General features: G+C 44.6%; 3 protein-coding genes and 4 long non-coding RNA genes across 24 annotated transcripts in view; 5 read left to right on the plus strand and 2 right to left on the minus strand.

Annotated features, from left to right (window-relative positions):
- The window catches only part of AUTS2 (activator of transcription and developmental regulator AUTS2), a 757,775-nt gene extending 740,100 nt beyond the window's left edge, over positions 1–17,675 (plus strand). For all 8 annotated transcript variants that reach the window (XM_027445973.3, XM_027445975.3, XM_027445972.3 and 5 more), the window contains 6 exons: positions 824–895; positions 4,793–4,934; positions 5,446–5,523; positions 7,352–7,435; positions 8,348–8,570; positions 13,572–17,675. In XM_027445973.3, the coding sequence (XP_027301774.1) occupies positions 824–895; positions 4,793–4,934; positions 5,446–5,523; positions 7,352–7,435; positions 8,348–8,570; positions 13,572–14,811 (1,839 nt within the window). In that variant the 3' untranslated portion in view covers positions 14,812–17,675. The remainder of the gene's footprint in view (positions 1–823; positions 896–4,792; positions 4,935–5,445; positions 5,524–7,351; positions 7,436–8,347; positions 8,571–13,571) is intronic.
- Positions 17,676–21,841: 4,166 nt separating this feature from the next.
- Positions 21,842–42,227, plus strand: LOC106016496 (uncharacterized). 2 transcript variants are annotated; one of them, XR_011804301.1, is made up of 5 exons: positions 21,842–22,471; positions 23,824–23,883; positions 25,860–25,930; positions 37,936–38,097; positions 38,710–42,227. It is a non-coding gene; the product is annotated as an uncharacterized lncRNA (long non-coding RNA). The 2 variants fall into 2 exon arrangements; XR_005260416.2 differs by lacking the exon at positions 38,710–42,227 and having other exon boundaries at positions 21,855–22,471; positions 37,936–38,683.
- A 48,383-nt stretch (positions 42,228–90,610) lies between these two features.
- Positions 90,611–302,266, plus strand: GALNT17 (polypeptide N-acetylgalactosaminyltransferase 17). Of its 4 annotated transcripts, none has more exons than XM_027445904.3 (11): positions 90,611–91,229; positions 147,534–147,717; positions 169,112–169,278; positions 177,821–177,995; positions 180,065–180,262; positions 225,846–225,963; positions 283,850–284,035; positions 287,332–287,469; positions 288,689–288,784; positions 298,144–298,311; positions 298,959–302,266. In XM_027445904.3, exons 1-11 carry the CDS (start codon positions 90,992–90,994, stop codon positions 299,085–299,087), a joined length of 1,797 nt encoding a protein of 598 aa, XP_027301705.1. In that variant the 5' UTR covers positions 90,611–90,991; the 3' UTR covers positions 299,088–302,266. The 4 variants fall into 4 exon arrangements, with proteins under 4 accessions (XP_027301705.1, XP_038021636.1, XP_071882284.1 ...); XM_038165708.2 differs by lacking the exon at positions 90,611–91,229 and adding an exon at positions 140,303–140,471; XM_072026183.1 differs by lacking the exons at positions 90,611–91,229; positions 147,534–147,717; positions 169,112–169,278; positions 177,821–177,995; positions 180,065–180,262 and adding an exon at positions 197,337–197,584.
- On the minus strand, positions 155,244–159,829 carry LOC139999116 (uncharacterized). Its single transcript, XR_011804207.1, has 2 exons — positions 159,688–159,829; positions 155,244–155,426 (listed from the first exon to the last, which is right to left on the minus strand). It is a non-coding gene; the product is annotated as an uncharacterized lncRNA (long non-coding RNA).
- Positions 302,267–303,714: 1,448 nt separating the features above from the next.
- LOC119713266 (uncharacterized) lies at positions 303,715–370,210 on the plus strand. Of its 5 annotated transcripts, XR_011804308.1 has the most exons (10): positions 303,715–305,411; positions 305,910–306,733; positions 308,364–308,482; positions 330,315–330,573; positions 342,508–342,753; positions 346,714–346,934; positions 353,313–353,555; positions 355,181–355,639; positions 362,575–362,874; positions 364,071–370,210. It is a non-coding gene; the product is annotated as an uncharacterized lncRNA (long non-coding RNA). The 5 variants fall into 5 exon arrangements; XR_011804309.1 differs by having other exon boundaries at positions 342,508–342,725; positions 353,313–355,639; XR_011804306.1 differs by having other exon boundaries at positions 303,716–305,411; positions 353,313–355,639; positions 364,071–370,209.
- CALN1 (calneuron 1) lies at positions 331,516–462,166 on the minus strand. Of its 3 annotated transcripts, none has more exons than XM_027445955.3 (6): positions 461,515–462,166; positions 446,831–446,955; positions 407,925–408,068; positions 390,642–390,754; positions 343,722–343,875; positions 331,516–338,181 (listed from the first exon to the last, which is right to left on the minus strand). In XM_027445955.3, exons 2-6 carry the CDS (start codon positions 446,946–446,948, stop codon positions 338,054–338,056), a joined length of 657 nt encoding a protein of 218 aa, XP_027301756.1. In that variant the 5' UTR covers positions 446,949–446,955; positions 461,515–462,166; the 3' UTR covers positions 331,516–338,053. The 3 variants fall into 3 exon arrangements, with proteins under 3 accessions (XP_027301756.1, XP_071882288.1, XP_012961307.1); XM_072026187.1 differs by lacking the exon at positions 461,515–462,166 and adding an exon at positions 460,858–461,143; XM_013105853.5 differs by lacking the exon at positions 461,515–462,166 and adding an exon at positions 459,921–460,779.
- LOC113840072 (uncharacterized) lies at positions 461,155–466,676 on the plus strand. The gene is made up of 3 exons (XR_003492748.3): positions 461,155–461,543; positions 462,839–462,960; positions 466,333–466,676. It is a non-coding gene; the product is annotated as an uncharacterized lncRNA (long non-coding RNA).
- The last annotated feature ends 42,285 nt before the right edge of the window (positions 466,677–508,961 follow it).

Below are 508,961 nucleotides of genomic sequence, written 5' to 3' on the forward strand. Positions count from 1 at the left end.
ATTCATTTTTTTCTTCCATTTTTAATTGTTGGTTGATCAACATCTAGAAAAAGAAGGCAAGACCCTATGCCGTAGTTTGTATGTGTAAGTTACCAGTAGCTTAGGAAGTGTCTTTGATTCACGTCATTATTTTTAAATCTACGCAGAAATTATTATTCATGTAGTTAACTGCAGACCCCCTAAATAACAAGATTGTAGAAAGTGTATCCTGAATGAGTACTTTTCAGACATCATTTCCAGATGTTCTGAAAATGGACTACAAAATCAATAAAAAAGCGAAATAACACTCTCTTGTCTTTCTCTCGGTGCCATGATTTAAAAGCATGGTGACAGAGGCATGGGAAGAGCCAGCTTAAGCCATTTTGCCTTCCCAGCCAGATTGAATTGACTGACCTCCAAATTTTTGAGTATATTGGTGAGCCAAGATTTTGGATGTATAGACCAGGAATTATATGAGGGAGTCAAATTCATTTTGAAAACCAGACTGGTATTTTTATGTGGTTTTATTTTTGTTTGGTTTTGTTTTTAGTGGAAAGGCTAGTCTTAGAATAGCAGTGCTTTTGGAATTGAACTCAATGTACAGTTTTGAAGCAATCCAGCCATGTGGAGTAGCTGCTAACAGGCAGGTAGTTTCATCAGTTTCAGCTATGAGAGCTGCATTCTCAGCCAGTGGCATCAGAAGATTGCAAGAGTGTATAAAAACAAGCATGGGTTTATCTGGAGAGGAGGGTGACCAGCAACATTCCTAGGATAAAGCGTCACAGGTATTTGAAAATTACTAATTCACATTGTATTCTTTTTTTTTTTTTTTTTCTTTTTCCAGAAACCTGGAAAGTGGTGCGCTATGCATGTTCACATTGCCTGGCAGATATACCATCATCAACAGAAAGTCAAGGTCAGTCTTTTGGGCACACCTGCATTTCAGATAAATTGCACTGTGCAAACCTGTGAGAGAAAGAGTTTGTCTCTTGCTGTTAGTAGTTCTGTGCCATGGCTAATGGCTTGTTAAACTACCATAAGTAGCATTATAGCATAACCTTCCATTTCACAGGGATGGCATATTTGAATTTAAAACCTAAACACGGAGTCTCAAAGGAATGTCTGAGATGCTATAGAGCAAGGACACCAGATCTCAAGCAATAGCAAACAGTTTATAGATAGAGAGAGCTAAATGGGTGTGCCTGTGAGCTACAGCATTTCTTTTATTTATGGCTGAGGACACGAACATATTGAGATTAAATTATTCTAAGTCTGGAGAAGCTAGGCACATGTGTCCCATTCCTCTTATTAATGTTCACAGACATAATGGGGCACAGGAAGATTTCTGTCCCTGCTATGTTATATCCAGCATGGCTGCACAGGCTCCCATCAGTCTTTTTTCACAACCCACGTTATAGCTGGAGGCTGGCACCAGGACATGTCTGGACTGATCAGGCAGCCACAGCTGCTCAGATGATGTTGTCCAGAGACACTGTCTCATGGCACTGAAGGTACAAGGGTGGAAATAATTTCTTTGTTGTACATGCTTTGAGACTTGATTGTAAGGGCTATGGCCAATTTAGTCCTGAAAGAGAGGTCATATTAAAATAAATAGTTTATTCATTTTATAATTAGGGTATTTCTGTTCTTTCCTTAACTCTATTTTCATTGCATATGGGCTTAGTGAAGAAGGTTCCTTTCCTGTTACAGCATTTGCATGTAAAAAAAAAAATAAATCTGTGTTGCTCCTAAAGTTTTTCATTGTATAAAAGGGAGGAAATGTTTGCATTCTTGACTGTTTGGCTTTTTACTTCAGGTGTAAATGGCTTTTGTTAGAAAGTGAAATTAACTAGAAGTCCATACCACTTTGCAGTCCGTGTATGGAACCGAAATGTGTAAGATAGTGCTATAAGAGTATGAAGATGTTGAACAGCTACTAAAACCTGCAGCTAATAGAGTTTAAAAATAACCCTTTTAAACAAGGTTGACAGGTTAATTTGCTGCAGTAGACGTATCTTTCCTCTGCTTCCTTATGTTTCCCCTGCTAGTGATCTTCATTCATCTTCCCATTATCAAAAAAGACAAGATTATAGACCTAGAGAGTTATATGTCCCTTTTTTATTTTATTGAAAAGGTATTTTCTCAAAATGAAGTTATTATTCCCATGTTATCTGTGTCCTTTGAATCTTCCTTGATTTGATATTCAGAGAGGTCATACTGGTGTATTTATAACTCACGGTAAATGCCATTTTCATACAGCCATTTCTTTTACCTATTACTTTTCTAGCTTGAATGTTTAAAAATAGCAATAATGTCCAGAAGTTCAGGAAAGGAAGTTACTTGACTTTTTGAGGCTGTGGATTATGATAATCTCTAAAATAATTGGGAAATGTATTTCACTGTCTCAGTTGAGTCAAAAAATGAGTTAAGGTCTGCAGTAGTTAAGGCGAGGTGGTTTGTCCATGTGAGCCATCAGCCTCCCACACGGGAGCAAAGTCCTCCCCTCTGCATGCCACCAGGAAGCGTGAAATCTCTGTCTGAGGGTTCACACAAGATGGTTTCTCCTATCCAGAGGTTGTGAAGATGTCTTTTCTTCTGCACAAGCTGAAGCAGCTGCCTGTCTGTAGAGCAGGGAATAAAATACATTTACTCAGAAACTTCAAGTTTGCATGCAGTGCCACCGAACTGCCTGCAAAGTATGGAAGAATTGCTAACTACCCAGCCTGCTAGTAATTGCTTGCAGAGGGCAGCACCAGGCACTGGAGAAGCAGGCAAGACAGGAAACTTTAAAACACAACCTTTGTGACCCCAGGAAAAAATGCATGCAGCTGTTGATGCTGTTTGCCTGCCTATACCTCTGCACCAAGACACTGTTCAGATCTGGGTAACCTGTCTGCACGCCCAGGGAATTCTTCAGACACAGCCAGGGCTGGATACCAGCTCTAAGCACAAAGCAGTTGTGCACTGTGGCTCAGGCTGACCAGCCTGTTACTGTTCTGGCCTGGATTCCAGAGAGAATTTATGCTCCATAATTGGCCCTCTCTCTTTTAGGCAAGGACTTATGGCCTGGTCTAACATGACATGAAATTATTGCAGGCATTTGCATTGCATTTAGTGGACCCTGAGTTAAGGTGTTCAGCATTTGCTGGACTTGAAATTAGTTCATAAGGATTATCAGCAAGAGGGGTGCTCTCTCAAACAGCAGCTGGGTGTGAAATGATTCTGATCAATTTTCTTTGGTGCTATTTTAAGGTAGATCTTCATATTTAAAAGTCCTTTAGCACAGCCATGATATTTCCGTTCCTCTTCAGACAGGGGATTTTTTCATTATCAGAACAGTACTGTTCATATGGCTGCAATTAAGGTTTCAGCCAGCTTTTGCTATTCTGAGTAATGCTTGTCAGAGGTTTATAACTTGGTTGTTAAAAAGAAGAATAAAAAGAGCTCACAGCCTAAAAAATCTGGCACACAGCCTTCAGCTGAGGCATTTGTATCTTCTGAACTTTCTTAATTATTAAAGTACTACAGTGTTGCTTCCTTAAAAGACATGACCTTAACTTGGCCATCTTTTGCACTTCAATATTTTTGCAGGCCATTATCTCAAAACATTGATAAAGCCTCTTTTTTTCTTCCTTTTTTTTTGTGCTCATAGCTACATAGACATGTTATTAGCACTTGAAAAACAGCTACTAGGCATGCACATTAACTTGGTCATAACTTTTTAATATGCATATTTATATCATTGTAACAGTCTGTACTCGGAGCTGGCACAGTATTAAATATTGATTTATTAAGCGGAACATGCTCCAGAATTACTGTTAAGATCTACTGGTTCAGTGTTACACATTTGTAAATCCTTTCAGCTGACCTGCACAATTAATCAGCAATCTGTGTTTAGGGAGTTCTGGCAGCACAGGTAATTGGGAATTTGGTTTTCCTCTGCATTCTATAAAACTATTGAAGTAGGGACCACTAAAATGAATCTGTGGCACAAAGAAGAGCCCATCTTTCATCCACTTATCATTTATGATGCAGATACCTAAGCAAATATACCTTAAAAGGGAAAGTCTGCTTATACCATATAAATAAAGACAGTGACATACAGTGCTTCGAATTTGGAGTGCAAGCTATCAAAATGGGACTTAAGTTCTTCAGACACTAATACTCTACCTGTAACTTGACTTATTTTAGTACCCATCTTGCTCAGTTGCAGTCTGAGAGGCACTGAAAGATGCACAGCATCAAGTGTTTCCCAGTTGCAGCTTTGCATTGAAATGTAATGGTTCTGGTGTCCATTGACTTGTCGCTGCCTTAGCTGTCGAGCCAGTGATTCCTGCAGGCAGAAGAGGGTCAGCTGGCAGCTCTGCCTCTGATACTTGGAGCTTTCACCCTGTTTTTAACATGCCTACCAGCATCAGATCCAAGCTAACACCTCTCTTCAGCCTTGCTTTTATTATTAAAGACAGACCTGTTCTTACAGCCAAGCATGTGTTTAAAGGCTGTCCTGAGATTTTTGTGTTTGTTCTTTAAGTCAAATCTGCAGTGAAATGCTTTGCTCCAGAGGGATGGATGTGAGTGTTTGTGAAGGCACTGTTGAACCTTGGGGGAAATACCTGTTGGAAGCCTGAGGTTTTTTGTCTGCCTTAGATCTCCCTTCCAGGAGATTAGCTCTGCACGTCCAGGGCCACAAAAACTAATATTCTTGTTAAATACCAGTTGTTATGAATGAATTGCTATACCCACAGCATTTTGAAAGTGCCTTTTATTGTTATCTTTTAGGACATCTCTTCTAAATCCTGTTTTTACATTTCAGAAACAGATGCAGTCAGATCCACACAAGCTGGACTTTGGCCTGAAACCTGAATTTCTGAGCAGGCCACCAGGCCCCAGCCTTTTTGGTGCCATCCACCACCCCCATGACCTGGCTCGGCCCTCGACTCTCTTTTCCACAGCCAGTGAGTACTGAGAATCAAAATCTTTCTTGTGGCATGCTCATTAACATGCTAATCCTTGCCATGCTGAAAGGAAATTTCCCATATGCTTTGGCTTATGAACTCTCTGCAAGACATGCCAGGGGCTATTAGTCTATTTGACAAATATTTTAAAATTTGTCCATATGCTTTAAAAAAAAAACAACAAAACCACACAAACGTGCTGAAATGTTATACAGGTCGCAAATGGAGGAACATTGCTCACAGTGATATCTGATGCATCATGGAGATGACAGGTTGGAAATATGCTGTATTTTACATGTACTCTTTCTCCATACTGATACATTTTTCCCTCCAATCCCCTTTAACTGGTAACTTCTGTTTAGAAGAGCAGCTGCTATTTGCATGGGATCCTGACCTGAGTAATCTCTGCTCACATGAGCTGTTGTTTAAGAAATTATAGTCAAGTGTAGAGGACAGGGAGTGCCCTTCTGAGCTTTTGCTAGGAGTTGACCCCATTACTTTATTTTGGCAGGTGGGGCTCACCCAGCCGGCACCCCTTTTGGCCCTCCACCTCACCACAGCAACTTTCTCAACCCAGCTGCTCACTTAGGTAAGTGCAGTAACTGCCAGAAGTCGTTTCCAATTCTCTCTGTGAATACTGGACTGTGAATACAACTCAGAAGTAACATGCAGGCATTTTCCGCCCTGCTACCTTTGGCAATCTGCTGTGGCCTGTTACAGTGTGAATACCACTGAACTGACAGCTACTTCAGTTGTCCTGTCATTCCCCAAAAGGCGTGGAGTATAGTCTGAACAGCCACCATCTTTTACCAGCCAGATTCAGAATAAGGCCAAAAGATGCTCCTGAGCCTCACTGGTCCACAGAGATAATACAGTTAAGCATGCCAGGAGCACCAAAAGAAATAAATATAACGCATGTTCTTCAGCTCCTCAACCTAAGCGTTACCTGTATAGATCCATTTACGACTGGATCAACATGATGAACCCTTTGACACAAGCTTGGAGTCATGGCTCTGAATACATAGCAAGCTGCCTCAGCTTTTGTGCTCTGCTTTTGCATGTCTGCCACTGTAAAGTAATGCTACATTGTTCTTACTTCACATCTTTTGTTTTAGTCCATTAAAGGTTGCCCATGTGGAGACTCTCTGAGTGTCCTGCCTACTTAACCTTTACAAATTGCACATTTTATCCATTAATCTTCTGTAACTCAGGTAGCAGTTCTAAATACATGTAACAGTATCACTGATAGCATGTTTTGAAATACTTCAGAAAACAAAGTGCCTGTATGGCAGAAGGAATGGGGCTGGTTATGTTCAGTGTAATCATGTCTATAAGCAGTCAAAAAATACTTGAAAATTAAGGCTCAGGCTCAGAAAGGTGTTTCTGTTCCTGACTCCTACTGAGATACCTGCTTTTCAATTTAAGTGACTGGGAAGGAGATCCTTAAGATCTTATGATCTGGGCTCAAATCCGTATGTCAGTGAAAAACAGCAAATACACATTTAAGAAAAGGAACCACTTAAGTCACCAAATGTTGTTAGTTCCTTTCTAACTTACTGATGTAATAAGGCAATCTGCTGCCTATGGGGACATCAGAAATCAAGACTCTAATTTGATATTCCATTTTGCAAAAGGAAAGATTTGGCAGGGTCACTAAACAGATACAGCAGACTCATGATGTCTGTAGAAAATGTTAGGCATGGTCTTCTTCTTCTCAGTGTTGGTATTTATCAGATGTAGTCATCATCAAAGTCATTAGACTTTGAGAAGAGAATTTGCTTCATACAACATACCTATACTCTGTATACATTAAGTATGAAAAAAAAAAAAAACAAAAAACAACAGATTGCAATATTTCTCATAATACATTCTAGTTTTTCATATAGTATTGGCAATAAATATCAAGGGCATTGAAAAATGTTCAGGTCAGTATGATATATTAGTATAACAGGACATTTTATTTTTATCCTGGCTATGGTTTAGGAGACATGACTGAGGCATGGCCTGAAGGTGTTTTGCAAGCACAATTGCCAGACTTAATAATAGTCTTGCTAGCCAGGGACATTTCCTGAGAAAGATCCTGGAACTGAACTGGAAGGGAATAAAAGGAAATAAAAATTGAGATGTCTGCAGATTTTAAGTGAAGTAGTTACTTTTGCTGAATTACAGGCCTCAGTACTGCATATATTGTAACATCTTGGTTTTCTTCAGAAGTTTTTCTACTAAGTTGACTGGGGAAATCAACTTAGTAGAAAAACTTCCATCATTGGGGGAAAAAAAATAAGTTTTTGTATTTCTCACCCCCTCACAATCACCGGTGTGTTGTGGGAGGATGTTGTTCATCTGGATAACACACTAATGCTTTCTCACAATTACCAACATGCCAGTGAGTGTCAGTTGTTTTCATTGGTTTGCAGAGCCTTTCAATCGACCAGCTTCCTTCAGTGGTCTCACTGCAGTGGGTAGTAATGCCTTCGGGGGACTCGGGAACCCGACAGTTAGTGAGTAACCTCTTTGTTTATGAATTCTTGTTTGCTGTGTGATTCAGGATATTGAGTGATGGTGACTATTCGTTGTCGTTTTATCGGTTGCTTAGATCACATCAGTAAGGGATGGGAATATGAAAAGCACCCTTTTTCTTTTAAATAACAGAATTGTTTTAGTCATCAGTAAATTATTTTCTATCAGTTGCCTCATAGTTTGGGTTCAACATAATGCCAAATGTCACCATTGGCATTGTTTAGTCAAAAAATAAAAGAATACAGAACTTATGAGTCTAAGGAGTTTGTGAGATTCCTCATGGTTTTGTTGCATGGTCAAAAACAGTTAATGTGCATTGCTTATTTGTAATCCCTAGCTGTGGATGAGAACATTTTCTTTTCCTTTCTCACCGGTAATCCAGGACACGTGCCTGGAAAAGATCACTAACCTGCATTTATTTGTCCAGGGTCATCAACATTTCTCTAGATTTGGCCAGTCTCAAAAGATCATCCTTTCAAAAGTCACTACCTTTCTCCATACTTCAAATCTGGCATGATTTTGGTCACATATTATTTTACTTTGGTTCAGGATTAAATGCAACAAGTTCCATTGTTTATAGTCATTATAATGGTCATTTTCTGGTGTCTCTAAAATATTTGGACTAAGGATCATTGTCACTTTTATCTTTCTATTTCATCCCTTGTCAATTTTATCCACAGCATTTCCCTTCCAATTAAAACAGCTGTCAGATGCCTGCCCATTTTTAGGAATGAGACCCTCTAATGAATCTCTGTTAATTTCCTTTCCTTTTCCAGCTCCCAATAATATGTATTCATTTTAACTCTGAGTGCTGTAAAAGTTTTTTTGGTAAGTACCTTCACTAGAGCATACCTTTTTCTTAAACCTTTTTGTTTTCCACTTCACCATTTCAGCACCCAACTCAATGTTCGGCCACAAGGATGGCCCCAGTATGCAGAGCTTTAGCAACCCTCACGAGCCCTGGAACCGACTGCACCGAACTCCTCCTTCGTTCCCGACCCCTCCGCCCTGGCTGAAGCCAGGAGAGCTGGAGCGCAGTTCATCTGCTGCAGCTCATGACAGAGATAGAGATGTAGATAAACGAGACTCATCTGTTAGTAAAGATGACAAAGAAAGGTACGAAAGAACACTTCCAAGAATTGTCTAGTTCAAAGCTTGGGGCTCCGTTCTGCTTTTAACCCTTCCCAGCCTGGCACATTGTTAAACCAGAGCTTCAGTAGAGGGACACCTGGAGAGCGGACACCATCGGTGCCTACAATGTGAGGCTGGCAGTACTTGCACAGCAGGTGCCTCCTGATGCATCTGTTTCTCTTCTCACTTGCACCACAGTTCCTCAGAAGGAGCTTGGCTGGAGCAGAGTTCAGGCAGTGTCAAGTGAGAATAGAATCAGACCGCACAGCCTTGTGGATGACTTGCTCATAGGTCTTCTGAAGACTTGATGTGTAGATAGGTGCCTGACAGGATGAAAAAAGGATTATAAAGTCTATCAGACACATATCTGCACTAGTGAATACTTAAATAACTTTGTAAATCTGACCCAATCTGCAAAACAAATAACCCTGCCTCCCTCCCCTAAAATGGCCTGACGAGAGAAACCACTGATAAAAGTTCTAAAACTAAAACTCTGTAAAATATAATGGTATGTCATTTCCAATACCACAGTAACTTTCAGTGCATGCAATTCATTAAATCAACCTTAATTCCCCTGAAGAAAACACACATACATGCACTGCTGTTGCATACCTTCAAGCACATTTTTTTTTTTCAGTGTTTTACATGGACTTGCATGTTAGAACATGTCCAGGCTGGGAAGGGTTAATGAAAAGTAAAACCCGGTCATATTTTTTTTTGACAGGACTGTTCCCATTATACAGTTAACTCAGTAACAATTCCTCTTAACATTTAAGTACCAAATTATAAGAATTTGCCATTCAGCAAGTGTCATGCCTTCCTTGAAAAATGTAGAGAGGCTGATTTCAGCTTTTTCAGTTGTGGCTTAATGGCTTTCCTGTTAAGTTTGCACATTACTTTACTACATAATGGCTATGTTTCTAATTTTTTAACATAAAAGAATATTTAGGAGATGTGCTTTTCTGACTTCTCTGTCACTAACCCAAATATACGCATTAGTAGCCTTTTCTAAAAGAAGTTATGCTAACACATTAGATATTCTAAAAATACATTTAAGAGCTTTTCTGTGTTATTGTAAAATGTGAAGAGCAAGTCAAACTACAGATCTTTTCACCTACATTTTCCATTTGGAATATTTTATGTTTGGTAGCATAGCTTCATTATTTTCATGTGTGGTGTTAATGCTTCAAAATAAATTGCCATTAGAAATTGGGGATTCTGTCTTGCGAAATGCTTAAGCATGTGAGTAACTTTACTGGCTTGAATGGCAAAACATTTTAGTTACTGATGATATGGGTAGTCTTTAGAACTATGTGATTATTTCAGTTACTGTCCAGTTGTTTTGTTATGAAGTGTTCCTGCTGAAGAAAATCCCTTTCAGAAACACATTCCTTGTAAGCTGCTTTGGCATTGCCTGAACTCCATACCATAGCTCAGAACATATTTATTTTCAATAATTTGAGAGCTTAAAAGTAAGCATCATTCATACTTCATATTTCTGCACAATTATGGCTACCAGTTTAGTACAATAACGATTTTGCTGATACAGTATTGCTATGCATCCATCCATGTGGTTTTGAAAAGTTCTACTTTGCAGCATGCTCACACTGTTGCCTGTATGAGAAGATGCTGAGAATTCCTTCCTGGAGACCTTCTCCCTATGTAGATAATGTCTGGAGTAGTTTGTGAGCCTCTCATACCTATCCTTTTATCTTCAGTGGCACCCAGCAGGGTGAGGATATAGAGTTGCCTTCTAGTTGAGGTCCCAATCTCTGTTACCTATTTTTGGCTAATTAGACAAAGCAGGAAGAACTGGGAATCATACCCAGAGTTCTGGTATGATTTCATCTCAAAATTGTCCTATCATCAATGGTCTGAGCTTTATCTGCCCCCAAACACTCTATCTAGACAAATGGGTCCATCTAGATTTCTTCTGTAATAAGTGACAATTAAAAGTGCCTCAAAGGCACCTCTTAGCTTGACTTACCCCCATTTAAAAATGGTGTTAGGGTGGGTTACAGTGAATCACTGATTGCTTTTACTGGATAAGCTGTACAGCCATTGCATTGCAGCCCCCTCTCAGCTAGCGTGAGATATGGTAGATCTTTCAAGAGAGTTTAGATAATGTGAAACTACAGTCTGTGAATATTTCCCAGGTGTAGAGCTGGCTGGGAGTTACACTGCTATGTCCTGTTACAGTCCCTGCTTTCTTCTGGAGCACCGCTTGCAAATTCGCTTGTTTCTTTCTTTTAAGGACATTACTCCAGTCCAACATTAGAAAAAAAATCAGTGGAAGCAGCTATTGTACAAAACAGGATTTGTTCTTTATCAGTGGTATTTAATTTAGAAGATGTCACTGAGCAATTCCACTCTAATAAAGACATTGATGTGTATGTAATCCTGGAGCATTAAAGAGAAAACAAGAATCTATTGATCTCTTTATCAACATAAATGAAGCAAAGTAATTGGCATAATGTCTTGTGCATTATCTTTCAGTGTAGCATACAGCCTCAAAACATACCTTATTTAGTAATAAACTCATTTGAAAACATGATCTCAAGTTTCTTATTTCAGAGAGACTGAGGGTTGGAGCTGTTCCTGTACTATTAGCCTAAGGAGCCCTTGATAGATCTGAGGATAAAAAACGATTCCCTCCCTCACCACTGGACTGCCGTTCACTTAAGTGAACTGTGTAATCAATAGCCTCTTGAGATAATGCCATCACTGTAACTGAATAAAATTAAATTGGCAATGGAAGATGTTATTTTGGTTGCACATATATTTTTCTTTAGTTACAGAAAATACCCGTTATTTTCTTTAAATTTTATGCACAATTTAAAATAAATAAGTTACGCAGAAAATTGATTAACTATCAGTGAAACGACTCAATGAGTTCCCCTAGTGAAATAAAACAATTAAAGGTGCCCTCTGAACTGGTCCCATGAGCAAAATAAATAACAAACTAGGTATTGCAGAGTCCACAAGCCAGTGCTTTCACAGCAGAGGAAAAGGATCTTCATGTTGAAGCATTGCATTCACTGGAGTACATTATCTCAGTCGCGCTGTGTCCAAATCTGGAAGCTGTTAGAAGAAATGCCTTAGCTTTTTGTGGAGAGCTGGAGGAGGGAAATTAGAGCCAGAACACAATTTTCAGACTGTTTAGGGCAGAGTTAATCAAAACAGAACATGATATCCAGGAGTTAATTGGTAGTCAGTGCAGATGAGACAGTTTTGGTATTAATTGCTCCAACTTACAAATGTTTTATAACAGTTGCAGTCTGGACTCTGATTGTCTGAGACATGGCCCATAAAATGACAATTTCAACAATTCAGTCTAGATGCAGCAGAAGATGCTTCTGGTGAGGTTATAATAATGAGAATTTTCTTTTTCAAAATACTTTTTCAGCAGTTGCTGCAGTTTCACCACCCTAAAGTACCTACAGCTTAGAGGTAGAAAACTTACACAGTTCAGCTCGTTAGCAAAAAAGAAAGTAGCAGAAACTGTGTAGGTGAAGGAACAAGTTGTCCACTTCATAGTCACTCTCCGAGTTGGCCTTCAGCCATCCAGTATTGCTCATCTTGTCCAGAGTGAGTTTCAACCTACTGTCCTCATCACAGCGTGTTTGGATGACACATTGCTAAGCAGAGACTGCAGCACCCAGAGAAGTATGTAAACTGGAGCTGTTTGTAGACTGTAGAGGACCCTGCTGCTTACCCCTTATTTTGCCTTTAGTGGCATGTTGTCCATCACCCTGCATGGAACAGAATTTCCATGCCTAGAAAACAGCACGTGTTCAACACTGAGGCAGTCTTTGTAGAGAAAACTGCAATGCTGAGTTCAGCTGCAATTAATGCGAGGTGAAAAGCGTTGGAACTGAAGAATTAGATTCACCTTACATACTCAATTCATTTGAAATAGGACTGCTATTCCACTTAGTATTAGTCAACACTACTTCCAGAAAATAGTTGGTACAGAATGCATTCATATATTTTTTTTTTTCAGTCCACTGCCAGACAGTTATTCTCTAATCCTTTGTGCAACACAAGTATGAAAGATGGAAAGAATTTGCAATATTTTGAGACTTCTTGGCATTGGCAGCGAGATACATTGTCACAGTCCCTGCTCTGCTCACTCTATCCCAGAAATGGGAAAGGGTTGGGAATCTGAAGAGCAACAGAATCCACAAAGGTGTTAACTTTATGAGATAGCCTGAATGATGGGCATACAGCGTAGATTCATCCCTGCCTGAGGAAGTCAACACACAATCTGTGCATGACGGCTAGCAATCTCTATTAAAACACCCACACTGAGGCTTACTTCACACTTAAAGAAGTGCCTGTCTGTTCAAAGGTGGTCTCCACCAGTGCTGGTGCACTGAGAGGCTTTTGTTTTCAGTTTTAAAAAGGAAATTGAATTGTGAGAAGTAAATTGAAAATCAAGAAGGATGAAGACAATGTAGATAAGAAACTAGTAAAGTACATAAGTGTGGAAGTTTTTCAAGAAGTCCGCTGAACAAAATGTCGTCTACTTGCCCAAATGTATTCTTAATAGAAGTAGCAGGTAAAATCCTATTCCCCATGTAATTTGGATTTAATTGCCTCACCTTTTTTGCGTGAAATTGCTATGTTTCTATTTTTTCTCTCTCTTTACAAACAGCTAAGTCTATCATCCTAGGAGTATGTACATTAGAGCTAGATTCCCTGGGATCCTTCTGTGGACTTCAGTGTTTGAAATTTCAGTCAGATCATTCACAAAGCAGCTTCTTTGGGGATCTTCTTCTCCTGCATTAAGATAATAGAACAGACCTAGTGTAGAGATGGGTTGCTCTTCTGGTGCTTTGGGTGTACAATAGGAACAGTGCATTAAATGGTGCATGTTACTAGCTTTCTGCAAAGTGACAAGTATACAGGCAGACACCCTCAAGGATTTGTTTTATTTATGAGAGTTTCTCATGCTTTAATTTTTATGCTTCTCTTTCTTTCTAGGGAGAGCATTGAGAAAAGACACTCCAGCCATCCTTCGCCAGCACCTATCCATCCAGTAAACTCCCTCGGACATAATCGCAGCTCAAATGAGCAGATCAGGAGCCATCTGAATCCCGAGGTTCGAGAAAAAGAGAAACCCAAAGAGCGAGAGAGGGATCACTCCGAATCTCGGAAGGAAATTAATGTCGAAGAGCACAAGGTGAAGGACAACTATATTTCAGAGAAAGAAGGCCTGAGCCATGAAAGCCGAGTGGTGGAAGAATCGAAGCAAATGTCCAGGGTTCCTTCACCCTATGCTAGGCCCCCTGTTGTGGAGAGCACCAGGCCTAATAGTACTTCAAACCGTGAGACTGAGAGGAAGAATGAGCCGGCATATGATAATCCGAAGAAAAGCAATGAAGTCAAGGTGAAGGAGGAGCGAAAGGAAGACCATGATGTTCAACCTGAGGGACCTCAGACTCACAGGTCATCTGATCAGCCCCCGCCTATATCTACATCTAATGTCCATCCAAGTCCTTTAGTGTCTATGCCCATGACTGTAGGTGTAACTGGTATACATCACATGAACAGCATCAGTGGCCTGGATAGGACTCGCATGATGACCCCTTTTATGGGAATTAGCCCAATTCCTGGTGGAGAACGTTTCCCCTATCCTTCTTTCCACTGGGATCCAATGAGAGATCCCTTAAGAGATCCTTACAGAGAGCTAGATATTCATCGGAGAGACCCCCTGGGCAGAGACTTTTTGCTAAGAAATGACCCCCTTCATCGTCTTTCTACGCCAAGATTATATGAAGCCGACAGGTCGTTCAGGGATCGGGAACCTCACGACTACAATCACCACCACCATCACCACCACCCTCTTTCTGTTGACCCGCGACGTGAGCATGAGAGGGGCAACCACTTGGATGACAGGGAGCGGTTGCACATGCTCAGAGAGGACTATGAACATGCACGCCTGCACTCAGTTCACCCTGCCACCTTGGATGGGCACCTGCCTCACCCAAGCCTAATCACACCAGGACTTCCTAGCATGCACTACCCCAGAGTCAGTCCCCCAACGGGACACCAAAATGGCATCCTCAATAAAACTCCCCCAACAGCAGCTCTCAGTGCCCCTCCACCTCTTATTTCTACTCTGGGACCTCGGCCTGGGTCTCCCAGAAGGACTACTCCTCTGTCAACAGAGATGAGAGAGAGGCCTCCTTCTCACACCCTCAAGGACATTGAAGCTCGATAAACAGAGTGAGACTAAGTGAAAACCAGAGAAAGAGGGACAGAATGTTGTAAATGAACATAATATAAAGACCTTCTTACTAGTCATTGATACAGACTGGGGATGTAACCCACTGTACAATATGTATAGACCTGAGTGCAAAGATTTTGAAATGTTTTTTTTGTATATTATATGTTGAAATTTTCCAGATCTTTTAGCCAAGTCCATATGTTCCTCGTGTCTTCTACTCTATTTTATTTCTAGTTTAAAATTTTCAAATTTGAACTGAAGAACAAGACATTACTCTGAATGATTTGACTAGAAACAAGCCACCACCAATGACAACCGTACAACGCTCTTTCAGAAGAAAAGTGAAAACAATTGTAGATATTTATGTAAAAAGAGTGCTTCATGGGTTAATGGTTCATATATGCAAAAAGGGTAAGACGAAAGCTTTACTTTGTACAAATGTAAATAGATAAAATTAAGTAACATAATACATTAATACTTCTTAAACTGTGCTATTTGCAAACTTAATATTGATCAACACAGTCTGCTTATGCTGTGTTACATATATTGTTATAGACAGCTAAACCCCTTCAACTATGCAATGAATTTTAAGGCTTTTCACAAAAGCCTTTAAAACTCAAAGGAGCCTTTTCAACACACAACATACTTAAAGTCATATTTTCCCTGAACAAGCTCATCTATACTAGAAACCTATTTCTCTTGCTTGTTTTGATAAAGAAACAGCCCATTAGAAGTGTAGTTTTCTGTCTGAAACCCTGCATCAAGATGCTGATGTTACTGTAGCTCATGTATTCCTTAGAAAGCGTCAGGTTAGCAATCTATAATCACTGATACTGTAGTCATGACTGATGGGTTTTTAGTCACATTAATCTGGGTTAAACAGAATAATAATCAAATGCTGGATATTTTCCAGAACCTTCGTCACTTAACATGTCAAATTTATTTTTGGAAGAACATCTGGTTATAACCATTCATGTCTGTTTTTATTGCCAGTGTGTCATTTTAATCTGTACACACCACACACTTTTTTTTTTTTTTTTTGGTTAAGTGATTTTTAACTATGTTGAAACAAATCCTACAAGAAAGCCAATACTTTTCTAAATGATGTTTTCACTGTGGATCAGTAGTTTAATTAATGAACTCTGATGCAGATTTCATAATGCAACTTACTGTATTTCAGTTGGTAATAAAGTCTGTGAATAGTTAACAGGTCAACCTTGTTGTTCCCTAATCATGGAAGATACAACCTGAAGAACACGGTCCTTTTTAACAATATGCATCAGTCTTCTGAAATCTGTCTTTTCATAACACACTTTTTTATAATGCGTTAAGTTTCTTGTCTAAATATTTGGAGAGAATATGACTTTATCAGAGAGAATTCAATATCTTGTCTACTGGACTGTAAAATATATGTATGAAATAAAATTAGTTCCATTGGTCTTCTAGTGTATTAAAGTGCTATCTGAAGTTGTTATTCTGTTTTGGCAAAAAAAAAAAAAAAAAAAAAGAAAAAAGAAAAAAAAAGAAAGAAAAAGAAAAAAGAAAGAAAGAAAAAAGTTAACTACAGTTGTTTCTAATGATCAGAGATCTATTTTAGTAGTCAACTGAAGGTTTAGTTGTGAGCTTCAGATTTTGTGAACTCCAGATGTTGTGCAGTGTTCTTTTTTTTTTCTGATTTTTTTTAAGAACAAAAGGAAAAATGAAAAAAAAAAAAACCCAACCCTGAAGAATATGTACACTGGAACCGTAGTGGTAGCTTTCAGTATTGTAAAGAGATTGTTATATACAAACCTTTTTGCTGTTTATCCTGTATGTAATAAAGTCCTTTCTAGATCCTATGTGAAAAGAAAAGTGAAGCGGCTCTCAATCTTCAGCATGTTTCCTCATCAGCGAAGACTTGTGTAATGTAAATTGTGCCATGTTATTAAAAAAATGTGAACTAAACTGCTAGGTGCTTCTTTGTGTGGAGTACCCCATCGTTGCTATGGGGAAGAAACGATACCTTTTCCCAAGAGTGGGCTTTTGTTCAGAAGAAAGAGCTGTTAAAAATGGAAAGGAAATGACAAGCTTTTATAAGCTATCTTATAAAAATGATTATAATAATCAGGAAAAAAGGAACAAAAAAAAGAGACCAAATCCTTAGCTTGCCCAGATTCTTTAAAATATAATAACATCCTACTGACATTAGCTTTTAATTACTGACCAATTAGTCTTTCAGGTTAGTCCCATATTTACGTATGTGACTGTATGCAAGCCCTTTTGTGAATTTGTGTACTTCCATGCAAGCTAAATGCATTTTACCAGTTACCAGCTAAGAAGATGGCTCTTGGTTACTGTGACCAATTGGAAAAAAAAAATATACAGTTTTTTGCAAAATTTTTAGTTTTACATAGTACAGCTTTCATGGTGTCCTTTTTTTGGGGGGGAAAAAAAAAGTCATGATGTCATGATGCATGATTTCCTGGAGGTGGTTGGGTTTTTTTTGTTCTGTTTGGTTTTGGTTACAGACTTAGTGCAAACACTTCAAAATTTTTACCAAGTTACTTTTGCCAGAGGTAACTTGTGGCACTAAAACTCGCTTTCTAGAGTAAGAATTAAGAAGACTTTTTTCTCCCTCGATAGTTACCACTTGTTTTGGTAAGCAATTAACTGTATGCAGCCATATATTCAAGTTTGGTTTTGTTTCTCTCTCTGCCGTTGTAGAATTTGTCTGTATTCTATGTTATCATGTAAATCTGATCAAAGTGAAATTTCTTTGAATTTCAACCATGTAACTGAGAGAAAAGAATAGCCCTATGTGTGAACTGTACGTATTCTTGGTAGTAATGTACAGTATAATATAGGAAAAAAGCATTTTCTGTTTTTGTTTGTTTGAGGGTTTTTTGTTGTTGTTGTTTTTGTTTTGTGTTTTGTTTTGTTTTGCTTTTGTTTTTCTGCAAGCAACCAGTATCTTGGTCTTCTAAATGTACGTCTTTAAAAATGCTTCCAGCTTCCTGAAGGAAACCATTCATAGATGGCTGTAGAACGATGAAAGCTATTGGAGAAAGCTTGCACAGATACAGTGTGAGGGAGTCTATGAGAAGGGCCTAATGAGAGCATCATCTTTTAGGTTTATCTCAGCATTGTAATAGGAGTCCTAGCAGCTTTGTCAGTGGCTTTCAGGGAAGAAACGTGGAATCTGATTGTACAGACTATGATCCTTGTTCTCCCAGGTGCTGAGCATACTCCTGCTGATATTACTGAATTCCCAGTCAAGATAATGAAACCTCAGCCCCAGAGTCCCAGAAAGGACTGAGACATTTCACTCCCTTTGAATTCAATGCAATTTAAGTGGCTATATGCCTTTAAAGAACAGGACGTCAGGTCTACTTATGAGTGCTGATGCTCACAAGAATATGCCTGAAAGGTATGAATAAGAGATGAAACAAGGTTTTAATGCTCTCAAACTTTTTTCAGATGTGTTCATAGCTTTTCAAAAGCTTGATATGGTGGCTTTAGCTTGCAGGTGAATTTCATCTTTTTAGCAGAGTTTTTCATTCAAGACATTTGTCTTAATAGTTGTATTTTTAAACCACTAGCATTTAAGCAATTAAATACGTGTAAAGACAATCCACATACCACCCATAAGAATGAAGTGACTGTGAAGGATATTATTTTGTAGAGCATGAGGCATTTGGGAACACAAAAAACCCTGAGTTATGATGCTTGCAACATTCAGGTCCTTTGCTTTATGCTATAAAGATCCCACGTTGCCCCACTCTAACTAGTGTTTCTATTTAACAGCATCCATCACAAGTTGGGATACCAACTGAATCAGTGTACACAAAGGGATTCTTTGAAAGCAGTTGTTTTATCTATTCCCTGATAAAATTTTATGCTGCACTTTGTCCCTTCATTTGAACCTTCTATATTGTCTTTGTTGTCTTTCCTTATTAAATGCCTAGTTCTAACTTTTTTTGTTGTTATTTACACCTTACCTTGCCTTTTTGCCACATTTTTTTTGTCATGTATTATGACAGCTAAATCTATTATAGGCAGTGATAAATGCTGCAGATGAATTTTTATGAGAGCCATGGACACAACGTATATTTCTGTTCTTCTTTACCTTTGCCAGTGCATTCATGAAAACAGAATTTATAATCCTCGCTGGACTGGAAGATGGCAAATGGTGGTTGGGGAGGAAAAGTATTTTCATTTGCTATGACTGTACCTTGTTAAGTTAATATTTAATGTGATTCTTGATAATTTGAACTCTAACTCCTCCTTCACACGTGCAGGTGACCTCTGCTGAAAGCCACTTTGGTTACTGGAACAAGGTAACAGACAGTTGCTTAGATTCCATTTACAGAGGAGTTGCTTGTCTGACTGCTTTTGTTTCTGGTAAGAAAGAAGAAAGAGCTGTGGTTCAAACAAAAACCAGAGACTCAAATAATGCAGGGTTTTGTTAGTCCTTTGGAGACTTGGTTAAGTCTTACCTGGATAAATTGACTTGTTTGTTTAGAGTCCCACTGCCATCTTTGTAGGTATACTCATCCATTTTTTCAGAAGGCCATTTGGAGCAGGATTCCAGCTTAAAAGGTCTGAAAGGCCTTTTGAAGGTGCCTCTTCTTAACTCCAAATAGAGACTAGCCTCTAACATAGCTGTTTCAGAGAAGTACATGTAAATGTGTGGTGGGACTACCTCCTCCCTTGCTGATTTTACAGTCTAAGCAGATTTTTCATTCTGTACCAATCCTGGCCATTTTTTATGTGAAGATCTTAGGGAGAGTCTGATTTTTGTTATGTGATTGCATTGTGCTTGGTGCTCTGACTGCGGCAAGTGAGCATTTCTCAGGGCTGCTATAACAGGCTGACAACTGAGGGCTTCAGTGAATTAGTTTATTGGGTAACCACTATAAAAAAATCCAGGCTTTTGCTAGCCAAGAAGCAACAAAGCTGCAGGAAAGGTCAGGCTCTGTTCATCCTGCAACCTGTCTCCATCCGGAGGGGCTTTGACTGCCTGTGGCCAGGAGCAAAGTGGAAGTTCCCAGCATGGCTCATCATGATAGAGTCATGGGTTTTCCAGCACGGTCCCTTCTGCCAGTTGTGTACTTGGCTTGGTATTTCTTTTCCTGCAGGTGTCTTGCAACTACAGTAATTGTAACACAAAGACATTGCCTTGTCACAAAGAGTATCCCCCTCCTTGCTCGTGTACTCTCCATGAATCTCTCTGTATAGCAATCTATGGAATATGGCATCATGCCTGGCATCTTGCATGTCCCCTTAGTCAGTTTAGCAGAGGCCTTTCCTGTAGGATGTGACTATTGCATTTGATGTTTCCGCTGCTGGCAATACTTTGCTATACCATTATGCCTATTTTATAAATGAGGAAAGTGCACCTGGTAACACAAAGCTCAGAGTCACTGGTGTGATAACAGCCACCTACTGCCTGACTCATCCCATTAGTCTCCCAGGGAGACCAGGTACTGCCTCAGTCACCAAGAGAACCAAAAAAAAACTAAATCAGGTAGACTGCAGAGTCAATGGCAGTAAGAGATGAGGAATTTATGGATCACTATTGTGCCTTTAGAAAGTACCTTTCATCCTAACCCAAGTTAACAACTTCCTGGGGTTTTAGATTTGCTAACACTATGTCCATGAAATTGTTTTTACTTGTTAATAGGATAATTCAAGTACCTGTGTATGGCCTGTGGTCATTCTGGTTATTAAGGGCAGATACACCCTATTTTAACACTGAGTGTAGATTGTTTGATCACCTCTATTGCTCAGTGTTGAAGCTCAGAGGGTAACATTTTTCTTTGTTAGATTTATGAGGTGTTTCTCTACTGAAAAAGTGGTATTTAGCCCTAAGTACCAAACAGTCCACTCCCAATACAATCATCTTTGTTTAAAGATGAGAAAATAATTAAGGGAGAACTTAATTGATTACATTGCTGTCAAATATACATAATTACTGCATGGTGATGACATGCATCTCCTGCTTTGCGTATTCAAAGCCATTAACTAGTTTCTGTTGATTTAGTGGCAGATTTCTGTTGACAAAGCAGTCACTGCTTTAGCACTAAAGCATGAAAACTAGCTTTTTTTTGAAGATAATTAAAAATGCAAGTATAAATTTGCTGGGACTTTCAGCAGTCGCTGTGTGTGAAGAGCCTCAGTGTATTTGGGGCAAACATGATGAATTTGGAGCTCAGTTCATGAAACAAATAATCAAAAAACAAACAAAAAAAAGCTCATAAAATGATCACTGACTACTTGCCTTCCAAAAGAAACGTTTCGTCTGTGTTCAATGTATATTGGCCAAGTAGAGCTGGATTTATTTTCACCTGTTAGAAAAGGCTGTTGTTCTTCTGAAACACCACAAGAGGGTAGTTAAAGAGAGACTGAAATATGTGTAGGCTGACGGGATGGCTATGCTGGTTTGTGCAAGGTGAATGTGGCTTTAAATTATTTTTATACGTGTCTGATCTGTGAGGAGCTCTCCTGTTCCCTGCATAAATGACAGAAATCTCAATGGTGCTGTGGCAGGCAATGATCAGGTTGACTAAAGAGTGACCTTGCTTTATCACATTTAATAAGAGGGATCAGAAGTGGTCTGTACCCGGACCGTTCAGCTAGATAGAGGTAATCATATTTTGCAGAGTTAGGCTTAAAGTGCATGGTGCTACAGTCCAGCAACAAAGCACGTTGCTTATGTTATGGGAATAAAAGATGCCTCTCTATTGCAAATGGTGCGTACGATGAGTCAACGTGTGTCAGACCCTCAAAGCCTCAGCCATTAATGAGGACATCAACCTGTGTTATCCATTACCTGCCTTTTGAAGGGGCTAACTGCAGTCAGCAGTGAATCGCTTCATTTGGAGATGAGGAAAAAAAATTAAAGTCAAGTTTTCTAAGGACATAAACCAAAATGGTTTATTTAACATCCATACAGCTGTCTGCTTCACACCAGCAGGTTTTTTGTTTTGTTTTGTTTTTCCCTGTTCTGCCCTATTCACCTTTGCCATGTCAGCTGAAGGCTAACAATCTGCTGATGTTGTCAAAGCCCTGCTGACCCCTGAGGAGGTCTGCCTGCCTCAAGGGGCTTTTCCTCAGAGTGCCTTGAGCAGGCAACTACAGGGAAGTGCAGCCTTTCAGCTGGACTAAGGGGCTGAAGCAGACCTGGTGGAGCCTCCAGCTCCCATTCCCACAGCCCCACATGCACCTGCCCCCTGGCCAAACCACACCAAGAGCCTGGAAAAGGAGCTGTCCCCATTGGCATGGCACAGCCAGTGTCAGAGTCCCTCAGAAAGCAATGACTGAGGCATCTTGCACCCAAAGGCAGGTCCAGAGGCACAGCACACCAGTGGCTGCCAAATAGCTCACACCTGTGGGTACAGCAGCTGAAGGTTTAAACACTAATTGGCATAGAGATAGAATTAATTCTGTGCTGAAAATGCTTGTTGTGTGGTGAGCACTGCATGGAGGGCTCCTGTGTGCCTCACCAGGGTGGATGTGGGTACCCCCACACAGGGGGTGTCTGGTGATCCTCAGGACTGCCTCCTTGACTGGAGAGAAGTGGGTGCTGTTCCAGGGCAGGACAACCCCCTGAAGGCAGTGCCCTGCTCTGCTCACCTGAGTCACCAAAAGGGTTTCAATGAAGCCAAGCAGTGAGGTGAGCCAGCAATGAGGCAAAGCGCCATGTTGATGAGATGGTGACTTGCTCCCATGTGTCCTGCGGAGGGCAGGAGCAGCTTGGCCCCCCCAACTGGCTGTGCCACCCCACACTGGGCTCCTTCTAGCAGTGCTGGGGCTGCTACATGTGGAGGGGCCAGCAGCCCTGCAGCGTTATCATTGTGGTGCTACTGCGAGCCGTGGTTTGTTGTCAGTGGCACTATGTTATGACAGTCATTATGGTTTTAAATGACTCATTTTCCACTTAACTGTATTATTGTGGCTTATAAAGCATCTGGAGCTCTGCAGCAGTAAATGCATCACTTTGCTACAACAATATACTAATCTATTTCTTTGAAGGCTTTATTCAACAAAAGACAGTCGTTGCAGGTAGGTGCGTACAGACATCCAGCCTGTCCCTCGGGGCCTGGCCCACTGGGCCTTCGTCCTGGTGGCCCACCAGCATAGGTCAGAAACATGTCATGCTGCTGGCGTATCTGCAGAAACCAATCTACACGTCTTTAGTATGACTTGCCGTAGCAGCGATTTGGCATCTCTTAGTGAGACAGAGAGAGATTGCCAGATATGCGTGAGAGAGAGAGGCTCTGTGTTTGTGCCAAGGTGGCCTTTGAGGCATTAGTGTCCTGCGGACCAACGTGGGTCTGCTCATACCAGTCAGTCCTGACTAATAAAGCCCCTCTAGACTCTTCGTTTTATTCATTTTATTTCGTTTTCACTCAGCGTGAGCGGAGGTTCGTGTGGGCACGGCCGGGAAAGCGGCTGCAGAGGGCAGTGTGGGAGAGAGAGAAAGCCGAGCCGACATGGCGGCGGGCTGCTGGCCCGTGGGCGCGCTCGGACGCTAGAGGGAGACGCCTGCCCGGCGGCGGCAGGGAGCAGGCTTTTTGAAGCTCTAAAGATGGACTTTTGGGGCTGTTTGTTTGCTTTTTTAAAAAGTCTTCAACAGATTTGTCTCTTCCGCGGCCTCTTGTGCCGGCCCGCAGCAAGGCGGCAGCTGGTGCCCCTCAGGCTGCTTTGGTGTTCTTAGCAAACCTCAGCAGTTCCCACTTCTGATTTGAGACCCACAAGGTGTTAGGATAAGAAAGCTCTTGTTTGATGTTACTTTGATAAAGGTATTTAGAGAAACATATCGAGGAATGCAGAAAATTGAAGTAAATACAGAAAAAAAAAGCAACAGCTGTAAGTTAAACTGTCACCTTTAGTGAGTTGAAAAAATTAAGAACTAAGAAAAGGAGCAGGTACAATAGGGCTCTTAAAATGTACTTGTTTGTTATCAAAAGGCACTGTGAACTCCTGTCTTTCTCTGTCAGTACCTCTGAATGCTCTCCCTTACAGGTTGGGCATACAAGATGGTGGAACTGGATTGTCCATGTGGCTGCGAGCCTGGCGGCAGAGGTGGGTCTGGCAGCTGGACAAGGTGGAATGGGAAAAGGGTGAATTTTTATCTCAAATGAGGTGGGGAAGGCTCTGGGGAGCAAGATCAACTCTTTGTGTATTGTTCTGTCCCAAATATTGCTTTTATCTGATACGTTTGTGTGGGAAGGGTGTTTGTAAATACCCTCATGGCATGTCCTCACCAGCTGAGGCAGCATGGATGGCCAGCAGGTCAGTGGGTGCCAGGGTAGACAGCTGGTGTCTTGCTGTGCTCTCCAGGCAGCAGTCACTCCATTTTTGTACCTGGATGTGCTGTATCCTCTAGCTTGTGTATAAGAAGGCTTTTCTAGCTGAAATTGTGAGCATCCCATCATGATGTTCAGCGTGCTAGCCAAACTCAGGCTCTGCTAACATGGGGATGCAGCCTAACTATGTTGAATTAGAGGTACAATTTGTCCTTGCTCCCATAGTATGAAGATAAATTAAATGTGTGTTGTTCTGTAGCATGTTTCTGCAGATGATTGCATGTTGCAAAATTGTATTTAAAAGCAAAGAACTAGCAGTTTGAGTTTTGATTTCTTATCTAATCTGCTAGAGACTCTTTAAGAAGGTCATATTAAGAATCTGTGCCTCTGCTTCTTTCTCTGTGATATGACTGCCCCAGCCCCTCACCTTTTTCCTCCTGTAAAGAGCATGAAAGTCTGTTTTTGGAAATTCTGTGTGAGAAGTTTCATGGTGCAGGTTTGGTTTGGTTTGGTTCCCCTTCTCCCCCACTGTATATGCTGATGTCCATTAGCAATGCAGTAAGTTTGTTCTGGCAGGTTACATCTTTAGGTTGACTTGAATTTGGAGGGATTACAGTCAAAGTGGGCATCAGATTTTGAGAATTATTCTGCAACGACTGCAACAGAATTAGCAGTAATATAAAGCTAAACTGTATTTGACATCAAATTAATTTGTTCCCAGTCTCAACAGTTTTGTGATATTTGCTCTGAATGGCACCAAAACTTCCTGATAAAACAGAGAACAGTCTATCTCCAGGAAATCTACCATAAAGTATTTGGATCTCTTTCTAATTGACTGTTTACATGAGTTTCCATTAAATTCTGGCATCCAGACTACAGTGGGATCATTCTGGACCTTATTTTTATGCATATACCTTTCACAACTTCAGTTTTACTCAAATATGCAGGACTGAATTTGCCTGTCACTGCAAGGCTAAATCCAGAATGTCCTTGACTTTCACTTCCAAAATACTTTGCATGTGAATGTCTGCAGCATTTTGGTGAGTGAGCTAAGCACTATGTTAAACCTAGGAATCCAACTGAAAAATAAGAAGACAACACTGCAACACTATACTTACCAGGGTTTTATTTTTATTTTTGTTACCGTAAACATATTCCATTATTAAAACTGCAGTGAAAGACCATGGCATTGCAAGCTGAACTCCTCAGGACAGGAAAAAGACCCCCCAAAGATAGCTATATATATGTATATCAGATGGGAAACAGTAAAAAGAGACAAAAAGTGATGGTTAAATACAGGTTTGTAGGATTTTGTTTTATCTAGAATACTAGATTAGGAGTTTGGGTTTTTACAAAGGAAGATGAGTTTACTGCTTTCTTTTGGCATGTGGCTTTCTTCAGGCAATTCTGAAGGATTCTTTGAATGGCTTAAGTATTGGCAAACAGGGAGTTTAGTGGCCTGTAAAAACAGCTGATGGGTATAAAAACAGTGCGTTGATATTAGCCTGGAAGAGGATGTTTTGAGAGGATGGTTTATGAGGATATTTATGATTTTAAGGAAGGGACAGAGGATTGTCTAACAGGTATATGAACAGAATATCTAAAAAGCTATGAATGGGAATGATCTGTATGTAATAGAAAACTTGGATACAAAATAAAATGTTTTGATGTGAATATCTGAACCTGCAAGTGGTGCAAAGGCAGGTTAAAGGGCCGATGAAGCTTGTGATTATTTTTTTTTCTGTTTTGTAGGTAGCTGAAGGTGATAACTCTTCCACTGTTGAGCATCAGGGAAATTCCAGGAGTTCCTAAATTTGCCACAGGTGGGAAAAACTTTTATTAAAGTTGTTGCTGGAAGAGTTATGGCAAAATCACCTGTTTTGCTTCACTAAACAAAACTGTTGTGCTTTTATTCCACCTGTGGAATAGAAGGGGAACAGGCTACCTGGGAACGCCACCAGATAGCCTGTTCCAAAAAAAAATCCAAAAACTGTGTATTTTTGTATTGTCTTTTCAGCTAAGTAAGACACTGGCAGAATTACATAGTTTACTGAGTATCAAAATAAGCCTAATTGTCCAAATTTCTCTGTTTGGGAAATTTGTATTATATATGTATATCATACGTTATGCTTGAATCTCCATCCTGTAGATCTATGAAAACAATAAATAAAAAAGTCACTGTTCTGGGTAGAGAATGCAACTCTCCTGCTAACTTCAAAAGACAAAACAGGAAATGTCATTTTGAAGTAATGTTAAAGCCCCAGCTCAACTCCAGTCTGAGGTTGTTTGCCACCAGATCAAACAGAGAGCTGGGACCATACCAGCTTTAGGAAGCAGAGTTCAGCTCTCCGGGAATCATAACAAAGCTATATGTACTCCAGAACAAGACAAGTTTCTCAGGGCTGTTAAGTCCTGGGTATTCTCAGTAACCAGACTTCCAGGTTCCCAAAATACTGACAGACCAGTCCGGCAAACCCAAAGCAGTGTCTAATGAAGGTATTTTCCTTTGAAATCTGACCAAAGGCTCACTTCCCATATTTTCCCTGAGAGACCCACAGACCATAAATTTGAGTGTACTGCCAGCTTTGGTAGACACAAGTTTCCAAAGGCTGCTGGTCCTGTAGCACTTAAACTAAATTCCCTTTCACTTAATTTGTGTCTTCCATGCCCATGATGTGAAATCCCTGCATCCTGCTAGCTGAGAATATGGAGGAAACTTGCCTCTGTTGTTGGAAGCTATTATATTTCCATGAAGCATTTATGGTTTGGTTCATTGCATTTTTCCAGCGTTTTCCTGGAAAAATTTCAGCAGCTCCAATTCTGCCTCGTGTGTTTAGGTGGCAAATGCTGCAGGGCACAGCCTGGCACACTGAATGTGTGGATGTGGTACTGAGCCCTATTTGCACCTGAGTCATAATGCCTGAAGGCTACCACAAAACTCCAGATTCTCAGTGAGCTTTGTATGCTTGGCTTAGGTATGTTTTCCACCACATCACAGATAATACATCGCATCTAGCTGAAAAGGCTTTGATACTTCACTTAGGATCTCATGTAGCTACAGAAACAGCACAGAGGGGAGTTGCTGCCTATTGCACCAGGAGAGAGCTTCACCTCAAAGCAGCTGCTGCATGTTGTGCTGTGACGACTTAAGCTGTTCCCAATAGGGCTATTTGCTTGTTTAGATTTACTTAGTCTTGGATCTGAGTTACCTGTGCTAGACTGTGCAAAGCAGGAAAACCAGGCTTACTACCCAGGTATGAAACGTCCAAGGCTATGCACAGATAGCCTTACCTTGACAGGATGGGCTTCGGTGCCAGAGTTTTTTCAGTGGTTTAAGTGTGTCCAGTTTTTCAGGAAATAAAGAAGCACTTTAAGGCATAATTTGATGGAAGCTAAAACCAATAACCTACCTTTCAGGTGAGCTTCTGTAGTAGGTGGGACGTGATAGCATGGTGGAAAGTATGTAGGCATTCGCTTGTAGGCTACAGCTGCTCGAAGACTGGCTTCCTTCCTTCCTTCAGCCACATCCTAATCCAGGCTAGGGTACTGAAGAACACACTTAGCATTTTACAGCACCATAGAAAATACTTGAGGATTTGCATTGAAGGCAGAACTTGTTGATCTTGTGGAAAGTATTTTATTCCTAGGGGTCTTGGTAAGTCTTGGATTTTGCTGATATCTTAATGCGTGGAGGGCTGATTGTCTAATGATCAGGATGATCTCTGAGCATGTAATATTTCTACATTTCACACACTAAAATGTATGTGTGATTTTTTTTTTCCTTTTTTGTTTGTTGGGATGCCTTCAAGTCAAGAGACATCTTATAAATGGGGAATCTGGTCAAAGGAAAATTAAATCCAAGACTACATAAGCCTGATGAAGGAGGAAGTGAGAGCTCAGCCATGGATTCCGTAGTCTGTCCTTCTCCCCTCCTCTGTACACATCATTAGCAGTCTTGTTATTCTACAGAGCAAGTATCCAGATGAATTACGAGTCAAAAAGGAGAGAAGGGATATAGAATAATGTTTTAAGCCTCAGAACAGGTCACTTCAAGTGATGAGCGACTTTTGTTTTGTTGGAATTCTTTCCAGCATTGCCAGTGCTCATGCTGCTCTTTACAGGAACAAAAGGCTTGTCTATTCTGAGTTGCAGTGCAGCATTTTTTGCCTGCCCTAAATTCACTTAATTTTAACTTAATCACTCCATATTTTTTCATGTTTCTGTGAGGCTACCATGTTGCTGTCTCAGCAGTAATAGTGAGAAGTTGAAAGAAGTTAATCGTGCTGCGTAGCTCAATGCCTTATGGTTTATTATTAAGAATAAAGACAAGTACTCCACTATTTAATCTCTAATGTGCAGTTAACTTAATTCCTAATCCTCTAAAGAGATGGTGTTCTTCCTAATGCTTTGGCTTCTGCCTTGCTTTCAAGCTGTGCATGAAACTTAAAAGCCAAAATACTCAGTGCTGAGAAAATTTTAATAAATGCATGCATAACTCAGTCTGCATTTGCTTCTGCTTAAACATTCAGGGAGAGAAGTTTTCCTCTTATTAGAGTGCCTGATTGAAATGAATGCTTAGGGGGCTGCTTTCCCATTCTTGTGCTACTGATGCGTGGTGCAGCACAGACAGCCTGGACTGATACGGGATTAGTTTAGTTCTCTGCTCTAAGCATTGGTAACTGTCTAAAATACCTCTTTCTCCTTGTCTGCTAGTTCTTTTCTTAGCCTGGCCGCCTCCTCCCTCCCTATTATTTTCATAGTTCCATGCTAGATCTGACTGAGTATTCACTGAGGACATGTGGGCTGTGCTACAAGTTAATAAGCTTCTGCAAGCCGTTAGTTCTTTACAGTGATATTTTTCTTTATTTCCAGTGTATTATGGTGTGATGGCATTTAACAAACAAGCTTCAGCTGCAGAGTTTTGGCATTGTGTTTTCACTCATGGAAAACCTTGCGCGTGTCCCTGTCCTCTTCATCCATAAGCCTGGGTATGAGCCCCATGCTTGCCCAGACAACATCCGTGCTCAGGTTATGTTTTCAGACTGCATGTAGATGCCAAAAGCCTGTTGTTTTGGTATTTTATTTTCATTGCCTCTCCTTTTTGGGTATGTTTAACTTCAGCCTCTTTCAATCTTCCTGTTTTACTACTATCCCGCACATTCGTTTTATTCCACTCAGCTAATTGGATTAATGCACTTAGTGTATTTATTGCACAGTATTGATTTGATAATACCTCTCATACACTCTTCACCATAATCTCTTATTTTCTTTGGACAACACTAAATGCTTCTCCACCCCCACCTTTGCACTTAGACTTCATGTGTAAGATCACAGCAGTGATTAAACCCCCCTGAAGCTAATCATGCTGTGCCCTGCAGGCCTGGTGTGCCTGGCTGACTTCTCCTTAGCCTTCAGTGCTTAGGAAAGTGTTGGATAATGCTTTCAATAGCTGCTCAGTGCTAATGTAGGTGATCTCACAAAATTTGAGGCTTGTGTTTTTGCAAGTGGTTAGTCACTTGAGTGCTTAGCTTTGGTGCCTTTGGGGGAGGTTAAATACCTCAAATATTTGCTTGCCTGTGCTTACTTTTCAATGTTCAAACTTCTGGCAAGAGCTCAGCATCCAAATTCCCCGATGACCTGTGAAAATCTCTGCCTAAGTGTCTAAAGCATGTAAGTCTAAAGCTTTCCTAGAGTCAAGAATTGTTTGCAACATGCAAAGTCTAATTCACCGGAATTATCAGTGGCTTTCCAGAAAGTATGGCAAAAAAGAGCCTGTGTTGATTCCCTCTCTGTTGTTGTTTGACAGTCAGGTGCGTGTTCAAGTATGTGTGAGCTATTCAGGGTTTTCAGCTTCACGTGTATCTTTATTTTTATCCCCAGTTCCTGAAAAAAACATGTTCGTTATATAGACTGCACTCTAAAAACGTGAAATGGTGTGCTGGGCTGGACAGTGGTTTTCCCCAACTGAGCTGAGGCTTCCTTCTACCTCATCTGCCTTTGCTTGCCTTTGTGTGGCCATGCTGAGCGCAGCCGAGGCCTCGTGTGCTGCTGAGGCTGTCTGAGGCTGGTCCTGTGCAAGGAGCTACTTGCACACAGGATCCTGGCAGTTCTCCCATCTCCTCCAAACAACAGCACGATGATGAAATAGTTTGGTGCAGAAGGAATGGGAAGCAAAATGGTCTGCCTGCCCCTTTCTGGAGTTGATCTGACACGTTGGAAATAGGGTTTCCTCCGCTCAGAGAGGTTGTGTAGCCCAGAGCAGAGGTTAATGCTCTCTCAAGCAGAGAGCGTGCTCTCCAGGTGTAGGCAGTTTTATTTTCTGTCTCACTCTGCAGTTGTTGCTGAGTGTTAAAAGATATTTTCATTATACTAAGGCAGTTGTAAGACATTACCTCCATTTGACAGCCTCTACACCAGCTTGCTGCTCTCATCAAGCAGATGCATTTCTTTACTCTCAGTATCAACATGTCACTTGTCTGAGATCCAAAGCTGTGGCATGAGGAGAGGACCATCAGAAAATAACAGGCTGTGTACATGAGGTGTCTGGGAATGCTGTCACACAGGTACCAAAGGAAGGTGGGATTGTGAGGGGATTTTTGTGTGTGCGCCCTATATGACAATACATTGACTGCAATTTGAGGTTAAAAAGAAATCCTCTTGAGGCTAAAACTGCAACCCAGGACAGCAAGTTCCTTGGGGTAATTTGCTTGTGTTAGTGGGGAGTTAGAGCCCTTAACTCTCCCTGGAGACTGGTAGGGAGGTTGCTTTTTGTTGTTGTTTTATATATATATATATATATATATATATATATATATATATATTATTTTATTTTATTTAAGAAAATGTGGGGAAGAGAAGCCAGCAGTCTCCCAGGCAGTGTCGTACGTCCTGTAGAAAAAGAAGCTGAGCCAAAGCAATCTCTCCAGAGACAGTTGCACGTTGGGGTTTTATAGCCTCATCTTCTACAGCTTATCCTGAGCCAGGCTCCCCCTGTATGAGGCTGTGACCTATTTAATTCCAGACCCGGGAGGGAGGCGAGTGCTGGGTTAGGGCAGTGGATTTGGGTTGTGCTGGGTTTGCTTGCTGCTCTGTGTTCCCACGTGCCCTTCTGCTTGCATGAAGCAACTCAGGTAGAGCTTCAATCATGAAAGCTTGGCATTGGTGTGTTTTTTACATACAGCAGACAAATACCTCATCAGTGCTTTGAGGTGCTGCCATGAGTTGGTTTCATGACAACTTTGAGGAAAGAAACATTTGGGATGCTTTTTTTTTTTTTTTTTGCTTTAAAATGTTGCTTGAGAAAAAGTAACTTCTCTTCCAAGTGAGTTTCTGCTGTCTGTAATGCTTCTTCCAGCTCTTCCAGCTTCTCTCCAACTCTAGGGCAGGCTGTCAACAATTATCTGTCACTTTCTTTTTTTTTCTTCCTCCAAAGCATTTTCCAGGTTAACTTCCTTCCCCCTCCCTTTCTGCAGGATACCTGTTCTCTGGGAGGCCCGTGGGATACTCGGCACAGCCTCAGCACCTGGAGGAGGGCAGTGGGACTGGGGCTGGGTGAGCTCACAGCAGCAGCAGGCTGGGGGTGATTGCTGGTGATTTCCACGCAGCCTGGGGACAGGGGTTAGCAACCAATCCTTTTGCATTTGGGGGGCTGGAGCTGTGCCTTCGGGGCAGGAGTTGCCAGGCAGTGAGGGTGTGTTGCAAAGAGAAGGGCCTGGGGAACTGTGTGGTGCTTTGGGAGGCAGGAGGGCATCATTAGATCAGATGGTGCATGAGCTGGCTTTTTAGGAGCAGTGGTGGATGTATTTAAGACAGACCATTTGAAAAAGGCTGAAACTCCTGTCTAGGACCAAGTAGAGGCCTAAGAAAGGTAAGGCAGGGTGCTTTCCATCTGTTACCATCAAAAAAAGGCTAATGCCTGAAATAACTCTGATTTTCATCCAGAGTGAGTGTAAATGCATTTCTAATTGGGTTGTGTTTGCTGTCTGACTTGAGCTCTGTCACCATATAGGGCAGGAGAGTAGTGGCCTCTGTTAGAGCTGATGGGAATGAAGGGTTTTGAGTGTGTGAGATAGCTTGTCTTTTAATAGGGTTGCTTCCTTTTGAGCTGGGAAGAAAGCAAATATTAGCTGCTGCTTCAACAGCTTAAGCATATCTGAAGACGTTTTGCAACATCTCATTTCATGTCCCCTATAGCCTTGCACGGTATCAGTACTGCTGTCATCATCAGGTGCTGGATGGTTGGAAGTGTTAGCAGTGGAGCTACTTTAATGCTGAAAAGCGAGGTGTCAGACTCTGCAGCGCAACGCATGACAAATGGCTTCTGCTAAAGCAGGCTCTTCAAGTTAAAGCTAAGCGACCTTGGCCCTTTATTTTAGGATGAGCTTGTACATGTGGCACTAATTCTAGTTGTAGTTGTGTGCAGTTACTAGTGTAATGGCAGATGAAACCATTTTGTCTTAGGAAATTTCTGGTTTTCTGTGCTGTAATCCACAATGATGCAAGTCTGAGGAAACGGGTTACTCAACACAACAAAACCCTGTCTGATGAGAGTTTTCTTAGGAGCTCTAGCTCCCAAGCTAGATTACAAAGGAGGAGGACGTGCTATTGTAGCCATGCTCCCATGAGAGCACCTGTATGATCCTTGTTTTCTATTGACCACAACTGTAACCTGCAGAACTCTGCACAGAAATAATCCTACTGTGAGCTGCTTTTGATGCCAAGAGATGATTCTCAAATTGTGCAACTCCCTGTTTTCTATTCAAAGATTGTGCCTGAATTGTCTTTCTGCATTTGATCCACTGAACCTTTCTCTTTTGTTTCTTTTTTTTTTTTTTTACCAGTTTCTGTTGCTTTTCTACTATGTGCTTCAGAGACCGAAAATAGCTACACTGCTGAGAATGAGTAGGGAGGCAGAAAAGCAGCAGGAAAAATTGCTAGCTGTATCTGCCTAAACTTAGCCATTATTTGACAAAATAAACCTTTTTCACTTCCTTCCCTTGTGACAATTTATCTCTGACCAAAGTTTTGCTTTTATTTCTTTATTAATAAATCTATTTACCCCTTAGTGAAGAGGATTACTTACTGCTCTAATTTGCTAATTCTTCACACCTTTTTTTTAGCAGTGTAATAGCTGATAGCCTCTTGTTTATGGGAGGCCCAGCCTTGGGCTGCAGCTAGCTCCTGAGCTGTGAACAAATGTTTTTCTAGTCTGGGAACTGTCTTAAAACAGCAGTGCAATGCTTATGAAATGGGAGTATAAGCTAATTTATAACATACTGTTCTTCTGTTGTGAGGAAGTAAATACTTTGCAAGGTAACCGAGCACCTCCAACCAGCTCAGCTGCCTGCATCCGATGTGTGTAGCTGTGGGTGGAAGTTTTGGTGGTGTTTCTGAACAGCGTGCAAACAGGCTTGTTACTGCTTAGCTATATTCACATCACTGGGTAGAAATAAGTCTTTGTCAAACCGCATTGCTTTGTAGTGGCTGACCTTGTTTAAAAACCTGAACTTACAAAATAGATTTTGTTTCTGACAGTCGTTTCTCAGCAAGTTAAGTCATGCTCGGCAAGTACCTGGGGGGCAGGAACATCCTCTTGTAAAATTTAGTATCGGCCTGTTTAAGGAGAGTACCACTTCAGCTCAGCAGAACCAGCAGAAGAGAGCCTTTGAGGTGCTTAATCAAGGGATTGGTATCAGCTTTTGGGAAATGAAACAACCATACATTCCCATTAAATAAATATAATTGAAAAGCTGCAGTACTGTATATTTTTGGTATACTTTGCCTGTAAAATGTCTTGAAGTTTGATGCAAGCTGTTGAGGAGTATTTACCAGAGAATGCATTCCCCATATAATGAGTTAACTCGTGGCTTCAGTTAGGTTAGATGGAAATACAGAAGCCCTTAAATAGGAGAAGTGGCTGGGGACGCTGACCTGCCAGGGCATGCTGCTGGATAAGTTAGGCTGACAGTTGTCTTTGTACCGCCTGTGGTTTGTGTGTAAGTCTAGCACCAGACTGTCTAAGCAACATAAAACTGATTTCAAGAGCCATGAAAAATGTATTAAGAGACAGGTTATAACAAAAATGGAAAAGTTTACATAAATGGAAGTGTCTGGTTGCACAAAAATAACAGCTAACAGGTGGTTAGTACTAACAAGGTAAATAGAAATAAATTATGGTTTGGATGCAGTGCTGTTGCCTTGTTGAAGATACCTAGCAATTTAATAAGCTCCAGGAACAAATTCCTAAGGGCCCGGTCCTGCATTGCACTCTGCAAATGGATTTAATTGAATTGTAATGAGGCTAGTTATGGACAACTGTTCCACTTACACACAGCTTATTGCAGGATTAGGTTTAAACTCCTCAGTACAACATATGTTAGAGTGTTACTTCAAAATTAAAAATTTCAAGCTTTGGGGTGGGCTTGTGGTCTTCAAAACCTATGAGGTTGACAATATACTAAAAATGGTGGCATGCTTTGTGTTCCTGTTATAAGCAAGGAACTTCATTAATAAAGAATATGTTCGTACATCCTTAAATATTAATAGCCAAACTTATGCCTGTGAGAGAGATCATTCTGAACAAGATGATTTTTTATTCCTGGAAGTGTTTGCATATTGACAGTTTTAAAAGAGCAACAAACACCTCCAAATATTTGTTTAGAAATAAAATTGGCTATAGGGCTGACTAATGTTGTTGAGGATTGGGATCCAATTGTGTGACATATCAAAGGAGTCTGGCAAGCTCAATTCCCTGAATGGGAGCTCTGAGGGAAGAAGCAGTCCCACAATGGCAACTTGTGCCACACAATACAATTTTCATCCTGAGATGTTTTCTCTGGAGGTGAGAGAAGCATATTTTAGTGAAATGTATGATTTCATCATCTTTTAGGAGGAAAGCAGGCAAAGTTTGAGGCTTCTATAGGAAGGATGAGCTGAAGTCATTTAACCTGCATCTTGCATATCAAATTATTTTCTTCTCACTGCAGACAAAGTATTTGTCCACTTCTAATTAACTTGCTCTCAGGCTTATGTATAAACCTGTGCTGAAACATAACACTATAATTACTACCCAACTGTTTTTAAATAGGTAAAAATGACCTATCAATACATTATAAACAGAGATAACTGAATATTTTATTAACGTTTTCTGAAATCGTCAATTATTTCTATTTGGATATCAATTAGTTTGCTTTTAAACAGAATTCAGAGTAGTAGCATTCAATTCACTTACTCTAAATTAGATGGCAGTATGTTTCACTTAATATAAATTGTGTGTGATTACTTACAATCAGTTTAAATCGATAAGTTTGTGATGGATTTTTACCCTGTGCTGTGGTTTCCCAGTAATAAATCCCTTGTTTAGTCCAGAAGGCATCGCTTCTTTTGGCAGCTTTCCACGCATTTCAGTAATGAGTATTGGATAGGCACAGTTTTAACAAATCAGCGTTTAAGAAAAAAAAGTCCCTGTAGAGGATAAATGCATTAAAAAAAATCAATTTAACTCAACTAGCCCCAATTCAAATGAATAGAATACTCAGCTTTAAGAATCTTAAGAGACTGTTCCTTGTGGCAGGTACTTGTACATATCCTGGCCTAATAATTTTAAATTTATTAATCAAAATGCTTTGTCTGTAATTGAAGGGTTGGAAACTGCTGTAACTTTACAAAACTCGTGGAGGATAGGTGCAGAACGTTATTTTAGTTTGCTTAATTGAGTCCCAAGCTGGGGTGACTTGTTCCTGAGGTTGTGCCACCGATCTGCAGAAAACATTGTCTTTACCCCACAAGAGAAGGCTAATGTGAACCAGAGGAGTTGTTCTGGAAAAATTTCATCGAGGTCACAGAACATAATAAAAGACAATCCTCTCATCTCCAAAACTGCTTGTTTGGATTTGGTTTTTAATGGGAGTAGGGAAAAGAGCTCCAAAAGCACTGGTAAGGCAGCAGGCACTTAATGGATGGTGACGCCCTGGCTTCTGTGGATGACTTTGAGTGATAGCTGGCTGGTGAGATGAGTAGGAAAGCTGCTTGTGATCTCCTACACGATGAAGGAAGACACTGGCACTAGTGGTGATGGAGCACAGTGAAAGCCAGCCTGGCTGTGGCACTGCACTGGCAGGAATGACAGCCTCCATCCTCCCGTACTGTTGAAAATCCTGGTGGAAAATCTGTTGGTCTACAGCATATACTCAATTTAATCACATGGGAATGGCTTTGGTAATTAATTGAAGTAGAATGCAGAAATCAATTTTCGTCTTTCTGGAATGGAAAGCTGCTTCTAGGCCAGGAAGCTGTTCCCCATCTCTCCTCTGAGCTCTATTCTCAGACTCATTTATGCTGTAGTGTGAATATACGTATGCTCAGTCTTTCTCCCATTTCATGCTTCAGCTCCTGGTTATAAAAGGCACACACTAACAGAGTGTTGCTTCCCAAGCCTGAGCAGACTTCATGAAGCAATTCTTAGAAGAAATAAAGCATGGAAATGAATTAGTGAAATTCTGAGCTTCAAAGACCACCAAAAAAGCCAGGCAGGGCCGAGCACTGCAAGGTCAGGCAGTTGGGAGGCAGCAATGTAGTGAAGATCTGCAGGAAGAGAGCAATGCAGTATAAATCACCTGGTTGTTTTGTTGTTAGCACAGTAGGTTAAGGATAACTTGGATAAAACCTCTGGAACTTTAATGCAAGCATCAGGGCTGAAAATGTACCAGCGTTGGAGTTCCTCCAGCTCTGAGGAACAGGTAACTGTTGAACCAGCTGTGCCAAGACTGCATGGACAACTTTCTTGGAAACGCCGTGGACCCTCTGAGCCTTTCCCTAGGATAAAACTGCAGCTTTCTGCTGAAGTGCCCTGAGTGACAGCCTGGGCCGTTGGCTAACTGGCCGTCAGGGGAGGCATGCGCTCTGCAGCAGCAAGCCCCATGCAGGTGCCTCTGGGCTGGCCGTGTTTCACCTGCTGGCTGCTGTTCCTTTGTATGCAATCGGTCCATTTTTCATGCTATTCTTGAGCACTCACGTCCTTTAGGAAGCAGGTGGCAGTCATGGAGCTCCTGCAGCCAGGAGGGTGGTGAAGGGACATTTAACAGCATGGGTTGCCTTTTGTTTTTAAGGGATCTGCTGGCTGCCTTGGCAAGAAATGGAAACTGTTCGTGGCTATTTCTCTTCAGCAGAACAAAGTGTGCTGGGTTGTACATTCTGGTCCTTCATCTGTTTTCCCTGGGATGGCGCAGGGGTTCTTAGCGTTTGTTAATAGACTAACCTACAATCTCCACATATGTGCTCTGTGTGTTTGTGCCAGGCTTATGCCCCCAGCCTTCCTCCTGCTGCTTTTTCAGAAATATGTTATTAGTCCCTCAACACGAAGGATTATTTTTTATCTGGGCTACGTAAGTGCTCTAATTTGTAAAGTAATTTCCCCTGAATTCAGGTCTTGCATCAAGGCTAACGCCAAAAGAGCTATTCAAGGTGTGCATGCATGTGTATAATTTTACGCTTTTAATTCATTTGATTTAGCTGAGGCTATTAGATTCCTGTTGTTCACAGTATGGCTGACTATTTGTAGGCTACATAAATTAAATATTCCTTTCCTGTTACTGTGTAACTTAACAATTAAAACTACCTAATAATATTCTCCCATATTATTCCGTCACATGCTCTTTAATCTCAGAAATACTTCACAGGGGTAAGGTGCAATGTTAGCACCCCCAGCCCCTCTGCCCCAAGTTTTCCTTAAATGGCCCAAAGTTGTATTGCACTCTGATCCAATTGCCTAACAAACGTGATGGCTGAGCTAATAAAGTCACAAAGACCAAATCTGTAGTCAATTGTACAGACTTACTGGCCAGCAAAGAACAACATCAAAACTTGTGTGTCACATTTTTGGGATCTAAGATTACTTCAGAATCAGTCATTTTCTTTGTAATGAGGATGGATCCTCTTCCCAATAGCAATTCTCCTGGACTCCGTTATAATACAATTTGTATTTATTCTTTAGGTGAACCATTTTAATTTATTTTTGGTGAATAGCTTAATGATAACCAGCTAATGAGACGACTGCGCATGTTGAGAATGCTTGTTCCAATAGGAATTGTGACTTTGTGTGATACCGTTTTTTCTATCCTGCTTTGTTTGTGTGCCAAATGGTAGTTGTGTACCATGTTCACCTCTCATGCTGTTTTTCAAAAGCTTCTGATGGTGGAAACCACACTTGAATGCTAGCTGAATCTGTATGTATTCTATCATTTGTGGAATTAATATGAAAAGAAAAAAAATACGCAAATTAATCTTTTCTGTATATCCATTGGAACTTTAAATTTAGGGGGAAAACGTTTGTCCATGTTATTGTCACCAGTCCTCTCATGTTAAAAGATTTGTTGCATCTTTCTGTTACTTCTAAATCTAGAAAGCTACCTAGGTTTGGAGGGTGTACTTTTCCTCTTAAAAACAGGGATGTGGTAGACTAGACCAAACTGCCTATTTGCAAGGAACACCTCTGGAGGAGCTGTAGTCAATGCCCAAAGGTCTGGTACGGTATTTCTTCCTTGTGGCTGCATGTACTAAGGAATTGTCTTTCCATTTCAGGCTGCCTGCAAATCTGTCTTCTCAGGCTGCTGCACCGGTGTTTCAGAGTGGAGAAAACTTCCTATCCTGGACACTTGCAAAGGATTTGTTTTTTCTAAAGTTTCAGTAGGAGTGATTAATTGCTTTGTAATAGGCCATAATATGGACATGTGCTCTTAGGTAGTCATCTTCCTCACTCATGTACAGTAACCATCAGAAAACTTCTCTTTGTGTCCAAGACTATTCATGGGGAGCTAACAAGCCTGCTCTCCCACTCATAAACTTCAATTTCAACATCGCTTGTGAGACATTGGAAAAGTGCCCCACAGCCTGTATCTTATGGCTTCTGTGAGCCAGGGCACGAGGAGGTTTGTGTCCAACTTGCATTGTGCGTGGCAGGGAGTCAGTCACTTCCACTCGAATGGAAACTGGTTTTGAAAAATACTTGCCCGAGAGCAAAGCTGAAAGTAATTATAGCACATGAGACCAAAGTTGGAACCGTTGCTGATAGGCAATGAAAAATGTCTGTCTGTTGAAGACAGTGCCCATCCTTTTCTCTTTATCACAGTGTCTGGTTTACACTCACTTGGCTGTAATTGCAGCACTTAGCATTTCTCATTGTTGGAGCCTTTCAGGTGTCATTCCTTCAGTGCCATAACTACTGGGCTTCCTGACCTGTGCTTTAAAGCCCCTCTTGAGGTGTTGCAAGGCGATAGCTTAGGGAAGAAATATGTTCATTATTACTCCTTTTTTCTCTGCTTATGGAATCCACAGCAATTGCACAATAGCAACTGATAAGGAGCCCTGTGATCTTAAGTGGAGTTCCAGTGAGGTACACAAGCCTGTCGCGGTGGTGCCTAAGGGTTTGCAGTTACTTTCAGCATGTTTACTGCATCCAAAGCAGGCCAGATGAAAATGGATTCTTGTGATGGGTATTGACCAGGCTGCCATCTTTGCTTTTTTTTTTTTGGTATTGCTCAAGACCGTTTGCCAGTGCATCACAGTTCAACATGCTATTTTTCTTCCTGTGCCTTTTAGGCAAGTATCTGAGCCAATGCCTGCAGAAAGTTTTGCATAAGGCTGTTAGCAAAATTCCTACCCGTAGCCACCTACGCTCCTGCTGAAGCCTCTGGCTGAGCAATCCTGCTGTCTTCGGTAGGAAAGGCAGCAGCAACAGACTGCAGCTGAATCCTGAGAGGTAACAAGCCTGCAGTCAGGCTGTGATCCCCAACAGAAGCAGTTAGTAAACTCATCACCCAGGAAGGATATGTGTGCTTAGTGGGTGCAGGATACCTTGAACAGTGGGGCATAGGTCTCCTCTCCCACATCCCGTTGCAAACTGGTGTGGAACAGTGTATCTGGCACATTGTTAGACACTTTGAGATGCAAGGCTGGTCCTTTGCTCTCTAAAGCTGCTTTGTGTGAACAGACTGTATGATTTCTCCTGGCCCTTGCATGTGGCTTGAAACGTGCGGATGGTTCTGGTGGAGGTACGCTTGAACACCTTGAGATTAGCCCCTTGGAAGTCTGATTTCTCCATGCCTTTTAGAGCAGCGGTTCTTTCCAAGGATTCATTAGTATGCTGCTGTGTCACCTCCCAAATGCTTTTCGTCTTTGGGTAGCTGTGCCCATTACTACAGACTTGCCAAACATCTCAGATCTTTGCCGTTGTTACAGCTGATCCACATTCCTATGGATGATTTTGCATTTCAGTGTTGTGAAATTTCAGAGGGGACTCAACTTGCCTTCTGCTCATTAGTTGTTTCTGGAGACATCCCTGCTGATGTATACTGAACTCTGACAGGTAATAGGGCTGCAATCAGAGGAGGCAAAAAAGTGTTCTCTGCAAAAACTCTTCCTCCCCTTGTTCTCCTTTCTCCAAGAAAAGGTACGTGAGCTGGAGGATGCTGAATTCGAACAGCAGAAGGTGTTGGGTCCTGCTCACCTCCCCAGGAGAATGGGGAGTGACAGGTTTAAACTCCCTATTGCCCTCCTGGCTTGCTGCAAGAGTTGTGTGTGACCTTGTGTCAGAGGCATGGGAATCCACCCAAATCCTGCATGTCTGTGCATGTGACAAGTAGTGTTCTTTAACCTTGGCTTGGTGTGAAGGCAAACTGCCTGAAGAAAGAACTGGAGTCAGAGGAGAAGGAAGCATTGCTCCACCAGAAACTGGGAGGTCTTTACTTGCTGCTCTTATTTTTATGCTTTACAAAGAATGAACAAGGAGAGCGTGAGACTCCACTCATAAATAAAATCCTTTACATAGTTTGCAAACTCAGGCAATTACATTTGTGTTCAATTAATGTTAAGCCACTGAAGATTCAGTGCAAGTGCATTCAAATTTCCCTTTCTCCAGTCTAAAACCATTTATCTCAAGTGAGACCCGGAGGTAGCCTCTTGTGAACGTACCCGCTGGTTAACAAGTAATCTGCTAAAGAAAATAAGTGCTTCTTTTACAACAGTATTTTAAAGATTTCTGTATGTGCTTTCTTGTGAGAAAGTGTTTTCTGCAAGGATCTTGTGGTTCCTTTGGCAAGAGGTGACTTGACAAATGTGCTGTCCCTGTAAACAAAACAGCTATGTTTCAAAACTGAAGTCTTTTGATCTGTGTAGAAGGGATGGATTTCCCCCCCCCACACACAACTGCATTCTTAGGTTAAGTTGCAAGTCTAGTGAATGAATCAAAGACTTGGCTTTAACAAGTCCCTATCTTAAAAAAAAAAAAGGAGGGGGGAAGCATTGGGATGAGGTTTATGACATTTCTTCTCCCCCCCATCTCTTGCTGTGAAGGTGATAGTATTAAATTCATGTTGTCAAAACATCTGACCAGTGCCTTGGCCTCTGTGTATCTAATGACCAGTGAACTTGAGTTGAATGTGGAAGCTTACAGAAGCTTAGGTGGGAGCTTGTAGGTTAGCTACAAGACAGAGCTGCTTTTCATAGTGGTTGTATGCTCAAACATATATATATATTTTTTTTTTGCCACTGCTATGCTTCTTGACGTTTTGCAGCTTGCATCCTCTCTCTGCCCTCTGACTTAGAAAAAGGATTGTCTGCATGGTTTCTGCTGTGGTATGTTTTCATTTCAATTGCAAGTGGCTATTAGTATTCCACAAATAACCATTCAGGCACTTGGGTTTCTCAGCAAAAGGAGAACTTAAAACAAGAACAAATGTGATATTTAAGATAGATGTTTTCAGGAAAGCTTATGGGTTGTGCCCAGAGACTGCCAGACTTCCTTAGTGACCTGGGTTGATTCTCTGATTGTCTCCCAATGTTTTTTACGTGCAGTTTTTCTCTTTGTAACAAGGACAGATCATCAAACTTGTGTTGTATTCTTATTTCCCTCACCACCCGCCCCCCTAACACCACCACCATTAGGCACAGGGAGATGTCCTATTGCTTAATTACCAAAAAGCAAACTGGAATTAAGTACTTTTTCCTGAAGGAGTTGGGGTAGCTTGTACCCTTGGGGACTTCAGGAGCTCAGGGTGCTAGGAGGGAGCCCACTGTTCCTCTTGGGCTGTGGCACTTGGTAACCATCCCTTGGCTCTGTCCTGTGGCTTTCTCCTCAGCCTTGTCTTCTGACTCGAGTTCATCCGTGTCGAATAAGCATGGCTAAAGCTGAATTGCCGAATCCTGGGGACTGCAGCGGAGTTGGTACGTAGCAGCTAACTCCTCGGAGAAGAGGAGCAGTTGGTGTTCGCCATGGCTGAGTGCATCTGAAGAACATAAAGGAATTTGGGATGCACAGACTGTAATGTCTTTCATCTTGCTAGTGTATTACCCTACAGGATCCTTTCTGGGAGCTTTGAAATTTTTCACGATTAAATGGAGCTCTCAAGTGACCTATTCACTTGTCCTCCCGTTCCTGTGAGGGAGGGAGTCTTGGATCACTGGACTGTTAGCACAAGGACATTTTTAATGCAGAGAAGTTGTTTGTTGTGTTTTCTTTCTATTTTTCTTTCTATTTTTCTAATAGTTGAATTGGGCTGGTTCCAGCCCAAATTTATAATGAAGCCCTTCTGTATGTTTTGAAGGGCTGAAAGCATAATCACTACTTTCTCATTTAAATTCTAAAATTGCCTTTCAAATCTTACCTTTGTCATTTCTTTTGTAAAAGTCTTCTCTGGCCTTTTGAGGGATGAGCAAACACAGTTTCAGTACTGTGATTTCTGTAAAAGGCTATAAACGACTCCCTGTGCTCTTAACACAAAATTTACATAATCCCAAACCACACTATTGAAAGAGTAACTTCTAACCACTTAACTACATTTAACTTTTGTAAAGTTGGATTGGTGTCTAGGGAGTCTTGGGGGCTGTGGTTTGCTTGTTTGTTCTTCATGGATTGCTTTATTTTTAGAGCTGTGTTGGGGCAAAAGAGAGCAGGGTGCCTCTCTGTCTTTATTCGCCTCGGTTGATCCTGTCCAAGAGAGGTGCTCCTTCCATGGAGAGTCGCAGCACTCAGCTGGGAAAGACCAAGGTGCATGGCAAGCACCCCACAAGCTGCAGAGAGGGGAATGGGGAGCAGGCCCACAACACAGCCTCAGATGGAGCACCGATTCCTAGAGAAGACTGAAAAGGTGGCAAAGAGAGGGGCCCCTCAGTTTGCCCCTGCCTCCCCTTCCACGTTTGCCCAGGAATGGTGATATTTGTTCCATACCTTTTATTTTGATTTGTTGCACTCAGTGCATCTGCATTTTTGCTGTTACAGAATTTAACCTGCTTTGGTTTGTGTTATCCAGGTAGCTCTGGAGATTCAACACTCTTTAGGTATTTTTCCTGTCTTCACTTTAAAGGAAAGGTGTAGGCAGATCTCCCAGCTGCAGTTGATGCAGGATACTGTCACATAAATCAGAGCGTCAGAACATGCTCACTATGGAGGAAGGTCTGCTTTTTGATTATACTACCTTATTACCAAATATATTGCTCAAAGGCAAGTGTGGGGAGCCTTTCCCTTGCTAAAGGCTATGTAGACCTTTCAGATAACTTTGACAAGCTATACATTAAAACTCACAGTTGTGGTTTTTATCCCTTATGTTACCGTTGAACGATTTTGCTATGGGCTTTCTGAAATAAGTAGCAAGCTGTAGTCAGCCAGAGGGTTGCAGATTCACCACATAGGCTTGACAGACTAATAAGCATTCTCTTAATAGTGTCTAGGAGCTGATTCTGCTGGAACTGCAGTGTCATTTCTCAACCTGAAGTCAGGTACTTCCAGACATGCCTGCCATGCTTTCCCAGCTGTGTTAGCCATAGCAGAGCAGCCACACCTTGTTGGCAATGTTGATAACTGAGGGAATGTCTTATAGGGGGATGGCCAGGTATTATTCTGGTCCTTAACAGCCACTCAAGCTATGTCTTAAGGAGAAGAGAGGTTGTTAATGCACACATGCATCAGGATTTTGAAGCTGGGAAAAGGAAAAATTACCTTGTGAATAGAAACTAAGTGTGGCAGCTGTTCTTTGGGCTGTGTGAATCCTTTTGAAAGAAATTTGAAGGGGGAGGAGGGCAGGCAAAGGAGTCTTGAGTGAAAACAAAAGGCTTCAGATGTGTCAGAGCTTTCCCATTGATGGTTAAGTGAATGAGGTACTGAAATGACTTGTCTTTGGAGGTAGTGTAGTCTTCATCATGGGAGGCTGCCAAGGTCAAGTTGGGTAAGTGCCTTTGAGGAAAGGTGTGGGTTGCTGCTGATCCTGTCTGAGGCAGGGGGACCAAGGAGGAAACTTCTCTTCCTTCTTGTACCTCCTTGTATCTTCTACCTCCTTGGTATCCTGGGGCTTGCAACTCTGGAAAGTAGCAGTGGCCTAATCTTCTTTGCAACTTCAGAAAGTAGCAGTGGTATCTTCTTCACGATACACGGTGACCCAAACCCTCAGCATTTTTCCCAAAGAGTGTTTTGAACAATGGCAATATGGTGCTTGCAGCAACTGGTGCTTCAGTGGTGAAGGAATGCTGGCCGAAGGTTACGGGTGAGGTCTCTAAGTGTTATGTTGGAGCTTACCTCCCTCAAAGTTTGAGGGAGAAGTGTCCCTCACGTTATTAGTGACTTGTGTAAAGGAGTGCGAGAGTATGAAAACACTAATGAAAGTATATAATGGCTTTTGCAGACAATTAAGTAGGAGATAGCTTTTTGGCTCTGGAGAGAGTAAACAACTGGAAAATTATGGTCATTGGACAGCAAGAAATCCATTTTTTTGTCATTACTGTGTATTGAAGAGATCAGTAAACGACTGTTTAAACCTTGATCAGTCACCAGCCCACACAGGATCTCTTTCTTCTTCATTTAATTTCATTGCTGAGACTGACAGGTTCAAATATGAACAGCTTTAAGTATGTGATCACTCCCATCTTGAGGATTTGCCTGGCTTTTTAGTTTTCAAATCTCATTTCAGAATACATTGCATTAAATGACATGAAATTACCAAGCACTTTAATTACTTTTTTTGTTGTTGTTGAACAAACTGTTTTTATCTGTTGCTATTGCTTACAGACTCTGTGGCACAGCAAAGCATAATAGTTTGCTGGTATAATGCCCCATTCCCTAATTGTATTATGCTTCAGGATGTGAAGTTACTCAGCTATAGCTACTGAGGGATGCGCAGCACAACTTCCAGTGCCAGCACTAGCATCGGGTAAGACTCTTTCTTTGGAAATATCTCCAAATCTGCAGAGTATGGGAGGGCCAGCTGTGTGTCTTCAGCTTCTTTTGCAGGAGAGAAGCTGATCATTGATTTGGAAGTGAAGATGAATGGGTTGTATTATACTTTTAGGTGTTGCTTCTAATATTGTCAATGACGACTTGCTGCTGATGTAAAGTTTTGTAACCCAGGAAGGAGAGAGGAACAAAGGCAGGACAAAATGGAGTGAAGGATAAATTTACAAAGCTTCTAATAAAAAGAATGGTGATGAGGAAAGAATTGTTGTTTCTAATTGGAACGGACAGTGGGATCTTCCCATACAAATTACCATATCTAATTGACTTGTAGCAGAGTGCTTGCTGTGGTTTTCCTGCAGTGGTGTTGCTAGGAAATGTTGCTAGGCAACTATTCAATGACTGAACCGACCTTTAAGATAAATATATGTATTTTTTCCCCATTTTGATGTTGGAGAGCAAACCTCTATTTTGTGTCTTGTGCTGGCCTTTCTTTGGGTGGTAGGAGCTGTTTGGGCATGGGGATTTCTTAAATAACAGTCAGCTTAAGATTTGGCAGAGCTGTTTTGCAGGCACAACCTTTATGTGTAACGTTTTTAGGAGCTCAATTTCTTCCTTGTAGCATGAGCAGCAAAAGTTAGTAAATAATGTTTTGAATAATTTATCTGATTAATTTTGTGTTTTTTATTAAATAAATCATTGCAGAAACATTCTTCCTGGCTACACGGGGACAAGCAGGGTGACAGGAGAGCACAAGATGACTTGGTGCAGTCTGACAAACGGGAATTTAAAGGTTCTCGTGTTGACTAGGTCTTCTAATAATAAGACTGGTGGCAGAGCACAAAACAGAGTCGGGACCTACTGGGAGTGTTTTCTTTTTGCCAGCTGTCTTTGAAGCAAATCCCTTTGTTTATTACCATGTTTGAATGAATTATTCTCTTAATTTTTGGAATGCTTTTGCTGCTCCAAAGTGAATTATTGCATTTCTTCCTCCAGAGGAACAGTTTGAATAGTCTCTGAGCTTCATAATTTTAAAAGTAGCTCTAGTTACAGACAACTTGCAGAAAGCTACAGAGATATTCTGGGTTTTTCCTTGGCTAAGGATGAAGTTTCAAAATGCTGAGGCTTGCTGAGTGAGCACTGAATGCCAGCCTATATGGAGTCCTATATGGTGTCGCATCAGAGAACTGATACAAGGGGGCAGCGTCTGCTCCTCTGAAATGCACAGATATCTTTGAAGCTGTTGGGATCAGGTGTGCTGTCCCTCGTCAGCACAAAGCCACGAGGAGGAGGAGGATCCTGAAAGCAGAGGCAGAGCAAGTTGGTTTGTTGCTAGGAGCTGGATGGTGCTGCTCCCTCTTGCATCCCCTTGAGTAGCACAGTGGGAGGCTGAAAGAAGAGGGTAGAAGGCAAGGGAAAGCACAGACCACCTGCAAGTGCCTCTGAGGAGAGAAAAGGGAAAGCAGCCAATGTCTGCAGGGGAAGCAGGTTTTGCTCGGCTGATGCCCAGCAGCCCTACCCCATCACACACCATATGGCTCTGCCCCCTTCTCTTCTCCCACAGACCCAGACAGAGCTGTGAACAAGGATATTCACTCCCCACCTCTAAACTTCTGGGTAACTTCGCAGCTGTCCCGGATGCATGTGCAAGCAGTCTTGGAGGATGCTGGCTTGATTTCCAGGCCCCTGCTGTGTTTTTTTTTTTTTTAAGGAAGGTGCTATGGGCACAGTACATGGGTGAACAAGAGTCAGGAGAACTCTCCCTTGTGCTGTCTGTCTTCCTTTGTCAGCTTCATTGAACTTCAGATCTCCCCTTCCAAATGTATTGCCTCCCTCCCCTGTATACATGCTATGTTGTAAAGGGAACTGATTTCTCTCAGTGTGTTGTAGAGGCATCCTGCTGGTGCGTTGCCCGTTTTGAAATAAGCCCAGATATCCACCACTGTCTAAATTAAACTAGATTTGTTCCAAGCTTTACATTATCTGATACAGATTACCCAGTGCTTGCCTCTACTGTGCTTGCTGCCGAGGAGGTTGTCCTCAGGTTCTGCTTTTCCAGGCATTTCAACCGATCTGTCCCTCGCTACAAAGGAGATGGACTCTTCCTGATGGAGATTTATCCATCCTTTGCACGACGTCTGTCATGGTGGAGGGATTTGTTTTCTCCCCTGGTTGTAGCTAGGTCAGAGTATCTGTGTGCGAGCAGAGCAGTGGAAATGAGAGTGAGACTGCCAGGGAGGAGGAGGACAGTCTTGCAGTGAATACTTCCACAATAATTCCTGAAAGAAGGCAGTTTCTGCAGCACTCGAGGTGTGGTAGGTATTCCTGCTACATGTAGCAAGGATTTGGGATGATTAGCATGGAATTGAATTTTGTGTTAATCTAAGGCAGCAGTAGGGTGCAGAACCAACTAGCAGATGATTTCATTCTATCTCATCCCTTAAATAACAAGAGAGCTTCAGCCCAAGGTTGAAAGGGGACCCTCACTCCTGTGTGGTCGTGGGAAGGAGTCAGTGCAATGACTGGCCTTGGTATGGGAGCAGAATTCAGGTTCTGTGAGGCAACCCAGGGCTTTACTTATGTTAAGGCAGAGGCTGGCTTATTAGCATTTGTTTTTGTCCTTACTTCATGCTGTATGCCTAGGAGCAACAGTTCTTGTCAATTTGGCCAGAATGGAAGTATGAGTGGATGGTGATAGGGGATTTAGTAGACATTGTAACACCAAATTTTTTAAACATAATCACATTTAGTAGCCTTCTGATTACAAAAAGAAATTAATATAGTCTTCACTTCGAACGTTCAGATGGACTTTCCTTATTTCTTGTTTGGCGAAAGTATCACAGATGATTGTAACACCCTGTAGAGACTAAAGGCTTAAGTTTCTGTAGAAAGTCTAGAGTTTGCAAATACTGAACTCTTGGTATATGTTTAGTTACAATGAAATTAGTGACTTCAAACTTTTTAAAAACTTAATTTGGAGGAGAGAGGTCTTCATTATCTTTCACTGTAGAACGCCAGTCAGTTCTTAAGCGCTTTAGCAAGCATTTATCATTGCTTTCAAAAAGCCTACGGAAATGTAGTTATTTGAGATTTTGGCTTAAATACCCATTTAATACATAGACATTACTTGGAAGTAAAGCATTAATATGTATTAGGCTTTGCAGTGTTAAGTAGACTCACTACAACATCCCTCAGTCCTTCCTGCAGGCTACTGTCCTCTAAAATAGTGTGCTGTTGTGGAGAAATTACTATTAATTGAAAACATCAAAAATGAGTAGCTTGTGTAGCTGTGAGAAGGATTCAAAATTCTACAGCTTGCCATAGACTACCCCAGCTTTCAGAATATATTGATTTCACAGCATTAAACAGTATATGTGGTGTCAGGTCATAGATGGAGAATGTGTAGAATGAATAATTTACCACCTAGAGAGAGCGAGCCTGTCTACAGGAATAATAAGAAAAACAGCCTTGTGAACTGAGACTCTGATCTCAAAGCTGAGAGCTTTCTTGGAAGTGGGAGCATCTGATGTTGAAAGACCTCTGGAGGTTTGTATGTGAGAAATTCTGCGCAGCAAGCAGGAAGAAATGAATCTCTCATTTTGTGGTTTCCCTTCCCTGCATGAAAAGATAAGCTCTACAGATGCATCTTTGACCTGGACAAGGCTTCACGTTGTCCTCCTTGGAGGAGGCAGGATGGGGTTAAGGTTCAAACCCTCATGTGAACCAGGTTCAAAACTGCCTCATGTGGTCCTGGGGCTTGGCTGCAGCCACAGGGTTAGGCAAGGGGAGATGGATTAGTTGCACATCAGGGGAAAGCCCTCATGGAAGGACTGCCTCGTATTTAACTCCTTCAGGTTTTGAGGTGCAGGTTTGTTGCCACAAGCACCTGGATGGCTGTTACAGAATTTGCTCTTGTTTCCTGCCAGTTGGGTTAAAGGATGAATTCATCTGGAGTAGTGGATTACCTAGCACAGCCAGTCAGACCTGGGGATCATTTCACAAAAAAATGAGCACAGTGGATTTTTGTGGTTCTGTAGAAACATTGAAAGTTGGTACCCATGCAGAACTTCAGCAAGAGAGGTGCTTTTCCACGAACCTTCTCGCATCGTTATCAAGGCTGCTTTCCAAGAGAGGTTTTGGACCGTTTTCTTGTACTAATTTAATTGATATTGTTAATTAAAAGAAGGCAGTTCCTCTGTCCTTCTCCTTCACCCAGAGCATACATACTTCACTTCCCCACACCATTCCTTTTGCTAATAGGACAGTACAAAAAGAATAAAAATAAGGCAAGTGGTAACTGGCAACAATTAACATACATTTCAAGTAAACAAGCAAGCTCTCACTTAGTATGATAAGTGAAGGAGGAAAGCAGAAGTTGATAAAACATGAAATGAGGATATTTTTCTACAAGTATACTAGGTATGGAAAAAGATCTCTCAGTAAAACATTCCTTCCCTCTTTTCTGCTCTGTCTCTTTAGCCTCCCTTTGCTTGGACTTATGTGAACGTTTGTGCTGCAGAGGGTGTTGTGTCTTAGCCAAATGACCAAAACTGAGGAATATGTGGACGTGGGCTCATATCCTGTTCCACTATTTTTCATGAGCACATAGTTTCATGTCGCTGGGCCATTAGTTCCCCTCTCTCTGTGAAAAGGGGGTAACCTCACATGGCAGTTCAGACGCAGACCTTCAGGAAATGTATAGAAAGAGACTTCCAAAACCCAGCAGGCTGTATTTGAATCTCTGGCTAGGATCCCAGTACAGCTAACTTTTTGACACTTTCTATCTGCAATTGCACTCAAATGCTCATGTCTCTTCTGAAAGCCAGCTTACACAGGGAAATTAAAATATGTGCTGTGAAACTCTCTGGGATGCTAAGAAGTGCTAATAGATATTAGTTGCACTGAATGGGTCAGTTTTTGGTTTTCCAAAATTAACACCACCACACTTTATGTTCACTTGTGTCTTAATTTAAGGTACAAATTCATCACAGCACAGATTCTTCATTGCAATTACTGTTATGTAAAAATGGAGAGTCCAGTGTTCTTCTTAGTTCACCTGAACGGTAAATGTGAAGCAAAGCTCCAGTAAATTGAAGTTCTAAGTTAAATTAGGATCAAGAAGAGGTTTTTACTTGATTAACTTGTGCAAGCTGTAGAGGATGTTAATGTAGATGACAGATTGTGCTAGTTACTTGTGGGGCTGTAATCAGATAACCTGTAAGCAAATGAAAGTCCTTACTGACTTCAACAGTTAGTGCCCTCCTTACTGTCTCCATTGTTTCCTCTTGTACCTTTCAGAAGCTTGTAATGTCCCTATAAAAATGTTTTTGTACTATTTGAAAAAGGTGGTGCTAATTCTACTGCTGCTTAACAAATGAAGAAAGCTCTTTTTCCATAATGGCTGCGGATTTTTAATTAGAGGCAAAGGTATCGCCACTGCTTGTTGTACGAAGGGTTGGAGCAGTACTTCACTTTCCTTATCCTCTTGTGTTGCAAGAGGGGTAAGAATGTAGTGTAATATGAAGGCAGATCTACAGGAGCTGAAGCTGGAGAATTATGCACGTGCCTTGGTACAAATGATAAGAGCCTCAGGTTGTACCAGCTCAGCGGGAAGAGTCCTGACTGTGCCGCGGGTGATACAGCAAAAGGTGGTATTTGAGAAGACTATTCTCAAAGCACCATTCTGTGAAGGACTACCTTGCATCAGGCACGTAAAATTTTGCAGTTTCCCATTCACTTCAGAAGTCCTTGCTTTCTGAATTTCTTTCCTACATTGTGCTCTTCCGAGCCACTTTTTCCATTTTCCTTTACGGGTTTGTTTCTCTAACTGGGAATAAGTAGTTTAACTTCAGGTTCTGTTAGTAAACAAACCACATGGAAAACTAGCATTTCCCAGTGGGAAAAGCTCAAGAGCTAGTCACCTGCACTAACCCCTTGCTCTCAAAAACATTCCCCAAGAAAGCAAGCAAATGATTCTCTGCAACTGCATTTTTCCTGATCAGCATTACGTGCAACTGTGGCAAATTTTTTCAGTCCAAGAGACTGAAGATGCCTGAACTTGTGATTCCTTAGGTGACCCAGAAAGAATGTGGGTCTACGTGTGTCTTTGCAGGGTAGGTAACGTGGAGAAAACAAGAGGGGACCTATATCTGATTTACACCCGCTGCTTTGTGATGAGAGCACTTTGTTCTAGAGGTAATTGTGTGGGAGGGGATGCAAGTTCGGAAGGCCATGCTGGTAGCTTTAATTCTCATCTTCTTAGGCCACAAGAGGTTACAAACAGGTTTGGTTTGTTGCTACTAAGTTCGGCCCCAGCCCTCTTTCCATACTAGCTCCGAACCCCTGCAGCTCTATTCAGCCCTTTCCATTCTTTCATTGTTCCCATGCCTTGAAGAACGTCTGTGCAAAGCCTGGCTGTTCCCACCTTGATATTCGGTAGTAAGATCTTGCCCTGAGCCCTTTGGAAATGCTGGAGAGGGGAGAGCTGTGCTAGGGCAGACCTGTGCAAAGTATCCCACCGGGTTACGGCTGTGCTACCAGCTGCAGAGCCGTAGTGGCTTTGCTGGCTGGGAGCCCCCTGGGATGTACCAAGAAGCTATGCTGGCTCTACTGCCTGTGATTAGATACTCCAACCCTGACTTCCCCCATCACACAGCGGGACTACTGAAGTACTTGCAAGAAAGCACAAAGTTGCCTCTTCATTCAGCCTTGGACCTGGGGCAGCCTACATTGCATCAGGAAGGCGTGTTCTGAAATTAAAACAAGCGTGCGATACGTTTGATAGGCTTCATGAGTTTAATGCCTCTTGACAAACTGAATTCATCATGATAGTAAAATACAGGAGTTACTAGGCAATTAAATTGTTTTAGTTTCTAGGCAGGGTATTTAGTGAACATATTTGCCCGGTACTGTGTTTTAATACCAGATAAAATTATTTCCTGCCAAAAATTTTTTAAATGTGGGAAGCTAGAAAATATCTTTAAGCCTAAAAGTGTTGTTTAAGAATTCATGAAAGAATATTGGAAAAATGCTGCAGAACATATTGCTAACTCTGCTTTCCTTTTTAAGGGAGAAATCTTGTTAGTTAGAAGACCAAGTATTCATTTTTCTGTTAAAAATTAAACAGGGCTTTCTGCAAGAAGAGAGATTTCTGGTTTTAGAAGTCCATGCTGAAGCATATCAAATACATTGGTTAAAACTCAGAAACTGCCTATAAGCCTCTAGCTCTAACATCTGTTCAAGAATGAATAGAACAAAGAAAACATAATGGCTGTGAACAATATGAGGGAGATAGTATTCTTTCTCTTCTGAATAGGATTGTTTGTACCACAGTCACTACAGTAACATTTGAACGCTTCCCAGTAGTAAATTAAATAATGGGACTAACATCGGTGTTCTCTTATCTACTTTCAGACTGTAAAGAATTCATCTGGCTTGCACAAGTGGCTATCTTTGTTCCTATGGCCACACACAAGGTGGTTGCATATCGCGTTACTGGCAGTCAGGACTCTTCGAAACAGCCTTTATCTGCCCATTTGCTTTTGATACAGTTGTTCACAGCACTGCGGTGATAAGTGGAGAACAAACACGTTGAGCCTGTACAGTTCAGAAAACACGCAGGACCTGGGAGGTTGCTTGAATGCAAGTCTGCCCGCAGCAGCATCTGGCTCCCACCTGAGCAATGTCTTCTAGAATGAACCTCTAAGTGATACAGGAGGGCTTCCACATGCTTCATGCCAGAGCTTCTCATCAGTATAGATCCTTGCATACAGCTGAGTAGAAGGAAGAGGACAAAGTGTATACTAAAATTCTCCGTATGCTGTAATAAGATACCTACAGTTACGTTTGACTGCAAGGGGGAAAAAAGCTTTAAAAAGTGAAGGAGAATGATTACACTGTCACCAGCAGTTTGTTCCTTCTAACCTCAGGGATGGAAGCGGTCTAATGACCCCCTAATGTCTTCAGTAATCTACTGAAATATGTCAATAGTATATAGAGATATTGCAGAACCAATTTACCATTGTTTAAGTGCACTGTGGGACAGTAAGAAGTTCACAAAGCTATTTTTTTTTGATTGCTTTCTGTTTAATTCCCAGGGAGAAACTTCAATGACCTGCATCTGCAGTGGGTGTAATACTTTGTTATAACACATTGTAGTCATATTTTTGAGTCTGTACAGATAAATATTTTAGGAAGCATAACTAAGGAAGTTGAATATTTTTTCTTGTCCACAAGGGACTCTTTGGCCTCTGGAGAGGATGCTTCCTGGGTTAAAAATGAGACATTCTTTGGTTATATTTGGCTAAAGTTCATTGCATAGACTCTGTGACTTGCTTATGAATTAGCATGAAAATTAATCTCCTTCTTAAGAGGATATATAGATTAGGGGAAGCTTGAAAGATTATTATATCCTGTTTGAGAATACACCAATTGAATAGAGCTTAATATTTTTCATCACCATACATTTCTATCTGGCATTAGCATAATATACCTGTATAGTACTTAAGAATCTATTACTTTATTACTGAAGAGCATTCACATGTTTACTGCAATGTTTCAAACCATCACTTCTAGCTGTGGGTAAAAGTACAATTTAATGCAGTTGTATTTTTGACTGAAGGCAGGTGAATATATTGCTAATAAAGTCTGTTGTACCAGTACATCTCTCTTTGAGAATCATCTTGGGGTGAGGTTCCTGTATTAAAGGCCGTAGCCACACAAATGAGCTGTGGATAGAAAAAACGGTGCATCTCTGTTAATGAGGGAAGATTGGCTGCTTTGCTTTATAGATGAACGGGGGCTTTCTCTTAGGTTACGTTAATTGAGGATAAATGGACAGATTTATGCCTGTAACTATGAAAAATTTAAGCCATTTCTATTTAACCTCTATCATCTTGTGCTCCATTATTTGTTGCTTCTTTTGGTATAGTCAAAACAATGTCCACAGAAAACAGAATGGCTCAAAGTACACTCAGGAAATGTTGAGACTGTGTTGTTTTTTTCCTTTTCTTTCTCAATACCTAACTAAAATATTAGTTACCATCCTGTTCTGACTTCATCTTGTAAGTAAGGGTTTGTGTGGCTGGGAATCTGCAGATGTTGGGAAAGCAACCTTTAGAATATTTTAGGATTTGTTTTCCTTTTTAAAATCATAAACAATGTTAGTGTTGATCTATGTGGCCTCAGATTTTTTTTAAACCTAAATTGTTGCATTGGCTACTAATTACAGAATACTCAAAAATAAATTAGTAAGCCCTCTGTAAAATTACATCAGAAGCAACATTATTTCCCATAACATTAATAAGCACTTTTTGGGTGTGATTTATTTTTGCAACAATTACTGTAAAGTCTCCTGGAAGATGTATTTCTGTGTAGTTAATGTAATATACGTGTATGCAGTTTTCCATTTTAGTGCCTATTGATTGCTTCATTTTTCATCTGTATTAGGCTATTCATATAATTTCCTTCAGGCTTTCAGAAATGGCAGACATCAAGGGAAAATTTTAGTGGCAATGCCCTATGGAAAATGCAAAAAAGCAAATAGATGAGTCTCAACGAAAGGATTGAGTTCAAGTGCACTTGTATTGTGAGAATTTAAACTGCCTTTCAACCTTTAGAGATCTGAAAGTATTTTATTGAAGCAACTTTGCTTTCATGTATTTTATGGCGAGATGAATTCTAATTGTGAGTGGAATGCACATGTAAGAGAAGTGTGTCCATTCTGTTCTCTTTGGCAATCCGTAAGTTCAAAAGGTGAAGGTTAATGTTTCTCAATAATAAGTTTCGTTTGAAAACTTAAGTTCAAGTTATGAGTAGCTCTTGAAATGTATTGTAGATGAAGAGTCCCCCAAATTCAGACTTGCTACCTTAAATGCCCAAGTTTGTAAGGCATCCTGGTACCGGAATATAAGAGAAGGTAAAAATTCTACTAGTATCCAATATTTGTGCACTTAAAAAAAATAATAAAAAAGGCATACAAATCCTTATAACTAATTATGATTAATTGGTTCCTCTCTGCTTTCACCTCTCACAGGCTCCCCACAGCAGCGTGTTCAGAGGGGACACGTTCCGTTTTCAGTTCAGGTGGTGTAATGGTGGTTTGGACTTACAGAAATGAATTTATCTTCACAGCACCGAGTATAGGTAATTAAGTAACTTCTCATTAGTATATCTTTAGTGCCACAGTATGTGGCTGTTTGTAATGCAGTTTGAGATAATGTAGTTAATTTATGGTACAGTGGCAGTTGTAGCCCTAACTGTTTGCTGTTTTAATGGTAACTTGTGTTTTTACAGTAACTTCACAATGAAAAGGGTCAGGCAGCAGATTTGGCTGAAATTGAAGAGCTCAGGATCAAAGTTAGAGTAAAGGAGCTGACACCTAATCTTTTAAGACAACATTGATCTGCTGAGATTGTAGGCGTTAATTAGGGGCACGGGTAAGAACTACTAACAAACTCATGCGCAGCTCCAGAGAAATCTCTCCATCCTAAATTAGGTCTATGTGGCCAGTCTCTTCCTGAGGAGAGAATTGGGTGATTCACCCAAACTCTTATGGGAAATGCCATATTTCCCATAATCATATTCATATTCATCATATTTAATTGATGAAGGTAGGAGAGAGAAAACCAATGTACCCAGGTTCAGCTCTTCACCTCTATACACATTGTCAGTTTTGTCACAGAGAACAGTAGCATCAGAACTGATAAACTAGTGTACCAATATGAATGTATGATTTTCACAGGAGTCAATAAAGGAGTCAGCAGATACCCAGTAAACATTTTTAGAGGGATTTGCAAACCTGACTTCTTAGCTGACTTTGAAAAACCTAGTAGCATTAAGTTTTCTGTATGGAAGACTTTTGCAAGTTATGTGGACGAAGTGTTGTGCCTTTTTTCACTTGATGCATTTTTAGTGCACATAGCAAAATGTTTTAAAGAGGTGTTTCCTTGAGAAGAGTAATTTGGAGGTTATATTTATGCCATTCCAGAAAGGTCAGCTTCAGAACTCCCTTGTGAGATTAAACATGGGGTCAGGAACAGGTATTAAGCAAATTATATAAAAGGCAGAAGTTCAGCAGTCTCTTCTTTGAATTCCTTTACAGCTCTTGGGTGAGCACTGTGTTGTGCTTGTTATACGGCACTGTGCTTTCTACCTTTGCTGTAACCTCTAATTCAAATTCAGATAAGTCTTCCAAGGCCACTAGCTCCCACTGTCTCAAGGGAGGAAAGGCTTCTAGCACTGAAACCTTTCAACTGAAAAATACGTATACGTCTATATTTATGTCTTTTTTATAATTATTGCGACCGTGAAAGCTTCTTTTCCAACCTCATCTTCCATTGGCCCAACAGACTCTCTAACAAGGATCTGTCTGCACAGAATCATAGAATCACAGGCAGGTTTGGGTTGGAAGGGACCTTACAGCACATCCAATTCCAACCCACTGCCATGGGCAGGGATGTCACCCACCAGATCAGGTTGCCCAGGGACCCATCCAAACTGGCCTTGAAAACTTCAGGAAAGGGGCATCCACAACTTGTTTTAAGGGTTTATTATTGGATGTTACAACTTTTGCAAGTTGTTTCTCAAAGCATTTTTGGCCTCTTTTGTGTTACCTCTACTGTCAGCCTGCCGGAGTAGAATACACTATTTTCTCTTTGGGGTACAATTTCATTTTCTTGAACCTTCCATGTAGTGTTTTTATTTGACTTCTCTGCCATCTGCAAGGATCTTGCTCTTTCTGAGTGTGCTTCTGAGGTTTATGGAGTTTTTCTGAATGTATTTCAAGCTGCTTGATTGCAAAAAGTATTTTTGGCTTTTGTTATTCCAAGGTGGGCCATGAATTTAAACACGCAGCAGTCCATGGGCCAAAGTTGAACATGAACAGGAATGAAAACTGTGTCCTCGGTGCTGGCCGGGGCCAAGTCAAGAGTTGATTTTCATGTGGTTCACTAATCAACCACCTTGTGAAACAGTCATAAATGGTACTGAAAAAATGGGTGTTGGCATTGTGCCAACATGCTATGTCAGACATCTATTTGACATTCATTTGTATGTATTTGACATTATTGTATGACATTTATTTGATGCATATGGGGGTATCCGATTCTCCCATTACAGCTGTGTTTGTTGCTACCGTGTTTCTCTGTTGTCCCTGAACACTCCAAAATTGTGGCTGCTCTCAGCAACATGCAGCTGAGAATATTGATCTGTTCTTATATTTTTCTTTTAATGCCTGGAAGGTGCTATTGTATACATTCCTTTGTGTTGAGAACAGGCATCTAGGACAACTGTCTGTCCAGCTCTTCATATGATGCAGCCTCATCAAGCAGACACTTGTGTGCATAAAGCAACTGCACTGGATTGCCAGCTTTCTATACCTGAATACCTCTTTTCCTCATATACGCCAAGCATTTTAAGAGCAAGCTCATATAAAGCACTAGATGTCCTCAGGAAAAGAGATCTTTTGAAAGACTGAAAGATGAGGCCTTGCAGAACACGTTTCGTATGTAACAACCTTGAAACCCTGGTTAAAGCTATTGGGAAATCCTCACTCCTTGAGTGGTTTTTGCCATGCTCATGATGTGGATAACAACCAACCTTTTTAGTGTCGTTGACTCTTCAAATGTTCTCCTGCTGCATGAACGTGCCAATTCCAACTGCACAGACCATACTTCTGCTCCCTAAACTCTCATCCATTCTTGTCCTTTGGTGGAGCTAAGGAACTTCATGATTTGATTTATTTGGCCATTTTTAAGCAAGTTTCTTAGAGTAGCACACACACGTGCTGTTCTACATTTTTCTGGGGGTGTCATAAAAATAAAGAAGGGATTTTTCCCAGGGAGAAAACAAGCTCAGAAGACCTGAGGATAGGAATAATTACCACTCTGCTTATGGCTTGACATAACCCACTAACATTTTCATTGACTTCGTCAAAGGTGAGTACAAGTAACAACTGTAACTTCGGCTGTTTTTCAAGTAGCTGAAGTTATGAAAGCCTGCCTAGCATCTTCCTACACTATGGTCTGTGGCAGTTTCTTTACTGGGAGAATATAACCTTATATTTCCCTTGAGCAGGGAAAAGTTGTTGAAGTAAATTTGTTGAGATAAATCTCAAATGTTTTGGTGATGAGTTTGAAAGGGGCACTAAAGCGGAAGGCAAGAAACGGAAAATTAAGAAGGCAAGCTATGTCGTCCATGAGCTGACTGCTTTCAGGAGGACGAAGACTTTTTTTTTTGTAGCATACCACAGAAGTTTTGTACAGACACAGATTCAGGCAAAAAGCAGAGCAATTCAAAGATCATCTGTCTCTTCCAGTGATAATAATTTCTTAGCTTTTATATCTTTTATATCTCCGTGAATCTAAAAGCACTTACAAGGAAATTGATATAATTTTTCTCCATTAGCCTGTGGTCAACTAATAGCTGCACTAGAAATTGAACTTGAGTGCTGGGTTGTCAGTCCAGTGAAGCACACTGGTACTGGGGCTTCTGCCAAGCTCAGGAGAGGCAACTCCTGACTGTCAGAAGTAGTTATGGCACTGAACTTAGCTGGCTTGTATTGCTGTAAACCTCCTGTTCTGAAACACAGGTGGGTCAATATATGGGATGTATGCAGTGTGCTACTCCTGCTCCGCCTCAACTTATGAGCCAATTTGTTCAGAATTTTGAACTGGGCAAAATGGTAAGGAAAGCAAGTTTTTTACAGGACCTTCTGGTGGCTGTTCTGATTTGTTTTGGGAAGTGAGCAACCCTTGTAAATGTTTGTCTCAGTATTATTATAGCTATCCAATGATAACGAGTGAAAAATCCCGATTTCTTTTAATCTCCTGAATCCATTGTTATCAGATGAATTCTTTTTATAGGTCCCAAATTTATTCAGGAGATTCGTAAGGAAACCCTTGTAGCTATAGTTGAAATCCTGTATGTCTGAAGCATAGGCTGGTTGTTTTTTAAAGAAATAAAATGCAACACTAGGAAGCTAGTAAAACAGCAATTTCAATACATCAGAGAGTGTTGCAGTGACTACAGGCTGATTAGCTATTTCTCGTCTTCTGGATCAAATTACTTGCACGTGAGTAAATCATATCTGAATCCCCAAAACAGGTTTTGATATTATCAGTGGATTTAGGCAACTCCAAATGCTTGTAATAAGCATGATGAAGCAGGTATTCTATCTTTACCCAAGGAGCAGATTAAAACTTACCCTAGGTATGTGCAATAACATGAATGTATGTCATATCTGGTTTACTTTTATATCTTCTTATTCCCGTTGACAACAAGAGTCAGATGTACCAGATATGCTTAATCTGGAAAAGTGTCAGCACTATCATTTTTTTTCTGCTTTCATATTTCCTGCACTTCTGGAACTCTAGCCTGCTGATCTGATTTCTCCTGGCTATACTTTTCTGTGTATTCTTTTTCCTATTTCTCTTACTTTGTGCAACTCAGTGTATATAATATGCCTATACCTTTACATAGCTCTTCTCAGAGGAAAAGAAACTACAATAGGAAATGAAGTCTGTTAGGTGGAATGAAAGTAGAAATAACGTACCTCGTGTTTGTGACTGTAGGCTACTTCATGGTAGATCTGTGTTTATTTTAGAAGTGTCTTAGTTACTGTTAGCTCTTCTATGTTTTAAGAAATTTACTAATGCTTTTCATATAGTAAATGGAATGATAACATCATATGGGTTTAAAAACAATTGGAAGAAAAGCCACTGTTTCATACCGAAAACATTTTAAACTAATAAAAAAAATCTAAATCAGAAATAACAGTTGAGAACAAATGACACTTTTTGAGAGGAAAAACTTGTAATTTAAAATACTGAATTCAGAATCTCTCCTGCTCTATGTTTCCTGTGAGAGTCTTGATTTCCAGGTTATTGATTATTTGGAGGTTGGTGTATCATAATCTCTGCTCATGGAATATATTCTACTTTGTGCAGTTTGAATTAAATCTCCCATGTAAGTGAATGGGCACACTCATCATCAGTCTACCAAATAAATACCTTGGGACTGATTTTATAGTAGCCCTCTGGAGGGATGCATGAAGGTAACGTCTGCCAAGGTTGAGGTATTGCAATACTACATGTTGTTAGGTGGTTTGGCCAGAGAGTAAAACCTCCCTAGTCTGTCTCCATGGTGTTACTCTGAGATGTTTTTTCAGAAAACGTTTGCAAGGAGTTGTATTCTGGAAGGGGGGCGATAGCCAAAACCATGAGTATGAGAAGGCGTTGTAAGGTGGAGGTGGGGATCTTTCATTGGTGGAAACAGGCCTTGAATTTATGCTTAAGAAATGTAAGTGAATGAGGAGGAGGTCAAGGTCCAGTTCCTCCTGTAGGAGGACACCATTCAGGAATAGAAAGTAGATCTTGGTGTAAATCTGTGGGAGAGACTGATCTCATGTCTATGGAGAGAAGGAATAGTCTTGAGTGCAGAGGGACTGGAACTTGCATAAAGATGCAAGGTGCAGAGAGCATCAAGCTGAAAGGGTACAACCAAAGTGTGCCTGTGGGACCATTAGTTCAGCTGTGTTGTTTGGGCAAGTTGAGCCAGGGCTGCAAAAGCAGTGAAGGCACAGGGCTCTCCGGATTTTACTACAGAAAACCTCTGCAATGCAACCACACATCTGATCACTTCTACCAACACTGCATGTTCTTAAGGTCCTTGAAATGAACCAAAAGTGAAAAAGAAATGTATTTTTTTCCTCTCTGACCTACCAACCCACCTGTTTGGTTTTTTTTTTTTTGTTTGTTTGTTTTTGTTTTCTCTCCATACTGGAACTAGTACTAAATAATTGAAATTGAAATCATGATGAAAAGTGAGACTGCATTATTTTAAGGACCAAGCTATTTGTTTCTGAATGGAGAGGAGAGGGTGGAGATTTGAGGAGAGTTTCCTGTTATGCTGATTTCTAATGAAGTAAAACTGAATGTTTACATAAGGTAAAGGAACCAGAGAAGTCTTAATTCTGGTATTCTGTTTGAAAACCAAGTTCTTGTGTTAATTAAACCTCTGCAGAGCAAACCTTATGTATGACATTTGGTGTTACAGATGGCATGGACTGGCTTCCTAAATCTCTGGTTTGAATCATTACTCCTATGCAGTTTATGGTGGGCCAACCATGCATGGGATTCTTGACAAGGATAAACCCAGCTGGCTCATATTAGCAGAAGCCAACATTTATTTCAGTCAGCTATTGAGTGATAGTCCTTTCAATGTTGCTCTTGTTGCCAAGTCTACTTTCCAAAACTCCTGTGGACATTGCTGAATATTCTCGTGACCAGTGATTTTTAACACTCCTGCGACTGTCTCTCTTCTCTTACCCTTACTTTCCAAGTGCAAAACTGTTTTCTTCATCATCTAGGAGAAGCGTTTCAACTGAATTCATACAATAAATCTGGGAAACTCTTCCCGTTTTTTCTGAAAAAGCTGTATTCCAGATGTTGCAGGATGGATTTGTGAAAGGGAGAGTATTTGGATGCAGATGACGTGTGTGTGTGTGTGTGTTTGGTGTTTTTTGTTTTTTTTTTAAGCAGTTGAAAGAAGTCAATGAACAAGAATGCAGAAGTTCAGCTCATAAGAATGAGGTATGAAGTGTGTCCAGGATCTGTGGGTCAAGAGGCAAACGTGGTGAACTTCTGCATATAATAGGTACTTCTGTACTTCACCTGTCCTGCAATGTGAACTGTACATTGTGCAAGGAGCACCAAAGCATGTGCATTGACATCAGGGAGGAAAACAACCAGGGAGGGAGAGTAAACCTGTTTATGTTGAGATACGTTGAACAATTGGCATTTACTTGAGCGTATTGAACTGCAGCCTGATTTTGTTCCAGAAGACCCCATCTGGCTGAGAACTTGTAAGCAGTCCTGTTACATCTTCTGATCTTTCTCCTGGCTGATTAATCTTACTGAAGAGTAAGAGGTGTGTACGGGAAAAAAACAAACTTGAGGAAAAAAATAAATGTTTCTACGGTAACCCTGAGAAATCTCTTTAAAAGGAATTTGTTTCCTGTTTGACCCTCATCTGTGAGTACATTTGGATTTCATTGTGCGTATAAAATATCTGGTGGTTGCATTTCAAACACATCCTCTGTAGAACCACTGGAAATGTAAACAAGGTGCCAAAAGCTGAGCTGCAGAGGGTGTGTGAGGAGTCTCTCAGCCTGGGGACATGAACTCGTTCTGCTAATCAGAGGAACAGGATTGCATCCATTATCACAAATTCCAGTCTCCCTTCTATCCACAGAAGAGCTGCAGAGCCCATAACAGGCAGGATGATTAAACTTTTTTTCTTTTTTTTTTTTTTTTTTTTAAGTCATTGACCCATTCTTGCTCTTTACCATAATACTGGAGTATCCCAAAGTTTCTGTGTATAAAGCTCAAGTCATTTTAGAGGAAAAAAGCCCTATTACAGTATCTGTGTTCATTACAGAAATGATAGCATCAGTGACCTTGAATAGAAACCTTAAGGTGGCAACTGGTTGCGTTGTTCTGTTTGCCAGACAACCGCCCCCACAACCACTCCATTCAGAGCTATTGTGGCCAGTTTTGCAAATAATGTGGAAAAACTCTTGTGCTTGGTGGGAGGGGGCGTCGGTATGTGTCAGAACTGAATGCGTCACCTAAGTGAATGCTTCTGGATCCACTTGGTTGTGCTTCTCTGTAAAGTGTTTACATAAGTGCACCCAAAATAAATTATGTTCTGATTACTTCATCACTGTGAAGTTACTGTAATTGAGAAGATGGTCAGAGAAGAGTAGCTAAGAAATTAGCAGGAACCTGAAGGATTTGATTAATAAGGAAAATTGCTAGAAGGTGCTGAGGGTGACGGAGGAAGGGATGGAACATAATACACTATAAATATTTGAAGAACAAAAATATGGAGAGGAATTATTCAAGACAGAAACAAGGTGAAACTGGAGAGGTATGAAATAAATGCAAGGAAGAAGAAAGTTCTTGGCAGCAGGATGTTTCACGCTGTGTACACACTAACCCTGAGGGACACATGACCAATAGCATGTCTGAAAACTAAATTGAATAGACAAAGAACAATAACCTATAGCGGGCAGCCCTTTTATGGAAAGGCAGAAGGAGGTGATAAGTGACTCAGACATTTGTGGCAAGATTAAGTACTGATAGCATGGCCAGCTCTCTGGTATTATAAAGTTAAAGCATCATGTAGGCGTGCAAATGGGAACAAGACAGTCATGCAGTCTAGTGCGTGGACCTTGTGGAAGGGAAAAGCTGAAAGCTGTTAGTCCTGTGATTTCTGAGGGGAAAAAAATCTGACTGTCAGTACAGCTTCTAATTTCATCTTGAATTAATGAAACATACCTCTGTTGCACCAAGAAATGGATTTTTAATACCTACGACTGTGTGTTAGACCTGTTCCAGTTGTTCTAGAGTGACACAGCTGCTGGAGGTATGTGAGAATTCCCAAAACCATGTTGCAGGAGGAACCTTGTGCCTGTGTCTCTTGGTTTTGCTGTAGGGTAGTCTAACAACTGTTTGCTGTCTGCACAGCATGCTTAACAGAGAGCACATTCTCAAAGCAACTGAAACAACTTCAAAAGGCAAACCAGTCAGTTTGCTATGTAGGCACACAACAAGGTTTTATATGGCACGTCAAAGTGCTTAACTTCTTTTAAATGATCTCCACCCCTGGATGGGAAATCAGAGCTCCCATCAGCTAGAGACAGACTCCTGCTGCCCTGAAGAGCCACGTCTCTACTCCTCCCTCCCTCAACCACCTCCTTTCATTTAATTTCATGCTATCAAGTAGCATAAAATGAAATGGATAATCCCAGGGCTCTGTGATGTGTGTTTATATTACAGTGTTCCTTAGTTCTCAAAAATCTTCTACAGGAATACATCCCAGTAGATCCGTATAGCTTGTCTTCAGTATTTAGTATAAATTCAATACTGTCCACAAGAAAGATCACTTACAACACTCACATTGTATTTTTACTTTCAGTGAAGCTGAAGTCACGTCTTTTATTTATACAAGCATGTTATTATCTATAACCTAATAAAGATGTAAAATGCATGAAATCAATTACCTACAGGCTTAAGAAATGTACATACATGATTTTTTTGTTTTGCTTTCACATTTGTTGAATACAAACCTTGTATTAGTTTGAATGTGAAAAGTCAGCTGACTCCTGTATGAAAATGAGTTTTGTCTTCCCTCTTTACCATGAGCCAGTTTTAAAATACTTTTTATTCCAGCTAGAAAATTCACTTAATTAATAAAATTTTCAAATTATAAGGCTTATTAAAAATCATTTGTGCTCTAAGAGCTTATTAGTTTTAAGAACCTTATTTTCAAGGTAACTTTCAACTACATAAAAGGATTTTAATTTTAAAAAGAGTTTTATTTCTGTTTTTCATTAATTTGTAGCTTGAGACAAAGTGTGGAAAGCGTTTAATCCAACAGAGCATTTCAAAATATGACTAAGCCTATATTTTTTTATGACATGCGGAAAACATTGCTTATTTTGCAGTATGTTGTGCAAAATACTGAGAGCTCTGTCTATACATACCCAATCAAAATAGGTCTGGTAGGAATAAGCTTTTCCTGCTGTCTAGTTGTCAACCAGATTTCCATAATGTTTGTTGCTGTTAAAAGCCCTTTCTGAACTGCCTATAGCCTTAGGAATGCAAATAGTGGTAATGGAAAGCAATCAGGAAAGTTTTTACTGGAGTCCTTTTGTTTTTTTGGATGGTCTTTTTTGTTGGTTATGATTTTTTGTTTGTTTGTACTGACCATGAGCATAATGCATGTTCTTTAACTTTGCTGACAAAATAAGCATAAATGAGTCAGTAAACTATCTAGAGATCCATCCTGTGAGCAAGTCATGTGTGAAGGGTTGCTAACGCTACTGCGCTGGTCTTGTTAAGATTTCTGTACAATGCAAGTCAGACGGGTTGTATTGCTGGCTGGTTAATTAGCGTCTTATTGCACGGGATGAACGAGCAGAGTCAGATTGGTCTCTAGGAGCTTTCTGCTAACCCCTGGTTACCTGCAGCCAACAGAACCCCATTTGTTTCCCTGAGTAAGGGTGCTCACTTCATAGGAGCCTCATTGTCCTACTTCTTGTGTAAACCTCCTCACGTTTCTTATAGATTCCTTACCAGATTTTTGCAGGTTGTATCTCTCCAGACGGAGCATCTCAGCCCAAGCAGAAGGAACTGCTGCCTGTCCATCCGGTGAGCAGACCTCGTGTGCAATGAGAGATGTTAGTCTCTTAGTAGCCCCTTCTTCAGAGCCGTGTGGCATGGTTTTGGGGTACCTGTAGCACAGTGAGGATGAGGCCAATGTGCCTTCCAACTGCAAGAGTCTTTTAATGAAATCCTTTAAAACCTGGATGTCTAATGTATTGGGACAGAGCACCTGAGCAATGTTTAAATTTAAGGAAGCAAATTCTTGCTTCCATAGGCTTCACTGGGACTTCTTCCATGTGTTGATTTCAGTGAATACTTAAGCGATGAGTTAGGGGATTGGAAACTGGAGCTCTTGTGCCAAACAGTATAGCATTGAGCCCCAAAGACAGCTGGCAATCCTAAAACCCAGAAGGGTTTATTTTTACAATTAAAAAGTCAAAAGCTCCTGAATAATGTATGTGGTTAAAACAATTGTGCACATTCAAAATGCCAGTTAATCACAGAAAGAATCAGGCTGTGTACTATACTTTAATGTTCACCATTGGGAAAACTGGGGAGGGAGGGGAAAGGCTACTTCTGTTCACACAGGAACAGCAGCTGTACTTGGCTGGGGCAGAGGCTTGTGCTATGAGATCATTCTGGAAAACAAAATTAGTAATGGATCAAAGTTGTAAAGTTGTGATCTGACCTATGGTTGTGTCACCAAGAGTTTTCAAGGGAAGTGCATTGAAGAGTGCTTTTAGATGCTCATCGTCTAATGACAGACAGAATAAAGAGTAATTCATTAAGGAAAGGACAAATACAACATGACATATGCCACACCACTCAATTCCCAGTAGATAGCCAGAAAAATGTTTAAATTTAGATCTTAAAATCCAAAATGGATTTAAAATGGATTTCTAAAAGGCAGTGAGGGTATGTGTATTGGTGTGCTTAAGTGGGATACAACATGCTGGGATGATCAAAGTTTTTATGTCAATCAGGCTCTGTACTGGTTGAACACATCAACTGTAACAATGATACTGATCTTGTAGACCTACAGCTAGACAAGTTTGGGGAGTTACTTGTTTTGTGTGGTGGTTATTTTGTTTGTTTTGTTTGGGGGGGGGGGGGGGGGGGGGAGGAGCATCCTTCATGGCAGCTACCTTTGTACTCTAACTGGGAACAACTTCAGTAGATCTTCTTAAAGCTTTAAAAAATCTTAGGGCTGTCTGAAACTGAGGAGCCCCACGGCTGCGGATGCTGTCTCCCAGTACAGCTGGAGGCAGCGAAGACTACAGGGATTAAGAGAAAAATCTCTCTGGGACCTTGCGTCTTGTAAAAAACAAACAAGCCAAAAAAAAGGTTATAAGTGACTTTTCCAGTATTTGACTAAAAGTCCTGTGTCACAGCAGAGAGTTGTCATGGATACTCTGACTCTAGGATGCTATAAATCTCATCTTTCATTGCATTTATAATATCTTCAGCACTTTTAAATCTGCTTTCAGTGCCATTACAAAGCTACATCAAAGTAGATGGTACAATGCTATAGGAATAACTTATTCTCCTCAGGCATAGTGAGGGCTGTGTTGTGTAAAGAACTCCCATAGTGCCAATGAGCCATCACCTAAGCACCATTAGGACACTCTTTAATATAAAGAAAGGTATATTTTTTCGTAGTTTGAGTAGAGATCCCTTACTGCTATAGATGCGTGAGTACCTTTTTTTTTGTCTAAGTGTTCTGTATTCCCTCAACTGAGGTGAGCTATTTTGGATACGTGATGTCGGTTGATGAGCATGAGACCTGCAACTCCAGTGCTGTTTGGTGTGTTTGGGAAGCTGGGGAAGTGCTAGGATGAAAAGTTGATTCCTTCGTTGTTTTTGTTTATTGTAAGGATGTGGGGAGAAATTTTCTGTGGGTTAAAGTTGCAAACTGCATAAGAAGTTGAAAATAAGAACCCTTCTTAACCTGCCTTGGGTTTGGAGTGGGTCTATATTTAATAGCCTGGCAGGCTCTGTTAATTGCCAATTAGTGCAATAGATCTCTATGCATCTCTCTAGAATTAATTTAAGCTGGGATCAAAAGAAGAGGCCAGGTGAATACAGGATGGGTCCTGAAAGGCAACTTCTTCCATGTGTCCTTAACTATTCTTTGTACGAGCTGAGAGGAACAACAAAAGCCGTTATTTCTAATAAGCAGATATGAGGAAAATGGATGAAATCTTTCAGAAAACTTTCATGCTAGATCTTAGTAAAATCCTTAAGCTGACTCTCCAAATGAAGAAGCAGTGAAGTGCACCAGTATTCACATATGACTCCCTCTTTTAGCGTTACCAATAATGGATTGTAACTTCTGTGAGAGCATGGTATGATTCTTTGTTGGCTTGAGTTTAGCGGGTAGGTACCCAATGAAGGTCTGATTGGAAAAAAAAAGTGCTAATAATAATGCCTTCAGGCTGCAGTTAGTATACACTAATAAATCTGTGATTGGAGGTGCTGTTCACTTTGAGCTCTGCCTCTCTGTAGTAAAGAAACATGCCTTGCTTGTCGTTGGCTGCCATGATGGCCTCTGCCATTGCCTGTAACTCTTTAATGTGCACATCCCGAGTCAGAGCAGGCCTGGGGGCAAATACCTGGGGGCAGGTCATACCTGACAGGTTCACATCCTGTCCCACGACAGTCATGGCACACCACAGACTGGTCTAAGAACAAAGATGTCTGTGTGAGGGTTAAAACTGCAGAAGAGCTGCAGACAAATTCAGAAGAGAGTTGTCTGCAGGGGAGGACTCCATTCCTGATTCGGAGAGGATGACCACATTGTTTCTAAGAAGGAAAACAGAGGGGATGAGTTGGTACATTTTCCTGATGAAAGTGCACACCACACTGACATCTCCTGCCTCATCCTGGCCCCGAGCTAAGCGCTACAGGCACAGAAGGCTATGACCCTTCTCTTTGGTCTGTCTGTTCTTAGCTCTGGGAAGTGAATCCAGTGACAGCACGTCCCTACAGAAAAGATTAAGAACAAATACAGCCTCCTCCAGAGCTGTGCTTCAAGGTCTTGTCCAGGACCTGTTAGAGCGGATAAGAAATTTTTTAGTTGCCTTTACTGCGTTAGGTGCTTATTTTATATATGCAATGCATTTTTGCAGGAGCCCTCCATTACCTCTAGCTTTGTCTTGGTTTTAGCTGTGGTGTTCATTATATTATATCCTACCCAAGTCAAATCCAGTACTAGTTTGTCTCACCTTTTATGCAGAGTATTATTCAATCATTCTTTGTGAAGTGAAGATGAGCAATAATATAATATCAGAGATGATTAAGCAAGGGGTGAACCTTCATTTCATGCTGTCAAAAAAAAATCCTGTTTGCACTTTTGAACTTTTAAGTACATAAATACAGGAAGTTAGCATTTCTTTCGATCGATATCTGAATTGGATGATTTTTTATTTTTATTATTTTTTTGTGGCTGAGATGTACTAAATTGCATCAAAGAATTCATCTGTGCCATAAAATCAAAAATAATGTGTTTTTGAAAACGCTCATTGAAAATGGTCTGTCTTACTTGGAACAGTGGTAATAAATACTGTAAGCCACACATCATACTAGGGGATCCAACAGACCCATTAGAACAAAAGACATTTGAGAGTGCTTTGCCATATGTTTCATTCAGAACAGAATATCTCCAGCTGGGAGGGACCCACAAGGATCATCCACTAAGGTTGGTACCAGTAGGACAATGGTGCTTCCTCATGGATCAGATCAACCTCTTGCAGGTACTGACATTATCCATGGGGACAAACCAATGTAAAGACCCGATATTCTTCTGTAAAGAAAGAGAAAACTTTCAAAAAAATAGTAACTTTTATAAAACAGTTTTGTAGGTTTGAAGGGTTACTGCATTCTTGAATATCCAGGAGAAGCTGTAAAGCTGCCCTCATGATGGGGTTGAAAATGTGGTTATGGTAAATCTCTACTTCAATGGATTTCCAATCATTAGCTTCAGCCTCAGGTAGACTAACCATTCAAGGAGAATAAATCAAAAATGCTTAAAAGTTTCAGATATGCTGATAGCAACACCTACCTTCTGCATAGTAAAAACATCAAAAGGGAAAAGCAGGCTTGATAATAATGAAGTTTGGGAACTTGAGAAATTACAGAGGTCACTTCAGATCCCATTGGCCCCTGAGCAAAACTGTTTCAAGGCGTTTTAGTTCTTTGACCTTCTTTGTACATATTTGAATGCCACAGCTTTTTACCTAAAGCATTCTAAAGAAGATTAAACAACTTTTTAACATCTGCTGTGTTCATAGTGTGTAGGAAGAGCTATCAATTTTGGTTGCTGTTAAGATGGATGGGTTTTTACTTGATTTGGAGAAGGTGTTTAAACATACTTTGTCTTATGTTTGTGTGTTCTATTATAGTCTGAAAATGGGGAAAAAATAGCTTGCTTTAATTTGGTGACTTTCATTTAAAAGGAAATAAATGCTTTAAAAACAAAGCAAACCACATCTAGAGGTCAGTTCTCTCGCAGGCATGAACAGCAGCATCTGTTTAACAGCAAGCAGTAGCTCTACGTGCTGGTGTAGTGTAGGACTATGTCAACACAAAAGAACACTGGGAAAAAATAGAGGATAAAAATACAGAATATTTGTTTGAGCTCTTAAGTGCAACTAATATGTAGCAATTGTGTGAAGAACGATGAACTCCTACTAAGCTTTGTCTGCTTTTCTAGTTTTATATCTTGCCTATACCTTGTGCAACTCAGAGAGGTGATTTTGCTCAGGATGAAGCTACTCAGGGTAGAAAGGGCTCCCAGGACATCAGGACATTGTTGCAAAATCGTCAGCTCTTGTCCTCGTGGGGGACTCAACTTCCCAGACATATCCTGGAAACACAGCACAGCCCAGAGAAACCAGTCTAGGAGGTTTCTGGAGAGCATGGAAGATAGCTTCCTGACGCAGCTGGTTAGTGAGCTGTCCTGGTTTCAGTTAGAACACAGTTAATTTTCTTCCTAGTAGCTGGTAGAATGCTATGTTTTGGCTTAGGATGAGAAGAGTGCTGATAACACCCCGATGTTTTAATTGTTGCAGAGCAGTGCTTACACCAAGCCAAGGACATCTCAGCTTCTTGCTCTGCCCTGCCAACAGGCAGGCTGGGGGTGCAGCAAGAGCTGGGAGGGGACAGACCCAGGACAGGTGACCCAAACTAGCCAAAGGGGTATTCCATACCATCTGGGGTCATGCTAAACAGTAGATAGGGGTGGCTAGCCGGGGGAGGGGGACCAGACTGCTCGGGGTTAGGCTGGGCATTGGTCAGTGGGTGGTGAGCAATTGCATTGTGCATCACTTGTTTGTACACATTATTAGTAGTAGTACTATTATCATCATTGTATTATTATTATTATTGTTATTATTATTGTTATTTTCCTGTCTTACTAAACTGTCTTTATCTCAACTCACGGGCTTCACTTTCCATTTCTCTCCCCCGTCCCAGAGAGGGAGGGGGGAGGGTGAGCGAATGGCTATGTGGTGTTTAGCTGCTGGCCGGGTTAAACCACGACATGAGCCTTCCAGGGGAGGTGCCCCGCTAGACCTTCTGTTCACAAACAGAGGACTGGTGGGAGATGTGGTGACCGGGAGCTGTCTTGGGCAGAGTTACCATGAAATGGTGGAGTTCTCTATTCTTGGTGAAGTCCAGGAAGGCTGGGCACTCCTCAAGAAGGAAATCTTAAAGGCTCAGGAGCGGTCTGTCCCCACGTGCCCAAAGACAAGCCAGCGTGGAAGAAGACCGGCCTGGCTGAACAGAGAGTTGTGGCTAGAGATTAGGGAAAAAAAAAAAAAAAAGAGGGTTTATGATCTATGGAAAAGAGGGAAGGCCACTCAGAAGAATTATAAGGATGTTGTAAGGATGTGTAGAGACAAAATTAGAAAGGCCAAAGCTCATCTGGAGCTCAATCTGGCTACTGCTGTTAAAGATAACAGAAAATGTTTTTATAAATGCATTAACATGAAAAGGAGGACTAAGGGAATCTCCATCCTTTACTGGATGCGGGGGAAAACTTAGTGATGAGTCTTTACCAGCAAGAGCAGTTGTTCTCTGGATACCCAGTATGCTGAGCTGGTGGAAGGGGATGGGGAGCAGGATGTGGCCCTCACAATCCACAAGGAAATGGTTGGTGACCTGCTACAGCACTTAGATGTATGCAAGTCGATAGGGCCAGATGGGATCCACCTGAGGGTACTGAGAGAACTGGTGGAGGAGCTGGCCAAGCCACTTTCAATCATTTATCAGCAGTCCTGGCTATCAGGGGAGGTCCCAGTCGACTGGCAGCTAGCAAATGTGATGCCCATCTTCAAGAAGGGCCGGAAGGTTGACCTGGGAAACTATGGGCCTGTCAGTTTGACCTCAGTGCCAGGGAAGCTCACAGAGCAAATTATCTTGAATGTCATCACGCAGCACTTGCAGGGCAACCAGGCGATCAGGCCCAGTCAGCATGGGTTTATGAAAGGCAGGTCCTGCTTGACAAACCTGATCTCCTTCTATGACAAAGTGACACACTTAGTGGATGAGGGAAAGGCTGTGGATGTGGTCTACCTTGACTTCAGTAAGGCTTTTGACACTATTTCCTGCAGCATTCTCCTCAAGAAACTGGCTGCTCGTGGCATGGACTGGTGTACGCTTTGTTGGGTTAGAAACTGGCTGGATGGCCGGGCCCAAAGAGCTGTGGTGAATGGAGTCAACTCCAGTTGGAGGCTGGTCGCTAGTGGAGTCCACCAGGGCTCGGTACTGGGGCCGGTCCTCTTTAACATCTTCATCGATGATCTGGAAGAGGGGATCGAGTGCACCCTCAGTAAGTTTGCAGATGACACCAAGTTAGGTGCGTGTGTCAATGTGCTCAAGGGCAGGAAGGCTCTGCAGGAGGATCTGGATAGGCTGCACCGATGGGCTGAGGCCAACTGCATGATGTTCAACAAGGCCAAGTGCCGGGTCCTGCACCTGGGGCGCAATAACCCCAAGCAGAGCTACAGGCTGGGAGATGAGTGGTTGGAGAGCTGCCAGGCAGAGAAGGACCTGGGAGTGATGGTGGACAGTTGGCTGAATATGAGCCAGCAGTGTGCTCAGGTGGCCAAGAAGGCCAACGGCATCCTGGCTTGTATCAGAAACAGTGTGACCAGCAGGGCTAGGGAGGTGATCGTCCCCCTGTACTCGGCTCTGGTGAGGCCGCACCTCGAGTACTGTGTTCAGTTTTGGGCCCCTCGCTACAGGAAGGACATGGAGGTGCTCGAGCAAGTTCAGAGAAGGACAATGAAGCTGGTGAGGGGCCTGGAGAACAAGTCTTATGAGGAGCGGCTGAGGGAACTGGGATTGTTCAACCTGGAGAAGAGGAGGCTCAGGGGCGACTTTATCGCACTCTACAGGTACCTTAAAGGAGGCTGTAGCGAGGTGGGGGTTGGTCTGTTCTCCCACGTGCCTGGTGACAGGACAAGGGGAAATGGGCTAAAGTTGCACCAGGGGAGGTTTAGGTTGGATGTTAGGAAGAACTTCTTTACCAAAAGGGTTGTTAGGCATTGGGATGGGCTGCCCAGGGAAGTGGTTGAGTCACACAGTCCCTGGATGTCTTTAAAAGATGTTTAGATGTAGAGCTTAGGGATATGTTTTAGTGGAGGATTGGTTAGTGTTAGGTCAGAGGTTGGACTCAGTGATCTTGGAGGTCTCTTCCAACCTAGGTGATTCTGTGATTCTGTGACTTGGCATGTCCATGCTCATCTCCATGGTGCCTACTGAGTCTGGCTTCTCCTGGCCTGAACTGGGACTACTCAACTGCAAATGTTTCCTTGGGTATGAAGGAGAGAGAAGTGCCTCAAGAAGGGGTCCCAAATCTTTGGATGCACACTGTGCTTTGCTAGGCAGAAGGCTCCAGAGGGCTCATCATTTGGGTACGGGAACTGTTTGCAGGCGCTTCTTGGCTGCACTCATCCGTGGCATTTTTGAGTCAACAAATAGCATGTAGTGAGGTGATGACTGCTTCTGAGGGACATTGATCAGAGACTGCTAATGAAAAAAGGGCTTGACTGGAGCAAGTAGCAAAGTGCAACTGCGACTCAGAGCTGGGGAATTTGTCAGCACCCAGAGACGGCTCGTAAGTAATGAGCACCAGGGCCCTGGAGAAAGGGGCTGGGCATGGGGCCAGGCGGTGTGGGTGAGAAGTTCTGAGAAGAGTCCAGAACAGCAGTCCTCAATTCCTTCCTCTTCTCTTTTTTCATTTTTGGGGCTGTGCATGACCTTAGTCAGTAGAAAGCATCTGGCAGCACATAGCATTGAGGCTGGAGGGGAAACCACCTGCACCTGACGGGACCGCTACCACGTCACTGGCTGTCTGGCCTAAAACAGAGCTCCCGATAGCATGATGCTGGTGACTTTTTGGTGTGACTTTGGCTCTGATCCAATGGAGGAGCTGGTGGGGTTTTCCCTCTAAGGCCTCTCATTCCAAACTCTAATCTGAATTCAGGGCTGTACTCTGCTCAATTTATGAATTCCACAGGGATCATCTCATGGGACAGAAGAGCAGCAGACATCGAAGGAGAAATGGTGTTGTTTGCAGTACACTCTAGTGCTGCTAATTAGAACCAGTGTTGCAGCGCTCTGATTCCTTGATGTTCACATAAATTCCCACTTGGGTTTATAACCCAAGCTTCCTGCTTGAAATAGCCTCACAATGAGATCGGGAGAAACTCCTCTGGAGAAGTAAGTGCAGGTTTTTAAACTTCAGATGAAAAGCCTGTTGCTGAATCTCTTTATCCAAATTTTCCTCATCTTTAATAGCAAATTTAGCTGAGAATGCCGAGATTCAGCCTGAGTTTTCAGGGATTCAGATTTGCTGTTTCTTGTACATTGCCTTACACAATCAATTAGCCTGTATTGAACATTGATTTTTCTTCCTGTTTTATATTTGCATGCCTTGCTCAGAGCTTGCCTCTGCTGGGATTAAGGAAATGCATCCTTGTGAGGTTATTCTGGTGATGAGGATAAAACTAAAGTTGAACAGCACTTGTTTCGTATCTGGGCTCTGATAACAGTGTTCTGTAAGTTAGAGCAGAGGTTGTCTCAGACAATCTGCATGCGCAGGATTCTTTTGCTGAGGAGCAGGAGGTTGACAAGTCTGTGACCAGCTGCTTTTGTACCCCACAGCTTCTGGGACAGGTTTCATGTGCACCTGGGTGGGACTTTGCATGCAGGCTTGAACTTCTTGGAATATCCTTACTGTCAGAGCCAGCAGGACTAATCATGCTTCCTCAGTTCTGTTTAATGAAGGTAGTGCATCAGAGTGCAATGTGCTTTGTCCCACGGATAAAAGCTTTTACAGCTCAGCATATTTGCTAAGATCTCCACTACTCTCTCAGTAAGGAGATTAGTTGAGGAAATAGGTTTTGCTCCCTCAGGAACTGTGCTGCATTGCCAGTTTGTAAATACACAGATGCCATAAAAACAAATAAAAAAAAATCCAAATATTTTATCAAGCTGTGATGTCTCAAACAAAGCTTTATATTCTAAAAAACTGGCTTTGTTACTGAAGACTTGGATCTTGCAAAAGTGAATGTGTATGATTTAATTTTTTTACAGGGCTACAGCTAAAGAGTTGTAAAATTCTAATGGTGTCTATTGTTAGCATATTTGCAAGGGAAAAAAATAAAACACAACATAAAACATCCTTCTATTGTAAACTTTATGCTGTATTTTCTGGACTGTGCTAGTCACAGTATAACAGTCTTCAGAATAGAGAAAATAGGAACATAACCAACCCTTACAAACCTTTGTAATTGCACGTCTCCTTTTGCTTTAGCTCTTAGCTTGAGTGTCCCAGATGATTTGAATTCTTATGTTGGAGGAGAGTGATGCTGCCAGATATTTTAATGTAGCTTTATATTTGTCACATGAGATACTTGGCTCAGAGAAATTGATTCCACAGTTTTGTCTTACTCAAAAAAGGGAAAACGTGTAGCACTCTGAGAGCCATGAATAAGCTTGAATTATTTCATGCCTGAATTTTCTTTCAAACTATAGCGCAACAAACCGCCTTCTGCAGCACTCTCCCTAAAACCTGATGATAGGTTGGGCTGTTGACGCATGAGATGCAACCTGGCACTGTGGTCTTCGGGACCTAATCCCCTGCATTTCTGCTCACTTCTCACATAGAAGTAGGTCACTGCTCAGTTGCTTCTGGCAGTGCTGTATTAGGTTCCATTGTTCACCTCATTTTTCTTTGAACTGAGGATAAAAGATATAATTTGCACTAATCTTCTAGAACGGATGCAAAATTCCGGTGCTGAGGCAGGACAAAATGAGGATACACGAATCTATGAGGAACTGTGATGCAAACGTGTCGGAGATTCCGGAGGTGCGGTGAATTTAACAAACACGTTTTGCTGCCATCTGGCTAAAAAGGTCCCTGCTGCAGCTTTGACATAGGGTTGACTTCTCTGAGCTTTATTGCCTTTCTTTCTAATTACAAGCAGATACAGTATTGCGGAAATTCATGGACACGGTGGATGCCCAGAGAGTCCACCCAGCCTATTGCCTGCAGCCAGTATCTTGGCGCTCACTGCGTGCCCTGCCCGTGCTGCTGCACCATGTCCTGCAGCAGTGCCATTTGTCCCCACCTCCCAGGGACTGAAAGCCTCCTGCCCTCTTGTCTCTCCCACTGGCTTAAAAAGCTCAAAAACTTTGGTTCACTGCTTTGTGAGAGGCCCGGCTGTTTCCTCCCACCCTCCCCGTCCTTACCCGGTTAAACAAAGCCAGACTCTCCTGGGAGCTGTGTTTAACAGTTCGCTCTGAGATCCTCGGCAGGAAACGTAGGTGGGGGGGAATGGAAAGCGTCTTTCTATGCCTCACGATTTTAGAAGCCATAAATAATACAGTAGAACTTAAACTTTCTTGGAAAGCACTTTGTGTATGTAATCTGAGCATTCTTCACCCCTATTTCTCATCTCTGGGAAGTATCCCATTTTCTTGTACATTTGTTGTTTTCCTTTGGCCTAAAGCCTGCCAGTGTGCAGCACCTTATTTAATGTGTAATTTAATTTAATAAAGGGCTTGTCAATTAATAAAGAAAAGAACAATAACAAAACAGAAAATGCATTGGGATGATGATGAGTTATTCAAATTGTTGCCTTGTCCTTGTAGAGAGTCTGCCACTCAGACAAAGAAAATTTCTCAGGTTTGGTTTGGCCCCTTGGAGAAGTGTTTTGGCGAGGAGGATGAAGGAGGGTCTGCCAGCTGTGATGTGGTCTGCACTCCTGCTGTCACTGTAGGACTCTCAGGAGACCTTGGCAAATGGTTCAGAACTGAGGATCTGATATCCAAGATGCCCCCTTTGGGCCGTCAGATTCATTAATGTTGTGGGCATGATCCCTTAATAAAAGTAGCAATATGAGGTAGTTTAATAGGTAATTAAACCTGATGAGCCAGGAGGAGGTCCCTTCCCATGCTGTGAAGTGCTCTGTGGCAGAAGGAAGCTATTCAAATCAGTCTGAGAGATGGAGGGTTTGCTGAGGTTATGAGGGCAGCTCAGTGAGGATGCTGTAGGGAGGACCACACAGCAGCTCTGGATGTTTAAGGGCATTACTATTTTGGACTTTTTGCATGGTTTGAATGTATGTAAGCCACAGAGAGTGCAAGGTAGGCAAAGCATCAAATTAAAATTAAACAAAAATATTCACCCTCCTTGGACAAGTTAATGTGCACTAGACAAGTACATACATGAACTGTATGAACACCTCCCTTCAAATACTAGCCAAAACCATTTTCCCTGTGTATGGGCTATTTTTCTTCTTGTTGTTCTTTTCCTCTAGATTTGAGATGTGCTATAAACTCTGGTTTGCTACAGGATTCCACGTGATATCAGAGCTGGAGTGCGAACCTGCAGGCTGCTGGAATAGGCATCGGATCTTTATGGGCTGAATCAGGTTCACTACAAAACAAGTCTCTTGCTGGCTGAAAAGTATGGCGTGCTCTGTAATAACCATGGAATTATGTGCATCCAGGATTTGGAAGAGAGCTAAAACTGCCAGTTTTAAACCACTGTAATTGCAACTTACCTTTAGTGTATGTTATATTTCAGGTACATACAGAAGACTAGGCTTTGCTTTTCTTGTCCATGATGTGTTAAAAGTTACTATGTGTCTGCTACAGAGATACGAATGGGATTTCTCCCTAAGTAAACTGCTATCTAGTATAAAGAAAGATGTCAAATACTAGTCCACAACAAAAATCCAACTAATGGGTATCCAATGACTGCTTTTACTGTGTAGCTAGGTGTCTTACATCTCATAGGCCATAAAACTGTTGTATTTTGTATCCATGCCTAGTACTGAAGGTGAGAGATGTTAGATTTCTCATCCTCCAATATTCTGTTTGAACATGCCTTTTATCCTTAGCTATACATCCAGCAAATGCAGAGCCCAGTAATGTTTTCATTTAAGGACCATATGGGAAGCATATGGGAAATTATCTCTCTGGTTGACCTGCCGTTTATTAATGATGCCTTATGAAATCTTTTTGTTTGTCTTTTTTTTTTTTTTTTGCCTTCCCTTGAAATTCAACTCCCCTCCCCTGAGCAAATTGATTCCATTGTTTGCTTGCTAGGGAAATGAAAAAGATGTGTCTACTGAGGGTTAAACTTCAGTTTGGGGAATAAGCAGCAGTAGCAGATGAGATCCCTAATAAGGCTCTTGCTTCTGTGAAAGTGCCCTTGATGATGCAGATGGAAGGTAGATCAGTATGGAAAACATGACCTAGATGTTCTTTCTAAGCAGAATACTTGCATACACATACTTTATATATATATTATGTTGTTTCAGGCATTGGCAGCTCTTTAAAGGAGCAACAAAAGCTCCTTATTTCAGAGAAATACCACATCAACAGGCTTATTTGCCTCAGTATAGTCCCCAGTGATTAAAGGTACACCTACAAGAAAAGCTGAAAGCTTTGCCTACAAGCCTTCCTCCTTGCTAATACAGCCAAAAGACCATTCATTATCCCACCCAAGGCAGAGTTTAAAAAAACAGATTCTTTCCAGACTCATTGCACTGAAAGGGAGATATTCAGGCATGCTCTTGTTCAGCAGCAGAATCAGCTATACACTGAAATATTTTAGCATTTCAGCATGGATTTCTGTGTAGGTTACTCATACTATACATGTATAGACTCTTCATACTTCCTGTGAGCAGTCAGATATCTGCTTATTCAGAGATTTTGCAAAAAGCTGTTTTGAATTATGAGCATTTTAACAAGTCTAGTAGTCAAGGGATCAAAGATAATTGATAAATTATAGACATGAATAGTTTGAATATACTAGCTAGAGAATATAATTTATATAAATAGATCTATCGAGTTATTAGAGTTCATGGTTTTAAAATAACCATTTACTAGACATCAGCTTAGTTAAAATTAACTCCTTGTTGCCTCATTACATGGGGTATGTCAAAGTTTATTTTCTGTTCCAGTTGAATCATAGTCCAATTTAATGTTGTGACCATGTAGTTGTTATCAGAAATAATCTCCTAAGCCAGAATGGAGCTAGACAAACAGCAAGACAACTCGGGCAGACTTGCACATATGATTACTGATGTGATTCAATTTAGTGAGCTACTGTAATGAAATTTTAAATACAGGGTTTAAGTAGGCTTGAGTTATATGCAGGTATTATCCCGGCCCTTTACACAAGAATGAATAGTAACTTCACTGAATGATTAGCAGGCTATAATGTGTGCCTTCAGAATCTTACTGCACTACTGAGGCTATCCACAGAAATAAAATGTATCTTTGCATGCAATCCACAAACAAATGGAAGAATTAAATCCAGTAAATAGTATTTGCTTATTCACTTAATCGTTCAATCTGAGTAACTTTTGTCTTCCATGTCACCAGTAAAAAGTTAACTCCAAAGCCCAGTACTTGGGATCCCAGTTTTCCCAGTAGACTTGTAGGAGATCTTGTCTAAGTGAATGGAGCTGCTGACCTTCAACAGGACTGTCTGCGCTCTTGGAGTCAGGTGTGGTAAGCATCAAGAGTCTCCATGTAGTAAGTTTTCTGCGTGTGGATCTTTGAATCAAAGAGGGAGAGACCAGGCCTTCCAACTGGTGGCTGCAACTGGTAAGCTTAAGACCTATGGTCTTTAATTCCAGTTATCTCAAGGGTTACTCAAACCAGAATTCAGAATAATTTGTATGTGGTTCTTCTCTCTGTTAATCCTAAAAATTGATAGCTGTGTGCTGCTTTGAGCCTATTGAATTTAAGAAATTGAGTAGTTTCTTGTGATCCTGTCCATGACTGTTCCTTCATCTGTAGTGAACTACCTCTGGCAGCTTAGCAGCTAAACAAGCAAGTAGCTTTTCTGGTGGGTGGGTGTTTATTATTTATTTATTTATGCATATATGACACTTCCAAAATGATCTACTCAGTTTTTACCCAATGCAATTTTGTACAGGCATTTAAAAAAAAACAACATCCATGGAATTTTTCTATTCAAGATTACAAATGCTCAGTTTGAAAGCAGGTTTCTGCTGTTTTATCCACAGAACAGATAGACAGTTGTATATGTTTGCTCAGAGCTATGCCATATCCGTCTCACTCTCCAAGGTCCCAGTCCCTGCGTGCCTGTGCCTTTCTTACCAGCTGGCACAAGAGAGGGCTTACAGCATCAGAGGTGGGGATGGCTAAAATTATTACAAAGAATCCTTCTTATTCCTTTGTGCTGTACTGTTTCCGAACACCAAAACAATGAATACTGAGAAGGAAAAATATGCATCCCATATTAGCTGTCTTGTCTTATCTGGTGTGAATGTGCCCTGAAATAGTTGTGAGCAGCATTTATGAGCAGCCAAACATTGTGGTTTTTCTGTGTGAATTCTGGAAACAGGAGATTGTTTCCCAGTGAGAGCAAAGCAGTTTGCAAAGCTGCTGTTGGGATGTGTTCAGCCTCTCAGGCCTGTGAATCTTGTTACTGCTTATTTACTAGACCTTTGTGGGTCATAATAGCTGTTCTTTCTTTCCAGAACTATCGCCTCCTTACCTCAAGTACTTTCTGTTTGAAATATTTATAATACTAGTGACAGCACCATGGAATGAGTCAGCTCCATGCTGCTTACACTCTGTTGAATGAAGAGATGCTGAAGGCATAATTTCTTCATCACTGAAACCTGTTTTTGACAAAATTTAGAATTCAGCTCCTCCTCATAGGTATATATGTCTAACTGATTTAAAGCAAATACCAAAGACTCATGTAAAGATCAGAGGCACACCACTATGCTGATAGGTTGTGTGCACCAGCGCTTGCAGGTGCAGGACCACAAGAGCAGCAGTGCTCTGGTTAATTATTCTGACACCTCCTTTCCTTAAATGGCTCTGAGATGAGAACATTTTTTAGGGGGAAAAAATAAATTGTTGCATACAGTAGGTTATTTGCCAAGGAAATACCAAAAATATTTTTCCTGTGAATATTATCCTTTCTGCAGTGATCACTCTACAGAAATGCAAATACACTGGCCAGGCCACAGACAAACCCACATTGGAACAGCGCTGCAGACGGTGCCTAGGCTTGGCCCCGCTGTTGGGTTTTATCGGCCCTTCTGTCCCAGCTCTGCTGCCCCTGGCAGGAGATTCGAGCATGTAGACGCAAGCTAGAAGCTTGCCTGAAGTCCTGCTCACGTTTTCTGTTTCTCTGAGGTTGAGGAGCATAAAGATGACCTCACCCAAAATGTTCAACAACAGTATCTCTACCCTGTGAGAGGACAGCTCTTGCAATCCTCACCTGAATCACTTTCCATCTGTCTGGTCTCTTACACCTTCTTTCCCAGAAAATTTACCCTCTTCCTATTTTGTTTCATAACCCACATCCACTGGCAAGAAGAAAGGACAAGTCCAGCCTTTCATAAAGGCTGGGGAAAGAAAAAGGTAGGAAACAGAAACAAGTTCAGGCTTTGGCTTTACACGTGAGAATCGCAAACTGTATTTCATCCTTGCATACCTCAAACACTTTTTTCCCTGTCCCAGCATCCCTCATCAGACCTGCCATTCCTGTGGCAAAGCCCTTCAGAAATAGCCAGGCCCTTTAGGATTAATAGGTGTGCTTTAGTGTTTCCATCTGCAGAATGTGTATTGCTCGTATCTGGAGGTTATGGTCAGTGCTGATGGTTCTAAAGCTCCTTCAAGATATGACACAATATAAAAATGCAAAAGCTATTTATGGCTTACTTTTTTATATGTAATATTTACCACTTTCCCCTGCCTTTTCGTGTAGCGTAACAAACAGTGTTCTGCTTCCTAAAAAATGTGTGGTAAATCAATTGCTCAACAGTTTTTCAAATATTCTTACTTAATGTTAGCTTTCATATGCAGATTTTGGAAACTGTGTAAAATGTGCCTTAAATGGCAGAATAAAATAAATACCAGGGCTCTTACAGCTTTTTTCCACCTGCTTTCAATGCTGAGTTGCCAAACAATTTCAGTGTTTTATAGCCTGTTGCCCCAAATCAAATTCTGTGTTGCTTTTGGTTTAAGGGCTAATAGCTTTTTGAAATATATTAGTGCTTCCTGGTGACAGATCTAAGATTAGCTGTTTATCCATAGTTCCAAGAGGTATTCTGTAATCCTGTGCCACAGTAAACTTTATGAGGAATTTTACAAGCTTTCATGAGTGCATTGTGTTTTTGAAATGCTAAAAAAGCAGTTCAGGAGGGAAGAAAGCAAAGCACTGCGGGGTCTCCATCTGATGTTCCCCTGGTCTTTCAAGTGCAGCATTGCTAGCGAGGGGGGAAGGACTGCACAGCATACAGTGAGGAAGGAAACCAGCAAGTCTAAAGCTTTAAGCGCTGCAGAACTGGTTTACTAGAAGCATATAGGCCTTATAATTAACAGCAAGCATGGAATAACTCTTCCTTCAGCCAGTAGCTGGCAAGGCTTGAGTAGCAGTAGCGCTCAGAGAACGATGTCCCTTCGCTGTTTTTTTTTTTTTTTTCACTTAATGGGATTTTTGAGGCAGTGTGAAGACCTTTGGTCTGTACACAGTCCTCTGCTGCAGTGCCTCGAGCAGGTGGTTAAGGCAGGGCGAGGACGAGGCAATGTGCTTCTGGGGCAGGGGCAGTTCCCTGGGGCTGAGCACAGCTGTGTTTCTCTGCTCTACTGCAAACCGGGGGTGCAGTTTGAATGAAGCACGCCATCTCCTTATGCTTCATTCTCCTTCTGCACTGAGTGACAGGCAAATACGCAGGCACTATGATAACACAGATCAAGAGAGAGACTTGGATAGTCTCTGATAGACTTTTTCCTTAAAAAAAATATTCCTCTCTGGAAGATCTTCAGTTCTTTGGGGATGCATTTCAGAAGCAGGGACTAGTATATAATTCGTTCTCTGCTTCCTTAAAGATGTCATCTTTCACCCACAACAAATGCTATTGCAGGGAAGAAAACAGAAAATAGTTGGCCATTCTTCTGAAATGAAAGCAGCAATCTTCTAAGCTGAAAACAATTGCTTCAGGGGAACTCAATAACTGCTTGGACCATATGAAAACAGGCAGTTTGTATCAAGATCAGTAACTGTGTTATCAGGCTGGAGCTAGTGGTGGAGATGTTTGCATCTAACCCCAAGCAGCGGCTGGAATGGTGCTTCAGCAGGGCACGGGTGGTCTGTGTTTGGTGACAGAGAAGATAGCTTGAATCATGCTTTCATAACCGGGGAGAAAATAACAGGCTGTTTTGAGCACTAGCTTTCGTTTGGTGGAGCAAGTTGTAGTTTTTACTCAGCGTGGATGAGCCTGACTAGAAAGCATAAGTCAGCCAAAAGTGACCTGCGCTGTCCCCAGTCTCCTACAGCAGCTTCATCTAGATGTTAAACAAGAGGAGGAGGAGACGGCAGGTTTTGCCCTGAATGACTTGCCAGCTGAGAATATTTGGAATAAAAAGGCAGCTCCTACCTGAAAAGAGCTGCTTTAAGGAGCCTCCACCCTGGGTTTTGCACCTTTGTAGCATCTACCTCCCAAAATCCCCACCCAAGGCCAGAGATGGGGAATATTCTGGCAGCATTACTGAGCTGAGGATTTCAGTGCGCTTCTCAGGGCTGCTTAACAACAAGAAGATACAAACAGAAAATGTAACTTTGTGCAGTATTTCTGCAAGAGGACAGACCTGCCCAAGATCTCCCTTTCCCTGTAGGCACCAGCTTTTCAGAACTGCTCAGTGTGTTGGGATTTATGTGAAAAGTGGAGTTCTGAAAATCTGGCCTCGGTTTAATGCCTGTGTGGTCCATGACTACCCTGAAAAATCACCTTGCCCAATGGATACCCAGTGAATCAACAAGAAGTCTGGAATAAAACCTGTTTGTGTATTTTTTTCCCACTCTGACTTTCATTGCATCCCACAGTGAAACAGTACCTTGTATTTATCTATGAGGAATTGCTGAGACGTGCACTTGGTATGTTTTTAAAAAGTGCTTCAACAAAACATTTATTTTGTTCCAGGGAATCTGTATATTAAAAGGCTTTGTGATAGGAGGGGATTCAGTTAATTAATTCAAAATATAAACATACATGTGTCTGTTTCTTGACCTACTTATGCTTCTAAACATTAGAACTGCTTTGAAGTATTTCTTTGCTGGGATGTAGACCTCTTGAAATTTTTATGAGAAGTATCTTTTAAATTCTGTAACAAGAACTTTTACTAATCTTTATCAGTGAGATTTAATTAGGGTGATACAGTACACACATTGACATTCATTAAGCAGTGTTGCAATTTGTGGTACCTCTAATGGGAGGTTTACATTTTTTAAGGTTATAATACTGGGTATTACTTCCAGATGGTCAGCCACCATTCATAGTCGCAGCAGGATAAAAGCTGCCATAACATGCCTGTAACATAGCTGAAGCACAAATTCAGTGCAAGAGATATCTTAATTATCTAAAAAAGAATTACACAGAAAAGACTTAAAGAAACAAGTTATCTGTGTGCACTGCCTTGTAAAATTCCCGGTATTTTTTTTGTTGCTTTTTGTTTAAGATGATACTATTTTTGACTTCAGTGGATGGAGAAATACGTTAGATAAGGATGAAAAGGCAGGTGTTGGTTTTCCGTTCGTACCTGTGTCTGCCCCATGTCCAAGTCTCGAGTGATGCATCCTCAGCACAGCCTCTATGCCTCCTGCCCTGTGTGGCTCTTGGTGCTAAACATTCTTGTTTTGAGCCTGGCCAGGTTGTTTTTAACATCGCTTAAATTTCTTGAGAATTTAGAGCCCATTTTTAAAGATCTTCAGGTATCTTTTTGTTTAAACATGTAACATGAAGAAATAATAGTATTTCCTACCTCAAATGAAGGAGTATGAGGTGATTAGGTGCTGTAATAACATTGGCCATGTTTGTTATCTAGTATAATACAGAGAAGTAAATGGGGATTCTTTTCTGGTCACACAAAAAGCCAATTTTGTGTTTTAAATGAATTTTTTATTTTTTTTCCCTATGCTTTGTCAAAATTTCAATGAACTTGCTCTTCTCCCTTCCTCTCTTTTTTTTTTTTGAGAAAGAAGCTGAACCTTTTGAAACCAACTCTAATAAGAAAATTATGTAGGAGTTAGCATTCAGAGTGATGACCAGAATCTGAAATGCAAAGCAGCAAAACAAAAGAATATTTGAGCTATAAGCTATGATTTTGCCTTTTCTGAGTGAGCTCTTTCATTTCTAAATTCAGTTCAACATTTGAAGCCATTCTAGAAACTTCAGGAGTGCTGATCCTGGAAGATACTTATTGATAATCCTTGCAAAGATCTCGTTTTAATATCCTTGAGGGAACTATAAAGCAACCTCATAAGCTAAAAGCACAATATGTTGCTTGTTTTTCACAGCATTTCACTGATGTGTCAGTGATGAGCTGTCCATGCTCACAGTCTGAACTTAAAAAATCATGAAATATGAATAGAATCATTGTAATGTAGAACTAAATGTGTTTCCAAACTTTGAGGATGAAACTGGGGACAGTTACTTCTGTGCATTAGCTAGCCATTCTTGTAGTGGAGGAAAATCATAAGGCTGGAGATAAAGAATTCACTCCTTAGCGTTAAATACATGCTTAAGTTACTGCCAAAAATGAATCCAGAAAGAGCACACAATGTACCATCAACTTTTTACATTAGCTCCTAAAGGGACATATAAATATATAAATATATATATATATTCCCCCCCCCCCACCGCCAAGTGCTTACTCATTTTGTGAGATCGGGCCTCACATGATCAGTGAAATTTAACACTGTCACTGACCCTTGCTATGCCGGCACTACTGCATTTTCTGGACCAGCATTTGGGCTGCAGCTCCCCACAGAACAGCCTTATGCTTTGGGTCATATTGCAGCTACAATTCCTGAACTGAGTGCGTGCTGCGGGCATCTTACAGCAGCTTTTAGCATTTCACAGGGCAGATTCCTGCATGGAGAAGACACCAGTGTGGAAAATAAAGAAGACATAAATAATAGGGATGCTTGAATTCACCTGACCTTTCTCAAGGGAGGAGTCTCTTGGTAGTTTCAGACAGCAGAGAAATAAAAATAAAATTACATAATCAGGAATTCTCAAATGTTTGAGAGAGAAATGAAAGGTTGGCAATTTCTGGGCATCACCTGAAGCCTGCAAACAAAGAAGAAACCCAAATGTGTTAACAAATACTCTAGGCAGATTTTGAAGGAGAATCTCATGGCTTTAAATGGAAGCCTTGTTATTAGTATTTTTTATTCTCTTGAAGATCATGGTTCTTGTGGTGATTCAAAGTCACAGGCTAATTTACGTGGGTCAAATTAATTTTTCTAAGACAACCCAAATGTCTGCTTTCTTATGCCACAAATGTAGACATTTAGGCTTCCCGGGTGGGTGCAAAGCATCCTGGTGACACCCTCAGTCTGCCGGCCTCTGGGAGCAGATGGGAGAGGACTGAGCTGGAGCTGAGAGGAGACGCCTGTGCTGCCTGCCCTGGAGAACATAATGCTGGCAGTGGCTCCAGTAAGTAGCATGAAAATGGATTTTTCTGTGGAGTGGCAGAGACGCCAGGGATGTACAAAGAGTCTGCCTAGCAGACATGGCATTGCGCTGCCGTTACATACTTTTAAAGTGATTTGGATGAGATAACCTCTGCAAACTAAGTTATTTTTGTATTTTTAATTCTTCTTGTAACTAGCAGCTACTGTTCGCTGTATTTTCAGGAGTGGAGATTTTAGCTAAAGGATTACTATGTCGTTAATCAATCTATTGAATATTCATGATTTAGTGGATTTTTCCCCCACAGAAGGAGAGAAGTAATTATTTTGGCTAGCACTTGAAAAGTGTGTTTAGTGTTGATAGAAACTCTTCTGTACTAGGCAAAAATAGAAATTTTCTATTAGACATGCAAACTGATCTTTTCTCCCTGATACCAATAAATAACCTTTAGTTCTTTTTTTTTTGTTTTGTAATATTCAATGCCTTTTTTTTTTTTTTTTTTTTTTTTTTTGTAAGTAAGGCATGGAAGTGCACAAACTGAGGAAGAAAAGGGGGAAAAAAAAGGAAACAACCTCCAGTGAAGGTTGAGCTAGTCTTTATTGAAACCCTGATTTAGAGAGTAGGGTCTTGACAGCCATTTTCACATTTACTGCACACTAACACTTTGCATAGACATTTACATTTTCTTAAGTCTCTTGCTGTGATGCAAATCTTAAATACTGGTTGGTGGAGTGTGTGAGGCTTGTTACTGTAAAAGCAGCGAATAAAACTCTCTAAGACTTACTTTGAAATCTTAGAAAGTGGGCATTCTTTATTATCAAAGCTGTAGTGTTGGAGACACGGGGATTGCTCCGCCAAAGTGTCTGCCTTATCAATGCCGACCAACCAGCCTTAGAATCACAAGGTTTACATGTTCATTACATTCATGGAATTATTTACAGATGTTCCTGCTATCTGTGCAGACTCAACGAATTGAGTCAGTGGTCTTGATGGTCATTGAGGCCTCTTCACCTTTGCCTGCTGGCTAGCCCTGAGCTTGGTTTTTGCTTTCCATTCCTTAAATGTTATTTTGCTGATGTGCCAACTCCAGTTGAGTTATGCACACTGCTCCATTTCTTTATTATTTTCCATCTCCAAGGTCGATCAACCACATGTTGCAACCGTTCCACTGCTTCCTTAGGTTATTAGCACTTAACTACATTCAACGTAAAGCACAAAAATTCCTTACTAGGCAGGACATATAGTACAAGGGTTTCTCCTTGTAGTATTATCCTTATCAGTTCCTTCCTATCAGTATTATTCGGGCCAAGAGACCTATCTGTACCAGGCTGTTCTCAAGACTTTTATGACACAAAGCATATTTTCTGGTGTCCTACTGGTGTACATCTTCAGTATATTTTGTCCTTATCAGTTTTTGCTCTGTAAAGCATACTGCTTTCTCCCATGTGGGGAGGCATAAAGGCATCTGCTGGCAGATATTACTGCAACTCAATGATGCAGATAGCTTTAGGCTATTTGGAAATATGGTAGAGTTGGCCAACTCTTGTGCAGAGCATGCTAGCAGTTGTTACTCCAGAGAGCTTAAAGGCATGTAATGATAGCTGCTAATTCTTTGGAGTTTGAGCCCTAGCAGTTTCTAGGATCTTGATCATCAGACCAGAAGTGATTGGCTATAGAAAGCTGAGCAAAGTGAGATGGCTCCCTGTGAATAAAGCAAGGGCAAACTCAAACTGTTGCTGCTGGTAAGAAGTAGAAAGGTCCTGTGAAACATGTGATGTTGCAAACCAGTTAGGGAGAGGAGAGATTAGTTTTTTTGTAAGGTCCCCCTGTCCCCACTGCTTCCCAAAAGGCCAATGCTGATTCACATTAGGAGTTTTGCATAGGCAAAGAATTTGCCCAGTTGCACCTCTTCCCCCGAGGCCAGCAGGAGAAAACCTCTCTCCTGTGTAATGGAGATGCTTTGCAGGTGGGCTGGCTGAATGTCCCAGATGATGGCTGTTTGTCAACTAACACAGCTTCAAAGTCTGTACTGTTCAGTTCTGCCTTTTATATAAAGAAAAGCAGCAACAATAACAGATACCTGGGAAAGTCTTTGAAAATCATCCTCGATACGAGTGGCGTTGTTGAATGTGGGTATTCTTAATTTATTTACAGCTCATGCTGTTTCCCAAACAATATATAACTTCAATTTATTTTTTGTACAAGTCTTTAGATTTATTTATTTTGTCCTGGCACACCACGTGCTGTCCACAGACCCACCATAAGGTGGGTTGTGGCTTTCTTCTTCCATCCCTGCTTTGTCTGGGGACTTACTTCTGCTCCTTTCAGAAGGGGGATGGTAAAAAAATGCTCTCTTTCTCCTTTAGCTAACTGAAGCCCTCAAATTCAGTCTGTGCTTGCAGATTGAATTGTCCAAGGGGGGCAGTCTAGAAAACAAATGCGAAAATGGGAAGGTTATTGCTTTAGTCAAGCAGCTTTACAAAGCTTTTTATAATACCAGCTTGGGTTCCTTGGACTTGAGCTGCAAGGATTTTAGCAAGGTAAGAGTTAATGTTTCTTTTGTGTCAGTTGCATGGGGTGGTTTTTATTTTTCATTTTTATTTTTTTGGGGGGAGGTTTTTTTTTTTTTCCCCATTAGGGTCATATTATATAACAGCGATGTGCCAAAATTTCTTAAATCTGTTTTTTTACAACTAGTGTTTTATAATTAAAATAGATCTTGCTGTTCCTTTGTAATGCAACAACGCTTAATTCAGTGGGAGCACTGTGTAATGAAGGACTTGCAGGAATGGATTCTACATCCAATACTGCTTTAAAATAAGCAGCAGGTAGTTTTCTGTTTATTTCTGAATATTCTGTGTCCTATTTCTGTTTTATTTCTCAATATTTCTGCCTCCTGACAGTCTAGAGACTATGTGGCCTTGCTTTTTGGTAAACAACTCTGCAAAGTTGCTTTTTGTTTTTGTGCATTTTTTACATTGCTATTATTGATAGAGGGAAAAATAGTATCAGTAGACAGCTGTGGAGATGAAACTCATGCTTACCATGTGCCAAAACACCCCAGACAACCCCCATACCTGCAGGTGTAATGGTAAGCTTCCCTTCAGTGTCAGCAAAAAGCTTTCATGGTTTTCATGAACATCTGGGGTAGAGGAAGCTTCATATCATTAAAATCACTCAGTTTTACCCTCTTTACCCTCTCAGGTGAAAGCCCTGTAAATGCGAGCATGGATGACTGACCAACTGCCTTATTTCAACATCTGTCTACAAGAACTGTGCCCGACTCCCTTTTCTTTGGGATTGTAGCAGCATCCTGGATCTTAAGGTAGAAACCATGAAAGGTTGCACGTACAGTAAGAACTAAGTTTAAACTCCCAATCCTTTAAAGCAATTTTAGGTTTTTTTTTTTCCTTGGCATTATTTTTCCCCTTTTTTAATTATGGCTGGAAGGTGAGAGGGGATATTCTTGCACCTCGCGAAGGTGCCTTGTATGATCCATTGAGTCAGTGTTTGAGCTTCTAATCCATTTTCATGTCATCCTTCTGAAAAGCAGGGCTGACTGTGGCAAACTGATAAAGCTCTAAAGAGAGAGGCTTACTGCAGCTGTTCCGTTCGTAGCTGCCCTCTCGGATGAGAACTTTCAATATTCTGGCACCGAAATGCTGGATTTGAATTCCTGTTTGGGGTATGTAGCATCACAGCAATACAAACCTGGGAGCGTAGGAGGTAGGAGCTGACCACCTCGGTGCTTGATGCAGGACGTTTGGGGAAGGCAGGACGGGCTGCAGCTCGTGCTTAAACGCTGCCGTGGGCTCAGCCTCCATCCGTGTGGGACACAAGCCCAAGAGCCGAGCTGAGGCAGGGACCCCGAGTCGGGCCGGGGGCCGCCTGAACCCCCCCAGCACGGCAACTTTCCGAGCATCCTCTGCGCATCCCAGCCAGCCGGGGCAGGCCGGGGGGGGGCTGTTTTGAGGGGGTAGGGGCACACGGACCCCTCCAGCGCTCCTCGCCGCCAGGCCCGGCCCGGGGCCGCTCCCCCGAGCGTGCGCTGAGAGGGGCGGGGGCCGCTCCGCGACCGCCCCCCGCTCCCCGCCCCGCCGCGCTGCGGCCGGGAGGCGGCGGCTGCGGCCGGGGAGGGCCCGAGAGAGGGGCCGGGAGGAGCCGTGCGGGAGCGGGGAGGGAGCGGGAGGAGCCGCGAGGGGCCGCCAGGGCCATGCCCCCCCCGCCCCGCACCGCGCCGCCGGCGGAGGCAGGCGCGGCGCTGCCGCAGGGCGCCCTGCGCCGGGCATGAAGTTACGGCGGAGCGGGGCGGGCGGTGCCTCCCCCGGGCGGCCGTAGCCCCGGGGCGGGCTCGGCACAGCCTCGGCAGCCGCCCCGCAGCCCCCCGCAGCGCGGTGCCGGTGCCGGTGGCGGAGCCGTGCCGGAGCCGAGCGATGTGCGCGCCGCGGCCGGCACCTGCCGCCCCGCTCCCCTAGCGCCTGCTGGCAGCGCGGCGGCTGGAGGTGCCCCTCGGGAAGTTTGATGGCTTCTTTGCGGAGAGTCAAAGTCCTGCTGGTGTTAAACTTGATCGCGGTGGCCGGCTTCGTCCTCTTCCTGGCCAAGTGCAGACCCATCACGGCCAAGAGCGGCGACTCCTTCCACGACGTCCATCCCCGGGCAGAAGTGGTCAACTTGACAGCCCACGGCATCGGCTCCATCCAGGATGCGGTGCTGAAGAGGCTCTCCCTCCTGGAAGACATAGTCTACAGGCAGCTCAATGGTAGGAGCGCGGCTGCTTCTAATGCCGTTTGGGCACGGGTGGGAGCGTCAGCTGAGGCAGAGGGCGAGCGCGACGATTTTGTGAAGTTTTTGTGCTAGAGCTGTGCCCTTTCCCGTGTTGTCGTGAGCATGGAGCTTCAGCTGACTGAATTGATTTGGTATCCGATTTCCAAGTTCTGTTCGTGTTAAAAGCTCAGAGTACCTTGCACAGGATGGGAGGAAAGCATAATAACATAATGCTGGCTTTCAGGTTTGTAGTACCGGCCAGGAAATTACAGTGTCATGATTTCTACATCAAATGAGAAGGGTGTTCAGTGGCCAAATACAGGGTTGGAGCGGCACGGCTTATATTGATTGAGGGAATGACTTTAACCACTGCCGAGCTGTCCTTTTTGGAAGGATCTTTTAAATGGCTAAAGCACATTGCGTTGTTGGAGTGCCGAAGGTCAGAAAGCAAATTGCTCTTTCTGTAATAAGTTAAGCAAACAATTCATTATTTCCTATGGCTTAGCCTTGACAGCTGCTAATTAAAACCTCAAGTAATGCTTCTCTTCATAGTGTAGCGAAGGGATTTCTATTAAAATCTCACCAGGTTCAGTAGTTGTGAAATGTAGAAAGGGAGTTTCAAAGATGCCGTGTGGGATAGAGAAACATGCTGTAAAGATGTAAGAAATCTAGGTGAGCTATCTAATTAAAACACTGACTGTGGAAGCTAATTTTTTTTAAAACTGTTCCCCACGGGTTCACAACTGGGAATGTGATCTCAATCAAGTCTTCCACTTCTTCCTTTGCATCTCTGTAGCTCTAAACGACTACCAGCTTTTGTATTGCAGAATTAGCAGAGTTAGTGTTTTTGGCAGTGGCAGTGTGATTCCCTCCCTGACTTTTGAATATGAAGCTAATGCATGATTCCGTGCTGCGTTCAGCTGAAAGCTGGCGTGCATCATGTCTCTGTGCTGGATCGGAGCTATTGCTGCTTGCACTTCAGCACTGAGGATGTGAGGCAGGTGGGGGAATGCAGCGTACCCTTCCTGGTGTCTGGTAGTTGTCTTGGTCAGCATCTGTGCTTTGTTGAAGGTGCTATATGAAAGGAGAAGCACTCAGCAGAGTAGCGAAGTGTTATTTATACTGTTACTTTATGCACTTGCATGCAGTGCCTGTCCTGCCCGTGAGAACAGCTAGCACCACAGGATGTTGAGGCAGCGTTGTAGGGTGACAAACAAGGTGAAATGAAAGAACGGTAAGGGATAAGGTGGAGAAGTGTGTGTCATGTACAATGAAACTGAAACTCAGTGCTGGGGGATACTGCTCAGGGCAGAAGTTTCCAGGAAGGTTTAGGCACTTTACCTAAAAAGGGGCGATAGCTGCAGTTCAAGATAGGAGACCACATGCTGGGACTGTGGTATCGGACCTATAATCATGATGCTATCTACCATCCCCCAAATTCTGAGGCTAGTGAAATTATAAGTTAGTGCTCTTCTGTGGAGGTAAATGGGGGGGGGGTCCCTGCTCTGATGTGCTCTGAGGGATGCTTTTGGAGCTAACTGGTGTGCGAGGACAGCTCTGGACATGCTGTGTCGGCGGGAGGCTGCTTAGTGCTGCGGAGCAGCCGTGCACCTGGAGAACAGCGGAGGCAGAGAGGTGCCAGATGCGTTGCCCGTATTACAAAGGTTTTCTTAGGGCAGGCGGGAAACTGAGCACATAAATGTGATGTCTTGCCTGGCCTCTGCGTACTGGGGTGATTTATGGCATTGCTGATGAGTCTGGCTGAAAAATAGCTCTGGTGTAGCAGTTACATAACTTTGGGCCAAGTATATATTTGGTATGCGTGGTTTTTAGAAAAAGTACTATGTGCTCTGTTCCCCGAGTCATGTCTGTGTTGTGCTTCAGAAAGGCACGGAGCATGATGCAGGGGGGCTGTGTGAACACCGTCAGCACCCCCAGCTCCGAAAGGATGCAGCCACAGCCAGGTGTGCTGAGACAGTCGGTGGGGTGGAGGATGCGGAGCAGCTGAACCAGCTTCCCTGCCAGGAGTTTGCTGAGCCCCCATCGGAGCTCGGTCTTCTCCTGGGTGCTTATCAAATAGTTAAAGCTGAAATCCTAGTGTCTGTGTGAAGTGCGCAGATATGAGCTCATTTCATTTTTTCTCTTTTTAGGATAGGAAAGTAGCATGCTGGTGACAAGTGCCAAACAAAGCCCGCCATATGCTCTTCAACAAGTTCTCTGCACAACGCGTCCACTGAGAGAATTTGTTCTGGTGCTTGAAGTTGTCTTTAGTTTTCAGTCTGACCTGTGGTTTAGCATGTATGAAATGTTTGAGTATCCTGTAGCATAGCACAAGGGAAGCCTGCAGCTCAGGGAGCGTTGGGAAATGTTTAGCCAAAGAGAGAAACTGAAACACAGTTTGGGTGGAATCAGCTACGGATTTTTGTCTGTGTTATAGGACTTGGCTGGATTTCCGTGCAAGCTGAAGCCATCTTTAAAAAAGTGAATTTTTTTAAAGGCTGCAATTCTGTACAGATCAAATGAGCAATCTGATCATGCCATTGCTGTATTTTTAGGTTTTTGAATCGTGGTATAAAACACATCAGAAAGAACAGATCTCTCTTGTATGGCAACCCTCATTTTATATGTGCGCCTGTTTATTTCTGTAAGTGCTGGCTATAAAAGCAAGCTAAACAACACTCTATGCCTCTGGTCTGGTAAAGCAATGATTTTACACAATCATTCCTTTTGAATGATGTTCCTCTGCATTGCCGTTCTGGAAACAGCACCAGGACGGATCTTACTCCTCAGAGTAGATGCTCTTTGTGCACAAACAGCTGTCCCAAATGTGACCTGATCTGCTGCCCGCAGTGACACCTCATTTTCCTGGTGATGCATCTTGCTGGTCTTTTAGTGTGTTATGGCTGCAGTTAGGTGGTTTTGTCATGGCACAGCTACGGGACGCTTGTTTCAGATGCTGGAGAAAAAGAACACTGTGGGAATACTGAACTGGGCTGGGGACTGGCGATTAATTGCATCAAATGTTGCTCTTGCTTAGTTTTTGCCGTGGAGTCATTCGTATAGAATCTGTGAGAAGACTTACACCTGTGCAAATTTGTCTCTTTGCTCTTTTTTTTTTTTTTTTTTGGCCTAAATCTGATTGAAAACTATACACACGCTTTGTTCTTTTAAAAATTGGTTATTCCTCCTTAGTTCATTGCACAAGTCTTGTGTTTTTTGCCTCTCGATTTTCTGTTGTTTTTTGCTAGTCTCTCATCAGATGGCTCCCACAGTCACAAAGAAGTGGGTGACCTTTGAATAGTCTATTGAAATGGAGGTTTTTGTTTGGGCACGCGCTTATCTCTGAATTCAGAGGATTTTTAATTTCTGTAGTCATTCTTTGGATGGAATATTCTTGTTGAGCAGATGTTAACAGAAAGCTAATGAAGGTCTGAAACGAACGTGTGCATTTTATTTTGGGTATTAACCACAACTTGTCTTTTTGATACAAACATGTTTTTTTTAATTATTATTATTATTTTTTTTAATGGTAGCATTTAAATAAGTGTAAATTGTGTTACACATTACCTCCAACTTCATGGAGATTCACACAAATGAACTTTCAGTCTGGGTCCTTGTTCACAAAGAGGGGATCTCTGTGCCTATGTAAAAGGCAAGCTGGTTAGCTAGGGTGGAGCTGAAATAAAGACTCAGAAGAGTGCAGTCAGTATCTGCTGCAACCGTATGCCCCCTGAGAAGCGATGGGGTAAGGTTCTTTGATTTACCTGCTTTGCCTCTTTGGGGCTATTGCTGAATCTCACTAATGACCAGGAGGAATTTGAGAAATGTGTTTGTAGGATACTGAAACCACAAGGCAGGTCAAACTTCTTAACACAAAATTGCAGAGTCCTGAGATCAGTGGCATATATGATGAGTGACGTGATTTGAGGAAAGCTACAGCTTACCTGAAGAGACAGCTTACAAAGATTTTTCTTACTATGAGATCCCTCTTGATGGGATGTGTTGCATGGCGAGTAGCCGCTCGTCTTCTCTCCTGCAAGCAAGAGCCATGGGGGAATTGCCCAGCTAGCTTTGTTTGGCTGTTTCTTCTTCCTTGAGCTTTTGCATTTCTCTGCTCTGCTTCCTTTCATCCTCTTGAGGGTGAGCTCGATCCCAGCCTGGGTGTGCAAAAGGGAAATGTTCACAGCAATGCAGGATGTGTTCACCCTGAGACAGAGAGGGTAAGGGTGCTGTGTGCCCTTGGCAACGCCTGCCCAAGGTAGGAGGTGCGTTAGCAGGTTGGGTGTCGCCTGCCAAGATGCTGGTGGGATGTATATGGCCCATAAGCAGTTTCTCTTAAATGTGCAGGTTGCTGGTGTTGCACTGATGAATGTTCATGCCAGGCACAAGGAAAGAGCCTGGATATGATTTTGTGTGTTAGTTGTTTTTTTTTTTTTTTTTTTTTTTTTTTTTTTTTTTTTTTTTTGTCTTGTCCCTTTCCCTCTGGGTCTGATCCTACACTAAAGTGGGCAGTCCACTGTTCTAAACCCTGCTTGCCAGATGCTCTTGAGGTCAATATAGGAACAGTGCAGTTATTGAGTAGTGCTGCCTGTAGGAGAATGAGAATCGCAGGGGGGAGTACTCCAAATAAACCCGTTTTGCCTGTGGGGAAGCCATCACCCATGTCTGCCATTGCAAAACACCCTGAGCAAATACAAGTAAATTAGTTCTGCTGCTCACGGGCTATCTGAGGTAGTTATTTAGCCACCTCCCTGGTGTGCTGGGGTAAACGTCTGCATGGCTACTTGGGCCTTTTCAGCAGAGCTCCGGGTCATGGGTTGAAGCTTCCAAGAACTGTGAAGGCTGCAAAGTCCCCATCCAGTGCTTTTTGGCTGATGCACAGCAACAGCTAAACCTAGCGAGCAATCAGCTGCCTTGAAGTCAGTTAGACAGGAATGATGTGGTATCTTTTGGAGGAGAGTGGAAAAAAACAAATTTCAATATCAAAGTTCTTTAATTTGTGCTAAATATTAGTAAGACAGAGAATGCTCTGAAAGGACACTGCTGACTCACCTGAAACCTGTCATTTAAGTTTTACTTTGTAAACTCCCAAGAGATGATGTACAAGATCAGAAGGAATAAAAGGTATTTGCAAATTGCTAAAAAACATCACTGGCATTGCTAGAGTGGCCAGCAATGAAGAAGTGCAGGAGTGGAGCTGGCCAGAAAATGGGTGAGCAGATTTTTTTTGTTGTTGTTTTTCCCTGTACACTCAGGAAGTCCACAAAGTAAACTGCTGCTGTAGCAAATGTTAAAAGTTGAAGAGGAACTTCAAATCCCATGTCAGTTAAATAAGCCTATGTTCATTTTTTTAAACAAGCTTGCATCTGTGCTTTTGCACACAGAATTATTTGCACATGCTGAGATATGAGCAAGTGCATGCCAGCAGCCTCCGTGCACACAGATTGTGCTCTCGTCTGCTTATCCAATTAGGAAATTAACTTTGTGGGGGTTGCATATGGGCATGGAGGCAGATACTGAAACACAGCCTTTTGCGTGGTCTTACTATCCCTCTTGTGAAGTGGCACTTAATTAACTTAAAACACTTTAGAGATATGTGGATTTACTTCCCATAAGAATAAGATAACGCTTATCTTCTATAACACTTATCATCTTCAGAGTACATTACAAACTTAGCTAACTACCAAGTATAGAAAATTATATATGTAAATAAAGCAGATTAAAAGCTGTTCCATCAGCCCCTTAGTAGTATGTAGTAGTGTTACACCCATAGATTAGCAATATTAAAATTTCCTAACAGGTAGGTAATATATAACTAAAGCACTAAGAAATTCTCTGCAAGAGAATAAGCAGCTGAATGTAAAGAATAGAGAGTAGAGAAATGCTGTTTATAGGCAGAATGGGCCAAGCTTTAATCACGTTAATGAAATCAAATCAAAATTGCTCTTCATAGGAGCACAGCCTTGCTGGGCAAAATCCTTTGATATAAGAAATTAGGATGTAGAGATAAAGTATACAGTGATATGCTGCGGTGGATGTGAGTGTTGTATTAACTGATGGTTATCACACAGGATCTGATAGACTGTTTTCCTGGTCTGTTCCACTGCCATGATGTTTTTGAAGTAGAAACTAACTATATCATTTTACATAGCCTTATATAACAACCTGATAAAAAAAATTACAGCTTTAATATCAATTGTATACCTAACAGATTTGGCTATCATATTCTCCATTGTGAATAATGCAAATTATCCACATTTGGTACTTGCTTTTAAAAGTTCTCAGCCTGAAATTGGTAACTGCTGGAGCGTGGTCTGCGGAGAGAGTCTTTGGGCACCTGAGAGCTGCTGCCTGTAAGTTATCCTTATCGGGTCCATGGAAATTGCATCTGATACTGATCAAAGAATGAATAAAACAATAAATACTCTTTGGAGAAATAATAGATTTAAAAGATGAAGCTTCAGATAGTCACTCAGGAAGCATCTGGAAGCTGAGACGTTAACGTGACATTTAGTTTACAACCCGGCTGACTAGGAACTGATAGATAATTTTTGTTTTCGATAGTTGTTTGGCATCATCAACCGAATATTCACTGTCATTGGCAATGAATGAGTAATAAGCCACTAACACGTTTATCATGCAGAGACAACACAGGAATCATGAGATGCAACAGCAATGACTAGAAAATAGTGACAATGTTGGTATTTTATTCTTGCATATTAATTCATGTCTGCCTGACTGGAGAAATGGAACCTTAGCTCAATAATAAATTTTCCTAATGTACGTTAGATTTAGGCTACCAAATGAGTTACAAGAGCTTGCTGGGGTATATTTTTAAGGATACAAAAAAATCCAAAACAAAGCACAAAAAACAGGTGCTGTAATTATTATGTGAATTCCTATATTATTTCCCACCCTCAGTCCCAGTCAGTAGTGAGCTTAGTAAGAGACATTTGGAATTGGATGCACTTGGCAAACACGGGCATGTAGTGACATTTCAGTGCCCGAAGGCATCCTGCCCGGCTTCCAGCTGCCACTCCAGAAGGGCACGACTCTGCTGTCGGTGGAGTGTCACATCTGCTGGGCTCGCGCAGCATCTTGGATACCCCGAGGCCTTTCGAATGGCAGCAGGCATTGCTTAGACAACAGTCCCGCGCTTGTGCCTTGGAGATCTTCTGCTTTGATCAGAGAGGACAGACAGACGAAGCTGGCTTTAGGCGTACGCTGCCAATGCTCTTGGATTTTGGGGAGACCTTCTGCTGTGATGTTGGCCACCATTTTCTCTCATCACTTCTCTCCTGGCAAAAGTTGCACATTTCCTCTATGGAAATACTGCACATAGTATGTGAGGAAAGCTGCTGGTTAGTAAGGCATAGCACAAAAGAGAACAGAAATGAGTGTTCTCAGGTAATTAAAAATGTTTTACTCATTTTGTGATTTATGCCGCTAATCTTTATATAAAACTCAACAATCTGGTCCAGATGTTACGGCGGGCTGGCAGGCTGCTCACTCATAGCTCCTACAGATGTGCTTGGATCCTGGGGTAGGTGAGGACATCCTGCACGTCAAAATATTAAACTTAAAAGGGGGATGTTTTCTGCAAGATGTTTGCATTGAAGTCTGTAAGCAGCTGTTCAAACTGAACGTGCACAGTATTGACCCTACCAATCAGTCAGCAGCGATTCAACTTCAGTGATGTATCCTAGTGGTACAATATTATTTTCCCTAAACAGTTCTGGGAGTACTAGCAACTGCATTCTAGCCCCCAATCCCCATGGTCAAATTTCTCCAGGAAATTGTCGAATGCTTTTACATTTTATTGCTACAAGCATGGCTAGCTCTGCCTATAAATCTAATAGCTTATCGACCCGCATTCTGACATTCACTGACAGTTATCTAAAAATAATGCGGTAATGATGCAACGAGAGCCCCACGCACCACGCTACGCTAAAGGAGAGTGCTATGCAGAGCCTCGCGCTGCTGACATTGAGCAATTACACGCTGTGCCTCCGATGCAGCCTCGTGGCTTTGATGCTTGCGTTGGTGGGGAGATGCAAAGTTATCTGAAGAAGAAAGACAATTCCCTGAAATCAGGAGTGAGTTGGATAAGATCACAGTGCTTGCCTTTTCCTATTAAAATAATCCTGATCTCTACTTGTCTGCACGTTACAGTGCGAGGAGTACCGGTTCCTAGGGTGCTGCCCTCCCTGGCTTTCACTCGGATGCCCGGTACCCACAGACCGTGAAGCTGTCGGGTATCTGCCGTATCACAGCACTTGTTTGGGCCTGCAGTAGGAAATGACTGCAGTGTCACGGTAGCTGTAATACAACACTGATACGATAACTCGTGGAGAATGGATTGTGTAAAATAGGGATCTTCCTGGGTTGCATAACCCAGGCTGTTCTGTAAGGACACTGCTCTACCCTGATACAGAAACGGATGATCTCTCAAAAGCTGGGGCTGTGGCACGCAGAGTAAGTCCCCGTGCCTTGTTGTACCGGGTTACCTTGTCGTAGTGCATGCACTAAAATGACCTGCGTCACGTCAGCATCGCATGCTGAGGAATGGAGGGGGATCCTGAGTCCCTCTTCCCCTTGGTACCCTTGCCTTCTGTGCAAATGGGCATCTCATGCCCTCCTCCCTGCCTGGAGCTTCTACAGGGTGTGGGTGACAAGGCTGGGTGGGGGTGCAGGAGGGCTGTGTGCCAGCCTGCCCTGCGCTGCCTGCAGCCACTGCAGCACCCCGGCTACATCCCCCGGTGTCCGAACGGAGAAGAGTTGGGGAGAAAGCAGCAGAAAACTCGAAGGGTTTTCTTTTTTGCTAATATCCTCTATGTAGCAGCGGTAGGGTCTTGTTGTGTTTGCAGGCAGAGGGAATCCAAATTGTTTCTCCTTGGCGTGTCTGAGTGCTGCTGAGATACAGAAAGCAGAAAACTGTTACAAGAGAAAAATCAACAGTGGATTAAGGTCCTCAGCCTCAGCTGAGTTATTTTGGATGTTACTTCAACCTGCAGAGGGAGTGAGCAGGCATGGGAGTTAAGTAAGTTGCCTCACTGCTGGGAGACTTCATTTAACCTTTGTTTTATTTTTCATTTGCTTGTGTAGCACTTCAGACAGTGTAACAGCCCTCCATGGTTGTGCGTGTTCTCAGAGCATGAAGATGAAGTAAGAAGGTTAATATTAAGGTGAAACAATTAGAATTCCTTTCTGGGTCTTTGCCCACATTACACTTTAAATTAAATCATAAAAGCAATCGTGTTTGCACCAAATTACTAACTTTTTTTTTTTTCAAAACAATTACTTGATGGTACTCTCAAAAACACAAAGGAGAAAAAAAGTGAAAATCCATTTAATGATAGTTAAAAGTTTGTGTATATTCTGTTATTGTGTTTAAAATAACTTTTGTTGACCTTTACCCTTTTTAGTGGAGTGTGCTGGAACGCTGAATGCTTTAAATAGGTCAGAACACAAAAACCCTATTCTGCTAGATTTTATTTCATTTTTTCATATTTGTGCTGACAAGACAATAACAGTAATAACCAATACACTTTTCTAGACCTGCAGTCAAGGCTGGGGCCATGTTGTGCTTTGCCCTTCGTAAGTGTAAACCAAAAGCCATAATGCGAAATTTCAGTTCCCTTGAAGTTGTTACTCGTATAATTAGAAGGGACTGGTTTCACCATTAAGGGCACCAGGCGTTCAGGAGAAAAGATGTACGTCTCAGTTTTGCCTCCAACTTTGTGTGATGCTGGACAAATCTCTTCAAATAACATCAGAAAAAAATCTGCGAGGCAGGGGTTCAAGTTCTCTTATATATTGCTGAGCGCATGCCTCAAGGACAGAACGAGATGAAGAGTTTATGTGTGGGAAATGGGATGAGAACAAAGAAAAATTGACCGATGTTTTGGTGGTTTTTAAATGCTCGCAATCGGCATTAAAGAGGTCGGAACAGAAAACATGAGAGAACAGAAGAGGCATTTACCTTGCTTCCTATTCCTTCCCATAACAAATGACTGAAATTTAGCCTTGATTAAGGGGTTACCACTTGAGTGCATTAAGACCTCATTCAGTGGCTGGTTCACATCCCATGTATTCAGTGCTATAAACCAGTGAGAAAAGGCCGTTCCCAAACTGCTTATCATTCAGCGAGACAAATCATGCAATGGAATGAGGCAGAAGATGGGGGAGAATTAGACCTCATGTTGTGTTAATTCTCCCTGTTTTTTTGGGTTTTGGTTTTTGGACTCCCAACCCGAGGATCTCCGTGGGCTTCGAGGACTGGGGAGGAGGAGGGCAGGCAGCAGCACCCATCTGACGGCTTCCTCAGGTTTCTGCCCCCAGGAGGCTGTCACAGACACCTCGGTCCAGAAGGATGAAACTGTCCACTGGGCATCATCCCCTAAAGGGATGTGTGGTGGCATCCCGGTTGTCAGAAGGTGTGGGGTAGGGGATGCTGGTGATGGGGCCAGTGCTCATCAGGTAAGGCCGCTTTCATTGACCGTATGCAATGCCCAAGGGGGGACAGCTGTTTTTAAGCCCTGGAGGTGGAGGTCAGAAACAAAACTGCAAACGACATGAATGCTTAAAGGACTGGGGGAGGGTGAGCTGCTTCCTCTGATGCGAAGGGGTTGGTTCAAACACAGTGTGGTTTGGTTAGTGCTTGTGGTAGGAAGGGGCAGTGTGACAGTGCAGTTGTTCAGCTGATTTGTGGGCACGTGGAGAGCTTTTGTTTGGAAATCTGCCCCTGTCCAGAGTGCTTGGAAGGTGGTTACTGGCCCTTCACAATGTCGTACATGAAAGGTGTTACTGGGGTCAGGTCATATTGACTTCAGTTGTCTTTGGATCAAGCGCTGAATCAATAAGCAACTTTCTGAGGGAGTTCAGTGTCTGTTCTACACAGACATTAAAGGGGGATAGACAGTAACATGGGACTTTACACTTCCATCAGTCTTTTCTCAGGATGTTGCTCAACTTTCCAATACTAATTAATGCTGTGTTCCTTGTACACATTTCCTCCCTACTGATGCTGCCTGTTTGATCCAACATCAGACCTTGCAAATTAGAACCGGCTGCCAGGCTGCAAGGAGGAAAGAGGCAACGAATGGCAAGGAATGGAACTGTGACATCACATCCCAGCTTGAGGCATGCGGCATAATCTGTGGGTTTTGTGCAGCTGTATGGAAAGTCCTGAAATTCCTCTGAATGTCCAGCTCCAATTATAATTACTGGAACTGGATATCCAGAAATACCTGGCTCCAATTATAATTAGTGGAACCAGATGCCCAAAGAAAGTCCTTCACTCCAAAGCCGCAGACCCAAGTGTAAGCATCTCTGTTAGCATCTTATTATGAGGCTGCCCAACCTTTCCCATCCTGAGAAATTGCTTTTGTTTGTTAATTGTTTTTCCAATTAGGCTGAAGTGGTCAGATATTGTCAAGCTCCTGTTTATCTTTAATCTCAGCAAACTGGCACAGATGTTTCTGGAGATGATGTATGAAGAAAACGCATGCCATTGTTCTCGTGGAGGGACAGGAGGGACAAACATCGTGCAAAGGGAAGAGGAGCAGAGGGGCTGAACTGACAGCCGTGAGAAATGGGGCTGAGAAGCCAAGGGAGCAGAGAAGGGGGGAGATCAGGAGGCTGACCTGGGTCGGTGACACAGAAATTGGTGGGGAGGGGGAGAGGGGGCATAGGACAAGGTGTCCAGGCAGGGAACAGCACCTGCCTGTGTGGGGATGCCAGGGGCATCTCTGTTTTTTACAGCAGTGTTTGGATGCAGCACGGTTGCTTGGGGGTTTTGTTACAAGTTGTGGAAAAATGGTGATTTGGAAAAAAAAAAAAAAAAAGTCTTATTTTCAACGAGATATCTCCTCTAAATTAAGTATAACTAAAAAGATAGGTTACTTCCAGAAACATTAATACTAAATGTATTTTTGCAGGTTTCGTGATTAAAGTGTTAGCATGGTAGAGTGTTCAGGAGATGTGTGGATATGAAGCCTGGGCAGGTATTATTAGCCATGTAAAGCAAAACAATACAGTCACTGTGGAGAAATTATGGGTTTTGTGCTGAAGCACATTTTTAACCTTTGTTTTTACTACTCTAAAAATGAAGCAGTTTGTTTCTTAATGTAGGCTTAATGCTCAAAGTGTATGCAGGCTGGATTTTCACGTCTGAATGTATGAAATGCTGGGCTATTAAAATCTGTTTTAACGATCTCTTTTCCCATAACTCCTAATATTTGCCATTTACTAATTATGATGTGCCTAAGTGTTTCTCATTTGTAGTACGTATTTTAAATACTGCAGCTGTCCTAGTTCCCAGCTAACTGCTGGTGATTTTTTTTTTAATTGAGTAGTATTGGCGATTTTTGCAGGTTGGCATTAAGTGTTCACCTTATACTGTTATTCATTAGAAAGTTTTTGATATAAAGGTCCCCGGTGGAAGCAGACATAGTTGGACTTGGCAGTGGAGCAGCAGTGCTGGAGAGCACATAGATTTTCAGTGAGCATTGGTTTATGTCTTAAACTCATGCAGAGTCAGTGAGGGCATACCCAGGGGCGGTTGGAGTGAAGAAGTTCTGGATTTGGGATTTCCTGTTCTATTTATCTTTTTTTTTTTTTTTTTTTTAATAGCTCTTAGGATTTTCCAACAAATTTGTAACAGGTGAAATGTGATATGGAAGGTAGCAGCCAGAGCAGCAGCTTTGCAAGCTCCCCAAGCTGCCCGAGGACACAAAACAGGCAGGGTTTTCCTCATGGTCTGCATCAAGGGCCAGCGTGATGGGGCTAAAGGCAGCAGGCAAACTAGTGTAAGGCCCCACCAATATTATGAGGACGTTGACCTTAAATTCTGATGGACCTCTCTGCAAAACAAGGAGCCAAGAATGCAGGGAAAATGGAAAGTAGTAGTAATAAAAAATAATAAAAAAATAAATAAATAAAGGAAAAATAGGAAGCAGGGACCATACATGAAGGACAAGGGGGAAATATGCAATTCAGAACAATTTAGATGTTCTGCAAGCAAGAAAAGCCCATTAGCTCAGCTGTCTGTCCTCCTTGCATTTCATTTTACCTGAATTTTACCTGTTTTTCCTTAATCCCATTTCTCGATCACCTTCACCAGAGGCAACTCCAGCTGTGATTTGACAGCTGCTACTGTCTTCTTCAGCGTGTGCTGCCAAAAATCCCAGCTGATTCTAGGGCTTAAGGCACAGTGCTGTCTATTTTCTGTATTTCTTCCTATTATAAAATGATATATTAATATTAATAATGCCCTTTCTAAATTCAAAAAACTCCAGGCCGTTTGCAATTATGTGGGTTTTTTTGAATGCCAGTCGTTGGGAGGTGCGTCCTGGCAGCAAGCACGGCAGCATGAGCATGCCCCAGAATAGAGGCAGTGCTTTGGGGCTGGGTGGGCAGGACTCACATTTGGAACCGATCCGTTAAAGTTTTAAGGAAGCTTGAATACAGGTGAAAGCTTTAGGTATAATCTGGATTTTTAGGATAGGCTGAATCTAAACCCTAACCATGGATGTCCTTATGGATGCATGTGTGTGTGAGCTGTGCTGTTCAGACCTAGCTTTACATGCAAGGAGAGCTGGTCAGGCATTTTTCAGTGAAACAGATTTCACTGAAAAATGTCATTTCTCAAAACAGAGACTTTTCGAAGGGAATAGTACAGGTCCAGCCTTGAAATTCTGGTCAAAGAGCAGGAAGTCTCTTCCACAGCAACCAGTTAATGAGACCTGGGTTCTTGGTACCAGGTAGTAAATTCAGTTTCATTCAGAAACATGAAATAAGTGGATCCAGGAATGCTTTTGGTTCATCCAGAGCCTGTAAGGGTGGTATGTGGGATTGCCCTTCTCTTGCACTTTGTTTTTTTGGGGGAGGAAAGCCATACACACGTTTTGGAGGGGATCACTGCACACCGTGGTCCTAGCAGCCAGGGACCTCAGTGCCACGGCGTACCTGGAGCCCTCCTGCCCCTGCTGCGGGCTCGTCCCAGTCCCTCCCCTTGGGGAAGGGAGAGCTGAAAGCTGTCCCCAGCTGGGTCCCTTCGCATACCTTAGCCTATCTCTGCAGGAGACAAAACCGGCCCCTTCTGTGTTCTGTATGGGTGCACTGTGGGATGAGGTTATAGGAATCCCTGCAGCTGATTAAGGATGTGCGGGAGGGAGGAGGGCTGCCCTGTGCCTGCTCGGCTGGAGGAGGAAGGCAGAGAGGAGCTGCGCCAGGCAGGGTGTGTGTGTGAGACCGGGGGCAGCACTAACAGGGTGTAAAGAGGTGGCTCCCACCAACAGAATTCTCTGCTTGAGCTCATCTTAAAAATCAAAGTCTAGGCAGGTAATTAGAGCTCTGTTATCATTGCATGTTGTTACGGCGTGTTTCCGAGGAGTTAATCTGCAATGGATTTGTCAAGTTTGTTTCCTTCTGTCTGCTGTCCAGGCTGTATTTTCAGTAGGCTCCCATGTGTCCATCGGATGGTCTGCCTGCAGGGCTGAGGTTCAGCACGTGAAGTTGAGTCCTGACTGTCGCTAGCCCATGCTGCTCCTCCAGGACACACAAATGTGTCCCCCAGGAGACAGGAAGCTTAATAGGAGTTGGATAGTGAAATGATGAGCTGCGTCCAGCCTTTGGGTTTATGTAGGGACTTGCACGATTTCCCTGATGGGAGACATCTTTTGCCTTATTTAGTTGGAACAGAAATATAGGTATATATTTATACTTAGACCTACATACCTGTTGTGCTTGTCAGTTCTCCTGTTTTTTCACTTCACATCCAGTGAAATAATTCCGTCTGATTTAAAAGAAAATAGGTGTGTGATGTGCTGTAGGGCCTTCTCATGCTGAATGTTACCAACCAGCCATAGCTCCTTCTGCACATGTTGGCAGTCCTCACGTGGCTGCTCAGCTTACTTCTTGCTTCCTAGCCATCGGCTCCCTTTCTGCTGCATTGAAGGCAAAATGCTGCTCCTGTTAGAGGCAGCATCTGACCTATAACTTCTTGCTCTCTCTTTCCTCCAAAAGGTTTTCTTTAAAAAAAAAAAAAAAAAACAACCAACAACAACCAACCAAATAAACAAAAAACCATGAAGCACACACACACACAAAACAGCAACAAAAACCACAACATTTTTATTTTTTGCTTGCTCCGTCCTTTTTTCAAGCCTCCATGCTGAGTCTTGGCTTAAAACCTTGAGCTGAAACTCAAGAAGTTGAAATAAAGCTGATCTAGGAGTCTTCTGGCTGGATCAATGGAGCAAAAGAACAGGCTGAAGTTGCACAATTGTGAGTTAGAGCTTCGTGGAACGTGCTGTGTCAGGATCTTGTACCATGTGATTATCTTCAGAGGTGCACAAAGGCAAATGCTTTTCCAGTCTTAGGAAATTCCTTTATTCGTGAATTTTAAAACGCTGTTTTTTCTTTTTTAAATGCTGATATGGACATTCAAGTAATAATGAATTTCTTGTGGTTCATATTCTTTAACTCATTTTTTTGATGTTATTAGATAAGTCCTTTCAGTATTTGCCTTCTTTGAGCACTAAAATTTCTTTTCATGCCTTTTGAGTTGTCCTTTCTGCAATTCGCATACTCAGTTGCTGGGAGCTTCCTGAAAGGAGCTGAGTGGCAGCAGCGGGGTGGGATTGCAGGACCTGGGGTGCCCTGAGGGAGCTCAGCTCCCCCCATGGAGGTTCCTTGAGTGTTTAATGCAGACGAATTTAGAGGGTGCTGCTTGGTTCAATCACAACCACCATTTTCTGTGTATCTGTATAAGGACAGCTCAAACTGCTGGTTTTAAACCCTGTAAGCCTGTCTGGGTCATGAATTTGTCTGACAAGTGGATCCTGCCCAGTTCCCTCCATGTGGGTGAGCTGGGAAAAGCCCGAGGAACCCACTCTCATCATCACAGGTGCACGCTGCATTGCTCCAAGGGGCTTTGGCAGGGTCAGGAGCAGGCTTGTCTTAGGTGCTTCATTACTTGGCAATACGGATTGAAGGCTGGATGCTGAGATTAAAGAAATGGAAAGATAAGGTCTGATTTTCAAGCCAAAATCAGTATGAGCTGGGCTTCTCTCACATCAGTCCCTAGAGCATTCAGTCTAATTGGAGAGATTTTTTTTCCCCTTGCTATGTCACTAAGACCCTTTGTATTTCATGTGCATTATGTTATGTCAGAGACTTGGATCTTCAGCTACGTACCAAATGCAGAACTAACTGTGTGGTAGATACCTGGCAACCTTTCATTCATTTGTCACATTTCAGGGTTTTTCGACAAATAAATATGGTTTCATATTTATACCCATGCCAGGAATAAATCAAATTAGTTTGAAATTAGCTTTTGCTCTTACAATGGTTTGCACATTTCTAATACTAAGGAGATAAGGAAAGAAGAACAAACCTGCTTTGAAGACCAGCTGATTTCCATAGCAGGCAGAGTGACCTACTTAACAGGAGAGGGAGAGCGAGCTGAGTCAAAAATGGACTACTTATTTATTTATATAATTTTAAAGTATCTGCGTCAGTGCTCCTCTGGCCGAGTCCTCTCCTGGCGCTCACCTGACAGAGCTGAAGAACTCGGAGCCGAAGAAATGTCATTTGTCCTTCAAGAGTTCCCTTTGTGTTAAAAGACTCGTGGTGCTGCCTGGGCAGAGCTGTGCAGCTCAGCGCAGAGGCACTTGGTAGCTGACAGGATTCAGATAGGGCTTTGGGGGAATGTGAATCAGTTTAACATTTGTAGGAAATCTATTCCGTTGCTTCACTTAAATGAGAAGGAGCAGCATGCCTTGCATTGGGGCTTTTATCCCGTGCTCTTGAAAACCACGCTTATTTGGGAATGTCCTTGTGGAGAGCTGCCAAGCGGCGCAGCAGATCTGGAGATCCCCCAGTAGATGGGCTGGAACAACAGATGGGTCGGGAGATGCATTAGTTTCTATTTTTACCCACTCCTTGTTGGTAGCCAGGAGAGGCATGAAGTTGTATGTATATATGTGCTATCAGATAAACAGAGAATACACAACTTGTGGCTTTTTTTCTTAAAAGAGGGCTCCCTCTTTTCTCAGTCTGATTCAGAGCCGGTTCTGTCTTAGGAGGAGTTCTGGCAGCTCTGCGATGCATGTCTGGAAGGTTCGGGGCTGCTTGTGGGGCTGCAATAAGCAGTGTGAGCGTGCACAGCTGTAGCTCGTTGCCCTGGCTCTAGATACTAGATAGATACTAGGGCATTCCTTTGGTGTAAAGTCAGCATAACGTGCACCCAGCCCAGAGTGACCGTGACTTGTATACCAGACAATGAAATGCATGAATTTCTGTGGGAAAAGGTGATTAGTCAGTACCAGGGATCTTATAACTAGCTGGAGAACCAACACTTACATTGGTTGCTGGAGGCTGTTGGCCGTGTCCTGCTGTCAGTATTTATTTACCCCACTGCAACCAGGCTGCCTTTATGGCTGTGCCAGCACCCACAGGTACTGGCTTGTGTTGTACAAGTTGTGTTTTGCATTGCTACACCTGCTGACAGGGTCATTTGGCTCTTCCTGGTTCCATACTGAAAATGGAACGGCTTGGGTTGGGAGGGGCCTTACAGACCATCCAGTTCCTCAGCCACGGGTAGGAACACCTCCTGCTAGATCAGGTTGCCCAAGGCCCCATCCAGCCTGGCCTTGAGCACTTCAGGGATGGGGCATCCACAACCTGTGTGGGCAACTTCATTGTATCCAATCTAATCAGTCTAATTGTATCCAATCTAATCCTACCCTTTTTCAGTTTTACTCATAACTTGATTTGCAGAGCCTGTGGAATTGTTCACGTATCTGGGACCTGAGTTGGGTACATCTCATGGATTACAAGAAACTGTGATGATCTGAGCTTTAAATGCTGCTAAGTTGATTGATACTCTGCTCTTGCATTTAAAGGAACGAGATGTTCTGGTATGCAGAATGGGGAGGTCAGATTGTTGGTCTGAGCTTGTGATTGAGACAGTCTTGACAGAGCTGTAGCAATGAAAATTTGTTCATTTATTCAGAGAAGATACTATAAAGTTTTCTTTGCTAACCCTGCGTAGTGGTAATATTTTATAAGAGCAATGTGTGCCTTGTCTTTGGCTGAAATATCTTCTTCCTTTTTCCCAACACTGGAGTTCAATGAGCTGAAAACTTCCCTGCCCTGTGGGCAGTTGCATTTCACTGGGGCCATATGTTGAGTTTGCAAAGCTCATTGGGAACTCAGCAGGATCTCTGAACCAAGTTAAAAATTAAGAACTGACGAGTAGGTGAGAAAAGACTGCTCGCAGCCACCTCAGGGTGTTCATGCTCCCATATCAGCTTTGCTCTACACAATTACTGTGCCCTGTTTCTTTTTTAATAGCATTTCTATTTCTGTGAGTCAAAACTCAGCTCCTTCTAAATTCCACTATTCACTAAGAACAGCAAATCTGAGAAGAATAGAGGAAGTCTTGTGGCCTGCTTTAAATGTTTTATATGTTTTAAGTTTCATGTAAAAGAAAAAAGTGTATTGACCTGCTGCAGAGAAGAAAGAAAGAAATCAAACTAACAGAGCAATGGAGATAGCAACTACTCTGCCTAAAACACCGCCTGGTTGGCTGTTCCTCAGCCTGTCCCCAAGCTGCACTACGCGGGGGCTTCTTCGTTCTTTTCATTCTGCGAGAAGCAGACTCTGGACTTCATGATATGAAGAAGAACATTTGTCAAGACTCATGAATCAAATGCTTTATTCCAGTGGGAACCCTTTGCAAGGAACAGCTAGGTTCTTTGGGAAGGGCGAAGTGACCTGCAAGCAGCTCAGCTGGCAGTGCAGCTGGGAAGGGGCTGTGGCAGCAGCAGGAGGTGAGCAGCAGAGCCACGCATTCAGTGGCAGCAGGGGCTTGTCCCCCTTTGCAGTCCTGTGTTTGCAGGAGACCGTCATTTCCTGACTTGGCCAAGCTGAGGGACCGACTTCCCCAGGAACAAAGGAGTTCTTCCTGTTATCTTTTAGCAAATCATACACTTGCTAACTGATAACGTCCGAGATGCTCCCTGCTTCTGGTGAGGCACAGTGTGTACCTTGCTTTTTGTGTATCTTGCTTTTTCTTTTTACCATTTAGCACTACATCTGGCACATCCGCTCAGATCATCTGCCTTGTTTCCAGGGTTCTAGTTATTTAAATTCTCTATACAATACGCATTTTAATTTAATCTTTGCTCCCCCACTGCTCTGTATTTCTAGATTTACTGTACTCCATTTCTGAACTGGAATTGACTAGAGCTGCAGCTAATATTCTGCACGTGAGAGCAAGGTCTACAATAAGGAGAGATGTTTTGGCCAGACATTGGCAAAATGGCATCAAGTGTTTGTAGTATGTTTAAGTATAATTCCCATGATTGATGTTTAAATTGTGGACCACAGTCCTCAGATAGACAGTTTTTCATACCCTTGATTGAATGGTTCTTATTTTTCAAAGTCCTTCTCTTCTCACTGTCCTTCCTGCAGTGCCTTGGTGCTGCAGAAGGCAAGACTGGAGGATTCCTTTGGTCTCCCAGATTTTTGGGTTGCTTCACAGGATCTATAGAGACTTAGTGTGTCAGAAAAGGCAGTAAGGTGCTTAAAGCTGAACACAAAATGACATGGATCATTTAAAGCCGCTTGTGGCACTTCTGACCATTAATTTGGTTAGTGTGAGAATCTAAGTTCTTAGGAGCAAATATTATCCACCCCCGAGGATGTGTCTTGCCTGTGTAGGTGGGGTTGCAGATGGATTTTACCCCTTTTCTCTGAATGTGCAAATTGTGGAAGTTTTGGAATTCTCTCTGAGCAGAATTTGGCAAGTCTGTGCTCGTTCCAGCCTCTGCTCTGCAGCTATTCCTCTTGCGCAGTGATCCTTGCAACTCAGTCTTTTCCAGTCTTGCTTGATGGACTCTCTTGTTTAATTTCAGAAACCAGTAAGGCTTTGATATATATATGTTTTCGGTAGCACTTGTACTTAATGTGTATGTCGATACGATGCACTTCAGATTTGTGTGTGCCGATGCTGCGGAGTATAAACTGCCCAAACTGAAACGTAAAACATAAGACGTTTTACAGCATAATTGTGTCACTAAAACAAGTTGCGTCTATGGTAAGAATGTAATGATTCCTCTCAGAACGATTTATTTTAATATAATATAAAAAAAAAAAAACACACAACATTTAATAAGCTGAACTGTTGCAGAAATAATAAGGCAATGCTTTCTTAGCCATATAGCCATTTGTTTAAACACTAAAACAGGGTAATTTTAAATAAAAAATATATATATATTTTCACAAGGTGCTTATGTAATTCTGAAATGCCAACTAATTCCATGCATAACCCTGTGTGGCCAGTTAGAGAGAGGTGCTAGCAGAGGTGTAGATTGGCGATTGATGTGACAGGGCTCAGGGCCACATTCAGCATCTGTCTGTCCCCAGCAGCACAGGTACCAGTACTGACATCAGCCAAACGCGTGGCCTCGAACCCGCAGGACTTAGGGCCTCAGGGTGCTCATATCCAGGTGCAGGTTGCCCTTCTGAGCCCTGCTGGGGGAAAGCTGAGCCCTGGGCCACGTCCTTCACCCCACTTCGGTCGGGCATGGGCAGGGCTGAGCACAGACCAGTCCCACCCTGAGCTGCAGCAGGATTAATGGTCACGGCTGCAGCTGTAACATGTTGGTCACAGGCTGTGGCTTGTTTTCATCTGCTTGCAAATCTGGTCTGACCCTTACAGTGCTGTTGGAGCCAGCAGGAGAATATACTGGGGAAGGAGGATGCGTGCTGCCTCCCAGCCCTGCAGGGGAGCCTCGTACCTCCTGCACGCCCAGCAGTAACACAGCCGGTGGGCAGCACTGTGCTTGCACCATGTGAAATGTTTGCAGGCGAGAGATCGTTGCCCTAGTGGTGTCCACTCTGCCCGAGGAAGGAGTTGAAGAACTCATTCATGTTTGGTACTGAAAATGGTCATGAAAGACCAAATATTGTCCAAATGAAGCAGTTACCAAAATGGGATGTTTAGTACTCATCAGAAGCCTGTGGAGATGTGAGAAGTGGCTCCTGTACGTCAGGATTCGTTCTGGGAAAGGCTGGTCTGAAGGCAGGACTTGCAGATCAGTACAGAGCTTGCCAGCTGGAAGGTATCCTAAAAGGGAATCTAAAATCAAAGCTGTTTTATTGTTTGTTGTTACATATCTGTCTTCAAACAACTGGTAAATGAAGTCTGAAGTCTTGGATTTTAGTACGGTACCCTCTTGCCTTTAGCTGAAGGCAATTTGTTCTGGGTAATGGCTTCAGCTGGCTGGCAAACCATTTCCAAGGTCTTTCAGGTCCCTCAGCCGGCAGTGACCAACTCTCACAGTGCCCAGAACATTAATCTGAAGTCAAAGGTACCAAAGACATTATGGGACACTGTGAGTTGGTTTCATTTCACAGCTGAAAGCTGAGGCATTGGGGAGATGTCTCCTAGGGCTGTGATTTAATCTGTAATACAGCTATAATACACAGATGTGGGAAGAATAAATCTTCCCACATCACGACACTTGCTTGGGGTCAGCAGACTGCTTCTTTCTCACCGTCTTTTAATGCAGTTGTTTTGTTCCTGGTGAGGTTATGAAATACAAGGATTATGCTTTGTGCTTTGAAACCTAAGCGCGTCCATTATCAGTTGCTCCATGTGGCCAGCAGTGGACAGACTGTGCTGAAGCCTGGTCGTAAATACCCCAGAGTTTCTGTCCTCAGTATTTGGTAGCTGGCAAAGTTCAGCTCCAGGGAGGGAGAGTGCAAAGACAGTTGAGTAATGATGATGACAGTGTCCTTTTTGAGACATGTTTGTCCATGCCATAGGATAAAGACATTCCTATGGGCACAGCGATCCAAATAATAACAGCGGAGCTCTTGGATCCAGTTGTGAGCGATTGAACAGATGGGCCCTTGTGTGCAAACAGAGCGTTTTATGCGTTCGCTGGCACAGCAGCCACTGAGTCTGTTGTAGGAGTGGAGCTTCAGTAATGCCAGACCCTGTAAAAGCCCTGAAAAGCATGTTTTCTTGAGAAAATTAATTAACTAGTTGGTTTTTTTCTTTCTAATACATGTAGACTTACAACTTGTGCTGTTACATGTAGAGGTTCTACATCACTGAGCCTTATGATTTCTTCCCTCTTGCTCCTGTGATGCTCCTGTGGCTCCCTTGTGCTGAAGAGCAATGAAAGTTGGACTCGATGATCTTGAGGTCTCTTCCAACCTAGAAATTCTGTGTGTGTGTGTGTGTGAAACCACCGTGCTGGTGCCCGTTGGACGCCCACCTCTGGCCTTCCCTGCCTGCAAGAACATGCACTGCTTTCCTCGTGTACGTGCTAACGAAACATAGCAGCTTTCTGGAGCCGTGGAGCGGATAAATAAATGCAAAATGACTAAAATACCTCATCTTGGAGTGGAAAAAGGATGGGTGCAACCGCTTTAAAAGGGTTTGTGAGTGGCTGCTGGCAACCTCAGAGCAAGGCTGTATCGTGTGAACTAACACTGTGCCAGCTGGTGCTGCTGGACAGGGCATAGCATCTGTACCGCTGGAAGAGGGAGAAGGACATTTGTAAGGGTCCCATTTGTATCCCCAGGATACATTTAAAAGGGACATTTGTATCCCCAGCAAAATGGGGTTGGAGAGAACTTGTCTCTTAGGTGCAAGACAAGGGTGCAGGTTTGGATTTTGAAGGCAGAGCAACTTACTGTGTTGTATTTGTGCTCTTAAAGCCTTCTAGACTGTGCACTTTGTGCTGCTTGATGGGTCCTTGCTCACGTGCCTTTCCAAAGAGATCGTGCGGCTGGTGTTACTACATGATCTGAGAGCCAGAAGAGGTGGCTAACAATTCAGTGCTTCCTGTTCAGGCATGCAAATAAAGGGGCAAATACTTCAAGCAGCTCATTGCCATTTAGCTTTCCTGAAGGGTTAAAAAACTCAAAATGCTGCAATATATAGACCTTGAAGAAGAAAGGAAGTAGAGTATCTGGGATGCAGCAGTGCCCAAAATTCTCTCTGGTTTTGGAGGCAAAATGATGAGGAGGGGTTTTGTTGTTGTTTAGTTTTGTTTTTAGCACCCCCAGCTTGTGGCACAGCACTGCTGGTAACAGGAATACAGCAGTGGCGGTGCAGCAGAGGTGGGATTTGACTCAGTGGAACACCCTGGAACCAATGCTATCTCCCTGTTAAAAACAAAACAAAACAAAAATTCACCCTACAGTTAATGACAAATGCCCATTCTGTATGGAATTACGTGTATAAAACTGTGAGAAAGAAAGAAAACCTGTGCTTAGGGTCTGTGAAATCAGGCCTTTATGTTTTTGAGTATCCTTAGTACCTGTTTTCCAAATGATGCTTGATAGTTGCTTTCACTTGCTGAAATTTGTGGTCTGGCTGTAGCATACCTGAGAGCTTTCAGTCTGTACTAAGCCTGTGATAAGCAGCTTCCTTTTGGCAAGAGGTCTCTGCATTCCTCCCACTGCTCTCTCTTTACGGCTTAATTTCTTCTGCTTTGCCACAATTTGATTTTATTTTACGGCTTGCAGCATGAGGTCCCTGAATCGTTTGCGTCTGTTAAACAAACATCTATTTCTGGGATTGATGTTTTAATTTAATAAAACACCTTCTAATGGGGGTCAGCTGCAGCTGTGAATTTGTAATGAGCACTTTTTGGAAGCCCTGTCAAATGGCAGCGTGTAGCAGAGTGCATGCAAGGGTGTTTGTTCCAAGCCCCTGCAGGTGGGTGATTTGTCAGAGGGGCTTCCCGTGGCTCCCGTTCCTCACTGTGCTGCTTGTGTTGGACCAGCCGCTCGCACTAGTGCTGCCTGAGCCACCTTTCATGCAATCTCAGAGCCATACAGGATCAACATCTGTACAAAGAAAGTGGTAGCGGAAGCCCAGGTTTTGGATCTGGCTGGATGTGGTTGCACATGGAAAGAGCACGTCTGTATGCCAAGGAGTTGGATATTAAAGGGGGTGCTTCTAGGAGCTCAGCTAGGGGAGGCTCTTTTGTAATACACACAGCAAATTGCTTTAAAATGGTCAAGAAAATTCAAGTTTGAATTACAGCAGGTGGAGCACGCTGACACAAGCACTGCTTTTGTGCCTTGCCTCTGGGAAGAGCCCCAGACCAACTGTTGTTGACTGCTGGCTTGGCTGGTACAGGTCAGAAAGTCAGAGGTGCCTGAGAGCACCTAGTGCTGGCTTGGGCTTATTGACCTGTTGCTTAGCATAAAACATTTTGTGATCATCTGTGAGGATTAGAAAAGCACCAAGACACAGACTGCTGGTCCAAGTCTTTGTTTAGATAGAGAGAGTGTGTAAGCCAGCTCACAGGATTTTCATTGAAGTCTGCAGCTAGTGATGTTAACTGGGGACTCGTTTTGTTTGCTAAAGCAGCACCGAGTGATTCCAGGCTGCTGGCTTTGTTCTTGGCCCTCAGGACATCAGGCAGAATGATCTTGTATAAATTATAGAATATATATATATTAGTTTGTGGATTCTTTCAGAATGTCCTTTCCCATCTTTGCTAATCTCTAGTAAATCAGTGTTTTGGGAAAGAAAACAGAGGCATGAAAAATCTCATAGCAATGCGTTATTAATAAATTCTTCCTTAAGCCTTTCATTTCATTTTTCACTTTAACGTGCTCTGTTCTACTGCCAGTCTTTGGTTAGCGTTTTTAAGTGTTATTCCTTTGCCAGAGGTTTCCAAATAGACCTGGGATGGAACATTAAGCATCTGATAAAATTTTGTGGTGCCCCCCCCACCCCATAGAAAATTTGGACTTACTCCAGGTGGAAACAAACTTCTAATGAAAGCCAATGGGCTCTTTAATATTTTAATTTCTTTTTTTTTTTTTTTCCCCAAGAAATAATTTGCCTAACAATTATCCTGCCAGCTCTAACCAGGATATCCCTAGTGAGATTTGCAACCAGAATAACAAGTTAATTCTTATGGTAGTGCTGCCTTCTAGGTTATAAATTTCCCTATAACCTCTGATTTTATTGCAAGAGAGCTGTCAGGGATGCATTGGACAACAAAAGCTTTGATTGTCTGGGTTAAATTTCAACTGGCAGTTTTAATCAGTGAGGTTTTTCACTTGTAAAACCCACTGACTCACTGCAGTCAGTTGGTACGGGTGATGCATCGGGCTGTACCTGCCCTGTTCCTGTTTCTTCTGCTGTTCTTCAAGAGGTCCATCACTGGCTTATTTGTCCTTGATGAGCGGTGTTACACTTTAAATCTTTTTTTCACTCTTCATGTCTTCCTTTTCCTTCCCATTTCTCTTGTTTTATTTTTTTTCTTTCTTTCTGTTCTTTTTACTTCTCCCCTCTTTTTCCAACGATTATTGGAGTTGTACTTTAGCACTGGTTTAGGGTTTATCACAGGGCTGAAACCTCAGCAAATTCACAAGGGTACCAATCCTGCAGTGTTTGGGAGCTGTATGTCTCCACGGGGCAATTGGGGAGGAAGGAGAGGAGTGATGTGATGGAGAAGGTCTAGTAGAAGACCTCTGGATACAGGCAGGAAGACACTTAAGGCAGAGCTGAACTTGTCAACAAATGTCATAATTATTTTGATTGGTTTAGCTGTGTTGGTACCCCAAGTTACGTAAACGGGCCTGGAGGCTTAACGTTACTGTCTATTGACCACCCACGGGCACCTGTTCTCCTCTAAAAACGTTGTTGATAGCTTGCAGTGAGCATTATGTTCCACTTATGACTGGAGCTTTGCACATAAATAACTTGTTAAGAGCTGTGGGAAACCTCCTGTTGTAACCATGGTCCTCTGATTGCAGGGAGTTGACTCTTCCCTGCGTTTGCCTTGTATTTCTCTATTAAGGACATACGATTATCCTGTAGCAAGTGGCATTGCTGTGCAGAGAAATCTATGCTTGCTATCTCCAGCCTTAACCATTATCATGAGAAGAATAGATTTCTCCTCTTCTGTGTATTAAGGACATGTTGTGACTTTGTGGAATCACTGCAGGAGTAAATGATGTATGAAATGAGAAATCTCTGCTCAGCGCGCACAGACACAGCCAGGGCTGTAAAATGTTCAGCTCAGATGCAGCCAGAAAAATCTCTGAAGTATCCAGCATGAGCCCCAGTTCTTCCTCTGGTAAAGCCTGTTTCCACCACTGTTGGCTTAAATCTTTTCCTGGTGCCGTCACAAGTCTTGACTGATCATGACAGGGAGAGATGTCGAGGAGTTGGACTCGATGATCCTTGTGGGTCCCTTCCAGCTTGGGATGTTCTGTGATCCTCTGTCTGCTCCAAATGTGGAGACCTCACCACGTGCATATGACGTGACTGTTTTCCTTGAGGCTAGTAGTCAAGGACAGATGCTCCCTAGTTTGGGAGCTGTGGGCCCCACCTTCCTCGTTTTCCCCAGGTGGCTGATCTGGACAAAGCTGGCAGATGTTACGTGCAACTTAGTCCAAGCGAGTCCTGGAAAGTTTGCAGTTTCCTGGGTTTTATTGCCATATGTGGATAAAGCCTAAGGGCTGAGGCTAACTCTGCATATTGACACGCAGCTGTCTTTCCTCTGGCTGCTGATCCTCCTCCTTTATCCCCCAGGAAAGCACGTGCTTCCCTTGCGGACAGCTTGCAGGGCAGGGCGAGAAGCCGATGGGTAAGCTCACTGCTCGGGCTGCTTTGACAACCAGTGTCCAAGCTGTGCATGGAAAATCGAGCACTGCTGCCAGAGGGCTCAGTAAGGCACCACCTCCAGATACAGTGCTTGCTGACTTGATCTTAGGAGTGTGTGAGGGGACGGCAGGTGACTCAGCTCAGACACAGTTTCTTTCACTGCTGTTACTGCTTTGCAGACTTATCCATATCTGCTCCTCTGGTGTCCAAGAGAGAGATGGGGCTTGTGGAGAAGAAAGAAGTACTGCAAGTGGTGACAGTCCTGCAGCTCAGGCCCTGTGTGCTCAGCCCTGCAACCACGGGAGGCAGCATGGGAAGGAAGGTGGTTACTAGAAAACTAAAGTAACCGAAGAGAGTTCAGTTGGGTGAAAAATGCAGCAGTGATTTTGGGAAAACTTCAAAATTTACATTTCAAATCTAAGAAATTTTAAGGAAAAAATCTCAGAAGCAACTGTAGAAAACAAAAAAAGGTTTGCATCAAAAAAGGATGCAATATATTTTAATGGTTATTTCAGTGCTTTGGTGCATGGAAGAGACAAAAGGCATGTAGTTGTTACACCGGGAAGTGGCAGCAGCAGGAGTATGGAGCCCCTTGTAAGGTAGGTTCACTGAGCTAGAAATGTAGCACTATATGTACCTTCTAAAATAAGCTTAGCTCCATTTCTGGAAAAACAGATGCTTTGGTTCGTTTTGAACCTGTAAGATCCTTGCAGATAATTCAGTTGGAGAACAATTTGGAATAATTCACGAAGGACGTTTTTCTTCCCATGTTTAACAATGAGGTAGAACAACTGAGAGAGAACTCCCTTGGCTTCATGCCAGCAAGCTGCATCAGTGTTCCTGGGAGAGTGCCTGGAAGTTGCAAAAAATACATCATCTTCTTGGCCAAGGCTGGATGAGCTATCAGTTGAACAGAAAAAGAACATTTCTGTGCTGCTCTAAGTGGCTGCTTCTTCCTACTCTGGTGTTTGAGGTGAGCCCTTTCCCTTCTTCAGACTTCCCTTGTGACAGGCAGGTCGCAAGGCTGTAGGATGCTGCTGCTCTGCCTCGCCCCAAGGTCCAGGATGGTGTGAGTGATTGCATCTTGCAGTGGCACTGACTGTGTCGCCTCCTGTCCAGCTGCCCTGCAGAGCCCTCTGGCTGCCATCGCGCCTCCCCTGCATCCTTCTGACTCTGGTCCCCAGTGGCAGACTCTCCTTGCTATGCCACATGGATGGGAGGCTGGGACCGAGCAGTGATAACTGCTGCTCCAGCGCCTCTTAACGTCACTTTTCTCTGTCAAAATGTTAGGTATGGATAATGTGGGCACTGCTGGTTTTGGTGGTGCTTTCTTGCCACACTTGTCATGTGTGGGGAAAAATAGCCGTGTTCTGTGCCATCAGCTCCTTAGCTATCACCCTTACCAGGTTTCTGCCAGGGACGGATAAAGCTAGTGAGGGAAAAGAGGTGGTGGAAAAGTATTTTTGTTGTTGTTGTTGACTCACGGATGTGGTCCTATGTGCTTTGCTGTGCTTTTTAGGCATGCCTGGTAAGCTATAAGAGCTTCTTCAGGGATTGCAGAATGATGTTCTTCACATGAGACTTGTAGCGAGGGTACCTGCCAGTTCCTTCAATGGTTTTCTTTAAAATCACAGATCTGTAGGATTTTCTGTTGAGAAGTGAGCTTTATGGAGATCTCATCTGGGGGCTTCCAGTAGGCTCTGTGAGAACAGTTTAACATAGATCCTCCCACCATCTGATCTGGTATCAAGGACTGTTCTACAGTGATGCAAGCCTGGCTCTTCTGCCTTAGAGACTTTGGAAGTGCATCTGCCTGTGCATGCTTGTCTGGAAGTCAGCTGGTTTTCTGTGTGGCATGTGGTGCTCTTCTTATTTTTGCAGTGCCCTTTCACCCTTGACCTTCTCTGCCTCTGTGGGTTGAAAACAGCTAAGCTGCCTGTCCTCCAGCTGCTCCCGTCTGTGCCTGAGCACGTGCTCTAATGCTGTTGGGTGAAACCCAGTTTAAAACTTCCACACTTGTCCTTTGTGTTTCTCGGGGGAGACAGCTCTTGTGGGGCTTTTACCAGCACAGCGGCTACTTGTAGCTGCGTACTGCAAGAGCTTTTTCAAGATTGCTATATCCATGTCTCAGTTTTTTTCTACTCATTGCACACCGTAGTAGGGTTACTGTTGTGCTGAGACTTCTCACTGATGTTATGTAGCATTGGTAACATTTTATATTCCCCTTGCACCCCAATGCTGTTATGTCTGCAGAATTTTTTCAGTGTTATGAGTTTGTTCTGTGCTGGCAGAAATAGCAGCTCAATAACTCCCAATTAGTTTCTGACCATCCCTCTTTTAACCTTCCACTCAAACGTGGATTATTTTGGGTACCAGACAATGCAATGTACTGCAGTGACTAATTGAGCAGATGATATATGAGTAGATGGGGAGGTATCTGCCGTGTGGAGTTCCACTAGCAATCTGCACCGACAGACCGCTGCGGCTGGCGGCACTGCTGGCATCTCCTATGCAGAAACGAGGTGCTCAGCCCCGGGCTGCCACACTGCTGGGGTGGCCTCTCTGGACCTGATTAGCAGGTATGAGCACACCATCGTTGATAATGTGCCAATTGTCAGGGCAGTTACATTTTGAGTCTTTTTACTGTTTGAATTTTGTAATGCATGAGTGCTAGAATGTTACAAAGTTTGCTACAAACAGAGAAAAAAGCTAAGTTTGCATGGTCTGATTTGTGTTGTTAGAGTATATTAAAACTCAGGTTGTTTTTCCTGATAGACTCTGATCAATACGTCCCCCAGAGCAATGGCACTGAATTTCCTTGTCCTTTAACAAAAACTTAAGACAGTCTAACTCGAGCCATGTAGAGTTAGCCAGGAGGAGATACCTGAGGACCTCCCTCTTGGGAAATACATTTTATTTTTCCCTGTGGTAGACCTCCAAAGGTCCCAGTGTAGTGAGCACAGCAACAGTGAACAGTGAAGTCTTTCTGAGGCTTTTAATTCAGTAGCTTTGCTTTTTTCTTTCTTTCTTTCTTTCTTTCTTCTGTTACAAGCTTATGTGTATGAAAAACGATAATTAGCTGCTTTGGTTTAGACTTTCATCACAGTCTAATGGGTTTAGATGCATGTTTCATAATAAAATTCATAGTCTGTGTTACAAATACAACCACAGAACTTGACTGGGGTAATGTAGTAATGTTTGTAGAGAAATGTAATAAGCTTGTGGTAGAAACCACATGTGCCTGAAAGTTGCAGAGCATGGCTGTGAATGGGAGCCTCTCTGCCTGGATTTTGAACCGAGGAGGGGACGATCTCTCTCCTGGTTTCTGCGGAATGGTTCAATAAAGCTAATTTTGTGACATTGGACAGGACCTCTCCATCAGGGCAAACTGACAGCCCTGGAGGCTCAAAGCCCTCTTTAAATAATCCACAGAAGAAGCATTGCATGGTCTGTAATTGCAAAAGCTTCCCAAAGAAATTGATGTCTTTCATAAGTGTAGTTCACGGAGCCTCATTTTTTGTGTGTGTGCAGGCTTGCTTCACCTAATAAACCCAGCTGTGTGTTGTGCTATAATTGTAAATCCTGGAGATCAATGTATTTCTTTTCCGTTTAACAACTCGGGAATGAATGCAGCTCTGCACAAAAGGGGATGGTTAATGGTAGTGGTTAAGCAAGATGTTACAGGCAGGTGTGGTAGTTAGATAAGGCAGCAATCCCATGGGAGAGTCTTGGTCCTGATTTATGCCATCCTCTACCAGTAGCTAAACCTTGACTTCGTAATGAATGTCTGGGACATTTTGGGGCATTAAGAATTGGTTTTGTCTTTATTTTCAGGAGGGAAACATACATTTCACCCGTGTGCAAGGAGCATAGCATTTGAGCTTTTTTCCTTCCCTGTGGGGAAGGGAAGGAGGAGGCCAGCAGTTACCGCCCGTTGGGCAGCTCTCGTGCTGCATTTTGGTGTGTGCACTGGGACAGACAGGCAGCACGGCTGCCAGGAGGCTGCATCTGTTCCTCCTGACTTCTCCTGGGAGCTCACACAGCTCCCTCCACCCTGCTCCTCTGAAGGAAGGGAGGATTTTTCAACCCACAGGAGATGATGATGTGCTCAGTGATCATTATCCTGTTAAATCTGTACCCTTTGATTCCTGGCTTGCCAGGCAAATGCGCCTCGCGGTGTTTCAGCCGCAGGCGTCCTTCCCCAGCTCCTCCGCCCCGTGTGAGCCCTCCTCAGCTTTTCTCCTTTGGTCACCTCCTGCGGGAGAGGTCTCCCACCAGCAGCACATGCTGGCAGCCAGCCCTGGCTCTGTGAGGAAGGCTCCGTGCCGGGGCGGGATGTCCTCGCTGGAGCTGGGGAAGGCTTTGGAGTTGGGAGCTGTGCTAACTAATGCTTCTGTGTTGTTTAAGGCTCAGGGAGCAAAAGCTGTGCACAGAGGCACTGAGCGAGGCTTGCGTGTTGCTAGATTTTCATATGGGGCTGTAACTGGATTAAATCGTTGGATACACAATTTAAATTCTGTCTGGTTTGCCTAATCTTCAGAAATCCTGGATAATGGCTTGTGTAAGTTTCCCATGCCCAGGGTAAGTGAGTATTTGGGGCATGTGCAGCTCCCCCTGTCCCAAGCAGTAGGCAGAGACCACAGCTGAGAAGTGCTGCAGCCTGCACCTCCTGATTTGTTGTGCTGCTGTTAATGCTAATGTTGCACTGTTTACATTAACATAATTACATTAACATAAACAAAATGTTTATGTTAATGTCACTGCAAGGGAATAATCATTCTCCTCCTTTTCCTGTCTCACATCTCCATGTTGCACAGTCTTTTCATACCTTTTAACAATAACTTGTAGCAAAACAACAACAACAAAAAAACAGATCTGGGAAGTGCAACTGATAAGCAGTGAGATACCTCATGCTGGAGCAGGGATGGTGTCAGTCTTTCAGATACGTTTTTGAAAGCAAATGCTCCTGAATCTTGTTTTCTGCATAAAGAGATTCTCAAGGGGATGGCATCAGATGATCAATTCCCATTGAGCATCAAAGGGAATTAAAGGATAAATTTTTAAAAGAATTTGTGGTCTGAAGGCCAAATTTCATCAGAAATCAGTAAGACTTAGGCTTTTTACACAGTTCAGGCCTAGATAGTGGCATGTGCTTAAAATAAGTTCATTTTATCAGTAGGGCTGCTCAGCAGTGTATTATGATAAAAAAAAAAAAAAAGATGCACAAGTTTCTGCAGGAGTGCAATCCTACTGACTTTTGTAAAATCAAAGCATTTTATTTTCATGTCTTTGGAAATCTCTTCTTTAATCTCAAGGTGTAGGTTGAGGAGCCTAGCTTTAGCTATCCAGTATTAAAAATCTTGATCTAAAGCATGTTTATTTTCCCTTCAGAAAGCAAACTTTTCTTTCACTGTATTGACCCCAACAGTTACAGTAATTATAATTAATAATAATAGTCTCTGATATTTTTACTATCACTCTTTTCTACCACAGCAAGGGTTTAAATACATTTTCTAAAACATTTGCTCTGAGACGGAAGCTTGTATGTCAAGTTTCACCCTGGAGCAAATTCCTATTTTCAACTTGAAAATACAGATTTTAACAGAAATGCTGACAGCCTTCTAGCAGCACATCTCCCACAAGAGCGAGGGGGATAACGCATGAAGCTCTGGATCTTTTATGACGTTAATCTTTCTGAGAGAAGAAAGAGATTTGATAATCCAAGTACACCAGTCAGGAGCTGTTGGTCTCTTCTGTGACTTGAAGATGAGCGTCAGGAAGTACCTAAGGCAGCCCATATCTTTAGACTTGCCCACTAAATTATTTAGATATTATTTAGATATTCATATCTACTTTCGTACTGTATTACTTCTGCGAGTGCTAGAGAGACTGATTTATGTAGAACACTGAAACAAAAAGATGGTTTTCAAAGTGGCCACTGGAAAGGGTACCTTTATTTGGTGCACCTTTTCCATAGTAACTGAGGTATCTTGTTAAAGGCCGCAGTTTTTATATGCTGTCCTTGCTGTTAAATTATTACTTCTTCTTTCATTTGACTCCCTTCAGGACAATTTGAGGTTTTTGCTTGCATGTTTGTTTGTGTGTGCTGTTAATCCTGGCTCTTATATATATGTTTGAAGTTAAGTAAGTGCTTAATGGCTTTTGTACAGCAAAGTGTACGGCTTCTCTTGGACATGCAGCTCCAATCTGGGGGAGGGCTTTTTTATTTTTTAAATTGACTTTTGGGGGAAGATGTGTTGCATGCAATGGGAATATTCATGTTTTAAAAATGAAGCACAAACATTACACCCAAGTAGCTGCTGAGCCAACGCTTCTGGCCCTGCTGCTGCAGAGGATCTATGTGTACTGACCTCTGTGTCCCCGTGGAAGGCCACTGGATGTATGGGATCCATCCAGACAGGCAGGAAAGCAGCTCAGGATGTGGGAAAAGGTTGTTTAAATTGAGTTAGAGAGGAAAAGCAGAGAGGATCGAGTGTGATACCTTGGGTAAAGCAAGACCTTAGTGTGGCATTGGCAAGAGTCTTCTGCAGCTTGTTGAAAAGCCTTGCCTTCTTTTAGACTGTAAACCTCACAGACTCTGCCAGTCCTCAGAGATGTCTGTATGCTCTTGGGTTTTCTTGCCTCCCTTTTCCCTCTTTCCTTTGACCAGAAGCAGAAAACAGAGCAGATGCAGTAAAGCACTTCCATCCAAGTGAGCATTTGTGAGCTGGGAGTAAGCACGCAGCAGCCACCTGTGGCTCTGCTCCCCCTCCATGAATTATGCAGCTCTCTCCTTCAAAGCGCTCTCTTCCACACAAAAAGCGGCTCCTGGGACGGTACTCGCCAGGATTTAGGTTTCCAGGAGCATCAGTGCAGTACCTTCCCTCAGACTTAAATTCACTTTAAAAATCCATTACAGGCCCTATTATCAAGGGCACCATTAAGCCTTTGTAGCATTCATCTCTTTGGTATATATGTTAAGTGGATGATCTGTTTCCAGACTAGCAGGTAGTATGACACCATATATCACAAAGCTGCAGATACATCTGTGCCAGCGGTTAGATACTTGGCTTGATTTGCTCAGATGCTGAGCACATGTAGTGTCCTTCGGTGCCAGATGTTGTCATGTGTCCAGGTAAATTTGGTATGAGCATTAAGCACAGTGGGGCAGATTGTGTTCTCCCATATAAAGAAATGTCAGTCCTTACTGGACGGAGAGGGTGTACGTTTCCAGGTGTAAATTGCAGCAGGTACCAAACCTGTGGCTGTCTTCTAGCCAGCCATCAGACTTCTTTTCTGGCCTGTACAAATCTGCCCCAGCATTTGTTTGTCTTTCATTGGCAGCATAGCAGTGTTTTACTAAAGATCTACTAAAGCATCTCTTTAGCTTTAAGCTTGTTAATAGTCACGGTTTCATGACTTTTTCCATGCATAGGGAAAACCACAGTAGGCTACCAAAAGCACTAACTATCCCTTCAACTCTTATTCTTATACTTTGGAGTAATTGCAGTTATTCCCTCAAACCTACGTATTTCTTAGAAAACCAAGGGCATGTCGTGAAGCTTTATAGAGTCCATCCACGCTGCCAGCAGGATTAGTTTTCTCCCTGCCAAAGGCTTTGTGCATCAGAGTCCTCTGGTTTGACCAGCCGAAGCATTCACACACGTACTGTTTAGGCTGCAGGGTGCTGTGTGGTGGGATGCTCGCTCACCCCTGTGCTCGCAGGGGACAAATGCAGGGTTGGCACCAGCACATAGGACCCCAGACCTTGATCTGAGAGATCTGCATTGAGGTTCTGGCACTGTCGCAGCCTGGGACAAGTCAGTGGTGTGTGCTGGGGATGTGCTGGGTGAGCGACAGCCAAAATTGCAGTGGTGCTGCACCTGTGCTGTGGCAATGAAACCAGGTTTGCATCCTGGCGAGGACGATGCTGTGCTGTGCCAAGAGGAGGTCCTTGCCCTTATGCATCACCAGGGCAGTAAATGGGTCCCCAGCTGCGAGGGTCAGGCACTGCAGGAGCTGCCAGGTTGCCCACTGGACTTCTTTTCTGCCCCCCTGGTGTGGTGTGTTGGGGGAAGGATTATGAGGCATTAGGTTTGCTGCTGGACAAATTGGGGTTCTGCCGCTTTCTGCTGGCATTCTCTGACCTTAGGGAAGTCGTTGGCCTCAGACCCTTGTAAATTAATGGTATTTTCAAATATTATTTAAGATGTAATAAAATCAGTGGAAATTGGAGTCTAAATACACGTAAAGACCTGGATATTGGTTCCTGTCTCAAAAATCTTGCAGGGTATGCAAACTGTCTCACATGCCTATAACAGGGCTCTGTCTTGGCCAGAGGATGGGAAACTTTTGTATGTCTTTCTGTGCCACAGCTGGAAACATCCAGGCTATAAAAGAAATGGTTGGTAAGAAGAGAGATGATAGATTTTTTTTTTGTCAGCCCGTATAGCCACCAGCTGGCTCTGTATGCATGCATTTTATATGCAGCACAATTCAGTATGGTCAGGCTTTTTGCTGTTTGCAGTGAACTCCATTCAAGGTAAGAAATATATTTGTGCTGCCTCAGTGGGAAGGAAAATCTGTTGCTTCGAGGACGTAGGCTGCTTCAGTGTGCTGCAGCACGTGTGAGCATCATGCACCGACACAAGATGGAGTGGAAGCGAGTTAAGAGCTCCTGAGATGACAAATTTGCTGATGTACACCGGCTTCGAAACGTGCAGCTCGTGCTGTGAATGAGGCCAGGGTGTGTAACAGGTTGTGATGTGCTTCAGCAGTCTGATGAGGCGATGACATGGGAGATAACTTGGGATATAGTAATGTGCTTGGATCCGCTCCAGCACACATGCCTTCTCGCTTCTGTAGTGCCTTTTCTTTAATCTCCACACATTCTTCTCCTTCCTTATCTTAATCACGTCTTGCCGCCTTCGAAAAGCAGTGCTCTGATATTACTGGTATTTTATTTAGTATTTGTGCTAGCATTGCACCAGCTAGATCTGTTGTATGGTTTGTTTATTTTCAAGGGGTGCGCAGACGTGTTGAGATATTCGAAAAATAGCAGTTTTTCCAGAGAAAAAATCTCCCTATGAAATTGCTGATTTTCATTGCGAGTCCATTAAAATGTCACTTAGTGGCGTGTGTTTTAGAGCAAAGGCTTTCTTCCTCTGCCATTGCGTATGCTGTATTTAGATTTGCATTTTAAGATCTGAAATGTTTGTGCCTCAAAGGACAAAGTCAAGAGGTCTGCAAGTAAATTTACTGTTGAGATAACATTGAAGTAGGAAGAATGCCAGTGAGCTCTGGCAGGCACGTGTTGGGCCCCCGCTTGGAGGGTTTGCTTCAGCCTCCCCTCGGCTTTCTGTGCGAACCCTGGGTGCTTGCTGGTTCCTTTTACAGCCAAAGACGCTGAATCCAAAATTAAATACAAAGCAGCATAAATAGCCCTAATTCTTGCCTTTAATTATTATCATTGCTTATTACGGACTGGATGCCTGTGTCCCAGTGCTGTCACTTCTCCTCTGTGTCATCAGGCCGCTGTTGCAAGGGACAGCAGCAGCCCAACAATGGCCTTAGCGCTGCTGTACTGCCGGTAGGCAACTCATCTTCCTAGAGTCCAGTGCTCACCACCTCAAGAATAAAGAAGGATCCTTAATTTTGTAGTGTCTTAACAGCTGAACATGTTTTGTCGCCAAGTCCTGTTGAGATGTACAGCAAGATGCAGGAAACCAGTGGTTCCTCCGCCTGGCTCTGTTGTTACACTGCTCGTTCCTCCATCGGGCTGCTGCTCCTGCTGCTCGGTGCCTGCCTCCAGCTTTTATGTGTGTGCGTGCTCCCAGGTGCTGTGAGTGCTCCTGCTCCAGCAGCTGGGGAACTGAAAAACTCAGGTTTGACTTTTCAGGGTGTGACTGATGCCGTCTCAGGTGGGAATGAGTTGGGTATCTGCTCAGTAACCTGCTGGGCTGCCCTACTGGGGAGCAGCAGCGTGTGGATAACCTGAATGTTTTTGGGAGGGCAGCGGCTTTCGGACATCCACACCTTCCTAAAGCTCTGGCTTTGAGGCTGAAATTCTCCAGACTTGGCCTGGACTGTGCTTTGTTAATTTAGTGCATGGCTTTGTTAATTTAGTGCATGTATGCCTGTGGACTATTTCTTAGGCATAAACAGACGTAGTGAGCCTCCAGTCTGAAAGTGATTTAACCAACCCCTCTGTATTTCCATAGAAATAATAGAACACACAGAAATTAGAAAAAGGTTGTGGATTACTTGCCTCTAAGGATGCTGAGATACAGGGGGGATTCTTGCTCTGCCTTTAGCTGGAATGATTGTGTGGGGTTTAAGAATAACCCCAGCCCGCTGTGGTGCAAGGCTCGTGCAGCTGCTTGGTGGTTTGGGGTGGTGACTGCACCAGCCGGCAGGGCTGCTGGAGGGGACTGGGAGAGGTCTGTTGGTGGGCTCTGCGCAGCACTGATGGAAGGGGTGATTAGACTGTCTTCCTTCTCAGACAGCTGCAGACAGCTCTAATGTGTTAGATAACATTGCCGTTCAATAACTGCATGCTAATACAAACTCATCTATCTTCATTTACTATCCTGCTGCTGTGCTTTCCTTTTCTTTTCTCCTTTTATTAGTGTTTTGGTTGGTCGACATGATGATAGTTTATCAGCTCAGCAGGGGGAAGCCTCGGTGTTGCCTGGCTTGGGAGGGTGCAGCAGGGATGCCCATGGTGTCAGGGAGCCCTTGAGTCAGCAGCACCATGCCTCTGCGTTACGCTGTTGCTGATGGTAATAGTTAATTTAATTTGAGAGAGTTTTAAATCCATGCACCTGATCCTTTGTTCCTGCTAAAGAGCTTTGGGCTCTTCCAGGAACCTGGGCTCAGCTCAGCTGGCTGCATTCAGGTAGCAGATTTTCTACCTAAACCTCTGTGCAGAATCGCTAGGGATTTTTATCCCCCTTCTTTGCCAACAGGATGTTGCAGCTGCATGTTGTTACTTCCATGTGGCTCTATGAAGCAGCCTGTTTGAAAGACTGGTATGTTAGAAGTAGGTTAAATTGAGCTTTAGGGGACTCTTGTTGGAAGATTGGGCCATGAGGTGTTCGCTAGCTGATGCCAGTGTATGGATGTTGTTTGAGATTAACATGATTGGATGTTGTTAGAATTGAACATGATAATAAACCACGTGAACGGAAACACGATGTGCTTATTTTAGACAGAGGAACAGTGACTGTATTAGTCTGAATGTAGGATTAAACCTGAGGGAAAAAATGTGACTGAGTTTTTTTCTTGGGCAGTGATTGGGATTACCTGAAAACTTTTACCAGAGTCTCAGAATTTCATCTGTCACTAATAGCAGGAAATAGGACTTAGTGCTTTATTGCTAGGTCTGGTATATCACAGGAGTAGACCACATGCATGTGTAATGATTTGCAGCTGTTTATTTTAATTTCATTTGACTAACGTATAGACTAACACAGAATTCACAAAGGCAGTTTTAATAAATGCCAGAAATATGCACGGCAGGATTCTTCTGTTTTTACATAAACAGCAACTTACTTTCTGCAGACAATTACAGGCGTGTAACATATGGGGAATTATGGAATGAGGTCTGCAATTGCCCCGTATTTATTTCAGAATTCATATGGGAAGCATTTATCTTGCTTCGTTGTGGAGAGGCATGCCTGTGCAATCTGCTCTTTGGCACGAACACCAAGGGTCCTGCGTGGCCACTGTGCCGCCCCGTGGCTGATGCAGCCCACCCACAGCCCTGTGTTTGAAAAATGTTTCTGTAAGGGCTTTCAGAGTGGCAGTTTCACTGCCTCATGAACTCCCAGTATGGTAAGAGGTAGATGATACCTAGAAAAGTTACATTCATAAGCATAAAGGTCAAAGAATAAGAGGAAAGTGTGGTTAGAGACACAAGAGTTTCAACTGGTCAGCCTACCCTGGGGAGCTACGTGAGCTTCTGTGACAGTGATACCAAGAAATCGGTACGTGTTGCTCCTCAGCCACTGATAAAAGTATCCTGCTGGTAATTCGTGATGTACTTGCCTTTCCTTCCCCTCCTACCTTGTATAGCCCAGCCCTAGGCAGCAGATGGGATTTTTTTTTTCCCCGTATGCGATGCATCTCTCGTCTCCAGCCTTGATTGCAGAGGGATGTTCATTTTATAAAACTCAGGCAAGTATTTTAAAATAAGTCAGTGGAGTGGCAGCCAGTGTTGGCTGGAGATGTGAATTTTGACATTACAGAAGATAAAGGCAGATCTGGGAAAACTCACTTTAGTCCCTGAAATCTAACGAATACAATAGTCAAATTGCATACATTTACCATTCTCAAATCCAGCATAGTTGGTGGTTACTGTTATTTTTATGTTTGCCACTAGCACACAGAGCCCTCAGACCAGGTTCAGATCCCTGTTGAGGCACACAGCGAGTGATAAATTTGTACTGATTAACATCTTCCCAGAGTCTTGCGGTCACCTTAAATATATTGCATTTATTGCTGTTGTCATTAGCTATTTGTACCTAGGTAGTATTTAGGAAACCCAGTCATGTATCAAGATCCCATTGAGTTAGGCTCAGTACAAATAAACAATAAAATGACTCACACTGCTCCACAAACCTTACAGTTAATGACTTAACTAATTACTCTAATTAATCTGTGGAAAAATTGGAGAATTTGCCCTGAGACCTATTGAAAAATTAGTAAACACATACTGTCCTTTCTTCTGTCATATATTCTCATCCTGAGGGTTTTATCTCTGCCCTTGATTATGTGGAAGCACAAGAATGTGCTGGGATGTAGGAGTAGCCCCAGGTTCCCACTTAGCCTTTGTTTACTCGGAGGACCTTCCAGCAACCATTCATTTTTGAGCCAGGGAAAGTGGGCTGGTATTTAACAGTGCTCAGTGGATTGTCTTTGGATTTGCAGGGAATCTGCACATGTTGGCTGATGCAAGAACGAGGATTATTTTGGTTTGTGTGTGGAACATGTTGGCTTTCATTTCTCTTTGAAAAGGCTTGGTCCAGGAAGGACTTTTTATTTTTGAAGCTGGTCTAGTAGAGCACCTTGTTTCTTAGAAGAATGCATGTATCTCGAAGTGTGATAAATTATTTGGCCTAAAGGACATGATACTTTCCTTCTAAAGGTATCCTCTCAGCAATCTGACCTTTTAAAAATGATTTTTTTTTTTAGTCACGTATTTTGTGTTAGCTCATACTGTATGTGCCTTTCTTTCCAGCCTTATTTTGGAGCTTAAATCTTGGTCAGCAGAAACCCATTTATTGTACTGCATTTTTGTGCATCTTCTTCACTCCCTTCCTGTAGGGTACATCACTAAGCATCTGCATGCACATAGAAAAACTCTGATTTAAACCACTGCTTACCTGCCTTGGACCAAAATTAGGTTTGTACCTTCAAGAATTGATGACAGGTGCAAGTAAGTAACAGTGGTGATTTGTCACTGAGAAAACGTTTCCTGTATCTGAAAGGAGACTCATTAACTATTCAGCCCCAAATGGAAGTGACCCTTAGTGAATTGCTCACAGTTATGGAGAGAAAAGAATCTGTCTTAAGGCTTTCTGTGGCAAGGTGAAGGAGTTTCTTCAAGTCAGACCACCCTGACGGCATAGCAACTTAGGTTCAGTAGTTCAGATACTTTTTTTTTAATCTGTAGAAGAAGGTATGGAGAGCAATTGCCAGTATTGCAGTGTCTTTGGGTGCTGTCATGCAGGCTCCAAGCCATGTTCTTTTTTGCCCAGAGATTGTGACTTTGGTTTGTGAGGCATGTAATGTACTTTAACTCACACAAATTAATCTAATACTTTGCCTTGAAGTTCATGCAGAGCATAGCAAGGCATCGGCAGCATGTCAAGTTCACAGGTTCTTTCTGTGTTATGTCCGGAGAAAGCTTTCATAGGGCTCTGAAGTGAAACTCAGATTTCAAATTTCAAAGTCCTGCGGTCTTTGTTTTAACTCCATGTACATACCTGAATTGCATATTGATGCCAAGCACTGGCTTCTGAATGTATTTTACTTGGTGTTTTGGAGTCTGAATTTCTGATAGTAATATGTTTTGTCAATAATTTGAAAATGGAGTAAGACTATCTGGAGGAATATATACAGAGCAGCCTGAAATCACACTTAACATGGTTACACAGGAGAAAAGGTTTTGGTACCCAGGGTTATCTGCCCATAAACTTGCTGCAGAGGTGAGTGAGAGAGAGATGAGCTTATGAAGAAAAGGCTGAATATTGTCAGCAATTAGATACTTTAATAGCAGTGACCATCAGTTTTCCTCTCTCTCATAGGAAGGAGCTCTGTCGTGTCAGTGTCATTGGAGGATGCTTCTGAGGACCTTGAACACATGTAGGGGTAACGTGCCCAAGATAAGGTTTAATCATGGTACAGAAAGCACAGGAAAAAGGAAAGGAAGGAAGGGCTGGGTAGCCAACAGGAAGGCTTCCAGGCTGGGCACCCAGGGCTGTGGTCTTGAAAGCCACTTGACCATGTAGACAAAAGAAAGATCATGAGCTCAAAGTCATCGTGGCATTGCCAGGTTGTTAAAGTGGAAGCAGAGATGTGAACTTCTGTCATGATGCAAAAACTTGACACAGGAAAAGGAGCCATGAAGAACAGTTGCTTAGAATATTTTAGTCTTCCTCTGGCACTTTGAGAATATGTACTATATGCTAACAATTTAAGCCCAAAAGATGAGTTGGGAGAGCATCTTGCTCTCGCTTCCTGCTCAACATTTCTTATTCTCTTTGAATTTTAGATCCAAGTTGCTCTCGGGTGTTGTCAAAAGGTGGCATATCCTTAATAAGCAAACACGGAGAAATGAATGTAATGCTTTTGTCTTTTCTCTTGACCTGCATTGGAAGCAGGAGCTATGTTTTGCTCATAAATAAATTATTTTCCCAAGGAGAATTCGATCTCTGCAAACTCACGGTGTGTGGGAGGCTTTGTCATGTCAAGAAGGAAGAAGAAAGTCACAGATTATTGAAGGACAACTTTAGGAAAGAGTGGGGGGAAAACTGATGACCTCCAGGCCTTGTGTGCATCAGGGGAGAGTTGGGACTCTGTCCTGCTGGAGGAAGATGTCCCTCATTTAGGTCCTCAGCTCCTTTTTCCTACCCAGAGCTCCCAGTAAAGTCTGGTTTTCATTCTCTTCCTTTCATTCATCTCCCAAGAATAGGATTCCTGATCTTTTAGGGGACAGTAAATGCCTCCTGAGAGGAGGCATCTTTTTCATGGCATCTTTTCTACGGCACCTCCAGGACTTGTTTGAGCTGTGAAGGGATGGGGCTCAGGATTTGAAGGCTCAATGTCTACCGCAGCAACCTTTTCTACTGGGAATCTGAATCCATGGTAAGCCTGACCTGGAAAGGGAAAGAGCAGCTAGATGAGGCTGGTGACCCTTAGCATCTTACAGCCACCTTTTATTCCCCTTAAGCCATTTAATTTGCTTAAGGTGAAGAGGGCAGCCTTTGTGTGGTGGGTGTTAATTGGATTTCTCCCTTGATAGAACAAGAGGAAGGTATAACGCACTGAGCGGTTGCAAGATACTTCCCAAATTGTTTAGGATGCTGAATTGGGAGATTAATTAAAATACAGCCTTAATATCCTGTGTTATTGCTGGGTTTCTAGAACAAGCAATGGCAAAAGTTTTTTTTTTAATTTAATTTTTTTACTGTGAGTGTCAACACAAAAGAATAGCTGATTTCTGTATGCTGGGTAGCAACAGGGTTACTCATTAGCACAGTTTTTAGGGGTGAATTAGTTTATGGTCATGGGCTCCTGGCTGGGAGTCTCTGGCCTGATCATGGCTCCCCTGGCAGACTCGGGGGCACAGCGCGTGTGGCCCTGGGGACAGCGGGTACTTGGTGGGGGCTGCGGCCTTCCAGTGATGTGGTGTAGAAGGGAGACTGCCCTGATCAGCGGGGGCTTTGAGGGACAGAAATGAGGTGCCAAGAGGAGTGGGATGTAATAATAAATGCCTGTGTGCTAGAGGGCTTGGAGAATGGGAGAGAGTATTGAGTTGAGAGCTGCGTCTGCGTGGGAAGCTGTGGCACCACACACGTGGCAGGGCTGTTCTTCCCAGAGAGGACGTTTGGCAAAGACAATGCCTCAAGAGACCTCTCATTTGCCATCTGGGGACCAGAAAGAAGAGAACAGTGTCAAGTGTGCTCTGTGCTGACACTGCTGGCACTGCGTACGTCCTTGGCAATCTCTACCATGGGGCAGGAGGCTTGTAGAGGCCTGTGGACACAGAATGCACCTCAGTGCCAGCTCTGTGTCTGTGGGCTTCTTGTTGTCGTCTTAATCGAATGCATTGCTCTTGAAAAAGGCTACAAACACTCTGCTTTTGCAACAAACATAATCCTGTCAGGCACTGTAAGGGTTGGGGCTGGCCCTCCGGATCCATCTGGTCCTTCCCAGTCACCATGCTCCCTGTGGGCCGGCTCTCAGAGTGAGGCGGTCAAAACGCAGCCCTTGTGTGATCCGTACTTGGGTGTTACCTCGTGGTACCCTTCCATTGGTGCTGGTTGCTCAGGAGGGGAGGGCCTCTGGAGGAAGGCATCCTTTTTTCTGGCTGGAGAATATGATTCGGCCTGTCCTAAGTCAAGTTCCTTTGCCCTTGGAACAGACCATGCTCTGCAGGATTTGCTTTAGGATTTGGGTGGCTTTTACTGCAGTAAAGTAGGCCAGATTTTTGTTCTGGAGGCAGAAAATTTTCTAATTTCACAAGAGCTCAGATTCTGTCTCTAAACACTAATCTTTTCTAGCTAAGTCACCTTGAACAGATTATCTTCCATGTTTGATTGTCTAGAAAATTAGTGAGGTATGCTTTCAGTTCTGTTCTCTTGGAGTACCAAGCACAATGGGACCAAGATGCTGTTGTACCATATCCCCTCTGTTACCAAGTGTTGTACAAAATGAACAGGGACAGTCCTACTTCAGGTAGGATAAAATCAGTCTCATATTTAGTTCCCTCTCAGGGTGCTTTGAGCATTAATTATGTTTTTAAAGCACTTAGTGCCTATCATCAGAAGCTCTCTATAGAAACACAAAGTTAAACAGTCACATATCGGTGACCTCTTAGGAATTGTTCCCGATGTTGCATAGCATAACCATTCATAAATTCACATTAACAGCAGAGAGCAAGCTCCAGTTCTCCTTCTTTGAGACTCCTGTCAGGCAAAACATTTAAGCTTATGCTTTACTTAAACACTTGAATAGTTTCCCCAAGTTTGCTAACTTATGTTTGATAGTAAAGTAATTAAGTCTATGCCTTCACCTTCACCTTTAGCAATACTGAGACTAAGTCATGATAGAGCAGTTCTAGCTTTGTATCTAAGAGGTGATGCTCATATGTTCATTACAATAACACATTACTTAAAATACCTTGGACTTACTAACAGCAGTATTATGGAGAATGCAGATGTGTACAAGAGCAGAGGCATCACAGTGGAGAATATTTCTCTCTGATGATCAAATTAACGCCTTTATTTCTGTCCTTAGATGTTGCAAGTCATGGTGTGTCACCCCTCTGACCTATTTGCAAAGCACAAACAGATGGGAAGAAATTTGAAAAGCAAAAGCACTCTCTGGGGTGTCCTGTGTGTCTGAGAGCACTGAATGCACACCAGTAAACCAACAATAAATTGTTTCGGTTGCTGAGTGAGAACAGCATCTGAGCACAGCCAGAGCAAGTATTATAAAAGAAATTAAATGCACTAAGCAAAACCCTGTAAAATAGACTTTCCTGACCTTAAAAAGTAAGTAGCAAGTTTATAGCTCAGTAAAAGGCAATTAGTGCAAAGAAGCACGTACACACTTGAAGATGCACGTATTAACCCTGTGTTTCTCCTTTTACAGATATGCTAACATAATAATTACATGTTGGCTTCACTATGTTCTTCCTGTTTCGGGGAAAGCCCTCTGTGGGCAATGTCATCTCTAATACCTCAGTCTTTGCTAATTTAATGAGCAGGTTTATGGGTAGCCCAGGGAGGGATGATACTGAGCAAAGGGCCCCTGTAGAGAAACTTGGAAACATGCTGAGGACCTGTCTGAAAAGTGGTACAGTCCCTCATACCTTTTTGTCTCCGTTTCCCAGCTTTGTGGTGTCATCTCAGTGACATAAGTGCTCATGGGTTAAAAATAACCCCAGCACTCCCTGCCCTTCCTAAGAGAGAATTAGGGACAGAGGAGGAAGGCTCTTGGTTGACCTCATCAACTGTGGAGATTTTATAGCCTAATGCACTAGAGCAGTTCAGTGACTGACTCCAGTTTTCTGCCCTTTCCCTTTTTTGGCTCCCAGAGGCTCTGCAGAGGCGTTGCTCTGTGTGTGGGGCTGACACAGTTTGTGTGCTGAGTGTGTAACCTATCACATAATGGCAATAACCGAAATGGAGTATCCACCTTTGTGCTTATGATGGCTATACTAAAATGTGTTATTTCCTCACTTCATTCCTTACTAAGTGGCATCCTTTGTTCTCTTTATCAACAGATCTATCTGTAGAAGAAGGAAATGTTTTACAAAAAGGAGAACATGAGCATGTATTAAAAGAAACCACAAACACCAACAGCAAGTTATGGAAACATGATTTAGAAATACCAGATTCCTTCTGGCAATGAGAGTGCAGAATATGATTCTTAAGCTTTGAACGGGACTTAAAGAATGTTGGCTTGTGCTTCTGTGGGCTCTGTTCTCTTTGCACTTCCTTAGTTGTTCCTCCGGTTCCTGTGGGGTACCCTGCTGCGGGTGTGACTCTGGTCTCAGTTTCTGTGGGGGCAAGGTGGATTTAAGAAATTCTTGGTTCTTTGTTCTTGGCTGCATGGTCCTGTCCTGGGACTGCAGCTTGGCACTTCTGGGATGTGCAAGAAGCAGCTCTGCCTGGATGTGAGAGGATTGTGATGGGGTGAGAATGGACTGCATTGCCCAGAGAAATTGAATTTTACACTGAAGCATAAAAGTAGCTACGCTGAGCCAAACAAAAGGCTCACCTGACCCTGGGTTTCTGGCAGTGGCTGGTAGGAGTGACTGCCGAGGAAGAATAGTTTGCAGAACAGCCCCACAAACCTCTGTAACAACACAAATGAGAGAGGTGATGATTTGCTGCTGGGGGCAGAAGAGTTTGGTAGCTTCTTAAGCTGTCTTTACTAAGAGAGATGGTATAATGAGCAGTATATCCTAATTTTCCTTTGTGCTTTCTGATGCTTGGATTGGGTCTCAAAATAAATGAGAAGATCCCAACGTACTGCTCCTGCCATCTTTCCTGAGCAGGTCTTGCATGTAGCCCTGCCTACTGCCAGGCTGATTTCTGCACTGCTCAAATGGGAAAGCAAGATCATTTGTGCTGGCTTGTATTGCAATCTAGCTAGTAAGAATAAAGTTACAGATAATTGCTTAATTCTTCACTCAAATGGAATCTTGGCTGATCAGTATAAATATGCTAGGTTGCTTTTACCCTTGACCTTTCTCATTCAAGCTTCTGTGTCCCCAGCTGTCTGATATGCACCAAGTCAGCCAGCATGTATGAGAATAGCTTGGGTGCTTCAGCAAAGTCCATCAAGCGCAGAATTGTACTTAGGTGTTTGCTGAATCAATACCCCATTAGGTGCAAGGACCAGGGGCCTTGTATTTCTTTTGAATGGTGATGTACCCTAAATTGATCTTTGAAGTTACTGGAACAGTATCAGGCTTTTCGTGTGAGGTCCTGCTATGGTTTATGTTGTATTACGTTGGTAAGCTATGTACATAGACTCCTCTTATGATATTTCATCAGGCTTCAGATAGCTGTATGTTAACTCATTGCGGAAGTATTGCTGGACAAAACTTTTAGTGTTGCTCTTTAACCTCGCTGCTGCCATCTGTGGAGAGAAGCCTGTTCCTGGACAGAACATTGACTTCTTGCAGAGCATCTGTAATAGCGTTTGTGTGCCTCAAGTTCCTTGTCCTGGAACCTCAGCAGGTAATTCCCACACAGGTGGTTTGCAGTGGAGCAGCCAGGCCTGCTCACATGTTGCTCACTTGGCCTTAATGGTGGAAAAGTATGCAAGTGTTACTTGCTTTCTAATTGCAACCTGAGCATGATGCTATTTTGTGATGTCTAAAGCCAACTTAAAATAACAGCAAGGAGATTTCTTTAGATCATTTTAAGCACCTGATGGAAATTCATCCCTGTGTGTTGGTGGGGAAATGGTTGTGCCTGCATCCCAATAAGATTGAATCCTTGAAAGCAGGCCCTAGGCAGGGCTTAATAAAGTGAGCTCTCTGAAGCTCTTGAACATGGATGCAGTGTGCCTGGAGTCAGCAGTCTCTCTAAATGATCTTAGTGATGGTTTTGACCCTTTCTTTTTGTTATGCATTGTGATCTACTGCTACTTGTGTTATTTTTTCCTCTCTCAAGTAAACTGCATGTATTTCCAGAATGTGATGGTCCCGTGTGCTAGTCAGAGATATAAATTTGTATTCGTGTCATAATGTGCAAGTGAGATCTCTACAGCACATTCTTTTCTGTGCTTTAGTGCAAATGCACTTCATCCATCCTCCTTTGCAGATCCATGTGTGTTATCTGGAAATGAGAGTCAGCTGCTGGTGCTGCATATGTCACTTTACTACTTGGCAACTGCCTCAAAGATATCGATACCTTGCCTGCAAAATGTACATTCCTTCTTACAACACATCTTGCGCTCGCTGATATAATGATGCAGCTTATTACAGCATATTTAATTCCAAAGAGCATTTTGAATTGCCTGTTATAGGAATCCCTCTTCCTCCAGCTGATACAGGATGCTTTGGGTGCAACCACAGCTGCTGAACACCATGTGCAGTGGGGCACATAGTGAAGGTGGGAAGAGCACAGGAAAGTCAGAGCCATCGGAAATCCCCACGTTCAGAGCAGCAGAGTGTAACTGGTCAGTTTGAGACAAACCTTTAATAACCGCGAGTGATTGGCATCTTGGTTTGAGCCTTTTGTTTGAAAGAGGGGGCTCCCAGCAGCAGGGCAGCTCCTGTGGTGGTTGTGTTAGTACAGGCATGGGAAGAGCATTGCTCTAATTAAGTTGCCAGGAGTGCTTCATACACGTCCTGGGTTTTCCTTAGGATATAAATCACCTCCAGTCTTGTCTTTTGTATCTGAATAAGATATTTATGCGTAAGTCTACTGTTTGTTCTCCCTGCTGAGATGCAGAAAGCTTTACTTAGCCGGGTCTCCTTGGTCTTCTGATTCTAAACCAGCTATGTTGCTAAATCCTGCTTTTTTTTTTTTTTTTTTTCCCCCTCTCAACAAGTAACTTAAAAATGTGCAGCAGAATCATAGGCGCTAATATCTTTGGACTTTCAGGGAGCATAGATCTATGTCCAAGCTCTTCTACTAGTCCCAGGTTTTAGAATCAACTATATAATTCCTTTGAACTGAATGGCCTCAGCCAGCTGAAGGATTTCTGTCATTTTGTGCCTGAGGTGAATCTTGATCAGGAAATTCTTTTGCAGCCAGAACTTTGTAGTGTAATGGCCTAAACAGGGCAAGACTGGCTTTGAAATTCTCCTGATAACTGTATTCTCCTTGCAGCAGATGCCAGTCCTCCCTGTGGCTCTGAAGGTAATTTTGTGTGTTTCCATTTCCATATAGATAAGGAAACTTCAATTACCTGTATGTTTATGTGTGTGTATATATATATATATATACACATATGTATAAATATATATTTATATTAAAACATTTCTAACCAGACTCAAAACTCTGTGCAGTCTGAATGTGCTCTATTCTCCTATCCTTTCCACTGGGTACAAGGTGGGAGGAAGCCTTGGACATTGCCTTACTGCTTCTTTCATGATGTAATCTCAGCTGTGCTTAAATCATAGATGTCGATCCAACCTGTCATTACTACATCTAATAATAAGGAGCTGTGCCTGTCCTGGGCAGCCAGTTTTGGTGCTTGCGTAGCTGGGCTGCTGGGAAATGCATACAGTTCTCACCCATCCAGCTGTCACGGTTACTTAAGTGAGCTCTTAATGGTCTATTGGACAAGCTTGTTTTAGTAAGAATTATTCAATTTTATCTACACAGGAGCTTTCTTATAGATTAAATATATTGGATTACAGGTAAAATATGCTGTGTTTTCAGTTTGTCTGTGCCTGGCTAAAATCCCTGTTTGCCAAGCGTGAGCCCAACAGAATTCATCTGCTGCTTTTTTGAGTTCACATTTGTCGTTCAGTGTGAAGCCAGAGGTTTGAAATTTTCTTGAAGCCACCTTTTGCCAGTCATCATTTTTGTGTTTATCTCTGCAGTATACCAACAAATCATTTGCATGGCAAAGGACGCCAGACAGCTCTGTCGGATCATTGCAGCTGCTCTGAAGGAAATGTTCAGATGTGCTAAAATATATCTCACTGGAAAAGTACTGTCCAAATGGAAGTTGATAGCATTGATCCTTTAGCAAGAGGGATTTGTCAGAAGCCTGCTGCAGCATTTGATGTTGAGGATATACTGGCTTTTGATGAGTGGTCAGCCCTGGGAAAAACATACCCAACACGTACACTGAATAAAATTGTGGAGTGTTCAGGTGAATAGTGATTTATTTTTTTTTTCCACTGGACTCTACTAAATACCATTTTAAGTTAATTTTTAAAACTTGTGTGTTTTTTTTTTTTTTTCCCAATAAAGTTATCTTCTGTCTTCTAATAGCTTTACTAGCACGTTTGGTTTCCTTTGCAAGAGTTTAGGGATGCTTTGGGAAAGCAGTGAGAGCAGAGAGACGGTGATAGAGCCAGTTGTGTTTTGTGCTACCTGGACACCTTCTGCTGCCCCCATACTGCACAGAGTTGTGTGCTGTGTAGGTGCGACCTGCAGTCAGGGGAGTGGGCAATATTTAGTGTAATAAACAGCAAGTGTGAGCAAAGACCGAGTAAAAATTGTGTAAAAGCTGCTGCACGGAGAAAGAAGAAAATGTATTGCCAGGTCTCAGCCTCCACCAAAGCTGAAAAGGAAAATTGGTGCCTGTTAGTCTGCCAATTAGCCTTATCTTTAATGAGTCCTCCTTTTAATAGGCTGTATTTGCAGCATTCAACAAGTCAACACTAAAAACTTAAGTGGTTTTCCATAATTTCTAGCATTACCTATGACATTTGCCCTTTGGTGTCTATTCTGGTTTCTCGTAAAATACCCCTAAAAGCCTGTTTGTTGTATCCTTTCTTTCCCTCTTCACCAAGAGGTCACACAGAAGAGCCGTATCAGCAGTGTGACACAGCACATACTAGGCCATTTACCTAATCTTTTTTTTTTCTTTTTTTTTCCTGAATCAGAAATTCTTTTTAGCCTTCAAATCTCTGGCTGAAGTGAGGCCAGAAGTGCACGTCCCCGTGAGAGCCATTTAGGCTGGATGGTCCGTGGAGCTTAGTTTAGGAAGAGCTGTACTTTTCAAAGCCATTTCCTTTAATTTTCTTTTTATGCTTCCCTTATTTTCAGTTTCAGAGGGTTGTTTTTTGTATTTATTTCTTCTTGAGAAGGGAAGACTTTGTGTCCTTTCTTGGTGAAGGTATAGCACATGCCTTTAAATCCATACTGTCTCATGTAGTGGGATGGCATAAACAAATGATGAAGGATGCAACTTACAGTTCTTGCCTTTTATTTGCCTTTTCAAAAATCTTTCCTATGTGATTTCCTCCCTTCTTTTCCCTTCTCCACCTCCAGTGTTCAGGCTCAGGACCCCTGTTTTTCTGAAAAGCCGTTCAATTTCAGATGCTTTTCTCTATTCCCTAGCCTTCTTAATGAAAGAAGTTTCCTTGGCTTAAGTTTGTATAGGTAGGGTTAACATTTTCTTTCATCTAGGCTGACATGTAGCAAAATGCTTTTCCAACAAGCCTGCTGCCTGGGGAGCCTGTTTGGCTGGGCGCTTTATAAATGAAGGCTGTGTATCACATTATATTGTATTTTACCAAAGGTTTTCTCTATCCCTGAAAGCTCCTGTCTCCTTATGAAACATGCTGCCAGTTTAAGAAGGGAATAATATATTTACTGTAGCTGTACTCAGTCTAGGAATAATTTGGCTTCGGAGATTAAATTTTTATATCATCTTGAAGAAAACCAACTCTTTGTCAGCCCTCAGGGAATCCAGTGTCTGGCCTTTTCAGCAGGAGGGGCTCAAATATTAGCAGATAAAAAAAAAAGACACCACTTATAACTTCTCTTCCTGCAACACGAGCAATGCACTCCTGTTGTTTCAAAGTTCAGATGTTTTAGGAGATTTTGAGAAAAATCGTGTTTTCATTTCTAAGCTACTTGTTGGGTGAATGTGGCTTAAGGATGACTGAAGCTCAAAAGTGTTCAGAGCTCTGATCCATACCGGGCATCTAATCTAGATGCAGCCCATTACCATCTCATGAGCTTGCAAAATTCACTAGGGAGTCTCCAAAGATCAGGCTTTTTGTGGGGGCTTAATGCTGTTTATCGCTATAGATAGGCTGGAGCAGGCATCAGGAAAGATGTTTTGGCAGCAATTCAGCACTTCTGCTTTGGTGCCTGCCCAGAATGATAAAAGATTTGGTCTGTGACTTGGAAAGGGTTCTTACAGTTTTTACTTTTTAGCCCAATTCTTCAAGGAAATAAGCTGACGCGATCACGCTCTTGCTCTTTCTTGCTCTGTGTGTAATTTCTGGCACTGTGGGCCCATTTCAAGCAGGTTTGGCAGAGAGCTGGAAGTTTTAAAAGCGCAAAGATGCTGCGAGCACATTGCTAGTAAGAAGCCACAGCAAAAGGCTGTGCTGAAAACCAGCTCTGGACAGTTGTGTGTTGGGAGCGACCGGCTTCAGAAGCGATTTCGCCTCTGTTTCTGCATCACCAGAGGTGCTTAATCGTTCATTTGCAGCGTTACGCCATTTGAACATGGTACAAGAGATTGCTGGTCCTTCGAGAACCAAATGGTATTTCCATGCAGGCTGTGAAGGGCAGACAGAAAATGAAAGAAGATGCATGTGCCACTGCCAGGAACCTGCACGTGTAGCTCTAAGCTCCTGAGCAGTTTGCTTGGTTCTGCTGGCTGGGAATCGGAGGGGTATCCTGGGCTGTGCCGGCTGTGGTGACTTGGGAGCACAGTGACCGGCACCCTGGAGAGGATTTTGGGTGTTTGCAGCCTCTCTGCCTTGGGAGAGCCTGAATCTGCTGACCCTGCATATTGTGACCAGGATTTAGACCAGGCTGTTGTCCGTGCAAGCAGGGACTGGAAAAGCAATTCAGAGAGCATCAGGGGAGACAGGGAGGAGGAAGATTTGGGGGACTGGACTAGATGATCTTTCAAGGTCCCTTCCAATCCCTAACGTTCTGTGATTCTGTGAAGGAGAGCAAGGAGAGGAAGGGACATGATTGCACACAGGAACCCTGTCTGAAAGGTTTGCTCCTGGGAAACACAGGGGTGTTTCTGTGCACCTGGCTGTGGGTTAATGCAAATCCCAGGATGCTCTGTGCTGAGAAGCAGCTTTCTGTGGGCTGAGGCTGATTTCTGAAATTATGTCAAAGATGCGTAAGGACTGTGGGATTGTGTCCTTTGTGCAGCCCTAAAACTGAATGAGTACAAGCAAATGAATGGATTGATGGGATGAGGGTTGCTCTATCAGTTTGTTTTCAGTCCTGCCTCTTCTGAGGCACCTTTTCAGCCCATTGGAAGCAAACTTCTTCCTCCTCTGTTTGCATGTGAATTATCTTTCTTGCCAGACATTACTTGAATCTTGCATCTAAGTGTCATAAACCAAAGTGGTACTCCAGCTGCACGGCTGAACCCTTCTGACAGCCTCAGCTGGAGGGTGACATGCTAACCAGCACACACACATACATGTAGATCCTCCCCCTTGCATTGCACTGGGGAGTTGTGACTGTCCCTGGGGATGTTTTTGCTGTTTTGGGTAGGGAGTGGCATTGGGAGAGAGGTGGCCTCGTGGCGTTGCTCTCCCCAGTGCATACAGATCGATTGCCTTCATTGATGCCTTTGGTTAAAGGACCCGGGTTTACCTCTGGTTACCGAGACAGGGTTCATAGTAGTAGAAGGGCTAAAGCAAGGAAATGTAACACGGAGAAGTTATATGCAGAAATAAGCTTCAGGGAATGTACTGAGTGAGTAGAGATAAATGTGCGCTGGTATGTTGGTGTGTTTATGCGTCTGCTTGTCTCGACCACAATCTTGGAAGGAAGCAGTTAATGGCATTATAAGCTTGTCAGTCAAAGCTGCTGAATATTAAGTCATGTCTTGGCCTTCCTCTGGTGCCTCTGCAATAACAGGTGCTTCGTTTTGCCAGGACCTAGAAGTCCCGGCAGAGCCTGCTACCTCGGGACAGCTGGGGACAGGGGGTGCAGCTGGGTCTGCTTTGCTCTGCCTGCATCCTGGCTGCATTTTGGGAGAGGTGAAACACACACGTCCCCTTTTATATCTTTCTTCTGGAATAAGGCTACAGAGGGGAAGGGAAGGATGACATCCTTGTGCTCCCCAGCAGTTCCCACCCTGTCCTCCATGGTACACCGTGCTGGTGGGTGAGGATAGAAGGTTTCGCTGGAGAGTGTGCCAAGTTCTTGCAGCCTGCAAATTTCAGTGCAGCCAGCCTGATTCCTTGGCAAAATGTCCTTGCTCCAGGCATCTCCTGATGCTGCTGATCCCAGCTCAGGTCCACCAGGCTGGGTAATGCAGTACAAGCTGATATAGCTTGCTCCTGGGGTTGTTGGTGTTTTGAATACTGAGAGCCAGATTCTTCCCATCTCATTTCAGGTATTGTACTAAGGTAGCTGGGAGCCCGGTTACCTCAGTCAAGACACAGACGAGCACCTCTGGAGACTGGCTCAGGTCTGGTGGTGGATACATTAGCCTTGGAGGGATGGTCGTTCCCTGATGACTTTGATTAGGGACCTCTGCGAGGGCTGCTACCTTACTCTGTGTTTAAAAAAAATACAAACAGTTGATAATAACCTGAGCTTCTTGTCCTGGTTTTGGCTAGGATGGAGTTAATTTTCCTCCTAGTAGCTGGTATGGTGCTGTGTTTGGGATTTAGGATGAGAATAATGATACCACGCTGATGTTTCAGTTGTTGCAGAGCACTGCTTACACCAAGCCAAGGACTTCTCAGCTTCTCGCTCTGCCCTGCCGGCGGGCAGGCTGGGGGTGCAGCAGGAGCTGGGAGGGGACAGACCCAGGACAGCCGACCCAAACTGGCCAAAGGGATGTCCCACGCCACAGCATGTCATGCTGAACAATTCGTATGGGGTGGCTGGGGGAGCGGCTGCTTGGGGCTAGGCTGGGCATCGCTCAGCGGGTGGTGAGCAATTGCATTGTGCATCACTTGCTTTGTACACTTTATCAGTAGTAGCACTATTAGCATTATTATTTGCCTTTCTTTTCTGTCCTAATAAACTCAACCCACAAGCTTTCATTTTTTTTCCCCTCCAGTTCTCTCCCCCATCCTGCTGAGGGTAGGTAGGGAAGGTGAGCAAAGGGCTGTGTGGTGCTGAGCTGCCGGCTGGGTTAAACCTGCCTCAAACAGAGCGTGGTGCTGTGATGTTGGCAGCTCTGACAGCCCACAGGGTGGGAACCCCAGGTACTGCTGCCTCGTGCCCAGGTCCTGTGTCCACGGAGCTTCTGCCAGCCCTCACCCAGCCCTGAAAGTCCCCGCTTCTGCTCAGCCCTTCTGGCCGCTGTGCAGTTCCAAAGCACCAGTAGCAAAAGCACCAGGAAGTGAGAAATCTGGTGAAACAAATGAAGAAAAGCAACATTAAGCTTTTAAAGCCAGCTGGTAGATTTTGAAGATACCTATAGTGGCAGTAAGGGCAGGCTTTGAAAGGATTTTATAGCTCTGTGTTACAGTCTTTCTGGCCAAGAAATATAATTGCCAGGCAGTGAGATGATTTCTTACAGATAGGTTTTGGTAGAAACATTTCATGGGGAAGATGAAGGAGGAGGAATTAAATTTATGAACTGAATTCCATTGTAATGTATCTGTTAGTGATAAAACCCTCAGCTGAGCAACTAAGGAAGATGTTTTGTCTTTTTAGAGTAACAAGAAGCAGGACATGATCTAGGGGACTCTGCGGGAATTTGTGCATTGGCAGGTACTCTGTTCCTGAGTAGAAAAGGTGTTTTTGATAAAGCAATAGACATTTCAGAAAAATTGTCTTTTTCTGAAAATATTTTTAAAAAATATTGTTTTTGTTCTTTTGGAGTCCTTGTCTGAAACCCTGGACACTGCCACAAAAGGAAACTGGTGCCTTGTCTGTTTGGCAGTGAGCTGACCCTTCTCCTTCCCGCTGCTTGGGGTTAGGTTTGCAGAGCGGCCTGTTGGCCTTTTGCAGGCCCAAAGGCTTCCCCTTAACTGGCTTTCTTGGTGCACTCCTCTGGCTGTTGCTGAGCTTACAGATGGAAAAAGGCAGCTTGGGTATCTAATCCATCCCCGTGTCACAGTCAGCTTCTCCTCGCAGTTGATTTGTTAGTACTGTCCTCGGATAAAATCTAATCAAGCCCCGTGCGGTCAGAGAGACTCCATCAACTCTCAGAAGCTCTCTAGCAGGGAGGGCTGTTTAGAGGTACCTTGTCAGAAGGAATAATAATAATTTCCATTCAAGTGTTTCAAACTGTGATTTATATTCATAGGTGATTTTCTTACTGCCTCGCAATATTGCTTTTTAAGGAAAATAGTGTTAATACTGTATCTTGTAAATGGTCAGGCAGCGTTTGGTCTGGGGCAACAGAAATCCACAGCAGGTTTGGGAGCTGGGCCACACGCTTGGAGCGCTGTGCCCAGGGAACAACCTGAATGTTGCTGTCTTTTCATAAATACCAGTGGTGAGGACAGTCTGTTCTGCTCTCAGAATCAGGACTCTGCTATTAAAACAAAAAGAAATATATTCTGGTGTCTTAATTAAAAAAAAAAAATCCATCAGATTTTTTTTTTTTGACAAAGAAAAGTGTGAGTCTCTGCTAATGAAAAATATTCAAATTCCAGGTGTCCTGTGTAATAAATAATAACATGAGCATGAACTTGGCTTGCCACAATCAGCACCAAATCATCAATATAGCTTCTTTTTGTGGAGCTCATTTTGAACTTTACCTATTTCCTTGAGCTATGCAGATATAAATAAATAATTCCACTTGATAAAGGTCTGGGAATGCTATACTTTAAAAGATAAGAAAGCTTTGAGGGGAAATTGTTTTTAAATCCATAGCATTTGTATGCTGTTCACTGTTCATACCGAGCAAAAATTCATTCAGCTGGCAGTTAACCAACCCTATTTTATTCTTATTCTGTGTTCAACCTATCCTTCTCCTGGGGACATCTAACCTTATATGTAATTACATCTCGTAGAGTAGGAAGGAGGTCTAAATAACCTTCTGAACAACTAAATAAATGCACAGATCCCTAGGACAGGTTATCAGTTGGATGCAGGTGGTAGAGCATTGGTAACAGTAGGCCTGAGCTGTGAAGAATTTCAAAATTTGAGTCATTTTCCTTCCTACATTAGACCAAAAATCTAGAATTAGAAATATTTTCAGAAAACCAAAATAAAAAACTCTGGCTTTTCAGATTTTTTGTTTCTTCGTTGGCTTGGAAGTAACAGTGATGAATTTAACAGTGATGGTGGCTTTCTTTCTCTCGAGGTCTGTCCAAGTCACTTGGTCTCATTGAAGGCTATGGTGGACGTGGCAAAGGTGGGCTTCCAGCCACCCTGTCCCCTGAGGAGGAGGAGAAAGCTAAGGGACCCCATGAGAAATACGGCTACAACTCCTACCTCAGTGAGAAAATTTCACTGGATCGTTCCATACCAGATTATCGTCCAACCAAGTAAGTACCAGTTGCTTCATGAAGGAGATGTTGCTCAAGAGCTAGGAGTGGTGGTTACCTTCATGTTCCTGGGCGAGACTGCTCTTCCCTGCTTGCTGTTTGCTGGGCAGTGCTCAATAATGAGCAGCCAATGCAGTTTGGCTGAAATCGGGATCGTTCATAAAGACAATTTATCAGGGAAAAAAAAAAAAAAAAAAGGCTGGTTTCTTCCCACTTCTCTCTCTGTCTCTCTCTATTTCCCTGAAGCAATATATTATTTTGGGTGGTAGTAATGTGGTCAGAAGCTCACATCTGCTCTCGTCAGCAAAGAGCTGTTCACTGAGCTATTGGCCTGTGGTGTTTATTACGCTGTAAAAGCGTGCCAGGACTCACCCTCCCTCCTCCTCTGTCAGCTCCTTCATGTCCCTGCAACACCTCCGGGGCTCTCCGGCTGCCTCCACGCTCCTCCAAGCGCAGTCCTCCTGTGATGCTGCCTGGGGATCTCCTGTTGGGCTTCAGTTGTCCCCAAAGGGATGCTACGAGGTATGGGGCTGGAGCACTGTAACCCTCTTGAACTGCTGTGGCAGGAGGATGGCATGGGAAAAGGCTTAAAATACTGAGCAGAAAGAGTAACAGATATCTCCTGGCAGTGACACCGCTGCACAGATGCCTGTGAAGGGATCCCAGTGGATTCAGTGGCAATATGCTCTCTATGCTATTTCACCAGAATGAACTTTTAAGGTGGTGATGATGATGATGATTACCTGCTAAGCACCTACTCACTTTAAATGAGATGCCAAATCATTGTTAAGAGTGTGAGAGAAGACATACTGTAAGTTTATCTTCATGAAAGTTAATTTTAGATATGGCTAGTAAAGTGCTCCTCAAAATAGGGAAGTGTCAATTTGTTAAGGCTGGAGTGAGAGCTCTGATTAAAAAAATAAATAAAAATAACATGACTGAGAGAGATTTAGATTCTGAAAAATACCTGTGTCATTAGGGTGGTGACAAAGCTATTGCTTGGCATCTGCAAACCACTGAAAATCATGCGGCAAGGGGATGCAGCTACATGTCTCCAGCATCCTGGCAAATTGTTAACGATGTGAGAGCATGGAGAGCTTTTGTTCCTTCACTTCTCTGCATGCTGCATGAATTTCAAGCAGCCACTCATAGTTTCCAAGGCTGTCAGCCACTGACAACAGAAATATTTGGATGAGTTTTCAAAGGAGTGGAGGCCCAGCCTCCAATTCTGCTGGTACGGTTTGTCTGGACAAAATGAATTGCAGGTAGAAATTGCACCTTTGGCTGTATGATATGCAAATCCCACTACAATGACAAATCCTTGAAGTGAGACCTTCTCTAGCAGTTACCTGAGCCTGAGCTTCTTATTTTCATTTCTCATCCAGAACTCTGACTTCTAGCAGAGCCAGCATTACTTTGTGAGAATTAATTTGAGCATTAATGTTTTTTCAGATCTTCCGGGGAAGAAAAGGATTAATTCTGACATTTTTAGGTTTGCATTGTATTTTCCTCAGTACCACTATCAGTCATTTCATAGGAGGGTGGTGGAGAGGACAGAGCAGACGCAGCAATTTATTAAATATGCATCATTTTCGAGCTAGACTAATATTTTGGAGGAGAGAATTTGTGGGTACTGCAGTTGCATAACTCATAACTTAGTGTATTTTATCTATGCAAGATCTTCAGGATGGTGTTTTGGTTATTGCTGCTTTTTTATTTTAAGAGTTCAGTTGTCTTGGTGTTGTAAGAGAGCAGTTGGTCTGGTTGTGAAATAGGTTTTGATTTTGCTGGAAGATTTGAAAAGTTTCAGCTTTTTCTGCTTCTGACTTCAAGATCCATTCGCTATTTTGTGCATGCAATTTTATGGCTGATTTTATGAAGGGTTTAATGCAAACCATTTAAGTCAAGTATCCTGGTCTCTGATTAAAATAGATTCAAGTCAAAGGAAATTAGCCTAAATGGTTTTGAAATTGCAGCATTAGTGGGAAAAACTGTTGAAAACCCTCCAGCTGATAAGCATTACAAAGCATGTATTAGTTTTAAATATAATAGTGAGGCTTGTTTGGTTCCACTAAAGGCTGTTTGATGTCCGGAATGCCGATGGTCGCAGGCTGCTCCTACCAGTGGCTGTCACTCTGGTGATTCTGTCCTTTTAATTTTCTCTTTTTTAAAACAAAAAGATGAATTAGATCAAGTGGTGCTCTCCTGAGTGCTGAGCTGTGCTGGGTCAGACCTCATGGTTCTTTTTCCTGCCTCCTGTTTGTGACTGTGGCTAAAGTGAAGCGAGCTTTAGGGGGAAATGTGACGCATTTTATAATTGCACTACATTTAAATGCTCTGCACCTTGTGGTCAACATGGCTAAGGGGGGGTCAGAGACACATGTGTCCCTGCTCAGGGTGATCAGCAAGCAGACATTGGCAATGAAAAGGTATCACGAGTCTCAGCAAAGGGCCTTTCGAGTCCCTCCCAGAAGCAGTGGAAAGGACAGAGGCCACTGGCCCTGGAGGAGATCCTCCAGGATGTGCTGGGTTCGGGAGGGTGCTTCCAGAGAAGCTTTGGAGAAGGTAAGGTCCTTCCCTTCTTCCCTTTGTGATGTCTCGTTTTAGTTGATCAGCAAATTGTGGCTGAAAAATGCAGTTTATTTTAGAGAGTTCCTTTTACTTAAAAGCTGAGGCTGCTCATCTGGGCTGGAAGGTAAGAAATCTCCTCTGCTCTTCCCCCCTTGAGCAGTATTGGGCTTTACCTTGGAAGGCTTCCTGAAAAGGTGTTGCTGATTACATGGATGTATGAAAAGTGTGCGCGGTGCTGATACCATTGAGGCAGTTGTGCCTGTAAGACCTTGAGCTGGTTGATGTTGCTGATCCTGGCCTTCTCCTGACTAGGAAGGGTTGTGTTGGGTGTGCAATGCAATGTGCTTTTGGAGGGAGTCAGGGAAGTATTCTGCTTTCCCCCCTCAAAGCTGCTTCTTTGGCTAAAGGAAATCAGGACTAGTATTTTGGGGCAAGGGTCCCTAAGTTTGAGTCAGTGGGGGTACAAGATGGGCATAAGCAATGTGTTTCTAGCTATCTTGGTTGTATTGTTGGACTTTAAGATGAGACTTACGCGTGTTCCAAAAGTACCTAAGGTGCTGCTGGTGGACTACAGAGCTTCTACACACATCTTCCAAAAATGGGCTGGAGATACTTTGTCTGTCCGTGTTTTCCTGCAAAAGCTGCTGAGAATGGGGCTGGTGTGTGAGATTTCTGGTTGATCAATTCATAGCGTTTTCTGCCTGCCTGTGAAGGTTTTGGTGTGTGTGTATGTTAAGATGTGTTATTTTCTTTATTGGATGTGAAGCATATTTATTTACATGGGATCCTACGGGCTGCTAACATTCCCCACTTTGATACCAGATTTTATGCACCTCTATTTTTATTCTGTGTTGTATGATTTAATGGGAGCCCCTCTTACATGTAGCAAGAGAACAAAAAATTGCTGCGTTAGATCAGCCTGGCAGTCCATCTTATCCAGTATCTAATCTCTGATAGTGGAATTACCAGATGCTTCAGGTTGAAGAAATCATATTAAGGAGAACTATGAAATAATCTGCCCATCTGGTGCGTTCTTCTCTCTTCTCTATCCTATCTAAAATAAATGTGGAGTTCTCATTATCGCTTTAAAAGTCTGCTCCTGTCTGGAATCCTGCTAAGCTCTGATTCAGTGGTGTTTTATGGCATTATGGGATTAAGGAGTAGATTTAAGAAAAATAATACCCACAATTGTGAGGACTATTGAATCATTGGGGGAAGATGACATATTCCTGCTGCTGCCAATCTCTGAGCAGCTGTTCTCATGCAAGCAAGCTTCAAGTCAACACAAGATATTAAAGTAAGGAAGAAAAACAGTGCAAGTGATGGGTAATTTCTTCAAGTTTAGTGTTCAGCAGTTTTGAGGGCTTCCTAGCCAGGATCCCCTACCCCTTCCCACTGCCTGCCTTTAGTTCCTGTATGTGGCTCAGGCAGAGCATGGGAAAACATTGGGAGGTTAGGGGATGGTGGTACATAGGGAGCATGATCTGCTTTTGTTTTCTTCACAGCACGCAACTGGTAAAAGGTTTGTGTTTATTAGCTGGTCCACGTGGCCTTTGGGAAGTGTCCTGGGCAGAGCTCAACCATCACCGAAGCAGTTCCTGAAGATTAAACAGTTACATATTGCTGACTTGATTTTAATGTTTCCCAGTGGCGTGTCTGGGGGTTGAGTCAGAGCCATTACGCTCAAGTGTCTCAAGTGGCTGAATCACCCTTTTATTTTTGTAGCTGCCTTCCTTGGGAGCCTGGGAGCAATTGGGCTTTTTAGCACCATCTGGCTTCAACTGGTTTTATTGCCAGAGACTTCTGTGTAGCTCCTGGTTGAGGCTCTTTCTTTGAGTGGGGCACAGTGGGAAAGACAGAATTATAAAGGAGTCTTTGGGCTGTTCTCTCACAACTTAAAGGAACTAAACCCATTCTTGACTTTATTTTTATTTAGCGATTGAACAGGTTCTGGGGTGGAGAAACTGCTGTAGCAGGAGGCATTGCAGACTTTGAAGTCTTTGCACCTACGGAGAGCCCCTTGGCCTCTGCTGTGGGGGTTCCTTGGGTCTCAGCCTCCACTTAGGTTACAGAGGTGTTGAGAAACCTAACTTTTTTTTTAAATACTCAAAATTGCATACAACTTTGGAAAGTAGTGAATGCGGATATGACTTGGTTACATCAGGACTGTCCAGGAGCATGGGCCTTAGAGATCACCAATTCAGTCCCTTGCCTGTGAGATCTGCATTTGTGTCTCTCTTAGCATCCGTGATCCTGGTCTGGATGCTGGCTGTCTCTGCCTCCCACAAAGATGCTGAGGTCAGCAGTGGTTTGTGCCACAAGGCTCAGCCAGGGCCAGGAAGATCTGGAGGTTTCGTGTCCTACAGTATTTATTTATTTTCTTGTGAAGAAAAGCAGGTCTCTGCCACTGTGGGAATAACTGAAATGACCTGATTTTGCAGGTGCCTTGATCTCGGTTTTCTCTTTGTACCAAGATACTGGAATGTGATACTTACTCAGGATTTCTCATGATTTGGGCAGGAGACTGCCCTGTGCTTCATGCATCTGGCATCGTGTGTCTTAGCATTTCTTTTCCTTTCAAACTGGAAGGCGTATGAGCTCCTTCAAGGTTTGCTTGAAACAAAGTGTTTATTGCCTCTTTCCCCCCCCCGCTCCACTCCCTCCCCTCAAACGAGCATATTCTTCTTGTTAAGTGTGGCTGAGATCTGCAAATATTATTGTAGCACGTGAGAGAGCTCCTCACTGGTGGTTTCAAGTTTCTTTAGTAGCTGAAACATTTCTGGAGTCACACATTTGTGATATGATGCAAGTTGCTTAGTCATGCTTAGCCCTAGGGTGTTTAGCCATGCTTGATGAAAGAGTCTGAGGAGAAGGACAGTGCTTAAAAGACAAAAACAAATTGTTTGAATTAACAGTGGTGATGTTTGCTGAGAAATAGCAGTCCTTGCTGTATATTGCAGACCAAGGAGATCAAAAGAGCCCTTTCTTTTGTGTGCACGATACATTATTTTAGCTTTTGCAAAGGGTTTCTTTTTTTCTTTTTCTTTTCTTGTAATCCTGTCTACAAACAATAGCAAGGACGAGGCAGGATGTATTAATTTTCTTCTTCAAGTAAGTGAAGGAAAAACTAGCAAGGAACCAAGGCCATATAAGAAGGAGAAAAGCCATGATGGTGCTTCAGATGAGAAGTCCTGCTTTAATAGTACATGGGAGTGTCTTAAAATATACTTTCATCTCTAGGGAAAACAAAACAAAACAAACAAACAAAAACAAAAACAAACAAACAAAACAAAACAAAACAAAAACAGAACTAGGGGTGTATCTTCTCTCTTACTCGCAGCGCTGACAGAGGCTGCTTAGAGAAGCTGTGGATGCCCCATCGCTGGAGGTGTTCAAGGCCAGGTTGGTGAGGCCCTGGGCAACCTCATCTGGTGGGAGGTGTCCCTGCAAGATGCCTCCTGAACATCTTCTGAGAGAGAAAGCAAAGAAACCAAGTAGTGAGTGTCAGCGTCAAGGCTCTAGCCAAAAGGAACCATTCCTTATAACAGGGTTCTGCTTTGCTGTTCAGAGACTGGTTGCTGGATGTTTTCTACCCAAGCACACTGTCTTGCCAGGTCTGTCCCATCTCTGTGTGTTTCTAGGGCTCTGTGTTGCTTTACACATCTTTAGCCTCTAGTGCTCTCCAAAGGAACACTTGAGATTGTGCCAGATCTGTCCCCTCTCTGATGTGAGGTTCATGGGCATAGGAAGATACCTGCAAATGCAGAAAATCCAGCTTCAGAGCTGAAAGGATGTGGCTCTTCTTCCCCTGCTTCATCAGGTACGGGAGAGGTGAGGAGCAGGCACCCAGTCTGCACACAGCCTGGCACCGCCTGTCCCTGGCTGTGCTGCATCTCCTGCGGGCCTCGGGGTGGGTTGTGCCAGGGAAGAGCCCCACATCTGGCTGCTTTATCCCTGCGCTGCTTTTCCAGCACTGATACAAACCACTGCACTGTTGAATACACACTGATACTGATCTTTATTCTTTAGTGGTATCCCGGTATGTATGTATGCAGGGATTGGCTATTGGACTTCCAAAAGCTGTTTTTTTCTTGAAAACTGGGCAAGAGAAGTCTCTCAAGACATGCTTTTCTAGCTGTGCTTGGTGTTTGCTGGTTACTTTAACTTCCTACTGAAATGTTTGTTTTTACCTTTTATTCTGGATGTACATAGAGACACAGAACAACTTTGTTTTTCTTCTGGAGTAAAGATCCTTGCAGTAGGGTTTGTCTGACAGCTACATGTGCTCTGCGTGAAGTCAAAGTGCCAAAAGCCTTTGGTGCTTAGAAGTCCCAAGCATCTTTTTTAACTTTATTGGTAAGAAAGTGCTTCTGGGAAAGTAACTCTAGAGTTGTTTAGTGGCTGTTACGGGTTTATTTTAGTATCATTATTCTGCATCAGTGTAATCTAGAAACACCGTGACCCTGGATTTGTATACACAGTACCTAATTTTTTTTATGCAACGGATTCCACTAATTGTCAAATTTCCCTTCCTGACTACAAAATTATTCCCCGTTCTTATGAGTTTGGAACATGATGCTTCAGGGAAGACTAATGTATGTGAAGTGTGCCATAAAACATTTACTGGTGTAAACATAAGTATTAAGCACATGCTTAGGAGGAGGATGGCATTAGTATAGTTTAACAAACAGCTTTTGCCCTCTTCTGAACTCCTGCACCGAAAAATACCTGTGTTAGAAATACTTCTGACTAAATCATACTTATGGAAATAAGTAAACCAAATTAAGATTTGGATATGCTTCTTCTAAATTGCCTTCCAAAGGAAACAAAGCTTGTGTGTTTGTGCTACCAACCTGTCTGTCTTACAGAGAGCTTTTCTGTTGCCTCAGGAGCTTCTGAATCAGTTGTATATGCACAGCCAAGGCAGGCAGAGGAATGAGTCAAGCATCGCTGTCTGCCAGCATTGGTCCTGAAGCCGTTTATTTAGTTCTCCAGCATCCAAGGCAGCGCAGTGTGTGTTCAGCTGGCTGGGAGGGGCGCAGGGATGGGTGGCAGAGCCGAGTGACACGGGGAGCTGGGTGCGTCTGTCCTGCAGTCGATGGCATGTTTTGGAGGATGGTCAACCACAAAGCTTGAATCTGTTGAAATAATTTAAAAATTCATTATTTTTTTTCTCCTCCTCACTGTCCCTGAGTTGGAGCCATTCAATCAATCCTCCACTGAGGGTCTCCCAATGACTCTTTTTCTTCATTTATGTGAAATAGCTTGTGTGCATGGGGAGAGATGGGTAAGTGGATGTGACACTCATAATGGCTCTGGCTTTTATGTCCCTTAGACCTGTCTGAACCTAATAACTTTATTGCAAGAGCCTGTCACAAAAATAAATCCTATTCTGCACATCCTATTTTTCCAACTTAGAAGATCGTTTCTTGTTAGAACTTGCTGAGTAAGTAATGTGCACTTAAAATGCCTGTATGTACCTAAATATATAAATTGTAATATATATTTTTGATACCCGCAGTTGTAAAAAAATATAAAGCACAACATTTCTGAGAAATAGTTACTGGAAATAAGGTAGGAATTAAAAACAAAATTGTAATGTATATTTTTGATACCCACAGTTGTAAAAAATATAAAGCACAACATTTCTGAGAAATAGTTACTGGAAATAAGGTAGGAATTAAAAACAAAAAACCTTTCATGAAGAAATTCAATGAGTTTTAGAGGTTTAATGATCAGAAATTCAATTTATGAGAATCCTGTGTTCTGAATCTATAAGCATAAAACTATACCAGACAGCGTTAGGTCTTTTAAAATTCTTGGGTAATAGAAAATGGTTTTCTGTTCCATGTACTTCACAGGGTAGATACAATTGATTTAATATTGATAATCTCTTTTGCAAGAAGACATGTGCAACTGAATCAGCAAAATAGGACCTAAAATAAGCAATCAATGAATGGAGCATGATTAGGAAGTGGCATTATGAATAGCAGTCTGAACACTTGCTTTCTTTTAAGCTCGTTCATAATCTTTACAAAAGCCAAATGAAGATCAATTCATTTCCTGGTGAAGCTTTATTTTTGTGAACGGAACTTGAATGAAGCTTGTTTGAAGTCAATAGCTTTAGTTTGTGGACTTATTTGTCATCAGTTCAGAAGGATATGGAAGTCTTTGTTTTTCTACTGAGATTTAAAGACTGAACCTGGTACAGATATATGAGTAAAAGCTGAGAAAGCAGTAAATTTGGCTGGATTAAGGAAACTTGAGCATGCTTGAACCTGCCTGGGTGCACACAATGCGTGTGCAGAGACAGCAGAAGATTGTAACATGATTTATAATGTATTGTGTTTTAGTCACGGTGCCTTGCAGCCCAATCCTCAGTAAATCATTCAATCCAATCAGTGCACCATTGATATATAAGAATTTACCTCCCAGGTTTTCAGCTGCATCGATACAAAGTACATAGTGGTTTTCTGTGGCAAGGCAGAGCGTGTGCTGGGCTGGGAGAGTGTCTGTGAATATCTGCCGGCTGCAGGGGCAAAAGAGAAGTCAAGTCTTGGATGTATATTAATTAATCTGTTGAATTTGGCTATGCAGGTGGGATATGATTTTGTGTGTTAGGTTTTTATTGGCTCCCCATGAGACCTAAGACAAAAGTCAAACAGCATTTATAAGGTGAGGAAGAGAGGGAAGAAGACTCCTGAATCTTCTGTTTTTGTGGCTTTTGGGTGTTTGCTCATCTTTAGCAAATATCAGATGTGGCCCCAGATCTCTGGTTATATATAAATAAATGACAAGTGTGTATTGGTAAGGTGTGGACCACGTATCACTGTATGTATTTCCAAACATGTTTACTTCCTTTTTGGTGTCTGCTCACAGCAAGTATATCATAGCCATTGCTGCCTGAAAACATACCTAATAAGCTAGTCTGTATTTATGGCCTGAAGTTGCACTGTGCTTCTGTCTCCTTTGGGAGTTGTTGGTTGTGGCAGGGTGAGAAAGGAGCTGACTTCCAATGTGTTGGCCTTTAGATACTCCTGTTAGTTTTTCAGTCGCAGCAGCAAACAAATCTATAGTCTTAAATCATGTTGTTTGGGTTTAAGTAATAGCAAAAGACTTTTCCAAAGTGTCTGTGCTAGATAGCTGTGAACCTGTTGTCATTTGGATGTCTGCAGATAAAGGCAGGCATTGAATAGGCTTAGCAAAAAAAGAGAAAAGGTCTGATACCTAAACTGTGGGGCACACTTGAAATTCCTCACTATACCACCTCCAGCTCATAGTTAAAATTACAGACAAGCTTTTTGATTCTTAACCCTGTAGCAGTTCAGGTTGTGTTTGGCTGTGTTGGGTTGGATTCCTCTCTGAGCTGCCTAGTAGGTATGCGAATGGCGTTGTGTTTTGTGCCTGCCTAAACTGGATTACCTCTCTTCTGCATGCTCGCTCTCTGTGCCTGTCAGTTTTGTCTCCCAGTGTTGTCTCTCCTGTGTTTTTGTTGTGTGTGTGTGTGTGTGTTTTGTTTGTTTGTTTGTTTTCTCCCAGAGGAGGAGAGTGCAGCAGGTAAGAGTATAAAATTCATCCAGGAGCAAATTTAACCACAGAACAGCAGTGGTGGTGTGTATTTTTATCTGTGGAACAGGGAGAAACTTCTGGCATGTTGGAGTGTATGCTTGGCTTCTTGTGCTTCTTGCAGCAGAAAACAATTATTTCATGAAAAACAAGACTATGGACAACGTGGCCAGTCATTGCTTTTGAACTCTGTCCCTAAACACCTCTCCAGTCTTCAAGAAGCTTCTTGCCCTCTCTGTGCTTAATGTCCACTGCCACTAACAGGGGACAGCAAGTTGTTAGCCAGTTATTTGAATTCAGTTAACAGGTAACCAAAAATGGAATACAACTAGAAATGCAGACCTAAATCAACCTCATCCTTTATTTTACATCTCTTTGGTATTGCTTCTGACTTGCTTTTTTTCCCAAACCAAGTGACCTGCGTCTGTTACTCAGTGGTAGGTAGCTGTAACCTCCGTGAGCAGTCTGCGCTGTGCGGAAGGTGGTGGTGCTGGCTCCAGCAGGCTCCTGCTGGGGCTGCAGAGCTCCCTCTGTTCAATTTTCAGCGTGCAGAAATTTGCCACTCAGGGCTGAGCGACACCCCTCTGCTGGACCTGGTCCAATTTTGACAGGTTATGTAAACTTAGGAGGTGATTTCTGTACATAACGGAAGAGGTTGTTTTAAAACCTCTTCATCTTGCCAGTTCATAAACCAGTTAGCAGAATGGAACTGCTATTACCCAGAAAAGTTATCTCTAAAAATCAGCTATTTCTTTTAAATTCATCACTTTTATACTACCTGTTAGAGCAGTAACATCGTTCCACCTGGTGTTCAAGGCAGCACGAGTGTTAGCCACTTTTCTTATTCACTGCCCTAAGTACATGCAGTGGATGTCAAAATCTTGAGTTTCCATGAGATCTATTCTAGTAAGATGCTCTGAAGGTAAGGCCATATAGGAAGGACTGAATATTAAATTTGGCGGGCAAAGCTTATGGCTGGGACAGTTCTATACCAATGTACCAAAGCAGAGCTGTGAAGCTGTTTGTGTAAGGCTGCTGTGTGCTTGCTGCCCCAAAGTTGCTGTCCTGAGAGATGCTGCCAGGGCGAGGATTCACTTCCCAGCAAGTGAACCCCAAAAGTAGCAGCATCAATTATACCTGACAGCAAGATACCCATACCTTGGAGAGAAGGGTGGAGTAAATTGTCCTTTGGCAATACCAGGGTCTCTTTGCTGACCTCAGAGGAAGCTTTGAGTTCTGCGTTAGTCTGAACGTCTCTTAATTAGCCACATCCAGTGTGGTGTCTGCGTGATCGGCTACATGAGCAGCTGACACCTCTAATAGAGGGTGTCAAAACATACACTGTTAATTCACAGTTTTACATTACTGCCTGTCATCTTGTGACCTCTGAGCACTTAGAAGCCTGTAATGCGAAGGTTGTGGTTGCCCCATTGTAGCAGAGTCAGCGTTCCCATGCTGGCTGGCACAGTGCTGCTCCTTCCTCAGTGGAGGCGCAGGGGCTGCTCAGCACAGCGCTGGTGAAGTCGAGAGCAGGCTTTGCTTTGGATCTGCACCCCACAGGAGGTCAGGGTGCTTCTCGCCTTGATGACATGATGCCTGTCTTTGTAAAACGCTATAGACAACAATCTTCAAAGCCTGTTCCTTCAATCCATGCCTATTCTGACAATATTCAGCATGCAGCTCTGTTTGGAGTAGACAATTTTCAAACAAACTGACAAAAACCTTTATTTTTCTTCCTGTCTATTGTGCATTGCCTGGGGTTACAGATAGGTCAACAGACTGGCAAAGCCAGTGCTGTGGGACCTGTGGGTTTTGTTGCTGAGTCCCACTTACCTCCTGTGGCCTTGGGGTTCGCCACCTAATTTCTTCATTCCCTCATTTAAAGAGATGATATTATCGACTTTGAGTGGCATCAAGTCCTGCTGGAATTATTGGTGTCTTAGTTAAGAGGAGAGCAAGCTCCTTCTCCTGAAGACTCAACGGACCTCAGAATCCCCAGTTCTGTGGATTTCCATGGTGTCCAGGGACGTCCAGGCTTGGTCCCAAGGGAGATACATTTGCCTCCTTGCAATGTGGCCCCATGGGATGAAAGTACTGGTCTGTGTCTAGCCCTACCTTGTCATGCTGTATGTTGTCCTCATGGGACTGATGAGGAGCAGGCCAAGAGCCCAGGGGCTCTAAGCAAGAAGCAGAGACAGTGGATGTCATTACCTGAACTATCCTGAAAAGTGTATACCTGGTGATAGGCACCCATAGGCTGCCTGCAGGACTGTAAGCCAAACTGCAGTAACCTGCTGCTGGGACCCTGCTACACCAAAACAGTCCTGGTACCCTCTCTGGATAATGGGTCAAAATTTATAGCATGTTTTGTATGGGGATTGCTCTGACAGTGCAGCCTTGGGAACTAAAGGATCAGAGCTTCCTATGCACCGAGAGATGTATTGATGATTCTTTTAGTTGCAAGACAATGTTTGCTCCAGCTTGGCTTTACAAGAGCTTAGGAAAACAGCAATCTATGTGATAGCAATTTAGGGGAGAATTCCACTGAATGTGCAGAAATTCTAAACCAGTTTTATTTTATGCACCTTTGCTTTAATGTTGCAATTCCATATATCATTGTAGGAGATGTATTTAAAAATATACGAGCTTATTAAGTTGAACTCTCTCTTGTGCTGAACCACATTTTGTAGGAAAATCTACAAAATCCTGTAAAAGCTCTGCCAATGTAGTTGAGTACTTTTGCAAGCCTAACTGTTTTTAAGGACCATAAGTTACAAGAATCATTTATTCTACTAATCAAAAGAATATTTTCCTATTTAAATATTCAAACCCTCAAGCCTTATACGAGAATGAAATGTCAGCAAGGGATAAGCACGTTAGCTGGATTTATTTTGTGTGATGGCCAGCAAAGAAATGATTAACAACTAACTTCAAGAGCCAGATTTGGGAACTACTCGGTGCTCAGAATTAAAAAATAGGGGAGGAAAAAATCTAGCCACTCTAATATGTAGGAGAGGAAGACAGCTGTGAAAAAGCCATCATTGAGATCTTTTATGAAAAAGTGTGGTCTCCATAATCAAAACCACTAAAATCTTTGCCTACTTTGTCCCTCTCCATGGGCAAGTTGGAACAGGGTTGTGCCCATTTTGTGCAACCTTGCAACTAGCATGGATTTTCATGCCTACTTCTTTCTGTTCAGTTCGTGGCTATTTATTGTGGCTGATCATATACAAGAGATGGAGAGGGTCTAGAAGGGACCCCCATTAGTTGCTGCAGGGGTAACTTCATAGGATGCAGAAGCAACAGAGCCCTGAAAATGTGGGGCGTTCTGCAGGCACAGGTGTTTGCCCTCCTCCTGATGTTGGCATTCCAGAAGGGCACGTAGAAGGGATGTGCTTTCTGGTCCTTTGTGTGCTGCAGGAGAATGGTGTGTTGAACAGACCTGAAGGGCATTTCTTCAGAGATGAGTAATGGCGTGGAGTCAAAGCTAATGGTGGTGTAGCCATTAGACAGGTACGCTGGTGATCAATCAGCCTGAACAGCTGTCAAGGCTAGCTCGGAGGGCTTCTGCTGCTGGGACCCTCTGCCTGTGGCAGCCACCACAGCGAGTCCAGCACTGGCTTGTGGCCATCAATGCATCCCTTAAGTTGAGAGCAGAACAGAGCTCCTTGTGCTTCCAGTACTACCTTGTGTGATGCTGCCTAATGCTTTCCTGTGCCAGGCATTAGTCAGACCAATTAAATTGTTCAAACGTTGCAGGAAAGCAGCCTACTGTTACTGTGTTGACCTTTTCTTCAGTGTGTATTTTTCATACTTGACATCCATGCAGAGCAGAGCCTGCCTGTCCTGCGTGACAGCACAGAAGCTGTGTGTGGCGTCCTGTCCTGTGCTGGAAGAGCAGGATGGGGAATGCTCCCCCTTTGGGCTGAGGGGAGGGTGCAAAGCAATGGGCAGCCCAGGGAGGGCTGAGCATCAGCAGAGAGAAAATAGGAAAAGAACTTACTCTAACATGATAGAAAGGTCATACAGCAGACTTTTAAGTTCCTGGTCTGCTGGTAATTCATTTTTGGGCAGTTGCATGCATTCTTCTGCATCACCTCTTCGTCTGTCAAGTAGTAACCGTTCCTGCTGTGGTGGAAATGGGAAACTTAAAGCCAGCACCACAGGTAAGTCTCCAAGCAGGGTGTGCTATTTTTCTCTTAATGTCAACAGTCACGTTGCACTGATGTTGAAAATCAATAGGAACTGATGTTAGCTGGTGCTGTCTTACAGGGTGGGACTCGTGTCATGGGGATTTTCAGCCTGTTAGTGGCCTTTCCCGCTACACGAAGTATATAAAAAGTTTTGCTAGCTTGTCTTGGTTATTGAATGTATGACACTGTAAAACTCTCCCGTGCTTTCTGGGGCACTGAACAGAGATGCTTCTGTGCATAGAGGCGGCTGGCTGTCTCAGTGGTGGCAGTGGTGGCGTGGGGCAGGATGCGTGCCGTGGCACGAGGTGAACGGATGCAGCGTGACTGCCCGAACGGTTCCCGTGCCTGCCAGCCGTTCCTGGCAGGGTGAGCTCTGCCCTGCCTGCGACACGGGCTCAGGAGCTGCACCCTCCCTCTGCAGATTGCAGCGGTGGCACCTGAGCCTGGCCCATGGTGGCTGGATTCCCTTTGCTGCCTTTCTGCCCCGCGTATCTTTTGCCTTGAAGACTTGCCTGCCTGATGGTCTGCGCTGGGACACGATGCCCAGTGTGTTCCTGAGCATCGTGTGACTGTTGGGCAGGCTTGCAGGTTTGTGTTGGATCAGGAACCACAACTGCAGCTTATTTGAAATCAAGGGTAGGCAAGTGGGGGGCGCTGGGACCCCTGCACTGCACTGCCTCTGGCTTTCCCTCAATTTTTGCTGCTCTTCAGGTACTGGTTAGCTGCGTGCTTAAAAAAGAACAATGCAGCTTGGGGGAAGATGCAGTCATCTCTTAGCAGGCTTTGATGTGGCTTCTGCTGTCTGGCTTGGGCACTGTGGTCTTGCCCAGGACCCCTGTGTGGTGTTTGTCTTGTGCTGCAAGGCATGTGTGACTGCTTCCTTTTATGTGAAGGTTTTGGTTTTTGTTAGCATTTCTTAACACCTTCTCTTTGGCTTCACTCGCTGATGCACCTGCATCCCATACAGCGAAGATCTACCAAGTTGAGAGCAGGAAATGACCTTTGGAGAAGGGTTTGTGCTGATGAGGCTGTTGCAGAGATCAGCTTTGGGGCATTTGCAGCCCAAAGGGACAATAGGCAGATCCGTAAGAAGAAGCTCTGCGAATGCTCCAAAATGCGCCTGGGGTATTGCTGAGGTAGCACCAGCCTGGAGGAAAACAGCTCCTGGCAAAACTGTTGTGTCTGGTTCTGTACAACGCAAAACTGTCTCTCAAAGCAGATGGTGAGTGTTTTGCCCTTGTGTCTTAAGGCACAGGGGGTGTGAGGTTAGGTTTTTCTCTGCTTTCTTTAAAACTGTGGATTAAAAGCATCATCAGGGCTCTGTGTCTGCAGCAACAGATACTTTTCTTTCAGTGGTGGTTTTCCTAATATCTCTTTACCACCTGATATTCCCTCCAGCTCATCTGTGTCTTGATCTTGACAAAAACCTCTGCATTTTATTGCACCCCCATTGTGCAGTTGGAGAGATGGCTTCAGACAGCTCCAGGCTGGATGATCTGTGGTGCTTTACAGGCATGAGGAATGATTCATTAGAAATACATCATTAGGAAATTCAGGTTACTGATGGATCATTTTCAGACAGCCTGTTGAAGCCTACTTTTTGACTAGATCCAGGTATTACCCTTAAAACATTGGGCGTATTTGGGACCCAGGGCACATCCATCCAAAGCAGACTTTTCAGATTTATGGAGTTCTGCTTTCTCACTAGGAACGAGAACAGCTATACTTTCTGCTTAACGGTTTTTAATCTTCACTTAAAATTTTGGTAGGCATATTTATATATGGATTGGGGAGGAAGGACTCAGAGACAGTACAGCAGGGACAAATTAGGAAAAAATGATGGTCTTAATGATTTGAGGTTCTGTGCAAAATGGATGTATGTGCTGTCAGGAGTGGATGACTTGAGTGAGGCATATTGCAGAATGTAGCAGATAATTTCTAGAGTCAGTGATGAATACAGTCTTTGATGCAGCATCTGGGATTAGTGGTTACTGGATCTCAGCACTAGCAATATTTCTACTTTTGGTATCTGGAGAGCAAAATGCCCTGGGAACAGAGAGAGCTGCAGGGCTGTCCAGCTGCTCCTGGACTTCTTCTGTGGGCTAATGTCTGCTGCTAGTTTTTTCTGGAGTACAAGATGACAGTGCTGTTCTCCATGGTTAGGGGCTTTGAAAGAATATGATGTGTTATTGTCTTAAATTGTCGTGTTTCTTTTGTTCCATTTTTTTGGTGAAAGGTGCTACCTGACGGTGCCTGCCATCCATAGGAGATGCACCATGTGCAGTGTATCGAGTCACAGCATAGGCACAAAAATCTGCTGCTAGCTCTGTGCCAGCGTGGCTTAATCTGGAGCTGAAGGATCAGGCTGCTGTGACTGACGGGTGCCTGCTCTGTGCTAGGATCCAGGCAAGGTGTGCTGGTGGCAGTTTGTGCTGGGGCAGCAAAGGTGCAGAGACCGCCTGAGGTCGGTTGTCAGTCGCCTGAAAGCGGACAGCGTGACTCAAGGTGGTTGGTACAAGATAGAAATAGCTTTGTGCTCCAGGAGCCAGTTGATGTGTATTAATTAATCGAGTGGATCACGTTAAATCACAGAGCAGAGAAGCGTTTTGAAATGTCACTTGCCATCTTGTGGCCTCCCTGTGCTCCAGGAGTGCTTGCTGTGATTCCAGGTTATTTTTCTGCCGTGGGATCACGAAGCAGTAAATGACATGATATCCCTTTTCTGTCACCCAGACAGCCAATAAACATCCTAATCTCAGTTGCTGCACTGAAGAGTAGATTTACAGCTATGTGGTGGGCATAAAACAAATGATCAGAGGATTCAAAGGCAGCCTCCTGCAGCAGACAGGCCTAGTAGCAAAACGTGATTCTTTTTGTTTTGTTTTAAAATTTGCTGACTTGATTAATACAGCCTGACGTATGGCAAGCTGTTCGGCATAAACTCAGACGTATTTTCCCTCCCCCCCATCTCCCCTCCTCATCCTTCATTTGTTTCTGAATGGCTTCTTGCATAAAGAAGTCACTGTGAAAGATACCCCCTGTAAATATGCTATATTTCATGTGCTTCCTTGTGTGTTCTCCTGATTGCAGAGTTGGGCTTTTGTGTAAAATAAAGATCTTGGATCCGAGAAAGGTGCAAGTGTCCAGAGTGAGGTGGTGTCAGGTTCTCTGCACCCATCTGCCTTCTCGCTGGACCAAGGATGGAGTAAAACCTCATTAAACCCCATTCTTCCGTACTTCAGGACAAGCAACACTTCCCAATGAAAGCTCAGAGAGGTCCGTAACTTAACCCCCCAATGAGATACGTTAGTAAGACAAAACTTCCTGAGAGTTTTGTCAGCATGATTTAATGGGACATAGTCAAGCATGATTTAATGGGGCATAAAATGCCTCCTTACTCTGATATCCCATTGATCTAAATGAAACACAAAACCGTAAGGGATCTGTTTCTTTTTGCTATTGATTCATGGCATTTTGATATAAATCCTGAAAGCAGGTGCCAAACTACATTTAACTGAGCAGAGCAGGATTTAGTGGGGAAAATGCCAGTGTGTAACCTGTGCTAATTAGTTTACAGGTGTTGGCAAGTAGCTGGTGTTGTGTGCTTTACCAGTCAAGTGTTTCTTACTTACCAAAGAGGGAAGTATGAGGGATTAACTGCAGTCTACTTGAATTTTCTCCAGTTTGTGCTGTTTTTTGATGTAAAAGGCCAGGTATTGCCCTTTTGTAAACTGGCACAGTGCCTGTGTCTGGCAGCACTGCCTTGGGTCCGTAGGCTGATGTGCGCTCTGCTGCTGAGCACCTGGTGCCGGGGGCGCAGAAGTTTCTGAAACAGGCTTTTGGTAATGATGGAAAACTGGAAGTGGGCTAATGTCAGTTTAAGAAGAGGTGCTGGTCTTTAAGTCTATGAATTTCAATGGATTTCAGTACATGACACCAGCAAATGTATATTGTGTTCGTCTCGCCATTGTAATTTTTTTTAAATGTAAAAGTTTTCACAATGCATGCAGTTGTTGCTTTGGAAATGCAGTTTTACTGGACTCAGAGTTGCTTGCAAGCAGACTGGCCAGGGTGTGAGCAGAGCGTTAGAAATAAAACCTATGATTGTCCTCCTAGAACACACGAGAAGCTGCAAAGGTCTCCCAGCCTGTGCAAAAATTGATTTCCTTTGGTGTTAGTTCAGGTTCTGAATAAGCTTGGAAAAACCTCAGCACAACAGGCTTATTGTAGAGTTTTTCCCTGTTGCTGGTTAGTCTCAAATCCCCCTGAGGATGTTCTCGAGTGTCACATTTATCTCATTAGTTGCAAGTCCCCGAAGAGACAAGCCCACGGTCTGGGCCAAGGATGGCAGCTGTGCCAGAATCGAGCTCTGGCTGTGTGTGTGTGTGTTCCCTTTTGTATAATTAGCCAGTCTTGAATCCTGAGTCTAGATGTATTTTGGCCTGGGAGCTGAATTTGGAGGGTGCTGTCTGGTGATCAGCTGAATGCCCTCTCACCAGAGGGTGATGAGCGGGGGCAGGAGGGATGATACCTCAGATGTGGTCTGGTAGCCGGCACATTGCTGAAAGGCACGGGCATGCCTGGGAACTTGTCCCTGAGCCCTTCGTCATTGCTCCTACTGGGACCCAGGCTTGGTGCTGCCTGGCTGTGCCGTTCCTCTCTGTTTCACCTGAAACACTGAGCGCCGCAGAGTCCGGATCAGTCCCTTTTGTGTTTAAAATGCTTAGAAGACAAAACAAACCAGCTAAACCGCTTCCCATCTCTTGCAGTCATTATTCCTGCTGTTTTAACAAGTTCTCTGCTGACCCTTCTAATTATGTTTGCGATTGAGCTCTTCTCCTGCCTCCCTGGCCCCACGAGAGCACAGAAGCACCAGGTGTTCTCCTGCACGAGTGTTTGTCGACACGTCAGCTCGACAGTAATGAACCTCTGTGGTGAAGCCTGGGGGCTGCAGTCCAATAGCACGTGGCTGTGGGCAGAGAGCTTCCCTTAACCCAGCCGCTTTTTGCACCAGAGGCCCGTGTGAGGAAGGCTGACAAACCAGAGGTTAATTTGTTTTCAAATTGCTGCCTTCCCCGTTCCTGTGGTCACAACCAAAGCCACCAGAGAGAGAGCGCAGTGTTTATGCGAAGCCTTTGCCTCATTCCTCCTGCCGATAGGGAACGATAGCTCTGTGCACACGAGCGGTGCGGGTAGATGAGGTCCCCACTCCTTCCCTGACTTATCTCTTCTCCCCATATCTTTGCTTGCCTGTCCTTAGCAACCAGGTGAGGAGAACAGTGATAAGAGGAGTGCAGGGTGAATGCAAATCGTCAGCACACGAACCTCATAGGGCTCGGTGTGAATTTTCTTCCAAACCACTTTGATCACAAACTGAGTTCTTTGTTCCCCAGAAGTGTGCACGGGGGGGAGGCTTTTCAGAGGTGTGCAGTTGTTAAAAGGAAATACTTTTGATCACATGGCCACTATTCCTTCAGTTTAGCAGGTGTCAACATATATAGAAAGCAGATTTTTAATCTCATAGTCTGTTCAGTTCAACTTTTGTGCAAAGATTACAGAATTGCCCCATTGTGACTGTTCATTCATTTTAAAGAGAGATCTGCTTCTTGGAAGATACTTTTTGGCATTCAGTACGTTCTTGTTTGTAGAGAGCTTGGGTTGCTTTAGGGTATGCAACAGTTAAATCAGGAAATACATCCTTGTTTTCATCCAGCATACTTGTTTAACTAAAGATTCATAAAGAACCATGCTTCTGTTAAAATCTTCATCTCTAGTATCTCATTTTGGAGTCTAAAGAATGCCTGCAGTTGCCTAAGAAACGCCCAGTACAATTAAATACAGAGTTGTTGTTGGCGAGTCAATGAGCTTGAAGCTACGCCTGGATATCGTTCCTGCGTTTGTTCTTTCTTTGCTTATCAGGGCAGGATTTACTTGGTAAACGCTCATTGTAATTCTACGAACTCTGCTAATGTTGCATGTCTAATCCAGCATGAATGGGGAGAGGGAGCAGCAAGGCTCGTTTTCTTGTTCTTCCTTTGCATGTATTTATTACAGGGAAAGATGGAGAATTTAAGTTGCTCAAAGTAGTTAAAGATCACCTGTTTGCTTTCTGCAAGTGCTTAGTTAAGGCTAGGCTTTTATTTAGGGTGAAGCGTGGCATAAAACTTCATCTGCATCTCATTGGGAACTGCATGTACTCCTTAGAGAGCTCTGGGTTACCTGAAAGATCTCTTCTCCTTAGAGCTGCCACAATTCTGCTCCATGTATGTCCTCGGTTGTGATGCCTGGTGTACGCACATAACGTGAACCTGTTGCTTGCCAGGGATGAAGCTGGCTGGTAGGTGATATGGGAACACCTTCCACCTCTCTCTGGCTCTGATACGCAGAAATGCGCCTGAGCAGATGCCTAGCCACCAAAACGAAGCTCGAGTTAAGCAGTTACTCCTGAAACCCAAAGAAATGATTGCAAATCTTTGTTTTTAACTTATAGTGGCTGTGAAGTACAAAGACACCAATTCACAGCAGTGCTCTGCTGGGATACTCCAGAGACTGAAATGTATTCAGAAGAATCTATAAAGAGAGTTAAAAAATTACTAAAACTATTTAACCAAGGGTCATTTTGTATTCATTTCATTCCAAGGCAAATGGGAGGAAAATTCACAAGTGTGGTTTAAGAACAAAACTAACTTCTGAGCAGCTGTTTAATCTTAGCACAGAACAGGAAGGTGAGGTTTCTCTTTAAATGAGGAAAGACTTCCTCTGTTCTAGCAGCTGCCTGTTATGTGCCTATGGACATGTATGGACACACAAATGCAACCTGAGTTAAGTGAACTGTGGCTTTGCACCCTGCCCTTGGTGCTCTCCCAGCCCAGAGGATGCTCTGTCATTGCTGTCTTCCTAGAGAGCACTGCTGAAGTTATGCCCAGGCACTAACACACACATTGTGCAAAGCAATGTAGTGTTGGCCCTCGTCCTTGCCACGTATTAAACATGTGCCTAGCTCTAAGTGCTGCAGTGTGTGCTCTGCTAACCCCGTCTTTCTCTTTTTCTCCTTTGTGCTGCAGGTGCAAAGAGCTGAAATACGGCAAGGACCTACCCCAGATCTCCATTATCTTCATCTTCGTGAACGAAGCACTGTCGGTTATCCTGCGGTCGGTGCACAGCGCTGTTAATCATACCCCAGCTCACCTGCTGAAGGAGATTATCCTTGTGGATGACAACAGTGATGAAGGTAAGTAGTGCTGGGATCTTGGATCTCCAAAACCCTCAGGAGGGTGTTTAACTTCTTCAAATCTCCTGGAGGGGTTGTTTCCTTTGGCAGTGGTGATGCTGCAGGGAGGCATGTGGCCTGATACGATGTGGGTGCTAGCTAGCACACCGGTTCTACCCTGCCCCGTTTCTCCAGCTTTTGTAGCAAAAAAGCAACGGGATCAAACTGAAGTTAAAATATGAAATAACTTTTAATTGGAAGCATTGTTGAAAACTAGAAGGCTATAAAAAACGCAGGGTGTGATCTTAACCCTGTATTCACAGTAGCATCCACCAGTTCTGGTTTCAGGTGTATATTTATTTCCACTCGCAACACCTGGGTTGTTGCAGCAGTACACCTCTAAATGCTTACCACGGAGCCGAGGGACAAGACCCTGGAGACCATGTCTTATTTCTGCTTTGGCTCCTCACAGTGGTGTTAAACAAGACATCTTCCCCTCTGTGTGCCTCAGTTTCCTTATCGGTAAAATCAAGTCCCAGACTGTCTTTTTTTTATTTAATTATTTTTTTTAAAGTCTGGGATCTGCAGAGATGCTGCTTCCTCTACCGAGGACGCTGCAGAGATGTTATATTTCTGATGTGAGAAAGATGAGTGAAGAGGAGGGAATGAACACACTAAGCCCTGTAATGGTTTTACTCATCTGGGAAGCTGAGCTCCACCACAACTGCGCTCTCACTCTCCCTCCTCAAAGGGAAAGGGGAAGAAAATATGATGGGGAAGAAAAACAGGGCTCACAGGTTGGAATAAGAACATGGAGATCACTCACCAGTTACTGTCACAGACAAAACAGGCTCAGCATAGGGTGATTATAGGCCCCTGCTCCTGCATGGGCTCCTCTCCATGGGCTGCAGCTCCGGCCCGGGGCCTGCTCCTGCAAGGGCTCTCCATGGGCCGCAGCCTCCTCTAGGCCACATCCCCCTGCTCCACCGGGGGCTCCTCCATGGGCTGCAGCGTGGAGATCTGCTCCATGTGGGACCCATGGGCTGCAGGGGGACAGCCTGCTCCACCAGGGGCCTCTCCACAAGCCACAGGGGAACTGCTGCTGTGTGCCTAGAGCACCTCCTGCTGCACTCACCTTGGGGGCTGCAGGTTTGGCTCTTACTCCTTGCTTCCCAGCTGCTGTTGCACTGCAGTTTTCTTTTGCCCTATCTTAAATCTGCTCTCAGAGAGGCACAACCGACCTTGCTCACTGGCTCATCTCTGGTCCCTTTAGAGCCAGATGAAACTGGCCCTTATCTAACATGGGGCAGTTTCTGGGCTCTTCTTGCAGAAGCCACCCCTGCAGCCTCCCAGCTACCAAAACCTGGCCACGTAAACCCAATACAGACCCATGTAAGACAGGCCATGAAAAAATGTGGAGGAAGATGTTAGGTTTCCTGTGTTAGATACTCGTGTTTTGGTTCAACTTTCTTGCAATCTCACTGTCGAAATGCCTTCCCTTCTGGCTTTTGATAACACAAATTTTCCAGAGGTTAAATGTCACATGGAAGCATTTTCAGACTTGAATTCTTCCCAGATCTGTTCTTCCAGTGTGCAGTTGGTATCACTTGAGCAGTTAAAATCTCACAAAGATCAGCAAATGGTTGTCACTTTGATTACTGGCACCTTCATTTACATTGCACGCTTCCAGTATTATTTAAAAAAATAATAGACATGGGCTGTGGATTCTGTGATGAGAAGGGAAGAACAGGGAGTCTGAGAGGTTACTCGTCTGTCTGCAGTGAGATGAGATGGTACACAGCAAGCTACTCAAGCCTGCAAAAATAGGCACTCAAATCCCACAGTAATGAGCACCATAGAAAGCTGATGAATTATAATTACTAGTAGAAGAAACAGGAGGCCAGCTCCACAGCTGATGGAAATCACAGCAGCTCTAGTGCAGAAGCTAGGGTGATGCACACCAGTGAAGCTGTGGGATTTCAGAGCTGGAACAATTCAAATAGTGAAGAGGAAACACAGGTGACCTGTTGTTGCAGTATTTAGTATTGCCCAGTTTGAAATACCAAAATGAGATGCTGCTACTCAAAACTGAACCATGCCAATGGGGTGAAGAGAAGAGCTCTCTTTATTAGAGAACCCCTTGGTAATAATTACTGAGCTTTTGTACCCACTGCTATGCACAAAGAAATATGTTTCTGAACAGCCTCCACCAGCCATTCAGTATGCAGCACTAATATTGAGTCAAGGACTCTGGAGACACTCATGAAAGACATGAGACAGTGAAATGAATGCTTTCAAAAAGCTTCATCCCCTGAGTAAGCTGAGACTGCAGCTGGTGTTGAGGATGTGGAATGAAATCTCTTTATCCACCACTGAGATTGCAAGCCAATGTTTTCCCTGGCGGCTTGCTGCAAGGGCTGTGGCAGTGCTGGGGGGGTTTGGTGGTGGGGCTGGGTGGTGGCAGGGTGTTGACAGGACAGCACCACGATGGTGGTTAAAGCCTGATGCGTGCTTGAGCACTCACAGCTATGGGATTTCCTCTTTGTGCCTGTTTTAGCCAGGCTGACCAAGGTGCCTGGGTTGTGCCAGCGTGCCTTGTGGCACCCACCTGGCTGGGGAGGGAGATGCAGGTAGAGGAGCTACACTGAGGGAGCAGAAATGCCTACAATGTGTGCGGGAGCTAGGAAAAGCCAACCTCCTTGTACATGGTGGTTGCATGCTCTGTGCATCCCACCAAGAGGGTGCATTGACCGCATCAGGAGTGTGAGCATACAGAGTCCCTTGTGAAAGAGCAGGGTTGGACAGAATGTGAGCACCAAGGTGGCTCTGTCCTTACAGACCTTCCTGGGGAAGTATAAAAGGAGAATGGGAGTAGAGAACAGTTTGAGGGAAGCAGGCGATGCTGTTAGCCAGTAGGGTTAGTTAATAATGTCAGCACTATGCTGTTGTCTTTGTAGGCATCATGACAAATGAGATTTTTAAGGAGGGATTTGAGGAGGATAATGAGGTAACTTGGCAGATGTTTATGGAGAGCTCATCCCAAGCGTATAATAGTCTAGTTTTCTCCTGTAAAAGAAATGATGCAAACAAATACATATCTCTTGGACCTATGCGTTCGTTGTCTGCATCTTCAAGGAGTTTCAATGACAGCAAAAAATTATTAATGGCAATAACGTTGTCACATAGTTCACACTAATGGTAGGAAATAATTGTGAGCAGCAATAGCAACATCTTGCAGTTCATACTTCGGATATTGCAAACAAAGTCATTGTAATACATGGATTTATCTTCAATAGGAAAATAATTACAGGAAAATAGATTCTCATAAGCTGTAAGATTTAGCGATGGCTCCTGGAGAAGCAAGTGCTAGTGCCAAGCAGCAGGGGTGGGATTGCATGCGGGTGGCTTCCATAGAACGAGGTGAGGAGTTACTGGAGCCTTTTGGTGAGCAGCTGTGTCTGTTTGAGGGGTGGCTTCTGTGGGTGTACGGCTTGTCACAAAGCCTTTGGGCTCTGTTTTGTACACCAGGCAGGAGACTGACCTTCAGAGAGCGGGGTCTCAAAAGCAGTAGGAATATTAAAACCAGGTGGGCTCCTAGGAGCAACCTCTGGGCAAGTCACTGAAGACTTACGAAAACCTGTGGCTGCGGGCTGCAAGCTGGGGGGATGCAGGGTTCTGGTGCAGTTTTTGCCCGGGAATACTTCTCGCAAACATAAAGAGGAAATAGAGGTTGGGAATATGTATAGGTAATGTAAGAGTAACACGTTTTCCCAACCCAAGTATTAAAAGACCCCTGGGATTTTCAAGTTAGCTTCAAGTTTTAAAATTAGTTGCAGGGATGGAGGTGAGATGTGTGTACTCTGCGCACCTCGGTCTGGCGTCTGTCCTTCAGGCAGCCCACTGAATGCTTACAGAGATGGGAGCAAAGCCTCTTGGTGTTTTCCAGTTTCAGACTGGAACAAACTGCTCCTGAAGGCTCTGTAGAAGCTTTTTGCCCTCAGCTTTGTTGTAATGTGATTTGTACAACAACACTGCATAACATAAAAGTATGCAGTGAGAGATTAAAAGTTAATAAACGTGGATGTTCTGATTCTTCCTATCTGAGCTGTAAATAGATAAAAGATAAGAATGTATTGTAACTGGAAGAAAATCCCTTCTACAAGGAAGAAGATTGGGGAGTTGTAGTTTGAGTCCTTTTCCCCCTAGAGCTGCACGTTATACTTTGTAAAGACTTTTTTTGGAGGTTGCTTTTGTTTGTGTTTGTTGTAGGGGTGTAATTACAAAGTGAGTGCACAGGTTGTGTTTCTGAGTGATAACATGTTTCGTAGGTTGTTGGAGGGATGCAGCAGCATGCCCCTGAGATGCTGCGTTATCTCACAGTTGCACACTTTGTCTGAGTCTGTTGCTTAATCAACACCTGTTTTTTTTTTGCTGTCTGCCTTCTAATGTTTTTAATCTGGGATAATATCTCTTTGAAAAGCAAACCTTCTGGTATAAAAGAAAACCTTTGAATAAAAGTCTGCTTAGAGTAGCTGACTACACCCAGGTACACATGCTAGCGGTTGTAATTTGCCTCCATGTGAAGTATTATTGGTGACTTGATGTATCACTGTCTGGTTTTGCAGCTGGTTTCAACACCAACAGCCGTGGTTTGTGTGCGCTCTCCCAGGAGCTGGCTCGCTTGCAGCGTGTGTGCATGTGTGTTGAGGTCAGTTTTTAACAGACTTGCAAGAAGCTGAGTCTTAGCTTTTCCTAGATATTGGCCTAATTATTCTAGTTGCTCAAACCTGAAGATGGGTTGTTTAATTGCAGCTGACCTGGTGCCATCCCACTGACAGTCAGGACTCGGGCTTTCAGTCCCTGCTGAAGTGGGAGGGGAGCAGCAAGCCTTGTTGGTTTGTCCCTATTTCTTTGGCTTTAGTCAGCCAGAAAGTTAAGATCTGAAGGCACTTTGTGGGACCAGCTTGGCCTCTATCTCCATACAAGAATTGGTTCACACACCTACTCCCTTTTCACAGTTTCATGTTGAATATTTACATGCAAACATTGAAAGCTTCAGAGACTCACCTGGATGTGAGTCTCACTGCCAAAATTTGCACCTTCATTTATTGACCATTGAAGGAGTTTCTTTTGTAGGTTGCTGTAGGATTCCAGCCCACAATAGCTTCAGTGTTTCAGGCAAGCGAGAGCGCGGGGCAGAAGGGAGTGCTGGTGTTCCCACGGCGCTGGAGCATTCCCAGCCCTGACCCGGGTGTCCCCCAGCCTGCAGTTTCTGATAACAGCCTTAGGCTCTGTGGACTTTTCCCACCTCGCTCAGCCTTGCAAACACTCCTGTGTTTTCCTTAGGGGCATAGAGGACACACGGTCCACTCCCTAGGCCTTGGTCTTTGCTCCTTTCTTTCTGTGCCACTGGGTAGTTCCCACCGTTGGTTCCGGGGGCTTTACCGGGGACAGGATTAGCAGCATGGAACATGGAGCAGTGGATGTTCCTTCAGTTGTTTCAGGGCTAATGTCCATGGCATAGTCACTTCTAGTGGCATCAGGTGGTTCAATTTCTCTGGCAGGCCTATTTCCCAGAAAGCTCATGTAGGTGACAAAATGCTTTGCAATACGTAACATAAGTCATTATGGCTGACAGCTGAGCTTTTTTAATAGAGCAACAGGTCTATTGGATTCTACTTTCTTGGACTTGCCCTTCAGTGAAGATCAATACAGACAGATGGAGAACAAAAGGGAGGATTGAAATTGAACCTCCTGGCATTTTCAGTATGGTTTCTTTCTGCAAATCTTTCCCGTAAGTGGCTTGTGCAATGGCAAAGACCAAATGTTCACAAATGCCTCCATGTGCAAGTATTGATTGCATCTGTAACAACTGAGATTCAGGAATGATGTGGGTGTGCTGTGAAGGATGGCCCAGGTAGGCATCTATGAAGGATGCATGGGATGCCATGAAAAAAGAAAATATAAATTTTCATTTAATATAAAAGAAAGGGGTATTCAACTTCCATGGCAGTGCTCAGCTGGGATCACATTGACAGATGTAGCCCCTGTAGATCCACCCATACAGATATCTCATGGGTTCGTGGGCTGCTTAGACACTCTTTTGATTAGGAGGAATGAAGCAGTGGTGTTTCTGAGCTGGATGTCATGCTAAAATTGTCATTGGTGCAGTATCTTGTGGACATGCTAATTTTCAGCAGTGTTGCTGTTGATGCTTTTTAGCACGGCCATGTCAGTCCTGCAGGGATGACTTCATACTCAAATGGGAATTTTGCAGAGCATTCCCAGAGAGTGGGATTTCACTTGTGGTCCCTGATACCGTTTTTTTTTTTCACACCTGAACTTCTGCACGTGCTGAGAAACAACATCCAAAGCCCACCCTGCTGGCTGGATGCCGGGGAGGTACCTCCTCATATCAAGGCAGATGTGCCACATGCTCATTGCCTGCTGTGCAACGTGCCCTCTTCCTGCAGAGCTGCTCACAAGTGTGAGAGGCTGCCTGAGGCCAACACATGTGTGCAGCCATCCTGTCGTAAGGGCTTACACAACCATGTGAGAAAAGCTAACTCTTGTCCAAGAAGGCAAGGCAAGTGCTGAGGCAGACTGGGAGGGAAGCAGGGGAACTAGCCCAGAAATCTGTGCCAGGTTGTGCAGGAGGCCTATAGCACAAAGAGATGCCACATTTCCCATGTCTGGTTAAAGCTTTTGTCTCCAAGCAATTCTCCACTTGGGAAGCAGTCCCTTAGGGATACTTGTTGTGGGCAGGGGAGGGCAACTCTGGCCTCTGCTGATGGAGGTGCAAGGTTAAAATGATGCTCAGTCCCAAAGATCTTCAGCATCCCTTCCTGGTCACAGGAGGTCCAGCCTTGTGATGTTTGACACGTGCACAGCTGTGCTGAACTGGCCTGTGTGCTCCGTACCTGTTGGCACCCAGCACCCCTTCATGCAGGAGGAGGATGCAGCTGTGGTTCCCCTGGGGGTGTCTGCCCATCACACAGCACCATGGGGTAGGAACCTCCCAGGCTCCACCTGTCACCACATTCAGGAGGTAAAGTTACAGTTCTTCCTGGCTCACTAGAGCTACACTCTCCTTCAAGCTGCTCATGAATGTTTTTTCCTGTTTCCCATCAACAGGGTAAACTTAGAACTCCAATTTTTTAAAATGTGTTTTAATTGTTCGACCTATTATAATGCTGTGGTCTGCAGTATTAATGACAAAACAGGTGAAAGGCTGGTACTGGGCTTGTGGGGTTTCATATGCCAATGTCCCTGTCTCCTTAAAACCATTCAGAAGAGTTGTTGTCTCCATAAAACATTGGTTTTTCTCTGAGTAGCTCAGCATGAAATGGAAGTTGCTGAGTTATGTATGTATGTGATGCAGATGCACTGAGTTGAGGAAGGGGCTCATTTGCTTTATTCTTTTTATTCCCATTTCAGCATAAAAGAGAAATGAGACTTTGGGGAAATTGGTATGTGAGGGGAATGATCCCAAAAAGGCGGTTTGAAGAAAGCACATTTTATGTACTTGGCAGAAGGCGTGGAGGGAAAGGGAAGAGAGGATCCCGTATCCTTTGATGCGATCTCGAGCTAAGCCCAACAGATGGGACTTAATGTTTACTTTTCTGCTCTCCACTGCTGTTTTCTTCATGTAGGAACTACTTTGTTGCTGTAACCTGTGGATTATGTTAGTGGTGATCTGGTGATCTTTTCTTTTTTTTTTTTTTTTTTTTTTTTCCTCCCTGGAAAAGGTAGTATGTGTGAGGGGTATGAACTGACCAGGAAGTAAAAGGACCAAGGCAGAGCACTAGAAAAGCCAGGCACAGAATGTGGCTTCTGTAACGGGAGGCTGGTGGCTCTTCTCACTGCAGTACGTGTGTAGTGGGGCACATTTGTTGGAAATTGGAATTTATTTGTTTGTTTTAAGTGTTGGGCAGAGTGTTTCAAAAGGTGGAAGGGTGCACGTGACAGGTTAACGCGTTGTGCCCGCACATGGGATGGTTTCCAGTCTTACGAACTGAAACTAAATCTTAGTCTGAGACTCTCAAAGATTCTCAAATGGGGCAGTTGAAATTTTGGAGGCTTTTCCAAATCGTTGAGAAAATACACTGGTATTTTCCACTTATTGCAACCCTTCATATGCTTTCACCTTCAAAAACCCAGAATGTTGTTTGTGCTCCACTGACAACTTGTAAGTACAGAGAAGTTTGGTGCTGGTCATAACTGCAGACAGAGAGATCCATGTTGTTCTCAGCCATAGCCCGTGTACAGGACAGCATAATTACATGATCTGCAGTTCCCAATGACCATAAGATACATGGTTATGAGGCTCTTTGGTATAAAGCCGAAACCTCTCTAATCCTATCATGGTCAGTCCAAAGTCAGGCCTGTGAAAGTGGTCTCTTGCAAGGCGGCGTTGACTGAATCGTAGTTACCAATAATTATGTCCCTTCCAGGGTGGTGCCTGGTTCCAGTAAGTCACGCTGGTATCCGTCAGTACAGCCGGCTGGTTTCAGGTGAAAACTGTTGTGTCTTTACAATGGGCTCTCTGGTACTTCTCCTCTAGAGGAACTGAAGGCGCCGCTGGAGGAATATGTCAACAAACGATACCCAGGGCTGGTGAAGGTGGTGCGCAACCAGAAGAGGGAGGGCCTTATCCGCGCGCGCATCGAGGGCTGGAAGGCTGCCACGGGCCAGGTCACTGGATTTTTTGATGCCCACGTGGAGTTCACGGCTGGCTGGTAGGTGCTCGACCTCGGGGTCCCTGTTAGTGTGTGTGCACGGGGTGTCCGCTGCCATGTTGGGTGGTCCGTCCTTTTGTAAGGATGTGTGTGAAAACCCGTGGCTTATTAATCTTGGCTTTCTGTACCAAATGGCCACTGGTGAGATACGTTGAGATGACAGAAGGAGTATCTTTCCTTGCTCTTGTTTTCTCTAATCATTTTCTATTCCCCGCTTTGATGGACACCCACCCCCCCTCTCCATCCGCTCTAGTTTGTTTTTCAGGTAGATTCAGGTAGATTTCCTGTTCTCTTAGCCCAAAGTACTTTAAGTTTAAAAAAAAAAAAAAAGCAGACAGCAAGGGATTGAAAGAGAAAGCATTTCCCGCATTCTTGCCCTTTGCAGCTGGATCCCACTGGGGAAGGCTGATGTTTTAGATTGATTTGTTTCTTCTGCAGCAAAGAATAAGTGCAGAGGCACAGAAGCAGCGAAAGGTATTTCATATGGACTTTTTTTGGAGAGATTCAAAACATTTGAGTTCAAGTGGTTTAAGCTTCTGTGAATCTAAATCATGAGAGGAAACTGAGAGTGTTTTTTCTCTCTAACAAAGTGTAAAAAATAAATGGTCCAAATTTAGAGAACTGGAGGTAGAAGTTACTAACTTATGTCTAATTTGAACAGAGAGCAATGTCCACTAGAAAAAGGCTTTAACATCAACAAAGAATTCTGTAAAGTTACTGGATTTTTCTTAACAACAGCACATGTGAAGAGTGTATTTAGGAGTTGTTTCTTATGTTGATATCTGTATTCACAGCTAAACATTCCTTTCAAGGTCACTAAGTCTTCACACCCAATTTTATTGCTATACAGAGGAATTGCTACAATTTACTGAGCCCTTGAAACAGCTTTTCTAGGGATAGAGAGGGAGCATTTCTGCAGCACGGGCATGGCTCTCTGATATTTTGTACCTGCTGCTATTGCTGGAGGCACCAAGAGTGGAAGTTGTTCCTTGTGTTGGCAGACCAGACCTGCTCTGTCACTGGTTCTTGGGCTGCCGAGGTGAGGCTGAGCATACCCCTGCTCTGGGCACATTTGCATGTCCCCAAGATGAATTTTGTAGCTATAGAGCCTTTTTCTTGAGCCTTCTCCTCACCTGTCTCTTTTGATGGTCCATATTTCTTCTGCGGAAAGCGACCACTTTTTCAGAGCCTTTCCTGGCTGTTGCATCAGTCCATACTGCAAGTCTTAGGTAATGGTTTGGCTGATTTCTTTGCTACTTTAGTAGTGGTATCAGGAAAGCTCCGTTTAAAAAATAAAGAAATTTTGAAATTTAAAAAGTTTTGAATATGGAATTACTCTTTAATAATGCTTTTTTAAACCAGCATACCAGAGAAAACATGGTGTACTGGCTCTGCAGGAAGAGATAAGTTGTAGTTTTAGAGGTTTAATTCATTTCAACAGCTTAACGCCTTAGTTTGTGAAAATCATTTTTTCCTTGCGCTGATAGCCTCAGCTTGTCCATGAATTTTCATAGAAGTAGTCAGTTGTGTAGGAGAGTGCTAAAACTCCCCAAACATGCAGGGCTGCATCTGTGTGCTCCGATTGCAGCCCCACGCAAGGGATGCGTCCAGGCAGGAAATCCCATCAAACGCAAGTGCTGAAACCTCTCGCTGCATCTCCCTTGTGGCTGACAAAGCTTGGCAAGCCTTTCAGGAATCACTTTTTAATCCTGGCGGTGTAAATGCATTGTCTCCGAGCACAATTTCTGTGCTGATAGAGGCAGAGGCGAGTGGATCAGTAGGACAGGGGTAGTGCACTGCAGTCCAGGACTGCTTGCTGGCGCTGCGAGGGGCCTCGTGTTGGTCACCGACCCCCACTGGGTGGGTTTTGCTGTATCTCTTTGAAGGCAGGATGCCACTTGTGAATGACAGCAGAGAGGGGTCCACGAAATTCCCTTTTTACTGAACAGTGACAAGACACATTTCCTCATCCTCATTTAAGTGTACAAGCTGTAGAAAAGCAACAGTGTGTGCAAACTGGGGAGAAATTAATGGTCTCTTCCTGTTCTTTGCTTCTTTTTACCACCCAGGGCTGAGCCAGTACTCTCGCGAATTCAGGAGAATCGAAGAAGGGTCATTCTTCCCTCCATCGACAACATCAAGCAGGACAACTTTGAGGTGCAGCGCTACGAGAACTCTGCCCATGGGTACAGCTGGGAGCTGTGGTGCATGTACATCAGCCCCCCCAAGGACTGGTGGGACGCTGGGGACCCCTCATTGCCCATCAGGTACGTCACAGAGCTGGGGACCATTCCAGTTCTGTCAGTGAGGTGTAATGGGGCAAAATGTGGAAAGATAAAATGAGAAAGCCAGCTTAAAGAGACTGGATATCGAATGGTAACAGGAGGCAGCTCAGAGAGACTGCCTGTTGGGCTGTAACACAAGCCCAAGCCAGGGAGGGTTTCTGCTGGAGTGCTTTGGGAAGAGGTGTTATTTGGTAACGATGTGCAGAAACACAGGGGGATATAGGAGCTGTGTAGATCTATACGGTTTTATGTTTAACTGCATTCAACAGTCACTTTACTTCAATTATAGCATTAAGTTTTTGCAAATCATAAGGAATGAGGTGATTATTCCTGTATAATGAACTAAGTGTGAATTCATGAAATATGGCACCGTGTTTTCTTGAATAAAAAGTACATTTCCTTTCCAGGCAAACTTTATAAAAATAAATCTTAGCTTGTTCCAATACTGAGAGGCCTGCATGGTCGGCAGCTCTGAAATGTTGCCCCAACCCCTTCAGGCTTTAGGTATGGGACAAGTCCATTTGGGAAGAGAATAGCTCAGTGTAGGTGGGAGGCTGAGGTTGTGCTGCATGCAGAGTTCAGATATTTCCTCTTGACAGCCCCTAAATATGGGGGATGTAGTGTAGACACTGCTGCTTCGGGTTGTGGCACGTGGAAATTGGGGCACAGGAGTTAAAAAGAGCCAGGGCGGATGGGCAGTGCCTCTGTGCCCTGCTCTGGGAAACAGCTTCTGTACCAGACCCAGTAGCCTCGTGGTGATGTTAAATAATTAAACAACTTACTAAAATAACGTTGTTAACATGCACTGGGGGAAGGATTATGAGAAAGATAAATGGGTAGTGTCCACAACAAAAAGCTAATGGAAAAATACTGTCTCTTTGCATTACGTTGTGTAACCACATACAGGCCAGAAATAAATGACTACAGTTATTTTTTTGTCATATAATGCTATGAAAACTATGCACTTCATGACAGTATGTGTATGAAAGGGATGCCAGTGCAGTACTCCATGTAATTATGCGTGGGATTAGAGGAAATTCTTAAATTATCATATACAAAGGTACATTAGTTTTAGGGTGACCTTTTAAGATAAGAGTGGGAGTGGAAAAAGGCAGTTTGTTCCTTTTTGGGGGATGTGTGTGTGTGTGTCTTGGTTTTCTTTGCTTGTTTCATATCGGTGGTGCACGCATTTTATGGCAGCCTCAAGAGCAATTCCCCTGCCTGAGACAGAGGCTCCAGCGTGCCCATGAGCCCTGGTGTGACAGCCCCTACCAAATCAGCAGTGGAGACCGGAGACAGGCAGCTGTGGGAACACGTTTGGAGGCAATTTTCTCTCATGGATTATTCACAAGATATAATTATCCAGGCAGAGTGCTGATGGCATGAAACTCATCTAAAATATGGCCTGGTCCCAAACTGGCTCCAGGTTGCTGCTCTGTCCAATAATTTTCCCAAAGAAAGTCTTTTTGAATGACTAGGACTGCTATAATACCTGGATTCTGTAATACATCTCCTGGACTATTTTTTCTATTAACATTTAAAATTCTGATACACAAAGACACCTTCGCTCTTAGCACTCTGTTGTGCATGCATTTCACAGCTAGACTTTCCTTGCCAGGCTTATGGACCTCCTCTGACTACTTTCTGCCCAGAAGTTAAAATTCTGCCCAGCGTAACGTATGATGTCTAAATCAGTCCTCATAGAAGAGGCAGACAGTAACTGACATTTTAAAGTCATCATGTAGATCCTTTTCTGCATCAGCATGAGCTCTGGTGAAGATATTTGAATTTTCTAGTTCAAATGTTATTAATTTGTATGTATAAAGGAATCCATGTGTGTGTACGTATCTGGAAGTTCTTTGCACTAGGAGATGTAGCCAAGATTTATCCAGTCCTTTGTTATTATTGAACTCAATAAATGTTTACTGAGGGTCCAGAAAACCTGCGTATCAAGGAAGAACAGAAGAAAGCTGATGCTTTCTGTGTCCTGCCCAAAACAGGTCTTTTGGAATGCTGTGAAATTGCACGTTGACCTGATCTGGCAGCAGGTTATTCCCAGGGTGGGATCTGCCCTCTTGCTGTCTCCAGGACAGATTCATTTCCCACCTGGCAGATCGTGATTTTCTGGGGGCTTTTCAGGGTGTGGAGCCTGTCTGCTGCTACAGCAGTGCTGGGCTGTGAACTCCAGCACCAGCAATTTCTTCTGCTTGACTCATTTAGTTCATGCTGCATCAGGTTTTGTCAAAAAGCAGCTTTGGAGAAATTGCTGATATCTGGAAGATTTATGGCTAGATGTGCTGATTGCACTCCAGTTGCAAGACTCATGATTTATAATTACGAATGTGACATATTGATGGCTCCAGGGGTCTGATTCAGGAAAACAATTAAATGCACTCTTGCATCTTTGTCTCTTCAAGAAGCCAAGTAAGCAGATAGTGCATATTAAGCAGACTTGAGGATGAGGACACTTACCTGAACATGGAAATTAGGGGTGTCACGCTTCCCTACGGGCAGTTGAGCGCATGAGCCTCCAGAGAGAAGAGACTTGAATCTTGGTGCTTGGCCGGTGGGTCCATCGAGCGTGCTGTGACCCTGGTGGTCACACTGGTAGATTATTTAGAATATAATGCATTCCCTGACTTTGTATTTTCTGCACTTTTCTGGTGGATCTGCTCAGTCTGGGAGGCAAAAACATTGCTGAATAGCTGTAGTAATTAGCAAGCCCCCTTAACTGTGTTGAGGCTGAAGGAAGGGTCCTGGGTGGCTTCAGAGGTAACAGAGGCATCTTTGCAGGCATGTGGTGTGCTGGGGCCAGCTGGGAGCCAGCTAGAAGGTTAAATTGGACTTGGGATGAGGCTTGGCTGCGGCTGTTTTATGTGGTACTTAATCTTTAGTGGTGTTGGAAGGCAAAAGCTCATGTAATTAGTATTAAGATCACTGTGAGGAGGAAATTGGTTTTGAGAGCTATGGATTGTAAAAGAACAGAAAAGCTGGTGGTGTTTGTTTCTTTTTCCTAAAGATGAAAATAATTTGAGTTAACCCACCCAATTACCTGTTATCTCAGCCTCAACTGCTAATGGATTTGCTCTTGCAACATACTTATGAAAGAGAGCTCTCATCCTGGTTGCGTAAATGATGCCGAGTTTGAGATGGAAGAAATAAAAGGGGATTTAGATTATTAAATGTCATGTGAGTGGAGAGAAGGTGCCTAGTTCTACAGCTCACCAACATGCTTGAGGTGTTCCCTATAAACTGCCTCTTTGGACACAGGCTGCAAGTAACATTGAGGTTTCCCACTCTTGGCATGTTTCATTTGTAGTAAGACCATAGGGATTTGTGGTGGTAGTATTACTATTATTTTATATATACTTACATATATTTTTTCAGAAACAGCTAGATATTTCCTTAACTGCTTACAACAGCCATCATCCCCTGATGGCTTTCACAAGCACAGAAACGTGGTGTTTTCTTTATTTTGATTGATTGGTGTGTTCTTTCCTCTTTAATTTAGCCATTGAGACTTTTTCCAGGCAGCTGTTACAGCCTGAAGCTTTTGTACACACGGGATATGCTCAAACCTTTAAATATCCACAGCAATAAAGCAGTTCTCAGGAATAACTTTTCCCATCATGCAGAATGATGCAAGTGAGCTTTCATGTTTAGGATGACATTCCTGCATCTGCACCTTTGCAGGGACAGCATATTACACCAGCACATCAAAACCTCTAGATAACTCTAGACAGGCTTGCTTAAACTGCTGTATTTTCACCAACTTTCAAGTACTCGGCATGGCAGTCTTATTAGAAGGCTTCCAGCAAGTCCGAGTTGCTGCAGACTGTTACATGCCGGTGATGTTGTGAGGGCTGGGCAGAGTTTCAAGGATTATTTCTTGGGGGTTATGTTTTTGAAAAATCTCAAGCTCCCTAGGAAGCTGTTTGTACAAATGCTGCATATTCTTAAAAATTAGTGCTTGCTGACTTTAACTAGCATCTCCGAACTGCAGGAACGTTCCCATTTCTGTGTAAAGACAGGTGTAAAATGTTCTCACTCCTCTGGTGTAGCTGCTTTGGAAGTCAAAGGGAAAGCTGATTTCCATAAGAGCCAGACAGGGGGTGATAATGCTAACTTGGTTTGGAAACCTCACCTGGTATGTCTGAGAAGATGCTTGTGTGCAGGTGTTTGCTTAGAGGGATTGGATGTGTGTGAATGTCACAACAGCTGCAGAACACTTACGGAGCTCTGTAATGGCTTTATATAAAGTTTAAATCAAACACAAAGATAAAATAATGGTTCTGGTGATCCCTCTCTGAAGCCCCTTCTCATAAGCAGATCAAAGAAAACAAAGCTCTGTGTTGACCACACAAATGCTTTCTAATCTTTAAAGTCTGATTCCCCTCCAAGCCCTCTACTTGCTGCAGTTGCTTGTCCAGGGGGGTGACATCCTGCTGCCAAGTTTATAGCAAAAATCCCCACGTCCTCAGTGAATGTTGGAGCCAACTTTAGACCAGTCTGAGATCAGTGTGGATGTACTGCCACAGGTTGTGAGTGCTCCTGGGAAGAGCTGGTACAGGCACCTTATGTAAACATCTAAATAAATCAAACCCTGGCTGTCTTTGGTGTGCTTGCTGGAGACTCGTGCTTCCATGTATATCACTTTTGAAATTAAGGCCACTCCTGCCTGGCACAGGTCAGAACAGAGGCCTCTGACAACTTGTAAACAGCCTACCAGAAGACAGAGAGGGATTTTTTTCATCAGTATTTAATTTGGGGCAGTCTTGCTTGGACCTATATTCTGGGAGAGAGAAGGTTTAGGTCAGAATCCTGATCTCAATAAACTTTGTCATCCATCTCTGGATTAAATTACAACCATCAAGCATTTTACCAGCTTCAAAAGTAGTTTTACAGAAACCTTTTTAGTTTTATCAGTGTGGACTTGCCATATAGTTATGAGTTTTTTTGGTGATGATTTGAAGCCACAGAGGGAAAAAAAAAAAAAGGTCTAATTGACTTTCCTGATTTTGACTTTAAATGTATTGGGGAGAAGTGAACCCCAACTCACTGCACAAAGTGACTTTCACCAGAGTGCTAATTTTAAGCTCTCAGACTTCACAGAGATTCCCTGTGGTGTGAGAAACCTGCTATGAGCTTTGGATGGTTCGAAGCTCAGATTGCCTTTTTATGTCATACCTTTTTTTTTGATGAATTCTCTGTCTGGTCATTTTTAACATTACATAATTTAGTACAGAGCATAAAAGAAGGGTGTCTAATAATTTGTAACAGTGTCAGGTTTTACAGGATGAACAGATTTATGTCAATGCCTGAAACACTCTAAAGCTCCCGCACCTGAGGTTTAAGCATATGTAGATGGTTAATGGTAGCCCATGTGCTGGCCAGCTGTACACGTTTGTTAGTGCCACATCTAATTTCAGAACATTTATGATTTTTAAAAGACTGTCCTTGATTGCGACTGTTGGTCTCAGCCAGGAGCTGGGCTTGATCCAAACCCCACTGGCAGGGATGGCGAGGTTCCCACCTAACACCAGGGTTTGGGAGCGGACCCCACAAGCTATGCAAATTTTCTATAAATTAGAGAAAAGCTTCTGGAAGAAAGGATCAACGTTTCTGCAGTCTCTGAGCATCGTGGCCAATGTTGTCGCTGTAGACAGCAGCGTGTTGTGACACAGTCTTGGTGCATGGACCTGAGTGGGCTCATGCTTGGCTGTGTTATAAATGAAGTCTCAACTCAATCTGAATTTAGTAATATTTATAAAAGGCAAGTAAACAACGCTGGGTGCGTGGAGAGTCTGTGCTCTACCAACATGCACACATGAATATTGAACATTCTAAACATACAGAACATTGCTTTTCCATGCTAAACCCGAGTATGCCTATACATACCCGCACCTTGACCTCAATTTGGTCCCATATTTCAGGCTCATAAACTGTCCGATTGTTAATAAGGAGAATAAGCTGTAAGGTTACCAGGACAGTCTTTGTTCCTAAGGACGTGTGATTCCCCATACTGCGCAGCTGCTGACCAGCGAGGGGCAGCTGTGTGCGCAGCTCCGCTTCTCTCAGCTCAAGCTTCTTCCCAGCTCCGGTGTGCCAGTTTCCAGTGACTTCCAGTACGAGCTTTGAGTGGTTTGCTGAGTTTGGCCAAACCTATCTTCATGAGGCGATCAATGTGCCTGTTCCCGTCCTGGTCTCCGTTCTGCTAGCCGGTCCCTATTCATTCCTTTTTCCTGCTTCTTTATTGATGACATAACTTCATTATATCGTGTTGCCTTTTTCATCTTGAGGGCAGGCTCCCCTCTTATACCCTTCTCCCCACAGCAGTCCTTTTCAAAAACAACTCTTCATTGGTCAAACAACTTTGCATATAATAGCAACAGCAAACACCCAGCAACTTCCATGCCTTAATGGCTGGAGAACAGCAACTGCATGGTATCTCCTGAATCACCCTTCTTTGTTCCCTCTAAACTCTTTTACATTCCTGATGGCCTCATCGTTAAGAGTTTGATGGTATCAACCATGGGGCTTGGCGACCCCCATGGCCACACTCGCACATCTCCCCCTTCTTTATTAATATCAACCATCTTCTTGACACAAATTGTTATGCCGTATCTCACAGCAAGTTTGGCCAAGTGACCATCCAGAGGTGGTTTTTTTTGTACGCTTTTAGGTAACAGGGCTTGGGTGCTGGTTGCTGCGCTAGAGGAGGATGGGTTTCTCCTGGGATGGAGGGGAGCCCTCGTTCTAGTCCCAAGTCTTCAGGCCAGCTTGGTGCAGGTTTAAGTGGGGGCTTGTTTTCACTGAAACCACTGCTCTGCTAAACGGAAGGAGTCTTGCACGTAAAGCTTCAAGACCTTCTTTGGGCACCAAAGTCAACAGGGAATTTTCCTAAAGTGCCTTTATAACTGGGTCAGGGCCAATTAGCCTCCAGGATTGTCCTTTGCGGAGGTGAGCAGAGGGTGGGAGAGCAAATCCTCCCTCCTGAAGGGAGTCATCATTTATTGATATAAAATGCTAATATAAGTCATTTCCATAAGGAAAGGTGGCTAGCCACGCTGGAAGAATTTGCCTTAGTGTTTTTAAGTCTTTACATAAGAGAAGTGTTTTAATTAAAAGGAAGAAAAAAGAAAAAGCATGCTTCTGATTTAAAAATAAATAAATACTTGCACTGACAGAACTTCTAATCTGAGCCCTAGTCACAAAAACAGCCTTTATTGATGTCAAAGTTGCTTTAGAAAAGGAAAGAGTAAACAGGATTTGGCCTTTAATTTGTGAAGGGTTTTGATTTTTCAGAGGCATTAAAGAGACAGAAAAGATGGGTATTGAATTATTTAACAATTGCTAGTAAAATTAAGCTTCAGTCAGCCTGCTTTCACCGAAATAATCTTATGAATAAAAACAAAACAATCTGGGGCAACACCAATATACAGTGCTCATATCCCGCTGGCTGAATTGTTTCAAAGTAGTCCATGAAGTGGTTTTGCAAGTCAAAGCCAAGTGGAGCCTTTTCTGTGGTCTGTTCACACTTCCCCTAGGAGAAAGCTGCTGTTGATGGATTATACAAACGTCTTTTCTCTCTAAATCTGAAACCGAGGGGAAAATATGCAAAAAGGAGTTGGGGGAATTTGGCTCTTTGAATTTCTTTTTTCTTTAGCAGATGGCATTTAAGTGATTTATTGTCTAAAACCAATCTTTTCTCATTAAGAAGCAAGTATTTAATGACTTCTGAGGTGGGTATTCAAAACAAAGAAGTGATAATCGAGGCAATCGTGCTCAGTGACAAAACACAGCAGCCCTTCATCAAACAAACTTAAAAGAGTGTTTGAGAGCAAGTGCTGAGGGCTATGATTTTCTTTCATGTGCACTTTAATTCACTGTCCTCTTCAGTCAGTGGCACATAAATAGGCATAGTTTAAATTAAAGGAAAAAAAGATCCCTATTATCATACCCATCGGTTGGAGCAATAAGTGTTTGATGCCGGCGAGCTCCCAGCTGCCTCTGCTTGGGAGCTCTGGAGGCTTTTAGAAATTCTGCCTCCCAGAGCACCACCCTGCTGGTGGGCTGTGCTGGGCAGCCCAAATGAAACCTTGAGGTTACGTCTCCTTCCCAGTGCTTGCAAAGCGTGTATGCATGGGTGCAGGCAGCAGGCTGAGCATCGCATGTTTCATGGCCAGAACCTGTCCTGGGGGTTGTTCCCTAGCCCTGTGTTAGCAGGCAGGGCACAGAAGGCTGCGGCCTCATCTTGGTGTGCTCGTTCTGCCCATCTGTGGCATTTGCAGGTGCCTGCTTTCCGTGCTGGCTGGTGAGCTGGGAAGCTGTAGCCGCTCTTCCTTCCCTCTTTCCAGAGCACAAACACAGCTGTGGAAACTTGCAAGAGGAAAATGCCAGGGAAGGGCAGCTTTGGTAGTTCTTGGTGGCGTTGCTGCTGTCACCTGTTCAGGTCACTGCTGAGCCTGCCTATATGGGATTTTCTGAAAATTTCTCTTTTTTATAATTTTGGCATTTCAATTTGTTTTTTTCTAGCTTCTTGGAGAGGTCAGAGCTAGCATTGCTGTTGGGGCCGTGGTGCTGTTTGGCTTTGCAGCGGGGCAGGGCCAAGGGCACAAACCTCCCCGTGCAGGGCAGCAGCCCCTTGCCCTCTGCCTCAGTTGTGGCGTGGGTGAGTGTGGCCCATTGTGGGGCCCTGAGGATCACGGTGATGTGGAAGGGCATCTGATAAGGTAAAAGTTACCTAGAGAGCAAGGGGAGTGGATGAGGTGGCAGAGTGTGTCTGTAGTTAGGGGGTAATTTGGTGGCAGCAGAGGAGTGACTCCACAGTGTGCGTGATGGATGTCCTGGCTGCCGGCTCTCTCCTGCTGCTTACTCTGTAGACAGGACTTTTCCTGGGAGGATTTGTTTTACAATCGATTCAAGCCCAGATCAAGCAGTAGCATTGAGAACACTGTTAGTTAGGTACAAATTTAGTTTTTAGCAAGCATTGCTGTTCTTCACAGCGGGCTTTGTGCACGCGTCCTGTGGATGGAGGAACACCATGCTTTGAAGGAGACAGCTTGTCTCCAGAACACAGCCCCCACGTCCCCATCGCTTTTCACAGACAGTGACACATCTGAGAAATGCAGACTTCAAGCACTGGAGGTTGGAATTGTGAAGAGTATTTCAGGCTTTGAGAAGAAGCTTTTGGGTTTGTGGAGTCAAGGGACTCTGGGGCGGTGGTCTCCCATCCCCAGACACAGAGGTGCACCCACCCTGATCTTCAGGGAAGAAGAACTGAAAAGTTGATCTTTGCTGCCTTCTGCAGCTAGGCAGGCGCTGTGGTGCTTGATGGAGTTGTGTGTTATGTACATTGGGCTCCTTCAAAGAACAGGCTGAGGACTGGCAGACAATGTTATTGCTGAAGATTTTTGCATTCATATGGAAATAAAAACACTTTCAAACGTGTTTTAATTGCCTTTTTTTTTTTTTTTTTTTTTTTTTTGAGGCTCCAGAATGCAGCTTTCATCAACACCTCTAAATTACTGCAAGTGGTGACAGCCTGCTGCCTGGCTGCCTGCAGAAGCACTGCTGGGTTGTAGAGCCCTTCAGCGCAGCAGCTGTAGAAGAGCAGTGTCTATAGAAGCTTTCTAGAAGAGCATCAGCTGAGCTGATCCTAAAGGATCTGGTGAGGCTCCGAGTTGTCACTGCCCATGCTTCCCCCCGGCATGGGGAGCAGCCCCCGCTTCAGCTCATGTATTTCAATCCCACATGGAGGGAGGATGTGGTGGAAGTCCTCACTGCTCATTAAGATTTTTGGGGTCCCCAAGTCAGAAACCTGCTTTGCTTCCCATCCCAAGATGATCTAGGGAGAGCAAAATACTCCTTGAGGGATATGGGAGGCCGGGAGCAGGGTTTTGCTCTGATTAGCTCTGTGGCTGAGCCTCTCCCATGACATGATGGCTGAGGAAGCCTGTTTTTTCTGTGCCGGGCACCTTTGTGTTTAATGAACACCTTTCTCAGATCCCAATTGTCTTGTAGCTGCTGTGATCCTTAGAAGACGAGTGGGTACTTGCTAATGAGCAGTCAGGCTGGAGGTGTTCTTAGCTTGATCTGACAAGCGCTCGCTTTGCTCTGATTAATGCCTGGGTGAACTCACTTTTTTTTTTTTTTTTTGGAAACTAGTTCAGACCTGCTGTGTTGAAGCAAAGAAATGGGGTGCCTGCAGGGACAGGTGGAGGCAGGGCTTTGCTATGGGCTTGTCTGCCCTGGAGTAGTGGCCCTGTAGCCTGTCCCCACTGTTCTTCATCCCTGTCTTTAATGCTACGGGCATGGAGGCAGGAATGATAATCTGCTGTGGAGTCTCTGTTAGCCCAGCACAAGCCAATAGCAAAGCATCGCTGCTCAAATGTCAGTGTAGCACGTCTTCTATTTCCTTGTCCTTTCTGTCTATGTGATTTCCTTTCAGGAAAAAATAAATCAAGAAGGAAGAAAAACAACTATTTAAGCTAAACAGCTGTTGGTGGCTTTGCACGGTGCCTGAAGACCTCGAAGTTTTGTGGCTGCAGGCAGCCTGTCTGACCGATGGGAGAAGAGGGCTGAAGGAGGCTTCTGCCCTGCAGGATGGGGGTGTCGTGGGCTGGGCAGAGGGGTGGGCTGCTCTGTGGCACCCAGCCTGCCGTCCGGATCGGCCCTGAGAGGTTCCTCGCTCCCTGGAGAGAGGGAGGCTCACATGCGATAGTCCTTGTAAATTCTTCCCCAAGTCGCTGCTTGGAGGTGTTTTGAAAGAGGTCTTTCCTCTGCTAAGTGTTAGATTGATGTCAGCAGAGGCAATAGTCCATTCTGTTACTGTCGCTGCCGCCGACACCACTGCTCTATTTTTCTTTGCAATTAGAAAAACCATCAATCATTTTCACAGATGTGCACCTTATAATTGCCTTCTCTTGCGCTCCCGGTTTAGCGTAGATGTTCATGTCAAGTCCAGCCCTGGGAGAAAAGAGCAGCTGACAGGTTTCTGAGAGCTCAGCAGAGATTCTCCATAAACTCTCTGTTTCCACGTGGGATTTAGCGACCATGTGATTTAGTGTTTCTGGCTTCTTTTTTTAGAGGAAATAAGTGTTGTGGTTTTTTTTTTTTTCTTCCTATTGTAATGACAGAAATTTTTCTTTAAGTGTGGCAAGGCTGGGTGCCAAAAAGCAGTGTCTTGAATTCCTCGCAGTGCAAACTTTCAGTAAGCAGAAAAACAGAAGAGTGGGAGAGCTGCAGGCTCTGGGCATGGGCTGCTTGGGATGTTGAAGCCAGTGGCAGCCCTGAGTGAGGCTGGAGCTGGACCTTAGAATGCGATGAGAATGGCTGTGGCCAACGAGACAGGCACAAACGCTGACGCTGAGAAGAGCCTTGGGGATGCAGTTTAATTTTTTTCCCTAGGAAATCAAGAAGTTCCTTCGTGCCCTGTCAGTGGGCTGCTTGCACTGGAAGAGAGGAGACAACAGAGTTTGATGCGAGGCTGTTTCGGGAGAGCAATGCACACAGCAAAACGGCGGCGTTTGAGACCGCTCTGACTGCAGAGGGATCAGATGGTTGGTCGTGAGTGGTGCCATTATAGTGTTAATTACATCAGCCTGAAAAGCAGGTGTTACTTTGGTTTAAAACAGAGCATGAGGTGGCTCAGAGCAGTTCCCCCGAGAATTTTTCTCTCTTCTCAGTACAGCCGTGACTTTCACAATGATTTAGGATGTGTTACTGCATTTCCTTTGCTTCTTGGTAGAGGAAAGGGACATGAACACTTAGTAATGTTACATCACCCCAGTGTTTAATCCTGTCTTTTTGGTTTGGTTGGCAGCTGTGTGAGTATCATCTCAGAAGCAGGCTGAAAGTATAAAGAAAAAAGAAACTGCATGAGCACTGGGTTTTGTCCTTGCTGTTTGTCCGTAGGCATCTGCACTTAGATGTGGGCAGTTGTGAGTCTGGTCACAGCTTCCAACAGGAAAAAAAATCTGCTTTTCTTTGAGATCACAAGGTTTGGTGACGGTATTTCACCTTCATCTAAGTGAGTTTCTGGATTTAGGTCTGTCGCATCCAAATGCTATTTTGTTCTGTTTGTATTGTAAAGCTCTCTGGCCGCTGGTCAACAACCGTAATGTTTCTGCTGTAATATTGCTGCTGGAGGAAAATGCAGCTGTAAGGAGAGAGGCAAGCACGCAATATGCAGTCCTGCATAGTTTTGGGGAATTGAGCTCTGACTGTAGGATGGTCTAAAAATAAGTGGAAAGTGGAGGGAGAGGAGAGACTCCATTTCTCCATTTACTTTAGGAACAGAAATGAGGAGATTGGGGAAGCAGATGGCTGGCTTGCTGCTAGCCACAGTTGATTGTTCCAGCTGATTTGGGGATGGGCACATGTAGGCATTGCCAAGGAAACTCATGTGGGTATTCATGAAGACAAGTATAATAAAAGGTTAGTAGTTTTTCTGGACTGGCACAAGGCTGGTGGCCTCTTCAGGCTTGCGACACCAAAGCGGCGATCAGAAGGGACTTAATGCTCTGTGTGGTGAAATACTTAGCGTGTCGAGATTGCTGCAGAGGTCTTGACGTAAACTGAGGAGCTTTGCAGGCCTGTTAGTTATCGGGGCTGTACAACAGGTACACTCCATTTTAGCAAGAAATAGCCTTGCCGAAAGACAGTGCAGCATAACTGTGGTTTTTTTTTTTCCCTTTTTTTTTTTTTTTTTTTCCAGCGAGCAGTCCTTCCTTTGCTGATTTATGGTTAGCTTAGTCAAGAAATTCCTGCATGCCTAGTGAAATGGGTTCATTTTTAACTGTGAGGGAGCATTTTCTTTTTATGCAGTAGCTTCTTTTTGTGCTTTTGTGAAATAGGCTTTAACATAGAAATAAATCATCACAGCATTACTAAATTAAAAATAAGTTTAAAACCAGGCAGTGCCGCAAGCCAAGGTTAAACTTGGATCAGGAGATCAGATTATAGTTTCATCAGTCTTTCCTCCCACTCTTTGCTTAATTTGGTACTTAAATGAACTTAATAACCATTTCAAAGATATGTACACCCAGCTGCTTTGGAGAGCAGTCTCCTGGTCCTCATGTTCTTATTTTGGGTCACGCGCATCATTGCACTAATGTGCTATAACTGTACTCCTAGATGCCACAGTTTATTTGGATGTAGAAGAATTACACTTGGTTGGAGCAGAATTAACATTGAGTTTACCTATCTTTATAAGGCAAAAGAAGTAAAACATTTTCAACCGGCAGTTTTTTGGTTGATTTTGTTTACTTGCATCTCTGTCTTCATAGCTGCCTTTTAAAGGGTGTTGAATGACAACGTTATTTGGAAGAAAACTTACCACCAACGGGCAACTTGGCAACTGAACAGTCACAGGGGACAAACTGGCAAAGGTATATAGGTGCCTGGTGATGTACTGGTGCTGTAGGGGATTTATAAAAATCTGTCCAAGAATGTTTTATTCCTCACAATCAGTCTAGTCCAAGAGATGTTTTTAACAGTCTTGCCTTTCAGAAACATTTTATCCCTTGAAAGGCTCATCTTTAATTACTCTGCACCTCCATTCCTGTCGGTTAAATGAATGTGATGATTTTTTCCTCCCACTTGTCTTCTTTCATTTACTGGAAGGGTGATGTGGCAAAATACTCAAGCATGCTCCTAACTCAGAGAGCTTAAACAGGAGTGTTTAAATGGTGCTAAATGTGAGCTACTTGGTGAACTACTTTGCTGAACCTTGACCACTGTTTATAGTGGCTTCTGTCTGGGTTTTTCTGCTATTTGTTTGCTATTATCTCAATCGGTTGTCTAGATGCCGTTGCTAAACAAATGAGATGATAATTAGCATAGCAACATCAGAGGAAGTTGATTTTCCATCTGTAATAAAGATGATGATAATTAAACATGCATGACCTCATTGGATTGAATATGAATCAATTAAAATTAAAACTGGCTGGGAATTATTTTTCTCCCGTGATTGTTTTTCAGAGAAAGCAAGAACAATATGACAACTCCTAATGGAAAGAATTTGAACTGATATGCACCCTTGTTATTTAAAAATGAAAACGTCATGATTCTTCAAGGGTGGTGTATTTAGTGGTACCTCCCCCACCCTGCCTGGTGCAAATGTCCGTTTTGATGAAGTTTTTCACCTGGGGGGAAGAAATAGTGAAAAACTTTACAGCTATTTCTAGCACTGTTTAGCAAAACTCAGATCAAACATGTGCAAATGCTTTCTGCGTATGTGTCCAGGGAGGCATATTCCACAGGCACTGTGGCCAACAGGGTGCATAAATTACTTTTATAACACGTTTTAATTTCCTGTGCATGAGTGAACACCGCAATGGAGCAGTTTATTTTAAAGGAAAATGATTTATTAAAGGCAAACTGCAGAGATGAAACAAAAAGGGAGCTGAAGTTGGAAACCCAGGTTTGGTGCCCCATCAAGGAGCTGGTGATGCACTTGCCCTCAGCACTTAAAGTGGGACCCAGGAGAGCTTCTCTGGAGCACAGGTGGGAAAGGATTGCATTGAGTTCCTTTTTGCCGTTTTTTCAAAAATGAGATTGTGGTGGCACTGTAGCAGTCATGGCCAGACCTGCCTGGGGCTTTTGGTTTTGTTTTTTGAGAGCTGTGTGACATGTCCTAACTGGCAGCAAGATGCAGCCTGGTTTAGTTCAGAGCATTGACCTGAAAAATGGGAAACCAAAGCCTGTGCAGTCCTAGGTCACTGTTTAGCGTTTTGGGATATGCTTCCAGGCCTTTTGGTTAAAGCTATTCTAATCTGTATAATTTATCAAACATGAGAAGGGGTTGAAAGCAAAATGCAGTAGCCCTGCTGCTGTGGTGAGGATGCACACCCCTGGCAGGGAAGCCCTGAATTCAGCTGCTGCTTTGACTTTTTGATGTCTTGGTTGAATATCCTGAACAGCAAGATACTCAGCATGTGTGCTTTAGGTTAGGGTCATCTTTTGGTCCTTTTCCTCCCCGCCAGTAGTAAAAAAAAATAATAAAATAAAATAAAAAAATCCCATTGTATCTAGAGCAGAATAAAAGCAAATGCTAAAATATTGCTTTTCCCTTCCCCTTCCAAAAGAGTTTTTTCTTGACTGTCCTCAGTAATTGGTAATATGCGGTGTGCTTAAAATCTAAATACGGTCCCATGTGCTGGTTGGGGTTTAGCACTTGACTGCACTTGTGATGGGGACATTCATGATTCAAACTCTCAGATTGCCTTGTATCTGATAAATGACTGGAACACAAAGTTGTATCTGCATGGGCAATAGTCCTAACCGTACACTGCCATGCATTGCCTTGCTTGAGGATGACATATGACAAAATAACGTTGCAGGGTTTGTTTGAATACATCAATTTAAAGTTACATGTTTTCCAAATGGATTTGTTTTTGCCTGTCACTTGCATCTTCTGTGGACATGGAGAACTGTTTCTGGAGAGAGATGTAAGATGTGTCTCTGATTGCATCAAAGAAATAACATATCTTAGACTGGAAATCCTGGTTTTATTTCATTTTTGTTTCATCCTGGAATCTATCTCATTTAGGCTTCATTGCTGCAAAATGGCCAGTTATAACCGAGTGTGATTGGTGTATTTTCTGTTATCTTTATAGGCTTGGCTAAAATGCGGAAGCTACTGTCTGCAGGTATCAAATAAAAAGGGTTATTGCAGATACAGAAATGGACGCCAGCTGAGTGCAGACGAAGGCTGCATAAAATGTTAAATCATTCTGTTTTGAATATGTTATCTTCCCATGTGCCAGCCCCCACCCGCTCTCATCTTTCATTTGGCCATTTCTACATAAGACAGCTCTTTACAGTGGCTTCCCAGAGAGGAGGAAAAAACTTACATTTTTTCTTCAGGAAATGTTTACCCTGAGTTGTTATCAGGCACTATGTGAGTTGTTAATGTAAGTAACATTTGAATCCAGCCCCACATAAGCAGCAGGGCTGTGTGTGTGCTTGGTGCGCAGGGATACGGGCTTTGACAATAGCAGTTGGCTATATTCTGAGCTACATTTTAGGGGGAAAAAGGGGATAATGGGGAGTGGAGAAAGCTGTGCTTGGTTAGGAAAATCCTATCTGCTCCTCAATAGGCCGAGCTCTCAGCGATGCTGGAGGAAGAAGCTCCCCATGCTGAGGGGTAATGCCCAGCAGGGTAGGTACGTTCTCCAGCTGGTTCTGTGGTCTGACAGCAAGAAAAAAAACCTTTTTTTGGTTACATCCACGCTCTTTGCTGTTGTCTACTGGTATCCTTGGGGCAAGGAGGTGAATCCAGCAAGGCGTGCTGGGTTGCTGCCATCATGCGTAACCTGCTGAGTGTCTCTTCTTGGTGGCCTCTAGGGATGAAAGAGAACAGAACTGACTCAACTGGAAGAGATCTGCAGTGCTAGTGGTTGGGAGAGAGGAAAAAACATTTTTCAACTTGTAAGCTGAATAAGCTTTGCAGGAGGTGCAAAGAGACAGTGAATGTTGCATCCTGCCAGGTGTGCTTATGATCAAACTGCATTTTAGTCTTGGAAGAGGAAGCTAAACACGTCCGTTTGAAGCAGATATTGATAAAACATAATGAATTTGATTGGAGTTCAGGGCTATATTGGGCTGGAGGCAGCAATCTGATAAAATGACAAGGTTTAGCACTGGGGCCTCTTACTCTTCATTAGGACAAATCTTGGAAACGAGCTCTCCCTTTTGCCTCTTAATTGCACTATCAAGGCCAGTATCAAAAAGGCAGGATGCAAGTGACTGCTGCTGCCCAAGATGCTATTATAATTAGAGTAGTCCCTGAACCTCATCCAAACTTACAATGTAGTATCAATTCAGGTTAAATTGGGAAACTGAGCAGAAAATTGCTGTCTGGTGTTTTGAGTGTTTTTTTGCATCTTAACATTATCTGATATTGGATCATTATGTAGTGATGCAAAATGCCAACAAGTAACAGCACAGCGCGGCAAGTAATGACGCTGGGATATAAGAGAAGTAAATAGTGAGTGAAATTTAATTTCTTATGCAGTTTCATGAAATAGAAGTCAACTCAGGTACAGACTTGTTCAGATTAAATATAATGATCTGTGGCTGCAGCCGAACTCTGCAGGGAATGCATATCTATAAGTTGAGGGGAGCGGGGAAGAGTTGCCATGGAAATACAACCGGTGTCATAGTTGCGGTGCATCACAAATGCCTCGTGTGTCGTGGCTCATTTTCCAGAAGGCTCAGGGAAGACCAGGAATTAAGGAGAAATGTCTTCAAATGTTTGCAGCAAGACACGTCTGGGACTGTGCAGAGACAGCTTAATAGGTAAACGTTTTGAGTCGTAACCGCTTTGCTGCAAAAGGGAAGCTGAAGGAGGGCTTCATGGCTCTCACGTGCTGCTTCATGCCATCTCCTTCCTGCCTCGAGGCCGGGGGTTAGACAAAGGCCTGGCAGCAGGGCCGCCTGGCCTGGCCTGGCCATGGTGATGAGCGGGGCCTCCTCTGCAGGCCCTTGGGGCACAAGTGCTGGCTCCTGCCATTGGCCAGCCCTCACGATGCACTGAGCCAAAGGTGTTGCTTTTAAACTGGGTGACATGTTCTTTATTTGTAAAGAATTATTTGGCTGAGAAGATCTGTAACTTCACTGGTTCTTTGCTTGCACGGCCTTGGGTTTGGGTTTTCTTCTATGTGTGTTCTTGAGATAGTCAGCTCCTGCGCAAGGCACCGCCATTTCCCACAGTTCAGGCCTTCCAAGCCTTTGGCAGCCCAGTTTCTTTCTGCTTGTTTTTATTGCTTTAGCCTGTGTTTTCTTTTAGCCCATGAAGGAGGCCTCAGGTGAGTTTCTTGCAGTTGCAGAAATGTGCCTGTTTCTTTCCAAGTAGCTTGCAGGATGCCAAATGGTCCAGAATTATTGTTTGATCTAATCCTTTAATTGGGAATTAAATTGCTCACTGTTGTGTGAACTAGCACATCGCTTATTGTAAAATGGGATGAAGCACTCAAGGGTATTTTTCTTATTTTTCTGACTGGGGGGGAAGGAGTACTTTCTTTACCATGCAAAAATGAGTAAGGCTGCTGGACAAACATCTTGGGTCTTTATAGCCTCTCTTCAGGTAATTATGGTATAATTCAGGCTTCTGAAATAAGAAGCAAAGAAATAAATGATTAACTTGTCTGTATAGTATTGAAATCTCTCTATACTTTAAAGCAGTCCCATTTGCCATAGTGGCTAAATACAAGCAAATGCATACTTGAAGCAAAAATCTATTGGAATGACAGAAAATCAGAAGATTGGAAACCAGAATCCAGCAGGGTTCACCAGCTCTGGTTGTGCCTGGTTTGGGTTAGCTCTCTCTCTTTCTGGCATCACAGTTTGTCTGTGGTATGGGTGTAACAACCCCACGGTTCGTATGTGCTTGCAAAGTGGTTTCAAGGCATGTGCTGGTTGCTTATTCTGGAGCAAGAGGAGTAGAAGGCAACAGTGCTGAAGTCTGTGAACAGGTGCTGAACTCCAAGCAGGATAAATTGGTGTGTTTTCAATCAGTAATACAACTGGCAGTGAAATATCACAGGTTTGTCTTTTGAAATGTCTGTTTTGTTGAAATTTCAGTAACTTCTCAGCAGGGTGAGACCCTGTGGCGTAGCACAGCCCCCAGACAGCATCTCAACTGTGCCTTTGAGTTGAAGTCTGCAAAATCTGTGGGTACAGCTTGTCTCCTGGCTTATAGACACTCTTGCTGCAGAAGTGGTAGCAAGAGCAAAGCTAGTGCAGAGAGCACGTACATCTCTCATTTTTTCCTCCATCTTCTACTCCAAGCAACTCATCAACCTCAACACTGTGAGGTAAAAGTGAGTAAAATCAGAACATAAATCTTCATTTCCTCCACCGTGGTGATGATGCTCTCATTTTAGTTAGCTGAAAAATGCTCAGTTTTTGCCTAATCCCACCTGGGTGTGAATGGTGGGCAGATATCCTAGAACTGCAGCTCTGGAGCCTAGTTTATTTTCTGAAGCAAAGTGATGCTCCTAAAAATTAAGTGTCATTTCTCTTTTCTTGCTGATATATTTCCTTTAGCAGCAAAGAAAGGCTGCAGAAGAAAATTGAGTAGAGGTTCTACTGAATTCAAAAACACTGTAGTGATAAATACGGTTCTGAATAAACCTCCTTGTAGTCACAAATCAATTAATCTTTTTTTGCCCCGTGCACTCCATCCTAAGGATTTACTTTTTCATTGAGCTTTTGCTAGCTAGTGCAGTATACCTAATTCTTCACCTGGATAAATAACTAGTGGCATTTTTATTCTAAAGCAAACTGGCATTATCTTTCTTGCTGTGTACAAGCAAATGGAAAATAACCTTCATTTATTTTTTATTTTTTTATTTTTTTTTCCCTGAGCAGCCTCTTGTGATTTGTGGCTTAGAATAAACAAGAGTTCCGGGCCTGGCTCTGAGCGGCAGCATGCTTGTCCTCTGAAAGCACTTTGCTTTAGCCTTTTTGTTTGCAGTTACCCCTCAGCTAATGATACACCATGGGTACCGGGAGCTGTCCCACTAGTTTGGAGAAACGTGGCCAGTGCAGTGGGCAGGGGCAAGTTTGCTCGTTTTGTGCTTTGAGCCAGCTGAAAACTCTGCAATGGGTTTAGCGCAGAGCCATGGAGCTCATCAGCTCCAGAGCCAGCAGTAGGATGTGCAGCCTGAACTCAGGGCAGGGATGGAGTGGGCACGTGTGTCCCTGCGATAACCCATGGAGACACACTTGGTGTGGTGGCAGGCTGCTATTACAATAGGACAATAACATCGGTAGGGCGCAAGTCCAAATGATGGCATTACCAACTGGGTGGGTTCCGATTTCTGGTTGCAGGTCTGTGCCCGTGCTGCGGCGCTGGGAAGTAGGGCAGAGCTTGCCTTCAAGTTAATCAGCTAGTGACATTAGCTGGAAGGGGAGAATTGATGTGCGTATACTGACTGTGTCAGCTGCCTGCACCACCCAGCACTGGAAGGCCTGTAGAGAGCCCCGTGTGAAGAGACTCCTTGACACAACCCTTTCCCACACCTGGATGTTGTGATCTGGACTCTACCCTTGTTCCTTGCAGAATACAGGGGAGAAGCAATGAGAAATCCCTAATAATCCCTAGTGTTCCATTTCAGGCTAAACTTCAAAAATTAATTCTGAAGGTCTTCCATATGACAAGCTTAATTCCAGCTGTGAACTTGTATTATTGTGCAGCTTATTAATTACCTCTGCAGAATGATTTTTTTTTCAGCTCTATTTTTCTAGTGACTCCATATTTGGGAGGTGGCTTCAACAAGATGATCACCATCCTCATCCTGCAGCCTAAAAATTGAATGGCCATTCTGTTCTCATTTCCATCCAGATGATAAAGGTGAAGGATGCTGTGCCCCGCTTTACTCTGTTGCGTGTAGGAAAGGTAGCTGAGGAAAGTCAGTGTGACATCCTTTGTGAGTACAAAAGATTGTGATGCTAAAGTATGACAGAGAATTTGGATCATGAATTGCAGCACCACCTGCATTTTGCCCCTGTGGTTGCCCTACAGAAATATTTCTAAGAGGACAGGGCATGGTAGCGGGAAGCTGGAATTCGGATTGCAGAGCTCCCAAGAGTTCTTCTTTCATCCCTTGTAGATGCAAAATGTTGATTGAGTTCTAAAATCCCAAGAAATAGAGATATTTAAAATCTCTGAAGAGCTCTTCCGCTCAGAAAGATTTTCTCTCATTAACATCCAACATCAAGGATGCTCCCTGAAAAGAAGAGTCTTCCCTGTATATAACTATAGTGGCCCATTAAATATCCTGCTTGGTTTGTGTCCTGTGGTTTATGAAGGAGAGATTTTCTTTCTGGTCTCTTAGTGGGAGAGGCAAAAAAGGCAAGGGAATAGTAATTAATTGCAAACACTCTTTCAAAAGTCATGCAAAGTATTAGCTGCTGTAAGTGATCTTTGTGGAAAACACTGTGTGTTAGATTTCCAGCTGATGAAAAAGGGGTTTTTCCACCCCAGGGTCTGGCTTATTAGGTTTAACCGGCAGATGGTAAAACCTGTTTGCTGTTAGACGTGATGGAGAACAAGGTGGAAGAGGATGGAGGCAGTAGGATGCGGAGGGGCTGGCTGGGCTATCTTTTCTGTCTCAAAGAAGCATCCTGCTAACAGCAGCATGAGTCATACGAGCTAAAATTAATTTATAATAACATGAAACTGTCTTAAAATGACAAAGTTTAATAACCGCAAACGTTAACCGCATCTAACAGCAAATTTAAGCCAGTAGCAGATGGTTCATAAAAGTATCATATCGGCTGTGACCACGTCAGTTTAATTTACGGATGGAACTGCAAGCCTTTATTGTCAGCTTGACCAGCTGAATCTCATTCTGGTCAGTGAGATATTTTTTTCTCTCCTCTGGGGGTGGGGAGAGGTTTTCAGAGTTAACTCTTATTTATAATGCATGGCCTGGTCATTCTTTCCTTGACCTGTTGAAACTATGGTGGGTGCTTTTTCTCTGTATCACAGTAATTCTCACAGAGATGGCAAACAAGATTAAGCTTGTAATAGGCGTGGACCAAATACGTGGCAGCTGTGATCCTTGTTGCAAAGCCTTGAAGACTGAATAGCTAGAGAAGGATGTGCACAGGTAGAGTGAAGCATAGGAAGCATAAGTGGCTTCCCAAGGGCACAGATCAGACTGTAAGGAAGACAGGAACAGAGTCAGGGGCTTGTACCCTGGGGGCAAAACGCTAATTTATATCATCTCTCAGCACATTTATTTACTGTATCTGTCTATTTTGCAAGGCAGTGTGTGCACAGTAGGAAAAGAACAAATGATCGTGTTGGGAAAAAGTGCATTGTGATATACATCATTCCATGAAAAATCTGCCAGGGCGTGATGTGTCTTCCTAGCAGCTCCACATGGTGATGCAGGCAGGAGCTGGATAGTCAAAAAATGCTCAGGACTATCAGTAAGTGGTGACACTTTTCCTTGGCTGACACCACCACTGCTGGTGTGACTTCACAAATAAGAACATCCCTCTCATCCCGGAGCCAGTTCCCTGGGGCTGTCGTGCCCTGAGCCAACCCAGGGGTCCCATAGGCGGTTTCACAGAGCTGAAGTCTGCACTGCTGCTAGCAGAGGAGATGCAGAGGTAACAGGTGGGTTATTTTTCTCATCTGGCAGCAGCTGGCTGTAAAACACATGTAAATGCACAGGGAAGGTACACAAGAAGGGTGGTGTTTTACATCTTTTGTCCCCGAGTCACTAATGGTGTTCACTTGTGGAGGGGAGAGGTGTTAAGAAGTTGTGGCCAAATGCAGAGAGTTTGTATTGATTTCATTCAAATCAAGGCTGTTGGGACAGCCACAAACATAGCATGCCTTTGGGAAGATGGAGAAAAACAATGCTGCCTTTCTGGAAAGCCTCTTTCTTCAGGACAACTTTGGAATAAATGTCCTAATTACTAACTGTAGATTGTGGGTGGGATAAGCCTGTAATGGCTCGAAAGTCAAAGGTGTGGAGTTGACCCCAGCACACCTGTGACCAGCCCTTGGATGAACACCACTTTAGGATTTAAGAGTGGCTTTCAAGGGCTTGGGAGGATGAGGTGAATGTGGGGGTCCCATGTCTGGGAGATTTTCTTGGCCCTAAGGACACAGGAGGCCTTGCTGTCACCACTGCGAGCTCTTGGGAGGTTCCTGGCTGCAGAACTGGGTATGGTGGCTGTTGCATTTGTTATATCAGGGCCCAAGCCCAAAAGCACAAAAAAAAAATCAGCAGGGAAGAAACCTGAAAATCCAGCTTGCTGCTGGTATACCTTAACATACTTCAGTAAAAGAGCTGCATTGCTGAGAATGAACAGTTGACCAGCTTAATTACCTTATGGTGGTAATGCCTTGCTGTTAACAATGAACCTTTCCTGCAAAATTGGGAAGGCTAATGGGATTGCAGAACCATTTTCCTCATTCCTCACAGCAGTAAGAGAAAGGAAGGGATCTGCCCCAGATTGATGATATTCAGGATTGTAGGCATCTAGGTCGCCTTTGAAGTTTGTCTTTTGGTTCTGAAGACCTCTAAGCACTGTTAAGTAACTTGCTTCAATGCGTCAATTGAGGTTTTAGGATACGATTGCTATTCATTGTGAACTAAGACTTTGTAAAATACAATAATCCGTTCAATGTAAATGAGAACATTTGCAATAGTTCGTGAAGGCCAAGCGTTTGGTGGGTTTGTCTGGGAGCACTGACAGTTTCAGTGAACAAATCCTCTATAGGCGACTACTCCTGCTCTGAAGTTTCAGGCTGGGTCTCGTTGTTTTCTTACCAAAATGAACATGTTCTCACCCAACGTGAGTCTTTCTTTGCATGCTGCTGAATATTCAGCCTCTGAAACAAGAGAGGGGAAATAAGTGAGGCAGTGAAGTTGAAAATGCATCTTGACAAGAACAAGGAGAGCTAAACTCTCCCAGCAGTTGAGCCGGGATGCTGATGGACAAAACGAACCGAGCATCCTCCTCACCTGTGAGATTCAGCTCTGTGGACAGGTCTCACAAATTTGCTGATAACGGGCACCTTGCAGTATTTGTCCCTTTCAGCACTAATAATTATCAGTCAAATGCTGATGTATCTATCTCTTTCCTGAAGTTTCATCAGAAAAATGGATGAGTTCTGAATTATTCACCATATGTTTCACATTTGGTCATCAGGCTTGCACTTCTCTCTCCTTTGCCGTTGGGGACTAGAGTGATGGAGGAAGGGTGTATCTCAAACCTGGCTACCATAACCTTCCTCCTTTGCTCAGCAACTTTGAAGCACTAATATATAATGCAGTGTCTTCCCTTCCTTCTGCTGCTATCCCCCCTGGACTTTTCCACCCACTTGCGCAGTCAGCGCGTTTTGCTCCCCCTCGCATATGGCGCGCATAATTTCCCATATATTAAAAACCCAAACCAGGAAATATTTAATGTTCCAAAAAACATAACAGTGAAATTAGAAACATCAAAATATGAAGGCTACTGAAGTGGAAGGGGATTCTACCCAGGAAATAACAAAGAAATCTGTCTGTAACACATCCTGTTGCATTAGCAAGCAGTATCTAGATGGAGCTCTTTGAAGAGCTGCGTATTTAATCATGGTAACTTCCAGTGTCAGGCTTTGGGAGGTGGAGTGAAAGAGCCTGGCTCCGTTGTCTTGGTAAGTGCCTTGGAGGCATAGGATGCTGTTAGCAGGTCTTCTCCACAGCCTCTGCTCCACCTGGCGTGGAATTTGCTGGGGAAGTGTCCTTGGTGTTAAAAAGCAAGGGGTTTTGGGAGGAGTGGTCAGAGGTACTTGGGGCTGTGTTTGTGGGGTCTTCAATCAGTCTGAGACAGCTCTATGCAGTGAGGATGTCTGTCTTGCTAGGATAAAATGAGAGTTGTTTCCAAGGCCCCTTCTCCTCAGGGCCCTCTGGGCCCTCTGTCAGCCCCCACAGCTGCCCATCAGTAACACAGATGTTTGCCAGAGGTGGGGCAGAAGAATGTTATTTAGAGGTTATTTCAGTTTGTAGCAAATAATGCTCCAAATCAAAAAGCTCCAAATAATCTGAGATTAGATCTGAGATCTGTTCAGTCCTATTATTATCATTACCATTATTTGAAGGCTTTTCAGTTAAGCAAGTACATCTTACATGCTTCCAACATATGGCCTTAGTAAATGATTGCCCTATTTATATCCCTGGAGTTTTGTCAAGCATCTGTTCCAAGCACAGTGTGGCAAGCATGAAATTTTTGGTCCCACAAACGCAGTGTACTGTATATATCCGCTAAGAAGACAGATGTGATTTTTAGGTCAAATGTCTGGAGCAGGCAGTTTTATATAGTCATGTTGGCAGTTGCCCATGCTTTGAATAATATTTCCTGTTAATCCTGGGACTCAAATTTGGTTTGTCTTTATGTGATTCTGCACTGGCGGGGGAATGGTGGACTCTTTTCCAAAGATGTAAATGTGTTGGATCTATGTGACTCTGCATACAGCCTGCCTCAGATGGGGGGCCTTCAGTGAAGTTGAATTATTTTGAAAATTTTGCCTAGTTAAGCTCAAATTCTTGACAGGATCTAGCTTTTAACTAGCATGCTGGAGTTATTGCTGCTGTGTTAATTCACACGTAATGGGAAATGGTATCAAAAGAAAGCAGAAATAATGTGTGTCATTGGGGTAGCATTGCACTCCTGAATAAATCTCATGAACGTTTATGAAATTCCTTTTGCAGATTGCCAGTTCATCTGCAATGTGCTTTCTTTTTAGATCACTCATGCATGGAGTAGCACAGAAATCTTGTACTGGTTGGAAATGTCAGAAGTCAAAAGTTTGATGCCAGGTTTTTTGCTAAAATGTTGCATTTAATAAAGACTGAAGGGAAGTTCCTTTCCAAGAAAACAATATTGGAATATGTGTTCCCTCTGTCTCTTTATGACCTGTTGTAATAAGGAATGTATTGATTGTTGGGGCATTGAGGATCATGTGAGAACTATGACAGCTAAAAAATAGTTTAGGCAATTCATTTTTCTATCTGTGGAGTTTTGTAAAAATAACCATATTTAATGTAATGAAAATTCCCTCCAGCTTAGTGTTCTGCCTCTGCCAGTGGGTGACAGAAAGTACATGTGAAAAATGAGTGCGTAAGGCAAGCCCAGCGGGTGGTTCTTCTCCCACCTTGTGCTGCAAGTGATGCCAGATTTAGCACAATTTGTGCCTATGTTGAAAATGGGCCACTGAACCTATGCTTCAGACATGCTAAATATTCGGCTTTTCCTTGTCTTGTGTGGAACCGCGTGCCCAGCATCACTTACATTTCTGGTAACATTTTCTTTGTGTAGTTCCCTTTACTACATTCCTGCCTTGTAATCTCTTCTCTGTAAAAAATAGCAGGTAAACTCTTCCCTGCTGGAACTTTTAGTCCTCCAGTTCACTTTGGAACATTGCGCTTGTCTTACCAATTTTTCCTTTTTTTCTTTGTTGCTTGGGAATGCAAAACTGACGTGGTGGTGGAAGAAGTAACATGAAGAAGTGTTAGTAATTTGCTGGCAGTATTCATGTTCCACAAAAATTTCCAAGAAATTTTAAATCCCTTTCCTGGGCGTAGGAGATGCAGTGCAGGTGTGGAACAGTGAAGCGGAGGGAGCGCACACTTATCTGTCCAGCAGGATGTTATTTTCCAAAAGCACGAGTGCCATTGTTACCATTCAGAGCTTCTAGGTGTATCCTTATACAAATTTTACTAAAAGTGGGCCTTAAATATATGCTGGTATTATAAATGCTATTCTCGGGTCCCTTTCTTCTACTCTTTTGTTGATGGAAAGACCTCTTATGCTGTAAGTATTTTTTGAAGTGCTGTATTACAGTGCGTTCCATCTTTATGTAAATGAAAATATTAAAAAAAATAAAACTGAATGTCTGTAGCTGTATGGCAAGGTAGTGTTTGCGTGGAGGTAAGTACATGTCAGCGCTCAATACTAAGATCCTTTAAAAAGAAAGATACTTAAAGTAGAGACTGAAACTTTTTGGGATGGTTTGGTCCATGCTCTGGTTTACCTGATGCCGCTTACTTCAGGGCTGGGGGCAGCTCGAGGTGTGTGCTGGCTGGGTCGTCCTCTGCACTGGGTCTTTCCCCGGAGCAGCCGTGTCACAGCTGTGTCCTCAAAGCGGCCACGTGCTGCCAGCAGCTGCTTTGGGCTGAGATGGAGCAAGCGGTCAGGCACTTTTGGGTTACGTGTAAGGCTGAGGGCTGGCTCTGGGATTGCTCACCATATGTGGTGGCTTTTAGTGCTCATCCCCTGAGCACAACCAGCCATGCGCTGGCTTGTGCACTGAGCCCAGGCTGGTGCTCTGAAAATGCCATCTCAGGAAGGACAGTCGGGATGCAGAATCCTGGGTGCCTCTGTGTCGGTCATCTCCCTAGTGACTTATTCTCCCTGCTGTGGGGAAAAATAACCCAACCTCAAAGGCAGTCCTCTCTCCAGCACTCATTTTCTTTCTAATCCGTGCTAAGCCACTACATGGTGCTTGTGAGAGTCCCCAGGCAGGTAGCTCCCGCTGTAGGCGTTTGGTTGAACTAAATATATTTTTGGATTAAAGTCTTTTGCGCAAAGGGTTACCCATCTCTATCTATGAAGTCCACATGTTACTTGTCTTTGATTGATTTTATGTATAAGGTGTTTGTTTCTAGGTGAAGATACTTTTAGACAGAGATTATAGAGCTGCAGGCAAGTGGCTATTATTGCAGTGGGTAAAATAAAACAAACTGTTCTGATAAATGGCTGGTGGGGGTTTTGTAGAATATCTCTAGATGCTACCTTCTCACAAAGCCACCAAAGATCCCAGTAGGCCCAGAGGCATTTGAGTCTCTGCAGATCTGTGTTGTTTGACTCGGTGTGGTTAGTCCCTCAAGATCAAGGCTTACGAGGTCAGTGAGAGATTTGTTTTGGCTTCTTCTCAAAACGCATCAACCTCTTTTAGCCACAGACTATTTGTCATTTCCCATAGAAGTGTCTTGTTGATTGTTTATATTGGCCAAGTGGGCGGCTGATAAAACTATATAAATGGTGAAGCAGCTGGTGTTTAATTGATGTGTTCCTTATATAGCTGATTGGCCACGCTCTGATCTCGCTTCAACTGGGCTCGATCCAGAGCCATTCGCTTTGTGCTGGAGGTTTGCTGGGTTTGGGTAACTGAGAACACGAAGTTGCGTTACATGTTTCTGTTTTAATTAAAATCTGCTGTTGCTGAAAGAGGTGGGGACAGACACAGGGGGCTTAGCTTTTGGATGAAGGTACCAGACCACTGTCAAAATCCTGATGGTGGTGGCTAAAAACCTTTCCCCCCTCCAAGCCAATTGCAAAACTGTCTTCTCTTGAGCCAAGGTTTTCCTGTTGTTGGAGGGGCTGGGGGGAATGTTATGATGAGTGTTATGATTTCTGTTATTTGTTGTATCAAGGGCTCTGTGAAGGGATGTGCTGTGCAGGAGGAAAGCTTGACTTGCCTGGTTGCATCGGCGTATCTCAGAGTTACAACGCCTATGCTCAGCTTCAGTCGGCAGAGAAATTCCTGTTGCACCTTCCCCTCTTGGAAGCAGCGAGCTTCCAAAACAGGATTGAGAATAGACCTCCAGCCTCTGTCAAGTCTGTGTGCATTTCTGTTTGGCAGAGATATTTCCAAAGAAATAAAGGAGCCTTGGGGCTTGGAAAATTTTGTGCTCAAATACACTGCTGAGAGGTCAGAGACGTTCACGTTGGGCTTATATTTGTTGCTGTTTCTCAGGGTGTAAATCAGGTGTTGTCAGCAACTGTTGCTTAAACATGTCTTATTGTAATTAAGAATACCTGCACCAAATGAGATGCTCTGCATTGTGTGTTGCCTGCTGCAACTTGTACAGCATCTCTGCCCACACTGCAAAGTATTCAGGGAAATAACAAACAAGGTTTTAAGTGCTCCTCTATAAGAGTAGTTGTGATGCTAAATTCATGCAGTTCTGACTACAGAGCTACAGAAAGATTTTCCCATTAAGGAATTATTCACTATTGCATTTTTTTTCTGAAGCAGCAGGATTAGGATTTGCTGCTCTTGAGTCTGGCTTGGGTGGAGCTGGGGGTGGCTGGGCAGTGATGTCCTCCTACAGAGTCCGTTGTGGGAGATGACCTTCCTTGAAGAGTGCTGTGTGTTATTTTTCCAATCAGAATGGTCAAAATCAAATAAAAGGGTAAGTCGGAAAGAGGTGAGTGGTAGGCATGAAAATAGTCTCATTATAACATGCAGAGCACATAGAGTTGGATGGGGATAAGGAGGCTCTGCTTTGTTAGGAGGCACAAAGGGCTGTTTGCCGTGGCACTGGCCTCTCTTTTCTGTTTAGTTTCAGCTTCCCTTAAAATTCCTGCTGTTTATCCACTTTACCCACACGGGAGCCAGAAGCCTTCCTGCTATTTTCTGTCAAATTAAATTAATGGGAAGAAAAAACAACTACACAGATGCTCTAAATCCCAGGCTAATACTGCTGAGTTTTGGCCCTTGTATCTTCTCAGTGCGGTTCAAAAGCAGCCCTGGAGACACTGGGGCACTCGGAAAGCCAAAAGAGCAGCAAAAGCTGTGTTTAAACCGAGAGCTGGGTTTTTCATTTTAGTTCTGGAAGGTGAGATGTGGGGTAAAATCCTTGATTTGCCTGTGATCTCTCTGCACGCATGTGTATGACCAGGCTAATTTGCTGCGGGCAATGGACGGGAGGTTTTCATTGAATACGTTGATCAGTTGAGCTCTTTGATAAAAATTATTGTACTAAAAAATTTGTTGGGAAGCTTCTGTTAGTGTGAGGGATGATTCTGCCCTGTCTGCTGCTCTATTAGTCCAGCAAACCACTGGGGAAAGACAAGATGGAAACTCAGCTGCTTGCACAGAGCAATGGACCTGCACTTTGGGGATTCGGCATTTCTGGGGGTTGATTTGAGTCTTTTAAGATGACTTCAAGCTTTCTCTCTGCCTTGTAACTCTTCACAGCCAGCAAGGGAACCAAAGAATAGCTCCAGAATAAATTGCCTCAGTCACAAATAGTGTCAGGAGCTTCTGCAGCCACTTCAGGGCAGAACCGCTGTGTCCCACAGGCGCAGATGCGGTTTTTGTGCAGGGAAATGATTAAGGCAGAGGTTGCGACAGCCGCAGCGTGGCACCAGCCATCTGCTTATTTTTTTTGCTTGTTGTATTTTCAAGTATGGAGGAGAGCCAAGGGAAGAGGGAAATGGGCTTCTGGTTTTAACCATATCTAAGAAGCCAGATCATCCTTCTCTAAGCTGCTTTTATTTGGCTCTGTGTAGACAGCTCAGACCTTCTCCTGGCATCATAGCACCTCTCTGATAGCAAGTGCTGTGCTCTCATAATTCCTCGTCCTGCACTTTCTTTCCTTCTCTTTCTTGTCACCTGGATTATTGAGTTATAAAGGAAGTTCTAACAGGCTCCAGATTTAGGGCTGGAATCCCGTGGCACTGTTGGGGTTTTTGCAGAAGTGAAGCTCGCTCTGTGCATGTGTTCACTTTGTCTCTTAACTCCCACCCCCTAAGAGTTTGTTTGTTTTTACAAACCTTCAGGTGGATGGTAGCAATTTAACGAGTATTAATTATAAAGAGCTGTTCTGACCTCAGTGAAAAGCTGAGGCTCTGGATCAGGGTAAGAGCGAAACATGGAACATCAGGGATCTGAAGCTGTTGGAGCTACTCTTGGTCGATGCCAAGGACGTGCTTAGGGTTTTGCTCAAAGGACTGATCCGGTAGAAAATATGTACTCTGAGCTTAGTTAGCTGTCAGATTTTCATTGAAAACATATTACTAAAGGTAGGTACTGTGTGCAAGATAAATAGCAAATTTTGCCAAACTAAATTTCTAAATGCTAACGTTACTTGAGAGAATTTTTTTTTGTGTTGTTTTTATTACAATTTGGGAGATACTCTTTAAAATGGCTGCCAGCAGGACACTTTGTTTCCACGGTGTCTTTTGCTGTACTCCTGCTTCTTCTGTTAATGCAGCACATCTAGAAGCATAAAGGAGCAATTTTTAAGTGTATACACTATGCAGTGTTTTATATGACAGCGTTCTTTACTTTTTGAAAATTGCTAGGCAAAAATCTCTAAAATACATTGTGAACCATCAATATGCTTTTCTTAATTCAGATTAAATTCTTCAGCGAGAGCCTGCTGTCCCCTGTTTAGTTTGTTAAATGTTAAAATGTCAGATTTTCACCTCTTAATTAAAGTGGTATGGTAAAGTGGGATATCGGTGAAGAGGTTCTTCAGTGTAGCACCAATGCTGAAGTGTTCAGATAGTTTTCACGTACAGACTATGAACCTTTTCACTACATCATGTTCCCTGTAGGTTGCACACAGGTTACCCCACTGCTTCAGAAGAGTTTGTTTTTGCTGTTTGCTCCCCATTTCTGATTGACCATCTAGCACTGCAGTAGCCTCCTTCTGCACCTGGTAAAGCAAAAGGTCTGACAGCCAAGGGGTTAAAACTTCTCTTGCTTCCTTTTCTCTGTTTTTTTACTCAGAATGCTAAAATCAGGGCATGTTTTTTTGTTTTGCTTTGTTTTCTGATTAAAAGCACAAATGGACTGAAAGTGCTTTTTTCTCATCTGGCATGTGGCACTCTGTAAGGAGAGGGCATAGGGGCATAGCTGTTTCACCATGTAATGAAAGTGGCAGTCATTCCTAGCACATGCATTTATCTTATTTTTCCTTTCCCACTGATAATTTTGCACAAACAAGAAGTCTCTGCAAAGACACTTTACAAAATGCAGTTTAACTTCATACATGGTCTTCCAAGAATCAGCAGCGTGGATCGGAAGGCACGGAGCATGTTGTTACAGCATGAACTCATTGCAACTCTTGGTTTTGTTCAACGATCTTTGGTTGGATTCATCTTAGATTTGCAGGATTCCTCAGACAATCTGCTGACAAAGGTTCTTTTCTGACTTCCTTTATAGGAGTTCATACACTGGCATTGACTCCCTCCATTTTTTTTCCAGACCATGGATTCAATCACAAAGTCTTGATTTGTTTAAAACCTGCAGCGTGCTGGAGGTCTGCCAGGGCAAAATGCAGATCCTGTCCGCCAAGGAATCTGGTGCTACTTAACTTTTAGGCAAAACACAAATAAAAGAATCAGCCTTTCTGCTGGGAACATTGCGGGGTAGGACAAAGGCTTTGTTAGCAAAACACGAATGGCAAAGCACTTAAGGTTCCTTGTGTAAAAAATTCACCATTCTCCAGAAAACACGGGCAGCTCCCTTTCTTCCCCCAGTTGCATTTGTATACACCAAGCTACAAAACTGCAGCTGGAAGACCGACAACCTCGAATACCCTTCTTCCCAACCTGCACCGTGGTGGGTGCTGCACTTCTGTGTGCGTTGCGGTGTGTGTCTGCAGCGATGGAGGGGTCCAGGGGAGAGGAGCCAGCCTTCCTTGGCCTTCCTTTCAGTCTTGGGAACCTTGTTGCCAAAGTGGTTACAAACTGCAAGAAAACAGCTGCAAGGGCAGCTAAATTAACGTTTATGCTGACTTCTCCAGTTTGGCTGTGTGTAGTCAGTGAATGACGTTTTATTCCTCCGGATGACACTTTGAAGGGGAAAAAGGACCTGTGTTCCTTTGCTTCCTGAGGATGCTGACTTCAAATGAGCTCCCATGGCATTTTGAGTTACGTGTACAAGTGAAATCCTGGCTCTTCATCAGGTCCAATTCTTCTTGGGCTGATGCTGACTGTACACGTGGCTAAGCCCATTCATCCCCATTTGCACAGTTGACTAATTATCAGCAGCCAGAGAAGTGCAAGCTGGCTGATGTTGTGCACTGGCTTCTCACATGAGCAACCCATAATTTGAGTACTTTTTTTTAATGTTGAAGGTGAACTCTTGACACCAAGGAGTTTGCTGATAGCTTTGCCAACAGCTTCACGAGGGCTCTGAATCCACATTCTCCATTTAGAAAATTAATACATTTTTATTTATTTTTTTAAGAAAACCAGCTCTAAGGGGGAATCAGATTGAATGTGCCTCATTCCAGCAGAAGTATATTATAGGCTAGAGTGCCATGCTGGGCTTTGGGACTTGTAGGGATGGGTGATCAGACGCGTAAGCACCAGCTTGAAGATTATCTACTGCCAGCAGATCAACTATAACAATTTCATCGTTGGCTCTCTGATCTGTGTTGTTTCTTGGCACTTTTTCAAGGAGAACTTGTATCAGAAGTAGTGGTCCCCAACCTGATGTGCCTCTATGGGAGGAAATGCTCAGAGCCTTAACATTTTCATTGGGGTGATGAATGCACCTGGGACCGGATGCGATTACTGCTTTTGAAGCTGTTGGCTCTAAGTTGCCTGACCCTTAAATAGACAGTTGGGTTAAATCCCTCCGTAAATATCGGGACATTTGATTTGTGGTTGGGTAGATCTACTCTAATCCAAATGGAGGTGAATCCAAAACTGCTTCTGCACCTCTGAATTTCCTTACCTGGCAATCATCTTTACTGACCTTGCTTTTACATTTTGATATAGTTCTTCCCATATTCATTTTTCTTTTCTATCTGCTTGGCTCAGTGTTTAAAATAAACCCCAAACCTGGAGAAATGAGAATGACATTTACTATTAAATGCTGGAGGCACAAAATGTATCTGTTATATTTCTCAGGAATTGTGCTTCTGTGCTGTGGATGCGTGAAGGGTAAGATAAACCTGAGAGTTGCCCTCCCTACGAATCAGCTCGTATCAAGTAGTTGTCAAAATAAATGCATTACTCAGCTTCTTTGAGGTGCTTACAGGGCTATTTCGGTGCACTCTCATTTACCCACAAAGTGAAACTGCTCCATCTGTCAATAACCATTACTCACGTCCCTATTCTTAGTAACAGCCTATAGTGAAAGCAAACATGTTTGCCCAAATTCTGTCTGCAGAAATATCCATGAAATTCCCAATAACTTCTGTCTCCTGAATCTTTAACTTCAGCATCCATTACAGCAATATATCTGAAAGCAATGTGGACCTGTGCAAAACTAATTTGTAGTGAAGAGCTCAATCATCAGCCAATGCAGACTTCTGATAGTGCCTTTAGTTTAGTGCTTAGGAGGAATTTAAGTTTAGGAGGTACTTCTATGTGTCTGAAGGAAACTGGGGCCAGTACGTGATGTGGTTCCATTGTAGGGTTGAGAGTGACTGTGCAAAATAACTGTCTAGTGGAAGAGGTGCTGGGTGCCTGCCTTCACGAGCATGGCTCAACGTAATGATGGCATTCGTCTTTCACTGCTCTGTCATTCACATTACTTCGTAGGGACCAGCAGAGCTGGCGGGGACTTACGCTCTGTTCCTAGCTGAAAAGGGAATTACTTTTTAACTGTAACTTGTGACAGTCCATGGGGCAGTTTCATTTGCGTGTGTGTCCCCAGATGCATTGCTTTGGCCTGCAGCATCTTTGTTACAGGCAATGATCCATGGCAAGAGAGGGCTTTGTCTTGACTGCTGGGTTTTGGTTTGAGTGGTCAGAGTTCAGAGTAAGAATACCATTTCAATCATAAACAGGGTAGGTTTGTTCTTGAGTGATGCTCACATTCATAATTGAAAAGCCCATCTTCATATTATCACAACCTTTTCAAAGACAGATTAACTGTAGAACTGTAGTTTTTTTGTTTGTTTGTTTGTTTTCCATTTAGTAGTTACTTGAAGCATATTTTAAACCTGAGAAGGAGTACTTTGGTGTAAGCGCTGCCTTGCGCAACTCTTGTTGGTTTTGTGTGATTAGTCATGAATGCCTTCCTTGTGATTTTGTGTATCTTCATTATAGAAGGGCAAAAAGTAGCTGCATGGTCAGGATGGAACCATCCCATGTGTGGCATCTCCCTTCTGAGAGTCTCAGCTTAAACTGGTCTGTATATGTGCATATCAGTGCGGATGTGGGTGGTGCCACAGCCTCCCCCAGCTGTGTCTTTGAGAAGAAAGCAGTTGTGGCTCGTTTTTCTGCACTGAGCTCATTCCTCTTGGTGCCTCTGTGTGAGGAGCAGCAGAGTGCAGAGCCCCAGGAGAGTGTTTGCTGTGACATGGTAGGCTGGTGAATGGATAGGGTTGTGCTGACTTTCCTGTCCTAGGCCAGGACATGACATGCTGCCTAAGTCTTGGTTTGGGTCCTGAAGGAGTCTGCAGCAGCTCAGACCTTCATCCCCAATCCTTCAGGCCCAACTTTAACCAGGCACGACCTGTTGCTGAGTTGGGCTGGTAGTAGTGTCTGAAGCAAACGAGAAATTTGTTTACCTGTGAAATTTGTTCCTGTAATTTTTCTGCCAGGTGGAGAGGAGGAACATGACTGAAAGTCAGCCACTTTGCTGCCCTTGAGAAAAAATATATTCATGTTAAGAAAGAAAAGTAAATAACATGTTCCTGTTAAGTGCCTGTTAGTTATACATATTACATCTAAAAGTAATTATCATTTAATTAGCAGTCGAGCGGCAGTGGAAGGAGATGAAGTTACAGTTGCATTGCATTTATTGCCAATAGCAAGCAAAGGGACGTGCTCTTGGCAAAGCAGCTCCTGCGGGAGCCATTTGGACCGGCTGCTCACTGAATGTGAGCAGCTCCGTGGACCTGAACCTGTGGGGGTCTGCAGTGTGCAAAGACAGTGGGGACCCAGCAGTGGTACCCAAATGTGCCTGTTGCAAGTTTACCAGTACTAATGCCTATGTTTTCCACAAGGGTTTAGTTGTTCCCATTTGAAAACCTGTGGGATTCGGATTAGGTGCTGGATGAGGTAAGCGTGTTCAGCCTGACACACAAACTCCGGCCTTCATCTCGGGTACTTCTAAGGATAAAAATTTCCTCTTTTTTCTTCCCCTTCTGCTGCAAAAAACATTATGTTCTAATAAATCAGGTGTTGGAAATGCTAAAAGATCATATTGAAGTGAATAAAAGTCCAAGAAGTCTTTCAGCTTCATGCAGTTGAGACAGATTTAGTCTGTCCTCATGTCACTCTGATTTCCAAAGTGGTGCAAAGGCAAGTCCCTGTGTCTAGAACTACCTAAAAAATACTGTTTTGAAGAAATGGAAAATGGTTTAAAAGTGTTTGCTGCCTAGCTCTGTGTGTTAAATCTAAGTGTCTTGGAGAACCGATGAAGACGTCTCCTATTCTCTGCTAAGTGAGGTGGATTTTGGTCCCTGCCAATTAGCAGAAAAGAGGTTTTAAACTTCTAGTGAAACTTTGAAGCTAGTTTTTGACGTTGCCCTGGGTAGTTCTGCATCTCTAGCATGGAATAAATAGGTCTGATTTGCAAATACAAACACTACCCTTTTAATGAAAAGTTCACATGAGAATGAAAATCCTGAATAAGCTGTTCAGGAGGGCGCTTCCCACTTGCATTGAAGAGGCAAGTGATAGTCGATAGCAGGAAAAGACTGTGACCTTCTCTTGATTAATCTTTAAAGGTGCGTGCTCGCTGTACCTACCGTGTGTTAAGTAGGAGCAGCTTTCTCGTGCACGGCATGGTGATGCATACTGTGGGGAAGAGATTGGGGAGTGATTTACTCTTACCTCCCAGCTCGGATTAAAATTTCAAGCTGCTTTGTTTTGCTAGAATTTTACCTCATGCTGGTTAGCATGTTTTAACTAACGAGATGTAAGAAAGCATCTATTTTCCTAGGGCAGACAAGGCTTTGTTGCTTAGCTCCTGGATTTGATAGCAAGATGTACTCTGTCTGGATGCTCTCCGTGTAAGTAAAACATAACAGCAAGTTCCATATCTGCTTTGAGGGTAAGACCTCTAGGGGACCAGTCATTTAGGAAAAGTAAAAACAGGTTAACTAAATTCTGTGCCTTTCTGACTCTTCATCCATGCTAATCTGTGCTCCCTTGTATTCTATGTTGATGTGCAATAGCTTTCCAGACAGGGAAAGTACTTTTCATGCTATCTTTTACATATTTTTCAGTGGTTTCCAATACGAGCTAATATATGTGAAAATCACGCTTTCTTTTATCTCATCCTCCAAGTCTGAGACTGTGGCCTCTCCTGTATAACCGTCCCTAATAAATCACTATGAGGGATCACTATTGTTTTGCCTAGTTCTGCCTTTGTGGATAAATGGGTGACCATAAACTGATGTTTACAAGCATGCAGTTGTGCTACAGTGGCTTGTGAGACAGCGTCTTTCCCTATGCCTCTAGTGTAAAAGACTGGGTTTCCTCCAGGCATCTGTCTCTGTGCTGCCTCCAGCAGTAGCTCTGCAACTGCCATTAAATCAGCTAAAATGAAGAATCATCTTTTAAGTTTATCCCAAGGGAGAATCTTGTAATTGCAATGATTTCCTCAAAACCATTCCCGAACAGATACTGAGTCCCATTTGAAGGGTAATTATCAAATTAACCTTCTCCAAGGTGTCTTCTTCAGTGCTTGTACTCGAGTTTGCCATTTTTAGGCTCAAAACCACACACCTCAAACACTGTGATGCAGCATTGCTCCCTGTGCAGACAGCTCGGAAAAGAGCCCAAATGTGCTTGTGCTTGTAAAGCTTCATGTTTCTAGGCAAGGATCATTCCCATCTCACAGACCCTGATTCAGAAGGGTTTCTCAGGGATGGTTTCTTCTGCTGGGGTCCCTACAAGACCACTGTGGGAGATGGTTGGGCAGCCAGCACGTGACCTAAAAGTCCTGCTTCCACATTGCATGTGGAAATGGGGTTATAAGCACATGGGGCCTGCAGGTTAAAGCTTTCACTTGGCTTCTCTGACCTGGCACACTGTGGTGTTGTTCAGGCTTATGCCTCATTCGGTGTGGGTGATGTTTGTAAAATGGTAAATAAATGGCATTTAGTCAAGTTCTTAAACGTTTTGAGGGCAAATGAGGTGCTGCTTCTCCTTTGCTGAAGGTAAAGGGCAGAGGGTTGGGAGTGCAGGGACCGTGGTGCTGGCAGATGGGCTTCAATGTTGGCATTAGTCAAAATCTCTGCAAGCAAACAGTGCTGATCCAGGTGAGGGAGATGTTTGGGGCTGGAGCTTTTTCAACTCATATGAAAAAGTACAGCTGGGGACTGTTATTACCTGCACATGAGCAGCCGTATTTTGACAGCCTATAGCAGCACACGTCTGCAGGAAAAGCCCTGCTGAAAGTGCTGGAGAAAATGGGAGCATGGAGGTGGGTGTTCAGCAGGCATCCAGTGATGTCAAGTGTTGGGACATCCTCGGATTTTCCAAAACGTGCAAGGAAGGAAAATGCTTTTGGATTGGCAGCATTTTTTTTTCTCCTGAGGGGAAATTCTACAGTTGAGTTACAGTCCTGAACCTTGGACATAGAATAGAATCATAGAATCATAGAATATCCTGAGTTGGAAGGGACCCTTAAGGATCATCAAGTCCAACTCTTGACACTGCACAGGTCTACCCAAGTTCAGACCATGTGACTAAGTGCACAGTCCAATCTCTTCTTAAATTCAGTCAGGCTCGGTGCAGTGACCACTTCCCTGGGGAGCCTGTTCCAGTGTGCAACCACTCTCTCTGTGAAGAACCCCTTCCTGATGTCCAGCCTAAACTTCCCCTGCCTCAGCTTAACTCCGTTCCCGCAGGTCCTGTCGCTGGTGTTAATGGAGAAAAGGTCTCCTGCCTCTCGACACCCCCTTACGAGGAAGTTGTAGACTGCGATGAGGTCTCCCCTCAGCCTCCTCTTCTCCAGGCTGAACAGGCCCAGTGCCCTCAGCCGTTCCTCGTACGTCTTCCCCTCCAGGCCTTTCACCATCTTCGTAGCCCTCCTCTGGACACTCTCCAACAGTTTCATGTCCTTTTTATACTGTGGTGCCCAGAACTGCACACAGTACTCGAGGTACTCACCAGCGCAGAGTAGAGCGGGACAATCACCTCCCTCGACCTGCTAGCGATGCCGTGCTTGATGCACCCCAGGACACGGTTGGCCCTCCTGGCTGCCAGGGCACACTGCCGGCTCATATTCAACTTGTTGTCTACCACGACCCCCAGATCCCTCTCTTCTAGGCTGCTCTCCAGCGTCTCATCGCCCAGTCTGTACGTGCAGCCAGGGTTTCCCCGTCCCAGGTGCAGGACCCGGCACTTGCTCTTATTGAACTTCATGCGGTTGGCGATCGCCCAGCTCTCCAACCTATCCAGATCCCTCTGCAAGGCCTTTCCACCCTCATTCGAGTCCACAACTCCTCCAAGTTTGGTGTCATCAGCAAACTTGCTCAAAATGCCTTCTATTCCTACATCCAGATCGTTTATAAAAATATTGAAAAGTACCGGCCCTAAAATGGAGCCTTGAGGGACCCCACTGGTGACCGCCCGCCAGCCTGACGCAGCGCCATTCACCATAACCCTTTGGGCCCTGCCCGTTAGCCAATTGCTCACCCATCGTATGATGTAATAGTGATCTGCTTTAGACTCACATGCTGTATCTTAACACACTTGGGGTGCGGTCAAGGTGTGCATGCTGCTTTCATTGCTGCTGGTGGCCTAAAGCAAGGCTTGAAGCAGGAAACTGTGTGCACAGTTCCTTACATGTAAGGTTATTATCTACCAGTGTTTTTCTCACCATAGATTGCTTAAATGTAGGAGGGGTCCAGCATGTGTAACAACAGTGGTAGATAATTCAGCAACTTGAATGCAGAAATCTAAAGTGATTTATTAAACGCTGTCTCTCAAGACCTTGTGGGTATTATACTCATCTGATAGATGAGGTACAGAGAAGTTCAATGATTTGCCTGAGATCACAGGGTGTGTCACTTCTTGACATGGAAATCAGAGCAGGCGTGCAACAGCAACAAAGTCAGATGTATCTCGAGCAAGGTCACAGATGTGGTAGACGTAATAGATATTTTCAAAAAGACAGAGTTTTCATAGCTTCTGTGTCATTAAAAGTTAAAGTCGTATTAATCTCCAATAAATTCAGGGAAGGCATTCAATCTAGCATCTCTTTTATGTGGTATCTCTTATTTTTAATTTGTTTCACAGATTCAGTAGTACTTAGCAACAGTGGGAAAATAAACCCATTCGAAACAGACAATTAAACAAGGTCACTGGGGCAGGGAAGCTAGAATTATTCAAGAAACAACTATTGCGGATGCCATCCTGGGAATAATATTAAGCAAGGTACGCTGCTGTGGGCTACAGTGCCTTTCCTTCCTAGAAATTTTATTGCATTCTCTTGAAAGACATTCAGCTTTTATCTGCCCACACCATTACACAGGCAGCGAAGGGAAGCTGAGAGCCTGGCTCCTGCCTGACTCTGCATCTGCACTTAGACGCCCCTCCATGGGAGGCAGAAACAATATATATTTCTCCTTCAGAGAGGCACTTCATCTGTGACATTGGTTTTTGGGCTGTTGTGATCAGCATCTTGCCCTTGTGCTGGTGCGCTGTTGTTGGTCCCCTCCCGCAGCTGCCCTGGCACTGCCTCACCTCCATTACTGCAAACTTCTTGAATTAATTATCTGAAGTTCATTGTTAAAGCAAATGCTGGCTCTATAGCAGGCATGCAGGCCATGTCTGCCCTATGTATTTGCATTTTGGAGAAGACGGAGAAAGGGAAAGGGGTGAGATGGGCAGCACTGGATCTTTTGCATGGCTGTTGTACTTGCAGGGAGGAGGCTGGGGAGGATGGTTCCTCTCATCCTCGTACCCACTGCTGCCTCCTGGAAGTGGCTGAGCCCTTTCTGAGGACACAGAAGGCAGAGCAAAGCATGGTGGGGGAGTAGAGCCAGTCTGGGGACAGAAGCGGACTGTCCCTTGCTGGGAGAGGCCTGGCCAGGTTTGCTTTTGGGCCTGTGTTTTGTTCTGCCTGGCCCCACCACCTCTCTTGCATGAGGAGCTGTCCTGCTCTGCTGTGGTCTCAATGCAGAGAACAGGGTCACGTCCAGCACTGGTCTGTGCCTGAGCCCGTCCTGTCACAGCCTCACCACCCTCATCCCCAGGGCAGCTCCCAAGGGTCACCAGCTCGAAAGTGACTGAAGGCCAGGCTTGTTTTACCATTCACTTGTAACTCATTCAGTTCCTCTCTTCCATTTCTGACTGTCCCAAATGAGAAGAATTTTCCTCTGTGACCTTGCTGTAAGACATTGCAGGTCCCCATGAGACCAGCATGTTGCCTGGGGATGCCCCAAGGTGGCATTTGGAGTGCTCAGCAGAGATGCTGCTCCTCCAGCACCCCTGTTGGTCCCGCAGCATCCAGACTGGGCCCAGTGCCACCTGGCTGGCTGGGGTCTCTGGTCACCTCATGGCCAGACAGTTCCTGGCCCACAGCTTGTTGCCAGAGCAAAGGGTTTTGTATGGTCTCTGCCCACAGAGCTCTGCTGCCCATGGGCAGGAGGTTGGGCACACGGGAGCTGAAGGGATTAACCCTGTTTTATGACCAGAGGGGTCGATTCGTAATGCCGCATCATTGTATTTTATTTCCACACACGTATTCTCTTGCTATAAACCTTTGTGTTATACATCTTGGTCTTTATTCTATAATACGCTCACCATCCTGCAAATTAAGAAACATAGAGGTGCACAGCGCCGACAGTCTTTTTTTGTTTGAAAATTGGGTTCTTAATTTCATCTGAGGCCAAAAGAAAATTGCTTTATCACAGATTGCCATGTAAAATAAGTAACGATCGTGTTCTCCTTAACCCTGGTGTACTCAGGCAAATAATTCACAGGCTACTTTTGGAAGCTATATACTTACTTTCAGCACATTTGATAATTTAACTTAAATTTTCTACATGTTATGAGTCTGTTTTCAGCTCTCCTGAGGCAGATGTGATGACTGCTGGGTGGTCAGTGTGGGATCTAGGTGTAAACCCAATGCAGGACGGGGTGAGATCAGAGCTGATGCTCCTCAACTGGTAAGTTCAGGCCACAAGCTCACGGTCTCCCCGTGTTTCCTGCTGAGATGCTGGATCCCACCAGTGACCAACCACCAGCTGAAACGTGGAGGTGCAGAAGAGGAAAATTGTACGTAGTTTGGACAAGTCTGAAACCTCAAGATGCAAGTGAAAATGTTTGAGTTTAGTGCATTAAATGAGGAATGGCAAGTCTGGGAGACGTTAATAAAAAATTACATCTTTCTAGGTATTTAAAGTACTGTCGCAGAAGTGCTACATGTGGTGCCATGTCTCCTAAAGGTGTGGGATTGTGTTGTTGAAGGTGGAGCAGCTCCTTGAATATTTATTAAAAACAGTGGCACTTTAATGGAAACCAGACACCCCAGCAAATTCTTAAAGTATGTTCTCAGTTTTCCTGTACTCAGTGGTATGACCACTAATTATTTTTTTAATATCTTTTTCCTACATATTTTATAACTTGCGCTTTAGCATAAAATTGGAAGCAAAATCCAATTGTGTAGGAAAATTAATTTCCTTGAATTGAAGAAGCAATCTACTTGAGACTTTTTAATCATTAGATGGTAACTGTGCACTAAAGAAAGGAAGACCATTAAAGTAACTTAATAGACTAGGATAAACGTTTTCCCCTGTATCTTCTTCATCTTTATTTAGAGATTCATGCTGAGGATATTTCATAAAAGCTGTTCTTCTTGACCTTTTGTCACTTGCAGTATAGAGGAGCCAACAGAAGTAACAGCAAGGAACTAAAGCTGTGGGTTTATGGATACAAAACCAATAATTCTGCTAAACATCTCTGTTCATCCTTTTCTGCCAATTTCTGCTTTTCCTTTCTCATTAAAGAAAAAACAGCTATCGGGACAAATAAATGCATTGAGCCGAGCTGAGCTGTGTGATTTTTAAAAACAAACTGTGTTAATGCTTTTAATTAAGGGGCAGAGGAACAAGAGGCTTTATCAGCTCTTTGTCTGCAGGCCATAATTTCATTGTGGATGGGCTATCTATTATTGTAAATGTCCACCTTTTTGAAGGATTTACTACAAAATCAAATGGTGTTTTTATTTAAATTGCTGAGCACCGCATGATTCCTCATTTATTTAATATGGAGGCATTGTTACAAAGAAGAATGTAGCACTTAATTTGTATTGCTTGAGGGATCTCAGATCTGCTTGGGAGCACTGCTTTGCATGCTTCATGGTTATCGTTTGTTGAAAACAGAGTGTGCAGGAAAATGAAGAAGAAAATGTGAAGGTGAAGTTGCAAAATCCCCATCAGGCTGCTTCTATAAGCATTTTAGAAAGGATCAGTGACTCTGGTCTACAAAGAGAAGGAGTGTTGCAAAATAATGACAAAAAAAGCATTATTGTGTGGCAGTCTAGGGCAGAAGTGGACAGTTTGGGGAATTTCTTAGTCCTTTAAATTTGTTCTCTATGAAGCTGATAACAGCATGGCCAGCTCCTGGAACCAGTGGCTTTTCAAATGTTGTTGGTATCTGGAAAATAAGATTATTTTATTTGTACTAACTTAAAAGAAAAACAAACAAAAACCAAACAAACAAACAAAAAAAAAACATACACAAAAAACACTGAGTTTCAAATCCTTTTGGTCAAGAGGTTAGATTTTTGTTGTTAAATGACTGTGGCATGCCCTCATGGTGGGAACATGGGGCTCTCCATCCCTACCGAGCCAGGCTTTGTGGCTGGCGCCCAGTCTCTGGTGTACAGCTCCTGTGTGTGGCTGTTGAGGGGTGTCTGTTTCAGAAAACCTTGCTCACCTCGTGGTGAGCTCCCAGAGATCCAAATGATGGAGTCAGAAATGCAGATGTATTTGGCTGAAAACTTTGTGCTTTTTTTTCCTGTCAGCGTGACTGGAGAAGTCAAAGGTCCCCGTGTCCACCACATCTATTCCCCATGGAGGGGACAGGCTGGGTTGTTCCTGCTCAGTGTAAAACCACAGACACTTAGCTTCTATTTAATTCCAGCAGGTAATATAGGATAATGGAGCTATTACATTTGGCATCTCTAACGTGGTTATCATTTCAGAAAGAATTGTTTCTGCTAATGGCAGTTAACTTGCTACAAATAAAGCAATAGAATTGAAATCTTAAGTACTAGAGTGGCAGCAAACCATGAAACATTACACCGCGTATTGGAGGGAGGGCCGAGCGGGCTGTCAGGGAAGAAATCTATTGAAAAAAAAAACAACTCTCAGATGGGTTCTGATGCTAACTAATTTAATATGGCAACAGCATTTAGGTGTTCTACCAGTCTATTAAAAGTATTAAAATGCCTATAAATAATAATACTTAAGTGGCTAGAACTTTTCGTCCAAGGAGCTCTGGGGTTTCACAGGGACAAGCATGGCTGGCTGTTGGCGGAGCTGTGGCGATGCCCCTATGGGGATATTGTGTGCTGTGGCCATCCGTGTGCCACAGGGTCCCCCAAAGGCTGCTCTGGGAGGTACAGACATGTTGGGCAGCGTGGGTCTGATCCTCGCCATCTGTAACCCACATCTGGGTGAGTCTGAGTGTGCTTTCCTCCTCTGTAGTCTCTAATCGCTTGGTTCAGCCCTGAGTGTGCCCCACGGTGTGGACAACCCATGAACTGTGCTTTGTGCCAGGAATTTGAGGCTGTCATTAAAATATGCCATCCCATTGCCATATTTCTACCTCAGAATCCAATTTCCTGCAGAAGGCACATGTTTCTAAGTAGCCTGAGATTCCTAGAGACGCGGGCTACCATTTGTGTTAAGTCCTGGAAGTGTTCCCCAGGTAGCACAAGGTGGGCGTCCTCAGGAGAGGAGCTGCAGAGATGATGGCCCTCCTGTCCCGCATGGGGCTCCCCCTGCTCTGGAGCAGCATCACTTTGTTTGCTCAGGGTTGGCAGGAGGATCCTGAGAAAACAGCGGTACCTTGGTGTGGCTCACCTGCAAAATTCATCATCTCCTCCCTGCTGATCCCTTCAAGTGGATCTTTGTTTTTTATCCTGACAGCATGGATTCAAATGAAAGCAGGTTAAAGGGGCAAATGGTTTTTATATTTCTATTTTAGTACAGAAAATATCCCAGGGGGTAAACTCTCCACATACCATAACCACAACAGATTAGTGTATCCCCAGGCAGCAAGGGCATAATGATACGGTTTTGTTCAGTGCCATGCTCTGTAGCAAAGCATAATTTTATGGAGAGGGTCACAAGTGTTTAACCGCTCACAAAATACCCCAAACATGATCTCAGCTTGTGGAAATCAGAACAGCATCCTCATCTCTGGGAAACTGTATCAGATAGAGATCTGATGAGCGCTTTGCAAGGTAACGAGGGAGGGACGGTGTGTGTGCATGTGACAGCAGGGGTGGTCAGTAAACACAGCCATCTACTGTGTCCTTGAAAATGCATAGTTATTATAAATTAACCCTTGACACTGAGTTTTTTCTCAATCTTTCTGCTTATTACACTGATGTTGTCAGTACTGGTAGTACTGCTCTCATTTTCCTGTTATTTTCCTTGGCTGGACTTGCTTGGCTTGCTTTCCTTACCTTGCTTGGGCTGCTCCTGCAGAGGTAGGGCTGAGCAGCACTGTTAGGTGGGGGGCATGATGGTTCCCAGGGTAAACATGAAAACTTCCTCACCCTAATGTAGAGCACCGTAGATAGCAGTGGAACTGGGCAAAAGACGCAGCAATGATTCTGTAAACAGTTGTCCGCAGTTTTTGAAGAATTTGCTTCTGCGTCACTCTTGTTGATAGCTGGTGGCAACTCCTTCATGATACGTTATAAAGATCTGAGGTAGAAACTTCTTTTCACAAATACTAGTGTCCATGCCAAAGTCGACTGTGTTACTAGACATGCTAGAAGAAAGTATGAGGAAGGAAATACCAATATTTTATTTCCTTCACATATGGCAAGTGGAAACCCAAAGAAGTTGTGCCCTTGCTCACAGACATAGCAAGATGTTTGTGACAGAGCCAAGACCGGAAGGCTTTTCAGTAATTTAATCCTAGAAAAACTCTTTTTCCACTCTATACGTGTTGAAGCAAACTTGCATTTTGGACAATTTCATTGCAGTGGTGAGATAATGTCTCCAAATGCACAGAGCTCACTCATTGCTGCAGAGTCCCTGCAATAACTGATGTTGGGGACACGTGGAGCCAATGGGAGCTTTGCAGAAATCAACGCTTGATCCACTAAAAATTAATCTGTTCCATTTCTGTTGTTTTTCTCTTCATACAGAACACCAGCGATGATTGGTTGCTCCTTTGTTGTGCACAGGAAGTTCTTTGGAGAGATTGGGCTCCTTGATCCTGGGATGGATGTGTACGGAGGGGAGAACATAGAGCTCGGCATCAAGGTAGGGAAAAAATGCACCCAGCATTATTTAAGGAATCAAAAGCAACGCTTTAACAAGTTAACATAAACAGTTGCTAGAATGCTTCAGGGGAACTGAGCGTTGTCTTGATTTATAGCATTTTAAATTTAAAGGGGAATATGATTTGGTTTTAGGGGTGAGTGCAATTTATTTTTTTTTCCTGGGATGCTTATCTGTGTGACTTCATGCTCAAAGCTACTGAGATGAAATGGCATGCTAACATAAACAGGCCCCAGTCAAGCTGTCACATTGGTTACTGTAAGTTATAGTTCTCTTAAATATCAGGAAAAAGATGGTGCTGTTTTGTCATGAGAACAGTCTTAGGGAGGCTTGTGGGACTCTTGTGACTATCTCAAGAAGACGTGATGCCTGAAAATATTTTACAGGCATTTCACAGCTGCAAATAAAATATGTTCATAAACAGGCAAAATGTGCTTTTAAAAGTGAAACATTAATAGCCACGTTTTCGGAGCTGTCTCAGTAAATCCACACAGACATTCGTTGTTACGGCATCTACTGTGACAACATCACTTGATTACTATGTACAGTATTAGATGTGGTTTAGCGATTTGAGTGTTTACATACAGTGAAGTGATTCATAAGCAGTGAATTGAATGTTCAGAAGCAACATGGGATGGCAAAGCCTATGGAGATTTTTCCAGGCATGGTTTAGAGTACAGCACTTGTACGTTAACAAGCTGATAGGGAGAGACTTGAGACTTATAGCTGGAAAATTGAATTGACTGTGGTGTTGTAAAAATGAAAAATCATTGTTCAGTTCACAGATTTACCAAAGGATATTTGCTTTGCTGGCAAATCAAAAGAAACTTTAAAAATCTATTGTTATTGGCTACAGGGAGCAATAATCTCATTTAAACAAGGGAATAGAAATTAAAGGCTTTAAATATGCCACATAGCTCTTCCCCTTATGAAGTAATTATTGTACATCATCATGCAGCTTGCTTCCTGGGTCTAGAGAGATCCAGCTCCAAACAAAGCTTCTCTTGTGACTATTCTTATTTGTTTGTCTATGGGATTTTTTTAATATCATCATTGTGGAACTAGCCTCCTCACAATTAATAATTCAACCCATCTGTTAGGTTTTGGGGGAATTTCATGGAAGATTGGCTTCTTAACTAGAAAAATAAGATGGATATCTCAGGGACAACTGATGAACATATGTCCTCTTCTTTTTCACATGCTGAACTTTTTAGAAGAAATATGTAATAAACATCCTTTTGGAAAAAGATAATCCCTCTCTTCCCCCAGTGACTCTTCCAGGCTTCCGTTTCCACCCCATATGTTTCACTGCTGTTTGCATACCCATGTGTTGTGTGTTCTGGTCAAGGCTTTAAAAACATTGCTGGTTTTGACAGCTGAAGTACCTAGGAAATCTACCTTGTAAGGTTGTTTAAACAGTAGATTTTCAAAGATTCCTGAGCTATACAAATCCATCTCAGTGCAAGTGTCTTATGTGGGCAACCGAGAGCTTTGTCCCATTTCATGTGCAGTAATATGTGATGGCCATTGTGTAGGTAGGTCAGGTAGCTCATGTGGAGGGAGCGTTCTGTAGATGGTGTGTTTATGATTGCCAGATATTTCAAGTTCCGCTTTACAGTAAGATTTCAGTTATAAATAGTTTACCCAAGGCTAGATGTTGCTTGTATAAGGAAAGAATCATTACAAATTCAAACAGATGTCAGGTCTCAGATGGATTTATCTGTTTCTAATAGTCCTGTTGTACACAAGCTGCCAGCCCTTCCTCACAAGCTTGCAACTTGCCATGGCTGGCTCTGTAGCAGCCATCTCACGTTACCAGTAACATGGGACTCTTTATATTCAGATGGAACCTTTAAAAATAATTATTCATGCAGTATTGAGGCTTTTTATGCTTTTCTGTTTGTTTGTTTTGGCTGTTAAATAGCTGGCTGTAGTTGAAAAAGCAGTTCGGTGGTTCCTAGTTTGTTTTAGTGATTCTTAGATGAAAATATTTACAGAAAATATTTATTTTCCTTTTGATGGTGATACGAATTCTATTCTGAGAATCATGGCATTTTAAAAACATAATATTCTTGTATTACAAAAAATGCTCAAAGAACAAAAAATGAGTTAATAAACCCGTTGAGGCTATGAGAACAAAATTGAAAAATTACAGCGTTTCAGGCAAAAACACAAGCCAACTGTATTACAGTAAAATTAAAGGTAAGTAATCTGAATAACAAACTGAAATAAATAACTGAGGAGGTTGGGCTGTCCTAACCTAGAGGGTGGCCCAGTCGTATGCTAAGCAAGACACTCATTTTATAAATATGCTTTGCATATTCTAAAATAAGCTGTATGTGTCTACATATGGTGAAATATATGGGCCATGTGCTTCTTTTGGTTGCCGATTTCAGTCAGCTCAATGAGAATATTTCTACGTGAGCCACTTAGAAAAACAAAACCCCATTACTCACATTCACAAGGTAGCTCGGGGATTGCTGCTCTCCCTTACGTGCCGGGGAGCATCCTTGGGTTGCTCAGATAATAATAATAAAAATAAAGCCATTAAGTGTGTTGTTGCCCTAGGCAAATTCTTGTTCTGCTCATGGGGTAGCTTTGGCCCTGACAAGGGGAACATGTTGTTCTTTGTATTATTGTATTTTCTTTTATCACACTGGAGTGTCTCCAGAAGGTTGTGCTTATTCTCCTTCTCTTGTCCCTGATGTCCACTACTTCACTTCCTGAGGCAGAATCGACTCTAATTCCCTTTTTCTTGGCAGAGAGCACAGAAGTGTTTGCTAAGCAAGGCAGTGTAGGTTAATATTTCAACTGAGAGATTTTCAATGCATTTTCTTTTTCTAAAGTGTGCCTTGCAATCAAATTATAACAGTGCTGGATCGGTCTTATTGCAGTGACAGCCACAAGGACCAAACGTTTGATCAGCCTGTTCCTGAGTTCATAACTCCCCAAGGCAAAGTGTTTGCGGAAATCTTGTCCTTGTGCCGAGCTGGTGACTGGGCACCGATGCTGGTACAGCTGCTGGAGCCTGGGTGTATGGAGATCGTATCTCATGGTAGTGCACTGGCTTTTAACTTTTTCAAATTTCAGTGTGGTAGGGACTTGGCACTTGGGACTGAGACTCCCAATTGCATTGGTGGAAGATACAACTCTTGCTTCCTGGTGCAAGGCATCTGTAGCTTTCATGCACTCTTACTTTTGTTCAGAAGGGGCTAAGAAACACAAACATCTCTTGAAAAATTGCCATGGCCCTGGTGACTAACCTGCTCTTGGTCTTGCCATAGAAGCACATTTTGCCCTGGCTTGCCGAGCTCCCACCACCTGTCCTGGGAGCACATGGGTACGGTGGACCTGTCCCCTGCTCCAGGCCCACCTCCCTTGTCTTGGGCTTAGAAATAACAGCCTGCTCTCCCTGAACAAGCTTTCATCCACCTTTGTTAACCCATTGCTGCACTGAGCAGGTTTCTCCTCTGATTGTATGAATCCAGTACTCAATTCCCATGGCTTGAAAGTGCTGATGCTGCTCAGGGTCTCCACAACTCCATCTGTGAATTTTGGCACTTCTCTGACAGTTTCTGCATCTTTCATCAAAAGTTTTTATTTTATTTTAAACCCGTTTGTGGCTCTGGCTTTTAGTGACTGTGTGACTAAGCGGGAAGACTGCTTTTGTGGCATGTCTGGCTTTTTCTCTGCACAGAGGGTTTCATGGATTTTCATGGCTGGTCACAGACATTTGCTAAAGATGCTCCGTAAAATTTCACGTGTCTATTTGAATAAAGATGCAAAAGGCTATTGCGTGACTGTTGCCATGATTTCGAAGTCTGGGATGGGTTACAAGGTTGTTTTCAGAGGATTTTGTGCTACTGTCATGCATTGCTAATTAAACTCATTTGAGTTGTCTTTTAGAGATTAATTTAATCAATAAGGATATTATTACTCCTTTGATGGTATCATTTGTACGAATTGTCACTTGAAGAAAGCAATTAACTGAGAATGCTTATTAGCTGATCCATCCCACACCTTATTTGTGTAGTAAGAATCGATTATTGAATTCATTAAGAAAAGCACAGTTCAGGGATCCCGTTGAGGTTTAATGACTGACTCAAGCCATGTTTTATTATGAATGTTAAATTGTCTGAAGTTTGGGTTGGGTCTTTAAAAACTGTTCTAGAGGAAAAGAACAGTGCGCCCCCTTGTATCCCAGATTTTTTTTTCCCCCAAAATTTGTCATCTACCTTCATCACGCCATTCTCCTTGTGCCACCAAGCCAACAGTTGCATCTGTAGAGCAGGCAGAGTTTCAAACGTGTAGAGCTGTAAGGGCTGGAAATATTGAGCTTGGAGAAGTAAATGGGAGCAGTGAGGGCACTGAGCATTTTGTTGTTATTGATGATTTCTTTAATAATCAGACTTTCATCCTGCAGCTGCTCAGGCACGTAAGTAACCTCATTGCACTGGCAGTGACATTGATCCTCTCCCAGAGGGTACCGTGCCTGTGCACCCTTTGGTCTTTCAGAAACCCTTAAAATAGATGAAATAACATTTTAATGCTACAAATCTCTTGTGTGCATTTCATCTATGAAGGAGCCCATTTTGTTTATACAAGTACAATTATTCATATGCTGAAATGTTGAGAGGGTCAGGCCCTCAGATGAAAAAAAAAAAAAGAAAAGCCACCAAATAGTTATATGTAGACTGCACAAGGGAGCTTGACTCTTTTTGCATTTAGAAAATCAAATCCTTCTTTTCCTGCATACATTTTCCATAATATTATGTTACATCTTTTTGTTATGAAGAATGAAGGTAGGATATTAAGAACAAGTATTTCTTCTGGCACCCATGGCTTTGCAGGGTCCGGGATGATGTGTGGAGGAAGGGCAACCTGTACCCAGCCCTATGGAAGGCAGGAAGATCCCCCATGGGATGGCGGGTGGGAGCAGAGGAGGGATGTCAGGGCAGGGCTCTGAGTCAGGAGAAAGCAGTTTTGACTTTTTTTTTTTTTTTTAATTAAATATTTGAGAACAGGCTTGCTTTCCCAGCCTGTCTGGGAACACAGGCTCCCCATATTTTTCTCTGATATTCTGCAGATCCCTGAAATGGAGAATGGTAGATGTGAGCGTAATGGGGAGCACATAAAAGGATGGATATTTGGGTAGATTTTTACTTGCACAAACCTAATATTGAAATTGTTATTACCTGTCATCAAATTGTAAAGACTGTCCCCAGTTAGGGTAGAATTTATTTGTGTAACACCAACCAAACACACAGACACCCAATATGAGGTGTCGTGTTTTGACTCTGCGATGTGTGCTACTGCTGTCATTCCAAATGCGTTTTGCCGGGGCTTTTTCTTTGATCATCTTCAAATGCTTCTCTCTTTCAGTTCTTCTGATTAATATATTAAAGCCTGGGTGCAGACAGAGATAACTGGCGGTAGGCAGCACCTGAAATCCTTTTTTCACCGCCCTGTCCATCAGCGTGGGTGTGAATTACAGCATTTCTCCGGTGCCTGTCACGTCTGCTGGCTTCACCAGCCGCTGCGCGAGGCTTGCGGGATGCGGTGCTTGGTGGGATCTGGCAGATCTGTGCTGATACATCGTTACATTTGTTATCACTTTGAAAAATAGGAGGCTGAAAAGCATGTAATTTATTCATAAGGCTTTATTAGGCTTGTGAGGGTTCGCTGAGATGCAGTAGTTAGGGTTGAATCAAGTTTCTCATGATGTGCAGGGTTTTTTTCCCCTGTCTGCACCTACCTTTGCTGAGGCTGAATTAGTCATGAAATTATACATGTGGCAGTGAATGGTATTTTTGGAAAGTGTGGGGACAAATTGGCCCAGACTTCTGAGGGAAGGACTTTCAGGTGGGGTTTGCGGCAAGACACCTCCCAGGCTTTTTTTGTGTCTGCACGTCGGCGGACTTGCGTTTCTGGGTGCAAGAGAGAGGATGTCCCTGTGACTAATGGAACACTTTGGGGTAAAATCAGCAGCTATCAGTAGCTTACTGTTCCTGGAGACTGTACTGTTCAAATATCCCCTTTTCTGAAATCCCTGAGGATTTCTGCTGAGGAACTGTGAGCTTCACAATGTTGGTTGGATGCAGATGGTGCAGAGGAAGCCCCCGTGGTGGGAGATGCTCAGGTGGGGCCTTTGGCAGGAGGGGAAGGGGACAAAGTTCCAAGCTCACCTCCCAGGGTAAGGGATCTTGGAGCTGGGGCAGGACCCAGTTTGAAAAGCTGCGGGGGGCCAAACCTCGGTGAGAGTAATGGGAAGGGGCATCTAAGGCAGGGAAGTTTTGTTTTACAGACGTAGGAGCTATGGTTGGCCCAGCCTGGTCCGCAGGATGAAGCTGAGTGTGGAGAGGAATTGTGGCTCCTGCCTTGGTTTCTAAGTTTCTAAGCACAAAAAAGCCTCTCTGTGGCTTGGAGCAGCTGTGGCAGAATGGTTTGATGCAGGCTATCACAGATCTGCCTGTAGCTTTCCAAGACCCCAGAGACTCCTGCAGTGTAGGAAGCGTTTAAAGAAGAAACACAGAGAGAGAGAAAAAAACCAAACCTGCCAACAATATGAACTTAAGACTAGCTTTTAAAAAGTACTTTATCAGTCAGGCACTGAAATCCACTTAGAAACTGGGGCTTAAGGCTCTTTCCAAATGAAAATCGAGTTAACTTGGAACAAAGTAAGAGGCAGAGTAGAACTGACCTTGGTAAAGGTCTCAGAAATGTAGCTTCAGAAATAGCAATATAGCAGCAATACATTACCTTTGTGTACGGCTACAGTCTGTTTATTTGTACCTGTATCCCTGCTAGGGAAGTTGATTTTGCTCTTCAGAGTGATTGTTGTGTGGTTGGAAGAAATATTTCCACCATTGAACAATATCCAATCACTGCATGCATTTATTTTAAGAGCAGAAATCAGTACAAGTATGACTTCAGATCCTATGTTTGGCATTTTAGTTGTCAGCTCAGTATTTACTGTTGGTGCTTGAAAATGCTTTATAAAAAGCCCTGGTGTAGTTTTCCAAACTGGTAAAATGCTTTTCATCAAACCTATCTCCATGGAAATGGAGCCATATTTTGATTATTTTTCTAAACAGGCTATAACCCTCTTCACCGGGAGCCGGGGAGCAGCTCTGCTCTGGCAGCCGCAGCGCCTGGGCGCTTTGTAGCGATCCCTCCTTGGGAGGGGAAATTGCAGGCAGGCAGGCAGCCGCAGAGCTCCTGTCTCTCTCTTTCCTCTTGATAGAAAATGATTTGTCATCTCTGCCTGTTACCCGCTGACAGATGGGGAAAGGTAGAGGAGGGGGAAGAGGCCGCTATTTTCACCCCAGTTGATTCTAGTGTTTTTACTGACAAGTTGGTTTTTAGGCCAGGAAGACACCGATCATCTTTGCTGGGAGAGATGATAACTCTTCGTGGGCAATAGGCTGTGGATTGTGGTTGAGATTCACTGGTGGATGAAGAAATCCATTTTAGGACTCAACCATGCCTTATCTGCACTTGAAACAGGCAGATGTCAGTTATTTACTGATTTTTCACAGGATCGATGTGTGCCTTTGGCAAGCAGTAGTCAGAGATCTCCCAGACCTTGGTTTAACATGCTGGGCAGGAGGTGGAGTCCACCCTGTCCATCCTGGGCCTGGGCAGGGAAAACCAGATGTGAAGAGAAGGCACAGCACCACAGTGGCTAAAGGGGCTGCGGAGGTTCACAGAGCCCAGCAGTGTGGGTTATTCATGCTTCTGGGAGGGGCTCGGAGGTGCTCGTCCTTGGTCCCACTTGGCTCCTCTTGAGCAGAGCCTTCCCATGTTGTTTCTTCCACTGAATTTGTTGCAGCGGGATTTCTTGTAACAGATGTTGTCTGGTGAGGTTGCTCCAGGAGCACCTCAAGCCCCGGTGCTCACAGCCCTGCCCACGTCCAGGCTGGGGGCATCAGACACCTCCAGTACCCTGAAGACAGGTTGATTTTTTCCATCACATGCTGCATTTGCTCTCAGTCTGTATTTTCACTCTTTCCTGCTTGTTGCTCAGGGGGTGCATCCATTCCTGGCCACGTTCCCTCAATGTTCTGTGTGGGGACACCTGAACCCCTCTAGGCATGGAGCAGTACCTGCAGCACAGCGCTGTAGCAGGAGCAATGCATTGGCTGGGCTGGGCAGGGACACTCTGAAATACGGGATCCGGGTTGTGCCTTTGGGGTATTCATCACATCATCAGGCATTTTAAGGACTGTGTGACCCGGGGGCTTGTTGGCAGTCACTGTCGGGTGTTGTGTCTGCAAGGTAACGGGATTGGCATAGGTGAAGCCATCAGGCTTGGCATAATCATGTTTTGGATTTCACCCTCTCTTCTTGCACAGGAATAAATTACTTAACTCCTCCATTAGCAATGAGAGCTAAAAAAGGATTCCCTTACCATTTAAGCTGACATATTCTCCTCTGTACCACAAGGCACTTTGGGTTGCTTGTTTATGAGCCTTCTGGGCCCTGCTGAGTGGAAGCAGCCTGGGACATCCCTTCCCATCCTCCTTTCCCTGGCTGTGGTCACGTTCCCAGCACTGAGCCCTCATTAATGTGGGGGATGATGCATGAGCCAGAGCAGTCCTGGCACTGAGCGCCTGGCGGCTGCAATTCACTCAGGAATTGCTGAGATGCAGCAAAGTTGGACCCCCTGAAAGCCAGTTTTTTAACATCGCTCCCTGGAGAACAACTGTCCTTTAAGTATTTCTGGGTGCTTGAAACAATAACTCTCTGAAATCCACTTTCTCCTTTCACTCGTTGCTATACAAGGTGAGCAGCAGCACGTTTACTCTGTGCATATGCCTACAATGTCTGGAGTATAAATTACCCTATAAAACAAAAAACAGGCTCGTCTCTTCCTAAAAACCAACTCCAAGCCAAACTGAACTTTGTCTTTTCACAAAAAGCACGCTTGGGAAATGCCAAGAGAAAATTTGACATGAAATTACGTGCCAATAAATGAGGCTCATATTAAACTGAGATGAGAAATGTTTTTTTTTTTATCCCATTATATTCATAAAGCTTTCAGAAAGCTCCCTGTTCATCATGAGTGCAAAGGCAAGGTTATTTTTTTCTTTTTGTCTGTCCTTTCTTATGAGAAAGCCTGACTTGTGATGCACTTTCTGGGACCGTGGGACACCCTGGTCTCTTCCCTACCTCATCCAGAGCCATGGAGTTGATTTTATTACTCTCACCAGTCTCTGGTGAGGTGGTAGCGTCAGACCTTGGAGCGGTCCAGTCTTGTCATCACTGTGCTTCGGTTTTGATTTTTTCCCCCAAGGATAAGGCTTTCTCTCCACTGATTACAGATTTTTCCTAGGCCTGAGGATTGTTCCTGTTGAAAATGTTATCGCTGCTGTTACACTCCTGTGATTTTCAGCCAAAAAGCTCGTAGTTAGAAGCTCCTGACTAGCTTTCAGTGTGTTCAGTGTCTCGGTAAGGCTTTGCAGTCATCCTCTCTCAAGGACTTTCAGGTCAAACCTGATTGTTTTTACAAACAAAAATGCTGTTTTCCGAGAGCCCCTGCTGCAGTTGCAGTCTCAGCTCCAAGAGCAGTCCCAGCCATTTTTCATGTTCATCTGGGCTCCTCAGAGACACAAAGCGCAGCTGGAAGGCAGCTGACAGCCTGATGGGTGATGGCAAGGAATGGGGACTGCTCTGCATTTCCATGTGTGTCAGTCTCAGCTCTGCTGAATCAGCAGAAGATAATAGTGACAACAGTGGCATAAATGACTAAGTTTTGCCCTAGCCCTGTAGCAATGCCAGTTTCTTTCCCAAATTAAGGAAGCCCTCTCTACTGGGAACTCCCTGGCCTCCTGCAAGTGTACTTGAAACATCCCAATTTTGCTGGAGGACCCTGTGGAAGACCCCTCCTGGACTCCCCCTTGAACATCCAAATCCATTTGAAGTCAGTATCCTACTCTTCTTTGGGATTGCTTTATATCATTTTCTTATGTCAGCTTTTGGCCAGGTTTGATGGATTTTTCCATGTTAGTCACCCGTGTCTCCAAGAAATTCAGCCCAGCATGTTCATATGCCAGTCGCCTGCCTCCTGACCTTTTGCTTTTTGATGTTACTGGGCAGGATTTGCTGCTGTGCTGTCACAAGCTTCAGCAAGCAGTGAGTACAAAGCAGATGTAAAACACTTAATAGGGATGGTAACACTTGGTAAACGATCATGCCCAGCTCCAGAGCTTTGCAGAAAACCCTGGAAGATCTCTGTGTCTGGCCCATTGTGTTGTATCCAGCCAATGGCTTGCTTTGATCAGAAAAAAATCCCATATTCTCAAGCTTCCTTTGCTTGTTTTAATATATTCAAGTTAGCTTTTATATGTGTGTGAAGCTTGTCTGGGGTAGGAATTGCATTGTCTTGTGTTGGGAAAAGATGTTGATGTCTTTGGGCACTGTCAGCATTAATGGCAATGTTGAGAATGATCAGCTTGTTTGGTCATCTGCTCACATCGGTTGGTTTCGTTTTTCTGCTGCTTTTTCAGTTCCTGCAGACATGAGTGACTGCATCAATGTGGTGGGGGAATGGGGATGCAAAATTCCCAGCAAAATTCAGTGAGAACTGATCATTTATCTCCTTCAGTCATTCGAGAAAATCTTCTCTTTCCTCTTGTGACAAGCAAGAACCTGGTGCTGGATGCACATCTCTTGATGTGCCATCGCTTGAGACTTGTCCTGTGCATCACTGAGAATAACAGTGGAAATAACCAGACATGATTTATGTTTCCCAGTGCATTTATCCTTCAGTCTGGTGTGTCCTTGTGATGCTCAATGGAAACTGCAGAGGTGGTGCTCTGTGGGACTCATTTTGAACAGCATTCGCAGTCAGAGCTCCCTGTAAAGTGAATACTATCACAGCAGTGAACTTTCTGGCTTCCCCGTGGTATATTTATTATTCATAGCAAGACAATTGCCTCATAGATGATCTAATCACTATGATGCACTGCTGCCATAATGCCTAAAGGGTAGTTAACCCCAGTAACACTGCACACAGTTTTCATTTGTCTCCTTGACTTCAGGGTTTTCCCAGGAGTCCAAGGGCAATGGAAAGCGTCGCAGCTTGACCTCCGCGCCGCGAGCTGGTATTAAGCTGTCAGCCAAATCCCATCCTCAAATTCTGTAAGGGTTCAGGTGTTTGACCAAAGCTTCCTTGGCTTTGCATAAGAACTCAGTCACTGAGGTATGAGCTCCCATGGAATGAAGGTATATATTTGTTTTTTCTGCACTAGGGATTTTAGCAATTCTTTCAGCATCCAGTTTCTCCCTGAACAGTTTAGAAGCAGCCAGTACAGGAAGCCAGTGAGGCCAATCATGGAGTAAAATGAAATTCCACCTTTGACTACCCAGGCTGTGATCCAGCAAAGCACTTAACTTTTAAGCACCTGGGAAGTCCGCTTAATTCCTATGGCATTATTGCTCCTTAAATGTAAGTGCTTCTTAAGTGCATTTCTGGACTGGGACGTTCTAGAGTTGAACTTGAGCCATAAGGGTTAATATTTGCAAAATGAAATACACAGCCTTATTTTATTGGAGGAAAGTGTTTTTTTCCTCATCATTTATTTTTTTGCCCTCCAAACAATTCTTCCATTTTACAAGCTAATTAACTCATCTAGCTTTAAAATATAAGTGCATCCTTCTTGGATTTTGTCACGTGTCACCACCTTCTAGAGAGTTATTATATCTTATTTGCACAGAAGATACTGGGAGAAGACACTGGGAAGTAAACTAACCTGTTCATTGAATAAATTTATATCTAAAGCTGCAATAACAAAACTATTATTTCATATTCATCTACAGACACAAAATATGTATTAATTAACGAAAGTACTGCTAGTGGGCATATGCAAACGAAGTGGCATCAATCAAGCCAAGATCCCTTTCTTTTGCATTTTTACTTTACGGAGAAATACTTCTTTGTGCTGACTGTAGTTCCTCAGTATCAGATCTGTGCCATAAAGCTCAGTGCTAGGACCAAAAAGAGAAAGAATCAGAATTTCCTAGCGCTGCAGAAACTGCTGCAAATAATGCAGTTCATAATGAAGAATTCATATGTAATCCCATAGAGGAGATAACAGTCTAGATCTGCCTCAGGCACAAAGAACCCAAGTTTATTTTCACAGAATGGGTATTTCATTCTGTCAAAGCCATAGAGTTAAACAGAGGGGGACAATTAGAGATGAATTCACATTTGGACTATATATATCTAACTTAATGACAAAATAGGAGTTTTAAGTCTATAGCTCAGCTTTTCCAAGTCTGAAGGTGATAGCAATGCCTGGAGCAGCACATAACAAGGTCTCCCACACTGGTCTGCCAAGTGTTTTCTTTAGAAGGATAATGGCCCTTCCTGTCCCCAGGGTGCCAGCTGCTGGGACATCGGGTGCTTCAATGTGAGGAGGGGTGCTGGGGATTCTCCTGGTGTGCCAGCCCTTCAGTATTTCAGGTCTTTGCCCAGCATTTTGCCCATTACACACAGAGGAAGGTGGGTACTTCTCTGCAGGAGCAGGAAGGGCACTAGTCTCGTCACTGAGCCACAGAGCGTAGCAGCCTGCCTCCACTATGTCTTTTATCTTATTTGTTGCTTTGGTGTCATTCAAATATTGTGTCAAGGGCTTATCGGTGTTTTTATAACCGCTTCTGAGGATGCATTTTGTTTACCTTATAAATGAAGGATCTAGGCTGGATTAATATTCATCCAGGTGAGCCAGGACTGAGGGTAGGGGCAGTAACTTAAAGTGCTTTGGAAGTGCTAACACAAATGTTGCTGGCAAAGACGTTGACTGGTAATGAAAATCCTTACTGTATGGTCTTTCTTATGTAGAGATGCCAAGCCACCTACCAGGGTACCTTTCAATATTCTCCTGTTGCTCATGGGATCCCATAGTACAGAATGTCTCTTAACCCCTGTGTTAAGTGCTCTGTTTGTCCCTGGTGTCTGCCCATTTTGTCCCTGCAGATCTGAGAGAATGGATGGAGAGAAAATGTCTAAATCCTGGGTTTGGAACATCCCTGTGAGATTTTCCATGGGTCCTCTCTGCTGGTGGGACACATTCCCCTCTCCCCAGTCCTATGCATGCAGCCATGAAATCCAGGAGACCAGATACAAACCAAACCTGAGGATCAGCTGTCCACCATCACTCTGGTCTGCTTTAGTTGGCGTTGCAGCTATAGAGTTACAAGCAAATGCAAAGGATGTCTGCAGGAGTGAATTGTTTCCTCTTTCCTTCCTGGGATTTTGGGTTTTAAACTGTAAAAATGTACAGAATTGCATCTGTTTTCTATTGAAGATGTTAGCTTTGGCCATTTGTGCTTGTAACTTGGTCTGGGTCTACAAAAGGCTTATGTTCTTCCCTGGATTTTTCCAGGATCAGGAGCCAGTCCCTGGGTTTTGGCTGTGAAAATAAAAAACATTCCTGTAGCTTTCTGCTCAACCAGCTCTTGTAACATCTCACCATCCTGGTGAACTTGGATTCTGGCAAGCTTTGCTTTCTGTTCATCTGTGCTTGATCCTGTGGCATCTCCAGTGGGTGCTTAGAAGCAGTAAGTCGGAGGAGATGACACATTGTTCCTGCCCCAGGGGTTCCTCTATCAACTGTTTTAATGGCCATCACAGATGTCTCCATTACACACGATCTGAAAAACACGGAGCTGGAAAAAAAGGTAGAGCTTTCTGACCTTTCAGCCAGCTCTTGCACTGAATTATCCTGACAGCCCCCAAGCCCTTTGCAGCCATTTCCAAAGCCACAGGCAGCGCACAGTCCATGGCCACGAGGCCAAGACCAGCAGATTCAGCCAGGGCACCCAGAAGGGTAACCAGTCACGCTGTCCATCCCAACCCCCTTCACAGCTTTTGCAACCCATGTTATCACAGCGTTGCAACCTCATCTCTAGTCCGGGGTCGTCACAGCCACCAAAGACCTGGCAGTTTTCCTGCATTTCTGCTGCCCACACTGGGAGGAGCCACTGCCTGGTACTGGCACCGTTCACATGCCTTGTTGGCCAAGGGTTAGCTGAACCTCCGTGAGTGCCCCTGTGTTGTGCTTCTGGGGCCGTGGAGCAAAAGGTTCAAAGTATCAAAGACTTAGTAATTAGACAGTTTTTTTTTTTTTCTTAATAATCACTTCTTAGGAGGTCTTAGTTACTCAGATTTGTACAAATTGTAGGAATACAGACCTTTTTATGGTACGTTTTAATGGTAATTTTTGCTGACAGTCAAAAATCAGCCAAGTGAACCATTCTGAAAGCCTTTCAAAACTGTTCATTTATATCATCTGCTGCTTTTGTCAAATACATGGAAGAATGTCTTGTCATGTCTTTTACAAGAGTTATGTTGTCTACTTAGATTACAGTAGAGGAGCAAACAGTTGTTCAGCGATTATCATTTGTATGATACAAGGAGAACATTCAGGCTCACTAACAGGTTGGTTACCTCCTCAGCTGAAACTGCCATTAAGTAATTTCTTTTTCCTAATGCACAAGCTCAACACTAACTAAAGTGGCATCCACTGTTGACTTTAGTCCCCAGTGCAAGCAGGAGGCCATGGAGTTGGATTCTGGTGAGCAAAGCATCCTTTTTCCACAGCCTAGGTGAGGTGAGGGACCAGAGGCAGGTGTGGCTATAGCATGTTTCCAAGTCCCTTTATGGAGCAGGTTTTGGTGTTGGGGTGTGTGGTGAGGCGATGAGGGGGAGATGTCCCCCCACAGAGGGCAGTGCGGCCACTGCAGGTGGCCTCTGGCAGGGCTCCCCATGGTGACTCTGGGGAAGGGACCCGGAAGAAGGTAAGGAGTGTCCTGTGTGGGCAAGACCCTATCTCCCTAGAGGATGGAATGCTTCTGACAAAACGTGTATCAATGGGATAGAGGAGGAGCGGGTGTGCTCTTCTCAGCGTCTTCCATGGCTCCAAAAGCTGCAGCTCTTGGTTGAGATTTACACATCAGGCCAGGGAATGTAGCTGTACTACTTCAATTTCAACCAGAAAATGCCTCTGAGGTCTTCCTAAAATCTTTGCTGACCTTAAAGGCATTTACGGGTACAATATTTTCATTTTTTTGCAAGGGACATAGATATTGAATTGCTCCTCTCCTTGTCTCTTTGCAGCATATTTCTGAAAAGTAAAACTAGAAGTTATCATAAACTTGACCTAAAAACTGAGTGCCCAGGTGACACACGTCTGTGCTGGCTTTGATTTCATTAGGTCTGGGGGAACGTCTCATTCATAGCGTAGCAGTCTGCGTGTTTAATGGATTTGCTTGGCTCTTTCTGTGACATACATAATGGGAAAAATGTGTTTATTGGTATCAAATTTAGAAGACCTGAAATGTTTAAGAGGGAGATATGTTTAGTGCTTTTGGAAACACAGTATGAAATGGAAAATTGTCAGTTTTGCTATCTTTGCAGAAGTTCTCTCAGCTTTACTGACCAGGCTTCTGCAATGTGATTATAATCCAAGTCCTAAAAACGTGAATGCATAATAAAATGCCTATAGCATGTCATCATTTTCAGCTATATTACTGTAACTGGTGTATATATCTAAAGAGAGAGAGAGTTTTACATTTTGTAGAAGTTGAAACATCTGAAGGGTGAACTGTAATGGTAATACATGATCAACCTCTTATTTTTTTCTTTCCTTCTCATAAAATTACACCTTCCTTTTTCTTCTACAGTTGATCTGACTTCCAGTATGCAGGTTTCAGAAATAAAACAATGATTAACGGAACAACAGGTGTTTGTAAACTCTCCTGGTTTTATAGCAGCATTTAAAGTAATGCACACCAAGTGTGCCTCAAGCAGATAGACTTAGGTACATTGTTTGAAGTGCTGATAAATGAATGGTTATATCTGGTGTTATATCTGGTAGAGCTTATGTTCGGTTGTACTTCTGCTGCTGTAAATTTGTGTAGATTTATTGAGGAAGAGGAACAATATTTTTTTACAGCTGCAGGAGACCTGGCCTAAGGCTGGAGATCTCTGGACATTGCACTAAGGGAATGTTATTGCTTTCCCTGACTTTTTCTGGCTTAAGAGCACATCTCAAGAAGTGCAAATGAGATTTTTTTTTTTCCCCCCCCCCCTGACTTTCTGTATTTCAATTCCAGTTAAGAGTAAGTCCTGAAGCATTTTGAAATCAGCTGCTTTCATTACTGGAAAGCATTGCTGTAAAGGAAAAAAAAGAAGACCTTATTGCAAATGAGCAGTGTGTAGTAGATTATTCTCATTGAAAGCATTTAGCTCTTGGCAAATGTGTATCATGTATATAGAGCAGACCATAAAGGATATCTGATAATGTTGACTGAAGAGCATGAAAAGCTCATTGTACAAATGCTCTTGGTAATCACCTGGAAGGGTCTGTGGTTCTCAGAAGTAAACATATATGCAGGCTTCTCGGTTGATGTTGTTTCGGAGGCATTTGGTACTTCAAATGGAAAAACATTGTTATGATTGACCCACATCAGACGTAGGGTCGTATGTGCCCTGTTGATTTCTCTGTCAGTGTCTTTCCATCTTCTTTATGAAACACCCTGCTCTGTCTTTAATGTGGGGACTTGGGGATGGGTGCTACAGTTGCTCGTTGTGGGCACCTTCTGAAAAATATCATCTCTGCACCAGTAATGATTGAAAAGGCAACAGAAACACAGGGATTTATCAGGAAAGGAGCTGAGAATAAAAGCAAGGACATTGGCATGGCTCCCCCCACCCTGACTGCGCTGCGTAGCTTGGGGCCTCTGTCTGGGAAGCAGTGAATTAGAGTTGGAAACGGTTCAGAGAAGGGCAGTGAGGGTAATGGGGGGCATGAAGGGGCTCCTGCATGGAGAAGTGCTCTACGGAGAGGGCATGCAGAGCCTGGATAGCAGAAAAGAACTTGGGAAAGCTGCAAAATCCAATTTCCATCTCATTTTACTTTGCGTGCGAAAGCGGTGCCACTTCGGATGCACAAGCTGTGGCCGTGTGGTGCTGCTGTTTGTGCTCCAGGCTTCCTTGTTGAAGGGTCTCCTCTTGCATCTCTTACTGTAAAATCCTGGAGGGGGATGTGTCTTTATAACAAGAAGAAAGAGTTTGAGTGATTCATCCTGCTTAAGTATAACTCCTGCAGTGGGAGTTAGGATAGGCTGCATGCCTACGTTTTGGATTGCTGAGAAGAGATGCATCACACAGTCCTTATCTGACCTCTGTATGTGTGTCCTTGCTTCACAACTCGTGTGTGTTTATGGGACGACTCCAGGAAAGCCATAAAGCCCAGAAGATGCACACAAGTTTACAGCAAGTAATTTCCAAGTTGTTTCTATGCTCTGCCGCTAGCTAAATCATGATATGCAAGGAAAGCGCTCAGCAGCAGAACGATTTCTTCTGACAGAGCAAATCATCTCAAAATCTCCTTGCAGGAGAGGTTAAGCACAGCAGACCCAGATCTGTCAAAACTGCACTCATTTCATCGTTTAGGCAGACAGTGTCCTCTCCTCTGCTGTTGGGAGTGTGCTGTTCGTTAACCCCTTACCCCCTGCCTTTCGCAGTCCCTGTCCTTTAACCACCTGTTAATCAGATGAGCACACCTGACTTCCTCCTCCTCCTCCTCGCTGCCGTGCTTGCCAGCCCACCAGAGCCACTTAAAAGTCAGCATTGACAGACATTACAGATTTTTCTATTTCATTTTTTTCCTGCTGTTGCTCCTCATTTGACCCTTCACGGCATCACTCATAGAGGTGCTCAAAGATTATATCTGTTTCCGTTTGCGCAGATCCTGCATTTGGCACTCTAGTTCTGCAGCAAGGGCTCATGCGTCAGCGTTTTCATTTTGAACCACTTTAGAGAGGTTTAGATGTGCTGTAAAAGTGTGTGCTAATCTGGAAGCTGATGTACAGGTAGCACAGACATTCACACTGGCATCGATGAGTTGTGGAAATGCAGCTGATGGAGTAGGCATCTCAAATGTATTTTTTGGCACTGCTGTTACTGCCGAAATCTGTTTTTTTCATATGAACAGTAGGTTAGAGAGAAAATGAGCAGAATCAATGCTTCAGTGGTGTTTAGGTGAAAAAAATCAATGCAGGAGACATTTATAGTCTCAATAAGAACAGCTTTGAGAAATTGTCTCTACCTTAGAAGAATCGTTTCTCTTGTAAGAGCAATTGTTGCTTTAAAAGAAAGGAAGAAAAAGGAAAAAATTGAGGGCTTCTGAAGTGGAGAGAGGAACAGCAGACCTGCTGAGAGGTCTGGTCCTGGGGCTGGGTCAAGGAAAGACAGGTCTCAGCAAGCTCAGCACCAGCAATACATGAAATGTCTGAAGCCAGCAGACCTGATACCGTAAGCCTAAGCTATCAGTGTGAAATGGTGCCTGCTTTCCAGTGAATGTTGTGACAGTCAGTCCACTTCTCTTAAGTACTTACTAACACACTGTATGAGCCAGGCACTTGGTGCCTAAGAAGACCAGTTGCCTTTTTCTACCTTGTCTGTCATCTCAAATATAAGTTTAGGTTTCCCATGCAGTGTTGGACCACCCTGTGCTCTAACTGATGTGTCTCCTCTTTTGGGTAACCAGCTCTTACCCTAATACGGTGAGGTTTGGGGAACTGCCCTGTGCAGGGCTCTGCAGAGGTGGGAGGACCTGCCTGTAAAAGCCTCATTCCCAGTGTGTCGTTACCTGCTTTCTTTTCTGTATCAGTTTCTCTGAATGGCAATGCTATTTAAAGAGAATAAATGTTCCTCCCAAGCATGTACAAATATAAAACTTATTTCATAACATCTTGCCTTGCAGTTCCTACACATTGCATAAGAATTGCTGTTTAAATTATGGTGATGTCCTGGAAGTGGCGTGGTCAGATCTTAAAGGAGTAAGCAAACTTACTTTCCTATAAACATGTGCAGGGCAGCAAGTACTAACTGAAGGTACTAAAAAAAGTTCGTTTTTCTGTTCTTATGCTTTTTGAGCTGAACCATAACAAATTCCTTGTAGACAGAAAATTGCAACTCCTTGGTGTTAGCTAAGGGGAAATCTTAAAACATAAAATAGAGTGAAAGCACCTGTTTTTATGAGTTTCACATGTATAAAAAGGCAGTCATTATCCAGGCATTTTCCTATTTCTCTTGGTTATCATTACAGTAGGTAGAAATTTTCTGTCAAAATGGGATATGGTATTACCTGAGATATCCAGATCTCTGGGATTTTTATCATTATTAATAGCACATCCTCAGAGCAGAGTATTGCTGAATTTAAGGAACTGCAGAACCCAAGTTTATTGCCGAGGCTGTTTGATGATGAAATAGCGACGGTTAGTATGCAGCATTAAAATACAAGGCCTCATACCTGCTCAGAGCACCCACAAGAAATCTTACGAGTGTCCAGAATGCGTTCATAGGCTCTCTTCATATCCAGGGCAGGGACTGCATCCAGCACCAGGCTGCTCCTTGAGTTCTGCTCCTCTCCTTTCAGGAGAGCAAAATGGGGTGGAGACAGGCACACAGTTTTCCTTTATGATCCAGTTGGCTCATCCTCGTGAGGGTTTTCCTGGCCTTCTGCTGCTTGTGGTGTAAATGTTTCCAATAAAACTGAGTGACGTGACATCAGCCTTGTTCTGCTGTCAAGGTCATTGGAAGAGGTGTGATCCTGCCCACTCATGACACAGAACATAATCCTCTTGGGTGAGGGGGATTTAACAGAGTGTTTTCCCTGAATGTTTTGTCAGTCTTCTGGCTTCTGTTTTGATAATTACTACTGCTTTGAAGTAATGCCTGCGGATGGCACGTGAGTCAAACCGCTGGTCCTGGTGGAACTGAACCTTCGTCTTGGTGGTAGGATGAATACTGCTGGTAGTGATAACACTTTGCACTTCTCTAGGTAATATTTTCTGTAGGAGAATCACACTTGCTGAAGGAGAATACTTGCTGAAGCCTCCAGTGCCTGCTGGTTTCCAGGAATTGGGATCAGGATCTGTTCTCCCAACTTTGCATCTCACAGGACGCACGCTCTGGAGCGTTCCTCTCCAGTCTTTCCTGTTGCTGTAACACCTACTCTGCAGTTTCACAGGTGGCCAGAAGCTAGCAAGGAGCTTGGGGGGCTGCTCAAGGGCCGTTTGTGAAGGTAACAAATGCATGGCCTGATGTCAGTCCTTGGGACCACAATGCAGGTGAGCTGCACCTCTGAGCAGGCAAACCCGTCTCTGCCCAAACTGCCCTGCAGCACCCGTTCTGGGGCTTTCCTGCCCTCCCTCTGCCACTGCTCTGGCAGCTCTCAGGAGCACAACCTGATCAGGTTGTCTAGAGGCAGGTAGAGGATTCAGCTAGAGTTATTTCTAGGCAGAATAAGGACAGTGAGATTCCACATCAGACCGGGAGCATTATCTCAGGGTGTGAGCCACAGGTGGCTATTGTAAGAGATTTTCATGTGCAGGAGCTGTGTGAGTGTCCTGTGTCAGGCTGAAGCTTCAGCTGGGGTTTTGCTTAGTCTGTAGGGTAGCTGCTGGCTTCAACAAGGATAGCTGCTGTGCCTCCTTGTACGAATGGCTCGTACCAGCATCATCATCATTTATGTATGGTCTCTGTATGAAATATGCTACATTAACAAATATTTCTTGTTCATAAAAAAATGCCACGAGAAAAATCATCTCCCTGCCTGGTGTTGCTCCAACCTGCAAAAGCATAAAGAGAAATGGAGACTCGGTACCTCTGCCCTGCATCCCGCAGTTGAGCCAGATGTCACAGAGATGCTAGGCTGCTTCAAACAAGTGCTTTTTGCTGTGGGTGAGCATTACAAGCTGAGATGTTTGTGACCTGTGAATACCCGGGGCTGGGCAATATATTGCATGTTATAAAATAGGTCCAAGAGGGAGGTGCAGCAAACGTGGCAATGGGAAGGACAGCCACAGCTGTGTGTGGAGCACTGCAAGCCTGGGGCAATGCATTACTTAAACCTCTTGCTGCTGTGGACAAAGTAGCTCCTGGTGTTTTTCCACAAAACGTCGTCTTAATCCCCAGGGAAGGCAGGTTTCTAATTGAGGAGATGTGTGCTGTGTGTTCACCCCGAGCTCTGATTTATGTGAGTTGCTATCGGAATACATATTCATGACACTCTTTGCATAAAGTAAAGCAAATTATTGTTGTGAAAATATATAGGGCAAGAATCGGATCAATTTGTTACCTCCTGAAGTGTCTCTTGTGATTCTAATGAAATGCAAAGTGGCGAATTTGGTTTTGCATTAGTTTAGTGAGGAGGGAAGGGTCATATGTTACAGAGCTGTACTTCTACAGATGGGGCGTGGAGGGTTAATAAATACTTACTGGACCCTATCGTTTGCGTTTGGTCACATCCCCAGATCACTCTCTAGATGACATCCGTGTGTGACACCTCATCAGTTACCAAATCCATGCTGTGCATTCCCAAGGCGTGCGTGTAACGCATGCTGATGTGGCTCTGAACATACCTGAAACCAGCAGCGCTGCTCCCAGCCCACCCCCAAAGCACATTGGGGTGTGCTGGGGCTTCAGGGCTTTGGCTCTGGGGCTTCGGGATGCCACAATGCTGTCGCCTTTCACGGTGTTTGCATCAATATGCACGTGTAAATATTTTATGGGCTTATAGCAAAGCCTGTTCAGTAGTTCAAGAGGAGGAGTTTGAAATCATCTAAACTGGATCAGTTGTTCCCCATGCATCATTTGCCCAGCCCTGCAGTTGCCCAGTGTTTTTTAATATCAGTTTCTGTGTCTTGGGTAACTTGCCTACCTGCATGTGAATAAAAGACCTTGTCCTTCATCAGCACTGCCGGAATCAGGCAAATTAAAGAAACGAGGGAGAGGTGGTGTTTAGCAAGCGTGAGCCTGATTTCTGATTAAATATGAGCTTTTAGCATACTATGTAGATGAGATCTACTGTCAAATTAATACACTGTGAACGCTAAGTAATTACTTGAAAGAAAGAAAAGCTTGAAATGATGGATTAGTTGCTGGCGTGCCGAGGGTATCCCAAATGGAAGGCAGGTTGCTGCCGCTTCTCTCCCAGAGGGAAAAATACTTTCTGAAGACCGAGACTGGGTCTGTCTTGTGCAAATTCAACCTTCTTTCCTTTTCCATTTGAATTATAAAATGTTTCTGTTTGTTTTATACACGCATTCAATTGGCTTTGAGAAGGAACACGATGTTATTTACAGTGCTTTAGCCTTGTACTTTAATCTGTTTTTTAGTAGCAGAACAAATTAACTGCTTTTTCCATCTCTAGAAAGAGAGCTCTGGTTCAGAGCCAGCTTAGCCTCAAAACAAAGGATGCTTTTAGTCACCGTATCTTCCCAAGCTTCCCATCTTTAGTGGATTATTTTATTATTCTTCCTCTGATTTCAGATCAGAAGTGGATATGTTTAAAGCTGTATATTTACGATACGCTAGGCATAAGCCTCTGAGAGCTAATGCATCTGGGCTTTATGTAATTTAGGGCGCTGCACGTTACTAGAGATCAAATGCTTTTCCAAGTCAGTGTGTTCTGATACATGTGAAATCCTTTTAAGTGGCAAATGCTGCACAAGTAACCAGATGCAGCGAGCGATTATTGATACTGGAAATTAACACTGAAAATTAGAAAGCTAAAGAAAACTCCTGAAAGGGGGTCACCCTTTGGAGGCTGGGTTTTAGAGAGAGAGTGGCATCCTGCAGGCTTAGAAAGAGGTGAAGGCTGATCTCCCCTGGTAGGGGAGAGCATGCAGCTTCTCCAACACCACTGCAAAAGATGGTAAAAAATAATGATGATAACAGTAGTACAAGCACTAAAGAGAGGCTTTTTTGTGGAAACAGTGGTTCAGGATGCATCAGGCTCATCTTCTCCAGGGGAAGCTCTGTCAGCCTGGTGTTACAAAGATGCTTATGGTCTGGGACACCGAGGAGAGCCATGCCAGTGGTAACACAATCCTCTCGTGCCCTGAAGTTTTATTTCAGGAACTTGGAAAAAAAGTGATGGAGAACCTGAGGGAGTTGCAGGCAGCTGGCTTTGGATAAAGCTTTCTAAGCAGACCCTGCCAGGAGGAATTTCATGACCTAGTGGCAGCGAAGTGCCCCAAAAGCCATTTTCTTCTGCCACTGCCCAACATTATCACAGAATATATTCTCTCTGTGCTGGAAAACCGCTTATTGAACATTTGCCCAGCTTGATTATTTCCTGATTCCTTGGAAAGGATTTAAAGAAAGATCATACTTATAAATTTACTTGCATTTTTTCCCCTGCTGCCTTCACCTCACATAAAATGTGGTGTGTTTTTTTTTTTTTTCAGTTTCAAATCATTGGATTTCATGTGCTTTCCCACTTGCATTGTTCAAAAATAGATTGTGCCATGCATAAGAAGGCTTAATTACTTAAGACTCATTAAAAAGGAGAATACAAACCTTTCCTTAGTTTATCTAGGTATTTCTTTGTTCTGGTTTCAGGAGGAAACCAGTGGAAGCAGAAATCACATCCCCCAGCCCAAAAGTCTGGGCCGTAGTGAAGCTTTTCAGAAGTTAGGGTAAACACTGTAAATTCTTATCCCCTTTTTAGTTCACATCCCTTGTCTCAATTTAACAGTTGTTTGGCAAAGCCAGACACAAAATTCCTGAAATAAAACCAGATGCAGCAGGAATTTTGTGAAATAGTTTTACTGAGGAGAGAGGACTCTTGGAATATTACTTTCCTGACAATGAAATGGAAACCTTTTTTAGAAAACTGAGTGTTTTTCCTGCTTACAAAAAAGAAAGGCACGATCTGTGGTCATTTGAAGAGGGACCTGTTTCTGTGCAAGGTTTACACTGAATTGGCTGCAAAGTTACTTGGAAGAAAACATGAAACTTTCAGCATTGAACTGTTTGCACTGGTTTCATGCAGCTTCTTGGGTGATGGAAAAACCGTGCTGCTAATAGACCTCTTGCTTCAAAAGAAAATGTAGAAGAGAACTTTTATAGCAATTCAAGCTCTTGTTTGAATATTGCATGATTTTCCAATAGTTCAGGGAACACTGAGGTTTCTCGGTGGTCCTTTCCTGCTTCCCACCAGCACTGAAGATGGGGACAGACCCATCTGCCTCTGCTGGCCATGCCACTTTAAAGCACCAGGTAGTTGCCAGCAGCTCATAGTTTAACAAAATAACACAAAACCCCCTTGTGGGTGAGTGTGAGTTATTTGGATCCAGCTGGGTGAGAGTTACAGCCACAGACACCTTGTCCAAGGTGTCAGTGCTGCGGCAGACACCCTGCTTCTGTAGGCCACAGAACAAGGGGAGATTTGAGTTGGGATTTGTGGGATCTGTTCCTCTGGAGAAGCCCCAAAATTGGGAGAAAGTCTTCCAGACCTTTCCTTCAACTCACGTGAGACTGGCTTCTCCATCAGCCAGCTTAGTCAATATCCTTGGTCCCCAAATCTCAAATAAAAACACTTGGGCAAACACTTCTCTGCAAAAATAGTTCTGTAGAAATATCTTTCATGAAAGCTCATATATATAAACAAGTCCCAACTTGGCACGGTGATAATAGTTATAAGCAGTTATTAGAATTAATTAAAGTATAATACATAGTCTGGGAAATGAAACTCAATTTCACATTCAGTCTTTAGCCTAGTTATACCGTTATGAACGTGCTAATAAGTGTTGAAAATGCAGGTGAGTATCATGCAAATTAAAGGGAGGATGAAGTATTTTCTAATTTTATCTGGGAAAACACATTAAGAGCTGCAGCAGGTCAGCTGGTAGAGAATTAATCACTTCCCAGCCTCTGTGGTTGGACTTTTGGGGAGCTTGAAAAGCTGCCTATTCAATCAGGGAAAATAAAGGGAGTTTTAGGCGTTCTAGGCGTTTTGCCCAGCAAAAACAAAAGGTGTCATTAACTGGCTGCTAGTGCCTAGTTTTTCAAAGTTAGTTTTCCTTTAAAACTTTTATTGAAGCTATTTTTTCTTATTTTTTCTCATGTAAAATAATCCAAGCAAGAAGCTGAAATGTTTGTGTAGTGCGATTACTCCTTATTATCTTTATGAAGTCTGAAGTAATACAAGAAAATATTGACCTTTTATGCTGAGCTAGCTAACGGCATTTTATTCTTACCATACAGCAGCCAAGAAGTAAGCTTTTTGGCTCTGTATGTTACAATTTTTTTCTGTCATTTTGTTGTTACAGTTATGAACTCTTGTTGACTCTTAGGCTTATTTTTTTGCCAGAACAGACATGTCCTATTGAGCAACTGAGCTTGTGCAGAGTGGTCTGCTAAAAAACAAAAACAACAACAAAAAAAACCCACAACCCTGGCCTGGGCTGCAGGCTCTTGGATGGGTGCAAGCCATTCCAGAAGAGGTGAAGCCAGCTCACTGCTTCTATAGCTGGTCTGCATCATTGAATTTGGCACAGAATAAAAATCCTCCAGCCTGCTATGGCCCAGCTCAGATATGAGCCACCCAGAAAGGCATGGCTTGGCGTGGTGGCTGGGATGCTCTTGGGGACACTGGGTGAGGGCTGGGAGGTGTTGGGCTCCATTTGCTACCTGCCTGACGCTCCTCGCCCCTAAGCTTCATCCCCTCTGAGATTGCTGGAAGGTGTTGGGGCGCTGGGTATGGCCAGGACAGCAGTGTGGACGTGGTTTAGGTCACCTGTCTCAGATCCAGGTCCTAGTTGCCTGATGCGCCTAGGGCCACGTGTGTCCCTGGGCTTTCACTTCATGTAGGGCTGCAGGTACGGGGCTGGATTTGTTGTTTTGCAGTTTGGAAGGACAGTGGACGTGTACATGTATGGTCTTACCTGTTGCTAATTCGATAGCTTGGGTCACTACTCCAGTGTTTTTCTGGTGTGGCTTTTGTTCAGATGAATGGAGTCAAAGTGCTTTGCTCACTCTCCTCTTCCTCCTCCCTCCTTACACCAGCGTATTTGAGCAGGACTGAGCCCACAGTCCTCAGATTTTCTTTCCTTAGAAAGAGAAGTAGGTCAGTGTTTTGGCCTCAGCCTGACCTTGTTTTCCTCAAGCCGATGTGTCGTAAGGGTTTCACCATGTCAGATGAAATCACATCTGACTAGAGTATCTTATTATGGCTGGTTCCTGGATGAGATGTATTATTATATATATTTTATTTTGTGATTTTTGCATAGAAGTAATGTTAGTGTGGCTCTTCTACAAGCAGAATCTCTATGGACTTGCCTGTGTTTTTACCATCTAAGTGCTCGGCATTGCCTTCTAAGGGTGTCCTCAATGTCTCTTGTTCTTCCCATCTCTCGGGGGCAGCTCTGGAGTGACTGTTCAGAAAGGCAGGTTGTTGGCTGGATGATACCCATTTCAGAATGTGTTTCATCACATCACTGCGACAAGAGTATTCTACTTCTAATGCAGCTTTCTCAAATAAATAAAAATTTCAGCACTTCTTTTTCACTGCAAAGTGGCCAACAGACACAAGTAAAGTATTCCTTGGCGTGTCAAAGACAGAGAAGGAGTCTGTGCTAACATCAACGTGAAGGGAGGCTGCACAAATCACATATCAGGTATACCTCAGCTGTTAGGATCTGCCAGGGTGTTTCTGTGCACAGGTGGTTCCTGTGCTCTGGGGTGAGATGGAGTTGTTGCTTGATATGATATTTGCTGGAAATACCCATTTCAAGCTCTGTTTTTTTCATGCAGTTTCATAAATATGAATGAAAAGCAGATTTTGTGTATTTAGAAGATGAGGTTTAAAAAATGTGGACTGTTCAGAATTTAATTTCAAAGTGAATTGTGTTAGGTTTTGTGTTTTTATTTATAACTTGCACGTGGTTGTGAAAGCCACAGGCAGCCAGCTATTGAGGTGAATACTGTGGAATTGCATTACAGTTGTGCTGCGTTCTCGTGTTTCGCCTTCTGCTTTTTGTTATCTTTTATTCCAAAAGATGGGAGGAGTCCTGTGCACACTGAACAAGATACCTTCATGTCCAGAGCAGACTACCTTTTGCTTATTTTTCAGTTAACCGTTTTAAATGCTAGAAGTGATGGCAAAATGATTAAAAAAAAAAGGTAAAGGAAAACCGTGAAAACGATGATTTTTTCATTTTAAAATCACAATGGGAAAGTGAATTTTTCAATAGCCCATTTCCTGAAATTTTTCAGGGACATATTTATTGTTGCTTTGCCTCTGAATTCAAACAATTCAAAGTGTTAATGTTTTTAGTAAAACCAGGAGCTGCATACATGACTCACCTGGGATGAAGCTCATTTCTGGGCTATTCGAGCCAGTCAGTTGTCAGCAAATGTTGATATAAGAAAGGAGGGGGTCACCAAACTATAAGGCTTGTTGGAAGCAGTGAATAAAATTAGTTTTATGATCTGAGTTAAATCTTTAATGAACAATCCACGTTAAAAAAAAACACAACGCAGCACGTCCAAAAGGACATTTTGATTAGCAGTCTTGGCTCTGGTGGCATCTCATAAGTGAAGCTGCAAGAAGAATAAATGAGTCCTGTCTCTTGCTTTACCTTTTCTGTTAATATCACAGCTGATACATTTTAAGTACTAGCAGTTAAAATAAAAAAAAAAAAAAAAAAAAAGAAAGAAAAGCATTTGTCAGAGAAGCATCAACGTGGCAGCAAGGACTGCAGTCCTCATGCTTACATCACTTAAGTGCTTCTTCCAAAGTCTGTATTAAAGTCAAAATAATTTGGGAAGGGGACTACCTGGGAAAAACAAACAAGAGAATGTAGAATACTGAAGAGAAATAACATATATTATTTGCAAGGAAATATATATGTTGCGTGCAAGGAAGCAAATTGAAGATGCAGCCTGTCACAAAGAAGAGCATTTGTCTTCAAGGTTGTTTAGATAATCCTGTTCCTCTCTGCGGTTGTGTAACCTGCTGTCACCCTGCTTCCCTGCAGCCTCTTCATTCCTCTTTCTTGTCACTTTGAAGTTCTCACTGGTTTGAATACCAGGTTCAGTGTTTCCTGCTTTTGACGCTTATTCAAACTGGTTTGGACAAAGCTGGTAGATTGACAGTGGCCTTTATCTAAAAGCAAAGTATGAATTTTCGTCAATGGAGAATGAGGGTTGCTCTCAGATTTCATTTTATTCTTTCACCCTAGTTAATTGTGGGCAGAAATTGATGTGCCTGTCTGAGCAAAGTGGTGCGAGAGGCTGCCTTTCACTTCCTTAATTGAATTCCTACATGCAAGGAACCTTTCGGACTGCTGCGAATTCAAAACCTGATTGCATCACATGTGAAGGACTGAGCGTCCCTGGTGAGTGCCGACCTCGGATGGGGCTGGTTGTGCACCAGGTCTGATCGTGGTGCCCCGGTCCTGCCCAGCACCTGTGCTCCTGGCAGCTGCCCCAGCAGCTGCCCTTCCTGATAGGTGATCATACGCTGGAACTTAGCATCACTGCAAGTCATGGCTGCTTGGATTGGGGGAGAGGTAAATTGGGGTAGGGCTCCTAATTAATATAATGGGGAAATGGATACCATGCATCTCCCTGATTCCATGGACTGGGTCTTGCACCAGCTGAAAATGTTTAAATCTGGGAGTCTTTACTGAAGCCAGAACCAGCATGGCTATTTGTTTCTCTGTTTTCTCCCTGTTCACAGCTGTAATATGTTCAGAGAGTAAATTGAGAATACAGGCTTTTCTCCTCCATGATGATACTTAGTGCATTTGAACATCCTGGCCAGGTCCAGGCTTGCATTTCATTCCAGGGGTGTCATGTGTGCTGCAAAGCAGTGCTCAAAGCTGCAAAATGACTTCTCTGCAGCAAGTCAAACTGACTGCTGTCAGCTTGAGAATCCTGATCAGGAAAAAAAAAAAAGATCCATTCCATGTCTCTTGTGTGCCTTTTATAGGGAATTTTCCTGTCTGGATGTGGTTCTTTCTAGGGTACAAGCAGGGACAAGCTGTCCTGTAATATGGAGAGGGGCTATAAATAAGCAACGAGCAAGGTGGTTTTTTTTTTCTTTCTTTTTTTCTATTTTCTTCTTCAATTCCCCATCTTTAAAATGATAATAAGAAACTTTCTATTGTGTCTTTTTGTGCAGCAAGTGAGCAGTAGAGAATATCCTTGGACATAGTGCTCAGCAAATGCAAATTCCAATTACTTTTTACTAATTTGAAGAATAATAAGTGCACATCCCCTGAAATGCCCAGCCTCCTGTGGCGCTACCAGATGATGATATGCAAGGTTATTGTAACACCATGTAATTGTTACAGGCTTATTAGTGTCACACTTACTGTCAGTGTGGAGGATCGGGTGAGCTTCCCACTCCGTGATCCTGGCTGAAGGCCACCGTGGGTGTTGGCTGCACTTCTGCCAAGCTAAACTCTGCTCCTGGCTGCCCAGCTCTTATTTCTCTTCTCACTTCTCTGCAGATCAAGTCACAGAATCACAGGCTGGTTGATGTTGGCAGGGACCTCTGGGTCCATCTGGTCCAACCCCCCTGCTCAAGCAGACCTACCTACAGCATGTTGCCTAGAACCATGTCCAGATGGCTTTTCCCAAAAAAAAAGATTCCTAAAAAAAAAAGTTTCCTAAAAAATATCTTCACTTGTCCCATTGTGGCACCTGCAACAGTGAAGTGCCATCAAGAGCATGTTTCCAAGAGCTTGAGGCTGTCGCAGAGTGGTCAGCACCAGGCACGTGTCCTGCCTCAGCCCTGTCAATGTCACTGCTGGGCTGTTCTCTTCCAAGGGGCCGTGGGTGCTGTCTAGGTATTGAACTTACAATGTGTCTATAAGGCAAACATGTATTTTGGGAGGGTCTTGAATGTACTTAGAAGAGACTGAGCTTCCATGCAGGTTGAGGATTTTTTGAAGTGCTCAGCCCATGGCCAGTGCTGCACCAAAAGCTATCTCAGGCCAACCTAGTGGTGGCTGTGCGGTGATGACAGCCCACTAACAGTCATCTGTGATGGGTGTTTTGGGCTGTTTGTGGTCTGTTTTGGAGCATTCATACTGTTACGACATTTAAGGAAACAAGATAAAGTAAGCTTGAGCTGCTCTTAGGGCTGACGTTGCTGAGAGTCTGTTAGGGGAGGGAAGGAAGGTAAAAAATCGTTTGGGATATCCTCACTGATTTTGATTTGCAGGGTGCATGTGCTCGCCTCGACGTGCACGGCGGCGCTGGGAGCCCCTTTGCTGAGCAAGGCAGCAGAGCAGTACTTATTCATGGGCTTGCTATTAATACATGCAATAACTCATCATGGACTAATTAAGCAGCTCAATTTGTAAAGGAGGCATAAGGGAATTGGGTATTGGGCATTTGTTTAAAGAGCACAAAGCAGTGCTTTGTTTTGGGCAGCCGACCGTTGTGAATCCCGCTGTCCCCTTGACACTGAGAGCAGTTCCAGCAGCGGTGCCTGTCGGCCGCGTAGAAGTGCTCTGTGCTAGGCTGTCACCGCCTTTCAGATAGCAAATACTTCTGACTAATCTGGAGTACCTCTGAGAGCAACAGGGAACACTTCTTTTCAAGGTGACTTGGTACATCCTGGCTTGGAAGCTGCCAGCTCTGAGCCCCAAAATTCCCGATAGCCATCACGCTGCCCACCTCGATAAATAACGCAGATGTCTCCGATGTGAACAGATTGTCTCTTAAGCAGCTTTCCTAATCCTAAAGCTTTGTCAAAATTAACTGAACTTGGGTTGCGTGGCTTCAGCTGAGTCTCAAAATGGGCTGAGATGCCAAGATTCAGTGTGCTTTTTCATATAAAAGCTGTCATGAAGAAGGAATTGGTCACAAGTGGTCAGAATCTCCCTCACAATTCTCATCTGAAAGGTAGAAGGAACCCTTGGGAGATATAAAACTGCCACCAGTTTGCAAGTTTTTGGCTGGTTTATAAAAATAAATAACAGCCTCAAGGCCTTCTGGTGGTTTTAGTCTGTTCATCTGAAGGTGTTTGAGAGGGGAATGGCTGCGGAGAGCCCATTTGGGACCGGCCACAAGAAGGGGAAGATGGAAACAGAGCAGAGACTGAGGGCGACAGCTGAGATGGGGAGAAAAGAAGCAGCACCACTACTAGTGCTTGCAGGAGAGGCTCTTGGCAAATGCTAAAGCTACTTACAGCAGACTTTTTTGGCTAGAAAGGACACTAGCAAGTATTTGTGAGCTTTTCTAATACCTGGAGCACTGTTTAGAAGGTGTGGACCTAATGGTGTGTTCTTCTGGGTGCTTCTGTCAAAGCAGCAGCCCTGGTTGATTTGTCGGCTGCGTAGTCTCTCACACGCATTATGTGGGTGTCCTGGAAATTACATCTTGTTTACTTGCCTTTAATAGACAATTAGGATGAAGTGTTTTTACAAAGAGGATAAAGAAGTTGGCAAGTAAGAAAATTAAATTCTCCTTACTGGGGAGACATCTGGAATGACTGGCAGTCATAAGTGTGTACCTGTACGGCGCATGGGAAATATTATGACAGTTCAAACTGAAAGCAGGCTGTGGTGTTTGTACTTTTTTTTGTATATATACTGATTTTTTTTAAAGAACTGTGGTGTGGAACATGGCTTCGATGCTTTAATGGAATCTGGAGAGCTCAGTAATATGCCTCAGGTCTGGATAAAAGAGAAGAAAATTGCTTCTAGCACTTTTATGCTCAAGAAAAACAAAACCAAAATCGGCCCTTTGTGATGTCTTATCTATAAATACGTTATCAGTGTGAGATCTGTGTGTAGCTTTCGTAGAGCTTGCTGAGACTACTCAGCTCAGAAAAATTGCACAAGGCTGGACTATATTCTGAGTTACTTTTAAGGAAAAAATAAAAATAAAAATAAAAAAAAATAGAGGAAGGGTCTAGGAGGACAGGTTGACTTTCAAGGACCACCTGCCCATGGTCTGTCCTGACACACAGGGAATAGAACAAAGGTGGTAGGAGCATGGAGGTTGTGGGGTCTCTGTCCTTGGAGATGCTCAAAGCTTGATGCAGTCCTGAGCAGCGTGCTGTAGGCTGCCTGGGCTTGGACTGGATGGTCTCCAGAAGTCCCTGCCAGCCTCTGCAGCTCTGTGACGCTGTGAGAAAGAGAAATTAAAAAAAAATAAAATAATAAATCCCACTGGATTGTATATTGTCACCAAACAGATGTGTTTTTTCCAGCAATGGGCATTCTGAGGGCAAACACATAGAATTGCAGGGGGAATTCAGCAATGTCCTCACCTTGGTTGGGCATCATCCGTGGCACGTCCCCACTCAGCATCAACTTCGGGGTTCCCTGAGTACCTCAGGACAGATGGACAGAGAGCACTGCTCTGCTCAGCTGGGCTGAGCTGGGACAGTGAGAACTTCAGAACAGCACGGCAGTTCAGTGGCAAACGAGCATTTATTTAGCACTGGGAATTAATCTCCAACTCCCCCCCATTTGCTTTAGCTGCTGATAATTCTGTCCTGTATGATTTTCAGCGTGAAGCCCTATTAGCTCAAGCTGCGTACAGCGCCTTCATAAAACCGAACAACAGAAGTTAATCTTTTCCCTTTCATCTCTGTTCCTGTGTTGGTTCTGAGCAATAGCTGTGTAAGTTTTCACCCTTTTTAGCATGCCAAGCATTTCCCCCATCTCTTTATCTTCTATTTTCCTTTATGTCCTTATCCTCCTTCTTGAGACAGCCTCATCTACAGGGACCGCTGTGCTGCAGATGCAGAACAGCTAGTCTGAGGAGGTTTAAGAAAATAGTTATCTGAAGATTAAGAGGAGATGGCAAGCAGCCGGCTCTAGTTTTATCTGCTTTTGCTCCTTGTTAATTGCCATTGGAGAGAAAAAGGGGTTTTATGTTTCCAGTGATGGGGAGCCGATAACTTGTTTAATCTTCCAATCTCACTTGTTCCAGTCTCATGACTCACACCAGAAAGGAAAAAGAAAATCTCTGAAAGATCACACGAAATATGCACCGAACTGGTTCTTTCTTTGGGCCAAGCTTCTCCCCCTCGTTCCCTGGATCAAATCAAGCCGGAGATGCCACGCCAGCTCCGAGCACGGCAGTTGGTGAGCTATGAGTGTGGGGCTGAGGTCCCCCGAGCTGGAGTCACGCTGCTCCTTTCACGGACCCATTTTGTCCCCGATGCCTCTTGCGTGATATATATTATTTTTGAAAGGTGGCTTTAGACCTTCAGGTCTTTCTGGCTGGCCCAGAATGGAACCGTGTGTCGGCAGTCAGTGTTGTGGGTGGCTGTGCACACGCAGGCTGTTTCTGCAGCAGGGTGCAGGAAGTGTTTGTTCTCCTTTTTTCCTTTCCTTTGGATGTACCCTGCTGAGAGGACACGTTGACACATGCTGCACCCAGGTCTCCTCTCCTTCTTTTCGGCTGCTACTAAAAATTCCTGCTGGAAGGAGCTCAGGAATTTCTTCCCCCTCATGTAGTCATTTGCACTTAATTATTTTTATGAAGAAGAAATAACGATTTGCAGATGGCAATGGAAGAACCCTCCAGGAATGTGCCTTTTATTTTGGATGTGCCTTTTTACCGTGGTTTGAAGCCAATAGATTTAAGAGTTGGAATGAAATCACATGAGGCCGAGTGGCGACTGCCAGATGCGATCTGCCCAGCTCCAGATTTTCTATTCCTCCTCTGCTTCATTCGGCCCGACAAAGAGAAGTCTCAGGATGTGCCTGGCCTGCCCCTCAGTTTGCCCTCATCAGCTGCAAACCTCAGCAAAGGGACTTCAGTGGGGTGGGGCTTATGGGAAACTGCCCAGTGACGTTAACCAAGGATTAACAGTTCGTCCCTTAAGATTTCGTTATCCTGTGTTTTTTCTTATCCATTGATTATCCCAGTTCTTACCAGTTCTTGCAGTCCTTAAGTGAGTACCTTTTTCAGGTCTCAAAGATGTTTTCTTCTAGTGTCAGTCTGCACATTTCCTGCTGTTTTAATGATTTCCACCTTTTTTTTCCCTGGATGAGCTCTGAAACCTGTAATCGTTTGGCTAGCAATGGGCATGGCAATGTGAATCTCACTGTGGCTGCATTTGTGTGGTGTTAGGGTTTGTTCCTGTGGTTGCTGTAGCTGCAATAACATCTACAAGAGGGCACAACAGCATTTGCAGTTCAATTCCTTGGTCTTAAAGCAAGCAGAAGTCCATTCCATGGCACAGCAACACAGTGAGTGGGATTTGTTGCCCTGAAACAGAGTCGGGTAGAAATTTGGCATTTAATCCCAATTAGCCTAACTAGTGCTGGAGAGGGGAAGTGGGCACCTCGCGTGGCACTGGGAGCGACTGGTCCCCAGCAGTGCCAGTGGCAGTACAGCAGAGGGAGCCCAGGTGACCAGTGGGGACAGGGTGCCTCTTGTGAGCAGCTAATGGCAAACAGAAACGAGCCTGGCTTATAGCTTCCTGCAACAAATCCCTTAGTGCTCAGCAATTTGGCTGCTCATGGGAACAACGCGCAGAGAAGAGGTGTGGCTGTGGGGAGCAGCAGGGCGTGTGGGCTGGATGGGGTCCTGAAGTCTGTTTAATAAGGACCCAACAACAGCTTGAGCTTCATTCTGGTGACTAAATATTTCACCCCTTATTCAATGTCTGGTGAGGTTAGCAGGAATTTATTCATTGATTTCCATGGGCATCGCCTTAGGCTGCTCCCACGAGGTACACGCTGAAGTGCACTTGTCTCTAGAGAGCCAAGAGCATGGGAGTGCCAACCCTGACCAAAGCTCTTCCTAAATAATCCCGTCTGTGGATGAGCTGTATGAAATCTGTTTTGTCTGGCCCTGTGTCTGGGCTGTTGTCAGAAACAAGTGCCTTCTGAGGGTGATTTATCACACCCTGATGTCAGTGGGGAATGCTCCTCATGGAGATGTTCCTACTTCTCAGAAAGAACATCAGATGAGCTTGGGATGGAGATCTTGCTATTAAAACCCGAGAATGGAAGAGATGCTCCTTGCTAAAAGCTTTCCTGTTTTATTTATTCTCATGCAAAATCAAATGTAGATGTAATGACTGGAGCCACAGAGGAATAGCATAGGTTAGCCTTGAATTTCAGGGAGGACCTTTGGTGGGACCCCATGCACAGGTAGGCTTGATGACTGCTCCAGACTCTGCACAGCTGTGCTTGCGGGGTTCAGGCTGCCATTTTGGGTAGTTAACTCAAATCTAGCACAAGATTCAAGTCCTTGCAGCAGTCATGGCCCTTGCTGCAGCCATGGTTGAGCAGGATGTGCCTTTGCTTCCCAGCTCATGGACAGAAATCATCTGTCCATGAGTCCTGTGCTAGCTCAATCCAAGGGGTGGGTGTGCGCTGCAGAGCTGTTGGCTGCGGCCACCCCCTCCCAGCTGCTGCCAAATCTCCACCTCATCCTCCTCTTCCAGCTTGGGCAGACAAACAGTGTTATTCTTACAAATGCCAAAAAAAAGCACAACAGAACCCTACGAAATGGTTATGAAAGTATTTGATTTGTCAAAAGATTTTAAATACATCCTTTCTGGAACGGGGAGGGAATGGAAGAAAAAGAACAGTTTTCAGCTTTCTTTTCCTTTTTTGGTGTGTGAAAACTTTGGGATTTGGTTTTCATTTGGAAAATGTAAAAAGAGAAACACTACCAGTGTGAAAATGAAATACAACAATAGGTTTTTGTTCAAAGCAAAGTGCTTTCGAGAAAACAGCAACTACAATATCATTGTCCTAAGTAATTGTTATTGCCTTCTGGAAGGATTTAAATGCCGGATAATTGTTGATCTGCAGAAAGTGTGGGGTGCGACCCCTGACAACTTGTAAATTAATTGCTACCTTTAAACCATACATTTGCTTAACGGCTGCTATTAGTTCATTTTAAGGGATTTTACAGATCTGGCACTAAAATCAAGTCCCTTTGCTATTGTCACTGGATGTCTTTGGCAACATCAAGGCTTTGGCTATGTTTTGCTTGGCACTTGTGTGACCCAGTAATATATGATCTTAATGCAGATGAAATTAAATCCTGTCTCTCCCCTCTATGTGTATGGAGCTTAAGAGAAATAAAAAGCAGCTCTTTTTAGACAAGCTTGCCACCACTGTTGCTGACTGAGGGGTTAATCACGGGCTTTGCTGTACAGGTTTGGTGGGGAGCATCCATCATTAAACACTACGTGTGTATTCCCCCAGTGCTCCCTGTAAAGCAGTAAAATGACTGGTCAGACCCGAGAAGCCCTGAAAGAGCAGAGTCAGTGTTTCTGTTCTGCTCTGATGCCCTTATCTGGGACTCGTAAGAATGAAAGGAAATTTCCGAACTGCGGTGCTTATCATGGAAACAGAGTTCCTGCTATCTGGCGAGCCTGCCTTGGGATTCCTGATGGGACTTCTGCTGGGGATGTCTGTGTCTGCCCCATCCCTGCTGGGCTTGGATGAGTGGCTGGCACCCAGCTGAGCACCCAGCAAGGCTGAGGTTTTAGGCAATGGCTTGCCCCAGACACCTTCTGCAAGGCTTTTTTATAACAAGGGGGTATCAGAGAGACAGAAAGCAGTGCGTTGGTCCCTGGGAAAGCTGAGTCATCTCCCCCTGGTGAAGGAATCTATCTCAAAAGTAATTATACAGAGATGAAAACAGTCAGCGACGAGCTCTGTACCAGCAGTTTGAGTTCAGATTCTCATTTCATGCTGCAGAAGGATGAGTAATTCTAAATAGCTCTAAAGACATTTAAAAGCACCCAAACCATAACAGACAGAATGCAGCAAATGAGAACAAGGTAAGTTATTATATGCTTTGTGAGCATATACAAAGCCCTGTTATCATCGGTACATTGGTACACACGTTATCATTGTGTGTGTACCAGTAATGTGCTTTCTCTGGCGCGGGGCTGACAACAAGCCTGATCTTTTCTTTCCCCAGCACCGCTGAAGGCTCAGGCAGTCTTGTCGGCTCTGTGCTGGGTCAGGGAGTAATGAAAACAGAGGTGCAGCAGCTCCGTGGCAGCGCTTCCAGCAGGTTACTGCTTATTCAAAAATATGTAGAACTACTCAGTGATGGCAGAAGAGTCTTGATCTCTGTGCTCAGACAGAAAGCTAACAGTGCATAGAAATGCCAAGGAGGCAGGAGGAGAACCCCAGCCTTTTCCGATCCAGGCTGCCCATGGCAGTAAGAAGGATGTGGGCAGCCAGGCAGGCTTTTTCTCTGCCTCCAGCACAATGTGCATAACTCTGCTTAACAGTGTGCTAGAGCTTGCTCATTTACAGGAAAGATCAATGAGCAGCTCATAGTTAAACTAATGAAGCAGAGCTCAGAGGCACTTCTCAGACCCAGAGCTCTCCACGTGCCTCAGAGGAGCAGATCCTTTTGCACCTGAATGCATCTTTCTAATTAAAATAAAGTTTTACTATTGCATTCTGATTGAAATCTCAGCCCTGGTGTTTGCTGACTGCATTGGCATCTCCCAGGTGAATTGCTGCCGAGTATGGCATGGGGGACCACACTTAAGGCTGATTTAAAACCTATGGAAGTGGATGGAAACATTTCCATTTTCTTTTAGGGATTTGGCTCACACTTTACAAGTATAATTTGAAGCTGAGCCAGGATGTGGCCCAGGCTTTATTGTAGAGGGGATTTAGTTGCTTTTTCATTGCTTTAAGGTTTGCAGAAACTTGAAGGCTGCCCAGTTACTTACAGTTGTGTGTTGTTTTAGTTTTTGTTTTTTAAAAGCTAAATTAAAAAAAAATGCATAACATGCTGGTATGACTTGCCAACCCTCAAATAGCCTCAGAATGGCCCTTCTGCATAACCTTTCTAGAACGGAGGGACGCATTGAAGGCAACCTCTGCTCAGCATCTGATGCTGCAGCAGTGGGCGTTTCCAGCAGGTGTCAAAGAAAAATTTGGTAATAGCAATTTGGCAGGAATCAAGGTGAGATCTTCTGATTTTGTTCTTTGTTTTCCATCTCTTACAGCTTTGTGTGTTTACAAGGAATCACTATATTTGTCATTTTAAACACATACAGACCACAAGAATGATGATGAATCAGGCAACTAATAACAATTGGTGTTGAAATCTAAACAAATGGAACAAAAAGAAATGAGTCATAGTGTTGTCGTGACCTGAAGACACAGCATTGCTCATTGTTTTCTTCAACATTTTTACACTCTCGTTTCCAAAACTCATTATTTTGTTTGGGTTTTGAAATGTGTTTCAAAAAGTACTGAAAAGTTTCCAAATTTGAATTTAAAAAATGCTCTAGTTGATGAGAATGTTTTGTTTTGGTAAATCTGAAATTTTGCTCCAGTCACAACTTTTATATTTTGTATAATTTATTCGAACTTTTGAACTCAATGCAAAACAAAAAAATACATTGACCGTCTGTTCTTGGTGGGGATGGACAGCCTCATCCAGTTGGGCTGGATTCATTATCTGCAAATGCTCTGTTTCCTTTTTGGCAGAATTTCATTGAAATCAACATATTCCAGATTTTTAAAGAAAGATGTTTAGATCCTTTTGACTCAGCTCTGGTTTGAGATATAGCCAGACCTCTATATGCTGAATTCACAATAAATGTCTGTAAGCTAAAAATACGAGAAAACAGCTGGGCACTTCACATCCACATCATTTGTATTCTTGGTATATTCATGGAGCCTCCTAGGGTGAAATGTGCTGTATGGATGCCGTAGGTCTGTTCCTAAAAAACATGCCCTGTGCTATGGGTCCGGGTTTTGTAGCCTCTGTAACACATTTAAAAGGAATAAAACAGAAGTAGCTGTTTCAGCAAAAAAGTTATTAGTGCTGGTGCACCCTTGAATGGGAAGCTTCATATTCGGATGCAGAAGCTGCATTGAGACATTTTCAATTTTATGATTTTGTCTGTGGAGAGAGTCCTTTTAATCTCAGTTTGATGAAAGCCAGCTCAAGATGTGTAAGTGACTGAGTGCTTGGATGAGGCAGGAGTAAAGCTTTAAAGGCGCTCCAAAGTGGGTTGAATCTTCTTTAGACGAAGCAGAGTTTGGTATATGGCTGGGTAACTACCACATGCTTCCTTGTTTATAAGTATGTGATAGTTCATGTAGATAAATGGCTTGGGAAATACTTCATAGACGTGAAGGAAAATGTGGCAGAATAAATTATCTCAGTGACAGTTACATCAGGAGCACCCATCTTTTTCAGTCTCTCAGACCAAAATAGCTGAGAACAGTCTGGCCTCGTTAATTGTTTACTGCGAACGGGTGATGTCTTTCATCTTCCTGCACTCCTACGAAGTGACAGGGATTGCTTTTCCCACAGCACAGCCTTTATTCCAGATAGAGTGTTTTGAATAGATTGGTGAGTGTGCTAGCAGAGGAGCATCCCACCTGCGTCATGGGCAGACTTCTAGGACTTGCTCTTGTCCTTGACCACACCGCAGGGAGATCCACAAACCACCAGAAGGCCCTGTGCAACAGGTCACGTTGTCCTTCCCATCTCTGGTGTGCCAGGGCATTCTAACAGGTGACACGCAGTAGATTTAGGAATTAAGCTATCTGAGAGGGAACAAGAATGTGTCCTCCGTGGAGCAGCACCATTGCAGCAACTGATGTCCTGACCTGTACTAGAGGTATATGCAAGCAGATCTGTGCTGGGAACTTGGACAGATGGGTGGCCAACATCATGAAGAACTTAAAACTTTCTGGTTTTGAGGATGTAGTATCTGATAGCGGAATTATTTTGTCCCCACAAGATCTGGTGATTAATACGTGCTGTTAAGTTCTGGTTGTGGAAGCATGCCTTAGTGTCCCTATGCCAGGAGCTGTCATGAGTACTTTGGAGGTAAGTCCTGGTCCAAAAAGAAGTGCCTGTTGCCTCTGGGGGTGTTGTTTCCACCAAACTCCTGTAGCTTGGTGGCGTGGCAGCCAAGTATTGGAGGTCCTCCTCTGCTGAATTGCTTTACTGTAGATGCAGAGCATGGAGAGCACAACAGGACCGTATGCTGTACCATCCCTGCTGCACCGACACCACTTGGGCTCCTGCTCCATCCATTTTATCCCATATGTCCTGACTTCTTTTGGCAGCTCTCACTCTTCATCCTCTTCTCATCGAAGCACCCTGCCCACGTCTTCTCAGCCACTCTCTGGAGACAGCTGATGTGGAGGAGCTGTTGTAGCACTGAGCAAAACCTGGCTGCGTCTGCCAACCCGGGTAGGATTCTCTATCCTCCTCTTGTAAGAGAGCTGCTTATATGAAAAAATTCAGGCTCTTCCCAGACTCTGCAGTCTGGCTCTAACTGGGGGTTGGGGGAATGAATTGCTCCTCTTTGGCAGCCTGGCTTCCTTCCCTGCCTCCTGTATTTATCCCTCCCCAGCCTTGGAGCTGCTGGAAGAAAGGCTGGAGGAATCACTTTCCCACCAGGCACTAAGTCCACAGCGCAGATGTGTAATAAAAGAAAAAAATATGCATTGCTGCTAAGCAATTGCAGAAGAGCTGCTCTGGCCTTGTGTGGCAAAGGCAGAGAGAAGGAAGGAGTGAAGCCCTCAAAGTCAGGACATTGCTGCTTCTCTTAGAGGGCAAAGAAAAAAAGGGGAAATCTTTTCAGAGAGAACAGCCCTTCTCCATGAGAGAGCATGCACTATGCCAATCAAGGGATAATACTTTTTTTTTTTTTTTTTTTTAACAGACCTCTTCCCTATCCTTTGTTGGTGCCACCTCAAGCTGAGCACGGGTGGTCTCACAAGGCCAAGAAAGATGGTCCTACATGCAGGGATCACCTTGAATCCCACACAGCACTGTCAGATTAAATGCCATCTTCTGGCGGTGGCCTGAAGCAAATTAGAAATGCAGCCACAAATCATGATGTGCAAGGTATATCATGGTCATGACATACAAGAGCCCTGGCCTGGCTCTTTGCCAGTTAGAACTTAGAAACAGTGAGCTGCTCTTTCTATGCTTGCCCATGGAAGAAAATATGAAACATAAAAAAATCCATGGGGAGCTATTTGAAGAAAAGGACTCCAGCTCTTGCTCACAGAGTCCTTAAGCCACTGGTTGCCTGAAGCTGGGAAGGACAATGAGCCAGTCATCACCACATGCTTGCCCTGTTCTTTATTCTTACCTGTGGATTGGCATGTGGTTGGCATTGGAGAAGCCAAACCTAGTGTGCAAAACCAGCTCATTGTAGTCTGCCTGGCGTAGATTAGGCACGTGGTCCTGGAGATCACACTGCAGAGGATGTGATTTTCCCTCTGAGTCAAGCACTGGTGGGCTCTGCACTTTTGGGGCATGGGAGACAATGGTCATAGGCCAGTTGATAAGGATGCCTGGAGCCAGCCAAAATGGAAAAGGAAGAAAATGTGCAGTCAGTCTGCGTGACTGCTTGGTGTAGGGCAGTCATGATGCTTTTGAGACGTTTACAGCCAGAGTGGTGTGGGTCACAAGGGAATTTGCTGGTGGGTGGGAGATGGGTGCCATTGCATGGGGCAGCCTGAAGTGCAGCTCCATTGTGGATTAGTTGGGAAACAGCAAATTTGACTTAAAGACCGGTTTCTACATTGAGTGTTTTCTTTGCTGTCCCAGACTTCAGCTGAAAGAAGTAGGAATATTCTCCATGGAAATGCCTGCTAAGAATATAATCACCATTTTCGTACTTTCCTGGTGCCTTTTGAGGCTCTCAGTTACAGAGAAAGGTAATTGGTTTCTTCGTGTTAGAACAAAATATTTGAGTATGTGTTCATAAGTATGTATACATATAAATAAATGAAAACATTCATTGTTTTCATCAACATGCTTCATTGGAAAAAGAATCCTTATGAGCTTTTTATTGCTCTCTAATAGCTATTCAGGTGACAGTCTGTCTGAAACCAGCATTGTGGGATTGTATCACTTCTACTGCAGTTATTTCTAATTGGCAAATCAAGGACAAGAGAAGTCAGGGAAGAATGGATAAGGACCGTGCTCCTGTTATTAAAATGCAATCTCGAAATTGGACTGTGCTGAATGAAATGTAGTGCCACTAACTAGGCTTGCAGTTCTTTTGCAGGAATTGAGGGCATCATTATTCTACAGAGGCCTTTTTTTTTTTTTTTTGAGGAAGAGTAAATTAATTAGTGATTTTAAAAGGGAATCTAATATAAAAATAGAAGCTGATGGATATTAGATGCTCTTAAACAACGATTAGGCGTTTGGGGAGTTAGAATGGAGATTCTTAAAATCTATTAAATATTTGGCAATAGACTTTTATAGATAACAGGACAAGGGAAAGCACAGAACTGTGGTAGCTGTGCTATTATCAAATAATAAACAGGATCCTACCAGATTAAACACATGAAGGTGCTAGTGTATATTTTTATGACACCATTCTGCATGTCATGCAAAATGCGAAATAAATACTATTAGTCTCTAAACTTTGTAAATACATCAGCAAACCAAGTCTAACACCCATTTGGAAGTGTTTTCATATACTTTGGCCCAAAGACGTCAGCTGAAGTTCCTACAGCTAAGCTGTAGAGGACGTGGGAAATGACTGTTCTCACCATTTTCCAGCACCGAGCTTCACTTGAGAGCATCAGCTGCTCAGAATAGCAGTGCTTTTATTGCACATCTGAATTCCATAAGGTTTATCCTTTGAAACTTGGCAATATGCTTCTGTAGCCTAACTTTCTTCTTCTGATTCAGCTTCTTTTAACTTTACTGGGGATCTTTGATCAGCTGAAGTAGAGACTGACCTTTAAAAGACTCATAACCACATCTTCCTTGTCCACCAACCTGTTGCTCTTACAGACCTGTATTTAGTCATCTAGTCTAGTGGAATCACATGATGGATGTTCCCATTTCCTCTATGGTCCAGGAAACCTAGAAGACATCTCAGACCAGGTTTTTAGTCTGGTACCTGTGGACACTGGCTGTCCAGGAATTACGTTACAGCATCTGCAAACTGGCTAGGAAACAAAAGTTCTTATATGCTATGTGGTAGTCTAAGTGGGACAAGTTCCTGAAGGGCTCTTCTCCTCAACTGGAAGATTTCACAGGGCTCAGAGATTAAAAACATATGAAAAACACTCATAGTATATATATTTATATTTCAAAAAGTCGGAAGAGTTCAACTGTACAAAGCATTCCTTGTATTTCAGTATCGTGAAGGGACCCAGCTGAGGTCCAGGCACTGTGGCACTAGGAGCCATCTGCATGGGTTGTGACAGCCTCTCTCCTCATGAGACTGTATCTCAGTTAAATTATACCATTTGTAAAAGGGGAGAACAAAGATAGATTGCACAGAAACAACTTGTCAAGCTGCTCAGTGGAAGAGCCAAGATGATATTTCACAACTTTTCTACCTTAGCCTAATGATGTCCTCACTGGAATCTCTGTATATCTGCACAGCTCAAAGCTGGCTGTGCTTCAAGGTAGGATCAGCTGCTTCATGAACGTGAAGTTGAGGTTAAAGGATGGAGGCTCCACAACCTCTTGTCCTGGTGCTGGATGCTCCCGTTGTGCATCCTGACTGGGATGAGCATAAGGAGCGCATGTGCATTGTAGTATGGATAGTAGGAAAGCAAAATTGTTACAGATCCGGAGCTCACTGTGGGGTGTGCATTAGAGAGAAGACAGCAGCCCTTTTGGGCTCACAGCCATGTACCCGATCAGCTGGTGCCATAGGCATGGAGAGGCTCCAGCTCTCCTATCTACCCCTCCACTCCCTGAGATACTTCCAGGACAACATTGTACATCTGCAGGGGGGAAATACGGAATTTGGGATATTTATTTTTTTTTCATAAACACAGTCAAAAATCTCAGCACCAAAGTGGTGGCTGGACTGCGTGGAACTTCAAGTTGGGAATGGCAAAGTTGAGAGCCTCTGTGTATGGATTAAGGGATGAACAAATAAAGGGGATGTCATTGTGGGAGTCTATTTCAGACCACCCAGCCAGGACGACAATGCCGATGAATTATTCTTTGCGGAACTAAGAGATGCCTCGTGATCAACTCCCCTTGTCCTTATGGGAGATTTCAACTTGCCAGACGTCAACTGGGATCACCACACAGCTGACACGAGCAAGTCCAGGAGGTTCATAAAGCACCTGGATGATAACTTCTTGGTGCAGGTGCTAAGGGAGCCAACTAGGAAAGGTGCCCTCCTTGATCTGTTGCTGGAAAACAGAGAGGGTCTTGTGGGAGACGTGGCAATTGGCGGCCATCTCGGTCGTAGTGACCATTAAGTGGTTGAGTTTAGAATTTATGGTGACAGAAGGAAAACTGGCACCAAAACTTCAGCCCCGGATATGGGGAAAGCAGACTTCAGGCTGCTCAGGGAACTAGTCAGCAAGGTCCCCTGGGAAGCTGCTTTTGAAGGCATTGGCATCCATCAGCACTGGTCAGTCTTTAAGCACTGCCTCCTCAAAGCACAAGATCAGGTGATTCCAAAATATTGGAAGGCAGGCAGGTGGAGCAGAAGGCTGTCCTGGCTGACCAGGGATCTTCTACTGGAGCTTAGACAGAAAAAGAAAGTGTACAGCTGCTGGAAGGAGGGTCAGGCAATGAGGAAGGAATACAGGGATGCTATTCGTGTTTGTAGGGAGAAAATTCGTGGGGCCGAAGCCCAACTAGAGTTGAATCTGGCCAAGTCTGTGAGAGACAATAAAAAAGGTTTTTTTAGATATGTGAACAGAAAAAGGAGAACCAAAGAAAACATAGGTCTGCTACTTGACAGGGAAGGTCTCATCACAGACAATGACACAGGCAAAGCAGAGATGTTTAATGCCTTCTTCACCTCCGTCTTCAGTGCTGATGTTGGGTTTCGGGACCGTGGGTGCCCTGAGCGGGAGGACCATGACGATGGGAATGACAGACTCCCAACCGACCCTGAACATGTGCGGGATTTGTTGCTCTACCTGGATCCATACAAGTCCATGGGTCCAGATGGGATCAATCTCAGGGTGCTTAAAGAGCTAGCTGATGTGGGACCTCTCCAAATTATTTTTCAATGATCTTGGGAATCTGGAGAGGTTCCAGTAGACTGGAAGCTGGCAAATGTTGTCCCAGTTTTCAAGGGTAAGAAAGAAGATCCCAGCAATTACAGGCCTGTCAGTCTCATGTCAGTGCCTGGTAAAATTTTGGAGAAGATGATCCTTGAAGTTTTTGAAGCGCACCTGGGGGACAATGCAGTCATTGGTCTCAGCCAACATGGGTTCATGAGGGGTAGGCCCTGCCTAACAACTTTAATTTCCTTTTATGATAAGATCTCCCATCTAGTTGACCAAGGGAAACCAGCTGATGTGATCTTTTTGGACTTCAGCAAGGCTGTTGACATGGTTTCCTATAGGATCCTACTGGACAAAATGTCCAGCATACAACGTAACAAAAACATCATACAATGGGTGAGCAATTGGCTGATGGGCAGGGCTCAAAGGGTTGTGGTAAATGGGGCCACATCTGGATGGTCACTAGTGGGGTCCCTCAAGGCTCCATTTTAGGGCTAGTCCTCTTCAATGTCTTTATAAATGATTTGGATGTAGGACTAGAACATGTTTTGAGCAAATTTGATGATGACACCAAACTTGGAGGAGTTGTAGACTCTTATGGGGGTGGAAAGGCCTTGCAGAGAGATCTGGACAGATTGGAGAGCTGGACGATCACCAACCACATGAAGTTTAACAAAGGCACCACAGTACAAGAAGGACATGAAACTGTTGGAGAGTGTCCAGAGGAGGGCAACGAAGATGGTGAGGGGCCTAGAAGGGAAGATGTATGAGGAGCGGCTGAGGGCACTGGGCCTGTTAAGCCTGGAGAAGAGGAGGCCGAGGGGGGACCTCATCGCAGTCTACAACTTCCTCGTGAGGGGGAGTGGAGAGGCAGGTAACCTATTCTCTGTAAACACCAGTGATAGGACCCACGGGAATGGTGTTAAGTTGAGGCAGGGGAAGTTTAGGCTGGCCATCAGGAAGAGGTTCTTCACCAAGAGGGTGGTCGCACACTGGAACAGGCTCCCCAGGAACGTAGTCACTGCACCAAACCTGTCTGAATTTAAGAAGCAATCAGACTGTGCACGTAGTCACATGGTCTAAACTTTTGGGTAGACCTGTGCGGTGCCAGAGTTGGACTTGATGATCCTTATGGGTCCCTTACAACTCGGGATATTCTATGATTCTATGATAAAGCTCTTGCACGCACCCATCAAGTGCAGCTTTGTGCTAGACGGATTCGCAGCAGGGAGCCTGGTTTGTGTGTGTGTAGCTTAACCTTCAGCCAGGGCCCAGGGCGGTGGCTAGGCACTGTGCCAGCACAGAGACCCCCTCATCCATCCCTTCGGGAAAGCAGGACAGGAGGGATGTCCTGGTGGAGCAGCTTGTGGCCTCTCTTCTGCTGCACGACAGCCATGTGGTGCTGAAGTCAAGCAGGGACAGTGCAGAGCTAACACCTCACGGGGGTCTCACTGCCACCAGATTGCCCCGAAGAGGTGCAGTATAACAAGCACAGCGGCTAGCTGCCCTTTTGCTGCGTGAACAACCATTAGTGGTCATGCTCTGTGGTGTCCACGCTGTGAGCAGACCCCAGGTAAGCAGAGAGGTGTGGCAGAGGCTTTGTGGCTGGGATTTTGGGAGCAGGGCAGTGCTGAGATGTGCTCCTGGGGAAAAGTGCTGGCTGAACAAGGTGACGAGCTCTGCAAGTAGCCAAGGTGATTTTTCAAAACTGTTCTGATTTCTACCTTGGCAATTTGGTCCCACAGATCAAAGGAGCAATTTGTGGTGTGTGTTACAGGAGGACTTAAGGTGAAGCAGCATGCTTCCTGGGCAGCCACAAAGGGCACCGTCCTGCTGCAGCATGGGGCATAGGAGCATGATTGATATTCTGTGGGGGATGGCCGAGGTATTCGTGGCTGTGCTGGGAGTGGGTTACTGCTGCTCTTTGGGGCATTAATGCCATCTCAGATATCCTAACAAAGTTGTGACCATGCTATTTGGTTGGGCCACACTCCACAGTGCAAGTATGTGCTGCCTTTGCTGGGCTGGGCTGAATTAGATTAAGGGAGGGCACATGCAAGCAGCTTTGCCAGCAGATCTGAAGGATTTCCGTCAGGTACCCTGTGGATCTTTAATTATGACTAGTAATCCAGATGCATAAGTTCATTGGAGGTAGGGAAAAAATGCTTTTGGTAAAGAGAATCCAGCTGGGTGCTGGGTAGCACCTGAGTGAAAATGATCAAGATGCCTTTGCCTCAGTCGTGCCCCTGGCACAGTCCCTCTGTGACTGGAGCACCTAACACCCAGGCACACAGATGTGTCCACAGCAGCCCTTGTCAACACCATGTGAATCCTTTGTGAATTTGGCAGAAAGCTCTGAGTGTTGGTGGTAAGAGAGAAAGAGCTGAAATCCTGGCTTTGGGAAAGACACCAGGAATTGTGCTGCTGATCTTAGGGAAAGCGGGACTGCATACCCAAACAAGGCTTTGATCAGGGTTAGGTTTTACAGGGGCAGTGTTAATTAATGTTGGTATTAAGAAAAATAGGAGTGCAGCTCTGTTCTGAGGTGGTGCTGGGTGTAATAGGAGGAAAACCCCACTCTGCATTAGATGCATTTTTATTTCCATCCTGTCCAAATCTGTCCTCACTCACTGCACAGCCTCCGTCTTTTTGGCCATTGCTTTTGTGTGGTAGTTGAAGGGTTGAGCTTCTGGCTGCTGTGTGAAAGTTCAAGCCCTCTGAAGTCAGAGACCAAGTGACCATGCAACCAGCATATGTCCACACCAAGGGAATGCCATGGTCTTGATTAAACCAACATCTAAAGATTGTGAGTGTGAGCCCTGGCCGCTTGCTCTGGAAACTTCAGAAGATGAAAGGGAGAGTCCAGCTGGACAGGCATCAAAGAAATTGGATGGTCTTAGAGTAGGTCACGAATAGATCAAGCAGCTGTGCTGCAGTTATCCCCTGAATGCTGCCCCCAAAGACAAGGCTTCCAAATGTAAAATCACAGCTCCAACTCGGAGGCTTTTCTGCCCTGAAGGGAAATGTTTTGGGAGTTGGCCAGACTTGAAGGAGTAGTGTTCAACAGATGAAGGCGCCTACCACTGTTCAGCTGAGCAGCTGTTGGTAGGTTTTCCGTCTTAAAGAGCCTTTGCACAATGCTTCACCTGCACGTGTTCCAGAATTTTAAAAGAGATTCTTAGCGGAGGCCAAAGGCTGTCTGTGACAATCAGTTATCAGCGGTTCTGCTGATGATAGCTTCAGAACCACGGCAATTGCTCAGGCTTCAAACTTTCACACTTGCTTTGACTTGCAAAGTATTCATTATTTCAAAGCACAAGACGACTCCATTGAAGAAGGGATTTGAACAGTGCCATAGAAAATAAGCAGATGGCAGAGTGAATGGCAAAAATATGACCAAATGGCCCCAGTCTCTAACCATCTGGTTTGGACCTGCTTTTCCCGTTTTAAACTTGCACACATAAAGTTTGCTTGCAGGAGACAAATTTTACTTGTCCTACATGAGCTGCCCATAGATAATGGCTAAAATGATGGTCAGGTGTGTGTGGCAGCTTTGCATCGCTCCCTCTACGTCTTCTGGGCATCAGTTCTGAGCATTTCTTCCTGTCTAACACATGGTCAACTAAAACCCAGTAATAAGGTTCGGAATGGAGCATTTTTCAAAGGAGTGTGCATTCCTTTGAAAAAGGACCCTCTGGTCCCAATGCATCCCTCCTGTTTGGAGGTGCCTCTACCTTTTTGGTGGCTGGGTGGCAGCAGGCTCCTTGTGCTGGGGAGGACTGGAGCCTTTGAAATCCCTCTTTACAGGAGCAAAATCAAAAACCGAGGTAAGGAGCCTTAGGGAAACCTGATAGTTTGTTTCAACACTCGGGTTTGGTGTTCTGGCCAAGCCTAATGAATGAGAAAGACCATAGCAAAAACATCTGAGAGCTTAGGAAGCACTGTCAGTCTGGCTTAGAGCACTGACAGGGCACAAAGTCCCTCATGCCCGTGCCTGTCTGTACGTGCTCGTGGGCATTTACACCAAATAACAGAAACGCACAGATGCTGCATACATTTCCTCCCTCTATATATGCATATTCTACTTTTGAATTCATTAGCTCTTCTTTTTGATGGGTTACTTGAGCAATTTTCTGCAGCGAGGATAGGCTGAGTTGCATTAAATCATATCCATCTATGAGCATCTATGTAGGAGCTCGGCTTCCTTCCCATGCCTTCATCCCCCATCTGATGAGAGGATATCTATAATTACCGATCACAAAAGCCGCAGTTTGTGATGTGCTGGAGTTAAGACAACTGGAAGGCTAGGAGAAGTCGGTGAGCTGTCAGCTCAGGAGCTGCTCTAGCATGCTCTGCCTCTCTGTGCATAAATAATTCTGTTTCAGAACTGCCTCTTATGGTTAAAATGCTACATGACACCTTCCCCCCCTCCTGCCGCTCCCCACGTGGAGTCGTGTTAGTCCAGAGAACAGTCTATGGGTAATTTTCTCTAAAGGCTTTTTGTACATGAAAAATAGATCAAAATTCTGTTGAACTATTTATGCTATTTCATTTTTACAGCTTTGACAGAAATGGTAGAAATGGTAATAGGAGAATGCGATCAAGATGCTTTTGGTATGTTACTGGCAATAAAAACAAAAAATGAGCAGCCTCCAAATAGATTGGGGTCAAATCCTGCAGGTAAGTTCTGTCTTACAAGCGTGTAAAGCCTGAAGTGTTCTTAGCCTTCCAACAGGGCTTACAGGTATTGTTGATGCTAGTTTTAGGCACTTGTCTTTTATGGGTCTGTAATAATCTTTGCATTATACTATTACAACATAATCAGGTCCTTGTCGTGCTGCCAAGACTGATCAGATAACATCAGCGTACTGAGGAATTTTCCTACTAAACATATTAGGAGAGGCCCATGTTTATACCACAATAGCTGTGAACCACTTCAACACATAGTTGAAGCTCTGTGCTCTGCAGGACTGCACGTCTCACCCATTTGGGAGCTGGTGATACAAATTTTGGCTCCAGCCAAGGCATGGAGTTCGGGTAGGAGAACATCTCTGCAGTTTCATCAATCACTTGTGAGAAGTGGATTTAAAAATGCTCCATTCCTCTTTAAAAAACAAAACAAAACAAAACAACAAAAAAAAAAACACTTTAGAAAATGTTAAAATGACAAAGCTATGGTAATTCTGGTTGCTGTAGTTCAATTTTAAAGTAATTAAAGTATCTCTCCTGGTGTGCTGAAAAGTGAAATGCTGCATTTTCTGTTTTTCTGAGCCAGGGGGATGTGGACACTTGCCCTTAAAGCTAATCCTCCCTGAGCTGTGCTTTGTGATTGGAGTGTTTTAAATATAGCCTGCCCCCAAACCCATTCTTACGCACCTTATCAGGCAATAAAGCCAAATCAATACCTATTGTAGCCAGGAACGATGCACTATTTAGAACAGGTTATGTTGGAGTTGTTGGAGGAGCACAGCATAAATTTTTCATTGGAAAAGCCTAAGGTTTGAGCAAACACAATTACGGTTTGGATGTCTCATTCTCCTTGAACTGTGGCAGCACAGAGAAATCACTGCTTTGCATTGACTTGAAGCTTGCTTTATTCTAACATCTCCAATATGTCAAATGTTAAACTGTTTATGTTTCTTGCAGAGTTAAGAGGATGAAAACCATTGCTATTACCTAGTATTGCTGTAGGTTAGGATTTGTGGAGTGAATTTTGCACCTGGGTTCCACTTCTATTTGGCATTTTTAAATGGCCAATATAGCAGGAATGACTTCAGTAGTCCCAGCAGGAAAGCTAAGACATTTGGGCACTGGATAATCTGGGCAGTTCTGGGGTTGGTCTGACACAACGTAAACAAGAATCTGTCCAAATCACATCATCCAAGAGGATAAAATGTGAAACAAGTAATACCCCGCCCCCCAAAAAAAGAAAAAGAATTTATTATTTTAAATGTAGTATTACCCTTTCATCTAACTACCATTCTCTGCTTGACTGGATGTTGTCTGAGGTAACCAGGCTAGGATATGGACCACTGAGGAGGGAAAATCATATTTGAAAGAAGTGATCCTGTTGGAAAGGGTTTCCATGGCCTCATGGAGAGAAAACACGTCTACAAGATTATCAACAAAAATCCTTTCCCCGTTTCAGCTGTAGGATGCAGAGTCTCTTTCATTTCTTTGTGGAGGTTTCAGAAGTAATTTATTGGTTGATCAGGATGAGCTTGTCTGAAGATTTCCATCATGAGGAGGGTCCCTGTTTGGTCCACAAATACAGACATTGCCCACATGGAGCTTCCTTTTTCTGAAGGCAGTGTACCAGATGGTCTGGTTGTTGGTCTTGGCTATAGCTACAACACTGCATCCCTGCTGGATGGCTATAGCACAGTGGCCACAAAGGTTCACTGCTTTTACATAAATTATCACTCCACCAGTCATCCTGCAATGTGATCTGTGAAAATCCAGATATGCAAAGTAAAAGACAATCCTCTTCAAGGAGTGTTTGTGTCCACCTGCAGAGATTATGAATACTAAATTCTGCTGCAATGGAAGTAAAACATCCCTCGAAAGAGATGGGTTTTCTTTTCTTTTTTTTCCCTGCTCTGTGTGGTTTCTTAACTGACTTTCATGCAATTTAAAGTAACATTTCTTCTACAGTTCTTGCTGTGATCACTATGGTCAGGTAGCAACATTCGCAGTGGCTTGAGGCAGCACTTCAGTGATGGTATGCCATACAGCACGTACATACATTTATATTTATATCTATAAAATAAAACATAACCCAGTTTGCTGGTTATGAGTCTTGCTACTTCAGATTGTCACCTGCGTGACAATCAGTGCTGTGATTGTAGTGCTGTGAAGCTGTGTATTTACCAAAACAGGTAAGTTCTTTCTAGAGAAGATAAGGCCAGCACAGCACCTTTGCTCTGTGCTGAGGGTGTTTGGTACCAGGCAGGCACTGCGTGATCCCTGTCTGCGGAGGGACTTCAGCTGTAAAGTGTGGTTGTACCCGCTTCCATCCAGGGAACAGCAGCGGCCATGCTTTGGGTACAAAGGATCACGGAGGTTTTGGGGAAGACCCTTCTTGATCTCATTCCTGACCTCTCTTCTGCTCTGACAACTTGGGCACCAGGACGCTGGAGCAGAAGGTTGGCTTTGGGGACGTCCCCCTGGGTGCCCCTCTGCGGGGCAGGTGCTCCCACAGGGACGTGGGACAGAGCACTGCCCTAATGGGAGTGGAGAGGGCAGAACTGCTTCAGATACAGTGCTAGAAATGGATCTGGGAGCGTGTTGTTTCTTCTGACAAAGGAGTAATTTGGAGAGATACCCTATCTCAGAACCATATGAAGGAGCTTGTGGAGAAATGATTATTTCTTTGCCTTTTCTTTTTCTTCCTTTTTTTTTTTTTTTAACGTTTCTCAATTTTATTATTTAGGTCTTTGTTCTGATGTGTTCCATATTATTTTAGCTGCCCTGGCTAATTGTGTTTTTCCCTTAACTTAGGAAGTTGCTTTTAAAAGAAAGGAGGGGGGTGAAGATAAGGCAAAGCTGTTAAATGAGAAATCTATTGCTAATTAAGGTATGGTTTTGCTAATCACCTTAAAAATGAACTTATCAGCTGGAAATGCCTGGAGTTTGTGTAATGAAAGTTAGGAGCATTTTTCCCCGTTTCCTTCTGTCACAATACATTCGGAGATTAAAAGTTTACCTTGTAGACTTACCCTGACACCATTAGACATGTTGTCTCTTTGCATTAACTGCAGGCAGGCTCGAGCTGTTCTAGGATATAGTTTAGTCTGAATAGTTAAAATTTGGCAAAGTTATAAGCAACAGAAGTCAGGATCCTGTAATGGGAGCTGTCAGTGCTCATTGTGGAAATCACACCAAGCTTCAGCTCAAACACTGCGTTTAGGACCCAAGATAGCTGCTGTCCCTTCTTACTTTTTATTATGATTATTATTAATGATATCCCATGGGTGAGGAGGATGCACAGCATTACATAAAAAGCCACCCAGGCAGTGAGATGGTTTTTCATACTGGGAGGCTGATGTTTGAGAGGAGGAGGTGCTACACTCCGGCAGGACATGGTCCTGATGCTGGAAGGGGCAGGATCCTAATTTTGCCCCTGATGTTGCAGAAGCCCTTCTCTTTTTCTGCTGTCAGCTTTCAGTGAAAAAAATAAAAATAAAAAAAAAAAATCAAATGGTGAGCCTGATTTCCTTGGTACTCCTTGTGGCCATAGGAGAAGTGGTGCAATGTACGACTTGTTCTCATATCCCAGGGGAAGCAGCCCCTTTGTCAGTATTTTATGAAGAAAATATTCTTAAGGATTTTATTTTCTGTTTCTCTGCCGGCGGGCACCATGGCATAACAAATACTGGTTGTAGCAGGCTGAGAAGGAGAGCGAGGTTTTCTAATTGCACCAGCAGTGTGAACCCCAAAGGGGGACTCACATTTCTAGCCCTGCTGGGAAGGCCAGACAATGCCTCAAACCCAGTGTAGTACAGGACGGGTTCTTGGTACCCTCCTGGGCAGTGAAACTCCTCTGTGGCACCTTTTTCCACCTGTCTGGCTCTGTTGATGGTAGGCAGATTGTCCTAAGTCCTTTTGTTTAAATAACGCCCCTCAAGAGTAATTGCTGCCTGTGGCAGGCAGGAGCAAAGCAAATTGATAGCTGCAGTGATTTTTGAAGGCCAAGGGGATCATGGCCAGTAATTGTTCTTAACTGCTTCCTACCTGGGAAATTGTTTCTGTGGTTGCTGGAATGAGCAGGTCAAGTGAAATTGGGATTTTCCTTTTTCTTTCCTTTTCCTTTTCCTTTTCCTTTTCCTTTTCCTTTTCCTTTTCCTTTTCCTTTTCCTTTTCCTTTTCCTTTTCCTTTTCCTTTTCCTTTACTTTCTTTCATCTCTGTCACTCACACAAGGGACCACCTGTATGCTGTGTTTTGTGGGCAGTGTCCTGTTCTCCCTCCTGTACCAGGAGTGCATTAACAGTGGTGGATGCCTGGTGCTCCTCCCTGGGCTTGCCAGCAGACCTGGTTTCCCTGGAGCCCCGGGATGCCCGCAGCCGCTGCAGTTACTGGCGGCGTGGCCATCATTAGGGATGAAGACACATGAAGTGTTCTGCATGAGCAACATGAAAAGAGCTCTGATTTTGCCAGTGGAGGCCTGCAGGCTGATGGCAGAGGAGATGCTGGTGCCTTGCCTGGGAGCTGGGGGAACGGGATGCTGTTGATGTGGCCGTGTGCTGCATGCTTGCACCAACTTAGGTTGGAAAGGACATTTAGGTTAGAAAGGACAGCTAAGATCATCAAGTCCAGCCACTAATTTAGCAGTGCCAACGTTCAGGTGCACCTGCACAGGAGAAGCTCCTGGACCCATCTAGAAGCCCTACTGCTGCACTGCTGTGTGCCAAATCTGCTCCCCGTTCTGGTTACCCGTGGTGCAGGTCAGTGTGATGCCGGCTCTTTGGTGAACGCTTTCACACACCAGTGACACCTTCAGGCTCCCAGAGGGTACTAGAAAGCAAAGCTGGGTCGCCCCAGCAAAAGCAAGGCGATGCAACCTCATGCTAACCCAGGGGTTGCCTCCCACATGTGCAAATGCTTCTAGAAAGTCGATGCCTGGTGCCATTTCAAGCCGCAGTCGGAAATTTCGCAGCTTGAGAATTGCCGGTTTTCCACGCTGAATTCTTACAACAGTGACACTTTGCTTGGGGAGTAATTGCAAGTGTTTTACCCAGCAGCTTTCTGTAAAACACATCGAAGATCTCTGGGTGATGGATTTGTTTTCTGTTTGTTTCTCAGGGACTTCTTTACTAGAATGTAGTGTTAACTGGTTATTTATAAACGCAGGCATCTCTCCGTACATTTGATTACTCCTGTGTGTAGACTGATGGAGAAGTTACTGAGTCACTGTCATTTACTGGAGGGGAATGCTTCTATTTTTAATCCTGCATCTTTTTATGGGTGGATGAATGGCAAGCTAATGGTTGTGTTGAAATTTGAATGTCAGAAAACAAGGGAAACTTGTGACTTGCTCATCGTGTTTAACCTGCTATGTTGCATACTCCATCTTGAGTCTTTAAGCATGCCTTTACATGCTATCTATGCATATTTTTGAATTGATTTGATTGCAATTTGTTCCTTTGTAGCAAGCAATATAAAAGAATCTGCCATATTAAAGAGGCTAAACAGGAATTAATTTTACAATAACTTATTTTTCTCATAGGTCTCAATATTGTACTTCTCTCGATTACCCATCTTCTAAGAAACAGACAATTCTCAAGAAATTATCAAAAAAACCAACATGCTGGACTGATGGCCCAGCTATAGCTGTTAGTTGCAGTAAAGAGAATATCCTAAGGGATTTCGGGTTTATTTGCTATGAATAGGATAGACAACACCACAAATAAACCTGCCCTGAGGGTCTGTGTGCCAAGGGAGAGCGCCTGGCCCTTGCCCATGGCACGTGGCCACCAGTGGCCGAGATGCGAGGCAATGGTCTCCAGCCCTGCCGGCGGGGTGGAGAGCCCTCTGGGACCTTTTGGTCACAGTGCCTCACAGTTCCTCTTGCGTCGGAGCCCAGAAATCAAGGTCTGGGGCATTTCTTGGTGCCTTTTACTGCTCCACGGCTGTGGTTGTTGCAAGGATAAGGCATCACACTGAGCATGTAGGGCCAGGGCACCTCTTGCTCTGTGCCCACAGGGGATGTCTCCTGCATTGCTGTCCCTGCAGACCTGTCCGTGTGTGGTTCTGCACATCCAGAGGAACAAAATGTCACTGCCAGGCCACCTGGGAGCAAGCAACATCTTCCTGATCCACAGCTCGTTCCTCTGCTCAGTGGGGCATCGATGCCAGGGGTGACTCGGCCACTCCCCAAGGAATGTTCCCGTGTTCTCTTTGCTCCTGTTGTTGCCAGCAGAAAGGTTATAAAAGCCTTGTAGAAGCAGTTAGATGTTTTTCTTTATAATGACAATATAGGATTTATTTAGGAGATAATAGAAGTATGGTCTTTCCTCGCATAAGTGCCTTTTTTGAATTAATTTTTTATTGATCTCTCTGGAACTGGCTTGTGGATACGTATATAATCAATGCTGTTTTCACAAAGCCCAACTCTCTCTCTGTTTATTGCAATATGCGTGTTTCAAGATCGTTTGTACAGACATTCCAGAAATCTGGGAAAGCTGTCTAGCATAAAACTATGTGAATTATTTAAATAAAACACAAAAAGGCAATATTGCACCCTCACTACCAGAAGCAAACTTGCTGGAAAATGTCATTATAACTGCGTGATGGTTTTAAAGTTCTCAGAATAATTATTTTGCTCTCAAATCGTGATAGAATCTTACAAATCCCCCAGACTACAAAACTGGGTGGTGCTAGATATCTCCCAGGACTGGCAGCTTTATGCAGCATTACGGATGAAGGCAGCAGCTTTGTGACCACCACAGGCAGGGCTCAACGCTCCTGTTTCACCCAGCCACTGAGAAACTAAAGAATTGACCGGGCAAGAAACGTGGATGATTTCTGTCAAAATCTTGCCTTGGTAATATTCCTTAAAAAATATATCTGAACTTGCACCAGAGGTGCTCCAAAATTGTATGTAAAGTCTTCGGAATGGTCAAACAGCAGAACTGGAGTAAGACCAGAGGTTTTTTGTTACGTGCCAATGCAACAGCTAATAAAAAGGCACCCTATTTTTATGACTTGAGCCCCTGTGTTCTACAGCAATCCAAGTGATAACAGCAGGAATGCCCAGATTATCACAAGGAAAAATGTTTACCTGCTGCACTGCCTGTTACTGTGTCACTGGTGCCTGGAGGTGCATGTGCCATGCACTTGGTGTGCTAAAGCAGCCATTTCTTGGATTTAAAAGAGCAGCTGATACAGTAGTTAACTAGTTAAGCCTTTCTAATGTGTTTCAATTAATATATGTGTCATTTGGATGTCATTAGGATGGGAAGGTGCAAACAATGGGTTTGGGCATACCATGGCTCACCCATTGCTAGATGTGGGCCAAAATGCCAAATGCCAGTGTGATGCTGCTCTCTTGGCTCTTTTTTTGACCCCATGAGGCAAATGGGGTGAAGATTTTATTTTATTTTATTTTATTTTATTTTATTTTATTTTATTTTATTTTATTTTATTTTATTTTATTTTATTTTATTTTATTTTATTTTATTTTATTTTATTTTATTTTATTTTATTTTATTTTATTTTATTTTATTTTATTTTATTTTTTGGTAAGGCAGAGGCGGCCTGGAGGATCCTTGTGGTGCTGGGAGAATGTATAGAGCAGGGTCAATAAAAATTTAGGGAATACAGATGGGATAAAAGGTGGTGAGCCTGGATGAGAGCCCAGAAACACTGGGTGTTACAACAACTGTGCAAAAGGGTAATGCAGAGCAGACTGCAAAATAGGCGAAACTGGGATTATTAGGCCTGCCTGGCATATGTATTTATAATGATTGCCCAGTGCCTGGTGTCCTGGCTACGGGTCTTTAGTTTCTGATAAATAACTTCTTGGTGAAGACAAACAGGGAGCGAAGAATTCAGGTATGGTGAGTCTTTCTGCAAATTCCCTTCATGTGTGAGAAAAAGAAGATCTCAAAATATTTTATTAACTTGTAAACTGTGATTTAAGGGAATTTTAAACAGCATGTGAAAGAAAAATAATGAACAAATGTTTTCAAGTGGGAGAAATCTGTCCCTGCCATATGTTTCACTGAGTCATCCCTTCCACAGAAGGAAATGTTGCAATTGTTTGAACTGTTCGAGTCACTAATCCTTTTTATTTAGTAGAAACATCTCTGTAAACTCGGCACCCAGTGCTACAACGCATTAGTACCACGTGTTGGATGTAGTCCTGATCCCACCAACATCAACATGTGCTTTGCTCTGTCTGGGTACAGGTTAACTTCTCCCTCTGGCTTGCTATTGACCCAAGGCCAAACCTGGCCATGGGTTTCCACTTGCAGCTAGATGATGCGATGTTCTGCACTCATCAGGAGGCTGTAGAAACCACAAAATTTCCTTTCTTTTTCATTAATGGACCCTCTGCAGAGAGCCCTGTGCTGATGGAAGTGGTGTTTGGTTCTGTTGCAGGTGTGGCTCTGCGGCGGCAGCATGGAGGTCCTGCCCTGCTCCAGGGTGGCTCACATTGAGCGCAAGAAGAAGCCCTACAACAACAACATCGGTTTCTACACCAAGCGCAACGCCCTGCGAGTGGCTGAGGTGTGGATGGATGACTACAAGTCCCATGTCTACATTGCATGGAACTTGCCTCTGGAGGTATGGGCATTGCGCCCTTCTCTGAGTTTTTGCTTCACTGGGTCAAAATCGTGAATGATAGAGCATTTGGTGCCCCTGGGTGAAGGAAAGCCTTAAATACCTTGGGTCACATCCTTAGCTATGGAAGCCAGCAGAGCTCCCTCAGCTTTGATGGAGATGCTGCAACACCAGCAGAATTTGAGGGGCTACTTACGGTTCGCATCAACTTTGTCATGGTGGTTTCTCAGTCTTAAGTCTGTATTGCAGAGTTCATCTCCCCATTGAGTGATTACACAGCAAAAGTTTATGTCATGATGCTGCTCTGCAGGTGGAGTCTATCAAATAGGTTGGCAGATGATGATTAATGATGGTATCACTAGTACTTGAGTGTCGTCCCCTGGCTTGGGCAGGTCCATGCCATGTGTGGGCACACTTAAGCTCTCCCAGCACTGGGAAATGTGAGGCCATTGGTGCTTAGAAACCATGCCCAAAGGTTAAGGCTGGTTGGTCACAAAAAGTTTCCCTCCCAGCGGCACCATGTTTGTGCAAGTAATTGAAGAACACTCTCTTTCTGAATAACTTAGATTGATTCCTGTGCAGAAATGTTTAGACTTTCCTAGATCTGATATGTTATTTTTCATATAAATCCTGTCTTGGTGCAGCATGGTGCATTCGGAAAACCATGGCCAATGAGAAAGGTTGACCATGCCCAAGGGACAGATGCTGCATGTGGATCTCTCTAGGTGGTTCCCTGCATTTCTCCATAAAGATCTCTAAGCTCCAGGAGGACTTACTTCTGCTTACCTCTGGTCTTTGTGCATACTATATCTAAATCACAAAGCCCAAGACCATCTCCTGCCTCCCGGCTCCCACCACTGCTGTTAGGACTCTGGGAGCAGCCCAGGGTGGGCCAGTGCCCCTGTCTGCAGCCTCTGGTCCTGCCAGGAGGAGAAGGGGCTGTGGAGGAAGCTGTGATGCTCTCCAGGTGGTGGGGACACAAGGATTTGGGATGCCCTGCAGAGCCTGATGCCATTCATTCCCCTTGTAGCGTATGTTAGCATGAGCATCGGGCTGCGCTGTAGATATGCAAGGAAAAATGATGCCAGGAGTGGCCTGACCCCTTGTGAGCAGTTATTTACAGACACTCTTTTGGTGCTAGACATAAACACAAAATAGTCACACCTTGCAGATCCAACCCGGCTGAGAGCTGCTTTGGGCCCGATCCTGCTGCAGCAGCATCCCCAGCTGGCAGCACGGTGCTTCAGGGCATTTTGAAAAGCATTAAACACAAACTGCTGCTGCTGTTAGAGGAAAGGTTACATCTGGGGAGGTTTCCTGGCATTTAGAGCCATGGTGGTTGCAGCTTTGTACTGCATTAGAGAACAGCGGGCACCTGGGAAGGGCTGATTAGCTGCCTGTGCTGCCGGTCTGTTGTACTGGGGTGGTGGAGAGGCTGGGATCAGTTTGTTGTTGGGGAATAGGTGAGTGGAGAGGGAAGGAGATGCTGGCTACCCAGTGAGTGGCAGGAGAGCACTGGGTGTGCTGGGTGCTGCTCCAGCAGAGCGGGACTGCGAGCTTTTAAGCCCTCCTTAAAAACAGGCTGCAAGATCCCAGTGTAGGTGGGTAGGGCTGGAAAGCTGTCGTGGGTTCAGACCTGATGCCCACACTGCTTCAGGTTGAGACATGAGGCACCCTGCTCCTGCTCAGGAGAGGCTTTGGGATGCAGCACAAAGGGATTCACACACAGCGTGGAGCCACAGGTCCCCTACATTTCTGAAAAGGCAGTGTCACATGAATCAACACTACAGGTGGGTTTTCTGAGTTATCCTAAGAACTATTTTTTTTTTTTTAATGTAGGTTTTATCAGTAAAATCAAGATTTAATTTCAGAGAAGCCTTGTTTGACAGGTGGTATTGTGCAGGGGGTTATGAATATACATTGAGTTATTTTGCAATGCCATTATGTACAAAACAAAGCCGATCCCCATGCTCTGAATATTTCAGTTGTTGACTGATTTGTGCTCCTGCTTAGCCTCACATCCCAGCTCAGCTCTTCAGATTTCAGCCTGTCCTACCCGTCTACACTGAATCAACTTTATTTTTACCTGTGAGCTAGCAGTCACAGATTAAAATGGTGTCTTTTCTAAAGCAGAGTGAATAATTCATTAGAAGATCATTACAAGCATTGTAATGGAAAATTGCTTTTCCAGCTATAGTTAATGATCACTGGAAAAGACAAGAGCAGGAGCTAAAATAGAGTAGAAACCCAGACACCTGTAGGAAGGAGGAAAAGTGGCTGCTTTGTGCATTCCTTCACCTGTCTGCTGCATTAGTTCCCCAAATTCTGTAATGGAATAAAAGGTTAAAGAGGAGCTGCTCTCTTCAGCCCCTGCTCCTGGCTCCTGTAAAATTATTCTCCCTGGGACAGATATTGCAGCTTTGTCTGCTTTTAAATCAACTTGAGCAGTGGGGTTCCTCTGTGTCTCCAGGGAGACTATTTCACCATCTAATTGTCCAAATTGTCAAGAGGTTTTTCTGAGGTTCAGGCTCATCTTCCATTCTCCTGTGATTTTTATCCTTTGTTCTTAGCTGATTCTTATATTTGAATCTTAAGTCTTCCCTTTTGTTAAAAATTCTATTTTTCCCTTATTTTATACCTTTGTAACCATTCTGTCCTCTGAGTTGCCTCTTGAAAGAGTCTCACACCCTTGGCATGTAGGGGAAGGGTTTTGGTGCTTGGTGCAATGACGGGGATTTTCTTTCCCAAGATTCAGCACGTGACCATCTTTTAAACCCTGACATAAATTTACTGTTAAGCTCTTCTGGAATTCTGCTGTCAGTGGGAGGTGAGATATTTTAAAAATACTTCATTCATTGTTCCTTTTGAAAAATTCCATCTTTTCCAGACTGTTCTGAAGCCACGGGGAATCATGGGGAAGCTTTGCCACTGCTACCCTGTACTTCTCATATTTCCTTCACAATCTCTTCCTTGTTTTCTCCTTTTGGGTTCTCTTTTTAAATTACCTCCCAGGACCAAAGTGCTTCCAGCTTTATTCTGGTGGCTGTGAGAATGCCTTCACAGGGAAGTACGTGTCATCTCCCCACTGTGACTCTCTGAAGTCAGGCTTCTCGGATGATAATTTCAGTCTTGGACACGCCTGCCAAAAGTCCAGGGCACAGCTTCTGTGTGGAGTTACTTAACCTTTGGCAGTTTTAAAGTGGATTGGAAATGATAGCAAGCACCAGTGAAATGCACTCATTTTCTCTTTTATTTTAAAGAGGAACCATTCAGTGATATGATATGTCTCTGTTTTTCAGAATCCAGGTATTGACATTGGGGATGTCTCTGAGAGAAAAGCTTTGAGGAAGAGCTTGAAGTGTAAAAATTTTCAGTGGTATCTGGACCACGTTTATCCAGAAATGAGAAGATACAACAACACCGTTGCGTATGGCGAGGTAATTACAGCTGGTACATTCCGTAGATGTGACTGGTAATTTTTACAGCTGGTGAGGCTCTGATGACAAGAAGCCTCAAAGGAGTTGAGCATGAATCAAACCTTCCTGTTTCTGTGTAGTTGTATAGGTGTTTATAAATCTGCTCACAGTTTCTTGTGAAAACCTATTTGGGGATCTATTTCTGATCTTGGAGACCATACATAGTAAAATATTTTAATACCTTATTTACTGAATTGACACAAAATTATCTGTATTACCTATTGAGTCAATGGATTACGCAGCTGAATGTATATTTTTAACAAAAAGTTGTTTTATAAAACCCTTTGGCTTACCCTCAGCGTAATTTCTCACATGGTCTCTATAGGATACAGTGCATTGTCACAACAGCTTAAGGATGAGATAAAGCAAGGAGACTTAATTCAATCTCTATTGGCTTTGAGACAGTACTAGGAATATAAAAACAGGCATTTATGGGGACTAATAATACTCTGTTGTAGTAGGCCTCACGGAATAGTGGCAGTTGAAGAAGGCTTTTTGAAGCACAGCTGGAGTACCCCGGATGGGCATTAATTTTAAGAAAGTTTTCTTATCAGAGTTTAATGACTTCAAGCTAACCTGCCCAAACAAGCAATATTTTAAAGGCATTATTTCATTACAGTTGCCCAGCGTAGCGAAACTGGAGAGAGGGGATCTTTGCCTTCACAGACCTGGTGGTAGGGTTTGCAGCATGAGTCCAGCACTCTCATGCTCCTTCTGAAATGTGTCTTTGAGTACTGAGCCACCTGGTTTGCCAGCTCTGCATCTCCTCTTGCATCTTTCTGATGATTTGAAGGGGTTCCTTGTGCTATCTGGACTTCTTTATCCTGCCTTGTTGAACACTTTGGCATTTTGATGGAATACAAGCAATTCTGCATTGATTTCAGGCTGCTGGCAACATGCTGACAGTAATCTAAAAATATGTTTGTTACCACCACACATGACCAAATACAAAGGAAACTGTTCAAGGAAAGTTGGTTCTTTTGAATGGTGATTATTATATAAAAGCAGTCATCATTAGGCCTGTATTTAAAGAAAACATATGGCATGCTAAACCTTTCTCTGCCTGATTATGGCCTGTGATATAGTACCATGTACTCTTTCCATGGCCAGACATTGCTACGTATCAATTCATAGCTTATCTCTGAAAACATGTAAACATGCCCTGTTTATTTTTTTACAGCTTCGAAACAACAAGGCGAAGGATGTTTGCCTTGACCAGGGCCCGCAGGAGAACCACACAGCAATATTGTACCCGTGCCACGGCTGGGGACCACAGGTGAGGAGTCTGCATGTGCCAGGAGCAGACAGAACCTGGCAGAGGCTGGATGGACAGAAGAGAGAGTATGGATGTGCAATGTGTCTGTTGGCTTCACTCTCAAATGTTTAAGGCCATGCTTCTTTCTTATTTAAAAAAAAAAAAAAAAAAAGATAAAGAGATGCATTTTCCCAGCTACTTTTAGAGCTATTTTCTGGATTACCATAATCATGGCAGAGTTGCAAGTAAAAGCGTAATTTGAAAACATTTTCCAGACAAGGGTAAATAATGCAGAAAACAAATGGCCAATGAACAGAGCAGAGCACACACCAACAGAGCATTTTAAGACTTTTCTTTTCTCCTACCCAGCAGACTAAAAAGGTACCAACAGGGAAAAGAAAGCAAACAGTGCTTTTTGATGGGATGATAATTTACTATTTCAGTGGGGCTGGGCTTCACTATAGTGTTAGTTTTCTAGCACTTCTTTTGTCTCTCCAAAATCTTAGGAGCAAACCAGAAGCTTTTTAACCTAATTTCAAGCTCATCCTAGATAAAAAGTCATGATTACAAGATTCACTCTACATCTCTTATCTTTTGGAGGATTAGTGAATGTGTGAAATAATCAAAGTTAGTGATTATGAACTGATTTGGCCTTTTTCATAGTTGTATCTCTCACTGTGTTTTAAAAGAAGGCAGCACGGGAATGCTGCTGGTTCAATAGCTGTAGAGAATAGAACAAAACAGAGTGCTCTGCTCTCTCTGTCACTGCTGCAGCAGACTCTGAACTGGACTTCCAGGATCTGCAGGCTCCAGATGTAACTTAACCATTTCTGTGTAAACTTTTCCTGTCTATTTTTCCTCTTATCTCTGCCTATATCCCCACCTCGGTGTTTTGCCTAAATCACATGATTTCTTTTATGTTTTTCTTTCTGTATGCCCACTGGCCGTCTTCTTGACATGCAGATCCCCTAGTACAATGCCCTTATCCCCTCCAGTCTTTAAGGAGAAAATACAACATGTCTCGTTTTAGTCTGGAGGCAGAGTGGCTGTCTTATGGTACATGTTTTTTTTTTCCAAGAATGAGGATGTGATTTTGTTTTTCTTCATTGCCAAAATCTTGCCTGGCCTCCCTAAAGCCACAGTGTAGCAGCACTTGTTCTTCCAGCGCTTCATCTCTATCTAGTGAGACCCTGGCTGGTTATCACCAGAATATAACAAGTGTATCTGACTTCAGCCTCCTGCTTTTGTTTGCATTTCCTATGTAAATGCTGTGGCTATTTATACTGGAAATGTAGCTGAGGTGGGGAATTTGCAGGTAACGGGCTCTGCAATCTCTGTGCTTGCCCAGTGACTACTGGCAGTGGGTGGAAATGGGACAAACTCCTCTGTGACAAGGCAGTTTCTTCCATTGCTTTTATTCCATTAGTAAGTCTGTGCACACTACCAAACTGGGAAACACTTCCCGGCTGCCTTCTCTGGATCAGCCACGTTTGTACTGATCATCTACTGATCTGCTTAGAAACTCATGCAAAACTGTACCTGAAAAGCTGTCTGATCACTGAGTTGCTAGGCAGAAGCCATCGTCCTCATTCTCGTGAAAGAAGGTGAGGTGTGCCACAGGAGCAGAGCCAGGACACTTCGTATGGTGAGATAGGTCCTGCCAGTTGCTCTCCATTGCCAAGAGGACGAGTTTCACACAGGAAACTGAACATGGATTTGGGTGAGGTTAGGTGAGACAAACACATCCCAGTTGTGCCAGGATGCTGAGCTGGGTATATTTAAGGCATAGACAGAGTTTTCTATTTATTTGCAGGAGAACATCTGCCTTGGCATGTTTTAGCAAAAGTTTGCCCTGGCAAGACATGCATCCTGGTATCTGCACTCTGTGGGTTATGTTCTTCAATCAGATAGACCCAGTGTGTCATTCCACCCTTTGCTAGCTCAGTATCGTGATGTACGTTAGTCTAACATTGGCCAAGCCTTCCAACATGTTCGTTTAACATCATAACCCCAAACCAGAGCTGTCTGTGCTGGCAGATGACTGAGGGTTTAGGCTGAGATCAGCTCTATAGGCATGTCTAACGCGTTGTGAGCACCTAAATCCTGTTAAAGTTGTTGTGTGACAGTGAACTGCTGCAATGAAGCAGCACAAGAGGTGACACAGCAATGAGTAAAGACTCAAATCCAGCTTGCTGATAAACTCTGTTTGACAGATTTTCTATGCCCTTAAAGGTAAGATGCTGCATCAGACCTGCAGTGTGTCCCAAAAGTGCACAAACTATATAAAAATGCTCAAGAGCAGTGGTTGAACTCCTGATCCCAAGGGCTGCGTAAGCCTGCCCAGTACCTCTGCTCTGGGTCACTTTGGTCTCCATGCAGGTTGGGAGAGGAGAACTTCAGTTTCCTTCATAAAGTTGCAAAAGAAAGCTTAGCACTGCATGTGCATTCATTAAGACCAGAACTGTGGAAATAGAACATAATCAAAACCACCCAATTAAATGCCTGCAGGTATTTGCATAATAAAACACTGCCTATAAAATTTTCTCCCATGAATCAGAAGGAAGAGCAGGGAAGGGAAGGGAAGTCCCTGCTGGAAAGTAGAGTTTCTCAATATATCTGGGATGATTTATTGAGCAAATTTCATATAAGGATCAGAGTTTTCCAGTTGAAACAGAAGCTGCTGTGACCTGTTCACTGGCTCCAGTTGAATTCTAACCCATTATGGGTTGTAGCCCATCTTGGATATGGGTGTTGGTTGTTTTGTTTTCTCTTTGAATACCAAAATACTGAATACCAGAGATATGTCAACTCTTGAAAACTGAACTTTCATTGGCCACTGCAGATGGTAAGTCTGTCTCCTTCACAGTGCTTGTACAACGCGTACATGGGAGGAAGTCTTCACAAGGTGGTGAGGTAGTGGGGAGTTTTGTCTAAATCTCTGCCTGCAAAATAACGCTAGCATTACCCTTCTGCTGACATAGGCAGAAGGGCAAGTTGTAGACTGAGGTGGAGCTGAGTGGGGACTTAGAGCTGCAGGGTATGGTAGCTCTGACAGCCTTAGTGGGTATCTCGGGGTCCAGTGTGCTCAAGGAGGGTCATTTTTAGCTAGAAAATATACAGCTTCAAGTGACAGGAATGTGTAAAGAACCCATTCTCACAATAAAGTCATGGTCAGCTTTCCAGGTTCACCAGGACTAAGTAATTCCAAAGCACACCTCAGCCTGAACTGCAGACTTCAGGAGCCACCTGAGCTGACGAAGGGGCCACGGGGCTCCTTTGGGGTAGAGACAAATCTCACTTTGGTTTATCCTTGCCTTTAAACACAGATCAGTCATCTGTGGTTGATCAAGTCACTGCTAAATATAACGTGGCTGTTGCTTAAACGCACACAATTTTTTCTTAAATGGCACAAACTGCCTGTTAGACTTTCTGGATGGAAACTTAAGCCTCTAAGTGCATTATAATATGAGAAACTGCATTAGTCTGACATTGCCTGCTAACCCTGGACTTTAAGATGAATGACTAAAAGCAGATGATTTGTGATTAAACTTAACAATGTTTTCTCTTCCAACCTGGTGTTCTGAAATAAAGCACCGCAGTGCTCTTGGTTCCCTTCAGTTCACCTGTTGTGCAAGCTCAGTGCAGGCTTTTCTTCCTGGTCTTCCATCTCCACATCATCTCTTCCCTCTCCAGCTAAGAACCAGTTCTTGGTAGTTCTTCTGTTTCACGATACATGCAATTAGTTTAACTCCTTGAAAACGCTTTTTAAAAGTAGCTATCAGTGAGTGCAGAAGCTTTGAAATCAGCCTTTTGTAAAAACACGGGTGCGGCACAAAAGAAATTGGACTTTCATTACTATAGTTTAATTAATGGGCTGCGTGTTGTAATTTATTACCGGGAATATAATTAGAGGTGATGTAAACACTTCGTTCAAATAGCTCACTTACTGAATATAGATATATATATATGTAAAAAACACAAGGACTTGCAATTCCTGTTGGGTTTTTAGCATGCTGGTTGGTGCCTGTGTTCAGGTAGTGGCTTGCAGTTTCCCTTCTCCCTTTGATACTGAGGCCCGTCACATCCACGCTTAAATGTTTCCCAATTGAGGAGCAGGTTTGTTGGCTCAGCTAGTGAGGGTAAGCGTGTACGGAGAACATATTTTTATTTACATTTATTTACATTTTTACAATGCAAGGACAGTGGTGTCACCACTCATGTTCCCTGCCACTGAATAATGTTGGGATTTCAGTAGAAACCTTCACTTTTTGTAAGCTGCCCATCCCCACACCTGTCCACTGTGGCTATGGTATGCCTGTGGATGAGCAGCCTGAGGCACAGAGAGAGGGCACATGACTCTTGGGGGAGAGAGTTTTTCCATTCAAATCAGGGCAGCTTGCATTATGTCTTGAATTTCTGCTCACTCTGCTGATGGCTGATAATCAGTTCAAACTAAGTATGTAGTTTATGGATGGTTGCAGTTAGGTACAATGGATCCCATAGCTAGTGCTGAATGTGGGTGAGAACCTGGCTTTTTCTCACAACACTTTTGTTGTAGTATCTATTACTGGGTGAAATTTTTGGGGTTTTCTTCTGTTTATTTTCCCTTTACCTTCCCAATTTCCCTGTTTTCATTCACTTCCAGGTCAAATCATTCTCAGATTTCAAGATGAAGTATCCTTTTATCCTGTAATTATATTGAACATGCTCTTAGATTTTTTTTTCCTGATGGCTTCATCTTTTAAGTGATACATCATGAAAACACCTTGCTGTAATGATGTATCACACTAATAATATAGTAATACTTCATTGGAGTGACAGAACGATGGTGATATATTAACATGATAGAAAGTACTATAATACTATAAAACTTAAGATAATGTTCACTCAGCAAAGCATTTCATTTAATTATAGGATAAAATATGTTTTGCCCATTTAAGCATCAGAACTTGGGGACAAAACCGTCAATACTGAGATCATCCGGGACACTGCGTTGTCAAGGGTGACAAAACAGCACATCAGATGAAATTGGGCTAAGGAGAAAATAAAAAAGTTGCTAATTGAAGATTGCTCACTGCAGAAAGGAAGCTAAACAACCCTAAATTATTTTCCAATAGAGTCAATGAAGGTCATCGAGGCTTTTATTTCCCAGGTGCTAAGATGTCTAATTAACTTTCTCCCATCCCTAAGACACAGCCAGCCAGAAACAATAATCAAAGAAGATGTATTGGTGGTGCAGGTTTGTTGATAGGAGATCAGCCTGAGTGATTCATAGGGCATGTGTGCAGCAACAAATTGTAGGGCCCAGAGCCTCATTTCAGGGTCCGAAGCCTCTTTTTTTTTTTTTTTTTTTTTAATTCCAGACCCCCATTGTGATGGCACAAATCCTCATTCTCAGGTTCCAGAGCCTCATTTGTTCAATCACCTTTTTTTTTTAGTATCCAGTAACTCAGTTAGAGATCGAAACCTGCCTTTTTATAGCCTAAACCTGGAGATACATTTGGAACATGCTGTAGGTATGGATCTGTGTTTCTCTCTGGGGATGTGGCCATGGGCTACTTACACAGATCAAAGGTTTCAAGACCTCAAGATAAACCACTTTTAAATGGCTAGCTAGTTAGCATTTTCAAGCTGTTTTTCTCTGGTCTGTCCTGTTGGTCAGTCTGTTTTGTCTTGTGCCCTGTGCTAGGCTGAGTAACTCCTTCAGGTGCCTTGCTTGGTCTGTGTCCTTGAGGCTAACACTGCCTCAAGGCAAAGAGGTGTGGATCACTGAAAAGGGTAGGTGTGTAATATTTTAGGGCAAGTAGAGCAGAATTGAAAGTTGAATAATTTCAGTGATTTGCCTTTCCTCAAAGCCAGGAAAAAAAGGGTTTGTTGCATGAAATACCACTGGTTCTTACTGGTTATACGAAGTGGACTATACTTACTGTCACTGGAAAACCTGTAGGTAAAACCTCCTTCTTCATCTATGAAATCATTTACTTCATAAAAGACCCACTTTTGCTACCTTTAAGCACTGTGATGACCATGTGAGGAATGGGAGTAGCCTTGTTCCAACACTTGCTGACGGAGGTGGCATTTTCAGGGTGCCTGACGTGACAACAGGATGGGCAGTCCTTGCAAGGCATTTGAGAGGAGAAAAACAGTGTGGTCCAACAGGCAAACCCTTGGTGGAAGAGCCTTCCTGGCGCCTCCAGGAGGAGCTGTGAGGATGAGGAGGAGCAGAGAAGAGCCAAGACCTTTCAGGTGGTGCCGGGTGGATCGGGTGTGCTCCTGGGCAAGAGGGCAGGATTTACACAGTTGGGTTACGTTGCTGAGACTCGCAAACATGGTGCAGAGCAGCTTGGAAGGAACTTACTGAAATCATGCCCGTGGTCCTTCTTGTACTGCCTTGAGCCAAAGAGCAGTGTTACCCTGGATATCACTATGAGCACTTGCTGTGTCGATCAGGCAGAACGGAGTAGCCTTCGCTCATTCAGCTTTCATATGTAGCTGAAGACCAGATTCTCACTGCTTGCCTGGGGCTGCGCCAGCCGCAATGAAGCAGGAAGGTTTGCTTGGGCCGCTGAGTTGTTGAGATGGTGAATTGGTGCAACTGCTCGGAAGGCTTTAATGGCAATGGCACATGTAATTTATTGATAATATAAAGCATTTGTCTGGCATCTTTGGTTTCTAAATAAGGCTCAGGTCTTATGCAAGTGATGAGCTGTCTGGAGCTGCTCTGTAAGATGTTGGTCAGTGTGGTGATGTGACACTTCCCATCTCTTTTTAGGCAGAAAAAGCTGGTTAGCTCCCCAGAGCAGCGTGTGGGGCCATCTCAAATATCAGCCTCAGTTCTTCACCCCCTGCTTTGGTTTGGGTTTGGGACCCCCAGCTGCTGCAGTGGGCTTGCTCTGGAGAGGAGCAAAATAATGAAAGTGTTAAGACATCAAAGGCAAGATTTCCCCAAATGCATCTTGATGCATCTTGGAGCTTACACTTATGAGTTAGGTGGGCTTTTTTGGGATATCATCACTTTCAGCTTTGAAGTACTGAGGAGGGACAGGCTGGATCCAGTGTGTGACAGTGCGCTGGATCCAGACGTGTTTAAGACTTTCTTTATCTGGCTATTATACCTAGTAGATGACACATCTAATAGATGCACTTGATGCATTTTTCATAATACCCGTGTTTGTTTTTCAGCTCGTTTAGTCTCCCTGCAGCCCCCACCCCTTTGCCTTCCTCAGGAAAGATTTGATTTTTGCTCTACTTATTTTTCCCAGCACATTAGGCGATAACATGGAAGAGCAGAAATCGTGTTGCCTTGTGGGCATGAGGCCAACTTTCTGAAGACAAACTGTGAAACACCATAAAAAAAAAGGAAAGTGTCTAGCACGCTAATTTTGGACATGGTAGGAAACATTTCAGAAACAGGAGAAGAAAGGGTAACATGCTGTCCATTTGGGACCTCTAGATGATTTTCTGTCTGTCAAGGAGAAGTTGTGGGGTGTTTTGTGTTGTTGTTTTTCTTTGCTTTCACATGCCTCACTCTTTTTGCAAGGCAAGTAGCCTCATCCTCTGGGCTGGTGCTCAAATACTAATTCAAATGAATTGTGTGGCTAAAAACATTGTCACTCTGAGAACATCACCTCACTTGAGGATTGGCTCATTGAAATATCAAACTGATAAAAACAAGTAATGTGAATTTGAGCCTTTCAAGCTGAACTGGAGATGCCCTTGCTGGGAACGTGGTGCCACGTGAGCTGAGTGTGGAGGTGACCAGGGTCCCTGCCCTGTGCTTGGGCACCATGCATCCAGGGCAGATGGTGGCAAGGCTGGGAGGAAGAGGAGGAGGAGGTGATGGTTATGGTGCTAAGCTCTGCAGGCTGTGCTCCTTTCCAATCCTGCTGCTCCAGCACAGCAGTTGGGATTGCTGTAAAGCCAGAGACACACACTCCTGTGCACCGTTTTGCAAAGGGATTTGGGGGGCAGAAGAGCAGATACCACACCAGGGGATGGGATGGGGCAGCGCTGGGCTGTGTGGGCTGCCATGCAAGCGTGTGTGTGTGCTGCCCTCTGCAATTGTACTGTAGCTGAATTCCCATCTGGGGATGGATACTGCTGGCAAACAGGCCTCCGTGAGCTGTAATATAGCAGAGGTCTTGATTTGATTGGCAACACAATGGCTAAAAGTGCAAATCTGCCAGCAGCTGGGAGCAAAACGCAAGGCAGAGGGGCAGTGGGGGGGCCGGTCAGAGGCTCTGGCACCTCTGTCCCTACAACCAGCATGCAGAGGGAAGGCAAAATGAGATTCAGGGACCATAACTGTATCTGCTGTTGCTAGCTCAAGTCAGACCCCTGTACATTGTTTTAACTTGATTTTCAGTGTTTAATTATTCTAACAGAGATAACCCGAACTCCCTGTGTGATTTACTGTCTCTTTTTAAGCATCTGGGTCACAGATATGCTCAGTTAATTAACGTGCTGAATACTCCTCATTTGTCTGCTAGATAATAGATTGATTCATAATTTAAATAAGCAGCTGTGTATGTCTTTCCCCTGAACCATAAAAGGCAGGCCGCTGTCATTCATCTCCTTTCACTCCTGAATTTAAATATGTTTAGGGAAATATTTTGGTGGGATTCCTTAAACAGTGGGACCGCGGGAGCCCTTTGTGTGTGGCGGTGCCAGCTGTGTGCTGCCTGCCCTGGCAGCAGTCCCCGGTGTCCCCGTTGCCTCTCGCTGCTCCCCGGGACAGGGCCGTGGAGCAGTGTGGCTGCCAGAGGGGTGACGGTGGTCGGATGCCGGCAGGATTGCAGCGGTCAGGTGCAGTCCTCAGCCTTTGCTTCCATGCTGAGCCACGGGGGAGGTTCTGGGCTTGCGTCCTGAGGGACCAGGGCCAGTTGTATATTGGCCTTTGGCTGGTGTTGCTGCCTGGCTGCTGGTGGAGCTGTTGGAGGGCTGCACCAGACACACCAGTGGCATTGTTCGCTGGCCAAAGCAAGGCTGGCGTGCCAAGAGTGTGAGGAGCCGTGAGCTGGGCCAGCGTGCCCCACCGAGCCAGCTGGCTCCAGCCAAAAACCAGGGGAAATCATGTATTGCCCCAACCCACGGAGCGTTCAGGCCTGGGAGAGGCTGCCCTGTGATGGGTTTGAGTCTTGGAGTTATTCTCTTCTTTTCTGTGTGCCCTGGCTCCTCACCTGCATCTGCAAAATAAACAACATCAGGAGAAAAAGGCTGGAAAAAAGGCATATTCTTTTTCCCCTCTTTTTGGTTCTTTCCCTATTCACCATCCTCACTGTTTTTTCCTGGGGCTCTCCCTGGTTGTCCTCTCCTGCGTCACTTTTTAATGATACTCCAAAGATACTGATGGTCTTTTTCCTCTCTGTCCCTGCCCCCAGCTTGCACGCTACACCAAGGAGGGGTTCCTTCATCTCGGCGCCCTCGGGACCACGACTCTTCTGCCCGACACCCGCTGCCTGGTGGATAACGTGAAAAGCCGCTTCCCTCAGCTCCTCGACTGCGAAAAGGTCAAGAGCAGCCTCCATAAGCGGTGGAATTTCATCCAGGTTTGTTATGGGCCTGCCATTAATGCTGCCCCTCTCTTTTCCCAAGCCATGGCCGTGGCATGTTGTCTTCAGCAGGGGACAGCAGGGGACGAATGCTGTGTGTGACAGCAGGTGCCACGTCCTGGGACAGACGCAAAGAGTTAAGAGGGATCAGGGGCAGGGGCAGTGTCAGCAGACAAATAATTCCAGTAGAAGTTCCCTTTACTATCACTAAGGTATATGTAACCTGCCCCGTGTATGACTTCCAGATTTCTTTGTTTCTTACAGATAACCTATGGTGAAATACATGAAAACACACTGCTTCTGTCCCAAAGCAGCGAGTTAATCATATACAGCCCATGGAAGTGTCACACCTTCCTAACACACAGGATACAGTCATGCTATTTAAAGGTTACAGATGTCTTTTTTTTGCTGCTGTGTTAGGGATCAGTGCTGTCAGTGATAAAGGTTGCTCCGTTCAATCCCATTGATTATTTTGGAAATTATGTTATTGCTTGAATTGCATTACTGCCCCACTAAGTGCTGTGCACTTTCCAGCCACGCACGAGGACACAGCCTCTCCCCTGCAGTGCATGGTCCTGGCTTGCTTCACAGGCACTCCTATGTCTTTAATTTTTTAACTATTTTCTCCATGTCTGTAATTTTAGAATGGTGCCATCTTGAACAAGGGAACAGGGCGCTGCTTGGAAGTGGAGAACAGAGGAATGGCTGGCATCGATCTGATTCTTCGCAGCTGCACAGGACAAAGGTGGACAATTAAAAATTTCATCAAGTAAAAGGTGGAAGACTCCGAGGAGTCTCACCTGAAACACAGCTGACTTGGACTGATCTGACTGGACTCCTTTTGAAAGGACAAAATATCAAAACAGAGCTTTATTCATGTTATTAGGAGAGGACATGGGGGAAATGGGCATTTGTGTCTTTATTTTTATTGTATATTAGTCTCCCGCAGCTGATTCCAACTGTGTGAAATTGGGTCAGAACTGCTATTTTCTTCTGGCAAGCACTCTAAAAGGTACCACTTATTTCTGCTGGAATAAGTGTAATAAGCTCATGCAGTCTTGTGAGCATTTTACTGACAGGGAAATGTTGTTTTCCCAGATGACTCCAAGCTCTCCCAAAGGGCCAACTAGGTTTGCACCATGGTCAGAGTCGAAAGACCCTGCATATATCTGCATGGCAAGCATAAAAACTTGCCTGCTTGTGAGAGGAAAATGTGGCCAAGCTCCAGACAAGCTGCGTTTGAATGAAGCGGTGTTTCACTGGATCCTCTTTCTCTTTTTCCTTTCTTGCCCCTACATTTAGCAGCCCTTTTCTTGAGTCTGGGAGAAGCGAAGCTCTCAGAGACGCCCCAGTAGATCCCACAGATCTTTCCAATCTTTAATCACAGATGTCATTGCACAAAATCCTGTCGAATGAAAATACTGACCTCCTGTTGTCCCCTCTCCATCGCCCAAGTGATGCTGTTTGCCAAACCAGCCCCGGCCCCTCTGCTTATGGAGACCCTGAATGACCCTATGTGACCCTGTGGAAAGACCTCAGAATTTTTCCCCACAGGTGGCTGCCTGCCGGTTTTGGGGTCGGTCAGACACACAGCAAGCTGTTCTCCAGCTGGGGACCTGGAGAGCTGCAGGTCTGTCCTGCCCCCCTGGTGGAGATGCTGGCCTGGCACTAGCCCCTTGGGAACCCCTTTCTATCTCTACACATCCCCCCACCCCCTTTTTTTTCTGCTTTTGGGATGGGTGTCCTCATGTGTGCAACAGGCTGAGGGCAAGCACCATGAGAGAAAGTCCTGCTCAGGCTTCCCTCCCATGCAGGCTATGGGTCTTGTCTTTAAGGCATCCTTGCTCTGAATTAAGATATCAGTAGCAGTGGTCTCTTTACCTTTGTAGCGATGTAATTTTCTTCCTGAGGCTTGAGCACACCTGTCCTGAGGCCTGGTCAGCATGTGGCTATGGCCAAGGTCCACCCCAGACCCTGCATGTTTCTGCAGTCCTTTGTGGGTGATGGAGATGGAAGGAAGGGAGAGGGAGGGCAAGAACCAAGAAATGGCAGCTTGGCTGAAATTCCTGACCTTGGAGTCACTTGAAGCTTCTTAATATGAAGGGGTGATCTCACCTGCTTTTTTTGACCCACAGTAAACTTTGCTACCAAATCTACCCAGGCACTGTGGGAGACCATTGGTTTGGGGTCCTGGTGTCCGGCTATCTGGAAACTGGAAAAGGGAAACGTCTCACAAAGTTGTTTCACATGGATGCTGGACTAATGGGTGGATGCAGGCTTTGCTCAGTGGAGAGGGGAAGCCAGCCCATCTCCTGTCCTTCTCACAGAATAATACTCTTTCTGGTTGCCCTCTGGCTAGGGTGCACTAAAATATATTAATATATGAGATGTACGTGTAAATATGTTCCCAAAGATGGGATGTGCACAGAGTTGTTTGCTGCAGAGCACTCATGCCTGTCTTCCATTTGCATCAGGATAAAGCTACCTGGGTGTTTAATGACTTTAATTTTCAATGCCATGCAGCAGGTTTATAACTGATGTTTTAGTAATTTATTGAACAGAAACAGATATATTTCATTGTTCTTCTACAGCAATGAGCATCACATAGGACTGATTGTTCACTTACGCGTGACAAGACTCCCTCATCCATTGGAGTTGTCTCTGATTTTTTTCCCTTGCCTTCCTTAATGAAGTAAAACCTCTTAGTTGTCCTGAATTGCAAAGTAGGGAGTCAATGTAGAATTTTGCTCTCTTACTCGCTGTTGCATCATCTCTTGTGTAATAAATTTTAGCACTTACAAAAACTACACGATTACAATGTCTTTAGATGCATGATGTATTTCCCCTTGCATTTGTTGCTGCCTTCTAAGAAAAGCAGTTTGCTAATGAAGTGGACTCCAGGAAACTCTGTGGGATTTGAGACTTCACAGCTAATGGCCAAAATGGTAAAATGCCCTTTAATTGAGCAATCAGTTTGCTGTCAGTCGTCAGTGAGAGCCACATATTGTTTAGTGTTGGGAAAAGCCTGCGTGTTTTGGGAAAAAACAACCCAAAAGCCTTTGGATGTTGCCTGTGTTATCATTCACGGTTCTCGGCTCAGCTCTAGTCCTGCCAGTGCTCAGGGCGCCAGCAGATGGGCTTTGTCAGATCTAATCGTGGTGGGACAAGGTGTCACCACCCCCAGGCATCCATCTGCTTCAGCTGTTGGATCTGTCCCCATCAGCAGAAAGTGATGTGTGGCTGCACCTCGGCTACTGTAATTTGCAGGACTGGCTTCAGCCACCAGGCAGGGGGCTTGGCTGTATGAAACACAGCGGATCGTTGGCTGAAGTCACTTCAGGACAGCCGCGTGGCTCTGCTCCAGAGCCGGCAGCCCCTGGCAGCAGTGGGGTGCATCTCCAGCTGCATGGTGGCATTTCTTGGAGGTGATGTCCATGCTCTTGTAAGCTTGTTCTAGGTGGCACAAACCCACCTGGTGATGGTGATTGCAGTGGTGATGGGCTCTTTGATGAAAAAATTCAAAGATGCATTTCCTTCGTGCACCATAAAGAAAGCAAATGCCTGAATACCTAAAAGGAAGGGGATGGTGGAGATGAACACTGCTCCAGGACCTCAGCTGGGGCAGAAAGCTTGTTGAGGTGGTTTGACCGTTCTCACTGCTGTACATAGAGTGCTTTAAAATGCCTGAAAAGCAGCGGCATGAGTAAAATCAGGATTAAAATGGAGAATTTTATCTGCTGTGTCCGTGTAAGTGAAGTTCTGTTCTTACATTGGTCTGTGACATGCAGAGATGATTGCTGAGGCTATGACCTGAGGTCTGCACCCTCCTAAACCTTAGAAATCTGTCTTAGGAATCTGGATCTAAATGTTGCATCTTGCGCTTATCTCTAATAATATGTTAATTGCTTTAAAAAGTGATATCGAAGTGGTTCTTATTAAATATATGATTTGAGCCTTGCCTCTTGAGTGATTTTAAAAAGATTCACTGTTGATGAGATACAGAGGCAGTCATTCTTCTCTGTTACTTATTTAATAGAAAAGTGCTGCTGTTTTAATGGAACTTCCATTTTAAAAAGAAATGGAAATGAAGGAGAAATCAAGAGAGATGGCCGATGCAGATTAACCTTCCGTTTCAACCATCCGTGCCGGCTGCCACTCACCAAGATAATGCAATTACATTCAAGAAGCTGAAAAGAGATGTTATGTGGTAAAACAGCATCGCTTGCAAATGTGCCCAGGCTGGATGTTTCTAAAAGTAACCTGAAGCTTGGGGCACTCCTTAGACCCAGTTTTTGCATCCATATTGTCGTAAACCACAGGTCAGCTGGTGATGTGGTTCCCAGATAAGGACAGCAAGGTACAGGTAGTTACATGCCCACATAGCAGTGAGGTATGTCTGTGTGTGCACCCTACAATAAAGGCATTTTTTGTTATAAGAGCAGCAGCTCTCCCACCTGAGCTGAGGACACAGCAGGCTGTTACCATGAGTCCAGGTAAGTATGGCCTCCAGCCTTGAGCTTGTTTCTGCAGAGCGTGCTAAATAAAGCTCCATCACCCCTCCTGAAGAATGACTCGAGATGGATGGTACAAAACCTGTGTTTGTGTTGGGTGCATTTTGCATGCTCAAGGCTCTCTAGGAGAAAAGGCCCAGGCTAGAGAACTGCATGATCCCATGTGGCTTCCAGCAGATAGAAGTCAAGCACAAACCTTTGCTCCTTAGATCCCCTTAGCAGGACCTTTGTGCTGGGCAGAGAGCCAAACTTGCAAAAAGTTCCCTCTAATCCCTCAAATGAAGTTAGACTGCTGTCATTTCAAAGTCATAGGTTTAACTTGTGGATTCCCAATTGCAAAGCCTCTCTGCTTTGCCACCGAGCTATCGGGGCACTCATCCATGCTAATGGATACAGAGTTAAGCACTGTGCAGGGTGAAATCAGGCATTTTGAAATCTGCACAACCTTTGCAGATGAGAAACTGTCTTGCTTTAAGTTGAGGAGTGGGGAAAGCAAATGTGACCACTGGGAATCTCAGCTGGCTTTCTAAGGATGTTAGGATGAAGCATTAAGGGGAGTTCTCTGTTGTGGTAAACCAAAATTATCTGCAGATGGTCCCTAAGTATTGGAAAAACTTAGTGCCATGTTGAGGGACATAAACCCTTGAATCCTCATCAGCCAAGTGACAGAAATGTGCGGTACTGAGCTCCTCTGTGTATTTACTGAGAAGCCAAGGCCTCCTAGTGGGGGTGATCCTGTGTTTCTGGAGGAGGTTATTCCTGGAATCATACAACAGTTCCACTGTGCATATAAATCAGAAAAGTCCCATATTATTAATGGCTTTGACTCTTCTTGCAGGCAGGAGCCAGGCATCACACTGAGGCCTGTGAAGCTGCTCAGGTCGTTCAGGTTTGCAGCCAAGTCAGTGTTGGTGGGACCAGGGTCTCAGCTGAGCGTTTTGCTTAGTAACAGCGATGGCATCCTTCTAGCACCACACTAAAACAAAATGGGATGGCAGAAATTTCAAGCTTGAAATCCAAGCTCAGCAGTCTCTACTTACCCAGGACACTTCGGTGAGAGCAAGCAGGTTAACACATCCCATCCCCTGGGGATCACCGTGATCAGTACCCAGCGGTGTCTCACTGGGTGCAGCTCTCAGGGGCCCCAGCTGAGACTTTGGCTCAGGTGCTTTGGGTCACACTTGGAGGTACCAAAGACACCTGCAGGCCGTGTGTGCTCAGCAGGAGGCAGCACTGTTCTTTGGGAAAATAACACCGGGCATTAGCTCTGATATCACCTAAAGAACTCAATATTTATTCTGAAGGCACGCAGGAATTGTTGCCTACAACAGCTATCCCAATCCACTGTGTCAAGTGTTCTTCCTCTGGCAGAAGACAAAATAGCAGGAAGAAAGATTGTATAAGCCACAGAGCCTTCCAGAGGAGGAGTTTCTTATTTTATTCCCATCTGGTGGCTACGAGACGTGATGGGTAATAGCTCTCCAAATGTATTTCCTGGCTATTGTAATTCTAGGTTTTATTGTTATAGGCAAGTATTTCATAGTTAGGCAAGAACCCGTGCAGGAACTAATTTCTTACTGTGCTCTTCAGAAATCACAGCCGGGAGGAAAATAACAGCAGAGTGGGGACAAGGTGATTTGCTGTGCAGAGCTGCGGAATTGGCACCCAGCAGTAAACTGGTAACAACTTCTGGCATTTTGAGAGCAGAACAGCAACCGTGAGCATCCTCTGAGCCTTGCAATCCCCTTCCGAGGAGGCGGGGTTATTTCCCTGGGCCCCAAAACTGTGCTCGGGACCTCATCCTTAGAAAGCTCCCTGGCAGCATGTGCCCACGCGGGGATGCAGCAGAGCTTCCCCATGGGTCAGTGGCACAGGCAGGAGCTTCCTGAGGCTGTGGGGATGCTGAGCTGGGGGGGCACCTTGGCTGGCTGCGAGGCGCCCACCCAGCTGCTCTCCCTCTCCTCTCTGCAGCAGGGCTGAGGGGAGATAAGACAGAAGAGCTTGTGGGTGGAGATAAAGACAGGGAGATCGCTGCAATGACCGCCACAGGCAAAACAGACTTGACTCAGGGAAGAATGATTTAATTTTTATGCTGGATAAAAATGGAGTAGGATGATGAGAAACAAAAACTGGCTGCAGCTTCCTTCAGGCCATACCCAGGTGGTGTGGGGTCCTCCCAGCTGCAGCGTGGGTGGGTCTCTGCCCCAGGTTCCTGTCCTCAGCATGGGCTGCAGCAACCTCTGCCCCGGCACCCGGAGCTCCTCTGCCTTCCCCCTTCACCAACCTCGCTGCCTGCAGGGCTGTTGCGCTTACTTTTCTTCTTGCTCCTCTCTCTCAAAGCTGCCACACAGAGTTTTTTACACCTCCTTAATTACGTTATCACAGAGGCACCACCAGCTCTGCTGCTGGGCTCAGCCTTGGCCAGCAGTGGGTCCGTTTGGGGACTGGCTGGGTCTGAGTCCGACCCTGCCCTGCCCCGTGCCCGCCTGCCCAGCCTGGTTCCTGGGGCCAAGCAGGAGCCTCCACAGCCTCGGGGGTAAAGCAGGGGCAACTCTGGCTGAGGGAGGGATGCCTTTCAGTGCAAAGGTGCGTTGCCCCTTGCTATGTTTTCTGCTTTGGTGCTATTTTTGTTCCACTTTCCCTTTGTCTTTAGCGCTGTCTTGTTTTACTTTTTGTGACTGGGGCGGCCTTGCATTCCTCTCTTTGTTCTCAGCAGGTGTTTGCTCCATCTCTGTCCTTGCTTGCTCATTTATTCTCCATGTGTTTTCTTTTATTTGCTCTCACTTTCCTTTGCTATTTCTTTTGATTGCTTATTTCCCCTTCTGATTTTTTCTCACTCTTTCTTATTCTTTTCTGTTTCATCTCTTCTTTTTTACTCTTGTTGCTTCCCCTTTATGCGTGTTCTCTCTCCTGTTGTTTTGATCTTGGTACATCATTGTTTCGCTGCTTAGATTCCCCATCTCCCATTTTCCTCTCCAAGTTTGCTTTTTGAGTTGGAACTGAGTCAATCTGTGTTTTTTATGTCTTTAAATTTTAATCACAGCGCCTATATGCCAAATCTTTTCTTTTATTGCTCATACATAGGCATCGGCACAGCGAGTTACAGCAGCTGGTACCCATCCTGCCTCTGCCAGCTTTGTGGTGCTTTGACACAGGTGGGGTGGTGATCGCATGGCCAAAGTGGTGTTTTCCAGCCCTTGTGACCCCCCTGCCATGAAAAGGTGTGGGCAGTGAGTAGATCCTGCAAACCTGTGCTCCTTCAGTGCAAGGGTCCGGATGGCCCAGGAAAGGGGTTACAGCCAGATGTGGGTCTAAGAACCTGGGCTCACTGCAGGCTGTGATTTTGAATAAGGGGAAAATACAGTAAAAACACACAAATACTCTACCAGCCTTTGTGCTTCCTCTGATGAGCTGAATGAGAACAGAAGAAATGTTCAGGTCCTCCCATCCAGACACCCTGTACTACAGTAGTCAGCGGTGGGGCCATAAGCACATGCCACACCAAGGGAGAAAGCCAGGAGCTGCACAAGGAGGGGAGAAAAGTCAGGAAAGGGAGATGGAGAGACTAGGTCTTGGGTTTAGTGATCAGAAGATGGGGAGATACCTGGGGTAGAGCTGTCTTTGGCCCTGAGGAAGGCCCCAACCCAGCATGGGACCTCAGGACTCAGCCCTGCCATGCCCAGCCCCAGCCCCTGGGTCACCACCACCTGTGCCGTGGGTCATCCCCAGTGCGTGGGGCTGGGCCGGGAGGCACCAAGCACCTCGTGCATCCCTGCAGGGTGGCTGTCCCCAGGCCCCTTCCCAGCCCACGTTCATCCCACCTGGTCCTGGGCAGCCACTGCTGCTTCCTCAATGCTTCCTCAGGCATCACCATCCTCGCAGTCAGAAATGGTCTTCACACGTCTAAGGTGAGTTTTCCTGCTTGAACGGCAAGCCTGAGCCTTTCTGCCTGCCCTAGGCACAAAGGGGAGGCTGGAGGGATAATTTTTCCTGCCATTTGCATTCACCTTTTTGACATCTGCAGCCAGGTGTTTTGTTTCTCCTGGTGCAGAAAAGGGCAAGCTGCGGCTCTGTCACGCTTCCTAGCCCCCAAATCAGCAGCTGCCCCTCACTCACCCATGACCACCGGAGCCGGGAACCGTCCGTAGCCGGGAGCATCCGAGGGAGGAGGCAGTGAGGGACCACCCGGCTGCTAAGCCCACCGCCCGCCCGGCACCACCAGGGGAAAGCGTGGCCCCACTGTAAATCATAAACCCAATTAATTATAGGCAATCTATAGAGCAAGGTCACGCTCTCACATTTACTTTCCCACTAGAATAATTTCGTTGACCTCCCCTGTTTAAGTGTAACAGCTCCTGCTGAGCTGCTTTGTTGCAGTTGATAGCAAGATAATTATAATCCCATCAGTGGTTAAACTGTTTCAATAGGCAAAAGACACACTCTTCAGGCCTTTGATGGATATCTAACAGCTCCCAGAGATTTGATATTAATCAGCTGCTATCTCTTGACTGCTGGGAGGCAAGTGATCAGTGACAATAGCTGGTGAGGGAAAACATGATTTTTCAGAGATGCGCATGTAAAAAAAACAATGTTGTGAAAGGAGAATGCTTCTGGGCTGCATCCCGGTGGCTGTTACCCGCTCCAGCATGGCTCACTACAGATGCGGCCTTGGAGCTGGGAATGCAGCTGGAAATGTTGCTCCGAGCCCTTGCTGATCCCGGTTAGCACCAATTTTCTTTTGCTGCGGGTGAGGGGATGTGACAGAGCGTCTGCCTGGCCTGCTGCAAGGAGGGGGGATTTGTCATTAACTGTGCATGAATTATTCAGCGGTCAGAGTTGCAAGGTAGAGTAAAAAATGCTGGTTAAAATGTTACTTGAGATTTAATTGCATATGAAATCAAGGCCCCAAAGCATATGAGTCCTTCCCGGGAAAAGGTGGCAGGTAAAAAGTATTCGTCATTCAAGCCTTTAAAAATCAGAGTGCTTAAAACCTTAAAGCCAAACTAGCTGCTTTACATGTTTTAATGAATCTCCCCCATGCTAAAAATTTGTGCGTGAAATTGCTGAAAGCAATAAGCTCATCCATTTCTCTGCAATTTTGCTATTAAGCTGCAATGAGACAGACAATCGAGTCAATAATGCTAATACTGTTATTTGAAAGAAGTCAGCTGGGCTTTGAACAGGAAACTCCTCTTGCGTAGCAAGGAGTTTTGCCCTAAATACTTGGGATCTTAACCTATGTAATAGCATCCTGTAATACATCTTGTTAAAACATGGGGCTTCTGTGAGACTCCAAATAGCGGAACAGTGCCCAGAAAGTGTTACTGTTTTCTAATGAGGCTGATTTTATTGTTGTTGTTGTTATTATTATTATTAAATCTTGTTAGGAGTACATAGAGTTCTGTTGCTTTTTCTTTAATTATTATTATTTGTGTGTAAACATTGAGAGAGCTTGTTGTAACCATTGGCCTGGAAAACTACCTGGGAGGTGTTTGCTCTCGCTGCAGCGTTTCATGCTTCATGACTGTTATTTTTCAGCTTTGCTGTATGCAGTGCGCTCCAGCCATTTATTCCAAGACCCTGCACACCCTGAACCACACAGGTACCCTCGTGCTGGGAGCTGCGTGGAGACATTGAAGCACCTGAGATGGAGCCAGGTAAGAGCATTTGGGCACAGTCCTACAGCAGGGAAGAGCTGCATTTGCTCTGAGGCTGGGGAGATGACCCTGGGCAGTGCTCCTCTGCCCACCCTGATGCTGGTGCCCAGCTCGAGCACCCAACCAGGGGCAGGCTGCTTTAGGCATTTGCTAAACTTGAGGTTCTCTAAATAGCACGGATGGGCTGCTTTTAGGTGCTTCGTGTTTTGACTGTGTGCTTCATTTGCTCCAATCTTGTGTATGAGCAAGCAAAGCGTGGCCATCTCCTGGCTTAGCTGGAAAGCTGCTGCTCTCCCCTTTGCAGCAAGGCTCCTGTGGGGCCATCAAACTTGTAAGACCCGGTGGTGCTGGCAGATGCCTCAGAGCTGCTTCCTTCTCTTGGGTGGCCCCACCAAGGTGGCCAGGGAGGCCACCTCTTGCCCATGGGGCTGATGTCACCGAAGTGCAGGCCTTGCCCCATGTCCCAGGGCAGTGCCCTGCATGTTTACTTCTCCCTCCTGGAAGGGAAACACACCACAGTGAATGTGAAGAATAATTAAAATATAAATAATAATAATAAAAAAGGCAAGTTGGAAGTCAAAAGTGCAAGAGGAACCCTTTGGGGAGGTGTACAGGATGGGTGTCCCCATGGGAGGCCGGGTCCCCAGGGGCACTGGGAGGCCGCAGCCCCACACAGGCAGAAGGAGCGGCCACGCAGGGACTGTCACCAGTGGCATGGGGTGAGGGGTTGTGCCCTCCCGCAGCATCGGTGCTGGCTGCGACCCCACAGGGCTCACCCTGCACATGCAGTGAGGTGCCACCCGTGTGGATGGGGACGTTTGTGCTGTGACCGCTGGGCTTCCTGCCGCCCCATACCACAGATGAGCATCTCTGCCCACACGGGTGCTGTGAGGGAAGCTTCTGTGTGGGCTCGGCACGTCTGTGCGAGATCACTGCACAGCGATGAAAACTGCTTCCTCAGTGCCACCGTGTGCCTGAAACCCTAACAGCCTGGCAGTTCCACAACATTAAAAAGCACAGGGTGATAGTAGGGTTGCGAGCAGCCCAGGACTTGCCTACAGGGCTAGCAAATCCTAAATGGGAGCAAAAACATGGCTTTGGAACAATGGTGCAAATTGTTCCTTGGTGTGCAGTGGTGCCCTGCTGACTACGTGCCTTGTACTTTGACCAGGGAAGTTGGGCTTTGCCTTACTGAAAGATGCCTGTAAAGCTGGTTTATGCTTGCACAGATGGAGGCAGGAGCATGGGACAAGGCGCTCTGCCTGGCATGCACCCGGTCTGGAGTTACCTGCTCAGTAAATACAGCAAGAGCTGGCAATAAATAGCAATGTGGACAGTGTGTCTGAAATGTGGGGCCCTTACCAGGAGGCCTCCTGTGGAGGTGCTCTCCTGGGGTCAGCCACGAGTCCCAGCTTGCTGTATGCAGAAGGCAGATGTGTCATGGTGCACAGCACCTTTCCACTCCAGGTTTGTCTGCCCCCCCTTATTTATTCCCAGTCCCTAACTGCAGCAGTGTCCCAGCCATAGTCTATCAAACAGGGATTTACAGTTTCAGACAAGGAGGGATGCTGCTCTCTTGAAAGGCCCCGTGGGAAAGGAAAGGGAATTGTCCTGCCTTGGGCTAGCCAAGCTGGACGTGCCTGGTGGGAACATGGATCCAGGCTTCACCTCCAGATCCAGCTCTGCCCACTTTTGACCCGGGTAACTTCTGTGATATTTGCCTGCCCCAGCCCACTGCAGGGAGAGGTGAGGGACACACCACCCCTGATGCTCTGCAAGTGTGTTATCATCAACACTGCTTTAGTCACAAATCCGACACACAGCACCATACGAGCTGCCATGAGGGAAGTTAACTCCATCCCAGCCCAGAACAGCACAGAAGTTTAATGACAATTTTTGGCAGATTCTCAATTAACAAGTGTAAATTCAGGAACTCCGGTGCCTCTCAACTTCCTCACAATGAAGCAGCAGCTGCTCACATGGGTTATAATGCAAGCACGAGGTGCCCAGGAAAAAATCATGAGTTTTTAAGATGTGATGTTGTCAGGTGCTGTCCTGACTGACTCAAATGCTTTTCGTGGCTGCAAATGCAAAGCCAGTTGCAAACCTGCATTGACAATTGCTCTTCTTATCTGCTTTGTGGATGGTGCTTGGCTGAAAGCACATGGTATGGGTGGCAGAGCTGGCCGGCTGCAGTGCTTTGTGAGCCTGGAGCCTGGGGCTGCTGCTCTGTGCCAGCAAGTGGGCACTGCGGCTTGTGAGCACTGGGATTGCAGCTGTGTTAGTGACCCGTGGCATTTCCACATTGCCCAAGTGTGAGAAGCAGGCCAAAAACATCTCTGCCTGCACCCAGCCTGTCCCTTAGCTGTGCCTGGACTGTTGGGGCTGAAGTAGTCTTTCATTCAAGTGAATTTGTTCCAAAAAGACAAAGAGGCTCCATCTAGTTGTGAAACTGAGTATTTAGCAATAGCCTTAACACTTCTGTTTGGTGTTCATGGCAAGTCGGCGTTAGGGAGTGTTTCCCACATGTTAAGGCTGAGGCAGGAGGGAGGAAGAGCAGGCGGGGTGGTTTCTCCTGGCTGGTGTTTGAGCCTATTGCTCACTGCAGGGCCGCAGCAACCTGTGTCTTCTGGGGTCCTGCCATGCCCCCCCAGCCATCCCCAGGACTGCCACCCTTCACGTGTCCCCATCTCAGCCCAGCAAGATGGCCTTGCTCACCAGGAAGGGCCACGCTTTTGGGGACTGGCTCTGGAGAGGTCTTGGACTTTTCCAACACAGTCTCATGTAAGCCTAATAAAGTCCATCTGAAATACTTTGCAAACCATCAGGGGGAAATGTCAGAGCAGCATTGGAGGCATCTCTGCACATTGCAAAATACAGGACGGTCTTTAAAATCTGCCATTTGTACAGTAGAATCTGGGGGGAAAAATGCCCGGATTGAATAAAGTCTCTAAAACACTCCGAAGACCAGAGCAGATCATCTGGCATTAAAACAAACCAGCCCAAAAGAAATGTGTTTCCCCTGCTGAGCAGGCAGCGGGGGCTGGTGGGCGGTGGGGACCTGCTGCAGGTGGGCTCTGTGACACTGGCCCCAGGAGAAGCAAAGTCCCAGAGCGCTCCTGGTAGAGGTGCTATGAATAATCGATGGCAGGTTAATTATTCAGACACTTGGAGACGAGAGATGGGTGGTTTAATATTTTAGAACGGAGTCATAGATCGTTTGAGTTTCCATCCAAGAGCTATTTTTGACAGCTTGTTGTGCAATTGCAGCTTCACATACCAGGCTGTGATGCAGCAGGGAGGGCTCTTGCAGCAGCTGGGAGCTGAGCAAGGGGCTTGCACGGCCCGTGAAAAGGTGGCTTTGCCTTCAGCAGTGCTTCCCTGTGCTCATGCACTGTGCTGCGGCCTCTGGTGTGAGCCACTTGTGAAGGCATGGACTATTACAGGGGCACAGACACGTGAACCAGTTCACCTATGCAAGTCCTGAGCTCCCTGAGATGCTGAGCAGGAGCGCGCACTGAGAAAAACAAAACAAAACAACAATAAAAAAAAAACCACACTTGAAAATTGCACTAGAGTTTTTTTTGTTGTTGTTGTTTTGTTTTGTTTTGTTTTGTTTTGTTTTTGTTTTCTTTCATAGTAAGAACAAAAGACCTTGAAAAAAGATCACTGGTGCAGCAAATGAACTATCTTCTCCACAGGCTTCCCAGCTTTGGTCTTCTCTTCCTTCTCTGGGTCTTGTTTTCGTGGTCTCCCTTGCCAGCACATCTTGCACAGAGTGAGGAGGGGCAGAACCGAGCAGCCGCGTGCTGCTGGCTGACTTGCCAGGCAGAGCTGATCGTGCCAGCTGAGTGGAGAGTACGTCAAAAACCTTCAAAGAGACTAAATCACCCCTCGTTCCTTAGCAACACACAGGCGTTTTGCAGAGAAAAGATGTAGCTGGAGCTATTTTGGCTTTTCCTTTTTTTTGCTTTCCCTGCCCCTAGGTCCTTACAGTCTTACCACAAGTAATTGGATGATGAGAGCACAAGTATAGCAATGTCCTCCTTCCCTCCTGGGTGCCCGTGGTGGACACGGCTGTATTTGAAGTCTCGCTGCTCTTCTCATCCCTGGAGTACTATTTATCTTTGGCCTCAAGATCTCCAACAGCTGAGGTGCAGGAAAAAAAGAAGAAGAAAAAAAAAGACCCAAGTGAAATAGGCAGGAAAGGCACCCTCCAGGAGGGGTCCTGCAAGGAAGTGGACCAACGAGGACCTCCAAGGCTGGGGACAACTCACCCTGGTGTCACAGCAGCCTCCTTATTTCCAGGTTACGTCGTTTGTCAAACAGGAGTCATCCTCTGTGTGCCTGTAAAGGCTGCAGGGACCTTAACTGGAACTTCTAGCATTTTGAAGGGGAAGGTTTACTGCTCTTGTGGGAGCATCATGTCTTCTCTGTTTCTCCATTTCTAAAGTTTCTTTACAGCGGTTATGGAGCCTGCCAGCCTGGACCTAACAGGCCTCTGCTACTCTTCTCAAATAAACACATTTTAACTTTCCACCACAAGAGGTCCTCAGGATCCCAAGGCAAAAATATCTGCAAGTATCCGGGAGCAAGGTTTGGAAATGGAGTGTTATGTTTTTAAAGAGAAAATCCAGCTAGTATCCAGGTGTTGGGCAGGAAAGGTCACTCCCTCTCCCAGACGTGAGCCATCCCACAGGTACCTTGCTGTTTGGGTTTGGACCATTGGGGTGAGATTTCAACCTTTCTTTGCAAATGTGAGAGGAAGCCAAGGTCCTCACAGCTTCTGCTCCAAGAGAAAGCCAAACTGGGGGAAAAAAAGTGAGTTTTAAGCAACAGGATGCAGAAGGGCTGGCAGCTGTAACAAGGTCATTGCCTCTACAGCAGCTGGGGTCACTTCAAATGCTGTGATCGAGTGTCCACACAGTCCCAGCTTTTTTCTCCCTTCCTTGTTCTTCAGTATTTTATATCCATGCTTTGAGGCCAAATGCATTTCCATTAACACATGTGGCAATGTTTTCATGGGCAGTGGAATGAGGAGTGATTTTGCTGCTCTGGGGCTTTCCAGTAGTTCAGGCTTGTTTGTCCTCCTTTCTCTACGCGCTGCAGTAAACAAAGCTTTTCTCCAGCACTTTTCAGTGCTGAAATGAATGGAGGTGAACTATGGGACCACAAAGAACAGAGAGTGTTTCTGGAGCAGATTTAAGGCCAAAACTGGCTAGCAGGCAGACAGCAGTGTGTGTTATTTAATGAGGGCCGCCGGGAGAGTCTGTGTGCCCTTGTCCTTGTTCTGTTCTGCCTGCATAAGGAGTGGAAGTGGGCAGCAAAGATGGGGCTCGTTAATTTGCAGTGCACCTCAGAGGTTGGTTTTGAAGGCAGGTGAATGGCTCTTACAGTTCAGTGTTGCAAACGACGCAAGCCTGGAGAACACAGGAAGGCAGAAAGCAGAGATAGGAAGCAGGGCTGCAAACCGTGGTGTTGAATGAGCAGCGGCAGGAAAGGGCACATGAGGACAGCGGGGTTACTGCAGGGGCTGGACTCCCCTCCGAAATGCTGGGAGCAAAACGGGTCTGGTTATGATGAAGATGAGGGCAAGCATCTCCTGGTACACCAGCAGTGAGGTGATGTCCTTTTCCTGTGCTGGGCGTGCTGTTCCTCCTGTTTCTCCTGTTCCTCTGTGGCTGTTTCATCTCCATTGGCTCCCCACTGCTGATAGTGGGATTTTTTTTTCTGGTGGCCATAACCAGATACACTCCTATGCAGGTGCCTATTTGGCCCGCTGGCATCGCTGTGTCCCCATGCTTCCTCTTCTATTTTGCCCATGATATAAAAGATGTAACGCTTTTTGTTGGTGGTGGTGGGTTTTTGTTGCTCGTTTTGGACTGGCTTTTGCTGTGTGATTGTCTTCTGCTGCTGCAAGGTGGCAGATGTGAGCACACAGGCACACACACAGAGTGTGTCCCTCACCTCACTGCACACTGCCATTGGGTCTTTGCTTGTTCAACTCACTGGTGAAAAGAGCTTGTTCCCAAGCTCTTTGCAGATAAGAGTGGAAATTGTCTTTATCTTCGTGCACACCAGCATAGCTTTGGCCATCCTTACTGCATGGAGGAGCCATGGGAGGCTTGGTCACCCCCTGCCCGTCCATGGCAGGAGCACAGGCTCTCTCACCATTGTCCCCTATGCCAGAGAGATGCTGGTTGGTAGAGAAATATCCATCCTGACCTTTCTTTTTGATAAAAAACCCTTTGGCATTACTCAAAACCTCATCAAATGATATTAGGATGGATTTCTCTGGGGTCATGTTTGGTTTCAGCTCATCAGCAGGCAAAAAGTGAAAGAATCTTTCCTTTTAAATGTTAATAGAGACCTTTCTCATTCTTATCTTGTGGGCAGACTTGGTGCTGTGTGATTTATTCCTCTTGCTCTTTCTGCAGTGCTGCCTGAATACTGCACACGTATGTGTATGAATACTCTGTATTTTATATTTTTCTACTTAGTCATACTCTCTGGTCCCTGTATACACTTTACGTCTGTAATGAATACTCAAGACCCATAGGTACCTCTGAGGCATGCTTACAGAGCTGGCCAGTAAGCCCCTCAGTCTGGTTGTAGAGGGCCAAGTCCCAGGGCTGAGATGATGAATCATGTCAGTCTGGGTCACTGTGGCACCAACCACCTCTGTTATGGACAAAAGCAAGAACCACCAGCCTAGGGCTCTCCAGGAATCGGTCATTGTGTTGGGTCCTCTGGCAGGTTGTGTTCTCTGCTTGGTGATGCACATGGAGATGATGGATGTGTGCACAGTGACCATGTCTGTACCTGGTAGAGCAGAGGAAAGTGTTTGTGTGTTCTTAACAAAGACTGTCAGAGGAATGCTTAAGAGGAGCTCTGACCATGATGGCTTCAGTCCAGCTGTGATCAAATCAAAAGAGGTGCTGGGACTGGAGTTCAACTGGTGAGCTGAGGAGTAATTATAGGGTTCCAGTTAATGAAGGGACAGAGTTTGTTTGGAGCCTTTTTCTAATGTGGTCAGGGACTGACAAGCTCGGTGTTGCCTGGGCGGATGTGGCTGGTGAGGAAGATGATCATGGGCATTAAGGACAGTGTAACCGAGGGAATTTCTGGGAAGGAAGTTAGAAAGGAATTTGGGGCCAGAGACCTGTCCACAGGAAAGCAGTTAGCAAACACAAAATCCTCCTTCTTCCCGTTCCTCTGGCCCTTAAGTAGGCACCCATATGTCTCCCTGGGAAAGGAACCAGGTCAATAAAAAATAATACTTTTCTGCTCCAGTCCACTCATCTCAAAACTCTTTGCATGATTTAGTTTGGTGGGGTTAGGTTATTGGTATAAGCCCTCAACCATAGCAAGATAACAGTGCAAATGAAGTTTCAGAAGGGAAACTGGGAACTCAGTTATTCCTTTCAAGGTGGCATTTCTCAAGCTCTTGAAGTGAAATTGCTCTTGACTAAATCAATGAGCTTAAAGTTGGAGCTTGCCTGCAAGAAAAAAGGGTAGTTTAAATGGAGAGAAGAGAGTTTATCTCAATAAGAGTTACCCAGGTAAATGAAAAAAGTCAAATTTTTGCTGGGATTTGGCTGTGAAATGCTTTGCCAAAGGGTTCCAAATCATCGGTGAAGGAACTCCAATATTTACCAAAGGAATTCCATATTTACCAAAAATACTTCAATTTACCCTCCTAGATACCAGCCCTCCTCCATCTTTGCCCCCTCATTTTAATTAGTCACCAAATATTCAAGAAGTATTCTGGTTCTCTTATTAGATGAGCAGCTCTTCCTTTCCACCTCATATGGAAAACAAGAAGAGCCTGTCTGGCTCCCACCCCAACCCTTTACCATTCTGCTTCTTTTCTTGGATATGGCCTCTGTGAATGGCAGAAGGCAGAAGAATGGTTTTCACTGTAGTATCCTAATCTGTAGCTCATTAAACAGACCCTGTTCTCCATACTGACTCTGAGAAGGTGAAAAAGTCTCCAGTGCACCCAGTGGCTGTTCTTACAAGAGGTGCCTTGTACATTCCCCTAGGAAAATGCTTTCCCCCTCTTTGTACTCCACACCCTGGAAAATACACCATGCTTCATGCAGAATGGGCTCAATTTCATCCATTAGCAACTGAGCCAGCAAAATGCATGGACCCCATAAAGTTCTTGTGCACTTGCTTTGAAAGAAGATGTTGGACCACAAATAATATTTGTTCTTAACTGAAGAGAGGTACTTCTCCTGTAAGACAGTGTACAATCTCTGAGCCCACTTAATTATCTGAGTTATCTGCTTCATTGCAAAATGTTGCAGGACCTGGTGCTGGAAACGTGCAAGCTCTGCAGCAGCCCCTGCAAATAGGATTTGGCTGATGAATTTGCTCAAATTCCTGTTAAAGACAGTGACAGTTGTGCTGGGAAAAAAAATGGGTTCAAATAAATGTTGGCCTGGAGCTCACATTGACAAGCTGTGTGACTAATGCACTACCTAGAGGACTCCTAGCAGGAAGCGTGTGGGCATTAATGCCAGGCTGAAAGCAAGAATGGTTCCAGCATGGATGGAGGAAAGGGGGACGCGAGAAGTACCAGTGCCTGCGTCACCTCGTCTAACTATAGCTGCTTAGTGGGGTGTCTGAGTACCGGATCCAGTGAAGGGACTGTCTGATGAGAATTCCCTGGAGGCCTCCAGTAAGTTATGCAAAAATCCTCTTTGAAAGAGACCTCTCCAGTAAGCCCTGGAGCAAACACTAATACAAGAGGAAAAGCTTGTGAAGATTAATGTTATTGGGTGGTGGTGGGGAGTGTGGAGGAGTGATTCCTTTTAAACAGTTACAAATAGATTTTCTCTTGGCATTTAAAACCTTACATTTCTTTTTCATTGGATGTATTCTTTAACAGCAACTTTATACATGTATGAGTTCTGCAGGCAGCTCTGCGTGTCAAGCTGCTCTTATTGCTCTCCAGAAATGGAGCCTCACCAAGCCCATTCAGCACATCACCACCACAGCCTTCAGGGCTTTCCTCTCTTTTCATGAGATTTTATTCCAAAATCTATTTTTCTGCAGTTCCAGCCCATTGCTCTTGTCCTTGCTGCCATGCAGGAGGAGAGAAGTCTCCCCACATGCAGACACTTTTTGCATCTTAAAAACAAGATGCAAAGCTGTAAGTAGGTTTTTTCATTTCTACTTTCATAATCTCCAGTTCCCCCAGTCTTTTCTCACAGGGAATGTTTTCTAGACTTACATTTCTCTGTGGAGGCTCTTCCCAATAGGTTCTTGCTGTTTTATGGGAGCAACACCCTTCAGCAAGTGTCCTTCTTGTTGATGTAGAGGGACAAGTTTGTGTGAGCATAGCTGACGTGTGGTGAGATCTCCTGAGCATCCTCAGCTGCCTCCTTTGCATCCTTCCTCTCTCTTTTTTTTATTTTTTTCTTTTTTCTTACCCAGAACTGAGCACAGGTTATCCCCATCAGGGGAATTAGCAAACAGCAGCTTGTCTGAATCTGACAACTGTCTGGGAGGCTGTGTTACTCCATCTGGAGTGATGGGACGTGCATGGCCATTTGTCACTTCTGTCCCCACTGTATGCACCAGCCAAGCTACGTTTCAGCATAAAACATGGTCAGGGGATCTCACTGGGTGATATCCACTGTGCCAGCTCCAACAAGCTTTCTGTGACTGTGCTTTGGGTTCATTTAAAATCACCCCTTGATTTCTTTCATTACTTCTTCGTGCAGAGAGGGGATGTAAGAAAGCAATATTAACCAAAAGTCTTTCATGACGATCAGATGTTGAAGGATGTGCAATATAAATGAAAAGACTGTGCTACTGTGCTGGTGAAGTCATGCTGCCTTCTCTTACAGACTGTCCTATGATGGGAGGGCTTAGTCTCCTGCATCTTGGCAGAAATGGCAGAAGCACACTAGAACCTGCTTTTTATCTGATTTGGCTTAGTTTATTCATATTCAGCCTGGTCCCCCATGATAGCTTTAGATAGCACTGAGGTCCTAGGGAGCAGTGTTAGTGATGTACCCACTGCTATGTCACCTGATAAAGTCCCTCTGCAGGCGTCCCATCCTGCCCCTGGCATCTAGGCAGATTCCTGGGCTTAACAAAACATTGAGCCTTAAGTCTAAAGCAGGAACTGTAGTGGTTTTTTGTTTTTTTGTTTGTTTGTTTTTTCTGCTATTACAGTATGATAGCTCTTTAGACAAAGGGTTTCTAGCAGTAAAAAAGCAGGCATTTCAAAGTTTTTTTATTAGGTACATTTATAGTTTAAAGAATTGCTTTAAAGGCAGCCAGGGACACAGCTTATCCTATGTAAACATTAATATTCTTCTAAATTGATTCTGGTTAATTCACTGTGGACAAATCTTAATTCAGTGTTAGGTTATTTGTGCTGAGTTATTAGGTAGAACAGTGTGCACTCCAGCAGCACCATCAAGTTGTGCAGTAGCTAAGCATACATGGCAGTGTTTACCTTCCCCCACTAAAAAAGGCACATCCGCACTTTTCTTCATGGGTTTCCTTTGGGATCAAGGGGTCCTGATTCAACTGCTCTGGACATTATCACAAGCCCTCATTGTTTCTACTTGCTGATCTTCCAGGTGTATCACAGCAAGACCAAACTGAACCCGTGTTCAAATTGGAAATTCAGCTCCCCTGGCCAAGAGGTGCTGGTCACCTCTGAGCATGTGGTTTCAGTGGTATGGATGCTGTTATTAGGAGGAAAACTCCACACTCAGGTTCTGAGACACAGGACGCATGCAGAGCAAGGTGCTTTTGTTCTCACACCCTACAGACCGTGCCCTTCTCTGGCAAGTGCTCTTAACACCAGCCTGCTGAAGCAGAGAGCAGCAGGAGGAGTTGACTGCCCCAGCTTTGGTGGTGGCTGTCAAGCAAAGGTTCAGATTTGCATCAGACCCCTGGAGGGAAGCACACTGACACCCTGCTGCACTGCCAAATTAATTCTGTCAGGGGCTAAAGCAGTGCTGTAGCAGAGGCTTTGCTACTGAGAAGGTCGATTGAGGTCCATGGGGTTTCTTCCAGCCGTGGACTCCTGCAGGGCTGGGGCAGCCCTTATGTGATGGAGGGAATCAACAAATGACCTAGAAAAACTGAATTTATCCCACATCCAAAAGCAGCACTGTGTTATGATCACGTACTTTATACTTCATACATATACTTCATACATATGTCTAAAAGAATACCAATAATTGGTTATTTGGAGATCAGGTTGGATATAAAAAGAATGAAAGAGGTATTTTTGCACTAAGGTGCCATCTCTTCTTTCTGCAATAAGAAAAAAGGAGAGCAACACAATTTCATGTGCGTTGGGATGTGCTCTCTGCTCACATTGTTTGAGCAATGCTTGTACATGTTCACTTCAGAGATCCCGGGTGCAGTTTCAGTAGCTTTTCTCATTCTGGCATGGAGATTTTCCAAACCAGAAGAGTAAAGGATGCAGCCAGTCATCATTTCTCAGAATCCAGTGACAAGGTTTATAATAAAAGCTCACATATATCTGGGTTTGAGCTGAAGCTATCTTCTATTGTCAGTATGATATCTGCCTACGCAAAGGTCTGTTTTTCCATGTGCAGCATAGTTGGCGGTGGAACTGAAAGCACTCATCCGTTACATGTAGTGCATTGACTTTTGATAGACCTGCAAAGAAAGAGTTTGCACTTTGCACACAGATTATTGTCAAGAAGTGCAGACGTAAGTACAGTGAATTTGCTGCCGAAAATAGCCTGGCTGTCATGACTGGCATACGAGTGTGTCTTGTAGGGCTTCATGCAGTGATAGTGCCTGTGTGCACATCTTCTTTTACCACTAGATGTCATAAACTGTTTTGTTGTGTTTTCTGTTTTTTTTTTTTTTCACTTTCTGAAAGTGCATATAGTGCATGAGACATCACTTGATGGAGACAGTCACGTTGATAATCCGTCAATAAGCATTCATTTTTGGTTTTGGGGTGCTTATTTTATTATTATTATTATTATTATTATTATTATTATTATTATTATTATTATTATTATTATTATTATTATTATTATTATTATTATTTTAAACTACCTAGTACAGGAATATGACATGCAATACCTTGTTTTAACAGCTGACACGTACCAGAGCAGTATTTCTGCCATGCTGCAAATCACACTACAGCATGCTTGCTGCAATCTCAATGCTCATTTGGCCTTTGATTTGCATTTTTAACATTAAACTGCTTCCATGTCCTTCCTGAAAGCAGTGATAACATTTATGTACGCTTGTTTGCTTGAAGCTCCTATCTCAGAGAAAAACTGGGACAGTTTTAGATTGCCTTAGTCCAAATCTGGCTCAGAGCTTGCTGTGTATCCACTCAGTAGCAAGGCTGAGAGGTTCAAAACAAAACAAAACAAAACAACAACTCCTTTTGGATGATGATGAATTTGGTGTTTTTGTTTATTTTTTGTTTGTTTGTTTTTGTTTTTTTGTTTCTTTAACAAAGTATGGCTCACAAAAGGGGAACTGGGAAATGTCCCAGCATGTGAACCAACCTTCCTGCAGCCAAAGAAGCTGCAATTACCAAGTTGGACAAAACAGCAATTTTTCAAACTTCACCTAAACTTTATCTGAAGACAAGGGTTGTAAAACCTCTGCTCTGAACTATGCAGCAACATTAGGCATTGAGAACCAACAAGACTACACTTCTGTGTTTTCAGATTCCTGTCTAGAGTCCCAATTTGTGTGTAAGGTAAGCTCTGTTCAGAAGGTGGAGGCATAGCCTGTGAGTATGCAGGGAGCCAACTGCACACTTGGGAGAGATCATATGTTCGTGCAGACCCAATTAAGGATCCAATGCAAATGCTGTGCAAAAACAGCACTAGAAAACCTACTCCTTCTCTCGCTTTCATCTATGCTTCTTTGGTACTTACTTTCTAGCTGTTGTGTTTCCCAAAAAGAAATGGCATAGAAACGTTATATCATAGAGGAAAAAGAAAAGGCAAATGAGGCCATGCTACTTCTTCAGAGCAAACAGCCTGCAAAAATCTGAAGCACAACCCTGTTTCTTCCAAAAACAACTATCTGTCTTGCAGCCAGCATTTAGAAATGTCTTGATAACCTCAAGGGCGGGTTTGCTTTCTTCATTCTACACAATTTCTGGGTTGGGCATGAGGCCTCCTCCAGGCTTTCTGATGTTCCCCGGCATTACCTGAGGTTTGTGCTGGGGAGAGCCAAGATCCCACTGACTTGGCTTCAGTACTTCCCAAGAAGAGGCATCTCCATGGTGCTTGGTATGGAGGGAATCTCACAAAAATCATCTGCAGCACTAGGTTGGAGGAATTGCATCCTATAGCACCTGTGTTTGAACTTTATTTGGTGTCTCCCTGGTGCTCTGCACCAGCAAGGAGCAGCTCTGTGAGGACAGCCAGGCCCTGTGCAATGGGGTGCTGGTGCTCAGCCTGCTGCACGGGGGCCTCCTTGCATGATGGGGGAGGCGTGAGCCTTGGAGTGAATGTGCTCACGATTCGCCTGTGGTCGTAACTAGACATCTTGTGGCCTTCTGAATTTGGAGTGTCAGCAAAGAAGAAATTTCATATGGGGGAAGAGAAGAGAGAAGCAGGTGAGCATGGCCACCTGAGGTTGAGGAGCACCAAAACTGGGTTTACTCTGATGAAGGGGGGATTGCTCATCTCTGAGAGAGGGGACATGGGGGTGGCTGGTCTGGGTGGACATCTCCAAGCCTCCTTCTGTATCCTTGCCTTCAATACACTTTCTCCCCAGTTTTTCCTCCATTGAGGAAGAACTTCCCTGATGCTCTTGTGCAGGTAGCACAAGACTTTGTTTGACTTGCATCATTTAATGCTGAATATTGGTGTTTGGGTTGCCTTCCCCATCTGTCCTGTGTTTTCTGCCTCAGGCTAGACCCTTGAGGGTCAGTGCTTCCTAGAGGGGAATCTCACTCCTCTCTGGGAGTATTTTGTGCTGCAAATTTGTCCAGGGCTAGAGGTGAATGGAAAGATGTTGCCTTCCTGTGTGTCACTGAGGAGCAGAAGGTTGCTTTGGATGTTGCAGTAATGCTTCTGTAGGTGGCTGGGAAAGAGGAAGGGCAAATGTCTTCACTAAACAGCAGAATGACCTTCAGTAAATTTGGGACAAAGCTACTGACTTGACCTAGCTAAGTTCATTAACAAACTCACAATGGACACTATCTGAAGGAAAAATGACTTTTTATAGATGTAATAGATTTCTTAATTTCCAAATATAAACACAATTACCAGAATGCCTCATTACCCATAAATTATCTTCATGGAATATGGTTCCGTGGGATGGAAGATCTGCTCTGTCAGAAGTTTGGAAAATATCAAAACAAACAAACAAACTCTGGCAAACAACAAAGAAAGCAAAAGTAATATAATTAAGTCTCAAGAGATGCTTATGCAGCTTGATGCAGAAATTAAGTCAATACAATTGAACGGTTAAATATTGACTGAATTGTAATATTTAATCAAGTAGTATTCATATTGTTCCCCTTTCAAAAGAGGTTTAGCTGGTTGTTTTATTGACTTTTTAATCAATGCTTTAATTACATTGGTGCTCTAATTTCATAATAAGCTTGCATTAATTTAGGTAGCTCTTCTATATGCAGACACTAATAGGAAAACCAAACCAAATGAAAACAATATGCTTTTCTCACTCTCCACATGAGATGTAAACTGTACTATTTATACTCATTTACTCTTGCAAAGGAAAACGACACCAGGAATTTATATTACTCAAAATGACCACGAGTTCTTTATTTGTTGCTTAGGTCAGCTCTGTTCCTGAGAAGGATTTGTGAAAATAAGAGCTTGGGTCAACAGTGTGTCATCAGGTTATTCCTCAGATTCTGAAAAACAAACTGTTTGGATATGTTAGAAGATAATTGGGGGTCAACATAAATAGAGAAATACCTAAGCTTACTCTCGGGCAAGTCTTTATCCCATTTGGTGTCATTCACTTTGAATATCAGCTCTTACCAGAACGGCCAGGGTGAGTGGTGAGAAGAAAAAATTGACCTGTTTGTTCAACAGGAGGATTTGTCTTGGTGCTTAGGATGCTCACAGATTCATAAACCTTGAGGAGATCTGCCTCTCATTTTTTCCTAATGGCTTAATACATAGAGATCGGTGGTTAAAGATAGATGATTAGATTTTAGATGCCTGCACCTGAGCTACTCTTTCTGTATGAGCAGCTGTAACTCAGGAGAGTCTAGAGCACCATGTGGATGAACAGCTTATTAAACTTCTTATTAAGCCTGCCTATGCCTTTTATGTCTTGCTGTAACCTTTCCTAATAACCAGTGTAACCTGGGTGACAGTGGTTAAGATGAACCCCAGATAAAGATGTTTTGCACCATAGCTGGGAGTTGGACCAGATTATCTTTGAGGTCTTTTCCTACCTTAATGATTCTATGATTCTAAATCAGTGAGGCTGTCTTCCATGCTGGCTACCTTCATGCTTTGACCAACCCATCTCCATGGCTGTAGCTTGGTGGGACCAGGGACATCATGGGGCTTTTGGCAGCCTACAGGGTGCTCTGCTGGGCTTCTTCTGTTTGCTGTGCAGCAGACCTGTCACTTGTGGGTGCGCATGGGTGCCTAATTCCTGCTGTGACTGCTAATGAAAAAGTAATTCCTAGCCCTCTTCTTCCCCCCCCCCTCCCCCCCCTTTTTTAGAGACAAAGCAAGAAGGCAGATGACTATTTCTAAGCATATCTTTGCAGTTTCTCAGTAAATGCAGGCAGCTGCTCCTGGTTCTGATTAGCACAGAGGTGTGAATTGCAAGCTCTGCTCCTGAAACCCTACCTTAACATGCCAGAAAAGTGAACAATTTCCCTGGGATACAGAAGAAAGCATTGTTTTAGCAAATGTCAATAAAGCCTAGTGGTGAGGTCATGTCTTGGACAGGAGCATGCTTGGAAGGCCATGAAGATGCTGTTATCCCAAGACTTCTTTGTCACACAGTAAGACCTTTACAAAGCTAGACTGTTTCAATACAAAGGATTTTTCATAATGAGGTCACTGTGACTGGGAGGGTTCTGATATCACCACGGTCACAATAACTTTAATAACATGTTGCTTTACACTTAGAAGTGATGCAGACATAAATGGATTTGTTTAGTCAATGAGATAAGGTGTCCCAAAAGTATTAAGAAATGTGTATGAATATATAAATCAGATGGTTTGGACTGTAAAAGGATGTGTTACACGATGGCTTTTTGGAGCTGCCCCCAGCTGATGCTTCTACATCTGTTGCTCGTCATCTGCCAGAGCAAGGAGGCTGTGAGCTGTAAAAGGATAACAGTTTGCCTTGTAAGAATGCTTCATTGATTTTTATTAACACAGGTTGTTAACTCTACCTGCTGGTATCTGCTTAGCTCAGCCTGGGGCGTTCTCTTGCAATTTCAGAGCAAGTGTTCAGAGCTGAACTTAAAGAAAGGGATAAGTAAATAAACATTACTGAGCTCCTGCTGCATGCAGTGGAGAAGATGTCTTTATAGCTTATTGTGAAGGCACCAGCATGTCAATATTTCATAAAACAAATTGAGGAAGAATTAAACATTAATCCTTCTTTGGGAGTGTGGAGTTGGCATAATTGCATCAATAACAACCTTTGTGCTTCAGCAGGGCTTTCTGCTAGAGCAGGTTAGTAGTTCAGCAAGTCTGTTAAAGAAACACAGTGTTTACCTAGGCTGCTGGAGGTTGCTTTGGGTTTCAGGAAAGCCAGCAGTGGTTTTAACCTTTTATTTGCTCAAGGTCACTTTCTGATTTGGTTAAAAACAGTGAAGTAATTGCTATTGTGATCTGAACTCCAGCTTCCTGCCTGACAGATGTCAACAGTACGTACCCTGAATTCTCCGAAGCAATTTATCACGGCGGCACTGTAACTACCTTCCCAAGAAATCACAATGATTCACAGTACCCCTAATATGCTATCTCTCTCTTTCTTAGAGCCTTTTACTGAGACCAACATGAGCAAATCCACATGCTCAACATTTCTTCCATTTTGGCACAGTGTTGTCCCTTTTCAGTTGTTTCTTCACTTCTGTCCTCTGAACTGATGCTTGTTTTTCCTATCTATAGGAGACAAACATTTTAAATTAATTGCTAGTTTGATTTGTCCAAATCAATGATCTGTCCAAATACAATGAAAGTTCTGCTCAGTCTCTGAATAGGACAGTAGATAAATGATTTTTAAAATGCTCCCTGAAATTGTGTTTAAGTAATAAAAAATATTCAGAGTGGGTGGTGAAGGTCTTCAGGATTAAAGTGTGGGTTATACACTTGCAAATGTGTTTCCTTTTGGCAGGACTGTGTTGGCAGGGCCTAACCTGGAGCCTGTTTCTGGTACCTGGAGCTTCCTTTCACCACAAGAAACAATTCCCACTTTCAGCATTTTTCAGGCTTTTAGATCCTTTCTGGTTTGAATTGAGAGCAGACACTAAAATTGGCACCAGCAGAGCAGGAGCTGGCACAACACAGTGAGAAGCAGTATCCCCTCTACCTCAGCTCTGACAGCCATTAGCTTCTTCATGCATCTCCCTTGGTCAGGCTGTTCACAAAGTCTCCAGGCAACTTCTGGAACACAGAAAGTCTTCTTTGGAGATTGCAGGAGTTGGAATTATTTATTTTGGGGTGCACAATTGCCCTTTCTGACCATATAATTTGAGGAACTAATTATCCCTTGGCTTCTCCTAGCAAGTCTAACCTTTAGCTCAGGGTCAGAAAATCCATCTTGGTGGAGGCAGGAGAAAGCCATGGGTTTTTCAAACACCTCCCGCACTCAGGATGCTCGCAGCTAGTCCCAGCCATACTGTACCATGCTGCTGCCCAGACATGATCTGAAAGCTGGAGATGACAACCATTTCCTGGGTCTTTCTTTCAATGATCTTTCGGATTTAGCACTAAGGCTTGTATGATGTGGAAGAAGATGAAGAACCTCTTCTTAATCCTATCCAGGATGCTTGCTGATGCAGAATTGGCCCCGCATCATGTATGGTTTGTCTGGTTACTTAATGGCAAGGGCACACGGAGTGCTTAAATCATTGCTGAGAACTGGAGCCGGGTTGGCAAGAGAAGCATTTGGAGAGATCAAATGAAATGAAGACAAGCGGCAGTAACTGGTAATGAGGCAGTGAAAAGACAGGGAGCTTCATCCTTACCTTTCAAACAATGTGAGGGTAATAAATTGCTTGTTCATACTCTATCTGAAATCATCTGCATGTGAGTGAATGTGATTTTAATTTTGGTGACATGCAGACGCCAAGGTTGCTGGTGCTGGCCCAGAGAACAGGCAGCAGCTTGTGTGTGCAGACAGGGCGGGCCATGGGATGAGCTACCCAGACACACCACCGAGCCAGTGGGGAGGATGCTCTTGCTATTCAATTCACATATCTTGCTGAACATGCAGATGAGTTTAATTTATATTTAATCAGTCTCTGCAAACAGCAATCACTTGAGAGGTTTTCCATACAACATGCAGTGATTACCCTTATTACAGTGGTACCATTCATACTGCCAGTGCTGGGGTCTCTCAGCCCCTCCATTTGAAATCCTTCACTTCTGGAGCTTTAAATGCTTTCTGTAGAATGCTTTGCAGGCTGGAACTTGAAAACTCAGGAGGTGGCTCAGTAGCAGCCACACTTACAGTCATGTTTTCCTTGGGACTGAGCATTGGAAATGCCTCTGAGAGCCCCACTTTGTCCCTGCAGCTGGCTGGGGAGGCAGGTGCACTAGAGGGAGGTGACCCTGCCTGTAACGAGAGACCCCCCTCATGCCAAGTATTTATAGTTGTGGCTTTGTCTCAGGTTTTCTGGGTGTGAAATTTCAGACCTCCAGTCTTGCAGAAGATGTGATGAACTTTGACTGTTGGCTGATGTGTCAAAATCAGCCAGCTGGGGCCTGTCCTTATGCCTACAGAGGATGTTTTTGGCATCTCCACTGGAGCAGCACATTGCTGGCAGATCAGATCTGATAGCTTCAGGGCAGGGGCTGAGGCAGAGACAAGAATTTTTGCAAAACTAACTTATGATGTAAAAAAAGAAGAGCAGGCACATTTGAACAACTTCAGCTGGTTCTTTTCCATTAGAGCTTTCTCTATCTGTCCTTGCTTGTATTTTAGCTGAAACCTAGGAGTACTCCACCATCAGCAAGCAATCAAGGGAGCACTTCTGGATGCTTGAAGAGGTTCTTGGTCCTGTCTCTGTGCCAGCCAGAGGACACTGAAAATGTGCTTGCCTGCACCATCGGCATCATGCTACAGGCTGCTGACCTGTGGTTATGCTGTTGCACTGAATTTGTCTCTGTAGTGACATGTTTGGTTGGCCTGTGATTATCTCAGCTTTCTGTCATTATAAGGAGAACTATTTTTGACAGCTTATTCTAAAGCCAGCTCATTATGGACAAGTAGCAATCTAGACAGAAATTGGGGTTAAAAGACATTTATTATGGCATGACATCTTCACTCTGATACTTCTATGGTGTTATAATAGTGTAGGTGCTGGTGGCGGTTCCAGGGGATTTATTGTCTTGCCTTTCGGGCAAGCAGTGATGGGGCAGCACCTTTATTAATTATAAATGGTGTTGTAGATACAATGAAGTGGTCATTCCTTTTCAGCCAGTGACAAGAGGGACAGATGGCAATGAAATCACCAGCTTTCAGCCATTCATTGCTGATCCTTGACCAAACCTCGCATCTATAAAAGTTCCTTAATTGTATCTCCTCCCTTCCCCCCCCGCCCCCCCTTCTTCCCTTCCGAATCTCCCCTATCCTTAGCAGTTGCCATGAAAGCATACCAGCTCCTGAACAGACAGCCTCCTTTCTGAGCAAAGACTAAGAATGGAAACTTTTAGTACAGAATGTGCTGTTTCAGAAAGTTGCAAAAAAAGTTCAAGTTGGGAGACTGATGTGTTGCATTCAGCAGCCTCAATGCTAGCAGCAGCGATCAACATCTGCTGTAATTACTTTCTTTAGAACTTTACAAATGTGCTGATAATTTTGGTGGAAAGAAGAATAAATGGGAAAAGATCTGGAAGATACTCTTTTTTACTCTGGAAGATACTCAATTTTTTAATTAAAATGTTTTTGATTTAAAAAAAAAACTCTTAAAGAAGCAATTAAAACAAGATGGTATTACTCTATACTTACATGGAAAAGCCTTGCCAGGATTAACTAGCTTTCACCAAATAAATTACTGCCCTTGGATTTGCATTAGCAAATACTTTCTATAGATGTTAATCAGGAGGAAGTTTGTATTGAGTGGGTGAGATCGAAGCAGGAAAAGCAGCCTGCAGGGTCATGTGCAGAGTACCTAACTGGGGGAAAGCATTGTGTCTAACTGAAGCCACTTCCTGCTGTGAGTTTTGATCTCCAGGAGACCAATGTTGGAAAGAGGTTTTAGGTGGAGCCATGTCTGAATTTTATTCCGACTACAGAAAGCTTTATTTTTTCACTATTTGTATTTCAGTAATTAAATTTGAGGCCTTGGCCAGACTCCATTTAAACAAAGCAAAGAGCCAGGGTGCAAAATGCTGTGCTGTATGATGACCTAATCCAAATCCCACCAAGTCTGGGAATGTTTCCACCGACTCCCCAGGAGCTGGATTGGACCCACACAGTCATTCCTGCCCCTTGCCAGTGCCTGCTCCCCCGGCAGCTGGCACCTGAAACCTCCTGGTGGGCACAGCTGAAGGATGGACGTCTGGGCACTGTTCTCTGCTGAATGGACCGCACTAAAATAACACGTGAGCTAAATAAGCTTTGGCAGACCTGGAGCAGTGGTCATGTTTGTGGGCTCTTCTTATGGTGGGGATAATGCAGTTTGGTCTGAGTCTGAATGTGGCACGTTTTTCCTCTTTTAAAGTTTGTTTTCTTCCTTCAGTCAGTGAAGATTTCCCAATGGTTTCATAGTCACTGCTTTGGCACTGTGCTTCTCCTCACCAAAGGCTGCCGGACAGAGAAGATGCGTGTTAGTGATGATGCCAGTGAATTTTAACTCCTGAATAGTTTTGGTGGCTGAAACACAAAACGTGGTTTCATTGAGGACTGGGACTGCAATGGTCTGAATATGAACACTGTTGGCAAAGAGCTGAGTGGTATAGGGCTGGTATCTCCTCCCAGCAGTGCATTTCTTTGATTACTCACTCGTTCCTATGATAAATACATAGGAATTTCTATAATACATTTGATTCATTCCTATAATGAATTCAAGCTTCTTCCTAAGCCATTCATTAAAATGCTCTTCACTTACATAATATAAAAGGTCAACTAGAGTGTACTAGTGTACAGTGTCTTTTTTTTTTTTTTTCTATTGGATCACAAATTTTGTAAACGTTTCATGCATCAGTTGTTTTTCAGTGGTAATCCATGCATAGATAATTGCTCATACCAAAAGTTGTGATGGTTCCAGGAATAAGGAACAGTATCTGAGCCACCAGGCTGTTGTCCAAATGCTTACAATTAATAAATAATGTGAATCCATGAAACGGAGTGTGATACATAGTGTTGTCTGGGGAAAAATACTAATTTTTTAGAGTTTAAATGAAGGAACCAGAACTGCTATTTTTGAAAAATAGGTCTAGGGAAAGCATTACAGGCCTGTTCCAAGCACAAGGTAGAGGAGATACTCACAGGGGCACAGTGGGAGCTTTGAGGCTTGCACTGTTTCTCCCAGCAGGCTACCCACTCTGACCTGGGTCCACACGGATGAAAACTACTTACCTGCATCAATTGTTTCCTTTAAAGCTTTTATTTAGTTACCTCTACAAGCAACTTTGGGGACAATCATTATCTTCATACTTATCTCCTCCAGCCAGATGGTTTGCAGCACATGGTGGACATTGAGGACCAGCAGCTGTGTGGAATGGTCTACAGTGAAAGGGAGAGCTGTGGATTAGCCAAGGGAGCATCTGCTCTTCAGGACATGCGAATGTGGCTTAGCTGAACAGTGCAGCTCTCGTGGTATGAAGCCTTGGTGTCAGCAGAGACAGGATTAAAATCTGTGGTCAACATGCTCTTTCCAGAAGGACCCAGGCCCATCTGAGCTCAGGGAAACAGGCCCTGAATCTCTGGTAGGTCTAATAAAAGTGGTTCTGAGTCTTTAAGCAAGTGCCATGGAAAAACACATGGCATGTTCTGTCCCTTCGCTTTGAGATCTGCATGCGGTGCCCACCAACCTCACCAGTCCTGATTTGACTTCCACCACTTCCAGAGGAGAAGTGAAATTCATCTCTCTGGCATACTAATGAGTCCTGTGCATCTGTTTCACTCCTGAAGCATTGATCCTGGCTCCGAACAGCCACAGCATCTATTCAGCCAGGAGCTCTTTTTTGTAATAACAGGCTTTAAAATATGTAAATCTATTTTCAAAGCAAAATATAAACCTCGAATGTTCATGTATCCCTCAGAAGGAAGAAGGGGTCTCTGTCCTAATATTTTATGCAAATCTAGCTTTTGCTGTTGTACTTGGGCATGAATAAATATCAATGACTGCTTTAAAATGAGGAAAAAAAGAAACTTCATCCTTCATCAAAAGAAAAAACAACTTTATTTCTATTGCATAAATAATGGTAAAATTAAAATCTTTTTATACAGAGTATATATTTACAGTAGTGTTTGGTTAGAGGAAACAGCCGATACATATGGCATTCGGTTTTCCTTTTATACACATCTTTATACACTTGGGTAACTTGCAATAACATAGGATTTATTTAAGTTGCATGCCAAGTTAATTTATATTAATATTTACAGTGTTTTGTACAAAGTATTTTTTTTTTTTACTATTATGTTGCTGACTTTGTGAGTTGTTTCTTTAATTAAAATGCCATGTCTTCTGTTAACAAGCAAAAATGGTCAATTTTTAACAATGAATAGTAAATGGCTTGAAAACAGTTGGAGATGAAATGACGACAAAAATGAGATGGATGCATTAGTGAAGAACTTAATTCCTACAGATGAATCAGGACGCATTGGTTACTTAGATCCTAGCATGGATTAAATGGTAACAGGCTGGATTCTGTTTTTTTTTTTTTTTTTTTTTTTTTTTTTTTTTTTTTTCCAGCTTAAGCCAATTAACTCCAATGAGTTACTTCTTATTTACTCTGGAGTCCGAGAGGAACTTCAGCTTTCTTCCTCCCGCCACCCCAATTAAAATCTGAGAGAACACGAGCTGCTGCATGAAGCTGAAATAACTTTGGCTCCTCTGACAGAGATGGTGGGAAATGTCATGCCACTCTTGAATAGCTGCAATATGAAAATATGTGCACTTTTTTGAAGATTGCTGTCAAATGGCAACCCCAGGGGCCTGATGCTGCAAACACATCGGCAGCATGGTTTGAGTGTGGTGGGACTGCTCACAGGAGAGACAACATGCCTGAGTGTTGGCAAGACTGGAAGAGTAGCTACTAGAGCAAGCTCGACAGCTTTATATGGGATGGTCAAATGTCTACTTGTTGGCCAATGCAAGCTGATAAAGGAAAGTTGCATTATGGAACTTGCCTAAAGCGATGAGTGGGTTTGAAGATGCTTATTCATGATGCTGGCAAATATTGGCCATGAACAGCTGTAGAAAAATAATTGGATGGAAAATGGAAATTTCATTTAGTAATAATCTTCAAAGCTACAAAGTATTTTGTTCTGTCCTGACAGAAAATAATAAAAATTAAAAAAAAAAAAAGTATTTTCATGGTCGAATTGCCAAGAACTGATCACTAGATTCAGAGGAATTCCTTTTTCTCCCTTTTCCCCTCCATTTTGGGGCTGAAATTCTTTTCTACTGAAGATGCCAAACTGAGGCATTTTTCAGACTTTTGCCACTGGAACGAAAGTCTGAAAAACTTCAGACTCCACTTCATAGAGCTGCCTAAAACATGCTACTTGAACTGGAGAAAAACAAGATTCGTTTCTGATAATAACCAACAACACAGAGAGATTAAAATGTTTTGAGCCTTTTGTTTTTCTGTATTAAATTCCTTAGTTCCTGGGAAAGTAATAGGTTTTAAGTGATGCCAGGGAAATATAATTGCACTGTCAGAACTCAGTACAGTAAAATAATAGATTGAAAACCAGCAAGTTCTGTACATCTCCATCTGTGGAATGTAAGCATGATTCAGAGCCAAGAAAAAAAAAAAAAAAAGATACTTTATCAGATTCTCATTTTAGAAGAGTTGGTTTTTCTTCTTTCAAATAGTCATCCATAAAGCAGAAACTAAATAATTTATTACACGGGTGGATAAAATAGGGAACTTCATTCTTAGTGATCTTAATGTATTCCTCCTACTGCTTCTCTCTTTGCAGATCTAAGTCTGACTCGGGACTGTGAAACTCTTGCTTTTGTGCAATGACAGCCCTTGGCAGTGCGACTTGCTCTGGGCACGTGCACGCTACGTGCAGGGAAAGAGAGTCTTTCATGGAAAAAAGCTGAAAAGTACCGGGCACCTCGCAAAGCAATGTGTCATCTCGAGCAGAGCCAGCACTGGACCTTGGATAGCCTTGCATGGTCCTCTGGGTGTCCCAGGAGATGCTTTGGTCTTTTGGAGCAGGCAGAAAGATGCAGTGCGTTCTTTCCATGGAATAAAGTGTTTGCCAGTAGGTACTTTGCTCATCCAAGTCTGTCAAAAAGACTTCATCCATCTCAAGTAGCATCTTTAGGAATGCTTCCTACCTGTTCTTGATTTACTTCCTCACTATTCTATTACTTATGGGAGAAAGACTGGCCTCAGCTTAAAACAGTGCATATATCTTATATAACTTTTTTTCTTTTTTTTCCCCCGAGTTCATGTAAATCTTTAACGTAAAGCAAGTAACATCCAGCTCTAACAGTTCATCATGTCCAAAGTGAGTGCCCAGTAACCACCAAATAGCATGTATGAAGTCTCTCAGCAGGTGATACCCCAATATCCAGCTCTAGTTCACCTGGGAGCGGGGGCATGTAGACAGGTCTCCTATACCTGCTCACAGGTGACCCCTGTCCTGGGGAGGTCCATGAGTACCTCCACCAGAATGGGGTGTCCTCTAACAGTTACCAGCACATTTGTAGGTACCCATCAAACTGAAAAATTAATTACTTCTTTCTTTTCAAGACTTTGTCCTTTGTCATCTCTATATGACCTCTACCAGCATGAGGACCAAACGCCCCCTAAAAGAGTGTTTCCAGTTGCCCACACTGCTTGTGGTTTTTAGTTCTCTATACCACTGCCAATACTGCACCTGATTATTAAAGCCTTCTCAGCGGTGGAGCCAGGCCCCAGTGAGGCCCTGAGGTGGTGCAGCCTGTTGTGGGCAAGTGCCTGCCCCTGAGGTCCAGCACCACGCTGCTCTTGGCCTGCACAGTAACGCCTCAGCTGAGGCCTTTGTGGCTGACCTGATGGTATGGCTTCGGATCTGACAGGCAATCCATGCTCCCAGAGCAGCTTTTTGCTGGAATTCATTTCTCTGTGGCCTCTGAAGTGTCACATGCTTGCTGCCCCCTCGTTGGCTTCTCCAGGTGCAAATGCCTTGTGGTGCTTGAAAATCAGGCTGTGCCTTCAAAGTTAAAGCCACAAATGGTTCTCAGCAAAGCAGCCCTGCGCTGTGCCAGAGCAATAAGCCAAATCCTTCCCATCAGGACTGGTCCCTCCGTGATGGACGTGCCCAACAAGCCCAAGGCAGCCTGTGTTGAGCAGCACGTACACTGCCTTAATTTTATTTGCTCCCAAGCCAAACCAAACTAAAGCCTCTCTCAAGCTAAAACAATCACGGCCACCTTAAATCTTTCCCTCTGTGCCAATCTGTTTAATTGCACACCTTATTTTTATATTTTGTGACTAAGCCAACAGAGTCATCTTCAGGGTGCTCAGAATTTGCTGATAATTTGCTAATCCATGAGCTCAACGGCTGTCCTGGGCTGCTGGGAGTCATTTGTCCAGCCTTGGTGTGGCTGGGAGCATGTTTGCAATTGCTGTGTGTCGCTCCAACTTGTGGCACACATGTCACGAACAGCGAGGGTTGCCATAGCAATATCCTTTTCATACAGAATTGCAGTGCTGAAAAGACACTTAAATTCTCATGTAACTGGCAAGAGCATAAGTTTAGTGCTTTTTCTGACAGCTCTACCTAGCCCTGCTGCAGTCTGGGTATTTTTTAAAGTATGTTAATTAGCACTTAAATAGTGGTGTTTTTTTATATTTTTTATTTTTTTTAAGTATGGGATGTGTTTTTATTTTTATTTTTATTTCTTTGATTCTTCTACTTTCTTCCCCCTAAACCTTTGCCATCAGGTTCCAATGGAAATTTTACTGCTCTATTTTTACCTACTGTCTGTAAAAGCAATAAAAAAGCCCCTTTTTCCATCTCTTATGTAGAAGAATACAAAAAAAAAAAAAAAAAAAAAAAAAGGAAAGAAGATAAATGGATGTTACATAAATGGAGCCAGGGAGAGGGAGGGAGGGAGGAGACAGAGGTCCAGTCCTGCTGGCCAGGAAGGATGGGAAGGTGTAACTAGAAAGGTTGCTGGAGGTTGCTGGGAGTGGAAGGGTTGAAACAGCTTGGCCTGATCCATCCTGCATTGCCACTCACTACCAGAAGAGCCTGACAGATTAAAGAAGGGATATCTTCAAGATGCCTTTAGATGAAGAAAGGCTGCTCTAGGAAGGAAGAGGAGACCTCTGGCAAGACATGGCACTGATTCATAATGGATAAATTGGGTTCCCCACAGAAAAAGCAAAACCAAAAAATCCCCAAATCCCGTACCCAGTAAAATCAGTGGGGAGTTTTGCAATGAACTCTACTGACCCCAGGCTATGGCTTTTACCAATATATTAATTATAGGTTTGGTTTTACAAATGGACCTTCAAGACGAAGAATTGTGCTGAACAATGACTGTATTTACAAAGTGTTTTTTTTTTTTATGGAACATGCATGTAGAAATTATGGAGCCTCTAGAAAGCTTGGAGGAATGGAAAACATTATCTTGTCTGTAAGGTAGCTGTTATAATTGGAGTCTGCCTGGTGTTAGCTGTTGGATGAGTGAGAAGAACATGGAGAAAAGCCTGGTGTGTTTTACTTGTCTTTCTGTGCTAAGCAAAGAGGCAATGCTCTGCCCCATGGAGCTGCTGTGCTGAGCGGGGTTGGTGGGTCAGTGCCCACCAATGCTCCATCTCCGTCTGCTCTGCTTCCCACATCCACTCCAGCACCATCCCAGGAAAAAAAAAAAATCTTAATAAGTACCACTCAGTGGCAAGCAACATTTACACTATTTTCTGCTGCCCCCACCAATTCATGTGCCCCTGAGACCTAAAAATGTGGATGACAGTTCCCTCAAAAAGATCTCCAAGCTCATTATCTGCAATATCCAGCACAGTGAGTGTTGGGAGCACCCCTGATTTTCCCCAGCAGAGTGAAACCTTTGCTTGAGCTTGTCTATGATTTTCTGCTGTTAGTTTGAAGTCTGCTCCTGCCCTATAGGAAACACAAATCCCTCTATCTTCTAGGAGATGTAAAAATTTTAGTGGAATGTTTTGTGGTTGACCTCTATTAGTCACAGCAGAACAGAAATACAGAAGTGTGTGTTTGTGGAAGGCAGAAAAACAACTCAGCTGCTTTGGAAATGACAGCTGTCATCTTCAGATATGGAGGGGGGCACCAGGAAAATGGCAATGTGGAAGTGGGCAACTACAACACACACCTAAAGAGAAATCCTAAGCAGTGACATGAGTTTAAAAGGCTAGTGGGAGACAGAAAAATGAGAAACACATTTTCAAATTAGGCTACGAAAAAGAAACACAGGTTAAATATTATCAATTGAACTTGTAACCAAAAAAAAAAAAAAGACAAAAAAAAGACCTGAAACAAGTCTTTGAGATGGATCCAGGCTTAAGCCAATGACTGCTGTGTAGGACAAGGGAAGCTCATGGTTCACAATCCCTCTGGGAGCCATCCTGTCCCCCTCTCATGACACAGGAAACAGTCATCTACGTTCCAGGAGCAGGATCTCACTGTTCCTTGGTGTTTCTGGAGCTTGCCCAGCTGGCAGCATGAAGCCACCGCAGCTCTGACGCCTGCGTGAATGCTTCCCGCACTGGCTCCGCATGTGCTGGCCACAAATATCTCCCATGAGGTCAAGGAAACCAGATCTCTCCCAGGGGTGACACACAGATGCACAGTTCATCTGAAGCTAAGTGCAAGGATTTGTATCATGTTTAAAAGGAGAAACACTTTCCGATGTAATCCTGGCTCCAGGAGTGTGCAGTCCCTGCACTTTCCGCGGGATGTGTTGTGTCTCTTGTTTGCATCACTCCATCTTCTCTTTGCTGCACATTAAAATCTCTTCCAGGAAAAATAACTAACACTTGCGGGATCTGAAAGTCTGACACACTACATAACATATGGCGGTATGCTCAAGTTTGATTCCTTCTTCTCTTGCTGCAGCCTGCTTTCCAGCTCATCCTCTCTTGAGCCCATCCATGGGATGGGTGGAGCAGTGGCAGCGGTGGTGGGATGGCTCCAGTGAGGGTCTGGAGCAGCTGGCTGGTCAAATCCCACATCACCACACAGGTGAGTATGTAATGTCTCTCATGAGAAGGTGTCTGACATGGAGGATTCACTGCAGATTACAACGACGGCAAATGAAATTAAATAAAAATTGGGCAGATGAGTAGCAGGAAGAAAAGCTGAGAAAGAGCTTTCCTTATGGTTTTGGTCTCAGATAAGGTTGTTGAATACCAATATAGTGAGAGGGCAAGACTTCTGAAAAGAAAATGTTGTTGAATACGCAGGTGGGACCAAAGAGAAGGCTGGTGCTGGTGGTTGCAGGGTTGGCTGGAAGACTGCACAAATCTCAGGAATGCCCATGTGTGAAAGCGGGTGGTGGTTCTTAAACCCTGATTTGCGGTGGGAAAAAATGTCAGACAGACTCATGCTACCCCACAGTCTGGTGTCAAAGGCAGTATTATGAAGCAAAAATAGACATTTTGTATGACGCTGGCAATTTCTCCTCTTTTTACTTTGAAAATACTGTACAAGGATGCTCTAGCTCCCCTCTAATGCCGTAAACTCAAAGGCATGGTCATAAGGGAAAAACAAAGTGAAGCTGAAGTACATGAAATAAAATGAACAAGACTTGCTTGTGGCAATGCTACGATCAACTTCCTGGGAATGTGGGCCCGGCGGAGAGCTATGCAAAATAGTCAGTTGGCCCCTAGGTTAAAAGACAGCCCTGCTGCAATGAGTCACGAGGCTGTGCCTCCTTGAAACTGCAAAACAGACTGCTGGATGAAAGTGTCTTCCAAGTTACCATTGCTGTTTTGAAGCAATAATTCAGGACTCCTGTATATTTTTTTTTATTGCATTAGGAAACAAAACCTTTAAAGCATTAAGACAGCCCTTTTATGTCCCTGCCAAAAGGATGTAGTTGATTCACAAGACACGTTACGCTGCTGGCCCCAGGCTCCTTGTCGAATGGTGCGTTATCTGCCTGCCTCTGTCTCTTTGCCGTGTGAGAGTCGGTTCAGGGGAAGCTCACCCGGTGGCATGCGCATGCATGGTCAGTTTGGTTCACAGTGTCATGGCGAGAGGCTACTCCATGCCGCTCCGCAGGATCTGGTTGGCCGCAATCAACATCACGCTTATAATAAAGGCCATGGCAAATGCGCAGATAAGGCTCTTCCGTACACAGGTCTGTCTGTTCTGCTTCTGGGCGTGCACTGCAGGAAAGACAAGAGAAAGATCATAGCATCATGCAATCACAGGATGGCTTGGGTTGGAAGGGGACTTAAAGACCATCTAGTTCCTACCTCCTGCCATCGGGGGTTACTCGATGAGTTCCTCGGCCAAAGAAACATTTTTACTTTCCACTGGGATCGACTGAGCTCGGAAATCCTCCTTCTCCTCAATGTATACCCAACTTTGGCTGAACCCTCTAGCTTATACTTCAAAGATCCCCTGTGCTGGCCAAGCACTACCTCTCCTTGGAGACCATTGGGGTGAATATAGCTGGGACATTTCCAAATAAACAACCTTACTTTTCATTACTTCCATACCAATTTTCCTATTAGACTGCCCTCTTGTACTGCGGGAATCCCTTTCTCACTCACATTGGCTTTAAAAACCTTCAAATGCCTGAAGATTTAAGTGTTTCAGTAGATCTGGGTAGGGTTGTGGTTTTTTTAAGTTCTTTATGAAGTTCTCTATGCATTTCTTTTATCAGAAATATTGGTCTTCTGTGAATCCCCTTAGTCACGTCCAGGTTTTTCCAATTATAAGTCAAATGGGAGCAAGCAGAGATTCAAGATGTGCTCCCTGACAATGCTTAAAAAAACACTGTGATCATTCCCATGAACATGCATAGTACCTTAGGATTTTTTTTGAACTGTTTTTAGGTTTTTCTGTGCCTAAGCAAAATCAGACTTACTAAGAACCTTTTTAAATGAATGCTTGCAGAACAATTGTCAAAACAGGTGAGAGCAATTTCAGCAGTTAATATGCAGACAAATGGGATTTTTAGCATTTGACATATTTTATGTAATTATATTTTTAAGTTCAGCAACAAGTATACATGTTGTGGTCTGCTAAAGCCAGTTCTTGTCTCTGCCTCAGTCTCCCTACCTAAGAATACCAGAACAACACACAGTACAGGGGTTCCACAAAGATCAACATTTGAAAAGGCTCTGAAGGTTCTGCAAGATGGATACAGAAAGTCATAAGATCCTCACACACATATATGGGTAGTATACACATATATGGTCTTTTTTAGGTACGAGAAGGGATTTACCCACCTTCCTTTTCCCATAGATGCTTGTACTGGTGATGATGGGAGACTTTCAGATGGTTTGACAACAAGCTCAGAATTACATTAAAACCAAAATGTGACCAGAAAAAGGCTCTGAGTGCCCAAGCTGTGAAAAGTCCAGGAGGATGTTTTGAGCACAAAGAAATAAAACCTTATTTTAATCCAGGCTTGAACCTCATCACACGGAGACGGGGAGCAGTGGATGCTGTATTTTGAACACTTGTTTCATCCCTCCTTGCCTCCTCTGGCCAGGATTTAGCAGTGTCTGTGTCCTAATCCCAGCTCCCATGCGGTCCCTGAGCATCAGCTCAGTGCCGGAGGCACAAGAAGCCCTCGTTAGGCAGCACTTTGAGTCAAAATGCCGAGGGCAGGGAAATGTTGCACAACCATTGCTCCAAGGGACTCACTATATTCTGCTCAGATAATGAAATCCCCCTTACGGCAGCCTCCTAAATTACTTGCTTTCTGCTTGTATGGCTCTACTCCTTGATTCTTTCGTTTGCTTTTATAATGCACACAGAATCAATACTGTAGTTCCCTGGTTTTGTGCATGATGGCCCAGCACTTTGAAAAGCTTGTTAAATAACAGCTTTGGTTATTCTGTCTTTATTTTTCTGTTATTTATGCACTTTGAAAACTCCCCCAGCCAGCAAACAAAACAGTGGCATAAGCCCTCATGGTCAGTGTTGCTGTTCAACATAGGGCTCTGATGCCAATTATGACTGGGAGAACAGTTGAAGACTGGCCATGACTTTCTGCAATGGCATTTTCCTACTCAATGGAAAAGAGTAAAGCATGTTCAGTATTTCTTGCAGAATTGCTCCTGTAGCAATTTCAGTCTTCTGTTATACTATCAAGTCAAAATAGAGTTTAAAGATAGTAGGATCCAGGTAAGCCATCAATATTGTTCTTTACCTACTGAGAAGCTGAAGTTGTCTTTTTTTTTTTTTTTTAATTGTTAACACAATTTTGTGCTGCCCTAGGAGCAGTCTATGACTTGTCCTCCTAAGTATGAAAACCCTCTTGCCCTCCCTGTAGATGATGAGGTTTTGCTCTCAATTTCTTCAAATTCATAGATCCTTTGAGCATGGCATCTATTCTTTTTCCTGCTGGTTTCCATAGTGGGCATTGTCACAGGTCTGAATTATTGATGTGTTTTGCATTTTGTTGCCAATAGGAGTTTTTAATACCCAAGGGACATGCAGGCGTTTAGACATGAGTTGTTTCCTTGAATGTGGTCAGAGCCAGAAGCTTCTTCTGAGGTGCCCCATTCAATGTAAAGGAAATCTCAAGAATCAAAGGCACATCAAGGCTCATCCTTCATCTTCTCAACAGGCAGAGGGTATGCTGGTGGTGAAGACTTGGCCAAGGGGTGGCAAAGACAGCTTACCATCTGTAACTTCTCCACCTGGAAATAGGCTCAATGGGCACACTAGCTGTGACTGCCAGGCAGGTTATGATGCCCACAGTGGGGCTGAGATGCTCAGGTCCTATGCTCAGGGTGAGCATTGAGAACCCTCTCCTCTGCAGATTTAAGCTTGATAATGTGATCAGCTACAGTGTATTTATAGTGACTTTTGTCATTACTCTGCCAAAGGTGAGTTAGCTGAGGAGTGGATGCTCCTAATGCTTATCCGGGGAGAGCGGGGAAGGGACCTGTGGCAGCTCTTGCACATCCTGTTAATTTGAATGTCAGGGCTGAGGATAAAATACCCATGGCTGGCAGCACAGGTCACGGTAACTACCAGCACTCTTGTTTGCTAAGAGCTTATTGTCATGAGCATTTGGATAAAGGGACCTGCCAGATGAATGATTTTTGTACTACAGATTTTTGTTAGTGCAATGTCATTGTAAAAGGTTGTCCTTTCCTTGTGTCTTTTCCCATAAAAACATGCACTCTTCTTGGCTCTGAGCTTCGTTGTCCTGCCCTAAGCATTAATAAAAATAGTGAGAAGGGCTGAAGATATAACTCTGCCTCCCTTCTGGTTGTGTTCTTTATTGTCAAGGCTGGTGTGGGCTGCTTGTACTGAGGAGCTGGGCATTTTCATTGCTTTGCTCTTCATCAAGTAGAAGGCTAACAAAACTCCCTTGAAATGTGTAGGAGGCAAAGTTGTAATGTGAGCCTAGATCTGACGTCTTGCAAATGACTCTCATGTTCAGAGTGAGCTGAACAAAATCCTAGACTTGTCTCTGACCATAATACAAATTTTGTACTTGGTTTAAAATGTGCGTGTGGTTGTGTGTGTGTATGCATATGAGAGAGAGAAATAACTTACATCGTCTGTGTTGATATACAATAAATATTATGAAGTTTAGTTGCGAAGGCCTTACTATGACAAGAAGCCTATATGGCAAAATTTTGAGACTTACAGAAATTTGCATTTGTATTTTTTTTGATAGTAATGTTTCCTGTCCATGGAGGAAGGTCTTAGTTATCCTTTTTGATGGCAAGAACATGCCCGGTATGACAGTGGGTGGAGATGCCCCATTGCAGCAACATACTGAAAATATCTGCTGTCTCTCCTCCCATAGGAGTCATTCCCAAATCTCAGTGAAAACCACCAGGGCTCAACTTGGATTCATTCCTACCCATAATTAAAGGCACTTCAGAGGGGTGGATGAAATGTACATTAAAAATAGATGTGAACCTCTAAGCTATTCCCTTTAGGCTACCTTTACAGTTGAAAGAAATAGGTGTTTTTTACAGTGCAGTTCACCTCATCCTTGTGTAGTGCTTCAAATAAATTAGAGGAACTGTATCCATAAAGTATCTTTTTCTCTCCACTAATTAAGTGAGTGAAGGGTGATGAACTTACATAGAGACCCTTCTTAATACGAGGCTGAGATGCTGCCCAGCCTTCATGACAGCTGTCCCTTGGTGCCATCAGTCTATGCCATGAGGCCCTTTCATTCCTGCTTCTGAGTCCTGTGGGGAATTTTGTGTTTGGGAAATGGGAATGCTTACAGCAGCTGTGTCTCCTCTGGCACAAGTAGGTATTTCAAGTAATGGCATGTCCAGCCTTGAGAGCTGCGGGGACATAACCTGCTCTCAGTCTGCCTTTCCTGGGAGAAATGCTCATGTCAGAGCTGCTGTGGACCAGAACCATCCCCTTCTCCTGGGACCTGGAGCAAAACTTAGCATCTTGGTTGACAGTGTTTCGTTGATCTTTATTCTCTGGTGGATTTGTATGTGTGTGTGTATTCCTAACAACATCTAAAAAAGGGTCTGTTTTGCTTCTAGGTTCTGCCTAGCACCAGCAATGCCAACATCCCACGAGGAAAGCTGTTCTTGCTGTACTTTTGGAAGCTGGGACTTCCAAAATGAGAAGCTGAGCATTTCGGTTTTCGGACCCATTTTTTGTTGCGACTTGGATAGTTCACCCAAGTACCAATGCTGAAAGAAGCCTGCATGCCTCTTGCAGCAGTGACAGCTGGCGCATGTCTCCACTGAATCAGCAGGTCAGTGGGGACTAACAACTCCATTCATGTAAGTAAGCATCCCTTCCTCCCTGCTGCTCTTTGTGAGGAAAAAAAAATGTTGCTTGGCTTGGTTTGAAGAGTGTCGCTGCTTACCTCCCTCCTGCAGACTTTTTAAAATTCAGCCGTGCTCTTCTACATCTTTTCTGCAGTATTTAGCACAGGATGACTGTGCTGGATACAGTGTCTGAATCCCATTAATTAGCCAGGCTAAGAATTGCTCTAATATGCCTATCCTTTGCTTTGTTTTGATGCTTCATTATCTCCACCTAGTGCCCTTTCAGAGGCTACTTGACCCCTCAGAGTATCAGGATTTCCCACAAATGGATGATGTAACGTGGCATTTCAGTGGATAGGAAAGCACCAGGGTGATGTGCAGAACCCTTACATTTCTCTGTATATATCTCACTGGACTTTTTGCACTTGAGATGATTTTTAGGTTTGGTTGTTACAACCAGCAACAATTTGGAGCACCATGAGTTCCTCTGGCCTAGAAGCTGATTTATTTGCCAGGAGTCTGTGGATATCTGTACTGTGAATGAATGCATGGTTTGGGCTTTGTAATATTGTCTGCTGTGCTGCTACACTGAGGGGAAAAATAGACCAGGTTGGCTATGTTTGACACAAATATTCTTTTTCATTTCCTAAGAGGCACTGAAGCTGGCCTGTGAATTTCAATTTATTGCTGGCTCCAAAGTGAAACAGCCCAAGTACCACCCTGTGGCTCTGCAAACCATCAGATATAAAAGTTGCTTTGGGCATACTCCAAGGTTAGGGGACAAATGAGAAAGAAAGGGTTTTGGTATTGGCTCAAAAGCTGTGTGAACTAGTAGACTGAGCATTGATCTCAAAGCTGCGAAGTCCTGAAGTAACTCCGCACTAACTCTGTGCAACTTTGCCCATTGCATATTGTGGACCAGGCTGAGTTTCACAAAGGAAGCAGAAATAAAATAATAGTACAGAAACTTTCTCTCTCACCTTCAAACTCTGTTTGACAGTTGCCAGAGTTTTCATTTAAACTCTCCTCTTCATTGATAATGATGTTCTCAATGTCCTTCATCGTTAAGTGGTCCCGGAAGGCGTGGTAGAGGATGTGTTTCAGCTCTTCTAGTGTTATCCTCTGCATGTCGAACTGTGGGAAGAGAACCGAGTTAGACACGGCCAGCAGGAACAAGCGTGGTACTGGGAGGAAGAGAGGCATGTGGGCACATTGCAGTTCCCTACTTGTGGTTTTTTCAACCTCATTTCAACACCTCAATATAACTTTGCAAATTTTGCTCTTTTGGGTTCATTTAACACTAACAGTGTGAATAATTCAACTGGATGTAGCTAGAGCTCTTGCAGCTTACTTATTGCTGGTAGAGCTGTAGGGAAGCAAGGGGTTGTTTTCCAGGCTGGAAATATAGCAATCCAGTATCAGCCCTGGCAATTCTGGAAGAGGTAAAGCCCTCAGAGATTCCCCTGGCACCTCCAGCACCTTGCCGTGAGCCACAACTTTCTCTCTGCCCTGTTTTTCCTCCTAACTGCAGTGTGAAGAGCACAAGTAGAGAACATTTCCCTTGCAGAAATGTAGATCCAGTAGGTAAATGCTGTTTCTGCATATACCAGATAAATGTTTTAAAAACAGATTATTCCTGCAGAATATGTAGAAATGAACATTTTGCAGCAGAGGAACTTTGCACAGGTGTAAGTTTCATGGTATTAACATCTGCTAATGGTACACAAGAGAGGGGGTTCCCAACGTCTGACTGGCAGCCCAAGGGAGGATACCAGCCTCTCCAAGCCATCAGTGCAGGCACTGAAGAAGGATGGAAGTGCTCTGAGCCCTCCCACATCTCCTCCTGTGCTGCTGCTGATAGGCAGGTAGTGTGCCTGCATCTCAGCATGTGAGCAGCACCTTGGCATCTCAGCATTTACAACCCCAAACACAGGTTTGCCAGTACCAAACAGTGAGCACCGGGGCTTGTACACCCTTATCCAAACTGCCTACCTTCAAGAAACCTCAGAAAAAACAAACAACCCTGGCTTAACACTGTGGTGTTAACACTGAGGAAAGGCGATGCAAACTTGTGCCCACTTCTGCAATTGAGAGTATGGTGATAATGAATGATCAGATCATATAGCTGGCATTTCAGAAACAGTACAGCGTAAATCCCCAATCCTTTTCCCCAAGGTTGATAAGGACAGGACAAACCTTATCAGCTCTGAGCCGCCTGGTGTGTTATCTAAGGTTGTCTTCCCTGACCACTGCTCCACACCTCATTGCACAGATACAAAATTATTAATTCTCAAAGTGATTAACTGGGGGAAATAAGTGCACTGTGATTAAACCTGGACCTCAAAGTATTTATGTGTTTCTGTGTGCATATAAGCAGATTTGCATGCGTCCATATGCATTAATCTATCTTAGAAACACTGATTTTTATAGTTCTATTTATTTATTTCATGCAATGATTTAAAACTTGGTGCAGTAAATCTGCAGAAAAGTGAACAGCAGGGGTACAGTAGACAGACAGTTCCTGTTTTTTGCCCCAGATGAGTTCTCTGAAACCCTGATTTGGTTGGTATGCTTGTTTTGTTGCTTTCCTTGTTCCTCAGGGATTCGATATTCATGCTGCCCAGCTAAAAATAGCGAGCATGCAATTGTCACCAGTGGTCCCCTGCCGCACAGTTCAAAGTTGGATTGCAACCCCCCCCGGTATTTAGTCACATATTTCCAGCTTTCTTTATTGTGCATGAGGAAATTTCACCACCTGTAATCTGTCTTCTTATATGTTAGAAGAGCAAGTAAAATCAAGCAACTGTGTACTTCACAACTATGATTATGAAAAGCATTTCTCCTGACAAATAAAGGTATGGAAACTTGGGCTAATGTGTATGCTTGTCTTACAGCAGTGTCAGGAGCTGTCATCAGCGGAGGTTTGTGGAGTGTCTTGAGGCTGCCCAGGGTGTGCATCCCTCCCAGCTGGCTTCCTGCAGTGCCACAGAGGCGTACTCGTGGGCAGCAGCAATGCTTTATCACCTGCCACCCAGTCCTGCTCTCCTTTGAAGTTTTTCTCTTGGCAGAGCTCAAACCTGAACTTTGGCCCTGGTGTCTTCCTAAGTCCACCCTATGCTGAAACCCATAATTTCACTTAGTGGCCAATTTATATCAGCAGGAGCCACTGGATGGCATGGGGTTAACCTATCACATCTCATCAGGGTGTAATATTCAACCTGTGCTGGAGTTTTCTTACTGTTCTTGGCTCAGGAAAAGTTCTCTGAGGCCAATACAAACATTTATTTCCCCTTTTTTTTTTTTTTTAATGGGCTTATTTCCCCCCCACCTCCCCACCCGCCCCTCCCCCTTAAAGTAATGATTTTTTAGAAGTTGTTCAAAACTTGTGTTCTCCAACGTGGACAGATGCTCAACCCCTATGAGTGCCTCAAAGCCCAGAGCACTGTCTCTGTGATCTGATCTTTACTTGTGGCCACCGAGGATTTTTGCAGTGTTGTGTTAGCCTCCTTTAGACTTAATGGAAATGCTCAAAGACTTCATCTGGGCAGGGTAGTTGAGGACAAAGAACCTCCTGTGTATGGTGCATGCGTGCTGGCCTTGTGGAGGGTAAAAGACACACAGTCCCCTGTGCTGGCATATGCTGCTCCTTTCCTTTTGCTCTTAGGAATCATTGCAGGTCTCTCTTTATAACAGCACTGCCACTAACAAGCTTTTGCAGAGTCTACCTATTGTCTTGCTTCAGGCTACCTGGATTACAAACACAGACACAGGCATCTGCTGGTCTTAACAATGTGGAAACAGTAATGACTTGTGGGTTTGGGGGTATTCCTATACCAGTTAGTGTGTCTAACGGGACAAAATTCTCTTGTCAAATATCCATCTGTTGCTGTGTCTCTGGCTCCTACTTTTAAGCTTGATGCTAATATAGGGAAAAATATTTTATATTGTTCCATTACTGTTTTTGTCTTCTAGGAGGAACCATCTCAGATGGGTGTCAAAATCACCATTGCTGGCTCATGCCCTGAGTGTTTGGCCTGTTTGCATGCATACGTTCATTGCTCCTGCTTTGCTCTCTGCTCCAGTACTTGCATCCAGCAGGCATTTCCTCCACCATCAGCACAGGAGTTTGTCCATACTGGGCTTGAGCTCAGTGCAGCCAGTGACGATAGTTTGCATCGGGTTTGGGCTTCTAGGTAATTTCTTCTATTATCATTGCTCTCCAATCTGGCAGCTTCCCTGATTCACTTTTCAATTACTCTGGCTTTTTATTGTTGTAATGACAGTAACCAGGGAGCAACTCTTAACTTTTATTGGCTCTGCTGAGAGGAAAACTGTGACTGTTGCAAGCTGAAAACTTTCTATAGGATTTATAATTAGGAGAAATCAATGATGTCGTTTCTGAGTCGGTGCTTTTGGAATACACTGTAAGCAGTGCTATAGAAACAAACTGTGCGCAGTGCTGATGCTCAAATGCCCCATGTGATGCATGAGAACCCTGAATGAAAACCTGCACTAGTTACAGGTGTGTTTGGCTTCTTATGGAGAGCACCAGGAATTGCCCACTGCAGTTTAGTGGACTTGAGTAACTGTAAGCAGCACAGAATCACAGAATCACAGAATTTCTAGGTTGGAAGAGACCCCAAGATCATTGAGTCCAACCTCTGACCTAACACTAACAGTCCCCACTAAACCATATCCCTAAGCAGACACATCTCATGTTGTCCCAAGAGACACTCTGGGACATTTTGGAAAATGCACCTGATCCAGCACAGTCCCTTGCTTTGAATTCCCTGCTGGGAATGAAAGCACAGTCCTGACCAGTTCCTTCAGTCTTCCTACATGCAGTTTCCAAAGTTTGCAGCTGACAGCTGTCATGGCTGCAGAACACTGGTTTCACAGCTGGTACCTTTTGCAGATACTGCTGTATCATATCTAGTACATTCTCCTTCTGCTCTATGCAGGGAAGTGACCCTATGAGAAGCGCTTGGTTCTTCAAAGAGTTAAATGCTGAAAAAATACTTATGACACTTTCCTTTAATTATCACCTCAGCTTTCAAAAAAAGAGTGGTAGAGCTCATTTCTTGAACCCCAAGTTGGCCTTGCTGCTGTGCAGAGTGGGTGATGTCAGGATAGGACCCTGCATGGCACAGTGAGTGGGGCTGTTCGGGTGACTCGCAACTTCTCTCAAAGCTGCATCAATAAAAATCCTCACCAAGGGGCAGGACTGGCTCCTCTGGCAGCTATGGCTTTAGCTAGGACAGTGCTTGGATACCAACTTGTCCTGAACCTACTGGGCCCAAGTCTGGCCCATGTAAGCCATCTGAGAAGGTCTTTTACTGTTGAGGACTCCATATGAGCCTTGTGCCTCTTGACAGTGGGAGAATGAATCTGGGGTGGGAGAAAGAACACTGGGGTGGGGAATGAATCAGCAGAGGGGAGAGCAGGCTCTTTCCTCGTGCGTTTGAAAAACAGGTCTGCAGTTCAAAAAGCTTCAGGTTTCATAGATTTCTTGTTTGTGGTAGCCAAACAAAAAATAATTTGTTAATAATTTCTGAACAACAAGCATAATTTAGTCTTAGTCTTTGCTCTCAGATCTAGTGCATTTCAGACTATGTCTGTCTTGAATACCTGCAAGGCAAATGCAAACTGGCTCTGCCCATGCTCACAGCTGACTGCAACACCTGGGGATGTGACCCCCAAAATACTCTGACTATTTGCACAGCAAGCAGGGCTTTGTGCTGCATTGGCCACTGCCTCTTTGTTTCTGAACACAAGCAGCATGTTGGTGCTCACTGCAGATCGTGCAGCTGTTCCTTTAGCTAGACAGGCTTTGAGCTGATAAACTACTGGTCTGGGTCTTTTCCATAGGACCAATGTTTCCTGTTGGCCATGTATTAAAGTGCACAGCCCCAGAGTGCTCGACACAAGAACATAATGTATTCCCAGCTCTGCTTGGGGGCTGGATAAATGGCCATTTTGTACTGACTGTACTTCCCAGATAAACTCAGCCACTGATATTTTATAATGCAAGGGACACAGACTCCTAGAGAAATCAGGAGTCTGGAGGGGCAGGGGGACCACACAAGAAGGGAGCAAGCATGTGAAGCGGTGTAGTGGTGTTTGCTTGGGATGTGTTGAGCTGTACAGGCTGGAGGTCTTGCTGCTCACACCCAAGAGGCAGCAAGTGCTGTTTCAATCCACAGCCTGTGGCAGCCCCATGCTGTAAAAGCTTCTGGATGAAGACAATACATTTTCATATATCTATATATAGATATATCTATACGTATATATATATAAATCAAACATATGTGGGAACCTATGAAATATTTTCTAAATGTCCAGACATACACCCCCTCCAAATCTGGAAGTTTCTCATTATATATTTTATTTATTCTTCTATCAAAGAAGATGTGCTACAGGGGTGAACCTTTAGGCACCCTGAAGCTTGGAGTGACTCTTGTGCTCCCCCAGGACAGAGGACAGAGCCGCTTCTAAGCCTGCAACATACAACTGGAGTTAAAGGAGCAATGCCATTTTCTGTGTTCCCCCAAATCACTGCTACCTTTAAAGCAAGTCTAATTTCCTCTACCCACCCCCTTGCTGGCCCACACATCCACAGAAGGAGGGCTGGAAGTCCTGCAGCTCCAGCAGTGAAAACACAGAAGATGCATTTTGTTCTGCTCCACACACACCCCCGTGGAGGGTGGCTGACTCCATGATGTGAGCTGAAGATTGAGGGGTCTATTTGTCTTTTCCCCATCGCTACTACTCTTTGTCCTTCCATTGCCTGCTCCATGCCAGTGCTCTTGCCACCTACAAAGAGGTGACCCAGAGCATTTATGGACTGGGACAAAGCATGCAAAGGTCCTGCAGGAATGCTCTGTGGGCTGTGGTAGGAACTGAGGCTGCCCTCACATGTGCACAAGCCCTTTCTCTTTCTGGGGCCCATGCCTGACCATCTGTGGAGGTCTCACATTGCCCTGCTGAGAGCAGCCTTATCCCAGCTTGAGCCCTTCTGTAGGGGGAGGAGGGAGAAATGGATCAGGGCAAAAGGGACCATGCTTCTCATTGCACCCATTGCAGTACTCACCTCCACCTCCACCCACTTTACCTGTGTGCATTTGCAGGACAGCAGACACAAATTCATCCTTGCCAGCACCCTGCTGCCTCCACCAAATCCCCTGCAAGAGGGAGCAGAGCTCCGTCCAGCTACAGGATCATCCTCCTCCCAGGAGATGATGCTGCACAGCTCTGCTTTGGTGGAAAGATGTGGTCCCACCCTGCTGGGGCTGGAGCCCAGGACTGAGCACCTCGCTTACACCCAAGGGTGTTTCTCCATCCCTGCTTGCCCATCACTCACAGCATGAGGCTGCACAAACACGCTCCCAGTGCCAGGAGCACCCTGGCTCAAGAAGCCCAGCAGCAACCAGCATCCCTGTAGGAATGACCTTACACACAAGGCAGCTGGGGCTGTAGGACCCCATGAGTACCCATCTGCCAGCTCGAGCTGGCTCTGTGGTGCACAATGTGCCCTGGGCCACCTTGCCCTGCATCCATGCCAGCACCCAGGTGCTAGTAACAGCTTCTCCAGCCCTGCCTTGGGGTTGGGGTTGCTGTCAGCTGGGGTACCGCTTGCCGTTGGGAACAGCCAGCTTCCCTGATGCTGCACCTGAGCATCCCGCTTGCCAGAAGCAGGAGAGGGTAACAAGCTCATTTCCATAGTAACGGGCTCGTTACTGCACTGGCTGCTGCTAACGGGAGATAGCTCCATTCTTCCCAGCAGCTTTGTCAGCAGGGAATTGCTCATACATTGATAAATTATAATCAGATTTAAGTGTGTATTCTTAGCACCCTTAATCCCAAGCACCTGGCTTAAATTTGCACTGTGAAATGATGCAGTGTGCAAAACTAACCTGGCCTGTGGGTAACCCCTGCGTGTTCCTCCAGCCACCCCCAGAGCTCACACGGGGCCTCTGAAGAGTACTGCTGGGATGTCCACAGCCCTGCAAGAGGTACCAAGTCTTGTGGGTTACAAAATGTTTGGTGTGTGGGTCCACACATGCTTCTCTATCAGCTTGGCCCTTGCTCTGTCTGGGTGGACCATGACCATGATGAAGAGTGGGCTTTCTGCGTACCAGAGGCAAGAAGCCACCCACCTTGAGGAGGCCGCCAAGGCTCACTGCAGGTGATGTGCCTGGTGAGTATAAGAAACACTGGGGTACCTTCCCAGGCCCCTGTTGGTGAACCCACAAGGCTGCCCCTATCCCCATCCTCATCCCTATCCCCATCCTCATCCCTATCCCCATCCTCATCCCTATCCCCATCTCCACCATCTCCATCCACACCACTGTACCTGGAACCGATGCACAACCAGGGACCAGTTCATGTGTTGACAACTTGGCATTTTCCCATGCAGAAAATTACATTTAATCGTAAAAACAACAATCAGTTCAATGCTGAATATATGAAAAAAAGGCACCTTTGGCCTTCATGGTGGTGATGGAAATGGGCTTCTCACTTCATCTTGCTGCTTGCTGACTGCACTGATAGCTCTGGGCTGCTGGCTCAGTACCAGCTGGTGCACCGGCTCTTTTTCTGGGCACTTACACGTGAACCACTGGAACAAGGCAACAATGCAGAAAATGATTTGCAAGAAGTCCTGCAGAGCTGCGCAGCACAGGGTGCCTATATGCAGCCAGGGCCTCCTGCACTCTCCCCGGCTCTCCCAGGGGAGGTCCCACTTCTCCTTTTGTCCCAGTTGTCAAGATGCTTCGAGTACCATTTTCTAAGTACTAGTGCTGCTACTTCTTCTTTTCTACTACCTCGCCTTTAGTGCTCTGTGTTTATTCAGAGAGCATTAAGCAAAGCTGCTTTACTTGCTGCTTTCCCCCTGTGCTGTCCTGCTCCCTGCACAGCCCCAGCTCTGACTGTAGCTGTTGCCAACAGCTTGGATGTCCACCCAGATGCCACTTTGGGTCTCAGAGTTATTCAGCCATCTGGCACATCTGACAAGCTAATTTGACTCAATGTGCCCAAAATATAGGGTTGTCCCAGCTCATATCCAAGTGTTTACTAGGGCATGCTACAGAGCAGGGGCAGGGGACAGGGTATCCCTGAAGAGCCCTACGTGATCGGTGCTCACCACGTTTCCTCCTCGGTCCACCTCCACTGCCCGGCAGAGGTGGCGTCAGCTTTGCTTGCCATGCCCCTGCAGAACCCGGTGGGGGTCTGGAGCATCCCTTAAACCTTCTGGTTACACAAGACACAATTCCTGGGACAAGGCTTAGTGCACTGATGGTGTAGCTAAAGTGACCCCATGAAGATACTGTCATTTGGGTCGGGTGATGGAAGATGCTGCTGACAGTCTTCAAAGAAATCCTCTTGTATTGTCCTGGCTGTTTACGAATGAGCCATCGTTGCCTCTGCTACGTCCCACCGCCTGGCTAGCTTGGTGCTCTCCATAACTAGACACAGATTTTAACTCTCTGGGGTCTCTGGGGTTAAGTTTTAAGCAGAGGAGTGGGTCAGTGACTTTGCTTCTGCACCAGTCTCCTCACTTCACAGCTAGGATATAATGGTTATTAAACTGGGCTAAGAGAAATTGGCTCCCTGAGAGGTTAAATTGCAGCAACACCTCCACAGAAAACACAGTAGGAATATTAATCCTGGGCCCATTCAATTAACTTAAAATAGTTTAACTAAAACATGGAGAAGTGGTTGTGGTTTTTTTGTTTGTTTTGTTTTGGTTTTAAATTAGAAAGTGCTATCAGGCTGAAGTACAAATTAATGGGTTCTAATTATTTCTTTCACCCAGTTTTACAGCTCCCTGGCCTCAATAACCAGCTCCCAGTCTGATCCTAATAAAAGTGCATGTGTAAATGGGTCTTCAGCATCTTGACCTTATATGTGAGGCCTGTGGGAGCCTCTTGGAGGAACAAACTCACAGGTTTTAATTAGGGCTAATGCTGGGAATCCCCATTTGGGAGCGAGCGGCTTCAGCCTACCCCACAAATATGGAGTTTCTACTGGATTGATGCCTCCAGTGTAAATCCATCATCTGGATGGGGCTGGAGCTTGTTCTGGGTGTGTGCCTGTGTGTCCTGCTGTGGGCAGTCCTGTGTCCCCTCTGTTCAATCAGCAACAAAAGGAGAGCAGGACAGGGGGTTTTGTGGCAGGTCACCATGTGGGGTGTGCCCAAGAATCACTTCTTGCAAAAAATCTTTGTCCTACAAGATGCTCCTTCACCAGTGGAAGGGCAGAGGCTCTGTCCCCTGGGGGGATGCAATGGGTCCCTGGGGTGACACAAACCCCTGCATCTGGCTGTGCCAGGTGCATCATAGTTACATCTTCATCCCAACACAAACTGAACAAGGACATGAGGTGACCTTGATCCATGTTACCTCCTCCAGCGCCGCTGCTGGTGCCATGCCTTGTGCCAGCATCACAGTGGTGAAGCACAGGCTATAGCTTTTTGGCAATAATGACAAACATGACACCCAGAAAGAGTAGGATTATGGAATAAGGGAAAGGCACCATCTAGCAAAAGTAACCTGTTCTGTCTGCTTCACCAGATTGATTGCATTTGACCCACTGCTCTTCTTCCCACTTCTCACACACTGCTGCTGACAGCATCACTGCCTGGAGGAGCGATCTGTAAGCTGCTTCTGAATTAGAGAAGAAAGCAGAAACCCCAGCAAAGCAAATGAGCCAGCCAGGCAGCCCTGCTGCTGAAAGTGTCCTTTAGCCAAAGGGAACCAATTTTTCACTTAACGGTTACAAATGTTTCAAGAATGCCAGGAGAAGTGGATTAGAAGGTGAGACATGTTCCTGAAATGTGTGAAGGACACTGATAATTAATAAGAGCTTTGCCAAGGAGACTGAGAGCTACTATGGGGAAACTCAAGACATCCTTAACACTGCAGATGATGAGTATCAAACAGTAACAATAACAAGGCAGCAAACAAGTCTTCCAATATTGCTATCTAGCACCAGACAAAACTAAGATAGGCTGCAGGCAACTTCTCAGGCTGCTCTATTAAATCAAAGTACATTTGTTTTTTTATGTTGGTCCGCTTGTTCCATAGTCATCTGGGCTGTCTGGTCCAAAATGAAAGTCCAGGTCTATAAAAAAAAAATGCTGAATTTCCAGAAATGACCAGACAATGCTGTTTATGTGCAAATGCTTGATATTATTATTACTGAAGCTGTGCATGTAGGGAAAGAAGATAGTAAGAGCAGATCTTCGACGGGCTACACTGTGCAGGCTTGTGTACAGTGGGGTGCTGTGGGAGGGCTGCGATGCCTGGTGCTATGGCAGGCACAGAATAAATGGTGCTCAGTAGGTTGGGTTTGCTCTGAGGTGACAGTTGCTGCATACAAAGAGGAGACAACTGGAAAGAAAAATGGCTGTGAGATACACCAGCAGCACTTCCCACAACGAGTTCCCCTACAGAAAAATGAAGAGCTTGCACTGTGCAGAAGAGAGAAAAAACAGCTTTGTCCAACACTGAACCAACAGTAACTGCTGGGATTAAGCAGCGTGTATTGTGTGGCAGCACACAACAAAACAGCTTAGAAAAGGAGAAATTTATGCTAAGCAATCAGAGAACAAATGCACAATTAGGAGGGTGGACAGGGCAGAAGCTGCACTGTGTTCGTGTATGGATCATGCCCCTGGGCTGGGCTCTGCCCCACACTGCTCAGCTCACCACAGGTGTTTTGGAAGTGCTGACTTCTGCACCACTGTCAGAATTGACATGATGCTCAGAGGCATAAGGTGTTTTTGTCATCACTTGGCTGGTTTTAATTGCTTCAGTACAATTTGGGAAGTCCCACCTTTATGCCTCTCTTACCTTTATCGTGGAGTTACATTAAGATTTACATTAAGCAGAGTTGTTGTAGAGTATAAATAGCAGAATATGGGGCTCTGTTTAGGAGCATAATGGTGGTTTTGGGGACTGCACTTCCCTTTGTGCTAAATGAAGCCAGAAGAGCAGAGCAAGCAGGATCTTTCCCATCCTGCAGTGTGCTTGTCTGTGAGATTTGAACCAAAATGACAATGCCTGCAAAAGCTATGTGATCAGAGAACACAAAATAAAGAAAAAGCCAAATGAAGTCAGAAAAAACATTTCATTTTGATAATCATGGAATAATCTTTGGGTTTTCATTCTGACCTCTGTTAAATCAGGTTAAGTTTGTTGCTGCCTTTTAGCTCATATTTAGAAACTGGAAGTTGCTGTGACATCAGGACCAGGACATTCTTATTTGGAAGACAATTAACATGAACCAAGCAATTTTTTCCCCAGTGAGAAATTCACATAAGGCAGGATAAATTCATCTGTGCAGGTAAAAGTTTGATTTGTCAAACTGACAGTTTCTAAGGAGAAGTAAAAATTACAAATTAAGCTGCCAGAAATCATTGTGTTCTGTTCATTGCCAGAAATCAACAAGGTACTGGGGCTGACACGCAGGCTGGCCACATCTAAAGATGCAGCCATCGACACCAGTCTGCCTGGCAGCACTGCCCAGTGACTTGCAGGCCCCCAAGTAGCTGCACACCCAAAGAATCTGGTTTTCAGGATTTTACAACCTCCCCACAGCTTGTAGGAACTGGAGTCCTTCTGAAGTCCATCCCCTCTGCCCTCCAAAGCCGACGGCTCAGATTATCTCACATTAGCTGAGAGCATCGGTGACTGTGAGACTTCTTTTGGTTGTCATGGATCTTTACTGACAATTCTAAAGCCCTGAAGAAAGTTGGTGAATATTTAATTCAACCAGAGACAGAAACACATTAGCAAGCTCCCCTCCACTGTTGCACTTCAGTTCAGTAAGTCAAGAGCAGAGCACATGAAAAATCAACATTTGTGAATCCAAGACTGAAAAGATGTGAAGAAATAATGTAAGTGATTTTAATATTTTCTGATTTGTTTCTCTATGTCATACCGAGCTAGGATGTGAATTTGTCTTTTATTTTATTTGCATTTTAAAATAATTTTATATAACAGTTCACTTTCCACAGAATGTCCACTGTTTGAAAACAAGATTAATTCAGCTAAGAACTGTGAGGTAGAAAGTTCAATTAAAGCCTGGAGTAACTGTTGAGTTACTCTGTTGCGAGGAGTACATGATTTTTTCCTTGCCCTGGTAAAAACAAGGTGATCAATTCTGAAGTCCCCTCCAGTGATTCGCTTGGCATTTGCTAGCTCTTGCCAGCTACCAATATGCGAGAGCAGAGAAGTAAGAAAATACAAATCAGCTGTCACCACAAAAAAATAAAATTCAGGAAAGTAATTTTAATGCATGACTCAGAACAGCAGGTCTACAGCAAGGAGGGAGGCATGGAGTGCTCACACCTCAAAACTGGGAAAAATGAGGATCTTTGGTGGTGCTTACTCCCAGGCTGCAGAAAAGCTCGGGAGGCCACAGGGTCTCTGGGCCTTAATGCCCATGAAACACAGTTTAGCACAAGAGGAGGCATACCTGTGTCCAGGTAAAATGGAGGAAGAGCATTGGTGATAAACTCAGGTTTGCGATGAGAAGGGACAATGCATTTTGGTGGCAGCTCTATGAGCTCCACATCAGATGCCCAGTGTGCTTGAGCCCACTGGCAGTGTGCTGGAAACCCTTCCAGGAACCATCTCTTCATCTGACAAGTGCCCCACCAGGGCTCTGGGGCAGGTCTCTCCTTGGGTGGTGTAGAGGACGTGACTCAAAGCAGAGGGCATTCGGCATGTAACTAATATGGAGCACATTCTTTCATTAGCTTGTCTGAACTGCTTAACTGCCAGATTTATCCATGCCATATCGCAACACAGAGATGCCTTTGGATGTTTCAGGGTGTCTTTCATTGCAGCTCTCATCATGAGTCTCTTGGCAAGTGGTGAAGAGTTGGGCAAGTGTGCTGGAGGGTTAATGCAGATTCTGCAAACCCTAGGCTTGCTCCAGTCTCCATGACCCATATTTGCATGAAGTGGAACTGTGGTGTATGGTAATGTAAATTGAAAACAGTTCTCAGCGATGTCTCCCCTGCCCCAGCAGTGGGTGCTGATGGGGTTTTGTGTAGTGCTGTTAATGGTCCTGGAGATTCAGCCAAATCCCAGCCCTGAGCTCCTGATCTCATAAGGTGCAGTCCCAGCACAGTAACGTCACATCTGACCTAGGTCTCTGAGATCGGGCTGCTAATTGTACTTAAGTTATGCATGAATTAGAGAAATATTTAGCTCAGTGATGCTTGAGGACTCTTCTCATGCTAAAATAAACTGTCACATGGTAGCTCATCTCCCAGATCCAGCAAACAGTGCTTTCTGGTGTGGCTGCTGGAGCTGTGCTCAAAGCACTCCAGGACGTAGCAAACCCTGGGACAGGGCCTGGGCAGCAAACCATGTCCACATCTCAGATTGAAAACCAACATTCTGAAGAAGGCTCCAGGGAGTCTTTCAATGCAGTTTTTTAATTATTATTTTTTTTTAATGTACTCTTTCAATGCACTGAGGAGGCTTGTAAGGAAGACAGAAAGACTTTTTACCAGGGTCTACAGTGACAGAGGGTTGGACTAAATGATCTTTAAGTGTCCCTTCCAACCCAAACCATTCTATGGTTCTTTGATTAATGGGTTTGTCACTTACCAGAATCCAAGTCCTGTCCCCAGAAATCCTTGCCAGCTGCTGGAAAGCCAGTGCCATGATAAGCTACGCTACCAACACTTCCCTGGGCATGGCAGAACAGTTCTGCTTAAGAAGACTGTGCTTTGCTGATGCATTTAAGTTCATTTCCATGGCTAACCCAGGAATATGGCATACAACCAGACTGTACATGTGTCAGTCTGCAAGGTGAAATGACAGCACACACTCCCGACGATGTGTGTCTCTAGTTTTACCTCTCATGCTAAACTTTTTGGCTCCATGCACTGAAACCAGGCAGTTTTCCAAAATGCTCACTCTCTTCCTCAAACCACAATGTGAAGCCTTTTGTCAGTGTTGAGAAATGCACTGAAATCAAAAGGCAGCTGATCATTCTAGTGATACAGAGCAAGGAAAACACAATCCTGTTCCACCGTGGTGACAGTTACGCAGAAATATTTGGATAATTAGTTTCGGTTCAAAGCTATCTCTGACAGGATTAGGTGATTCACTAAGAAAGGGCCACTTCCTATTTTAAAAAGGTGACATCAAATTTTTTTAGGTGTACCATAAACCACCTAAGACATGGCAATCCACAAAGAAGACTCAGGGAAAAACACAGCCAGAAAAGCAGCAGCCCTGTGTACCATGCACAAAGCTGTGACGCACAGTCCTGTCCCATGACACTTTCTGTAGGGACAATGCACATCTCATCCATGAATAGATCATCCATCTGCACACCGTAAGGACTTTCCTCTTGGGAAAACAACTGTGGCTTTGAACAAGCCAAATAAGAAGATGTGCAAACTTACTGTGTACAAAAAAATAATGCCAAGTCTGCTGCCTGCATATCCCTGATTGTCACACATTTTCTTACATGAGAAACTACAGGGAAAATCATTGAACAACCAGCACTGGTTTCCTAACTTGGAAAAAAAGATATATTCCCTGGGCTTTTTTGCCATCCAACTTTCAACGACTCTTCAATCTTACCAAGCCTTTGACCAAAACAAAGTTCCCTCTGGCCAATGCACCTCATCCAAAGGCAGACCAGGAACCACAAAACAATGAAAACTCACCCTAGTCCCCATCCACCACTACCAACTCCCTGGGGGCAGAGCCACAACTGCTCTCCATGCACCCCCCCATCCATGCGATACTTCATTTCCAAGGCTCAGGAACTAAAATTCATAAAATTCTGGATATGGAAAACAATGGACCCAGTAGAAGCATTCATTTTATGACACCATACAATTTTCCTCACTCACTGCTTTCTGCTGACACCAGACCATTCAGCTGTCAGTATCCCCATCTTTCCCTGTCCCATAGGACTAAGGATGTTTTCTCTGGCCTCAGTGAAGCCTTCTTTGCAGTACAGGTACCAAACTCCATTTTCTCATCAAATTATGAAATGGATTAATATAATGAAACTGTTTCCAACCTCTGTTTCACAGCTCCTGTTTCATCTCTGAAGAAGGGCATGTATCTTCAAAACCTTGATCATTTTTTCCCCAGCATTTGGTCTAATAGAAAATGTTACTGATCCATGAAAACTCTGTCTCCTTTCTAAACCCTGATTTCATTAAAACTTCATCAACTGGAGACCTAGCAGTGAGAGGGAGAGATGCAGCTGGGCTTTGCTTCCAACATAGACCTGGCAGGCTGACTCATGAACTGACTGCAGTCACCCCAGGAAGACAGTGTGAAAAATAACATCTATTTATCTGACTGATTTAGATCCTGGAAAAAGGGTCTGCTGTGATGGATACCAGCAACACCACAAGCTTTGGGCTCATCGTTTGCTCAGAAGGGACATTGGTTTCATTAGTCCTCAAATCTAGTTTCTTCACAAATGTTAATGTTTAATTATTTGTCCAAGAGCCTTGGCTCAATATCAGCAGAATTGTCCCATCCCATCTGCTACAGAAGTGCCTTCTTTTAACAGATAACAGACTTTAAAGAGAGACTAAAATCAGTGCTGCAGCTCTTGGTCATAGGTGCGACCAGGCTGGGACTTGTAAAGCAAAGATACCCATTTGCCTTTCATTCAGTCCTGAATGTTTCTGCAGCTCCATCTGCTTAGGACAACATTGCACTCAAATTCATAAGTCAAATGGGACTGCTGATGTCTCCTGGGGTATTCAGGATCCTAACATATGCTCCAAATGTGCATCTGTTTGCATGGAGGTGTAGTTGCACTTGTCCTGGGATTTATCTTGAACTTTGCCCATTTGTCTTAATGAATGCTGCAAACATTGCTGCATTATGTGCTCCAGCACAATACCTTTTCAGGATTATTTGGTCAGCCTTAATGAAAACCTCAGCTTTTAGGGATGAGCCACCTCTCTGCTTGGCTGCAGAAGCACTTTTTTGACCTTCCCGCTCCCTTTCTTGCCTGGCTTCATGCTTCACCATAGGCTCCAGAAGGTCCTTTCCTCCTCTTCCCTGCTGCCATGAGCTCCATCACTGTGCTGCAGCAGTTTCCCCAGCACAGCCCATGAACAGGAGCTGCCCTAGGACTGGCAACCATAAGAAATGATGTCTGGCAGACAGCCCTGACTGTAGAAAGGGGCTTTTGGGTGGGCAGGGAGCTGCTGCCTGCTCAGGGAGATGCATGGAGCCCCTCTGCAGGAGCGCTTCCTGCACTGAGGGGGTGAAATGCAGATTTGGTGAGAGATGAAAAAAGGGGAGAATGTTTTCACTTAGTAATGTGCCATGCTCCCCTGCAATGTAGGAGATGCAGCTACATGAGTACTTTCATTCAGGCACTGGCTGAGTTAGGGATGCGTTTATTTTCACCAAACACATTTCCAGGTTAAAAGCTGTTTGAAAGGGATGCAATTAACAGAGTGCAAACACTATGCCTAGAGAGGAAGATCTTTAACCCAACAAAGTCGAAATAATCAGTTTAAAGACACCTCTCTGAAATGCAGTTACATTGCTCTGAAAGCGCAGCATCACCTATTGCCAAAATTAGCTACATGGAAGTCAGGTTTGTTATACCCCTGTAGTAGAGCTGCTCAGTGGCTTGCATCAAGCTGACTACTTCAGGCTCTTAACAGCTAGAGACCAATCAATACCAAAAATATTTGCTGGTAGCTTCCAGGCATGTGTATTTCTGCACATTCAGGCTGCAGAATTACCTTTGCTGATCTATTAGTTATTTGGCTACCGTGAACACCAACTAACACCACACAATGTCCAGCAAAGAACTTTCCCACTGATTAACCTTCAGGAGCAAGCATTTATCTCACCACTGTCACAGGACCACAAACACATGGTTTTCTGTTGACTTGTGCCCTGCCCACCAAAGCCAAATGCTGTCCAGGTGGCCAAGCTCACCTCAGGAAGCGGGATGGTGCCATCAGTCTAGTAACAGACGTGCAGCCCTGCAAGGCCTGAGCTAAGGAGCTAAAAAAGGGCCAGGGCAACTCATTTCACAGCAACGCCTAAATGACACTTTAGGCCTGAATGAAACCCAAGCAACAGGGGCTTCTTTACTATAGCTGCAACCAAATTTATTTTTTTCCTTACTCGAGACAAGGCCAAGCACAGGCAGCTAAGGTGGGAGGATTTCACGCACATCCCTCACCTGGTTGCCTCCCAGCAGTTTTCTTTAAGCTTTCAGACTCACCGAGGCTGATATTCCTGGTCTTTTTCCTGATCAATCTTCCCTTCCTCCCCCATGGTATCTCCCCAGCTTCCAAGAGTAAGGGCAGGAAGGGGCATTTATAATACGAGTGCGTGAGGACCTGCTGGCTAGCTACCGCGAGTTCATCTTGCTGCAAATCAATGCCAGGCATGTCCCTGTCATTGCTGGTGTTTATTTGCACTGCAGTAGCCCCCAGAGACAGCAATCAGGAACAGCAGCACACGGGAGAGAAGCCTCCCCCAGCACAGCAATTCACAGACTTTACAGAGCTCCAAAACAGTCTCTGCATGCTGCTGGTTAATGGCAAGTCACAGGGACAAGGACACTAATGACCCAAGCAGGTCAAGACAGCAATGCGTGTACAGCCATCAGCACACATGGGCACTGCCACCCCTGCCAGTAAAGTTCAAGCTCTCTGCACCCTTTGCTGCAGATGTTTTGATGAATTTGAAGCTTCTTCCTGCACCGGGGGCTCTTTTGCAGAGGTTGAACCCTGCTCACAATGCCCAAGTGCATTGCAAAATTTTTCGTAAAAGAAGAAAATCTCCTTCATTCCAAATGCCCCGTGTTTTCCTGGTGGGAAAGTGATGCACAAGATTCTGCATCCAAGTAACTGCTGGAGAGAGTGAATAAATACCGTGGAGCTGGATCCACATGGCAGCTGTCACCAGGGGTCATGCTGCAGGGCGCCACCACCAACATCACCTGCAGGCTGCATCACGGCAGCGTGGGCAGGACACAACTGGTGGCAGTGCCAGTGCAGACTGCCCAGGCCTGGTCAGAGTTTGAAGAAAAACCTCTCTGTGTCACATTTCAAGTTTTTTTGTTTTCCCTTCTCATGAAGACACTTCAAAAAAATGGATTTTCCTGCAGGAATGCTGTTGTCCCTGGCCAGCTGTTCCACCTGATTGACTCCTGTCAGCCTGTCAACTCTGATGCCTTCTGGAGTGCTTCATCCATGTGGTATTACTTTGAAATACCTCAGCAGAGAAAAAGCCTTATATAGCCAGATTTTGACTAGCTAATTTTTCTGACTTACTCCTTCCTGTTTGGCAGAGCCAAAGCAAGGGGCAGGAGAAGCCATGGGTTGCTGCCCGTGGGGCATCCCCACACTACATGCTTCGTGGTCCTGCACCAATTTCTTGGGACGACCCATTCTGTGCTGCCCTGAAACATTCATTTCCCAACAGCTGATTTCACAAAGTGTGTCTAATGAAAAACAAAAGGAAATGAACAACTGAAAACATACTGAATGCAGCTGCCCTTTGGTAACTTGGGCCATGACAGCTGTGCAGACCACTGCTGGTGGTTGTGACCATCAACTGGTCTCGCTGTCACTTGAGTTATGAGGCTGAAACATTTGTTCCCTAATTGAGTATGTCAAATGCACCTGGATGTTATCAGATAGGTGAAATGAAAAGACTCTGCCATGTGTCTGTAGCTTAAGCATTAAAATTGCTCAGTTTCCACTGATGTATTTTTTTCCAGTAAAGGAAATGTGACTTCTTCAGAAAAAATGCTCAAATTTTGCATCCCATTAATGCCACTCTGTATTTCTTCCAGGTTTTATGAACAAGCTCCTCATGCATTAGACTAAGACCAAAAAGGCCAACCCTTCCCGGACCAAGGACCATGATTTGGGTACAGACACACTTTTTGGTAGAGATACTTTTTTTGTAGTGCTCTTATGCAAAGGGGGACAACAGCAGAGAGGCTGGGACCCCCCTCAACCCACTTGCATCATCCAGGACAAACAGAATCAACTTTCTATTTGCAACAAAAGAATTGAGCTTTGTCTTCCTGACTACACAGCTGTTTCCAAAGGCCATGGTGGAGATGTAGTCATTGGAGATGATTTCAACAGTAAGGTTACATTTGGGGCTGAATATTTGTCACCACCATTCATCCTCATTGTGTGTGTGTCTGTGTGGTTGTTTACTTTTTGTTTGTTTGTTTTCTTTTGTTCTTTTCCTATGGGGCTGATAAAATAAAATTTACATATAAGTAATAGAAGTTCATAGCAGACTCTGCCACCTTCCTTATTAAATATTTTCTTACCCCTGCATGCTGTGTTTGGAGAAGTTTGATGTTCTTGTTAATTCTCCAGGGGAAAAGCTGGTAAAAGCTGCAGGGAAGTGAGCTTGGCTGAAGCTGTCTCCCCATGAGCTTGCTAGTGTAGAGGCACACAGCTTAGTGACAAGCTGAGCCCATTGGCAACTGCACGGCCTATTGCTCTCTGTGTGCATACGGATGTACACATATACATCATAACTGAATATAATTAAAATAATTTTAAGTAGTTTGCAGTATTCATGCATAATTCTCAAATTAAGTTGGGAGGAGAAAAGCTATTAGAGTTGACACATCAACATAATACGCTTTGAGCAGGAATAAAATCCAATTTCGAATTTATACATTATGTCAGTTAGTGAAATAATGGGTATAACTGAGATGCACAGGATCTGGGAGAGCAAAAAGCCAAGAAAAAGTGCAAAATGCCCTGGAAAAAGACAGGACAGAGCAACTCAGGAAGAGGCATTGCCATTAGCTGGCCTTTGTTATTGCTAACACAGGCTTCCTAAAATTAACGGGGGCATGGAGAGTCCTGGTGAGTTTATGAAAATTCAGGAACTGGATCCTGTCAAGCTATATAAATTTGACAGGCCTCCATCAAGAAAATGTTATCGTTCCTTAGACTGGCCCTGCAAACAGCTTAGATAAATTTCCTTGAGCTAATTGCTTTTTAATAGCTTGTTGTGTGAGTGCTAGCTCATTAGAAGTCATACCGCTTTGTGAAAACACATCTGAGATAATCCTACAGGTGATAAATGGTTTTAGGAACAAAGGAGTTTATAGCAGACTGTGGCTTTCCAAATCTTCTGGTAATCTAAAATGCCATGACAAGCAACATCATGGAGGCAGACCATTATGTTGCTTTGAGACGCACAGAAATAATACATTATGTGTCAACTGCCAAGGTAGCTTTGGGCATTTTGTTGGTGGCCATGCTCTGATTTGAAAGTAATAGCTTTCCTTTTTTTTTTTTTTATTTCTTGCAGATTTCTCTCAAACACCATTGTTTTGGCAGAGATGGACAGCAAGACACACTGCAAAATGGGACCTAAGTGGTGTAGCAGAGATGCATGAAGCTGCTTTCCAAGAACACAGTGGTGCGTCCAGCTTCAGGTCATGTGTGTCTCCAGGACAGGGACATACAAGCAACAAATGCAAGTGAATGGAAGTTTTATTCAAATCTTCCATGCAGCCTATCAGTCTGTGTGGGTCATGCCAAAACCACGTTAACTGGCCATTTTCTTTGCTTGCCTTTCCATACTGAGTTTCATCCCACCAGAAGCTCTGCAGAAGCTGAAGCCTTTGCTGCCAGAAGAGCCCAGGTACCTTTTGGCATGAAGGCATGCTTGCCCCTGGGTCTGGCTCAGTTGTGTGCTCCCCTATGCTCTTCCCAAATCTCAGCATTTGCTGCATTGAGCATGAACTGCTTTCTCCCTGGACCCAACATGAGTCAAACAGGTGACATCTGCTGAATGTTTTCACTAGAACTTCAAGCAACTCCCACTTTTATGATTTTTAAATCATATTCATGCTGCTAAGCTGCTGGTGACTCAGATCATAGTAAGGCCATTGAAAGCTTTTCATAGGAACCAGGTAATGGTCTTTCTTGTTCCACGCTACATACGTACATGCTTATGTGGTGTAAAATGTACCACAGCTTCACTCCTGAAGAGCTGCTGGAAGGAGGGCAACCTTCCCATGGGCACACGACCAGTCTGTAATACATTTTTCATTCCCTCTTTTGAGTTGCCAGAGAAGAGAGAAAGAAAGAGAAAAAAGGAAGATGTCTTGACAATACAAAATTCAAGCTTGTTGAGTTTAATTATAAGTATTTTGGGCTCTGCAAATACCTCCACCTTTAGTAACAAAGCAGCCAATATTCAGGAGCTTCTGCCAAGTTTCAACTGGCTGAGCAGTGCTGCATAGCCTGCTCTTGCATTAGGAGCCACATCTACTGTCACCTGGAACTTATCAGCTGAAGGCTCTCATTGTGACTGCTAAACCCTATTTCCAGTCAATAAAATACAGAGGGAAGCATTTAGGTGCTAGCTAGGCTCCTCTGAAAGCTTTTTTACTTGGAAAGAACAGAGCTCTCCAAGGAAGCCTTCACAGTCTCTATGTCCAAGGGAGCAAGAAGATGACATGAGGTCTTTGCAGTTGTCTCCACGTAAGACTGGTGTTTGCTTACTTATAACTCCTCTGACACCTTGAAAGCTTCAGTTTAAGCAAACGTAGACCTCAATGCAGCCTCAATAGAGTCGAAACTAGACTTCGGACTCAAGTACTTCAGGATCACCTACAGGTCTGGGCACTGAGCTGTAGCCCTGTTCTATCAACATTTCTTGGCACAAGCTTTCCATGTTATCTTTACTGCCAGTAGTAGGAGCCATAGCCAATCTGTTTAGCATTAAGAATGGCTGTTGGCTGGGAAATGTGTGATTTGCAGTCTGCAGATGAAATTCAGCCCTGCAGCCTTTTCTTTCATTTTCTTTCATTTACTGGGCAGAGCTGCATCTTACTGGGGAAAGCATCACAGGAAGAATCAGGACTGTGCCTGGCTGTGGCTGTGTTGCTAGAGGTATGAGATCCCAGTCACAGTGCTGATGGTGATGCCAATGGGGAAGCACGGGATGGCTAACAAAGCTTCCTGGGCTCCTGAGCACTGCAGGATCACCGTCCACTGGAAAATACCAACAAAACATGTGAGAGTATCCAGTGGTTAATGCAGAGCCATCTCCTGGGGCTGGCTCAGCACATCCATGTTGTTCACAGGTTGCAGCACGGGGGCTGGTGCTGTGGTTCCATCACCAGCAACAATCACAGCAACCACAGCATGTAGCAAATCCCTCCCTTAATGCTATCCCATTTCTTTTTGCTTCAGCCTTGGCTAAGACTTGTTCCCAGGTGGTGGTTTGTGGCAACTTACTAGGACACAGAATTTGCTGAACCACAGAACAACAGGAAAGGTATAAGGAATCCCAAGAAATCACTAGTCTCAATAAATTTGAAATTGATTGTATAAAAATAAAAAGTGACTGCTTAAATTAGAGTTTTCTGTTGACTCTAGGAAGATTAATTAGTTTTTTCCCACACATTTAGATGCTAATGTTGAAATCTGTCATGCTGGTGCCATCCTGGGTCAGTGCTGGGGTTCAAAGGTCTACAAGATATAAATTCTTTAGGGAATATTGAATACTGACATAAGAAATCATGAATACTGAAAGATGAAGTACTTGCTTTCAAGGAATGTAAGTGCTCGTGATCTCCGCTGATGGCAGTGGGAGCTATGGAGCCTGAACTGCCAAAACTCACACTAGCACAGCTGTAATTTGCTTTTTTCTCATAGCGCTTTACAAAAAAGAGACACAGCTATTAAAGGATTTGCTTAAAGGGAGACAAAGTAGAAATGCCAGGCTGGACTCCTCACATCAATCCACAAGCTCTGCTTTTTGTTTTGTTAGTTAAAAACTGCTATCTAGTGCTGCCCTCCAATGCCAGAAGTAAGGATGGTATTGCCCCAAGAGCAAATTGCTTGCTTTTATTGCTCCCTAAACTGCCATATTAGCTTTGGGAAGAAGCTCTCCTACACGTGGAATCTATGGATGGATGTGTTTCTATGTGTGAACAGGTCAAAAGTAGATGTCAGGCAAATACCTTACCTTTAGTGCCAGATGGAAGAGAGACACTGACTGAATAATGTGCCAAGTTGTTTTCTGAAGTCTTGTCAACTTGTAGCACACAAAACACTCGCTATCAAGAATTTCCACAGCTTAATACCACGTTTCAGGAGAAATCCTCTCCTTTTTCTTTTTTCTTGATCCTTTTTCTGAAACCACCTTTTATCATTTCATTTGTGTCCTTCTCAGATCGTTATCATTCTTCAGGCTTCAAACATACCCTCCCAGTTATCTGTTTTCCTGCCTGACATCCAGTTGAGGAGCCACCACCCCTGAAATTTGTGGCCTTTCTCCTTGCCATTCTCTGATTCCACCATCTCCCTTCTCAGATGTGTTGGAGCAGAACCCAAAGGCATCCAAGATGTGATTGCACCACTAATTCACACCAGCGTAATGACGAGCTCTGTTTCTTTCACTGTTTCTTTCTGAAAATTTCCTATCTTTCCACTTGCTGTTTTGACTGCTGCTGAGGGTTGAGCTGACATTCTCAGAGATCTATCTGTTATAAATAACTTGAAGAGCTCATTCCTGAGTGGTAACAGCCAGCTTAGAGCTCCAAAGACACCCGATATGGAAAAGGTTGGGTGAAACTCAGAGTTTTCTTATTTTTATCACAGAAGGTGGGTTATAGATTATCAGCAACAAGGAGATAAACTTTCTTCTACTGGCCTTGCAGAAGCCACTGCAGATCCAGCCTCTGTATGGGACTTGTACTAGTGAAGGCTCCAACTGGCACAGTGCTGATTTTCAGCCTACCACTATGTGCTTTTCTTAACATTGTTCTCAGGGATCTAAGAAGACAGTGAAGCCATCAGGATGGCAAATCTGGGACAGGAGGCACCACATACGAAACAGGACTGCCCCCCCTTCTTCTGGATGAATTAGCACCTTTAAGAGAAAGAAACGAGCCAAGCACCTTCCTTAATGTCTCCATACTGTCCCACATCAGCAAACTCTCAGGCTTGTATCCAAACAACATCATGACCAGCTTGATGATGGCGATGAGGTTGTTCGAGCTCTGCTCAGGTAGAATGAGGCAGCTCATCATCCATTGCCTCGAGTGGCCTTCACTGCCAACAATTCAACTTCTAGCTGGTTTTACCATGAAAGACCACACAGAATACATGAAAAGAAAGACCTAGGGTTGAGAACCACCCTTGTCAAACTGCAGGTAAATGCTGAAAAGTATGAAAAGTGTGTTTGCTTGATTTGCAGAGCTCATACTTATTTCTGGTTTGACACCAGAATGTCAACAGTTGATGAAATAAAGCAGAACCAAATGACAAGAGTTTAAACAGCTGCCAAATGCTGGGGGGAATATTAGTCTGTGTCCCCCTCTAGGAGGCCTTTGTCACCTTGGCCAATCTGCCAATTCCATGGGAGGTAAAAACATGGTGGCATCTAATGCTTCCAGGCTGGCTCCCTAAATTTCTCCAAGTTGTCTGCAAGCTCCTGAGCAATTGCATCAAAACGTTTGTGCTGGACTTGGGGTGTTGGGAGCATCCAAGCATCCCCGAAGAAGAAATTTCTGTCAAGGCTGCAAAAATGGCAGTAAATTGGTAAATACCCTCATACTCTTACTCTCATCAGTCTCCCTGGTTCATTGCTGCTACTTTCAGAATGCTAAAGGAAGGTCCATGCAAACTAGAGAAGAACAGACTCTTTTCACTGTTCTACAGATCCTGGACCAGCATTAACCACAATCCTAAACCAGGTATCGGTGTGCAGGCATCCACGTTGCCTGCTGTTTTACTCCCAAACTGAACTCCTGTATGCTACAACCACAGAGTAACGATGTTGAAAACCAAGGAAAACACAGTCCCTCCTTCACTCCAGAAAACAGCTTGGCCAGTGGCAAGTGTCTTCAGGTAGGCAAATCAGCCACCATCACCCAAGACACACTGTTCTCACTAGCTTGATGCTTCTATTGTGACGCAAACCTGGAGGAAAACATTCTGAGCTGCCATGAAAAGAACTGCAATCCAAGTATAGGTCCAGCCTATGTTCATCAGAAACATAAATGCTGCTGTGGCAAGCCTAGGAACCCCCTTGCTCCACTACCCAAAAAAACATGCTCCACCAATGCTCTGCTCCCTTTCTCAGAATTACAGAATCACAATCTGGTTGAGGTTGGCAGTGATGTCTAGAGGTCATCTGGTCCAGCCTCCTGCTAAAGCAGGGCCACCTACTGCAGGTTGCCCAGGTCCATGGCCAGGAAGATTTAAGATTTCTAAGGAGTGATGTGGTGTCTAGACATTCAGGTATTTCCCTTCCTCCAACACTTGCTTTATGATTTGAATTCTGATTCTTCAGGCTTTTAAAACAGTACAAACATTGGTGTCCTCCACCATCTTCTGCCTCACACAGGTGAGTGTTTATTAATACTCAACGCAGCATCAATGGGATTCACCACTTAAGGAAAAGCTGATGTATCTAAAGCAAATGTGTCTAAAGAATCTGTAGAGCAGCCAAATGCAAGTAGGCATGGCACAAGGAAGCGATTTTAACTATGAATTAACATATGCAATGGATTAGGAGTCAGGATTCCCATCTTCCCTGGTGCATCATCATAGAGGAATAGAGGCCTCCCCTCACTGCACAGGTGCATGGTGCACAGTAAGATCTGCTCTGAGATCACTGCTGATTTTGAGAGGACTGGGAGTGGTTCCAACTGCAGCTTCTTGCAAAACTGACTGATCCCTCAGTTTGCATACTTTAATACCTACTGTACCTGATTTTGCCAAGTGCTTCTACCACAGCATTTGGTTATCAACAACTCTCCTGTTGGGACTTCAAAAAGAATCCTCAAGAAGCCACGCACCTTTCATGCAGAAGGTAGGTCTGCTCCTGAAAAGCAGGTCTAAGTTTGTAGCTGTTGCATGCAGGCACACCACAACCCTTCTCACTCTGCTGGGTGCCTGCTGTTGGAACACTGCAGAGTCGTGGGGCTGCAGAGAAATTTGGGGGTCAAATCAGCACAGCAATAGCCAGGCTGCTGCAGAAATCTCAACCAACAGAGTGTATCAGCAGTCACACAAAGCTGTGCATCATTTTGGGCAGCAGTTTTCATGTGGGGAAGACTTTGATCACAGCAGATGCCAGCTGAGAGTAGCTTTTCATGTAAATGTGCTATTTAAGAAATGTGCTACCTTGACAGGCCAAGAATCCAAGCCTTGACTTTGAAAGCACATCTGGATTTCATTGAGATCTTTTCAGTACACTAAGCTACATTTTACATTTTATTTGAATCCAGGAACTGTTGAGCCAAAGAAACGTTTTGGAGAACTGTGCCCTTTTCCTGCTGAGAGGAGGGAAGAGCATCTTAATAGTTAGTGGAAATTATTTCTCTTGTTGACAACTAACAGGAAAACCCGACACCACCTGCTCCTTTTTGTCTAATTATCCTTAGAAATTTGGATCATTTGCCTCCTTCATGAATGGATAATAATGATCATTGATGTGAACCCTTCAGCTTGTCATGTTGTGTTATTCTGTATGAGAAACCAACCTGAACTATCTCTTCAGTCAAAAGGTCTCAAAGTTTATGGGGTTCCAAAACAATTCCATTTTGAAAATGTGCTATTTCATACTTTTGACTAAAAGTCAAATTTCCTACTGAAAATGCAAGGAAGGAACCAGATTGTTTGTCAATTTTTATTTTGGTGGAGTATTTCTTTGTTCAGCCAGGGGAAACATCTTGCCACAAGCTTTAGTTACTGCCTCAAATTCGGTATGGTAGGTCTGAAATTCCCTAAATGTCCCACATTAGGCTGTGATCACTCTTGCATCTGAACTGACAGCTGTTTCATTGCTGAGTTTGACTGGACTGGAAATAGGCAAGGACAAAATAGGAGTGAATTGTGAAATTATTTTTTTGTTGGTGCTATGAAAGTGGAAAATAGATATTATATATATAAAAGCCAAACATAAAATCATGAAATCAAGACTGAATGCTTAGCTAATAAGTTGATTTTGCATTTTCAGTATGTCTTCAAGAAAATAATAGCTAGGGATTGGGGGGGGGGGTGTTTTTACAACTTCTATGATTATCTGAGACTGCTTCCCTGCTTGGCACTCCTTCTGAGAACTTCTTACTTCATACGCAATTCCACATGCACACAAAAATAAACCAAAGATAGAGGAAATCTCAGCCAAAGCAGTAGCAAAAAGCACCCAAGCAGCAAAGCGAAGCAGCTAAATGCTTTGCAATAAGGACTGGAAGAGGACAGATCAAGCCTCCCCATGTGGGCCAAGGTTAAAGAAGGCGCTGCAGCAGGAAGAAAACCATGTGCCTGCATTGTTTTGTTTATCTGAAATTGCTTTCCACACATTACAACAAGGCGTTGATCTCTGTAGGGCTGGATTTAAGGAGAATCACAAAGGCAACACTTACCCTCAAGAGTAAGCAAGAGAAAGGAACAAAATCAAATCTGCAAATGTGGAACATTTTTTTTTTTTTTCCCAGCAACCGATGTTTCTTGGTTAAAAGACAGATTGGAAAAAGGAATAAATCCTCTCTGGGTGTTTCACTGGGAACAAGGCAAGGTGGCAAAACCCTGCTCTGCCTCCTTGACTATGGGTGAATTGTGTTTCAAATTCTGGCCAGGGCAAAGGCTTGGCCCAGAAATCACCAGAGTATGAAAGCAGCAGAAGCTGCTTGTTTTGGTGCTTACAATGGCAGTGCTGTCTAGCAGTTGCTCTTTTTCATGTTATCACTTCTGATGACTTTAAAACGATGGCTTTTAACACCCTTTGCTGCTCACAGTGCTGTTGAGATGTACAGCCAAAAGGTTTAGATGGAGGACAACTTGCTTTTCAACAGCCAAGGCCACAACATTTAACACTGCTAGAAGTCATTAATCATTTAAAATATATATACATACACACTTGCAAGAATTTCCAATTATCTACACCATGGGCAACTTGGAATAATACCTGGGAAGTGGGTGTCTGAATTCCTCTGTGTTCCTAGGGAATAGCATCTCTGATTTTATTAGGATAAGATTTTTGCTCTGAAGTATTTCTGATGCAATTATAAAAACAGATGGAGAAGGAAGATGCACATGGGCAGCATTAAAACACCACTGTCTGTGCTAAAAGCTCTTGAGGCAAGGAAAACTGATAAGCACATGGAAACTTTGGGACATCAGCGGCTCAGTAGGAATGAGCACAGACAGGCTAGCAAAGGCAGGCAGGGGTGAGGGACTGAGAAAAAAACAGGGATCCTGGGCTTGGCTGGCCGAGTGCTCTGGGAAATGGTCCTCTCTGCAGGAGGGAGTGTACTTGTGATGCAGCCAAAGTGGTGACAGCTTGGGTTGTGTGCCAGAGGCACACGAGCTATATGGCTGAGATTTGCCTCGGGGTTAAACCTGCCCGACCTCGGCACATTTTAGAGGTTATGAAGCAGTTTAAGTAGTCACCCGTGTGAATCCTCCCTCTGATACACCCCTTCTCCCCAAAGCACTCGGTTATTTCTGTGCTCCAAAGGCTGACAGGCATGAGGTTTTTGTATCTTCGAGGAGTGACATTTCAGAGAAGTGGCTACAGGAGTTTTTGAGCGCATGCCACCAGATCACGGAGCAGATGACCTCATTCATTAGCCACCACAGGACCATCGCTCACATTTCCACTACCTGCTGAGGCTGCAGCCTGTCCCTCCTGTGCCATCCCAGCTGCCCAAGGAGGCTGGGGACAAGAATCCTGGCATCCGGCAGCATCACAAACCCTCTCAGATCTGATGCGGTTTGTTTTCAGAACTGTGAAATCTGAAACATGTATCAAAAACACGGATCACCCTAATTTAATTAAAAATTTATCTTGCCGATCCGATCATATCCTAAAAACAACTGCAAGTTCTGCCTGTGAGATAAGATTAGTTATTGGGATTTCAGAAGTCATGCTCCCTTGATACCTTATTACACACTGAGACAGCTCTCCAGGAGCTGTTAAATTCCTGCTTGCTGCAGAGACTTACAGAAATAAAATGTGTGGCACTTGGGCTGATTCCCCACATAGGCAGAGAAGAAATGGGGTGAGGGAAATAAGAGAAGCAGTGGAGCTACTAGAAACACATACAGATATGTGCTCTGCTACAGAGAACCCATGGACCAGACAGAAGATCCCTAAGTCCATGTTGACCAGAAAAAAGCGTGTTTTGGTCCAATGCACAGTGCTTACAAGTGAGAGGGCAGTGGTTTGTACCCCACTGCCATGGCTGGCTGCAAAGCCCAGCACAGTCAAGTGCTGCACACCTTTGCAATCTGTGCAAAGAAGAGCACTGTCTCTGCAGAGCTCCTCATGGACAATGAGGGGAAGACATGAAAAGATTGCTAATTAAAACCATTAACTGATTTACTTTTCCCCTGAGCTGCACAGAAATAACTTTCCAAAGCAATAGCCCAAGCTTCAGCTTTTGCATTGCTATATTTTAGCAATTACAGTGAAGAAGCAGGCAATCTTAGCACAATTCAGCATGGGCCTTTCATCTAGCAGCAGAGCTAATTACTTAGACAGCATCTGCTCGTGGGATTATGTTACATGACGGGTGTCTTGCAGACTCACTTCTGACTGAGGGGTGCTCACCGGAATGCTTTGGCTTTCCAAATGTGGTCCCATCACCCTTAAAACTCTGCCTATTCTTGAGCAAGAGGCATTATGCACGGCTATATATAGAAAAACAGATTTTCTAGGTCAGAACACAAGAAGTACTTTAGGCTTAGGTACCCTACCCCATTCCAAACAGAAGAGAGACATGAAACATGGAGTTTATCATAATTCAAAGAATATCACCTTTTTATTGCCGGTGATATTTTAAGTCAAATCTGAAAGTCTGTAGCTGTCTTGTTCATACTAAAAGCGACTGAGACTTCATCATCCAGCCACCCCCAGTGACCTGTAGATTGAGATATAATACTACTGCCCTTTGAAATTCAATTGCATTGTCATTAAGGCCAGAGGATCCTCCAATTTTGTAAATATAATGCAGTTGTCTTAAAACACCTCGACAGCAAATGCCCTATTTCATTGCAGCTGTAGAGTGTTTTCAATCAACATCTAAATTAATGTCCTTCTTATCATGATGATCCAGCAGTTCAAGAGATCCTGAAATCCAATATCAGATGTTAGGGCTTGATACCATCTCCAATATTAGGGCCTTCCACTTCCAGCTTCCATTTTAGTAATAATATGTTTCAAATTTATGGATCTGTTTGTGTTTGGTCCTACTTTCTATTAGCTGTATCTTCTTCCTGCTCTTTATGTTGACACTGTTAACAAGAAATGCTTCCAGCCCCAGAGCAGTGGAGGCTTTGAACCTATAGCTCTAGGTTTTCAGATTACAACCCCTCTGAAACATTAAGAACTAAAGGTCTCACAGTCAGATAGTGTCTTCATCCCCAGTAACACAAAAGTCTTGTCAACTGCCTTTCATATCACAAATTCGTTGATACTGTTTATTTCAGATGTGATTATTATGCTTGCTTTGGTTTTCTATTTCACCAGAGCATCATGTTCTTTTAAATGAGCTCTCTGCACACCCACTGTGACCGCAGCAGGACCTGCTGACACACAGGAACTCTCTGGAGCTGTGTCCCGCTCCCTCTGGTTGTGGTGTTGGAGAGCACCATTTAACACCCACTACCTCTGCGGTTATAAATCGCATTGCTCCAAATGCATCTCCTGCCTGTGACTAACCAAGGATGAATATGGCCAAAGTGCTGGCCTGGGATGGAGCTAAGAGACAGCACAGAGGCTCTTGTGCATCTATGTGTCCTGCAAAACTCGAGGAAATGTTTGCACACAGCATCCAGCAAGTCAAAATCACCACGTGAGTTTTGCAGTTTAATGTCAGGAATTTACATCTTAATTTCAAGAGGAAAATACAACCCTCAGGGCTATTTGGTCAGCACCTTTAGCAGTGCTCCTAGCATGGGCTGCAGTCATGTACCTCCTTCCCTGCCTGCCCTACAGCTCTCAGCCAGCTGGGCTCATGTAGCAACTGCAGACAGAAAACAATCACTGTGTCCCAGCTTGGGGGGGACAAGCCAAGTGCCAAATGAGAACAAAAGAATGAGCAAGGTGACCAAATCCCATCCCCGCCATGGAGTCCACTGCTGGTGCTTTGGTGGGGCAGGCATGTTCAGCTCCCACCGACAACTGCTGACTGCTAAGTACCAGCGGTACTTACCAATGTAAATACAAGTCCAGACCAGACTCGTGGTCAGATTCGCCACAATTGACAACTTTAGTATTGTTCTAACCAAAAAGAGACACAAAAGCTCTAATTTACTTCTGGACAAGCATCAGGAAATGTCAAGCATCATCGGAATATCAGTGTGGGCAGATGACAGCATTGCAAGCAGCAGCTACTCCAGGCTGCCCCACTGTCAATGTGGTGCTAGATAAAGAAAGGTTTGCAGAACCTTGTGCCCTGGAAACCTCTGCTCACACGTGTCCTCGGATACTACCTCCTACCCTTGGCTTTCCTGTGGGACTCCATCCAGTGCATGTCCTGTGCCCCGCTCAAAGCAGGGACTGCTTGAATAGGAACAGGTTGCCCAGAACTGTGTCCACTCAGGCTTCAAATATCACCAAGGACAGAGACTCCAACAGTGCAATAATTTCTAAAAATCATTCTACAAAGCAAGAAGCAGGAGTGGTGCTTACCAAGGCAGATCTTGCTGAGGTCAGCAGGAATACTGAACAAATTAGCCATGTTTTGCAGGACAGACCCACAGACACTAACTAACCTTAATCATCTACAGATCAGTAACAGGAGAAATAAAAGCAGTCATGCATTTGGGGGCTGATCAGAGAAGCAAGAGTCATTGTCCAGACACTGCAAAAGTGTCCTACAATCACATGCTTGAAGAGTAAATTACATTGTTAGCACACAAGGATGCTGAAATATTGTCTCTGTGAGGCTGAGCCGCACTAATTCCATTTCCTGCTACCTTTCAGGTGATCAGCTTTTCAGCAGTAACACAGCCTTGTAACATCTAATTCCTCTACACATACATATATTGTCATACACATAGCTACCCGTGGCAGCATGTGTGGAGGTATTTGTGCCCCTTTTTGTTGAAGGAATTAAGATCCAAGCATCCGAGACATGACCTGATGAAAACCATGTCTCCAATGCATTAAAACCAGTGCAGCACTTCTCCCTGCCTGCAGCCAGCTTGGAGCCTCTGGTGTGGTGGCATCCATGAGAAATCAGAGCCTGAGTGTCTACCCAAAGGCAGCACCCAACAGTTGCGACCTACTTTTATCAAAGACTCTAAGACCAGGATTTAATTTTGCAGGTGCTAAATTAACTGGATGGAGATTTAATTTCAGGAGCAATTTAGATGTCTATCAAATACTACATGCGAGACAGGCCTGGAGGTTCTGAAAACAGCCCGAGCCCATGACAGTAACACAAACAACCCTACAGAGGTTTTGTTGCAGGCACCATCTCCCTGTGAGGTTCACCATGACCCTGTGTGAATCATGGCTGGGATGTTTCAGCACGCTGTGGAACAGACACATTCAGAGAAGGATTAGAAGAGCTGTCCTCAGTGGAGACTATGCTTGTTTCATGTTCAGAAAAGGAGCATATGTATAAGCAAGATGCTGCATTTGCCAGCAACTTCCAAGCTGCAATAAACCACACACCACAGATTTCTGTAATCATCAATTCTCATTACAATTTGAATTTTAAGATTATATGTACTTCCTCTATACCCTAGGACGCATGAGGGTGATAGATCACTTTCAGAGTGTTTCAGATTCGATGGTCTGTCTTCTATAAACCAAGTTATTCCTACCTTCACTTCCCATCTGCTTCTACGGCTGCGTGTGCTCCAGGAATGAGCGTGGGTACAGCAGCGTGCTCAGGATCGGTGATGCCAGCAGCAACGTATCCGATGCTGGGGCACTTTGTCAGGGATGATAAGTGAAGTCAGCAGCGATTATCAAACGGGCGGAAAAGAGCCGGGGTGGAAGCGGAGAGAGGATTAGATTTTTTTTTTTTCTAGTGCATTTTAATGGACTTTAATCAGCCACTCTATGTTGATTACCATAAACCTTTCGTGTCTATGTTTCATATGCAAGTATGCATGACGGTGATTGATACGGGTTTTTAACTCACCTAATTTAATTCCTGTACAGCAATCAGCAGTAGCTCTCTCCGCAGCAATCAGACCGGCCCGTACGGGAGATGAGAAGAGTTTGGCAGGGCTAGGGTCTGTCCCCACCGCTCCCTGCCCCTGCTCCTTGCCTGGATCCTGCCATCTCACAGCCCTCCTCGTCCTTGGCCGTGGACAGAAATAACATTGGCAACACTTGTCACGGAGAGAGGGGCTGTCAGAAAAGAAAGATGCAGGCTGCCAGAGGAGAGATTATTCTTCAATATATGGATCATGATCATCTTTTCCCCATAGGAAACCAGAGGGATCTGCAGGAAGGTTGTAGAGAGAACAATTCACTGCTACAACAGAGAAAACTGCACTCAAAAAACAGTGCAGCAAGATCTGCAAATATCTGCCTCCACTCATAGACATATCTGCCCTAAATGAGGTGCATTTCTACTGCCTTGGAAGCAAGCCAGGCTATGTGTAACGACCAAAAAGCTATGCCCAACAGTTACACTTGACAAATTACTACAAGTTTAAAAAATGGAAAAGCACACATCAAATATGTTAAAGTAATTTTCGTTTTGCCAGTTTCTAAATGGAACCATTTTCTGTTACATACGATATAAAAGAAAATCCATTTGGTTTGCTTGCTGAAAAACATACTGCAGACAAATAAGAAGGCTGTGTTACTTGCAAATAAGCAAACCTTCAGAAATCATTTAAAAACATGTTGATAAAAATAGGCACATATTTTTCAGTAAAAACAATGCAGAAATTGTAGGAATAATGACAATTTCAAAGAATTTTTGATGAAAGTTTTACATGGGAAATAATAAAGGGTGTTTTTTTGATAAAATTGGATTCACAAAAACATTTTGGTTATCTCAAACTATCAGTATTATTTATTCTCTACGGTATTATCTGGCTTCCCTAAAAACACCAATCTAAATGGGAAAGGAAGGAACACAGTACCAATAGGCAAGACCCGGCTCTTGCCTTAGCTCCTAAGATCTCAGTCTTGAAAGTTTTATATTAGTGTTTCTCTGCATGTGCCTTTATGTCCACCATGCAGCAAGAAGATTCACATCCAAGCACACAATTTAAATCGTCTCTGCAAACCGAGAGCAAGCTCCAGAAGCTTGGCTCTGGATAGCCCACACACATCCCCTTCCAGCCCGTGAGGCTGCTCTGAGTTGGTATTTTGGACTAACCCGCTCTCCTGCCCTGTCCCACACAAGTTTGCTTGCTTCTTGTACACCTGTTATGAAGTCTCTGCTCTGAGGTATGAGGTATGTGCAGCACAAAAATGGTGCTTTTTTCCAAAGTTGTGTGATTAAATGGGACTAAAGTGGGCCCCATCCTACAGAGGAGGAAATATGAAGCTGAGAACACCTACAGATGATGCAGAGGAAGGCAAAGCCTCAGGACCAGAGCTGAGGTCTCACTTCAGCTGCCTAGACATACACTTGTTGTAGTGGTTTCTTCTTGTTCTCTTAAACATTCTACAAAGTTAACGAAGCAACAAATATCCTGGGGAAAAGGTATTCTTTTTTTCTGCAGAACTCCAGTGCCTGCCTTTCTGAACAAACCCAGCAATTCCTGGAGGATTTCATCATCATTTCATTCTACAAATAAAATTCTTCATTCCACTTTTGCTCTGAAACTGCCCTTGGGATTCAAGCACTTTTGAATGTCAGTAGGAAAAGAGATACAGTCTAATGAAGGCTATTTGAATAACTACAGGAGTATTTCTGACTTCAGTGCAGTTTTCCATGTAGTCTGTATTAAAGATGGCATTAGAAAAATGCAAGGATGTGGCTGAGAGGTAGCAGAAATCAGAATTGGGGAAAGGATGTATTTTAACCTAGCACATGGGCCAATTTTGTGACAGCATATGCCCATGTATCAGCTAGCCATAAAATATACACTAAGCATAACTTACTTGTCTCTTGATACAATGGTACAAGCACAACCCAGCACCGAGGTTGTGCTGAGGTGCGCGGGTTTATCTCCGTGGAGGATCACAGTTCCTGAAAGCCCTGAAATCTGGCACCTACATGCAGCCTGTCTGCCTTCGTGACAGCTCTTTTCAGATTCTGCTCCCCTAAAAAGCATCAATTTATTTCATTTGTCTTTTCATTGCTCTGTCACTTCCAAAAGTTGGAAGGAATTGAAGCCCGGTGCACGTGGGGGGAGCTGACGGATTGACAGTGACGTCTTGTACTAATCATCCCCTAGGAAAGCAGCCTCCAGGGGAAAAACATCTAAACTAACACACTCAGCAAGAGTAGAAAGAGATTAAAAACATGCAAATCATTGTTATATGATTATTTTTTTTCCCCATCTCTCTTCTACATTATTCTCCAAAAATGGGGGCATTTCCATGAGCTCCATGAACCTGTGCATCTTGATCAGTTATTGCTCAAGGCTTGTCTCTCTCTGCTCAGCATAGGAAAGTTGGAGACCAGAAGACATCTCTAGAGGGAAAACAAACATCACCCCGGCTCATTTTGAATAGAGATCTTTTCCATATACACTAGACCTGTTTATTTCCATGTAAAGGGGGTGAAAATCAGTTCTGAACACTTGCCACCATGTTCTCACATACATTAAATATTTTCATTGGCTTTCTTGGGTTGCTCTGGACTTCTTCCGCAAGCTTGGCCAGCATCTGTACCCTGATACATCTTCTTAACTGTGACCAAATGTACTGGTTACTTAATTACTTATTTTAATTACCACTTTGTAGTGGTGTGTTACCAAACAGTAACAGTAAAAACAAATTTCCCTGTGGAACAAAAGACTACATCTAGACCACCAGCCCTACAGACCCCATGCATCTCAGAGAGTAATATTTCTTTCTTTGCCGGCACAGAAATCAAACCTCCACAGATGGTAAAAATGAAGGGGAACAAAAGTGCACAAAGAAACAATTTCTCAACAAAGCAACCAATTTGCTTTAATAAAGACCTTAAGGAATTTCTCCTGAAGATCAGCATCTTTACACCCACTTGGAAAAACTATGCTATGCCTTTGCTGGAAAACTGTATTAATAAAGTCAGACTTCAGAGAAGAGGATGGGGCTACCAGAGCCTGCCTGGCTCAAACAGGGTTTGAAGCAGGAGGAGCATGCTCTCATTCCCTGTGCACCACCCAGCAATCCACAAAATTCTTGCCAAACAGTAAAAAAAAGAACAAACAAATGTGTAGCAGGCTTGTTTGCAACACTCATGTCACAAGGGTTTGGAGAAACCAAGAAAGGAGCTTGTGCAGACTGTAGGGGTAAGGGAAGGAAGGTTTGTGGCCAGGCCCTGTCCCACCTCTCACCATGCAGAGGGGCTGGCAAAATAGCAGGGAAGGAAAAGGGGTCCTCAAGGCCATGAGTGTTAGACAGCCACGTTCCCTCCTTCCCCTGTCCTCAGTACTGGTGGAGGACAGGAGGCAGGGGAGTATGGAGCTGGCTGCATCTGCAGCACGGCCGGAGCACCTCCACCCTGGTGGCCAGGGAAACATCTCTATCCTGATGGCCTGCAACTGAGAAACACAACATTTAGCCCGTGTGCTACTTGGGGCTCAATGGTACCAGGTACCTTTCTGTTGGCTTCAGCTGTCAGGCTCCAGCAAACTGTGCTGAAAATCGTGGGACAATCAGTTATACACTGTGCTGTAGAAACTGTCTGGCAGCCAGAACCTAGGGGTCTCTCCTCAATGCCACAGCATCCACCACTCATCCAGATCACACTAACGAACCTCAGGTGTTGCCTGAGCAATCTATCACCCCCATGGCCCTGCAGCAGTGTGGAAATCGGGGGTGATCAGCTGGGTCACTCTGGGATCACCCTGTCGCAGCTGATGGGACAACTGGGAACTCCCACAGTGGTTCTTTGAAGCTCTCTCTGAATTTTTTCAGAGATTTTTTTTTTCCTCTCTCATTCTTTCCCTCTCCCTCTTTTCCTCCCCCCTCTCCCCTTCCATCTCCCTCTCTCATTTCCTCTCTTCCACTCTTTCTTTCAATTTTATTTTTAGAAGGCTTTTTTAGCTTTTCTTTTTCATAAAAGATCATTTTTCTTTCTGAACGCATTTGTTTGTTGTTAACGGTTGCCATCACTTTTGCTTTTTTGTTGTTATTGTTTGTTTGTGAGTGATGGAACATCTTTTTTCCTGTTCTTCCCTCTCATTCTTCTCTTGAAAACCTCAATGAAATATTCACAATACTTTTAATCCACTGAAAGCCACAACTTGGAGGCAGGTCACTATGAGGATTTCCATCCCAAAGAGGGGACTCTTTACAAAAGAGAAATAGAAATAGACGACCACCACCATGAGGTCTCTTTTAAACAATTCCCAAGTTCTGACCTCCATGAAAATCAGACTTCACTTTCCTTATCGTCAGTTAAAATTCCCCTCCACAACACAACAGCAATAAAACAGATGATTTTCTCACAAGAACACAGAGTAACCAGGAGGGATGGATCCTGAGATCTGCTGATGGTTTAGGATTTATGGAAACTGAAACTCCCCTGCATGAAACACACCTCCTTTGCTCCAACACCCATTGGTGCCTTTCAAAGGCACCAAAGTGCATTTAAAGAAAAAAGACACCCACTCCAACAAATCCAGAACCATGATTTTAAGGGGCCGAGCAGTGGGCACAGAGATGCTGGGGCCTGACACAACTGAGAAAACAAAACAAAACAAAACACACACAAAAAGCCAGGAACTCTCTCCCCATCCCATAGTTTGGATACCCACGTACTCATCAGCCGATAATCATATGCACTTACCTTTCCTACACATCACTGCCCACATTTCTAAGCAAATCACTGAGAAAATCACAGTGCAGTTCCTATTTCATGCATCAGTCAGGAACAAAAACATCCCAGTGACACACAGAAACGCAGACTGGGTTTATATATAAGACGACAGGAAAAAAAAAAATAACCTCTGTACTGTGAGAGCTGGCTGGTGTGCATGTACATGAATACTTCAGGGTGCACAAAAAACCTGAGCCACCACCTGCCAGGACAGTTGTATTTTGTCATCCAGCAGGCAGGAGGCCTTTTGTTGTAAAATGCCTACTTTAAATATATTTTGAATGAAAGCTGTAGTGTCTTTCGGAAGGCAAAATGTACAAGTAAGCTGTTTGAAGCTACAAAACACAGTCTGACAACAAAGTCTTGCTTTTCTCCTGCTATTGGTACCGATCCTGCTTTGGTTCATAAACGCCTTCAAAACGTTGCAATTTCCAATGCCTCCAGTTTTGAGCTCTATATTTGACTTGAGAGAACCTGATTTTGTTGCAGGGAAAAATATGTATTAGTGAAAACAAGGTCCCCTAACAGCAATAGATTTAAAATGAGGCTCCCCAAACATTATTGCTCATTCACGCCCTCTGGCAACCTCATACACTGCAAAGTGGGTAGAAGGACGTGACACTCTCACCACAGCACCACCACCATGACCCAGCCCGTGAGCATCTCCAATATTCACGTCTATACCTGCAGCTGTCATGGCACTTCTGTGCTTGATCTTCAGACTAAGAACAAAGAGAAGTCTCTCGCTGATGAATTCATCACCTGCAAGTGTTCAGCTTTCACTGTATTGTGACAACAACCACTGAGTGCAATGTACTCAGTGGGAATGTCTTTGTCAACAAAAGGAGAGTTAATAAGGCAGCCAGAACCGGTCTCCTTCTACTGATAACAGCCTCATCACTGACAGAGCTGGCTTCCTGCACATTAATCAAAAAAGGCACTTGAAACCCTTGGCAGGGCTCATTTAGCTGTCCCCAGCACACACATCTCCATCTGAGCCACTTTTTTAGACTTGATACCAAATGGAGAAAAACTGGCACTTCTGAAGTGTGATGTATCTCTTCCTGAGGTGGATGTCTGAAGCAGATCCCTGAATTGCACCCTAGAAGTGTCTATTTCTCACTATTAACTTTAAAGGGAGTCTAAAAATGCAGATGTCCCAGGTTAGCTGAGATGAACTGAGCACAATCCGTACTGGTTAGTCACCCTGCTCATTGCTGTGATGCAGTCATCTGCATCCTCACAAAGGGAATTTTCACAACATTTTAAGACTGGATATAAGAAAAGAAAATACCAAATCTAAAATGCAAGATCAGACATTACAAGGCACATTTGATTTTGGAAACTGTAAGCACGGCCAGGATGCTGAAGCTAACAGTGCAGCAGGTCAGCTTAATAACTCCAGGTGAGTAGGACCCAGTATTACCTGTCACAGGAAAGGTGGCAGCTTAATGCTTGGGGATGCTTGGGTACTAAGAAAAATTTCAGTGGTTCCTGTGGAAGAGGCAATGCCAAGGTTTTCAACCAGTCCTTCAGTTTGATGGTATCCAGCATGGGAAACTGAAAATTGGGCAGATTTTTAAGAAGTTCAGCACTTCTTTTCTGTGGAAATGACTCTTTAAGATATTGAAGGTTCAACAACCAAAACGCGGGCACCCACATTGCTGTTGACATTAAAAATATTGGTGGGGAGTAGAGGCTTTTGCTTCCTGGAAGAGGACTCTATTGAGGTGTGCTCTTTGGGGTGAAGGTACATGTGTGGTGCAATGGTACGGCCCCAGTTAACCTTCACTGACCTCCAAGCATCATGTTTTGGCACTTGCAGCTGTAGAGTTTTCTGATTTAAATCTCAAAGTAGTTAATAAGAGGGAGGCCACTTGCACGTGCAGTAGGTCTGCATATACCATCAAAACATCTTTCTTCCCCAAATCTCATCTTTTTTTTTTTTTCTGAGTCTAAACTACATGCAACTTAGCCCAGCTGTGACGTTTGCCCTCCCAGAGCCACCACAGACCCTGAGCATCTCCTGGTACCCTGAACTGCAAAAACTAACTCTGTAATTTTAAACAACTCAGAGGCAGAGCAAAGTCTGGTTGGACTCCAAAGAAGTCAATTTGAGATGATTCTTTGAAAGGCTGAAATAGCAGCAACCAAAATCCTGAAATCTGGGGGTATTTGCAGCAAGGCAGCTCATGACCAGCAAAAGCTAACAGTGCAAGATGTAAATTGCCCCTGGTTTAGCAGCGTCCCAGAATTGTGCAGAATTGTGCTGCACTGGCCGAGGAAGAGGAGGAAGGCGAGAAGGGGAGGCCACACACTCCCTGTGCCCAAGGGGTGTTATTTTGGCAGTTCTGTGGTCTGTGCTGATGGAGGGTGGTTGGATCTGTTACCATGTGAGATTGCACACAGAGACACAAACACTTCCTCTGCAACTTTGGCAAGGCTGATCTGCCATCAGCAAATTGACTCCTTTGTGGAGAGAAGTGGAGAAACTTCGGGTACAGGGAGAAATTGTGTTAGATTTATCTACTGTACTTCATACGAAAAAATCTTTCTCTGAGCAAAACCATCTTTGTACTGAGCCAAGCAAGAGCCAGAAGCACACTCCACTCACCCCGACAGCCTTATTCCCTGCCTTGCCTCCCACGCCATCACCCGCCAAGTATCTCCATACCCTGCCCTGTGCCTCCGAGGTTCCCACACATTTTCTCCTTCATTTCACTCTATTAAAGCACTAATTGATTGACCAGATCACGAGAGCCCAGATCTCTCCCCCGGGATGCTGTTGCATTTGCAGTGACAACTGAAAACAGATTATGGATGGGCAGTTTTGCACAGCAACTCATTAAAGCATCAGCAGCCGTGCTGTGAGGATGAGATCTCCGTGTCCTGTCCCAGCATGTCCCTCTGCTCTACCATGTTCACAGCGTCTCTAAGCCCCCCTAACCTCCCTGCACCCCCTTCCCAGCCAGTGCACTGCAGGGCGTGCTCCTTACTCTACTTTTGCTGCATTCAGGAAATAAAATGCCGTCTGGAGCAAGTGCTCTGCTTCCTCTGGGCTGTTCCTGTCTACCTGTCCTTCCTTGCAGGGAGGGATCTAGCTTTGGCTGACCCCGCTCATCCACCAAAGCTCATAAAAAACAATGTATTCCTCCCCCTGAGGAAAGGTATAGGGAGGCCTGGGGAAATGAAAAGGTTTTCCCAAGCCCAGAACACAAAAGGAGCTGCAGAGCTGCTCTGCCTGCAGGACAGCCTGCTCCTCCAGCTGTCCCCCCCCCCAAAGCTGCATAGGCATTGCTCTGGTGGAAAAATGAGCAGATCCCCAAGTGGCATCTCCCAGCCACAAACACCATGTTGGTATTCCGGTCTTCCTGCTTCCAAAAAGCAGCCTTATTTATCCAAAAACAACCAGCCTCCTCCTGAAAGCCAGTAAATTATACTGGGTGATACCGAATGCGACAAGTGGGCACCATGTCTGAGTGGATGATACAGTGCTGCCCCTCTTGCAAAACAAAGCTTCTGGATATCCTTGCTCGGGCTGAAATGTTTAGTGCTGGCTGAAATGATGTTCCTTGTAGCTTCCATGTGCACAGAGTGAAGAGAGGAAAAGAACTGCAGGCAGCAGTTTGCCTCACAAACGATCCCCATGCAAAGTATTGACTTTATAAAATAATCTCATCAGTGCTGCTGGGTACAGAGTTTATTCTGCATCCAATGCAGATACAAACACGTTGTTTAACAATTCCAACTTGTTCTTACTTCAAAAAGCATTTAAGCCAAGACAGAGAGGTTTGTTTTAATTAAAAGCCTATAATTCAAGATTATTATTGCTCCTGTTCCTGTTGCTTACCCCCAGACACTGGAGATTCCCTATGCTATGTTCTGTGCAAAGTATTTAACACTTACTCCCAGAGGTCTTTGCATTTAAAAAAAAATCTGAGAAAAAAAAGTGTTAATGAATACAAATCCCTAGTTCCTCCTCTCTCTCTCTCTTTTTTTTTTAAACCCTCTCCCTCTCTGGGAATGGCAGGGCACAGTGGATAGATTTGGATTTTATTTGGCAAAACAAGGAGCTAATATTTACCAGTAGCGATATTTGCCTTTTCTGTAATGCTCTTGATCTAAAGTGCTTTGCAGACCTGAATGGCCATGCACTGGAAAGGCCTCTAAACCCATTTGTACGAAACACAGCCCTCTGAGCGCTCCACTGGAACTGCACTTGTCTTCCCTGAGCTCTGGAAAAACAAATTCTCATGCCTGAAAATTAATCAAATAGCATCTCTCTGATCATGCAATGGCAACCAAATCACTGCAAATCACTGCCTGAAGCATTACAGACAACCAGCTTCAAGGCACTAAGTGTGAACTCCAGCAGGAGCAGCTCAGAAATGGTGGCAAGGCAAGGGATGGCCGACCACTCTTTAAAAATACAGAGGGAAAAAGATGGAGAAGGAAGAGGGCAGGCACTCTGCAAAGGGCTAGCACACCTGCATGGGGCCAGGCCCACCTCCTCCTATCAGCTTCTGAAACAGGGCTCATTAGGTACTCCAAAAATCTCATCTATGGTAATTTTTCGCAGAACCACAGACTGCTTGAAGTTCGCAGGGACCTCTGGGTCCATCTGGTCTAACCCTCCTCCAGCAGGGCCACCCAGAGCAGGGTGCCCAGGACCACCCAGGTGGCCTTTGCAGATCCCCAAGGAGGAGACTCCAGCACCTCTCTGGGCAGCCTGTGCCAGTGCTCGGTCACTGCACAGCACACAAGTGCTGCCTGGTGCTCAGAGGGAGCCTCCTGTGCCCCTGTTTGGGCCCACTGCCTCTGGTCCTGGCACTGGGCACCACCGAAAGGAGCCTGGCTCCGTCCTCTTTGCACCTTCCCATCAGGTATTTGTGGACCTTGATGAGGTCCTCCTGAGCGTGCTCTTCTCCAGGCTGAGCAGTCCCATCTCTCTCAGCCTCTCCTCACAGCAGAGGGCTCCAGGCCCTCCAGCACCTCCGTGTCCCTTTGTTGGACTCCCTCCAGTAGCTCCAGGTCTCTCTCCTACTGGGGAGCCCAGCACTGGACATAGGTCTCCAGGTGTGGCCTCGCCAATGCTGAGTGGAGGGGAAGGATCACCTCCCTCCACCTGTTGGCAGCACTTTGGCTAATGCAGCCCAGGATACCATCAGCCTTCTTTGCCCAAGGGCACGCTGCTGGCTCATGGCCAGCTTGGTGCCCACCAGGACCCCCAGGGCCTTCTCTGCCAGGCTGCTTGCCAGCTGGGTGCCCCAGCCTGTCCTGAGGCCTGGGCTTGCTCCTCCTCAGGACTGGACTTTGTGCTTCTCCTTGCTGAACTGCAGGAGGTTCCTGTCACCCATTTCTCCAGCCAGGTCCCTCTGGATGGCAGCATGGCCCCCTGGTGTAAGCACCATTCCTCCCTGTTCAGTGTCACCTGCAGACTTGCTGAGGGTACACTGCCCCGCCATCCAGATCATTGGTGTTGAACAGGACTGGGCCCAGTATTGACCCCTGGGGTACATCACTAGTTTTTTCTTTACTTTTTTTTTCTGCCCCAAACCAGAAAGAGCAGGGCTTTGCTGGCTGCTTCCAGCCTTCAGACTCCTCCTGCCTGCGGTCCTGCGTCCCAAGGAGTGGCTGCCAGTTACAGGGCAGCTCTGTATTTTGGAAAGAAATATTTTCAGTGACAGTTAAAGATATTTGTGCATAGGTAGATCTTACTTCCATTTACAAACAGTCAGTACAAGGATAAGAAAATGATTTTGAAGCAGAGCAGGAGGCACCTGGGGATGGTTTCTGCAAAACGGACCTTTGTATGTGCTTCATCTTGCTCAGGAAAGACAGACATTCAGAGATAGGGGAAAGTCAATGTTTCCTCAGCAATCCTGATATCATAGGTCTATATTGACTTGGCCTGAAATAGTATTTGCAGGGATGATTTTTCCCTCCCTCCTCCTAACTAGCTCCTGACCAGGCTGAGGGACCTGGGAGAGCCATTCTAACTGGAGCAGAACTGATCGCCGCTACCTGAGAAAGCAGCAGTCAGCTGCCTTTAACACACCCCAATACAACTCAATTTAGAGCCCACATGGGAAATCAAGGAGGGAAAATACATCTGAGAGACCCTTCGTATAACACCTGCCAACACACAGGTCTCAGCCAAATCCTGCTTCTCCTGAATTGACCATCACACTGTGGGCAATGTGCAATAGGACGGATGAACTGTTCCCCTATTATTATTGCAAGCCAGTCTTTACCATGCATGATCTCTCTTTCTCCTTCTTAGTCTTCCACCATTTCTACCCCCTCCTTGTCTCCTGCAGCCCCACTGCTGTTGTTGTGAGATCCTTCCCCTCCGCAGCTTCTGCCATCTGGAGCCGCCTTCCTGTGTCCCACCAACTCGCTCCCAGCTTCGTGTGGAGACACACCGCCAGGCCCTCGCCTGTTCCTCTGAATCCTTCTCTCCTTCTGCTGCTGTTTATTATTTAACTCTGTCGTTACATTATTTAAAGCATTATTAAAGCGTGCTTGGAATACAGTCCTCACAGAAGTGGCACCTTTGGAGCCAAAATCACCCCAGTTGGAGGAGAGCTCTTTGGATGAAGAAGAGGAAAACACTTTCTGGATGACAACATGGATTTTCTCCCCTGGAACTGATGTAACGAGCCTCAAGATGCCTTTTGCTGCCCGCAGCTTTGATGTGAGATTTCTCAGTAGCACTGCCTGGCCAGCTGGCACCATGGTGGAGTTGTCCCTCCTCATGCCACCCTCCTGCCCTTGTCACCCAGGGCCACTCACAGCCACAGGCCTGTGGGCACCATTCCCTCCTCAAAGTCACTCTTTGGGATCACCGCAGGGGTGAAGTGCTCTAGCATCATTCAGCCTTAACTCATTCTCTCTCCAAGCTGTTCCTTTCCCAGCAAATGTGAAAAATGCACGTGGAAGGGATATGGGGAACCAGCCAGGCCCTGGATCTAAAAAGGGCTTTATTTCAAATAAGATGTATCCCACAGGAAATGATGCAGGTATGTCACTGCTTTGCTTAAAGACAAGGTAAAACCCCATAGATGGCTTGGGTAAAGCCAGGTAGGAAGGGGCACAGGGAATTTGTTCCTTGAACAGTTCTTCCCTACATATTTTTGGGGAGGCTATTGGGAAAAAATACTGTATTTGCCGTGAGTTCTCCTACCCCAGGAGCAGCAAAATGTGAGAAGAAGGCTTCTCTTTAAGTGCTTTGAAATCCAGGAGTGTGCTAGGTAAAGAGATGTATTTTTACCTGTACAAGTAAAAGACCATGAACAACTTTTTGGAGGCCTTGGAGCACTCGTGCAAGTCAGTCAAAGCTTTGTTGCCTGCAGACAACCCCAGGGCTGTCCCCCTACCATGGGACCAGTTACCTGGGGTCTCCACACTGTTCACTCATCCCACCACAGCCTGGAGAGCACAAGGGCCACGCTTGCTGCTGCAAGAAAGAGCAAGGCAAATCTGAGCCCAGGAGTCCTGCTGCTCAAAATCCAGAGCACACATCCTCTATTCCTCGCTGACCTTTAAGCAAAGACACCACAAGCATTTCCAAAGGGCTGAAGGATTACTAAATGGCATGGTTAACCTGGGAAATGAATCTTAGGGGGGGCTCCCAACCTCTCATCTTACCCATGAAAGTGCTCAGCCCATGAAAGTGATTTTCCCAAGGGGTATCTGTGCTTCATGAACGGCTGCAGGAAGCCAGTCTCACCACTGGCCTGCACTGCACCATTGGCTTGGTGGGACTGGTCAGTGCTTCCTCCTCTCCTTGTTGTTCACATGGTGGGATGGGGCAACAGAACATCCATGATTACCCCAATCCTGCCCTTCGTAAAATGAGTTTTGCCCTTGCGTCCCCCTAGATATATTACAAACCACTGTAGATTCACCAACGCCAAACTCTTGCTTTGAAAATGGAATACTGGAATCCAGACCCAGATTTCCAGGGTTATTTATATCACATGCTGGGAGACCAGGAACAAGTTTTAAAGGACTTTCAAAGACATTTACAAAACTCCACCCAATTCAGTCTGAACAGTGCTGGAGGGCAGTAACAGAAGACAGAAATGTTCATATTCAGGTTTGACTCTTTTGACTCACATAAACTTGGTAACAGCCCAAGTTTATTAGCAAGCAAAGGCTGTTGGGTGATCAATGAAATGAGCAGTAATCTCACAGGAAACCACACATTCAATCCATTGGCAAGAAATGTGCAGCATTGTGGTTTGGGAGATTTTTAATACTTGCCATAACAGCCTGGACTGTCCTTGCTTTTCCAGAAAGGTCTAATCCTGTTTAAAAATCACAATGCACGGCAGATCCCACTGCCAAACCTGCCTCCCCCTCTGATGCTCAAAACCATCAGGACCAAATCACCCCAGAGCAGCAGCAAGGGCAAACCTTGCATTGGCACAAAATTGACCCATCATCAAACCCAGACCTGAATCCTCAGTCTTTGTCCTGAATTCACTGCAGAAGCATCAATCTAACATGACCTGCACAGAAAACCTCACTCTGCTTGGAGCCTCCTTTCACCCCAGCCGAGGGATGGTGAACAGCAGCACACTTCTGCAAGCAGAGCACAGGTTTGAGGTTCCTAACTCAAAAGAGTCATGGAGAAAAATGTTTTTCTCTTCCAAAAATTAATTCCAAAATGCCCCAAGATGTGTTGCACAAATAACTTGGTGTTTTGTTGTGTTCAACTACAGCTTGTTTACAGTATGTGCCCACCCTTCCTCTGTCATAGGGCTCAGATGAGAGCAGGTCGCTCCAGCAACATGGGCTGATGATACTCAGCAGACAGCAAGAGAAACCTGAATACCCTTAACACAAGCATTCACCCTAACAAAACACTTTGTGCTCCCCAACAAATCACTTCTGGAAGCTACTGATAGTTGGCTAAAGTTGCATTTAAAGGAATTACCACTTACCTGCCAGAATATGCTGTCTATTGTATTTCCCAGAAAGCCATCTCTGCCTTCTGATGATACCAGTTTAGGTCCAAGAATGGTCATAAATTCATCAAAATCAACCTGGCCATCCCCTGGAATGAAAGAAAATATCAATATTTTTACTGAAGTACCACTTAGTGCCAATATCTGATAGGCCACCCTGGACCAGCAGCACATCACGAAGCCATACACACATGATGGCACCTGCTACATCAACTTCATGGTATGTACAGACCCTAATTTGCTGTAATCCCAACGGATGGCCCATGTTGTAGCATATCCACACTTGAAGACAAGATCAGGTGATGCACAAATAGAGATGAACCGACTGTTCCCCAGCCCCAGAGAATTTATAGGCAAGTCACTTCTCAAAAAAAAAAACAATTTGGCAGGAGGACAGCTGCCATTAGCACTGCCAGCGCTCTTCCTCTATTAAGAGACGCTAAAGAGCCAGGTCTCTGCAAAGCTTTTACAAGGCCAACCCCATCCTCCAGAGGAAGGGAGTACACGCGGAGGGAAGAGCCAGACTATTACGAATCCACCAGGCATTTCATTTCAGCTTTCCATCAGCATCCGTCTCTTAAAAGCCCTGTGTGCTCAGCATGCAGAGCAGGCAGTGTAGACACAGCTTCAGTGCCATTAGCAGGAAGGGGAGACTGCTCCTACCATTAATGAACTGAGCCTACGCAGTCCCAAGCCCCTGCAGTATATTGTATGTTTTGTAAATGAGGCATGTGGCTGTTTGAAGTATATCTAAGTATTATATCAAATATAACTCTTCCCTTGGAGAACTTCTGTGATGCTTAATGAAAATGGCAAAAAAAAAAAAAAAAAAAAAAAAAGAAAGAAATTCATGCCTGTTGAAGGATCTTAAAAATACCTGCTTCTCTGAACAGGATAGTTTAATGTTTGCATACCTCTCCTTTCTTTATCTTTCTCTAGACATATCCTCCCACTTGCTACCAGACCAGTTAATACGGGCAGATATATTAGCCCTCCTTCAAGTCCGGAAACAGAATCACAAACTGTATGACTTTTCACTGTGTTTTTTTTATTATTATTTAAATTCAGCTGAAACTGACTGGATGCACCCCTCCACGTAGTTGCTGTTCTAAATTATCAGGTGTGAAAAGTGTCTAAAACCATCAGACCAAAGCAGATCAATGCAATGGCTACTATTAAAATGTCACTATCGACTGCAGTACCTGCAACAACCCCCTGTGACAGCTTTGTGCTGCTGCTATCTGTCCTTCTTATTATATTTCATATGCTTGATCTGAGCATATGCACCACTGATTGAAATCTCTCTGTGTCCTTATCTTCGCAGAAACACAATATGAAAATAAGCAGAGTCAAAGTGCTCCTTTGCCAGAATAGTGATATCTACTCACTGAAGAGCTCTGCCCGTAATTTTGTGAGGACAAGAGTGAATATTCTGGGGATGAGCCAGCAACGGGAGCTCTGAAAAGAAAACCCAGCAGGGATTCATAACAGCTTTCATCCTTTAACATGCAAGAAGACCCCATCTGACTGCTAAAGTTGCTCAGACCTTCAGTTTTCAGCATGTGCTGAAGGGTTTTGTAGGCCTGGAGTGGGCTGAGCACTTGCAGGATGGAGCTTATTTCTGGGACAGGTTATTAAGCAGAAAAGGAAAGGAGTGGGGACCCCATCACTTGGAAAGCCGTTCTTTAAAATATTTATGGGCTATGAGAAAATGTGTTCCTTTTGCTTCCCCATGGGAGACATCATTTTATGACATCAAGTCGGATTGTATCAGTCACAGCATGTTGGATCACGTTGGGGAAGGTAATGCAAGGTGACAGTGGGTTCGGGGCAATTTGCATTCCAGTACATCACTTCAAGGCAAAGGCAGTAAGAAAAACATACACTATGGTGCAAATTGGGTTAAAGAAATTAGCAAGATTAGCAAGAAAACAATTTGCATTTTAAAGAGGTTCTAGTACCTGCCCGTGCATATATTTGCTCTATCCATATCTGACCCCAAAACACTGAGTTATTCAATTTGAGTTTTCTACAATGTCATTCCATCCATGGAGGAAAGAAAGGACTTAGTCCTACGCATGACTCATGAGAAAGCAGGTGCCAGGGCTCCTGGGCTCTGCATCTGACTCAGAACAAGACTCTGGGCAAACCCTTGCTCATGACTTCCCTGTGCCTTCGCCAGGGATCATAACTAACTTCATGGGGTTTAATTATCAGCTTAATTATAGCACTTTCCATAACCTCAGAGAAGAAAGATGCCATTACAAATGCATTATCCCCTTACAGACTGCTTTTTCAATTTACACTGTTAACTAGCAAGGAAACCAAATCCCAAACACTTTGCTTGGTAGAAATATCCCTTTAACATTCATTTTAAGCTGCAGAAAGCACATGTTCCTGCCATCAGGATCTCAGGAGACTACAGCATCAGAATATCAAGGAAGAGAACTCACAGTTTTGGCTGAAAATTCCTTTTACAATATTCAACAGCCAGGAGAAAAATATTGTAAAAACCATCAGATAGGCTCCAGCTCTGCAGCACTGTAAGGTTGTTCTCCACAACCACGGCACAACCAGGCAATACCCGATACCCATAACTCTGGTAGGATCTACAAGCATTCAGGACACCCACCAGCTCCCGGGTGCATGCAGCTTGAAATTTGTTATGGTGTACAGTCAATTGATGTTTTCCTCCTCCTCCATGCCATAATCTTGTACACATCATGGTACATGCTGATGTGCAATGCACAAAGTGAGCATCTGTTCCGGAATCTGCATTGGAGGCAAATCATACACTGCACACATCCCCACATTTGGCTTTGCTGCGCCTACAGATGTCATTTATATTCAGAGCAGGTGATGTGCAGTTTGTTCAGAAATGAACTTTTTGTCAGGTTTGAGGGATGAGAAGAAAGGAGAAGGATGCCAGGCTGGAGTGTGTGTGCTCCTGCACTGCTGTCACCTTTCCTTGCTCCCTTCCATGACCTACGTGGCAAGCTCCAAGTAACACCACCATCCGAGGCGATCCCACAGTCCCAAACCCTCTGTGCAGGTGCCACCCGATCCCCAAACTACCACCAATTGGCTAACTAACAGTCATTGCAAGACTGATTTTAGCAAAACACCTGAGCTTAGCTTCACCTTCCTTTTTAAACCACCTAAACCAATTCTTTATTTACTTACAGTTATGACCTAACATTTTTCTTCTGCATAATGCTTCTTCCTAATCCTGGCATTAATGTCACAGGGCAAGAAGAGGGTTAGCAATCATGTGGCTGAACCTTGCATGACTAAAAATATGACTCAGAACATCGCTGGCCACATCGTCAGAGATGAATTAGATCTGCTTATTATTACAAGTCTGTTAACGTCGGCTGGGCACTAAGTGTTTCCAGATACCCACAAAGGTTTACTCCCTGCGAGGCACTGTCTCAGTTCCAACAAAAAAACAGACAAATGTGATAATAGAAAGGAATAGCAACCAGCTGCACTGCGAACAACCCTGGGAACAAACATGTGAGCATGGCTAATTGCTCCAAGGGATGCCTGACAGTACACAGCAACATCCTTGGGTCCTTTAGGACCCCTTTCACCATTACCATGCACGGACAGCACGGGGCCTTGGACCTGCTGCCTGCTCAGCACTTGGACCAAAGCTGCAACGCATAATTCTGGCTCACTGGGTGCAGAAAAACCTTGGGAATAATTTCATTCAGAAGTGCTCTCACATCTAGAGGTCATCCTGAGGTCCAACATCCACCCTGCACCAAGTGCAGCCACGGAGTGGCAGCAAAAAGCAGCATGAAGCTGGGAAACCCAGCTCTTTCCCAGCTATCCCAGACACTGCAGCTTTTGACCTGACTGCCCCAAGGAAGGGGCATCTGCACCTTTGAGAAATGGGCATTAGCTCTTCTAAATTCCTTGCCTTCCACCCCAATTCATTCATATTGGTGTGGTGCTTTCAGATCCCCAGGCCAAGGAGAGTTTAAGATGCTAGTATTTGCTCTTACTGGAGATGCTGAGCTTCTCCGGTGTATCAGAGATGAGCATAGAAAATCACAACCCTCTCACTCTAAGCTGATGGGTTTTCAGCTCCAACCCAAGGATTTCACAGAACCACAGAACGGCTGAGGTTGGAAGGGACCTCTGAAGATCATCTAGTCCAACTTCCCCTGCCAAGCAGGATCACCTAGAGCACATTGCGAAGGATAGCATTCAGGTGGGTTTTGAGTATTGCCAGAGAAGGAGACTCCACAACCTCTCTGGGCAACCTGTCCCAGTGCTCTGTCACCCTCCCAGTACAGATGTGCCCCTCATATTGAGCCAGAACCTCCTGTGCTTCAGTTTGTGCCTGTTGCCTCTTGTCCTGTCACTGGGCACAACTGAAAAGAGACCGGCTCCATCCTCTTGATACCCTCCCCTCATATATTTATACACATTGATTAGGTCTCCTCACAGTCTCCTCTTCTCCATGCTAAACAGGCCCAGTTCTCTCAGCCTGTCCTTGTGTGACAGGTGCTCCAGTCCTCTAATCGTCTTCACAGTCCTCCTCTGGACTTGCTCCAGTACTTCTACGTCCCTCTGGTACTGGGGAGCCCAGAACTGGGCTCAATATTCCACGTGTGGCCTCACCAGGGTTGAATAGAGGGGGAGGATCACCTCCCTTGACCTGCTGGCAACACTCTTCCAAATGCAGCCCAGCATCCCCTCAGCCTTCTCAGCCACAAGGGTTCACTGCTGGCTCACATTGAACTTGTTGTTCACCATGACCTCCAGGTCCCTCTCTGCAGAGCTGCTCTCCAGCAGGTCAGCCCCCAGCCTGTGCTGGTGCTTGGGGTTATTCCTCCCTAGGTGCAGGGCCCTGCACTTGCCCTCATTGAACTTCATGAGGTTCCTCTCGACCCAACCCTCCAGCCTGTCGAGGTCCCTCTAAAGGGCAGCACAGCCCTCAGGGGTATCAGCCCTTCCTTCCAGCTTTGTGTCATCTGCAAACCCACTGAGGGTGCACTCTGTTCCTTCATTCAGGTTGCTGATGAGCAAGTTGAACAGCACTGAACCCATGCTGACTATTCCTGATCACCTTATCCTCCACATGCTTGGAGATGACCCGCAGGATGAGCTGTTCCATCACCTTTCCAGGGATGGAGGTGAGGATCACTGGGCTGTAGTTGCCTGGGTCCTCCTTCTTTCCCTTTTTGAAGACCGGCGTGATACTGGCTCTCTTCCAGTCCCCAGGCACCTCTCCCGTTCTCCATATCCTTTCGAAGATGATGGAGAGTGGTCTAGCAATAACATCAGCTAGCGCTCAGCACCTGTGGGTGCATTCCATCGGGGCCCATGGATTTGTGGATGTCAGGTTTGCTTAGATGATCTCCGACCCAATCCTCTTTGACCAGGGGAAGTCCTCCTTTCTCTGTACTTCCTCTCTTGTCTCCAGGGTCTGAGATTCCTGAGGGCTGATCTTAGCAGTAAAGACTGAAGCAAAAAAGGCATTCAACAACTCTGCCTTCTCCGTATCCTTTGTCACCAGGGCACCCACCCCATTTAGCAACGGGCCAACATTTTCCCCAGTCTTCCTTTTCCTACTGATGTATTTGAAGAAGCCCTTCTTTTTGTCCTTGACATCCCTTGACAGATTTAATTCCAAATGGGCCTTGGCCTTCCTTGTCGCATCCCTGCATACTCTAGCAATGTCCCTATATTCCTCCCAAGCGGCCTGTACCTTTTTCCAAATGCTGTAAACTTCCTTCTTCTTTTTGAGCTTCACCAGGAGCTCCCTGCTCACCCATGCAGGTCTTCTGCCCCCTTTGCTTGCCTTCTTGCTCATAGGGATGCACCGATCTTGAGCTTGGAGGAAGTGATACTTGAATACTGACCAGCTGTCTTGGACTCCCCTTCCTTCCAGGGCTCTAACCTGTGGGATTCTTCCAGGTAGATCCCTGAAGAAGCCAAAGTTTGCTCTCCTTAGGTCCAGGGTTGCAATCCTACATTTTGATCTGCTTCCTCCTCACAAGACCCTGAACTCCACCATATCATGGTCACTGCAGCCAAGGCTGCCCCTGACCCTCACATCCCCAACTAGTCCTTCTTCATTTGTTAGTATGAGGTCCAGTAGCACACCTCTCCCTCTTGGCTTCTCCACCACCTGTGTCAAAAAGTTGTCATCGATGCACAGCAGGAATCTCCTGGACTGTTTGTGCCTAGCTGTGTGGTGTTCACAGCAGATATCAGGGTGGTTGAAGTCTCCCATGAGAACCAGGGCTGGTGACTGAGAAGGCTACTTGGAGCTGTCTGCAGAAGGCTTCATGTACCTCCTCTTCCTGATTGGGTGGCCTGCAGCAAACACCCGCAACAGTGTCAGCCATGGTAGCCTACCCTTTAATCCTTACTCCTAAATTCTCAACTCACTCTTTGTTCACCCCCGGGCAGAGCTCCACGCATTCCAGTTGCTCTCACATAAAGAGCAACTCCGCCACCTCACCTTCCTGGCCGGTCATTTCTAAAAAGCACGTAGCCTTCCATGACAGATTCCAGTCATGCAAGCTATCCTACAATGCCTCTGTAACTGCAATGAGATCGCAGCCTTGCGACCACACACAGATCTCCAGTTCTTCCTGTTTGTTTCCCACACGATGTGCTTTAGTGTACAAGCATTTCAGGGAGCTGAAATGCTTCTCTCTCATGCTGCGTGTGTATGTATAGTAACACTTCAGATGTCTGTCATTCAACTCAGTCCCTCATGGGGCAGACTGAAGGGCCTCCCCCGCGTGCAGTTCCTCAAAAATTGGAGTGCAGTCCGGTCACTGGTCCAGTGGGCCAGTTTTTGACCCTCTTTGCCTTCAAATCTAGTTTAAAGCCCTGTCAATCAGCCCTGCTAACTCCTGGGCAAAAATCCCTTTCCCCCTAATAGAAAGGTGCTCCCCATCAGGAATCAGTAGGCTCAGTGTCATGTAGACCTTCCCATGATCAAGAAACCTAAAACTGTGTCAGTGGCACCAGCTTCAAAGCCATGTATTGATCTTCTGGGTTTTCCTGTTCCTTTCAATATTGATCCCCACAACTGGAAGGATGGAAGAAAACACTACCTGTGCACCTGATCCTTCAACCAATTCCATCTTCCCTAAGCTCCCTTCAGTTGAACAAAGGGGAGGAAGGATGGTTACCTTTGTTGAAGGAGGTTTAGCAGAAAATGTGCACGTGTTTGCCAGCAGGCAGAGCCTTGCAGCCAGTCAACCAAGGAGGGCAACCACAGCACAGAACACCCCCAGCTGCAACCTTGCACCAATACAAACTACCCCCACATAGCCTGATCCCTGTCCTTTGTTTGTCCTGATGCATTTGTCCTGGATCTTACAGGATCTACCATAAGCAACAATCCTGGCCTGGATCTAGAAGAGGAGAGGGGAATCAGGCTGAGCAAATCCCCATGTCCCTGGTAGCAGCAGGCTGCATGTGGGCTCTTGCAAACTGCCCTGCCAGAGCTCTCTAGCTTTGAAGATATAATTAAATGCTGAGTGGAGCAGTAGCATGAACTCATGCGCCCTCCATCCTGTGGGAGAGCCCGACCCTCAGCCTTCAGTCGACCGCTGTCTGTCCAAAAGCCTCCAGTTGGAACAGCTCCCTTGGAGAATGTAATTAAATATTCATCAGGCTGGGAGAATGACAGAGTGGGAGAAGGGACAAAAAGAGAAAGGAAAAATGTGCATGGATTGCATTGCCCATACCTAAGGGCAGAACAGAAACTTGCACCGGCTTTCAGTGCCTTCAGCATTAAACTGGGACCCTGCACAATCCCACCTGACTTCTTCCTGAGTAAGTCTTTTCCCTCACCAATCTCAGGATAATCTTGTTCTTCCTCCTCCTGAAAAGTTTTCTGCCATGGCACTGAAGTGATGCACACATTTAAATGGAGATGAGGATCTGCTGTGTGTAGACTGATAAGTATTCCCACATTTTTTTTCTTGAGTTTGACCTCCAGAGTGCAGCTAGGTGATATATTTAAAGTTAATGAGCTAGTTGCTTGCAGCTCGGGTCCCAGGCGCACACAACACTCCTGTTTATTTTTATTCTCATAATAGCTAGCTGCAGTGACTCTCTGTCCCGCTCTGTGTCATTGTGTGCGTCCATAAAGTAACCTGGGCAATGATAACACAGTCTGGCAGAGGATGTTGCTGCTGTGTCTTGGACTGATGCAGAGATGTGCACAGACCAGCTCCATCCATGGGATATTTCTCAGGTGAGCACTTCAGTTACAGAGATGTTAAGGTCAAAGGAGAACAGCCTGACCACCGGCATGACCCAGAGAATTCCTCCCTAATTACAGCCCCAATCCACAACTTCTTCCAAAGCTGGGGAAAATCCTTCATGAAACTGTCAACTTCAAAAACAGTTTTAATAAAAGAAATCCATGAACTTGGCTGAAAAGAACTGATAAAGCTCTTCTCCAGTAACCATACAGTTGTTTAGCAGTGGGGAAACTGAGTCACAGAACATCATCTGGCCAAATGTTCCCAGAGAGGAGATGCTGGCAGAGCTAGGTGCTTGACCTCCCTCACCTGCCAACACAGTGATCCATGGGCATGGATTGTGCCACCATGTGCCCTGAATGGAGAAGGATGACAATGAACATCCCCTATCATCTCCAAAGAGGTCTGTTTGCATTCCCTGGGACGTCTGTCCCCCAAAGCTGCCTGCACAGGGTCTCTGATATCCCCGAACAAGGCACACATAGAAGCTACCATTTCTAGTTTCTCTTGCTCCTGGGAGACAGTGAGGGCATATTGATTGGCCACTCTTTTACTGTTTACCAGCTCTGTTCCTCATCCCCATGGCTTTATTGAGTCGTTTTTGTAGCCAGAGCTGAAGGAAGGGATGAAACATCTCCACTGGGGCTCCCTCTCTCCCTTAAGGGCACCTCCAAGTCCCACAGTATTAGGAGCAACTGAGCAGGGCTGGCTGTGTAGTTCAATTTCAACTACATATAGAAGAATAGCAAACTGTACAGACATAGTTTCCCAGAGAAGAAAATTTGCATGGTGTCTCAAAGGCCTGAAGAGAGCCCAGGAAGATGGAGCTGGGGGTGCATCCCTAACTGCACTGAGAAAAGGACCTTGAGAGTCGTTCAGCCTGACAGCCCCTTGGCTTCTCTGGCAGGGAAGGGGAAACAGCTGCAGAGAGCTTGTTTGCTTCCTCACTAAAACCAAAAAATCTATTAAGTGCCCATATTTGCCCAAGGAGAGTTTGTCCAGGAAAGACAGTGATGGAGGAGGATGGAGGTGTGCCCTGTTCCTGCTCCACTGCAAGCACCAGAACAAAGAGGATGCTAGGAGAAAAGTCCAACAAAACCAATGACTTTGACTGCAGTAAAAAAAAAAATAAAATCCATCAGGCACCATGTGAGCAGTGTGCCAGCTTCATGTGACCCCAGAAAGCCACAGGCTGACCCAGTTACTGGCCCTGCGCTAGCTGTCCTGCAGGGGAAGGCAGTGTGCGGCTGCTGCCTGTGGCTTGCCCTGCTGAGCCCCCCGCCCTGCTCTCTCCCCTCCAGGACCTTCTCCCCATGCAAAGGCACACCAAAGTAGGGCCACAAGGGCTCCCTTCTCAGGTCTTTGCAGAACTGCAAAGGCTTCTGCATCCTGCAAGCTGTAACCAGTCGATCCCTTTGCCAAGTGGATCAAGAGGAGCAAAATCACATCCTGTCTACACCAGACTTTAATTAGTTTTGCTCACCAGGCCATCCCTGCGTGCATCATGGCAGCTATCAGACAGCTCTGCACAACTTCAAGACGGCCGGTAACGAATCACAGGCTTGTTAAAACAGAGGAATGCGTGTGCTCCCTGTAGCATACGCATGCACTGCGTCGAAGACAGATTTTGATATTACTTATGAACCTCTTCCCAGTACTGAGCTGCAAATCTGACTAGCTTCACCAGCAACAATAATTTCTCTTCATTCTTTGCAGTGAGAACACAAAATGTGATAATCTCCATTTTACAAATCAGAGCAGACATGGAGAAAGTGGCCTCTATAAATAAAGACAAGTCACATCAAATACATCTCACCCACCAAGTCTCCCAGCTCAGCAGCACACATTAAAGGACAAGCACACTGAAATGCTGCTGGATCATTTCTCATACACAAAAAGCACAGGCTTCTGAGTCCAGAGGGCAAGCCCAAAGTCTGCAACAAACTGTCCATTCTTTCTCTATTAATTTTGCACTTTAACATGGAAATTGTTTCTGGTTTACCACAACCAGCCTGGCTAGAAGGGGAGGAGGAGACGAAGACGTAAAAGAAAGAGAGAGAAGAATGTTTTTAGCCTTTGCAGCTTGTGCATGCCATCATTGTCCCACACAGGGCATTGCTAGCTGATCTTCCAGACAAGCAAACATTTGTCCATGTAACATCAAAAAGCAAATCATCACCCCTCCTGCAGGCTGCAGTGGAAAGCTCAGCATTCATTTAAAAATTAAGAGAGATTTGTTTTCTCTCCAGTTCTCCCTGTTCAGGCCCTTCAGTTGTCCCCATCCCTGCGGCACCATCCAGCGCGCAGAGCTGGGGGAGTACCCAGTCCTGTTGTCCCTTCCCTGGCACAAAGAAGCAAGGGCAGCCAAACCAGAGCAACAGTGACACAACAGCTCAGAGAACTTTTAGGGAGATTGCTAGTATTCTGACACCATCCCTTGATGCCTCCCAGTTAGGTTGGTGTAGTTTATTCCCTTCCCAAAGGGGATGACAGCAAGTGTCAGCATGCACCGGAGCAGAAGGCAAAACACAAGAGAGCAACAATACTGCAACCCCACTGCAGCCACGGGGCTGCCTGAAGCTGGCTGCAGCTCAGACCTGACATCCAGGAGAGCTGCCTTCCTTTGGAAACTGCTTTGCCAGGGTCACTATGTATAGTTTTTTTATCTTCTTCCCCCCTCTAAAATTTATTGGTCCACAAAAAGCCTTCAAAAAGCAGCTTGGGAATATTCAGAATTTGAATTTGGGATTTCTTTTAATTTTAATTGCTTGGTAGAATGCCACAAGAAGTGCTGTATTGTCACTGTTACTGCTGATGTGTCACATAATGTGATGAAGAGGTAACAGGTAGCTTGCTTGTACACTGATGGAGCCAGCTTGTCTTTTGCTTGATCAAAGTATTTCCTGTTTGTACAATAACAAACAATTTGACACACTGGATTTTTTTTTTCCAGTCGTGTGTTAGCCTGAAGTTATTTTTTCAGGGTACTGAAAACCAGCTGCTCCTCTAATTAGTACATTGAGTGCTTATTTTACTCCTCAGATAAAAGTGTCTGATGTTGTAACGAAACAGTTTGACACTTAAGTCACACATTAATCTATTTTATTGCTAATGTCTGCTTAAAGAGTAGGCATCCCGGATAAGGCAACACATTTAATGTGCCATTTCTCTGCATTTTTATTAGCATTACTGCCAATTGGAAGAATTTACCAAAAAAAAAATCCCTTGCCAGCAAATAAATATATAAAATATTTTACTTTCCACAAACTGACAGATCATTTCAGGTCATTCTCCAGATTGCAGAAAGAAATATATGCACCTCTCATAGTCTGCAATGTTTACATTCATGTAATACCTAATTATGTCTAAGGATGAAGCAAATCAAGGGTATAAACTAAGGTAAAATCTGGCCTCTATTTCCAGACAAGAAAAGCAAACAATATGTCCCCATAAGGCACAACACGCTGGAGAGGTGCCCACCTATACTGAACAACCTTCTGCTGGCAAACAGTCATGCACCACCTCTACTAAGATGTAAGCAAAGCTTTGGTCTAACATGAATCATGCTCGGAGCGATGGAAACACTATTCCTCCCCTTCCTTCCCAAACAGAGGCATTTTTGCATTAAAAAACCCTTTGCCTTCTTTTCTGTTTTGGTACTTAATCTCCCCCATCACAGCAATGCCACAGCCTCTCCCAGTAGTTCACAGAAGGGTATTTCTGATGATTTATAAGCTTTCTCTAGAGACCTTGAAATATTCCAAGTATATTCTCATTTTTCTCCCTAATTCAGTTTTTATGCCAGCTATACTATTTTCCCCAGTGGCAGCTGCCGTCCTCTCCAGCTGCCTGAAGCACACCTTGCAGAACACCACGGCGAGGTGGAAAATAGGGTGGAAAAAGCGTTTTTAGGAAATGCATTGGATACTCTGGCCTCTGATGCCTGCCTTCCTCCGGTGAGACCGGTCAAGAATTAGATATTCAGTAGCAATGTGGAAGCCGTGCTGGGAAGCCAGATGCAGCTGGGAGGCTGAGCCTTTGCAGGCCAAGGGCTTGCCCCATGCTGCCGCAGGCTCCTACCGCTCATCTCCTGTTGCAGCGCGGGGATGAAACATCTCCTGCCCCAGCAGGCCAAACTTCCCCCGGCTATTGGGGTAAAAAAAAGCCAAGTTGGTGTGCATCCATTTGGTTAGCCTCTTGGGAATATTCAACCACCATCCCTGTTGTTTCTTATCATAGGATTTGCTGTGAGTTTGTAATTGCACGCACACAGGAAAATGCATATTATTCTTTTTGCCAGCCCCAACCCACACTGACACCCATCTTATGGTTCCTTGGCTGAACTTCTGTCCCTCTCACCCAGCCCTGTGGCAGCCTTGCTGTGCCATGGCATTGAACCCAAGTTTCTCCATGTGCCATAGGCTTTGTGGCACAGGCCAATCCTCATCGCCATAATCCCGATGGACAGGAGTACCCTCCTGCTGCTCTGGGCCCTGGAGGACATTTGAGAGCTCTTGAGCATCATTAGCATCACCCCACTGACATTCCCTGTGGGCAAATCCACTCATTACTATCATTTCCACCATGTCACTGCCAGGGCTGAGACACAGCCCAGCATGTCTGCAACATCACCACATCCGTGTTTAATGGAACCTTCAATATTTGAAATTAAATGATCCCTTGGGATTTGACGTGGCTCTTAAAATTTTCCTGGGGAAAGAGAGGATGCTTCCACCTGTCCCCCACTCAAAGCTGAGAAGAAAAGGGAGGAGCAGAAGAAGAAGGAAACGAAAGGCTTATTTTCCATCGGAAGAATGCAGTGAGTATAGTAGGGATGTAGCCAATCATAATAAAACAAAACACAATTTAGAAAATTTTTAAGTGGTGGCCAAAATGAACAATCCATGACGCAAAGACAAAGGGCAGGTAATCAGATGCCTGACAAATTTCCCTTTTGGTTTCAGCTGCTGTCAGGAGGTTTCTGGGGGAACATGGTCTGTGCTTTGCTGCATGTATCACTGCACCAAGAGCAGGATTTGCTCCCATGAGTAAAGATGGTCAGGACATAAAACAAGAAACCTCTAGGGAGAATAACAGACTGAAGGGGACCACTGCAAGCAGTGCCTTGGCATCAAGGCAACCCGTGAAGGCGATCCCTCCATGCCAGTAACACAGTGGTACCCTGGTGAGAGGCAGAGTGAGAGGCTGCTGGGGTGACATCTGTGATGGGAGGCTGATGGCAGCGCTTATCACCTTCATGGAGGCATTAAAACCCTGAGACATCTCTGAAGGCATTCTTAGCAAGAACCAAGCTGAGCAGTTGCCATTTTCACTCAGGTTCAAGCAGTGTTTCCTAACCAACTAAATTTTGCCTTCAAATGCAATGAATTATGAAATGCACCTCAATTTCTGCTCTGATCTGGAGCTTCTCTGTGCATTACTGAAGAGCTGCAAGCTGCAGCCCCAAAAGCCGCTGTTGCTGGGCAGCTCTGGAGCTCAGCCCTGCATTGTTTACCAAGCTCAGTGAGATCCTTTCTGGCTGGTCACATACAGGTGCCAAATGTTCATGTCATATTAGCTCATGCACAACCACAAAAGCACTCCAGCATACAGTGCAACATGTTTGGTCCAGCACAGCGAGGCCATGCAGCTCCCACACCTCAATGGTCTCCACCCTGCGGCCTGACCCAGATGCCTGAGCCTCCCTCCTTATCCCCACAGAAAACAGTGAGCAACGAAAACCAAACAGGCCAGCTCCAAGTGCTCATTATTAGAAGCCCATCAGTTAAATAAGCCACGGCAGATACTCTGCCATCCTGCAACATGAATGCAATCCCAAGGTAATTTCTGACGAAAACCATATGTTTGTACTAGGTCTGTTCAGGCTGGTTCAGATTAAATACAAACCACTGCCAATCGTATTACCTCATTATTAGCAGACACTGGCAGCAGCCTTGTGTGGAGAAGCGTCTGTCTGGCCACAGTACCTGCTGTAACATCAGGTACCTGGGGATGTGCAGGAGGATTACTGCCTCTCCCCTGGCTTTCCTGGCCCTGGGGACTCATCCTTAAGTGGGGCCTTTCATCCAGCTGAGCTCCCCACCCCCCCAGTACTGTGCCAAAGCCTTGGAAAAATTCAGCAGCCCCCAAGAAGAGTATACTGTAGGCAGGGTTACGCTGTCCCTGGGATCGCAGGGCACGCACAACACCCCCCGGAGCTCACTGGGTTCAAGCCCTGCTACTGAATAATGTTCTCACACAGTGGGAGAGGAAGGAGGAAGCTATTGCTGGTTCTCACTGTGTATTTCAAGCTAAAACATGGAAAAAAAGTCTGAATATGACAAGACAACATTCCGAGACAATCCACTGGAGAAGTAGCCATAAGCTACGTAATATTAATTCAATCTGTATAGCATTAATTCAATTTGCAGGCAAGGTAAATCTTGCACATAATATTCCCCTATTCACTCAGTGCCTAAGGAATTTCCCATTACCCAGTCTTGTTTTAGCGTCTGGCCCATTTGACCTTCACATTTCACAGATTTGGTCCCATTTCACCATTTGGTCCCATCCCCAGATGTCCTGCCCAAATCACTGCAACAGCAGGCAGCTGAGACACAGGACCCAGAACAGGACCCAGCACCCCTGGACTGAATCTTTGGACCTGTAGTAACTGTTGAGCTGGAAGATGGAAGATCACTCCCCATCTTGGCAGAAAACACATCGAGCTTTCTGAAAGACCTCCAACAGGAATTTAACACCTTCCATCTGCAGCCCATTACTCTACATTTTAACTCCACCTCTCGGCTTACAGGTCCCTGCACACTAGAAGTGTACAAGGAGGAGTGCCAAAGTCTCCAGTCTGTGAGACTGAGAGTCAGGGAATAACTGGAGATGAATCAGAACTGGCAGCCAAGTCCACAGCACTCTTTTTCCAAAAAAACACAGAGTTTTAGTAAAAGACCCCATGAATTGGCACCACACTGAGTCTGGCCTTTGCAAAGTCTAAAGAGAAATCACCTGGTCTGCTAGGAAAGGCCAGAATATAACAAGGTGCAAACAATCATTTCTGGAGAAAATGCTTTTAAAAGTGATGTTTTTTTAAATATTTTTTTTTGGGGTCTTTTCTTTCAGGAATGAGATCACTTCAACAACTGATCATCTCCATCCGCCAGATTTTGCATTATTTGCTCTCCCTGCCTAGGAGAGCCTCTAAACACCCTCGAGGAGGTTGTCACCCTTCCTCTGCCTGATGAATACAGTTGTACCCTGCATCTCACAGGGGTATTCAATTCTGATGTCTCCAGGGAAATTGGAGCTGACACCACCTCCCATGGACTCTGCTCTTCAGTGGTCTCCCAAGGATGCCAGTGTCACATCAGCATGCTGTGCATCCCCCCTCAGACCAGGTCTGCACCCAGTGTGCTTTGCTTTGGCATTATTTCATTTACCTTTCCTCAGTTTTTCCACCCTGCTACATCTGCCTGTAGAAGGGAGGGAGGAGGCTGGATTTGTAGCCCAGCCTCCTTGCACCAGGAAGGTTTCCCTTTCTGCTCTGACCAAGGACATTTTAAAGACAGCCCGCTTGTTGCGATCAGCTCTGATTGTAGCTTTGCAGCAGTTAAAAAGTCCCCCCTGGCTCCATCATCCTGATGCTGCATTTCTCAGCTCCTGTTAATGGTGGGTTCTGTTTCTTTTATTACCTCTTTGTAATCGTTCAAGGAGCTCTCACAGCAGGACTTTGTTCAAAATTATTCCACCCTTCTAAACTTCTCTTTCAAAACCCAGCAACACTTCATTACGACACAGCACAGCTCCCATCCACAGCATCTTTTACTTGCAAGAAGCAGTGAGGCCATAGGACCATGCTGCTTTGTTGGGTGCCCAGGTCATGTCCCAGGAAGCATCACTGGGCCAGGTGCTGCCCAGGAACAAGCACAGAAAGGTTACAATGGTCTTGCAAAAGAACATTTTCAGCTTTGCAGAGAAAGGTTGGCAAAGCTGCTTTATCTTCTTCTAACTAAGAGCCAGGTCCTGCACTTTGGCCACAAAAACCCCATGCAATGCTACAGGCCTGGGCAGAGTGGCTGGAAAGCTGTGCAGAGAATCTGGGGGTGCTGGTTGGTGTTCACCTGAACATGACCTGCAGTGTGCCCAGGTGGCCAAGAAGGTCAATGGCATCCTGGCTTGTGTCAGGAATAGTGCAGCCAGCAGGACCAGGGAGGTGATCATCCTCCTGTACTCCGCGCTGGTGAGGCCGCACCTTTACTGCTGTGTTCAGCTTTGGGCCCCTCACTACAAGAAGGACATCAAAGCCCTGGAGCATGTCCAGAGAAAGGCTACGAAGCTGGTGACGGGTCTGGAACACAAGTCCTGTGAGGAACGGCTGAGGGAACTGGGGGTGTTTAGTAAGGGGAAAAGAAGGCTCAGGGGAGGCCTCATTACACTCTGCAACTACCTGAAAGGAGGGTGTGGGGAGCTGGGGGTCAGCCTCTTCTTGCAGATACTTAGTGATAGGACTAGAGGGAATGGCCTCAATTTGTGCCAGGGTAGGTTCAGGTTGGAAAATGGGAGACATTTCTTCTCAGAAAGAGCAGTCAGGCATTGAACGGGTTGCCCAGAAAGGTGATGGAGTCACCGTCCCTGGAGGTGTTCAAGGAAAGGTTGGACATGGTGTGTAGGGACATGTTTTTTTAGTGGGTGACATTGGTGGTAGGGTGATGGTTGGATGAGATGATCTCAGAGGTCTTTTCCAACCCCAATGATTCTACGGCTCAATGGTTCAAGGTTTGGTCAAGGTGAGTCAAGGGTTGCCTGAGAGGCAGGTGTATGTACAGGAGGTGGATGGCTCGTGCTCATCTTTACTTGTAGTGAATGGCAACACCTCACCCAAGCATCCACCCAAGACGTTCCTTAGTGACCATGAGCTCTCTGAGCCCCACACATGGGCTGCAACGCACTGGGAAAGCCACCCTGTGCTGGTAACAGAGAAGAACAAAGAGTGAGTACTCACCGTCCATGTCGAGGCGTTGCATGATAATCGCCAGCTCCACCTCACTGGGCATATATCCCAACGAGCGCATCGCCATGCCCAGCTCCTGCTTGGATATAAAGCCATTCCCATCTCTATCCAGCACCCGGAAAGCTTCACGGATTTCTGCAATGGAGAGGGAAGAAGAGTTATTATGGTGGATGACTTCCTGGTCAATGTACCTGTGCACAGGGGACAAAGCAGCAGCATATATTGCATATATATATTTTTAATGTTGATGTGACATATTTGATAATTTTGAGTCAAGGTAATCATATGTTCATTGGTGCATACACTCACATTGTATGCAGATAGATATATACAACAGCATCAACACTCACACTACTTATTTTCTGAGCAAATTTATGTATTCATTCCATGTTGATCTCCTTTCCTTTCTGAAGCATCTGCCCCCAGAGCCATCCTGCTCTGCAGGAAAGCCCCCCTGCACACCCCAGCCCCAGGGGCTTCTCCAGCAGCCCTTCTCCAAGCTGCTCAGCATGCCTGCAAGACAAAATTACTGTACATCATACCAGGCCCTGACATTTCCTACAAAACTATGTGCACAGCAGCAGTTGGGTGCCGACTGCCTCCCCTGAGAGGTGCAGGGTTCTGCAACTGAGTCCTCTTTTGCCCCAAAAATGCAGGTGTACATCTTTTAAAGTGTACCAGGGCATTCTCCATCTCTGCCTCCTCTTCCTAGCTCCTCTCTAATTTACAACTGTTTCAGCAATAAACAGCCTCAGATCAATAAAATGCTGACAGTGTCAAAGGAATCACTTCCATCATTCTTCCTCAGCCTGGCTCAGATTCTGACATCTGACTTTGTTTTGATTCCTAATTCTGGTGTGTTCCCCTCCTTCCCCCCCTCCTCAGCATTTAATATCTGTTCTCCCCTTGCATACCCCTGTGAACGACCACACGAGTCTGCCACCTCAACAGCTCCGTACCTTTCCCACTGCTCACAGGTCTCTTAACTTGAAGACCACCACTGAGCTCCCCATATAAAGTGGCTTTGACTTGCAAATGCCAAGCAGAGCACTTTGAACATTTTGGCCAGCTGGGAGCATGTTTACTTGAGAATATTTGGTTGGAGGTGGGGAGAGAAAAAGGCACTGAATTGTTCGTTTTGGTTAAATGGTCTCTGCATCATGCTGTGGAGAGGAAAACACAAGATGCCTTATTATTACATCCTTTGAGAAGAAAGTCAACAATTAATTGGTTTGGCAACCACACGTCAGTCAGCCCTTCATGACCTTTGCTGCGATATGTTTATTACTAGTTATTTAAGGTATTGTCCGCCTACCTATCGCAGGCACTGCCTGCAAAAAAGAGCAGCTCATCAGTGCAGAGGTGCCTCCACCACAGCCCCTCCCAGCAATAAAACCTGCACAGCCCTGGGGCAAACATGAGTGAAGTCTCATGGATGCTGGGACAAATTATCACCTGGAGATGTCCTTACCCCCTCCACAGACTGTGCCTCCCAGGTGAGATACACAGCCCCTGTCCCATGCTAAGACAGAGGCTGTGGAAATCCCACTGCTGGAGAGTGTATTGGGAGAGATGAAGGGTGGTCAAGAGGCAGCAGAGAATGAGGATGTGTGGGAAACCACCATGTGGGGCTCTCTGCAGCTTTGCTCAGAGGAGTTTAGCATTCACGTGAAAGCATCTCATTGGAGAAGTAGGAGGGAAAGCTTAGCAGGTTTTGCAGGAGAATAAAACTAAAAAATAATGTATTCTTTACCAGAAAACAGATCGGATGAAAAATGCCTGACCAGCTCTGGGTAGGTCAGGCATTAAGCCTCAGAGACAAGAAAACATTCTTGGTCCTGCCATGGAGTCCATCACACCACCTCCCTCTGTTCCCCAGCGATAACGGAGGGATGCTCTTTGGTCTTCATGGGAAAAAGCTGGAAGCTTCCTAGAGCACCAGGAAATTACTTCAGTGATGTGTTTGCTACCACCTTATTTAAAACTTTACAATCTAAAGGCTGCTTCTCAATCACCTCCCATCAAAGTTCACCACCTCCCTTGAAGACTCCAGTGCCTTAGCAAAGTCTATGCCAATTCATGTAAGCTGCTCTCTGTTATGTGCAATACCCTGGTGATGTGCCATGGCCAGGGCACCTCTGTGACGTCCTGCTAAATCTTCATCATAGCTGTGGTTATCAGGATGAGCTATGATCAATGTTTAATCCAGCAAAAGAGCCCACTGATGCACAAAGGGTAAATCCTATTACTTTCAGTGCATATTGTGCCAGATCTGCAATATCTACACTTTGGGTGCAGGTATGCATCAGCTGTGACTCCCTTAAACTTAAACATTTGCCTGGATCCACTTTGTCTCCCTGCCAGCCCAAGCAGTGTAAGCTCAGCGATATGAAAAGGTGGTGAGGCTGCTCAAAGCAGGCTCGTCTGGAAGTATCGGTACATAATGCAGAGAGCCTTTGGAGTAGGAACAAATCCCATTAGACACTGCCAGCTGTAGTGAAATCTATTTTCATATGATGTGCTGAAAGCTAAAGTGCAGTAAATATTACATTGAAATCAATTAATTTTAAAATAAACTTCTGACAGCTGAAGATGAAAACTAAAAATACTGCAGGGAGCTGAGAAAGTGTTTTAGAAAATAAAATAAGAGTCTACCTTCAGAAAAGTTTACACACAATTTAGACTGATCCAAATTATATGAATAAATTACATCTGTACAGGAGCTTCTCAGTAGGATATCTGAGTTTCAGTTTAGCAAGCATTCTCTCCAGATACACCAATTTCAGAAGTTGCATTTAACAGCACAACAAAATTTGAAGCTTGTTTGGATGAAAAAAACAAAAAGCAAAAAACAAACAAACAAAACACATTAGAGTTCTAGCTCTGCTCCATGCCTTCCAGAAACGTGAACTCTTGACAATACCTGAAACAGCCTTCACACACCAACTCCTGACCCCAAATGGAGCTTTTTTTTTTTTTCTTCACAAAGTCTATAAATACCACTTGTGCAGAGGTATATTTGAAGAGCTATTTATAGGTTGAACACACTGTACACGAAGCAGCTACGACCTCACAGTGCCTCCTCTTTATCTTTACATGTACCACCACCTCCTTATCAGCTTTTCTTTATAGTGATTCCTGCTCCTCCGACATACTTGCAGGCACTGCCCTGAACGGCATCCAGCACATGAGCGACCAGGCTGAGCATCCTCCTCAAACACAGCCCTGCCAGCGCTGCTGTAAAGCCGTCCCACACCACAGTCCATGAACCTGCGGCACCCTGTCTGGTCCTCACCTTTATTTCCAGCTGTTAAATTTCATTACCCAAAGCTAAAAATACATCAGCACTTTCCCCATATGACTTTTCCAAATAAGTCACCATAGCAACTGATGCTCCTGTCTCAGAACTGGGCGCGGATGTGGTCCGTGGAGTAAATCTCTCAACAAAGATACTGCCTGGCTTGGGAGAAAGTTTGAGACCTCTGCCATTTCTGCTGCCAGCTGCTCTGCATGGGGATGCTTTACTCTGATCAGGAAAAACAAAGCTCTGTTTTGTCTTTTAAAGGAAGAGTAAAGACAAGAGGGGAGGGGGGATTGGGTGCCATAGTGATGCTGCTCCAGCAGCCCAGCCTGGATGGCAGCAGCCCTGAGCATGTACACCTGGATTACTCCTCCCTTGGGGCATTAGTAAATACCTATTCCCCACTTCACTATAGAGCATCTCCTTCTACTCTTGTATATAGGAAGTTGACACAGAACTATCTTAATGGGTAAAGAGAAAAAAAAAAAAGAGAGAGAGAGAGAGAAAAAATATAGAAAGAATTAGAAAACAGGAAGCCCAGTTTCCTGCATGAGCCCCAGGTATCATTACTTCTCAAGGAGCTCAGCCTAGCCCCTGAGTGCTCTTCTCCATGCCTCAATTTCTCCAGCCCCTGGGAACAGCAATACTGCTCTTCAGTACAAGGTGATTTCAATATAAAAATGCTCAGACAACAGGAAGCAACCATTAGGAGCACAAAACCGTCTCCCTCCCAGAATTAAATCAAATACCACCAGCGAATGACACTACTGCTGAGACACAGACTGTCCGATGGACCATGTGTGATGTATAACGCTGAGCAGTGTTCAGGTGAACAAGGGAGAGCAGGGATCAGCATCGGCTTCGTCCTGATTAACTTCTTCAATAATGATCTCATAGAGGGGGTGGACACAACATTAATTCGATTTCCAGGTGGCAAGAGTTTCCAGGTGGCAAGAGTTGCCAGGACAATAAGCCAAGCAAGGACACAGTGCTGTGTGAGCTGAGAGCAGAAGGGCAATCACCTGGGAGTCAACGGGGCAAAGACGGGGATGGGGATGGGGTACCTCCACTGTAGGGAGCACTGGTGGGACCTGTGCTGCTTGTCCACTGATGGAGATCAGTCCCTTATAAGGCTCCTTTCAAGCTTCCTTAGGAACTAAAGAAGGAAACGTTTCCATTTCCTGGCTGCTCCAAGGAAAATGAGCAAATCCAGCCAAAATATCCTGCAAAGAAAGCCTGGCTCCATAACCTTCCATTGCTTTTGGAGGACTCGGGTGCCTGGTTCACCTCCTGTGAGTTGGGTTTGCAGGCATTGTTCTCAGAGAACTTCAGCCCAGTGTTTCTCTTCAGGCAGCTGGACATGCAGCACTCGTTTCCCAGTTATTTGAGCATTCAAAAGCTGTGCGTCAAGGGGTTGCTTTTGACTAATACCCCTTCTTTCATCCCATTTAGCAGCTGCACCTTCAAGCACCCCTATTATGGGGAAATCAGTTACCCTCACACTTGTCTAGGATGAAAGAAGGGAAGAATCGGGGAAAGGAAGATTTTTTTTTTCTAATTACCTCTCTGAAGGGCATGAAAGAAGACCAACATTGGAGTCGGACCTGACATCCAGTATAGCAAGTTGTTAACTCTCTGCATCCAGCAAGACCCAAAGACAACATCCTCATCCACCCACTCTTTCCAGCACACTGCCCTTCAAAACAGCTTTCCACAATCACAGCAGCTTTGGGTGTGCAGGAGGTGACCTTGCGCTCTCCTTCCAACCTCCCCAGCTCATCCCTTCTTGAAGTTCAGTAGCAGCTTTATTTACTGATGATTTCCCTGCGACTGGTAACTAGAGGCAACCATCATTATTTCTTGTTTTGCTTCCTGAATGAGAATGAATCACGATGCTCCAGGAGATAAATTCAGCCTGAGCCATCGGTGTCCACCAGCCACCCTCGGGCACTGCAGATGGTTTCAGTTTACTTCACTGGGTATAAATACCACCCTAATAAATTTTGTAATTACACTGTAACTACCACACCCTAAGTGCACGGTAATTACAATCAGAGTCCTATATGGTTATTTTCATTAGTATGATAGGAGAAGAAATACCACCACCCTAAATCTTGCGAGTCATCTCATTCTCTTAATTGCAGGTTTGGGCACCAAAGTACAAACTGAATGATCTAAAAGCTGCAAATAGCACATCCTTGAGTGAAGTGTTAAGTAAGCCTCGTAACTACTATGCCTGTTTAAAAAATTGGAAATTTCCATCCCTCCATCTGCTATTCTTACACTTCTGTTTCACCACAAATTGCAATGAAGTGCCAAAATAACTAAATTTTTCATCTAATGGTAATGCTCCCTGCTCCTTCCCCCCCCCCAAAAAAGAAAAATAATCTAATTTAAAGTGTCAAAATATTTCATTTGGTTATCTCCAATCTCAGTAAAACAGTTCAGCATCCCAAAAAAGTTTCGCTGCAATCTGGGACCACATCAACCTGAATTATCTGAAACACTGCAGCATTGCACTGAAGCTCAGGATCTAAGTGCTGTCGGTGCGGGTCAGCACTTAGATCAGCATCACCAAAAACATGCACAGACCAAGGCTGCAGCTGGAAATGGGGTATAAATACCTGGTCTTAAAAGTAGCCCCAGAGCTATGGCAGCTTGGATAGAGGTAGTTATGTCAAACAGACAAAGCAAACTGGTGCTAATCAACTTGATGAAGTATCTCAGCTCAGAAAAGTCTGCCTCAAAACTAAGTGCCCTGTTTTATTTTTCCTTAGAGGGACAGCGCTGTTTCATACATAACTTCGCAGGATTATTTTTTTTTCCTTTCATGGTAAAATATGATTTGTGGAAATGACATTTCCTGTGGTTATGTTCCCAAACATATTTAACGCTTTCCAAATAACCTGCAGGAACACCCCATTACCTTATAAATGCACAACATAAAGGCTATCTGCTGATACTAGATATTGGAAGCTTTTAGTACAAGCAACAGGAGCTGGATTGGGAATATCTGAGGATATTTACTCTGAGGACAAGCCGGTGTGGACAGCAGCAGTCACACTCCTTTGCATGAGGATGCTCCGCAAATGTGGCTTCATCCCTTCTGTGGACAGCGCGTGCTGAGCTGTTTGTAATTGCTTGAGTCCTGCAGCGTTGCACGGAGCCAGCGGGGAAGTGCTGTGCTGAAAGCCAGCTGTCAGAAGAACTTGGCAAAACAGCAGCTTCCATTCTCCCTTATAAATTTCCCTAATGTGGTCAGAGACAAGCAGGGCTTCTGCTCAGCTCCATCCCAGAAGGATGCATAAGGTCAGAGACACCATGCTTTGGCCCTTGACCATTAAATGATGCAAAATAATTCAATTTCCAGTGCCTAGGAAAGGCAAAGGCTGGTCCTAAGGAGGAAGGGTTGAATTTAGGGTGAAAGAAATGCGAAGGGGGTTGGAGGTGATGGAAATGGCAAGAGAAGAGCAGGGCTCAGCTTGCCGAGGCACTTTGATTTCCATCTGCAATGCACTGAGGAGAGGAAGGAGACATCCTGGGGACAGAGAAAAGCTATTTGAGGTGAAGAGCAATATTGGTCCAAGAACAAATGGATATGTGCAAATTTAGCCTGGCAATTAGAAAAAAAAAAAAAAAGTTTCAGAATGCAGGGAGCAGATGCACACAGGAGAAATGACTGTAGCATTTCAAAATGTGGCTTAATCCATTCTGGACATCTTTGATTTCTCTCACCGAGTCACCTCCAGCAGGAGAAACCAGCTTCACCTCTTCCAGCCCATGCCCCTCCTCCTCAGCATGCTAAGAAAAATATTTTAGACTACAAATGTTTGCCCCAAATATATCAGCACACACTTCAGTGGTCACAAAAACAAAACAAAAAGCAATTTTGTGTTAATTTTTCATATGTTTACATGCTGAAATGTATCATCTGTCTATCACTGTTAGATAACTTTGCTCAGATCTCTGGTCCTCTTTATGTATTGCTGCATTCTTGGCTTTGTGGTTCCACTCTCTCAACCAAACGTCTCACAATGTAGCCCTTTTTGAGCATCCACAATCCAACAAGTCATTATAAATAGCAGCATTAGGATGGATGTTGGCTGCATAAGCAAATGTCTCATTTCTATTCATTGGATAGAGAGCATCTTTTTAAAGGTCTCAGCATTTTATGCAAGACTACCACGTATCACTGTCACTCTGCCGGAGATGGATTTGCAGCCAGTACTGCCCATAATGCCATTTCCAGAGGGGCATTTTGGTCCCCTGGCACAGCCCATGGGACCGGGTATGCCTACACGTACACTGGCTGTGGTGTTTGGTGCAGCCATCAGGAGATGTCCTTCTGTGCACAGCTGATGGGAGGAGAGGGCTGTATACCTTCAGACACATAGACACGCAGGGCAAAATACGTAAATCCAGAGAGTTCTACAAGACCCTCACATTCTCCTCTTGTTCTTTGTTCTTCTCCTTTCATGGAAAACGTCCTGGAAAACACCATGCATTCTGCTCCAGAGGCCCACATCTGTCTGTCTCCAGGCCCGCACAGCTCAGCCAGCGTGTGCCACCCATGCTGCTTGGGCTTCAGCTCCCTTCCAGCTCAGGTCTCTGCGATGGGACTGTTAACGAGGTCGGCAGGCAGACTCAGAGCTTTTGTGAGGCTTTTTGGAAGTGTTGTAACCCAGGATGTTGTAAGTAGAGTAATAATGCATTACTCATCCTTCATTTAGAAACAACAAACCCAAACCAACTCCTAAAAATGAAAGATCACCAGTATGAAAACAGATAAATTTAGTATGCATTATACAGCTTCTGTTTACGATTACTGAACCTACTACTAAATAGGTGAATAAGGAGAGACCTGATTTCCACTGTTTTTCAAAAGAAAGTCAATCTTCTCTTTCACTACCTCTTCATAATAAGAAACAACCTCTATCCTCCCCTCATATATATATATATATATATATACGTGTATATATCTCACAACAACACATTTTCCCTCCCATGACTGCCCCACTTCAGGGAACCTCATGCACAGTACATATTTTCCTGGGAATAGCTGAGCCATGTAGAGAATTGTTCAACTTCAAAACACTTTTTTTTTTTTTTTTAAGCTGGCAAGAAGTAAACCTGTAATATCAGTGAGCTGCTGATCTAGTTCATTGACATCAATATTCAATTTATCATCAGAAATGAAACATTTGCTGGACATAAATAGGTAATGAGCTTACGACCCTACTCTGCAGCATCTCGGAGAATGAGAGTGATTTGATTCAATATCGCTTATGAATGGCTCAAATTAATGTTGAAGAGATAATAGCTGCCCATATATATATATTTAATATATATAATTTGCATCCCATACTGATGCACTGTTAGAACAGTCTTCATACATTTCTAACCAAAATGAGAGTTTTAGTCTGCAGTCTTGGCTGGCAATAACTGCTTAGGAAATACAACCTCTGCCATCACTTGCAGCTCTTTCTGTAGACTTTGCAAAGGAGGCTTAATTAGAGCTTGAGCACTCTCTGTTGGAAATTTACTGCCCAATATTCAAATGTAGGTACCTGCCATTTAGAATAATTTCCTCAGAACAGCTATGCAGAGACCCATTTGTTACGAGCAGCTCAAACACCCAGAGCATTGGCTCTGACAATGATGATAAGTTGGCATCCTTCTGTCTTTCCCAAAACGACCTCACGTCAGGACAGGCAATACCTCGGGCAAGTTTTACTGGAGTTCAATTGCTTTCTCAGTCACTCTGCCTTTAATTAACTTCCACATGGCTACCCAGTGGCACATTAAACCCAACTTACTATGGACTTTATACGGTTATACTAAGGACTGGGGAAGCATCTCAGTCCCTGGCAGTGGCTGCTCTGGACTTTTGAGATAGACCCACACACCTGTGATATTCACTGCAGTGAAATATTACTCATTGCTCTTCCACCGACTCTTCCAGGTGGAACTGGAGGCACAGCTGCAGACATTCCCCTATTCCCTTTCCCATCATCACATTTTTCCCCAGGTCTTGGGATTTATTTCCACTACTTGTTTCTCCAGTATTGTCACCTATGGTGAGAGACTGTCTCTTGGAAGGACCACGCTACACCTATGATTTAATGTTTTTCAGTTCAGAGTTGCCCGTCCCTGTGAATTTTCTGCTCTCCAAGTCCCACAATCTACTCCATCCTGTAACAAGACAGTTTTTCTCCTCAAAAGCCAAAGTGATTATAACACATGAATTAAATTACTGGGAGCATTTCTTGTGCACAGGAGCTTGGCAAACCAAATCTGACTTTAATGCACCCTCTCCAGCTCTCCCTCTTTACTGTTTCGAGACTCAGGAATATGAGCTTCTGCCTACGAACAAACAAGTACAGCCCAATTGGAGGAAGAATGCAGAGCGAGCTCCATTTTGCAAGGAAATTTTCTGTGAAGTATTCAATAACACCAGAAACGTTGTCTCGGTCAGAGTGCCAGAGACAAATTGGAATTTCTGCTATTTATTCACATAAAATCAAGTTCTAATGAAGGGAATTTAATTCTTATTTTTTCTCTGTATTTACAGTCCCTTCCAACTCAAACTATTCTATGATTCTCTTGCTTTGGGCCAACTTTTTTTTTTTTTCTCCTTATTTTCACTTCTAATTGCACAGTCAAAAATGGGCACCTCTGGATCTTTTCTGGCTGACAGTCACTACACCCTCCAAACTCCGTGAGCACTTTTGCGTCAAGATGATCTTCAGACGTGCACAAATCTCTGAGAAACTTTAAACAAACTGCCAGCAGAGCTGGGCTGCACACCTCTCTCCTCATCACCCACATGACCAGTGCTCCATCACCTCCATTGACACCTATTAATTACACTAGAAATTCCTTTAATTACCCAAACAGCTTCAGAACTGCCAATAACACCCAGATAAAGAAGGATCCTCTACAAAGACCAGATAAAACCAAAGGCTGAAAGCTCAGTAATGCAGACAGTTGTAAGAACCCATTGCAGAAGCAGGGAAAAGGAGGATGGAGATGGAGCAGCTTCACACACAGCAGAGGCACTGCCCGAAACAGTAGCTCTGCTGGCTGGGAAATTGCAATCCTGTGCTTGGCTGAGTTTTGGGCAGCTCAGCTCTGCACTGCCTCTTCCCCAGCCTTGCAGTGGCCATGATCAAGCCACGATGGATGAAAAGGGTTAATTTCAAATATTCCGGCTGAAATATTGCACTGATCTACCCGTCTGTTTGCTTTTCTTCGTGTGTCTTTACAGTGTAACAAAACCAAAGCTCATCTGTCACTCCTGTTCGGGAGCTGTTTCCAGAAAAGGCTTCACTGCAGCGAAGTCCCAATGTTTCATGGTCACATTTTTTAATATTTTAAAAAATGAAATTAAATTCAAAGTGAAATATTGTAGCATTACTGAAATGAAGCTCTTTTATTATTTTGAGTTGAAAAGGCCATTGTCAACAGGGAATGCAATCACATCTGCATTTTTCTGATGGAAAATGGTTCCACTGGAAGAATTACAATCAGCTGGAGCTCCCTAGCTCCCTCCATACTGTTTGGTCCAAGTTTACTGCTTTACAAAGTATAAAGCAATTTTAGAAAGCTTTTCCCATCCCAACTGCAAAGCATTGCTACCACACACGCATTTAGGAACAGGAAGCACTGAAATGCACCACAACAACACTTCCAGAGCCTATGCAAAACTGATAAAGCTTTAGCATTTTTAGCAATTCCACAGCATCCCTTTATGCGGACAGCAGCAAACTCATTGCAAATCACTACAAAATAGAATTTTGCTCTGGGCTCTGTTACCTGAGATTTTCATTCTGTCTGTCTGAAGTTCCATCGATAACAGCAAAAGTTGTTTCTATACTGTATTAAGAGATATTGGAGGGGAATGGTAATTGCTGTGGTCTTTATCTCTGGGCAGCATCCAGCCACATGTCCTGGCATACGGGATATGTTCTATCATTCTGCATCTGCTAACTCCAACCTGTTGTCTTGCTGATATGGTATTGTGCTAGACCAGGGCTCCCAGGCTGCTATACACAAACCATGAGGGGAGATCTGCCTAGTCAGTCTCCCCAAAGATGCTGCTCAAACAGCAGAAAAATTGTGGCTGAGCAGGTTTGCAATGCAAAGTCAGAGGAGTTGCTGCAGGGGTCAGGGTGGGACTCAGTAAATCCTTTCCTAAATCCCAGAGGTGTCCTTCAGGTTGCACTCTGCTGGGGTAGGTTATGGACGGAGAGGATGCAGCCGGGAGGAAAATGGAAGGGATTTTCAGAGTATTTATTGCTAAGTTAACTTCGAAATGCCTGGTTTGCATCCACACAAACCTATTCCTGGGCTTTCTGGCTAAGGAAATGGCCACCCCAAGTCCCAGGGTTTTCCTGAACCAAGCATTGCCCAGATAGATTACTAGCCAAAGAAACCAGACAGGGATGCTATAAAATTTGTTTAAAACATCCATAGTTGGAAATATAAATGGATAATTGAAAGGTGTTCCCTGGTAAAATTTATTCCAGTGATCAGGATATTTGTATTTTGAAGGAGTTTAAGTGAAGCATAACAGGTCGCTGAGATACAGACCCTCACAATGTGAAAGGCTGCACCTGCGTGTCCAGAGACCGCTTTTCCTTAAAGTGCTTAATAGTAGGTGTAGGAGAAACTTCTCAGGTTTCAGATAAACTGTGTTTATCTTTTGCAGAAAATGGGAAAAATACTGTATTGAAAACTTGCATCTTCCAAACATTTTCAGCAGAGTGACTGAAATATTTGTTCCTGTTCTGTTTTTTTGAACAAAAATACAGTTTCTGCATATCAAAGGCACATAACAATACAGCATTCTTAAGAACAAATCTCTGTACTTTTTCTATGTTGTGTACCTGAAAGCATGCTTTGAGAATTCAATTTTAAAATATGTGTTGGAGGTGGGCATGGTCAATCCAGCTGAAGAGCTGGAGAGGGATTTCTTTATCCATGAGCTTTAAAGACAACTTAAATAATGTTGAAATACTTGTTTCCCTTTCATTTTCTACTTTTCAGTAACACTTTTTTCCCTTCCTTTCCTGTCCCAAAACCAGGAATGAGTTTGGCAACTTTTCCTCTGCTGAAAAATGGAGAGAAATACTGCTGGCACAATGGAAGAGACATGAGATTCAGGCTCTTTCCTAGTAGTGACTGCTTGCAGTGGGAACAACCTCGCTCTCCACAGATCATCAGATCTGTTCCAATGAGGACACTGGCTAGCAGAGTAACCTTGCTCGGGCTCTCCAAGTTTTAACACCCTCCAAAGCCATTTCCATGGGAGTAGATGAATGTTAAACACTTGCCAGGACATGATTCTTTACTAACCAAATCCTGGGAGCAGCCCAACCAGACCCTCAGCGGTACATAAAAGGTAAGACAAGGGGAACTTGAAGGTTTCCACCTCTGGTCAAGAGGAAGCTGGTTCTCTCTTTGCAGGGGTGATCTTTGGGGAAAATGCACTAAAGATCACACATCAGACCTGAGAGCAATGCTCCCAGGACACAGCTAGGACTATGCACCTCCCCACCTTGCCTCTGACAGTGGTACCCATATGAGGGTGAAGTTAGCAGCATGCTCCCTCCATAGCACCTGCTCTAAGCCTGGGAGTATTTAAGCTTTGAAGAAGTCAGTGACAACAGGTAATAAAGCCCCAGTAACTGCTTGACTCCTGCAGGCCACAGGACTGAAACGTATTAAAAACATGCATGTTTTTAGGGCTAAAACATCCGTTTTACACTGTAGAGCAGGCTCAGTGCCTGGTGCACAGAGGGTGCATTTTCTGCAAGGGATCCAGATTTTCCCAGCCACTTCAATCATCTAGCTCAGGCAGCCTCTCCTCACTACAGGAAAGGCTACAAGGACTCTCAGCAGATACCTCCTCCCTCCTTGTGTTGATGAAAATATACCATACTTTTTTCCAGCCATTGTTCACTGGCTATATTGTGGCATGTTTGTATTGTGGTCAAGCCTTCTCCTCTTGGCTGGCACTTGGTACCCAGGTGCAAAAACCCAGCTCTCCAACAGCTATTAGGCTGTACCCACCATACACACCACAGGGGCACCCCACATTTGGGTAAGGACACCCAAAAAGGCTGACTTAGACGAGGAACAGCCTTTATTTTCCAACTTCAGGAGTAAACTCAGTACTTCACACCACCGTGTTTCAGCCTTGCCCCCCTTTTCTTTAGGGCAATCAGTCTGTGCACTGAATGCTAAAACCACGTCAGGGAAAGAAAGGCCTGGAGACTTAGAGATGTCTTCGTCTCCTCTGGGCCACGGTTCTTCCCCCCGTGGCCTTCATCCACCCACAGCCTACTGGGCACCATCACTGACCTAGACCACAATGAATTGGTAAAAGAGAGAGAGATCTTCCTTCCCTCATCCAGTCTCTCACCTGGCGGGGTGAGCTCACTGCCCAAGACAGAGCTCCTTCAACCCGTGACAACTTAGTGATGAACCCCTCATCACTAAGTAACTGATTGCACTGTGTCTTCACCTTCACCAGCTTATGAATTGTGTCCTGTGGCATATGTGGAAGGAAAACAGCGATAACACACTGAAGGCAAATGCCTTCAGGAGGAACAAAAACTACAGTGGGATTCATGTCTCGTGGATCAACAAAAATTTGGATGGAGAGAAGCCACCCATACGACTGATGGCAGAAGCATGCAGTATATGGGATGGCGTATGGCCCTCCTCTTCTTTCCACCACCTTTGGTGGAAATGAACCTGGCTTACACCAGTCAAACAAGACAAGGATTTGGCCATAGCTCCTGTTTCCTATATGCTGGTTCCCATCCAAATTAATGCCAACGTGAGAGCTAAACACGAGAGCTGCCTTCAGAGTTTTTTGTTCCTGAGAATGAAAAAGCAAAGCTGAAAGTACAGTAAGTCTCTTCAGAGAGGATGGTTTAATTAGCTGGCGTGATATCAAACCTGAATGACTTCTGACATACAATTATGGTGCATTGTTTAAGCTTGAAAAAAAAAAGGTGTAACTTGCCTTTGTCATCATTTCAATCTATGTTCACTTGAAACTTCAAAAATCACGTTCACATCTCAGTGGCCATTTCAACATCTCCTGGTCCTTGGAGCAAATGAACATTTCTAAAAATAACATAAAGTCTCCTAACCTGAACACATAATCAAGCGCATAGGCTGCAATTGCATTTCAGAGATGATATTAAAATTCAAATGTGTTCCTTCCAACCACGCATAAGTCCAGCTTAAGCTCTACTTGGGTGGAAATAATTTACGCCTGGCCATCCATCTCTGTCTGGGATACAGAACAACACCTGAAGTGGGGGAGCAGCCTTCCCCAGCACTGCAAGCCAGAGTGCAAACACAGCTATACCTTATCTATGTGACTTAAGGTGCTGGTGCCCTGGTGAATCCCTAGGAAAGACACCATCAGAACACATTATGGCTAGAAAATCCTCAGGCAGATTCTGAGCTTCCTCTCACCCATCCTCCCTAGATCACTGTCCTTACATGCATCCCAGCTGCGCTCCTGGCATGTTCTTCCTTGGCTGGGCTGCTTCACTCCCCTCCTCTCCTTCCCCTTGCACTCACTATGCAAGTGTAATCCTTCTTCCCCAGTGACCTGGTGCCATCTCCTCCCACCCTCCATCTTTGAATAATTTCTAATTTATTCTCCTTCTCTCACATCAGCTTCGTGCTGCCCATTTCAGCTTTCTTCAGTTCCCTCTTTTCTCCTTAACTGCCTCTTATGCACGGCAGGAGAGAGTGCCTAGCTGATTTCTGGCTGCCATTCAAATCCATCCCTTACCATTCAGGAGCTCTGACACTTCTCAAGACCAAAACACATTAGGAGGATAAGGGATGATTGCGAGCAGACACACCTCCCCCCCTTCTCTGCACCCACCAGTTCGGGGTGGGAATTAGGATGAGAGACACAGCCCATTAGAGAGGTGGTAATACAGCTTGCAGCCATACTGCTCCGAGTGTGCAATGCCAGGGTTAGTATGTGGATGGGGGAGCAAATCGGCCAGAAAGAAAAACAGGTGGCTGTCCTGTCTGAGCCCCTGCGGAGCCTGGTGTTTCTGGGCACTATGAGGTCCTGCTCTGCGAAGAGGCATAATGATGCTCCAAGATGCACAGGGCAGACAGGTAAACATATGCTGTAAACATAAAGCCCGTATAACTAAAGTACACCTGGCTAAATAGCTTAAGCATAAAGGAAATTTATTAATACATCAGACTTGAATGTAGGCATAAGTAAAGCCTCACACTGGGTGCAGAGCAATTTATACACATAAGCAAAATAGATCAGTCTCACATTTCTAGAAAAGGACACCAGATGTCTTTGACGTCATCCAAATTATCTCTATTTTTAAAAGTTACTCTTTTCCATTTGCTGCCAACTCAAAAAGTCCAATTTGCCAAGATAATATATCGAGTGTGGATGAAGATTTCCAAACTTGAAGTATCAGTCTCTTAGCAACCGTAGTACTCTTTGTATTAAAACTGAGCACAGTGAAACTGTCATCTTCTGCAGCCTTTTATGCGCCTAATCAGTGAATTCCCATTAAACACACAATATTGGAAAAATGGCATTTAGGATTCTAGAAGCATACAGAACGTATGTATATACATATATCCCATATTTTCTCTCCACAGAAGGACAGAGTATTTATAGTAGGTAGACATGTCAGGGAAATATGTGCCATATCTTATTCATGCAACGAACTAGATAGAAAATGAGAAGCTGGATGTAACAAAAGGTGCAGCAAGAGCTGATTGAAAAAAAAAAAAAAAAAGAAAAACAAAGAAATCCTGAAAAGAACTTTCTCTTCCATCTGGGTCTGATTCAAGGGGTGGCCTTTAAAAGTGGGCAGGGATGAGATAAAAGAAAGCCTCCCTCTTCTCGTCTGCTACACTTCCAGCCCAGTGCTGGAAGAGCCATTTGATGCCTCCCTTTCTCCAAGCCTACAAGAGTTCTGGAAAGGGCTTCCACTCCCACGTTCACATCTGCTTCTTCCAGCCCTGCACAGAAGCTCAGGCTCCTGGTAAGCTTTCCTTGGGAAAGTAACACTTCAAGGTCTCTGCAGGTGTTACAAAATTCTGTGGAACCCTTTTGACTGCAGAAAGGGTCACACACACACACACCTGTCTCTGGGTCCCCTGTCCCTGAGCTTGTGTGCCACCTTTCCAGGGATTCTGGGCATTTTCCTTCACAAATACGAAGAAAACTTCAGGAAACAAAATGGAAATGTCTCCTGAGAGTAGTTCAGTGTAAAGTTGGTTTCTTACCTCCCTGCAGCCCTGCAGGGCTCCAGTCTCACCTGAAGACCAAGCTGTGCCTTCATGCTCTCCCCTTCAGGGCCAAGCTTGAAGGTGGCTTTACATCAGTGAAATCCCCATCCTTCCAACTGCAACGTGAGCAGAACCAGAGCCCCAGGGTTTGCACATATGAGGACCAGGAGACAGGACCAGCTTGGGAGATTAGGCATTGGGTATATCCCTCTGCTGCAGGCTTTTAAGATGAGGAAACCACGTTTAGGATAGGATGGGATAGGATGGGATAGGATGGGATAGGATAGGATAGGATAGGATAGGATAGGATAGGATAGGATAGGATTCTGTTTGAAAGGACATTCAGAGATCATCCAGTTGAACTCCCCCACCACCTCAGGGCTAACCAAAAATCAAAGCATGTTAACGAGGGCATTGCCCAAATGCCTCTTGAACGCCGGTAGCCACAGGGCATCAGCCACCTCCCTAGGAAGCCTGTTCCAGCTTTGGCACCCTCCTGGGACAGGGACTTTGTCTTGTGCCCATGCCGTCCCTCCCCAGCGCAGCTCCGTGCTGTTCCCGCACCTCCTGCCCTCGGTCCCTGGGGAGCAGAGGCTGGCGCCTGCCTCTGTGCTTCCCCTCCCCAGGGAGCTGCCGGGAGCAGCGCAGCCACCCCTCGGCCTCCTCTCCTCCAGGCTGGGCAGCCCAGGTGTCCTCAGCCTCTCCCCTCAGGACGCGCCCTCCAGCCCCTTCACCAGCTTCCCTGCCCTCCTCTGGACATGCTCAAGCACCTCAGGGACTTTTTTATATTGGGGAGCCCAGAACCACACGTGATGCTTGAGGCGAGGCCACAGCAGCACAAAATGCAGCAGGAGCAGCCCCTCTGGGGCCGGCCGTGCTGTGCTTCGTGTGCCCCAATGTGCGGTTTGCCCCCCTGGCTTCCAGGGTTCCCGCTGGGCTGCTGCCATTGTCCCCCCCAGCCCCTTCCCGCTGAGCTGCCCCCCAGCCATGCCTGTACCTGGCCCTGCTCTGTCCCAGGGGCAGCACCCGGCATTCCTGTGCTCAGCTTCTTGCCGCTGTGATTGTTCGGTGCTCTGACCTACCCGTATCCCTCTGCAAGGCTTCTCATCCCTCCAGGAAGTTAATGCCACTTCGCAGTTTAATGTCGCCAAACTCATTGCTCCAGTCCTGCATCCAGATCATTGATAGAAATGTTGAACAGGACTGGCCCTAGATTCGAGCCCCTGGGAGCACTGCCGGAGGCTGTCCAGCAGCCAGATGTAGGCCTGTTTGCTACCCCCTGGAAGGGCCCCTTTGAGCTCTGCCACTGAGCCACTTCATCACCAGCGCAGCATGAAGCTGTTTGTCTCACAGCTGGACAATCTGTCCAGAAGGATGCTGTCAGGGATGGTATCAAAGGCCTTACAAAAATCCAGAAAGATTACATCTGCTGCCTTCCCTTCATCCACCAAGCGGGTGACCTTATCATAGAATTAGATCAAATTATTAAGGCAGGACTTTCCCTTGATGAACCCACGTTGATTATGCCTGATAATTGCTTTGTTCTTCAACTGACTTTCGGTAACCCCCAGGATAATCTTCTCCATAACTTTTCCAAGGACTTGGTTTAGATGGAAACTTTGGATTGAAAGGAGAGGATGGAAGCAAAAGCCCCAGAAGCAGCCAGCATGCAGGTGCCTGCCGCTCCACCACCTCGCAAACAGGCACAGAAAACTCCTTGAAGATTTTACATACATAGTGGGACTTGTTTTCTTTCCCTTCTCTCCTGACAGATAAAAGGAAAAGGAAATCAATTCAACCCCTACTCTATTTCAGCGCTGATCTCGGCTCCTCCAAGTATTGCTGGCCTTATTTTTACAGCACTCACAATAGCAGCGCTCATATAATTCTATTATATCGCTGCACTTGTTATTTATGTCATGATGATTACATTGCACTCAAGGGCAAAGGGAAGAGATGGTGAGGTCGGCTCGGATTTACAAGACTGAGTAGCTTTGCCGTTTTCAACCAGCTGTATTATTCACCATGGTTTTGCTTACTGGCACATGAAAAATGATTGTGAAATGATCTAGAGCTGACTGTACAGCACTTGATTTCAAATGCACTTTAAGCAATCAATCTGACAGCAGGCTTCGAGGAGTGCCACACAGGTCCTCACTCTGCATACTTCATTTGTTGTCTCGGGCTGCTGGGGAGGGGAAATCTCGCTTCTGAAATAAACACCACGGCTAAAGTTTTAATAAAGCAGGCACTGACGTATCTGCAGTGCTCACATTGGTTGTCCTTACCGGCTGCTGTCATTACATTGCTCACCTGCAAGTACCGCATGTCTTGTTTTTAACTGTGTAACACGGTGAAGAGAGGATTTTATTCATTATCACTATTAACTAAATAACTGCAAATAAGAGACATCTACATAGACACTTAGGGGTAATATGTGCAGTTGCAGCAGCAGGCTCAATATAGCATTAAAATATACATATACAACATACATTATACATGTACAACCAACATACATTATACATGTACAATATATATTATACGCGAACAATATATGCCACAGACATGGCACCCACACAGCATCTATCTCTAAAATTTGTAGTCTAGCTAGACTGCAAAGCGGAACTAGTCCCAGATTAAAATTGCATTGAATTTCCCATGGCAGTAATGAAGTTTTTTGATAAAATTACTCTGGAAGTATTTCTTGCAAATATTAATCTATTTAGATTCATAAGAAATATAATGAAGAAAAGAAAAGAAAAAAAAAAAAACTCCTGACAGTTCTCGGCAGCTTTGCCATTAAATACATAATTAAATTCAAAGTAAAGCTAGTCCCTTGTCTAAATCCCAGCACGAAGAAACAAATTACAGGAAGAAAAAGACTCCAGTACCACCTCCTTTCTTAAGGCAACCATAGCACAAGTTCCTAAATCAAGCAAGGGGACAGGCTCAGCAATATGCCCTGCAGGTTGCCTGTTCTGGCCTCTTCCAGAGCTGTGCATTTCTCCCCCATGGGAGGGGACAGCTTAAGGTCCCACTGCAGCATCTGCACAGCACAGTTCAGAAGCTTGCTATGAAACCACCTTAGGAGAAAGATGGTCAGAAGAACATCTTGCTAAGAAACCAGTAAAAATAAGAGGGGGCAATTTTTCTAAGTCAACTTGATGAAAATGAAGTTTTTTGAAGTTATGGGGAAAAAAAAACAAGCAGCTGCAGAAGTGTTTGAGTTTTGCAGTCCAGTTTGCTCAGCCACATAAAGAGAACAAAAAAACGCCAGGGAGAGAAGGAAAATGACCTGCCTTTGCCCTCAGTGCTCCTTTCACCCCACCAGCGTGCACAGCAAGTGTTCCCCTCTGCCCTGCTGTCCCCTCCTCTCCCAGCACCTCCCCGGCCACTTCTCAACATCAGCAGGGCACCAGGTGGGATGGCTGCTACATCACCACCCCTCTCCATCTCCCATGAAAGCAGCTTCTCTCTCAGAATGAGAACCACACTGCTGGTTTGTGTCCCAAGCCACGATGCAACTTCTGCTTGCAGAGTCTCTTTACTTCCCTCTCCAGCTGAGCTCGCTGTGCTGGACAAAATCTGCTGGGTATCTTGGAGACGTTACTGCACTAAAACAACATCACCGGAGCTATTAGGAAAGCTGCTACAAGTTATGCAGGTTGCCAGTAACTCCAGGGGATTTCACAGTGGCCAAGGAAAACAAGGAGGAGGGAAATCCCAGCTGTGCTCCTTTCATTGCCTGTATCCTGCCTGCCAGCTGCCTGCGGAGGGGACTGTGCCCCAGCAGGAGCGCACAGCAGGATCCTGAGCACAGGGTCTCTGCTCTCTTGCCACAGAGCAGCCTTGCATCTACACAGTGTAGCCTGGGACACAGAGGAAGGATAAACTCTAATACTAGTTTTTCACCCCATCTGAGATTCCCTTTTAGCATATTTGATTAACAGTACAAAACAGCAAGCAAAGGAAAATGCCATGCAGGTCAGATAGTTGATTGCCATAGCACACCAACTGCTTTCCCTCTTCTGCTCCTTACCATTTGGTCCAACACATCTGCAGCATTACACAAATCCCAGTGAGGGACTGGAAGGGCTCTCAAGAGAACTCATATCCCATAAGGTCACCCAAAGCCTGGACAAAGCTCACCCTGGGCAGCGTTGGTCAAACTGAGTTCACATCCTCCCAGGGAACGGCACTGAGTTGGACTCGAAATGCTCAGACCAGCCGCAGGACAATCAAATATCTCCAGCTGCCAGCAGCAGTTGCCTGCCCATGCCTACAAGTGGTGATACCAGTGCAGAGCAGCTCAGCTTCAAACAGCCCCAAGACTTTTCTTCCAGGAATGTTCCCAGTTCCTCTTACGACTGCATTTTGTTAGCCTTGTGGCAAGGGGTTCCATGGTTTAACCATGCAATATGTGACAATCCACCTTAGCTTCTTGTGAAACACCTCCAACTTCCATCTTACATTTTCCAGCTCCTGTTCTGGAACAGACAATAAACAACTGTTCCCTGTTCTTGTTCCCCACATTGTTACCACATCTTCAGCCATGTCCAGGCTGAGAAGTCTTTGTCTAGCAATCACAAAACCTGCTTCATCTAATCTGTCCTGCTAACTTGGCCCATTCAACCACTGCTAAACGCTCAGCTGACATCAGAAGTGCTGGGCTTCCATCAAGCCCTTCAGAAGATCACTCTTCTATGCAGCATCGGTTTGTTGCTAACTTATTTCAGTAGAAGAAAATAAAGAAACCTCCAGGTCCTTAGAACCAACCACTCAATATTCAAGGCAGAAATCCCACGCCACCCCACTGCAGCCACAGGGAGTACTGGAGCAGCTTCCACGATGACAGGAGCCTCCCCAAGGTTGCCGTGAGCAACAGCAGCCATCAGATGGACAGGTCAATGAGGTCCACTGGGAGACACTGGGAACTCCTACTCTGCTTTTCTTATGGAAGTCCAAACCTCCCCGTCAAGGTACTTCTGCAGCCCTATTAACATAGCATCTCAATACCACTATTACATGCACCCAAAATGTGATAGGAATGGCCAATATCCCAACTCCATTGCCAGCCCAGGCCAAGAGAGTGGCAGAGAGCAACACTTGGCCACACAATGGGCTGCCAGCAGTCACACACCTTGGCCACCTCCAGTGAGAACCCACTGAGGCTGTTCCCATCAGCTCCATGGAGGCAGAAGCAGCAGTTTGGTCTGCAGTGCCTCTGATGCTGCTCAAGTCAGCCGATAACGGGGATGTTTGCAGAATGGCCCCATCACAAGGATGAGCATGCGAGGAGAGGATGGAGAGTGGACAGTAATTGGCAAGGTCTGCCTTGCTCTCTCTGTTTTAATGCAAAAGCTGCAGAAACATTCACAGTTCATTATACAAAATGCTGTACATGGGTCCAGCTGTAGGGCCAAGCCAATGTATATTGCTTTGAAAAGACATCATTGCATAATTTCTGTCAAGTAATTAGCGTGCTCTGCAGCACACCAAACCTAGAGTTTTACTAGCACTAAACAAGGTTAGCAGATTTGTAAACAGCTTGCTATGGAGTAATATTTTTCTGCTCATATCGTCTAAAAATATCTTGGGAGAATTTGCTCCAGTACAAATGGCTCTGCTTGAAAGGGTTTAAAACAACAAAAAAGCTTATGATAATTCAGAGCAGGTTTCCACTTTGTTTGCCTGCCTGTCGCTTGCTGTTCGGTTTCTAGTTTCAAACAGTTTCACAGCACAGAGCCTGGCTTTACTAAAACACCCTGTTTCACCAGAAATGAAATAAAAACTCTGCTAACACCTAGCTCCATCCCTTCCACACTTTCTGCAAAAGCATATTCACGGACAAATTATAGCTGCATCTTTATTTTGCTACTGGTCCAAGAGAATCAGGGGATGTCCACCCAGTAAGTGCCATTCCACCAGGTGGGAAGGCAGAGCCTCTGCCCTGAGGAGCTGTGGGAGGAGAAGACACTTGGGAGCAGTCCAGAGAAAGCCCACAGAGAGCTCCATGGCTTCCCAAGTCCTGCATGAAAGATTTAACTCTTCCTAAACCCTTGCATGTGGCATCCGCACCCAGGTGAATGGCACCCTTCTGCTGAAGGCAGGAGGATGCCAAGGCACCCTTCAGGAACTGAGGTTTGCTGCTTCCCGGCAGCTTGCAGATTGCCTGCCCTCAGCTGAGAAGCAAAAAGAGTTTTTACTTCATCTGTTAATGGTCCTGGCTCCCCAAGGGATTCCCCAGGTCCTTTCATCTCACCCTCTGGTGTTGGAAAGAAGCTTGTTTCATGCACTTGTCATTCCTGGTGAGCTCGCCACCATCACAGGGAGGACTGGAGGTGGCAGAAGGAGCTCGTGCTATGTCACCAGGAGGGGATCCTGATGCCTTGGTGGGGCTGGATCCTCAGCTCCTCATGAAGGATATAAGGGACACACAGCAGCTATAATGCCAAATACTCCAAGGAAGCAAAGATGCTGAAAAGAAGGTGCAGGGAAATTAACTGTCATGTCTCTACCTGTCTCAATAAAATCAGGGTAATACAGAAACCCAAAAAGGCTTTAAATAAATTCACATTTGTGACAAGTGACCGTGTCCCAGTCTACAGCCTCCCAGAGCTCCTCGGCGCAGCCATGGTCTGGTGGGACAGCACTTCTCATGGTGGGACCAAAGACCTCATAGGGCCACAGTCAAATGAACAAAACTCTGTAACTTCAGCACTTGTATGAGTGTCAGTTTTCCACTACACTTGTGCCAGGTTTGGCCACTTTAGCAGTTAACTCTGTTGGCTTATTTGGGAAAAAGCAGACCATCGGCAGGCTTGTTATTCCATCCACACTTATCGTTAGGAGGCTGCTAATGAATCCACGGAGACCTCCTGATGCCCGGGAATGGCAGAAAGAGGAGTACAAAGTGGCACACTTTTTACACTTCATTGGGAAGCTTTATAAATTAATTGGAGTACAAAGTCAGGTCTAATTGATGTTTGTATTGATTGAACTGCTCCAAGTCTTAATTTTGGTTGTAAAACTCACTTTAAAATAAAGCCATTTATAATTAAGACAGGATCTGTAATTAATGGAGTTTTATACTCATAAAACTGCCTCTCTCATCAGTCTAAATTAAACTCCACATGAAAGTTTTTGCAAATTAAATACAGTAGGTGCCAAAACTACTTTCTCCACACTCCACTATTTTTATTGATGCCAAAACTTAAGTGATTTGGAGATGTGGAAAAGTGATGAAAACTCCTATTAGAAGACATGATTGTATTCCCATCTTATGAGAACAGGAAAGCCATGAGCCACTTCCTGCACCCCAGTCAGAAAATTAATATATGATGCCTACTGTGGTAAACTGTGTCACGTTGTAACACAGACTTGCTTTTAAAAATACTTTGCTCCAAAAGGGTCACACCAGGCAACCAAGCACAACAAGGGAGAGGGCCCTCTTGCCTTCACGTGCCAGTGGTTTCTTAAAACCAAGGCAGTGAGCGTGAGGCTGTGTCTCCAAAGCCTCCTCAGCTGCTTGAACTATTCTCCAATTCTAGTAACTGTGGTTGACCATACGACTACTTCCAACTTGATCTCATCGGAAATCTTTACAGCCATCAACCACAATATTTACAAAGCACAGAGAATTTTGGGTTTGTGGCAAGAAAATAAATCATCTTGGACATATGTACATAGATAGAAGTTCCCCAATAAATCTGTTTTCTACATGCAAGAGTCTGCCTCATCTTTATCTAGGTAATTAGCTACTCACTTCTTTAAGGGCTCCCATTTAATTGGGGTTGCTGTTCTTAGTGGAATATGATTTCCTCTTCCCAAAAGGGCTACTACTATTTTTGTAACTTTTTTTTTCCCGGCTGCCACATTCTGGTTTTCCTACTAAAATTAAAAAGTCACTACAGCTCTCACCAAGTATTTATGGCTTGATGATTCCTACACATATCCCTGAGCCGGCACCCATAAAAGCTTGTTACAGCTGTCCAGCATTTCCCCACATAACTTCAAACTTGGTTTGAGGCTCAGTGTCTCTCAATAGCCACTGGAAGGAGCTACAGAAGCTGACTCACTCCCTGGTAGCTCCTGCGTATCATCCACTGGAAATGCCTTTCCCCATGGACAGCAGATCAGAGGTTGGAGATGACTCACTGAGCTCTGCAAGCATGGGGATGAATTGTGGCCCATGTCCACAGGTGTAAATGACACCAGGGTTTCTCCCTCCCTTTAGGATAAGCTGTGTTAGTCCCCTGGCTGCCCAGAGCTGGTCCTGCTCCCACCGAGGTCATGGGGTGGCTGCAATCAGCCTCAGATGCAGCAGAACAGAGGCCAAGGAAAAGGCACAGACAGTGCCTCTCATCATGGGCAGAGTGAAAATGTCAAAGCTGGCACTGAAGCACATTGTTTAATCCCTTTTGGAGCAAAACCAGACAGATCCATAGCCCTCTTACCCTAGTGTTTTTTTTAGCCCATTCTTTTAATTTGCTTTGCTCCCAACCCATCAAAGCCTCATGAACTAGAGGCAAGTGGAACTGGAGCAGGTTACTAATGAACAACACACATTATCATACTGGTAGTTACCCAAAGGGCTAAGGTTCAATCAAAAGAGACTGTTTCCTCTCCATCATCAATTCTCAGTCTAAATACCCCACCAGCCTTGGGCCGGCCTGCTGACACAGGCAGGCTTGCTCAGGTGCATCACAAGCAGGGATGGGACTGGTTTCCTCCCATCCCACCCGGCTTATCCTAACCAGACGGCAAAGAGAGCGCACACGGACACAGGCAGCTGAGCCCCAGAAAGCGCCCCACACAGGGTGTGATGTTCAGACCTTTACCACTAAGTTAGGGTTGTGGAAACTCAGGCTGTGGGGATGAAACTTCCTCTAGGAGCCAGTACCAAAAAGCTTTCAATTACAAAGCGAAAGAGACACTAAGGAGATTAACAAGTTATCCGATTTCTTCAGCTACAGACAGTGAAAGCCCAGCTCTGTCAATGGAAATTTTGCTCCTCATATCAACGGGATCAGAGTTTCACATTTACAAAATAAGCACGTTTCACTTTGAAGACAAGTCCCTTCCCAAGCTGAAAGCAGCTTTTCTGTTGGCGAGGCAAGGAGGAGGACATCAAGCCTTCTGCCTCTTGAGAAGCACCTCATGGGAGGCATCTCCCACATGGCCAGGCAGGTTAGGAAATGCAGGGATGTGCAACATTTGGGGTTAAACATTGTTCTGGTGGAGACGCACAGAGTGCAACGTCAATGAATTATCAGAAGAGCTTTTTATTTGCTAGACTTAACACTGTGATACCAAACCTGAATTTGTTGGGTGCTGCAAAGTGGCCTGGAAAGTATTAGAAAGCACAGTAACTGCACAGATTACCAGCAAACAGCAGCTTCAGGCTTCTGTTATTGCAAATAAACACCCCCGGAGACATCCCCCTGTGCATTACCAAGTCAGCACTTTTCCACAGCAGAACTCCTTTTGTGCCATAGCAACACGCGCAAGGTGTCCATCGGGCACACATAATCCAGCCCAAAGCCTTGACTCTCTGCACTGTTGCACAGATGACAAACTTAACCTGCCAAAAAATTCCTCCAATCACTTGCTCAAAAAACAAACCCTCCAAAAACCCAGAAGAGCTGGTGATAAATAGCTTAAGTGAGAAGCTGTTTGTCTAATCCAATATACTTCTGCATTTTTATTACGTGATATTCCCCCTAAATGGGACAAATAAGCCTTGCCCTTATCGATACTGCTTGCAGAAACCAAAGCACACCTCCTCTTTGCTATCACCACTGCAAAACAAGGGCAGGCAAAAAAAGGTGGACCCCAGTGGAGGAGAGCAGAAAGCCTCCAGCCAGCCAAAACCTCCCTCCAGAGCCCTGCATTTAACTGGGCTCTTTATTTGCTTTGCTTCCATTTCCTCTGTTCATATATTCTGGCCTTTATTGTGAAAAATGAGAGAGAGGAAAAAAAAAAAAAGAAAAGAAGGAGTATAGCAAAATAAGCTATTGAGAAACAAGCCTGGAAGGCAACTGGAATGAACTCTGAAGAAGTCATCAGCTACCTAGTCCTTTAAAAAAATCCCCAAAAAAATGGGGAGGAGGGGATGATGGTGGTGAAAAGAGTGTTTTCTTTTTGCAACTCAATCCAACCCAAAGCTTGTATAGTTTTAGAGATCAGAAGCACTGCTGAGCAATGCCAGCAGAGCAGGCTGGGCTCACAGGAGCTCTTCAACAAAGCAATTTAAGCCCCCGAGAGGCCACTTGCTGGACGGCCACAGCAGCGGAGTGAGACCCTGTGGACACAGTCCCAGCTGCATTGATGGGCAGAAGGCTTTCAACAGAGGCAGGGGATAAACACACGTGTTTGGTGTGACAGCGCGTGGCATTTGCAGGTTGCACATCTCAAGGGGATCTCAAACGGGAGCCATGATGCCACCAGCCTGAGGGGTGCCCAGCACCTCAGGTGGATGGGAGGAATCGCTGCGGGTCCCTGCCCAAGCCTCCCTTCTCATCCCACCATGGCACCTTACCTTGGCTGGGGGAGACCACAACACCACAAGGCAATTGGTCTCCTGAAGTGCTTACACCAAAAATACAGATTCAGCCTCCCTGAAACACTTCATCAACTCACAGCAGCTGCGTTAACTGCACGTCTAGGCTCCCACCAACATAAAATTCTCTGTTTTGGTTCTCTGGTAGAAGCACGTGACTTGGTGAGCCAAAATTTATGAGTTCGTCACACCTTCAGAACAGAAGTAAGTTAAAAAGCTCAAACTCTAAATGAAACACTTTGTTTTGGAATGGAGCAGATTTTTCCCAGCTTGCAATTCAGGGCAAATAAAAATGCAGAAATAAAAATGTGCTGATTTGGCTCAAACTGAAATGGACCCTCCTACTTTTATTATTATTATTATTGTTGTAACTGCTGGTGAACAAAAAAAAATAATCTGGGAGGCACTGCATATCCTAACACTCGATGCCCGCAGCCCGCACAGCCCAGGACAGTGCTACCCCTGGTGCTTTACAGGGGAAAGCTGAGCCCATCGCGCATCCACCTTCCCAAGTGGAATGGCAAGGAGAGAACATTGTTCCAGCAATATCCTACAACTCTGTATTTTCTCACTTTTCCTTCTGCAACACTGAAATCAAATTTACAAAGCAGTGACAAGCAACATTTAAGTGCTTGTGATGGACATTTCATCCAGCAGACACTGGGAAACATGGTTTCACATTCCAGAGGCAGAAATGACTGTGTCCCTGCAAAGGCCAATTTACTCCTTATGTGCAAACATGAAAAACTGCTGAGAAAAAAATGCTTCAAACCTTTTTTACCTTCAGGAAGTAATAGCAATTACCATCAGTTACACAGCCATATTTCTTTCCCCTCCCCACCCAAACCTATTCACAAAATCTCATGCCCTGGATTAGATTTAGTTGAAAGAAAAGTAATGAGATTTGTGTTTCCTGGTGAATTAAATAGGAATTGCTCAACAGAATAATCCTAAAATACCAAATACCGCCTCATCCCACATGCTACTAATAGGTTTGTGTTCTAATGGCTTATTTAGAAAGAGGGACTTTTCTTAAATGACATCCTAATGATGTGCATTCAAGAACATGAGAGTATCTTTTCACTACTAAGGCTTTAGTGTTTTTTTTTTTTCATTTTTGTTACAGAATTCTTAAAAAAAATAAAGAAAACATTTGACAAAGGTTTTGTGCTGCTCTGCAGTTAACTGAAAATTGAAAATACTAAATGCCAACATCTCTGAAAGTTGTATTTCTTGCTCTTGCTTATCTCGTGGTTGCTCCTGCAGAGGGTTGCAGTGCTGCTGCGGTGCCTGAGATCCAGGAAGGATGAGGTGTGGGACTGAGCAACTCCCTACCTGTCAAAGCTATCCAAATTCCAGACATCTTTGATCTTATCTACTTTTCCCTCTGTTCAATGGTGCCAGGACTTTGCATACCAGATCCCATGGACATCATGGACTGCAATTTTGTGCCAGGACTGATTTTGGGCATAGCCTACTTCATGCAACGCTCACATAGATCATGCTGGTGCTGGCAGCACTGCCCAACCCTTCTCTTTCAGTCCTCTTGCCCAGACCCAGTGCTTGTCAGTCAGACCATGGCAGCCACCATCCTCTACAAACACACATGGTGCAAGGACCACGGTGCCCGCAGCTCAGCCCCCGCTGCTGCTCTGGCAGTGCAGGACCCACATGTAGCAATATCACCCAGGGATGAGGTTTGTGCAGGACCTTCAGCTGACCTCAGTCTGCAACCCCCGCCCCCCGTTTTAACTCATTTCCTTCAGAGTGAATCATCTGATCCAGATCAGCATCAGCCTTAGAACTGCAGTGATTTCAGCCCATGCATCCACCACTGCAGTGGCTGCTCTGGCACTGAGGACTCACAAAGCATTTTATGAACTACTCCTCTCTGCTTGGCTCTGGAGGGCTTTGCTGCACACACACTGCTCCTGGAAACATCCCCAGTATCTAGTGCCAGAGCAGAGAAGTGAAGGTGGCCGAGATCTCGCTACACCTGCATGGCTTTTGCTGCTGAAGCTCACCAGGGTCCTGCATCCACATCCTCCAGGCACCACGGTCACCCTGCAAGATTGACACTCTTCATTTTCCCAGGCAGGCAGGAACTAAGACTGACTTCAAAGGGCTTGAGCTGATCCTCTTTGATGTCACCAAAGCCGGTCAAGCCTAAGAAAGCCATGCTCCCCCGCAGGGCTCCTGCTCCTTCCCCCAGAACCCAGCTGGCTGGTGACCGCAGTGCTGGGTCCTACAAAAGCTGTCAGTGGCTGCACGGGGTGCTGGCCACCTGCTCATTTTGCTCAGGGAAGTGCAGATCCAGCTCGGGATACACACACACATCACCTGCCCCTCCTGCCTTCCCCTGCTTTGAATTTTCAGGCAACTGCCCAGTGCAAACATGGGGAGAGAGGGAGAAGCAACAAACAGCCCTTGCTTCCTTTCCCTGACATTTGGCCCCCCATGGCAGCCAGAGAGCCAGAGGAATAGGGCTGGGGAACTGCTAGGGCTGTGTAACTCCTGGTGTCAGTTCAGTCTGCCACCCATCTGGACTTGCACCTCACCGAGTGACTTCTCGCTCTGCCAAGCCACTGGCCTGCTCCTCAGGAAGATAAATGCAGCTTCCCGTTAGCAGGGGAAGAGGATGGGGGCCGCAGCAGGCAAGGGCAGGGCTGCTGCCTGGTACCACCAAGCAGGTGCCCCAACAGCAGAACCAAGGGTGGAGCTGCTCACCTTGACATGGTATTGCTTTGCGCTGCATTTGAAATAAATCCATCTCTGTTTGTTTCAAGCCAGCATGTGCAAAAGAGCCAGCTGAAATACTCTCTGGATCATTGAGTTTTTCTCTGTGATATTCTTATTGTTATGGCAAGTCAGCGTTCCCCCATGCCAGTCCCCCCCAATTATCAACACACCCGGCTGTGACCACAGGCACTGGAACATAGGGAATGGGGCTCAAAGCAAAAGCCAATGCTCACAGAGAGCGGGATCCATAGATGGTGTTTGATCAGAGGTCTTGCGGCACCCAAAATAGCAGCAGATACATCACTCTCCTCTCCCTACACGAGTCCCACTGCTGCTAGGTAAACTGAGGCACAAAACATCAGCGATGGCCAAAGTATCCCAGTGAAGAACTAGATATAGATGTCTGTCAGTCCAGGTATCTAACTCCTAAAACTCATTATTTAGTGGGCAAAACTATTTTTGAACATTCCTCTCCAGAAAGCACTTGCACGCAGTACAGAACAGACGCTTTTTGCAGACATTCGTGGTTTGGTGAGGTGGCCGCCTCCACTGAGGCAAGGGAATTGATTCAAGGTTTGCTTGCAGTTTGCTACAGCTTGATGAAATGTAACATGCTCAAAGACACAGTGAACCAACACAGCCAGGCTGAAATATCAACCTCTGCAAATTAAAGGGGCACCTGATACTCTACAGCCTCATGCCACAAAAACAGCACATGGACCACGTGCAGATCATCACCTTAACATCCAAATCCTTAAGTATCATGGTAATTGAAGGAGGAACACATGAGGCCTCACTATAAGACATGGTCTGTGTCAGCAGAGGCCCAACAGTGCTCACAAGATCCTCAGGTCCAGCATTTCCCGTGGCTCCATCCTGTTCCTGCACTTGGCACCATCAGGACCAGTGCTCAGGTCCTCTTGCTCAGGTTGGTGCTGCAGGGATCCACCGGCATGCTGAGCTGTTCATCTTCCAAATCACCCTCTTGGCACCTTCTCTGGTCCCTCGGAGAGCCATGCATCACCCCCTGAGTCCAGTGCTGATAAGGGAGGCCCAGGAAATGAAATAAACACTGAGCCGTGGTCAGGACGTTTAACGCAGCATAAAGCCAGGACAGAGGCTGGGTTCATGCCTCGGTGCAGTTACTTTTATGAGCCATTTCTTCCTGTTTAATTTGCAGATGGGGACCAATTGCTCTGACTCTCCAGAGCTTCTGTAGTTTCTGCAGATCTGAGGTTTCCCTGTGCTCAGGAAGAAGCTAGACAGTCAAGATGCTCAGACACTCAGGTCAATAAAGCATCATCATCACTCCCATTTCCATGATGGAAAAGCCATTCCCAGAGAGCTTCAACCTGAAAGCTCTGCTCATGTAGGACTGCCAGCCCTATTCAGTCCCAAAAGCCACCGAGATGGACCAGAAAGAAGAGGTGAGTGTCTGATGGGGTGTGCAGACAGGGCACAGCTGGCGACCAGGGAGAAGATGGTATTTGTTTTCCTTTTCTTCCTGGTCCCATCTACGTGACATCCCCACAGGGGTCTCGGATGCCGTGACCCTACCCTGGTCCCCATCCTCCCATTGACAGCTAGAAGCCACTGCCTAGGGAGTACGTTTCTGAAGCAATAAGCTAACAGGTAAGGATGAGATCTCTGAGCCCACAAAACAACACTTACTGATACAAAAGTGACTTGCCAAAGCCAGGAGTTTAACGCAAAGGAGTAAAGGAACCTGAAAAATTAATGATCTGGCTGAGAAGCCTGCATGAAAAATTAAAAAATCCATATTAAAATTTGTATAAACGTGTCAGAGCAAGATTTAAATGCATTTTAAAGTATGCTTAGCTCTGGATCTGAATCTGCTCTGTTTCCGTGGCCCGGGGCAACGCAGGCAGTAAACGTTTTCTTACTGCACTGAGGGGCCCGCGTGCATGTGAGCACAAACGTCTGAGGCAGCCTGAGCAGCACCAGCCCAGAACAAGCCGCAGGAGCCAACCCAGCAGATTTGGAAGGGGATGGATGAAGACGCAGCCTGCAGCCCCCTTCCCAAAACCACCTTCATCCAGCTTAAAGATCCTCTGCTACAATAAACCAGAAACCCCCGAGTCCAAACCAAGGGTATCTGAGTCTCCACCACTAATAACTTGCTCGCCAGCCGGTTCCTATAACTATGTCAGCATAGTTGGAGTTCAAACAATCTCTTTAATTGTTGTCCAGATGGCGTCCCTGTAATTGTAATTTGTTGGCAGCCAACCTCATTTTATTTATACTCCCTTGCTTTAAGGACTCTTCCCTTGGAGATAATGCTGATGCCTGGTCCTGTATTTTGGGGGCAGGGGAATCAGGTGAAACATCTCCCCTTTTGGCCACATGGTCCTGGTGCACCAGGAAGAGGGGATACGGGATGGGGACAACAGAGCCTCTGCAAGCCCTTCCCAAAAGGTACACCCAAAACACTTTTGTCTCACCAGGTAATCCACCTGCTACTCTGGGTAGGGCTTGGGCTGTAATGTGTTGGAGAAATACTTTCTGTTCTGAAGTTTTGCCCCAATCCATAGCTTTCTGCCACCTCTCTCCTGAGGATTTCAGTCTTGCTGAGGTGCTGGAGAAAACTCAGTGCTGGCCTGCAAGCCCTGATGGTCCCTAAGGCAATGCAGCAGGTAAAACCCACAAGAGAGTTTCTTCTGTGAAACAGAGCCAGACCTCCCTGGGCTCAGCCACTCTGGGTGTCCAAGCACCCTGCTGGCTGTTTGGGGTGGGAACTGCCACTCATTTTAGCTGAAGAAACTTTCCTTGAGTCCAGATAGGAGAGGTTGGTGACTTGGGGGCTGGCTGGATAGACAACTGTCTGTCTGGGACATGCACGACGTGCTGCCACATTGTGCAAAGTGGGGGAAAAACTTCACAAGGGCAGCACAGGAGATCTCTTGTGCACCACCCATCCATTATGAGTATAAATCTCTCCTTCTGTGAACTCCTTCGAAGCTCACCAAGGGTAAGCCAGCACACAGCCTGGGGCATTTGCTCCATCAGCAGCTCTGCTCCTCCTCTGGACACACACAGTCTGGAGCAAATTTGCACCTTGCAATAAAACAATACTATGCAGAATATTAATACTGCACCAATTTTTATGATTTTTTAAATGCAGGCTGCTTCATACCTGAAACTACCTCGTCCCAAAGAAACCCCACACTGTAATTAAAATACATAACTGGAAAACCAGCAGAAGGAGCTCAGCAGAAGTCAGAGATAGAGCTGCTTCTGTCCACAGAAGAATCTGCATAGTGATGCTGCAGTTTTATATTCAGAGACACGAAACACTATTAAAGCCCAATATAAACCATAAATTATTCCATTTCCAGCCATGATCACTCACAACGGAGACACTGTGGATAAGCCTCTTTTTTTTAAAACAGAACTCTGCGAAAGAGAAAATAAGCTTTATACAGTTTCATCCACTTAATTAACAGGCTGCTCGCAGAGCTTACACTGAGCGGGGTCTCAGAGAACCTGTACCCATGTGCAAATCCACGGCTTATAGTGCATCCCAGCATGGCTCCCCCTTGCTATTTCCCCTATGCCAGCACAGTCCTTGCATCTCCAGCCTCACTACCAGTATGCTCATCCTCCCCCCGCCCCTTATTTCTCTCTTTCCACTCTCCGAAGTGTTTTTTTTTCCATGGGCAAAAAGCCGAGCGGAGCAGACGCAGCCTTGTTGCTGCTACATGAGTCAGTCAAGTGACTAATGCCTCTCCCTTTGGGTTTCCCTCCTCGAGCACACTGCTGCTCCCAACCGCTGTTGACCTCACCTGGGACATCCAAGCTGATCAGTGCCCCTCTGCCATACAGCAGCCAGCTGGCTGCCAGGCTGGAGGGGCCCTGGCTGCCCCTCTACCTCCTGTGCCCAGCAGCGGGATTGAAATCCCTGCTCACAAACAGGTCGGAGAAAATCGACAGCTGGAGAGAGATATGAGGAGCTGCAGGGCAACCCGGACTCTCCAGCATGCATGAGACTGTTTGCTGAGCTGTCCTGATAACATGGGAGTGAAAGAGGATCTGGATCAGCCACAGTCATTGTGGCTTATGGGGTTTCTACTAAACAACCCCCAGCTGAGACCAGAAGGTAACAGCACTCTGCAGCATCAGGGTCCCTCTCTTTCCAGGACTTGTATCATCCAAGGACCATCATATCAGACATCACAAGAGGGTAAACACCCCTGGTTTTGGCCTTATTTTCAGAGACAGGGCTAGAACAGCATGGCTGCAGTGGCAACGTGTGACTGTTTTACCCGGTGTGCCACCAGCCCCTTGACCGACCACCTCGCTGTGCTGCTGGGACTCCAGAAACAGCTGCAGCCCCAGCACACCTTCAGCCACTTGTCATTGCCTGCCTTATTGGCATGCGGGAGCCAACTACTAATTTAAAATCCATATGGGCATCATTTAGCCGTGGCCTTTAATTATCTCAAGAGCTGTTTTCCAATGTACTCTGCAGCCACTCTCTGTTGACTTCTACACAGAAGCCCAGGAAACAGCAACCCAGTCGAGACCTTCTGCAGGTGGCAGAACGGGGGTGCAGGAAAGAGGCAGAAACCAGGTAAAGAACATCCTGCAATGTGGTGTATAAACTATAATGATATCAAAGTCCCTAGATTCTTGCCTTGAAGCTTACTGCACCCCAGACTCATGAAGTTTTGTCCCCACCTCATGGGATGCTCTGCCGACATCTCCAGTTTAGACAGGCAAAGCCATACACTGGCATTTCCACTCAGGGTGTCCGCCTTAAGGACTGCATCAGGCTGGTCAGCCTGATGTCTACAACCAAAAAAAAAAACATCTCCCAACCTAGAAAAAGCCTTGAAGGTACCACAGACCCCACCTGGGGCAGTTCCTATTTGGTCTAAGTCACCAGATGCCAATAACTTCCCTGCTGCCACACAGCAAGGTTTGTTTCCGCATGGGCACTGCTGATTTCAGAAAAATCTGGGTCATGCAAGGATTTGTCATGATGTCTTTCTGGACAAATAGCTGCTGCTGTGGTCCGCATTTGGGTTTCCTCTGCAAAGCGCTCTGACTATAATTCATTTCACAGACACTTTCTGCAAAGACTACTTATAATGCATGTGCCTTCCTTCAGGTGATATTTGTCAGATTCCTACTATGGAAATGTTTTTACCTCCTGACAATACCCTTTAGATAGTGCCTATGGAGGTGGATGACTCAAGCTTGACATGATGATTTCCATCCACCATTTTTTATTAAAAATACTCCTAGCAGTTTGCAACGTGAAGACAGAAGCTGGACTTAAAAGGAATGTGGAAACCACAAAGTATGCACAAATTGTGCCACAATTTTATGTCAAGCAACAACAGCCCAAAAAGCTACATGCAAAATAGTTCCTCCCAGCCCTAATTTGTAATCTCCTGCCCAGAAATCGCTAAGCATATGGCAATAATATTCATCTGAGATCCCACCACACTCCATGGTCCCTGAGAGACAGGTTATGGATGGCCTGCCACTTTCAACTTCGTCATTTACTTGGTGTTACAAAGTTAAGTATCGCCTAATATAGCTTTCTGTGAGTTAATTCCCTTTGTGACGGTGACAGCTTCTAAAAACCCTCACGCTACTACAGCACTGCAAATAGCAAACACCGCTGCTAGGAATAGACAAGCCATCAGCAGAGTGACCTGCTATCTCTCCAGCTTCTTTCCTTGCTGCCAGCATAGTATTTAAAGCAGGATGGAAAAAAACAGAGCAGAGTTGAAGCTGACAGATGGCTGATTCAAGTTGGGAAAGTTTTCATAGGAGGAAAATAACCAGTGGGAGAAGCAGCAGAGCAGCATCCAAGACACACTGCTCTGAACCGCGAGTGTTCAACCAAAATACCTGGGCTCCTTCCCCATTACGTTGCATGAGGTCAGAAATATTTTTCATTTCATGATCTCCATATTATCCTTCATACCTCGCACGCAGGCTGCAAACACATGGCATTTGTCGGTATGTGTTGCAGGGACACACAGCGGCAGCAATGCTGCGTCCCAGTCGGGCTGCGCAGCACCTTCTCCCTGCAGCAGCCCAGAGCTCACGCTTGCAGAAATCCTTCATAAAGCAAACAGCACTGAGATGTGCAACGCTAGACATGAAAAACAAACAAACAAACAAACAAACCCACAACCAAACAAAAAAAAAAACAGCTGGGAAAAAAAAATACACTGACACTTGTAGGAGCCTCAAGTGCACAGGAGCATAATAGAAAATTCCTATTGACTTCCCCAGGAAGAGCGTCAAACCTTTAATGCTTTAATGCGTGTGACTGGAATTTGTCAAAAGACTGGGACTCCCTTGGGATCAAAATCTCATTGAAAAAGAAACCACAGGGAATTTGGCACCTCTTTCCCAGCCTATGTGATTAAATGCAAATATGTTATTGGCATAGAGCTATCACAGCTTAATATATCCACAAAGCTCCCATACAGTGACATTAACTTCTCAAGGAAGAACATTTTGTTACTCACCCTGAGATAATTCATGCTCAAAGACAGGAAGGCTATTTCTGTTTTGGGTTTGGACACTGAGCAGTGCTACCTTCAGCACAGCTGGGCACTAATCTAGTACTAGTGACAAATCCCAGTAAGATAGCGACTGCCAACTTAATATTACATATGATTTCCAATGGGTAGGCTGTGCTCTGCTAGCTAGCACACAGAAAAACATCTCCAGTATCTTATGCTGCTCCGGCTTTAGCGGATGTGAATGAATTCAGTGCCACTTCTGCATTCACAGGTGGAAAAAAAATGGCCTGAGGTTGAGCTCTTCTCTGCTAAGCTAAGAACTGGGGCATATCTTCGTGGCAAAGATATAAAGCCCTTGAAAATAGGTGTTTGTAAAGCAAAAGGCTGTCAGAAAAAATATAACTAAATTCTAACAAGGAGCCTGTGCTTAACAGCCAGAGAATAAATGGATGATAAGTTAAAGAGCTCTAACCATTCTCCTGAAGAACGAGGGGGATACTCTTTGTGAGCAGACATGAATGAAATCTGCTGCTCTCCAGTTCAATAGCACAGTTATAATAGGGCACAGACCAAATTAAATGGATGCAGCACTCACATTAGCAGTGACTTGGTCACTGCCTTCTCAAAAGACAGCTCCTCTACGCATAATTCACTTCATTTGCTGTTAATTAACGGCAATGACCCACAGTGTCTCGAGCGCTGGTTACTCCTCGGGGAAAGCAGGTTCCCACACTGCTGCTCCCAACCCAGAGATTCCAGTGGGACGGTGATGCTGAGTGGGCTGCAGAGGCTTGCAAACCACCCAACGTGGCTTGGGGAGACAGCAGGGAGACATGGGAAGGATGAGAATGGGGCTGAGCTTCTGCGTGTGACCTTTCTTCCCACATCCAGACACAGACCTCTTCCGTGCAAACAGAAAAAAATCAAAGAGGAGTTTCCCTCTCACAACAGGATCACCACAAGTGTGGGCTACAGCCCTGATGCCACTTGAATCAGCTCTTGACATCTGTCTACAAATCTCAAAGGCAGTTATAGCAGAAGTGCTCTAATCAGGTAGGCATAGCAGAGAAACCTTTGTTCTCTGAATTTAAAATAAACAAGACCTCGTCCAATGTCGTCCTGTCTGTGTGCAGCCAACCCCTCTCATCCTGAACAGAGACAACAGCTAAAGGATACACAGAAGCAGAGCCAGTTCACTTCTGTTAGAAAACACAAAACCTTCAAGCAAAGCTCCAGTAACCTGGGAGAAGTGCCCAGAAGATGCCTCTGCAACCCTTGTTTGCCTTGGGTCCCAGCTTGGCTGCACTGAAAGTGGTTTCTCACACGACTCATCTCACCTGAAATGCTTTCTGCACATACATATTGGGAAAAAGAGAGGCAGTGACAAATACTCTGAGAGCATTCTGTTTCTACATTAGGTAAGTTATTACAAAGTTTGCAAAACCAAAGCTGAAGGTTCACAGTTGAAAACGCTTGAAAACTGAAGTCTGATTCACTAAGTGCAGGTGAAATGAGGGACGGAGGGCAGAAATGTTGGCTTTCTGTTTTGCCAAAATGCTCCCAACCTGTCCTGGAAGGGCTGTTTCCACCTTGCACCATTCCCTTGCTCATTTACTCATCAAGTTCTCCACCGAGAACGCTGGCTATGATCGTGGCTTGTACCAAATGTCCACTGGGAAGCAAACCAAAAGCTTCGAATTGTTCCACAGCCCTCAAAGACCAGCTGTCAACAACATTAACTTTTGCTTAGAAATGACCCTAGTGAGCCACAAATTGTGTAGAAAAGGAGACTTTCCCGCCACGAACCAGACTGGGAGTCTACCTGGCCTCACATCCCGTCTGCAGGGCAGAAGGGAGAAGCAACCACCAGCTTCCAGAGGGGAAAAATGGTGGAGATCCTACAGGCAGCAGATGTGGATGACTTTTCTGATAGCCTTTGCCAGTCTGAGACCGGTCTGTGCTCCAAATCACTGACCTGGAAAGGGGAATTTTAAAGCTCTTTCAAGCTTCCTAAGCCACAAGCCACCTCTGAGCATCTTGTTACACTGCAAAACAGAGAGAAGCCTCCCTTTTGAAAGGGCACAAAGCAAATGAGAAGACTTGCTCAGGAAGAGAGCTTCAGCTCTGCAGGTTCCTGGGGAAAGGCTGAAGACATCTTAATACAAACATATTAGTTCCACTTTTTCTCTTAACAATTTTGCCAATAAAAAGCAGCCTTACTCTTTTAAAAACTGCTTTATTTCTAGGCAGAAGGACAATATCAGAGTTTAAAATCAGCCCTCAGCTCCAAACATAACTGTGGTTGGGGACTGTTTTTTGTCCCAGATCTGCTGAGCCGTCTCACTTCCCACTTGCCTTTCACTCCTTGCTTCAAGGGGAGAGCACTTTTCAGGTTATTGCACGGCAATGCTACCAAGAAGGTGAAAACAAGCCTTTCCAGTTCTGAGCCCCCTTGGAAAAAAGCAATGACATTGCTCACCATCCAATTCCTCCACAGAGATATTTGCTAGCTGTTCACTGTCGCTGCCGGCGGAGAGCGATCGGTTCAGGTAGTTGCCTTTGTACAACAAGCCAGCTGTTACATGGTGGAATGGCATCTTCTCCCTGGGCACAAGAGAAAAGGGAAGAGAAAGGCTTATTTTAATTATTTCTCATTGCTTTCTCTGAACAGTGCAATAGCCTGCCTTGAAAGAGCAGCCGGACCAGTCTTCTGAATCCTACACCAGGGAACGTGCACCGAAGTTGGGTGCATGACTGATGGATTGCAGATTTTATTTAGGTCTGAAACAGGAGCTAAACAATCAGGGGGGAAAAATCAGCAGCTTCTTTATGCAGGGCAAGAGTTAGCAGAGACTGAGCAGTGGTGCCTTAGGAAAATATGAGTCTTTAACAGTCATATTGCAGCTTTCAGCATAGAGATATAGTATTTGATAATAATTATATAGTGCATAGGGGTCTACACTGACATGCAATTAAAAAGCCACAGGCTCCAGCAGCATGATTTCCACAGTCATGAAGGGTCTGGACGCCAGCATCTGACCCCGCTCTGGAGCGCTGGGACCCCTTGGATGGATCAGCCCCTGAGCAAGACACACGTTGCAGCAGTGCCTCCAATCCAGACTTCAGTGGCCCTTGCTGAAAGAAGAAAATTCACATTCGAGCAGGGCCCAACAAAGAAGATTTTCATCTCACAAATATGACAGCTAAGAAAAAATACTGCTCGTTGGGAGACTGTAGCAGGAAACTGTTTGCAAACTTAGCAGGTATAAACACCGCAGCCTAGTGAAGGGCAGCCATCTGCACAGACAAAAGTGGAAATTACTGTCAGCAGCACTTACACATTGATTTAGGATACACAAGAAAGAGGCAAGTTTGCCAAAGTCAATTGAAATATTAAGAGGAAGATTTGTCATACCCTTGGCTGGTTTCAATCAGCGAAGCCCCATCATGGGCCTATTGCATTTTATACTGTAGGGTTCCCGCAGCTCTAAATCAGAGAAGCCAACAGAGCCACCCAGGCACCACTAGGGATCTGGCTGTGGGTCTCCACCATGGCAGGAGCGTGGCCAGGCTGCATGGTTCAGTGCAGACCACAAATATACGCTTACACGGCAGCTTTGGCAGAGCACACTCCTTCACACCTGCAGGGGACGTGGCCCCTTCAGAAACAAGCTCCAAGGACATCCGCACTCTAGCCATGCCAGGACACCAAGGTTTCTTGGCTATAAAGAGGTAAGTACCACCTACTGCAGCACTCCCCAGCCAACACTACAATTACGAAGATGATCTGGCTCTTCCACAGCCTTATGTTCCCACGACAGTCAATAAAACAGATATATATATACACATACACATCTAATATACACACACATCCAAGTACCACTTCGGCAACAAATGACTTGTTGCTTCACTGAGTTAGTAAAAGCTTTAATAGACTCACCAAGAGCAAACTAACCTCGAGACAGCGGAGAGGGAAGAAAAGCCATGAGGTTTCTTTCACATTGCTTAGCACGTCCCTAGAATCTCTCTCACAGTAATTATGTAAATAAATCCTAATCGTAATTTTAAGTATTTTTATTTGGGAGCCAGTTTCTTCAGCAGCACATTAGAAACCGTAAACAAGGTTTTCTTTTTCATTAAGCATATCTGTAATTTCCCAGCACTTGCCAATTAATGTATTTCATTCTGATAGTTGCTCACTCTGACATATTGCTCTGCACAAAGACAGCGATTTTTCCTTCCCACAGAACGACATGCGGCCGATGTCAGCTTTGGTGCTGTCTTGGATCCCAACAAGCAGGGCTGGAGAGACACTTCCAGCACTTTGCGCCACCCTCATTACCTTCCAGCCCCACCATAAAGCATTCAGACAGAAATCGATCCAGGCTTTCTCTCCATAATCACAAGCCCGATGTAAAAGCAATTACATTGCTTTTCAAAACCCTACCAAATTAAAGAGAGATTTAAATCTATCGCCTGCAGCAGACCAGGCGGAGCTGCATGCAATGAGCCCATGAGCTGCGGCCGGCTGTGATGCAGTGGCAGCACCGGCACCCACGCGGGACTCACCCATGGCCAGAGGAAGGGCATGGAGTGTATTTCAGGGCACTAAAGCATTCCTGAAATTGCTCCTGCTTCTACAAGCATTAAAACAAAATCAAACAAACAAACAAAACTAAAAAAAAAAAAAAAAGCATTTCCCCTGAGGGCTGAAGTACCTAAAAGCAGCCCCCACCTGGGATCTAGTAATGCATTTTAATACCGTGTGGGACCCATGATATCCCAGAGTGAGAGATTTTGGATTTAATTCAACCACCTAGGTATATTATTTTTTCAAAAGCGCCAAGATTATTCAACAGAAACCCTGCAGAGCTGCTGGAATTCAGCAGCTCTCAGCCTGCCTCCAGCTTTAAGAGATGCTCAAAGCCAGCCCAGCAGCAGCTCCGGAGCCAGACATCCACAGGAGGACATGCAGCCACCCTTCAAGAGCACAAAGGGTCCTGCAGATGGAACCCGTCTGTCAGCACAGAACTTGCACAGGGGGAGAAAATGGCAGAAATGGGCATCGTAAGGTGTGGGCCATGGGAGAGCTCAAAGCACAGCATCATGTTTTGCAAAGCACCATGTGTTGAAATACGTAAAAAGCTTAATGAAAATATGTAGGTGCCCGATGTCAGTGTGGGAACAAAAGGTCTGACCTAGCACAGACCTGCTTGGTCCAAATTACTTCTGGATTTAGCCAAAAGGCCTGTGTTAGAAATATAGGAACTTTAAGCTGGCCTGCAGCTGCCCCATCTATTGCCAACCGAGATCCCAGCAAACTCAAACCATAAACGAACTGGTGATGATGGGACTGCCCTGTACCACGGTGATGCCCATCCCAGCTGCATGGCTGGCAGTGATGCTGATCTTCAGGATGCTGAGCACTTCCTCCTACTTCAGTGTGTTAAGTTTGCAACAACGTACACCCGCATCCTCTGGATGGGTGCAGGGAAGATGCCCCAGCTCTTGCCCATTTTACGGAGCTGTACATGACCTTGAGGACACTGGTAAGCAGCATTGTTTGCTCCCTGTCTCCAACAGACACATTTCCCACAAAGCACATTGCAAACTGAAAGAGGTTTCAAAGGCATAGTGGGATTTCAAAGCAACAAAATCTCCTTGAATAATATGAAAACATTGACATTTAACCAAAAAAAAACCTCAAAGAACCCATAAACGTGTGTATGGAAATGTTACCATGGTACCTTGCCAAGGTTTCAGTCTCTGCGCCAAGCTCACCAGCAGGTTACATCCCCCGTAACGCCCGGCAGCAGCACTGCCAGCCTTTCCTTTCAGCACAACCACATTTGTGAAATTTATAAGATGTTCGTAAGCAATTTTCCATCAGAAAAAAAAAGGCAGTTACACGATGCTCACATGTCTGCACTCACTCCAGTTTGCATTCTTCCCCAGCTCTTGTGATATGTTTTTTAAAAAGGCTTTCACACCCAATTGAAAATCTACACAGCTATTAAACTGGAAGGTTTAGCTTAAGCATCAGTGAACGAGATGGAATCGGGATCAATTTGTATCGATCCTGGATGTCCCCTGGTAGTTACCAATTTGGAAAAGATTTCTTGCTAACCTCTTTCCCACCTCTTCCTACATACAGCACAAAATGATGCCCAGAGGTTGATCCTGGTTTTACAGCCTCAGGCTCATGACATACATCACTTGCACTGCCTGGCCTGGACCGTGTATTTGCCTTCTGTATTCAGCTGTAATTTGGTGGGTCTGGGCTGCTGCCCTGGGAGTTGTATGGCACCTGGGCTAACGTCCCATCCTGGATGCTGACCAGCCCCACAACCACTGACCAGACAGAAACAATGCTGGTGAGGACTGGTGGGAATGTGGTAAGACTGAGGTGTCCATCTCTCCCATAAACCTGGCTGAAGCTGAGCAGAGGATTCAAGCTGATGGTATGTGAAAACACACACATGGGTGGGCAAGCACACACGTGCAGTGCAATAGTGTAAAGTTCATTTTCATAGGGATAAAATATACGGGAATCCATAGAAAACCCATGAAGCAACTGGATGGTAGGAAAACCAAAACAGTAGTTGTAAAGTCTTACAACTCTGCCCAAAAATCCTTATAAAAGTCATCAATTGAAGTAATGGCAATAATGATGCTTCTTCCTGGACAGAGCAACATTATAATATCTAAGGCAAATAAGAGTGGTGACTTCCAAAAATGTCCCTCCTTTTTCCCAGAGCTGAATGATTGCCATTATCTTTCCAGGCAGGCTGTGTAATAACTCACACTTTTTAGCTGGATCCAAAAGGAAAAGCAAATAGAGTCCTATGTACCACCTGGGAAATTCCTGGGCAATTTAATCCTCTGTGCTCCGGGCGTAACACATCAGACAGGGGACAACAGCATCTTTCCAAAGAGTCTTCATTACTATTCTGATCTGTTTTTCTTTCCCTGCTGCCCATGCCTCTCACCCAGGCAGGCAGCAACAGCTGAGGGATGCAGCCAGCCCCTGCTCTCTGGCATGGGAGCAACAGCACTGGACTAAATCCATACGTCTCTGCTTGTAGCCAATATATTTAAAGGAAAGCAAGTCAAGCGTTTTGTTGCAGACACGTGGCTTTGGCAAAATCCTTCTGCTAGGAAGAGCACTAAGTCACTCTGTACCTTATCACCTGCGTTTGCTATTGCTAACAATAGGTTCAGAGAGAGGATTTTTTTATTATTTTGTGCAAAAACTTGGCACCTCCAGTAAAATATGAGCCCGAGCTACCAAAGGAAAGCCTGAAGGGCTCAAAGAATCTCATTTTGGCGCAGGGAGAAACTCTGAGGATGTGGGGAAGGGGAGCACATCAAGAGCTCTGTAATGAGGTGTGGGGATTTAAGCTCCCACAATAAAATGCAGAAGTCTTATTTAATCAGTCTCAACTCAGGTGTGTAAAGAGACGAAGGAATGAAAAGCGTGCTCAGGCAGATGGCTTTTTCTGTAGCTACAAAATCAATATGAGTGGGTCTTGGAAGGGCGCCTTGGGATTGAGAAAAATAAGGTCTGGTGCAAGGGAGCCTCCAAAGGAAAGCCCTAAAATAGATCCTTCCACGGAGGAAAGTCTTTGAGGAAGTTCTGGCTATTGATACCAAATAAAGTCAAATCCCCCCAAAACACATGGAAAAGAACATTTGTGCCATATACAAGCAGATCTATTGCAGGAAGAGAAAGGCAAGAACTTCCCCGCTCCTGGTCTGCTGCTGCAGCCTGCATAGAGCAATAAACACACCGGGCCATTTTGGAAAGCCAAATTTCCTCAGACTGTAATGCAAAATCATTGGGCTGTGAGTGCAAATGAGCCCTAAAGCTTCCTCTGAAAGGGTTTTGTTTCTAGTTCTGGCAAACAGGACTAATCCCACTTTCTGAGAGCAGGGTTGCTAATCAGAAGCTAGACGTTGTATTTACACTCTGTGCTATGTAATATTTTCATAGAGCAAATCCATCCAGTTTCATTCCACACCTTTTACGAGGATATAAAGACTGCAAACATGAGACCCTAACCCACAGCGTGCATGCACATGAGCTGCACCATGCATTTGCTGGTGGTGATGCAGGTACAGGCTAAAGCTGGCTCCCAGGGACCACTTCCAGCTCTGGCCACGTGTCCCCATCCTAACCACACAATACGTAGCATTTGTGCTGGATGAGATTATTTATTTGCATTAGCTTAAGAAAATATTCCCATTTCAGAAAATGACCAAGAAAATAAAGATCTTCCCTTTGCTGGCTGATATTGGGTTGGGACACTAGCAATAAAGTTCCCCATGGTGATAGTGGGTAAAAGGACTTTACAAACCTTGGGCCACGTTCAGAATTTAAGGATGTAACCATGGAAAAAGTCCTCTGAAATGAAGAAAACAAGCTCTGAGTGACAAGCCTAATGGATGTAGTGCCACAGAGGCACTTCACAAGCCACAAACTTCCAGGTTTGAAAACTACAAAGCAGTAGGCACTTCAGATGGTTTTGCACTCTCCACCTTCTCCAGAATATCTGACAATTAAGAAGAAGAGGAAGGTCACTTTTAAAAACATCACATTGCTAAACAACTGAAGCTGCACAGCTGCCTTTGAATCCTGCATGGCAGAAAGGAAGAGCTGAGGATGCCAGGTCAAGTATAAAATAATGCACGTTTCTTTCTGAATGCTGAACATGTGAGAACACAGTGGGATAGCTATAAATCACAGTTGTTGTTTGTTATTTTTTAACTATGGCCCAGGCTGATCCTCAGCTTAAACCGCCAGGAGGAGAGGGCTGCAGTGACCTGATAGCTCCGTACCCACAGGGCAAGCACATCACAGAAAAGGGTATAAAGATGCTTTTCCATTCCCAAACAGGCTTAAACTTGCCGTCACAACCAACTCACCAGCATTTCATCCATTCACACAATCTTCTCAGTCTCCAAACCCATTCACAGCCAGCAATCCCAAGCTTTTTGTCTTCCTTCTCCCACTTTCTGACATTTCTGCAGCCCCCTACCTCTGGCTGCAGGGGTGGAGTTCAGCCATGGTTAGTCCAAAATTTCCAATTTCACATAAACCACAGCTGTCTTTGAAAGCTGACATTAAAAAGCAAAAGAAAAGTCAACTATGCAACAAAAACCCAAACCTTCCTCTCTCCCCCTTCCTCTTAAAATTCACCTGAAAACTGGAAAAAAAGGCAGTCTTGGAAATGGAGCTTTTAGCCCTTGGCAGGCTGTGGTGTGTGAGCACCAGCCTCCCATCCCCTTCTATAGGCACGGCTCCTCTACAAGGAGGCTGGACCGGTAGTGTGCATCAGGCAGGCACTGCCAGACAAACAAATAAACAAACAAAAACAGAGAAACAAACAAACTAAAACATAAAAAACATTGTTTGAGGACACAGTAAGGCTTTATGAGAGGAAAAATGCATGCTACTAAAAAGCTTTAAAATCTAAAGGTGAAAGGCTTCCGTGATGGGAAGATGAGGCTATAAACATGCAAAGTGGAAATTAAGCAAGAGTTTTTAATGGCGAAGGTGATTAACCGTTGGAACAAACTACCAGGACAAGCGACACATTGCTATCTCCCAGACAAGACCAGATGTCTTGCTGGAAGACATGCTTTAGCCAAGCGCAAGCTACTGCACTCAGTGCTGGAGGTAACCGGGTGAAATCTAACGGCTTGTGACGCATCATTTTCCAAATGAGATGATCATAAAATCATGATCATAGAATCAGATCATAGAATCACAGAATGGCTTGGGTTGGAAGGAACCTTAAAGGTCATCCAGTTCCAACTGGGATGCCAACCAGGCAGGGATGCCACCCACCAGATCAGGTTGCCCAGGGCTTCATCCAACCTGGCCTTGAAAACCTCTAGGGATGGGGCATCCACAGCTTCTCTTGGGCCTTAAAATCCAGGAGTCCGTGCAGACACCCAAAGGGACTAAGCAGCCTCGAGGCCGAGATGAGAACACACTGAATAGAACCATCAGCCGTGCTCTCCTCCCTGGGCATTGTCCCAGCCTCCTTCTACCTCACCTTTGCTTTGCCTTTCCCTACCAAAGCTATGCAGCTAACACTGCCAAAGAGACCAAAGTCACTGCATGCCCTTCCCAGCAATCTGAAAGTTCTCCTCCCACCCTCACCCAGTCCTCAGCTTCCCTGGTACTCAGGAGACAGGGCCATGGGCAGAGTCAGCACATGGCACATTAGGCTGAGCACGCATCGCAGGTCAATGGTGCAGGAGAGGCTTTGTGCCGTCATCCGCATCTTTTCAGACCATGTCACCCAGCCCTCCAAAGGTCCACACTGCTTAAATACAAAAATATCAGATTTCTTGCTTAGCTTATTTCTTTCAGAGTGGGAGACACCGGCACAACAAGGTAACACAGAACCAATTACCCTGCGTGTGTCATCACACAGGGAAACGAGGTCCTTGCTGTCAGTGAGAGAAAAAGGACAGCAGAGCTTTTAGCTGAGATGAAGAGAACATCAGAACAGCCAGAAAATGTCACTTGTGCATCTCTAGTCCCTCCGTAATGCATTTCTACACATTCCTCTGCTCTGTTCAATGGGCTTCTCCTTCACTAACAACTCTTGGGTGTTTGCTTATCAAGAGTGTCTTGGGGACAGTTTTCTGAGCATGCTCCTGTTCACTTACTCATGTCCAGTTGCCTTCATTTCACATGCATAAATCAGACATGAAGACATTATTAGAAGCAATTGCTGGCACCCCCAGCACACTGAGCAAGCATCCTATTTAAGAAAACAATATACAATGGATTATTCATAACAGACTGAGTGCGTCACAGATGAGTAATTATAAACATGAAATATATCAATAATGACAATTTTTACAGCAGATTTAACAAAGCAACACACTACAAATACCCTGTTGGTTGCTTATGTATTATTAATGAAATGCCAAAACATTTAGTTTTTTTAATAGGACAATTCATTACTCCCAATAAATGTGACTTATGCCAGGCCTCTTCTTTAAAGGAGCCTTTGGACATCTGGTGAGGGTTCATTTTTAACAGCACTAGCTGATGGTTCCTACAGAAACTTTCCTTGGAGCTATGATGATGGGAGTCTTCAACATATATAAATGAGACAGTGAGTAATTAAAGTGGAGAGGGTAATCACAACACTGGAATAATTTTAGTATAACTTGAGGTGGGTCATATTATAAGATTCAAAATGATTCAAAGATACACTCCAAGCACTTCTCCACCCCAGACATCCAGGGCTGTTAGTTTCTTTGGTAAAGTGTCTTCACACGCACAGTATGACCCAACTTTAAAACACAATCCAGACTGCAACGCCTTACAAACCCAGTTTGCTGGAGAGGATCAGCTGACCCCAGTGAACACCCACCCCAACAAGAAGTTTTCAGAACCACGTCATTAATAATAACCGGGCTAGTTATTACCAATTACTATTATGCCAGGAACTCAGTATGATAGGAAAGGGTTCAAAGGCTGTTGCAGTCATGGCACCACTTTATGCAGAAAACTGGAAATATCAGCTGCATTTGGAAGCACAGGATGCGTTGCATTACAAAGAAGGCAACCAGGGTAACTTTGCCCATCCACAGCAGCTGCTTAAAGCCAACCACAAGTCCATTTAGCTGCTTATGGGACAAGTATATAGGTAGAGCCCAAACCTGCCATGTTCTCCATCTGTGCACAGCAGTGGGGAGGGATGGCTGCTGTCAAAGCCCTGGAGCAACGATGCTGCAAATCACTGATGCACTCCCTGAACTCAGATCTGAGCACATGCTAGAGCACCTTGTCCCCCAAGACCTTGATTCACAAGTAAGCAGACCCTACCAGAGAGAGCTCAGCAGCCCTAAGAAACTCTGCGCTTCTTTCTTTTCCTTCCAGCTACTGGTCTTTGGAAGATTATAGCAAAGCTGTTCCAAGAAACCAAAATACTGCTGGAGCGCAGTATTTAGCTCTTGGGGTGGCACAAATTACAGCATCCTTATTTTTATGTCAGTATTTATTTGAAGGAAATGTACAACAGAAATCTGACACTAGCTGTATTTTAAACCCACGAGCACTCTGTAAACAAGCTAGACCCAGAGAGATTTGTATGTTTCTTCTTGAAACATAAGGAGAACCACCGAGACTGAATAATTGAAAACAGTTACGGAGACTTCATTTTCTTGTTTTTCCTGGGATTTGCTCTTGGGCTGGCTGCTCCCAACCTCAATACCTGGCAGAGATGATCAACTATTTGGAATCTCATTTGCATAATAGTTGACAGCCCTCCGTGGGGGATCACTGCCCTGGAGGAGGTCACCAATATGCAGAAAAAAAGAGTGCGGAGGGCATTTCTCTTCAAATGCAGTTTTTAAAAGGGGTCAGAACAGAGCATCTAAGATCAAGTATGAATACATAAATATATCTCAACTCATTATTGTGACAATTTTGGTAGCATCTTTCATCTAGAGAGGTCCTCAGACCCTTGGAGAAGCTTGCAAATAGGCTGCACAGATATGTCTGGGTCTCCACATGCATGTCCACAGGGACACGCTTGCCCTGGGGGCTGCAGCAATCATGGGAGGTGATGGTAAAACTCCAGTTACCTTCACTGGGACAGGTTGCAAGCATCAGCAGTGCTGGCTCAAGCCAATGGGCTATTTATGTAGCTGTTTGCCTATGGCTTTGCAGAATTGGGTAAACCTTCAAAATGATCCTGGTATCTATGCAAACTATGCAAACTATGCAGCTATGGTCCTGCAAATAGAGGAGAATGAAGAAAACCTCATTAAACTGGATCAATCTCAGAGCAGGGGCGGGCTCGCCCGCAATTCATTAACTTCAGTGAGTCTCTGCCCTACTGACCCCTTTGCAGAATCAGGCCCCTGGCTGGAAGCGAGTACAAATGCAAAGAGAATTTAGGTTAGGAAGGAATTAAACCAAACTGGAATTTGTGCAGGATATCAGCAGCGTCTGTTCCCTCAGCTATTCCCCTCTGTAAGGGATGCGACCAAGCGAGCTCTCAGTTTCTTGGGCTCCCTCACGTCCCTGTTTCTAGGTGTTGGCATCAGGGAATAAAGATCCTAAGGAAACTGCTTGCACACACACACTCTCCCTGCACACACATGCCCACCGCGCTGTCATCTACAGCATCCCACCCAAGCGTCCTCCTGACTCTGCAGGAGACAGAGCCTGCAGGCTCTATAGCTTGTCAAAGGCAAAAGAGATGGATTTTGACCCTTACTGCACTTACAAATATCCCAAACCCTTCTGCAGAATGAACTGCAGATATCTCAGGGAAGAACTCAAGGAAGAACTACCACAACCATGCATGATAACAATGGAAGTCCAGGAGGGAAAGGCAAGGGGTGTTTTGGAGAGCCCCGGGCAGCAGCGGCAGCACCGAGCTCCCCCAGTGTGGCTGTGCACCTCATTGCTGGGGCTCGGGGACAGCAGGGAGCCGCTGCACCTTGGCACCCCGCTCTGAGACCCCTGCACCCTGCCAGGCACCCACTGATGCTGCAGGACCCCAGCCCCAGGCAGCTGCAACCTGCGTGCAGGCTGCCCAGCCGGATTTCATGGGGCAGGGGGAGGTGTGTGCTGCCTGAAAGCCTCAGCTGCGAGCAGACTTAATGACAGCACGCAGTGCAGACGTCTAAGGTTGTTTTTTTTTTATCACGCTATAAAAATGTATATACAATTATGCCCTGTAAGCCTCCGCAAGCAGATATTAAGTTCAAGGAATGAAAGGGCAGTTTTAGAACCACCCACTGAATTTCTATACGTTTTCCGTATCCTACCCGTGGACTTCAGGTTCAACAGACTAAATCCATGCTGCGACTTTAATTACCATTGCTTAAAGCCTTTATTTGGAGAAACATTTTCATATTTTTGTGCTTTTATCAAAGTAGACTGCCTTTAATTAAAAGCAGACCTGTAAAATGGTTTGCTTCTAATGCCCTCTTTTCACGATAGCCCAAGTACTATTGCATAATACCCCGTATTTACTTCAGTTTCTTGCTTACACTTTTTACACTAACCACATTCACAGGTTAAAAATACAATTAAAGACTATCCAGTCTTGCAAAGCTTCTCCATACATATCACTTCCCCCTTAACAGCTGAGGTAACTGACATATCTTTAGCTGTAGCCTGTGTAAAACCGAATAAAACTGACTTGGCATTGTTTACAGGACCCATAAAAAAATCATTTTAGTTTACCTTAGCAACCCACCTGGCTAAAATGAATGCTCTCAAACCCATTCCACATTGCCAACATATTCTGAAAAGGCACTGCCTGTTTCATTTTACTTCTCCAAATAGACTGCCTGCCATATTTCATGCTGAATCAATAAAGTTATATGTGCACAAATCGACTAAAATGATGTTTACTGGTATTTCTAATACAAGTAGTTTTTCAATGGGTATTTTGTTCAGCTTACAATAACTCTGGAAGATAAAACATGCATAGTACTATCATCTCAATACTGGTCAGACAATGATTTTGCTTAGAAATTAGGTCGTTTAAAGAAAAATAAAATGAGAGGACTTGCATTGCATTATAACTTACAGAGGAACGTTTCCTGGAGGCTGTGTGAGATGCACAGGACCAGCCATTTAAATGTATTGAGACTGGGCTGGGGATTTATTCTGTTGATGGAAAGCCTGGACAAGTGGCCACAAAAACGTTGTTTATATATTCATCTATATTTATATATACACCCATATATCTTGATATGGTAGGAATAAGCTGCATCAGCAAGCACATCATGATTGGATAAAAACTGCATGATAATGAAGTCAGAGAGTGAGAGTACAGCGAGAGGAGGTACAACCTGGTCTTCCCATGCAGCCGACATAGGAAAGGAAGATTTTGTCTAAATTAGCATTTGTACAAGCTATTTCTTTAAGTTTTGGTGTGTTTGGTTGTTTTGTTTTTCTTCCTTTTTCTTTCTTTATCTTTTCTTTTTGCAAGATTCAATATCAAGGAGATGCTCTGAAAGTGCTTTTGTTCATGTTCACTGATGAAATCCATCAGTTTGCAGTATCAAGCCCTGGCCTGGTTCTGCCCCACTGGGAAGTTAAAGGAAGGTGCTGCACTAGCAGCACAAGGTCTGCACTCTCCCTCAGAGTGCAGGACCAGCTCCTTCAAGACAGAGCCCTCCAGGGGCAGATACCTGCGGCCCTTATGCTACCTCCAAGTTTCCACCAGCGCAGGGTTCAGCCCAGCCTCACCATCTTCCCTGTCTCCACTTGGCACACTGGGGGTCCTGCTGGGGACATGCAGGCTGCCCCACCAGAGCCAGGGAGAGGATCTAGCCAGAAATGCAGCACAGGGAGATTTATCTATAGGTACAGTGCATACTCTGAGGAAACAGCTAAGGATCTCCAAAGATGCCAAAATCTAAAAAGATAAAGCTTCTTTGCAGAAATGAATAGTCACATCACTACACACGCATGTACATGGGGAAAGGACGCACACAAAGACCCTCTCCCTCCCCACAGTAAGCCAACTCGAACCTCCTTTAGGAAAGAAAAAAATGGCATTGGGAGCTCTTACCTGGTAAAATTTATATTCCCAGCTACCAGCACACCTACAGCAGCCAGCTCTCACTTGGCGTCACACAAAGGTGCGACAGCAGATCATCTCAGGTCACAGACGTTTACAGCCATAAGAAAAAAAAAAAAAAAAAAAAACAACAATCCCAAAACAACCCAAACCCCACAATATGACACAAATGATATCCCTGCAACGGTAGTCTCGTTACAAACAAGATGAGATGAAGGAGGGGTTTTTACTTGCTCCGAGGCATCATATGGAGCTTAATCACAGGCGGTTACGTATATGGTGCTTTTGGCCTTCAATCAAGTGTGTCATTTCGGTGGCAGCTGCCTACGTGATGTAAGCAACCTGGGCAATCCAGTCCTTTGCCAATCACAGCCTCGTGCAGCTATTTCACAGCTGAACAATGGGGAAATTCGATTTCCCACGCAATGAGGAGGACGGAGTTGTAGTCCAGCAAGCTCAGCGAGCAAGACAAGGTCCCGCACCTCTCCTCCAGCAACCACAGCCCGACCAGACCTCAGTGAGCCGTTGTTCCCTCTCTGAGTTCCTTCTGCTACCGTCTCCTCGCGGAGCCCATCTGTATCCTGACGACTTTCAACACGCTCCGAAGCCACCGAGAGCCAAGACAAGCTTGCAAGGTGCCCAGCGAATGAGTGCGACACAGTGCGGCACGTGCTAAGGAGGATGCAGCTGCTACATGGAAAACAGTGAAACTTGGTGGGTGGAAAAGGTCTGAGCTGCTGGTGAGTAACAGGAGAAACAGCTCACACTCAGGACATCAGCAAAGCAGCTCAACCTTCCTTAATGCATTCCTTTTGATGTTCAAGTGGGTAAATCAGGAGGCAATCACTGCAAATCATATATTAAATCTGGTGATTGAAATTATCCCTGAAATACAACGAGGCAGGGCTGAATACATTAAACCCATTACCAGGCGACCAGGTGACAGGCAAGACTCTCTTTGGGAGTCTTCTGGGTGCTGACACCGGCATCGGTAGGCTTCAGGGGCCAAATTCCTCCCTCGTTGCCTTGATTCCAACAGATTCATTAAGACCCATCTACTCAATCGTATGGCGGATGCTCCCTCTGCCCTGGGATCTTCCTTCTTATCTAACTCCACACGAGCAGGACACCGCAGAGACACCGAGCACTTATTACATCACCCGCGGTAACAGCGGGCCTCGAAATAAAGACCAGGACTCCCCGGGCTGCCAAAGTGCAGTGACGCCGCTCCATGGCAACTCGGCCCCTCTCCTCCCGCACGCGTGTGTGCCCACGGCCACGGGGGGAAAAAAAAACCCAAACCACCACAGCGCCCGAGCCACCGCCGCGACACCGGGCAGGAGCGGGGGCTGAGCCGGGAGGGGGCACCCGCAGAGCCCCCGCCCAGCATCCCCCGGCCCCGCGGGGGTCCGCTGCGGGGCTGCCCCGTCTGAGCGAGCCGGCGGGGTGGGAGAGCAGCCGGCAGCATCCCCGGCGCGGCCAACAGGTCGGGTCCCGTTAAGCGCCGGGGGGGCTGCAGGGAGCCCAGCGGGGGCACCCGGCGCTTCACCCCTCCCGCTGGAGCCTCCCCCCTTCCTCGACTCACCTCTCCACCAGCCGGCTCCGCCGCTACAGGTTTGCTCGGCTCCTCTCCCCCCTCCAGATCGCTCCTGGCCGAGTTATTCGAAGGAGGAGGGGGGGAGGGATGGAAGGGGGGGGGGGTGCGGGAGGAGGCAGAGAGAGAGCTGGGCGGTGAGGATGGCGGAGAAATAAAAAGAAGAGAGGGGGAAAAGGAAAAAAGAGGAAAAGGGTTAAAAAGGGGGAGAAAGGGGAAAAGGGGAGGAAAGGGAAAAAAGGGAGGAAAGGGAAAAAAGGGGAAAAGGAAAAAGGGAGAAAGGAATAAAGGGAAAGAAGGGGGTAAAAAAGGAAAGGTAAAAAAGGGGTAACAAAAAGGCAAATAAAAGGAGGAAAACGGCGAAAGAAAAAGGGGGGGAAAGGGCCAAAAAAAAAAAAAAAAAAAAAAAAAAACCACCCCGCACCCTGTGTATTGAAGGCGGCGGATAACGCCGCCCGAGGAGCGGAGCGGAGCAGCGCGCTGCGGCTCAGCGCCCCATGGCCCCGCTGAGCCCCGCCGGCAGCCCCCGGGCAGGGCGGCGGCGCTGCGCCCGCCCGGGGCCCACCCTCCGCCGCGGCCCACCTTGCGGCAGGCCCCCGCTAACCCCTTCCTCGCCGCTCCCCCGCCTCGCTGCCCACCCCCTGGCCGCGGAGGGGCCGGCCGGAGGCTGGCTCCAGCCCCCACCGTGCTCCCCGGGGTTAGCGGGGTGAAGGGCCCCCGGGGAAGCACTGATGTGGGGCCGGACTCCTTCACTAGTGGGCTCCGAGGGTCGGTGGGTGTATGGTGCTGCTTGGTCTGTTTTTAGGAATAGGATGGGGGGGGGGAGGCACTGGAACAGGTTGACCCAAGGAGCTGTGGGTGCTCTGTCTGTGAAGTGGCCAAGGCCAGGCTGGATGGGGCTGGGGGCAGCCTGGGCTGGGGGCAGGGGGCCCTGCCCATGGCAAGGGCTTGTAACCGGGTGGTCTTTAAGGTCCCTCCCAACCCAAACAATTCTGTGAGTCTATGAAGCAGCAATGGAGGAGAAACCACATCTGCACACGCCTCAGTGCTCCTGTGTGCACAAGTGAGCGTGCTTCCCCGCACCCTGCCTGCCCCTTTTGTGCTGGGGAGCAGAGCAGGGAGCCGTGGGTCACCAAGGCAGGCAGCCCCTTCTGGGCGCACCATAAGCACATGGCCGGCGGATCTCCGCCTGGTATGAACAAATCCACCAAAAAGCAAGTCCAGAGAAAAGGCCAGGGTACTTCAAGTGGGGTGAAATTCGGCTAAAGACAATTTAAGATAAATACACCGCGGGATGTTCTGATGGTAAAATCAGGTTGACTGCAGAAGAGTCTGCAATGGGAGCCAAGCACACGAGTCAACTAAAACTGCCTTTGCTGGACCCAGGACACAGCCTGGAAACACCTCCGGCACCTACAGCAACACTCCCACAACCAGGTGAGCACTGAGCGAAGACCAGGGCCTTCACAATAAGCATCGACTTTACAGCTCAAAGGCATTTAGCTTACATCATGCACATGCTGTACTTTTCGAATTTAAAATCCTCCCCACCTCCTTCCTTTCAGCCTTGTGGCCACCACATTTCCCACACTGGGATTTTACCATCAGAAGGGATATGGTCACCAGCCACGGAGCCAGGGGCAGAGGGATTTTTTTTTTATTATTTAGCTGGTCTCTATGTACTAGAAATCCTATCTCCATCGATTATCAAACCACTGCTTTGCCAGCTCAGCTGCAATACCCAGCTACAGGACTTCTGTGTCCTGCTGCCTGCTTGCCCTGTCCAGGGCCTGGATGGAGATGCAAGAATTTAGTAATGGTCCAAGTTCCTGACAAAACATTGGGGTGTTCAGGCCTGGCTACATCCTGTAATTTTACCATTTTGATGAAGCAATTTTGTGTCTAGTGAGGACACTGCTTCTGTAAGCTGGCTCTCAGCACTGTCAGGGGAAGCTGAATGTTTGTTTCATCAGGATGAGACCTGGATCAACCTCTTTGCATCCTTTTACTTATTTCTTTATTTTTTTTCCCCTGAACCACAAAGCAACTTTCACAAGTGACTTCCCGAGCTTCATCCAGACTGCATACGTGAGTAAAGCGGGGTAAAACCCTCTCACTTGCAGCACGTTCTTCCCTGCCTTCAGCTAATTTCCTTTCCTTCAGCTCTGGAAGACATTAACCAAAAAGGTTCCAAGCTTCACAGCTCAATACAGTAGCTGGAAAATCCATTAGGATTATATATTTATTATTAAAAATTGTTAAAGAACCAAGTTCTCATTAATCCCTAAACATATCCAGAATAACTCCATTTGTGTAAATAAGACCAGCCTCTAGCCCTTTTCTCTTCTTCTCCCTGGGAACCCAGAGCAGATCCTGCCAGACCCTTGTTTTTAAGAACCTGTCCTTGGTACCAACAGGGACAGCAAGAGGATGGAGCACGCTCTGGAAGGCGATGGCTGCCTTGGAAATCAGTGCCCCGATGGCCACATTGCGTTCCTGAAAATGATACAGCGAGAGACAATATAATACTAATGTGACAAAGCAAAGTGCTGAAAAATTATGCGAGGCAGGGCAGGTTGTTGTCAGAGACCTGCCCGGCTGCCTGTTGGGGACCAGTGGTGGTTGTCACTGTCAGCGCCGAGCCGTCGCTCTAATAACAAGGGGATTATCGCTTGATGTAATTTGCTTTCAAGCTGCTGTACACCATTCAGACCGATTACAGTTGGGTACCTCCCAGCTCACAGGGAGATGCTCAGCAAACCCGCAGCCATGAGGCACCACAAGGTCTTAATTTCCGTTTCAGTGTCTTTTTAGATGAAGGAAAGCAGTGGCTGAATGGTGAGCTTGCAATAAATATGGCAGCAATAAGCGTAGCGTCCAAGAGGAGGCAGGGCAAGCCAGTGAATGATATGAGTAGAGGCAGGTGTCTTAAAAATATCCCATACATTACCTAGATGTAAAGTCTGTAAGGGTCAAACTTAGAGGTCCCTTAGAGAAAGTCCTCTATAGACATTAAGTAGTTGTGCTCAGTCAGGAGCAATCCACTGAAATAAAAACTATAGAAGGTCTGTGATGGCCACGGAAGTGAGGAGGCCCGTAATTATTGCCAACAGTACTGAGGGGAGTTCGGTCCACTCCAACTGTAGATGTCCCAAGAAATGCATGTCCAGACGCTCCCTGAGAGGGTTCAAGAGCACTGCATGGTCTAATGGCTCTCACAAGTGGGATTAGTTTCTCAACTTTTAGCCTAATTTTTTTGTATTGCTTAATTTCATCACATTATTTCTGATTAAACGCTTCGTGGAAGGCATACAATTGCTCCCTAGCCTGGATTTTCATGTTTTAATGATGGTTAATTATTCCAGGGGAAACTTTTATTTTTACTTCTTATTCATTGTGCTTTTGCACTGGGTGGTTTATTCTGAAGTTTAATTAGCGCATTTCAGAACTAAATATCTAGATTAAATCATTGCTGAGCAAGCTCTGCTCAAGGATTTACGACTGCTGTGCTCAGCCTCCACGCACCTGCTGACACACACAACCGATGCACTGATCGATGGGTTATTTGGGCTCACATGTGTTGATCAATGGGTTCTTCAGGCTCACTCATACTGATCAATGGGATCTTTGTGATGGAGACAAGCCTGCTGAATGCTGCAGGGGCTCAGGGAAGCAGCATTTTGCTGCCCCGCTATGCTGTGCTCTCCTGCACCCCATCTTCTTCCTGCTGCAGAGGAAGGGGATGGATGAAGGCACTGAACATGAGGGGTAGAAAGGGCAGCCTAAAGGCGCTTCAAGCACCGGAGATGGCATTGCATGCACTGACAGCAGGCCTGGGCTGCAGCAGCTCTGGCAGAGTCACATCTCCAGCCCCACCATCTGCTTGAATCCAAGGCTTCATTTCAGCCTATTAGAGAGATTGGGGCTGGCTGCAAACATCAGATGTAGGCATAGGTTTGGCAAAAGTCCATCCCTCTCCTGCTGTCTCAGACACCAAGATTTTGATTCAAGCTCATCTGCAAATACTAAAAAAATGTCAGTTTTGCAACAGAGTCCACCCTGGTGGAGCTCATCACAAAACGACACCTTCAAAAAGACAAAAAAAAAAAAAGAGAGAGAACTCCTTATATTACATTATCTCAACAAACTGAAGCTACAGACAAATGCGATTACACCCACAAAAATCTGCTTGCTCCCAACTGAGAGTCCAAACAGTGGCAGCTACACTGAGGCCAGAGGAACATGCTGGTGCACACACAAGCTCTTCCCTGCAAGCCTGACATCCAGCGAGCTCCTGCAAGGGGCACGGCTCCTGGATCAGCAGCACTGCCCATGTGTGAGAGAAAAGCACCTCCTGTTCACGCCGCTGAGCAGGCTGGTTTTACGCTCCTTATTTACACAGAGCTCTGGCACACTGTGTAATGAAAATGGGGAAGGCTTTGAGCCCTTTGCTAGCCCACTAAAATAAGATGACTGCGCCAGCACTGCGAGGCAAACAGCCCCAAACCAAACCCAGAAAACTCACAATGAATTTCAGTGGGGAGGGCTTTTTTTTTGTTGTTTTGTTTTGCTCTTAGAAAGATAGCCCTGTAATTTAGTGACTCATACGTTCTACATCCTTTGTTGCTTTTCATTTTCAACATCTTTAAACTGTTTGTGGAGAACTCACTTATTTTTAGACTTCCCATCAGTGAGAGACATTTTAGCTGGTTTGGAGGGGAAAAGCTCCATTGAGATTTTTGTATCTGGGGTGTTAATAGGCAAATTTCCTGACGGAAAGAGATTTCCTTCCTCTTCTCTCTTTTGCAGACTTGGAAGCTGGGCGGTGATTTTTGGGCACACCAAGGTCTGACCTGATGGAGGGAGGAGGATGGCCACAAGCAAATGCAGACACGTGTAGGGGATTGAAGAACAAATGTGGGCTCTGGGAGCACTATCTTCCTCCCTTGTCATCAAATCTGAAAATCTCCTGCCATGCCCCAGAAAGCCTCTGTAAGTTAAAGGGGAGAGCATGCCCCAGCGCAGCACTACCCCAGATTTTTGCATGCTAGGGCAAAAGCATGAAGAGTAGTTTAGATGCCACAGGGGAAAAAAAAATAAAAAAAATAAAACTATATATCTATCTTTACTTTAAAAATTCATTTTTTTCTCCAGAAAATTGATCTTTCAAAACAGATAATGATGTTCTAGTCAGCTAATAGATTTGAGTTTGCTTTGGTTTGTTTACAAAAGCCAACACCTCTTTTCACATTGCAGTTTGAATTTTTTCTTTTTTTGAGGAACTTTAAAATTAAATTAGAAGAAATTTTGAAATGAAGATTAGTTCTGCAGCCCTAAAAGTGAGGCACTTCATTAAAAAAAAAAAAAAAAAAAAAAAAAAAAGCTGAATCCTGTCTGCCTTTTTTTTTTTTTTTAAATTTTAATTAAGTCAATCAGCAAGGAAAAGGCCTCCAAACAAAAACTACACCAGCACCAGACGTCCCTGAGCCTCCAGATACGCATTCCTCCACCTCTGGCCAGCACTGCAGTGCGCTCACTGCCCTCAGGTCTCCCAGGGCAGGCACCTTGCTCAGAATGAGAGCGAGGGATGTGCCTGTGCAAGCAGGGACACATCCTATTCCTCCACATGCAGACCGTTTGCATGTGTCCAGAGCACACTTCAAAACGCATGCTGTAGACCCAGTGCTGAGCCCAATGGACACATCCCACAGACCCTCTGTCTTGCACTATGGAGGTGCTTGGATTTTACCAGCACGTGCCACCCTAGTGCAGGCAGCGGAACACGGGACAGGACCAGCCACCGTCCCTGCGGTATCCGCAGGTGCCAGCTGGCTCAGCAGCCGTCACACGCTGGGCTCACCCCATGCCAGCTGCTGAGAGTCGGACGAGCTCCTGAGCCCAGAAACAGCGGCGGCTTTCTGGCCAGCGCAAAGGAGTCTTTTCCAGGACACATTTGTAATATTGCTGAAAGCTGCAGCCCTAATGGAGGGCTGGAAATATTCCACAGTGCTTTGGCTGTCACCTCTCCCCAGTGTCACAGAGAAGTCTGAAATACCCAGATTCTGTTCCGCAGTCTCCAACCATCTAAGACTTCAGAGTAGGTTTACATCCAGGCCACTGCCATGCCTTTGGTCCCAGATATTATTGTGGCTGTAGCCCGATGTCACCCATCCAGCTCTTCCTTTTAGGTATGCACAGCCCAAACCAGCCTAACTGTGTGCCCAGCACAGAGCTCTCTGCTCTACTCGTTATCAGGCTCCAGCTTCATGTCCAGATGAAGCCAGCACTCAGCATCCTCTGGAGGAGCTGCCACCATCTCCCCATTGCAGATGTCCACACAGTGCATGTGCAAGATCAGCCTTTGCCATTTCACAGGTCCTTGCAAAACAGCACAAACTCACTTTGCTCGAACCCCAATGACCCAAATTCATCGGTCTGTGTCTTGGGAGAAACATCTCCAAGAGAAGTTGGCTCAGGGAACGGTGTCTTGCTCAGTAAGAGCAAGGCACAAGGATAAATGTGCATAGGCTGCAGAGTGGACAGTGTCAATAGGATTAGTTTGTTCTATTATTTGTCATGCCATATGCCCTGGTACTCGATCCACAAATCTGAGCCATCAGCTGTGAACACCTGTCAAGGAGTTAAGTAATTTTCCAGTTTCTGGGTAGAATAACTGGAGACAATAAGGCTGATTTAATCAGCAATGCAGAATCCAGAAATGCAGTGGCTTAAAAATATATCTTGGTATATTTTGTAAAAGAAAACCTTTCTGTATTAGAGTTTAACCAGAAGAGGGAAAAAAAAATAAAAAAAATCCCTCCTTAGTGAATGTATTGCAGTACAGAAACAAGGCAGGTATTAGGTGAATGTGTGGTAGAAAGGAGATAAACAGGACACCATGTTCTCCTGCTTGTCCACAGGAGACAGAAATCCCCATTTAGAAAACCCAATAAAAATGTAATTCTTTCATAACAACTGCATCCACTGTATATTGTTTCTCTGAGTAAAAAAAAAAAAATATAAGTGACTTTGAAGTCCTCCAATGCCATCAAGAACATATTTTTTCCCCCAAGTATCTCAAAAGCAGCAAAAAATATGAAAAAAAATTAATGACTGCTAACAGCTGAAACAGATGGTCTGCTGTGAATCCCCACAGCCTCCTGCAACTGTGAGTCAAGCCATTTTTCAAAGTGGTGAAGAAGAGGGGTGGGAGGGGCAGACAGAAATCAATTTCCAAGATTACCAGGCTTCCAAAAATCCATTTGGATTTCCCAGCTGAGAGACAACAAAAATGGAGGGCTTGGCTGGTACAGATCCTCCATGGGCTTGATCCCAGAGCACCCCTCACCCACAAATCATGCACTCATAGGTGTCCTGGACACGTTTTCTTTCAACACAGTCCCACAAAGATGCGGGATGAGGATTTACTCTAAGATTTTGGCCAAGGACCATTTACACCATCAGATTCCCGACGTGCACCCACTGCCAGTCCCCAGTGCTGTTCCTGCTGCCCACCCTCGGGAGCAGCATCCCTCCCGCCCCGTCTTCCCACCCCTGTTGCAAGGAACTGTTTGAGATGAGAAAGCCACTTGCCAGGAGGGAAACTCCGGTTGCCTGCTCCTCTGCTGCGGCTCCTCTGTCTCCCCGGGCGACTCGTCCCCTCGGCCACCTTCATGCTTGGGCTGCCCCTCTCCACGCTCTTCGATCAGCCCCATCAGGCAGATGCGGCGGCAGGTTCGCGGAGGTGTGCGAGCTCATCATGGGGAGAGCGAAGCCAGCAGTGCGACTCTATAAGGAGTTGACAGAAACTTACTGCACGCACTGTACCAGTTTATCATTTATTTAAATTCAATCTTTCAATAATTCATGCCAGCCTTTCACTGTGGAGCAGGACAACAATGGCAGGAGCGCAGTGACACAGGCAGTGAATAACCACATCTGGAACAGATGTTCAGTTCTAAATAAAAGCTGGTTTTGCAGAGAATGTTAAACACCATGGGAATAGTATGCTTTGGGACACAGCCCTGCTTCTTCCAGGGGGCAGCAGCAATTTGCTCATATGTTTTGCAATGCAGAGTTAGGACGGATCGAATGAAAAATCCAAGGCTGACTCCAGCTGCAGCCCAGTAGTTGTGAGCAAACCTGCAGCATCCAAATGCATCTCTGGGCACAACCATGCACTGCTGCCAGTCCACCCAGATGCTCTTAAGAGCGAGCTGGGTGAGACCAGTGCTCCTGCATTGAAGGGAGGAGGGCACAAACACCCCTGCAAGAGGAACTGAGAACTGTGCTGGTATCTCTGCAGGGTGCCCACCTGCACCGGGTGCACCCAGTCTCCAAACCCTCAAGCAGGGCACCCCTTTCCACAAACATCTCCCCCCCACCGTGATGTGCAGCCCTCCATGACCAACACCTCCAGCATGGTGCTGCCAAGTCTCCCCTGTCCATCCTCGCAGTCTGTGCTCTGCTGCCTTGCCATCTGAGAGACATCCGTGAAGCCCATTCCCCACCACGATGGGCATACCTCACCACGGATCCCTCTTCTCTTCTGCACCCAGTACAAATGGAGGTCCCCACTGCCAGGACCCTCCATGCTTGCAGCTTAGTGGGCTGCCATCTCCAGTTCCCCAATGGGACATCAACCCATACTGTCAGTCACCCCAGTATTTTGGCAGTGCCCCAAAGTGATCCGCACATACACCTTTATCCTTCCCAAACCCACATCCCTAACAGCCCAAAATGCTGGTGCACTGCGATGTCCCCTCCTCATGCCAGCCGCCCTTACCTCTGTTCTCCCCTGCCCATCTGTCGCTGGCTTCGCTCTCCTTGTATTTGGTTTTTAAGTGCTTTGAAGCAAGAAATTATTCACCATTTTGTCTGCAATTGCATTACACCTCACACACTTGAGGCCTGACCCCGGACCAGACCTCCAAGGTGTATGATTATTATTACCACTACTAGCACTGTTATCACCGACCCTGAGATTCCACTTGGGCTCTCGTTTTGGTCCTTGTATTTTTTGGAATACCTCATTTATCACCGTGTTTTTGCAACATGTCCTGTGATAGCTGGGCTCCACTCTATGTCTGGATAATGCAGCTTTACAGACAGCTTCCATTGCAAGTTTTCATCTAATAGCGTCTTGTTCTTAAACATGAACCTTGCACTTTACCCTGTTAGCCAACCACTTAATGTCAGAAAGAAATAGCGGTTTTGGTGTTTTGCTTTTTTCCTAGATAATGGCTGGTCTTCTAGATTGGCTTGATAATGAAATAAGTAATGACATTAAAGCCCATTAATCAGTAACAAGCAGTGAATAATACAGAGTGCAAAGCTGTCAACTGCTCCTGAAGGACAAGCTAACGGGAACCCTGGGGAAATAGTGAAGCCATTCAAAACTGGGTCCCCCAGTCTCTGCGTCTTCCTTCTTACCCCCTTAAAGTGACCAACAATCAAAGCTGGCCAGTTCTTCCCTTGGCGGAGCTGGGCTTGTGCCAGGCTGTCCAGATTAGACCTTGATGTTTGAGAAATCCCCACAGCATTCACAGCCCCGTTGAATTTCACACCTAGCGGGAACTCACTTTCAGCAATTTCTTCCGCTCCCTGGTACAAGACATGAAAAATGAGGGAGGGATTCAGGAGGGCTACTCTCTACACACACTTCTGATCATGCTAACATCGGTGGTAAGAGGACGTGGCTCACACCTCCAGCAGGATTTTCCCCTGCGAGCCTGTTCTGACTTGAGCTCCATTTCCCCAGAAGCATCCCCAGGAGGAAAGGGCACGTTGTGTTGCAATGAACACTTGTAGTTGTCATGACAGTGGGTGGATGACAGGAAACGCTACAGCAGATCTCAGAAATAAATGTCTGAGCAAAGCCACCCCTTGGAGAGAGCAGCCAGCGGGGTCACAGTCAAGAGCGCAGGCATCTCTATTAGCGCGGAGGCTGATTTATTAGTCTCACTGTGTATCTACACCCACAGAAAATGTGGTACCCTTGGGGCCAATGTCTTCAATCCACATTTATAAATGTCTAACCCAAGGGACTGCTCAGCTGTGTTACACGGAGCTGGTGACAGCTTCCCTCCATCTTTATAGGAGGCACCAAGAAGCACAGAAGAGGGATCCTAGGAAAAGAGCTGTTCGGGTCTGGTTAAATAGCAGCGGGGGCTGCTGAGGACCTTTCCCCATGCAGAGCTGCGAGTGCTCAGCCTAGGAGAGTGGGGACACAAGTGGTAGCCCTGGCAATGGCAGTCTTCTGCCAACCCCCTTTTCTCTTGCATGCAGAAAGGATACCACAGTGAAACTAACTTCACGCTTTCCTGCTCATTTTAGGTTAGAAATGAGTAACTAATGTTAGCCATAATTGTGGCAAGAAATAGGAAAATGTCATGTAAAAGAAAACTATTTTAAGCTGCTTTAAAATTTTTACTGGTTTGAATTGAGTGTTAATTAAGCAAGTTTCTAAAAAAAAAATAATCAAATCAAAACAAAAGAAAACAAAACAAAAAAACAAACCACAAACAAAATAAAAAGATATACTCATGAGATGGACTGTGTGTACAGAGGTAGGCACAAACCTTCAGGCTGTGGAAGTTTCCCTTAGCATTTTCCAGCTAGCCCCCATGACAAGGAAGGGGGGTCTCCCCTCGCCTGGGTACCACCAGCCAGAGCCTGCACTGGGCCCTCCAGGACTGAAGAGACAACAGCACGTGGGAGCAAGCCCTGGGGCGAGTCAGTACGATCCAGCTGGAGTATGTTGTGTGTGAAGGGAAAGAGGAAGGAGCAACAGGAACAAGTGGAAGCAAGTGAAGTCACACCAAAAATAATGAAATCACTCAGTGGGTAGTGTTGCTTTGGGGCAGGACGCCGAGAGGCCATGGAATCTCCATTCTTGGGCAGGAGAAGGCCCTGCACATCTTTGCGCAGGGGTTGGACTAGAGGTACTAAGGGTCCCTACCAGGTTAAATTCCTTCTGATTTTGTACGGTTTTGTAGGGCCAAAAACAACCATGAAGAGGAGAAGCTTAAAAAAAATCTTTGTTTGTTTGTTTGTTTAAAAAAAGGAAATATGTGAAACCCTTTTTAATCCCTTTCAGAGGTCACCTCTTCTCCATGTGCCTTAAGCCCATCTCCCAGTACTCACATGTGGCTGTGAACACAGCATGGAAATGTCCCCACTTTGGTGGGGCTGTGTCACCGAAATGGTTAAGTAGGAAAGCATTTGCAACCCAGCCCAGCTGGCTGGCCAAGCACTGCAGTGCTCCTGGCCCTAAGTTTACTTTCCTCTTTTGCTTTTCACTCTCTCATGCCAAACGTAAGGGTCTGGCCTGCCTCACAGCCCGCTTTGCCAACACGATCACAGTGACTCACTCAACAGCTCTTCATCACAACACATTCTTTCAATGGGACTTCATTTTGGATGGCACCATCTTCACAATCTGATGCTGGAGAAAGGCAAGAAATGCATAAATATGGGTGCAAAGTGAAGGGGGAAGGGGAGCAGTGGGGTTGGGTCAGAACCAGTGGTGTGACACTAACTTTCTGTTTTACCTCCACCGGCAGGTAGCCAATTTCACTAATAAGAGAAGAAACCCAGCTCAAAGGAAAAAGAAAGGCCCTCACATCACTTCTTCCATCAGGCTGACACCTCTTCATCTTGGGGAATTTAACATCTGTTACATAATTCAGAGAACATGTGGTTATTTTCCAGGCTTATTAATAGCTCCAAACCTAAGACTGAAAAGGAAAATCAGCAGCTGCTCCAGACTTCACCTCTTGGAGAAATAGGTGAGAGCAGGTACAATGGCTGGCTGGGGGTCAGGGCTTTCACTCACTCCAAGGCTTCTTGTTACAAGCCATGAAGGACAGAGTTTGGACTGCACCTCTGCTGCTGAGACATCTGGATCTCCAGATTTTCTTCATATCTCATTTTTCTCTCCAGTGAAGGCACATTTAATGGGAGCAGGCAGAGGAAAGGGCCTCACTCTCCATGAGAGTGGACTGGAAGAGTGCCTGTGGGAGGGGAGGAAGATATTTCACTGCCCCTTGCATACACAGAACACGTTTATTCATCAGGTATTCAACAGCATCCAAGGTGACTACCAGGGCTTCCAGGGACTTTGATGTAAGGATTTTTCTTATGCCTATGCCACCCTCTCTCTAACTTGGATAACAGGTTGAAGAAGTGCACTTGGCACCTGGAGCAGTGAGAAGGCCGGTCATAACCTGGAATTCTGCTTCTGGCAGGGACGGCAGTACACCACCACAGGCATACCTCTCTGCTCAGGAATAATGCTCCCTTAGTAGGCACTTCCAGGCACCATTCAGGCTGGGCAATAGCCTCTGTATAGGCAAATCTGTGGCTGGAACAAACACTGTGTGTCTGCTGTTGAAATGCACAACATGCAGCTCATGTGCCTTACTGTGCAATGGTAAAGAGAAAGCCTCCCCAGCCTTTGCCATCTTCAGTCCATCCAAGCATCAATGACAACATAGGGTCATGCAAATGATTATTCAGTGGCAGAACCTAAAGTTAAAGTTCAGCTTGGTCCAGTCCCAAATTTATGTGCGGCTCTAAGCCAATGAAGAAAAAGCAAACCTGACAAAAGATTGTGACTAATGCAAAAACACTTCATTTTCTGGCACTTGATAAAGGCCAAGAACATTTGACAAGAACAGCTAAGTTCACCAGAAACCACTGCTCACTGCAGTGAGGAGGTGGTTGCTGCATTCCGTTCAGCTGCAAGCCCTGTCCAGTTCAGCCACTCCCACGGGAGGTGTGTGACCCATGTCTAAGAGCTTAGTTGGCCACTTGCAGAACAGCAAAGTGCAAGGCCTAAACTATCAGAAACCAGGAGCTAGTATTTTCCTAGCTCACATGATGAGAAATGCTTAAGTACTCATCAGGACAGAGTAGAACCCATACATCTTGTCCTGCTAGGAAAAAGCAGGCAGACTATTCTTCACAAGCAATCAATATTCAAGTATTTATACAGTGCAAAGCATCAGCAGGAAAACCTTAGGAATATCCACCCAAAGACATGACAAGCTTCAAGGCAACTCCAGCAGGAAACAAGAGTCCTTGGCTCAAGACCTTCTTTCAAAACGAACAGAGAGATGCCTTTAGGCAGCACAGCCCACCTTCTGACTCACTATTGGATCAGCAGAGCTGGCGCAGATCCCTGACCCAAGGGACTGCACATCACAGCCTTCACACGGTCAAGAACCACAAGACATCCAGCCTGCCTGGGGACAGGAAAAGGGGGTCATGGACAGGACCTGTACTGCAGCCTGGAGCTTGGCCTTGCTTGGGTTTGCAGCTGATTCTGCTGTCTCCAGCAGGCCTTGCTGGCTTGTTTGCTCCCACCCCAGAGCTGTGCGTTATTCAGCTCCTCACTCTACCCACTGGAGAAATTCTCATGCAAACTGAAATAATCTACTGAAAAGTGAACCATTTCCCTCAGTCTGAATTCACTAAATTCAAGAACTGTCAGCTGATCCAAAACTACATTTTCAAACCAAAACCAGAAGGTACCATTTTGGCAGAGGAAAATAGCTGTTGGCTTTGTCTTAATGTAGATGACATTTTTTTCCTTCCCTATACTTCTTTCACCCCCATCTATTTGGAAGTTCACTCACTTGTACTTTCATGGGCAGCACATCATATTTTTCCTGTCCACCTACCTGTGTTTATCTCTCCACACAGATCTGAAACAGAGACTTCTTATTTCTTCCTCTCTACCTGGGCTGATGCTGAAAGCTCTCCTGGGAGAACATTTGCACAAGGAAAGCTCCCTGTGGAGTTCCCTGGAAGAAATTACTTGCTGCATGGAAATGGCAATAGCCACAAGACAAGACAACTACACCGCAGAAGCATCTGCAGGGAGGGGAGAGCCTTTCTTGCCTGACATCAGCCTGACATCATCATTTGGCAGTGGTTTCCACAGCAATGCATTTTGAAATACACTGGGTGCAAAATCTTGCCCAGGGAGATCAGCCTGGCAAGACTTTTCAGAAATATTATTTCCCTATAAATCCAGACATTGTGGGATACTCACACTGGATCTTACATTCCAACTATTCCTTTTTGCCTTTGTATACTAAACTCCAAACCTGCTGCAGGCAGCAGTTCTAGGGTCAATTGGATGCAACTCAGTTTATTAGCATAAATACGGAGCCACAGGATATTAGGAAAGGAGTGTGCTAAGAACTTCAAAGCTCTTGGAAATTTAGAAAGCATCTAATTATAACTGTTACCCAAAAGGAGTTTGCACATTATTCATAGTCTTTAGAAAAAGCAACTGGCAACGTCAGAAAAAATATAAAACGAGGATTTGGAGTACATGACCTCCTGTTCACATTGTGCATTTGCCATGTAATGAAAGAAAAACAGGAAAGAGTCTTGCCAAGGTATGGAGAGGGGGAAAAAAAGGCAAGAAGACAACAACAGAATTGAAGGGGATTTTGTTGGCAGAACTTGGAGATTATTACTGCTCCCTTTCACCCGACTTCTCTAACACAACTGCTGTGTGCTGAGGCTAATTTGCCAGGGATGCTGCTGTGAGTGTGGAACCACTAGTTCATCACCCTGCACAGGGCAGGTGGATCCCATCCTCAGAGACCCAACCCAGAGCGCAGGCAGCAGCAAGGAAGATGAAAGAGGGTTTAGGTCAAACTGTGGCAGGGCTGGATCTAAGCAGAGCTTTAGTAGGTATTTATTAGGATGGCAACACTGGAAGTCCAATGAAATAAACGTAGAACAGCAAATAGCTAGTTGAAACTCAGAGTTTCAGTCACTATCAATGCGCTACACAAATCAAGACCTTGGCATACAGGAGATGTCCTGGCTTAATTGGATGGTACTCTGTAGTTACTTTAGCACACAAATATGCTCATCCATCTAGCTAATGATGCTTCTCCAACCTCATTTTCACATATTACTCCCAATACCCATAGATTCAGTTATAGCCTCAAAACCGCGCTCAACCCCAATCCACACCACTACTATTTATGCATGAACCAACTTAGCAGAAGAGAGTCAGTGATGAAACGTTTGGTCAAGAATGGATTTGTCTGGGAGAAGCAGAGGTGTATCACCTACATGATGGGAGAAAAGAACCAGAAGCCAGGGGTTCTGGGTCACCAACCACAGGACCTGAATACAATGCGCAGAGATGAGCATTAGTAACAGGATCAAGGGACAACATCAGATAAGGTGAGAAACTAGGACCAAGGTCCACCCCTGGCGCTCAGTCAGAAGCCTGGAAACAGAGCTGCAGGGTGAGCCTGGGAGCCATCTAGGAGACAGGGTTGAAGAACAATTATCTACAACAGGTCTGAGAGCTTCCAGTAGGCAGAAACCAGCCAGCCACAGACATGTCTCCAGCACACCTCATACAGGGCCTGAAGGCCTGGGACTGAGCTTAAATAGGCTGCGAGACCATGGGTGGAATCCAGGTGAGGCTGCTTATGGCAATTAGTGTCCTCAGAACTCTAATAATGATAAAGTTTCAGCCCAGCATTCAGAAACATGGTAGAACTGTGCTTGACATGTTGAAAACCAAAACCCTCTTTTTAGTATCTTGAGTAACGCTCCTCTGGAAGTTGTTCTATGCTGTAGTAAGAGTAAACTGGTGAATGCTACAGTATGGAGCAATTGGTGTTCCTGCTGAAATCAGCAGCAAAGCAGAAAGGACTGCCCTGGTATTCTAGATGCATGCACAAAGCTTTGCCCTGGCTCAAGAATGCAAGTGCGAGGATTTACGGAAACACCAGTACATTTGCTTAACCTCAACATGTGTCCATGTGCCATTGATTTAAGGTACTTTATTGAAGTTATGTTTTTCGGCATCAGGACTTTGCTAGCTACACTAGCTAAGTTCTTCAAAACAACTTTTTCAATATTTATGTTATTGTGCAGCAGCACTTTAAGATGTTATTTATCAAAAGGTGCTTCATTTCCCCAATTGCATATGTTAAAAATATGTTCTAAAATGATGGGTTGTATATTGTAGTTGAATGTTCTGTTAAACATTCTTGTGGGTGGATTTTTTTTTTTTTGTGTGTGTGTGTGAACTAGATATTTTCTGTTTTTATATTCTGAAGTTGTACCTCATACTGTACAACTGTGCAAAATCTTTCATTTGGTTATACATATTATTCACTGTGCTCTTGTGTGTTCTCCCTCTCTATTCCCTGCTCTACTTATTTACTTTGAAATAGAACCCAGTCATCTCTCACACAGCACTGTAATTTTTATCTTTTTTTTTTTTCCTGCAAGATGTTAGCAAAACATATTTAAGTCTGACCCTGACAACCATACTCATTTTCTTTCAAACATTTCAATTATTACTTAATTTAGGCGTGCTTGAATAGTCCTGCTGCCTCTAATATGACCACTGACACAGCAGTGTAGCAGTGTTTTCAAAATTAAAGGTTTTTTTAATTGTCCGTAGAAAAGTTGATGTTAATAATATAACTTCATTCAATATGGTGCATTCTACCACTGAATAGTTCTGTTGCTTTATGGAGATGTGGCTTAGAAACAAAGGAAAATAATAGAGCTTGCCTTGGGTCAAAGTGGTATGCACAAATGGTGCAAAGGGCTGAACTCCAAGTTCTGCCTCATGGCTCCATCTTCTGCAGACTGGTGGCTAAGGAGGCACTATAAGCAATCTCCAACTGGCAGCTGGAATTGCTGCCAGCTGGTTTTGGGAAGGGGAAACCAGCTACTTCTGTTGTTGATTTATCAGTACCATACAAAGTCAGGAGAAGTGTAGAGCGGTGTTCAGAGCTGTTGTCTTCAATATTTTTGCAACGGTCAGAAGTCAAAGAACGGGGATCCCCATTTGGGTGGGGATATGGATGCAGCTGTCACTTGGATTTTGCTGGAATGATGCTGACTGGCGCAGCTCTGCAATGCGAAGACATGCAGCGTAGGCTACCTCTATATCTCACTTGAGGCATGACATCTAAAATAATATTTGACTATCATAAATAACTGACTGGCAGAGCTAAAATCACCAAGTCCAGACACAGTAAAGCAGCTCTCAGTCTGATTCTAAAATGCCCAGGACCTACTTCAAGATGTAAGTGTTGCTCATATGACCTTAAAAATGACAAGTACATCAAAAATGAAGAAGCTGCTTGAGAAGAAATTGCAAGGAGCAGTTAGAAGTGTAAAATAACAGTTTTAAAACTCCATATTGCAAGCCTGGAATAAACATACACTGACAAACAAAGCAGAGTTAAAAAAGTTTGTGCAGCTACACAGTGGAGTAGGAGTTAAAAGGCATTTCTTGAAAAGCCCAAGTCATGCTCAAGAGAGGAAATAGATTCCTGAACGTGACAAATTGCATGGAAAAGAATGATATGGCAGGCCAAAAAGGGTTTTGAGCAACAACTTGCTAGAGACATAAAAGGTAACAATAAAACCTCTTCAGAAACATTAGGGGAAGGAGTTTTGCCAGAGAGGTGGTGTGGCTGATAGATGATCACTGCATAAAAAGCATACTCAAGAGAGACAGGTCATAGCAGAAAGGTTAAATGAATTGTTTGCATTGTTTTTCATTATGAAAGAGGTGGGAAATGAAGGCAAGAAACAGATAAATAATCTGTTTTCATAATGAAAGAAGCATCCTATGGCAGTCCCTGAGAGGCCTGTCCAATAGATCTACTCATTTATTAAGAAATGATCTGGGGACTGTGAGTGTGTGACGAGTGAGATGACAAAATTTATTAGTGGTACAAAATTAATCAGGATAGTCAAACCAGAACTGGTTGCAGCAGTTAAATACATAAATAAATAAAATCACAAAACGCAATATCTCACAAATAAAATAAGAGCTGTATTTCAGTGCCAAACAGCACAAAATAATGCACATTGAGAAAAATAGCCTGTAGTCTACCTACAATATGGTAAGCCCTGAACTAGTGATTACTATTCAGGAATGAGTTACTGGGAAGAATACGGCTAGTTCCTTGAAAACATAAACTCAAAGTTCACATAACCATGATTAAATATAATGCAAGTGGTTGCTGGGAAAGAAATAGAGAACAAAATTGAAACTATGCTGCTGTCTGAATCCATTGTGCGCTTTCGTGATGTACACATTTCTGCTCAGTGCATCCCAGAAAGGAAATAACGGAGCGAGAAAGGGTCAGAGGAAGGAACTGACGTTGAACAAAGCCAGAGAACAGCTTCTGTACAAAAATAGACTAACACATTAGGACCCTTCAATCTGGCAAAGAAGTGGTTGAAAAGGACGTAGGAGACACTTATCAAATCAGAATTTTATCAGATCCTCAACATCATGGGGAAGGTCAATAGAGAACAAATACATACTGCTTCTCACAGCACCAGACCTAGGAAGTATCCAATGAAATTACCAAAAGCAGATTTTAAAGAAATGAAAGGAAGTATTTTTGCAAAGAATGTACGCTTATGTTGTAGAATTTTTGCTGGAAGACTTCATGGTGGTCAAAAGCAGAAATAGGCTCAAGAAAGAATTAAATAATTCACTGAAAATGCAATAGACATAGCTTCCAGCTCAGGAAGTGTTCATGAGTATCCAACAGAAGGCGGAAAGTTGTAAGAGAAGGTATATGCTGCACCTGCAGGATATACCAGGATATTAGGTGAAATGGGAATTTGTTCTCGCTATGTATAGCAGCTATGTCAAGGCACAGAGTTCCCATAACATTGCCCTGAGACTATGTGGCTTTTTTTTGCTGACATAGAAGGGAATGTTTCCTTCTGTAGCTGCTGGACACTGAGAGCTAGAAGATGTTCTCCATCAGACTGCACCAATTTTATGTGGATCACATTTTGGACATAAAGCATTCAACTAATAGTCAAGAAAAAGCCTAGTGAGTCATCAAATGCGACCCTATGCTTTGCATAGAGCAGGTTCTTTTCATAATTCACTCTATGAAATTCAGCTAGTCTGTTCTTTAATATCCTCTATGATTAATCTGGTTTAAGCACATTATAACAAAAAAATACGTTTTTGTTTGTTTGTTTTCAGGGACTTCCATGGACTTGTCTTCAAAAACACTTGTCTTTTTTTCCCTCTGCTAAAAAGCCAAACCACCAATCAGAAGAAATCAAAAGTGACTTCAGAATTCCAAGCATTCGCTGTGTCATCGACAGGAAAAGCCAGAAAATTACCAGCGCTTGGAGAATGCTATGGGCCTATGCCAACGTGACAGCAGGCTGACACATGTGGGGACCAAGGTCTGCAGACCCACATCTGCCTGCAGGGTCCCAGGCACTTCTGTGCCATCTTGGTCATGGATATGCACGGACACGTTGCAGCTGTGCCATTCTGCCTGGGACTTTCTCATCAGAACACTCATTATATGATTGCCAAGGCTTGCCTGCACCAGTGGTTTTTGCCAAGTTGCAGCTGACCCTGCGTCACCTTCACGCAGTTTGGGAGGTCCATCTCAGGCCCAGAACATCATCTGATGGGTTTCTAGGAGCTGGCATGGGGCAGAAGTAGGGTCAGTGTTACCGGGGGATTAGCAGGACCTCTTCCTTTCTTCCTTGAGCTTCTGGTTGTTCTTAGCCTGTCTAGGCCTGTAATTGTTTTCTCAGGCATTAAATGAGACCTGAGGTAGAGTCCTTCTTGTTTTTTGTGCCAAAAATGATGTAAGTCCGTTATCATTTCATGAAACCCCTTGTTGAAGTTACACAGTTCAGCTAGGTCATAAAGAGCAGTGACAGTGTTTTCCATAGATCCATCTTCTTCTTGTACCCCAGAGAAAGCCAGCATCTCTCATAAATGACATTTCAGGAGGGAATAAAATATTTATCAGACTTCTTGATGACAGAACCACATGATTTTGTTTCCTCAATCAGCAGGTCACAGGACAAAATAGCACTTTCAGTCTGTGGTCCAATCTGATGGAGGAAAGAATCAACCTACTCTTTCAACTTGCTTGTCAAGGGTGAGGCTTCTCTGTAACATCTCAATCTTCTTCCCACTCTGTACAGTCATCAGAGACTCAGAAAGCAGACAGCCTTAGGATTGGTCTCCGTGGGATGGGAGCAGCAAACTCCTGGCTGTTCCTGACACCGGGATGCCCCACCATGTCCTGGGGCATCGTGCCGCAGGAGGAGCACATGTCCTGCGGCTGCACAACGTTCTGCCCATCGGCACTGCACGGACTGGTGTGCGTTACCAAGGGGTGCTAACAGAGGCTTTTAGGCAATGCCACAATGCATGCCTTATAATCCATTTAGGGGTTTTAATTCACTTGTTGTAACACATAACAGCTTCACCTCCACATCAACCTGAACTTCTGCCCTTTTCAGGAGCCACCAGCCGATCCCCCCCCCCCCCAAGCCAACACACTCGGGATTTCTCTTCCTGGGCATGGCTGCAACTCTGGAGTCATTACCTGGTGTCAGTGGTGGTGGGCATCATAGAAACAGGGGGCATCCCTTGGGCAGTCAGACTTGTGTCACCTCCCCAAGGATGCCTGTCCTGCAGCATAGGAACTTTCTCCTTCTTAAACCCTGGAAGACCTTTACTCTTCTCAAGTTAATCCTCTCCCAGCTTCATAGATCATTTCACCAAAGTGTATTTATGATGGAGCAAAAAGAAAAATACATTTAAAATACATTCTTGTTTCATTTACAGTTCTGTGTGTGCCAGACCATTCCTGTCCTTACTCTTGCAATACAGCCCTCCAAGAGAAACTTCTGCAAAACCACCTAGGGACATCCTGCCAGCTTCCAGTAAAGCATGTGAAACTCCTAAGAATCAATTAATCCACTTTGAAACAGTGAGTCCAGCTCCCAAACACTTGGGCAGCTCTCAGTCTGGAGTCAATGCTTTGGTAAGAGCCAGATTCAGAGTAATTCAGTTCATGAGCAAACCAGGTCCCAGCACAAAAGGATTTGAAGCGTGAAACCTATATCAAACTGGGCATCATCTATACGTGACTCTCTTGAAAATCTGCTTTCAAGGACCCCCAGGGCTTCTGATACAATTGGCTTAACTTTATTTAAAGATCAGCCTCTAGTAGACGATTGATTTTTGGCAGTCTCTGGGTGGTCGTGGAAAACACGTTTTACATTGTCCATGCAGTCTCTTACCTCTTTCCATTAAAATGTAGGTTTTAGCTAATACACTAAGAGTAGCTTATGTTCAAAGGGAAAAACCATATCAGAATCCCCAAGGAAAAAAAAAAAAAAAAAAAGGATAAAAATCAAAGAAGAAATACAGCAGCAGATGGTGGATTAGCCTACCCTCAAAGGCCACCTGAATCCAACTAAACCACACAGATGATCAGCAAAGATAACCCCACATCTGGATTACCCCGTGTCCCTGGCCCTCACTGCTCTCTTCCCTCTAGACTGTGGTGCCACGCTAATGTTTATATCTCAAACACGTCGCTTAATAACTATGCAATTTCATTCATGCAATACATTTTTACGATTTAAGACCTTTGTAGAATTTTACGACTATTTTTAATTTATCATACTAATTCAAACTGTAATATCCTGCCAGAGATGTAGAATAGGGTTGACATATGTCCCTTGTTCTGAATAGAAGAATGTATTAGAGTCTAGCAGCTAGAAAGAGCAAATTTAGGTTTTATCTCAGTCAGATCCATTTTGGTCCCTTCCTGCTCTAGATACCCTGCTATTTTTCTTTTGTTTAAAGGTGGCTGGCAAAGAAAAAGCAAAAATGAGAGCTGTGCCTTTTGTGTTTCTGCTTTTTCCAGTGTACGGACTAGACAGAGTGGGAGAGGTTATTACCTACAATAAAAAAGAATTACTTTCTTTCTCTTTCTTCAGAAATTCAGGTCTTGTGTGTAGAAGGAAAATCTTGGATAGGAGATTGACAAGCAGGACAAGACAGAGTAAATTGCCCTTTGGGACTTCTGTGAAGCTCTGATCTTTGTGCCCACTCGTAGACTGGTCTCTTGTGTTATCAGGTAGCCTGGGGGAAGCACAGATGGAGGAACGAGCTTACAGAAAACTTATTGCCTGGTTAATTTTTGCAGGATGTTGGAGACCAAATACCAAATATACTGGGGGCTGGCCTGATGGGATTCAAGTTTCCACCCACAGCAGCCCTCCAACACATCTACCCAAAGAGGGGGAGACAAGCTTGATGCTACTCATCATTTGTAACCAAAGAAAAGAAAGAAAAGAAAAAAAAGAGGCCTATCCATCACCACAAAGCCACAAAGAAGAGCCCAAACTCAATTTTCTCAATTTGGAAAAGAAAATCTTATGCAGGTCACCTTTAATTTGAGTGATGCCAGGTGAGCAATTCTCTGCCTGGGTCTGTCTGCCAATCCTTCTAATTCCTTTTGTCATGATGGTTCAAGAGCATTATTGAAACGCAAAATACAGAGTTTAATTACAGAGGACAATGCACCGGATTACGCTAACTGCTGATCTCAAAAATGGCTTTCTTTCCCTGTGTTTTAATCTCAGCGTTCATGGAATTAGAATGGGAACCCAAACCCAGCCCTCCCCTGCTGCAGAGCACCACTCACTGTGCTCTTGTCCAAATATCAACAAGGAGAAAAATCCCAGCTGAGATGTCAGAGGTGACCCTGGGTGGAAGCCATATCTCGCTTTTAAATCCCATCCTCCACACAGGTTCAGCTCGGCTCCTCCATACTCCCCATCTGTCTTTGGTGGGGTCCCACCCTGGCAAGGGTTTGCTGGCACCGGCCACCACCAGCACCGGGCTCCAGGCTGCAAGCTCGGTAACGCAAGAGATGCAAAGGTCTGGGCCTGGGAAACGTCAGCCCATGCCAGGATGTGTTCCCTGATAGTCAGCAAAACTTTTCAGTCCTTCATTTCATTCTATTATTTCTGCTGATGGCACTATAAATAATTACTCCCCACCCTCTGCATGCTTGCGAGGCTTGAGTCACTTTGCTGAACCAAGATGTACGTTTTGCTCTATTCATCTCTGCCTGCTTGTATTTGTGGGTGGCTTTTTCATCCCACCACCACCACTGCTTGCCCTCCCGGTGGCACAGGGCTTACCGGGGCACTTCTTAGGGGTGCATGAGATGCCACACGGTGGAGAGCATCTCCCCATCACTGGCTGCTGCCCCTTGCAGTGTGGGGGGGCTCTGACCCAAGGGGTCCCCTCCACTGTTGCATCTCCTTTGCCCACCCACAGCCATCAACAACAGCTAGTGGATTTTGAAACCCATTTCTTGTCCAAGTTCAACTGCAGCCCTGCTCAGATCCCCAAGCCAGGTTTTGTAGCCATGGAACTAAAGGCGCTTTCAGGTTTCCTTGCCAGGTCACTCACTCTCCTGCTGCAAGCTGGAAACAAGGCAGCTATTATCCTGCATCTCGGTCGCAAGGGCCATGCTCCCTCATCATGTCGCCCAAAGTCACAAACAAACCACCACCAGCATGCATTACAACAACAATATGAGAGCCACTGACAAAATGAACACAGACCAGGAAAACCAATAAATGCATATCCCTGGGGCACACAGCATTTATTTACAGTCCTGCACCCCTATGAATTAACCAGGGAGCCCGTGCTACAGATTTCTCTCTGCCCCAGCATCTTTGTTTTTGCTTGCCAGCAGCATCTCCTCCTCTCTGAGTTTATTTCTTCGACTGCTCAAGTTGAAACATATTGCTGCCCACAAAACACCTGATACCTCCAGGTGCACTTGCTCAGCTGCTCCCATACTGACATACAGCTCTGTTTCCCTTGCTCACTTGGAAGTTTCCCTGTCCCATCCCTCTTTCACTTACAGCAGTTATTGTTGCAGACACGAAGCCCGGTTCTCTGTCCCTGCTGTACAGCCCCAAAATTCCCAGGTGCTTTAAGATATTCTGACTTCACAACATCTCCTCAACAAGCTCACTGCCCTCCAAAATGACAGCTAGCTGGAGTTTTTGCTGGTGGATTAATGAAAGTTTTTTTTTGCTGTGCTAACATCTCAACATGCCATACATAAACTGCTTGTCCCCTGATTTACGGGGAGCGGTGGCCACAATCTAGCACTTCTCAAGGAGATTAGTGGCTGCTTTTTCAACACTAATTCAAGCCTCGAGGAGGTCTGCTATTTGTCAAAAGTGTTATTAACCTCAGCTAGGCACCAGGACAAATGTTTTCCTGGCAGAGCCCCTTGCGGGGAAGAGGGCTCCTTGGGACCCTTGCTCACCTGGGACCCATCTGCAAGGAGAAAAGCCATCTCTCATTAAGCTCGGGGGATCCCAAACATGCACAGAGACACTTGCAGAGATGGTGAGGAAGGAGCTGCAATACATAATTTGAAGAAAAAGCTCTGGTGTGTAGAAATATAAATGAAGAGATCACTCAGTTAGGCGCAGAGGGGGAGAGAAAAATCAATTGGCAAATGTGCTAGTTAGCAGTTAAATGTTCTCCGTGCACGATGTTCCCACCGAAGGGCAATTTATAAGCCCAGAGAAAGCTGCCGTGGGTTATGCCGCTGAGCAGAAACTCCAGAACAAATACAACACCACTGCTCCTAAACCCTAGGACCCAGCTTCCTCAGAAACGCTCTGCATTGATAGTGCAGTGCGCATGGAAGGACGTGGTAAAACTCTCTTCACCTGGTGCAAGGGAAGGCAGCGGGGAGAGGAGCCAGTGGCCACGGGGGCAACTGGAGGAGAGTGGCAGGGAGCAACTTCTCCGGTGATTTGTGCGATAGGTAACCCAACTTATCTTCCACCGAGTGGCAGCTCTTTGATTTAAAGAGGAAGGAATAAAAGCGCCTAGGGCATGCACGCAGTTATTTCCAAGGAAGCAAAGGGAACGGAGGGGAGGAGGCAGAGCCCCGTGTCCCCAGGTGCGCTGCGGGAGGGCACCGCGCAACCCTGCCCACACCGGGCGGCCGGCCAGCAAGCCCTTGGACTTCTCTCCAGAAAAACGGAAAGAGAGGGAGAACGGGGGGAGCGAGAGAGGGGTAGAAGCCGTGCCAGCAGCCCCGGCCCCCAGCGCGTACCTGCTGCCGCCGGTCCCAGGTGAGCGGCTGCCCCCAGCCATGCCGTGGTGCTGGCGAGCCCCGAGGTCGTCCGGAAGAAGCGAGAGTGTCTACCGCTACTTGGGAAGACAGAATAGAGTACAAGCGTTAATTAAAAGAGTCTGAAGGCTCTCTCCTGCTTGCCTGCTCGCTCTTTTTTTTTCCAGTACCGGATCGGATTTAAAGGGCTAGAACCCCAATTTGGTGTTGTTGCTCCCCAGGAGCGATGCTCTCCTGCTCCGGCCTGCCAGCTCCAGCAGCAATTCGGCTCCCATCGGGACCGTCCTGGCAATCCAGCAAGCCCGTAGTAAGCAGCAGCGGGAGTTCCTCGGTGACAGCAGCAACAAATTGTAAATCAATGCTTTGGAGAACAGGCACGGCCACTCGCGAGCAGAGATGCTATTGGCAGCATGGCGAGACGGAGGGAGGAAAGTTTGCTTTCTACGAGCTCCTGGCAGCTCTGGCAAGGTGGGAGGAGGGTCTTGTCCCCTCTGTCCTAGTGCTACCACCTCTCCTGGATGCCAGTGTTGGTGCCCAAAGGCTCTGCCCTCCCACGCTGGGTGGCCACAGGGAAGGGCTGCGTCACCCCAGCATGGCATGGCCATCGAGAGCATTCCCGTTTGGACGTGGTGACCACTTGTTTGTGCCAAGGTGCCCAGAAGAGGATCTGCCACCATCAGGAGCGCAAGTGGTGCTGATCCAACCTTCAACTTCCTAGCCATTGGGTTCCTTCAGGGGTCTTCCAGATCTCCATCAAAGCATCCGTCTCCAACAGTCGACTCTCTTGGAGCATCCTGATCTTCTCAGCATGGCACACAGTGAAAACATGTGGTCACGCCTTGACAGATTGCTTTCCCATTCCTTCCCCAGCAAAGAGGTGCAGAAGACTGAGTGGCAAAGAACCAGGGTTTGCATTGAGCTCAACTTGGTCCAGACTTTAAGCTCAAATGAGAAAAAACAAAGAGGAACAACCAGGAAAGAAAGAACCTTATCTCCTCCTCTTTTTTCCTGGTTTGGCCCCAAAATGCAACCCACCGTCACCGAGGCCAGCTTCAGAGCATCATGGCTGGTGCTGGCTGTGTCCAATCAATCTCCTCCTCACACTCAGGGCTGACCTGCATGTTCTGGCTTTCTCTTTTCTTATTAATTACACAAGGTTGTGGATGCCAAAATGAAAAGCTGGTTTTAATTCCATGCTGCAACCCAGTTCCAAGCTGCTGAGATAATTAGCAGGTTTTTTTTTTTGTTGTTTTTTTCTTTTTAATGAACAAGGAGACTACCAACATGGAGGAAGGAAAGATGTGGAAGGAGAGAAATCATGGCTGGGGCCTGGTCGGTGAAACTGCATTCAAGTCGGAGATGGACTCGAGCTTCAAAGCACACCAACGCCCTGGGGGCTGAGCCTTCAGCACCCGGTGAGGTGCTCCTGAGCGTGGTGAGGGTGCGTGCTGGATGGCGCTGCAGGACAGCTCTGCAGAGTGGTGCGCTCAGGCGTCTGCTTGGCCCAGGGCCACGCTGAGGAACGGAGAGGCTCCGTCTCGTCGCAGTAGCCTGTTGACATCCATCTGGCTCTAGGGAGGCAAGAGAAAGCAGTTTTGGAGCCTGCTTTTCCACAAGTCTTGGGTAGCCGCAGCTCTGAGTTGCACCACCCTCGGGCTGTCTGGTGAGCTGGAGCAGCACCACCAGACTGAGTGGGTTCCTGCTAGTGGCAGGAAGGTTTCACCCCAAAGCACATCTATCCAAATCACTTATGATCTGTGTGAACACTTCCAAAATCAACCTGATGGCAAGCATGGATACAATTTCCCAGGTTAATGCTGAGGTGAACCATCAGCTGCAAATTACTAGGCAATATGTTCCTTGGTAGAGGATGCAGGAAAGCACTTCTCTATATAAAGGAGGAGCACCACGCGGAGGTGAAATGCCAGCAAAAACAGCATGTCCCCAGAGAGTGCAGCCTCCAGCCTGAATTGTTGCTTTCTCGTGTGCATCGCAGAGACATGCGGTTGTTGTTCCTTTAATTATTAATCCTTGCACTGACGTATTATATGTGCATGGGTTTCTGAGGGGGGGGCTCCAATGTAAAAATGAAAAATACATTTCATTCCCTCTCTTAAAACTTGTCTCTATTCCATGACCAATTTTATTGCTGTTCCGCTCTAATTTTAAATATAACGAGAAACATTAAGGCTTTCAATTAAAAGATCTCTTTCTGGAGATACTGGAAAGTAGCCTGAAGTGTGGACCACGTGTGCCATGTTTAAGTGGGATGCTGCCTGCTATCTGATTTCCAGTTCGGTCATTGCTGCGGGGCACAGTGCTTGTGGCTGACTTTGCCAAGCTGTGCAGCAAGCACTGCTTTCAGGAGCTCCTCACAAGATGCAGGCTGTAGTGAGGGGCAAATAAACCTCAGCACGATGTGACCCTGAATTCTGAGATTTTTTTGATGTTTGCTTCTGAATTTTACATCTCTTCTATTTTCTTTGTAATGGGCTGAGCCACAGCCATGACACAGGAGGTCTCCTGCTGCAGTGCAGATGGAGGATCCAGAAACTGCCTGTAGAGCCACTTTTAGCGACAGTGACTTTGAAGAGAGTCCTCGTTTACCATGATTTTATCATTGAGTTCTTCAGACAGTGTTAGGTGTGAAGTTTGATCCATGGAAGGTTTGTCCAAATCTTCTTTTCTCCAGCAACCTAAATCTTGCACGTGGCCTCATTCGGTTTTGTCCTTTCAGGGCACCAAGTCCCCTGGAAAGCTTGCAGCTAGGGAGATGTTTTGTCCGAGGCAGAAATCAGTGTTTGCAAATATTTGCATTACCAAGGTACCAACAGCGTTAGACCCAGCTGACCAAACCCAAAGTTGCCATTTCTCACAGATGTGCTCAGCCCCCTATTTTTCACCCTCCTGCAGTGTCACAGCACCCACAAAGCATCAGGACATTGTGTCAACAGAGGGCAAATGTGGCCAATTCACACATCCTGAGCTGAACTCCAGCCCAGCTAACACATGGACACTGCTCTGCTTTGGTATCTCAGAAGTGACATTCTGACATGTCTCTGCCTTATCAGGACAGACAGCCATCACATTACCATTTTAAAAAAGGAGATGCATTGGGCAAAAGTCTTGCTCCATCAAGTTTTCCCATTGACTTTGCAGGTCTTGGTGTCTGTTGGGGTGCTTGGGGTTTCACAGGCAGAGCAGGGAGAAGGACATTGCCGAGCAAGGCTGCAGTTGGCAGCTCATTTTCCTTCTGGTGTGTTGCTGCTTTCTTAATGGAAGTGGCATCTCTTTGATTTTATTAACTACAAGGATGTTAGCAGAGAGCTTCTTGTGACGCTGGGGAAAACAGCGGGTTTCTGAGGATAAGATGAAAAGACAGAGCTGGGTATTATAGCAACATGTAAAAAACACCACAGCAAAGGCTTTTCAGGTGAGAAGAGCTTCCAAGTTGGATCAGACCCACCCTGGCTCCATGTAATTAGCCGAGAGCAAGCAGACTCTGCATCGAGCATGGAGTGCTTGCCCTGTATGGGGCACCTCCCTGCCCTACTCCAGCCAGGAGAAGCTCAGCCATCCTTCCCCACATGCTTGTGTCTGACCGCAGTTTTGCAGGGTGTGCTGGGCACGGGGGCAGGGGGATGACATGCAATCCATGCAGTGGGGTTGCAGGAAACCCATCAGCTAGATGCAGAGCTGTGCAGGATCTTGTCCAAAAAAACATCTTCTCTAACACAAATGGTGGGGCTGCCTGGAAAGCCAGGGGTGGCCAAGCACACAGGTGGGCAGGCTCTTCCATTCTCAAGCCAAGTGGTGTCAACTTCTGTCATTACTGCATGATTTTCATGCACCGGCTTGCATCCTGTCTCTCTGTGTCGTATTTTCTGGAGGGCAAACCATCTGCTTGCTTGCATAGGTCTCAAGGCTGGAAGACCCATTGCTCCTTCTCCCACTCAAAGTTTCCAGTATGGGCTAGAGAGTTTCATTGATTTAACATATTGCTACAGGGCAGCAATGCTGTCTGGAGACTCCAAATCTGATTTAATTAATTTATAATCCGAGACAATAATTCTCTTTTTGCTGACATGGAAGCAGGATTCAATGTATCTGTTCTGGGCAGACAAGAGACTCTGAAAGTGCAATATTGTTTTAGGCCAATAAAATAGGCATATGCATTTCCAATTAATCAGACTAATTAGAGCCCTTCAGTAAAGAGAAAAAAGCAAAGAGAATAAAACATGTCAGAAACATAGAGGAAGAGTTTTACTCTCCTAAATTCAAAGGAAAAGCTTTGAAAACCTTGTTTGCTTTCTCCAAATATCACAGGGGATTACTTAGGACTTCAAAGGAATTTGGAAACAAACAAACAAACAAACTAGCTATACATGGAGGATCTGATTCTTAATCTACTCTTCTATATCTGCCCCCAGTATCTCCATTTTGTGACTTTCCAAATCCCTCCGTTATGTGGCGAAGTCACAAATGTCCAAGCTCAGGCCACAGAGGAAGTTCTCATTCATCTTCCAGCACAAAGCATTTTTAATTCATTTTCAAATTATGATTTTCACCCAGATTTGCAAATGAAACTACATTCATGTCACATGGATGTGCATGTGTCTGTCTGTCCCGGTTGCTTCTGCATTCTTGGGAGCAATTTAGGTGAATTAGGCATAGTCATGCTCAGCCAAAGTAGATGCAGCCTGGTACATGTCAGGCAGGAGAGCCCTTTGAAAGGTGCAAGTCCTGCAAAAAACTTTTCTTGGGCTTGCAGGACAGTGGGACACCAGGCATTACTAGCCCTAACACAAGGAGATATGATGAAGACACATAAAAAACAGTAACTGGGCTCCAACTAATGGCTCTTCAGAATTAGAAACTAAAAGAGGTTTTGTTTTTTGCTGTTTTGTTTCCACAGCTAGTGGGACAATATTTTGTGCACAGGCTTCACAGAACCCAGGCAAGAGCTGCACACAGGCATATGATGGGAATCCCTACTTCTACTGACAAAGGTTTTAAAAGATGAACATGAAGGAGACCTAGATCATCTTGCTTTGTGACATAAATCTGCCTCTAACTAACTGTGCACTCAGAAGAAACCTTATTGATGGGCTGGTTTAAATATTCAAAACTTATTAAAAATAGGAAAGCATTTACTGACAGTTTTAAGGACTGCTTTTCATTTAATATATTTAGTCTAAGGAAAAGCTAAGGTCATGGAGGCAGCCCACACATTCATTTAACAGTCCATCAATCCACCAGTTCTTCACTAAAATTTTTTTTTGCATACTCAAACTTAATTTCATTGGCCAACTCAAACTTAATTTCATACTGAAGCAACAATCTCAAATGCCTGCTCTTCCAGCAGGTTTCATGACAACTGGATGGATGAAAGAGAAAGAGCAAAATCATGTCCATAAGATGAAGAGTCAAATTTAACTCAAAAGAGTTTAAGGGGACAAAACCACAGGAAAGGATATCCTGTTAATTCTTCTGTTCACAGAACTATTTCTCTGTTTGTTGTTGTTGTTTTCCCTTTAACTGACTTAGAGACAGTTAGAAAAAATTAAGTTGCCTTGAAGCAGGAAAACATTCAAATAAAAGCCTAGCCCATGCAATCTGCTCTGCTCCTTTGCAGGATCTTTCAGCGAAACACCCTCAGGACTGTTTGGAGTTGCAGGGCTCATTCATTACTGCAATTCCAATCTGCCAGCCTGTGCTGTGGTTACAACGTGGTCACCATCCCTTTATCGGTCAAAGCCAGGCATTGCCTAAAGCAGTAGAAAGCCAAAGAGAGCCTCTACAAAGAGCCCACTCTTTCATTCTTATTCCCAGTGCACGTTCCTTACTGTTGTGGCCACTTTATTGTCCTTTGCTCTTTCACAAGGACAAAGAGCAACCTGATCCAACACAACAAAGCAAGCCAAGATGCTGGCTTTGTTATAGCAAGATGCCAACAGCCACCTCTCTATTTGTGTCACTTTACCATGAGCTTTTTCACCATCCAGCATGGGCAAACCCATCTCTGGGGAGGTTTGCACCCAGCTCCTGGGACTCCATCATAGGGCCACCAGTCCTGCTTGGTCATCCTGGGGCTGCCATATAGCCCCAGCCCTGGCATGGACAACATGTACCTTCTGCACTATGGACATCTGGAACACAAATCCTGTGAAGAGCGACTGAAGGAACTGGGGTTGTTTAGTCTGGAGAAAAGGATGCTCAGGGGAGATCTTATGGCTCTCTGCAACTGCCTGAAAGGAAGGTGCGGGGAACTGGGGGTTGGCCTCTTCACGCAGATAACTAGAGATAGGACTAGAGGGAATGGCCTCAAGTTGCACCAGGGAAGGTTTAGGTTGGAAATTAGGAGACATATCTTCTCAGAAAGAGCAGTCAGACATTGGAATTGGTTGCCCAGAGAGGTGGTGAAGTCACTGTACCTGGGGGTGTTCAAGGAAAGGTTGGACCTGGTGCTTAGGGATATGGTTTAGTGGGTGACATTGGTAGTAGGGTGATGGTTGGACTAGATGATTTTGAAGGTCTTTTCCAATCTTATTGATTCCATGATCAAACACAGCCTTAGGTCCCCAGCTGCCATCCCCATTCAAGCCAAATCACACATCCAGTAAGAAAAGCAATAGAAAGTAGCTGTTTGCGCATTTTCACAGCAGCCCACCAAGAGCCAAGAAAAGGGGTTGAGAACTCACTGCAAGAGGAGGTGTCAGGTCAATTCACTGGAGGTGCAGCAACTGCTCAGAAATGGGATCCCTCGCCAGTGTCCCATCCCAGCATCCCATGCTGGCCACGGGGTCCTACCCTGGCTATATGAAAAATTTCCCTGAGAGGATGAAATAGTTTGGCTGCCCTCTTCCCAGGAAAAGGAAAACATTTTCTGTCAACTGGGGAGTCTTTCAAGCACTTTCCAGCCCCCGTGCTTGTTCTTGGTTATGATTTGGGATGGATTTTAGCACACTGGGTACTGCAGGCACTGTGACCATGCTCTCTGCCCCGCAAAATCCCGCTTGGCATTTCAAGAGCTCCAGCATGCACGCAGCTGCTAATTGGGTTTTTATGAGCTCCTGCACCACTCTCGTTTGAGCAACTCAGAGGGCTCAGCAAAAGAGTCATTAAGCAACTCTTTGAAGTGTAGCTATTATTACCTAAAATGCTAAGCACGATTTAATGCTACCAAATTGTGTAACTTGCATCCAGCCGCACACGATGCAAACTGTGCTTGCTCTTATACGTGCAGCTGGCACGTGATAGTGTGCAGGGGAGGGAGGAGGGAAGCTTTCAACCTGTGCTTGAGAATATTTACATCCTGTATGGATCTGAGGCACTTGCTTAAAATCAAGATACCAGCAAACAGTCCCGACAGTGATGCTAAGATGTATGCTTACATCTGCATGGGGCATTGTTCCTTGCTTTCCTTCAGATGATGCTGCAGGACACTGGGTGAGGTCCCTGATCCCAGGATGCTGCCAGGAGCAGCGTGGCTCTTACCTTGGCTTTCTGTCTCCATGGCAATGGCTCTGCGTCATCCTTTTAGCTCAGCAACCTCAACCGATGCAAAATCTGGCCTCATTTTGGGATCCCAGGGTAGAAACAAGTGCAGACAGCTCTCCTTGCTGATGTGCAGGCAGGAGGGTGCTGGCCACAGGGACAGCTGGAGCAGTGGGTGTGTGATGTGTGAGCCAGGCTGGGAAGAGGTTTCACCAGCCTCTCTTTCACCCCACGTTTTTCCTCTGCTCTATGCAGAGAAAGCCTCAATCCGGTAGGTAAAACACCTGACCTGCAAGCCAAGAAAAGCCCAGAGGAGGCTGGATGGGCTGTGTCAGGGGAAAGACAAGGCATGGGTCAGGACTGGTCCCTCCTCCTCTGGCAGAGGCAGAGATGGGACAATGCTCCTGTATTTTGTACCTCTGTGCAGGAAGAAGTGGCACCCACATTCTTCTGTCTCAGGTCATACGTTGCCTTTCCAGGAAGGGAAACAGGAAAGGAGGTCTCCTGAGTGCCTGCTCAAAAAAACAAAGCCAAAATCTAAAATAATTTTAAACTGAAAAGTTGTGAGCAAGAGGGTTTTTGAAGGGTCTTGGAGGGGAGAGAAGAGCAACTTTACTCAAAGCATCCATGGGTGACCATCAGGGCTGTCCTGAGCCTGTCCACTGATAGGGCCTTGCCTATTTCCTTTCCTAAATCATCACTCCATAATCACCAGAACAATTTTTTTTTTTTTAAATGTGATTTAGGTTAAAATTAAAGAGAAAGAGATTCTCCCTCCTAAACCCTCATTTGGGGTTAATCCTGTATTTGTACTAGATAGGAATGAACCAAATAATTGAAGGAGTAGGTCACCACAACAACTAATATCTTCATGCAGTGCTTTCCATTAACATGTTTGGGATTATATCAATTCAACTGGGTCCTGGAGAGCAAAGATTAACTGTTCATGTGGTCTTCCTCATGTGGTCACCTCCTCATCAGGATCCTAGAAAACCTCCACCAGCCAACCCTCACACACCCATGCCAAGGACAAAGGAGAGGCACAAGGAGAGCCAGGACACGCTCCCCCATAGACCCCTAGACATCCTTTTTGGGATGGGGAAGGGACCAAATGTTAGCTGATGGGGTGATAGGATGGGAAGAAATTAAAGAACCCGGAGGGAAAGTGCAGGTGACGCGATCCCCCTGCTCTGACACTGACTTTCTTAGGCCATGGTGCAGTCACCTGGGAAATCCTCAGGGATGGTGGTATAAGAGGGGTTGCTCTGCAAGAGAAAAGCCTGCAGGCATGCATTGACTCATGCTGTGGGCAGAGGAAGCTGTCAGAAGAGGCTGATCACACAGGGACAGCCCTGGCCAGGCAAGCATGTTAGCTGGGCAGAGGGCCTCAGGAAAGAGACCTGGGCCAGGCCGCTGGGCAGAGGAGCTGAGCAGGCCCATGCACAGACTGTGACTTCACCAGAAGGACTTGAAGGGGTCAAAAGGACCAAAGCCTCAGGTCCTTGAGCACAGAGGTGATGAGGACAGAGGGGTCTGCATGGTGGCGAGGGGTTGGCCTTGGGTACGTGGGCTGCTCCCCGGCCTTTTCCTGCTGCATGGGCTGAGGCAAAATGGGTCAGGCTCACTGAGCATCAGTGGGGCTGTGGCTCAGGGCCTGGGGCTTTGTCTGTTTGGATTTGCAGGCACATGCATGAGCATGCACTGTGCGTGAGCACATCTTTCCATGCAGGAAATCCCAAAGCTAAGAGCCCGCTTAAGAATAATCCCCTGGTCTTTTCCACATGCAGAGAACAGGGGTCCAGCTATGCTCCCCCTCCCCAGTGGATTACTCGAGGAGACGTCTGCAAGACATCCTCACAAACACCTCCTCCCCCAGAAGCATTTTTCCTCCTTGGTTGTTCTCTGAGTGAGTAAAGGCCTCAGGATTTTGCCCACTGATAATATAAAACAGGTGCAGAAGGAGCGTGCTGCCAGCGCCACTACTCCTTAGAGCTCCTGGAGGTTTCAGAAGCAGCCTGTCTTTGCACAGTGCTGGACCATGGTGTCTAAAACTGTAAATCCAGTACTATAGGGGCTATTCAGATAACAGAAACCCTTGAATTCAAAGGAAAATGGGCAGCACACACCTCTGCTGGGTTACCTGCGACCGCCCTTCTATCAGCACAGTCCTGCCCTACAGAAATGCTGACTGCACATCAGCCACTCAGTCTACATGAAATGCATTTCCCAGACTGAATTGACAGTGGAAATTTCTGGGCAGTAGTCCTGCTCCAGTTTCCCATATGTACTCACTCCTAGTCGTGACCGTGTTATTATTTTTATAGTTGCACTCTGCATTAACCTGTTACTGATATCACCATATCATAACGCAGCATGCTATATTCATGGTGCAAGCCCTTCTTGCTTCAGACCACAAAAACTCCTTTGCCAGAAAGGCAGCTCTGCCATACCTGTACCCGGCTGTCACGCAACGCTATCCATGTTGGAGGGCTCAAGTTTCCCCAGTTTCCAAGGGAAAGTGTTGCAAGAGCAAGCCTTATCCCATATCACCCAGGAGCTCAGCAGTTAAAAACAAACAAGCAAAAAAACAAAACCACCACCACCAACAAAAATGTAGTGCACAGAGCATGGGAGCAAATCCCGAAGGCAGGGGTGAAAAAAGCGTGAAAAAGCCCTGTACCAGGTGAAAAAGGTGAAAAAGCCCTGTACCAGGTGTCCCCAAAAGCTGCTCAGGAGACAGCTGCAGTTGTGAGCACAGGTGTTTCATACATGCCAAACTCCCAAGCCCTGGCAGAACTGCATGATCCCTCCTGTGCTCCCAGGGCAGGGCACAGGTCCCTCTGCCACACAGCGCCGGGCGAGCACCACAGCTTCTGCTCTGCTCTGAGCCACTCCATCTTTCATTGCATTTTTTTGCTTTGGTGGGAGCTCATTCCATTTAAGATAGGATCTTTTCCAAAAGGGTAGAAACTATTCAGCATTTAAAAAATATTTATGTCATAATATTTCTCATATGATTGATGGCATTACAGGAGCTGATAGAGCATTAGACCTGATATCATATGTTTCTATTATTTAAAGGGACAAAATCAAGTCAAAATTAACAGTCCTGCTTGCTAGTTCAGTGATAAGAGACAGGATAACAACTCCGGCTTCAGTCAAATTGCTTTTGACTTTTGTCAGTGATTTGGTTTTTCATATATGTATAATTTCCTTTCCCATTATATTAGGACTGGGGAGAGATGCAGTGTCAAAATCCAGATCAAAATGATGGAACGATAATGGAGAAGGCAAGGACTTATCAGCTGGGGCTGTCATTAAGCCCACAGCATCACCATGGAGGCTGGTGGGAGCCGTGCCCCATTGCTCCTCAGCCTCTGCCCAGCATCCCCAAAATGCCTCAACACCCCTACCTGGCTGAAGCATCTCTGCTGGGAAAGCCTTAGGGGGACTGGGGTAGAAAAACGGAGCTCAAGACTAACAAGAAATAGTTGCTTATGAACCACAGCAATTCTTGTTGAGCTTGAGAAATCATCTCTGATTTCTGGAGCCAGCTACAGGAGGCTCCAGGGAGGCTCAGCCTTGGTGACGCACCGCCAATTAGAGCCCAGGATGTAACGTGTAATGAGCCTGAATGAGCACAGCTATTTGATGGGATGGAAGGATAAAAGAAGAGTGAGTGACCAGGCTGCTCCACCCACTGAAGCACTTCGTGGCATGAGGAAAATAATTAGCACCTAAAATGAAAATGAAACAGAATTTGAAGAAGCCAGGAGAGTTAACAAAGAAAACTTGTCATGGAGGGCTCAGGTAAACACAAATGAAGATGCAATAGAGACACTAAGTGACATTTTCAGAAGTAGTTTAGGAAGCGTAAATCTCATTTTATGCAGGACTTCAATTTCCATGGACCGTGATGAAGCCTGAGCCTCAGGAAACCTGGTTTACATGATGTTTAGACACCTAAAATACAGTCCGGAGCTCAGGGGCTACAAGATATCCCCCGTGAAGGAGCCTCACACTGCGCTCAGCATCTTTAACAGCCTCTGGCCAGACTCTTGTGGATCAAGCCCACCTCTGTCCTAAGCTCCACAGCCATTTCAGAAATGGGATTTAGGACAGCCTGAAAACTTTGCCCAAAATCCTATTTCTACAAGCGAATGTTACTGAGCATTTGGCTCTGAAGTGTCATTTTGAATACTACTCCAAGTGGCTTGGAGCCACTAATGAAAGCCCAGAGCTGCACTTGGAGTTTGTAAGTAGCGTCCAGGAACAAGCAGCAGAGATCCAAAAAGGACTTAAAGGTAGGAGGCTGCAGATGTGAGCTCATATAACATCAAAAAAGAGAATAAAGTAATGGCAGGGAGGAGCTGGGTCCTGCCCAAAGGATGTGTGGGTACCACATTTATCACAGACATGGAGGTGTGCTATGGGGCGGCACAAGACCCGAGCCAACCGGTGCGGTAATAACAGCAAATGGAGTCGAGGTTTAATGAGCACTAAAGGGAGGGATGGCTGGAGACAGTTGCTCTCTTACCATGATTCACAAAATGGGCACCTGGGGTGTGATCCAAACACAGCTCCCTGCTTCAGGGACCCATCTGTAATTTCTCCATCAGTAAACCAGTCTGGTAGGAGTGGCTGTGTCTGATAATGCTGCCTAATTCCCACCAGGAGGTACAAATGAAACCCTCTGGTGCCTTTTTTTTTTTTTTTTTTTTAATTATTCCTCCTGTCAAGGAAGAAATTGAAGGATATTTTATTCTGTCCTTATTCAGAACCATTCATCTCAAAACAACTTTCCTTGTGGCCATGAAACCACATTGTCTTCTCCTGTCTGTCTTTGGGAGCCAGATATTCCAGAGGAAAATGTTAAGTTCCCCTTTTCCCGGCATTTCCTCAAGCAGACAGCAACCAAAGCATCTTGACACTTGAGGGTTCATCATCACACTTGTGCTGTGTTTTTCTGGTGGGTCTCAAGGGCTCTGTACACACCTGGGCTCTGAGCTCTGTACACACCTGGGAAAAATGATGACCTTCATATGAACAGTTCCCAGCCTGTCATTACAGAGACAACCTCCCTTTGCTTGCCTTTGCTAAACAATGTTATCTTGCATTCAGGTGAGAATGTAACATCTCAAGTACAAAATTCTCCTTACATGCAAGCCTGATGCAGCTGCAGCCCTATGCTGTTACTCTGGGACAGGTATTCATGACTCAGCCACAATTGCTGGTGTAAAGCTGGATAAGCCTTAAACTCCTCATGTCTCTGTTTGCCACTTACAAAAGCAGGACAGTTAATGACCGATATTCTCCAGTTCTTTACTATTCTTCTGTTATTATTAAAATTGTAAATTGCCGTGGCCAGAGACAGTTCAGACAATGATACAGCCTCTGGGCTTTTCCTTAATGCAAATAAATACTTCCATTATGGCTATGATAATCAAAAACTCAATAATGCTGACACAACATCAATAACAGTGCCTTAAGTGAAGGAATGTTACCATTTGGGATCTTTGAACAGTCATCCCTTACACCAAAGCTTTAGGATTTAATGTATTACTATAAAAATATCAGCAAGGTCCCTCTGCAATGTGTAAACAGGCTGATAATACCCAATAACCACTGGGGACATGCTGAATTACCTGGGTTGGCATGTATTTGGGAATGGCAGATATACCTGGTAATTCTCCTTTGAGAAGTAAAAGATGTCAAAATACCCCGTTTGATCCATGTATCTCTGTTATTACGGATACAAACTGCATCTTTACCTGCTATGCAGGTAGCACCAAGATGATTTATATTATTACTGCTACAATTATTATTAGAGCTGAAAAGATCCTTAGGCACAGCAAGACCATTATAGAATAAAATATGAAAGTAAATTGCAGAGGAAGTAAAATAATTGAAGTAATAACTGAAAATGCATAATGCACAAGAAAATACTGTAATCCAACAATGACTTTCAGTGTTGCAAAACTGGAAGGCTTCCATAGGGAAAAAATAATGGTTTGTAACCATTTAGGAGACCCTCTGTAACATTGATGTGTTTTTGTGAGCTTCAAAGCCCACAGCAGAAAGCTGAGATGGTGCCAGGGAAAGCACAAGCAGGGGACTGCAGCTTCATCCCTAGTGCAGGTTGGTTTCAGCTGGTGGCATCAGTGAGGAAGGTATTAAATAATTCTCACCCTGGGGATGTTCAGGGTTTCTCAAGTTCAGGCCTCAATCCCACGAACAGCAGACTTGTTATCGTGCTCCTTACTCACCACCAGATGTGGTTACTGGGGATTATTCTGTACTTTCATAGGACGCTAACAGCAGGACCGGTGTCACTGTCCTGGTTTCAGTTAGGATAGAGTTAATTTTCCTCCTAGTAGCTGGTAGGGTGCTATGTTTTGGATTAGGATGAGAAGAGTGTTGATAACATGCTGATGTTTTAATTGTTACAGAGCAGTGCTTACACCAAGCCAAAGACTTTTCTGCCTCTCACTCTGTCCTGCCAACAGGCAGGCTGGGGGAGGGGACAGAGCCAGGACAGCTGACCCCAACCGGGCAAAGGGGTATTCCATCCCATCTGACCTCATGCTAAACAATATATAGGGGTGGCTAGCTGGGGGAGGGGGGACAGCTGCTTGGGGATAGGCTGGGCATCGGTTAGCAGGTGGTGAGCAATTGCATTTTGCATCACTTGTTCCATACACATTATTAGTAGTAGTACTACTATCATTATTATTTTCCTGTCTTAATAAACTGTCTTTATCTCAACCCACAGGCTTCACTTTCCAGTTTCTCCCCCTATCCCAGAGAGGGAGGTTGGAGGGTGAGCAAATGGCTATGTGGTGCTTAGCTGCCAGCCAGGTTAAACCACAACAGTCACACAGACCTAAAGCTGAACCTCTTTCCCCCTTTCAGTCCCTTTGGAAAGGCCTTTCACTTCAAAAACCGCATCCTCCACCCCTTTCCTCACTGTCACTGAGAAAACAGATGTAAGGATTAAGGTGTTCACATGCACATGGGTCCTGGTGCAGATATTTGATGTGGAAGAGCGTCCAGTGCAAAAGGGTCACGTGCTTTAATGGGAATAAATGTGGAACAAGTCAGGGGGCAGCAGAAGATGCTGTGAAATTTGGTGATGCTGCTCATCAGTGCCACCAATCCTAGCTTCCAACAAAATGCTGCTAAAAGTTGACTTTGTTTCAAGGGAGTCTGGACAAGTTTGCAGAGAAGAAATGCATCATATCACACCGTGTGCACATGGAAAGTTTTCCGGTGCAGTTGGCTCCTGAGCTGGAAAGTCCTGGAACCTGGAGGGGCACCAGAGAGGATTTCCATGGATCTGTGCCCAGTTACACACTTTCACAGCAGACATCCCCTGGACTCATCCTGGAGACAGTGCCAGTAGCAAAGTGAACCTGTCAATTCAACCTCTCCCAAATTCAGAGCATCCAGCATGGCTCCAGGTGAGTGCTGCCTGAGGATTCCTTGTTTCAAAAGGTGCTGCAAAAACATCTACATGTCTTAACTCCATATTCTGCACTTTATTGCTCTTCAGGTTTGTTGGTCTCTTTCTAGGGGACCACAATGATCCTTCCCACCTCACATCCAGATTATGCTTATTAACCAGCGTGGCTGGGACTGATGGAAGCTCTCCACTTCAGCTGCCTGAAGAAGCAGCTCCTCCTGGGTCATTAAAACCAGTCCCCATGGCCTCAGAATATACCACAAGTCAGCTGCAGGCTTTGCAATGCCAACCCAGGCAGCAGGGACGTCCACAGACGTCCATAGAAGAAAGGTCACCCTAGTGCCTTACCTTGCTCCAGCTTTTCCTTCCAGCTGAAGCACACAGCCCAGGGTCTGGGCATGCTCAACACAAGGGCAAGGAGAAATGCAGCAGAGATGTGAGACCAAAGGTCTGGGTCTCAACACGCCTAGGTCAAAAAGAGTTTGCAGCCATTATGGGTACAATGGGTCTACAGCACAAGGTGCTAAAAAAAGAAAGCCAAATGTTGGCCAAGGGCCAGGTGGAGAAAGGCACAGACTTCACAGTGAAGGTCTCTCCTAAGGATCGCTGGCATTTGCAATCATCTCTTCACTAGTGATAGTGAGGCACTTCAAAACACAGGGAGAAGAGCACCTCATGGTATTTTAAGGACCACACAGGGCAATTTGGGATCTCTCCTGTGGGATTTGTTTTCCTCCTCCTGTTTCCAGGCAGCAGCAATTGCTGTGGTCTGCATGTCAGGGTTATGCCAGTGGGTTTACAACTGCCACAGGAAATTTGAGGCATGGAGATGTTGGATGGCACTTCCCAAGAGCGCAAATAACTTAGCTGTCACCCTCCCTACCTCACCACCACCAGTGGCATTGGCAGAGGTTTACAAACTACCCTTCAAAGAACACCTGTGAGTTGGTGGGAGGCTATTTACTGTTGGGGTTTGTTCTTCCCAGCTCCTCTACATCCCTCTAGATGGGTTTGAAGGGCTCAGCCCTGGTTGAAGCTGTATTTCTCACAACGGTATCTGGCTCTTGTCCAGCTGCAAGGGCTGGTGGGATGCTGTGGGGCTGGAGAAGTTCACATCAAAAAAAGGTTTTCTTCCAAGCTGAGTTTAAGGAACTTTCAAAGTACCTCTTCTCTTGCTTTTGCTTAATTGCTCTTTTCTATGTGTATAAGAGAACTGTGTCTGGTAGGAGATGAAGTTAATATCAAGCAGTCCCCAAACCATTGTCTGTGTTTGGAAATAGAAGCGTTTAAGTTGGAAAAGGCCTCTAAGATCATCTAGTCCAACCTTTAATGTAGCACTGCCAAGTCCACCATTAAACCATGTCACTGAGCTCTACATCTACTCTTTTTTTGATGACCTCTGGGGATGGTGACTTGACAGCTTTCCAGGCAGCCTGTTTCAATGCTTCACAACCTTTTCAGTGCAGAAGTTTTTCCTGATATCCAACCTAAACCTCCCCTGCCACAACTTAAGGCCATTTCCTCCTGTCTTGATACATCCCCACACGGTGCTGTGGAGTCCTCAGGATAAGGTGTCTGCACTTCTTTAAACAGAATAAATTTCCACCCTTCACTACCAGTAAACTAACTTTTTCAGAAAGTTCAGGGTATACCAGAGTTTTTCCTTTTTTTTTTTTTTTTGTTTGGATTTCAGAGAACATGCCAGTGCGAGGTTATCAGCAAAGGACTTGTAAGCTTATTGAAGTGATGCTGAGGGACAGGTCAACATGAGGCTATCTGCTCAGCTCGTCTACACTGGCTGGGCTGATGGCAAGCCAGAGGACTTCACAAAGTTAGTTTTTGGACCTTCAGACCTCTGGACACATCTGCAGACACTGACTCAGTTGCTACTGCTGTGTGCACATCAAAAGACAGATTTTGGAGAATTATGGGCTCAGCTGCATGAGTTTCCCAGAAGGGCAGGTTCTTTGTGAAAAATAAAATATTTCTTAAGAGCTGCAGGCAGCCTCTACACACAGGGCTACAGGCATTTTGCCTCTTGGGCCATATGGCAAAGATGGCAGCGGGCACCAATGGGCAGGGTTCCTGGACATCTCTGCTCCCACCAAAATAAGCCTCAGCATTGAAGGCAGTGCCACCAATCACTGCTGGGAAGCTCATGGCCAGATGATCAACATGCAGAGTGTGCACCATATGCTTTTGAAAATCTGACCTTTCTAGGTTTAATGTGTTTTTCACAAAGAACTGAAGCAGAGGACAAAGGGACACCAGCCTTTTTTTTTCCCCTCCAAATAGATACAGAAAATTGTGAACTTTCCAAAACTGCTGGTATTTACCAAATTGCAGTGTGAAGAATGAAATGTAGGGATTAAGCTTGACTCTTTCTTTCAGAATTACTAATGATAAACAATTCACTACTTCTCTCACCATTCCCTTTCTGTGGCTGTTCTTTGTTGAAACTTTCCTGTGACATTAACTGAAGTGCTACTTCACCAGATAACACACAGCTTCTGCAACTCTCTGCAAAACTGAGCTTTGAGACCGCTGCAAAGCCAACATTGAAGGGAATGTGAGCACTGTCAGAAGGGACTTCATACTTTTAATCAAGGATTACGGGTCAAATTGAAGGGGAGGCTCTGGCCAAGCCACCAGTGCTGCCTGACTGCATTTTGGACCTGGGTCTCAGGGCTCAGCTCAATTTTCTTTTTATTAATTTCTGCAGAACATGTTCTGGTACCCCAAAACATACGCCCAATGAAAGCTCACCCATTTTACAAAGACTACAAGACCTCCCAGAAAATTCAGTGCACACAGACAGCTTCCACAAAATAAAGGTAGAGGTGCTCTATACCACAGTCCTTTCCTTGAGAAAAAGCCTGCTGAGGAACTACTTAATAATTAATGCAGTCTCTTAACACCACTTAACTCGCATCGTTAATATTTACAGCCAAGAGAAGACAGGCTGTGGAGCAGAGCCATGCAGAGAGCAGGCAGAAGGGGATGAGCGCAGCCTGGGATGTGCAAACCAGGACGTGAGTGCTTGGCCAACACAACCCAGCCTCTACCCGGCCCCAGGGCCTGATCCTGGCATAGGAGCACAAGGGCGAGGAAGGAGAAAACTGCCCTTGGCTGTCTGAAAACATGCACAGGGCAGTGGAGTAGGTTCTTCCTCCCCACCCGCTGGCACAAGGCTTGTGGGGATCAGGCTTGGGGATGTGCTCAGGAACACAAGCACCCTTCCCATTTTCTCACCTCCAAAACGCAGACCCAGGTGTGAAGGTCCTGGAGAGAGCAGGACCCACAGATGCTGTGCTGCAAAGCAAGTTTCCCAGGTCAGGGAGATGCTCTGATAGCAAGTTCTGGGCACCATCAACCCCATACAAGGGGTTATGCAGCTGCCACCAAGGGGAATTCAGTGCTAGAGGAGTCTGGGGAAGCTTAGATGGGTGGTCAGGAAGGAGAATGAAAGCAGACACTGTTACTGCAGTGGTTCTCTCTCTGCCCAGCTCACACATCATCACTGGAAGCAAAGATCTTTCTCCCAAAGCCTGGTTTTATCATTACAGGCTTAACATCAGCAGAATGAATCAATGATTACCAGCGAGAGTTAAGGTCAGCTGCATAAAACTGGTATAAGGGTTTTAAAATTTCATAGCAAGGCTTCTTTTGGGCCATTCCTTCAGCTGCAGGGCACCAGAGCACAGCTGCCCGAGCAAACTGGATGGTGTGAGCAGGCCCTGGGGTCCCACCTGCATCAGGAGCCACAGGAACCTTCCCAGCCTCTACCCACAGGGTCTTTGCTGAGAACACTGCAGAAGCTGCATTAACCCTTTGGAGACAGCAAATATCAGCATGGGCAGTAGGGGAAGTGCCAAGGATGGCAGAAGAGCTACTGCACCACGGTGAGGTATGTGATGAATGTGCTGTGTTCACTTCTGCGTGCAATGCACACCAGATCTACAGCCTCATCTCCAGACATCCCTCTAAACTGAGCATCTCCGTGCACTGTGGAAGGGCAGCCACTGCTTCTCCCTCTCCTCCCTTGTCTGCCATCTCCTCCCTTGTCTGCCATCTCCTCCCCTGGGTCCAGGGCACAGCTCTCATCTCTCCTCCCTCTGGCCTGGCTGTTCATTAAGCCAGATCCAAAGGGAGGAAGCAATTAAGCCCATTGCTCCAGAGCAAAAGCAGCCCCATGGCACAGTGTGTTATGACCTGTGTGCAGCCACCCCAGCCCCTGCTCCCCACTTTTGTCTCACTTTTGGGTGCACACCACTCTGCAAGGCAGAGCAGGTGCCTGGAAGAAACTGCTTCCCCTTACATTCATCCATCTACATCCTGCTTGTGTATGGCCTTCAAGGAGAAGTGACTTGGAGAGCCCTTCCTCAAGCCCTGATTCTGCACTGATTTCTGCATTACACACACACATATATTATAACTACTGATACAATTATGCATTTTCAATTTAGCAGTTCATGAGAACTTCAGGGCACATGGTTACCTCTGCTTTGCCTCTCTCTTCCCACAGTCACAGCCCAATACCATTTAAATGAGGGTGGGCTTGGCACATTCTAGGGGACGGGGCACCCACGTGGGGCTCATCAGAGCCGCTGCTCACTCTGGTACCTGCAAAACCACTGCAAACAGCAGGGAGGACCCTCACACCATTCCCCACCACCAAGATGTTCCCCGAGGCTCACTTTAATTTTGCCGTGAGGTTTTTAGCTGTGTACTGGGGATTTGTTTTTCTAACAAATATGAAGCATGTCTTGTTGAATGACAACCCTCCCTTTATGGTTCTTTCCCTTTTCTTTTTCCCCTTTTGTACATCTTTCTTTTCCCCTCCCCTCTGTCCCCAGGCTTTTTATCTTATGCATCATTCATCCCAGCTTACTGCCTTCTTTTAGCACAGACTTCAGGGATGCGTACATCTCATTCAACTCCTTTTTCTCCTCCTGCCTTGATTTGCACTCACACACACACACTTTTCCATCTCTGCTGCTGCCCGCAGCCTTGCAGGGAACATCACAGCAGTGGAAGAGCACAGGGAAGGAGAGCAGCCTCAATGCACCTTTCACCAAGCCTTATCAAATATCCATGTGGCTGTAACAACCACAACCTGGCCCCAAAGGATCATCCAGAGGGGTGAGCCGCTGCTTAGTGATGTCTACCAGAACTAATGTGCAGGTAATGGAAGGGGACAGGACAATACAAGGGTGTTAAGTGCCAGTGTGCCCACTGCAGCAGTGTGTCACAGCAGGTGCTGATGTTTCCACCTTGGGTATTCCTATTGCAGCCCTCAGCTGTTTGCCAGTTTTTGGCTGGGGATCAGCCAACACCTGGGTATGGCTCTGGGGTAGCTCAGTCCCTCTTCTCTCTTTCCCTGTGCTCCCACTTAAATCTGCAGTGAAGATTTGCCAGAAAACCCAAGTCCTTCTTTGGTGGCATCTGCCATGCTTGTTGTGTTACAGCTGACAGCTCAACACACCAAAACACTCCCTCAAATTCCCAAAAGGAGCTTTCTTCTGAACAAAGATGACAGTCTTGTGTAACGTGAACTGAGAGACAAACGCAAGCCCAGAACTAAGATCTTGGGAAGGACTTTCCAGTACATTTGTGAAACTCCTCAGATTTCTTATCAGCTACAGAAGCCTTTAAAAGTTCCATCTCCCATTTCTGGCAGCAGTTAAAAGGGTAAAAGCTTTGGAGAAAGTACCACCAGCTGCTGGGAGAGCTCACAGTGGAGGATTTGGCTTCTTGCTGGTGAGAGGAGGAGGCAGAGCTGCTGCCCCCTCCTTATGCCAGACATGGCCCTGGGCCCACCCCAGGTGCTGCTCTCCCCCATGCTCTCACCTGGTGAGCACACAGGAATAGTGCTTCTCAGTGCTTTTGTCATCCAGCCATGAGTGCACATAACATTTTTAGAGGCAGAGCACGCCAAGCTATTGCTGGGGAGACGTGTAACAGCTTTTCAGACACTTTTTACCTGTACTGAATAAATTAATGCAGTGGATTCCTCTCTCCACCAGCTCTGCTGCCTTCCAGTAGCTCAGATGGCTTGCTGGAGTCAGTCAGTAGGTCTTGTGCCTTTTAGAGCTGGTAGATACATATATAAGGAAGGTATCCACATTTTTCCAAGCTCTTGTGCCTTTTCCCTACCTGAAGGGATGTTCTGGTGTGGCAGCATCACTTCAGCTAGGTCAACCCAAAATGTCAGGGATTGTTTTTGAGGAAAGCAGCACTGCCTCATCACTGATGCTGCAAACCCCATTTTGGTTTGCAGAGCTGTATGGAGCCATGGTTCCAGCTGTTTCCATGTCCATCACAGGGCAGGAGCATCTCCGTGCTGCTCACACCACAAGCAGTCGTGCCTGTAGGCTGCCAGAGCCTGCACTTCCAGGAGTGAGGGGGTCCTGCCTCCTCCAGCCCCAGCCTGCTACATCTGCCCCCAGCCCCACAGCAGCACATGCTGCTCCTTTCCTCCAACGAGCCATTACTGTCTCTGCTAGCAGCTCTGCTCTTTTAGGGTCTGCACTGGGGGAAAATTGCTTCTGGAGCTTTTCAACCCTCTAAAATACGATGCTTGCACCAAACACAATGGGGATCCACCCTTTGCTTTGGATTTCATAAACCAAGACCACTTCCACAGTGCCCGGAAACCAATGTTTTTCTCTATCCCAATGTGGTGACATTTCAGATGCAATAAGAGGCTGAGGAAAGGACCAGGAGTGATGGAGAAAAACACGGAGATACATGTACACCTCACCCCTTCTTCCAAAGGCAAAGTGGATCTCTGAGTACTTAGCTGCAGGGAGCATCGACACCACACTTTGCCATGGGCAACCTTCCTTCATGGAAGATCTTAAATTCACTGCCAGAGGGGTCTTCCCTGCCTCTGTGATGACAAATGCGGTCAAGATGCCTCTGGGGTTGAATTGACCACATCTAATTGTATTTCCCAAGGCCCTAATGCATCTGAAATGCTTGGGCACATCTTGGAGGTGATTGATGCCTTTGGGCTCCACATGAGGCTCAAAACCCCACTAAAGGAGGGAGGACCCATCCTGCTGCTTCAAAGCAGATCTCAGGATAAAGGCAGAGGTGAGCAGCTGTAGGGAAGGAAGCCAGGACTGCTCAGAGAGCCTTTGCCAAGGGCCGATCCAGGCTGAGGCTCACGTCTGCATCCAGGCAGTTGAGCCCAATCCGGGCAGGTGATCAGCCTGCAGATCCCTTGCTCAGCATCTGTAAAGTGCGGTTCACTTCTGAGAGGATTTGAGATTAAGTGAGTAACAAAGCAAGATTTCTCCTCTAAACCTCTATTTAATCACATAATCCTGAGGGAAGACCTCTCCTCTCTTTAGGGAAAAAGAAAAGTAGGTTTGCTGAGGGAGACATAATTTCTTTATCCCTATATAATTGGATATTTGCTGATTAAATATAGAAATAATTGGAAAAAGATTAATTTTTGATAATGATTCAAAAAAAAAAAA

The sequence above is a fragment of the Anas platyrhynchos genome, chromosome 20 (assembly GCF_047663525.1).
Source record: "Anas platyrhynchos isolate ZD024472 breed Pekin duck chromosome 20, IASCAAS_PekinDuck_T2T, whole genome shotgun sequence".
Lineage (NCBI taxonomy): Eukaryota > Metazoa > Chordata > Aves > Anseriformes > Anatidae > Anas > Anas platyrhynchos.

Bases quoted from the DNA above. Each gene is read 5' to 3' on its own strand.
- GALNT17 (XM_027445904.3), top strand. From the start codon at position 90,992: ATGGCTTCTTTGCGGAGAGTCAAAGTCCTGCTGGTGTTAAACTTGATC. The intron at 169,279-177,820 runs GTAAGTAGTGCT...CTTCTCCTCTAG, and splicing joins GGATGACAACAGTGATGAAG to AGGAACTGAAGGCGCCGCTG. The intron at 284,036-287,331 runs GTATGGGCATTG...TCTGTTTTTCAG, and splicing joins CATGGAACTTGCCTCTGGAG to AATCCAGGTATTGACATTGG.
- CALN1 (XM_027445955.3), bottom strand. From the start codon at position 446,948: ATGCCATTCCACCATGTAACAGCTGGCTTGTTGTACAAAGGCAACTAC. The intron at 408,069-446,830 runs GTGAGCAATGTC...TCTCCATTGCAG, and splicing joins CTCTGTGGAGGAATTGGATG to AAATCCGTGAAGCTTTCCGG. The intron at 343,876-390,641 runs GTAAGTGGTAAT...CTCTTCCCACAG, and splicing joins TAGACAGCATATTCTGGCAG to TTCGACATGCAGAGGATAAC.